The 574097-nt window shown below is 39.7% G+C and overlaps 1 protein-coding gene, 2 long non-coding RNA genes and 2 other non-coding genes across 6 annotated transcripts, besides 1 other annotated feature; 3 read left to right on the top strand and 2 right to left on the bottom strand.

The window, feature by feature from the left end:
* The first annotated feature begins 89556 nt into the window (after window positions 1–89556).
* On the top strand, window positions 89557–375686 carry Ofcc1 (orofacial cleft 1 candidate 1). The gene is made up of 19 exons (NM_172143.2): window positions 89557–89596; window positions 96655–96721; window positions 97020–97196; window positions 113921–114007; window positions 121964–122130; window positions 163042–163118; window positions 168711–168831; window positions 170725–170955; window positions 196894–197157; window positions 201084–201282; window positions 228912–228994; window positions 234697–234821; window positions 280340–280558; window positions 282741–282993; window positions 289620–289783; window positions 304760–304919; window positions 362065–362271; window positions 373461–373600; window positions 375652–375686. The coding sequence occupies exons 1-19, from the start codon at window positions 89585–89587 to the stop codon at window positions 375677–375679; spliced, it is 2781 nt and encodes a 926-aa protein (NP_742155.2). The 5' UTR covers window positions 89557–89584; the 3' UTR covers window positions 375680–375686.
* On the bottom strand, window positions 145303–145449 carry LOC115488228. Its single transcript, XR_003950741.1, has one exon. It is a non-coding gene; the product is annotated as a small nucleolar RNA SNORA48 (small nucleolar RNA).
* A 78670-nt stretch (window positions 375687–454356) lies between the features above and the next one.
* Window positions 454357–464702, top strand: Gm40924. Its single transcript, XR_873275.1, has 3 exons — window positions 454357–454431; window positions 455349–455443; window positions 464616–464702. It is a non-coding gene; the product is annotated as a predicted gene, 40924 (long non-coding RNA).
* Window positions 498135–500875: an enhancer, noted in NCBI's record as "VISTA enhancer mm1403". NCBI's record gives its function as "enhancer in: neural tube[6/6] | hindbrain (rhombencephalon)[6/6] | midbrain (mesencephalon)[5/6] | forebrain[6/6] | facial mesenchyme[5/6]" and the evidence as "EXISTENCE:transgenic organism evidence [ECO:0001131][PMID:17130149]".
* Gm23972 lies at window positions 518541–518705 on the top strand. Its single transcript, XR_003950750.1, has one exon. It is a non-coding gene; the product is annotated as a U1 spliceosomal RNA (small nuclear RNA).
* Window positions 518706–546392: 27687 nt separating this feature from the next.
* Window positions 546393–553389, bottom strand: A230103O09Rik (RIKEN cDNA A230103O09 gene). Of its 2 annotated transcripts, none has more exons than NR_167689.1 (2): window positions 553095–553389; window positions 546393–547007 (listed from the first exon to the last, which is right to left on the bottom strand). It is a non-coding gene; the product is annotated as an RIKEN cDNA A230103O09 gene (long non-coding RNA). The 2 variants fall into 2 exon arrangements; NR_167690.1 differs by having other exon boundaries at window positions 553162–553389.
* Between the last annotated feature and the right edge of the window lie 20708 nt (window positions 553390–574097).

Below are 574097 nucleotides of genomic sequence, written 5' to 3'. Positions count from 1 at the left end.
ATAAAGAGATGTTTTGAGAAAATGCAGTGATTCCATAAGAGGTTTGCTTCTTAACAGTCAAGTGATAGCAAAGGAATTTTGTACCTGAAGTCAGCATCAAATGTCCCAAGAATAGTTTCAAAGCAGGTTCTAGAGGTATCTGAGTTTCTCACATGGACCAGCTATTTAAGCCAGCTTGAGTTTTAAAAATAAATTTTATTTTAACTATCTGAATTTTATTAGAAAGTTATACAGATATATAACATTGATACATAGACACATATATACTCAGTGTATCTACAAATACATACAAATCTATATATAAATACATCTACACACACACACACACACACACACACACACACACACACACACACTTGCAGTGGTAGTGGTGGGGATCAAACCCAGGGCCCCACACATGCTAGACAAATGTTCTATCATTGAACTCTGTTCTTCCAGCTCAGAATTGTTTTCAAGTGTGGACGACTTGAATGATATAAAGGATACCACTTCCCTGCCAAGGCTCAGTGAACAACACAGAAACAAAGGGGTAGGAAAGAACCAGAGGATGCAGCGATGCTCACATATACAGCGAAAAGACGTCTTCTTGACATAACACAGCTGTTGCCTTCACAAACTTAATGCAGCTGTGATTATCTACACACACCCACCCTAGAGTGGGCCCTTTCATCCTGGGTGGTGGAAGGGGCTATGACATTCTACTCCTGACAACTGGCACTTAATGGCTGTTGAAGGGGAAGGTATCATTTTCCTCGGGCACATAAGCAATGCAAGAGATGCCAGTCTAGCTTGGCTTAGATCTCAAGCTTCTATCCCTAAATTAATTATTGAATAAATAATTTGAGAATCCATACATGTTGTGACTCGTTGGCAGTTTGTAGGAGTGCTGGAAGAAATACTGATAGAAGGGGAAGCATTTATTCAAACTGTGTGTTCTTGTCTAGCGCTTATCAGAGGAGTTGGAGAAGAGTTTCACAGAGACTTAACAACACTGCTCACTGAACCCCGAGCAACACTCTGTGTATAGAACTCAGTATGCAATAACCCAAAGCAAGAATGGCAGTGTGGTTGCTATTTTCTCACCACATGCACAAAATGTGAATGAGCCAAGTTTGAGTCTCTAAAGAAAGAAAAGAAATTATTAATAATCTCAGGAGGCGGGTATAAGAATTTAGGTTAAGATCAGTAATTATGATCAATCATACTGAACTGGTACATTTTTTTCTAACATAAATCAATATACAGAATATGTTGGCTGTGATTTAACTGCATTGTGCTGATTGACTGAGAAGCTACAAAGAAATGAAGGACTGTTGATGTTGGTAAGTTGAGTGTCGCTTTTCGGTTTATGCAAATTCTTTTTGATTTCAGTGTCAATACCGAGTTGACACAAGTTCGTGGATCCACTCAGTTTGGACAGATGCCATTCTGAAATTTGAATAAACATTTGATTCAGTTAAAATAATTTTTTTTCGAGAGGGATGAATTGACCTTGTTGATGGGGATGCTAAGCTGTAGGACAATAATTTGTAAAATGTAAAATTATGATTGGGAATATGTGATATAATGTGATATATGAACTTTCTCTCTCTCTCTCTCTCTCTCTCTCTCTCTCTCTCTCTCTCTCTCTCTCTCTCTCTCTCTCTGTCTGTGTGTGTGTGTGTGTGTGTATAAAATCTGTCTTGAATCGGCTTATTTCACTGGTGGAGAAATAACTTATCCCAAGCTAAGAATGCCAAGTAGCTTACTGATGATGTTTTCTGTGGCTGATTCATATTTCTTACAATGCTCTGAAAGTGTTGGGATTGTTTTAGAACTACTAGGTAAAATGAAATATATTATTAAAATGTTGTCACCCATTACTTTGCTTTGCATGGCATGTTATGGCTCAGGCTCTGTGTCTCTTAGACTATGCCACCCTCCCTCCTTTGTCTGCAATTATATCCTTATCCAGAATTGGACTCGTGGAAATTTATTCTTCCTCTCATATCGAGGCAGACTTCTCAGTGACCTTATAAAATCATCATGGCCATTCCAAATATATTGAACTTCCATGTTGCAACCAACAACTATCTTATTAACTCAGGTATTCAAGTGTTAGCTCTTTCTGGTGCTTTTACACACATGGAAATATTCACATTCCCAAATATTGTTCTTTCATTTGAACACCAAAACAAAGCAGAGACCTACATGTCACTAGTGAATGAATCTCAGCACACTGGGTGAAGACTTACTAATATAATTCATTCTTTCTCCCTCTACTGACTTGAGCTCACAGATTTGAACATACATCTGTAATTTCTCTCTGTCACACTGCATGGAAAGGTTGTTTGAGATTTGAACTCAGTTTCACCTTGACTGTCTTTCATTTCTAGGTTTACCACATAATTCTCAGCCACATTGCTTGCTGATAGCTAAGGCTTGGTTTTAGAATATGGGAGCAATAACTGCAAGAGCCTTTGTATATCATCTCTAGGAACTGCATCACTAGATTTGGGATCACATAGGAATAATAATTTGGTTTGTGATTGGCTCTTCTTTGAGTTCAAGCACAGGACCCTGTCATCAATATCTGACTCTAAGAAGACATACTTTGGTGTCCCCGCTAGGGGAAGAATGAATCTTAATATGCAGCTGAAGGAAATGTCGTGAATAAATTTCTCCCTATTTTTTTGCTTATTTGTCAACTGGCCAGTTAGTCTGTAGAAGAAAACCTAGAAATTTCTAATACTCAATCATTTTTGATACAGAGATTATGCATAGTGACTATATATCTTCACGAGTGGAAAGCTCCTGGCCTCAATGTGCAAGGTGAGGTCCACATTGGCAGAGTGAGTCTGCCACTCATCAAGTGTGTGGAGCCATATGAAAGAGGGAAGGAGACAGTACAAGGCAACTGGTACACCTGTTGTGTGGGAAGGTGGGGTTTCTATGGAGGAAGCTGTGTTATATGTGAGAGCACGGTGCTGTTGGCTATGGTTGGCAACTGCTGAGAAACAGGAGAAAATATAAGTCTGAATTAACAACCTAAACCTATGATAGAGTTGGCCACAACTTTTGAGATTCCCATGACTCATTCATACCTACAGTGATCTCCATGAAAACGTACAATAGGGAGAGGGTGAGACTGGTTGTTCGTTTAGACCCCTTAAAGATGCCCCTAGATTGACGACTGTAAGCTGTCTTTGTTGCTGTGAACCTTAGGCTATGTATGGCCAGAGAGCTTGTTTCACTGTTTCATCTCATTCACATTCATTTATTCATTCATTCATCCATTCATGCCACTTTTCTTATACACTCACTGTATGATATCAGGTAAGATAATCAAGTTTGCAGAAGGGAGACATGAGACCCCCACATACAATCACGTTATAAGGGCTTCTGTTACTGAGTAATGGCAGCGAGGGTGAGGCATAGGGCAGGATGCTTCAGAAAGACTAAAGAAGTCGTATGTGTTCAGATTATGTAGGAAGAGCAATGTGACAATGCCATAAAAAAAGTCATGAATGCAAGAGCAGAGGGCCAGTGTCTGTGTGTGGAAAGCTAGAGTCAGTGGTGATGGTATGGTACAGGAGACAGCTCACTCTGCCAGGGGAAAGGAGCAACCTTTATTTGTAGCACTTAAAAATTTTTATGAAATAACTTATTTCCATAGGTAGTTTTTCTTCTCCTTTCCTCTCCTCTCCTTCCCCTCTCCTCCCTTTTACTTCTCTCCCCTTCCTTTCTCCTATCCTGCTGAGGGCGAACCCCAGGGCATCATCTTTCATACTAGGCAGACAATCTACCACTGAGCCATATCTCAGTTACCATACTCCCTTCCAGGCCACAGAGTAGCATAGTATTGAGGTACAATAGACAGAAAGCATCCCAACAGCACAAATAATAGCAAAATGGACCATAGTTGGGCACTAATGCAATTTAACTACTTATCACTTTTGCTTTCAATTTAATTGGAAAGTTCAATAATTTATTTTTTCAAATCTCAAGTGTTTATTAAATTTGTTCTTTTTTGGTTTTGTTTGTTTTTGTTTTTTTGTTTTTTGTTTTTTTTTGTTTTTGTTTTTTCGAGGCAGGGTTTCTCTGTGTAGCCCTGGCTGTCCTGGAACTCACTTTGTAGACCAGGCTGTCCTGGAACTCAGAAATCTGCCTGCCTCTGACTCCCGAGTGCTGAGATTAAAGGCGTGCGCCATCATGCCCTGCCTAAATTTGTTCTTTACCAAGCTTATATATTTATGTAGTATATTTTATCACATAATTATGTAACTTTTAATATTGGTTATACATGGTGAAACAGCCTACTATTTCATTAAAAATTAAAAAATAGTTTTGATGACAAAAAATCTAGCAAATTATTGATGAGGAGAAAGAGAAATAAAAAATAGCCTTGCTTGTGATCAAGAAACTAAATATATTCATCAAACTCTCTGAGTAAAACGTGAGTTCCTAGGAAACAGTCAACAAGTGGATTGTATCAAGCTAAAAAGCTTCAGTACAGCAAAGGAAACAGTTAATTGAAGGAAGAGATTCGGAGAAAATCTTTACCAGCTGTACATCTGATAAATGATTAATATCTAGAACAAATAAAGAACTCAAAAAGCAAGCAGAAATCAAACAAGTCAATAAATAAATGGGCCAATGAAGTGAGCAGACAGCTCTCAGAGGAGGAAACACAAACTGCCAATAAACATGGAAAAAATGCTCCACCAGCTGTCAGAAAACTGCAAATCAAACCTACATTGTGATTCCCTCTCCTCCTAGCAGGAATGGCAGTCTTTTAGGAAACAAATAACAAATAACTAGAGATACCAGTGAAGACATAGGGCCAGTGTAACTAGTTCAGGCACTTGGTCAGTCAGTATGGTGGATTGTCATAACACAACCCAGTTATACTACTCCAGTGTGTCTACCCAAAGGGCACCAAGTTGGCACATCCATCCCAGACATGCCTGCACGTTAGTGCCTATTACAATTCTCAATACCAAGTTATGGGGCAACCTAGGTATCTAGCAACAGAAGAATAAAGAAAACATGACATAGCTACAGAATGTTTTTTTTTTTCAGCCAGAAACAAACAACACAAACAAAAGAGTATGTTATATGTAGGAAAATGGATTGAATGGAGGGGATCATATTAACCAAGTTAAGCCATTCTCAGAAGATAAATATCATATGTTTTCTCTCACTTGAAGTCCTTAGATCTTATCTGGTTGCAAAAATCATGTATGTATAGAAGATATTGAAGTGGAAAACTTCTGGTTTCTTTGGAAAGTTAGTTATGTCAAAGGATGTTTTACTGAAGCAGATCCAGGTAAAAGGATGTTTTACTAAACCAAGCACAGGAAAGGACTCGTGATGAAGGATTCTTCGCTAATGACACACATATATTGGTTTGCCTTACATTTCATAGCTGAGCTCTGTTTGTTGTAATTCCATAGAGAGAAACGTACCAAAAACCTTCTCATGAGGTTCCTGTGGCATCTTGCTGCCTCTTCTCACTTGGGCTGATTGACAAGGATGTCAGCTGATACAGAATCACTTGGAGTTTGGCTAAGACTCATGTGCTGAGGCAAGACCCATGGAGGACACATGATGTTTGGAGGGAGTATAAATAGGACTCACTGGACAGTGACAGGGGCTTGCATAGCTAGCTCAGTAACACTTCTTAGTCTTGCATCTTCCCTGAGAGAGATACAGCTGAGAACTTCTAGAGTCCCTGCTGGTTTTGGTTGTTTCTGCTGACTCATGCCGATTTGGTGGAGGCCTGGCTGTTTCTGCTGGATCATGCCACCACTGCTGATTCCTGTTTGCTATCCTGGTACTACTGAACCGGATAGCTGGTGTATCCACGAAGTGTTTGTGAGTGGATTGAGCTGCTGCTGTTAACCTGTGAACTGAACTGCTGATTTCCTGACAATGCAGATGGAATTTGCTCCAAAGAACCATTTCTAAACAGGCTCACCTCCCCTGTGTCCTAATAACCTTTCTTTTCCACTATCGCTCCCGGTAAGTGATGAGCTAGAAGGGAGATTGAGACATTTCAAAACCACTATTAAAATTAGGATTGAGAAAAGTTTAAACTTACAAGATATGAAAGTAGAAAAGCAATTGTCTGGGAGGACAAAGAGACCCATGAAAAAGCACAATAAGAGGAAATAGAGTATAGGGCCTGTTGTGCTTCAAGATATTTGTAAGATAAGTAACTAAATAAGTAACTAAGTAGATGGATAAATGGCATATGATTAAAGAAAGAACGTGTATTCAGAGGAGGGGGTGATAAGGAAATGAACAAGTCCATTCACACATGGGTTTTAGACAGGGCTTACTGTGCAAATCAGGGTGGTGTCCTGCCTCCCCCCTCCTCCATGCTGGGATTATAGGCATGGGATACCATACCAGTCTCCATTTGGCATGCAATTAGGAAGACTTACGTATTTGAAGAACTTTCTTAGGTTTGAACTACAAATGGCTGACAGTGGTAGAGAGTCCTTTCCAGCCAGAAGGTTCTAGATGAATAAACAGATTTTTCATAAACATTACCTAAAAGAACAAGTATGGGATGAAACTGAAACTTGGGCTTGAGAGTGGATGATGTCAGAGCACTAGCCAAGGGAAGTGACAGTAAGCTCTGACTAGAGGGCAAGCAACCTGGGTCACAATGAGGGGTACTCCAAGCAGAACAATGTGGACAGGAACCCAGGGTGGCCAGGAAACTGACAGACATTCACCAAGACTCTCAGCCAGATGTCAAGGGGGCACTTGAAGATGGACATGGAGAAGCAGTGACTACCATATCATACAAATCAAAGGATGAAAAAGATTAGTGTTTTTCCCTTAAATGAGGCAGAGAACCAAAAATGCAGGAGTAACACTTATACCACGGACAAGAATCATTATATGGTAGGGAGTGTGATGAGCGTGGGTTAAGGGGCTGCTAGTAATTTAGGCAGGAACTTCTGGGAGAGCTGTTTAGTGTTGACCAAGGAGAGTGAACAAAGGATTTGACAGAGTTAAAAGAAGAGGCAGGGGATGGTGATGGATCAGTTTTAAAGACGGGTGAGAAGGGTTTCGCAATGTTATTATACCTTTCAATGGACATTTTCTAGAACGTGTCTGGAATAGCTCAGACAAGTCTTTTCTGAAAATAAAGGCATCAGAGTTACTCACACAGAGATGTGTCTGAAGCCAGACTTCATAGGAAGTACATAGTGCAGAAGGGCAGAGCCCAAAGGGATGCTGTCCCCAGTTTCTTTTCCTGTGACTGTGATAAAATAAAATGTAAGGACTCACTACAGTTCAAAGGTACAGTTGCTCATGGCTGGGGAGTCAGTGAGGCAGGAGCTTAAGGTGGCTAGCATATCACATCTGTAATCAAAAAGCAGAGAAGGATGGATGCATATCTTCGTTCAGTTCCTATTCTTCACTTCCACAATCCAAGAGAAAAGCCATGGAATCCTGTCACCCCTAATGACTGGGTCTTCTCACCCCTTAAACACAATCAAGACAATTCCCCGCAGGCATTCCAAAAAGTCCATCTAGATTCTGTGATTCAAGAGTCTGTCCACAGAGAGCCAACAAGCTTAGGAAACACTCGCATGTAAGGGAAGGGTTATTGGATTGGTCTTACATAAGGAAAATCAAGTTAAAACAACACTGACGTTTTATTGCTAATTCTTTACTGCCGACTTCTCTCTCCTCATTCTGATCCACCTAGATGATATAGATTAAATAGCCAAAGTCATCCCTGGGATGGATGATCTTAATCATTTTGAAGACCAACAATCCCCTAAGTTGGCATATAGGCATAAGTGTGTGTAGCCCAGGCTGGACCCTCCCATATCAATCAACAATAAAGAAAAAAGCTCCACAGAGATACCCACAGGCCTGTCCGATGGAGGCAGCTTCTCAACTGAGAGTCCATATTTCCAGGCATGCCAAGTTGACAACTAAGATTAGCCATCACAGGTCCCCTTACTCAATGGGAATTGTTCCTCATTCCTTTTATTTATAAGGATGCTACAAACATTGAACTGTATTGGTTTCTAAGACAGGAGTCCTTATGAGCATCCCTGCATCTAGGGAATGGTTCTTTACGTTGTATGCGTGCACATGCTGAGGGAGATACAGCTGGAGGGTTCCTCCCCTTCAAGTTTAGGCAAGAGGAAGCCACAGGTGAGGAGGAGAACCCAGAGGCAATCCTAGCACAGCGAATCTGTCTCTTACCTCTAGCATACCATATGAGTCCCTTGTGAGGGACTGATGGATGACAGAGACAGAATAACAGGGCTAAGGAGGTGCCTTAATATGTAAACTGCTCACTGTATTAGGATGATGGCCGGAGTTCACATTTCCAGCACCTCTATAAAAGCCTGGCATGGTGGTGAGTGGCTATAACTCCGGCACATCAGGGTGGAGGCAGTTAGATCCCTGGAGCTTGATACTAGGTGGTCTAGTCAGATCAGTATGAGCTCCAGGTTCAATGAGAGACTCTGTCTCAAAGGCTAGGCTGAAGAGTTATAGCAGAAGACATCTGCTATTGACCTATGGCCTCCACAAGTACATATGTGCACAAGCCCCACACATATACTTGCACACACAGACACATATACACACACACACAACATTTTAAAAATACAGGAAGATAATGATGGTGCGGGGTTCCATGCCCCAAACACATCTGGAGTCAGTGTTGGAATGTCTTGAACACCTAAGCAATGCTAAGCATTCTCACTTCTTCTTCCCACAGGTTCTTGGAAAAATCTGCTTGTTAGTCAAGTCATCTAATCTTGGTCCCATTTTACAGTGAGTCAGTAGGTTCAGCGTGGCTGTTACATGCAAATGAGTCACACGAATAATGGACAGATTAGAACCTGCCTGGCCCCACCTCCCCTTTCTGCCCAGAGAAAACAAATTCAGCGGGGCAAGTGGACTCCTATTTTAATATAATTTTTGTTGTTGTTGTTGTTTTTGGGTTCATGGCTTTAAATACACAGGCAGTGGAACTACAATTGTGTGAGCAACAGTGACTTGAAGAATTTTTAAAATGTAGAAATCGGGTCTTCCTGAATGTCCTATTCTGCTGTGTGCGTCTAAGGAAAGGGACCGTACGGGTAGAAGGAAAATAAAAGCACAATGACCTGAAATATCCAGCCGGGGGTGTATAAACAGTGTCCACATTTAGAACATCTTAAAAATTCCACCGAGCAGGTGACAAGTGACTTCTGCGATTGTTTAACACTAAGGAAGCAATTTCTTTCTTAATAGTCTCTTTCCAAGGCAGAGTCTTCGTGGCTGTGGGATCTTACCCGAGTCCGCAGCAATCAATATCAGTCCTCTGCCAAATGTTATTAAATATCTCCTTGATACCTATTTACAACTAAGAAAATAATTTCACTGCCAAGGGATTGTAAATGTGTGAGAGGCGCCCCTGACAGCTTACTTCACTCACTGTCTGAGGTCCGGGGCCTGGTGCTTAGGCTGCCAGAGTAAGATGAAGGACATAATTAAGGAAACATATGAAGGCTAGCACAGGCCTGGAGATTAATTAGCTGTGCGTCAATAATCTCATCAATATCCGATTAACAAATGACACATGGCCCAATGAAACATATTGATTCATGCGCACTCCTCACTGTTAATAAATTGAAGCTGCTTTGCTAAATGAGAAAGCTGACAAAATGCTAGGCCGCTAATACTGCCCCACTCTTGTGATAAAAAACAGAAAATTAGCCTGAAGTATAAGGTGTTTAATTTAGGAGGGCTGCCACTCCATTCCCGAAGCTTGTTAATAACGAACGTGAAGAGGGCAAGGGATTTTGTGGGGAACTCACTCAAAAGGACCAGGAGAAATTTCCCTAGGGCTGGTGGTGGGAAAGAGACATCGCATAGAGATAGTCTGAGCCGTAGCACTCTATTCTGGATGTGTGTGGAGAAAGCGTTGTTTTGCTTTTTAGGGGCAGGATTCTAGTAATAAGGAAATAATTTTAGAAAGAAATAACTTGGGAAGAACTAGTGTGTGTGTGTGTGTGTGTGTGTGTGTGTGTGTGTGTGTGTGTGTGTGTAATGGTGAGTCACTGGTTTTTGAGACTGCTTATACCTTCTTATGTGTATGAGTGGTGAGCATTTGCTTGCATTGTTGGACCAATCATTAACATTACCCACCACCTGGCATCCTCATCTTGGTCCTGATCTAAAATTCAAGCCAACATTGGACACTTGCATCCCTGCAAGCCCATCTTCTGAGGTAGGCCATCTCTCGGTCAGCCTTGCTTTGGGAAGGTTATAATTCAGTTTTCTCTTTAGCCCACGAGAGAGAGAGAGAGAGAGAGAGAGAGAGAGAGAGAGAGAGAGAGAGAGAGAGAGAGAGAGAGAGAGAGAGGTGGTAATAGGGTTAGGCAGGAGGGAGTAAGGTGATAATAGCGGAGGCCAAGGCTTGATATCTGTTGGGGCCCCAACTGAGACTGTGGTTGGGAAACGTGAAAAACCCCGCTGACCGAAGAGAAGGCTCTGCTAATGATGGCCCCGCCCACCCCACAGCTCTGAAGCTAAAATCCGGCCCTGGACCATCTGGAACATTCCCTGGGAGTTCAGGTGTTGAGCATCTCCTCTGAGGCAAACATCTGCTTGTGGAAAATACTTTCCCATGGTGTACACAGTCCAGGGAAAGGCATCGGGAGCATGGTGACACAGAGGTGACTCTTACGGGTCCCACGTCATTATGGTAGCACACAGCTGAAATGATGAGGGACTTGGGAAACCGACTTCACTAAGTGGATGGAAGAAAGAGCCAAACAAGAGGCTACGTAGACTTTGCTAAGTGGTTCACCCCGAGCCTGTTTGGTTTGCCATGCCTGCTCCGAGCAGTAGGAGGGTCAAAGCCTAGGACTCTGACTAGAAACCCTTGGTATTTTAGACCCAGGAATCTTTAAAGAAAAATCAGAATAGGCACTTGCCACAAGGGTCACCAGAAAACTTGAGCTAAAACTCTCTGCTTTGGTCTGAAGCAGTCACATGAGACTGGACATTCTGTGTGCCAGTTTCTTTCCCTAGAAAGGAGACACTTGACTCAGTGTTCTCTGAGTTCCCTATGATGCCAAGAGTTATTGGCTTTCTAATGATTCCTAGGCACAGCTGTATACATGATACGGTAGAAAGGTCTTCAGTATACAATTACCAAGATTAAACTTCGATAGGCTCTCCTGTGTGAGCTGGAGAATTCTCAGGGCCTCCAGCACTTGTGGGTTATTTTTTGGAGGTGACTCCTCTGTCTCCTTCATGCACTCTCTTCTCCAATGTATCTCCTAGGAGCAAAGGCAGATTCCGAGGGCAGCTTGAACTTGCTAAGTAGTTTTCAAGAAAGTTGGGCCATTACATTGCATTAACTCTAAATAGCGATCAGGAGGGAATACAAATCAATAATTTTCATCAATCCCGAGAGGTCTGGTGAAGCCTATTTTCTCAAAGTCACTGTGCCCAAGAACAAAATTTCTCTGGTTTCAGGAGTGGAAACAATCTGATTTCTTTATCTGAGACTCATGGGAGAGAGGTTTACATGCTGGGACAAATTACTAAGGAATGAAATTCTTTTAGTTCACAAATGAGGCCTTGCTAATCCTGAGGTCACCATTGGAGGGCTAGGGTGGGAGAGCTTGGTTTTGGCCCACTGTGCACTTGTTTGTAGTAGTCTTTACTGGAGACATACCAGCGATATTAGCTTGTTGTTATTGAGTCTTCTCTGCATGCGTTCACAGCAATTGCTTGTGTTAAAAACATACACAGCTTCAGATGAGAAAGCCAGCAGTCAGAGAGGCTAAGTAACTTAGCCCCTATCACTGACAAGAACTGTTTGATCTGTGCTCATCCCAGACTGTCTGAGGCCAAAACCTGGGATTTTCGGCTCAGGCAGGGGTGTTCAATCATTTGACATGGTGATATGACATTGTCATCTATAAATGTGTTGGGCTGTACTCCTGGCTCTCCTGGGACACGCTGCCTGTGGGCTACAGGTTGGACTTAGCTACTTGGGATATTCTTTAATAATTCATGCTTGCCTAGATCCTAGCAGGGACTCGATGAAAGTCACTAGCATTTGGAGGTGGTTCAATATAACACCAGTTCTAATCTCTGCAATGGAGCACCCTCTCTCAGGCTCAAAGTTTTTTTTTTTTTAAATAGATCCTTCTCTTTGATCTCTAATGGGGCAAATTACTGCATAAAAAATAACATCACAATGTCAATAGCTTTTCTATCACCAAGTTAAAAAATATTGGGACCTTTGAACTATTCCTGGCTGATTAGGAGCCATAGGACAAACAGAATAAGCCGGTGATACATTGTGATGTATGAGGAGACCAAGTGACCTGAATCTCTCATAGCATCTGACAGGTGAGCAGGGCTGCGTGCTTCAGCCTACATCAACTTCAATCACAGGATGGGAGTTAGTTAAGGGGTTTTACAGGCAGCTGCTTTGTTGGCCAGCTCCACTGTAACTTGTGCTGGTGAGTCAGATTTCATGCCCAATTAGGATACAAGGGGAAGCCTCCCTTGTGGAAAGGACACAGCTGTTCTGGAATTGCAGCCTGAAGATACTCGGAAGGCTTGCAGAAATCTGGTGTCCTTGCCCCTAATGCAGGCACAGAGAGTGAAGCCAGGGAAGCCTCCGTACCTTGGACTTGAGTGACAGTGTTTAACACACACTAAAAGTATGTACCCTATATAAATATAAATACGTAATGATATATATTAGCTTATATAGTATGTGTCCATGAGGACATATGTGTCTATATATATATATATATATATATATATATATATATGCACATACATAGATATATGCACACATGCACACATATATATGCACACACTATAAATATGTACATATATATAGTGTGTGTGTATATTTCTTTTTCTGCCTGTATGACCATGATTGTCTTTAGTTTCACACACACAAAACTTACACACACATGCAAACATAACACACACATACCCCACATACACACATATGTATATATAGATTTTAGATATTTATATCTTAGTGGGAAAAAAGAATAAATCCCACCACTAAATCTGCCATGAGGATGAAACTATATAGACTCATATTCATACCACACCTACATACGTGGTATGTAATAGTCTGTATACTATGTCTGTTTATACTAGTTTATATATTAGTTGATACAGTATGTGTCCATGTGTATATATGTGTGTATATATATATATATATATATATAGTGTATATTTCTTATGATTATCTTTAGCTTTGCACACACAAAACTTACACATACATGCAAACACACCACACACACACACACACATACACACACACACATTTATGGATCTTAGACATTTATATCTTAGTGGGAAAAAATAAATTATGCCACTAAATCTACCATGAAGATGAAAATATATGGACTCATATTCATACCATACCTACATACCTAGTATGTAATAGTCAGTATGTCTGTTTATAGAGTGCACATGTATATGTATATACACTCAGGTATATACATGCAAGGACACCAAATCCACTCCCTAAGGGTCCGATACAGAAAGAACCACACAGTACAGGCCACTTGTTTCTTGTACAATGTGCTCCACCCATTTAATTTTCAGTTTTGCCCGTCCTCAGAATCCAGTGGTCCAAAATGTGAGCATGTTTATATAAATTTTTTTCCCAATCCACATTGTCATCATAGGAAGCCTTTGGAGGTCCCAAGCCAAATCTTACTGGTCCTAAAACTTACCCAGCGCAGATAGAGTCTGTTGGGAACAACTCGAGAGGTTTGCCCTTCATTTCACTTGAGATTCCAGTGTGTGTTTGTTCTCTCGCTCCACAGAACTATTTTCTGTCTCCACATCTGCCTGGTCATCTTCTGACCTCTGGGGTTTATTTTCTCTGCTCCTCATGTCCCCACTCCCTGTACACTGCGGTCAAGTCCCACCCTAAGAACCCTACTGTGTGTGTACTTGAACCACTTCGCTTCTTGCATCCCTGTTGTTTTTCTGAGTTTGGTTTAATATATCTCCAGGGCTCTGTGTATTTATCTCCTACTCTCATTCAAAATGTGCAAAACCAATCTTTGTCCCTCCATAAAACACATTTCCAAACAGTACCCTACGTGTTGAAGCCTTCCTCAGGGTCACAGGATGCACTTGAGGCTCTTAAGCTCTTTTGTAGCTGTTTTCCTGGTGCCTCCCAGGGTCCAGTATCCCCTCTCCTCCTTTGAAAGACCCTGTTCTTGACATTGCTAAGAAGTCCACATATTATTTTGTGCACAAGGCCGTGACCTCCTTAGTCCACTATGTGCAATTCTCATCATCTTTTAAGAATCGTCCGTGAACCACTCTGGAAATCAGTTTGGCAGTTCCTCAGAAAATTGGACATAGTACTACCAGAGGACCCAGCAATACCACTCCTGGGCATATGCCCAGAAGATGCCCCAATATGTAATAAGGACGCATGTTCCACTATGTTCATAGCATCCTTATTTATAATAGCCAGAAGCTGGAAAGAACCCAGATGTCCTCAACAGAGGAATAGATACCAAAAATGTGGTATATTTATACAATGGAGTACTACTCAGCTATTAATAACAATGAATTTATGAAATTCTTAGGCAAATGGATGGATCTGGAGGATATCATCCTGAGTGAGGTAATCCAATCACAAAAGAACACACGTGATATACACTCACTGATAAGTGGATATTAGCCCAGAAGCTTGGAATACCCAAGATACAATTTATAAAACACATTAAACTCAAGAAGAAGGAAGACCAAAGTGTGGATACTTCGATTCTTCTTACAAGGGAGAACAAAATACCCATGGAAGGAGTTACAGTGACAAAGTGTGAAGCAGAGACTGAAGGAATGACCACCTGGGGATCTACCCCATTTACAATCATCAAAACCAGACACTATTGTGGATGCCAACAAGATCTTGCTGACAGGAGCCTGATATAGCTGTGTCCTGAAAGGCTCTTCCAGTGCCTAGCAAATACAGAAGTGGATGCTCACGGACATCCATTGGACAGAGCACAGGGTCCCTAATGAAGGAGCTAGAGAAAGTACCTAAGGAGCTGAAGGGGTTAGCAGCCCCATAGGAGGAACAACAATATGAATTAACCAGTACCTCCAAAGCTCCCACGGACTAAACCACCAACCAAATAGTAAACATGGTGGGACTTATGGCTCCAGCTGCATATGTAGCAGAGGATCCCTAGTCAGTCATCAATGGGAGGAGAGGCCCTTGGTCCTGTGAAGGTTCTATGCCCCAGTATAGGGGAATGGCAGGGCCAGGAAGCAGGTGTGAGTGAGTTGGTGAGCAAGGGGAGGGGGGAGGGAATAGGGGGTTTTTGGACGGGAAACCAGGAAAGGGGATAAGATTTAAAATGTAAATAAAGAAAATATCTAATAAAAAACAAGAATCATCTGGGAGACAACATATCTCTGAAGTTATTATTTACAGCATTCAGAACTGTGTGTCTTACATCTGTGTTCGTGTTTTATTGTTGCTGTTTTGGTTTTTTTTCCCATTTTTTTGTTTGTTTTTTTGGTTACATTCATATCGAAAGCAATGTTTGCACTTCACAATAGAAAAGAAGTGGTTTCAAATATCACAGTTTTGCATTTTTTTGTGATTGCTACCATGTAAACATTACAGATATGTTTCTTCAGGGATATAAAGTTTTTGTTGCAGGAAATGCCCATGGTCTATTGTTAAGAGAAGTGATTAGAGTATTCAATGTAGACAAAGATGCCACTGTGTTGAGCAGGTATGTACTCAGAGGCACTGTGTGGGCGTGGTCCTGTACATCCTGTGGAAGGAAGACAAGTTTTATCTAGCTCTTGCTATGAATGATTTCCTTTTGCCCTGCAATAGGATTTTTCTCCCATTTTTTAAATGAACAGCCATGGAAGTAGAGTAAGGTAGAAAAGACCAATTATTAGATATTGATTCAGTGATTTATTTAGTAATTTACATGAAGCACTGCCTGTGCTGTGTATTTGCCAAGTGTGACTTCACTTCCTGCCTGAAACACATGACCTGGAGGGACAGCTGAAAACATTGGCTCGTTGCCAGTCACAACCTGCTGACTGCCACTCACACGTTTGTAAAATCTTTCTTGCTGCCCATCGAACCTTGCAGTTTTACAGTATATGCTGGTAATACAGACCTGACTGGGCATCACAGTCTTTCAGGAGTATCTTGGCTTTGCCCACCAGTACATCTTCTCTGTTCCACACCATTCTGAGATATGCACCCTGTAACCCTTAGGTAGAGAGCTGCATTTGTACTTCCGTGGAGTAAGCTATGTGGTCTTGGTTCCACTTGCTCTTCCTGCAGGAGGTCAGTGCTTCTGGACATTGATTCAGATGGTGAGTTTTATAACAGAGAGATGTTGCCATTATAACAGTGTGTGTGTGTGTGTGTGTTTGTGTGTGTATATGAAAGTATGTCTGTACCTGGGTGAGTGTGTCGCTGTGTTTCTGTGTACGTTCTTGTCTCTCTGTGTAGTACTTTTTATAAACACACATGTGGGACGGTGGATTGTACAGACAGGCTGGTTCCCCGTGGAGCACAGACCTGGAACCCTGGAGACCTGGTGGGCAGTGACTTCTGCCTTCAGGAAACAGGAGGAGTTTGGCCACACCTCCTGGGCCTCTGGCTTCTGTCACAGATACAGCCTCCCAGCAAAGAGGTGTGTGGCCATCAGTCACGTAGGGCAACACCCCAAGCTCCTGGTATTCTGTCTGGACTCCACCCCCACAGTTACCTAGCAGCAGCCAGGATGACACAGCCCTCTATAAAAGGAGCTGCTTGCCCCCTCCTCACTCTCTTGCTCTCTTGCCCTCTTATTCTTTTGCTCTTGCTCTTGCTCCCTTGCTCCCCCCTCCCTTCTCCCTTCTCTCCATGTGACCATGAATAGCTTCTCCTTCCCCACTCTCTCCCTCTCTCTGCCTTTCTAAAATAAATGCCTTAAAATCAAGGACTGTCTCATCTCATCGGAATCCACCATGCTGGAGCAATGGAGCAGGTCTTCCCCTAAAACGAGCTGCCTGTCTAGCCTCCCACCAAGAGGCCTCCTTGCGTTCCAACCAAACCAAGCAGCCTGCTGAGATAGTGGCCTGAGATAGTCAGACTCTCTCCTCTCTGCCCTTTTCCCTTTGACCCCCAGGCCAGAGTCTGCCCTAGGGTCTCCACCCATTTTCAGCTCTTCCTCGACATACAGCGGTGTCTGGGATGTCGGAGAATGAGAACCTGTCATCCCTGGCCTCCATGCGGCCCAGGGACCCCAGAACTGGCTCTTCCACGGTGCCCAGCGGTGTTTATGGTGTCCTAGAGTCAGAGCCCAACTCTGGCAGGTCCTTGGGGACCCCAGACTGCGCCTTTTCCCATCCCAGAGCAGGCTTCTCACAGTCCGACGCCTGCTCGGCGGTTTGGTGGGGTTGCGCACAAACTCCCCATCTGCCTCGTCTAGCGGCCCTAATCTGAGCAGATGCGAGACCCCACTGTTTTGCCCCCTCCACATGTATTTATGTATTCAAGTACATATATATGAATTGCCTACATGTATGTCTGGGTATCATGTGAGTACTTATTAGTTGTGGAACCAGAAGAGGGCGTCTGATTCACTGGGACTGGCATTACTGGCAGTTGGGAGCTTCCATGTGGGTGCCGAGCTTCGCGCCTGGGTCCTCTAGAAGAACAGCCAGTGCTCTTAACCGCTCTGAGAAAATGAGTCCACTCTATTCTTTAGTTCTCAGCTCCAGAGCTCCTCAGGATGCTCACATATTTTTTTACAGTAATACCCTGTGTGTAATGCTTTCTGTTTTCTATGCTCGGGAGTGTAAGGGAATTCTAGAAGCAGACTGTGAAGAAGTTGAAGGTAGAGAATACATTTTTTTTTCCTCTGGCACATTACCTGCCCTGCATCTTCATCTACCACTCCAATGTACTTGGTATATTGTTCAACACAGTAGATAACAAACCAAACAAATGAATTTAAAAATTACTCTGAGAGTGGAGCCTAAATAAAACAGGCCAATAGTTAAAATACTTTTTTCTAGCCACCTGTTTTTAAAACTTGTTTATTCTCATGCCCTAAGAGGACTCTGCTCAAACCATTAGTCTGATTGTTAGCGGGATCAAAAGTAAATAATTTATGAATGTGCCATTTTCCTAAATTGTTAAATTGAAAACAAGTCACTCCCCTAGTTATTGAGGCCCACTGGAAGTTTAATTCTGGGTAATTGCTCAAGAGACCTGCCTCTATCCGTGCCGCTACAAAGTAACCGGGAAAACCCTTTGTTCAGATACAAACGAGCCAGGTGCCGAGGCTGCATGCATTCGAGCAATGGAAAGAGAATATCAAAATAACCGTTTAGTCATGTGCTACCGGAAGCAAGTCACGTGCCTCGTGTTCTGCACATGCCAGTGTGGAAACGCCCCTGCCATTGGCTCCCTTGGTAAAATGCCAACCTGCTTCTTTACAAAAGCTCATTTCAAAATTAGTTTTCATTGACAAATGAACACTTTTGATAATGTTATAATCTGGACCTGGATTTTCCCCTAACGGACTATGGGTGACAACCATGGTCCCCAGTCTGTGGCAGTATTAGTAGGTGGTAGAACCTTAAACAGGACTTAATTAATGGAAGACATTTGGTTTTACTGTGGGAGTGCTCTGGACCCAAGTTCCCTTCTTTTCTCTCCTCTTGTGGTGGCTGCTGTCAGTGGGGTGGGTTGCTTTGTTTTACCCTGACCCTTGTTCCTTTGCTACCATTCCAGGAGGAATGCATACAAGGGGGTATGGGGCAGAACCTTTCAAACTGTGAGCCCAAACAAACCTTTTATCTTTATAGTTTACTGTTTCAGGTGCTTTGTCATAGAAAGGGAAAGCTGTGCAGCACAAGTATAGAGCATGTTTACAAATAGGTAACTAAGATATATTTGCATCTGTAGCTAATTCATATGGGATTTGCCTCACATTAACTATTTTGTGATGATAACAAAATCTAGTCTCTCAGCCATTTTCAAGTAGACAGGATATTATAAGCAGTAGTTCATCACATTTCATAATATATCTCTTGAATTTACTCCTCTTTATAATTTATATCCTCTGACCAAACTTCCTGGCCCGCCTTATCTCTCTAGCTTGGGTATGGAGTGGCACCATGCTTCCTGTAAATCAAGGCTGAATATATGTACTTGTCAGACACTGCTTTAAGTTTGTACTATGTGAGATATTTAAAATCAGCTCCATGGCAGGGATTACTAAAAGGTATGGGGTCTGAGACAACAGGAAATCCACTCATTCACTCACTCACTCACTCACTCACTCACTCACTCACCCTTAAGTTATTGCGAGATTTGAATCTGGAATGAACTTAGTCAAATTGTGTCTGAAGCCAAATCTCACTGTGCATCTATGGCTTGCTCTTTTTGTAGGAAATGTTGCCTTCATCTAATAAAACATGACAGTTTTTAAAACGTCAAAATTAGAAACTATATTGGTTTAGGAAAATAGCAGAAATCAATTCTCCAGGGTCTAAGACCGCTCCAGCCATGGGTACTTGGCTAGGTTTAGAGTTCCAGACTCGAATATCCATCTATTTGGAGGGCATTGCATTGAATTAGACAACTGTTAGTTACCCTCGAGATGAAAGTGCCACTGCTGCACCTTTGGGAATATCTCGCCATCATTGTGGTTCACAGGCTTCAGAGCTGGGTCAGACTATTGACTGCTCTTCTCCCTTAGCAGTTTGCGTAACACCTTCTGATACAATGAGATCTTGTCCTCAGGAAGGAGTTTCCAGCTTAGTTCCAGTTCACTTCCTCCAAGTCCTGTGTCTGAAGTGTGTGGTATCTTCAGCAATATGGTCTTGCCTTCAAATTCTGGGCTGGGGGCAGCTAAGAGCAATGGCAGTAGCCAATATTGTTTTGGGAGTATTTTGAACCCTCATGACCAACAACTTGAATGGAAGTTTCCAGAAGCTTGGCACTGGAATTTTTATTTGATGTCCATGACTATTAAGTGTGCATTACCATCCTGTATGACATTACATTTAAAGTATACACAAGCATACCCCCCACACACATGTATGTGTGCACACACAGTTTCACAAGCTAATACAATAATGCGTTTTCCTATGCCTTTTAAAAACATCTTTAGTGTTATTTGTCTCTCCTTCCTCTTTCCTCCCTCTGTATTATTACTCTTCCCAACCCTTCCCAGTTAAAGGCGCTCTCCCCATGTTCCCTTTTCCCTGTTCACAGTACCTGTGCCCTACATCTCCTCCCTTCTACCCCCACGGCTCCTATCTACCTACTTTCCTCACTCTTACAGCTTAGTTCCCCATGGAAAATAAAGTCCTAGAAAAGGCTGGAGTGTCTCCTTAGGATGATCAGAGTGGTTTCAGTAAAAGGTCAGCTTGAAACCCTCTGCAGACACCTGATCTGATACCTGCAGAATCAGATGCCAGAAGGCAGAGCCCATGCCGGAGGGCAAGACTCTAAAGCCCCATGGCTAATAAGGTTCCTGGTTACAGCCTGGTCTATGTGAGAAACAGCTTGGTGAGGCTAGTCCCTCTGTGTACTCTAGGTCTTCAAAGATGCCATCTTCTCAGCCCTGGTTTCGAGCGTTTTGGAGGGAATGAATGTGTTGGTAGGATAAAATGATCCTGTGCATAAGGGTTTCCAGGCAGTGTTCTGTCCCACTGAAAGGATTTCAAACACCTGGTTTGTCCACGATGTTTTCATTTTGGAGTTTGGAGGCTAAGAGAGCAACATCTAATCGGAACCCAGATGTGAGAACTGAAAGTGAACCTCCCTGAAAAAAAAAAAAAACCAAAAAACCAGTGGGTCAGACCCTATCAGACTCCCCACAGATGAGTTACTGACCTCAACTCCTAGCCAATCAGGTCCCATGTGATGTAAAGATTTTGAGTTGTTGAAATGGATTTTTTGCCTTGAGGATCTGATTCTGTTCACCAGGATCCATGTGTCTTGGTGGGTCTCCATCGTCAACTGGACACAGCACTCAGTCATCTGAGAGGAGAAACCTCAGTTGAGAGATTGTGTAGATCCAGTTGGTCTGTCGTTACATTTGCAAGGGACTGATAATTAATTGATGTAAAAGACCCCAGCTCACTGTGACAGCACCGTTCCTCCAGCCGGTGGTCCTGGGCTGGATAAAAACGTTAGCTCCCTAATTTTGAGTCAGAGAGTGAGCCAGCAAGTACCAGTTCCTCCATGGTTTCTGCTTCAAGTCCCTACCTGAGTTCTTGCCTTGGCTCCTTTCAGTGGTGGGCTGCAGTGAACGTAGGAGCCAAATCAACTCTTCCCTCCCCAAGTTGCTTTAGGTTGCCATGGCGTTTTATCAGAGCAACAGGATGAAACAAGGAAATCAAATAAGAAAGCCAGGCATGGTGGCATATACTTGTAATCCCAGCTCTAGAGAGGTGGTAACAGATGGGATTCCTAGGCCGGCTGGCCAGCCAGCATAGCCTATTTTTGCCAGCTCCAGGCCAAACAGGAATCTCTCTCGGGGGGGGGGGGCGGGGGGGAGTGTGAATAGTGTTCAAAGTGCAATACCTGAAACTGTGCTCTGGTCTTCACATGTGTGTAGCCCTATGCAGATATGCATTCCCAAACTTCTGTGCACCCCTCTAAACATGTGTGCACCCCTCTAAACATGAGTACCCATAAGCTTACACACACACACACACACACACACACACACACACACACACACACACACCAGCTTGCAATGAGAACTAATAATGGGCACCTTGTCCTCTCAAGTGGTCTATAAGAATGCAGGGTCACATGAGCACAGCATGAAGAGTGACCATGGCTTGGGATTTGGCTCAGGATTTGACATGCCTAACTCTCAGTCATCATTTGTCATCACAAGGGACGTAGCTTGTTTGTCCCCATGCTTCATGTGGGAAGTGAAGTTAACACTCTTCAGATCTCTTTTTCTCTCTCACCCTGTACCTCTGCCTCTCTGGGGCTTTAAGTCTGTAGCCTGGGGTTTCTCTACTTCTTCAACCATTTTCTTATAGAAAGGGTGAGCTCTTTCTTTAACGTTTTGGTCAGGCTGCTCCAGTTTCTAATGTTGGACTCTATGTCTCCTCGATCTGATCTTGTAGTGAATTTAACAAATCCTGGGCAGTACTAGGCCAGTCAGTATTTTAAGTACTTACAAGCTTGAGCATTTAGCTTAAGCCACACAATCTTCACAGTACCCCTGTGAAATAAACACTATTGTCCTTCTTGTATAGATGGAGAAATGGAGGCATAGAAATTTAAGTGACCTGCCTAAAGTTGCTAGGATGATGAATTAAAGAGTCAGGACTCAAACCCCACAGTATTCACCTCCAGCCACACGGCCCTCACATATAATAACTTGGATTACTGATAAGGAAATATTTAATTGGGATAAAATACAAATATCTCCGGTTTGGTTGATGTTACTAAATGTGTAGTAAGATGGCTTGGAAAAGCAGCTCTGAAAGAAAGGAATTGACAGAGTATTTGAGTTGCATAAACATTTGAATAGCCAACAGTGATTCTCGATCTCAGCTGAGGGAGGACGGGTCTCTGCAGGTCTATGCTTGAGTGATACCATCACATATACAAGCTTGCTGGAACTTGCAACAGTATAATTTTTCTCTTTGGTACAGCTATGTGAAATGTAGAGTTTTGAGTACTTATATGATGTGATCCATGTAGCCCTGAAAAGCCCATCTATATTTACCTCCTCTCCTGAACCAAATTTCTCAACAATTTAAACACCTGTTTTAACAGTTGCTTTGGGGCAGATAAGGGTGGACTTGGGAGGAGCAGGAGGAGGTATTTGAAAGTCAAGCTAGTGTGGCATCATGCAATCCAGTTGGGGTCAGGATTTTTCCTGCTTCCTGGCTAGTACAAAGTGAAAAACCATCTTGACATTTTCAGCCACCATGACCTTCTGCCCAAGGATATGCAGAGAAGACACTGAGGACAATCCCTAAAACCATGTCCCCAAAGAAAAGAGTTTCTCCAATAATCTGTGTCAGGTATTTTTGTCTAACTCATAAAAGTAAGGAAGTAACAAGATGGAATCATAAAACTGCTGACACCTTTCTTTTCAGCTTTACTGATTTTTATGTGTATAAGTGTTTGCCTGCATGTATGTATGTGTACCACATGAGTGCAGTGCTCGTGGATGCCAGAAGAGGGTGACAGATCATGTGTAACTGGAGCTACAGAGGGTTTTATGCTATCATGTGTGTTCTGGAACCTAAACTCTGGTCCCCTTTAAGAGGAGGGAGTGCTCTGAAAATCTGAGAAATTTCTCCAGACCCTGATAACTCTTGGTGAAAACAAACAAACAAACAAACAAACAAAGTCAGTTTCATGGAGCTTAACCTAAAGTAGCAACTGATTATAAGAATTGTTCGGAGAGTTTGCTGGCTCATTCTACACTTCTGTTAGTCCTCTTTGTGCCTTGACTCTTTATCATTACCAGCTGTCTTAGTCGGGGTTTCTATTCCTGCATAAACATCATGACCAAGAAGCAAGTTGGGGAGGAAAGGGTTTATTCAGCTTACATTTCCACATTGCTGTTCATCACTGAAGAAGTCAGGACTGGAATTCAAGCAGGTCAGGAAGCAGGAGGTGATGCAGTGGTCATGGAGGGATATTACTTACTGGCTTGCTTCCCCTGGCTTGCTCAGCTTGCTTTCTTATAGAACCAACCAAAATATCTTTTCACTGAAAAAAAAAAAAAACCAACAATACACCAAGAAAATATTTTCTTTTCAAAATGTAAACTTGAATTTTGAGTTTAGGGTAGGATGCTTCTGGAATATCTAGTGTTTATGAGCACATCTTAAAGAACCCGCACCCTGTGATAAAGGCCATAATTTACCTGTTTTAAGACCTGACATTAGGGAATGATATGGCTGCAATTTTCCCAACAAAAGATGAGAGGAAGGCTTTGTTTGCATCTTCTTCCTCTGTGGCCTTTGCAAAAAGGACTGGAATGCAATAGGGGGAGGTTGGTGGGGGTGGAGGAGGGTGGGTTGCGGGCAGCCATTGCTGCTTTACTACTTCAAAGGCACTTGAGGGCAGGTAGAGGAAGACTTGCCTGGCCTGAGAAGGTAGAGGAAGACTTGTCTGGCCTGAGAAGGTAGAGGAAGACTTGCTTGGCCTGAGAAGCAAGCACAAAGGACTGTGGCTTTTAAAAGGCTATTAGATATTTTATCACAGATAAGATGAAGAGAATGTCTTCTTTGGTGGATTGAATATTGAAAGAACCAAACAGGTTGACTTTGCAATACATGGATGTTAAAGGGATGCAAGGTCTTCTACACCAGAATGAGTTTGAGTTTTCAATCTGTGCTGTTCATGATTGCTTTCAATGTTTTCATCAAAGTCAACTCATCCATGGCCAACTTTCCTACTATAGCTTCCTTTAAAAATTAAAATTAATTTTGTATATATGTGGCATGGTATATTAGTGGCAGTCAGATCACATTTTTAAGAGTAGGTCTTCCTTTCTACCTTGTGGGTCCTGTGGCTTGAACTCAGATTGTCAACCTTGGCAGCAAGTACCATTACTCTCTGAGCCTCTTTTTATATTTCTCTTCTATTCTCTTTTCTTCTCCTCCCCCTCTTTCTTTTTCTTTTGCTTTGTATTTGTTTCTCTGTGTAGCCTTCGTTGTCCTGGAACTTGCCCTATAGACCAAGCTGGCCTAGAGCTCAGAAATCCATCTGCCTTTGCCTCCCGAGTGTTGGGATTAAAGGTATGTGACTCTACCGCCTAGCTACATACCCTTCTTAAAAATTGTTTTCCATTAATATTGGCTTGCTCTTTCAGTATTTTTATTTTCAGCTATGTTATGTGACATTCTCTTCTAAACATTATGTAAATATAGTGAAAATGTAAATAAAACCAGCCAGTCAGAATGGTTTGAATTCATTTGAACATCTCCTACCCTGATGATCCAATGAACTATTACAATCCACAGTTTACTGCAGGGGCATTTAGAGAGAATTCTTTCTCCAGTGCTAGGGATTAAAACCTAGGGCCTTTGTGTGCAGGGTAGGGGCTCCACCATGAGCTGCATCCTAAGCGATATGGTGATTTTAGACTTTATTTTGATTGCTAAAGCAGCAGTTCTCAACATTCCTAATGCTGTAACCCTTTAATACAGTTCCTCGTGTTGTGGTGACCCCAACCATAAAATTATTTCATTGCTACCCCCCATAACTGTAGTCTTGTTACTATTATGAATTATAATGTAAGTATCTGATTTTCAATGGTCTTAGGCCATTCCTGAAAGGTTTGTTCAACCCTGAAAGGGGTCATAACCTACAGGTTGAGAACTACTGTGCTAAAGGGACCCCATCTCTCTTGAGTACCTGAAAGTAGGCATTGCAATATTGTCACGATTCTTGCACTAGAAGCACTGGGTGTAGAAGCTCACAATCAAGGTAAAAGTACATCCCTTAATTTTTTCCCCTTAATCCTAATGAATTAAAAATGAGAAATATACTTTTGTTAATGATTTAATACTACGTACATCCACATTTGTGTTTAATTACTAAGGTAAAACTTCAAATTTGTTTGGTTTCAAATGTATCAGAGTTAGAGCACCAAATTGATATCAATGATATTTTATTTTAGATGGTATTAATCTTCATAGCTTGTCTCTTAGTCCATCATACATATGAATTCATTTGAACAACCCATACCCTGATGATGCAATGAACTATTACATTCCTCAATTTACTGCAGATGACATGAAGGTTCATATGGTTAAGTCAAGGCTAGATGGTAGGAAGAAGAGTCAGGGCCTGAACTGATACAGTTTAGAACCAGAGTTTATGCTTTTAACTACCATGCTGTTTTGTTTCCTTGAAAAACAAGTAGGTTTTTTTTTTTTTTTAATGGAACCACAGAAAATGAGGGATTTCTGACTGATTTCACCTGAGTAGGTTTCTTGTTTCAAGGTAGGCAACTTAGTGGGTATTAAATTTCAACAAGGTCCAGAGGTGTCTATAGTTTGAGTGTTTTTAATCAGTGTTGGTTATGTTAGAGACTGCTGACATTTATCTATCTATCTATCTATCTATCTATCTATCTATCTATCTATCTATCTATCTATCTATCTATCTATCTGCTGTGAATTAAATCCAGTATTAGCCATAATAATATGTGGAAGATGCTTCCTTCCCTACTTTAGGCCGTTATACTTAATGTGTAACATCAGGTCCTGATAATGAGCCTTCTAGAGACTCAGTATGACTCTTTCATGATCAGCAAACAGACTCCAAGAGGCTGAGCAACCCCAAAGGAAGTATTTGTCATAGAAGGCTTCTTACAGGACCTATTCCAATTGGCCCATTTTAAGCGTTTGCGGAACTTGGTCAGATACTGAGAGGGGTGGTTGTCACTAAGAGCATGTTTGGAAAATCTATAATGGCACCAAATATCTGGTGAGAAAGTCCTGTTGAACTGTAATTATTGATGTGACCCAGTGATCTCAGTTGTAACCTGATGTGGAGAACTAAGGCAGGTTACTGATCTTTCAGATTTAGCAGGCAGGATACTCTATTGCCTGTAGGCTTGGTAGAATTTAAGCTTGTTTTTGTTTGTTTGTTTGTTTGTTTGTTTTTCCTTATTAAATGGGCATGAGGTGGAAGAGGAGTTCACCTTTCCAAGAAAGGCGCACTTGGTGCTGATATTGCTGGTCCAGGGACCCTAGTTTGAGAACTACCATATTTGACAAAGTGTACTGTGGTAGGCATGGGTAAGATATCATTGGTTGAGGTCATTTCCTTATCTTTCTTTCTTCTTTTGCTCTCTTAATTTCTTCCTAAATTACATTTGCAGATGGTATTTCAATTATTTTAGTATTATTTTCAATTCTATTGGTCTGACCTTTGCTGAATTTATTTTTAAGAATATGTGCCCCTCTTAAACATTTAAACACTCATTCTTTGAGCTAGAGGACACAACTGACTCTCATTAGTGCTTTAAATCTGACAATTCCACATATACATATCATGGACACTTCCTTAAAACATATTCTTTTCCCCAAATAGCCATTTATCTCCTTAAAAATTTTCTTTGCATAACTATATACTTATTAGATTATATAATCTTGAAGGTATCTTTTAGCCTCATAATGGAATGCAGAATTGTAAAATTTGACATCTGTAATTATGTATGCTTGACATTAAAATGTATAGAGTTTTGGATACAACATAAATAAAAGATACTTTTTCCCCCCCATTTAAAGATATTTAAATTATTTCCCTTATAGATCTGAGTGGTTTTCATTCCAGGGAGATAGAATTAGAAATGTTATTTTCAGTGAGACTTCTTGTCTGTCACTAGATTCTCAGGCCAGTGGGAACCCGAGTTACTACAGCTTCTGTTGAATGCAACCAAAGGCCTTGGGCCATGATGAAATCAAGACCTAGTGGTCACCATAGGAACCACAGAGCGGGGAGAGAGATAGAATTTCGAAAGGGAATTGTTGCCTGGGACAGAGAAACAGGTAGGGGTTTTCTGGAATTCTTCGGTCATAAATTAAACTTTGTAGTTGTTAGGAATCTTTAAGAGTAGTATGGAACCTGCCTAGGGAGAGAAGAAATAAAGTGTTGACACCTATCAGAGTTGTTTATACCACTTAGTGGCCTTAGGGTTTGCAGAAAGAGTTATTCTGTGTTGGAGCATGCTGAAGCCACCAAGACTAGAGAGCAAAACTAACTTTGGCCTCAGAGGCCAAAGATGCTATTTCTGCTCTTTGGAGAAGAGTCTCTAGCCCAGTCTCCATGCTTGTTGGTTTTGAAGGGTCAGATGGTCCGGTGTTAAAATAGTTTGTACTGGAGGGTGTCATGTCTGTGTTCTCCATTAATACTTCGCTTTGCTTTTATCTTCTTTGCAATAACTTTTATTTTAAAAGCATTGGTGATGAGATTGGAATGCTAAGCAACGTCACATCTCTCTGCCTTAAACAATTGTTTATTATTATTCTCTGTGTGTGAGTGAGGGTCCCACGACAATCACTTTGGGGAGTCAGTTCTCTCCTACTGTAGGCTCTCAGGATTGAACTCAGATAATCAGGCTTCTCAGTGTTTCTCCAAGCTAAGCCATCCTGAAGCTCATGTTCCTGCTTTTAAAATTATTTAAGAAATTTATTTTATTTTTATTGTTTATGTTTATATATGTGTTTGTATGGGGTCTTGTGCATGTGAATGCAGGTACCAGAGGAGGCCATAGAAAGGGTCAGCATCCCTGGGCCTGGAGATACAGGGGTTTGTGAGTTCCTGATGCAACAACTGGGGACTGAACTTGAGTCATCTGCCAGAGCATCCAGAGCTCTTTTGAATTATTAATGCTATGCTTTTGGGCTTGTTTATCTAGTTGTTGGGGATAGTAAAGACAGTTGCCACATCCACTGTCTTTGTCTTCCTGAACTAAAACATGTATACCTGCACTTTTGAATGGCTTAAGGAAAGAAAAATAAGAAAGGACAAAGCATAAACATGGAATCCACACTACTCACACACAGCCTGCTGGGTTCTCAACTCATCAGTCAGTAACTGTGGCTGGGTTTTATCTTATCACAGTACTGGAGCAGCCTAAAGGTGTGATTGTGTATACACAAGGGCAGAGAAATAGTTTACCTACAGGGTCTCTACCATATCTTTTCTTTTCTTCCCTCTTTCCCTCCCTTATTCAGAGTTCAAACAGAAGACAGGTGATTTACATACTTTTGATGCCCCCAAAGAATTTTGACTTCAAACAATTCTCCCATGCCTTGTGCTAGAGTAAATAGTTGATTGATGTATTCATTGAAACTAAATGGGCAAAGGAATTATTAATGATTAGTGAGTTATTGTGGAGGCTTGCCTCGGGCTAGAGAGTGTGCCATCACAGAGCCATGGTCCCTTCCTTTTCCCCCTACTTCTGATAAAAACCGTGCTACATTGTTGACTATTTATAGCCTTGGGGGGGGGGGCTGCTATTCATGCATTTTATTACTAAAAGAAATTGGAAATAGAACAATTTGCAATAAATGGAATTTTAGCCTGGAAGAGCCTTGAGCACTGAATTCCAGGGTTAATTTTATTGATGTTGAGTCAGATTTTGCACAAGAACCCACTTCTTGTATGCGTGATACCCACAGATCCAATCCCAACTCATCGTCCTGGAGTTTGCCACCTTTTCATTACTTACGACTGACTCTCAATTACAAACCCTACAACAGAAATGCTTCCTAGAGAGATGAGACGGGTAGTGTCTCTAATTTGGGGTGCAGTTGCTTCTTTGAACATTTATGGAATTTAAAATGATTTGGTGGCTGTTGAAATAAGGAGGGGTCAGAATCAGTAGGCTGTGTGGAAGAAAATCTTGTTAGGCTTTTCAAAAGGTGAGCTGTCTGCTGAATAGCCAGACTCTGGTTTGTTTTGTCAGATGATTTTTTTTTTCTTTTTCTTTTTTTTTTTTTTTTTTTTTTTTTTTTGGCTAGAAAAGGTTTCCTCTTAGCTAACACCCTATCTAACTATGAAATGAGCGTTATTCCCCTGAACAGTCCCACACAGGTGGGATGTGAAGAATGATCACATTTGTGGGTCACTGGCATCCATCTGACATCAGCAAGGCACACCTCATAGGTCCTTGGGAGTTTCAGTAACTGTATGGTATCAAAAACCAAACTTATAAATGAACAATTCACCCAATAGACATTAAAAAATAAGAAACAGGTTTAAGAGAAACCAGTTCCTCCAGGAATCATCAGACCGATGAGTCTTGTATTAGGATCACACAGGAAAATCTGATGACTAATTAACCGTCTTCAAAAGAACACATGGACTTACTTAGCTATCAAAACAACAAATTGATGAGTCTCAAGATAATGATTCTGTTAGTATTAGCAGCACAAAGGGTTTGGTGGAGTACTTGCTTCAGCATGAAGGGACATTTAGACACATTTGTGCTTTGCTGCCTTGGTAAGGGACTTAGCATTCTCCTTTGTAGGTACTCAAGTTTAAGTTGAAAGATACTTCTTTAGTGTAGTAATGATCTGGTATTGCCTGATGCCAGAAGCTGCCAGTGTAACCCCTTCCTTTCACCAGGAACTTCAGGCAAAGTCTTTGACCCATGGCTTTGTAGAATGAGAGAACAAATGTGTGTGTGTGTGTGTGTGTGTGTGTGTGTGTGTGTGTGTGAACACAGACTCTTGCTGGTAATCCTGCTCCTGGTTCAGGTAACGTGCTTTCGGTTGGTGGAGCCAGGCTTCTTTCCAAACCCAGGTACTGGATTAAGTAAGACTTCTGAGCTTCCTTTTTCTCTTTCTCAACAAGGAGCTCTCCTTGGCAGTGAGTTCTGCAATCCCAGCAGTGTGTGTCTTTTCTCTGGGTCCCTTCCTCATCTCTGGGTAACTAGGGGCACTCTACATTTCTCAGATGCTCTCTGGATTTTTTTAGGAATACCACACTGAAAAGTACTATTGTTCAATGTGACTGTGGCTTCTCTAAAATAATCTACTCATTTTATTATTCACAGGGTTTTTGTTGTTGTTCTTGTTTTTTTTTTTTTTTTTTTTTTTTTTTCTGTAATCATCCTGGGTGTTTTGAGTGAGGACGTCTAGACATATTTTCCTCCTTTTATTGAAAATAGATACTCACATAATGCGTCTGGATTATGGTTTCCCCTCCCTCCTCTCCTCCCAGTACCTCCCCACTTCCCCTCCCATCTGAATCTACTTACTTTCTGTCTCCTATTGGGGGAAAAGGTTTTCTAAGGGATAATAATAAAATATAACAAAATAAATTATAATAAGGTAAAACAAAAAACTGTCACATCAGAATTGGACAAGACAAACAGAAAAAAAAGAGAGAGAGAGCCAAAGATAAGGCATAAGATTAAGAGATCTAGTCTTTAGCATACTCAGGAATCCAATAAAAAAATTAAACTGGAGGATATAAGATCTGAGCAGACAACCCGAGGGAAACCTGGCTAGGCTCTGTTCTTGCTGCTTTAGCCTCCACGAGTGTTGAGCTTCCATGGCGTTGATTGAGGGAGGCTTGTTGTGGTGTGTCTTCTGTCCCCTCTGGTTCTTACATTCTTTTTTACCTCCTCTTCTGTGGGGTTCTGTGGCCTCTGGGTCTGGCTGTGAGTCTCCGTATTTGTTCCCGTCTACTGCAGGAGGAAATGTCTCTGATAATGGCTGAGCAAGGCAGTGATCTATGAGTGCAGCAGAGCATCATTAGGAGACATTTCACCACTACACTTGTTGCTGTTGTTTTGTTTGTTTGTTTGTTTGTTTTTAGACAAGAAGTATTTTGTTTTATCTTAGGACCCTGGGCTATCTAGTCTCTGGTTTTTGCACACCTAAGTAGTGTCAAGTCTGAGTTCCATCTTGTGGTGTGGGCTTTCAGACAAATCAGATATTGGTTGGTTGCCCCACCAGCTTTGTTCCATCATTGCTTACAAGCAATGGCCATTGCTTTCCTTGCAGGCAAGACGTCAGAGACTACAAGGATTGTGGCTACCCAGTGTTTATGCTTCTTTGTTGATAGTGTACTGAGTACCTTCCCCTACCAAAGAAGCTATAAAATAGGAGTTAAAGGAGTAGACACAAATCTGTTGACAGCTACTTAGTCAAACAATCATGATTCTGTAAATGCTCGAAAGATGATTGGGTAATCACGATTCTAATTTTCTGAGTTAAGCTCCAAATTAACTCAGTTGATCTTAACTTTAGTGAGCATGAAACACTTAAACCAGAGTTAAGAAAGCAAATTAACTCAGTTGATCTTAGTTTAGTGTCCACGAGACACTCAAGGCACATATGCAAATCAAGCATGCATAAAATATTAGGGGACCTGCACCAACCATAACAACCGTAACAGATTGCATAAGTCTTCATGAAAAGAATCAAAAGTGGTGGAAAACATGAAGGAAAATGCTTTTCTCTTTTCAACATGCCATTAATTAAATTATTATACAAAGGAGAGCCTTGGGAGTCTCCCATCTTGTTTTTGTTTCTTCTTCAAACAACTGCTGCCTTTATTATCTGAAGGTGTCTGGAAATTGTTTGCTTTGGAATTTGATTTGTATCTCTGTCATAATTATAGCAGAGAAAACATACTATGATTCTGAAGACATGCATGCTAGTTGACTAAAAACTATTTGGGGACAAAGGGCAATGGGTTGTATTTAATTAGTCCTGGCCTTCCAGTTGGAAGAATAGCCCTAGGGACTTACTTGTCTTTGAGTTTCTATTTTTTCTTGACTTTCTGTCTCTCTCTTTCTCTCTTTTTTTTAATGGAGTGGGTGATTGAGCCCAAGGTCTTGTTTATGCTAAACACATGCTTTATCCAGGTTCATATAGCTCTGTCTATAAAACAAATAACATCAGCTGACATGAACTGATTTCCCTCATCTAAGTGTGGCCAAAAGCAAATCGTCTCAGGCATACATGGTAGGCATTCTTTAAATATCATTGCTTTAACAGAGAGCTACGAATACTTTTCACATGTAATGCCCTGTCCATTCTAAGAACCACATATATAATTTCAAAATTTCAGGTAGTCACATGTTTAACTTCAATTGCATATTATACATGACCTCATTGTGATGGTTTGTATATGCTTGGCCCAGGGAGTGGCACTATTAGGAGGTGTGGCCTTGTTGCAGTAGGTGTGTCACTGTGGGTGTGGGCTTAAGACCCTCATCCTAGCCGCTTGGAAGTTAGTCTTCCACTAGCCATGTTCAGATGAAGATGTAGTACTCTCAGCTCTGACTGCACCATGCCTGCCTGGATGCTGCCCTCCTCCTACCTTGATGATAATGGACTGAACCTCTAAACCTGTAAGCCAATCCCAATTAAATATTGTCCTTTATAAGACTTGCTTTGGTCATGATGTCTGTTCATAGCAGTAAACCCTAACTACAACACTTATTTACCCAGAATATTTTATTTTATTTTATTTTATTTTATTTTATTTTATTTTATTTTATTTTATTTCATTTCATTTCATTTCACTGTTTAATGAACATTAGTATATGTTAGATATTTTTCTTGTATATTTATATATAGTTTACATATGTATATACATGTTTTCATGTGTGTAAACATACCTGTGTGTGTGTGTGCATATGTACATGTGGAGAGCCAAAGTTGACTTCTTTTTCAGATTTTTTTCTATTGGTCTGCTTTATTGAGGTAGGGGTTCTCTCTGAATATAGAGATCACCAATTCTAGCTGGTCTAGCTAATCATTTTTCCCCCAGACAGCCTTACCTCTGCTTCTGAATGCTGGGATTACAGGTGACTGACACACCTGCCCAACTTTTAGGTGAGTTTTAGGGATTTTAACTCCTGTCCTCCTGCTTGCACGACAAATGATTTATCCGCAGTCTGATGCTAATCTTTTAATGTGATCTTTTACTTTTTATTGTTATAAAGCCTTTGGAGTTTTGTTCATGTTCCCCACTTTTAGAAGGTCTCAGTTCAGAATAACATCATTTAAATCGCTCTGTCATTTCACATGGCTGATGGCTTCCTTTCTGTGAAGCACAATTTGAAAAGCAGGGTCTTTGCTTGCTGTACACATTGATTCCAAATAGCCACAGGGTTTACCATGGAATTTATGGGTTTGTAATAACAGTTCTGAACTAGGGATGCTTTCCTTCCCAGGGAACATTTAGCAATGTGTGGAATGGTTTTGGTTATCATAAGTGGGGAAAGGGTATGCTACTGTCACTTAGAGTTCAAGGACACAGCTAAATGTCTTACAACACAAAGAACAAACTCCTCAAGGCAAGAACTGACTCTAGTGCTCCTGTTGAGATACCATGTTTGATATCACCCGTTGGACAGTGAATACGGGATACTGGCTGCTATAGAGACGTTTTATCTTCCTCGTTGAATGATCTTTGAATCTATGTTTGTGATAGTTTGGGCTGCAGTCATCTGAACTAAAAAGTATGAGATTTTTTTTTTCTGCCTCAGTATTTATGATGCTTGGTAGATACTACAATCTTTACCAGGATAAACATTATCAAAGTATAAGCTGAGTCCAAGTGGCATATGGATCAGACTCAGAAGCTGGGGAAACAGATACAATACTTTGACTCATATAACAGGAAAATCAAGTCACAAACTGGTAGCTTTCTGGTCAAGCCCAAGGATTCTGAGAGGGCCCACACAATGTCATAAATAGATTAATAGGAATGAAGACAGGAGAAACAAACACATTTTCCATGTTAAAGATAGGGCTTACACTTTCTAGTGCTACGTAACATACTGTGTGGCTCTCTTGGGTTAAAGAAACATGAGTTACTATTTCATCTTGGCTGTAGGTGAGTGGTCCAGGATGGCTTAGCTGGGTTCTTTGCTGAGAATCTTGGCAGAAAGAAATACACTCCTCTGGGGCTGACTTCCCTTCTGAGGCTGGGTCCTCCTCTAACTTACAGAGTGTTGCAGAATCCTATTCTGTGTGGTTGCAGGACTATGGCCCTTTGCTCCCATAGGCCACTGACTAGCTGACTCCTAGACCTCTTTACATATTTGATGTTTCAGCAGGAAGCGAATGCTTGTGCAGACCTCTCTCAGGTCTCCAACCTCTGACCACGCATCTCTTTTATGCTCATGTGACTGGGGCTCTATTTGATTTGCATGAGGTTCATGGATTAGGGACTTGAAACTATCTGCAAAAGGCTGCTTTATAACTAAACATATTTAGTTTTATGAGTGATAGCTCCCAGCCTTAGCCTGTGATCTTGATGAAGCCACGTACCTCTGCCCTGTTTCAGTGTATCCTGTTGAGGAACAAAAGGAGCTCATCACAAGACAAGAAGGTTGACTCTGTGGCAGAGAGAGAGAAAGGTCTTTATTTTACCTGCCATTTCTCTCATTCACAAAGCTAGTCAGGATGAGGTTCCTTTTACTTGAGTCTCTTTCCTTGACGCTCCTGCTCCTAACTCTATGGAGTCTCCTTACACCTGCATCAGTTGCTTTATTGTAATAGGACATAGAATCTTGCCATACAGCTATGACTGTTGAAGTGCTCAAGATAAAGCCCAAGTTAGCTCTACACGTACATCTTTCCCCATCCCCGATAGTACAGATGTGTTCTACCGTACCTAGTTTGCTTGCTTCTTGAAGTATTATAATATCAAACATAGTTCCTCTTTTCTTTAGTTTCACCAAGCTCTCTCATGAATCCATCCACCTTGTTTTCTTTTAAATACTGGCTGCTTTTTAAAAAATTGTTGATATATATATATATATATATATATATATATATATATGTATGTATATATATTTCTATCTCTCTCTGTACACGTATGTGTGTATATTCCTAAATACATAAGTACAACTTGTTCAGTCTGTGTAATGTTATAGCATATATATGTATGTAATATATATGTATATATACACATATATGATGTATATGACATATATATTATATCCATACATATATATATTTACACATACATACACACACACACACACACACACACACACACACATATATATATATATATGGATGACCAATGGTATTAAGTAACAGTTGATTTTCTTGCCCCTAGGAGCAGGACAGTTCTCTCTCACCCTCGGCACTCTTTAGACCTTAGAGTTTTGTTTGGTTAATCTTGGTCTTATATCTTTCTGTCATATATTCCTCCTTTTCCTTTACTCTAACCTCTTTTATTTCTTTAGCTTCCTGTTTGTTATGCTTTATTCTGACCTGCAGCATCATTTGCATCGAGATATGATATTGGGCTAGAAGGAGGCCAGCTCTCTTTGAAAAATATTGATTTCACACATTTGTCCATTTCTGCTGAAGGAGCCTAATCCCGTCAGAATCAGTCAGTTCCTCCTAAACCCACATAAAGTCTGATTGTGACAGGCACATTAGATACAAGGTCATCTCAGATGAGTGTGAATGAGAGCTGTGGTCCTCTATTGCTAACCTCAGTCTTTTCTTTTCTTTTCTGGAAAAGCAATGATGTCCCAAGTTACCTAATGAGAGACTGAGTTGTTTATTATTATTATTATTATTATTATTATTATTATTATTGTTGTTGTTTTCACTGTGACTCAAATATCATTACATGCATTTCTTGTTTGAGTTAGCTTAGAGTAGTAGCACTGGACCTCAGTGTTGCTGTTGTAAATTTACCACATTTCCAACACTAGTTTCTCATCAATTTGTACCAGTTTTAGGTTCTCTGTTCATAAAATATAAGAGTTCAGAAATTATTCATTTTCAATATTTCTAAATGCTTGTAGCATTGGGCATTGGTTAAAGAGTTAATGTAAAGATCAACTCAAATAGCTCCTGGTGTCCAAGCATACAATTTTCTTTAAAATAACATTAACTAGGTTCCATCCAAAATTATAAATATAGTCAGAAGTCACAGGATAACGGAATTGAACAGTGCTAGGTGATTTTGCTCAGAATGGGTTGTGTAATCAATGTTCTATGAGCATGTACACATATGTGTGTGGTCTTACGTTCTGTCCTGAATGGCAAGATGCACTGTTTCCCAAACACAGCTACGAGATGGGTTGGGTGTCCATGCAACATATAACTCTATGCAAATTGCCTGACATTATGGCCATTATGACATTATTTTGTAATAGCAGGGCTTGGGAGGTGGATTGTAACTTCTTTCATGACTGCTAAGAGGCAGACTGCCATTTTATTTTCATAACACCTGCTCCTTCTTCCTTGGTTGAGTTATAATTGATCTATGAAAACACTACATGTGTTTTAAGCTCACAAACAAGCGTCTTTTTTTTTTTTTTTTTTTTTTTTTTTTTTTTTTTTGGTGTGGTTGTGTTAGGAATCGAACCTGGGCCTTACTCATGTCAGGCAAGTGCTATACCAATAAACTGCAACTACAGTTACTACTAGGCACTATCAAGTCAAGAGAATAAATAGTCCTGTCAGATGCTAATTTCCTCATGCCTCTTGGAAATACATATCAACTTAGACACCACTCAGTATACAGCTCCCCAGCTTTCTCTGTACATGTTGGCCCTTACTTACCTTCTAGACTTTTTCCATAAGTGGCTTCACTCAGTTTGCGTTACTCTTTGATCCCTCTTTCCCTGGTTCATCCACATTATTGCACACATTAATAATTCATTTCTCTGTATCTTGGACCATCATGTAGGTCTGTTTCCTCTCATTTGTCTATGACTAGAAACAGAGATGCTATGAATGCTCTCATCTTGAATGGAGTCATACCATTTATCTGTTATCTCACGAATCAAGGGTTGGTACCAGCATGGAGAGATTGTATTCACAAGGGTTGTTAAGACCAGAGACAGGTGGATTTCTGAGTTCGAGGCCAGCCTGGTCTACAAAGTGAGTGCCAGGACAGCCAGGGCTACACAGAGAAACCCTGTCTCAAAAAACCAAAAAAAAAAAAAAAAAAAAAAAAAAAAGAAAAGAAAAAAAAAGATTTGAATGTAAAATGTCACCTACAGACTGTCATGTGTGAATGTGTTCTTCTTGGCTATGATGCTGGTTTGGGAAGTTGTAGACCTTCTGGAAGGTAGGGATTGGCTGGAAGACAAAACCACAAATGATCTCTGAGGATTGGGTCTTGAGGTTTACAGGCTACCCAGTCTTCCTGTCTCACCTTGTTCATGCTTCCTGTTGCCCAGAGATAGGACAAGGTGAGGTAGCCACATACTCCCACCACCATGGAGCTCTCTCCCATTATCTTTCCTTACAATGATGGATGGAATCTCTTCCAACTGTGGGACAAAACAAATCCTTCCTTGCTTAAACTGATGTTGTGAGGTATTCTCCAGCAACATGAAAAGTAAACATTATAGTTATATTTCAAGCAATGGTTGAGTTGCAATTCAAAGTGTCCAGCCCATCTTATGTCCTCATAGACATTGTATTGGAGTTTTTGTTCCTCTGCCGTCTTGCCAGCTCTGGTTTTTAGCTAATCCCAATGCATGCACACTGTCATCCTGTGGTCTTACTTGTGTTTGTTTGGCAAGCAATGAAATTACACTTCTTTTCATGTACTTACCAGTTGTATTAGTTAGTTTTTGTTGCTCTGATAAAACACCATGACCAAAAACAACTTATGGAAGAGTTTATTTTGGCTTATATTCTAGTACCTGAGTGATCTCTGTACTTCTAAAGTATTTTTATTGATATAAGAAATAGCTGTCTCTTGTCAGAGTATGCCTGGGCCTAGCAAACACAGAAGTGGATGCTCACAGTCGGCTATTGGATGGATCACATGGCCCCCAATGAAGGAGCTAGAGAAAGTACCAAAGAAGCTAAAGGGATCTGCAACCCTATAGGTGGAACAACATTATGAACTAACCAGTACCCCGGAGCTCTTGACTCTAGCTGCATATGCATCAAAAGATGGCCTAGTCGGCCATCACTGGAAAGAGAGGCCCATTGGACACGCAAACTTTATATGCCCCAGTACAGGGGAACGCCAGGGCCATAAAAGGGGAGTGGGTGGGTAGGGGAGAGGGGGTGGGTGGCTATGGGGGACTTTTGGTATAGCATTGCAAATATAAATGAGCGAAATACCTAATAAAAAATGGAAAAAAAAAAAAGAAATGTTAAAAAAAAATGTTCTGTAGATATCTGAAAAAAAAAAAAAAAAAAAGAAATCTGGAATGGTTGGCTTTTCTTTAGAAACTTGAATTGATTTTGTTGATGTGGCCTGGGAAGACCAGCTAAGAACATAGAGTTTGGACTTGAGGTTGATGCTCTTCTCATGGTACCATCATTCCCTCTGAGCTAATCTGAAACAGCCTCCCAGCTCCTCCTCAGATAATTCAAAGAAAATGATAAATAAGAATAGAATAGTTTAACTAGCAACCCTCACCTAATGTGTGTGTGTATGTTTTTTTAATCTGCCATTTATCATCACATTTGGTGACAGTAACTAGAGAATCTCATGACAGAACTATGGTGAGCTGCCACAAGGCTACAAGGTACATTTTCATGCAAATATGAGCTGTAGTTTACTGGGATTGGGGGTTGGAGGCTTGGAGATATGAGAGATTATAGAAGGACATTTTGTGGCAAATAAGTATTATTTTTTGATCTCCACTTTTTCCACCCACAGACAAAAAGATCATGAGTAAGGAACCAGAATTCTCTCAGATAGTCCTGGGGGCAGTGTTCAGGCACCCTCAGATTTCTTTTGACTTATGTCTTCCTTTCAGGTTGGTTAAGGGATTTTTATTTTTGCTGTTGTTGTTCTTTTTCTTCATTTTAATAAATAACCTCTGAAGAACACAACATTAAGAAGTTAAAAAGACTTAAAAATGTGTTAAATTGAAATTAAAGTACAATTACATCATTTCCCCTCTTCCTTTTTCTCATTTAAGACCTCTCATGTATCCTCCTTTGCTTTCGTTCAAATTCATAGCATCTTTATATTTGCTGTGGTACACACACACACACACACACACACACACACACATATTTTCCTAACTATATAAATATAGCTTTCTCAGTCAGTATAATATTACTTGTATGAATATGACTTAGGGCTGACCTGCTTTTTTTTAAATTGTAGTTTACTTTAATCACCTCTCAAGACATTACTGCATATTTCTTATCATTGGACAGATACTTGTTTAAATTCCAAACCCCACCCAATTTATAGTTGCATTGTAAGCTGGTTCTTAATGGCCTGTAACACCACTGTAGCATGCCAGAGATTTTTAATTTAGGAGGTCAACTGTGTCTGAGTGTGCATCTTCTGTGTGTAACAATATAAATACTGTATGCATGTGAATGGGAGAGTATTTGTGGATGAGCACAAACCAATATGCATGTAAGAATGCAATCTTGAATGAGTGTGTTCATGCTTGTGTGTATGTAAAATCAAGGCAGATTCTGAGAGGCAGTCCTGAGCTTGGAAACAGAAGGTCTAATTCTCTAACTGTGTGTGATGGTTTGAACAGGTATGGACCCATAGATTCATATGTGTAAATGCTTGGCCATAGGGGGAAGCATTATGAGGAGGTGTGGGCTTATTGGAGGAAGTGTGGCTTTATTAGAGGAAGGGTGTCACTGTGAAGGTAGGGCCTTGAGGTCTTAAATGCTTACTCTATGCTCAGTGGGAAAAACATCCAATCTTTTTCTGATGCCTGCAGATCAAGATGTAGAACTCTTGACTCTTTCCTTCAGAACCCTGCTTGCAGACTGCCATGCCTCCCACCATAACTATGGACTAAACCTCTGAAAATATAAGCTAGTTCCAATTAAATTTTTTCTTAAGAATTGCCACGGTCATGATGCCCCTAACTAAGCAATGGAATCCAAAGATACCCTGTAAACTTGAAAATGCCATTGAGCTGTGGTTTTTTTAGTTTGCCAAGTGTTCAGCGAACTGACAGGGTCATTGTACTTTTTGATGACATAATTTCATTATTGAAACTGTGAGATTTAGTGTGTCAGCAAGTTTAGTTATCCTCAAGGTATTTTCTGAGAGCCACAGTTATATGGTTCATGTGAAGAGTGGTGAGAAACAAGTACCATAGCATTCCTCAACTTCTGTGTACTCTAGTCTGGGTTCACTGTTGCTGTGATAAAACACCATGACCACAAGTAACAAGGGGAACATAGAGTTCTCCTGGTTGACAGGTTTCCATTATTGAAGGAAGATAGGACAGAAACTCAAGTCAAGAATTTGGAGGTATAGGATTAGAAGTGAGGAAGATGCAACATCTGTCCCAACACCACTGGGAGTAACTGGGATCAGTGGAATCCAGGGACACAGGAACCCCACCCAACCAGTAGCACAGATTCCTTCCTATCTGGGCTGGAGCCCTGAGCAGACTTTGGGCCCAAACTCTGCAACCAGTCTCACAGCACTCAGAGGAAACTCCACTTCCAGGCACTCTAACACACCCAGGATCCCAGGATTTGCTCACATCTCAGGGTCCCAGAGGCAGCTTTACCCCCAGGAGCTCTGACATGCCCAGGATCTCAGGATCACAGGATCCCAGAATCACAGGACCACAGAGACAGCTGTACTCTGAGGAGTTTTGACACAATAAGGATCACAGAAAGGACAGGCTCCAGTCAGATATAGCGATGATAGGTAGCACTAGGGAGAAACAGATGGCAGGAGGCAAGCATAAGAACATAAGCAACAGAAACCAAGGTTACTTGGCATCATCAGAACCCAATTCTCCTAATATAGCAAGTCCTGGATACCCCAACACACTGGAAAAGCAAGAATCAGATCTAAAATCGCTTCTCATGATGATGATAGAGGACATTAAAAAGGACATAAATAACTCCCTTAAAAAAATACAGGAGAACACAGGTAAACAGCTAGTAACCTTTAAAGAGGAAACACAAAAATCCCTTAAAGAGTTACAGGAAAACACAATCAAATAGGCAAAGAAAAGGAACAAAACTATCCAGGATCTAAAAATGGAACTAGAAACAATAAGAAAATCACAAAGGGAGATATCCCTGGAGTTAGAAAACCTAGGAAAGAGATCAGGAGTCATAGATACAAGCATCACCAACAGAATGCAAGAAGTAGAAGTGAGAATATCAGGTGCAGAAGATACTGTAGAAAACATTGACACAAAAGTCAAAGAAAATGCAAAAGACAAAAAGCTCCTAACCCAAAACATCCAGGAAATCCAGGACAAAATGAGAAGACCAAACCTAAGGATAATAGATATAGAAGAGAATCAAGATCCCCAACTTAAAGAACCAGTAAATATCTTCAACAAAATTATAGAAGAAAACTTCCCTAATCTAATGAAAGAGATGACTATGAACATACAAGAAGCCCACAGACCTCCAAATAGGCTTGATCTGGAAGAAATTCCTCCTGTCACGTAATAACTAAAACGCCAAATGCACTAAACAAAGAATGAGTATTAAAAGCAATAAGGGAAAATGGTCAAGTAACATAAAGGCAGACCTATCAGAATTAGACCAGACTTCTCACCAGAGACTATGAAAGCTAGAAGATCCTGGTCAGATGTCATACAGACCCTAAGAGAACACAAATGCCAGCCCAGGCTACTATACTCAGCAAAACTCTCTACCATAGATGGAGAAAACGAGATATTTCATGACAAAGCCAAATTTACAAAATATCTTTTCATAAATCCAGCCCTACAAAGGATAATATATGTAAAACACCAACATAAGGATGGAAACTACATCTTAGAAAAAGTAAGAAAGTAATCTTTCAACAAAACCAAAAGAAGATAGCCACACAAACATAATTCCACCTCTAACAACAAAAATAATAGGGAGTAACAATCACTTTTCCTTAATATCTCTTAACATCAAAGGACTAAACTCCCCAATAAAAAGACATAAACTAACAGACTGGATATGTTATCAGGACCCAGCATTTTGCTGCATATAGGAAACACACCTCAGTGACAAAGATAGACACTATTTCAGAGTAAAAGGTTGGAAAACAATTTTTCAAACAAATGGTCCTGAGAAACAAACTGGAGTAGACATTCTATTATTGAACAAAATTGACTTAATAGAAACAGATGTATAAAAGTTGGGGTCATAGACAGATGCACTTAGCACTTAAAATGAGCAGAATGCATTGAAACAAATACTTATCTAAGTCTAACTGGCTATTCTGGGTCTTTTGTTGTTCCATATCAAATTGAGGATTTTCTTTCTATTTATGTGAAGAATGAGATGAGGATGTTGATTATGATTTCATTGAATCAGTAAATTGTTTTGGTAGGAAAGTCTTTTTTTTTTTTTTTTTTTTTTCACAATGTCAATTCTACCAAGCTATATGCTTGGGAGGTCTTCAAATTCTAGTATGTTTCTTAATCTCTTTCTTTACAAATTAAAAAAAAAAGTTTTCATTGTAGAGGGTTTTTAAGATCTCTTTTGTTATGTATATTCTAAATATTTTATTTTATTTTATTTTATTTTATTTTATTTTATTTTATTTTATTTGAGAAACTGGGAAGAGGAGTGTGTCCATGATCTCTTTCTCAGCATCCTTGTTACTCATATGTATTAAGACTGGTAAATTTTGTAAGTAAATTATGTATCATTAAAAAAAAAAGAATTATTGAGGATATAAGCTTTTGGCTCCCAGTTATCTCTATCCTGGAGGAAAAAATAGCCTGCATTTATGATCTAACCTCAAAATCTACTAGAGTAAAATTTGGTTTAAATTACTTCAAACTTGTTTCATCATTGTGCAGATTAGATATAAGCATGGACATAACCCTGAGAATAGGGGAGGACTGAAAATACCACAAACAATAAGAAAACACACAGATGAAGTTTGAGAGATACCATGTCATTGGGACCAAATTTTCCTAATTGAAACCATACATTTTGTCTCTTTCTGAATGAACATGTACCACAGATACGTGTGCTGCTTAAAAGAATCAGTCCTTAGTTTAATCATTTGTACAATGGAAATGGAACAAAATTTCTTGTATAATTATTATGAAGAGTAATATGTAAAGCAGAATCTCTGGGAAAACTGTAAATTCTTAGAATGTTATACTTTATAACACATTATGCATATGTATACATTATATACAAACATATATATTCATTACAAACCTTTATGTGTTGTACAAATGCAATGATTACTACTCTATTTTTTTGTAATTTACACATTTATTTTATTGGCTATTTTTTCATGCTAAAATGTGATGTTCTTTTCATATTTGTATTACATATATTTGTATCTGCATCTATAAAATAAAATATTATATAGATAATGTATTTGTATATATTTTACTAATTAAAACATTATTTTAAAGAAAAAACATAATCTGGAGGCAAGAATTGAGGCAGGGATCAAGGCTCACTTTCCCTGACATGCTCAGCTACCCTTTTATATATGTGGCAGGTCTACCTGCCCAGGGATGGCACCACCCACATCAGGCTGGACACTTATACATCAATTAACAATTAATAAAATGTCCCAAAGACATGCCCGCAGGCCAGTCTGATGGCAAGAGTTCCTCTGTAGAGTTTCCCTCTTCCTAGGTGTGTCTAGGTTTGTACTGTGTTGACAGAAAGTAACCAGCATAGTACTGCAGCCTTTCAGTGTGGCTGCCTAAATATGATTTGAGAAGAGTCCCAATTGCTGTGGTCCTTTGGAAGAGTTAATGAGAAATTATGTTATGGGCCAATGAGAGCTGATCTCAGTGTGCAGAATGGCTGGACTCTGGATAAGCAAAGACTGGGCTAGAGAGAATATTGGTCTCCTTGACTCTCTCTGGCAAGTAGGATTCATATTCTCTAGAAACCTAATTGCTTATTGATTCTCTGGAGACTGGTGCTGTAACTCTCATGGTGATTTTATTCTACTTTAACCTTTTTATTTCTCTTCAGGTTGGCTGTCCATTTTTCCTTCAGTGACATCATGGTTTTGCTGGGAAGGCTTCACTGCATTGTGAAGTGGAAACAGGGCCTGCTTGCTCAGCACTTCCTGGCTTCACATCAACCTTTGATTATTTCTAAAACCATTTTCTAGGCCTGTAACACTTCCCTGCCACTTGTCTGCAGAGAGTTTGAAAGTAGTAAACTAGATCTAAACATTTTGGTGAACCACTGAGCAGTAAGCATGGCTTCGAGCCCGCAGCAGCTGTCTGTGTCTCTGCCTTACATCTGGTGTCTTAACTGGATCCCTTTATGTCAGAACATAATCTACTTAAAAAGTTTCTGTTTATGTCACGAATAATAAGCCTGGTGGTTCTTTACAACACCCAATCTCCTTGAACTGCCTTTTCAGACAATAGCCTTATTTTCCCAGGGAAGGAATTAAAAGCTAGCCCTTTAGGTTTCTTGCAGGATATTCATTTGTGTGTGTGTGTGTGTGTGTGTGTGTTAAAAATGTAATTGCCAAGTTGTGTCTCAACTGCATACACCTAATGACATTAAATATAAAAGACAGTGATATGATACATCCTTATTTCAAATTTAAAATATGCATGTCATGTGTATAAAATAAATTCTAAGATACACATGCATGAAATCCATGAAAATAGAGTTCTGTAAGAATGCCCATGCCTGACGATTTTCAATTTGACCGTCTTATCATGCATTCTTTGATCCCAAGACACTAGGACTGAGTCAGTATCATTAACACTCATCTTCATCCATTGTTTCTTCTTGTGCCCTGAGTCCACGGGAAACCCAGAGGAGCCCAAGAATTGTGAAGTCCACTGCAACTCACAAAAGAGACTTATTGTTTCAAGTTCAAACTCTGATCGCCCACCTAGCACTCACTGTGTGAATGCTGGAGAGCAACGTTGGGTCCAGAAAACATTGGGTTTATATACAGTATAGTTAGAAAAGGGGAGTAGAAGGCTATAATCATTTGGTGAAACAGTACTGAAGCAGGAGGGGAGGGGTTAATGGGTGTCTGTTCAGGGACTAATTTTATAGCCAGTCTTAACTGTCTGTGATCTGACCTCTGTTTACCCTTTTTCCATGGTCTTCCTTGAGCTTGTTATTTTTCTAAGGTCTCAAGGACAGGCACCTGGAGAGGCACCTCATCAGCAGGAGTGTTGGTTTTTGGGGACCCAAAGATAGGGAGGATGTCTCCTCAGAATTCCTCATTAAGGGTTAGTTTGATGGGTAGTATCATTCTAATGCTAGGGGAGGGGGAGGGAGCCCTAGGCTACTGCAGAAGAAAGCAACACAGAAACCAGATGTCTGCATATCCTGCTTACAGCTGCTGGAGGGAGGATGGGAACTTCTGGGGGGGGGGAGGGGTAAAGGGGTATTCTGGAAATTCAGAGGCAAACTGTCTGTACACAACACTGAAGTCTCTCTAGCATCAGTAATTCAGGAGTTACAACATGAGAACAGAGTTCTCTGAGAATGCCCATGCCTGATGGTTTTCAATTTGATGACCTTACCATATAGTTTTTGATCCCAAGACACTAGGACTGAGTCAATATCATAAACACTCACCTTCATCCATTGTTTCTCATTCCTCATCCTCCTTTACTGTATTCATTTCCCCCCAATTTACATAAACATCTTCAAGCATCTATCCTTACACAGCCAGACTTCACCAAAGACTAGGTAATTTTCCTTTAAGCATTGGGTAGATTTAAGACAGTCTTATTTTATTGCCTGTTTACAAGCAAAAGCAGGAATAAAAGAAGCACTGGCCATCCTAACGCACTGAGTAGGATTAGTCCCTCTCAGTGTTATCACCTAAGATAACAGACCTTCTATCAGAATGGATTGATGTGTGTTATCCTTGGACTATTTGACTGGAATACAAAGAGGACGCCCACCTGGTCCTACTGCTCTACCAGGGTCGACTATGGAATTTGGCAAAGTCAACATAGTTTTAGACTAAATTTGGGTTCTAAACAAACAATAAAACCCTAAAAAGAAAATATCTACTTGTTGCAATGACAAATTATGAATAATTAAGCAGTGGTTAGATACTGATAGAGAGAGGATTGGTAAAGTAGAAAAATAAATATGAAGAAAAATAAACCACAGACCACAAAGAGATTGACGATAGACACTGGAATATAAGGTGCATTTGAGTCCTAGGAGACAGCAGGATAATGAACAGAGTTAACATGAAATGCTTTCAGAGTTGGTAGTAGATTTTGAGTTGATGGAGTTGGGAAGTACAATTTATTCTTCAAAAACAGACGGAATGAAACTTGTTTATTAATTTTCTATTTTATACATTATTATATTTATATTTTTATAGTGGCACTAAGGGTAACAAGGCAAAAACAAGGTAGAACTGAAATGTTGAATGATCTGAGAAGTTTGGAGGTGTATGACAAGGGTTTAAAACACTTAATGGTTTCTACTTTGACTGTCCAGAGCCTTTGATAGGTAGGAATGCTAAATTTCCAAGAACAGAAGGAAAATAATTCAATTAAAGCTGAAACGACACAGTGATAACAAGATAAGTTAGGAGGAAAATTAGGAAGCTTCCCAGCACAACTGAAACAGAACAAGACGTTGGATGAGATTAATAGGAATGAGTCAAAATTAGTGGCTACACTAAGTGTAAATGGCTCGTTTTCACCAGGTGCAATGATGATTGTCAGACTGTCTATGGCTGCTTACAAGAAACAAACCTAAATCAAAGAATTTTATGAACATGAATCAAGAGACACATCCACAAATGTCTTCACCAGTGTTTTTTTTTTCCCACAAAGAAACAAGGAAACTGAATACAATTCATATGTTCTCTAGTGTGGACATAGTTCAATACCTTGTGGCACATTTATTTGTACAATATCATCAATGAAAGTGAATGGATGGCAATTTACAGATAAGCACATATGATACTGCACTTATAGCATGTTCACAATTCTTAAACATCTTTTGTGTGTGTGTGTGTGTGTGTGTGTGTGTGTGTGTGTAGGAAAGCCTTTTAATCCTGTGAAATCCATATTTAGAAAATTCAGCATAAGAGTCTCTCTCTCTCTCTCTCTCTCTCTCTCTCTCTCTCTCTCTCTCTCTGGGTGGTAGCAGAGGTGAAATTTAGAACTTACTTACAAAGGTATGAGCTGTGACATAAGTCCCTGAGTTCAGGACTCAGGGCATGGTTTTGTGATTCTGATGTTTCTACCCTTAAATTCTCAGTAATTCTGAACAAAGGTCCTTGCATTTTGCACTGGCCTCTTTATTTTGTAGTTGATCTTAGAGTTTTTAAATGTTGATAGGCAGTGTGTACCAACAATTTTATTTTCTTAATCTGGATGATGGTGATTTAAAAGATGTTACTTCCACAACTAAATGGAACATGCAGGCAAAAGGGTCCCATTATCATAGTCTACTACTTGTCAAATACCCTTTTTTTATGTGGTAGTGAAGTGGAAATTTGTTTGAGTCATTGAATAATTATACCTTAGCATATGCTTTTGGACTCTGTAAGACACAAGAAAGCAATATCATTTTGAAGAAGAGAAGAATGTTAGCTTAGATTTTTCAAAATCTACTTTAATAAGGGTAATCAAATGCTTTGACACTGCTTCTAGCTCACCATCCAAAGATAGGGGAGAAAAGATGGCAAACACTGTCATTGCAACTCATCTCATCTGAGGAAGTCAATGTTTCACTGTGCATGTGTGAACAGAGAGGCACAAATACTACTTCCATGGGATGTGGAAGCTTCACACTTGGAGACAATTAGTGTACTTGCTATACGTTGAACCCCATCCCCCATTCTCCAGTCTATAGCTGCCTGGGAGATGCAGAGAACCATAGTGTGCCCACCAGTTTTCAAACCTTGTTTGGTAGCCAGTGTGGACCTTTAGCTATTTGAGAGTTCTCAAAGGTAATGCAAAACTGCATTCAGTGTTTCTGCATAGTTGTGTATCTCCTAAGTGGATCTTAACTCTGATCTTCTGCCCACATTTATGATCCTGTCATTAAGCTTCTACAGTCTCTCGTCATTGAATAAATGTTAATAGATCACCCCAAATCTCAACTCAGCATCTGTATCTTAAAGCTTTGGCCCACTCTGCCTCATTCTTTCTAGTTTTAATACTTCCTTTCTCTTATGGTTTTAGTTAATTCTTTTTGTTTTCTTCATCTCTGAGATGGGATTCAGGGTTCTGGCAAACACTCTAACACTCTCTAACTCACCACTGCCTCTGCTCTCGAACCGCCGCCCCTCAACCCCTAATCCCTGGCCCTCACTGAATCTTCAAGATAAAGTTCTCTTCATCCTTATCCATCCTCTTTCTCTGAGGCACTTGTAGTCTTTCCTGGTTAAAGGTAGATCTGTTATACTAAGAGTATCTGAGGTGAGTCCATGTGTGGTAGAAATTAAAATTGTACTGTTTAACTGCCATGTAAATGTAGGCTTTGCCTGCTCTTGTAATTGAGTGACCTTCACATGGACTGCAGAGGGATAAGTTGTCTTATGAAGTTATTGGTGGCAACTTTTTTTTTCCCCTGAAAATACAAAAGTTCTCAAAAGCAGACGAGATAACAATAAATATTATACTACCATTTGCCAAATTTCATGAATCTATTGCGTTGAAATAAACCATGGGTTAGTTGAGCGCACTATGTGCAGATGAATAAGTTCTAATAAGATCCTAAAGGAATACTTGCATCCTTTCTATCTCATTGTAGAGAGCTATACAAACCCATAAAAGGAAATGAAATTAACAGCACAAATGAAGAAATTTGTGAGTCACTGTGGTATGAAGTACAAGAGGGAAAAATAGAAAAGCACTGGTAATTAGGATTAACAGAGGAAAAAATAAGGGAAATAACATTTGTCCATTTTTAATTAAGAGTCTCCCTGAAGCCAGGTAGATTGGTTCTCCCTCCTCCTTCCCTCTGGGAGCTCTCAGAAATATCCAGAACTTCATTATTACTTAAGGCAGGTTTATTTTGAATTGTTGGACATTTATCTTTCTTTGTTTCTTTTACATTTGCCCAATGTATTTGCTTATTTATTTCCTAAGGAAATTGTGTCATTGAACTTTCTTCTGAGAACGTAATTTATTTCAAGAATATTTTTTTTTTCTAAAATTGTTAGTAATGAACTTGGTGCACTGCATATCAATTATATCCATATGAGGCAGATGTCCTTAAATCAGGATATGGTAGTGAAATGGCCATCTTTCTTTGACTCAGCCTCAATTTGTATCTTGCTATGTGACATTTTTATTCAGTGATCTTTTTTTAAAAAGTAAATTTATTTATTCATTTTACAGCCCAATATCAAGTCTTACTCTCTTCCCAGTCCCTCATCACGCAAGTTCTCTGCTTTTTCTCTTAGAAAGGGAAGCCCGTCACTCTGGGTGTCAACATCAATTTGCTGAGGGACTAGGCACATCCTCTCCTGTGAGGCCAGACAAGGCTGCCCATTTAGGGATGTGGGATCCAAAGGCAGCAAGTAGGCAACAGGCTCAGGGACAGCCCCCACTCCAGTTGTTTGGGGGACCTGCTCATCTGCTACTTATATGCAGGGGGCCTAAGTCCAGCCTGCACTTGATCTTTGGTTGGTAATTCAGTCTCTGAGAGCTCCCAAGTTGTCCAGGTTAGTTTAGTCTGTTGGTCTTCCTGTGGAGTCCCTGTCCTCTTCGGGTCCCTCAATCTTTCTCCTAACTCTTCTGTAAGACTCCTGTGTTCCAAATGCTGTTTGGGTGTGAGTCTCTGCATATTTTTCCATTGATTGTTTGGTGGAGCCTCTCAAAGAACAATTATGCTAGGTTCCTGTCTGCAAATATAATGGATTATCATTAATAGTTTTGGATTGGTTCTGGCCTATGGGATAAGTCCCAATTTGGGGCAGTCATTGGTTGACCATTCCTCAGTTTCTGCTCTTTGTCCCTGCATAGCGTGTAAGCAGGACACACTTGCGTTGAAGGCTTTGTGAGCGTGTTGCTGTCCTTATCCTTCCACTGGAAGTCTTGCCTGGCTAAGGAATTGGCCACTTAAGGATTCATATCCCCCACTGCTAGGAACCTCAGTTAAAGAGGCCCCCTTAGTCCCTCTGAGGCCTCTCCCCATCCCAGGTCTCTGACACATCCTAGAGATTGTCAGCTGATCTCTCTTCTCTTTCCCATGCTCTCCCTACATATGATCTGCTTCCCTGCCCCACTCCTCTTTCCTCATCTCCTCTTCCACTCAGTTCCCTCTTTCCATAGACCTCTGATATCTACTTTGTTTTTCCTCTGAGAAAGATTCAACCATCCTTCCTTGGACCCTCCTTGTTATTTGGCTTCTTTGTGTCAGTTGATTATAGCACAGTTATCCTGTAGTTTATGCTAATATCCACTGATAAGTGAGTACATACCATATGTGCCATTTTGCCTGTGAAATTCATGATGTCCTGTTTTTAATGGCCAAATAGTGTTACATTGTACAAATGAATAATTTTTTCTGTACCCACTCTTCAGTTGAGGGACATCTGGGTTGTTTCTAGTTTCTGGTTATTATGAATAATGCTGCTATGAACATAGTTGAACAGGTATCCTTGTGGGATGATGGAGCATCCCTTGGGTATATGCCCACGAGTGGTTTAGCTGGGTCTTGAGGTAGAACTATTCTCAATCTTCTGAGACACTGCCAAACTGATTTCCAGAGTGGCTGTACAAGTTTGCACGCCCATCAGCAGCGGAGGAGTGTTCCTCTTGCTCTACAAACTCACCAGCCTGTGCTGTCCTTTAAGTTTTTTATCTTAGATATTCTGACAAGTGTAAGGTAGAATCTCAGAATCATTTTTGATTTGCATTTCCCTGATAACTAAGGATGTTGAACATTTCTTTAGGTGCTTCTCAGGCATTTGAGATTTCTCTGCTGATAATTTTCTGTTTAGCTTTGTACCCCATTTTTTAAAAAAAAATTTAATTAGGTATTTTCTTCATTTATATTTCAAACGCTATCGCAAAAGTCCCCCAAACCCTCCCCTCCCACTCTCCTACCCACCCACTCCCACTTCTTGACCCTGGCGCTCCCCCGTACTGAGGCATATAAAGTTTGCAAGACCAAGGGGCCTCTCTTCCCAATGATGGCCAACTAGGTCAACTTCTGATACATATGCAGCTAGAGACACGAGCTTCGGGGGTACTGGTTAGTTCATATTGTTGTTCCACCTATAGGGTTGCAGACCCCTTCAGCTCCTTGGGTACTTTCTCTAGCTCCTCCATTGGGGATCCTGTGTTCCATCCAATAGCTGACTGTGAGCATCCACTTATGTGTTTGCCAGGCCTCAGCATAGCCTCACAAGAGAGAGCTATATCAGGGTCCTTTCAGCAAAATCTTGCTGGTGTATGCAATGGTGTCAGCGTTTGGAGGCTGATTATGGGATGGATCCTTGGATATGGCAGTCTCTAGATGGTCCATCCTTTCGTCTCAGCTCCAAACTTTGTCTCTATAACTCCTTCCATGGGTGTTTTGTTCCCAATTCTAAGAAGGGGCAAAGTGTCCACACTTTGGTCTTCGTTCTTCTTGAGTTTCCCCCATTTTTAATTGGGTTATTTAGATTGTTGGTGTCTTCTTTCTTGAGTTACTTATATATTTTGGATATTAGCCCTCTGCCAGATGTATGGTCAGTGAAGATCTTTTCCTAGTCTGTAGACTGTTGTTTTGTCCTATGATGGTGTCCTTTGACTTACAGAAGCTTTTCAGTTTTATAAGGTCCCATTTATTAAGTTTTGATCTTAGTGCCTGAGCCATTGATGTTCTGCTCACGAAGTTGTCTCATGTACTGATGACTTCAAGGTTATTCCCCACTTTCTGTTCTATTAAATTAAATGTATCTGATTTCATGTTGAGGTCTTTGATCCGTTTGGACTTGAGTTTTGTGCAGGGCGATACATATGGCTCTATTTGCATTCTTTGCTTTTTTTTCTAGAGCCTTCAGATGTACTTTTAATTGTTAGTGTGAGAACTCTCCAACTTCTTTATGAGGGCATTTAGTGCTATGAACTTTCCTCTTAGCACTGCTTTCATTGTGTCCCATAAGACTGGGTATGTTGTGCCCTCATTTTCATTGAATGCTAGAAAGTCTTTAATTTCTTTCTTTATTTCTTCCCTGAAACAGTAATCACTGAGTAGAGAGTTGTTCAGTTTCCATGAGTATGTCAGCTTTCTGTTGTTGTTGAAGGCCAGCTTTAATCCACGGAATCTCATAAGATGCCTGGGGTTATTTCAGTCTCCTGTATTTGTTGAGGTTTGCTTTGTGACTGATTATTTGGTCAATTTTGGAGAAGGTATATTCTTTTGTGTTTGGGTGAAATGTTCTATAGATATTTGCTAGGCCCATTTGAATCATAACCTCTATTAGTTTCATAATTTTTCTGTTTAGTTTCTGTCTCAATGACCTGTCCAATGGTGAGAGTGGGATGTTGAGGTCTCCCAATATTAATGTATGAGGTTTGATGTGCGACTTAAGTTTTAGTAATATTTCTTTTACAAATGTGGGTGCCCTGGTCTTTGGGGCATAGATGTTCAGAACTTAGATGTCATCTTGGTGTATTTTTCCTCTAATGAGTATGAAGTGTCCTTCCACGTCTCTTTTAATTAATTTCTGCTTGAAGGTCTGTTTTACTAGATATTAGAATGGTGACTCCAGCTTGTTTCTTGGATCCACTTGCTTGGAAAACCTTTTTTTCAGCCCTTTATACGGAGATAATGACTATATTTATTGCTGAGATGTTTTCCTTGTATATAGCAGAATAATGTATTCTGCTATAACAAAATGTATCCATTCTGTTAGTATGTGTCTTTTTAATTGGGGACTTGAGTCCATTGATGGTGAGAGATAATATTGACCAATGATTGGTAATTCCTGTTAACTTTGGTGTTGGTTGAGTCTCTCTCTCTCTCCTCTCTTGCCCCCCTCTCTCCCTCTCCCTCTCTCCCCCCTTTTCTCTCCCCCTCTCCCTCCTCCTCTCTCTTCCAGTCCCTCTGTGTGTGTGTCTCTGTGTGTGTGCACATGCACACGTACGAACACAGACATGTCTCTTCTATTGGTTTAAATGGGGCCCCTGAAGGTTTCCACAGGGATGTTCTTGGGGTCCAGCAAGGCTCCTTTGAACCAAGGAACAAGGCCAGATCTAGACAATGGGACGCAGAGGACCACACGCTGTGCTACTCACCTCTGCGGGCTGACCCAGGCAGACCAGCCCCAGTGGCCTTTTTTTTTTTTGACATATGTGCACTTGTATCACTTGCAGGAATGATGATATCATTGCATAAGATGACATGCCACGTGCTTCCATATCTTTTCTAGATGGTGTCATACAGATGCCAGAGGGTATTGTTATTAGTAGTTTTCTTAACCTCTCCTATTTCCCAGGTGAATTTCATGTCTATTGCATACACTAAGGAGTCAGTGTTTTCAGGGAACAGTTCAAGGCCACTGGTTTAAACTGAAAGCCTTTTAAAGTTAATACTTTCGGGAACTGCCCTGGCTGGGAAAAATTGTCTCTTTTCATGTTGTTTAGGTTTTAATGGCGTTTTGTGGGTGGTCTGCCAGCTGAGTGTCTGTCTTCTTTCCTTAAGAAGACTATCTATAATTCTCGAAGTGGGTATTTTGCCAATTTTCACATGCTTTGTTTTCCCTTCTCAAATCAACATGTCTATGTATTTATACAATTCATGTTCAAAAAGCATTCATTACCCCGCTGTCACTGTACATAAAGACAATCAAAACGTATTATGCCCAAATCTAAAACAAGATCCAACTAAGTGAACAGATGTGTGGCATGAGCTGAAACCTCTCCATGTTGTTTCTATTTATCCCTCGTGGGTTTTGGAGGGCGTGCCCAGTGCTGTAAGGTAGTAGATTAAAGCTCTTGCCAATTCCACTTACTTAATGAATCATTTATGCACACTTTATCCACCGATTCTTGTTGCACGCCCTTTGGGTGACAGAATAGTTTGAAGGAGTTTAGTTAAACTTGTTAGGGCTTTGAAATTGCTTCAAATCTGTTTTATGGTTTCAAAATTAATTGCATTTATTTTAGAAAATAAGACATGTTTTCTTGATTTGGGGGCTAAGATAATATGTTTCCAAAACGCAGGTAGGCTATCCAGGAAGATTCTATCCAGCTTTCAAAACTTTGGACTGTGCCTTTCTAATTTTCTTGTGGTTATTTCCTTTCCCATGTACACTTTTAGCATAGAAATGAGAAAACACAAGTGTGCACCAAGGGAAAATAGAATCAGAATCGTTCTCATGTGGAAGACTCGAAACTAAAGATAGAACTGTGCTCCAGCCCAATACTGTTTTGCATAGCCAACTGACACATCAGTAAATTGAAGGGATAGCTACAGTTTCTTGATTACCTCAGCATCTTAACAATAGTCAAGATCCTGTCATCAGAAAAGGCGTCTTTAAGCCGACAAATGGGAAAAGACAATACACACAACAGAATATCCCTCAGCCACAAAGGGATGCAATCCATTTATGATGACATAGGTGGAACTGGAGATCATTGAGGGATATAAACCAGTTTTGGAAAGACAAATATTACATGATCTTGTTCATATGTAGAAGCCCCAGAAGTTTGTTCTGTGAAAATAGAGGATAGAATTGTGGTCAATGAAGAGGATGATGGAGAAGGCACAGAGGCAGGTTAATAATAAGTACCCACTCATGTCTAGAGAGGAGGGATGGCTTTCTAATATGCTATAGAACATTATAGCAGCTTTAGTTCACAACAATTTATTTTATGTTTTATGAAGAACTACAAGGGAGGATTTGGGAACTTTCTTATTCAAATAAATGATAAACTGGTAAACAATGGAAATTCTCCTTACCTGGGTTGGATTGTTAGGGTTGGATTTTTAGACATTATATGGAATTATCACAGTGTACACTCTACATATGGAATATATATATATATATATATATATATATATATATATATATATATATATATATATATATAATGGAAGTGGAACTGAAAGAATTAGAGGGTGTCAGTAGCATTTCTACTCAGGCTAACTCCATTATCTTTGTTCCTTCAGAGCTGAGGAGAGTGCCCTCCAATTAGCATTAAGGAAAAGCAGTTTTTCACTGCTGCTGACTAGTGTTTGCAAGGTGAACACTGGGATTGTATTTTTCAGACAGTATCTTACTATAGTCCAGGCTGTCCTTGAGTTCCTTTATCCTTCTTCAAACAGCTGAGATTGCAGGAGTCTGCCACCATACCCAGTGTGCCACTGGTATCTTGAAAAGAGATATCAGTTTATCAATTAGGCCTACCTTGTTTAGATATCTGCATAGTTCGTTATGCTTGCTACAGGCAAAAAGGTTAGCTGAAAATTATTGGGATTTCAGGAGAAAATGAAGCACAAGTTATCCATCCTCCCAGCTATTATTACAACAGTGTCCTCTGTGTTAGTCTGGTCTTACAGTGTCCTCTGTGTTAGGCTGGTCTTAATTAGGAGCTCAGTATAAGCTCCTTGGTCCACACTCACTCACCCCCACCCCCACCCCCACTGTTTTATTGTTTAACTCCCAGGTGTTACTTACCTGAGCCCAATTCTGGTTGTGTTACTTCTGATGGCAATAGACAAGGAAGTCAACCTCCACTCTTGTTTCTTCACCTATGCAAATGAGGATATCATTGAGCACCTTCAGCAAAGGCCGAGTTTTAGAATAATAGCAAAAGTACCAGCTGCTGTCCGTGTGCTGGGTCTTGCTTAACTTTCTAAATAGCATGCTGATGCAATGGGAGTTTCAGAGGGTGATGAGGCAGTCAACAGCCATAAGGCTTTGGGTGTTTCCTTTGAAGTTCCTGTAAACACAGTGTTAGTCACTCCACTGCCTTCAATTCTTTGCCAAAACCATGATTCTTCCTTTCTTGAGCCGAAAAGGAAGGCTAACTGTGATGGTGACTGTAGGTGATGCTCTGACCTGACCTACAGTGTACAGTCAAGTTCCCCAGGGAGGACTTACTGTGTCCCATCAGAGATATCCAAACACAATTCTTACATCATCAGTAACATTAGCAGAGGTGACAGCCTATCCAACCTCGTTTTCTTGATGTAGACAACCACGGGGCAGATTTTCATTTTCCCTCTTATCTTAGTTCCTCAATTGACCATTACAAAGCAACTACTTTCATAATCTCTAGAAAAAAAGAAGCTTTAGGCAAGAGATTCTGTAGTGCGCCTCTCCCTACCAGTTTGGCATACTATAGCTTTTGGAAATGGGACTGCCTTAGCTCCTCCTGCTTTAAAAGGTCCTGCTCACTAACCCTCAATCTTTTGAAACCAATGTGTGTGTATGATAAGATCAGATTGCTGATAGAAAATGCTGTGTTGGCCGTTAAATAAAATGGCACACTCCCCAGCATGTGTAGCAGGGGGTTTGTTCCCAGGGTCATCCATGGAAACAGTGACCCTGCTCTCTCACCATCCACCAGTTGGAGCTGTTGTTTAACGTGCAAAGTAATGGCTTCTCACCTCCCCACTCAGTCTTCAGGAAACAAAGATTATTCAAATATTATTCTTGTAACAATAACCTGCTCTCCCTCTTCCTTCGCCTTCACTTATTGCCTGTGTCATAATGGGCAGATGGCAAGTATTATGCCTGTCGTATCTGCCCAGACTTCTTGCTTATATTACTGGGGAGAGAAAAATTTAAACTCCATTTGGTTTTGGGAGAAGAAAAGCAAACCCTGCAGAACTAAATGTAAGAATGACATGAGTACAGTTCCCTCTTTCTAAGATTCCGGCATCCACAAATCATTTCCTCTCCACCCAACGTGTGCCTCTTGCTTGAGGCTTCTCTATTTGTTTCCTGCTGACTTCTCTGTGAGCACACGTTAATTACGTGTGTCTCCAGTCTCAACACAATGAAGGACAAGAAATGTTTAATTTGGTAAAGGAACCTCTAAGACAACGTCATTCCGGGGCATGCTTCCTCCACAAACAAATACTGGTTTATAGACTTCCTTTCAATACCAGACTTTCCCAATAAAGTGATTAAAGCCAATGTTTTAGCTACAAAGTGAGTTCATGTAACATGTGTAGCACAGCACTCAGAGTTTAGGTGATGCGTCGCTTGGACTGAAATGACTGAATTGGCTTCTCACTAATTTCGAAAGGCTGTGGTGGTTTTTAAATGTTTTAATTTTTAACAAACTTTTCATGTGTGTGTTCTCCCAAATGCCTGACTCTTCTCAGTATTTGTTAGAAAAACAAAACAAAACAAAACAAAACCATGTAGATATTTCAGAGACTTAGACTTGAGACATGATGCTCCGTGGGCTGTCGAAGTTAGAACCACATCGTCACAAACCTGCTGACACCACTGGGAATCTGGCCAGGACATAGCTGCAACACATTGCTGTATCATTCATGGGTCACTAGACTGTACAAAGACCAAGTTACTTACAGAAAAATAAAACCAACTCTAGCTTTATTTCCCAAACTAAAAAAGACTCTCAGTGTGATTGTATTAGCTAGTTTATTATTATTATTATTATTACTATTATTATTATTACTATCAAGGGAATTTCTGAGAGGACAATGCACGGAAGGAAGGGTTTCTTATGTCTCATGGTTTCAGAGAGTTTGGCTAATGGTTAGGGTCCAATATATTTAGTTCATATATATGTATGGCAGCTTATAGCTAAGGAGCTCCTTCACTGTGGACAAAACACAGAGAGGGGGGAGGAGGGGGAAGGGGAGGGGGAGGGAAAGGGGAAGGGAGAGGGGGAGGGGGAGGGGGGAGAGGGAGAGAAACAGAAAGACATACAGGGGTGGAGTTAGCATGAGAGTTGCCAAGGCAAGATGCACCCCTAAGAGCATGACTTTAGTGATCTATTTGTTCCTATAAATCCCTGGCTCCTGGTTTTCACCACCTCTCAATAAGGGCACCATACTCTTAAGTCTTCACATGGTATATATAAATATGTATGGTTAGAGCCCTCATGATCTGTATATGGCAATGCCATCAATAGGCACACCGTATTAGCGGATTTTACTATTTTTTTTACCAACTATTTCTTTCTTTGTAGAATTTATTAATTGTTGAAAATATACCTTTGCATACGCTATTTTCCAATTGCAGGTTCGCTTCTCGTAACTCCTCCCAAGTCCTTCCCACTTTTCCCCTTACTCCTAACCAACACCTTTTACTTCTTTCTCTCATTAGAAAACAAACAGGCATCCATCCCTAACCCAGAAGGTATCTCCAATTGGTAACTGCAAGCAAATTAGTTTTCTCCAACTGACTCTCCCTGGGTAGACAAACTACCAGGGTAGACCCCGTGCCTAACAGTAGATGGCTAACACAAAACAAACCCAGTGATGATACTGAGAATTTTTCTCACAGCTTTGTTGAGGCATTTTCTCCCCTTACATATCTTTTGCTTATATATTATGGTCTCTGACCTTCATTTTAATGGGTTCTCTGTGTGTATGAATGTGTGTGTTTCAGCATCTGTAATATGTTTCTTGTGCTTTTACTTGGGCTTTCCCATGTTTGTTTTGATCTTACCTAAGCATTTCTTATTTCAATCAAAGTTCACCACCACACTGACCGATGGCGCACTTGTAAACTACTATCTTGAAAGCAAATGATCAGTTAAATGAAACAGGCATCAATGCCTGTTTGAAATGACCGATTACATTCTTTAGATTAGTATAAATAAAACTCCCTTGTACAAAAATGAGCAGAAGATTGTCCTGAATTCCTATTGGTTAATATAGATGATAGTGACAAAAACCTGCATCCATAAACAGAAGTGGCACTCTCAGCAAGAGGACTCAGAGTCCTTTGGTCATGCACCCAGGAGTGGTGTAGTTGGAGCACATGGAACTTCTATTTCTAAGTTTGAGAAACCTGCACATTGATTTTCTTAGTGGCTGAATGAGGTGGGTTGGACTCTAAAAATGGTCATTTGTATTTCTTCTGAGGCTTATCTATTCAGTTTGTTAACCCATTTTGTCAGTTAATGGTTTCTTTTCCTTTTTTGTTATTTAGTTGTCATAGCTCATTTGTATTGTAGATATTGATCCCATGTCTGATTTATGGTTGGCAACAATTTTCATTTTTTGCAAGCCATGTTTTCAACTATGGAGATTGTTTTCTTTGTGGTGCAGTAGAGTGTAACACTATTTATTGTGTAATAGCAGTAATTGTGCAATACCATTTGTCAATTCTTGCAACATATTCTATGGTGTCAGAATCCTTTTCGGAAAGTCCTGGTCTGTGACTATACCGTGATGTCTGGTTTTGTACCATTATGACATTGTTTTTGTTACTATAGCTCCATAAGATAATTTGAGGTCAGACATTTGACATCTATAGCATTGTTCTTTCTACTTAAGATTGATTTCAACTATTCTAAAGGTTATTTTCTAAATTTTTATAAAGAATATCATTGAGATTTAATGGATATTGTATTGTGTATAAAATTCCCTTGTGTAAGATAATGGTTTTCAGAATATTAACTCTGTCATTCTATGAACATTGGAAGTTTTTCCATTTTCTGGTGCTTTCTTACATTTTTCTAATTCAGTGTCTAGCATTTTCCTTATAAAGCCTGTCACTTTTTTGGTTCAATTTATTCCTAGGTACTTTATTTTGCTTTTATGTTTGAAGTTATAATGGATGGGATGGTTTTCCTTCTTGACAAATTGCTTATTGTTATATAGAAAAAAATATTCTTTTTCAAGGTTGATTTCATGTACTACCACTTTACTGTATTAGTCATGGTTTCTGTTGTGTGACAAAGCACTATGACCACAAGCAATGTGGGACGGAATCAGGGTTTATTTCACTTTGCATCTCGCAGCCCATCGTTATCCAGAAAAGTCAAGACGGGAACTCAAAACGGGAACTGATGACGAGACACCGGAGAAGTGCTGTGACTATCAGAGAATCACTTTGAGGAATTGATGCTTTTCTTCCACTCTTAGTTCTAGGAACTAAAATCAGCTCATCAGGCATGTGAGGCAAGTCCTTTAATCTGTTTTAGAAAAAAAAATCCGCTTTAATTTTGTAGAAAAATGGCCTATGTCTCTAGACTGGAACTAAGATCCTTCTACAACATGGATTCTTAGATTTAGTCTCTCAAATGTCTTGGAAATTTTAGTCATGTTTTACATATATATATGCCTGATTTATTATCGTCTTAGCCCCATCAGTCTTGGAAGCCATTCTTCTGCTTGGTTTTGTCTGTTTGTGCCATTTTTCTCTTTTTAAAAAAATGATTTCATCATCATTGTCATCGCCATCACAGCCACCATCAGCATCATCAACTGGCTCTTTTATTCCCAGAGCTTCTATTTGATTTCTTGTCAATGCCAGTTTCCTTGTTGATACCCAACATCTTTAAGTGTCCTCCATATTGGGAGACAATTTCAGACAACTTCCTAACTTTCCTATCTAGGCCCTTACCTTCTTCACCTGTCTCTGGCACATCAGCTATCTCTCCATCTTTGGGTTCTGGAATTGAGTCGTGAGCTTATGGAAGTGTCAGAGTAGATATTCCCTCCTACTTTTTGCGTTTCTTTCTTGTGTTTTGAGCAACTATTGGAATAGGTGTGTCTTTTCATTTTTATTTTTCCCTGTTCCTCCCTTTGGTTTATCTTATCTATCTCCTTCATGAGGAGTTTTCTTCATTGGATTTAGGGATTATTTAGGGAGAGAAGCTGACTGCAGTAACAGATAAAAAGAGGTTACAGAGGTATTCCTGTAGAATACACTTGTGTCCCCAGTAATATTCATAGTGTCACCAGAACATGAATCAGAAAAATAGAGTTTCTATATTTTTAAGACTATTTTTACTAAGGTTACTAATAGTTAAGTAGTAATGAGAATGATATGGCAAAGAGGACAAGAAGGATTAAGTATGAATAAAACAGAAAGTATATGTCTTAGAAGCATGAGAACTGAAAGAGATGCTACCGATGAGTGGACACAGAGAAACAAAGAACATTCATAGAAGTCTTCCAGGTAAGGGTCCACTTAAAGCATAATGTGTAAACAATGAAGTACAAATGTATAAATGAAATAAAAATAAAATGAAGTAGAACGGATTATCATATCAGTCAGTGTTTCTTCCTGGTGGGGACAGATGTGGCTTCCCCTTGTCCCTGGCCTGTCTTCTGTAGCAATCTCCGCAGGTTGGGGAGGGCTGCTAGCCTCAGTAATTCAAAGAAATTAAATCAATATGTTCTTTCTGCTGAAAGCAATCTCTGTGTGGGACCACTCTCTCTTCCAGAATGCCCCAGTTTGAGTCTCCCCTGCCTGCCAACTACAACTTCTCTGGTTCTGAGAATCACTGTTTCCAAGCAGGGATTTCTGGGACTGAGGTTCTGTGTATGTGTGAAAGGTCTCCCCATCTGTGTTTACTGTAGTTGCTGGGCGTTTTCTTTCTGGCTACTGATTTTCTTTGCTGATTAGTGAGACTTTAAGCACATTGCTTACCTCCCATGCTCCTGCATGCCCAGACAGTGACCCGGGTGTTTCCTTTTTAGAATACTCTTCTCTGGTGCAATGGTGGGGACTTGGCCTTAGCCTCCTTTTGCAGGACTTCCTCCTCCATCTTCACAGCCTGCCCTGCTCTCCCGTCCCTCTCCCTATGGTGGATCTAGACCCTGCTTGTGTCTCCACAACCAGGTTAGTCTCTCCAGGTCACTGATTCTGTGATGCCAGTATCAGGAGAAGAAGGGATCTTTCTGAAAGCCACAGCTGGATCTGGCTCAGCCCAAGAATCATAGCGATGAACCTGGGTGCCAGCTGGCAGCCACTGCTGGCTGCTTCTCTGTGGAGGAGATTTTACCTAGGGTGATTTCTATTTTCTTTAGCTCATTCTCTCATAAGAACACTCTATTGCCTAATGTCTTATCTCTGCTCTTTCACTGTGTCACATAGAAGACATTGCTAATCAGTCATCTTACCTGGATGTCCAAGAGTTAATTTTTTTTTGTTGTTTTTTTTTTGTTTTTCAAGACAGGGTTTCTTTGTGTAGCCCTGGTTGTCCTGGACTCACTCTGTAGACCAGGCTGGCCTCGAACTCAGAAATCCGCCTGCCTCTGCCTCCCAAGTGCTGGGATTAAAGGTGTGCACCACCATGCCTGGCTCTAGTTAATTTTTAATATAAAAATTAATAAATACATTTATTCATTAATTACTAGGCCTAGTTGCTTTCATCTGCAGCAAATGTATTACATGTATAGCAGAGTTTTTTTTAAACCTTGTTATGATTGATGATGTTGGATTTGTATTCATCTGTTTATCTATTGATCAACCATCTATCTATCTATAGGTCAACTTTCTATCTATCTACCTACATACCTACCCGTCTGTGTATGCCTGGGTTCACATAAAAGTTTCTTGGGTGACAATGCATCATAGTGGTAGAAGCTCAAGATGCCCAGTTGCAACTGAGCCATACAATATACCGTTCTGCTACTTATACTTGGAAGATCACCCATCCATATGATTCAAGCAGCGGGTGCAATTGTCTCTGTTGTCACCAAGGTTGCTTCCTTACTCTGATGAATACTCCTTTTGATGTGTAGATATTTTTTAACTTCATGCAGTCTCATTTTTTAATCCTTAGCCATTTCCTAAGCTATTCGAGATCTTTTCAGAAAGCTTTGTCTGTGTCTCAAAGTATTTTACCTATGCTTTGCTCTGAAATCTTTCAAGGTGTTCTGTTACACATTAGTATATATTCCATCCAATTGGCATTTTTTTATGAAGTGTGAAAGATCGGGATTTATTCTCATTTTTTTTCGTTACATATAGAGATCTAGTTTTCTTAGCACTAGTGGTTTAAAAGGACTGGTTTTAATGTAATGGTTATTCCTAGCACTATCTCCAGCATTTCTCTTTAGTCTTTGTGTTACTTTGGGTATTAGAGGACTATTTATTATCCTATGAGTTTTAGGTTGGTCTAGTTCAGTGAAGAATTGTGTTGAAACTTCCAGGAATGACATGGAATCTGTAGATTGCTCTTGACAATATGACCATGTTTATGGGGACACAAGTGTATTCTAGAGCAAGATAACACCAAAACCTTGATAAAATCACAGCATCTGTCATTATAGTCACCACCCCCTCCTAAATAATGGGAAACAAGTGAATTCAAAGACTCACATAAAACAGGCAAGGAAAAGGAGAAAATAAAAATGAAAAGGCACACCTATCCCAACAGATGCTCAAAACACAAGAAAGAAGCACAAAAGTAGGAGTAATATCCACGCTGACACTTCCATAAGCTCAGAACTCAATTCCAGAACCCAAAGATGGAGAGATAGCTGATGTGCCAGAGAAGGAGGTAAGAGGTGAAGGAGGTAAGGGCCTAGATAGGAAAGTTAGGAAGTTGTCTGAAATTGTCTCCCAGTATGGAGGAAACTTTAAAGATGTGGAGTATCAACAAGGAAACTGGCATTAACAACAAGTCAAACAGAAATTTTTTGAAAAAGAGCCAATCAGTGATGATTAAAGATGATGATGATGATGGTAGTGGTGGTGGTGATAATGATGATGAAACCAATCATCAAATGCAAACCAACAAAACGGAAAAATTAGCTGTTGGAAGGTGTCATGAATAGACAATAGGTAGCAGAATAGATTTCAAGATGGAGAGAAAGGTTAAGACAATAATAAATTTTCATACAATTTCAGGCCTTATATGCCCCAGTACAGGGGAACGCCAAGGCCAAAAAGGGGGAGTGGGTGGGTAGGGGATTGGGGGGGTGGGTCTGAGGGACCTTTGGGATAGCATTGAAAATGTAAATGAGGAAAATACCTAATAAAAAATACTTCATTGATGTCTTCAAGTGGCCAACTGACCACATTTGTGTACATGAATTAATCTAAATTTATATATGTCATTCATTTATTTATCTCTCATATTAGTCTGATCTGACGTGATATGAACAAGGAAGTTATTTTTTTTTATTTGTTAAGACTCATTTATGGATTTAAATGTATTCTATTTTAAACAAATTCCCATGGTTTGTAAAAGAATATCTGTTTCATTGTTGTTCAACTGAATCATCTGTAGATCCATGAAGTGCATGCAAAGAAAACCTAAAGACCAAACTACCTTTCAGCATTTTCTTGTTTGAACACGTTTTTATTTCTCCTATGTTTAGCATTATTTTAACTGTCTCCTATAATCCTGGCTTTGATGGTTGGGAACTGCTTAATTCTCAGTTTTCTTGAAGTGTTTTATTCCCAGTTAATTTCAAAAGACAACATTGCTGAATATAGATCTCTGTTAGCAGCTTTTACTTTCAGGATTTGAAATATGTTTTGCTGTGCTTTCCTTGATTTTAGAACTGATTGGTGTCCTTCCTTCCTTCCTTCCTTCCTTCCTTCCTTCCTTCCTTCCTTCCTTCCTTCCTTCCTTCCTTCCTCCCTCCCTCCCTCTCTCCTCCCTCTCTCCTTCCTTTCTTCCTTCCTTCCTTCCTTCCTTCCTTCCTTCCTTCCTTCCTTCCTTTCTTTCTTTCTTTCTTTCTTTCTTTCTTTCTTTCTTTCTTTCTTTCTTTCTTTCTTTCTTTCTATCCTTCCTTCTCTCTTCTTTTCTAAGACAGGGTTTCCTCTCTGTAGCCCTAGCATTCCCTAAACTCACTCTGTAGACCAACCTAGTCTCAAAACCAGAGATCTGCCTGCCTCTGCCTCCTGGATACTGGGATTAAAAGCATGCATCACCATGCCTTTTCAATTGAAGTGTCTGTTTGTGTGTACATGTGTGTGAAAGAGTGAAAGAAATATTTGTGTATGTGTGTTTGTGTAGACCAAGGTCAAATTCATGTATTTTCTTCAATCACTGTTGGAGATTGTTTTCAATGCTTTGATTCAATTAGGAATCTGTGTGTCCAAACAATACAGGTCCTTGTCCCCAACTGGTTTTTGATGGATTTATAAATATGCCAGTGGCCAATTACTAGGCAAGGGGAGGTAGGGCAGGACCTTTGGAGTTGCATGGGAATACAGTTGGACATAGAGCTGTAGGAGATAAAGCCAACCAGCTATGTAATATTTCAGGTCAGTGGCCATGGGCCACTTTTTTTCTATTGGGCCTAGGATAGCAGGGGAAGGTTTAGGAGTACCTAGCCCTTGACCAGCCTTTTAGGTAGCTAAGGCATTTTAAACCTGATGTGTGTGTGTGTGTGTGTGTGTGTGTGTGTGTGTGTGCTCCATTTGTGAATCCAGACATGCAATCTGCAGGGAGCTGAAATGGTATAGCCCAAATTCATTCTACATATGGCATGCAATATGGTAGGTGAGAACCCATTATTGAAAATAATTTAGCGATTCTGGAATGGAACACACACACACACACACACACACACACACACACACACACACGGTTTAGGTCTAGGAGGGGGGAGAACTGGTTTCCACTAAAGTGAGTATAGACAAGTCACATGGTTCCCATGCAAGACACTATAGCAGAGGAGCACAGTGACTGCCAGAGAGAGCCTCAACTCAGAGATGCTGGGAACCCCTGCTGTGCAAAGGGGCTGGCTGCTTCCCTGACCAGGGTGCTAGGAGGAAAGCAATGAGAAGCAGACAATAAAAGGTACCTGCCTCCAGCCAACAAATTATCAGAGGTTAGGAATAAATAAGACTTGATTTAATTGACTTTAAGGTAATTTAATTAAAGTTAAATACATAGATAATAAATATTAAGGTTTTTGATTTTTAAAAATTACACTGAAAGACAGGGCATAGGGAGCCTGATCTATCTCAGGCAGTAGAAACTTAGGCTACAGAGATAGCAATCTCTGTAGAAGAGAGAATTAAAGTTTACATAGATGTATACATAATTTAGGTCTTGATCTCATGTAGGTTAGTGCAGGGTACATCAAAGAAGCACTGTCTCAACAGAGAATATTTGTGTAGAATGCTTTAGTTGTTTTTGAAGTGTTTTAATTATCAAAATGTATGTGGGTATGAGTTTGGTGGTTATATTAAAATATAATATATTATATTTTATATTATATTATATTTTATATTTTATATTATATTTTATATTATGGGAGAGAGGTCAAGCTATACCTTTAAGGATTTCTGGTTACTGAACCAAAGACAGGCTACTTGGGGAGAGAGACTCTGCATTTGTGTTGACAAGAAAGGAGAAAAGGCTTTGAACCCCTTCCAAAGTGATATGGATCAGATATGGCAGGGGAAGATCCCCTGAAAAGCTTCAAAAATTCAAGAAAATCAAACAGAACAGGTAACTTGATTTGTTGATTCCTCATCATGGGAACAGCCTAGTAACTGGCTTAGACAGAAAAATATCTCTAGCCAAAACTTCAGCTAAAATGAGACAATAAATCTTGTTGGTTATAGAATCTTTAAGATTCTTCATGCCTTCCTTCATATGGCAGGAATGAAGAGTTATTATAACTGGTTACTGATAAAATTAACTCATAAAAAGGACAGCTGTCTTCCACCTGCATAAACAACAAGCAAAATTTCATCCTTACCTGATCTGTGCACCCTGCACAATCCAAACAAATAGCTCAATGGTACTAAAATCTTGGTTGTGAGATTCATAATTACAAAATGTACAGCTCTGGCAAGATTCATCCTCAGAGATGCTGAACTGATGCTGTCCAGAGATTTGCTTCCAAAACAGCTTCAAAAATTGCTGCTGACTCTAGATGATCTTGCCTCATGCAATCTTTGAGATGGATCCAGCCAGAGTGTCAGTTAAGCCCTGAGCCGTCTAGACATACAGAAACTGGACAACAGACAGATGCTAGATTAGCCTTCTTAAGTCTAACCAGGTTTTCTAATTTCCCTACCCATTCTAACCCCTTTAAAGAATTTCTCATCACCCTTATTTGACAAGAAGAAGACATGAAGAGTCATCAGGCCAATTCCCCAGGTTTGGGTTTCTGGTTATGGTTATTTTACAAATTAAAGATAGGTTGTCATTTTAAGGCATAATTTGGAAATGATCATAATTTTGAACAGGGAGAAAATAGATGGGATGGATTACTAAATTTTATTCTTGAACAAAGCATGTGCAGCCACAATCTTACATCAATAGAAATCTGTGTAATTGATGTAAAATTGAAGTTATAATTTCTTACGTTGGTACAGAATTTATATATTGATAGAAACTTAAGGTTTTAATTGGTACACATTTTTATATTGATACAAAATTTGAAATGAATATTGTTACTTTTAGATAGGCATTGTACTTATGCAACTCATTTAAGAATACAAGGGTTTGATCCATTCTTTCTAATAGCTGCTATTACAAACTGTTCAAGATGATTAAATAGCACAAGTTAAGGGTCAGGTAGTAAACTCATGGCTATGTTAGATTCCTAGATTCTAATTTAATTGTAATAAAGTGCTTCCAATTTACTCAAATAGAAATGGTTAAGTATGGCTAAGGATTAACAGTTTAAACATACTTTTCATAGATAGATAGTCTTAAAAAACATCAGAAATCCACAGAATGTGGCATTTAATGTTATCTCATTATTAAGGATCATTTGACAACAAGACATGTCTGCTCCTGACAGCTTCCTCATTCTCCTTCAAAAAAGAATTGAGTATCTTTACCTCCAGGTGAAGTTGCTTATGGCGGCAAGGCAACCATGGGGGCAGAAAATGCCCTATCTATCTACAGACAAAAAATACTGTCCATAAAAGGACAAACACATGTTGGATAGTCCCACACAGCCTCACAAGGCTCCAGCTGGGAGGCGGGGGGGGGGGGGGGGGAGGGGAGGGAGTCAGAGATGGGCAGATTCCTAGAGTTCATTGCCCAACCAATTTAGCCAAATTGATGAACTCTAGTTTCAGTGAGAGACCCTGTCTCAAAAAAGAAAATGAGGAAAGTGATTTGTAGTGGGAGGTTTTAGCTACTCGGCTTTATGCTTCTGGCGGGTTGCACTTCCAGAGCAGGTACTAAGCTCCACTAAGATAGGATAAGCTTGTCCTTCATATTCCTACTTCATTTCAAGGTCTGCTGGATGGTTCTGTATCAGAAGGCTGAAGACAAATGCTCCAACATTATAGGGAATAGGGGCTGACCACATAGTCAGCTGTCTCTACAGTTGTTTGAGTTTTAGAAGCTATGTTTAGTGTTGCCTATATAGTTAGTTAATATTTAATTTGTACTAGGATTTCTGACAGGATTGAAGACTAGTTATATAAGTTGTTTAGCATTGAAAGATATGATATAGAGTTGAAAGCATGGTTTTCAGATGGTGTTATAGGATAAAATCAAAACTTAATTCAGGTATAGAATCTTTAAGTTAGGAATGATGGTAGAGTACCTTATCTAATTGACAAATATGATGGACTAAATGTTAATTGTATGTCATACTCTTTGATTTACATAATTGTGGTTGTACTCAATTTATATCTGAGAGAAGAGATTTTTGTTTGTTTTTGTTTATTGTTTTTATTTTATATATTTGGACAGAAATGGCGAGGTGTTGGAGATTGGTTCTAATGTTTTGATTTGAACAAGAATCTGCATGTCCAAATGCTAAAGGTCCTTGTCCCCAATTGGTTTTTGATCAATCTGTAAAGATGCCAGTAGCTAATGGTTGGGCAAAGGGAGATGGGTTGGGACCCTTGTAGTTGCACAGGCAAGGGAGGCTTGAGGGAGAAGGAAAAATCACAATGAAGTGGTGTAATATAGATGGACATCGGAGATGCAAGAGAGAAAGCCAACTAGCCATATGAGATTTTGGGTCAGTGGCTACTAGCTATTTCCTTGATTTGGCCTAGAGTAGTAGGCAGAGGATTAGAAGTGCTTAGCCATGGAGCTAGATGGCATATTATAAGTAAGTTAATGTGTGTGTGTCTATCACTTACAGATCCAAAGATTCCCTGTGCAGGTGGCTGGAAGCCTGACCTTCTGGGAGCATAAATCTAAGTAGCTAAAACTTCATGCTACAAATCACTTTCCTCACTTTCTTATATGAGACAGGGTCTCTTACTAAAACTAGAGTTCATCAATTTTACTAAATTGATTGGGCAATGAACTCTAGGAATCTGCCAATCTCTGACCTGCCAGTTGGAGCCTTGTTAGGCTGTGTGTGGTATATATTTGTTTTAGGGCTGGGAGTTCTGCAATCTTTTATTCTGTGTAACTTGACCAGTTGTGAGTCTCTGGGACTTTCTGGGACTGTAAGAGACAGCAGAGAGGACAAGTATTCTAACACTTCTAGATAGTGGTCTCTATATCATGCAACCAAGGTGTGTGAAGTCTTCCGTAATAGAGTTTTATCATGAAGTTTTTATAGGCAAGAAAAGTAATGGCTTAAGTCTTATGAGAGTATGTGATATATATATTTGGAGGTTCTGCAGTCTTTAATACTCTGTACCTTGACCAGTTGTTGATTTCTGTGTTAATCACTATCTACTTTAAATATAAGCTTCTCTAATGAGTACATAGAATGCTCTGATCTATAGGTATAGTGAAAGTCAACATGAGTAGGTTTAATACTATATCTATTTAACAGCATAATAGTAGTAGATTCTCTCCTAAGGCCTATGACATGTTTCCAGTAATTGGTTCTTGGCTCAATAATGATTCCTAGTAAAGGTTTCATCTGTCAGAGTAGAACTTAAATCCAAGTTTTATAAAGTGGTTGTTTGCTCCCACGATGTTCATGCCACTATTACACAAATTGACATGTCTTTCCAGGACAGTCATTTGTATAAATTACAGAGTTCACAACTGGGTATAATTGATGATTGTTTTTTCTCCAGTGTAGCTTGCATAACAAGTTCTAGTACCCTGAAAGCTAGCCAGTAAGGATCAAGCATCCAGGTCTATTTCAGCTTGATGTCATCATGTACTATGACTCAAGTATTTTAAGCAATAGGGTCTTATAGGCAAGTTCTGAAGGGTAACATAGAGCAATGGCAATAGCCCATATAGTTGATGGGGTGGACTTTGCATCTCACTGACAAAAAAAAAAAAAAAAGCCAAAAGAAATAATCCTACTAGGCACTGCTGCCTAGTAGGGAAATTGTGGCTCTGTTATAGAATAACTCTATTTTTAAACTTTTTCTTATTATTTGCATCTGCATGTGTGTGTGCATGTACATGTGTGTATTTAGGAAGCTTCTACAGTAATTGGTAATACAGTAATATCAAAATATGTCTTTTTTTGAAAAATCTTTAGTGTTATAGTGTTATTCTTCCACCTCCCTTCTGTTTGTTTTCTTTTTCTTTTAATTTTATTTTCCTTCCTTTCTTTCTTTTTCTTTTTTTTGAGACAGACTTTCACTCCATATCCTTGGCTATATATTGCATAGATCAAATTTACTACAAGTCTCCTGCATATGCCTCTTTAGTTCTGAGAGTGTAAGTGCATGCCACCGTCCTCAGAATTTTCAGATGTCACTTGAGACAATCATAAGCCTTGTAGCTTATGGGATGGGCAGATTCTCACTTGCTCAAGAAATTTCTCATTTGTACAGATTGAGATACATAATGTCTTAGCCAAAAGGTGCCTCCTGAGCTGTATTGAGGTGTGTGACAGCAGGTAGAAACTGGGGTCTATTGCTGGAGTACCTTCCTCAGAACTCTCTGATTCTCCTCAGCATCAACACTTTGCATGAGGGAGCAAGCTTCATGGAATGATAACTGGATCAGGGCTTTAGAGTTCTCCATCCTGCATATGGAAAATTGCATAGCAGAGAAGAAATCACGGAGTTTAATCTATCATTGCCCCAGGCTTAGGAATAGTAGAATCTGAAGGTATGGTGCTTTTTGCCAATGACAGCAGAGCCATTAAACACAGAGCCTTTACTGCCCAAGCCTCCTGTTATCTGAGCTTCTTGATGTTGTGTCCCTGCTTCCAGTTCTGTGGGGGCTGTGTCTGTGTTCAGAGACTCCCCAACTTGTGATTGCTTTTCTTTCCAGGCCTTAGGAGCGTTTCAGTCTCAAGTAATAGGTGACTTTTGAAGATGACACCGGGGCTCTGCCTTCCAAAGTGTCTTGGTATGGATTTGTAACATGAGAAGTTACTCTCATACCATCTTCCATCTGGATTGAAAGCTGGTGATGACTGTAAGCTTGTTCTATGGATAGGTCTGACAGTGTGTCTTTAAACAGTGTCACTTGACTTAGCCAAGTGGAAGCTGTGGAAAAGTCTCAGCTTCCCCTGTCTTCCATAGATCAAGTAGACCTGGGTCCTTATTTTTTCTGTTTACCCTTTTGATTTCTTTGGATTCTTCAGCTGTCTTGTGATCTCTTTTGTGCTTTTTGTACTTTTCCTTGCTTTCTCTCCTCTGTGTAGAATTTATTCTTTTATTCCCCATGATTTTTCTCAGTCCCACTATTACATAGAAGTTGCTTCCTGTCTGTTGTATGGACATGTCCCATTCAGTAGTTTCCCATTCTAACTCAACCATGGTGCAGAAATGGTGGGAGTGTTTTCAAGCTATGGGGGATGCTTCAAAAACTAGATGAGATGACAACTGAGCTGACACTCTGAGCCAGAGAAGTGGCTGGGGAAATATCCTTGTTATAGATATCTCAAGAATACAAAGAAATCGAGATATGAGAGTCTAGTAGCTAGCAGATTGGTAATGAATGTGTGGATAGGCAGCAGAGATACATGGCCCTCTATACAAATCTTTATGGAGTGCTCATATTTGTGTACATGATGTAAGAGTAAGTAGAAGAATGTCTTTGATCAATTTCCTGATGGTATGACAAAACACCTGGGACTAGATTATTTATAAGTGTCTTAGTTTGGGTTTTAAGCAGATACATGACCAAGACAACTCTTATAAAGGACACCATTTAACTGGGGCTGTCTTACAGATTCGGAGGTTCAGTCAATTATCATCAAGTTGGGAGCATGGCAGTGTCCAGGCAGCTGTGGGGCTGGAGGACCTGAAATTCTACTTCTTCTTAAGGCAGCTAGGACAAGGGTATTAAAGCCCATGCCCACAATGCCACACCTACTCCAACAAGGCCACACTCCCCAGTAGTGCCATTCCCTGCGCAAAACATATATAAGCCATTACAATATGGAACAGTATTTGATTGAATTCATGATTCTTGAGGCTGGTTCACAAGTGTAGTACCATGTGGTGAGAACATTATTTCCAGAAGATGGAGGATATCAGATGATGAAACAGAAGGACATTAGTGGTTATAAAAGCTGCTCCCATAATAATACTTCCAGACATAAATTCACTGATGAATTGATACTTTCCAAGGGCAGTGTTCACGAACTCCAGCCCTACCAAAGTTTCCACCTTTCAACACTGCTACAGTGGAGACCAAATTTCAAACACATGGAGTCGGGACACACTGAGACCACAGCAAAGAAGAGGGAATGTATTTGCACTAAAGTAAAAATATTTAAACAGATACAGTGGGAAGACAAATGGGATATGGTGCCTCAGTGGATTAAAGAAAGACTTGAGCATGGTAGGAGGCAGGACAAGCTCCATCAGAAGAGGATATTGGGTGGGATGCAGCCTCCTGGAAGTAAGCCCAGAGATTGTATGAAATCTCCACTTACAAGGAAATTATGGGTTAGGAAAGAAAGGCAGATAAAATGTCCATAGCCCTGAGTTGACACCTTATAATATTTATCAAGATCACTACCATGTCAGGACATTAAGATGTCAGTCAACAATATACATTGACATACAGCACAAGAAAGTATTGAATAATTTAGAAAATGCATCCCTAGATATTTGGATTCCAGAAAATGAGTCTATATCAAGAGATAACCTGGAAAATATCCACATCAATGACCTCAGCTGTAGCTATATACTAACATCAACAGGGAACCTTTGGAATGAGGGTAGGCCCCATACCTATCTATAGATTCCGGGAAGAGACCTAGATTTGTTATAACAATTTCCCAAATTATTTTAACGTGCAGTCAGGTGGATTATGACATCGAGTTAGATTGGTCAGAATCATGAAAAGGGAATGAGGAAGGTTCCGGAATATACGACTTAGGTTTCTGATTTTCAAATTTGAGCATGGAACAGCATTACCTGGCTGTTTAAACAGTTTGTTCATGCCACATGGTAAGAGTTTCTGATTAATCATATATAGGGTGTGGTACCACGACTTGCATTGCTCTTCGTCTTCTGGATGATATTGATCAGGAAGGTCAAGGAATTTTAAGAGTCACTTGGCCAGGAAATCCTGAAGGAGTGAGGATTTGTGCCATCACAGTAGTCTCCAGTTTCTAGCACAAGGTTTCTTCTAAATCTTTGATGTCCTGGGTGATGGAGTAGTAGTGGTGCTGATGTTATTCACAGTAAGTCCATGCATGGATCCATGGAAACTACATGCAAGGCTTAGAGGGGTTTTTGGTTGGTGAACTCACCCCGTCATAGTGTGACTGGGATCTTATGTAAAGGCTCTAGGGAGAGGAAGCAATAGTTAGACACCTTATCACTCCTTTTGGCAATCAGACTGTCACTTGCAAAATTAGCATGCTTGAAGCTAGTGTTCAATGAGGTGACCGAGATGGTCTATACAATTAGCCTGTCCCTGGGAAAGCAAGAACCCAAGGAAGAGAACTCTATAGGCCCAGAATGGCATGGGAGCTCACATTCCACAAACCTGACAAGATACTCAAAGTGGGGGATCTTAACATCCCATTTTTCCTGGGCCAGGACTTGAGTAAAAACCATCTGTGTAACAACAGGAAAACAAACAGAAGCCCAGAGACATTGGAGGCAGTCTGCAGCCCAGATCCTCTTCTACAGAAAAACAAAACAAAACAACAACAACAAAAACGAGCTAACCTGTCTCATGACTAAAGTTGCCCTGCTTAAGCCTTTGTCTTGTGGCTTGCCTATAAAATTTGAGGTAGTGACATGCAAGGGTGAAGAGGAAATTAGATTTCTTTCTCCTCATAATTTGGCCAGACTCTCTAAGTAAATCCATTTTTTTCTACCCTAATTTATATAGAACACAGGGAAACTGAGGCAGTGGGTTTATGGCGGAAAGTGTGGGTATCAGGAGGGTGGTGGTGTACCCCATCTCCATGGGAACAGAGACGTCTGGCATTCTGAGCTTTGCAGTCTACACTTCTTCATTGGGATGTTTGGTCAAGTCCTTTATAACAAGCCGACCGTAGTGAGTGAGAAGTGACAAGATGAAGAAACCACTGGAATCTCAGTTTGCAGTGGAGCTGGACAGAAGCTGAGGTAACTTGGGAACACACTGCTTATAATTACATTCCAAAGTGCAGGGAGGAAGACACTTGGGGGATCAAGCTTTTAACCCATGGAGTCTGTTAGCTCCGGGTAGTGTCAGAATTGAATAAATTGTAGGACTCCCAGTGGGTGTCATGAGCAATTGGAGGATCGCTTGGCATTATAAACCCCCACACATCTGGTGTCCAATATTATGAATGGGAAAATAGGATTTTTATTCTGTTTTGCTTTTCAATTTTCTGTGTGGCACAATTCTGTGCTGAGCTCCCTGAGAAAGGTCCTGGGTTGACTGGCATTGTGGCAACCCTCCCAACACCAGTTATGACCAGTGCTATGGTCTTCAACCCCGTCTTCCAAACTGGAGTCCTCAGGTCAGCATTGTGCTGGCTTTGTACAGCTGCTACTTGTGAAGAATGAAGAACATCGGAGCTGGGCAGGTGACTCGTTAGTAATAGTTTATGCTTTATTGCACAAGGATGAGAACGTGAGTCTGAACCCAGCTTCTAGGTAAAAGCCAGGCTTGGCTCTGCACACCTGTAACCACAGCACTGGGTGGGGGTGGGGGTGGGGTGGGGTGGGGTGAGCTGAGACTGGTGGATCCTGAGAGCTTATAAGGTAGTCAGCATAGATGGAAGAGGAATGCTCAGGTCCAGTGAGATCCTGTTTTAAGGCAGCAAGGTTGAAGGTGATAGGAGAAACATGTGACACTCTGCTCTGGCCTCTGCATGCATGTACAAGGGAATATATGTGCATTCTCACACTCACCTCCATACTTTCATAATGCACACGTGTATGAACACACACACACACACACACATACACACACACACACACACATATACATGCATGCATGCAGACACGCACACGCACATGCACACGCAGTAGAACCCAAGGCCCTACGGTGAACCGGGATCCCCATATATCAGCTTGATTTCTAAAGTTACAGGATCATATCTGTAGACCTTGATCTTCCCTTCATCCTACAACCAAAATCCCAGTAAACAAGGCCCTCCAGAAGTGCAGTGTGGTTTCTGCATGAGATCTTTGGTGGATCTTTCTGAGAGCAGCTACATTTGGTAACCACAGATCTTGAATTTCACCGGAAGTCCTCTAGTGAGGTCCCTTTCCAGATTTGTCTTGCTTTGACTTACATGACTCAGAAATAGAAGAGACCATGAGTGCATGTAGGGAGGAGATGGAGGAAGCTAAAATAAAAGTGGGCATTACTAGGTTGAACAAGCCAGCCAATGGGGCAACATGAAAGGAATTTCTGTCTCTTCTTGGAAACAGTCTATCACTCCAATCCTTTGATTAAACTCGTGATACAGATATCTCTGATTTATAATTCTCTTAGTGTCTTAGGGGTTTACTGCTGTGAACAGATACCATGACCAAGGCAGCTCTTAGAAGGACAATATTTAATTGGAATGACTTACAGGTACAGAGGTCCAGTCCATTATCATCAAGGTGGGAGCATGGCAACATCCAGGCAGGCATGTCGAAGGAGGAGCCAAGAGTTCTACATCTTCATCTGAAGGCTACTAGCAGAGTACTGACTTCCGGACAGCTAGGACTGGGGTCTTAAAGCCCACACCCACAGTGACACACCTACTCTAACAAGGTCACACCTTCTAATAGTGTCACTTCCTGGGCCAAGCATATACAAACTATTATACTTAGCATTTCCTATGGTAAACTTTATCTCACCTTTATTAGCTTTCCTCCACTCAGTAGACCATGGACCCACTGCATGCAGAGAAAAGTATGGCTACAACATTTGATTTTATGTGGGTCCAGGGATCCTAACTCCAGCTTCCATGCTTATGGGGTAAACACTTATGTACTGAGCTCCTGCCCCACCAAAGCTACTTTATTATATAGGAAGTGCCATTAGTTTGGTGGAATCAATCAGACGCTTCATTTATGTTTATTTATTTAAATCTGAACATGCATATAAATCTACTTTTTAAAAAGCTATGCATAACTTTGAAAATTCATTCTGCTTTTTTAAAATTTTCATTTGGTTCTCATTCTTCATGAGTCTAAAGCAGCACCGCAGCTGTGTGGCACGTAATTGATGCTATCAATGTATCTTGCTTTCCCAGGAAGCTGATTCATTGCCAGGCTAAAATAGAGTTTTAGAGAATTTCTCTTTTCCAACCTCAAAAGGCACTATTGTTTTTTAAGCTTTGATTAAGCTGTCTTCTTTGTGAGCAGCTAGAATATTTGGGCGTGGAATATTTGTAACTATTTATGAAGTCTCTAATAGGGACTGTACTGTCTTACTCCTTTAAAGTAGAGGATTTTCCCCCATTTTTAATTTCTCTGTAGCAGGACGTGTGACCTCCTCAAAATGAACGATACCCAAATTTGCACTTTTCCTTTAGTTTACTGGGAAAGGTTTTCTTTGTGCACTTTGTAGTTCATGTCGTTCAATGTGATAGAGATTCCAACATCAGACTCTGAAAGAGCAGCCAGTGCAACCCCTTAAATAGCAAACTGTGGTCCACGGCCTCTGGCATCCTTTTGGAGATGACGTAAAAGGCTTTGGCTGTCAAAATATGTGGCCAAGATGTAACACAGTGGTCCCTCCACTTCCAGTGAGGAAGATTAGACCTCAGACATGACAAAGGTAGTAGCCAAAGAAATAGTTCCATCTGAACACAAATGTGAGTGGGAAATGCAGGTGAGAAAATTCTTTCAATTCTTCCTATGTCACGGAATTTCCAGCAATGATTATCAGTGCTTGTTCATAGTTTCTATACTTGATTGCTTTGAGGTTTACCGACAGCTTTTACTTAGGGAGTTAGTTTCATCTTAGTCAAGATTCACTTGGGAATCCAAATAAGAGACCTCCCGCTGTCTCAGCAACGTAGAACAGTGTTTTCAGTCAGCCCGAAACTTCTCCTTGCTTTCCCGGAAGTGACGGAGCAGCTCAGCTCAGAGCCCAGTCTTGAAGTATCACACATGTTCATCAGGACCCACGCACGGGTCCGGATTACAAAGACTCATTGATTGCATGTTTCACGAACCCTTCGGCTGCTTTAGTGTCCTCGTGTGGAAAGTGGAGATAACACAGCTTACCCAGTGTGCTGCAGTGAGGGTGGGCCACAAATAGCTCTTGGAGGAGAGCCATCCTCCTCGGCAGTAGGCATACGTTAATATGTATGCTTTCCAGAAATATGGTGCCTTCACTCGTTCCTGCTTCTGAGGACTTTAGGCTCTGGCCAGTGGTTAACTAGTCTTTTGGCTTTGATCTCATAATGGCGGCTTTCTCTGTGCTAATACAAGTGCTAGCTTTCCTCCAAGTCCTAGAAAATGGGACAGATTCATTGTGTTAAGGATAGATAAACAAGCACGGGCCTTGGAGATAAAAGACAAGGTTATCCCGGCCTCTGGTTTGATGATGAATGTTTTCATTTAGACAAAAGTCCAGGTCTTGGGTACATTCGTGAGATAATGGTGTTCCTTAAACACACACACACACACACACACACACACACACACACTCTGGAACATTATTCTCCTTTCACTGTGATCCAGCCAATGCCTTATTCTTCACTCCCTGACAAAAGGCTGGGAACCCACCCTGATGTGTGTCCTGCTCTGTATAGCTGGTGTCAAGTTGAATATGAAGTAAAATGAAGGGGAGAAATGTGACCATATAAACAAATAGCCCCCGTTGCTCCTCGTGAACTGGCCTGTGACACTAATCCAGACATGCATGCCAGGGGCAGTTGAAATATGCTTTGAATTACTCACAGGGACGCTTCCGGGACCTCTCATATGGCATGATTTATGTCCCAATGTTTTCAATCAGATTCTAGGGATCGATTAATCACACCATCAATAAGGAAGAAACAGGTGTGTTTTCTAAAGCCATGTGCTTGCCAAGGGCGATCTGTTTTCCCCTGTTGGGGCCAACTTATAAATGCTGGTTGGGCTTTCTTTCTTTCTTTCTTTCTTTCTTTCTTTCTTTCTTTCTTTCTTTCTTTCTTTCTCTCTCTCTCTCTCTCTCTCTCTCTCTCTCTCTCTCTCTCTCTCTCTCTCTCTCTCTCTCTCTCTTCCTCTTTTTCTGGTGCTAGGGAATCAAAAATGAAATGCTTGCTTAGGGAAAGCAGGTCTAGGTTTCTAATTCAGAGAGTGTAAGTCCACCACCATGAATCGTACATCTGAGTGGCAAACGGGGCAGGAAAAGCTGGGCTGCTGTGAGCTCACTCAGGTAGAATCTTTGTTTTGCTGCTTGGAGTGATAGTGAGTGATACATTTAGATTACTTCACAGAAATGACCGTAAGACCTTTCTTTGAGTTTCTGGTTCAAGATCATACTTTTTCTTTTGCTTGCTCGCTTGCTTCCTTCTTTCCTTCCTTCCTTCCTCCCTCCCTTCCTCCCTCCCTTCCTTCCTCTCTCCCTCCCTCCCTCCCTTCCTTCCTTCCTTCCTTCCTTCCTTCCTTCCTTCCTTCCTTCCTTTCTTTCTTTCTTCCTTCCTTTCTCCCTCCCTCCTTCCCTCCCTCCCTCACCTCTCTCTCTCTCTCTCTCTTTCTTTCTTTCTTTCTTTCTTTCTTTCTTTCTTTCTTTCTTTCTTCCTTTCTTTCTTTCTCTCTTCCTCTCTTCCTCTCTTTTCCCCCTCTCTCTTGAATTTACATTCAGAGTTTACTAAGCGTGTGTAACAGGAGGGGAGGAAGTGTGGATAGGAGAGCATGATAAATTTATGGAAAATGAAACACAGTTGAACAAGCATTGGGAGATGAAGGAGAATGAGAGTGGTAGCCTTAGGGAGGAGGGGGTGGGTGGTGGGGCAGCATCCCCAGTGCGATGGCAGGGAGTTCACAAGCTGAGCTGAGATCATCTGTAAACTAAGGCTTCAGAGTTCAGTTGAAAGCTGAGGGTAAGCTTGGTATGGGGGAACATGCCTGTTATTCCAGCCCTTGACAAGCTGAGGCAGGAGCATCATAAGTTCTAAACAAGCCCAGGCTACATAGCAACCCCCCCCCCTCTCTCTCTCTCTCTCTCTCTCTCTCTATCTATCTATATATATATATATATATATATATATATATATATATATATATACACATATATGTATATATGTTATTGAGAACAAGCACCAATATCCCAATATTTCCCTGCACACATATACAGGGTTTAGTTTTCTATATAAAATGATACAAAGGTCTTCAAGCCATTAGCTTTAAAGCAATGAATTTTGGAATTTGTGTGTTTGATCAGGTCTTTTGTTTTGTTTGATCTATTTTAGAACACAGTGACTAGTTTCCCCCTTCCTTTCCTTTGGTATCAACTTTGAAATGGACATATCTGCCTCCCGTCTCCAAATGTGCAAAACATCAGTATTGATTTTACAAGAGTTCTGGAGCCTAGAAGTCTGCTTTGAAGTTTTTAAAAAATGTTTCTCACGTAAGGTACTTTAATAGTATTTCTTGTCTTCCTCCTCCAACTCTTCCCAAGTTCTTTCTATCTACTCAATTTCATGTTCTTTCCCCCTGCAAACCAAACCAAACCAAACACACACACACACACACACACACACACACACACACACACACAAACCTGTGTATACACAGAAACATACTCAGGCACACATGCACATAAGCAGATATGCACAGAGACCTTTGTGTTAGCTAACTACTCCTGGACATGGGATGTACCCTGCAATGTGACTGATATATTCAATGTCACTCTGCTGAAGAAAACTGACTTTGCATCTCTCAGCAGCTATCTGTCTCAAATGGCTTCTCCGTTATGGGTGGGGATTTCTGTACACTTCCTATTCTTGGTGCTGGGATTTGTCTGCTTTGGACTTCTACAGGTCTTGTGCATGCTGTCATGGACTCTATATGCTCTCAGTCTCTGACATCTCTGAAAGATGCTATTCTCTTGAAACTGTCTTCTTCCTCTGGGTCTTCACAGCCTTCCCACCTCCTCCCCAACATAGACCTTGAGGGGAAGGAAGAGATAAAGACATCCAATGTAGGGTTGAGTATGCCAAAGTCTCTCACTCTCTGCACATTGTTCAGTTAGGGATCTCTGTGTTAATTGCTATCTACAGCAAAAAGCAGCTTTCCTGTTGAGGATTCTGATGAGATTAATGTAACTTTTCTCATGCAGTAGCCTAGAAGGCTATAGCAGCCTAGAAGTCTTAAATGGAAGTGGCAGCTGGGTTGGTTTCTAGTAAGTGTTGTGAAGGACAATGGGTGCTGTTCCTGTCCCCAGCTTCCAGAATCAATCTTTGGCTTGTATGAGCATGCTCTCAGCTTCCTCCCTCTTGTACACTCATGTTTTAACCATGTACATGTCTGCATCTGTGTTCAAGTTTCTACTTGAACTGAAAAAAAAATTCAATCTTAGTGATCTTATCTTGGTTTCAGTATGTGTGAAGACTTTCTAAATAAGGTCTTCTTCGTAGATACTGGACTTTCTATGTCCACTTTCAGGGAGCTCTTTCTACTTAAAACACATTGCAAAATTATGAAAGACAGTGGGAAAGCTTGGGGGATGGCTAAAGTAGAGTATTTGTCACATCAACCGGAGGACTTGAGTTCAGATCTCCGGAACCCACATAAATCCAGCAGGATAGCATGTACCTGCAAGCTTGTCAGCTGGTTGGACTGGCTTATACAGTTACCAACAACAAAGAAACACAATCTCATGCAAGGTAGAAGGTAAGAACCATCACCCAAGGCTGGCTTCTGACATCCAATTGCATGCTGTGGCATGTGCCTGCTCACACACACACACACACACACACACACACACACACACACACACACAAACAGACACACAGACAAACAGACACACAGACAGACACACACATAGACACACACACATACACACACACATGCACACACACATAGACAAACACACACACACACATACACACACATGCACATATGCACACAACTTCACAAAGAAAAGAAAACAACGTAAGAAATATTTTAAAACATAAGAAATTATAATTTAATTTCATTCATTTTTATTTCAATATAATGTATGAATATGCCATCGATTATAAGATATATATAATTACATTAATTACAGTAATGAACCTAACTAACATATGACACAAAAACTGAAATAGATTAAACTCTTTCTCCTTTATCAGTCACAGATTGGGATAGATAAATCTTGGAGAACAGACATGAATGAACTCTTTTGTTGTATTTTATTGCTTGATATATTAATTCACTTGACAGGAACTGGTGAAATTAGAGTTTAGTCTTTTAGAGTGTCCTGGTCTGTGCTGGACTACAGTGAAGAGACACTATGACTGAGGAAATGCTGATAGGAGGAAGCACTTGGGGCTTGTTTACAAGTCTCAGAGGTTTAGTCCATTATCATCACGGTGGGAAGCAATGCAGGGAGCAAGATGACATAGAGACAGAATGGTGCTGGAGAAGTAGCTGAGAGTTCCACTTTGAAACCTGACCCAGCCTCAGTAGCACACTTCCTCCAACAAGACCACAACCTACCCCAGTGAGGCTAGATCTCCTAATCCTTCTCAAATAGTGTCACTTTCTGAGCCAAGCATTCAAATATATGAGGTGGGCCAATCTTACTCAAACCACCATAATGAGCAATCGATTTGCATATATTATATACTAATTTATCTATTTCCATTTTTATTAATATTTTTGGTTTGCATACAGAGAAGCAAGCTTTACTGGGTCATCTATCTATCTATCTATCTATCTATCTATCTATCTATCTATCTATCTATCTGTTATCTACTTTTATTTGTTCACACTTTTCCCTTTCCATGTCTCCCCTTCCTTTCCTGCTGGTTCATTTCTTCCTCCAAATTCTCTCCTCATTCTGCTTTCAGGACGTGTATAATCTGTTACTCTCTTTTGCAGGTTTGATTTTTTTAAGGTGTAATTAATATGCAATATGATTAGTATGATTTTGATACTACACTTACATAACCACAACCACAACTAAAACATGGAAACTTAATCAACCCCCCCTATCACATCTGCATTCCTTTGCAACCAACTCTTCTCTCCATTTTAGACATAGTAGCTCCTGTCTATAGGTTTGTCTTTTCCAAACTGTCATACGAATAGAACTATATACTATGTGGGATTTGAGTCTACATCCTTTTCTTAGCAATCACATTTTAGATTTATTTAGCTCTTTCCATGTATGTGCCATACCTGTGTATTGAGCCATTTGTTGGTTGAGAGTTGTTTGGATGATTTATATTTTCTAGCAATGAAAATCCACTGTAAATATTAACATATGAATTTTTGTGTACACAAAAATTTAAACTTTAAGACATTCATGGAAGGGGCATTGGCCCCTGAAGTGAGCATCTTATGTATCCACTAGCCATTTATATATTTTGCTTTGTAATTTGCTCTTATGTTTGAATAGGAAATGTCCCCCACTGACTCATGTGTGGAGTATTTGGTCCTTAGATGCTGGTGTAATTTTTGAAAGTGGTGAGGACTTTGGGAGGGGAGGACCCATTAGAAGATATAGGTTATTGTGGTATACTCTTAAAAGTGTAGCTAGTACCTGGCCCCTGGCTCTCTGCTTCCTATCTAATGAGATGCATATACTTAGCTGCAAGCTTCTATCACCAAGATGCTCAACTGGTATTGAATTAACACAGCCTAGGACTAAAATCTCTGATACTACCAACCTTTCTTCCTTTATTTCGTTTATGTCAGATATTAAGGGAGAATGAAGAAGCTGAATCACATGGATGTCTATCCATGTTGTTTACTCCTGGGTTGCTTGCCAAGTTAGTTTCTTGTTTGTAGTTAACTTGGCTTTTTTTTGTTTTTGTTTTTCAAGATAAGGATGTAACTAGGAGCTCTGGCTGTCCTGGAACCCACCACAGACACCAGGCCATCTTCAAACTCAACAAAAATCTACCTTCCTCTGCCTCCCGAGGGCTGGAATTAAAGGCATGTACCACTACACCCAGTGCCAAATTACTTTCTAACTACATATATTGTTTTCAAATTCTGGATATGAGCTATTAGATAGACAACTTAAAAACAGCTTCTCCCAGCCTATAGTTTTGTTTGTTTGTTTGTTTTTGTTTTTGTTTTTTCCATTTTCATGTGTTTCATTGAGCAGAACTTTTAAATCTCCCTCAAGGTCCAACTCCCCTAAATTTCTGGTCCCTAGATAGTCTATTAAATTTAGATTCTACTGGGAAGGAGTTTTGGGGAAATTCAAACCCCACATCACCTAGTCTTAAGAGGCAGATTCCCCAGGCCAGACAACTTTTGTCATGTTGACTCTGGTAAATGGTGGTGCCAGAAGAGCATGGCAGAGCAGCCTATGCTTCACAGGACAATATAGCCTACCTGATTTTTCTCTGAGCCGTGTCAGTCATGGCGCATAGTGTTTGAATTATGGAACTGTGGGTATTTGAAGCTATTAGTTTTCTCTTCATGTGTTTTGCAGCAATTGAAAATTAGTATGAACATCTTTTAAAGATGAAGCTTTCTCAATTTGGAAAGTCAACGTATTATTTTTCTCATTTTCTTTTGATGATTATTTTGGTGTTGTAGCTAACTATGAAAGACTAGCAAGGCCATGAAGAATTTTCTCCTAAAATTCAAATAGTTTTACTTCTAATGGTTATTTCTTCAGTACAGTCTTAAAAGAGGATACTTTTTTAAAGTGGGGCAGGACTCTTAGTTTTAAAGATACACGCTGTTCTTTATGATTATACTTTAAATTCTCTTCTTATATTTTCTTTTAACTTTTCAAGCTGTGTTTATTCCATTTGTTCATTGACAAGATGGTGACTCTGGCGAACAAAACCTCACCAGCTTGGCTCAGGGTTAATTCCTATTGACAGCTTACTCACCAGAATATAGGTCACACTTATTTTTCTGTCTTTGTCTTGTAAATGTTTGCTGAAAATGGGACATCTTAGCCAACACACTGTAACAAATAGGATTCTGGATGTTTTCCTTGAAGGCCTGTTTATTCTCTTTTGTTTGTGTTATTATCTGGCTTGTTTTAATTTTTATAAAGTGTTGCACCTGTTAAGTCTATTTTCCCTGTGATGTGTGGCTACCGATGTTAAAATTTCCATTCATTTGGTCAAAATAAAAAAATTAAATTGTGGTTATTGCTATTACTAACTGTGTGTGTGTGTGTGTGTGTGTGTGTGTGTGTGTGTGTGTGTTAGGCATCATGTGCCATGGTGTGCATGTGGAGATCAGAGAATAACCTTTGAAAGTTGTGTTTTTTTCCATTTATCATGGGTTCTAGTCTTCAAATGTAGGTCACTAGACTTGTGTGGTAAGTGCTTTTATCAGCTGAGCCGTCAATGGATTCTTCAGAGGCTCAGTCATCTTTCTTTCTTTCCTTCCTTCCCTCCCTCCCTTCCTCTCTCCCTCCCTCCCTCTCTCCCTCCCTCCTTCCCTTGTCCCTCCCTCCCTTCCTTCTGGCTCTGTTCCTTTCTTTCTTTGGTGAGGCTGAGAACTGAACCCAGAGCCTCTTGCATGCAAGTATTGTATTGCTAAATTACATATCCAGCCCTAGCACTGTTTTCAGTGTGTGACAATCAGCCTTTTCATGGCTCTTCCATGTCTTTCCAGCTTGCACAGCTCCGTGCTCACCCAGTGCTCATCCTCAAATCCCTTAGCCGGTACGATGCATCCTCTGCTGCCAGATCTGGGGGAGGGATACAGAGCTCTTTCAAAACTCAGCTGTTCACAGCTGACTTTCTTCCAGGCTTTCCTGTTCTGTTTGGTGTGCTTTGCGTATTTGCACAGCATCTGAGTCAATGGGTGGTGGTGGTGATTGTTGTTGTTGTTGTTGTTGGTGGTGGTTGTGGTGATGATGATAGTAGTGGTGGTGTTGGTGGTGGTGTTGGTGGTGGTAGTGGTGGTGGTTGTAGTGGTGGTGTTGTTGGTGATGGTGGTAGTGGTGGTGTTGGTGGTGCTGGTGTTGGTGGTGGTAGTGTTGTTGTTGTTGGTGGTGGTGTAGGGAGCTCAGGTCCTCTGAGTCTTCGTTCTTCTTGAGTTTCATGCGTTTAGCAAATTGTATCTTATATCTTGGGTATCCTAAGTCAGACCTCAGTTCTTATCAGCTCTGTGGAGAGTCACCCAGTCTTCATTCCCTTCCAAGGTCTGTTTTATATGGTTCTTTTCACTTACCCCTTAACATAGATGGAGCTGGTAGGAAACACTTGGGTAGAAGGAACTTGAGCAGTATGTCATTGTGGTGTCAGACCTAGGCTTCTCACTCCTTAAGAGTTTCAAATTCGATGCCTGTGGGGTTAAGAAAAGAAGATGGGTGAGCTGAATGGGCTCAGTCTATTTGCTTGTGTTTTATCTGACTTGTGTCTACTTTTAGTGCCAGGTACAGAGATAAATAATTTGTGAGCACTCTCCCTGCCTCAGGATCTGGAGAATTTATTTGGGCTGCCTGTATATAAATGGAATGACAGTTTTGCGCATATTCTATTGTCTTAAAGCTACTCTTTAAAGGGACCTGTCTACCCTGAGAACATTTCATTTATGTTAACTATGCATCAAGCTCCCAAGACTTTTCTGGCCCTGCCCTAGGCTCTGGGGATACAGCGGTGAATACAACAAGCCCTGTTGTTCCTTAAGGTTCTATGCTACCATGTGTAGTCAGCCATAGGGAGAGAAGGGACTGTCAGCCTGGAGTATATTGCTGGCACAGTTTGCCCACCCTCAGCCTATTAACTGCCAACCACAACTTTTCACCCTCCTTCGGCAAGCTTTGTATATCGCCAGAGGATCAACACACTGGAATTTTAATTGCAATCTTCTCAGTTTTGAACAAGGGCTCGGTATTTTAAAAACTATTGTGCAGCATTTGCAGGAGGCTCTGGTGTGCGACCCCTGTCTAACTCCATCTTTGTCCTTGCTGGTCTGCTTGAGAAGAGAAATGCAGCGGAGTGACAGCGTTCCTTTTGCTCATCCCTCTCTGAAGGCAACGAGCCAGGCAGCTGAGATTTGGCCATGCCAAGGCTTGATCGGCAGCATGACTTAACAATTCGGAAAAAGCGACCTCTAGAACCATCCTTAAAACATACAAACAACAACAAAAAAAAGTGACCATACACATCAAATGTAATTATTCAACCTAGACTTCTTAGGGTGCAGTGGACAGGCGACTTTCCAGTCAGAGCCACTGCCATGAATCTGATAGTCAAATTCAAAACTGGCTTTGAAAGGAAAAACAAAACAAACAAACAAACAAAATCCCTAAACCCCCGGGAACCCCAATATAAGAACCATGCTGGACTCCAAATCTGTGTGTGTTGTGGAATGGGCTCATTAGTTATTGAGGTTCCCCAAAACGTCCATACTGAGGGCGGATTTTTATTCTGTAAATCACAGTTTGTTACATCGTTACATTCCCAAAGCAAAGATCGTTTGGATAGAGTAGATTTTCTAGATGGATTAGCAAATGCAACATTTTCCGACTGGCCCCTGATCTAGGTGAGTATTCAGTGGCTAGGTTTTGTGGAAGGCGTAGCGGCTGTGTATTCACCTCTGAGTCACTGACTTTATTACTGACTGGCAAGTCCCACCCACCATCCTGTCAACTTGTCACTCATTCCCATTTTCCCCTCCTTTGCTTATGTCCCCTTTGCTTTCCTTTTGTCACCTGCCTATGCAGTCTGTCCATCCATTCCCCAGTGTTTTCCACTCGTGAATCCCTCTGCAGGGGTCACCAAGTCTGTCCTGATTACTTTCTTTCTTTGGCTTCCGAAATTCTATGTTCAGCCATTTGATTTTGCCACAGCTCTTAGCAGCTGAAGGTCCCTTCCTGCCTTTTGGGCAGTGACTGTTCTTTGCTTGGAAGGGCCTCAACTCAGACTCCAAGAATGCATTTAGGGATGCATTTTTACAAACCAATATTTCCATCAGGGGTACAATCATGTCGACATCTTTGTCCCCAAGTTTTTCTGATTTTCTTTAGGGGCAAGGTGGGCTATTCTTCATCAGCCTTTAGGTGATGTTTGCCACTGAATTGTGAGGGATGTGACTACAGTACCCAAATTCCAGTTCACAGAAACATGGGATCTGATGTTCTTTCTTTGCAAACCTTGCCTGACACAAGCTTTCAGAAATCTCCCAGGAAGGAGATGCTCCGGGCCACGCCCCTTGTTCATGAGATGAGGAAGAGGCTGTTTTCAATCTCCTTTCATGATTGCTGCTTTTAAATGGCATAATGCCTGTTTCTAAGAAGTCACACTACATATACATATACATACACATACACATACACATACACATACACATACACATACACATACACATACACATACACATACACATACACATACACATACATATACATACATACATATACATACATATATATATTCATTCTATGAAGTAATGAGTGATGTTATTTCACAGTTACACTCTTACTGAGCTCAGGTTCCATCTGGAGGTTTGTGTAGGCAGGTGAGTAAAGTAGCTTCCTTCAAAAAAAGGAAAGACAGCAAAAGCAAGGTGAGATCACCTTGAGTCGATGTTTTGGGAACATCCTATGGATATTAACAGAGGTGATGTGAATATGTTCTTTGGGCAAATCCACTTTCAAATACGTGTCCTCAAAGTGTGTTTATGAAGATAATAAAGCCAACAACTTTGCACGTCAAAAACGTTTCAAAAAATAAACATTAAGGCAAAATTCAAGGAAACAAAAAATGGGTTTTTGCACACGTTCCACAATGCTTCTGTACAATTCAGTCACTCTCCATTACTATGCTGGGGGCAGGGGCTAGGGGAAGTGGTGCCAAATCCAACTTCAACCTCTGCAAATTTTCTCCATTCTGATGTGGGTTTTTGTTGTTGTTGTTGTTTAATTCATTGACACACATCTCACTTATTTTAGAAAAATGATCATTGGATGCAATCTTTGACTCTCCTGTGTTACTTAAATGGAAAGGAACAGTCTTGACGTGAGCCTAAAAGGACGGACAAAGCATCTTCAACTCTTCAACCCTCATAGGCACTCATACACACTCTAGGAAGTGACTTCTAAAACAACTGACAGCTCTGAGGAAGAAGTGTCGAGGGCAGCCATCATATATCCTGTGGTCTGTGGTCTGTGGTCAGTGCTAGGCAGTGACAGTCACTTCAGAAGGGCCAATTCTAAGGTTAAAAGGTGCCTTTGCTGAATTGCATAACAATTTAATAAATGCTGAGGTCGTTGCTCATTTGTTAAGGTTTCTCATTTATTATAGTCATTTGGCCTCCAGGACTATTCAAGGGCAATATGTTTGTCAACTGAAATAATTCAAGTAGAAGAGCTGGAAGTTGCTAACTTATTAGCAACTTATTATTAGTCATTTATTGCCTGACACCCCCCCCCACACACACACGGAAGTTTTAAGAATGTTAAAATCCCATTTCCCCTCATTAAAATTTTAATAATCTGTATCTTCACTGGATATTTGCAGAGATATCTGTTTGGCTAAGAACACATATTTATTCTTGATTTTATCAGATTTTCTTTTCTGTGTGTGTTGATGGTAGTTGCAAAAACTAGAGCATTTTTTTTAATATAAACAATCCAGCATGCTAAGACATGACAAGTTTACACTGGGCCTTGAATGAAGGGTAACTTTTTTGCCTTTTGTGATGGAGCTAGGAAATTTTGGTTCTCTGAATTGAGTCTGAAATTTTCTTTTCCTAGAGCTTGCTTTTGTTAAATGTTTTTATGAGTATGCATTGCTTCAAGATTTTAAGAGTCTGACTGAAAGAACAAACATCCATAAGACGACACCAGATTAGATCCCGATGATGTTATAATTAGAATTCTTGAAACTATTCTGTGGCATCAGAGGCCCTCAACTCCAGAATTTCTCCACGTATTTTTTGATCAGCTCAATTTATTCTTTTTTTCCCCCCTTCTCAGGAACTCGATTTAAATCTGTGTATCGCCAGGGACAGAGAGCAGACAACATGGATAAAGAGGTGAGATTCATGTTAACAGTAGTCTCCTTTTTGATATTTTCCCTGTAAAGCAACCTCTTTTAGCTGGATTTTTCATAATATTCATGCCCGGGAAAGTACAGGACGGAGCCGAACTCCAGCGTCCTTTGTAGCGCTCAGGAGTAAAGAGAGTGATTAACGAGTCGGGCAAAGAGCACAGTGGCAAAGAGTCTATAGCCGTTAAACAAAAGTGCCTTCAGAATTTCAGGATTCCCATGATCCATAAGAGGACCTCACTGCGCCTGTCCACTGTTTCTATTTTTGATTAGATTTATAAACACAGCACCACATATTTTCATGTGGCTTTATCGCCCCAGGGCAGAATTAGATTGACTGCGCTGAAGCTGGGAGGCTGGAGAGTTTTGGGCCGGGGCTGAAGTGAAATAAGTAGTGTAATTGTTTCTGTGGAGCGAACGTGGGACCTCTTCTGCTCTGAATTACACATGGCTCGGCCCTTTGACCTAAGCAGGCTCAGCCATGGCGGGCGCAGCTCCTAAAGTTGCACAGAAGGGTCATTGCCTAGCGAGCTGGAACGTCATCTGTCAGGCGAGATGCCAGCCAAGGACTCTATTCAATTACGCCCCTTCCTGGTGACACACATTTTGCTACCACCTCAGCTTCATTTAACCCTCTGTCACATCCTTTACTATTGTATCAGGAAGTGCCAATGAGGGGCCTTGGTGGATCCGCAGGACCGGGGTCCTTTGCGAGGTCCCCTGCGCTTGGTTTTTAGTTTACTAAATTTCAGATCCTCTTCAGGAATGTGCCAAACTATTCGAATGTCGAGATGACTGCGTTGTTGAACCACTGAGGTTTTGAAAAATGTTAATAAGCCATGCTTGCAACTTTTTTCCCCTTACTGAACTTAATTGAAACTCTTTCAAAAACAGATGCAGCCCTTGGAATAATCGCGGCTAAAGGGGGACGGAACTTTGAGGGAACTGCTACCTGCTGACCATTTTGCAGTGGCAGAGAATTCATTTTCCTCAAATTTGACAATGAGTTGGATAAATGCATGAACCTCTACCTAGACGAAATTCTATCGTCAAATACTTGCATTTTGTTTTATTTTTCTCAGTAAGCCAAATTTTTAAAGTCACCTTATGCCGAGTACCCAAGGTTTGCGTTCAGACATGTGTCGTCCTAATTTCCAGTTATTTTCAAAAATTAGTTCTGCCTCTTCTGAAACAGGTTTAAAAAATTGAAAGTTACTTTCTTTCGTTGCTAATTTTTATAAGCAAACATCTTCATAACTGTTTTATAGGTCTGATAGCTTGGAGATCATTCGGCCAAGCCTCAGTTCTAAGTTCTACGGCATTGCAAGGTTTCCTTAAAGGGTATATAATGTTGCTCTTAAAAATGTGTACGAACTCAATCTAGGGACTCTGACACAAGAAGATGGAGAGGTTGTTATCAGATCAGTCACAACAGAATAAAAACCATAAGCTCCCCTCCCTCGTAGCCTTAGCCCCTCCCCCTCCCCCCCCCCCCACCATGATATTCTCATTAGTTCTCACTACTGTTGTTCCCCACCTGATCTGACACGAAGTGCTCAGAGCAGACAGGTGCAAATTGCAAGCTTTTCACTGTGGCTGTTTTTCTTTAAATTGACAAAGTAATAGAGCCCAGGGAACAAAACAGGTTCACAGGGAGGAAAGTCTAAACAGGGACAGGGCAGCTGGCTGGGGGGAGGTGGGGGTTCAATAGAGTGACCTGCTAAATCACACCTCCAAGCCACTTGCCAGGGAACAGCCCTCCAGTGTCCTTTGCGCCGCCTATTTTTCTTACTGAGGGGAAGGTCCTGCAGAACCTCTTTGGCTCTGATGTAAAAGCCAAGGTGGATGAGACCAGAATCCAATATACCTGTTCTTTGTCGTCACGTCATCCCCCCCTGTTTGTTCCCCCCCCTCCACCCCTCCCCCCAGAGCAATTCAGCATGGTTAGCTTCCAGGAGCAGGACCAGATTGATAATGCTTCTATCCAGGTCTTTCTTGTCCAATTCACATGAAGCCCTGAGCAGTGAACAGAGGGCTCACCCTCATCTCTGCCCCCCAGCTCCCGACCAGATGAATCTGCTGAGCTTGTCCTTCGAAAAACGCACTTGTTCTACCAGGAATACCCAAGTTCATTTCATGGAAGAGACACGCCACGCCAGCCTCTGTAGGAATCAAAGGCACATATTTTTGAAAAGGGACCGGGGACCCTGTCATCTCGAAGTGGCTTGTCTTTGTAACTACCCAGTGTGCCCTAGAACTGTTGCATGCAAGGAGCCATTGGGGCTCTGAGGCCTCTGACTTCCTCCGACTGTGGAATCTGCCCATGTGGATATAAGGGTAGAGAGACAACTTGTTTACAGCTGGACAGAAAACAGCCAGACACAAATGAGGGCTGACGGTTTCATAGAGCACGCTGGCTGATCCCAGATGCAATGTGACTGCCCTGAACTGAGCGATGATCCGTACAGTATGCAGAATTCGCTCTCTGGCTGGTCTGTGCCCACCAGCCTTGAAAAGTCCTCCTCTTACTCCACAGCTTTGGCTGAGTGCAACCAGAGCTGAACAGCAAGCAGCACCCCGGGACGGGACGGGTTCACTCTGGGACGGATTCCTTCCGACAACGATCACATTCTTTTACAAACTTACGGATTTGGGTTGTCACTGGTTATAAATGAGTTTGTTGTTGCTCAAGTTGGCTTACTCCATGAGAGATTTCCTTTCCAGTTGAGAGTGCAGGCATCACAATGTATTTGGTGCTTTTTAGTGAAAAGAAGATATCACAGAAAACGTCACTTTTTCAAATTTTCAGATGGTGTTCTTTTTTTATATTCCTTTGTACAGATCGAAAATCATTGTTTTTGTCCACAGTATGTACCATATTTCTAAAGTGAAAGAGAAATCGATTTTTTTCTTAAGAATATACATGGCAGAAATGTGTTACAAGATGAGTGTTTTGGAGATCTATATGACATTGTGCTTATGGTTTATCCTACAGTATGTAATATCATCACAGGATGTATGTCATACCATAGTATATATGTAACACCACAGTATGTATGTAATACCACAGGATGTTTGTAACACCATCACAATGTGTAACTGCACAGTATGTTCGTAGTGCCACACTATGTCCCCTTAAACATTTAAGAAGACTGGTCTCATGCTCTCTTCACGCCTCAATAAAAACAGGTTAAAATAAAAGATGAGAAACTGCTCATCCTGATTTGATGTAAAAAGCCACTTTGCATCTCAGCGTCAATTGAACACAAAGGAGAGAGACCAGCCTGGGCTGTTGTCACTGGAGATTTAGTTCAGATTTCTAGACCATTTTGTTTATTTTCAAAACTTAATTGCTATCAGGGAGAAGCAGGAAGATGATGGTACCTGTATCTTGTTCCTTTAATTTATTTGAGTTTTGAAATACGCTGCGGATTATTTAGTAGGTTTAAGGGAATCTACTTAAAATGATATCATTTCCTTAACTGGTAATGGATGGGAGGATGAAGAGAGAAGGCTAGTGTTCCTGGAGGTACTGAGACGGAAATCTTACCAGGAGAGAGGTTTGAATTGAGAAAGGGTGGAGACCAACACAGTTCACACCACGTAGAGGTGCCCATGTGTAAAGGAGAGAAAAGTCAGGAAATTGGTGGAGAGAAGTCGGAAATCACTCTTCATTTCCTTTTAAACACGTGTTAGCAGCTAAGAGGTCACAGAATACAAAATGTCACTCCATCACCCTCCCAGGGGACCTGTCTTTGGGGTGTGTGCAACCAGACATCCACTCCCTTTACAACACGTGAACTTGACAGAAGATCTTTGAGACCTTTCTAATGTCTGAGAGTAAGCGTGTGATTTCATTTGAAGTTCTTTGGAAGGAAATGAGGTCTATCCACAGGGCCACATCCTTCTATTTAAAAGCACGTTTAACTCAATTGGAAAGGACTGAAGTGCCAAATTTACTGAACCATGTCAAGAAAACTAGTACCTGCTGCTATCTCAGATGGAGGCTGTGAAAAAGAAATCACACTTCAACCTTGTTCTTAACGAAATGTCAGAACGTGTTGCGAACTACGTTTCTAGGAGTTTACCTAGTTTTAAATGAGTATGGTCTACTGCTTTATAATTAAAGCAGTTACGATGTTAATTGTGTAACTTACATCATTTGTAATCTATAAAATGCTATTATTATTATTATTATTATTATTATTATTATTATTATTATTAATTGTTATTGTATGTGGTTATGTGTATGTGTGTTTACCAGGGTACATGTATGGAAGTCAGAAGGCAACTTTGTGGAGTTAATTCTCTTCTTTTCCCTTTATGCGTGTTCCTGGGACCATACTCGGGTCACCAGGTTTGCCTGGCCGGTGCCTTTACCTGCTAAGCCATCTTACAGTCCCAGCCTGTGTTAATTGATACCCAGCTACAGTTCCATTCATCTAAACAATTTGTAGGATCTGTACCAGATTCCATGACAACCCCCTGGATGCTGTTTCCATCTTCTACACAGAGCGATTATGCCCAATGCGCCACCTACTCTATGGACATAAATAAGAAATATTAGGAATTCAGAATTCTGTTTAAAAAGGTTAATCCTTCATTTTAAATTGTGTGTGTGTGAGTGTGTATGTGTCTCTGTGTGTGTGTGTGTGTGTGTGTGTGAAAGAGAGAGAGAGAGAGAGAGAGAGAGAGAGAGAGAGAGAGAGAGAGAGAGAGAGAGAGAGAGTCTAGTCTAGAACTTAGAATCCTCTGAAATGGAAGCTGAACTTGGATCTTTTATAAGAGCAGACTGTTTTCTTAACTGCAGAATCGTCCCTCTAACCCTAGGAATTCATAATTCTTAAACTGGAAGAAAAGGATTACTGAACGTTAAGCAAGATATGCCCTGATTTTTTTTTTAAGGAATAAATTGACATAGCTGTTGAAGGTTCTTGAAGATGTTTGATACAGAATCTTGAAACGAGTTCCAAGCTTATGTGGAACTTGCTAGGTAGCTCAGTTTTGTCTCAAACTTGACATTGCCCTGTCTTAACCTCCTGAGTGCTGGGATGGCTGATGTACACCACAATAGCTTTTAACTTTTTTCTTTTATACCAGGCCTTACTTTCTTTAAACTTGAAGACCATACTCCTGCCTCAGCCTCCTTCCCTAAATGCTGGGATTGTAAGACCATGTTAGCACACCCAGCTTCTAAATATCTTTTGAACAGACTTAGCTTCATCTTCAGTTTGGTTTCTAGTGTATGAAATAACTGTAACATATTGTACGGTGAACATGTTTTTTTTTGTTTGTTTGTTTGTTTTGCTTTGTTTTTTTTTCAAAGAAAAGCTTCTTAGAAAACAAGGCCTTGCTTTTTAGTTGACTTAAGACATATCAATTAAAAACATTTTTGTTGGTGACACACTGTATGATAATTTAATTGCTCTGCAATGCTGTAAGACTGCTAGAAGTATTTTTGAAAGAGGTCAGACTTATTGTAGAAATTTTAGCTAAAAATTGGAACACTAGACTCTCCCTTACCTCATCAGGGCCTCAGAGTGGACAAGGTGTTATTTGTCATTTTGAATATCTTTCTCAGACACATGGACACGGGGGGCTATCTAACCTGCAGCATCTTTTACTTGGTGATAAGATGTCTGAGGTCCAGCATCCTTTCCATCCTGATGGACTGTCTGAGGTTGAACATCTTTTCCATCACTTGCTGTTCCTACAGACTTCATCTTTCATGTTGTTTTACTTCTTATCAACTTGAGTTTTATCATTTGCCTGAATTTGGGTATTTCCATTACAGATTTTTTTAATGCAATTTGACAGTTACCCAGGAATTATTTGGAACTCATAAGAGTATAGAAGCTTTAATCATAGTTCTAGCTATTCATTTCCATTTTTGACCACTCATTTTGCATACCAGTATTAATGGGCTTTTCAGGCATATAATGAATTTTAGTTTTCCCTGGTGTGGCCTCTCATGAAATCTTTGAGACTCCCATAGAATATGACTTTCTTGGTATTTTGCAGCATCTTGTCTGCTACTGCAATTTACCAAGGTTGGTTTGTATACAAGGCTGTTCATGATACTATTTAAATCTATAACAACTTCACATATTGGACTCCAGCAGTTTAAAAACAAATGTGGATGCAACCAAGAACAAACAGGCAGCACATGCAAGCTGTCGTGTGTGTGTGTGTGTGTGTGTGTGTGTGTGTGAGAGAGAGAGAGAGAGAGAGAGAGAGAGAGAGAAAGAGAGAGAGAGGAAAGGGAGGGAGAGGGAGATGGAGGGGAAGAGGGACAAAGAGGGGGAGGGGAGGGGGAGAGAGGGGGGAAGAGGGAGAGAGAGAGAGAGAGAGAGAGAGAGAGAGAGAGAGAGAGAGAGAGAGAGAAGTATTCCTGTTCATGTGTACAGAACATGTGTGTAGATATCAGAAATGTAGGTCTTCTCCTCCCACCTGGAGATATAGGCTCTTTTATTACTTTAATACTGCATGATAGTTGGTGCAGGTCCTTTAAGGATTCTCCTTTCTATGTCTCCCATGTTACTGTAGGAGCACTCAAAGACATGTAGTACAATCAGTGTATGTGTGTTCTAAGAATCACAATGCAGGTGCTCACGCATGCCGGGCAAGCACGCTAACCATTGGGCCATCTTCCCAGCCCACATGAAGATTTTCTACACGATAACTTCATTCTACCAAAAGTGAGATTGTATCTAAGCCCAGTCTGAACAAATGCAAATTGAACTGTGCAAGTTTTCCAGTGCTCTTAATTTGTTGAGGGCTCTTTGTATTAATTAAAAATGATGAAAACAAAGTATTTTAATGTGACCTTCATTTGGCATTTGTATTAACTTTTCTTATCCTATTTTATTTAATTCTTCCACTTCTGATGTTCAATTAGTGTTTGACCCCTTTAGGAGAGATGTAAATTAAATGACATTTCAATGCCATCCGCCATCCCATATTTAAAATACTGTGTTAGTTGTGGATCATAAATGATGATCTTCATTCTTTAGCTAATTTATTCATTTAACAATTTCCCTCCAGAAGTTTCAGCAGAAGGCTGTGAAGCAAACTAAGCAGAAGAAATCCACGTCGGCTGAATTTCTGATGGGTGAGCCTTGCTTGATGAGCTATTGCTCATAATTTGTGTAAGGATTAATTAACTAATTACAGACAAATGGCTGAGGGCGAAATTTTGCTCTAGCTTGTCAGGGTGCAATTTGTAATTATTTTAATCATTTATTCTTTTTTTTTTAAGAGTTAATTTTAACCTAATTCTGTTTTGGTGACATTTGAGGACGATACACTTGAGTCTTTCTGCACAAGAATTACTGAGAGTAAATTTTCTGCTTAGCCCTGGAATCCAACAGCCTATTGTGTGATCTTCTGACCTCCTTGTTTTGCTCTAGTTAAAGAATACACGGACGCTACCGAAGGTGCCGGGAATCCAGGTTTTAACATGAGCAGCCCAGAACTCCCAGCACATCAGACTCCACAAGAGAAAGTTGTGAGACATGACATGCTGGATCACACCCTTGCAACTCATCAACAAAAATCCAGGCTGCCAGCTTCAGCGGGACCCAAAGGTGTGACTTCAGTCCTGATTGTGCTCACACTTGCTGCTCTTCTCATCCGACCTGGGTGTCCTGAACGGGAACCTGGCATTCCACTCAAGCGTGCCTGTACAGCTTCTGTGGAAGATTTGTTTGGGGCTAGGGTTGGGGGTGATGCAGCTGAGGATCTGTGCACCCACTGGGTACAGGTCACACACAGCTTCGTGGGTGAAGGATATGAAAGAATGAATTCACTCTTCTTTGGGCGGTTAAGATGAACAAGTCCTGCAATGAATGCCAGAATGCTAAGACTCTTGACTATGGTGCAGACAGGGCCTTGAAGGTTGACACTGTTGCTTATAGAATGTCACCAGGCAAATATAGTGGAGAACTAGGTTGATATTTTATTTTGGGCTTCAGGTTGTAGCTGTTCTTCCTTTTAGCTGAATCATATTTTCTGTGTAGGTTCTAGAAACACCGGCAAGAATTTACAAATAAATGAAGAAATAATATTTTAATATTTCGAATCCCCTTGTAGCAATTTGCTTGCAAAGAAGAGCTCCTCTATTCTCTGGTTGAGGGGGTCTCTCTGATCATCGATTCCATCACTGCCTATGGAAGAAAAATTTCTCTCCTTGTAATCTCTCTGGCAATACCTATATGGCTGTTCTTCCTGCCCTGGGAGCTGCATTTCTTCTAAGCTCAGAGGAGCCTCTACCTACAAAGAAAGAAGTCATTAAAACTTGCTGTCTTTGCTCTCATCTTCACCCCGAACAAGCCGGAAGACATCAGAATTTAATGACCAAATAGCTTTTTGAGGGGGAACTCTGAAGTAATGAAGCATGAGCCAGCACAGATGTGTTCTCTGCTGGTCTCACTTAGCAGGCTCATCATGATTCCCACCTGTACAGAGCAGGCCCTCCATATCCCAGTAGGTTAGCTTGTGATTTTTAACTCTTGAGGCTCAGGGGAAATTCTGTCAGCTTAGCAGTTGCTACCCTCTGCAATCACATCATATCATCTATGTTCACATCAAACATTTAGTTCAGCTCTTCCTTTCCGTTGCATAGTGTATAAAAGTGTTTTTCTTGGAAGTCCATGGCCCAGTGAGAGGATGGGTGGCTAGCAACAGTGTGCATCGTGAATATCTATGCTATATTAGCCATACATTGGCTGTTGTGTGCATAGCATATCCCTCAGTGTCACAAATCTCAGGAGTTATGTTACAGACAACAAGTTCAACATTGCAATTGAGGCAACCCTTACAATGATCAAGACCTTGTGATTCCTAAGCTGTTGTTTTTACTTAACATCTAAAAGTCACTCAATAGCATCTCTATGTTCCAAGCATTGAAAGAGAAGGCTGAGCACAGGTAGTTACATACGCTACTTTTGTTCATATATATATATATATATATATATATATATATATATATATATTTTTTTTTTTCCTGGAAATTAGTTCCCTGTCTACAGGTAGATATAAAAGAGTCTAGGAGATGTTGTTTGCAAGGAGTCATGCTAAAATTGGAACTCTGCTGCTAAAGAGGAAGGTATCTGCCTTCTCTGAAAAGCTCAGACCAACACAGATGGTAAATCATGAAAATTCCATTTCTGGAACTCCTGGCACTGTGTGCAGACAGCTTCTCAGGTTGGAGATCCTCCTTCAAGGAGCTCTGCACAGTAGGAAGTCTCTTCTCTCCAGCAATTGTTTATTGTTCTTGTAACCTTGGGCTGGGGCCTTGTGATTACTGTCAGTCTCAGGAACTTGCTGAGACTTAAGAGATAGTTACTTCCCAAGTCTCATTAGCTTCCTTTCTCCCTCCAGGAGGGAATATTTTAATTTAGAAGAAATTGTTACCTAATTCAGAAACAGGTAAATATGTCCTTTAGGTAAAAGTACATATTACTGGCAAGCGTTAGCCAAAAGAGAAAAATAGAGAATCTATAACATGAGTCACTGTAGTACTTTTAAATTTCTATGAGTTATCTTAATAAAATGACTTAATAAAAGTGATTTAACTTTAAAAAACATCTTCTTAAACTAACATCGTCAAAATAGCATACTATCAACCCACAATCAATGTAAAATATCCAGTATTTTGTGTCCCCCCCTTTGACAAAAAAGTATGTATATAATTTCAGATCTCAACACTAGCAAGTCCCCATTTTCAAGTCTCTGGGAATTTAAGTACCTTGCTCAGCGAGATAAGGATGGGCATGGGAAGTAATAATTTTCATGAGTGATAGTTGGCCTGATTCTGGAAAACAGAGAAAAGCTATAATCCAAAGTAAAGCCAGGTGGAAGCAACCAAAGATGAAAGGGTTTTTATGGGAAATTCAGGAAGTGTTTAGCATCTGCACCAATCTAGTCAGACAGTGAAATAGAGAGGGTTTACCATGTCTGTCCTGGAACACAGCCAACTTAGAAAAAGAGCATTTGATACGTCACCCCCCTCCCCCACTTTGGGAAAGCCTCTAAAAATTCAATTGCATATGAGATGTGCGATTTTATGGCCTGTGAACAAGGAAGAATATTTTAAATACGTGAATTTAGAAACCGCCAGATAGCATAGAACACAACGTTCCTTTTTAAACAACTTTAAGGACATTTAGACCGTCTGCCAATGCGATTACTTAGACAAGGAGAAGCACCATACATTTCCCCCATGATATTGTTGTAATTAGCACAAATTATCATCTTACGAGTACATATCAGCACACTTGCCCCTTAACGATGCATTTTAAAGGAAACCATTGTAAACGACGGCAGATTCCAGTGCTACTTATTTACATCGGCTATCTCAAAGATGTACAAAATGATTAGACTAAAAAATAGTGTTTGAGAGAGAACATCCAGAAGAGGGATTTTCTAAAAATAAACTTTACATAAGAAAAGATCTTAAATTTATTATGGCTTGAACCCAGAAGCAGAGTATGAGAGCCATGAGTAAGTACACACCTGCTGGGGTAGTTTGAATGAGAATGGCCCCCGGAGGTTCATATATTCAATTCTTTGATACCTAATTGATGGAACTGTTTGAAAGAGATTAGTAGGTGTGGTCTTCTTGGTATGTCACCGTGGACGGGCTTTGATGTTTCAAAAGCCCATTCCATTTCCAGTTAGCTTACTCTACTTTATGGTCTAGTCTCAAGAGGTAAATCTCAGCTCCTGCTCTAGTGCCATGCCTGCTTGCCTGCCTGCCTGCCTGTTGGCTGTCTGTTTGCCTGCCTGCCTGCCTGCCTGCCTGGCTGTCTGTTTGCCTGCCTGCCTGCCTGCCTGTTTGCCTGCCTGCCTGCCTGGCTGTCTGTTTACCTGCCTGCTTGCCTGCCTGGCTGTCTGTTTGCCTGCCTGCCTGCCTGCCTGGCTGTCTGTTTACCTGCCTGCTTGCCTGCCTGGCTGTCTGTTTGCCTGCCTGCCTGCCTGCTTCCATACTCCTCACTATGATGGTCATGGACTCTAACCCTCTGGAACCATAACTCCCAAATTGAATGCTTTCTTTTATAAGTTGTCTTGGTCATGGTGTTTTGTCATAGCAATAGCAAAGTAACAAAGACATCTGCGTCTAGGAACAGATGAGATGGCAGCTCCTGGATAGTCTGCTAAGATTTTAGATGAGTTTGGATGTCCTCCTTATTTGCTTGTGTGCCCCATTATGAAGACATCCTTATAAGCTTCCTATTAAGATCTTCTCAGGGAAAGCTACTGTGTGTTGTCAAGTGTGTGCTAGGTTCATATTAGGCATTTTGGTGTGGTGTGAATGGTAAGTAAATCAGGGTAGAAGGTGCCATTCAGACCGCTCTGCCTGCTATTGCTGCACTTGGAGCTGCTCTGCCTTTGCATATCAACTTCCAGGGAAAGCTGACTTCATATGGCTATTAGTGACTACTGGATATTCCTTTATAGGCAGTTAGCAGATGTATTAGTCCACCATTGAATTTCCAGAGAATTGCCCACATATCATCTGAGGTTGCCTGTTTTCAGCATTGTTTTCTTCTTTTCTGTGCACACTGCTGTTCAGGTCCCAGCATCCTTGTCCACCATCCTCTCTGCTCACTGCTGGTGATATGCCAGCCTGATAGTAACTAGAGTTCTGAGGAAGAGAGGATGAGATTCCCGGATATCTAAAAGGAGAGCAGTAGAGAAGCCACAGCTGCTTAGAACTTCAAAAAGAGCAAGGTATTAGCACAGGTTCCTAAGCCAGTGAAGCCCTAGACTGGGTAGATAGAAAGATCATCTTTACCATTATGGATATATAACACAGTGGCACTAAAAAAACAGTTAATGATCGTTCTAAATTGCAGGAAAATGAAATCTGGGCCAGGTACAAGAAAGGGCCATGGAAGGAGTTTAGCTAGGGAGAAGCAGTAAGAAGTAAGGGGAGAGTACCTAGCAGGCAGTTCAGTTAATGTGAGTGGTGCCATTGTAAATGGGAGTTTTGTATTTATTTTTTTCCCACTTCTTTTAATACTTCAGTTTCACCCAGACTATTGTAAGGGGAAGAGAGAAAAGGAAACAACGAAAATTACTCTGGTGTATAACAGGCAGGCTAAACTATCCTATTTGTTAAAAAGCAGCTCCTGGGTTGCCTAGAACACCCTTCTAGGGTCTCTCCCAGACATCCAGGATGACATCATTCCCATGATCCTCAGCTGTACATCTCAGGGTAGCATCTCGCATAGAGGCAGTTGGGCTGTCAGAGTGCTCGAGTAAGCAGGTTGTACCGAGAGTTCCTTGATGGTGAACAAACACCAATGAGTCCCAGCTGATTTAGATGGAAAGATTTCATGAGCTTAGAGAACTGACAGTGTCATTGGACAGAAGCCTGCCTGCCTGCAGGGTTAGGAAGTTTGAAGTACAGTGACTGTCATGGTGGCACAGTTGTGTTCCCATAGAGCCTTCCTCGCTGTGATGAGTGATTATCATGTTTGTTCTCTCCGTGCTCTAGGCGAGTGTTCCATTGGTCCTGTCTAGGCTACATTCCTATATCCTGGATTTATGGCAGAGGGTGGGGGCTAGGTTCTTTTAAGCCCTCTTGGCTTCTGCCAGGAGTGGTAGACAGGCCTCTGGAGTTATTGACCCATCATGCCTACACAAGACAGGGGTCTGGAAAGATGCCACAGCAGCAGTCAAGAGCAGCACCTGCTTTTCTGGAGAAGGTGGCTTCAGTTACCCACATGGTGACTTACATCTTTTTGTAACTACAGTTCCAGGAGATTTAATGGCCTCATCTGGCTTCCACAGGCACAGCACGCAGGTAGTGTATAGACATCCATGCAGGCAAAACACCCATACATAAGAAAAGCAAAACAAAACTATGAACAATGGGAACAAGAAATTACAATGTAATTGGTGACAGGAAGCTAAAGCATGACAAAGGAAAAAAATAAATGAATTAATCAAGAATTTGCTTAGTATCTACTGCAGTTCATATGTCCAGAATTATCTGTTGAACACATCTCACTATTGATGGAAACAAGCTGTAGAAGAGGACATGGTATAGGCATAATTATTTGGACATTATTTCTGCACTGTTTTGTTTAAAATTATGAATAACACTGAATTTCCTTGTACAACTCTTTATTTTGATCTTATTCATTGAAGAGGACATTAATTAGATATTTTCTAGTTTTCAGGCATTATTCCATGTGTAGGAACAGATGTGAGGAAGTAGACTTATAGGACCTCCATGATCCCCAGACATACTCCAGCAGCAAGATTAGACTGTGGGAACCGTGGAATTTAGAACTGGCTAAGACCAGTTAATTGACTACTTCCCTAAAGCAAAGACTGTGTTTCCTTACATAAGGTTTGTATAAGTACTTTATGAATAATGTTTCTTGAATTGGGCACTCTAGAAGCATGAGACAAACAAGAAAAACTGTGAGCACACATGTGTGTGTGTGTGCACATGCATGTGTGTGCATGTGCCTGTGTGTGTGTGTGTGTGTGTATGTGTGTGTGTGTGCATCATAACACATAATATTGAGAATACATAATCTGAATATGATTAGTAATACTAAATCTGAATACTAAATCTGAATATGATTAGTAATACTAAATCTGAATATGATTAGTAATACTAAATCTGAATACTAAATCTGAATATGATTAGTAATACTAAATCTGAATATGATTAGTAATACTACAAGTATTACACAGAATTATAACCAAGGGGTGGAGAGGCACACCAGTGAGGAAAGCTGACTGTTGGCACACCTGGTAATCTGAGCTCTGTTTCTGGGGTCTGTATGGTAAAAAAAGAGAACTGACTTTCTCAATCAAAATACACAAATAAGATGCAAAATAAAATTTTAATAGAGCTATACAATAAAGAACATAAAATAATCTCATGTTTAAATTTGGGTCCCATCCTCGAAATATTTTATAAAGTATACGTACATATTCCAAAATGTGAGAAAGTCTGAAATCTAAAACATGCTTATTTTATGTTTGGGGGGACTAAGCCTGTTATCTAGTATATGCTGAGCAACTGCTGAGTCACTGAGTTGCACCCCCCAAACCAGGCACTTTGTGGATAAAAGCGACACATTTGGTACAATTGATTAAGTTAAACCATGAGTTAGGACTGAGTATGTCTAAATATCTGTGGGCTAGAGTGGCCTACTGTGAACAGAGATTTCAAATAGAAGAATAAATGAGCTAGAAAAATAGGTTTTCATAAATCAATGACATGATTTGGCATCTTAGCAATTGGACAAGAACTGCTTTTTTAAAAAGAGAAACATAATTTTCTCTAGATATTTGGTGAATTCCTCGGAAATATATTTTGGCCACTGGAATAAAAAGTTGTGTGTCATGATGGAACTCAGTATTGAATTCAGCCTTCCGTTCCAGGGAACAGCATTATGCTCCCTGGGAAAGACTGATAAAAGGGTCAGGCATATGACATGGCTTTGTGTTAGTGTCTCAGAGTCAGAGACAAGAGGATTTTAGGATTATAGTTCTGTGATGTCCATAAAGCTGTGTCTACTGCTCATGCCCTATGGTCTCATCTCAGGCACTCATTCCTGAGTTTTAGGGAGACATTCTTGACCAGATTATTGCCAGCATCCTTTTCAGTCCTCTACTGACGTATAAGATAGTCACATCTCTTCCCTTGGCACTGTTATGGACCATGCATGGGAAAGGCACAAATTCAAGACTTGACCAAACCAAAGCAGATGCTAGACAGAACATGGCTTGACCCAGAAAGGATATTAGCTAGAATTGGTGTTCTTTAACACGGAAGTCCTGAGAGCTAGCATGGCTACACCTTTATAAATAGCAGGAAGTGATTTCTTCCATGTGTGTGTGTTTTTAATTTCAAGTGCATAGGTGTTTTTTTCTGAATGAATGCTTGTATAAATATCTCAGATCTCCTGAAACAGAAGGAAAAAACAGTTGTGAGCTGTCATGCAGGTGCCTGGAATTGAATCTGGGTCCTCTGGAAGACATGCCAGTGCTTCCAACTGCTGAGCCATCTCTCCAGTCGCTCTTTTATGTGCCTTTATAAAGATGCTTCATGATGTGGTTTCATGATGGATGTGAGGTCATTTGATTTGTTTTAACGTGTGTAGGATCTCAACAGTAGGCAGAAAGGCAGAAACCACATGGTGAGGACAGAAAATGATAGGCAGACCACAGAAGACAAATACAATGCGTCCTGGGCATCTGTCACTGAAGATCTTTCCAGGAAAAATGAGGGTCTCTTGAGTGAAGGGCAGGAGCTCTTCAATGGCTGAGTATTAGAGAATCATGGGTTAGAGTTTTAGGATTGTCATCCTCAACTTGTCTTCATTGAGCATGAATACGAATGTTGGTGATTCAAATAGCATGCAGATACTTGTGTTCAGTATCCAGCTTGAAAGGAGCACACACACACACACACACACACACACACACACACACAGAAGGTGAAGCATTTCCCATTTCCCCTGTAGTGCACATAACCTGAGTGATTTCAGAAGTGATTTTGTATAGAATGGTTTACATTGTTCTCATTTATAGCTGTTTTTCCCTAAAGATGGAGAGCAGATTTTGTATAAAATTTATAGAATGTGTAAAAATATATATTATTTTTTTTGCTTCAGGACATTTCAACTCTTATTAAGAAAGAGGAAATATATAGGAAAATCATTTGCTCTAGGTTTATTGAACTGACCTGAATTTGTGTCTTTAGAAACCATTTGGTTCCTAAGTGATTTTAATCTTTTTCATTGATTTAGAGAACTAAAAATAAACACTCAGGAAAGCACCCTTCTCACTGAAGCATAGAAACATTTGATGTAGATGTTTGATGGACAGGATGACATATTCTAATGATTTAGACAAACCCAATTTTTTTACAGAGATAATATTTACATCAATATCTGATAAGTGTATGTAAACAATTTAAGTGTTCTTTTCTTATTTTGGGTGAATCATAGATAGAATTCGAGAAAAATTTCCAATTGGAAAGATTATTTTAGTCAACTATTGGAAGTTTTTGGGAATGTCAGTAAAATAGCAAAACTCTAATTCATTTACTTCTCAAAAGACACTGCTTAGCTATAGAGACTCACACAGACTTGCCCAAGAAACAAAGGGTCCATTGTTATTTTGCATGTGTGTTCAGACCTGCATATGTGTGTGTACAGCTGCACTGCCTCTGTGTTCAGTTGTGAGGGCCAAAGGGAAAGGCTTGCTCTTTTCCTCCATCTCACACCACTTTAATATTTGGGTCAGGGTCAGTCACTGACCTTGGGGTTTCCATTTTCAGTTATGGGGCTGATCAGTGAGCCCCCCAGGTTTTGCCCGACTCTGTCCTCCCAGTGAAGGGGTTCACAGACACATGTTAGCATCGAAGATGCTGAACTCAAGGCCCCCTTTAACAGCGAGCAGTTTCCTCACTCAGTGCCCTTTCCAGCTCGTTTTCTATTTCTTTATCCTTTTCAGATTTTTTCATACCGCTTATGTACTTGAGTGCTCTGTCTTCATGTAAGCCAGAAGAAGGAATCAGATCCCATTATGATAGTTGTGAGCCACCATGTGGTTGCTGGGAATTGAACCCAGGACCTCTGGGAGAGCAGCCAGTGCTCTTAACCCCTGAGCCATCTCTCCAGAACTTCTGTTACTACTTCTTTAGGTATGACACTTGAAGCCCCCCTGGCAAGCAAGGGTCACCTCTATACTCTCTCTTCAAGTTAATGTTTGGGAAACACCAAGATGTAGGTTTGAAAATATTGTCAGAGACTGTTGGCTAAAGATAGAATATTGTAAGACTTATTTCAGTGGTCAGGTATACACCACACTACTCAGTTCAGTGGTGACCAATGAGTTCACTGAGTTATATGCCACTGAAATGTATGTGTCTCTACTAAACAAAATGTGAACCTAAAGACCAGTCCATGGGATGGTGATAAAGATGCTTAGGAATTTTCACAAACACGGAGATTCTGAAATGTAGACCATAGAGCTGTGCACAGAGATCCAGGGACTTGCCTAACACAAGCTCAGCTGTGTGACATAAACAGAACCAGAAAAAAAAATGTCTTTTTTTTTTTTCTGCTGTACTAACGATGTAGCAGCAAACCTCTTAGGAGTGGGTCAGGTTGCCAAATAACTTAGCTCCATTCCTTGAAATATTTGATGACATTTTAAAAATGTTTCTTTCTTTGTTTGTTTGTTCAACCAAATACAAATTATTTTTATGCCAATACAATTTTGTATGAATCTTTATTAGGTTGGAGATTTACGTTAACTTCAATCACTTTACTTCCATTTTAGGAAAACATTTAGTACAAACAGGCTTCATAACCTTAGTTTTCACCAGAAATTATGTCTTAGTCTTCAAACAAGTTCATTGAGAATTACTTTGGGCTATGTTTTATCACATGTTAAGAGGAATTTAATAGAAAATAAAATTTCTTAGTCTTCCTGTGATGGATTGATCAGGAGTCCTATAAAAGGTAGAAAGTCCCAGCCATTCTACTTCATGAGGTAAAAAGCTCACCCAGGAGTTGCCAGATTTGTTAGAAATGGGTTACTAATTTTGACTAAACTAAATCTGGTGATTCATTATATAAATTGTTTTCTGATTGAATTAAGCTTCCATTGAAAAAAAAATTAATCCCAATGAAGCCTTAAGTGTGATGTGTAAACATAAGTATTTCCAGAGCTCTGGGATGGACAGAAGGTAAAATTAATGAATGTGTAACCAGAAGGGAGACGGCTGTGGTTGAAGTCTGAGGACAGCCAGCGGTTCAGAATAGGAGGGTTAATACGCCATAGGAGAATGTTACTAAGCCTAAAACTCTGTAGAAAGAACACTTTCTTTGGTGTGACTTTCGAAGGTCTTTTATGTGTGTAGGAATAAGGTATACTTAAAGTTAACCTTTGAATCACCACAGTTACTTACACACAGGAAACTCCGTCCTGTTTTGGCATGAGGAACTCAGGGACGCACTTCAGTTCTACGGAGGATGGCAGGTCCAGCAAGCACAGGATGCTTTCCTGCCTTGGGGGACTCAGAAGAGAGCCCCGCAGCAATTATGCACTTCATGGCACTCTAGTGGTTTACCCGTTAGAGAGGGCCTTGGGGGGAAGGAAGAATATGGCTCAATTAATTAGAACCGGTTAGCAAACTCCAACTATTACCCTATTTAGCTTTTCAAATCACCGATAGATGAAATACCCACAAGGTTTGGAAAGGAAGTGAGACTGAGAAGTCAAGTAAGCTGATCTGTCTAACAGGACACTAGCTCTGGTGTGCATTCTCAGACTCTGAAATGCTGGCTGCCATTAGACTTTAACCACAGGCCTCACCCTCTGGTTACCACCTCATTAATTGAATAATTTTCTCTCCCTCAAAGCTCTTGCAATGAATGCTGCATGAATTACATTTAAGGCTTCATTAGGGTACATTTTTTTTCATCAATGGGCATTTAATTTAATATCAAAACAATGTATATAATGAATGTTTCATAATTTAGTTTATTCGGAAGGAAGAAAGAGGAAAACTTGTCTTACCTTTGTAGTCCCTGGAGAAGGTTAATAATCGCGATGACCATGGGTGAATGGATATGAAACACTAATATTTATGAATCAATTACAAAGGCTTATGTGGAGCTTTGATTACAGGTGTTGTTTTCCTAGCTGTTTGCCACAGCCCTGAACACTCTAGAGTTAGGATCTATAACAGCCAATGGCTCTTGATAATTGTCCAGGCATCAATACACCATTCAAGTAATATCTTTCCTGTTCTAACAGAATTTTTGAAAAATGTACCATGTTCTCATGGAACAGAATCGTAGTGTATTCAAATGATAATTATACAGCATAAACTTCAAAGTAACTTTAACTCAGATAGTCCTTTGTGCTGGCTAGTTTTATGTCAACTTGATGCAAGTTAAAGTTATCCAGAAGGAGGGACCCTCAACTGAGAAAACCTGTAGGACATTTGTTTAACTAGTGACTGATGGGGGGAGAGCCCAGACGACGGGAGGTGGTTCCTGGGCTAGTGGCTGTGGGATCTTTCAGATAGCAAACTGAGCAAGCCATGATGAGCAAGCCAGTAAGCAGCACCCCTCCATGGCCTCTTCGTCAGCTCCTGCCTCCAGGTTCCTGCCCGTTTCAGTTCCTGCACTGACTTCTTTCAATGACAGACAACAATATGGAAATGTGAGCCAAATAAACCCTCTCCTCTCCAAATTGTTCTGGTCATGGTGTGTCACCCTAGCAACAGTAACCCTAAGACACTTTTAAGTCCACCTTGCCTACTTTCACGAAGGTAAGGGTGTTGGGTAGCCATCTCAATGACTGATGTTTGCTATTAGCTTTTAAAAGAGCTAATCTTAGTTGACTAAGTCATAGTCTTTTGGGCAGTGAGGTGGGTCTGTGCAGAGTACTGAACTAAGGAGTGTGAAGTCCCGCGTTCCATTCCCTGTGCTGAAAAGAAAAAAAGGGGAGGTAGGCAGAAAGGAAGGAAAAAGGGATGGGTTAACATGAGTTACCGTTCGCTTCAAAGGCATTGCACACCAGAGTTGGGCAGACAATGAGTGGGTTTGTCATAATAGAATTTGGCAGACCTCCCACAGCCTATATTGTTCTGTTGCCTCCTAATTTCCTCAGTTATATTTCATAGATCCAGTTAACCTGTCCAGCCCCATGGAAATTTAGAGCTAAGATCTTGGTATGAGATTTTCAAAATGAGAAACGGCGATGCGAAAATATGATCTCAAATATTTTTAGAAAGCCCAGAGGTGTCAAATTAAACTTTGGTTTTTCCAGGCCTCATTCCTTTAACATTTAAGAGAGTGTTCTAATTTGTAAAATGTTGCTACTCGGCTATATTCACAGAACATAATATCTTTAGTTACATAGTCACAGGCGGCCTTGTTTGTATTGAGTTTATGGTATATTATAGAAAATAGAGTGGCTAGTGGTAAGAAGCAAGCTGAAACAGGTGGATTTATGGGAAAAGCATCAGATTAAAGCCAATAACTAACACCACCCCCACCCCCGACACGAACATGTGTACAGAAACACACGCACATGCACACACACAGTAGTAGCAGACAGTTGCTTCTGAATTTCCTTTCTTTGGAAGTCACACGGCTGATGAGAAGGGAAGGGACTGACTGCATCACTGAGTCAAGGGACAAGCCATCCTCGGCTGGGTAATTTCACTCTCTTTCTTACAACTCCCAGGGAATTGCTTGAGCGCACACAGGATGGCTTCCTGAGCAAAGTTCACATTCGGCGTAGTTTTAGAGCTCTGATTATGCTCCGTGATACTGAGTTAAATGATAGGAAAATCTGATAGGAGAGGAAGGGCAGAAGGCAAGTGTGAATGCTTTTCTCCCCCAGTTCAGAAAAACAATAACATGAGAAACATTCTAGCTGACAATGATTCTCAACCCCGAACAGCTACCATTAGGAAAGTCAGAAGGGATGCTGGGATATGAAGAGTGCTACACAACCACCTTACCAATTTATTATTTTACATGTCACATCCATTTGCCTTAATATATATGAGCATGCCTACACACATAAGGGTGCTTGTCAGCTCCTTCATCTGGGTATCACAGAGAGTTAATGCGCAGCCACATAAAAACCTATTGTATTTGTATTGTGCCCTACTTTGAATTTCTCAGTGGGTCTCTTCATTTCCCTGTGAGATGATTTAGTTATATCCAAAAGCATATTGTGAATGATGAGAACGTGTTGAGGAAGAATTCATCTTATTACTAACCTAACTCCTGGAAATATCCACCTGGTCCTAAAACTGCCCCACTTGATTAAGTCCTCACTAGCAATGGACTCTAGAACCAAGACAAAGCAAGATTCCATGAGCCGCACACCATTCACTCCCTGTACGATGTGAAAAATTTTGACTTGTCAGGGTAAACAAAGAGTAGTCGATGGCAGGGAGTGACCATTTTAATATTGGACAGTTCACTCTTATTTGATTTGGAGACTGACTTAATTTACAGAAAGGAGCTAGTAGGCACTCAAAAGGCATTGGAGGTGTGAGGAATTGGACAGATATCACATATCAAAACAGATAGATATCACACAGCATGAAGAAGTTTGGCCTTCATGGCTTCATGTGCTAAATTCAAACTCTAGGTACCTCAGGTACCTCAGAAATACCGAGGTTACTAAGAAAATGTGCTTACCATACATGTATGCTGTTGTGCTGTTTTTGTTGTTGTTGTTGTTTGTTTTTTGTTTTTTGTTTTTTTGGCCTGGCTGTTCCTAATTGCAAACTTCCTTCAGGTGGCTGTTCTCTAGGAGGGCCAGCCCTATCACCAGACCGTGTTCTGCAGGCAAGATCCAAAGGGTTTTTGTCTTAAAGACAATATCTGAATATTATACAAAAGCATACTAAGGAGACCAATTCTAAGCTTGCAAGAATAACCTCTTGTTATGGGCAAAACAGTTCCTATGTCTTCACTTCCATGAGCTACACGCGATATTCTACAATGGGATCAGCTAAGGAAATTACTGTATATAATTCATGTTTACCCACCCACCTGGAACACCGCAGGAGCAATCCATGAGACATAAAGGTGATTCTCAATCATTTAAGTGATCCTCAAGTAATCAGGAGGTAGCTTGCCACCCCGTAAAGTACAGGCTTCCCTTATGAACAGTTGGGCAGAGCCCATCACCACACATGGGGGGAAGATGGACATGGCTCGAGGCCCCAGTACCAATACATCCATTCCATGACTGCTGAGGGAGTTTGATGGGGCTTCCCAGATTACATCCTAAGATGTTCAAGTCTTGGATCCAAAATGCCATCATGCTTCCATGTGAAACTTTACCAGCTGTCTGTAGGCATTCAAATCTTCTCTAGTTATATCTTATATGATGTAGATACTGCATAAACAGTTACTATAGTTTATTATTCAGTAGGAAGAAAAAGAAAAGAAGAAGGCATGTTGAGTGTGAATGCAGCTTATTTTTCAGATTTCTTCTCTGTCTCTCTCTTTCTTTTCTTTTCTTTTTCCTCTTCTCTTCTTCTCTTCTCTTCTCTTCTCTTCTCTTCTCTTCTCTTCTCTTCTCTTCTCTTCTCTTCTCTTCCCTTCCCTTCCCTTCCCTTCCCTTCCCTTCCCTTCCCTTCCCTTCCCTTCCCTTCCCTTCCCTCCCCTCCCCTCCCCTCCCCTCCCCTCCCCTCCCCTCCCCTTTTCTTTCTTTCTTTCTTTCTTTCTTTCTTTCTTTCTTTCTTTCTTTCTTTCCTTCCTTCCTTCCTTCCTTCCTTCTTTCTTTCTTTCTTTCTTTCTTTCTTTCTTTCTTTCTTTCTCTCTTTCTCTATTTCTTCTGTTTAGAATATTGGTCAACTAATGCAGGTGTGTAAGCCACAGGTACGGGCACTGTCTGGACACTCTTACAGACTATTGATTGAAAATGATTTAATTTTGTTTGATTTACGAAGGTCTCAAATAACTTACTATTATAAACTCATTGCTTGTGTTGGTGGGCTAATCTTGAGATTTGTAAATTGGGGGAGCATTTTTGCAATGGGTCTCAGTAGATGGCTGTACTGGGGTGGCAATATAGAACAGAACATGCCACTAACTTTGCTTCAAGAGAGCTGAGCTGTTTTGATGGTGTTTAGAAGAAGTGCTTTCCCAGTGCTCTCTGGGTTGAGAAAAACGAGTGAACAAAATAACCGACAAATCTGCTATCGCAGTGAAGAATGGCAGGCAAGAGGCCCAGCAACAAATCTCTAAGCTTTATCCAAGCTAGTAGTTGTTGACAGATAAATTAACAAAAGTGGAGTATGTTGATTATTCATCTTTATTGAGACCACATAGTAAAGCAAAGTTTTCTGTTCTTGTACTTATATCAGTGGAATGAAAGGTGACTGATGGTCAAAAAACAAGCAAGGAAGCAAAGTGCTGCTTTAGAAACAGAAATGCAATTGGAGTCCACATCAGAACTTCCTTTAGCCTTGGAAACAGAAGCAAAAGCACAGTGGTGTGTCCCAGCATCCCTGGAGTATATTCTCTTTTCTCTTTAAGTCATACTGTCAATGCTGGGGTTTCCATCCTGTGATGCCTATGGCTTCTGCTGGGTTGGAGGCATCTTGAATTCTTCTCAGGGCTACTGAGTGTCAACTACTAGCAGAAGACATGTGTGTAGCAAGGGTGAGACTTGATCTGGAACTGTGACAGCACATCCTTTTCAGTATTACAGCCAAGGTCGATGCGACCGTGACTATTGAGGACTGAGTGAGTGGGGAACAGATGGTGAGAAATTTGGAGGCCTGGTGGTGAACTTATTGATGCTGAATAAAATTTCTGGATAAATTATTTTTACCCCCTTACACATCACTCAAATTGACAAAATATATGTATACAAGCCTCTATTTCTTCCCTCCCTCCCTCCCTCCTTCCCTCCCTCCCTCCCTTCATCTCTCCTTCCTTTCTTCTTTCCTTCCATCTTTGTTCATTTTCTCCTCTATGATGTATGCATATGCATGTGAATATATGAGTTTGCACTGGGTGATTATACACATACATGTGCCACACATGAACCCAGAGATCACAGTCCAATGTTAGGTGCATCTTCTCAAATTGTTCTCTAGTATTTCTACCAGGGTTTCTCACTGACCCTGAAGCTCAGCACATTCACTGATTTGCCAGCAAGCCGGAAGGCTCCTCCTGTTTCCACCTCCCTAGTGCTCGGATGGTGCACATCCTGCCCAGCTTGCACATGGCTGATGAGATCCAAGCTCTGCTCCTCATGTTTGTGGAGCAGCTGCTTCACTGACCAAGCTACCTCCCCAGAACCCATTTTTTTCTTTAGTTTTTTTCTTCTTCCTTCCCTTCCCAAGTTTGTCTTAAGCATCTGTACACAACATGATATGTTTAATAAGACATAATCCCATAAATAAAATCAACAGATTCCATGCTGCCCATTCCTCCCAGTTACACCATTTGCTTGGGTATATATGTAACAGGGGTTGGCCTGTTTTTTTCCCCCTCTTTCTAATTATTACTGTCTAAGCTTCCATTTGATAATTTTCTCATTAACTTTTTAGGAACAGAAAGTCAGCAGGAACTTATTTCTTGAATTACTTCTTCTAACCTTCTACAAAACGATAATTACAAAAAGAGAGAGAGAGGCCTAGAAGACTTGTAAGAAATTAAGCTTATAAAGTAGCTAAAACGATCCCTTCATGCTGGTGTTGATTTCAAAATTAACATTTGGTTCATGTGCTTCTAAAATAATCACTGACCCTTACCTTGTGGACTTTCCACAGGAAATGAATACAGCAGAAATTACTTTGACCCACTGACGGAGGAGGAAATAAACTCAAGGCAGTGCCGGATGGAGGTCAGCAGACAGGGTGAGCTAGAATTAAGTATGTAATTTTTGTGTCAGAATATTCTCTTCCATTCATGAAAATGAGGTGGCAAAGATCACGCGTGCGGTTCCAGTTTCTTTCGCAGCTTAGGATTTAAATGGTAGGTGTCAGCCGCGCACCACGTGATGGGCGGAAGATGAGGAGGTGAGCTCTCAAGGACAGCCAGCCTGTGGGATGGAAGATGCAGGATCGGATTTCATCTGCTGCTTTGTGCATGGTGTCATTCTGAGACTGTTGCGATGTGTCCCGGGGACAGCGGCACTTTGCAAATGCTTCTATGCTCTTGGAATTTAAAAGGAGCATTCTGCAGTCAAGCATGGCCAGCCAGCACACTGTCTGTCCTCTTCAGTTCCTGCAGCCAGTGCAGGAAATGCTCACTGAGCTGGCAAGCAAGAAAGCACAGAGACACTTCAATGACTCCTTTTGCTGCGGGGTTCTTCAAGATTAATTTCTTAGTGTAACAAATAACATCATTTTATTTCACCATCCTTTCTCTTCAATTTGTACTCATCCTTTCCTATGCCCACATAGTGTGAAATATGTGATATTTTGTCTTTCTCTGTACTATTTTTTTGTTCTCCCCTTTAAAATTGTTTGGTTTTCATCGTAGTCTCCTCCTACCTTTCCTCTGGCCCCTCTGTGTATGTGTGTCTGTCTGTGTCTGTTTGTCTGTGTGAGTATATGTGTGTATCTGTGTCTCTATGTGTATGTATTTGTGTGTATGAGTGTGTATATATATGTGTGTATACATGTATGTATGTCTGTGTGTATGAGTGTGTATGCATGTGTGTACACATGTGTGTATATGTGTGTGTGTGTATGTGTGTGTGTACATGTGTGTCTCTGTGTGTATATATGTGTGTGTGTATGTGTGTGTGTATGAATGTGTGTGTATGAGTGTGTATATGTGTTTTCACTGTGCTGATAATTTTTTGTCAGCTTGACACAATCTAGAGTCACCTGGAGAAGGAATATCAGTTGAGGATTTGCTTCTATCAGATTGGCCTATGGGCATGTCTATGGAGAAATTTCTTGATTAATAATTGACATGAGAGGGTCCAGTCCACAGTGGGCAGTGCCACCCTGGACAGGGAGGACTTTTTGGGTTAAAAACTCAAGCTGGATAAGCCATAGGAACAGGCCAGTAAGCAGGGTTCCACCATGGCCTCCACTTCAGTTTGTGCTCCGGGTTCTGGTTTTGGTTCTTCTCAAAGATGGATGGTGATGTGAAGATGTAATCCAGGTAAACCCTTTCCCGCTCAGGTTGACTTTGGTCAATGATTTATCGCAGCAACAGAAAGTGAATCATCCTAGGATAGCAAAAACTCTTCTCAAGGATAAAAGAACCTCTGGTGGAATCACCATGCCTGACCTAAAGCTGTACTACAGAGCAATTGTGATAAAAACTGCATGGTACTGGTATAGAGACAGACAAGTAGACCAATGGAACAGAATTGAAGACCCAGAGATGAGCCAACACACCTATGGTCACTTGATCTTCGACAACGGAGCTAAAACCATCCAGTGGAAAAAAGACAGCATTTTCAACAAATGGTGCTGGCACAACTGGCAGTTATGTAGAAGAATGCGAATTGATCCATTCCTATCTCCTTGTACTAAGGTCAAATCTAAGTGGATTAAGGAGCTCCACATAAAATCAGAGACACTGAAGCTTATAGAGGAGAAACTAGGGAAAAGCCTCGAAGATATGGGTACAGGGGAAAAATTCCTGAAAAGAATAGCAATGGCTTGTGCTGTAAGATCGAGAATCGATAAATGGGACCTCATAAAGTTGCAAAGCTTCTGGAAGGCAAAAGACACCGTCAATAAGACAAAAAGACCACCAACAGATTGGGAAAGGATCTTTACCTATCCTAAATCAGGTAGGGGACTAATATCCAACATATATAAAGAACTCAATAAGGTGGACTCCAGAAAATCAAATAACCCCATTAAAAAATGGGGCTCAGAGCTGAACAAAGAATTCTCACATGAGGAATACCGAATGGCAGAGAAGCACCTGAAAAAATGTTCAACATCCTTAATCATCAGGGAAATGCAAACCAAAACAACCCTGAGATTCCACCTTACACCAGTCAGAATGGCTAAGATCAAAAATTCAGGTGACAGCAGATGCTGGCGAGGATGTGGAGAAAGAGGAACACTCCTCCATTGTTGGTGGGATTGCAAGCTTGTACAACCACTCTGGAAATCAGTCTGGCGGTTCCTCAGAAAATTGGACATAGTACTACCGGAGGATCCCGCAATACCTCTTCTGGGCATATAACCAGAAGATGTTCCAACCGGTAAGAAGGACACATGCTCCACTATGTTCATAGCATCCTTATTTATAATAGCCATAAGCTGGAAAGAACCCAGATGCCCCTCAACAGAGGAATGGATATAGAAAATGTGGTACATTTACACAATGGAGTACTACTCAGCTATTAAAAAGAATGAATTTATGAAATTCCTAGGCAAATGGATGGACCTGGAGGGCATCATCCTGAGTGAGGTAACACAATCACAAAGGTACTCAAACAATATGTACTCATTGATAAGTGGATATTAGCCCAGAAACTTAGGATACCCAAGATATAAGATACAATTTGCTAAAAGCATGAAACTCAAGAAGAACAAAGACAAAAATGTGGACACTTTGCCCCTTCTTAAAATTGGGAACAAAACACCCATGGAAGGAGTTACAGAGACAAAGTTTGGAGCTGTGACGAAACAATGGACCATCTAGAGACTGCCATATCCAGGGATCCATCCCATAATCAGCTTCCAAATGCTGACACCATTGCATACACTAGCAAGATTTTGCTGAAAGGACCCAGATATAGCTGTCTCTTGTGAGACTATGCCGGGGCCTAGCAAACACAGAAGTGGATGCTCACAGTTAGCTATTGGATGGATCACAGGGCCCCCAATGGAGGAGCTAGAGAAAGTACCCAAGGAGCTAAAGGGATCTGCAACTCTATAGGTGGAACAACATTATGAACTAACCAGTACCCCAGAGCTCTTGACTCTAGCTACATATGTATCAAAAGATGGCCTAGTCGGCCATCACTGAAAAGAGAGGCCCATTGGACAAGCAAACTTTATATGCCCCAGTACAGGGGAAGGCCAGGGCCAAAAAGTGGGAGTGGGTGGGTAGGGGAGTGGAGGAGAGGGTATGGGGGACTTTTGGGATAACATTGGAAATGTAAATGAGGAAAATACCTAATTAAATATATATATATATGAAAAGAAAGCGAATCATCACCCTCCCCAGCCAGCAAGAGAGGTACATTACTCTGGAGAGGGAGCATGGGCTATGTGTCTTTCAGAGGCTGGCTTATTTTGCTTATCAAAGTGATCTTTAATTCTATTCATTTTTGTAAGTTTGAATCTGGTTGTGGTTATATAAACATAAATAATATAAATGTAAAATTGTTCCCTATGTCCTTACCACTGGGAAGATGGTTTACAAAATACTCTAGTGTTTATGAAGGGTTGTGTGAGATAATGACAGTCAATGCTCTTCCTTAGAGTCAGGCTCAATCTAGAACACATAAACTACAACTGTGTACTGGATTTTAAGTGTGTATGTCTTAGTGGAAGCCTGGGCTAAATTCTTATACATCACAAGGTTCAAATACAAAGCAAAGGTGATTTGACCAAACATTTCTCAGTGAAGTGATTCATCTTTCATGATGCAGAAACCACTGATGCCATCAAAACACACTATGTCAAGAGGACTGAGAATCAGAGACAGTTTTTCACCTGTCCCTCAAGAGTCAGTGTGCTGAGCTAGAAGAACATGCAACAGCTCGTCTCATTGAAAATGTCACAACGAAACCACTTACAAAACTGAACTATAAAATCTCAATCTGTTAATTTCCTAAATACACCTGAGAGGTCAGGGTACATCCCAGTGACTGCTAGGGAGACAAGTTGGCTGAGTTGCTAGTTTAAGTTTGTCTTTCAGCCCTTAGAGAGCACAACAGAAACCTTGGGAGGTGAGGATCTTCTAGCTAGGAAGTATGTCTCCATATGCTATGCTAGATGAACAGACTGTACGCAGGTAAGTTCTGAAAAGCAAGATGTTGGCCAGAAGAGTGATTAGGTTCAGAAGTGTCTCAGACTTTGATCATTTTTTTTTCAGATTATGGGATGTTTACATATGTGTTATGGAATATGCTGGGAATGAAATCCAAGTATAAACTATTATTTATTCTGTACATGTATCCTAATATCTGGGAGAAAATTTATACAATGATTTTGTGCATAGGTTTCATGCCCAAGGCTTCTGTGCATGTATTATTGTGTCAACACCTGACAGTTCTGGATTTTTAGTACATTTAGGAATTTACATGTTCAGGTTGGGGATGTTCAACCTTAATTATCCCCTTCTCTTCTGGGCTAATATTGCCCAGCCCCTGTGGCTGATCTGGAGTCTGTATCTTAGAGCAGACGGGCCATTCTGTATCTACCATATGAGTTACTTTCTTCGTTGCTATGACAGTTACATGACAAAAACAGCTAAGGAAGGCTTTGTTATGCTCACAGTTTGAGGGTCCAGTCCACAATGCGGAGGAAGTCACAGCATCCCTCGAGGCAGCTGCTGCTGTTGCACCTGCAGTCAGGAAGCATCAACAGATGAATGTCTTTCACTGCCCAGCTTTCTTCCTCCTTACATTAAGTCCAAGGTCCTAAGCCAATGGAAAGGTAATATCAACAGTTTGGGTGGGTCTTCCTGCCAAAATCAGAACAATCAAGAAACATCCGTTATCAACAATACCCAGAAGTTTGTCTCTTAGGTAATTCTCAGCCACAGGAGCCCAAAGGCAATGGTTACAGTATCAGCTTGCTTTACCATTCCTGCTCCATCCTGGAATCATGGGTCACATTATCTCCATTCTTAGTCACTTAACTTTGCCCAACATGAGTGACTGACCTGGGGTCCGTATTTTGTGAACACGACAATCCTAAATTTTACAGCCCATATGGCATCAATTAGGGAAATGTTCCTGGAGGCTCTGTGTGAGAAAGGTCTCTGCGTCTTGTGTGGTTAGTGCATCCTTACCATCTTCATCTCATAACAAAAGTTGTGATCTGTATTTGCTATAAAAGTCAATGAGCAATATGTAATCTTGAACTGACTGCATATGTATGCATATGTATGCATATGATATCGTGTGTGTGTGTGTGTGTGTGTGTGTGTGTGTGTGTGTGTGTACTTGTGTGCATGCGTACCTGCAAGTGTGTTGAGGAAAATGGTGGAGAACAATGTATTTAATTGCAGAAGCTTGCAATTATCTCTCATGTGGGCTGACAGTCTGTAAAAACAGATGAGCATTTCTACGAAGTTCAGGTAGGAGATGATGTCATAGTCAAGTTCTACCTTGGCAGAGCAGCAGGCTGGAATCTGAAGGATGATTTCTATGTTGGGTGTTACAGAGAACATTCCTCTGAGAAAGCTTGGCCTTTCCTTGAAGGCTTCACCCAATTGGTCCACCATATTTTGTTAAGCCATTTGGTTTCCTTGGAGTTTGAATGTTAGCCTCTCATCAAAGTGGACTGTTAAGTATCAAAGGAAAATAAAAATACCTTCACAGAAACAAATCTGGCTAAGGAAGTGCATACCAGAGCCAAGCTGACACTTAAGATGAACTGTCCCAGGTTATAGTTAATCATTCCATTACTATGACACCTTATAGGGTACTGAAATCAGTGGATTTGACATGCTTAGGTGTCAAACTTTAGCTCCTATTTTCATTTCCTTGTTTTTTCTTGTCATTCTCTAAGTTATTAGATGCATACTAGCTGCCATAATTATTTGTTCCATGGCTTTCTTTTCTACGTGCACTTAGATGGTCTTAGGACCTGGCATCGTTCTTGACTCAAAGGTGAAGCTCACTGTCTATTTACTGACACGAAATACATCTTTATGAAAGTAAAGATTAATGAAAGCTCACATACTCTGTCCTCCCTGCATGCCCACCGTGTGTCAGAGAATTACTAAGCACTGAACAAGTCATACAACTAAAAAGAAAGCATCCTTTGCTGAGTGTGCCCTGCAAAGCTAGCAGGATGCTTGGTTACCATGTTACTCTCACAACATTCTTTCTTCACGGGCAAGGGCATTGAGTTGTTGAATTGTATGTAAGAAACTGCTCCCCAAATGTGCAGAGCTGGGATTTAGATGTAGACGTTGCTCTTACCCAGCCTGTGCCATGCTGTGTGCCTTCTGAAGATAAAGATTCTATAGCAATCTCAAAGGGGTACTAAGTACATTGGCGTGGAATTCCTCATCTCTACATCGGATAGAGCTCACTGTTAACTTCCACATAAGATTTTTTATGAGCTATATATAAGCTTTATATGTTTTGTTACTGTCCCACTAAGAGTTATAAAGCACCAGGCAATACTTGTCTGAAAGGCGTGCTTCCCTAACAGGCAATCTACAAAGTAGACTGCCTCCCTCAGCTGTGGTCTGTGTTAGCTCACGGCGAGGAAAGAAAATTTGTAGGTCGCCTGATACTTGATCAAGCCATCTGGAGTGTACAAGGAGCAGGAGCTGCTAACTTCGTAGGTCTTCCTATGTCATTCTCTCAAACACTTCAGCGACTCCCTCAGACTTAGCATTCCGAGTCCCCTGTCATAGTCCACATTGGATTGCTTTTCTAATACTGGTCTGCAAAGAATCTCAGGAATAGACAGAAAGGGGGAGGTCTAGAAATAGCCTGGAGAAGGAGAATTCCAGAAGGGTCTTCTAGAATAAGTCACTTCAGAAGTGTCCCACTCATGGACAGGGGATTGATATGTAGCAAAATCAGAAAGGACGAATTAAAAACAACACAATAAAAATTTCACATAGTTTGTCCTTAGAAGACTGTCCATGTGGACTATGTGTGTGCTCTTCTATTTCTGTGATGAGGGGAAAGACATCCATCTAGATGACACTTAAACGTCCTTTTAAGATTTTTAATGTCCCAAATCCATATGAACATCTAAGTAGCACATGCTACCTTTGGATTTTCCTTTGTAGTGCCTATAGATATGCAGTACATCCTATTCACTTTGTAGTGCCTATAGATATGCAGTGCATCCTATTCACTTTGGCCACACTGTTGTTATCTTCAGTCCAAACTTAAAGGTGACCATATGTATATGTATGTGTATAATGTATACACACATATATGTACATATATGATATTTATACTATCCTATATATGTCTGTCCTGTCCTGTCTATCTATCTATCTATCTATCTATCTATCTATCTATCTATCTATCTATCTATCTATCTATCAAATGGCCAAGGCATGGAAAAGTCTTACACTTTCCAGTATTTTCCTAAGATTTGAAGATGGAAGTGTATTTTCTGTTTACAGTGTATATTACATTAGCTAGATAGAGTATGCTGTAGAGGTTCCTGTTTTCAGATGGCCTAGAGCTAAAGTGTGAGTGCCATTTACATAAACGTGGGCATTTCTGTACAAACAAGGTGGGCCAGATAAAGTGCTTCTGTGTGTGCAGAGATCAGGGGGAAGTGAGCCAAGGTCGCTTTGCCTTTCCTACCTGCAGTCACATAACAAACTGGATTAGTACCATAACCAGTGCAAAATAAGATCCTCAAAACAGGATACAACATTTAACACATGGGCAAAACCCATATGACTGTCTCAGGTTTTGCTCAGGTAAAAGGAAAGACGACAAACAATACTTTGTCACGTTGAAGGATCACAGGAGAAACAAAAGAGGTGGTGATTTAATGTTTAATTTGTTAAGACTCCCATCTTCCCAGTATGTAAGAAATAAGTTATTGGATTGTGGATAACCAAATCCTCTTATTCCATATAAGAAAGAAATGGAGTCATAGTTTTCTGTACCTAGTCAATGTTAAAACAATGAAGGTGAATGAGATTCCACATGCTCTTGTGGTCAACAGATGGAAGGTCAAAGGTGGAGACACTGGATCAGGAATCACCCAGACGTTCCACTGAGAGCCTGGATACCTGCAAAGAGGATGAGGAAGATGCTCCTGGGTACACTGAGGACTCTGAGAGGCAAGCTCAGAGAGGCGCTGTTCTGCTTGCAGGTTCTTCATCAGGACAGGTCAGCAATGGAAACATTTCTAAACCTTTTGATGATCTGCTATTAAAATGACAAGTTCAAATGTCAGCCCTACATGTTCACTGGCGTTGCTTCCCAGCACACCTTACTAGAATGTGTGGTTTGGTTGGTGATTCTCTGAGACTTTGTTCCTATCTTTCCACATGGATTTGGTCAGGCAGAAGTCATAACAATCACCAGTGCTGCCCTGGCCTTTGCGACATTTAGTTGTACTTCATCTGGGTTGTGTTTGTGTTTGCAGTGATCACTTCTAGCAGAGTTGGAAGTACCTGCAACAGAAGCTTGCCTGGGGTAAACTCATTTGGATGTAACGAACTACTTGGAAATGCTTGAACAACACAGCATTAAGACTTGAATGTCCTAGGATCTGTGAGGTTGCCATGTATAGATTTAAATGGAACATTCTAATTTCTGTGGCTTCAGAGACACCTGCTCTGCTTTCCATGTCTATCCTTTCTATAGATGAATACTGTTACATCATGGCAGGCTTTGGTCCATGAATGTTGCTTCTATTTAGTCTCCTTATCAATCTCAAACAAGACACATGAGTCCCATATGTGTCATTCTAGTGTGTGTGTTGTGTGTGCATGTGTAAAATGTATGATGATTCAAAAATTTCATCAGGTGAGACAGATTTTTCTCAATAATGTCTTTTATAATTACAGTGAATGAGCTGAAATATCATTGACTTCAAAAGTCAAAAGCATAGCTTAGTTGGAGTGAGCAGGTGGCATTCTCTAATCAGGAATGTGGCAAGCCCATAATGGTGTCTAATTTATTCCTTTGTGCCACTTAGAGTTGAACATGCTGGGTCCATTAAGGGTATGTCTATTTTGAGCCTTCTCATGTCAGTGACCTGAATTAACAAGTACATCCAGAGCCTCCTAAGAGTCGAGTAGTGGGTTGAATTGTGTCCTCTAAGAGTATATTCAAATCCTGCCCTCCAGTAGCTGCACATGTGATCTAATGCAGAGCAGACATACAGGATTTGGGGTAGGTCCTTAACCAGTAGAACTGGTGACCTTTTAAGGGAGAGAGAAAGGATTTGAGACATAGACACACACAGAGGGGAAAAGCTCTGGAGTGGCATGTTTATCAGCAAAGGAAGGTGTGATGGTTTGAATAGGAATGACCCCCAAAGACTCACGTGTTTGAGTGTTTCATTCAAAAGAAGTGGCACTATTAGAAGGTGTGGCCTTGTTGAAGGAAGTACATCACTGGTTGAGGTCTCAGAAGCTCCAGCCCAGACTCAGTGCCACACATTTACAAGAAGACCTGCAGCCTGTGGATTCAGATGTAGAACTCTCAGTTCCTTCTCCAGTGTCTTCCTGTTCACAGCCATGCTTCCCACCATGATAATAATGGACTAAGTCTCTGAATCTGTAAGATGGTCCCAATTAAACACTTTTATGAGCCTTGCCATGGTCATGGAATCTTTTCAAAGCAATAGAAACCCAAACTAAGACAGAAGGCTATGAATGGCCATCAATTGCCAGAAGTTACAAGATGTGGGGAAATTTTTCTCCTATAGTCTTATGAAAGAAGCGATTGTAATCTCTTGGTTTTAAACTTCTGACTGCATAAACTGTGAGAAAATAAATTTCTTTTATTTAAACTAAAGATTTTGTAATAATTTGTGAGTACATATGTGTGCCTATCTTGTTATGTGTATGTTATGTATGTGTGTGTGTGTGTTATGTGTGTGTGTGTGTGATGTGTGTGTGGTGTGTGTATCTATAAACCTTGAGGCTTGAGGTCTATCCTTTATGTCTTCCTTCAACTACCCTCTACTTTTATTTTTTGAGAGACGGTCTGTTTCTGAACTCAAAGCTCATCAATTTGTCTAGCCAATGAAATCAAAGGATTGGCCTGCTACAGACATGCATAGCCATGTGTAGATTTTTTAAACAGATTCTAGAGATCTGGACACAGGTTCCTGAGCTTGCATGGCAGACTTTACATTTTACTGACTGAGCCAAGATCATCTTTAAAGGAAGCAATAAGATAACCCACGTTCTAGGCCAACAAATCCCATAAGGAAAGCTTTGCCTCTGCAGTGATTTATAACAGTGGCGTGTGTCTTTATGAGCTAGGATATAAAGCTTTACACTGGTCACCTAAGACCATTTGCATATTATATATTTACACCACAACTCATGCCAGAAGGAAAATTACAGTTATAAAGTAGAAATGAAATAATTTTATGGTTGGTGGGGGTCACCACAACATGAAGAACTGTACAAAGGTGTTTCAGCATTAGGAAGGTTGAGGACCACTGGTAAAGGGGTAGTGAGGTGAACAAGGATATTAAACATCGTTGTTGTGTATGACATTTGTTTTACATTATGTTTTTGTGAGATGCACATTGTGTTAGGTCAAAGGTTCACATCTCAATTTTATTTTTGTAGCCTGTAGTACCGATTCAGGTGAGTCAAAGTACTTAGGGCTCTCAAGATGGCAACCCTAATCCTTTAAGATATCATTTATACGTACAGACTGTGAGAGGTAAACTGAGGATCACAGTGCCCATGTGAGAGCTTGTTACAAGGCTTTTATACAAAGTGCTGGCCCATGGCAAGGATAGTAGGAACAAAAGGCAAGCTTGCATGGTTCCCACCTGCCTATAGTTAGAAGACATAAACACATTCATGAGAAACAGAATGCGTCATAGATGTGGCTCTTTCCTGAACTCTCTACCAATAAAACCCATGATCCTCTCCTAATCTATGTGCCTTAACTTTGGTACAAAAGAGTTAGGTGTGTTGGCACAGTCTGAGATCTCAGCACTTGGGAGAAGATCGAAGAGGGTCACAGGTTGTATAGTGTGTCTGAGGTTACCCTAGGTCACAGGAGACTCTTGTCTCAAAAACAACATAACTAACGTGTAAGTAGGTCTAAGGTGGTTGATTAAATAACTGGGAAGGAAATAATGTTGTTATAAAAACATGGCCAGAGTCATGTTGGCAAAGATGCCAACTTTACAGTCAGACTCTTGTAGAGACGTAACCAGGTCACTTACAGGGTGTTGGTTTGTGGGTGAGTCACTTGACTTTTGCTGGTCTCAGTAACTGCATCTGGAACTTAAGGACTTGATAGTTTGTATATGAGGAATGCCAGTTCAAAAGAACCTCACAGAGCAGGTTCTGATTAAATGGCAGGGGACACTACAGAGAAAAGTTTCTAGGGCCTGCCCTGAGGCCAATGCATACACTCTTCGCAGGTTCATTGTATCAGGACTTCTGGGATGTGGAAGGATGTATTATGTAGAGGAAGGAATCTGCGATTGGGTTACATCTTTGGTTCTGATGGTTTATATTGACTTGGACCTTTGGGTGAGATAGATCTAAATAATCAGCTCATCGTGCAGTCATTATGATTAGGAGTGTTAGATGTTCAAGTGTCTGGAATTAACATCTTCCATTTTTCATGAGCCGTTTTACACCTTTGTCAAAGGCAGGAAGTAGTCTTACCTTTTTATTTTTATGGTGAACTCATAATGGACAAGCATATGATGGAGCTCTGGAGTGGAATGAGTCCCAGCTGAAGTGAGGACTGTTGTGGGTGCCTTTTCTTGCATCTTTATCTGTAACTGCTGACCCTATTATGGCTGGTATGGTTTACTCTTTTCTCTCATCACAGAAGGCTGTGATGGGAGATGTAGGGCAGCTGTGAAAAAAGGTATGGGAATCTTTATTAATGTTGCCAAGGATAGGGGGCTGGATACTGTCTGATACAGAGATCCCTATTCCAAAGCTCATTAGAACTATAGAACCAGACTGTTGAACATCACAGAAAGAGAAGCAAGGTGAAAGATCAATTGCATATCCAGAAAGCATTATCTAAGCAAACTCTGGTCTGTAGGACCCCCTAAAACATTTCCAGTCAGATGTCGATGGGGAAGAGTTTGCCTTCTCACTTTGAAGAAGCATCACGTGTGTGTGTGTGTGTGTGTGTGTGTGTGTGTGTGTGTGTGTATGCGCATATTGCATGGCATGTGTGTATGGTGTATGTACTCTGTAGCCCTGTATTCTGTGGTAATACCTATCTTTGTTGCTGAGATGTGTTTCTTGTGTACAGCAGAATGATAGATTCTGTTAGCACATCCATTCTATTAGCCTCTGTCTTTTTATTGGGGACTTGATTTCAGTGATGTTGAGAGATAAGTGATGTTGAGAGATATTAATAAGCAATGGTTATTAATTTGTTATTTTGACATTGGTGGTGGTAGTGTGTGTATGTGTTTCTGCACTGTGTGAAATTATTTCTTGTGTTTTCTTAAGTATAGCTAGCTTCATTGGATTTGTGTTTTCCTTCTATTATCCTCTGTAGGGCTGTGATAATGGAAAGAAATTGTTTAAATTTGGTTTTGTCATAAATATCTTGGTTACTCCATCTATGGTGATTGAGAATTTTGCTTGGTATACTAGTCTGAGCTGACATCTTGGTCTCTTAGGGTCTACAAGATATCTTCCCAGGCTCTTCTGAATTTCAGAGTCTCTGTTGAGAAGTCAGGTATAATTTTATTGATTGCCTTCACCTACTTGATTGTATTTTCCTGTATTTCTTTATATTTATTTGTTTCTTCTTTTAATGCTTCTACTGTTTGAATGAATGTATTTTCCTAAATTTCTTTAAGGAATTTACTCATTTGCTCTGTAAAGACCTCTATCATGTTTATAAGATTGGATTTAAGATCATCTTCTTGTGTTTCAGTTTCCTTCAGATATCCAGGATTTTCTGTAGCAGGATAGTTGGGCTTCAGTGGTGCCATATTGCCCGGCTCTTGTTGATTTTGATCTTATGCTGTATTTTAGGCATCTTGTTTTTCCTGGTGTTGGCAGCAGGACTTCTTGGGAATGGAGGGGGAGTTGTGGGCCAGAAATTGAAGGCTAGGAGACCTGACTCAGCTGGCTCTGCCTCTGGTGGACCTCATTGGCAAGGGATTGGTGGGGGAATGTTCCAAACTGGTTGTTCTTGGTGCTCTTATGGGCTTTTCTCCTAGCTGTGCTCCAGGTAAACCAGACTGGGAGGGAATTGGTGCAGCAGCTTTACAAGCTGGGTATTCTTAGGGCCCCACAGGCTTCCATAGATAAACAGACGGGTAATATTTCTGTATTAATTTTCTCCAATGCAATTGAGGTGTCATTATGTGGAGGGTTATGATGTGGTCTGATACTTCATGGGTGTTATTTAAGCTGGCATAAAATAAAACCCTTTAATAAGGCAACAGTGTACACTAATCATGCATCCACTGACACAATTCTAAGCAATGTGTGTAATTCTACCACGGGACTATCTGAATGGGGAATCTTATGGTCTCCATCTTGTAGACCAGCAATCAAAGGCATGGACAGGTTGAGTAACTTGAGAATGGTTTTAGAGCTAATATGTTGTTGGGCCAGGATGTAAACCTAGGTAATTTTACCCACCCCAATATATTGCTAATATTATATGCTATGTGCTAATAATAGTATATAGCACTGTAATAATAGCTTCACAGAGAGTCTCTTCTTTCTTTCATCTAGCACTTCTTATTTTAAAGGAATTGATATGAAAGGCTAAAGGAGTGTTATTGCTACCCTTTTCATTGTTCTACAGTGGACTATAGACCAAGACTATCTATGAGGCAAGTTATCACAGCAATTCAGATTATATTTGATGATATGTACTTGGGTTCTCCAGAGAAATACAACAGGTCACACAGACACATGAATATAAATGCACACACACACACACACACATGCACATAAACACACATGAAGACCTATAGTGACAACTGGCTCACAAAGTCATGGACGCAGAGGTATCTGCAGGTTGCATCAGTGGGGCTGATGCTATCAATCCCAATTCTTGTTCACAGGCTTGAGAACCATAGGGGTTGGGAGGGGCAGTAGTATGCATCCTGAGGTTCAAAGTGCAAGCAGGAGTTCTCATGGCTGACAGCACTGTGAATGTCTCAGCTCTAATAGAGAGTGGAATTTGTCTCTCTTCCTTTAATAGAGAGTGAAACTGGTCTCTCGTCCTTTATACTGTGCGTACACCCTCAGTAGATTAGGCAATATCAGCCTATCCTAGTTAGCTCAGACTCTTCCTGCTTGGCTCCAACTCAGATGTGAAGCTTTTCTGCAAATACCATCACAGACCTTCCTAGACAATTCTTCCTCCTGCCTGGGCATCCCATAACTCAGTCACTCTGCCAAGTAAAACTAGCTACCACAGGCCAAGGAAAACCAAACCTAAGACATGCTTATAAAAGGTCAAAGATCCAGTGGCATTTCTAGCAGCTAAGCTGTGAAAAAAAAATGGTCAAGAGAAAAATTATTATTTCTTAAAATGTTTAAAAATCATACTATTTTGAATTGATCCTAGTTTTGTACATTTATGGAGAAGAATGTGATGTTTCCCCATATATGTGTACGATGTGTGTGATTAAATCAAATGAATCACCTGGATTTTCTCATGCTTACTAATTTTTATGATGATGCATTTGGAATTTATTCTTAGGATATCCAATGATTAATTATAATCATTGGATTATTATTATTATTAATTATAGTTGCTTTGTCGTATGATCTATTGTGTTACCCTAACCCTCTGCTCCTCGGGATGGTCCTTGGGGGTAGAGGGTAAGAAGGTGTAAAATCAACAACGCAGACTCTGGGAGCCAGGTGAGAAGTGGAAGCAGACTTATTTATTGGAATAGTGGGGAGTGCTTTTCTATCCTCTGCCCATGTCCCCTCAGTTACTGTAACCTTCTTCATGCCGTCACAAGTAGATTTTCCCATTCTTAGGCTGAGTAGCTTTTTAATTTGTATATATTGTGGCACATTCTTTATCCATTTGACCACAGAGGGACATGTTGGCTACTTTCATGTTTTGGTTATTGGGAATGGGACTATAATGAATAGGAGAGTCCAGATATGCCGATGTGACAGTGGCCTTTTACCACTTCTGAATGGACACAGGTAGAACACTGGGTCATACAGAAGTTTCATTTTCAGTTCTCTCTCTCTCTCTCTCTCTCTCTCTCTCTCTCTCTCTCTCTCTCTCTCTCTCTCTCTCTCTCTCTCCTTCTCCCTCTTCTAGTACATGTTCATCTTTGGTGTAGCTATATCCTTTTCAGCATTTGTGGCTTTTCATTCTTTTAAATAGAAGCCTCCCAGAAGGGAGACAGCTTGTCCTGGGTTAATTTGCACTGTCCATGTGATTAGTGATACTGAGTGTTTCTATATGTATTTGTGTCCATGTATGTGTATGTGTTTGTGTATGTGTCCATGTATGTGTATGTGTATGTGTATGTGTATGTGTATGTGTATGTGTATGTGTCCGTGTATACGTATACATACAAAGTCTTCCTTTGATAAATGTATCTTGAGATTCCTTTCTTATTTTTAGACTGAATCGCTTGCTTTCACAATGTTAAGGTATTTGGTGATTTTTGGACATTTCAAATATTAACCCTTTGTCAAGTGCGTGGTTTACAAATGGTTTCTCTGATTCTGTAAGTTGTGTCTTCCATTCATTATTTTGTTTTTATGCAGAGGTTTTTAAAGTTGGGTACAATTTTTTCCATCAGCTTTGCCTTTGGTGTTTATACTTTCAAAGTCACATGGAGAAAAATCAGTGGTGAGACCAGTGAAACAGAGTTTTTCCTTAAGATGTTTTCTTCTAGGATTAATTTTTTATCAATTAATTTAATTGTATTAATTTTATTAATTAAGTTAACTTACTTTGCATCCAGCTTCTCCTCCCTCCTCTGTTCCCAGTCCTTTCCTTTTATCTCCCCGCTCCATACACTCCCTTTTTCATAAGAAAGGGAGAGGCCCCCCAGGAATATCAATCAGACTTGGCCTGTCCAGTTGCTGTAAGACTAGGCGCATTCCCTATTGAGGCTAAGATCAGCAACACAAGTGATAGCTCATGCTGGTGAGGATGTTTAGCAAGGGGAAGACTCCTCCATTGCTGGTGGGAGAGCCACTTTACATATCCATTTGGTGGTTTCTCAGAAAATTGGCAGTATACCTATCTTAAGTACCACTTTTGGATATATACCCAAAAGATGCCCCACAATGCCACAGGGGCGTGTGTTCCACTATGTTCTCGGTGGCCTTATTTATTAGCCAGAAATTGGAAACAACATAGATGTCCCTCAACCGAAGAACGGATAAAGAAAATGTGGTATATTTACAGCATGGACTACTCAGCTATTAAAAACAAAGACAGCATGAAAATTTTAGGCAAGTGGTTGGAACTAGAAAAGATCATCCTTAGTGAGGTAATGCAGACCCAGAAAGACAAACATGGTATGTACTCACTCATAAGTAGATATTAGACAAAAAGCACAGAGTAACCATGCTATAATCCACACACCCAAAGAAGCTAAGTAACAAGAGGGATCCAGCGGGGACACTTGAATCTTCTGAAATTTTTAGTTTCATTTCTTTCACTAAGTCTTGATTCATTTGGGGCTAATTTTCAGATATAGTATTAGGTAAGGATAGAATTTTGTGAGTTTTATATACAGTTATCCCATTTTCCAAGGCACTGATTAAGAAATAGCCTTCTTCTCTGTGTTGCCTGGTACCTTTCCCATATTGTATGCAGGGTTACTTCTTGGATTCATAGCCCATTCCCTTGGCCAGTGTATTTGTTTTTTCAGATCATGTCAGGATTATGATCCTTTTATAATAGGTCTTGAAATCAGAATCACGGTGTATATAGTGCTTCTTTGTTCTCAAAGTTATTTTGGTCATTTAAAATTCTCTACAGTAGACAGCCATATCAGGCTTCCATCAGCAAGCACTTCCCGGTATCCACAAAAGCTTCCAGGTTTGGTGGCTGTATATGGGATGGATCCCCAGGTAGGGCAGTCTCTGGATGGCCTTTCCTTCAGTCTCTGCTCCACACATTATCTCCATATTTCCTCCTGTGAGTATTTTGTTCACCATTCTAAAAAGCACTGAAGCATCCACATTTTGGTCTTCCTTCTTAGGCTTCATATGGTCTGTGAATTGAATCTTGAGTATTCTGAACTTTTGGGCTAATATCCACTTATCAGTGAGTACATACTGTGTGTGTTCTTTTGTGACAGAGTTACCTCACTCAGGGTGATATTTTCAAGTTCCATCCATTTGCCTGGGAATTTTGTGAAGTCATTGTTTTTAATAGCTGAGTAGTACTCCATTGTGTAAATGTACCACATTTTTTGTATCCATTCCTCTGTTGAAGGACATCTGGGTTGTTTCCAGCTTCTGATTATTATAAATATGGCTGCAATGAACATAGTGGAACATGTGCCCTTATTACATGTTGGAGCATCTTCTGGGTGCCCAGGAGTGGTATAGCTGGGTCCTCAGGTAGTACTATGTTCAATTTTCTGAGGAACCGCCAGACTGACTTCCAGAGTGGTTGTACCAGCTTACAATCCCACCAGCAATGGAGGAACATTCCTCTTTTTCCACATCCTCACTAGCATCTGAGTTTTTCATCTTAGCTTTCCTGACTGGAATGAGGCTGTCTCTTGAGAGGCTCTGTCAGAGTCTGACAAAGACAGAGGCGGAAGCTTGCAACCAACCATTAGACTGAGCTTGGGAGGGGGGTCCCCAATGGAGGAGTTGGAGAAGGGACTGAAGGAGTCAAGGTGGTTTGCAGCCCCATGGAGGGAGCAACAGTGTCAACAAGCTAGATGCCCATCCCCCAGAGCTCCCAGGGACTTGATCACCAGTCAAATGGAGCAACCCATTGTGCTGATCACATATGTGGCAGAGGATGGCCTTGTGGGACATCAGCGGAAGGAGAGACCCTTGGGCCTGAGGGTGTTTGATGTCCCAGTGTAGGGGAATGCCAGTGCAGGAGGACCAGAGTGGGTGGGTGGGTGGGGGAACACCCTCATAGAGGCAGGGGGAGGGGGTGGGATAGGGATTTCCAAAGGAGAGACCTGGAAAGGGGAAAGTATTTGAAATGTAAATAAAGAAATACTGTTTTATAATTTTCTTCCCTTACAATGCCTTTAGTTTAGTTACCAGTGACTACCTCCTAAAATGAAATTGAGATTTTTTTCCCCTTCTCTTCAGAATTTTTGAAGGGGTTTGAGGAGTGGGCAGGGTTACATTCTAATCTTACCAGTGTCCCCGACATTTTCTGTGGGATGACAGGAATGAGAGCCTTTGTCAAGGGACTGGGATGATGGGAACCCTAAGGATTCTCTCCAACCTTTGTTTCCCACTGTAGAAACCATGGATCCAGGGCAATTCTCTGCCAGACTAGGGAGGACAGACAGCATCACGAGCACTGCCCTTGATCCATCCTTAATCATACATGTTCTCACACTGTGGTCTGTGTGAGAACCTCGCCGCCAATTCCAGGAATATTCATATTGTCGCTTTTGCCTATGGGTCACTGCTAGCTGGATTTCTGTGAGGTGAAGGTGGGGTGCACAGCTGGAGAATCTTCATTCCTCTGTCACGTTCACACAACTCCTTTATTTATTAAGGAAAACACTGATTTAACAAACTGAAATATCCCTACTTTACTTACCTTACACACATTCTCCTATTGTAGAAAAACAAAACCCTCTACTAGTCTCCAAATAGATACCACATTAAAATAAAACGAAACAAACCCCACATTCCCTGTCCTCATGCCTGACCCTTTTCTGCTGGAAATCCAATCTTAGGTGATTCTTTTCTGAAATCTTATCTTAGTTCCTCTGTCAAACCTCCTTTTCCATGCTTGTTTTCCTTGACGTTAAAACTTCAATCTGTTTCTGTGACTGTGTCTAGTTTCTCCAACAACAACCAAGAATTAAAGAGCTAATTCTTGGATATGTACTGAGCACACACCATACTGAAAAAACAAAAACAAAAAACATTAAGTTATCAAGGTCATGAATCCAGTTAGAATTTTCTTTGTCAAGTTTAAATATAGTCTCCCACCGGGCTTTTTTGTTGTTGTTGTTGTTGTTGTTATCAGAACTGCTTTTCTTAAGCATCAACTTGGGCTCTAGTAACAAAAATCCCATTGCTTAGAGGGCTCCAAATCCAGTTCCGGAGGCTGGAGATCAGGGTGCCAGTGTGGCTGGTTTCTGTGAGGGTCTCTTCCTGGTGATGGGTAGAGAGACAGAGACCCAGCCCACTGGTTTCTATTCCCATAAAGCCATTAATTCTATCCAAAGGATTCAGTCTCATGGCTTCATCCAAACCTTATAATCTGGCACAAGCGCCACCTTCAAGAAATGAATTACGAGAGCGCCAGGTCAGTCTGTAACATTCTTTGCTAAAAATACTAGATTTTCATGCAACTTTTCTACATAGATCTTAGGTCATGAAAAATTCATTTACCTTGAGTACTGGCAGAAGTGTACTTATTTTACAAGTGTTTTAGCTCAAGTGCTTCTTGTGGCTGAGTGCTTCGTTTATTTTAGGCTAAAGCTTTGGACAGGACAGAGGCCTGGGGCTGAGGCGCTGCTAAGAGGTGGGGGCATGGCCAGGCCCTGAGAGCTTGTCCTCTTTGCTATCAGAGGCAACAAAGTGCTTCTCTGTCTTCCTGGGAGAAGATTTTTGACACGCACTTTTGAGGAAAAACAAAGTAAAATAAAACTCCTCATTTTACTGCTAAATATTTATAAACCCCTCTCCAGTCATCTGAAGCCTCATTTGTTTCATGCCGATTCTGTGCCATTGATCAATTTGGAAGAAGTGAAGTCTTTCCAAACACTTACAGGACGTGATCCTCCGTGGCTACTTAGATGGCCCACTTTGAGTGTGTAATGTGTCAGACATTCTCCAATGGTGTAACAGACAGGCATTTGAAATGGGATCAAGAATAAACTCAGACCCAATGTTGTAAAGTTCCCGCAGCATTGATGATTTGTCTTTCAGTTTCACTAAGTACAAATTCCGATTCCCTCCGTCCCAGAGCACAATGAGGTGGAATTTACATGGATGCACATATGCAAGAGCAGGTAAGGAAACATGTGAACTACCAAACAAAAAAGGAGGTTCTGCCAACATTATCTTAATGTCCATATTTTGACTGTGTGACCAATTCACTGGGAGTGCTGCCATGTGAATTTCATTCACAGTATATGACTTCAAGGGAAATTCCCAGGACACAGGACATTGAGGTTATGTGCAAAGGAGTCTCTTTCACCAGGAAAAGCCTTCCAGAAAGTCTTGTTTTCCGAATGTTTATATAACATTAATTAATATTAACAAGAATTATTTCAGAATACAGAGAGAGACAGCTTTCTTCACATCTACCTCCTGGATGGTTGTGACTTTACCTTTCCTCTTGAGTGAGTTATAGCGGAGCACGGTGCTCATTAGCGGCACAATAAAAATGTGCCGTTAGTAAATAAAAATAACTCTTTGTAGTCCCATCGTGATTTTGATCAGTAGAGCTCAGAGCTTTCACGGCTCATTAATTTTTGAAATACCTCGGCAAAATATAAAGGTGTCAAGAATGACTACTCTCATTTTGTGAACAGAGAAACTGAGGTATTTTCAAGAAACTACGCCAAGGTCACTCAGGGTTTGGCAGAATCGGGGTTATGACACATTAACCAGATAATTAGAGCAAAGATAAGCTGTGCTCAGCAGAAACCAATAGCGTCTGTGATACTGGCGAGGAGCTGTGAGCAGTATCACTCGGAAATAAATGATCTTCATTTAGCTCGTATTCTGAATTATTTGTTCTATTTCATGTTGGAGAGCTGTCTTCAACATCCCGTGAAGACTTTAAAAATGGGGGAGGTGATCCTGCCTCTAAAGTGCTTGCCCTATAAAACATGAGGAACTGAGCATGGATTCTCGGATGTACTACAAAACAACCAACCAACCAAACAAATAAACATAAGGATGGGCCCAGCAGTGTGCATGTACAACTGCAGTTCTGGGGAGGGAGAGATAGGCAGACCTCTGGCAATTATTGATCAGGCAGTCTACCTACATCAGTGACCACCATGATCACTGAGAGAACTTGTCTCAAAAACTACAGTGGAGAGCAATGGAGGAAGAAAACATTGAAATGAACTTGGGGCATCCACCTGCATGAGTGCACACATCCTCATGGGGACACAAGTATACATCACACACACACATACACACACAAACACACACACAGAACACACCCCCAAATTATAAAAAGATAAGTAAATAATTGTATATATTATATAATTATTTATAGTTATACATATTTATAATATATAAAATATATATAATAAATTATATAATATGTACAATATATAAATATATGATGTAATAATGTATAAGCATATATTACTATAGAGCATATAAGTATATTATATATATAATTTGTTTAGTCATCTAGATGTAAGCACTCCACTATCGACAAATTCTGAAGGATAGCATGATTCAGACATATTCTACTCCAGTTATCATATGAATGGAGGTTAAGAACATAAACTCTTAATTTTTTTCCAAAGGCCAACTTATTTTCAATTAAGTGATCTATAGGACATAATTAACTGTGGATTGTTGTTTTGGAGTAATTAAATATGAGGACTAAGCATGCTTTCACGCAAAGACATGATGAATGTTCGAGGTGATGGAAATCTTATGGACCCGAGGTGACCATGACACAGTGTAAGTAACTGCAGATTCAGATCAGCATACTCCACCAATAATATGTTGGCTCAAAACTTTGAAGGAGACAGCAGATCACATCTGTCTGCCAAATGAGTCCCCAAGGAAGCAACTCATGAATTATTAGCATAAAGTTTTTTCTTCACATAATTATTCTACATGACTTTTCTGTGTTATGGGCACTTAGAATTTCAAAGGCTATGCCTTGGGGGCTCCTGTAAAGGGGAATGGTCTATAAGACCAGAGATTACCTAGTTTGTGTGAATAGGCAAGGGTGCATACACACACACACACACACACATCTCAAACACACAGCCCTAGTATACATGCATACATATCACACACACACACGCAATCTATACATACACAGAGATACATACCCCACACAATACACTCCACACAGAAAACACACATATACCACACTCTCATACCACACACATACATCACACACATACATATACCCCACACACCTACAGACACACAAACAAGGAAATTCGAATTTTCTATCTGTGTCTCCACTTCCCAGTTCTTAATGTGTAACCGTTTTCTTTGCTGCAGCCTTCAAGACTGCCTCCCTGTTATTTGGCTGGCTGTTTACCTCCGTGATGTCTATTTTGTTTCCTAGTACTTCATGCTTCTCATATCATTATCTCTGGGACTCCTCACATGAAATCCAACAGTGCTGCTCTTTTCAAATATGGCCCATCAGCCTCTCTTGGGACACCTGAGGTGCTAATTAAAGTGTATACTCCTGAGTACAGAAACAGACAACATCTCATAATCACTGCGATGAGAACTTAAAGTGTATAATTTAATGCAAACCCTTTAAGAACTTCATGTACACATTAAACTCAAGACCTTTTCCTGTCTCATAATCATAGCTTACACTCTGCAGCCCTTACTGAGACCTGGATATTAAGTACTTCAGGCATAATAACTTCTCCAGTGTTCACAGAAACCTTTGACATGTTACAGCGTTATCATGTAAAAATCTCACCATGGACATATATCATAATCGGCCATTTCCTGGTGCATTCAGACAATGGAACATTCCTTAGCACTACAAAGAACTGAGGTTCTCAAAGCCACCTGACCCCACGAAGACCCCAGAATGCTTCTTAATAAGTAAGAAATAGATATCAATCAGGAAAAGCTATGTTGTTGTGATTCCAATTGTTTGGCCTTCTGGAAAACAGTCTCTATGGAGGTGGTGGAAAGATCAACGGCTGTCAGTGTTTGAGGTTAGGGAGTGGGGAACAAGGGAGCAGAGAGAACTGTTTAAGACTATGAAAGTACACTGTATGGCCTTCTATTGTCAGATACATTGGTCCAAACCTGAAGACTATATATAACCCAGAGCAAACTTGACGTAAGCAGTGGCCTTGGCATGATGCCTACTTGCCTGTGTGAGGTCATCACTTCTTTCTAATGTGTGACACTGCTTGCAGGTGTTGACAGCGGAGGAGGCTGGGTGTGAGGCCCCCGGGACAGGGCCAGTGTGGCCTATGTGGGGATGCTTTTTATGGATCTTTATTTTTTGCGCAGTCTCTCTGTCAACCTGAAGTTGCAATAAAATAGGTCACCACGGAGCGAGGTGTGGTGACTAATCTCAACACCTGGGAGGTCGAGAAGGGAAGCCAACAGTTCACGGACAGGTTTGGCTGCACATTGAGTTCAAGGCCAGCCTGAACTATGTATGACCCCATCTGAATACAAAGCCCCTCTGAAGTGAAAACAAACCAAACAAAAACAAAACCCAAACAGTAAGTTTGTTTAAAAAAAAAAAAGTCAGTGCCAATTTTTATAGAGTGATAATGATTTTTGTATGAATGAAAAAAAATGTCTTTTTGAGAGATAAACACTGAGCTAATTAAGAGTGAAATATCAAATGTCTGTGGGTTAAGCTTTTTTAGCCTTGCATTTATATGTATGTATTGTAAACTACAAATATAAATGTATATAAATATTTATATAGCAATAGCTAGCCATTATTAAATTCAGACAATAGCTAGAGAGTAATCTCATTATGTAATTTTTTTTACTACTTTTATATATTATCACACATTTGTTCTTTTTGTTGGTGTTGCTGAGCTGGTGAGACTCTTGCCACTTCATCTTGCCTCAGGCTCCCTGATGCTGAGACCCCAGTCCTGCACTATCATCGTCTCTCACCTTAGACCACTCACGCTGGGGCTTCCCACCCTGCGGAATAAACTGGTGTGAAGTGAGACAGTCCAGGGTGGGGGAGGGGAAGTGGGGCTGGACACCCACATTTTTAAAAGAAGCACCAACATGCATCAAGAGCTGAAAATCACTCTTGTAGCTGCTCCATCCCCAGCATATGTATATGCATGTGTACGTGTATGTGTATGTGTATATGTATATGGTGGCCCAGGAGATGGCTCAGTGTAAAGGAGCCTCTGAGCCCGATAACTTGAGACTGATTTCTAGAACCTATATAGCAGGAGAGAACCCATCCCTTCAGATTGTTTTTTGGCCTCCATACACTTACAATGGTATTTGTATCTCCCCCTCCAGGCTTCCCCCATGTAGAGATAAAATAATGAACGAATTTTATTGCTGCCTATAAATGCAGGAATATAACTATTAGCCATTTTCTAAATATAGAGAAAGCGGTTTCATAGTGGTGTTGTCTTCCAGAGCCCAGAGACTCCTAGCCACTCCCTACTATCCCCAACTTGGCTGGTGTAACTGCTTGCTAGCTAGCTATAGCAGAGATCAAGTATACAAAATTTGAGTTTTGGTGTATTGAGCATGAAGCCTGTGTCCAGCATCTGGGTAGCATTTTTCAAGTTTCTTCTCACTTTTATAAACACACACAAGGTAGGCATGATGTGGCTATGTTTCAGATGAAGGAATGGAAGCTGAGATGTTCTCTTATTTTTCTCTTCATCAAGAATTCCTAGGTATCCCTTCCACCTCACCTCCTCTGTCCCTGTGCCCATCCTTGACCTGCGTGCACGCTGCCGGCTCATCTCTAGGAGGTCACACATGGATGCTCGGCTTCCGTTCTCCGTGGCTTCTTTCGCTGCTCATCACTCTCCAACAGCACTGTTAAAACTCAAGTCTCATAATTGAGCGAATAGACTAAAAAAAAAAAAAAGAATTTAAACAACACACCACTCAAATTATTTTTTAAAAAGCAATTTTCTACTGTAGATTTAGAAGCCGACAGATCTATTTTAGCCCGCATAATTTCTGATTAACTAATTTAATCTCTCAGAAATTACATAAGCAAACCTGGAACAAGCCACCATCAATTTCTTGCCTTTGGATGTAACATAATATTTTCAAAAAATGAACCAAATAGAGTAACTAGCCCCCAGGCAGAGCAAATGACACTAGTAGCAATCTCCTAAAACACCCTTTTTCTTTCTTTCTTTCTTTCTTTTTTTTTTGGTGGGAAGACTATACAGGAAAATGAAGCTGTGGTGAACCATGAGTTAAAGCCTCGTTTGTGCCTTGTTAAGCAAAGCCTTGGTAAGCTAAGGCCTAACCCAATGCCTTATAGGAGGGGCTAAGACAGGAGGGAAAAGCAGCAGCAATCCTATGTCTGTTGAACCAAAGCTCAGCTACTCCACCAAAAGCTCAGCTACTCCACCAAAGCTCAGGTACTCCTACGGTGGTGCTGTGGAGGGAGATTGGACTTTGAAGTTCTGTAGTGAGTCCACCTCTGGTTTCTTTGAATTCTATTTCTTTACATTTTTATTTATTTATTTATTTACTTTTTTGAGCAGAATAAAGTTACAAACAACTCTCCCAGCTGTAGTGGTTAGGGTAGAGATCTTCATATTTTGACCAGGAGGCATAGTGATCCATGGGCTGAAGACTCCACGTGCAATGGGTGAGAAAGCTGAGTTTAGGGTCCAAAAGCTGTGACCAGTTCCGTATTAAATGGGGACACTCACAAGCAAACTGGACTTTGGTCAGAGCATTGTCACAGAAGGTCACAGAAGTTTCTGTTCCATTCAGAAGTCTAGTGGCCCTTTTCTACTATATTTTAGTAGAAATCTTTTAGTTTTAAAAGATTTCAGGTAACCCTCCAGTTCATGACACAGCCAGTGGGATTGGTGACAATTTTCTTCTTTGAGTTAATTATATGTTTTGCAGGTACTACTAAACTTTTAAAGCATTGTAACACCTGAAACGCCCTGACTGGGCAGGGTGTGTAGGCTTTGATTGGTTTGAAAGGACAGCAAGAATCTACATTTCAAATAAATTGTCCTTCTAAGATGGTTTGGATGCAAATGGCCCCCAGCTGGTGCTTTGAGGAGCTGTTTAATTCCTGAGAAGGAGCTTCAACTTTGTCTCTTTCAGAGTCAACAGAAAGCAGACTACTGGGTTATAAAAGCCTCCACCAAACTCCTGTTTGAAGTTTAATCTGCTCTGTCATATATTGAATATTGGGATACTTCTTCTAACCATGGTGTCTGTGGGTGGAACCTTAGGGAAGGAATTCAGGTTAAAGGGGGCTGTGAGGGTGTGGACTTGGTTCAAAGGGACCCAGCTTTATTTGTGTGTGTGTGTGTGTGATCACACACATGTGGGTGCTCACACAAGTGCTTGGTATGTGGAGGGTAGCATTGATAGCAGGAAACTTTGCCTTGGTGTCTGACACAGGGTATCTCATTAAACCCAGAGGGCAACACTTTGGATTACCTAGCTAGCAAGACTTGGGACTCCTCCTGATATTCTCTACCTGCCCGTGTTGAGATTGCAGAAGTGAGCTGCCATGCCTGGTGTTCTGATGTGAGTGTTGGGATCTGAAGCTAGGTCCTTATGCTTGCATAGCAAGCACTTGAAGCAGTCACAGAACTGTGGGTTTGTAGGAAGAGCAGAGGTGTAAGATAGGAGACATTCTGTCTTTCTGAATGATGCCCTGTGCTGCAGGGACCCTTTGTCAGCACCACGAAGAAGCAGCTTACCAGATGCAGCTACCTAATCTTAAATTTCCCAAACTTCGGAATCACAAACCAGATACACATTTGCTCTTTATAAATCATTTGATCTGAGGGATTCGGTTACAGTGACGGTAAACAGATACAGCACAGACCCTTGCACTGAGAATACTTCTCTGTTTCAATGATTCTCTCTCTAGGAAAGTACCTTGCTGCCAATACATGTGGCACAGCCATCTTACATAAGATGAGGTGTTGTTAGTCTGAACAGCTGTGTGTATGAAATGGTTTTGGAAGAGGTAGGTGGTGCCTAACAGATGGCCTTGTGGGAAGCCCGTCTGACTTACACCGTGGTTAGGAATCACAGGGAAGAGGCTGGCCTTTCCAACTAGCTTGTTGCCTCTGGGATAAAAAGGGAGAGGAAGGGGAAAGTCTGGGAAGCTCTCTGGAGGAGTGACTTTACAATAAGCTGAGTGCATGCTTGCTTAGTATGCATGAGGCCGTAGGACACATCCTAGTTGCTGGATTTCATTACTTGCCCTGTCCTTATTTCAGGATCAATTTTCTCATGTCCCTTTTAATACCAAGGTAGAAATATATATCACAACTTTACCTCCTCTCATCTCCAGTGCAGATGCCAAAAGCTGTCAATTCTAATTACTTCCATGCTACATGTTACTAACTCAAGACATATTTTGTCTTAATTATCAATTAGGTCAATATATTTTCATTTTTCCTCTTTGGACCGCAGGTTAAGTCCTATATATTTGGGACTTGCCAATGTTTTTCCTCTGAGAAAGAAAGAAAGAGAGAGAGAGAGAGAGAGAGAGAGAGAGAGAGAGAGAGAGAGACTCTTTAACTACGTGTATTTTTTTAGTTTTTGTTTTCAGTAAAGTAAAATCTTTTCTGTATTTTGCCGCCTAATCATATGTGCATATGCTTCTGAGCATGCTCACTATGAAAAGTCTCTGATCTGGTTGAGCTGGGTGCTCTAAGAAATCAGGCCGAGCAAGCCATGCTGAGCAACCCAGTAAGCAGCACCCCTCCGTGGTCTCTGCATTAGTTTCTGCCTCCAGGTTATTGCCCTGTTTGAGTTCCTGTGCTGACTTTCTTCAGTGGTGAACAGGGATCCAAAAGCGTAAGCCGAATAAACCCTTTACTCCACAACTTACTTTGGCCATGGTGTTTCATCACAGCAATAGTAGCATTAGGTCAGACACAGAGTATGGGTCCCTGAAGTAGCCCCTGTTCCAGAAGGGAGCCCAAGACCTCGCTCTTCAAAGCAAAGTGTTTGCAATGGCATAAAACGTTTAGGCATGCCTGAAATTCTGATGTGAGCCTAAATTTTGGTAGATATCCCAGGATGTTAGAGGAGCCAGGCATGTGGGTGTGTTTGCCTTACTGAACATCAGTATTTCTTTGGTGCAGTCTTTCCGTTATTTGTTTATTCCTCTCTCTTGGAAATGAAATGTTCATACTGTTATTGTATATTGGAAATTTATAAGGTGTTTTTGACTTTATAAGACCTCAGAACTGACAGTTTGTTCTGAGTCAGAGAAAGAACGTTGGATTAGGATTTTTGAGCCCAACTGTAACTGTTAAAACTTTGGAAAATTTAAATACTCTTCTTATTAAATTTATTTATTTACCTCCCTCCCTCTCCCTCTCCCTCTCCCTCTGCCTCTCCCTCTGCCTCTCCCTCTGCCTCTCCCTCTGCCTCTCCCTCTCCCTCTGCCTCTCCCTCTCCCTCTCCCTCTCCCTCTCCCTCTCCCTCTCCCTCTCCCTCTCCCTCTCCCTCTCCCTCTCCCCCCCCCTCTCTCTCTCTGTGCGCGCACATGCCACAATGCATGCATGTCTGCAAGTCAGAGAACAACTTGCCGGAGTCAGGTATCTTCTTCCACCATGTGGGTTCTAGGGATTGAACTCAGATTGACAGACCTGGTGGTAAACACCTTCATCTGTTGATCTATTTATCTTTCCACCCAGAGGCTTTGGAAACTCTTACAGATGAGGTCAGTACTGTGTTAATAGTTATAATACAGCTACAATCCTTTGGGGACAGAGATGGGATGCTGTAGTTTAGAGTGTTAAATGTCTCCGATGGGCTCATGTGTTATCCCCGGATTTATCCCTGAATGGTGATGCTATTTGGAGGGAAATGTGAGGATATGGGGAAAGACATAGGTTACCGGGTGTGTGCCTCTGTAGGTTTATTTGGTCTAGGTGGTCCCTTCCCCTAGTTATGCTTTCTGGCCCAGTGGAATAAGCTGTTCTACCCCAATCATGATGAGTTTGAACCTTTAGAACTATGAATATGTTTCTCATCTTTGTAGATGATTCTGTCAGGTACTGGGTCACATCATTGAGAACTTCTTACTAACACATCCTTGAAACTAGCAACTTGAACACTGGCATTAAATTGTACCATTTCTTCATCAAATCAACCATTCAAACCCCATCACTCACCTGATGTGCTTAGCCCTTATTCCTTACCCCCAGCACCGCTTTGTGCCTCTCTCTGCACTCTCTTTTTTGCCTAATTCTCTGTGCTATAGTCAGTCAGCCCACTTGCTGCTACAGTCTATCTGTTTAAAAGATGCTCTTGATATTTTTATCTATCAGCCGTCTATTGTTAGTCTGTCCATCATTTGTCTATCATCTATCTATCATCTATCTATCTATCTATCTATCTATCTATCTATCCATCCATCCATCCATCCATCCATCCATCCATCTATCTATCTATCTATCGATCGATCGATCTATCTATCGATCTATCTATCGATCTATCATTTATCCATCTGTCATCTATCTATCTATGAAGCACTCCAAGTAATTACTGGCTTTAGGATTTGTATTAAAATTTTAAAGATTACAGATATCGTGTGTGTGTGTGTGTGTGTGTGTGTGTGTGTGCGCACGTGCAGGCATTACCACAGGATACAGGTAGCTACTGGAAAAAATATGTAAGTCAGACAGCTCCTGGGAACTGGTTTTCTTCTTCCCCCATATGGGTTCTGGGGATTGAACCCAGGGCCTTAGGCTTGCTGGCAGGTGCCTTTACCTGATGAGCCATCTTGCGAACTTCAGCTAATCTGTCTGTCTGTCTGTCTGTCTGTCTATCTTCATTCATGAGAATTTCATGCAGAGAATTTTTATATTCTCTATCTTCTCCTAGATCTATTCCTTTGCTACCCACACACTTGTTTCTTCTTTCTTTTTTTATTTCATACATCAAGTTGAATTTGCACCACCTATCTATTCTTGATTGTGTATGTAGACACTAAGTGTACTCCTGCTACCAGTGGTCAGATCCTTAAAGAAAATGGAGCCCCTTTCCCTATGCAGCTCACAATTTCCAGTAGCTTTGCAGCTGGGGGGGGGGGGGTGCGACTTTGTGTTGACTTCCTGTCACCATGCTGGAATTTTATATGTCTTGATTTTGCATGAGTCTTGTATATGTTGACACAATCGATGTAAGGTCACATGAGCAACTGAACAGTTGTATCACTGTTTCCTGGTAGTTATCCAGAAGTGTGGCTTTTTTAAACAAACAAACAAACAAACAAACTTTTTATTGACTCTGTGATTTTCACATCATGTACCCCATTCTTGCTGATCTCCCCATCCCCTCATATCCACCCTTCCCCTTTGCAACACCCTCCCCTAAATAAAAACACACAAACAGACAGACAACAAAAACTAAAGCATAGAAAACATCTCATCCTGGAAGCTGCAGTGTGTCACAGTGTGTCATAGTGTGTCCTACAGCATACCCCTCTGTCCACACGTCTTCACTTGCAATTGTTCATTGCAGTGAGTCATTGGTCTGCTTCGAGATCTTTGGCCTATGTGACATCATCAATATTAGATCCTTATCGGGACTCCTTCCAATATCCTGTTGTTGCCTTGTGTCATGGAAATATATGATGGCAGATATGGGATGATGGGGTTATGGGGGACCAGAGGGGACATCACCTCGATGCTGGTGCCACCCCATGGCAGATGAGTGGCAAGGTCAGTTCTCCCACACTCACACCTTTAGGGCTGGCTTACCCCACACCCTTGCCACCAGAGGCTAACTCCACTGTGCTGCCTGTGTGAGTCACTGGGCCTGCTCTCTCAATTCTGCCATCAGTAAGTGGTGGGGCCAGCTCTCCTGAGTGTCACAGCCATTTAAGGGGAAATAATTCTGCACAGCCCCTGAACATCCATGTGGCCCCTCTACAGCTGCCCCACCAGGGATGTCCCCATGTTCTCTAGTGGAAATGGGGGCCACTGACATCAACATCCACCCTTGCTGTTGTATAGCTACAGACTCAGACTTTGTCCTCAATGGCAGCTCAGGTTGGGACCTTGCCATGGCCCCAGATTACAAGGCTGGCCACTCACAACACGTTGCTCCTCTCTACCCTGGAGTCTCCATTTCCATCTCTCTACACAATGCTCAAGCTGCTCCACTTCTCTTTCTTCCCCACCTGACCACCACATATTCACACATTGGGGGTGGCTCCCACTGCAAGCTATCGACACAGCTGGCAGGCCTAGGGTGACATCTTTCATCCATGCATGGCAGTCCATAAGTCTATCTCCCTCCTCCCGTGCTACACTTCCTGGAGTTGATTTGATATTTATGAGTCTCAGCCATAAAACATCTTTGGTCACCAAGCCAGGCATCAAGCTAGGATGAACAAAGGACTGCCATCTGCTCTGTCCCTGCCTTATGTAAGAGCAACCCCACCAACAAGGTGACTCTTTGCCCATTGCCAGGTGTGGCACTTAAGGGCTTTTACTTCAGAATGCTCTGCTCTAAATGGGACATCACACTCCCCCTTCCAGGGCTCAGGGATCATTCAGCGGTTTTTGGTTTTGTTTGTTGGTTTGTTTGATTGTTTTGCTTGCTTTTGTTGTCGTTGTTGTTTTAATGAAGCATATATTCACATAAATTAATGTTAGTTTCTGTGTGGTCCATTTTCCTGGATGAGTGTGAGAACTCCATTTTTCCCTCCATCATCCCTGTACCATACCTGGCAAAGCAGGGATGTTCTAGGCTTGGTTTTTGAAGAGGAGAGACTTCTATTTAAGAAACGACTCTCAAAATTTTACCCCTAATAAGAATGCAGTTTGACCACAAAACAAAACAAAACAAAACAAAACAAAACAAAACAAAACAAATGAGAAAAGCTTTTGGAAATCATCTTTTGTTTTATCCTTAGGTTAAACAACTGAAGACAGTTCACTTTATTGTTTTAAAAAGTACAAGCAGGCAGAAGAGCTCTCCTGCCACATGATAAAAACACAAGAATTATTTATATCCACCAAGTTATAAACTAGTGCTCTTTCAAGGGAATCTTGCTACATCGTGTTCCAATTGTGTACTCCTGACTAAGATTAACTTCTTACTGGCTCTGTATTTGTATAGAAGAGGAAACAGGATCTGGGTTTGCTCACAATGGCCAGGAATACAAGGTTGGTGAGCCGTCTTAAAGGGTTTTAAGTAATTTGAAGAGGCATACATATGAAAGGAGGTTATTGTTATTTTGATGTTTTCGTGATTAAATCCTCACTCTGGGCTGTACTCACTTGTCCCCCGTGGGAGCTATTAGGATGTTTGAGGTGTCACAGACAGGAGACTACACTTACTCTGGGGACTTACAGAATTTGGACTCCAGTTGCTCTGATGTGTGACATGGGAGAAGCAGATTTCTCTTAAATCTGTAACTAGGGTTGTTGAGATGTTCAAATGAAATAAAAATAATCAGAGAAATAACTCAAGTAAAGGCTTCAAGGCATCTTAGATCATTGCAAACACAAGATGAAGATCATTCTGGGAAGCAAAATATCCCAACTCCTCTGAATGAATGGCTGAAGATCTGATGAACAGTTGTGGGACCAATTGTTGCTTAAGAAAATATAAATTTCACAGAGGGAAGAAAATTTTCTTTTCTTTTCCTTTTCTTTTCTTTCTTTCTTTCTTTCTTTCTTTCTTTCTTTCTTTCTTTCTTTCTTTCTTCCTTCCTTCCTTCCTTCCTTCCTTCCTTCCTTCCTTTCTTTCTTTCTTTCTTTCTTTCTTTCTTTCTTTCTTTCTTTCTTTCTTTCTTTTCCTTCCTTCCTTCCTTCCTTCCTTCCTCTCTCTCTCTCTCTCTCTCTCTCTCTCTCTCTCTCTCTCTTTCTTTCTTTCTGGTTATAGATTCCTGTGGTTTCAATGCAAGTTTATTGGCCAAGCCATTTGTCAATTCTCAAACTCTGAACATAGCCCACAATAGACAAGTGTCCTACTTTAATGGTATGCTTTGTAAGTTATGTACATAGTTGGGAAGACTTCATTCACTCATTATTTCTTTCACAACTTTTTTCACTTCAGTGGGTGAAAATACATAGCAATTTAAAATATTGTTATTAAAACAAGGAAACACTATCACCCAGTATTAGCAGGGAATTACAGCTGATGACAATGATACATAATTAAATTAGACATGGATATTTATTATTTATCAAATGTGATGAGCTATTTGAGTGCTTTATATCTTAATGGATTCATTACTCATGTTATAATATGGATAATGTCCCCTCACAGTGAGGATAGCCACTTCCATGATGGTGGTGTTAAATCACTTGCCTAAGGTCCTACAAGGAGCAATTCAAACCACACAGGTAAGCAATATACCTAGCCTCAGGGAATCCCCAGGAAGCAGGTGAGAAAACATATATCTATTCCCCAGGAAATAAATTCATGTGGAGAAGTAACAGAACAATAGGATGTATGATAAATTTAAAACTCTGCCTAATGAAAACTTCAGTAGCTTAACCAATGAAGATTTATGTAGCAGAGAACCTTGGTGAATATTAATGTGTTGTCCCAGCTTCATTTCCAATTTCCCTAAAGTACAGTTTATATTTACCTCCCAGTTCTGGGTTACAGTACATCACAGCTGGAAAGTCAAGGCACAGGGACATGAAGCTACTGGTCACATCCAGTCAAAAGCAGAGTAGGTGTGCATACACACTTCCAGGGCGCAGCCGACTCTCCCTTTCCATTTGGCCCAGCTCATGAAATGGTCCCACCCACAATTCAGGATGGGTTTTCCCATCTCATTTGCCCCCCCCCCCCCCAAAAAAAACAAAAACTAAAACAAAAAACCTCAAAGGTATAGATCTCATTCCCACAGTTCAACCTAATCTAGATGATTCCCTAGGAGACGCTCTTGGCAGGTGATTCTGGGTTGTGTCAAATTGACAATTAAAACTAATCAACACTAACAATGTGTGCTGCAAAAAGATGATCATTCAATTCAATTAGTTCTTCCAAAAAATACACAGACATTCTAGTTTCTATGTTTCTGTGGTTCTAGGTCCAATGGGTTTATCACACTGAAGAAATAGGCTAAAGGAATGCACTGGGTGCAGTTAATATACTAGTTTTGTTTTTAATACCTCTCAATAGAGATTAGATGTGTGCTGTACCCAAGACATACAGCTTAAGGAAATGTGACAGTTGATGGGGTAGCAGACTGCACCCAACACGCCAATTATTTGCCACTTATGATTGTAATACTGATTCAGTATAAATTAGTGTAAACCATGCTCAGTAGCTGTTAGGTGAGTTAGTGCAAAGGGCCTTCGATATCTAGTGAGGTACAACATTGCTTGATGTGCAAGCAACTTATAAACTAAGTGTACGCTGACAGTTAAGCGACCCAGCTTCGGCCAACCACAATGGCTGCTACAGCAGTCTATCAAGATAGCTGATTTCAATCACTCCCAGATTGAAGGGTGTCAAATTATTCTTCGATAAGGCAAATGCCAGATATCACCAGTCAGGCAATCTAGAGATCTCCATTCTCTCTCTGAAGTGTCTGCAGTGTTACTCTTTCTGCCTAGGATTTCTTGGCTACTCCAGGTACTTCACGTGAATGTTAAAAGGTTTTTTTTTTTTTGTAGTTTTTTTCTAGAAGAAATGTGTGAAGAATGTCATTGGAGTTTGGATGGGAAATGTGTTGAATCCATAGATGGCTTTCAGATATATGGCTAGTTTACAGTATTAATTTTGAAAGTCTCTGAACTTGAAATGTCTCTCCATGTTCCAGGTCTTTAATCTCTCCCTTTCTACAGCTCTCAAAGTTTTGGTTACATAGGTTGTTCATCTTCTTGGTTAGATTTATTCCTAACCTTTTTTAAAGTTTATTGCGAATGGGCTTGCTTGTTTTCCTGATTTCTTTCTCCGAATCTTTGCTTTTGGATATGGAAAAGCTACTGTTTTGTTTGTTTGTGTTTTTGTTTTTTTCTTTGAATGCATATTCTGTCATGTTGCTGATAGTATTTGTTATATTTATTAGTTTTCTGGTGGGCTTTTTTTAGAGGGTTTATTTATTTATTATTACAATCACTTTCTTTTTATTTAATGTCTGGGCTGTATCTGTGGAGAGCAGATGAGGTTATCAGATCCCTGGGCTTGGAGTTACAGGCAGTGTGAATTGCAGTGTGAATTGCAGTGTGAATTGCAGTGTGAATTGCCTAGTGTGGGTACTGGAATTTGAACTCCATAAACGCAGCAAGTCATCTCTCCAGCCCCACATTTGTAGAACATTTCAATTAAAACCCATCTTATAAAGGAGGATATGTTGACTTTTCCCATTTGTATGCCTTTTCCTACCTTCTCGTGCCCTCTCACCTCTAGGCTTCACAGACTGTGATGTTTTAAGAGTAGCCCATCTCAGCGACCAGCCCTTATTCTAAGTTTCGAGGAGAAAAGCTTTCACTTTCCCCCATTGAGTGTAACACTGGCTCAAATTGTGTCACGGACAGCTGTGATGCACGTGATACACACATACATGTTACAATGAGATGCTCTTCTTGTAGTCTTAGTATCTTCCGGGATTTTATCATTTAATCGTGTTTTTTAAAAAGAAGAGGAAGAAGAAGAAGAAGAAGAAGAAGAAGAAGAAGAAGAAGAAGAAGAAGAAGAAGAAGAAGAAGAAGAAGAAGAGAAGAAGAAGAAGAAGAAGAAGAAGAAGAAGAAGAAGAAGAAGAAGAAGAAGAAGAAGAAGAAGAAGAAGAAGAAGAAGAAGCAGCTTCTCAAAGACCCTTTCTCCACCCATTTACAATCACTTTGTGATTTCTAACGCTGAGCTTAGGTGTTGTGTTACATTTCTCAGTTGGCAGCTGTGGAATTACCTTTGTGTTCCTGGTAATTGCGTGTGATGTTCTAAATGTGTTGTTCAATTCTCTTTACAGGTCCTTAGTTGAGAATTCTCCAATCTATGCTCACCATAGAGAGCAGTCTGGAGGGTTTGTTGTTTGTTGTTGTTGTTGTTGTTGTTGTTGTTGTGTCTTTGGTTCTGGCATCCGGATAGTACTGGCCTTACAGACTGTGCTTCCTATTGTTCTCCCCCTCTCTGTTTGCAGAGTAACTTGAAGAGCATTGGTGTGCATTCTCTGAAAGTGTGATGGAGTCCAGCAGGGTTTCTGTCCCAGCTTGACCTTTGCTTCCTTGGGAGATAGTCACTGCTTCAACCTTGGTGTGTGCTATGCATCTTTTAAAAATGATTTGCATCTTACAGAATTAACTTTGTAGTTTATACGTGTCTCTGAGTTTATCTTCTTCTTTGGGATTTTTCAGGTGAGTGGATCACAGGTTTTTCAGAATACTTCCTAATGATCCTCTAGATTTCATTTATAGTCATTGTAAGGTTCCATTCTTCATATTTAATGCCATTGTTTTGTGTCTTTTCTCATTGGTTGATGTAGTAAAGGGTTTATCTTTTTTTCGTCTTCTTTTTGGGTTCTTTGAACCCCTTTGTTCCTTGATCCTTCATATTACTCTTTTTTCCCCATTTCACTAATTTCTCCTCCAATCCTCCGAATTTCCTTCTCATCTACTGACTTTGACTGTTGCTTTTTCTTATTTTTCTAAGGTTCGTAATTAGCCGAGATTAAATGTCTCCCAGGTTTTGATTTTTGATTAATCATCGGAGATTTTCTGTTGTTTTTATGTCCCCCATGACAGCTTGAAACCATCTTATAATCACCTTGGCTATGTAGCATTTTCATGTTCTGATCACTTGTGATTTCCTTCTCTTTTTATTCTGGGATTTTGTGTGTGTGTGTGTGTGTGTGTGTGTGTGTGTGTGTGCGTGTGTGTGTGTTCCCTCTCTGGTTTCTTCAACAACCCAATGTTCATGAAGGGTTCATTCAGCTCCCAAGCTTTTATATGGTTTGATATTTTCCTTGCTATTGATTTCTCATTTTATTCCACTGTAACGTGATGGGCTATGAGAGTTACTCTGATTCATTTGTAGTTGCTAAGACTTGCTTTCTGGTTCAAAAGATGCTGCCTTTTGGGGAGCATTTCTTGGGCTGCTGAGAAGGGGGTTTGTTCCACAGCTGTTGAATAGAATACGCAGCAGAATGTAGATGTTTAAGAAGTCCTCTTGAACTATGTTGCTATTGCTGTGTGAAGGTCTTTTTAATTAAATTTTCATCTGTATGATTTCCCTCATAATGAGAGAGTGGGGTGAAGCCATTACTTATTTATATGGTCCCTTCTTTTCCTTTATGTCCAGTAGTACTTGTTTTGTGAAATTGGGAGCCCTAATATTCAGTGCACAATAGTCATAATTGTTATACCTTCTGGATAGATTGTTTCATTTAGTCATGTATAGTAGCCTTCCTTATAACTTCTGGCTAATTCTAGCTTGAACTCTGTTTTATCAGATATATGTGTAACTTATTTAGGGGCTTCATTTGCTCACTCCTCTCTCTCTTCCTCCCTCCCTCCCTCCCTCCCTCCCTCTCCCCCTCCCTCCTTCCTCCCTTCTTCCTTCCTTTCTCCCCTCCCTTCTTCTCTTCTTTGTCTGTCTTTTCTTTCTTCCTTTAAAATAAAAATCAAGTCTATCTCCTATTGCTTCTCCTTCAATTCCTCCCTCATTATATCCTTACCATTCTCTCCCAACTTCATGTGTTGCTTTGTTTAAACCCACCAAGGCTCTGGATCACCAGAATATGCATAAGTGAGGGTCTACTGCAGCATGGGTAGCCACTCAGAGGCCATGTTCTGAAAGAAAAACAACTCTCTCCCAGTGGCCATCCACTGCCAATAACTCCTCATTTAGGGTGGGACTGTGTGCCCATTTTCCCTCTCTGTTCTAGGAATTTGCTCAGATTGATCTTGTGCATGCTGTTACAACCTCTGAGTTCATGTGTGCAATTGCCCTGTCCAGAAAACACTGTTCCGATGTAGTCCGTCATTCCTTTCCAATCTTTCTGCTGCCTCTTCTCGGTGATCCCTGAGGGCTTGTGTTATGTACAACATATTCAGGGCTAAATTCTCAGCAGTCTCTTATTTTCTTCATGCACCCCAGTTGTGGGTTTCTGTGTCAACTGCCATCTCGGGGCTAAAAGAAGTTTCTTTGATGAAGATTGAGAGATACACTAACCTAAGAGTAAAATAATATGTCATCAAGAGTCAGCTTAATCCTATGCCCATTTAAGAGATTAATGGTAGTAGGTTCTCCTCTAGTGCCTATGATCTATCTAGTCACAGGTTGGTGACTCTAGTGGCATGCCATGCCAACAACATGAGTTCTGTTATGTAAAGTGGGCTCCAAAGCCATTCATAGTGTGTTCGCTACTCTTTTCACATTAGTGCTATTAGTGCCAGTAGGTATACCCACCAGGCTGGTTGCCCTTATAGCTCACAGGTCAGCTGAGGAAGCCTGATGATAGCTTTTGTCTTTTTGCAGCATGCATAGCACCTTTCAGCATCATGAAAGCTAAACAATGGGAATGAATTACCAGGGCAGCATCAGCGTGGTTTTCTCTTGTTCTATGACTTAAGTATAGGCTGTCTTTAGCAATAGAGTCTCACCATCAAGTTTTCGGAATAACCCGCTGTTCTGTGTTTGCTCCCCCCCACCCCCTATGGGATGGCCAGGCTCTTTGTGCACCAGGTTGAGCTGGAGGGAGGGAAACATAGCCTGGACAGGTGAGGCAATGGGTCTGTGGGTACAGAACCCACATACCCGGCAACAGCTTCAGAGAGCTGGTTCAGTTAAATGTGGATAGAGAGGGGGTATTTATGCCCCTGGGCAAGGTTTGTGTGGCTGTGCATCATTGGCCAGGACAGGGGGGTTGGAAGATGCTTCATCTGCATACTCAGGGGCTCTAGGGTGGGGGTGGGGAAACTTATAAGGTCAAACAAGGAGTGAAGCCTGATAACTTACGGGAATAAATTCTTACCAGGGTTGATAGTGGTGGAGCAGCTAGGTTGGTAGATCAGGAGGGAGCCAGTCAGCACCTGCCATCTTAATATGAGTTATCTGGGGTTGAAGCTCTCCTCCCTTCCTCTATAACCCTAGGCCATAGTAATTAAAAAAAATAGCAACTGACTGCAATATTTGAAAGCCTATGGGATCCCACAGGCAACAACTCCACAAATGGTAATCCATTCTGGGTGTAGGCTATATTTGATAGCCTGTGGTGGCTAGGAGGGACACTGTTGTAAGGTAATTCCATTTAAACCTTTTGATATAAGTGTGTATATGCATATATTTTAGGAAGCTTCTACAAGATTTGGTTTCTAAAGGACTGTCTCGGAAGTCTCTAGTGTTATGTATCCCTTCTCTGCTATCCCACCCTCCACCCACTCAATCCTCTCTGCTACATAATTCCCTATCACCTCTTCCCATGACCTGGGCTTCATCTTCCTTCTCTTGGAAGTGTTCCCCCCAACACTGCATACTACAAGGGTCTCACTATGTATGCCTAGCTGGTCTGGAAGCTTACTAAGAACAGTCTGGCCTAGCACTCACAGCCATCTGACTGCCTCTGCAACTCCAGTGTGAGTGCTGGGCTTAGTAGTGGTTAGCATCATGCCAGTGAATTTCATGTTTCAAAGTTTCTTAACGATGAGTACTTCTAAACAATAAATAGTTAATAAATCTTGTTTTTAATGCAATCAGCTTCTCTGCCTCTTTCAGTTGGAGAGTTAATCACGTTTCAAGTCATTAATAAGAGGGGATTGCTGGTTCCTGTAAGTTTTGGTTATTTTTTCCTAATTAGTTAAATTGCTTCTTCCTTCCTTCCTTCCTTCCTTCCTTCCTTCCTTCCTTCCTTCCTTCCTCCCTCCCTCCCTCCTCCCTCCCTCCCTCCATCCATCCACACCTCTCTCTCTCTCTCTCTCTCTCTCTCTCTCTCTCTCTCTTTCTTTCTTTCTTTCTTTCTTTCTTTCTTTCTTCCCCTTCCCCTTCCCCTTCCTCCTCCTCTTGCTCCTTCTCCTCTTCCTCCTCCTCATTCTCATCTTCTCTTAATCATGTCCTAGAGTTTTTGGAAGCTGTAGCTATCTATGGTTAAGTACTTTTCTTTATTGATATATAAATGTTACATATAAGAATCAGTTCTTAATAATGCCAATGTTCTCTATGAAAATGTTAACAAGGCATCTCTAATGGGTGATTTCTCAGACTACCAGGTAACACACCTTAGACTTAAACTACTTATTAATATTCTCCATGCATCTTCATTCTTGTTTCTCTTTGCTTCAATCATTCCTTATTTGGTTCATCAATTATATCTCCCATCACTTCATCTCATATTGTAGATACTTCGATCCTTCTTAGAAGGGGGAATAAAATACCCATGGAAGGAGTTACAGAGACAAAGTGTGGAGCAGAGACTGAAGGAATGACCAGCCAGAGACTGCCCTACCTGGGGATCCATCCCATATACAATCACCAAACCCAGACACTATTGTGGATGCCAGCAAGTGCTTGCTGGCAGGAGCCTGATATAGCTGTCTCCTGAGGGGCTCTGCCAGTGCCTGACAAATACAGAAGTGGATGCTCACAGCCATCCATTGGACTAAGCACAGGGTCCCTAATGGAGGAGCTGGAAAAAGGACCCAAGGAGTTGAAGGGGTTTTCAGCCCCATAGGAGGAACAACAATGTGAACTAACCAGTACCCCCAGAGCTCCCAGGGACTAAACCACCAACCAAAGAGTACTCATGGGTGGGACTCATGGCTTCAGCTGCATATATAGCAGAGGATGGCCTAACCGGTCATCAATAGGAGGAGAGGCCCTCGGTTCTGTGAAGGTTCTATGCCCCAGTATAGGGGAATACCAGGGCCAGGAAGCAGGAATGGGTGGGTTGGTGAGCAGGGGGAGGGGGTAGGAGGTAGGAGGTAGGGGGTAGGGGATGGGGGAGGGGCTTTTCTGGAGGAGAAATCAGGAAAGGGGATAACATTTGAAATGTAAATAAAGAAAATATCTTATAAAAAAAGAGGGAAAAAAGAACAATAAAATATGCACAACACCAAGAAATAAAAAATTAAAAACAAATAAAACAAAAATTGAAATATTTTCTCACAGCTGTTCGCTGTACAAGTAACGTTTTTTGTTCTTTGTTTTTGTTCGTGGTTCTTTGTTGTTGTTGTTGTTGTAGTTGTACCTTAGGTACTCTATGAGCAAACAGTAATCTTTCCAATCCTTAGGTAATTATTTTTCTAATGACTCATAATGGAACCATGGAGTAAGCAACTGACAAAGATTTGAGCTGTTGTGATGTATGTCACCTCAGACAATGGTAGTGTATGCTTCTAATCTTGACAGTGTAGAAATGAGGCAGAAGATATCCCAGGCTACAGTGAGGCAGCCTTTCTGCATCCAAAATGAAACAGAAAGAAACACATTCAATGTTTCAAATGCACACATAGGTTCTGAGCTGTAGGGTGTTCCTTTGGTGTAGGGGTGGGGTGAGGTGGTTGGGCAGGGGGCAGTCGAGAACAGAGAATTGATGTCAGTACAGCCATGTTGGAGAAATACACAGGGGAAAGCAATGTGACTGGAGCAAAGATGCTGAACTGCAGTGTGGGGATCGGGATGACCAAGCTAGGTGACGTCCTGACTGTATGTGACATGGCGAAATGTTCTACCTTATCTCTAAAAATATATTCCCAAAGGTAATTTAGAAATTCCTCTGCCTGATTTCCATTTCCTCTACCTAGTTCTACTGCTGGCCTGTAAAGAAGGTCCCTGTAGCTGCTTAATAAAACAACTTCTGGATTATTTTCAGAGGAGGAGTTAATGACTGGCTGTTAGTTTTATAAGAACACATGCAGAGTAAATCCAAAAGCTTGTACTTTGTTACGTAGAAGAACCCAACCCAAGTAACACCAACATATTTAATAAAATTCAGAGTCACTTTATGTAATATTCAGTTTGTGTTCAGAATTCACCAAGTGTCCTTTAAACATGCTTTAACACATGCTTGTCTAGTAGGGCCCAATCAGAAGCGGGTGCCGCAGCTATTCTTCTGTCCAGCAAGCCTGACACACTGATTGGATTAGCTGTGCTGCAGACATCCTATAGACACACTTGACTATGCTTCCTCCTGGAAGCAATTATTCATCTTTGAATATTTCATTTGTTTTCCCTGATACTGTGTCTATAAAAAAGACAGGATATGTGGAGAAACAGTTCAGAGGACATTAGGTCATTGGTAGTTACATCATTTAGTTGAAAGGCAGAAAGCGTGACTTTATGTTTAACATTAGAAACATATTTTCCCCCCTTGGGCCCTGAGGTATGTCCCACAAAGCAGATGTTTTCTTTTTTTAAATAGCTTAAAGATTTAATAAATCCGGGAAATCTGCCAGGAATGCACAGGTCTTCATGAACTTATAATGTAACATGCTCATCAGTCCTTAGGTTTCACACCTCTCTGTGCCACCTGAAGTTATTATTTTTGCATCTGATTTTACATTTCTGAGAACTGTATTACAAATTATGTATTCTCCTGATCTATGTCTTAGTGCAGATTCCCATATGTACTGATAGAGCACTGTTGTGACTAGAATGTTGTTTGACTGAGATCCCAAACTTTTATGTGCAGAGTGCTGGGTCCCCCACCCCCACCCCCCAGGGTCTGATGATGACAAAATCACTGAGGTAGGAAACTGCTTAGGAGGCAATTGAAACATGGGTACCACCAAAGGATGGGCTAATATTGTCCACTGGTGGTGTAGCTCTCCTGGGACTAGGATAGAACTGAAAGTGTGGGTTGTTAGAAAACCAATCTGCCCAACTATCATGGACATTTCTGCACGCAGACGCCATTCTTTCTCACTTTTCTGCCATGCAGTATAGTTAATAGAAGCCTTGCCAGAGGGTGAAGAGATTTTGGACTTTAGAGTTACAAAACCGTGAGTTAAACCAAGTCTTTCTTTATAAGCATGACACATTTTGTAACAGCAGCACAAATCAGCAATAAAAAGAGTTGGTTAGGGGATGAGACCTTCATTAGTTCCAAGGAGAATGAAGTATGGCACAAAAAATGCAAATTAAAGATGACTTGCATATGAACTTACAGATAACATTTCTTTATATATTCTAGTTAATTAACTTGGAATTATTTTATGAGTTTTTTTTAAGGATTATCAAAATCAATACTAGGAAGTAAAATTGTAATACTAGGAAATAGCATTGAAGATAATAGTAGAGCATGTGTCTTTATTAAATGTTGGAGCGTCGTCTGGGTATATGCCCAGGAGTGATATTCGTGGGTCCTCAGGTAGTACTATGCCCAATTTTCTGAGAAACTGCCAAACTGATTTCCAGAGTGGTTGTACCAGCTTGCAATCCCACCAGCAATGGAGGAATGTTCCTCTTTCTCCACAACCTTGCCAACATCTGCTGTCATCTAAGTTTTTGATCTTAGCCATTCTGACTGGTGTGAGGTCGAATCTCCGAGTTGTTTTGATGTGCATTTCTCTGATGACTAAGGATGTTGAACATTTCTTTAGGTACTTCTCAGCTATTTGGTATTCCTCAGTTGAGAATTCTTTGTTTAGCTCTGTAGCCCATTTTTTCCAATTTTTTATTAGGTATTTTCTTCATTTACATTTCAAATGCTATCCCAAAAGTCCCCTATACCCTTCCCCAACCCTGCTCCCCTACCCACCCACTCCCACTTCTTGGCCCTGGTGTTCCCCTATACTGGAGCATATAAAGTTTGCAAGATCAAGGGGCCTCTCTTCCCAATGATGGCCGACTAGGTCATCTTCTGCTACATATGCACCTAGAGACACAAGCTCTGGAGGTACTGGTTAGTTCATATTGTGGTTCTACCTATAGGGCTGCAGAACCCTTCAGCTCCTTGGGTGCTTTTTTTAGCTCCTCCATTGGGGGTCCTGTGTTCCATCCTATAGATGACTGTGAGCATCCACTTCTGTATTTGCCAGGCACTGGCATAGCCTCACAAGAGACAGCTGTATCAGGGTACTTTCAGCATAATCTTGCTGGCATATGTAATAGTGTCTGCGTTTTTTTTGTTTTGTTTTGTTTTGTTTTTTGTTTGTTTTTAAATAGGGTTATTTGTTTCTCTGGAGTCTAACTTCTTGAGTATTTTGTATATATTGGATATTAGCTCTCTATCAGATGAAACCTGGGAGAGTGAAAACTATTCTCAACAACAAAAAGAACTTCTGGTGGAATCACCATCCCTGATCTCAAGCTGTACTACAAAGCAATTGCCGTAAAAGCTGCATGGTATTGGTACAATGACCAACAGGTAGATCAATGGAATAAAACTGAAGACCCTGAAATGAACCCACATATCTATGGTGACTTGATCTTTGACAAAGGAGTTAAAACCATCCAGTGGAAAAAAAAGACAGCATTTTCAGCAAATGGTGCTGGCTCAACTGGCGGTGACCATGTAGAAGAATGCAAATCAATTCATACTCATCTCCTTTTACAAAGCTCAAGTCCAAGTGGATCAAGGACCTACACATAAAATCAGATGCACTGAAACTAATAGAAAAGGAAGTGGGGAAGAGCCTCAAGCACATGGGCACAGGGGAAATTTTTCTGAACAGAACACCAATAGCTTATACTCTAAGATCAAGAGTTGACAAATGGGATCTCATAAAATTGAAAAGCTTCTATAAGGCAAAGGACACTGTCAATAGGACAAAATGGCAACCAACAGATTGGGAAAAGATCTTTGTTTCTCTTCTGATAGTATGCAGAGTATGTTCCTGTAACAAAGACACTGAAATACTGGGGTAAAAGGCTTTATGTAGACACCAGCTCAGCATCTCCATGTTGAATGAGTCATGTGGTTGTTGTAGTCAACAATGGGGCCTTGATGTCAGTTTGTGAAGAGAAGCCTATTGTTTTGGCAATCGCCTGGAATATTTGGGGATTTACATAGATGTCCTTTGGCCAACAACTCAATTGAATGTAACCTGGTCCCTGTAGTAGAAGTTTCATTTGGTGTCAAGAGATGGTTATTTGGGACTCTTTCTCCCCCATTATTTGGAGACTTCATTATGGTCATCTTCATATATTTGAGGTAGTTTCTGCTTCACTAGGCTGCCATAACACCCATCAGAAGCCCTCAATTCTATCTGTCTGTCTCTTCATTTCTTCCATTAACTCTATCTCCCCTCCCCACTTGATCTTTCTGTTCTGTCTTCTTTCTCCAAGACCGCCCATAAAATCTATTCTATTTCCCCCTCCCAGGGAGATCCATGTGTGTACCCTAGTCTCTTTCTCTGTACCCAACCTCTCTGGGTCTGTGGATTATAATTTGGTTATCATTTACTTACTGGCTAGTATCCACAAATAAGTGAATACACACCATATTTATCTTTGTGAGTTTGGATTACTTCACTCAGAATGATTTCTTTCATTTTCCATCCATCTACCTGACCAGTTTATGATGTAATTTTTAAACAACCAAGTAATATGCCACTACATATAATATACTTTCTTTATCTCTTTTTTCATTGAGGAACATTAGGTTGTTTCCAAATTCTTGCTGTTATTAATAGAGCAGCAATGAACATGGTTGAGCAAGTGTACTTGTAGTAGGATAAAGAATCCCTTGGGAATATGCCCAAGAGTAGTATAGTTGGATCTTGAGGTAGATAGAGTCTCATCTTTCTGAATAACTGCTACACTGGTTTCCATAATAGCTACACAAGTTTGCACTCCACCAGCAATAGATGAATGTTCCCCTATTCAACATCTTCACCACCACGAGATGTCACTGGTATTGTTGATCTTAGACATTCTGACAGGTGTAAGATAGACTCTCATTTTTTTCTTAGTAAGGTTATACACTTCAAATATAACTCATAAAGCTAAAACTAAACAAAATGCAGAGTTATAGACCTCAGTCCCAATGGATACATCTTAATACAATGTCTGCTCCTAAGGTTCATGAATTATCGTTGAAGAGGAGGCAGAAAGATTGTAAGATCCGGAGGAACAAATAATTTACTGTGAGATATTGTCTCCTCAGAATGTCAGAAGCTACACTCATGAAATCTCACCAATGTATCTGCCTAAATATAGTGGAATGAGGATAATACCAATAAGCATGCTATTGTGGATGGGAAAGTCTGGGAGGCTTCAGTCCTGCATAAAGAAGTAAAAGGAACTAAGAAATGCTGGGAGTGGGAGAAATAGTCTTATCTAGGAGAGCACACAAATTGCTTATTTAATACCAAGTATTAGCCATGAAAACATAATACAGGTAGCATTATATATACTGAGCAGGTTGTACTTATATATGTATATATAAAAACATATGTGTGTGTACATATATATATGTAACAATCATTAATGAAAAAAGAGGCCATGAATTTGAAAGCAAACAAGGAAGGGTATATGAGAAAGTCTAGAAGGATGGAAGGGACAGGGAAAATGATGTAATTATATTATAATCTCAAAAGATAAAATTTGAAGAGTGATATTTTTATTATTTATTATTTTTCATTGTTTAAAACTTTCACTTTTTACTTTAATTCAATGCCATTCATGTCAATGATCAGAGCACAGTTATTAATTATGTACACATAGAAATATAGACTTGGCATGGGCAAGAATAATACATATGCATGATTGATATATTAAGGTTTAATATGTCAACATTAATGGCAAGTACATACTTAAACATGTATAATTCTCTTGAGAAAAATTAAAATGCTTAAAAGACCAGAAAAAATATTTTAGGTGAAATTCATGACATAACTCATATAAATATTTATATTATTTGAAGAAATTGAAGACAGTGAGTTCAAAGGACATTTTAATATTTAATAATTTAATTTTGTTACTGAGAACTTACAAATTTGATATATAGTATTTTAATGTAGAGTTCATTTGTTATTTAGTCTTTGAATATATATAGATACATATGGACATACATGTATATACATTATATACATATACATGCTTATATGTGATTCTTAGTGTGGTAGAAGTTTCTTCTAACAATTTATAAACTTCTGAATTTCTTATCATTTTTTTAAATGGATGTGTGTGTACTCTTCTGATTTTTGTTAACATTTATAGTGTTTATATGAAATAGTGGGTTCCATGATGGCCATTCTATAGACATCATTGGACATGTATCCTCCATTGCTTCATCTTCCATGCAGGTGTATGGGTGAAAATCTGTTTATAAGATTCCCTTTAGTCTCTAGTCTCAGGCAACCCTGTGGGTCTTAGACTGTATCATGCTTAGGTTTCAGATAATGGCTCTAATCAGGTGTTGATTGTAACACTGGAATATGGTTCATCACAAAACTCAAATCTTCAGAGACCTTGAAGGTACACAGTGAACTTTAAGGAGAACCTGAGTGAAGATTTGAATCATCTCAAGAAAATGTGACAAGAATTTTTGTGGTCTTCATGGGTGAAGCCTTTCTGTGTGAGAAGCAGAACAAAATATCATTGCAAAATGGGGAAAATTAAATCCTTCCGAGGATGTGGCAAAGAGATTGGCAGCCAGCTGCAATTCTCAGGAAAATAGCGACTGTAGCTAGCAAATGGACGGTGGAGATAAGGAAATTCCAAACTGTAGGCCTGTTCATGGAACCTGGTAGATTCTTGCAGCTTCTGGTAGAAAACAAAATGTGGTAGGACAGAGATAAACTAGAAGCAGGAGTCCAATGAGTCAAGTCTTGAAGGCTGTGACACTCTTAGCCTCTCATTCAGCAAACAACACCCAAATGGCTCCTGAATAAAGAGTCAAGAGGGACACTGTTGAAGCTTTTGTTAGGACTATGGAAGTATCAGAGCAAAGTCCCAGAGTACTAGCTGTGGAGAGGGAAAGACACTCTTAAGGGATGAAGGGCTCCTCTCAATCAAACAATACTAAGATTCCTGGAGGGTTGAGCATTTCACACCTCCTGTTATAGAAGTCTGAGACACTCAAATGTCCCCCTTTTGCCAAAGGAAGAAATTGTCAATAAAACCCACAGAAATCTCACAAAGCCAAGAAAACTTTGATTCAAGTAAAAGGACCGAAGAGTCCATCAGATTAGGCTATCTCAAGCTTCTTAGATTCACCAGCAGGAAGAGGGATGAGAAACCAAATGGCAGAGACATGGGACGTCCAAAAACCAAACCAAACCAACAACAACGACAAAAAAACCAAATGGAAATAATATCAAGGGGGAATCTCATTAACACATGCAATTGATGTATATTGAGAGATGTAAAAAAATATCAGTGGATTAAAGGAACTACAAAAGAAGGAAGGTTCAAACTACAGAAACAGAAGTTTATTGGGCAAATGCACAGAGCCTGAGGGACCCGTTCCCAGGTCTTGAGACTTCATCTAAGAGCATGCGAGACCTGCTGGTCTGGATTTCACAGCCACATGAACCTGTGATCCCAGTCAACAGCTCACCCCTGTGTCTAGCACTCTCTCCCCCTCATAGAGTGTGCTCATGTGAGTTACTATTATATCTGTACTGCATTATATCGAGAGATGTAAAAAATATCAGTGGATTTATTAATATTTATAAACATTAATATTTATAAATATTAATAGGCTTATTGTTTAGTGTAATTATTTCTTCTTTTACTTTGGAAATGGGCACATGACTAAAATATTATAGTATGTTCATGTCCATGTTGGAAAACCATATAACGCTATGTTGGGCAGAGTCCAAGATGTGAAAAAGAGAGAAAAAGGGGAAAGAGGGAGAGAGAGGATGGAATATACATGGGGAGTGTAATGCGATTGAGATTGGGATGAGGCTTGGCTAGTAAGAACTAGAAATAGACATGGGAATCTGTGTTAGCATCATCAACTGTTTTTCCTCTTTGGAGATGCCATTTCTTGTTCTCTGTGTCTTCCTTGGCAGCAATTATGCAAGTAAGGAAAGTGAGATTTCATGAAAATGCAGCCACCCTAGGTCAAACTGCATCATTCTTATTTGTCTTTGGGAACCATAACTTTGGGTGGTTGGCATGTCCTGGTTTTAGAGACTTCAGCTGCTCCAAAGATGAACTTCAAGTGTGTACTGAATAAATTTTATTAATTTTGCTGTCACCTTCTCATCTTCCATGCAGGATTTGGAATTTGAAAGAAAAGGACTCAGCCAGAACATTCCCATGTCATGTTTAAAGAAAGAAAAAGCATTCAAGAAGTATGTTCTTTAATGTTAAGAGTTTGTGTACTGTAGTGTATTTGTGTGTGTGTGTGTGTGTGTGTGTGTGTGTTGTGTGTTGTCTTTCTATCAATTAAGTATGGATGGCTTGCAGGTAATAGGCACCCCTCGCTTATTTTAAGTAGCGAGCCAGACTTTAGGGAACTATGCCCCCATATTATCCTGGGATAGATCATTATTCTTCATCTCTGAGATGTTGGTGGATGGGCCTTCTAGCCTTGATGGCATAAGTGGGAGCTGTGCTTGACTGACCTCTACAAGAACATTCAGATTCTTGGTCCAGTACAGGAACTTCCAAGGTTTGGGCAAAGCAATCCCTTCTTACCACCATGCCCAGAACTGCCATGAGTTTGGAGTCAGTTTTCAGCTGGGATAGTCTCATTTGGAGCATTAGCATTTACCAGTCCTGTCTGTCCTTGAACAAGGCTGTCAGCATATTTCAGCATCAATTGCCTGTCAGTGAGGCAGGAATGATGACACCTGTGGGTGTCCTGGGGGTTGAATGAGGTAAGAAGTAAAGTATGTCCTACAGAATTTCTCTAAGCTTGCTGAAAGCTCAATGCTACATCATGCTGAGAACATCAGCCATTCTCAGCAAGCATCAGTGTCATCCCCAGGGAACATTTGGCAACATCGAGTGACGTTTTGATTATGGAAGCTGGCATTATATAGGTGTCTAAGAGTATCCAATGATTGGAGGATGGGATTCATTAAATGGTATTTCAGTGCACTGAGCAGCCTCCACAGCGAAGCATTGCCTGGTTACAAATGTCAATGGTGCTGAAACTGAGAAGACAGCTGTGCGTAGGTGCTGCCTCTGTACTGCCACATCCCTTAGCTTGTGTTCTGACTACAAATAGGGTAAACTCTAGAGTGGAACCTGTCTCCCCATTGAGGACCATGTAGTGTCTGAGATGCTAGCTGTGCACTTGGGATTATATACCATTAAGGTGTCATTTCTATGTTCAACTAGAGACCAGTAGAACGTGGAATAGTATCCCTTCCACACCCAATGTTTCTAATGATAGGACTTTGTATTATGGAAATTGCCAGGGAAGCCTGTAAGACTTTACACATGAGAGAGCTAATTCCAGGCTAACTTGAAACAGCCAAAATAGGAAATAACCTAAACAGCCAACAATAAGGGACTATTTATACAAGTTGCGGCAGACAGAACTAAACACTAGAGATACCTAAAACTTTAAATGTAGCCAATAGAAAAATATGCATATGATGGACAAAGTAGAAAATAGAGGTTAGAGAATAGTTATAGCATCAGTTTCACTTTGAATTAAAGATGAATAATTTAGCTATCGAGTCATGGAGAAGCCAGTATTTTGCAGAGATGATATCTAGTCTGTAGGCTGTGGGAAGGGTTTTCATGACACACAATGGAGCACGTATACAACCAGACATTTGCAACCACGGTGTTGTACGCACCTCATCACAGTCTCAACCAGCCTTAGGTAGAAAGTATTTATAGGAGCCAGAATGATGACTCAGTTAAAGAGCAAGTATGGCTGTTTCAGAGAAGGCTTAGCTTTAGTCCCTGTTAATATTGGGTGACTCAAAATCACCTGCAACCCAAGCTTTAACCTCAGGGGCTCTCAACCTTCTCCACGCTGCAACCCTTTAATACAGTTCTTCATGTTGTAGTGACCCCCCCCCAGCCATGAAATTATCTTTATTGCTACTTTATAACTGTAATTTTGGCACTGTTATGAATCGTAAGGTTAATACCTGATATCCAAGATACCCCCCACCCTCAACAGAATCACGACCTGTGGGTTGAGAACCACTGCTTTAGGCGATCTGATATCTTCTTTGGGGCTCTTATATACATGTACACACATGTACACGTGTACACACACATACACACATATCTACACACAATTTAAAATGAAGTAAATGTTAACAAAAGTGTACCTTTTAAAAAGTAAACAGACCCAATGTATAGACCATATAGACTGATGACATACAGCTATTTTTCCCCTTCTCTAAATAACCCAGCACAGAAACTATTTGCATAGAATTTTTGCTATATTCAGTGTTGTCAGTCAGGTAGAAATGACTTCGCCTATAAGGGAGCCTGCATGTATGAGCTCTATGCAATACCACACCATTGTAGATAAGGTTCCCGAGCATTGCTGGGCTTCAGCCTCTGGGAGGGATGTGTGTCTTAGAACCTGCCTTCCAGGGTTTATAGAAGATGGCTGTACCTCCATCAACATAAAGTTAATAATGTTTGATCAGAGAGTAAGACAGAAATGATGATCTACTTTCAAGTCTTAAGGTCTTATTGCTGTGAAGAGACACCCTAACCACAGCAACTCCCTTACAGGAAACCATTTAATTGGGACTGGCTTATAGTTTCAGAGGTTTAGTGCATGAGTCCCTTGGTGGGAAGCATGGCACAATGCAGACAGACAGAGAACTGGTGGAGTTAAGAGTTTCAAATCCAGATCCAGGGGCAGCAGAAAGAAGGAGTGTCACTGGGCCTGACTGGGCTTCAGAAACCCTAAAGCCCACCTCCAACAAGGCCGTATCTCCCAATAGTACCACTTCCTATGAGTTTATGGGGGCCAATTTCAATGCAGACAGGATCTCATGTCTGCTCCTGGCCTCTGACCTTGACCTCAACTGCTTTACAAGGAGTTCAAGTCAACAATGTCTCTGGGTACCTGCTTCCTTGTACTTACTATTGTTTTTAAATTTTTTTAAATTAATTGGTTGTTTTTATTTATTTAACATTTCAAATGTACTCTTTCCTGGTCTCCCCTCTACACTCCCCCAAAGCCCATGTCCCACCTGTTTGCCTCTAAGAGGGTATCTTAGCCCCCCAACGCTCCCCCCCACCCCCCACACTGCTCTCGCATCCCTCGATGCTGGGGCATCGAGACTTCACAGGACCAAGGGCCTCCCCTCCCATTGATGCCAGATAAGGCTACCCTCTGCTACATATACAGTTGGAGCCATGGTCCCTCCATGTGTACTCTTTGGTTGGTGGTTTAGTCTCTAGGAGCTCTGGGGGGTACAGTTAGTTGGTATTATTGTTCTTCCTATGGGGTTGCAATGCCTTTCAGCTCCTCAGTCCTTCCTCTAAGTCTTCCATCGGGGCCCCCGGCCTCAGTCTGATGGTTGGCTGTGAGCATCTACATCTGTCTTTGTCAGGTGCTGCCAGAGCCCCAGAGGGGACAGCCATACCAGGCCCCTGTCTGCAAGCACATCTTAGCATCAGCAATAGTGTTGGGGTTTGGTGTCTGCAGATGGGATGGATCCCCAGGTGGGGCGGTCTCTGGATGGCCTTTCCTTCAGTCTCTGCTCCATTTTTTGTCCCTGTACTTCCTTTAAACAGAAACAATTCTGATTTCAAAATTTGGAGATGGGTGGGAGACCCCTCACATTTTTTTTAACTTGCAGGAAATATGTTTTAGACAAAAAGTGGGCTTGTTACCACGGGCCATATTATCTTTTAGCCCTTCTTTCTTCCTTCCTTCCTTTCTTTCTTTCTTTCTTTCTTTCTTTCTTTCTTTCTTTCTTTCTTTCTTTCTTTCTTTCTTTCTTTCCTTCCTTCCTTCCTTCCTTCCTTCCTTCCTTCCTTCCTTCCTTCCTTCCTTCCTTCCCTCTTTCCTTCCTTCCTTCCTGATAATAGCAAATGCAACATCTTAGTATCCAGATTAAAATTTTAGGACATTTCTGAGCACCTTATAATTTTTACCAAGGGAACAAAGAGAGAACCCGAGGGGAGCCATCTTACTGTGGCTAACATAACATGTTTGATGTTTACTAATGAAATCTGTTTACCTTCATAACTGTATAATAGGGCCATTAAAGACAATAGATACAGTAGTTTAAAAGTAATAAAATTTACAACAAAGTGTATTTAATTTGAAATTGAATTGCCAGCAAATGGGTGTCCTAATGAACCCCTGTGTCAATGCAGCTCCAACCACATTAAGGGAGATAATTTGTATCATAGAAACTGAATCAGCAGTGAGACCCCAAAAGGCTATTCCTCTGATGGGGGTACAGTCATTGTCACAGATGGCCCTGCTGATGGAATTAAACTTAAGTCAGGAGAAGTGGGAGATACAATTCTTCGTAATTCAAATGCACTTGGGAAAGCAGACACATGATGTCCGGGTTTGAGAAGCAAACAAACAGAAAAGTCGACCATGAAGAAGAGTCTAGAAAAAAGAGAGTACATAATTAATAAGAGGACAAGAGCCTAGGGAGCAATTTAAGGAGAGAAACAAACCTTGATCTCTGTCTTTTGCATTAAAGACAGGAAATGTGTATGTCGTTTCAGCTAAGCATCTATTTTAAATAAATGTTTTTTTTTTCTCAAGGTTTCGTGAGCAGTTTATAGGATCAAAGAAGAATGGGTAGAAAAAAACTGAAATGACAAGACATCTTATCAAATATATATGGCCCTGGCTTCTGCATCTATGCATTCAACCACTAATGGATAGAAAATGTAGTTAGATCTGTAGTGGCTTTGCTCTGTTGGTATGTTAAAGAAACAATGTGGCATAGCAACTATTTACATAATGTTTACATTCATTCAGCATACTAGTAAGCCAGCTACAGCAATGGTTCTCAACCTGTGGGTCTTCACCCTTTTGGGGATCAAATGACCTTTTCATAGAGGCTGCCTAAGAGAATCAGAAAACATAGATGTTTGTATTATGATTCATAACAATAGCAAAATTACTGTTATGAAATAACAAAACATTAATAATTTTATGTTTGGAGGGAGTCCACACAATGTGAGAAACTGCATCAAAGGTTCTCAGCATTAGGAATGTTGAGAACCACAGCTCTAGAGATTATTTAAAGTATATGGTAAGAGGTGGGTCTAGAAAGATGGCCCAGGGGTTTAGAAGGCTCACAGGTCTTGTAGACAACCAGAGTTTGCTTCCCAGCTCCCAGGTGGGCTGGCTCAACTGTTAGCTGTAACTCTGGCTGCAGGGGATCTGATGCTCTCTCTGACCTCCAAGAGAATCTGTAGTCACAGGTCTGTATTTGCATGTGCATCTATGCACACACACAAAATTAAAATGAAATATTGAAAAATATATAGTCTCTGTGCATAGAATTTATGTATATACCACGATGCGTTATATAAGGGGCAGGAGCCTCTGTAGATTCTAGTATTCATGATGAGCCCCCCAGTCTACTTCTTACAGATCAAGGAAGACAACTGTGTTTGATTTCCTGGTTATTTCTGAAACAATTGACATTTTAACTGTTGGGAGTTCAGGACGTTATATAACATGTCATATATTTTATGGGGCTCTACTTCAAAAAACCATGTTTAATCATGAGCAGCACCTTCAATGTGCTGTTTATGTAATTCCTTGTTAATCCAAGAAGAAAACAAAATCAGACTATCTTGCAGATCTGGAAAAAAAAAAGGCTTTATGCTTCATTTTCAATGTCTCCCTCCCCTCCCTCCCTCCCTCCCTCCCTCCCTCCCTCCCTCCCTCCCTCCCTCCCTCCCTCCCTCCCTCCCTTCTTTCTTTCTTTCTTTCTTTCTTTCTTTCTTCGTTGTTTTCCTACCTGCTGCAGAGCTCCGAGTCAGCTGTGCACTGCAGACGGGAATCCTTACACAAAGGCTAGTGACAAGGGGCAACGCTCATTTCCAGAAGTGACTAAAGAATCTGGAAGGACAGAAGGAACTTGCTGGAAGGTGAGCACTCTAGACTGACTTCTGCTGCAAAATGTCAGATGAAGACATCCATTGTGTGGCTGTCCTTACCTGTTCTTTTCCTCCTAAGCTTTTCTTGAGAGAAAGCAGGGCTTACTAAATGTTTTTGATGCTAATACCGTACACAGGCCAAATGCTGCCCATGGAAGTGTCAACGGCATTCCTCAGCACAGGGTGCCAATGCCAGTATGACCAGGCTCAGCCTCAGCCTCAGCCACCCATTGGAGGTAGGCTTGCCAAAATGCAAATGACGCAGGCCTGAGATTTGATGAATCTTCGTTCCCCTTCTCCCGCTCGGCCTGGCATGTGCTTGACGGAGGTTGTAAATGCAAGAGAGATTGTGGTATAATTCCTCAGACTGGCACGTCTGCCCCCTAGTCACCATTCGATTATCTTCCAAATTGCTGTGTTTCAGAGAGATAAAGATTCTTTATGGCTTGCTGACTTGAAACAACCACAAGAGCCGGCACAGAGATGGCTAGGCGACCATGCATAGTAATTCTATTGGTAAATGACAAAATCTTTGTTTGTATGACATTTTCAAAAAAAAAAAAACATTACTACAGAAGATGAATCTAAAACACAGAATGTCACATTTGGCATGCAAAACTATCACAATATATTTTAGTATAAAATTCATAGAGGCGTTTAATTTAGAATGTGTTTAATAACTCCGTCTGCCTGCATCAGTAATCCTGCCTTGGGGTCGAAAAAGATTGTCTTATTTATTCAGATGGTGTTAATTTTCAAAAAAATATTTTTGGAAACCAAAATATTAAGGTTAAATCTTTGTTGTTAGTTAAGATTTTCTAATTAAACCAAAAAATAATTGTTATTCTGATTACTTTTTAAGTATGATTTGAATGAGAAACAAAAGAAACTGAACAACTTTCTTTGTTTACTTAATTCTAGAAGCATATTATCTGTACGAAAATATGCATTATCTCAATAAATTCTTGGCAGGATTAAGAAGTCTCTCTTCTGTAAACTGTAGATTAACCTGGTGGTACCCCTACCCTGGGATGATATTATTTGTGATTGAAGCATAAAGTACTTCAAGGTTGAATTACTCAGGGACTTGTGAGTAAGTCTAGAAATAAAACTTAATGATATCTGAATCCTCAACAATCTTGCTTAAGTGTTTACTTGATCTGAAACAATAGTTCGCTTAAAAATCATTAATTTATATAAACTTGTTGGCAATTACGGAACATGGAAATGGCCTGTTCCAGTCAACTGTGAATGAGCAATGAAACTTGAATGCTCCATGAAACATTCAGTCCTGTCTCAGTTACATGCCATGGGCGGAGACTCAGACCTTCATATTTCCCTCTCTCTTGTGGTGGGACGGGCTCTCATCGGAAGCCTGTGGGGCAAGCTGACATGCTGAGAACATGTTGGATCAGACAAGATGTAAGTGTTACATGTTTTGCAGGTCACTTATCAATGTGGCGTTATTATCTGTGATTAGTAGTGTTTATGATCTCCGCCTTTCTCATGCCATGTGTGAGGCTAGCTGCTGGGGTTTCACATTCCCCCAAAATCTTAGCAGGCCTGCTGTGTGGTTTCCAGACGTGTTGGATTCCAGCTAATTCCATCTTACTATAATAGATTAATGGTTTCTGATGGCATAGCTTATTAACATACCATGCTTAAACACCAGTTAAACTTTCCCTCCCATCACCGGGGAGTTTGCTTTTTGACCTCTTAATTATACATTGTGGGTTCTTGTCTGTTATCATTGCTAATACCTAACAATTACAGGTTGAATAAAAATAATTGTCTCCCTTTTTTACCCTCTGAAAAGCCCATTGTTGCTAATTGCTTGGTTTTACTCAGTTCCTGTGTAATTCAAGAACTCCTCCTTTTATGTAGGGTGAGCAGCCTCAGTTGCCTAGTCTACAAATACAGATCAGATGTATTAGGGGCCTCAAGGACAAGGCTCCCCAAGGCTCCTACCTCCTCCGAGTGTCTCTGCTCAGTCAGCTGGGGAGCTGTGCCTCACAGGAGTGTCAAGCTGAGCAGCTGAAGACAAGGACGTGCCCAGTTCTTCATGGTGGCAACTTTTATGATGTGGGGCTCTATTTCCATGAAAGCGTTTCTGTGGTAAGCTAACCTTCTGTGCACATGTGCATAGACCTTCTTTGCATTTAATGAGACTCTGCTGTCACTATCTGCTCACCATCTCTTTCTATCTAGAATCAACCCACTGTTCTCAACACAAAGGATCTTATTCATATAATCTTCTATGATCTCATTCACTTAAGTGTTCAATAAACATTTACTATTGGTCTATCTGTCTCTCTGTCTTTGCTTCACTCTCTATCTATCTATCTATCTATCTATCTATCTATCTATCTATCTATCATCTATCATTATCTATCTCTATATCTATCATCTATCTCTACATCTATCATCTATCTCTATTATTTATCTATTATCTATCATCTAGCTAGCTAGCTTTCTATCATCATCTATCTATCATCTATCTATCTATCTATCTATCTATCTATCTATCTATCTATCTATTCCAACCCTATTGCAAGTAAAGAAATATATAGTTCTGTGTTCTTTATTTGTTAAGAGTGTAGTATGGATTATTGATCTTTCTGTTTTCAGGGTTCCTTGGCAAACAATGCTAACACATGTGGCACATGCGTATGCGTATAGACATCCAGGAGCTAGAGGAACTGTACATATAGTAAGCCACAGGTTGTCCTGACTATTCAAATGCATTCTGGAAAGGAGGGTGCTGGGAGAAACCATGGTGGGCGGGGCTAGAAGTGATCCTGGAAAGGAGGGTGCTGGGAGAAACCATGGTGGGCGGGGCTAGAAGTGATCTTGGCGAGAAGGAGGACATCAAGTTCAGAGAGAAGCCAGGTTCAGCTCTTCCTGGAGCATTTGCCCTGGACAGATGGTGGCTTCCTGGGTAGGTAAAGTACGAAGAGAAAGGAGAGTTGATTAGTCGTAGAAGCCCAGGTTGCGCTGCTGTACTGGGGGCATGGCGTTGACTATTCACAGAAGAACTGCCTTTTATCCTATTAATTTGAATTAGTATAAAAATCATCAGAATTGACTCGGGTACTGAAGGATAAGGTTCAAGGAGAAAATATTTTTTCCCTACCTGGAAACAGAGTTTCACGTTGCGCTTTTCACTAGCAGATGTGTTAATGCAACCGCCCCCTCCTTTTTCTCTGTAACTCCATAGCAAATTGTGACTATGAAAACCCAATAGCATCGATCAAGACCATTAGACAATAGAGTAATTACTCTGTCATTCAGAAGAAGATAGGTAGGGGTTAGAAAAACAAAAACAAAAACAAAAACCAAAGACTAGCACGACCCATCAATGGAAGATGAGCACTTAACAATACATGCAATAAAACATAACAATGCATGCAATAACTGTGTGCACGCATGACTAGCTTTAAACATGTTAGAGTACTCACTGACATAACAGCCAGGACATCAAAAGCTACTTTGAAAAAGGAATGTAAGAATTCATTGTGGGGAAATGTTTGTGGAAAAGGGACCTTAACTGACAAGATTAAATAGAGGGAACAGTCTATTATGGGCCTAATTGGAAGATGGTATATTGAGGTTGTCCTACCAGAAGTATGTGCAGAAAGATGCCTTGCCAGAATCCAATAATCCCCCTTATTTTTGTTGTAATTATAAATATTATAAAATTATAAAAAATTATAAAAAAATTTACCCACTGGGCTTTTATTTTAATTAATATGATAAGTGCTTATAGTTCAGATAACTTTCAAATTAACCTTTGGTTAAAAAAATTTGGGCTAATACACTTTTTATTTTTTTCTTCACTACATGATCCCCATACTCTACAATTATATTCTTTTGGTCCATTTCAAACCTTCTTGTTTTTAAACATTTTTTTGTCCATTGAGGTGTGCTAGAGTTTGTTTTTATTACCTGCTTTTGTTCAACTGTCCATTCTCTCTCAAGTCCCTGGGTAAAAATGTGAACTCTGGATGCAGGAGCTTCACCTATTCTTGTTGGCTTGGCCGAGGGTACCCCATATGAGCTGTTGAGTCGTTGTTATGGTCCATGTGTGGAGTGGTGTCTTTTCGAGTTTGAAAGCCTTGATCCATGGAATAGAACTATTAAGCGTTTGAGATGGTGGGCCCTTTAGAGGCAGAATACAGTGGGAGGCCCTTCATCCATTGAGGCTCCACCTTTGAAGGGGACTGTGAACCCCAAGTTCTTCCTCTATTTTTGCTTTCTGGTTCATGAGGTAAGTCATTCTAGCCATGCCCCACCCTGGCACCATGATGTGCTGCCTTGTCAGAGGCTGAAAGCAGTGGATATCTAGAACTAGAACTTCCCAAATTAAGAGCCCAAGTCACTATATGAGCTAATTGCCTTGGGTATTTCTTTACAGCACTGATATGCTGACCTGTATACAGGGTAGGCTCTGGCCAAAGTACCAGTAGGAGGAGTTGCACCATGCAGGTCTGGAAGGGTACTCACTACAAGTTAAAAAGAGTGAGGTTGCAAAGATTATTTACAGCGCCAAAGCTACACTGAATCTGTAGGACAGGCTGCTGAGTCCTGGGATGAGAAAAGCATTTCCCACTCCTGCCAGTCAGAGAGGGAAGCATCCTGGAATGGTTAAAAGAACAGTCCTAAACATTCTGCATGTGTCAGAAAATAAAATCAAAACAGAATTACCTCCTCCCATGGGTAGGAAAAGATACTCTTTAGCAGGCTGTCAAAGTAACATTGAATTGTGTCTGTCCCTTAATATTCATGCTCAGCAGAATCAGGGAATCTCACACCTCAAACAAACAAATAAAACCCCACTAGGCTACTTCACATTCACATTCAGTGTGTGTGTGTGTGTGTGTGTGTGTGTGTGTGTGTGTGTGTGTGTGTGTGTGTGTATGAACAGCACAACACTCACAACAAAAAACTAAAACAGGAGAAGCACCTAAAACAACCATTACTTGTCAGGCAAGAGGAGTCACAAGAGCCTTTCTGCTTCCAGAATATGAAAGGATGCTGTCGGAAGAAATCCCATTTGCTCTGTCAGAGTCACCCCAGTAACATCAAGTTTTCTCATTAAGTGTACATCTCTGCCTGCTGGTCTCACTGCTATCGTTTGTAGGAGACTGACAGTTAAAACAGTGAGTTTCCAAGCAACATACTGTAATGCTATTTCATTTATTTACTTAAATTTTATTTATTTATTAATTTTCTTAAAACAAAGACTCCTGTGTCTCGTGCTCGTCTCAACTTATTACATAGCAGAGGATGATAGCTTTGAACTTCGTATCCTCCTGTCTCCATCTCCGGAGGACTGAGATCACAGGCTTGTTACACACACCTGGTCTATGGTAGTACTAAGGTTTGAATGCAAAGCTTCCTTCCCAGCACCCATTTACTCTACCAACCGAGCTATACCCTCAACCACAGCATCATAGTTTTATAATAGTAAAAATACTTTCAGAAAGAAAAAAAAAAAAAACAACACAAAACCATGCCTTGGGTTTGTAACGAATATTGAGACATTTGAGACATCTAGTTCATGCCATTTAAGGCACAAGCCAGAGAGATCCATTTCTTTTCTTACTCCACGAATGGAAGTGATTAGCTTCCCTAAGGCAGCTGCAGGGCTCAAGGTGCCATTCGTGTGCTAACTAGAGAGAGATGATCATGTATCAGGAACAAAGAAGGCATGGCCTAGATAAAAGAATAAGGCCTAATTGCAGGTGACACACTGAGTCTGAGGATGTACTTACATCACATGTCTGTAAGGTTATCTTACTGACTGACCTTTAGCAAGGACACAATGTCACAGTGTCACAAGTGGTATACATTTGGCATCAGGCTGAGCCAGGAGGCTAACACTTGACGATTAAGTGCAACAGCAACTGCTTTCAAGGTGTTGGGGAGGGTTCCTAAGGGAGGCAAGAGATGTGCTGGTGACGTACTGCTCCAGATATCCTTGGTACCAATTCCATATCTAGTGTCTAGTTGCTGTTCTTGCCTCAAATTAACATCTTAAACATATTAACATGCTCTTGCTATATCATAAGGTAGAGGTGGTCAAAGAAGATGTTAAGGGAAAAATAGGAGTCACAGGCCCCTCAGATCACATGAGCAATACCAGCTACTTAATATTAACATAGTAGGTCAAGTTCATTTGTGGATTCCAAGCTTAGGCCGGAAGATCTGAGTGCTTGCCTAAAGATTTTTGAATATATCCTTGGTGGAAACATCAGGAACCTTCTTGTCTTCTGCTGACACTTATCCTGGAAACATTTCAAATAAAGAGATTTGTTCTTGGTATCCATTAATAGCCTACAGATGTAGATCTTTGGGAGGAAATATGTTACATTACGTACATGCCTTTTGACTTCTGGTTCTGGCAAGATGATGGGCTAGGCTAAATATTTAGGTTATCTTAGTCTACTGTTTTGCTAGAGTCAGGGCTTAAAAGGCATACTCATTTTCAGATTTTCATTCTATAAACATTCTCTAATCTATTGTACATGCATGCAAGAAGCTTGGGAATATATAAATCACACAAGAACAGAACAGATAGCATTGTGGATGAAAAACAAACAGATAAAACACAAAACAAAACAAAAATCAAAGAGAACAGTTGCAGATTAGGCAGTGGTAATGTGAGGAAGAGAAGGATGAATGGTCAGATTTGGCTATCTAAAGATTTGGAATGTAACACCCATTTATGAGTCAAGGGTTTATGATTAGTTGATAGAGAATTTCAAAAGTTTTAGATGTTCCAATAAATAGTATCCAGAAGGGACAGAAAAGACCAAAAATGAAATGAAATGAAACGAAATGAAGTGAAATGAAATGATCCAGGTATTGGGCCAGAGGTACCTCAAACATTGGATTTCTTTTCTAAGGCTGCCATGAAAAGTTCAGGTTTATTTATTTATTTATTTATTTTGCAAAAGCAGGCAAGGTTTTGTGTACTTCTCATGGATTATGACCGGCTTAAGAGTTCTTCAGTTTGTAGATGTTCACCATGATCCTCACCATGTCTTCCCTGTGTGTAAGTCTGTCTGTCTCCATGCAAGTAACTCTTCTTTATAAGGACCTTGCCATGTTAGGTCATAGCCATATTAAAAACACCATTATAATTTAGTTAAATAAAAAGATCCAATTTCCAAATATGGCTGTTTTCTGAAATACTTTAAGTTAGAAATGTTAGAATGTTCAACCTATTTCTGTAGGGGAGACTTAATTCACTCTACAATGAATACATTCTTACTAGAAGCTTGGTAAAAAGAATTAGCAAAATGACATTCAAGATCAAGGAAGAATGCAGGAACAAGTGATATTTTCAGTCTTTTTCTTAGAAATATGTTTGAAATGTTGTCCAGCTTTCAGAAAGGAATGTTAGAGGGTGGGCCTTTCCTATTAGAATTTAATAAAATATTTGATGAGTCCAATCATTTGAGTTGCAAAAGAAAAATAAAGGATCCCACGATGTAAATAAGTACAGGATTATATTGTTAATTAATTAACCAATAAAAATTTAGGGTGAAGGTCCCAGTGAAGACACCAGCATCTTTCTAGTTTCCCTAAGACAGACAGGACAGCCCAAGAGCCTTGCCTGGAGCCATTCATAAATGCACAAAAAAGTGAGTCATGCTTAGTGTTGCCATGATACAAAGTTACAGAAAATATTAGTGAGAGCACTGAGAAGATGTGGAAAGAAAAACTGTAGTGATCATTATAGAAAACATCCATAACACCAAGAAGATGTAGCAAAACCATAGCTCTCTTTCAGAAGTTTGGTGAAGGATATCTTCAGTTGTTTCTCTGCTTGGTTTCTAAGACATACATGTTGCTAAATAAATAGAGCATTTTTAGGGACTTATAGGAGATTCAAAGACAAAGGGTATCAAAATTACTTTTAAGAACATAAAGTCAAATATAAATTAAGATTTTTGACCATTATTTTCTTGTCACATTAGCTTGCATGATAATTCTTGTGGGTGACATTTTAAAATATCATTATTGACCTTTGGCAATGGTAACTGAAGAAACTTCTGTTAATTATTAGCTGGAACTGTTATGCTTGCAATTCTTAGTATCGTTGGGTATGGGGATCAGCCAACTTATAAAAATAAGGATACAAATAATAGGTTAAAGAAGCAAAAACAGCAAAACTCAGGCAAAGAACATTGATTAATGAATTTTTTAAAATTCTTAAAGGTCATGTGCTGAAGTTTGGCTGAGCCTCGGGCAGATCTAATGAACATGACCAAGCCCCTCTGTGTGCAGCAGGTAACCCGTGCTGACTCGGAATTTGCTGACATTACAGGGTTATTATTTCTGGAAGGATGCAGCATTCTGGAACAATTTCTCTAATGATTCCATTAAGACCATGGTTTCCTTCAATTTAGGGTAACATATTCCATTTTTCTCATTACCCCAAAACACAGAGAAGTGTGTCTAGGATAGAAGGTTTGTGTCAGCCAACGGAAAGGAGAAAAAAAATCACTTGATTTTGATGGTACTTAACCCCATTTTGTATTTGATAAGCACATCTGTTTTGTGGATCACATGTCAGTGTGCGAGATTGTTTAAAGTCAAAAAAATATTTTGGTCTAAAAATCATTAACTTATGGCAATCTTGAGGATCCCTTAAAGTAGCCATAGGTGGCTGCCATTGTGTGAGGGGTACTTTAATGCTCAGACCAAGGAAAAGTGTCTATAGGACCAGGGTCTCTGAGAACAGAATGGGGACAAAGGTTTCCAGATGGAGAGTCCGAGAGCAGGCCTTTGGTGGTCATTTATCACGAGGGTCTGCTTTTTGCTATGACCAGACAGGGCTTGCTGTAAATATGCACTCCAGTTGCTAAATACAACATTTGGGAGATGTTCTCATAAGACATTTCTCAATTTATACTTAAAAACAAAGAATAATTACAGGAAGCAAGGTTTGCTAGGATGTGAGCTCTGGAGTCCACATTTTGGCTCCAGACTTCCTCAGTGATAGGATACACCACAGTTGTTATCTTCCCTTGTCTCTGTGATCTCTACTGTAAGAACCATCACCAGAAACCTGTCTCCTTGAAGCCATGTTACTAACAGAACAATGATCTGGAGTAAATGTTATAGTGGAGCCAAAGAACACATTTCTTTTAAACAAACCTCAGCTCCAATAAGGAAGCCCAATCCCAGGATATACCTAATTTCTGAGTCACTGCAGGGCTTATCTCCTTCTTCCCTACATCTATGACTCTTCTGTCATTTTAAAGAATACATGAGTGTCTGTGAGCACTATTGCTATTTGAATTTCTTAAATCTTCCATGTGTTTCACAGTGAAGAGTTTGTTGCTCCCACTGATATCAGAGCAGTTACAGTTAATTGGGTGACAGCATTGACATCTGTAATTCACACATGAGAATCTGAATTTGGGGGAAGTTTGTCAAGTTGTTCAATGTCACATAAATTCTTAGGACAAAGTTGGAAATGGAATCTTCACTCCACAACTATGGGCACTCAATTATGGTTCTTTTACTCCAGTAAGATATTCTAATTATCTGACATATAGTCACCTAATATCTAATTATTGAAGAACACCTAGAGACATCCTGAAGCAAAACAATATTTCTAAGACGTCATCTCACATTTTGGTTAAAGCCATTGTTTAACTTCTCACTTCTGTTAGGACAAGTCAGTTTTGCTGTATGTTAATAGACCCTGGTCCTATGGCTTCCTCCTCTCTTCTCAGGGATTTCTCCATATTAGGCAAAGCCACCCGTCACCATGAAGTCAACTATGCTGAGCTATAACTGTATGCAGTTCAATGCTTTCTCCCAATATCCAGTTTCCCACCTGAATTGGTCAGAAACATATCTTCCACTTACCCTTCCGATTCTAAACTCATTCAGTTTACCACTGTTTATATACATTAGTTTAGTTAGCCCCCAATAAGACTCCAAGGGTTTGAACACACACACACACACACACACACACACACACACACTGCTTTGTACTTCAGGGCACAAGTAGCAGATAATCAAAATACAAAACAAAAAACCTGCTTCTAAAATGAGAGCAAAACATAATGTGAAACTATTTAGAGAGACTAGACAAATTTAGTGGCCATTCAGATTATCAAAAATATGGATTGTTTCTGATAAACAGAAAGTGAAGGAAATGTTAAGGCAATGTCAAAGGACGTTATCACAATATCAGAGATTTTAAAAATAGAATATAGGATATAGGGAAGAAACAAATCAATTCAGAGATGCTATTTTAGTATTTCTAAATTGGTAATATTTAAGAAAATAATAGTACAATCTGGTTTTACTGCTTCAGAGTCACTTCTTTCCCCTTTAAGACAGTAATATTTTGAGTAAGACTTAAAAAAGCAAAATGAGCCTATACACTCATTTCCTCGAGGTCTGAGCACACTCAACTCAGCTCATTCTCAAATGGAAAAGAAATTTGAGGTTCAAGCTTATACCTAAAGGAGTTGACAGCTTCTGTGTTCTGTTGGGTTGGAAATCTTCCTCTTGCCACTTCAAGTCATCTTGTAAAATACCAAATCCACTGCCGGAGAGACCAGAAAGTGAGGCTGTGCCTACAGGAGAATGAATGTCCAAGTCTAAACTTTCAGTTTGTCCCTGACAAACAGCAGGGTGTAGATTATCTGAGACACCGCACCCCTCTAAAAAAAAAACCCCACACACAAAACCACCGTTTCAGGACTTCCATGAGCCCGAGAGCAGCTGTAAAAGATCTAAGCCTCCCAGGTGTCATGTGGGAATTTTGGATATGCATAGCTATATGGAAGCTCCTCCCCTGTTAACTGCAATCTTGGTGTTTATAAAATGCAAACAGAACCTTCTCTAAATCATGTTTGCTAATTTTAAGTGATGATTACTGTTTTTGTCATGTTATGGGAAGAAAGTATAAATCTTCATCGAGAAAATCAGTCAAATCATCAAAAGTAGTTTCCTTATAGCTCTGGGAGCGCATTAGCTGTATCCACACTGCCCTTCCTTTTCTTGGTCATGGCCATTAAGCCTGGGTAGAATAAATTATCCACTCACTGTGTGTCTTATTCAGTTCAGGATATTATGATAAAATACCATACAATGAATGGAGTAAACAATAAGCATTCATTACCCTCAGCATAAGAGTCTAGAACGACAGAGATTAGTATCCTAGCAGATCTATTTCTTTGGTGATCACCTTTCCTCTGGCCCAGATAGTCTTTCATTAGTGCCTGTCCCGAGCAAGAAAATATTGGAGCTGTTGACCTTCCTCTTGTAAAGCCACTAATTCTACTCCCATTCCTTCATCTAAACCTGAATACCTTACACGGGGGGGGGGGGGGGCACTTGTAAATTCCATTGTGTGTGGGCTGAGGCTTAAACATATGGTTTATAAGCATTTTGGTTCACTCCTATGTGCACATGAGTAGTAAAATTATTACGTACATAGGCATCCTATGATAAAAACAATGCATACAACAGGAGAGTCAAAGAGATATGCAGGGGTGGGTGGAGAGATGGCTCCCTGGTTAAGAGGATGCACTTGACCTTCAGAGAACCAGAGTTAAACCCCCAGCATCCATGTCAGGTGACTCACAACTGCCTGTAACTCTAGCTCCAGGCCAGAGCCCCTGTGGGCACCTGCACTCATGTTTAGCCACAATCAAAAGTACTAAAAGAGAATTTAACAAAACAAAATGTGGAAACTTGGCAGCTAGCATTTTTTAATTATGAGAGTTTTTTTTTTGAATTATTGGAAATCTTTGATGTTTGACCCTAATTCAAATGGGAGGTTCTGAACTAGTTCAAGATTATTATACTGTACACAGCCAAATAGATTAATTTTATTTGTATTACTTACTTTATTTTGTATTTTATTCATTAATCTAGTTACCAATAATTCATTGAGTTAGATAAAGAAAATTATAAAATCTTTGCTATTTCCCCACTGAAGGGCAAGGTCTATATTTTTCTCTCCTTAATCTAAGAGGACTCATTGACTATTAGCTAAAGGGATGTTATGGAATTAATATTGTAGAGTTTTGAAGTCAATCTTAGGTCTTAATGGACTGACAACTTCCTTTTCCTGTTTTGCTAGAAATTGCTCTTGCATCTTTACCTCATCTTACTAAAGTACCATGTTCACTGCTTGAGAGACTGAAAGTGAGGCTATGCCTACAGGAGAGGGAAGGTTCAAGTCTAAACCACATTTCTCTGGTCCTTGACCAGGAGCGGGATGTGGATTATCTTGGACCTTTCCATTTCAGCCTAGCCATGAACTCAAAGTGGTCCAATTTATACCATGTAGAGAAGATAAGTCATTCCACTGAATTATACACACACATAACAGGGAAATTAGTTATACTAAACAAATATCATACTTTTTTTTTATACAACAATGAAATTTTTTACTACAAATAATTGTTGAGCCACCATGTGGTTGCTGGGATTTGAACTCAGGACCTTCGGAAGAGCAGTTAAAAATAATTGTTAAGTTGTCATGATCTGTATATAGAATGTCAATTGCACAAAACAAAGTAGAAATGGAATGGATATGATGGAAAAGGTAAAAATTAAAACAGATTTCTTCTCACAAGAGACAGCTATATCTGGGTCCTTTCAGCAAAATCTTGCTAGTGTATGCAATGGTGTCAGCATTTGAAAGCTGATTATGGGATCCCTGCATATGGCAATCACTAAATGGTCCATCCTTTTGTCACAGCTCCAAATTTTGTCTCTGTAACTCCTTCCATGGGTGTTTTGTTCCCATTTCTAAGAAGGGGCAAAGTGTCCACACTTTGGTCTTCGTTCTTGAATTTCATGCGTTTAGCAAATTAAGCTACTATGTTTTTAAATAGTTTGTTAGTAGCAAGGAAAGAAAGACTCATTTAGTTTCCTCTATACTAAGTGCTATGTTGTGTGTTAGAGAAATAGTCACGGCCTATCCCTTAAAGTGGTCATGGCCTCAGTAGCTTCTGTTGACATAACCTTGTATATACTTTCACAGAAAATTTAAGTTGATCTTATTTCTCTATTTAAGTTTTAAATTTTCTAAAAAGACATCTGTATCTCCAGTGAAATAGCTTAGCCTTCAGCTATACTATCTGCATGTAGAAAAATACATGTGGGTGATAGAAATAGAAACAGGGGATGTTATAGACTGAACTATGCATCCCCCAAAACTTATACAGTAAAATATTGGTGCCTAACCTTGGGGCATAGCCATAGGATCTTTATTGGAATGATTAATTAAAAATGGGATGGAACACCAAGGTGGGTGAGAGAGAAGGAAGAAAAATGGGTGGAAAGAGAAGAGAGAGAGAAGGGAGAGGGGAGAGTGGAGGAAGAGGATGGAGAGAAGGAGGAAGGATCAGGACACACTCTAAAGGAAAGCCATGTAAAAACCTGGAGAGAAGCTGGGTACCTAGAAGCCAAGGAGAATGTTCTCCCACAAAGCTAGCATGAATAACACCACTCCATGGGAAATCTAAGTTCCAGATTGAGGAATAAACATAATAGTTTAAGTGTCCCAGCCATGGACTTTGGCATGATTGTCTAAGTGCTTAATATAGGGACTAAAAAGAACCAGTCACACAGGCCAGCAAGAGCCACAGCAGCATCAGGGACCTTCCAGGTACATCAAATCTTCAGAAGGGCTGCTTGTTCTGGCTGCTCAGATAGTAGGGCAGTGCATTGTGTGAGACCATGTCCAAGTGCTCCTGTGGACCGACATAGACTATGTGCAGTCTGCAGACAACTCAAACATTGACCATTATGGCCAGCTAGTGGCAACATAGTCTGGGTTGGGAACCACGGGGAAGGAGGCTGTCTAGCTCATACTCCCACATTCTGCAAAGCCATATTCTGGGGGGTCCTGTGAGTCTTCAGGGAAGCCAAAGTCATGTGCTTAGCATGAGTGGCAATACTTGCAGAGGTGCGCAGGGCAGAGGGAACATTTTGGCAAGGCCCATGGTGTGCATGAATGAACTGCAGGAGTGAAGTTATCCCTCCATGTATGGGGTGGATCAGAAGAGTGTTGCAGCCAGGACTTTTAATCCTGACACAAGCAAGATCCAGTGATGGGCAGCCTTTTAAGATGAGCCAGGCAGAGGCTGGAGAGAATGTACAGTGGTTATGAGTGCAGGATTCTCTTCTAGAAGCTTCAAGTTCCATTCCCATCACCCACATAACCACAGCCATCCTTAAGTCTAGGTCTGGGAAGTCCCACACACTCATCCAACCTCTGAGGGCTTTGCACATACATGGCATACAAACATACATGCAGACAAAACATATATACACATAAAACAACAGAGTGAGGGCAAGTGCCTACAGCCTGGTATGGTGGCACATATATTTAATTACAGTGCTGGGGAGATAGAGGAAAGTGGGTAAATATAAGTTTCAGGCCCGTCAGGGCTATACACAGTGAAACAAACTGACAAACAAACTGACAGCCTAGAGACTCATGCTGGGCTCCTGACGGTGATGTCCTTGTATATATTCTCCTTCCATTTGTGTATAGTTAGACCGTGAGGTGTCTACAAACAGTGCCTATATAATAGGTAGAAATGATGGGATGTCATCTCTGCACTTCTGTCAGGGAAAGGTTGACAGGTTTTGTCTCACTCTCTCCAGTGAGACAGTCCCCAGGAGACTGAGGCCCTGAGTCCAGCAGTCTGCTTTAAGAACTAAAGCTGACAAGACCACCTACGTTGCCTTAGCCTCCCTGGTTTGCCTTGAATGCAAACCTACTAAGGACCTGAAATCAGGAATTCATAGCCACACCTGGATTCATGACCCACAAAAATAGTAAGAAAAAAACATTTGTTTGTAGGCTTGGATTTTTTTTTACAACCTACTTTATAAGGGTTTTTAAACACTTTAACGTCTCTTGTAGCCTACCACCCACCAGAGGTAGTGGAAAATAAATGTTAATAGGAAATGAGGGCTGTGGACCTGTTTAGAAGTACTTCTTTGGGGGATATTCGGAAGTTCATTGTCAACAGTCCAGTCCTCTAGCAAAACACCAACACGAATCAGTCGCAGCAGTCCAACTCGTTCGGCCATCACCACTCATAAATCTGCAATGGCAGTCTGATCAAGACAAAACCATGAAGTGGCAAGAAGCTCCTGTAATGTCAGGAGAAGTTCTTTGGTGAGTTCATAACATGCAAAGATCAGCATCATGATGCAAGGTGAACCAACAGAAGAGCATTGGCTGTGAAAACGAGCAAGACAGAGCAGGGCGAACCAATGCCAGAGACTCCTCTTTCTCCCCTTTCCCTTCCCTCTTGGTTGGAAGTCTAAATCAGAGTTTCAAATTAGACAAGTGATTACTACTTTAGCCAACTTTAAATGCAGCTAAAACACAACTTTCCAGCAAAGTGTTTAAGATAAAAACAAAAGACCGATTTGCATATAATTTATGTGACAGTGTGCTATGGGGTCATATTTATATTCTTTCTAAGCATCACATGTCCCCTCATGAGCCTGCTTCAGAAAAAGCTCCTCTCACCTGTGTCTGCTTCAATATTCTTTCACGTGTCTGATGTAGCCAAACATCCTTCACCTGTGTGCCCCAGCAAAACATCATATGACATTTCCAAATGACCCTGAGGCTCTCATTTCCAATATGACATCATATGAGCTTCTGAAGAAACCAGAAATTTCCTCTTCACTTGCTAAAAGGAAGAAGCAAAACAAAACAGAAAACTAGAGACAATAAACTTTTTTTTTCCTGGTGGGAAAAGAACAAGAAAAGATTACACAATGTTCACATGTATCTTTTATTGTTAAAATAAGCTTATTTTGTGATGAGTGTTAGGGAGACCATAATTTTGGCAGGAGGTTTTGCCCTGTGGTAGGGTAAACATAGGAACTATAGATGCTATAGAGAAAACTTTCTCTGAACTCACCGAGCAAGCAGACTACTTTGAGGGTGTATAGAATTCAAAAAATTGTGTAGCCAGTTAATATTTATTTATCAGTGTGACAAGGTATCGTTTTTATAGTGGTAGATGGGCACCATTTTTGTTTCACTGGAGGGAAATCCAATCTGAATAAAAAAGTAACTTTTCACACATGACTTCTAATCCATGCATGTAAATCAAACTGAAGATCTATTATTCATTATTTTAAAAAATGGCATATTTTTATTACATTGAGAATGAAACACAAATACTGTGAAAAATTTAGTGCCCTTTCTGGAAATTTTAAGACACTCATCATGTCACCATCTAGCTGGGGCTTGCTCTCATTTTTAAAATATAGCCACAAAAATTAATAAGCTTGAAGTTTTATGTTAGAAAAAGAGGGATGCTCTATTTCAATGAAACAGGCAAATTTATTTTTTATTTAAAGCTTCCTGAATACTTAAGATGGGAAAGCACCCTAGTAGTGCTCAAATTCCAATATGTATATAAAGAATATAGTTCATATTCTTGTCATTATTCATCATGTCCACAGTGTTCTTCCCTCAAGTGCTTTCTGAAAATGGTGTATATATCAGAAACTGATTAAAATGACCCGAAGTATTAATTCGTAAAATATGATGAACCCAACACTTTGCAAGAGGTGATTTTCTGTGTGACATTTAATATGTAAGAGTTGAAATGATTTTAATAACTCACAGGAAGGAGTGGTCCTAGGGAATCCAGACCCTGAGCATGATTGCATTTATCGATTATTAGTTATTACCATTAATAGTCCAGAGACCTCTCATATATTATATTTTGTGACTTTAGAGCGTTTCCCCTTATGTCAGTTGATGGAAGGCCCTTTTCTCAGCTCTGAAAAGGACCATGTTATCCTGTTGAGGGAACCCAGGACTTGTGGAAACTTTGGTGGCCACATCAGTGAGCCCTAGGTATTCAGTGTCATCAATGACTTTTCCTGACTTGTTCCCTAACTCACACTCTAGGGCGACTGCATATAATTCTCTAGATTAAGGGAGTCTAGTTCTATGTTCGCCTCAATCCCTGATTCCTACCCAAATAGATTTTAGATACAAAGGATGCTTGTCACAAGTCGATCTCCAGGATGAGAAGTAATGGAGTCCTGGTTTTGCTAGCATTCACTGTCATGACAATCATAAACTCTTTTGGCCAAGTCCTTGCTTTTAGGAAATGGGAATTGAACATGTAATTCACACCAATATCATAAGCCTTAAATGCTTTGTGCAAACAGATAACCATAGCTTAAAATAAGAGATGTTACATTTTCTTTCTTTCTTCTTCTTTTTCTTTTTCTTTTTCTTTTTCTTTTTCTCTTTCTTTTTTTCTCTTTCTCTTTCTTTTTCTCTTTTTCTTTTTCTTCTTCTTTTTTAAAATCACTTATTGGCATTCCTCTGTCTGAAGTGTTCCTGGCTTTTCTCTATAGTTTATATTTTTCTGGCCCTTAAATTTTTTTTTTCTTTAAAAAGTCTGGTGAGTCTTTTCCCTCCTAACAAATATCCTACACTCTTTTGATGCTATCATGTCTCAATTTCTTCCCTCTAAATGACATGAAAGGTTTGTAAGCCCATCACTACAAAGTCCCACTTGCAATATATTCATGCACCTCCAATCATCCTAACAAATACTTAAGACCATCATTATTCCTTGCTGTTTGGGTCCTGTGGTGACACAGCACATATGACAGGAGCATGAGCTGGAACTAAACTTCCTGATTCACAGCTGGTCAAAGACAGAGGAAGAGAGTGTGGTCCCACAGTCCCTCCATTACGTTTCCAGAGACCCAAATTTTCTTCCTTTATGTCCAACTTCTTCAAGACTCCATCTCCTGAAGGAGACAAACTAGAGAACAAGTCTTTAACATGTGAGACTTTGGGGGACATTTCAAATCAATATGAATTATTATTCCTCTGATGTGATAAGCTAGTAATAATCCCTCATTGCCTACCTTTTTTTTTTCTGTTACATCACTATACACCTAAGAGTATTTCTATGAAAGTTCTCTTGTGGAACAGAACCAATCGAATGTAAGTGGAACTCTAAGAAGAGATTTATTTAATTGGTTCTTATGGTCAGAGAAGGACAGTCTCACAATGACCATCAAGAGGAATGTGAGAACCTAGTTTCTTGCTGAGCCCATCTTACAGATAAGTGGGGGTAGGCCTTTCCAAGATGATTAAAGTGAGCCTCAAAACTAGCGTAGATGTTCCACCAGACTCTCAGCCTGTTCTAAAAGAAGCAGAATTGAAATACTTATTTTGTTTTCTTTTTCTCTCTTTCTTTTTTCTATATTGTAGAATCACTCCCCTGTTCCTTTAATTTTTCTTTGATTTTCTTTTCGCAGACTGGATTCTATATCTAAGATCCAATGTATTTCTTTTCACCCTTTTGTTGTCTGTCTCTGAAGAGGCAAGCTCCTTGTCCTATAGTAGAGCTGCTCTTTGAACAGGGCTGCTTTACTGTCCCATGCCCAAAGGTAGTTGCTTAACCTCAGGCACAAGCTTCCTGAAAGTGGAAACTTCATATTTCTATGAAAGTTCTCTTGTGGAACAGAACCAATCAAATGTAAGTGGAACTCTAAGAAGAGATTCATTTAATTGGTTCTTATGGTCAGAGAAGGACAGTCTCACAATGGCCATATGCATTGCACATTTACCCGTGACTTCTCACTTCCTCTGCTTCAGACAGACCTACATGCCAATCACTTCTAGAAGCACCCTCACAGACACACCCAAATATGTGTCAGCTTAACAAGCAAGAATTACCCTCATAGGCCCTCTTTGTTCCCTGCTGTATTGCTGACATCTAGAAATGTAGCCATATCCGTGAGGATTTCCAAAGTAAGCCCACAGATGTGAGAATTTCAGAGTACCCTCAACACCTTCAAAGAGACTGGTGAGCGCCTTTTGATTGATTTTTTTTTAATACTAGAGATTAAACCCAAGAGCTTGAGACAGCTATGCACCTGCCCCGCCAAGAGGCCACAGTTTCAGAACAACCTGAAGTATCTTCTTTTAAAAATGGTGTTTTATGTAAATGTGCACATTTAAGTTTACTGGGAATTCTGCATTCTTATTTTTGTCCTTCGTGTCTGTTCGTGTGCACTGTATTCGGAGTTCAGAATGTCCTAGTTACAGAATAGCAATTCTTCTTCCCTTCCCATGCAATTCAACAATCAAATCATTTTGAATTCTCTAAAGAGGAGGATCTTGCTTCTGTTTGAACTCACTCACATTCCCAGGGAATATGTTTCAATATTTCAACATCTATACAAAATGCTTTACAATTCCTTTTACGGTATTAATTTTCATATGAACACCATGTGAAGTCACCAAGGACTGAGTAGGGCAAAGAATTTCTCCAAGGTCACCTAGCCTGTTAATTGCAAAGGACTAGCTTGGCTATCTTTCCCCATCCACATCTGATTCCCACAAATACTAGCCAGCAGTGAATGACTTTGAGTTGATGAAATTTCCAAAGCTTAGGGAAGGGGCAGGAACAGAATTCACATTCAATGCCCACCCCCCCCCAAACATTACCAAACTCAAGGACAAATAAAGATCAATGAATAAAGTGAATCAAAACCTGTCACATCTGTGCTGGCTAGTTTTTCGTCAACTTGACACAAGCTAAATTATCTGAGAGGAAACTTCAATTATGAAAATGCCTCCATAAGATTGGGTTGTAGGTAAGCATGTAGGGTATTTCTTAATTAGTGATTGGTGGGGGAGGCCCCAGCCCATTGTGGATGGTATCATCTCTGGGATGGTGATCCTGGATTCTCTAGGAAAGCAGAATGATCAAGTGAGTGGGAGAAAGTCAGTAAGCACCACACTCCGTGGCCTCTGAATCAGCTCCTGTGTCAGTTCCTGCCCTGTTTGAATTCCTGTCCCGACTTTCTTCATTGATGAACAGTGATCTGGAAATATAAGCCGAATAAACCCTTTCTTCCAAAGTTGCTTTGGTCATGATGCTTTATCACAGCAATAGTAATCTAAGCAACAACAATATCCCTACCTTAGGATCTTCATCAACTTAGATAGATTCAGATCACTGACTTTAGCCTGCAGAGTGTGTTTTGTCCTTTGTTCCACTTTCTGATTTTATCCTGTGTTGCTTGCCTGCATCTATATTCATTCCTGTCTCCATTTTTTTCCTGAATATATCAAACTCCTCCTTCCCACAAGACCACTAAACTCAGTCATTCTCAACCCGCCCTCCCCCCACCCCCCGCAACATTATCAAACTCAGAACAAATTAAGATCAATGAATAAGACAAAACAAATCATGTCACATGTGCTGGGTAGTTTTATGTCAACTTGATACAAGCTAAAGTCAAAGACAGAAAGATACACAAAAGACCCTGCTTAGGCATGTCTTCCTTAAACTTTGACATAGCAGTAGGTCTCGGTGCTGTTTCTGCCTTAAGCAAAAGTTTCTGAACATAATACATACCTGTCATATTTTAGTGCCTTATAATTTATGATTTCAGTATCAATTAAGGTAGACCAAGCCTTTATTACTATTGATGAAATCATATTAGTTGATTGTCTATTCCCTTACCACCAGCTAATAGAAGTTTCTTATGCAAGTGTCAATGTTGGGCTTCACTTACAATAATTGACATTTAATGAATGTAAGTGAATAAGATATGCAAAAGAAACAAAAACATCAGACACAGTTGTTGATAGGAGTTAAATTAATAATTTGGTAGCTGAGGAAATCTATTTTTTATTGACCTGTGAAATGGGCAGATGTCAAGCACATGGGAGGCCTGATGTTTAGACCAATTGCCACAGTATGTGTGCAAGAGTTTTGTGAAATGCAGAGTGCCTCACTGACACTGTCTTCATCATTATATGTTTTTGGTGTGATGGGGGCTGCCCAAAGGGAAAACGTTGATTAGCAGTTACTACCCAAAGTTTTCTACTTTCCAAATGATATATCTACATGCTCCTTGTAAAGCCATTTGTGGCTAATTTGTTGGTCTTTGATCTAATCAGACTGCAGATGTTCAGAAACACCATCTTTTCGTGCATTGAGGCTCACTCACTGGGGTTTGTAAAAGTAATGGGCTGTGCCCAATTTTCCCCCAATGTGTTCAACTCTCAGGGACGATGAAGGGAAAGATCTGTCTTTTGCCTAACAAGGAGAAAAATGAAAAAAAAAAAAAAACAAACACAACTTTTTATTTCTCAATTAAAAAGAAGAATAAGAAAGGAAAACGGTGAGGAAACAGGAAAGACTGTTAATTCCAGAACTGAATTTTCCAAATTAAAATATTCAATTAAAATTTTTCCATCTCTATAGAGTGAAATGTTCTTAGTCACACGTTTGAGTAGCATGCAAAGAGATGAGTTACAACAGGCTGAAGTTGAGCTCAGGTAATGGCATTGCATATCATTGCACAATAAGATGATATCCCATGAATTTTCTCTTCATCTCGGTCATGTTTCATGGAGGGTGGTGAGAAGGTCATATGGTAAAGCCTGTAATTATTCAAATAGGACTCAGTCTGATTTTAGGTGAAAATAGCATTGTAGTAATTAATCAGGGAGATTAATTGAAGAGAGTTCTTCAAAGATACACAGGTCTGCCTTGCTTGTCTTGCATCTGCATGGGGTAGTGAGTCAGAATGTTAGCTAAAGAACTTGAGGACCAGCTGATTCATCACTCAAAGTGTTGTCCATTGGTTCACTCCTACTTGTCCTGGTTAAAATGTAAGAACAAATCAAATAGTAACCAGCATTTAAAATAAGCACCCTTGAGTAATTCTTATGTAAAACAAATATGGAGGGAACTATTGCTCCAAAGCCTTCAGACTTTATTTAGAGCATTAGAGATTTTTGAATGGCTAAATTAATTGTGGAGAAATTGTAGAATTAGGTGCAAGGTCTTTAGGTTTGAGATCACAAGACTTTGCTCTTTATTTGGGGGAAGACTTCTATTCAGAACGAGTGGCTTATACAATAGAAGGTAAATTCAGTCTTTTGGAAAGTTTTGTTGCTTGAGGACACTTGATTTTATGGGAACAAAGATGTTTTGACTCAGTATGTTCTAGACACATTGTAGATGCCTGAACCCAAAGTGAGCAACTGGAAGACAGGCGTGTGGAAGAAGTGGCCATGATGCTCACTTTGTAAAAGTGATGAAGAGAAGCTGGTGAGACAGAGCAGAATGACCTTGGGGACGCTGGATGGCTTTCTGCATTACTTCCTCCTATTTACAGGATGTATAGCTCAGATCGCTCTCCAAGACCTAAGTTCAGATCCCAGCTTTACCTCACACCTTTTTGGGGATGTCAGTGAACCCAACTTCTCTATACCTAATCCAGGAGTTTATAAAATTCGGTCCATATTAGAATATACTTTCTTGGATTATTGTGACTGTTAAGCTAATGATGATGGAGTGCTTTTGAAAGAAATGCCTTGAGTTTAGCAAACTCAAGTGTTAACTGTTGATATTATAACAACATTTGGGATTAGGGACTTGAAATAATATTCTAACACATAGACTTTGAACACTTGTATTCAGGGGTGCAGAGAGTGAGAACCTATTTTCTATTCAGAAGCTGTGTAGTTGTAGTTCTATGGGCTTCTGTCCTTTTTACTTAGGTCAGAATAAATTTCCAAGAACAACGACTTTTTAAAACCATATAGCAGATAGGCAGGGGATTAGAGCTAATTCGTCTATATTTTAAATTCATGACTGGGAAAACTGGAGGAAAGAGAGAATAGCACTATAAAACTCTGTCTGATAGTCTAGATGACCCTGGGCTCCGTATCAATTCCCAAGCACCTTTCCGAGCTGTCTGTTTCCAAAGGAACATTTTGTTATCTCTAATGCAAATTAAGCACTGATTGACTTCCTCGCCTCCCTGTAGTATTCTCAACAGAGCTTAGCTCAGGAAAACATCATTTAGTTTATTTCCATTCTGTTTATTTGTCACCATTGCTTCTTTCCTCGCTCTTTATAGATAGTGACATCAAGATCTGAAAATGCCATGCAGGTTATTTATTCAGAGAGAAGGTGGAATTTAATCTCATGTTTATCTGATACCATACTTCCAACTGCTAAGATATACAACATCTCCTTTAAACAAGAGAAATAATTACACAGAGCAGGATGGACGATTTGGATTCAAGTATCCTATACAGTGTGTTTAAAGTCTACAGAATCATTTACATTGCATCAGGAAGAGTCACAGTCATGGGAGATGTCCTATGAGCAACTCATGAATTTCCCCAGTATTTGGTCTACTAGGTGAAGTACATATTACATGAGTATGTACACTCTTATTTACTCTTAGCTTCATGTTGACCAAGAACCACTAATTCCTCATATCAAGTGACTTAGGATCTTATATCTTGGCACATTAGCAGAAAGCTGAAGATCAGAAAACCAGGCATCCTAAGCCTGGTGATCCCATGTTTCCAAAAAAGCCAACATCTCAGAGCAGAAGCCCGCTTTTCATTCTTGTACCCCCCACATCTCACACAAGTACTCTAGGACAGAAGGAGGCTTTCCTCACTGCTCTCATCCTAAGCCATAGACAGCTTGAAGAAACATTTCTGGAATGTTCCCTGTCTCTTCCAAAGCAGTGAAAAAAGGACAACCCTGGCAACCATTAATTCTCAACTTGAAAGAAGTGGAAGTGACTTGATTCACCCAGAGATGCTTGTATACAACTAACCAGAGAGGTACAATCCTACCTCAGGCTTGGAATATGATGAAGCAGAACTAATTGCTAAGTAGAATTAATTCATGACACGGTGGCCACGTAGCTAGCAGTGTCACTTCCCAACAACTGAAACTGTTCACATGTGGACTGCTTTACATTTTACATTGTTCAGTCTTCTAACCAGGTTACAGGTGACAAGTGAACAGCAATAATCCATTATGGAAAAGTTTCCAAGGAACCAGAGACTGGATCTAACAGTTTCTCAAATTACCATTAGGATCTTTAGTAGCTAATTTCCAAAACATTTTAAAATGTCTTTTATCTGATCGCATCAAATGTATGCGATTTTGAAATTGTTGTTATTGAATACAAACTTTAAGGACTTGCATGACCTCTAATTTATGTTCAGGGCCCAGCAGTACCTGTACCAACACATCTGCTTGAAAAGCTGTGGATGTGGAATGTTTTACTAATGGAGACAATGGCATGATGAAATAATTTCAACAAGAATCATTTTGACTCTGTTTAGTGTGTGTTTGTATCTGGGATATCTAATCTTGGTTTTCAACTTGACATACATGGAGAGAGGAAATCTTAGTTGAGGAATTGCCTTGAGAAATTGTGTTTATCAGTGTGGCCTATGGGCACATCTGTGGGGCATTTTCTTCATTACTAATAGATGTAGGAGGACCCATGCCACTGTGGGTGGTACCAAATCTGGGTAGATGGGTCTGGACTATGTACCAGAGGCAGCTGAGCAAGCCATGGTAAACAAGCCAGTAAGCAGCATTTCTCCCTACTTTGAGTTCCTACCTGGGTATCCCGTTATGGTGGGCTATAACCTATAGGAATAAACAAATTCTTCCCTTTTGGTCAATGTTATATCAAAGCAACAGAGACTCAAACTGTAAGAGTATTATATTCATTAATATGTATTTGATTTAATAGGACATACAGCTAGAAAGTGGTGGCTATGTTTACATCTTAAACATAGTGCTAAGGCATTCCAATGTATGTAGTAAACACAGGATGTAACACAAATTCAGTTAGGTAAGAAATCACCTATGAAGTGACTAAAGGCAGATTTAAAATAATGCCATTTTAAAAAATGCCCCACCTCCATTAATTTTCAATTAAGAAATACCCCCACAGACATGGTCACGGGACCACCTGTGGGCAATTCTTCAGTTGACTCTAGGTCTGTGTCAAGTTGACAGGTAGAGCTAATTATGGCGGGCATTTTGCAGCATCGTTCCCTCCAAGCTAACTATTTCTGTGTACCTGATTTCCGATGGACATAGAATTTCTCATTGCCACTCCTCCACTCAACATTTACCTCCAAACACTCATTTACTCCTTCCTTCCTTCCACATCCTTCCTTCCACATCCTCCCTTTCCTTCCATGTGTATCTTCCTTCTATGTGGAAGACCAAGGGCATCACAACTGTGATACGCAGTAAAGTTTGTCTCTGTAAAATCTCTTTCTTCCACAGAATTATTCATGGTGGTCAGGTGATGAAGCTCCTCTCAGGACATCATGATCTCCAGCTATGAGCACTCTGAGGACCAGATGGTACTGGCCTCAAAGAACACGAGCATCTATTCATTTTCTTGTAGATTTCTAAAATACAAAGCCAACGAAAGATGCTCAGAAAGGTGTCATTTCATAGGGTAGCTATGGAAGTAGTCATGCTCCTGGAAAAGGCCTCCCCAGAGACAGAGAAACAAGAAAATTTAGTAATCTTCCTTGCCAAAGCATAAGCAGCCAGTCTCAAGGTACACATTACAAGGTTGAAGGGCTCTTGTACAACAAGCAGCAATGAAAAGGCACTCAAGGCCTGTATTCTGAAAAGGAAACTGTGGTTAGAGAGAGTAGATTGCTTTCTTTAGTAATCTAGAACATCTTCGGGGCTGGAGAGATGACTCCGTGGTTAAGAGCACTTCCAGAGGACCTGGGTTCAATTTCTAGCACCCACTTGGTAACTCACAAACATCTGTAACTCCGGCTCCAGGGATTTTGATGTCTTTGGGCACTGGACATGTGTTTGGTACACATGCATGCAAGCAAAAACACTCGTACACCTAAACAAAAATTAGTTAGTTAGTTAATTAATTAATTAATTATGAAAGAATGTGTAGCTCTCATGTTGTGTTTTACTTAGAATCAGTGGAAAAGTTCTATTGCGTCCTAGTTTTTAATTTCAGGAGCTCTCGGGACAATTACACATGACCACTCTCTGTTAACAGAATAGATTTACGCTAAGTCCCCATGGGTACTCTGGCATGAGATTCAGTACTACATGGTACTCACACGCCCTGCCTGGTAACTTCAAGGGATAGGTCATTCAATAAAAGAATGCTAGTGTTTGGCAAAATCACTGACACATTCTGATCTCAAATATCTTCTTTTTGTTACATGTCATCCAGGAAGTGGTTGGGATAAGTCATAAATACAAATGTAAGACTCATGCATAATTCATATGCTCCTGAGCATTGTTAACTTGGTATAAATATGCCATCTCTAGTAAGAACATACATCACTGTGGTCTGGTGTTTTATTGTAACTTTAGAGTTTTGATTGGTTCCACTTGAGGTTGGACCTAGGGCCCAGGTAATTACTCATTCACTTAGCTACACGCACACTCCTTCCCATGGTTTTCCAGAAAACTCAAGTGCATATAAACTTATGTGTAAAAAGAAAAGTAACTGACATAAACTCACAACAAAAGTCAACTCCACATGAGTCTGTCACTCTTGACATATTCTTATTACAAGTGCTTCAAATGCATTTTTGAAAAACACTGGTTAGTGCGAGGAGGGTCCTTCCTTTCACTGCTGAATCCAATGCCAGCACTAAAGCACTGTCTGATGGCATGGGTCCAGCCTTGTGTTAAATCATGGATCTAACCAGGGTTCTGACTCCATCTCTCCTCCTCAACTTAGCTCTTTTTCTCTTGCTAGAAATGTTACTCGTTGCTGGCTAGCCAAATGAAAAGTACAGCTTGATTAAGGATCTCTTCTGTCAGTAATTTGTGCCTAATGTCTTTAGCTTTCCCATGGGCTGTTGTAGAAAATGGTAAATCTGGTTTAAATGAAACCTGATCCTGTTAATGGCTTAATAGCAGCTGCCACAGGGTTATGGTGTTTTCAACAGATGTCTCGGTTACATTTTGTTCCTAAACTTAAGTCTTGAGCTATCCGTATGAATCACATAAATATAACTGTATGTTTGGGTAAATAGTCTATGACAATACACTCTTCTGTCCACTTAAATTTATTCACATATAATTTTGCAAAGAAAATTAGGTATATAATATTTTTAATAAAAATTTATTTATAGCTTAGAGTTTTCTAATTTTTGAAACCGAGAAATGGGCTCCATTTTTACACCTAAGACGATGACTTGATCAATGTGATCAACTGATTCATCATTGCCTACTGCTATTCGTTTGGCTCTGATGGTGATGTGCATTGTAGTGTCACTTCAGATAAACTGCAGTCACAACACTACACAGTCTCTGCCTTTTCCTTTCTTATAATAATAATTGTAATTATCATCATGAATAGGGTTAGTTTTTCTGGAGTGTGATCATTTAATCAACTACTTTTATAGACAGTATTTCTTCTATATAAAGTTCTTGAGCCAGGTATATGAATGATCCAGAAGATACAAACCAGGGATATAAAATCTTGGTTGTGATGGGAGATAGAAATAATCAGGCAATTAGTCTGTTTCTGTGCTATGAATACTTTCAGTCATGATAATTAAAAAAAAATAGTTTAGTGGGTTCATGGTTCTGTAGGCCTGGAAGTTCTGTAGGCTGGTGACATCTGAAGAGAGCCTTCTTATTGTGTCAGATTATGATGGCGGGTGCTATGGAAAGGGGCAAGCAACTACTTTAAGCCTGAGACCCATTATTCCTTTCTTATAGCACCACTGATGCCATACTGAAGGCCCCAATCTCAGGACCTCATCTAATCCTATCTCCACAAAACTCTGTCTCCAAATGCTATCAACATACGGATTAATAGATGAGCTTTAGAGCACAGGAACTTTAATGGACACACTCAAACCACAACAACAGCAGACATACCAGCTCGAGCCAATACGAACGAATGAAAACAGAGTACCATGTTAATTGCAATGCTGCAAAACTTGATTCTGGAAGCTTACAAAGCATGGAGTCTCTGACAGAGCCGCATTCTCAGGGTTGTGTGGTTTCTTTAATTACCTGAAGCCAGAAGGCTTATTTGTAAATTCATCCAAGAGTCAGTATTTGAAGGCAGCGGGAGGAATATAAAACATGTCTGTGCTTACTTTTAAACTGTCTGTAGGTATCTCTGGGTAACAAATAGCATCCTCCTGACATTCTCTTACCTTAATATTTTCACCAGGTACTTCCTCAAAGGAAAGCCGTGAAGCCTGGCTTGTCTTTCTTGTTTGAACTCTTCCTTCTCCATGGAACATATGCTTACAATGACCTGATTATGGGCTGGGCAGTCTTTCCTGTATGTGACAACAACTTCCATATAGTAGAGGGAAAATTCAAGTGTCCCCTTCTCCGAGGACCTTATGACCAAAAACTGGACAGCTTCAGAAAAATAGAAAATTTGATTTGCCAAGACTTGGACCAGTGGCTGTGCAATCTATATTTTAAGGTTTGTGACATGGTTTTGTTTATTAATTTCCTGAGGCTGGACTTGGCCTTGTAGCTCAGGCTGTCTTCAAACTCTTGATCCTCATATCTCTCAGATTTTGGTGTGCTACTTGGCTAGGATTACAGGTTTGAAATATGAGTTTGTAAATGGAAAACAATTTCAAGTATTTCCTGGAGTGCCTTCTTTCTAGCTATGGGCTTTTATCTTGCAATTATAACATTTACTAAACTTTCTTTTAAAAAGTTTTAAAAAGATTTCTGAAAAAGGACATGGACTAATATTTAAAAACAAGGGATTATATTGTGAGTTCATGGGAAAAGTCAAAGTGAATTAAATACAGTCTTGTATATTGAATGAATTGAAACTGCTAACCAAGGCTCCCCCGACCCCTGCCCTCCACTTCTCGGCAGTTTGCAACCTGTAAGGTCATCCCATCATCCCAAGAATGGCTTTCTTGCCTTTCCAAAAGTATTGACCAAGTTTTCCTTGTGTGTTGAGAGTTGCCTGTGATGGGATACAGAAGAGATGAGGTGTGACTTCTGCCTTCTGAATGCTCATCTCTGATAACACAGACACCAAAGGAGAGTGGCCATGAGAGATGTCTCCGTCAGCCATTCCACTTCCAAGCATGCTTTTTGTTAAACTCAAATATTTAAAGCAAATAAACTTGGACATACATGTTTGTATATATTTATCTTCTGTGTACTGCTGAATCCAGCCTTGTAGCAAACATGACAGTACATAAATTCATCGTGGGCAGATGTCATTATCCAGAGAAGAAAATGGTTGCATATGTTAAGAATAAAGTGTCCTACATGTTTGTAGTCTATTTTGGTCTTTGTTTCTAAACATATTTTTAATTATAGTATTTCCACAGATTGACTACATCATAAAGTGCCATGGAGTTTTATTCTCTGCCTACACATTTGATTATCTGCCATCTATCTGTCTATCTATCTATCTATCTATCTATCTATCTATCTATCTATCTATCTATCATCTGTCTGTCAACTATCTATTCATCTACTTATTATTTACCTATCATCTATCTATCCACTTGCCTGCCTACCTACCTAATTGATGGAAATGATAAAGATATTTTCAGGAAATGTATAATTTTGGCCTTAAGTTTTAGAGTTTCCTATCGGTCTTCTAGAATTGTTTTTCTGATACCTTTTTATTTGGGGTAAAATTATTTGCTTTTTTTTTTTTCTTTTTAGTGTTCCCTATTATAATGGTATGCTGAAATACCTTGTTGGGGTTGTCTAGATATCCATTAAGGAAGTAGTTCTTATCAGGATCTGTATTGTGTCTTCCTTGTCATTGTGGAAACAGTGCTATTATGAGATAACTTTTACTGGCCCTTAGACTCACCAAGAAAGGCATGCTCACAGGAGCTGTTTGTAGGCTCAGTGCTCTGAGAATTTGTACCAGTTATTTTGTGGTGCTGCTTCAAGTAGTAGAGCCATTTGTAGCTCTTAAGAATTAAAAATGTTGGTATAATCAAGCTTGAATGAAAGAATGCTACAGGAGAGTAAATGTCTCTAAAAGCCTCACATAACAAAACAGTTCTAAAATTGTAGGCTTAAATGTTATTCATTCCATGAATCAAAATAACCTGAAATTTAAACTACAGTCACAAAAGGAAGTACATTATTGTTAATATGAAAGGTGTGTGTGTGTGTGTGCACTTATCTGTCTGTCTGGTTGTCTGTCAGTGTGTGTCTTTGTGTATATGCCCTAAGGCATGTGCCTGCACATTTGCGTTTAGGTGTTTCCTATACTGCTTTCTTATTTGACATGGTGTCTCAGTGAAATCCAGAGCTGGCTAGTTTTAGCTAGACTGGCTGGTCAGTGAGCCCTTGGAAGCCACCTCTTTCGGCCTCCTACTCCATATGACCCATTGCTAGGATTAAAGGCATGGGCTTCTCTGCTTGGCTTTCTATATGTGCTCTGCAGATCTGAACCCAGGTCCTAATGCACACACAGCATGCATGTCACTCACTGGGCAAGTGTGTCACTCACTGAGTTATCTCCTTACCCGTGGCACCTAAGACTTTTAACTCCTTTTCTTTATATTTTCTTTGCTGGCGCTAACGATTCTGTAAATGATGGCTTGGAAAGTTGGTAATAAATTCATAAAAGACAATTTAAGTAGTTCTGGTATTATGAAGATTATGTACATTGAGGTTAAATCAAGACAAAATCTACAAGATTAAAAAGTTGATTATTAAACAGTATTAAAATAATATGGCTGGATCACACTCTTCTTGGACTTAAAGACCAAATTTTTCTCCCTTTTTTAACTAAGTAAAGCGTAATGGGAAAACAACTAATGCTTTGATTTATCCATAGAGCATGTCTGGCCACTATGTTTCACAGATAGACATACTTAATCTCCAGTTCTGTTGTTTATTAGACAATGTTAGGAACTGGTGACCTCTGCACTAACTGAGAGGAAAAATAAGTGCGAATAAAGCCACTTCTCCTTCATCAAGATGAAAACAAAACAAAAAAAATTCTTACACAAACCTTGTTATTTATGTAAATTTCTGTAATACACGACTTTTTCCAGTCTGAGTTTTCTCAAGAGCAAAGTGTTCTGATCAGGGTTGGGGAGATGGTTTCGCTGGTACTTGCTCCATCAACATGAGGACATGAGTCTGGATTCCTTGCATAAAACCAAACCACAGCAATAAAACAACTCCCTCTCCCACCCCCACTCTCAAAAGCACTGCATAGGACAGCATATGTTTTAACCCCAATACTGGGGGAGGGGAGGTCAAAGACTGGGATCCCTTCGGGCCCACTGGCCTGTGATCTCCAGGTTCAGTAGAGACCCTGCTTCAAAAACTTAAGTAGAGAGTGATTGAAGAAAGCACACGAAGTCAACCTCTGGCTTCCATAGGCAGGAACACACACACACACACACTCACAGGCACACACACACGCACACGCATACCAATCAACCATATGGAAATTTCTGATCAAGCAGTTGATGGAAATACTAAATAAATTAAATAAATAAATGAATAAATAAATAATGATATATCAAATGGCAGAAAGGGGCAAAACAGACGATGGCACAGAAAACAAACAAACAAACAAACAAACAAACAGAATGTTCTTCCAGTTTAAGTTTATCGAAGATTAGAGAATCCAAGGGAGCCCTTCCTTCCTTTTCCTTGAAGACTCAGTGGTTGGGAGGCAAACACCATGACGTGGGCCAACAACAGAGCCAGAGCTCATGGCTTCCCTCTGACCTCTGCTGTCCTGTGCCATTGCGGGCAGTCACGGAGGAGGTTAGAATGCTGCACTGATTCAGTGGGCAAGGAGTGAAGAGGGAAGATTCTGCAAGCACGGAAGGCTGCGGGTCCTTCCTGAGGAAGTTCTCCTCGCAGATTCCATCTTTCTCCATGTTTCACGGTTCCCCTCAAGCACTTGGCTGCTTTCAATGTGTGGAAAGGTGAGCAGTGAGCAGCCCTCTGTTTACTTACCACTGTGTTCTATAATCTCATCATTTCTTTTTGTTTCATTCTTTTATTTCCTGGAGAAAAAAAAAAAAAAACAACAACAACAGCAACAAAAAACACCCACAAACCTACAAATGAATATTTGATAGTTTCATACAAGTAAGAAGTTTAGTAATACAGTGTTTTCTTATAAGACATAAAAAATAAAAAACACGTGAAGCCCATGACAACATTTAAAGTGATTACGGAGATCATTATAACCTAGCCAGACAAAATCCTTCAGTTTGGAAACCCGAATTTTCCTTTTAGATATCTCAACTGCCGCCCCTCACCCCCACCTCACCCCGCCCCCACCTCACCCCGCCCCCACCCCACCCCCACTGTTCTTGAGAAAATTTAACTACATAGGTAATATTTGCAACAGTTTCCATTAACTGATTTATCTCTTAATAGGTAATTAAAACTCCTTTGCATTTGGATGATCAAAAAAGCCCTGAGAGCCGCAGGCAGCTTTCTCCAGAACGTCCAGTGTGCTTAATGGTGGAAGCAGAGAACACGGAATTCGATTTGGATAATACAGCCGGTCCTTCAAAGAAAGAACCGCCAGGAAATGTTCATGCTGTAATGGGCGGTGCGATCCACTCTTCTCAAGGTTGGTTGACCATCCACTCCTCTCAGGGTTGGTTGACCATCTACCCTACTCTGGGTTTGTTTACCCATTTTCTTCGGCATTCCAATACAGTGTTGAGGACTATGTCATATTGAATGAAGCTAATTAAAAAGTACTTATTTTCTAAGATTGCATTTTTCCAAGCTACGGCATGGAGAGAGAACATAACTATTAACAAGAATATTAGTTTTCATATCACATTATCTACCATGGAAAGAAGTATAAAATTATTTCCTTGAAATGCATATTTTTCTCCATGACTGACCCCACTGTTTGTAGGCTAATTTTTCACTACTTTTGGGAGGTATAGGGTTATTTGACTTCTCTTTTGGGTCTTCTGTTTAAATTTTCAATTTTCTTGTATGTTTTTGAGAGTCATAGCCAAAAGTATGAGTAAAAGAGATAAACTATCCTCCAAACAATGTTCTCAGGTAGTAGAGTTTATTCTGTAGGGCTTTGATTTTGATGATCAGTTTTATCAAACACTAGGTAAATCAAGTTTTTCAAAAATTCAAATTTTAAGAAAAACCACATTTGAAATTATCTTCTGTAGAAAAAGCTTATTACCCTTTCCAAAGGTTTTAGTCATGGGTTTCTGAAAATCGACAGATACTCAAACAGTAAATATAAATATGAGCCTGCCTAAGAGGCTGGGATGGATTTTCAGTTATTGCTTGACTAGTGGTCACAGTCTCATGGCAAGGAGTGGCACTTATGCTAACTACCAATGGCAAACCCTGTAGTAAGCATTTTCTTTGAAATTACCAAACGATTGAATTTTATGGTACAGAAAATAACATGCACCGATACTCTGGCCTCTACTTTGGCAATTCTATTTTGCTATATTCCCTGTACATCATTTCTTTTTATTTTACCCTCCTCTTCTTCCACCTTCTTCCTTGTTCCTGTGTGTGTATGTGTGTGTGTGTGTGTGTATGTATATGAGTGTATAAATGGGTATATATGCAAGCATATATGTTTATGCATGCATGTACATGTGTGGAGGTATGCATGTGTATGCATGTGTGTATATGTGTGTATGCATACATGTGCAAGGGAGGGGTATGCATGTATATGTGTGCATGCCATGGAGGCCAGCGATCAATACTGGGTAGCCTCACTGATGTCTCTCCACCTTATTTTTTGAGGCAGATGTTCTCCCTGATTTCACTAGACTGGCTGGTAATCAGTGAGCTCCAGACATTCTTCCCATTCACTCTGCCTCTTTCAGCACTGAGATGATAGACACCTGCTACCACATCTAGCTTTATTTTCCAATGTAGAATCAAATGAAGATCCTCACGATTCTATGGCAAGCACTTTCCCATTGCAAATATATATATAGGAAATCCAGAAGAGAGATAGGCTATGGGGAGGACAAACAGGTCCCCGATCAAGCTGCATAAGGGATTAGATTCAACTAAGGAGGGTGAATAGAGACATAAATAAACAGGGCCTAGCTCTGGGAAAGATCTGTGATTCTGGAACAGAATGCTGGCACTCTTCCATCATGGTCAGACTGGCCACACGATTCTACTTTCTGGATCTGTTGTTGTTGTTGTTCGGGGTGGGGCGTTATTTGTTTTCTTTTCTTTCTATCCATTGATTATCTGGCAACCACAAACTTCTAAGTGCTAAAGACTTCTTAAATCATGTTTGGAACATTTGAGTTCCTTCGGAGTGATACCATATTGGGCTGAGCAGAGAACCCCAGTTGCTAGGTTCAAATAATGAATACTTGCTCTTCTAAAACATTGATCTAGCATGAGCCTTGAGCTTTCTTATTCCTGTCTGACCTGTGTGGTCACTTGTGACTCAGCCAAAGTCATTAGCTAAGGACTACTGAGGTACCAAGCTCTCTGGAATCATGTACTTCTGAAAATGTTCTGTTAAGATTTTACACACAGACTATGTAAATATCAAATTACATGACACTGGCCTTAAATAAATCTTGTTGAAGATAAATTAGAACCAAGCTATATTTTGAAGCTCGGTAATGTATTCCATAGTTACAAAGCAATTTAAACTAAGTGTATTGCTCACACCCTTCAGAACTTGCACTTATTCTACTTGTAGCAGGAGAGAGCAGATGACTGCATCCTGCCCTGCTTTGGGGAGACAAGGAGACTTAATCATCCTCAAAATGCACTTTTTACCTGAGTGCTGAAACTTTGTGTTGGGATATAAAAGATTTAAACCTCTAGGTTTTTACTTTAAATGCAAACACCTGGAGAGTTTAACCATGCATTTGTAGTATAATAAGAGAAAGTAGATGATGTCTATAAATAAGAGAAAGGCCTTAATGGTTGAAAAAGAACAGTTGATGCTATAAAGGGCTCCAAACCAGAGGCCAGCAATGCCATAGGTAACCTCATTCCAAACGTCTTTGTGGCGAAGCTCCATGGTAGTGGTGCTGTAGTCCGGTCAGCTTTCTCATCAAGATAATTGCTTTTACATTGGGTCTTGGTTGGATCGAACTGATTAGATTTCAGCTTAAACACCTGAGTGATCCCTACTCTATGGGGAAAAATAGTAACATTCCCATTGCATATACAGTAACATTCCCATTGCATATACAGTAACATTCCCATTGCATATACAGTAGCATTCCCATTGCATATACAGTAACATTCCCATTGCATATACAGTAGCATTCCCATTGCATATACAGTAACATTCCCATTGCATATACAGTAACATTCCCATTGTATATACAGTAACATTCCCATTGCATATACATGCAGCCTGGGTGCTGCAGGTTTATTAGGTCCTCAAAGAGTCCATGTTTTGGAAACTTGGTACCCAAGTGAAGCAGCACTGATAGATGAGTTTTGTGTTGTCTTCTGTTTGTTTATTTGCTTTGCTTTTAAAAGGAGTGATTGGTTCTTGACAGTTCTGCCCTTACGAATGCATTAATAGACTTGGGTTATTCAGAAAGTACATTTGTCATGATGAAACAACTCTAATCTTCCAATATTTAATCCTAAGTCTGCTGGGGTCTCTGAAGACCCTCACTAGACAAAGCCTTTTGAACCACCTACCCCCAGAGCTAGAAGAAACAAAGCCTTCCCTTCACAGCTGGCCCAGCCCTGGCAATTCTAATGGGGCCACAGGAAATGCACTAAGACACTGGAAATCTGAGACATAGAAAAGACAGACAGTGTCAAAGCCTCTTCTGATGGTCGAAGATCATCATCCTAAGAAAAATAAAGCGAGAAGCAGAAAGGGAATAATTGTGACTTCACTGGGCAAAAAAAGAAGAGAAAGCACGCCATTGATTTTGCTTAAATATCAAGTTCAAAGGTCAACTCTGAAGTCACTGGACACTGTAAAATATGTGCAAAGTGTATTTCTTTAAAAAATGTGTTAGTATAATACAGTCTTATTTTAGAATTCTCGACTTTCACCAGAATGGGTTCTGACTTAACTAATGATAATTTAATGCCACTGATACTTTTGTCTAGTTTTAGGATACTGAGTGGAAGATGAGAAACAATTATTCTTGGACCATTTTTCACCATAACCTCTTTGCTTCTCAGCTTCCCTCTGACAATGTGGCTACATTCCCCAGATGAACCACACCATGCTATGAACGTGACTTTTAGAGTGATGCCGTTGTCCCGTGCTCTCCTCGAAGGGGACGGCTGGCAAGCTGGAGAGGAGGAACACCATCACATTTGGCATGCACATACAGTGTGCACCAAGAGGAAGACTTTCTTGAGCTTTGCTTTAAAATAACCTGGTTATTATTTTTTGCTTTGCTATGAGCCTAGAGACTAATGTAAGCCTCACATTTGAAGACGCCAGAGGGACTGCTCTCTCTCGTTGTGAAGAGATCAATACAGAACCAGAACACACAATTTTCTTCCAGTACATGCATTCTCTATTGCTTACTTTTATTCTTCTTGGAAGCTCCAACGCTTATGATTAGTGGTTAATATCTCCCATGGGGCTCCTTTCTCATCTCTCGGAGCTGTGATACAGTGTGCAGTTTCTGCCATTGACGTGTTGCTCAGAAATTGAATAATGGGTAAACATACTCAACATCTGGTAATTCATTTCAAATTAAAAGTTTATTAAACTCTGGCTTGATGACTTTCTGGCTATTTACATGTAAAAGAAGGAAACGTGAGGAAGCCGGGACCACGTGACATGCTCATGACTGCAAAGTTTCTAGCTGAAAACTGTGTTTATGATCTTCCACAAGCTGTTATACATCGGTAGGCTCCATATGTAACCTGTCAAATTTACTATACTCTCCCAAAATCACACACACAAAAAGTGGCTTTCATGTTCCCTTGTAAGTGTGCCTCTGTACACACTCTCTCCTAAGGGGATCTTGGACTTAGTCCATGGTTGATGAGGGTGATCAACATTGTTACTATGAGCTATGCCTGGGAACAGAAAATATTTATAAAAGGCTGGAACTAAATATCTATGGTATAACTTGTGACTGCCATCTTTCAAGTTGGGTTTTTTTTTTTTTCATTTTATGGTTACCCACTAGGGAAATGGTGATTGTGTTCAATAATTTTGTTTTGTATATGATATCTTGCAAGAATAATTAATAGTTCTGGGAAAAGTTTATGGATGCCTGATGATTCTGAATTCAAGAGAATTATATTGTATTGTGCACTCACAGTGAACAACCACAACCACACTGCTAAATGCTGTGGGGTTGTAAGCCAAAAGTACCTCCAAAGGTTTACTTGAGTACCTCTGCTTCATTATGATACAAGCATATGTATAAATGGCCAGTAGGATGGATGGGCTCTTTGAGCATACTTTCCATTAAGGTCAGAAAACAATTTGGGGGAGAATTCAGACCTGGGAAGAAGCAAGAGCAACCGACTAAATAGCTATTTAGTTGTAAGTTGAGGAAACAAGTATGAGAAATGTATGTTGTCAAGGAGTTAGATTTGTGCTGTGTCTCAATTGGCTCCAGCCCTTGAGCATATTGTGCAAGAAAACTGGTTTTAGGGGTATACGGGTATAGATATTAGATGAGGCAAATCTCTCTCTCTCTCTCCCTCTCCCTCTCCCTCTCCCTCTCCCTCTCCCTCTCCCTCTCCTTCTCCCTCTCCCTCTCCCTCTCCCTCTCTCTCTCTCTCTCTCTCTCTCTCTCTCTCTTTTCTCTCTCCCTCCCTCTCTCCCTCCCCTTACCTCCCTGTCAATTCTTATAAATGATATCAACTAGAAGAGAAAACAAAGAACTATTGATTATAATAATAGAGCTTTTGACATCTAAAGAACAGAAATGGATTTTTTTTCTTGCAGCTTACAATGGTAGAGAAACAATATGCATTCAGTAGAAATTATCTGCCCAGCACTGGATTAGAGCATTTTCCCAGGTTTGTGGTAGACGGCATAGTTTTCTTTCATGCAACAGGATGGTGCAAGAGTGATAGTCTGTTGGTCATGTGGTCCCGAGGAGACACACCAGCACTCTTGGTCTCTAAAATTCACTTGCTACAGGATGTTTTTAACTTTGGCTATATTTCTCAGTGAATAACCCCATCAGGAGTCCTAGAACGTATGTATTGTACTGTGCCCCCCACATTCTGCATGATGGGCAACTGATGGATTGTCAGTATCCAAATAGACCACTCAACCTGTCTGGGACAATTAGTCAAAAGCAGCCCCAATGACATTAAATCATGTAAAATGTTGATTTATACAAAGTAGACTTTTGCCTTTGAGTACAGTTTAACAAACTTAATGAAACAATTGTGTTCACATATTAATCTTTTGTGGAACTGTTACTACACATTGACACCTGGGCTCTGCTCAGATCCAGTGACTAGGAGTCTCTAGGATCAGGTCCTTGACATTGGTAGTGTTAAAAAAATTGTCCATAGGTTCCAAGTCAAGAAAGAAGGAAGGTTTCTGGGCATGTTAACACACACATGGTAGCACATAGTGCCTCATACTGTAAGAAAAAGAGACAAGAGGATCAGGAACTCAAAGCCAGCCTTGGTTACATAGTAAAGTTGAGGCTAGCCTGAGATAGGAAACCCATCTCCAAAAAGAAAACCAAAGCCAAACTACTGGCTGATTCTATGTGTTAACTCAAACTAGAGTCATGAGAAAGGAAGAAGCCTTAGTTGAGGAAATGCCTGCTTGACATCCAGCAGTAAAGCATTTTCTCTATTTTCCATGCTAGGTAGCACTATCTCTGGGCTTATGGTCCTGGGTTCTTTAAGAAAGCAGGCTGAGCGGGCCAAGCACCGTCAGATGGTAAGCAGTACCATCCATGACCTCTGCATCAGATCCTGCATCAGGCTCCTGTCTTGCTTGCTTGAGTTCCTGCCTTAACCTCCTTTGGTGATAAACAGCAATGTGGAAGTGTAAGCTGAATAGACCCTTTCATCTATGACTTGCTTTTTGGTCATGGTGTTTCATCACAGCAGTAGAAACCCTAAGCTGCAAACCAACCAGATGTCTGAAGTGACACTGTTGGTAATTCTGAGTTTCTTTAGTTCCTTGAAACAGGTATGATGGTTTCTTCGACCTTTGTATATTCTTTCATTATTGTATCATGAAAAGTCCTCACCAACTAGGGGTTCCTTCTTAACCCCTGCTCAATGTTGACTTACCCTGCAGTTCATTCTCTTCATTGTGGATATGAATTCATTTGCATGTCTGGATAACCAGCCTCTTGACTATTGATTATGTCCATGGAGTCTAATCTGGGCCTGGCACAGAGCCTTTGCCCCATTAAAGACCTGCTAAATGACTAAATGAATCAATACATTCTGAAATACATAGTCCTTATCTTCATTTAACAATTACACTATGGTAGTAGGCAAGGCAATATGGAGTCAGCATCAAACATTTTGTTGAAAATCTCAGTTTGCTACTGATTATAGTTGAATCATTGTGACATAGCAAGATTATTTAACTCTGTAAGAAAACCCCTTTCTTCCAGAATGGCCATCCTGTCTGCACCGCAGGCCCACAAGCTCTCTAGGAGCACCAAGTTTTCACAAGTTTTTGAGAACTCATTCTAATTTGTGTTTCTAATCATCTTGTGGTTTCTAATTCTTTCATTTCTTGAATGCTAACAGCCTTAATCATCCCCCTATGTATGTTCAGACATACCTCCTTCCAGTCTTTGTTTGTTTTGAAAGAGAGTATTATAAAGCTGGCTAGGCTGATCTGGAACTCACTATGTAGTTGAAGGTGACCTTCAACTTCTGATTCTCCCACTTCACAAGGATTCTGGATTTAAATGGTGCTCCGGATTGAATTTAAGGCTCAGTGTTTGCTAGGCAAACACTCAACCAGTTGTGTTGCATAACCGCTTTCAAAGAATGAGCACTTTTACAAATTATAGGCATAACTTGAAGAATCTTGAACAACTACTTAAGAATCACCATTTGTTGAAACTCTGAAGCAAATGATAGGCTCTGTGGAATTTGGTCTCTAGGATTTATATATATAATTATTTTTAGATAGATCCAAATCCTTTATCTGAGCACAAAACTGAGCTGCAGGGAACCATGGAATGTTTCAAAGTGATTAATCTGCATAAAGAGCTAATTACCTGCATTTTAAATGCCTTTACTGAATATATGAAAATGCATAAAATATTGTAAGTTACAGAAAAGCTTCAACATGATTTAATTGTAGGAAAAAATAAAAAAGCAGCACTTTGTAAGTTCTTCCTCCTATCCTTCACACACCCTCTAGCCTCCCATTTCTTTCCCTTCATCCTGCTTTCCTTTAAGCCCTGACCTTGTCACCTTTTAGGTTTATTTACAAGCAGAAAAAAACCTCCCAGTACCTGTAACATTGAAATTCCTTAACAGGCTGAGTTGAGAAAATTCTTCTCACTGTTAATGGAGGCCAGCAACTCTCCGACTATTAGCAAATTTCGTCAGAAAGGAAACCATTGTGATTTGTTTTCATCTTGGGTCTATTTTCTGGGGTGTCACACCATCCCTCAGAATCAATTACAACATTTCATTTTGTTTGATCCACTTCTATCTCAAAGTCATGTCTGAAACCCGCTGGAAAAAGAAAGCTTTAAAGAGCCACGCAAGTCTGTAGATTGGTTTTGACAGGACTGTGATGCAGAGTCCTGCCCGGGCCCACAGTGATGCTAGCTGACAGCCCCTCACTGCTCCTGGGAGGAGGGAACATGTGGAAGGAATTGCTCTTTTCCTTTTCACAGTTTGTCATTTCCTCTGCAGGGCAGCCTCTGACCCCTCTTGAGATCCTGACACCCATACGGGAAGTGTTCCCACTGATGTAAAGGAAGTGGAGAAGCAGTTAATGCCAAGAAAGGAGGGATGAGGCGTGTCAAAATGATGTGGGGGACAGAGAGATGGGCTTAAAATGTTTCCAGCAGGTTAGACGCTGCGGTATTCTTTCCTGTGGAAAGCAGTACCCACTGATCGGTTGCTGTTCAAGGAGTCAAAACATTGTAAGGAAGCTACCTTAGCAACTCCCCCCCACACATACCACGTACCTCTCTCTCTCTTTCTCTGTGTGTGTGTGTGTGTTAGTGTGAGTGTGTGCATGTGCATGAATGTGCATGATTTTAAAAGTAGAGATGGCAATAAAAACATATGTATCACAAGCAAATTATCAAAAAAAAAGTTGAAGGAAAATATGCAAATTGATGTATGCTAGCCTACTTCAGGACTACCAGTGTGTAGTTTGAGCTTGCAATTACAGTGTGTGGGTTAGAGCCATGGTACACCAGAGCTTGAGATTTCAGACCCATGCTTATGTTCAGTGTTTTGTGTGGCCTGGTGAATCCTCCACGTTTATCAAACAGTCCAGTAAACACAAGGGCTGAGGGCTAGGTGGTCAACCACACTGCTTTGACATTCTTTTCTTGTGTGTGGTTGTAGACCATTCCAGAATACATGAGATTATCAGTATTTCAGGAGTGTGGAAGGGATTCTGTTTTAAAAGCACAGCTGTGCATCCTCTAACAACAGAATTATGGTCTGCGAGATAGACTGTGAGGCAATTCTGTCACTGTTAAAATGGCAGAACATATTTTCAGCCGCCAAGGTGGCGAAGCCTCCAATGTACTTGGGTAGTGGGGGAGAGCTAGGATCCTTTACTGTGCCTGCCGCCTAGTGAAGGCTTCTTAGGTGGCACATTTGGAAACGTTTCCCAGGACCTGTAGTTTTCTAAAGAGCACTATTTAAAGAAAGGACAATACTTATAACTCTGCTCTCTGAATCTGTTTTATGGGTATGTGTGTGGTACATATGTAATACATGCATACACACAATCATTATATATATTATATGCATTATATATATATATATATATATATATATATATATATATATATATAATGCATGTGTGTATGCATGTATTACATATGTAAATATATACTCAATAATCACTCATAAATATATATTCTCCTGGAAATAATATTATTTGTCATCAGTCAGTTTCTCTCATTTAGTCTGTACCTCAGAATTAGACAAATGTCTAAAATAGTAAGCATACAAGTGAGTATTGACAAGGAATCATACAGTTGTGGTTCTTGGCTAAATATGAGTCACCATGATTGACCTATCAGGGTAAGAAAATGAGAGCACTCTGAAATAGCCTTGGGAGCCATGGTTTAGGCAGAGTTGCCATGGCACTTTGACGGGACCCACTTATCTCTGTCCTCACTATTTAATCTGAGGACAGAGATAATCTATTTAATCCCACTATTTAATCCCAGGAGTACTGATAGCTGAACGCAGATGAAAGTTGAAAGACGGAACTGTAGGGATGAAATATACTTTCTGCTTACTTTTACTAACACATGAATCATGATGAACGAAACCAGGACTGGCTGCAGAGGCTTAGCCTTTGAGTCATGACAGAGTGGCTGCCAGTCTGATATGAATCTCAGTTGCTACAGTTTCGGTCACAGGCATTTATGTCAGGCTCATGTCCCAGAAGGTTGTATCTTCTTTGGCCAATTCCATTTCCCCCAAAAGATAAATGAGACTTCATATGAGTAAGAGGATTATTTGTTTATTTATTTATTTACTTACTTACTTACTTTAATCTGTTTTATGTAGCTGTGTACGGATGTTGGCTTATGGAGGTCAAAGAACAATCTAAGGTCATGTCCTTCTGCCTTATTTCAGAGAGGGACTCTTGCTTCCTGCTGTGAATGACAGGCTAGCTGGTTCCCACAGCTTCAGGATATTCACCCTGTGGCCACCTCCCATCCATCCTAGGATTTAAAAATTTCCAGTTTATCAGTTTCTCCTTTTGTGGATTCTATTTTAAGTGTCAAGTCCAATGTGATTGGTTATTCCTAGATCTTGAGACCTCTCTGTCTTTTAAGTGTGAGTGTATTTTTAGGGTGTTATATATGTAGAGTGGTGCTAAGCTCACTATGACAATATCAGATTGTCCCTATGCCACTAGTTCAAAAATCATCTTTCTCCCATCAAATTGCTTCTGGACCTGTTTTAAAAATTAGCAGCTGGGAACAGTTCTGCAGACTTACCTCTACTCACTGACTTCATGACCTACCTCTAATTCTGCTAATCCCTCAGTCTTGATTGCCACAGCTGAGTCATATATCTGGATACCAGGAACAGTGATTTCTCTCATTAAATTTTCTTTGTTGAGATGATGTCAACCATATATTTCTTTTTTTTTTATTACGTATTTTCCTCAATTACATTTCCAATGCTATCCCAAAAGTCCCCCATACCCTCCCCCCGCACTTCCCTACCCACTCATTCCTATTTTTTTGGCCCTGGCGTTCCCCTGTACTGGGGCATATAAAGTTTGTGTGTCCAATGGGCCTCTCTTTCCAATGATGGCCGACTAGGCCATCTTTTGATACATATGAGTCAAGAGCTCCGGGGTACTGGTTAGTTCATAATGTTGTTGCACCTATAGGGTTGCAGATATCTTTAGCTCCTTGGATACTTTCTCTAGCTCCTCCATTGGGGGCCCTGTGATCCATCCAATAGCTGACTGTGAGCATCCACTTCTGTGTTTGCTAGGCCCCGGCATAGTCTCACAAGAGACAGCTTCTGGATATATGCCCAGAAGAGGTATTGCTGGATCCTCCGGTAGTACTATGTCCAATTTTCTAAGGAACCGCCAGACTGATTTCCAGAGTGGTTGTACAAGCTTGCAATCCCACCAACAATGGAGGAGTGTTCCTCTTTCTCCACATCCTCGCCAGCATCTGCTGTCACCTGGATTTTTGATCTTAGCCATTCTGACTGGTGTGAGGTGGAATCTCAGGGTTGTTTTGATTTGCATTTCCCTGATAATTAAGGATGTTGAACATTTTTTCAGGTGCTTCTCTGCCATTTGGTATTCCTCAGGTGAGAATTCTTTGTTCAATTCTGAGCCCCATTTTTTAATGGGGTTATTTGATTTTCTGGAGTCCACCCTCTTCAGTTCTTTATATATATATATTTATAGAACAGCAATGGCTGGTGCTGTAAGATCGAGAATCGACAAATGGGACCTCATGAAACTGCAAAGCTTCTGCAAGGCAAAAGATACTGTCAATAAGACAAAAAGGCCACCAACAGATTGGGAAAGGATCCTTACCTATTCTAAATCAGATAGGGGACTAATATCCATATATTTGTCCATTTCATCCAGGTTTTCCAGTTTTGTTGAGTATAGCCTCTTGTAGAAGGATCTGATGGTGTTTTGGATTTCTCCAGGATCTGTTGTTATGTCTCCCTTTTCATTTCTGATTTTGTTAATTAGGATGTTGTCCCTGTGCCCTCTAGTGAGTCTAGCTAAGGGTTTATCTATCTTGTTGATTTTCTCCAAAGTTAAATCAGGATCAAGTTAACGATCTAAACAGTACCATATCCCCTAAAAAAATAGAAGCAGTCATTAATAGTCTCCCAGCCAAAAAGAGCCCAGGACCAGATGGGTTTAGTGCAGAGTTCTACCAGACCTTCAAAGAAGATCTAATTCCAGTTCTGCATAAACTATTCCACAAAATAGAAGTAGAAGGAACTCTACCCAACTCATTCTATGAAGCCACAATTATTCTGATACCTAAACCACAGAAAGATCCAACAAAGATAGAGAACTTCAGACCAATTTCCCTTATGAATATAGATGCAAAAATCCTCAATAAAATTCTTGCTAGCCGAATCCAAGAACACATTAAAGCAATCATCCATCCTGACCAAGTAGGTTTTATTCCAGGGATGCAGGGATGGTTTAATATACGGAAATCCATCAACGTAATCCATTATATAAACAAACTCAAAGACAAAACCCACATGATCATCTCGTTAGATGTGGAAAAAGCATTCGACAAGATCCAACACCCATTCATGATAAAAGTCTTGGAAAGATCAGGAATTCAAGGCCCATACCTAACCATGATAAAAGCAATCTACAGCAAACCAGTAGCCAACATCAAAGTAAATGGTGAGAAGCTTGAAGCAATCCCACTAAAATCAGGGACTAGACAAGGCTGTCCACTCTCTCCATACCTATTCAACATTGTTCTTGAAGTCCTAGCCAGAGCAATTCTACAACAAAAGGAGATCAAGGGGATACAAATTGGAAAGGAGGAAGTCAAAATATCACTTTTTGCAGATGATATGATAGTATATATAAGTGACCCTAAAAATTCCACCAGAGAACTTCTAAAACTGATAAACAGCTTCGGTGAAGTAGCAGGATATGAAATTAACTCAAACAAGTCAATGGCCTTTCTCTACAAAAAAAATAAACAGGCTGAGAAAGAAATTAGGGAAACAACACCCTTCTCAATAGTCACAAATAATATAAAATATTTTGGCGTGACTCTAACTAAGGAAGTGAAAGATCTGTATGATAAGAACTTCAAGTCTCCGAAGAAAGAAATTAAGGAAGATCTCAGAAGATGGAAAAATCTCCCATGCTCATGGATTGGCAGGATCAACATTGTAAAAATGGCTATCTTGACAAAAGCAATCTACAGATTCAATGCAATCCCCATCAAAATTCCAACTCAATTCTTCAACGAATTAGAAAGAGCAATCTGCAAATTCATCTGGAATAACAAAAAACCTAGGATAGCAAAAACTCTTCTCAAGGATAAAAGAACCTCTGGTGGAATCACCATCCCTGACCTAAAGCTTTACTACAGAGCAATTGTGATAAAAACTGCATGGTACTGGTATAGTGACAGACAAGTAGACCAATGGAATAGAATTGAAGACCCAGAAATGAACCCACACACCTATGGCCACTTGATCTTCGACAAGGGAGCTAAAACCATCCAGTGGAAGAAAGACAGCATTTTCAACAATTGGTGCTGGCACAACTGGTTGTTATCATGTAGAAGAATGCGAATCGATCCATTCCTATCTCCTTGTACTAAGGTCAAATCTAAGTGGATCAAGGATGTTCACATAAAACCAGAGACACTGAAACTTATAGAGGAGAAAGTGGGGAAAAGCCTCAAAGATATGGGCATAGGGGAAAAATTCCTGAATAGAATAGCAATGGCTGGTGCTGTAAGATAGAGAATCGACAAATGGGACCTCATGAAACTGCAAAGCTTCTGCAAGGCAAAAGATACTGTCAATAAGACAAAAAGACCACCGACAGATTGGGAAAGGATTCTTACCTATTCTAAATCAGATAGGGGACTAATATCCATATATTTCTTTTAATTCAGTATGATGTACTTAAATAAGTGAATTAACATTTTGTAATTTTGAATCCAAAAATTCTGTACGTGTTTTGTGAAGTTCATACCTAAGTACTTTATTTTCGGTGTAATAACTGCAAATGGTTCTTCATTTTAATTTTGCCTTTAACAAGTGCATTGCTAGCATACAGAAATAAGACTCTATTTGTGCTATTTTCCCATAAAATGTTATGGATATTCATTGAAAGCCTTCTTCCCATTATGCTTATATGTAAATATCACTGTACATAAATTCAGGTCCCCTCAAGAACTGGAAAAAGGTGTCTGGTCCCCTGGATCTAGAGTGAATCCAGGTGAACAGGTGGCTGGTTATTAGTTGCACAGTATAGATAATGGGAATTATACTCAGGCCCTCTGCAAGATAATCAAGATTCCTTACCTACTAAGGCATCTCTCCAGCCCCATTACTTGGAATTCTATGTTCAATATCATGTTTTCTTCTAATATAGTACAATCTATATGCATATATCCCCATGTCACTGTAAAGTATTCATAACTGCCAGAAGTCCCAACACTTCATTAACCGTAGCAGTGAGAAAATATCTCTTTGTGTATGTGTACCTATATGTGCATGCTGTGCATGTGTGTGTGAATGTGTTGACCTGTGCATATTGCATAGTGCATAAGGCCAGTGGTCAAAGTTGGGCATCTTCTTGTTTGGATCTGTCATTGGAATGAGAACTTGCCTTTTCAGCTAGACTGGCTGGGATCCTCCCTTCTCCCCTCATCTGTCTCCTTCAAGCCAGGGGTGACCAGCATATGCCACTATGCCCAGATCTTCACCCGGGTGCTGGGGATAAATGCTCCTCAGGCTCTCAACCTTTCACTGCAAAACTTTACCCATAAAAAACTCCTCTCCAGGCCCTTGTTCCTGAGAAGGCTCGATGCCCCAGTGTAGGGAAATGCCAGGACAGGGAAGCAGGAGTGGGTGGGTTGGTGAGCAGGGGGAGGAGGGAGAGGATAGGGGACGTTCGGAGGGAAACCAGGAAAGGGGATAATATTTGAAAAGTAAATAAAGAAAATGTAATAATAATAATAATAATAATAATAATGATGATGATGATAATAATACCCCCTCTCCAATCCTCTTTGCTGTTTTTTCTTCTTTCTTTTTTAAACAAGGGAAGCATTCTTTTTTTTTTTTCCTGGCTTTTAATCAAAAATTTTTTTGCTTTGTTTTTAGTCAAAAGGAAGCATTTCCTGGTACCACAAATGGGTTTTGAATTTCATAGAATTGAGTATTGTTTAATAAATACAATAATATGATTTGCAAAAGTGAGGCCACTAGGATGAAGGACTTAAACATCTGAATGCACATTGCATACCTAAAATAAACTCCAGTTTCCTCGTTCATATTTTTTTCACATGGTGTTGATTTCAATTTTCTCAGATTCAATCTGCAGAGGACTTCTTCCTGCTAGTCTTACTTAGAGATGCCGACCCACTGTCTTTGATTATGTCTTTTCTTTGTCTGCTTTTGATGTTAAGCTTAGAGTAGCTATGTAAAACAAGGAAGTAGATGTGTTTCCCTCAACTTTCAGGAACAGATTGTGTAGTTTAAATAGTAAGTGTCTCTCACTGGCTCATATGTTGACTGTTTAATCTTCAGTTGGTGGCACTATGGGGAGGCACTGGAAACTTAGGAGCTTGGCTGTAGATGGGGGTGGCGCTTTGCAGCAGGCATGCCTTGTATGTTTGAAGGTGATTCCTGCTCGGTTTTACCTCTGCTTCTACGTGAGCAAGGACCTGAAGATGCTGCTCTGCTACACAATCTGTCTGCCATGACTCTTTCTGAGTCCGTGGTGCCAAATGACTAAGCACCAACACCTCGGAAGCCCGAGAGCTGAGGTGAACCCTCTATGTCTAAGTTGTTTAGGCCAGCTCTGTCACAGAGCCACTAAAACTGACTGACTTTTGTGAGAGTAGGGATATTTAGAATTTCAACAGAATCCAACAAGCCTGAAGTTTTATATTACTAATTCATCTTTTTAAAATGGTTACGGGACCGTTCAAAATATCTGTTTATTCTTGGCCTCCTTGATCTACATAGCAAGTCCCAAAACAGCCAAAACTACATAGAGATACGTAACCTCAGGAAAACTAACCAAACTAATATCTGTCATGACCAAATGCTGCCATGTGTAGTACATTGGTCCATTTTTTTTTTCCTTAGTCATTGTAGGTATGGGCAGGACACTGTTAGAATGGTCTCTTTAATTTCTTTTCAATGGCTTTCTCTCCTTCCTGGTAGTGGGGACCTGTATCTTTTCTCACATTCCTAGTTAGTCTTCCTCATTTATCAACTTTATTGTTTTTAAAGAGCCAGATTTTGTTCTATTGTTTATGAATTCCCCTTGATTTAACATTCATTAATTTGTACTCATATTACAATCATTTTCTTCCTCCTCCTTGCTTTGGACTCTTTTGTTGCTGTTCATCATATGGGACCTTAGATGACCGATTTTTCTTCTTTTTTTCCAATGTAAGTATTTAGTGCTATAAAATTTCTTCTTAGCATAGGTTCATCTCATTAATGTGAATTTTTTCTTGAATTTTCGTTAAAACTTTCTCTTTAAACTAAAGGTTATTTAGAATTGTGCTGTTTAGCTGCTGGCTGCTCACATTTTTTTTTCTTCTTACCTTTCTGTTTTTGATCACTAGTGCAGCTTCACTATAACCATGGAACATGTTCTGTATGATTTCAGTTTGTCTAAATGTGATGAGGCTTGCTTCATGGTCCAAGGTGTACTTGTGAATTATCCATAGGCACTCGGTAGGGACTGACTTACATATGTGTGTATGTGCATAGAGTCTGTCTGTTGGCTGTGTTTGTCATATAAACTATGTCTTTCTTGTAGGTTGATTATTCTGTAATTCTATCATCTGGGGGGAAGGGAGTGTTAAATTCCTTAACTATAGTTGATAATTCAGTTTCTCTTCAGCCTGATTTTTGCTTAGTGATTGTTGAAAGTCCACTATTTGTCCACAAATTATTGAGTCTGTAACAACTTATTGGTACACTGATAATTGGGTTGTTATATAATGTTCCTCACATGTAATGGTCTTTTCCTGCTCTGAATTATTTTTATTCTCATATTAATATAGTCAATCTTGACTTTTTTAATATTAGTGATTAAATGATTAATTTTTCAATTTTTTACTTTGATTTATTCTGTTGAGTAATCACTGTTATGTAATAATATCTATGATCTAATCAGGGCATTTTTCAAAAGCTCATTTTGCTAATATCTATCTTTTAATTGAAGCAGTCAGAGCCTACATTTACAATAATTATTAGTATGATAGAGACTAAGTCTGGCATTTTAAATTTTGCTTTCTTCTTGCTTCTTCTGATGTTGTTCTCTTCCACTAGCTTCTCTGTATGTAGACTATTGAACACTGGCTAGGATCCCATCCTTGTTTGTTTATAGTTTTGAGGTGTGTCTCTTTGTTTGGTCTTCCTGTTGGTTGCACTGGGGGTAGAGATGCTATACTGTATAACAGTATTTTGTCAACAGTAGGCTGACTATTGTGCAGGGGTCCCACAAGATTGTATCCACTAATGTCTTCTACCTCAACTTAGTTCCTGCAACCATATTCTGTGATGCTTGTATAATACTTGTCTTAATCATTTTCTGTCATCAGCATCCACATGATGGTGGGCACATGTGATATCACTTTTGCCTGTCTGTGTTTTACTATTTTAAATCAGTTGTGTGTGCCTTTCTTCCACTCCAGGTCTCATACTCTTACTCTCTTTAAAATATCACTTTCTTGAAAATATGTGAATTATAAATTATGTTTTGATCAACAAATATGATTTTTGACACTCATAAGAGAAAGGCTAGTGCACTGTACATGTGTTAATGTCTGAGTCTCTTTTGTTTTTCTTTTGTCCCTGACCTTGCTTTTCTTTGTTGTAATCACTCTCTGAGGGTAGATGTTCCAATGACATTTGTCCTTCAGTTTTCCTTCATCTGAGCATGTATGTTTTATTTCATTCTTTAACAATAATTATCACATAAGATTTATGACTGGGAACATTTTGTAGTTAGAACTGGAATGATACTGAATTATCTCAGTGTACACGACTTGATTTGCTTCTTGGCTTTCCACTGGGGAATTTCTGCGAATGCTGAGGAGGATGAAGAGCCACCTAGTGTATATGACTGGGGAGGTAGTCTCTGGACTCATGCCAAGGGCTACTTATGTTAGGAACTTGTACTGGGATCACTTATCCTGGTGCCACTTGGAAATATGCAGTTGTTTTGTGAGCGAAATGTCTCTAGTAGCTGGAAAGAAGAGCATCAGAGAGGATCCTGGGTCATCCTGCCAAGGACTTAGTACAACTTTCTCTTGAATTAGGAAGTATGCAAGTACTCTTGAAGACGTTCTCTTTGACTTACAGATTATTTCTAAGAGTGTTTAACTGATGATTGCCAAACAACTTTCCTCCTGTCTTTCCATTTTGATTGCTAATTCAAATTTATTGTGTTCATATAAGCTCATCTGTTGGCCACATGAGTTTGAGTGTTGGCAGGTGCTCATAAAGCCACCTCTTGTTACTTAGCAGATTTCTATAATACTCAATATATACTCCACTCTGCATAGACCTTGCTGAATTGGGGTATCAGTCTAAGACATCATCTAGTCCTATCTCAGATTTTCTAGTATCGATGGTAAATTAAGTAGGTAAAAATATTCATTATTTCAAATAGCGTTGACTTCTCTAAGTTCAGTGGAAGTGTTAATTGATGATAACCAGGAAAAGTTCACAAAGAGGACATTGAAATTTCTGGATTCTCTCATCTTCTGTAAAATGGAGAGTTTAATGTTGTTAAAACTAAGGAGAAAAAAGAAACTGATTATCATAAAAGGGTAGAATCTTCTTATGTAAGCAGAATTGGTAAATGTCTAAAGGCTGTTTTTAAAGAGAAAAGGAAAGCATATCCATTTCTTACATTATGGAAATATTTTATCAGGCAAGGCATGCAAGCATGAATATTGTATAGTCTTATGGAGGAAAATGATTCAAATACTGGTAACATGTTGGTAGACATCCTCTGCTGGTTATGAAGTTCATAAACAACTTGAGGTAAGTAAATAACATGCCCAAATGTGTTCACAAATGGAAATCCATTGTGTAGATGTGTGTTCTTCTTAACTGACTGAATGCAAATGTTCATGAGTGTCACTCAAATATGCTTTGGTGTGTCCATCCACATGAGACAGATGTGGGCTTCCTGGTCTAAACCAGTTGAAGTTAAGGATGATGTCGTTGTATTCTTGCTTCCAGGTACATTGCAATATCCTTAAATATTAAATTATTGAGCTGTTTCATATTTCTAGAAAAATTAATAAAATATTAGATGGATACATTCTATCATTCACTACACACTTTGGGTGTTAAGGAGAATAACATAGGTTAAGCACTCAATATTTTGTCAACTTTAATATTTAAATTTAGTTTTATTTTAAAGATGTGTGTGTGTGTGTGTGTGTGTGTGTGTGTGTGTGTTAGAGGGTGTGCCCACCTAAGTGTGTGAATATTAGCAGAGGCCAGAAAAGTGCATCGGATCACCTGGAGCTGGAGTTATAATTGGCTGTGAGCCACCTGACAGTGGGTTCTGGGAACTGAACCTGGGTTCTCTGTAAGAGCAGCAATCTCTCTTAACTCCTGAATCACCTGTCCAGCTTCAACTGTTAATCCTATTTTCCTCTTGAAAAATACAAGAGAAGAAACTCATTTGTTTGTTTCCTAACATTGTGGCACATGCTGACATGCCGATGATTGAAGCATCTTGGCAGTTTCCAATCTTACTGGATCGAATCGTGCTAATAGCACGGAATGCTGTCAACTTTTATTTGTGTTTACATAAATCCTAATTTGTTTGCTGTGCAAAATTAGTTAGATGTTTGAGTCGGGTTGAATGGGTTTGTTGTATTAACCAGCACATGTCCAGAATTTGGAGTCAGTACTTTTGAAGCCCATAAACACGTTAGTATTAGGATTTGGTCCTGTGACTGCAGCCATGGTCATTGCAGCACACTGCTAAGAATTTGTAGTTTGTTGCTTAGTTTTTGGCCTTTAAACTGTTCATTTGTCCTGTGAACTAGATTATGTGCTTCTGACTGTCAGTTAGCTGAATGCATTTCAAGTCAATTTACTAAAATAGTCACTGTTAAGCGGTATATTTGGACAGAGTTGACACCTTTGACATTTTCTAAAATGGCAAAAATGGCTGTATTTAAGGCTATGATTTATGAATGCTGTGTGCCTTCAGAACCTCCATCTCTTTCTGGACTTCAGCTCAGCTACTGGAACTCCTTCCACGTGCTGCTGAAAGGGCACTTAATTAGGGCTGCGTGGTCAGACAGCTCATGACGCATGGACAGACAGACATTCATTCAAACACAAAACTGTAGTATTGATTAAAAAACAATGACCTCATTGCTCCTTGCAACTGTCTTGTCTCACAAGAGTAGAACTGGAGGATCACAGAGGAAGCAGAGAGAGCAAAGAGGGAAGACCAGTGGTGTGGCTTTGCTTCTATGAAGCATGTATCGCTTGGCATAAATAGGAGACTCAACTTGCTATGATTAAAAAAAAAAAAGGCATTTCGAACCTTCAGTTGTCTTCTAGATTGCTGGCCTCCATTAAAAACTTCTTAAAATAATAGATAGGTTTAATTCCTCAAGCAAAAGAAAAATTATGTCATCCTAAGGATTTTCCTTATTTATTATATAGATGAGGCTTGACTGTGGCCAGAAAAGAAGGCAAATCTCATATATTGCAAGTTTTAAATGTACCAGGCTAAGGTTTACTTAATTGGAACCTCCAGGCAATAAAGGAGCCCTTTTTAAAATTCTGTGATTCTTAATATGCTAAATAATGCAAAGCTTCCCTCTTGAAGCATGGGACACACATCTGGCAGCTTAACATTTAAATTACAGGGGGAAAACCGCCTCACTTCAGCCCTAATTTTCTCTAGGAAAAGAATAGGAAGTGGAATACAACTGAGTTTAATTTCTGCTTAGATTTCCATCTTGTCTAATCGCAGACATTTTTTCCCCTTGGTTCTTTGTATTTATATTTCTCTATGCACTTTCTGTACGTTTTATTAATCTTTAATTTGAGATGCTTCCCGGCGTCGGAGTGCTTGGGAAAACGTGGTGGGTTTTACTTAGTGAATTGTTTTTGAAAAATCTGTCGGATTTCAAGCAATAAAAACAATAGGGTAGAAAATAAAAGGGAAATGGAATTTCAGAGACCCATAAAAATGTTTCTGACAAGAAGCAAGTGTTTTTCAGTGGGCTTCCCTTTCAAGGTTTGATTTTTTTTTCTCCAGTATTAATGTTTCCTCTGTTTTGTCATTCTCTGGCTGTTTTTCATGCAAAAAGTTATTATGAGAGGCATTCTTTCTTTGTATTTCTCCAAAGGACAGTGTCAGATCCTTGATTAATTTTGCAAAGGTCATTTGGAAAAACCATTAAAAAACATGCCAAGTAAAAAAGATTAGCATACGGGGAGAAAATACACTTTCATAAACATATGCATTTATATACAGAGAGAGTACTATAATATTATACAATTTTGACAAGTGTTTTCCTTGTGTTCCTCATGTATTATTAAAAATATGACTGTTCCATTTATTTTGTCTGGGTGATACCAGCTGACATACTCCAAAGGCATCTGCGGGTTAGTGTGACTTGTAAACATTTTATCCTTTTCTCATCATAAGAGGACCTGATCATTAAATAGAATGGCTTTCCATAAAATAAAGGGGACTTTCAAAATAATTAACCTACATTTGTATTATTAACACATAAAATGGACCATAGGTAGCCCAGACAAGGACATGTATTCATTTCCATCTTTTAATTAAGATATTAAACAATTTTTTCCATTTCTGGTTTTAATTATCATAGGGTAGCAGGTACTATACAGGATTCTCTAAAATAATTCACTGTCAAACTAGAGAGAAAAACTGAAGCTACTGCCAAGGGTTCTGGTATGAAGAAACATGATCATAACACTTGAGATCAGAGATATTTGTGTGTGAGTCCTCACAAGTGATCTGGGTTTCTCTACCTAGACACACATTCCAGCTGTCAAACGCTGACATGCCATCACAGCAGAGGCGTTCTGCTGAGTTCAATAGACAGAGCTCACCTTTCAGAGAAGATCACAAAACTGGAGCCTACAGAGCAGAGCTGGCAGCAAAGAGGTGCCAATACTACAGAGTCCTTCCTGGTCTGGGACAGAGAGGTGATCAGGACACAGCAGCCTCAGATTACTGTGGACATTGCTGAGGGGCTGTGTCCTGTGGCTATTGTAGACCGGAAGTGGAACCATAGCGATTTTTAGAGTAGGAAGAGAAGGAGATCAAGCCCAGTGGGAGAAGTTATGCTAGCAATTTCAAGTCAAGGTACCCAAGTCTTTATGTGTGAATAGATGGCCACAGCATGGAGAGCTTACTCCAAATCTCTAGACCGCCTTACCATTACCTAGTCTGTCTGTAGGCCATTAGCAGACGCAGACACGTTATTCTTTGAGACTGGTTATAGCCAAGTTAGGCAAGACTGGGTAAGCTCATGAGTTCTTCACAGACCCCTATAATCAGATATAAATTGGACACTAAAACTTTAAACATAGAAGCAAGTAAATGAACTACAAAAAAAAAATACTAAAACCTTTCAGAGGAAGATAGCAGGACCCAGCATCTTTTGCATTATCTATAATAGAAATTGTACTTAACAGACATGTAAAGAAATGGAAAAATCTAAACTATACTTATAAGAAAGGGAACTGTGAATAAAAATAGCTCTAATATGACTCCTTTAATAATTTATTAGAGAAAATTATTTGAGAAGGCAATATAGATATGCTCACATATTTAAAGAAAAAGCAAAGGGAAGTTTGGGGTATTTTTCTATAGACAGGAAGTCATCAAACAAAACAAAAGAAAAGCCAAGTAATCAAACACAAAACTGAGATTCCAAGACACAATAATAAAGTTCAACAGTTGATCAGAATGGCAAAAGGAAAAGACTGTGAGCCTGGATATAGAGCAATAGAAACCAACCCATCTAAGATGTAGGAGAGAGCTGGGGAAACTGGACAGACTGACAGAGAACTTTAGACAAAGTCCCCAGATTGATGCCTAAGTGGTGGAGAGTTAGGAAGAAAAGAACAGTAAAAAGGAAAATATATACTTCAAATTAACCTCAATTGGACTCTATGATATTAGATAAAAAGAGAAGTGGGGAGAAGGATTTGGATCAGAGAGGAATTGGGGAGAGGGGTGGGGAGTTGATATACTAAAAAACACATTGTATGAAATTACCAAAGATTTGGTGATTAAAAATTTAGAAAGCACTTAACTGAAAATTTCTTCAAAATTGGGAAAAAAAAAGTCAACTCACAGGATTGAACATCCTCAGTTGAGTTGAATGCCAAAAATTGCAAAATTGAGCCATGCTGAATCTCCAGGGTGAGGTGGAAATCCAGACAGTAAGAAACAGGGAAAATCAACATATTCTATAATACAAACAATGCTATCGACCACCAAATGGCTGACATAAACTCACAGGGGTTGGGACAGCATGCACTAAGCCTGTTCAAGCCCCAGGCAGAACAAGCCCCAAACTCAGTTATAGCCATGGGGTTATTGGCGCTTCTGGGAGATAGACAGTTTTCCCTAAGAGTATATAGCCCCTACTAAATACACTCCACAGAAAGGCTACATACCCAAGAATATTTGGACAATGCAAGTTGAAAATATAATTTTAAAAAGATACAAATTTGGGTGGGTAGAGAGTGGGGTAGAGATTGGGGTCGGGGTAGAGTCATTTCTAAATGGGGTATCTTCATCAAATCCTCGCCTCAGTGTTCGGGGAACTCCGAAGAAGAGACGGCAGAAAGATTGTAAGAGCCAGAGGGGACTGAAGATGACAGGAAGCAGAGCTTCCAAACATTTACAGGACTGACACCTATGAACCCACAGAGACTGTGGAAGCATGCACAAGGCTTGCACAGGTTCACACCAGATGGAGTCTCTGTGCTGAGCGGGGGGGGGGGGGGGGGGAATGGATGCAGGACCTCATCCCTAGCCCAGACGCTGTCTCCAGGAGCTTGCAAATAACTTACTAAGGGGATATTAGTTTTCCCCAGTGAAGTCTCACTGGAGGTACACCTAGATGGCCAAATGGCATTTCTGCAGACCTTTGGTCATATCACTTTGTTTGGGTTTCTGTTTGGGGGAGAGGTTGTCTTACCAGTCTTTGGCTTGTATATTATGTTCCTGATTTTGTGGTTTTATTGGTGTGTGTGTGTGTGTGTGTGTGTGTGTGTGTGTGTGAAAGAGAGAGACAGAGACAGAGACAGAGACAGAGACAGAGACAGTGACAGAGAGAGACAGAGAGACAGAGAGTTTCTTGTTCTTTCTCTTGTTTATTCTGGTTTGTTTTCTCTTTTTGTTTATTTTTTTTAGAAAGAGAAGTAAGTTACAGACTTGGGTGGACGGAGAGGATCTGGGAAGAGTCGAAGAAGGCGGAACTGATCAGAATATACTGTTTGCAAAAGTTGTTTTCAATAAAAAAGTAGTATAGCTACATTAATACCTACTATTAGGAATCTATATGTAGACTTTAAGCTAAAGACATAAAAAAAAAAACCCAAAACCCTAATATGCAACAGATGGCAGAGATTGAAGACTCATGCAATAAAAAACAAACAAACAAACAAACAAGTAAATCTGAACAAAAATAAAGAAAAGAAAACATGGTTTGGAGAAAATGTTCATAAATCACCGCGAGCACTATAACATGGAATAAGCATTTTGCAAGGCTTAAAGGGTTCCTTAATTAAGTGAAAATTTATCAAATAATACAATATTACTCTTTTTTATATTCCCCAAAAGTTATACATATATTTGTCCACGAGAAGACATGGGCATGTCTTGTCTTAGCAACTTCCTGAGTGGAAGGAGCCAGAGCTAGAAGCAAATATTACATCATTCCATAGATGTAAACACTTGTGACTGATTTCTAACTTACAGTGATAGAAATCAGATGACTTTGTTACAAGACTATCTCTCTTTCTCTCTGTCTGTCTGAGTATATGTGCACATGCAAGCATGTGTGTACGCGTGCATAGGATCCAATAGTGTATGCAGGATCTAATAGCATCTTTGTGTGTGTGCATGATAAAGAAATGTTTTATGTTTGACTTGTGGGGTAGATACATAGGGGTTTATATTTCAAACCTTCTGAGCTAAACATGTAAAATATATGCAGTTTACAGTATTTAAATCATAAGTCAGTAATTTGAACTTCAAAGTACAAATTAGATTGAAGTGTCCTGAACTTAGCCAGGCATAACTCAGACACAAAGTTGCCTGTGCCTCTCATCCAAATTGTTGAATTGCAAGGAAAGAGATAACCCGTCCCTTCCCTTTCACCCTAAACACATAGCATAGGGCAGGAGAGCAGAGCTACACACATACTTGGGGGAGTTTGTGATGAATCATAGCACCTGCCTCAGGTCTTCAACTATCCATTTATGATTGGTCCACACTAGCAATGATGAGAGACATTTTCAACAGAGCTAGGGCCTTTGTCCTGCTCACACTTTTCTTTAAGCTGGTCCTAAAAGGTGTGATGGACCGCAGTTCTTAGATACAGTGTATTTTCTGACTCTTCTTGTGTCTTTTCTGTACCTTAAAAGTTATCATCACTGATGGCCTCATGGGCTGGAGTGTGCGAGGGTGGGGCGGAGAGCCCCTCTATGTCCAGTGTGGGCACTGAAGCTGCTGGGCTTTCTCAAGCTGACTACTCTCCATTGGGAACAATTGTAAACTCTTTTAGACATTGCCTTCCATATCCTTTAACTTTCCAGGGCTTTGGTCTCTCTCAACACTCCTTTTCCAAAGCCAGGCACGCACCAGTCCACATCCAACTTTGATCTCTATGTATCTGACTCTACATGGTAAAAGAAAATACCAGAGTTGAATTGAGACACACATCAGAACAGAGAACTAAGAGGACTTTACAGGGAGTTCAAAACAGAAATGCTCTCAACTCGGTCCAACCAGCAATACAGAGAATCAGAATAAATGAAGTAGAAAAACAAGCTAAATAAAATAATAATAATAATAATAATAATAATAATAATAATAATAATAATAATAAATTGTGTTTTATAACATTGGGAAGTCTCTCTAGTATAAAATACAATGTCAAAAGGAGTTAGTAAAAAAAAATCTGATTACATAGAGTATACAGTATGTGCTCAAGAGAGAATGATAAATAAAAGTTGCATACCTGTGGATTAATCAAGAAATAACAGGATAGTAAAATAAAAATCAATGTGAAGAGGCAGTGCCAGCTACTGGAAACCTCACATTTAAGATTTTTAAAAGGTCTCATTCGTTTAAGAAGTGCACTTTAATAATAAAATGCGTACTTTATTGCAAATATGAAATAGCATTATGACATACCCATGGCGAATGACAGATATATATATTTTATATATATATATATAAAAACTGTCAAGAATTCTATATGCAAGGGGACAAGAGGGTCCTATAAAAATTCAGTAGGAGATTTCACTGTCTCCTGCTGTAGCACTAATTAGTAATTCAGAAATGGTCCTTTTGTAGCAAGGATTTAGGAGAATAGATTTTATTATACAGAGCTTGTGTGTGTGTGTGTGTGTGTGTGTGTGTGTGTGTGTGTGTGTGCCTAAGTATGCATTGCCTATGGAGGCCCAGAGTTAATGTGGGGACATTTCCTTGATGGATCCCCTATCTTATTCTGGTAGGTGGAGTCTCTCAGTTGAACCAAAAGCTTTCTGATTCAGTGAGTCTAACTGGTCAGCTTGCTCCCAATAGGCCCTTGTCTCCATTGCCATGTCAGTAGGCAAACAAGCTCACCTGCCATTTATACAATTCTCACTAGTACGGAAAGTGGTTTGTCTATCTCCTGCAGCCCAATATATACTTTGAAAAATCAACTTACTGATGGTAACTGTAGTTGCTACCTGTGATTCCAATAGTAGAAGCCCTCTTAGGCAGGATGATAATGAACAAGAAGGCATCCTGAACTACATAGTGAGGCTGTTATAAATGGCAGGAAGAGATGCTTACCATCATCTATTCATATTTAAAACAGACACTATCTTTATTCCAGCTGTTCTTCCAAATAAACACCACTGAGATGATTTTGTTGTCTTGATCTCTTGGGTAGAAACAAATAAAAATAAATAAGGAACACATAAGAGACTAGTTCAACAAGTCACTTTTCCATGGTGCTATGATGCTATGCTACATGAAAAATACAGTGGATTTCAATTTCTGATTTAAAAGGAATTCAATCAGATATCATTGAGTAAGAAAGAATATAGGGAGAGTCATACAATATTTTTTATCCTTTATGTCTCTTATAATTACCTGTGTGAATGAATACCTTCATATATGTGTGTGTGTGTGTGTGTGTGTGTGTGTGTGTGTGCGTGTGTACCTGGAGTATGAAATACAGGATAGCAAATATAACATGGCTTACATGAGCAGGTGGAGTTAGGAATTCCTTGGCTATGGTATAAACTTGGTTACAATATGACAGACACCAAGGGAAAAGAATTCAGCTTAAGGGGATTGACACATTCATGTCTTAGAAACATGACTAACTTCTCATTGAATTAAAAATAGAAGTTTAGGTGAAAGTATATGCTGTGGTTGTATTTAAGCTAAAAGTATCTGTCTATTAACATTTATCTATCTATATTTTCTAGCTATTATCTATCATCTATCTATATATCTTTTATATATTTTCTAAGCTTTTTATAAGTTCTTATATGTCAATGCTATAAGATTACATCGCTGGAAAAGTGAAAAATCTTGATAATATATTTTTGTCACCTTTTTGTTTTTAATTCTAGGGAATATTTCTAATAAAACTGACTCCTGCCCTAGGGGTTGTGATCTGTGCCTCTTCAAAGAAGCCCGTGACTTGCAAGCTATGGTAAGAGGAAGGCTGGTCCTAGAAAGACCATGAAAATAATAATTACTGGTTATTAGCTATGATTTCTTAAAATGTATTTCCAGGTTGAGAGTAATTTGTTCTTCAAACTGGTTTTGAAGTGTGGGATATGACAAAGCATCTAATGCCTGACAAATCTATAGCGCCCGTAAAGTTTTATCACATCCCACTCAGACTTCTTTATGCTATTGGCAAGTTTAGTTTAAATTAAGCTGTCTAGGTGACTTTCCATCTTGAGAGGACAATTAGAAAATGTGTTAATCACGCTGTGTTTCTAAAACAACAGACACTATTTAAACCGGTCTAGAACCGGTTTATACGGATTTTTCAATTATGCTTAGGAAAACTGATGCAGATACATAGATTCTCCTTCCCTGCTTTGAGTGATCTTAACAAGGGGCAGTTGTCGGGAGAAAAATGGCTATGGACATTCTAGGACATCAGTCTTTTAAAGCCTTCCCAGGGTTTCTAATACTTACTGTTAACAACAAACTTTGCAATTAGGAGAAAGGAGAAAAGATGGACGTGAATAAAATTAGTATAAAAAGCCCAAAATTATTATAAAAACTGTTTTATGAGTTTGCAGATTCAATTAAGCAGTTTCCTTCTTTCTTTTCTTCCTTCTTTTTCCTCCCTCCCTCCTTCCCTCCCTTCCCTCTTTTTTCTTCCTTCCTTTCCTTTCCTGCTTTCTCTCCCCTCTCTCCCCCTCCCTCCTTGTTCCTTCTTTCTTTTCATGGTAAGAAATGAAGCAGAGGCCTTGCTTCCAGCAGGTGTGCACTGTGCTGTTCAGCTCTGTACCGTTCATCTCTATGCACAGTCCTTTCTCACACTTTGTTTTGAGACAAGGGCTCACTAAGTTACCTAGATAGGCTTCAAATTTGCAGTCCTCCTGCCTCAACCCTCTTCACAATGAACTACTATTCGGACACACCAGACTCCTAAGTAGGCCTGCATTTCGACTTCGTGTTTGAAATTCCAGTTGATATTCATTGAGCGGCTATGGAGGAATAAGGCTTACCCTGAACTTTGGAAGAGAAACACTGGTTCTTCAAATATCAAACGTCAGAGAACCATTTGCACATGTGGTTCTGGAAAGATGGGGGTGCTGACTAGCCTATGCTAGGAAGAAAAAGAAGCCCAATGGAGTTGGTTGCTGGATGGAGTCTGACAAGTTTAAACCTGAACTATGAAGTGCAAGATCCTTTGTGGGGCAGTGAAAGGCAGCCTGTTTTGGTTGAGTGAGGCTTGCTCCAGAGACCCAATAGAACACTCTAAACGGGACAGAACAGTGAGCCACGTTCCCAAAGACAAGTGCCTGACACCAGAGCCCCCAACTCTATAATTCTGTGACTATTGGTCATGCAGATAAAGTCCCAAGCCCCTGACATTCTGGCTAGACTCCACCCCCAGTTACCTGACAATAGCCAGGTATGCTCCTCCCCACAGTTACCCTGCAACTACAAGATAGCCCAGCCCACTATAAAAGGGCCTGCTCAGGACCTCCTAGCTCTCTTAAGCTCTCACCTTTCTTACTCTCATCTCTAGCTCTCCTTCTCTCCCTCCTTTCCCTCTTCTCTCCACATGGCCGGGCTCCCTCTTTCTACCTTTTCTCTTTCTCCCTGCTTTTCTACAATAAATCTCTAAAACCATAGACTGTCTCTGCTCATCAGGGCCCACTGTGCTTGAACGATGGGATAGGCTTCCCCCTAAAGAGCTGTGTCTAACCTCCCGCTGGAAGGCCTTCCTGCGCTCTAGCCAGGATGGGACCAAGGACTCTCACCCAAGTGGGAACCCCCCCCCCCCCGTCCTCTCTTCCCTTTGGCCCTGGGGATAACAGAGCTGCCCCAGGGGCCTCCACTTTGTTCTTAGCTCTTCCACAGTGCCAGCGTTGTCTGGGATGCCCAAGACTGAGAACCTGTTATCTCTGGCCTCAGTGAGGCCCAGAGACCTAGGACTGCCCCCTGTCCACCCCCTGGCAGGTTGGGTTCAGTGACTGCCCACCCAGGGCCCTGTGGAAAGCATGCGGCGGCAGTCCTCCCTCTGGCGGGACATGGGTTTTCTCCCACTCCCTTTATTTCCCCATGCCTGGTACCTTACAATTCTTTACCTCTCTTGTAACCATCTTTGTTCAACACATTGATGTGGATTTGAAAAGGAGAAGCAGTACTCATGTTATATGATGTTAAATTTAGGCTGACAATTTGAAGCCGATATATATATATATATATATATATATATATATATATATATGCATGTGTGTGTATACATATATGGATGGTATTAGCAGCAACAACAGAAACAAGGGCATGTCATGTTAATTTGCTTTGATTCCTATGTGCACCTGGCATTTTTGTTGTCCATGGCTTGCAATTCTGTGATCTTATTAACACAGGCCTCAGCCTCAAATGTTCTTCTCCTGCCTGCTGTCAAAAAAAAAAAAAAAAAAAAAGCACACTGCTAAGGCAAGCGTTGCTCTCACTGGCAAGGTGCTTTTCCTAGCTGTCTTCTGATCTTCCCAGGCCAGTTCAAAAGCATCTGTAATCCTCAGGATTCCGTTTTCAGACGCTGTTTCCTCTTTCCGGGCCCTCCTCCTTTGATGAGAACAATCCCTTGCTCATTATCTAGCCAGATGGGCAGGTGAACATCTTCCCTACACATCATGCTCAAAGCCCCTGCAAGGTGTCCGGGATATAGGGCTGCTGCTGACTAGGGCCTCACTGTGCTGACCCAGTAAGACTTCTCTACAGAGCTATGTCCCTGCTCTCTCTCTCCACTGGGATCCCCATGTCTTCACCCCTCTGAACTTGTTTTTTGACTGGAGATGCAAATAGACCTAGAGGTCATGAGCTCAGATGACCTTCCTCTATTCTTCAAAACTTTCTAAATGTCTGCCATTGATGTACCAGAGAGAGGGTTACACAACCCCTTGATCACTTATGCCACACCATCCGGTGCAGATTTGCTTATCTATTAATATTATAAAACATCAGAGGACTGGAGAGATAGCTCAAGGGTTAAGAGGATGTACTTCTCTTGCAAGGGATCCGAGTTCCATTCTAGGACCTGTATCAGGTGGTTTACAACTGTCTGTAACTCAGGCCCCGGGAATCTAACAGCTTTGTCCTCATGCACACCTGCACTCAAATGTGCACATACTCATATTCAGACACACACATTTAGGCAGAATTAAAAACAGAATGAAATTAAAAAAATAAAACATTTGTGAGCTAGGTCCTCACTCCTAAGAACTACATAAATAATAATTATACTATAAATGTATTATAACAGTATATATACTAAGTATATGATACAATATTGTTTTTAAAATGTAAATACACACTATTATATACAATATTTAAATATATTTATCATTTTATGTACACATGTCTATGATTTCTATTTATAAAGAAAATCATAATAGGTTATAATATAATTATGAGTATAAGTAAGTCTGAGTTGACTTTTAGTAAACCAAGATATGATCTGTGTAAAACAAGTGTCTCTATTTCTAAGACTAAGCCTTTGGTCCACGGGCCATGTACACCTGTACTCGGCAAGCATAGCAAGGACATGCGTGTACATCTTCTATTGATAGTCTGTTTAGTTTCTCATGGGAACTATGCATTTCAGTTTCTAAAACCTCTCAAGACACATTTTTGAAGTATATTTAGTATATAAACTAAGATGTTTATTCTTTAAAGAAAATATAAAGGTTTAGGAGACTTTCTTGAGTTTCAGAATTTGTCCATATTTTTTCTTTATGACTTAACAGCTGGAGGTGACATTCATTATTGCTATTTGTAATGTGGGTGAAATGACCTAACAATCACTTCTTGAGCATCTAGCATGGTCTTGTTATCATGCTACGTGATGGGAAAGACCCAATGAGATATGCTGAAGCCCACCTTTGTCAGGTTTAGTTGAGAAACAGGATAGATATTCATAGACTAACCAAATAGAAAGCAATACCAATGGTCTCTAGCTTAAACTACCTGAATTTTCATGGGACAAGGTGGCCAGTGGGTAAGCCTAGTCAATACAATAGCTATTGGCATCTACTTCAGGTTTTGTTTATTTTTATTTATTACATTTATGTATATGAGTGTTCCCTGCATGTATGTCTTTGAACTATGTGCATGCTCGGTACCCTTAGGATCCTTTAGGACTAGGGTCACATACAGAAGCTTGTCAGCTGCCAAGGGGCTGCTGGGAATCAAACCCAGGTCTTCTGGAAGAGCAGTGGCTCTTAGCCACTGAGTTCTCTCTCCAGGTCCTGTTTCAGCTTTCTATCAAGGAAGATAGACTAAAACATGAAACCCATAAAGAAGTAGAATCAACTTATAATTTAAACGGCTACAAAGACATGTGGGACGATTCAAAGATCTCATATATTCCCCGAGAATTTTGACACTCTTCACCTCCCGTAGCAATGAGGAAATTAAGAACACCAGTGTGAATAATCTGATCAGAATGATTTTCATTGTTTGAAGAGCTCTACAGGCTAAGAAAGATAAAAAGGACCACAATAAAAAGTATTTCAAATTCATGGCTGTCATAACCGGATTTTGTTCTTAAAGTAATCAAACCAATCAATTCCATATAAAAGAAATAAGGCTCGTGGGGTTCACTGGGGATTTGATGACATATTGGCTCCACCTGGGTTTCTATGGCCTTCCTGGTTACTGCAACCTGCCGACTCAAAGCCGAACTTGGCAATCGCAAAATAAACTCTGAGCTATGCTGAAACTTGGATCAGCAGAGATCAAGGAATTTCAAACAACTGGCCCCTAACAAATGACAACAGAAAGCATGAGGAAGAGAAAGGGTTTTAAGGCAGCTGTTATAAATTCAACACCCAGTGTTTGACTGTTCTGGGCTCATATCCTTCAAACTACTTTTTTTAACTGGTCTTTGTATTACAATCTTCCAGGAGACGGCCATACATGATACAGTTAAAACTAGAGGTGTTTTGATGGAAGCAGAAGAGAGGGCCCTGCTGGCTTTCCTGCTTTTACTCCCCCACTCTCTACCAGCTCAGGGCTCCCAAATATCATAGGTTAGATGACAGGTCTCTATGTACAGCATCATGTCACATGATTCTTTCAAATGCTAATAAATTAGATTCACAGACACTGTGCAAGTGCTGAGCTTAAGGTTACACTGATGAAAGTCCTAGGTTAGGGACCCAGAGGTTAACAGTGGCAAAGCTAGTACGCAATGGTCTGCTAGAGCATGGAGTAGAAGTGGGCAGAATCTTAAGGACTCACCAAATCCTTGTCTCCTGTTTTTGGAATCCAGCTACCTACTTCATCTCTACACCTGGCTATTTAAATCTCCTTTCAAATGTCTTTTGCTAAGAATTGATATAAGTTACATTTTGTCACTGGGAGCCAAAATCCTGATTGAGTGGCATAGCATAATCATGGTTACATTTACTGTTTAGTTGCAAGAACAGTTATAGATGCCCTTTAGTGTGCTTTAACACCGCCAATACCCCAGGTTCTTATAGTTGTGCAGAGAAGAGTTTATGAGAGAATGCCAAGTAGGAAGTAATGCAAGAAATATCACTAACGTATTTTGTAATTGGTGGTTCTATAGGTCATCTGGGAGAAATGTAGGTGAACATTTTAACTACTATTAATAAAATACCTCATTTGTTTTTATTTATTAACTTTCCTAACAAGGGGAATAGTTTGGCTGCTCAATCTGTGAAGGAAAGATCTACTGTGTGGAGACCTGAAGATCCTGAAGACTATCCGGGGGATGTGTCTTACCTAGAGGAACTGGAGAAATATCAGTTTTCCGTTTGGTGAGTGACTGTGTTCTGCGTTTTAATTTTTTTTTATTTAACTTACTTGACTCCAAAAAGTTTTTGCAGTATTCTCTTTTATTTATTTAGTCCACACACAAAAAAATAATGACATACTCATTGTACACTATAGTATACCCACCCTGTCTTGGAGATATTCACAGTTCATGAGGGATGCGGATGTGTACACGAGTATGTTGTGGATGGTTTAAAACATGTTTTTACAAAAAAGATAATGATCTAATTGACTAGAGAACAAAGACAAGGTCTCTGAGAAAGTTGGAGCCAGGTCTTAAAGAGGAGCCTGTGATACGGGAAGAGTGGTGGTAAGGTGGAGGTAGAAATGGTAGGGTAAAGGCGGAAACTGAAGCCTGAGCTGCATGTAGCTGGGTGTGCAGGCTGAAAGCTTCTGCTCACCTATCATCCGGGAAGACCTTAACTCTTGTTCTTTATTATTCCCCTCATGCTTGTGGTTGTATTTGTACAAACACACGTAACACATGAAACAAGATCAGGGTAGTAGAGGAAACACATCACATTCTAGTGACAGGTTCATCTAAGAACCACTGCAGCCATGGGGCAGAGGCAGTGCGCTTGCTAAGGAGAAGAAAGAGACAGCAGAGACAGGTCATGTGTTCCCATCATCGCTTCTCTGCCTGCTCCAAGGTCTTTTCCTTGAATGGCTTCCCATTGGGCAATCTATCTGCCTGTGGTCTATTTATCAAGGTTTATACTCACACTTCAAGTCAGAGATACTGGCCTGAGGCTATAACATTAACTTTAATTGCAGCATTGAATCATGTGTTCTGTAATGCCTGCTCACATTCCCTTGATTTTCGAGCCCTAAACCCATTTACCCACGCTTTCTAAAAGCAACAAGGCTATGGTCTCCTGGCTTATGAGTACATTGTTTTCTTCTGTATGAAGGCGCTAATTCCCATTTTAGTATCTGTGCTGTAGAAGTGAAACTTGGGCTTCACCTCTATGGATTCACATTCACACATACCTCCCTGAGCAGCTCCATTCAGGCAATCCCACCCATGTACTCATTTCCTGCCTTCGTAGTCTTTTATTTTTCCTTCCTACAACCTTTGTACAAGCCTTTGTCTCCATATAACCTATAATTGGCATGCCTGAAAAATCTAGCATCCAGGTCTGATGACAGACCAAGACCGAGCTGGACACCCTAGGTTCTAACTACAGAAATATCTAAATGAATAGCTGAACTAGGAAAATTGCTGTCTTGAGTAGTCCTGTTTGTATAGCACCGCCCCCCCCCCACCCCCCACACACAGCAGCTATGTCTTCTCTTACTCTACTTTTTAAAAGGAAACCTTTTAAGTTTCATTGCTCCCCAACACCTAGACCATGGTCTTGGTTTCAAATTACCTCGGCTCTAGTTCCAGTATAAAGCACCCACCTTCTGCTTGATGATGCCAGTTTCTAGTAGTCACAGAAGCGATACCTACGTTTGAGTTTTGTGTCTCATTTTTAGTCCTTCCTTATCTGAGCGACTTGATTTTCACATGTTTTGGGAACTACTTTCTGCTTACTGTAAATTTGGCTGAAAGCAGAAAGCATTAACCATGCCACCATTTGAAAGGTATGTTCCTTTGAAATTTCCTCCAGTCTATATATCAATCTATTAGTGTTTAATTCAGCCCCACTCAGATGTTCAGAACTAGAGCAGAGCCTAGCTAGAGTCTTTGCCAGAATGTAACATTAATGGCCTGAAATCTAATTTCTGGTAGAGTCCTTGTTCCTATCTGAGACCCTGTGAGTGCAATCTTCATCACCTCCTTTCTGACTGCATTCCAGTCTCGCAGACTTTCACCAGAATAGTTCATTAAGCTCAGCTTTAGCGCCCTAATACTTCCCCAGACCAGAGCTGTCAACTCTTCCACATTTTCCCTCTAAGCTAGCTCCAAATGCTTACAAAGAACATGGTCAGATGTGCCCCAGCAGCAATCTCACATCTTAGCACCAGTTTTCAGCATTTAGGTGTTTTCTTTTTGCTGTGACAAAATATCTGATGGAAGAGACTTAGGAGAGACGGGTTTGCTTTGCTTCGTGCACCATGATGGAGAAGGTATGGCAGAGAGGCTTGGCTGTCAACAGACAATGTGTGCTGTATTTCCGCCCTCAGCAGTCCTATCAAGCAGCATCAAACTCAGACCAGAAACAGATGTGACCTTCAAGGATCGCTCCAGAGATGAACAGCTGCCCCTGAGTTACGTATCCCAAAGATTTCACAGTCCCCCTAAACCTTGCCATCGTGTAGTCATACATGAGCTTATGGAGCGACAGCATTGTTATCCAGACCTAAGGATCTTACTGATCAGGTTCTAAGCTGTAACTCTAAGGCAGGATCAGGGAGTGGTGCCACAGCTACCCAGTGGAGTCCTGTTCTTTCTCTACGGTTGTTAATAGAGCATTAACTTTAGGACACTTTGCATTTGCCTCTCTTACCAACTAGCCATCTTACAGATTTTCATTATGAGTGCTATATTCTGACTTGCAGAAGATTTAATAACTTGTAACCCCCACGTTGTTTACTCACAGTTTTTGAGAGCTGTGGATTCAGGCAGGACACATCGTTAAAAATGCTATCTAATGGTTCAAAATAAGTCCCAGGGCCAGCCAGAGGGTAAGGATTATATCTCCTGACGCAAGAATTGGAAAGGTGCCTTGGCAAGCAGGCTAGGTTGGCAAGGAAGATACTATACAGCTGTCTTGAAGACATGGTCTAATGCATTCTGCTTTCCTAGGTGGGAAGCCCCTTTACTGGGGGTCAGTAGTTGTTTCTAGAGTCACACCTACAGGGACAATACAGAAACACGTTGGCTTTGCAGATAGATTAAGCTGGATGTGAAATCCAGTCCTGCCACCACTGTGGATACTACAATGGACAGTGCATTTAGCCCTTTTACTGCTATTTTCTCTTTTCTCAAGCACATGTGATAACTCACCCCATCTCCATCCTTTCAGTGGCGTTGAGAGTTGAATGATAATATACATGAAGACTGGTGCATGCAGAGTTTTAATAAAGGAAGCTATTGTCAGGAGCATTTTACAGAAAGGTTCTATCTTATCTGTAAGTTAAAATCGAGGACTGTTAATGCTAAAAGCTTAGTCACTAGATTGTGAGACTCAAGAGATGGAATGATAGCCCCTCAGGAGATGAGCCCAGTGGGAGGGAGTTAGGTCACTAGATGCATGCCTTTAAAGCGAAGGCCCATGCAACTGTGAACTATAAGCTTTGGAACCATAAGCCCACACAACCTATTTTTTTTCTTTGAAGATACTTAACTCAGGCAATTTATCACAGTGACCAAATGCTGACTAACAAAAGGGTGGCGGAGGTTATTCAATACAGCTTGTCATTGTCCACAACATCTTCCTTTTTGTTTATCAGACAGACTAAGCACTGGGTGACATGAGGGCTTTTGTGTTCCATGCCTCCTTCATCTGGAATGTTCACCTTCCTGCTATAGTTAGCTAGGACTTTCGACAGATCTCACCATGAGTGTCATTTTCCAGGACAAGCTATGCCTGACGATGAGTCATAAAAGTCGAGTCTACTTCAGCTCTGGTTATTTTCCTTCTTATCACTGTTTCCTTTACATAGTTACTGTAGTTTAAAACAAAAATTCCAGCATATTTGCTCATTTCTGCTTTCTCACCTTATAGAGAAGCTGCAGACAGAAGTACCTCTGAGCCGCTTCCAGCTAGGTCTTCAGGCCCAAGACCTACAGTACCTGCTCTAGAACTTGACCTCATCAGCTCATGCATGTCAAGCAAACAAACAGAAAGTTAATCAGTGAACATGTTTTTCTCTCACCCTCTCACCCTATTATCTGTTACACAAATGAATTTACTACCAATCATTTTCTTCTCTTGAAACTGTTGCCATTTAGGGGGCAGTGGTATGGAAGCCTTCGTACATTTTGGCTTTAACCAGAGATAAGGATTTAGGCGGTTGCTGCACAACTTTAAAACTTCTGTTCCCACTGGTCTGAGTTACCATCTGAACAGTTTCTATAATTTTGTTTTTAATTAGAGCTAGTAAGTCATGGGCGAGTGAAGCCCCTGCCTAAATCCTCTCCAAATCCTCCTAAGATGCATTTAGCATAGAACACTGAGCTACCAGGCTTCAAAGCTAAACACCATACCAAGTGAGTAGTGTATGCTTGCTCCAGAAAGTTGGAATGATGGTTTTCCCTCTGTGTGCCTTGGTGCCTCTTTTTTTTCAACATGGGGAGACTTTAACTAGTCAAATGTAAATTTCATTCATAGAAGCCCGTCATTCCCATGGAATTTAAACACTGTTGGGCTTTTCTCTCCCAGCCAACAAGATATTCAATTATTTGTTTGTGATTGTGGAAGAGGGAGGATACTGTGATTGTTTGTCCCCTCAGATGGCCAGAAGAGTCCTGGAAGCCTGATGCGAATCCTTGGGGACACTCCTAGAAGGAGTTGTACCTCACTGTCCTCCAGTGCACAAAGCCTGTGCCACATTATATTTACATTGTTCTCCTTCATGTACATATTCATGTGATAGCGTGGCCATTTTGTACTTATAATTTAGATTCTATAAGATTGCCAAAAGACCCCCGATACCTTTGTCACCTGCAAATATTTAATAATTACCACTAGAACTGACATATGAGCAACGATCTCAAAATTCCGCTATTTCCAGAGGAAAATTTTGTACACTTAAAGGCATCCTGGGCTAAGGTCTCTTCCATGGCTGTTTGTCAAAAGGCTGAGAATTGTCAGGTACTATTTGTTCCTACTGGCCATCTTTCCCTCCAGGACTGTCATCGTCTTCTGAAAATAGACCTCTCCATCCCCATACCTACATAATGAAGGCTTGGTTGTCATGGGCAATGCTCCTGTGACCATGTGATTTGTTGTGGGATTGGCAGGTCATCTGAAGAAGGATTCCAGACTTTGGCCCAATGTTTTATTTTGTTATTTAGACATCCATCCTTCTTCTCAAGATGTTGAGATGGCAACCCCTTCAGTGGCCACCCTCTCCTTTTTGTTCAGAGTTACCATTATAAATAGTTTGAAACTAAAGGATGTAAGTCTTTCATCAGTTGTTATACATCTTAAGTCTAGGTGACATACTTAAAATAAGGATAAAAAAGTCTAATAATAGAGTGGGTGGTAGAAGTTACATGATAGCTATGGGCTCACAAGAATGAAATGATATGAATCAAGGAAAACCATATAGACCCATTCACAATCTTCTGGGCTTCTTTTGATGTTTGCAGTTTCGTGCAGGAAGCAATGGTCAAAAAATATTAAATGCAACTTTCTATAAATAGACAATGCATATGTTCTTAATTGTATGCAGTTCAGAGGAGCATGATGTAATCTTGCACCATCTCTGTGTGTCCAGCCCAAGCTATGAATCATTGCTTGGATTGTCATTTCCAACCTAAGAGTACCACCCTTTCTTAGTTACTTTGCAAGCTCAGTCACCAGATTGATTGTCACAGGATCACAGGGTGTATGTTCAAGTAATCTTTGCACACTGGCCTAAGAGTACATGTGGTGCCTGTCACCTCTGCTGTCTTGTCACATTAGCATTGCACAGTCTGGCATTACCATCAGAAGAATGAGCTTAAGGTCCTATAAGATATTTGGAAATAAAGGCTATCTCCCCCACCCCCCTGCCCCGTATCTTTACTATAGTATCTTCCTATAATTGGTCTACTCTGCTATTAGACAGTTTTTAATGCCTTGCTGTTCTTAATATATGCATTTAACTTGACCATGGGTAAGTATGTAAAGGAAAAACATAATATACAGAATTTGGTTGCACCCATGGCTTCAGACAACTACTGGTGTTGATGGGTTGTCTTACAATTTTCCCCTACAGAAAAGGAGAAGTCTCATTTTATTTTAGGTCAAAAAAGACATTGTCCACTAGGACGCTTTAATTTAATTTTTTTTTTCCTCTGAAACCAGGGACTTTGGGGAGAAAGCGTATAATGTCCATTTAGTTAATTACATAAATAACCACTCATTTGGCCGTTTAAACACAGCCATGGAATTCCATTGCCTGAGGAGCAAATTGGGTTCTGGGCTTTCTAATGCAGCACCTTAATCTTTGTGCAGTGATTTGTCTGAACAAGGAAGCCAGGGTCTGTGTTAAGTACCTCTGGAAGCTGCTCTAATAGGTGTTAGAAAGCAGCAGATACCACTTTAGTGGTTTAAAGAAGTTAACATAGTTTTCCAAGGTATCTAACTTCCAACTGGGGAGAAGATTTCCAGTCAGGAGCCAACCTTAAAAGGATCCCATTACTATTCAAATGCAACGAGGCGGTTAAGCAACAGGAGACTCACACACTTTCAGAGCAGGAGGAGATCTGGGGGATGACTTAGTTCAGCCCTGTCAGTTCATACAAGTTGTCTAAAGCTGGGACCTGTCAGGAGTACAGAGACTTGCCTGAGGTCTTAGAGCTGGCTAGTACTGGAAGTGAGCTGGGTCCCACTTCCCTTTTCTCCGTCAATCCATCTCAATTGAACTGCATAAGTTCTCTTGAGAACAATGCTGCTCTTTACAGAGTTTCCTGTTTTCTCACCATTGCATAAGGCTTTGATATTCATCAATGCTTTGATAAGACCATGCTGATTTTTTCGAGAAAGTCCTTTAATGAATTAAGGTAAGTTTTCCTCTGTCAGGGAAGGGAGGGGCAGATGTTTGCAAAAGGCACACACTGCTGGCCCTGTACACTGAGATCTTCACATGTTCTCTTTAAGAGCTGCCCTGGGTGTGTTGCTTAGGGAAGGTGTGAGTGAACTCTGCAGGAAAGCTCTCGTTAATACATGGGATGCACTTTCCTTTTTATAACACATATGCGAATTGACACCGAAATCGAATGCAGATGCTTCTTTGACGGGCGCATTCCCCGTTGTGCTTCCGTAAAACACCTTCACATATGGCCCGTCTCATTGCTGAAGAATGACTTGTTTATGTCACACAGACAGAGCAGATTGCTTTTACAGTGAACACAGAGCTTGATGAATTGTACGTTGGAGGGAAATCCTCGTCTCGGCAATCTAAACACTTGAAAATTACTGTCGCCTTTTGGGAAAAAAAAAATCTTTCTTGATATGCTCATGATTCTTCTTAGGGGTTAAATAGAGCCACACCTGAAATCTCACCAAACAGAATTGTCTGGGTACTTAGGATCACCTCAAAATAAAATTCTTATGTTTGCTGTTAAACATAGCCTGAGAACTATCAGGACAAAAATTGGCAGTGTTGACCACAAAGAAACAACCCCAGAAGGTTCAACATATACCCATACTGTAACCAGAATAAAGTGGGTAGAGAGTAATATTCTTTTCTTAATTTTCAAGAGCAACTTAAATATACAATTCCTGTGCTAAATGGCTTTCTCGAAAACTCCCTTCTCCACTTTTTCTTTTAAAAATTTTTGGTTCACTGGAAGGAACACTATATTTTCACACCTGTGGCAATAGACTAATCACAACCACTCACACAGAGGTTTACACATTGTAAATCTTTCTCATTCACCTCTCCCATTCAATGCTCATACCTGTTGTGTGATTGGTTTTAGCTGGGAATTGAACTTAGGGTCTGATACAAAAATAGGAAATCGTTTTAACACCAAATCACATCTCCAGTCCCCGTTTTATTTTTTATTTTGAGACCAGGTTTAACAAAGTTGCTCAGGCTGGTCTTGAACTTGCTATCTCCTGCCCCAGATTCCTAGGTAGCCAGGATTATATACTCTTGCAGTGTCTCAGGGTATAGAATAACTCCTAAGTGATTAGATGATATGTCTATCAAAACGTACTGGATGCTGCTATGCCCCTGTGATATTTTATACACTGTAGTTAGTCATTCCCTTCCTAGCCTCAGAGATATGAACAGACTTCAGGTTTCTGAAATACCCTCTATTCACACACACCTGATAGCATCAGAGGACTAAAGAGAAGCCACGAAGAAGAGTTAGTTGCCTATGCCAGATTTAGAATGGTTCAGAAAAACAAAATACCCACGGAGAGCTAGACTTGGTGACATAGGCATGTTCTTCCCACTACTTGGGATACCGAGGCAGAGAAATCTGAAGCTCAAGTTATAGAGTTCATTAAAAACCAGTCTGGATAATTAAGTGGAAACCCTATCTCAAAGTAAAAGGCAAAACATAGAACCCTGGAGAGCAAATTCAGTGGTGGAGCACTTGGCTTGCATACAAGGAGGACCTACACTGAGTCCGCAGCCACACAATGGAAAAAACAAAAACAACTATGGAGACATATTCCTTGAAGTAGTTGGCCTGTGAGCCACATGCAGGAAGGTATGTATTGCTTGATATTTTCATCTTGTAAGATGTGTGCGAAGTGTGATTGTCTATTTATCTGGAGTTCTGGAATTTGGTGGTTAACTCTAAATAACTGGTCTTAAAATAACTCTAGGACTCTAGGAGTATAATCTCTTAGCTCACACTAATTTACTCTATGCTTTCGACTAGGCAAGTCAGCAGTGTGCAGAGCCAAGAATGTTCTCCAATTTGTATTATCCCAATTGATAATGATTTAAAATGATGATAGTAACACACGCCTATTTTTTTTAAGTAAAATCATATGTGAATATTAGATAGAGAACAGTGGGGATGGAGGTACAGCTCAGTAGCACAGAAAAATGCTTTGCATGTATCAGGACCTGAGTTCCATCTTCAGTATCTACGAGATGCTGGAGTAGATGGTCATAGTATACAGTAAGTGCTCGATAAATGCACTAAGCACTATCTATTATTACTAGCCAGATGTCCTTCCTCCACACTGTGTTCCATGATATTTTCTGGCCTATATCTAAGCTATTGAAATCGTCCTTTTTAATATCCAGCAAAATATTTTGCTAGTAACCAAAAGATCTTCCATTGTTACATAGGATGTTAATGAAAGCTAGAGGGATAATCATAATCCATTCTTTTTCTAATGGTTCATTCACCCACGTTGCAGACACATTGTTGTAAACTCCCCGTTTCTATGGGTACAGTTACTAGACACAGCTCAGCTGGTCTCTAGCCAGGGTCTCTGAAAGGTGTGCTGGAGGTTTTAGCTGTGTGCTCAGTTGGAGGATTGTACAAGGAGGAATCCCCCTTCACCCTCAATCAGATTATGAGCTGAATTTTATTATCTGCAGCTGTGTGGCAGGGAGCCCTAGTGTTTTGCTGGCTCAGACTGCCCACAGCTCCTGGCAGGCCAACTGCTCTTCCATGCTATGTGGACTTCTTCTGTGCAATCCATTATTTTATGGGCTACAAGGGGGAGTTTCATCTCATGTGGGTCCATTCTCTCAAATGCTAAGTCAGAAAATCGATCTCCTGTGCTCTTTCTCAAAACAAACAAACCATCAACAAACAAACCACCAAACAGCAACAGAAGCAGCAGCAGCAGCAGCAGCAGCAACAACAACAACAACAACAACAACAAACCCCATAGTCACTAAGAACCAAAATGATTTATCTCCTATAAAGAATACGGTGAACAGAGTAAAAGTGCAGTGGTGGTCCTCAGGTGCAGTATCAAGACACAAAAGAAATAGGGTCGCTTGGAAACTGGTTATTTGTACAAGATGTTTTCCTCTTTACCACTTTCCACTGACCAGAAGAAGTCTGTAATAGCTCTCACCCTTATTTTAGGGAAGGAATTCTGGGATGCTAGAGTCACAGGGTCTTCTCTTGGCATCTTATGGGATCCATCCCTCCTAGGAACTCAGTGGGGGCAGGCTACTGCTTTTGCAGTTGCAATGACTGTTTCTCTACCTGTTCTAGAATTAATCATTCCATGTGGATGACAGCAGTCCTGTCTGCCATTTTGTTCTATGCACATGCTCGAGGCTGAAGTATCCCTCTTGGTCTCTGATGATCCCAGTACACGGTCCATGCACTCCTGTCTTCCTCTTAGAAGACAGTTCAGCTTTACTCTTCTTTTCTCAGTGCCTTGACTGTATGACCATAGTCTCTTCTACCAACATCTACTCTCTCTTTCTCGGGTGGAGTTTGAGTCTACTTTTATGTGCATCTCTTCTCCCCTCTTCTGGAGCTAAGTTGCGTGACTATTTTCTGCCACGCTGTTGAGTTTCAGGAAACTCACAGAAAAGATATTCCCTAACAAGACCTTTCCTTGATCACTATTTTTAGATATTCATGAAGCCAAAATGGCTCTGATAAATAGTCTCACCTCTTAGACCCCATAGTCTACTGGACTGCTAGAGTGATAAGAAAAATCACAGCACTTTTGACCTAATCTGCTTCCATAGAAATAGTATAACAAGAAATTGCCATCCTCTAGGACCCAAAGCTTTGATCTCTGACTTCCTTTATGTTGAAAAGCAAGAGTTTTACCCTGTATGTTGGTCCTTGTCATCTAACTTATCTCCATATTTATTTATTTTGTTTGTTTTCTGTATTTTAAAATGTTTATTAATTATGAGTGTATGTATGCATGTATGCATTGATATGGGGAAGAATGGCATGGCACGTGTGGGTGTCAGTTCTCTTTCTTCCACGTGGGTTCAGGCTTGAACGCAGGTCTTCGCACTGAGTGGGTCATCCCATTAGCCTGTCTTTCCTATTTCTTATCAATGATGCTGTCTCCAGTGAAAGTGGTAGGCAGGAATCTATCATTCAGTATATATAGTCAGGTGTTTAGTTCTAGCCACTGAGATGTGAGGGAGTGAGTGCAGTGTGTGTTTCCTTCCTTTTGAGAAAGAAGATAGCTCCTTTTACCCCCTTCTCATTTCCTCACAATTGGGTCACTGTGATAGGTTATGATCCTGAGAACATCTCTCGGTGTCTTGTAACCATAGAGGAAGAAAATAAGGAGAGTGTCCAACACAGCACCCTGTCATACTAGGTTTGTGCTTCTCCACAGCTCTTGCCTAAAAGTTCCAAGACATCAGAAGAAGGGTTGTTCAGAACTCTCAGATGAGCATTTAGTTGCTAGTAGCTAGAAAGCTTCTTGTTGTTGAGTCAATGAGCCTCTTTAAATGTGTTTGTGTGTGTGAGAGAGAGGGGAGAGAGAGAAAGAAAGAGAGAGAGCGCGCGATAGAGATCCTTACATACTGATGCTCTTTCAGTCAGCATTCAGCAGGTGTGAGGTTTGAGTTGTAGCCCATTTTCTGGATACATAATATAGCAATGACAGTAATTTTGTTCAGAACTCGATAAAACACTGTGTGAGTAGTGATTTTTTTTTTTTAGTTTAATATGTCTTGGACAAAAAGCACAGTGTGTTGGAGGCGACTCTTCTCCATAGACACCACACCACCGATTCGTTCATTTGGGAAGATGGAGAATGAGGTGAACAGAATTAATTTAGCCAACTGTCTGGAAACCTAACATAACATCAGTGATAAGACTTAAATGTCCAGGAACTTCAGTTTCCCGGTCCCTCCAAACTCAAGCTACATGATTTAAATGAAGAAAGGGCAAAGCTGGGCACAAAGCAACGTACGGATTTATTTGATGCAAAAACTCAAATGACCAGTAAAACAGAGAATGCACTGTTGTAATAGTTTGTAAACAGCATCAAGAAAACAATTGAGTGGGTGTATTTGGAGCTTCAGGCATTATAAATTCTTTCACTCTCATATACTTTATGCCTTCTTTAATAAACTGGAGAGTCTTGGGCCAGCTTCATCGGTGACGGTAGGTGGTCATTCATTTCACAATCCACTAATTTTCATGAGTATTCAGTATTTTATGTTACCTAAACAGCTTTGGATTTTGTCTTAGTCAGATTGTAATATAGCGATAGCGTATGATTTCAGATTCATTAATTCAATGGGTGTTTTTCGGCACAGAGAAGTTACTCCCTCATCTCCCTAAAACAAGCAAAAACTTAGGGGTTTTGCGACAATGATGCATTAAACACAGCAAAAATATACATCAGTGGTGCATTTACCTACTGAGTCATTGTGAAGAGTACGGAGTGCATAGAGAATCAGATTAGCTTCATGGTCCCTTTATGGAAACAAGTGTACAGCTACCTTAAATTTATCTATCGTTTAACAGCTATGTCTCATATAACATGGGACACACAATAGAGCCCAGGTTATTTTGGTTTTTAGGAACCTTTTATTCTAGATGTTTTTGCATGAATTTTACAGGAAAATATCAGAGATGTGCTATATGTATATGGAACATTTTACGGGTCTCCTCCTGTCCCATTTGCTCTTGTTCTACGAGACTAAAGTTTGAGACCCATTGACAGCCTCTGCTCAGTTGTCACAGGGTCTGTGTCACTGTGAATACCCTTGGGCTGTCTCACTATGTTTTAGGACCCTTCAGTTCATCTGAGAAATTTTTTTTTAATGATTAGAAGTTCTTAACATGGAAATCTGTGATTTTCATTTTTAAATGATTAATATCAGTCTTGCTCACTAAAACCTCAGGGAACAAAAACCCAAACCATTGCTCTGTCATTAATTCCGTGTGTGCAAATTTTATCTATGCATCTACCCATCTCGGGATATAACATTGTAAACACCAATTAGTCACTTGATTATTTCATTGAAATTTCAGTATCCCTCACCATCTTCCTGAGTCATCTTTTAGTGACTAGAAATTTAAAACTTGTGCTAAATGGCTCTTCATTAGAAGTGTTGTAAGCAATAGTGCATTGATGCACAGCATTGCAACAGTGATTACCTAATTAAGTGACTGGATTTTGAGGCTTTGTGGTCTGTCTTGGACCATAATGTTGTTACAGATGAATGAAGGGAGCCAGTAGTATTGGGCATTGACTTTGTTAGGGTTATGCTTGCTGTGGTGAAATATAACCAAAACTACTTGGGGAAGAAAGAATTTATTTGGCTTATACTTCTATATCGCTGTTCATCATTGAAGGAAGTCAGGATAGGAACTCAAACAGGGCAGGAAGCTGGAGGCAGGAGCTGATGCTGAGGCCATGGAAGGGTGCTGCTTACTGGCTTGCTCATCATGGCTTGCTCAGCCTGCTTTCTTATAGAACCCAGGACCACCAGGCCAGGAATGGCACCATCCAGATTGGGGCTCCTGCCATATATCACTAAGTAAATATCCTATTGGCTTATCTACAGCCTCATCTTATGGAGGGATTTTTCTCAATCAAGGTTCCCTCCTCTCTGATAACTCTAGCCTATGCCAAGTTTACACAAAACTACGCAGCACAGAAATATTCACAATTTGCAGTCCTGGACATGACAATCACACATGTGACTCTTCTTCCTTGTCTTAAGTCCTGAATCTCTCCATGCTTGAGAAAGATGTTCATTAAGAGTCCAGCTGCCCACTGGTGTCCATTTTATAAGTAAGTATCAAACCCTAGATGTGACGTTATAGCCCCTCATCACTACATGGTACTCAGAAACTTTCTTAGACAGAACATCTTTCTCATACCCTGGTTCAGACTTGCCTGTAGTTGGTGCTGGAGGATGTCATCTTTTGAACCCTTGATAAGACTGGCATCACTACAAACTCAGCTCCAAGGCCAAACCCAGAAGTCAACAAAGGAAGAATGGAGCAGAAAGTGGGTCGTATACACCCTGTGACATTTTTGGGTGGAACAATGAAGCCATGTTGTTTTCAGGAAGATAGATGGAAATGGAGGAAGTGACACTAAGCGACTTAGCCAAGCTTAGAAAGGCAAATGCTGCATTCTTTTCTCATTTCTGGTTCCCAGGTTTCACAGAGATCTAAAAAAAAAAAAAATCAGACATATATGTATAGTATGGAAATAGATGTAAAACTGGGTAGAAACAGATTTGTGGGAGGAGGTAGAGGGAGAAAAGATAGGGTAAGATGATGTGAAGACAATATGTAGTATATACATTTATAAAAACTTAATGAACAGCCTTGAAAATGCCAGCACAAAATTGTGCGACTCTCCATTGGTTGCCCATGTTGATAAAAACTGATTCCAATGCTTCTTAGTTTTCCCACAATGCATTAATCTTACCGGCATTCAATGCACTTGAATATGGGGGCAGGGTTAACCTCCTGTCCATCTGACTGCAGTGAGAGTGCATTCTGTTATCAACCCACTCAAAAATCGCAAGAACCGTTCTTATGCCCTTCCATGTGGCTGCGGGACATCTGTCGTCAGGTGAACGTTCGCCTTTCCACAGTTTTACTTTTGATATAGGTCATGGCTATCATATCTCAGCGCCCTATGATATGTCCTATTAACACCTTGACCAGACATATTTTTTCCTTTCTTCTGGTTGCCACATTACTGTGTTGACCCCTTTACTATTTTCAAATCTGGAAAAATGTCTAGACTATTTAATAGGCATTAGTTTTAAGTATCTGGTGAGCGCAGGGGTGAGGGGCGGTGCTCAGGGATGGGTGGGGAATAGTTTAATGACAGGACCAGTGATCAAGCGAACCATGTGGTACAAACCTGTCTGCAATCAAAGCTATGAATTATGGGAAGACCTCAGAAATGGGACGCCGCCGTCACTAGAGAACAGGTGGAAGTTTCCTCCCCCCGCCCCTTTTCCTTTGCTACTTGGGAGGATCATTTGCTGTTCCCCATGGACCCAACACAGGAGAATTGGACTCAATAAGAGTAAATCTTACATTTATTCTTATCTTGGGTCCCTTTCTGATTCTGGCTGATAGCGGATTGGAGCTAGGGGAGTAGTTGAAGGACGGCGAAACTCAGGATATCTTAAATTAAAGTCGTTCAGGGATTTATCAGGCTGCCGCAGTCTTCTCTAGATAATTCAGTTTATGGATTTGGGGACCGAGGTTTTTATTCTTATGTTAAATTTGATTTCTTACCTCTCTCCCACCCCCACCACCAAATCTGTCAACTTTAATTTTATCTCTAAGCAAATATCAGGCCAAAGGAGCTGCAGACAAGAAGTTTGGTTTATCCTGGCATCCTACCTTGAGATTCAGCTTGCTATCCCTTTTGCTACTGCATCCCCACCCCCATTGTATCTCACCTCACCCCTCCCTCTGTGGATGCCAATCAATAACTGTTCTTTATCTGCTTCTTTCTTTTCAGGCACATGACATCCTCCTCCATCCTGCACAAGTTTTAATATGTCAGTGTTATCATGTAATCACCACACGTGGTTTTCATTGTCTCTCTGCTTCTTTAATTTCTCTTCCTTCCCCTTAAAATCTCATCTAGCAGCTGACATTCAACTTTAAACATCTCTCAAGTCCCAGGCTTAGATAACTTCCAACTCATTATTCAGGTCTTCAAAATTAAAAGATACAGACCCTAAATCTACCAACCTCCTTCAGTACTCAAGGCTTTCTAATCTGACAATGATGTCATCTTTTTACACACACACACACACACACACACACACACACACACACACACACACACACCCTGTTATGGCATCCATTCAAGGCTTGGGGGTAATTTTTGCATAGTCTCTATATTTGTTTTCTGCATTTTATTATTGATTTATTCAAGGTGCATTTCTCAGTCACCTAGAACTGTGTTAGGTTCCAGATATAGAAAGATATATAAAAAGTTACTTTATCTTTGCAGTGCATTTGATGTGTGTCTTAAAAATCTGTGTCACTCTAGGTAACATGGTTTTATTTCATACAGGGTTTTATAAAGGATATATAGTTATAGACATCATTCTATTACTTGTGCCTTGTACTCAGCCCCATGGCTTTAAGTCTATCTTGTTGATGCATGAGATTTTCTAATTAATAGCTAGCAGGATGTATGCTGTATGTCAATAGCTAGCACAAAATATGTGTCATTCTAATATCTGCATAATGCATATAATATTAAAAGAGCCATAATGATGTATATATTTTAGACCTGATAACTGGGCACTATTTTATAGTATCCATTTTCTTTCCTGGTGGGGAGTAGACTCCTTGCACCTGGCCTGTCAGAAACAACATTAAAGAGAACTTGTATCTTCATGGTGCTTTGTGAGAAGGTCTCCGAAATACATACTTATGCATGGAATTGCTGGACCCTCGTGGGCAGCTGTGATTTGCTTGCTTGTTGACATGAGGTCTCACACAACTGAGGATGACCTTAAATTTGCCACGTCACTGAGGATGACCTGGAACCCTCGATCCTCCAGCTTCTACTTCCCAAATGAGGACTTGCCCCATTCCTGATGGCACAACTGTTACTTCAGTAAGGAGTAGCTGCTTGTGCCTTTTACTTGTCAACTGTGCAGGAAGGCCCTGCTCTCAACAAACTCTCCATGCTCCACAATCTGGTCTTCTGATGTGGTGCATTTCAAGTGGCACCCCACTCCTGCTTGGTTAGTTAGTTAGTTAGTTAGTTAGCTAGTTAGTTAGTGTTTTCTAGACAAGGTCTCTCTATGCAGTCCTGGCTGTCCCGGACTGCACAAGGTAGACCAGGCTGTCCGAGAACTCACAGAGAGCTTCCTGTCTCTGCCTCTGAGTGCTGGGATTAAAAGCATGTGCTGTTCTGCCCAGCCTTTTCATTATCATTTTGGTTTGCAGTGAAGACAAGTTTGCATGCTCTTGCTTTTGTGAACTTGCTATTGCTTGAGCTTCTCTGACCAGCTTGCTTACTTTGTCATTTTATATGGAATTTTTGGCACGAGTTTGTTAATGTGTCGAAATGTCCTATATAATTTTGGTAGTTTATACCTTGTGTGAGATTTCGACATGTTTTATTGATGTATCATCTGTCCATTCAATACCTTTGCTCAACCATCTGTCTGCTAATTTTTTTCTGTGTGACCGTGTTAAATTGAAACCTTTAATTATAATGTTACCTAACTCCTTGTACCAATTATGGTTTGTGCTTTTTTTTTGAGTTATGTTAATTTTTTCCTGCAACCTCCATCAAATTAATATTCTCTTACAATTTCTTCTTTCTGGTTTAAAATCTATGATGTCTTTACTATATATGCATCCAATTAGAGTTCACTTAACCTTACTTTGTGGATAACTCACATAGCAAACCAATTTCCCCCTTTCTGTCTCTCAGAGAATGTCTTGTATCTATAATGGAGATGAGGAAATTAGAGAAGTATAAATTATTTGCTCTAAAACAATAGCAAGTAAGAGAGCTGTGATTGACAGAAAGGTTTTCTCACCTTGGAAATCCCAAGAGTTCTTTTCTTTCTCATATAGATGTCCCCACTTGTGTTTCAGTTTCCTTTTAGGTTGAGGTCATGAGCTGTCATGGTTTTATACACAGCAACATCCAGACTATGACAACAGTAACAGTTCTTCCCTGAATATGTGCTGGAATCTCAGGAGATGTCTCTCTCACTCTGTGTCCTTTTGCCCTCTGTAGATCACCATCGAAAGTTCTGGAAAGTTCTGGAACTGCCTTTTCATCCATTCTGCCCACAGTCTCCCTTCCCAATGTACTGCCATTTGATTAGATTGGCCTCAACATCTGAGGGCTGGGTATGGTCCAGGGCTCAGTGTTACAGATTCGACACCATCTTTCCATTTCGGGGGGGAGGGGGTGATCCAGCAGTTCTCATGGATCAGGTCCAGTAACTAACAGGAACAGCTATGTAGTGTTTGAATCTGGGACACATTAAGGTAATTGTGTGGACATAACAGCTTTGGAGATGTGAATTTTCACGTCAGTCTTGAAGCTGCATCCTTGTTCTGTTCCGAGCAACAAGCTTCCTGATGATACTCTCACCAAGTTAATGAGAACTGCTGTCTCCTTATCCAACTGTGCATTGTTGGAATGAGTCGTGTGGAGGAAATTCAAACTCCTACTGTTGGTTTTCTGCCACGGATGACAGTGTTTGGATGCCTCTGTAAATTTTCCAGGTGTTGGCCATGTCCGACCTAACTTTGTGCCAGCTCATAATGCAATGTGGCTCCAGTAGGGAAACTATCAACGCATCCCTGAATCGGTTTGCTCGTGTACTTCAGCCAACCATCAGCATTTGTCTGAAAGACTGCCTTGAGCTTTCAGTGATGCTTGACTATCTAATGGGAAAAAAACAAAGCTGTGCACGAGAGCAGAGTTTAAGTTTTATGATGATGCCTTGAGCTTTGATTGAGTTACTAGTTGGGAGCAGAGCATGGAAAAAGAATCAGACAAACAAAAACATCAGATCAAGTCCATATGACTCTGTATAATGATGGAATAGAGTTCCAAAGGCTTGCAGAAATGCTCAGCCTTAGATGTCAGAGCAGAAAGAGGAATTGGGGACTAAAAAGATTTGTCTAAGTAAGGGAGTCTGTAACTTGTTGGTGTTACAAGAGGGAGATCATTCTTTTATGTGTGGATTTATCATATACTTACATGAAGACGCTGATATAGACAAGATGTGAGAATACAAAATGCATCCGAGGCAGTCTCTGGCAGGTTACACTAACTAAGTTCATTATTTACATGTACAACCAGGTTGTATGTGCAATAACTAAAAGTCAGGGAGGTCTACTCACCTAATTACTACCAACTTTAGGAGTTAGTTCTGGGCCTTCTAATTCTATCACATGATCTCAGCACAAGGTTGTAGGACCAAGAAACTGAATCATAAAGAAATTATAAGAATAGGTAATAACTTTTACTCACTAGCTATGGAACTATGAAGGCACCCTGATTCCATAAGGAAGCAAAGGAGAATTTTGCTTAGTAAGAAACAGCCCTAAGGAGCTGCAGAGGTGGCTCAGCAGTTAAGAGCTCCTGTTGCTCTTGTAGTAGAGCCAGATTCAGTTGCCAGTACTTACATGATTGCTCACAATCATTTGTAAGTCCAGTTTCAGGAACTCCAACACCCTTTTCTAACCTCTGTAGTGATTGTAACTCCAGTTTCAGGGACTCCAACACCGTTTTCTAACCTCTGTAGTCACTAGACACACATATGGAGCATGCAGGCAAAATGCTTATATACACGAATAAAATACATCTGAATTTTGAAGAAAAAGAGAAACAATTCTAAGTCTTTGGGGAAAAGAATATATTATAGATATATGTATCCCCATTTATCTTCTAAAACATAACAAGACCATTACACTCATGAACTCATAATATCTGATTTCCTGCATGAGACATATGCAAGATCAGACAAGTTGACATTCTATCATGGATGGAGGAAAAATAGTCACTCCAGCTAAGAAACTCATGATAGTCGAGGGTTGCAGTTCCCTGTAGGGGCATGGTAGCTCAACCATGTTCCAAATAGTGGCCCCACTTCCCTATATATATGCTCATTACTAATTAGACTCAATAGGTTTGCATATATATATAAAAGATGTGAGGTTGGGAGAGGGTATGGGATAGATCCAGGAGGATTTGGAGGGGTAAGGGGTATACACATATGAAATTCTCAAAGAAAAAGTAAAAAATAATATTAAAAGAGAACACATGATGTACTTGTGTGAAAATGTCAGAATGAATCTTATTGTTATGTATAGTTAATACATGCTAATGAAATATTAAACAAGAAATTCTTCTAGAAGGGTGAGGAGAGAAAAAAAGCTCAGCAACACTCTTTATACCTAGCTTGGGCTCATCTTTGTTTCTTTGTGCAGTTGCAATCCCCGACTCCTGGAACAGAATCTGTAGTAGGGTTGGTCAAAGACCCAGTCGAGGAACTTGTAAGAATGTTTAGATTTTAAGTTTAGAAAGCTAGGCTTAAAAAGCATTGAGCAAGCTATATGCTTTTAATCCTTCATCTAGTATGTTTTGAATAAGTATATTTTTGAATGACTTCCTCAAAGTATTTGGATTCAGGTTTAATAGAATAAATACAGTTATCACATCAACACACACTATATCCTTTCAAGAGCTAAAACCATCATCAAACCTCAGAGTTGAAAATGATACTTAAACCAAACATTTGAAACCACACGTTGAACAAAACACATTATACTTCATGTAGACCAACTATAATTAACGAAAAACATAAGGTTTAACTCACAATTGCCATTGGTTTGAGGTGGTTTTATTCTTCCATACTTTTCTGGGATGTTGCTTCGAGATGTTTTAATCCAGAAATACAACTCGGCTTTAGTGAAAAGGAACACAACCTATGTGATTTATGAGTTGGATTCACATCTTAGCTTTACCATTTAATAGTGTACTTGAATGTGTTTGACCACTCTTTGTCTCAGTTTCCTGAGGTGTAATGGCAGTATCTCTCTCATAGAGGTGTGGTAATGATTAAATGAGTTTCGGTTAAGAGTGCATATGGAAAAGTGTCTGGCACAAAGTAAAGTCAGATTTCTGTAGGTTAACCCAATTTATTTATCATATTCCCTCTAGTTCTAATAAATACCAATAAAAATTAAAAAGTCAAAACCCAGCTCTTTCAAAAGAGATGTTTGTTTTCCTAACATGGCAATTATGTATTTATGGATGATATTACTTTAGAGTGATTTTAAATGTCTGGCCAGGGAACTGCTCCTGCTCATAGGCTGAGATTAGTAACACCACTCATTACCCACTTTTTTTCTTCTTTACTCTCAAGTTTAAGTAGCTCCAAGCCCATGGTAGAATTATGTTCCATATATTTCTAAACTAATCCTTGAATTTAACCAACCAGGAATACCGAGTATCCATGGGAGCTTAGAGGCACATATCTCCTGGGATCAATTCTGTCCTAACGATTACTGTTCTTAAGCAAGTTTACAATTATGAGCAAGAGGAAAGACTTCCTAGTTCTACCCATGTGTTACTGCTCAACCTAATACACTTATATTAGGGAGTAGGGAGTAGTCCACGGGATAGGATTGATTTCTGAGTATGTGGACCTCTTCTTGGTTGGAATAATTTGAGAAGGTCTTGGGTGTCCTGATTAGTGTTAAACTGCATGAGCCAGTTGGTCTATGCAGAAGAGAGAGCAAGTAACTCAAAGACCAGCTCTGCTTGCTATAACGAGTCTTTACATTCTGCGAGGTGAGGGTATGGTCTTAGTACCACACACAGCATATCTCAAAATAAGCAGAATGCTGCGTTAAAAGCTTCAGTGATTCATGCTGATTCATTACTTATGGCGACTTAGATGCACAACTTGCTATTGGTTTTGGTTTTGGTAGATACACACAATTCCAGTTTCTCAGTTTATTTGGATTTCCAGTTGATCTCATGATGTTGCAGTAGACTATCTATACAGCTCAAGTGACGAATGCAATCCCTAAGGATAGAGTAACATGTGTCTGAGCACCATAGATAATGTTAGATATTACTTCTTCCGTTTCTAGAAAGATCCTTTCTCCCTAACGCTTTCATTTACAATATGATATGGAACTTTTTAAAAGGTCTCCCCCATCTTTCCAAACTTTCTTTCATGATCCAAGATAATGTCACTCCATGTCTTTTATTCTTTGTCAAGTTTCAGCATATTAGAAAATACAGGAGTTATTTCTCCTGCTAGTTAATACACTTGGCAAATACTTACTAAGGATATACTGATTCAGGGGTGAGTGGTGCTAGAGATGCAACCAGAAATCTCTTTGAGATCTGAGATCCTTAAGTCTTAATTGTGATATAATTATTACTATTATATCACTTCAAATGACATTGGAATGACAATAAAGTCTCAGCAGTTAGTATCTGAATTAAGTTACATTAGGAAAAAAATCCATCTTCCTTCTCCATATACACTCGAATCTTTAAGTAAAACAAATCAATAATGTTTGTTTAGTAATCTGAGAATTAGTCCTAGCTAATTCCACTACAGATCAACTCTTGCTCCCACCCTTTTTTACTTCTTACCCCCAGTCTCAGACATTTACACATTTTGGGTCATATGCTATAGGTCCAATGAATTGATAAAAATCACATTTTTTTAAAAAGAAGATTTTTATTAACTAGCTATTGTTCTCTTCTGTCTAACCATCCAAATAGAAGAAGAAGAAGAAAATAAAGTCAATGACTTAGATAAAATTATTTTTAGGTGGAAAGCAAATTATTCACAACTGTTAAAATAAATGTATAAATTGCTAAACTTAATTTCCAGTCAAAATATTCTCGTTTCTTCCCTGTAAGAAGCTACTGTGCATAGAGAGTATCTAAAGGCAGAACTTATACAACCATTTGGTTTGGACTTGTTACAACATATGTGATTCTTTTCCCTGGGTTTAGGGAGATGAAACTAGAAAGAAATTCCTTACGCCAATGCCATGAGCTATTGTGGTTCAGGGGTTATGACCTTCATTTGACCTCATCAAGAGCATCACATCATGTTTTCAACATCCAATCTAAACAAGAAGTTAATTTGGGAGTAGGGGTGCTGAGAAAATGATTTAGTTCTTCTGTTTTTTTTTTTTTTTTTTTTTTTTTTGTAAAGGAAGATCTTTTGTGAATCAACATCTCAATGTCTCGGATGTTCTTAATTAATCCCATTATGTAAGGGTAGAGGGTAAGTTATTTTTACAGGGCTTTCAACTAGGTACTGATGTAATTTGTTATGCATTGTTTACTAGTGGGTCCCTAAATTACCCATATCTTTGAAGTATTCTTTAAATAATAGGAGGCACTTTGACCTTAGACTACAAATGGGACAACTGCCAAACGTGCTATATTTTTTTTACTTAATCTGCTATTTTCAATCCATATTTACTGCATACTATGTAGAGATAAAATCTAAATATATAAAATATTCAAAAATTGGTTTGTGTTCAGGTTATTCTTTTCATTCTTGAAAAGACAAGTGAGTTTATAATTTTAATACAGTTTTCAAACTGTGGAATCTAAATCCCAATGTTTTCTATTCTTAGAATCATTTTCATATCCAGAAAATATTTTTGTTGTTTTTGCAAATGATTATTAGTTGAAATTATGGGAGGGTTCAACTCATAATGATTATGGGAAGGCCACTATGAACAATTGAGCCTTGTTTCTTTAATCTGTGCCATGACATCATACTAATTGTTACCGTCTCTGCTACTTTGCTTCCGGGGTGGGTACTGGGCCTTTGTCCATTTTTTCCCCCTGACTGTAATACGCTACCTCAGACTAACTATATAAAAGAAACAATTTTATTAACTCATAGCTTTAAAGGCAAATGTCCAAGATCAGTCATTTTCTTTTGTTTGGTTTCTAGCATGGTGTTGTGCAGTAGCAGCACACGAGGAAGCGGAAGATGGTATTTTAAAAGCCAGAGAATAGATTACAGGTTGGGTCTCCTATTACAAAACAGCTTGTTCCAATAGTGAGACTTCAAAGGCCCTATAAGGATATTCTCCATTCCTACTGAGAACCTCTCTATCAGGAACCCAACTTTCCCCTACTAGGCTCTGATTCTTAAAGTTCTCCATACCACTCAAAATTGTCACACTAGAGACCAAGCCTCCAACACCTGAACTCTAGCAGACATCAATCCTGTCCCAAATTTATCCCCTTAAGGAAGTAGCAATAATATGTAGACTGCTTCCCATTTTTAATCCCATCACCTAATGAGTAAGTAGGTTTTCATTCAAGTCGCATTGCTAAGGTGTAGATACCTCGGGGAGGTAGTAAAGAAATGTTGTAAATAGCTAGGGTTTACCCAGGGATTCAGAGCCACAGAGTATGGTATGTATATGTGCACACATGTGTAAAAGCTGGAACACGGCAGGAATATTCCAGGACAGTTCACTAACAAGTCTCTTGGAAACATGAGCATCTTTTCTTGCACATTTTCCTAGAAATGAACTGTGATTAACCACATGCCATACCATACCATACTTTTGAACCTCTAGAACCATGACATAAATGAACATCTTTTTTTTTTCTAAAGTAGCCTACTTGTTTATGTTGTTATAGTAATGACAAACAGACTAACACTATATTTGCCAGTTCTAGCTAGAACACAGTGTGTTACTTTAGCAGCTGTCAGGAAGGAGAAACTGGTAAGAGGGGAGCAGGCGTGCTATATATATATATAGGCGTGCTGAATTATGGAGTGGCATCTCTAGAAACCTATATAAGTCTCCACAGAAGTCCCTCTGTTCAGAGAAGTTAAACATTAAACAGCAAATACAAACAAATCACTACAGGTCAAGAGAGAATAGCTGCACACCCCCCCCAAAAAAACCCCAAATTTTACAGCTAAGTATTCTTTTTTTATTAGATATTTTCTTCATTTACATTTCAAATGCTATCCCCAGTTAAGTATTCTTAAGGGATATTTTCTCCTACCATTTGAGCAAAATACCCCACATCCTCTTTGTCCAAAACCCTGCAAATTATATCATTGGTGCCAACATTTTAATAGATAAATCAGCCTTGTTTCTGGGTGATCCTATGGCAGAACTCTACAGGGAACAACACTGTCAGGTGGGCAGCATTCCTTACTCAGACCATAGACAGATATCACAGGCCTTCTCAGAGAGGTGAGCACCGGCTCTTTGAGTCCTGATAGCAGCATACAATGAATGCAGAATGCCTTCTCAATCTTTCCACAGTCACAGGGGCCTAGACACAAGTAGACATTAGAACAATTTCCTTACTGGAATAGATATCTATCCAGTTCTTCCATAAGGTGTTAAGTTCTGTCCCCCAAACTGAACATTGTAAGAACTGTTCATTGAAATTATAATTTGAGATTACCAGTTAGTGTTCCTGAGACAGGCACATTTTTCTTTTTCTCTCAAATCTCAAACCTTTGTAACTCATGTTGAACCTGACCAGTCTGCTGCTTGTCACCAGGTGAGGACCCTGGACCCAGCATCGTATGTATTGTTACCCCAGCTTTTATTCTTAACCTTTGCTTCAGTGAATTCCCCAAAACACTATGCTATGGCGTTGTGTGATAACTGTTGTTTACTTTCAATTGTTGATAGAAGCAATGTATTGAACATTGGACACTTATTCTTCTTTCCAGCAGATTTATTTACCCCCACCCTGGTATGGCCTAATGATGTTGCTACAGTGTGGCATCCTGGATGCACTCTCCTTAGTAGTCTGTTGACCTGGATATGGTCACAGCAGCATTTGTGACTGATGCCACTTGGCTTCCTGCTCTTCAAAAATGGGAGAGGACTAGAGACAAGAACGATTCTGGGACTTATTGACTAAAATCATAAAAATAGTTCCTGGTTCTTCTTTTAAAATAGAAAATTCAAATAGACCCTGAACCTCTCCTTTACATGGAATAGTAATGATTTGCTATTTATGATTTTCATGTGATGAGCTTGAGCCTTTCAGTAAATACTTAAGACTTCTTCTAAGTTGTGAAAATTTTAGAAAGAGTAAACAAACATGTAATTCCTTAAAATGCTTAAAGAGCCTCAAGACACTTCCAAAGCAATTCGTCAAAGCACACTGCTTTGCAGAATGTATCTGTATATATTTTATTGACCATGAAGGTGCCCAGGACAGTGGTAATTAAATGAATCATTTTTGTTATCTGTTTGTTTGTTTGTTTGAGACAGGGTTTCTCTGTGTAGCCCTGGCTGCCTTGGAACTCACTCTGTAGACCAGGCTAGCCTTGAACTCAGAAATTCACCTGCCTCTGCCTCCCAAGTGCTGGGATTAAAGGCGTACACCACCACTGCCTGACTAAATGAATCTTTATATGCATTTTAAAATGCTAGCTTGAATTGTATAGAAATAGTATCCCAGAATATCTCAGTTGCCCCAATAATTAGCTTAGCTTTTTGTTATACAAACACACTTAAAGGAATCCAACCCTCATGCATAAATAAAGGCACTAATAATTCTGTCTTATCAGGGGAGATGTACAGAGGGTCAAGAAATTGAACAGAGATGTGTAGCAATGGGGGCTGGAGTACTGGGGTTATCCACCAGAAAGTCCCAGATGCCAGGAAAACAAGAGCCTCCCAGGACACAACAGGGATGACCTTAGCTGAGATATCCAATAAAGGGGAGAGAGACCCTATCTAGACCATATCCAGAGGTTAGGCAGGCCCCACCCATCTCAAACATTTTAACCCAGAATTGCTCCTGTCTAAAGGAAATACAGGGACAAAGAGTAGAGCAGAGACTGAAGGAAAGGCCACCCAGAGACAGCCCCACCTTAGGATCCATCCCACATGCAGACACCAAACCCAGACACTATTGCTGATACCATGAAGTGCTTGCTGACAAGAGCCTGATATAGCTGTCTTCTGAGAGGCTGTGTCAGAGCCTAACCAATATAGATGCGGACGCTTGCAACCAACAATTGGACTGACCGACCATGGGACCCCAATAGAGGAGTTAGGGGAAGGACTGAAGGAGCTGAAGTGGTGTGAAACTCCATAGGAAGGACAACAATATCAACCAACCAGAAACCCCAGAGCTCCCATGGACTAAACCACCAACCAATGAGTACACATGGAGGGGCCTATGGCTCCAGCTGTATATGTAGCAGAGGATGGCCTTATCTGGCATCAATGGAAGAAGAGGCCCTAGTTCCTGTGAAGGCTCGATGCCCCAGTGTAGGGGAATGCTAGGGTGGGGAGGCAGGAGTGAGTGGGTGGGTGGGTGGGTAGGGCACCCTCATAGAAACAGGGAGAGGGAGGATGGGATTGGGGGTTTTGTGGAGGGGAAACAGGATAACATTTGAAGTGTAAATAAATGAAATAACAAATAAAAAATTGTGTTACAATATTATTATTCACTGCAGTCATAGGGAAACCGTTTGGGTTTGAGTTAAGTTTTCTCTATTTTTCTACTCAAGAATTTTAAATGGCAGACTTCTTTGTAGATGTTTCTGGAGGGGAAGTTTGAGGAAGTTTTGAGATGTTTTCACCAGCATTTGATGTGTCCTCCCCTCATTTGGTAGAGACCTTGTCGAATTGTCCTAGGTTAGACACTAGTTGAGAAACTGCAAGTAGCCACTGAGCAGACCCAGTCTCGAGAGCCCACCACTTCTTCTCTTCCCATGCATCTCACATACCTTTGCCTTCTTCACTGAGATGGCATCCCTAAGTCAGTATGCTTAGTTCCCTGGTTCCTCACCTGCTGTAGACCAGTAACTCTCAACCCTCCCGATGCCACGACCCTTTAACAGAGTTCCTCGGGTTGTGGTGACCCACAATCATAAAATGATTTCATTGCAAGTTTATTACCATAATTTTGCTACTGTTATGAATCATCATGTAAATACCCATGCTTTTTTGATGGTCTTAGGCAAATGCTGTGAGAAGGTTGTGAGACCTTCAGAGGAGTCGTGACTCACAGGTTGAGAACCACTGCTGTAGACAGTCTCATTTACGGAGTGGACAAGTAGTGATTACCTTTTTGCTTCTCTAAGGATACGTCTTTGAGCCAGCTTAGCTCATTTTCTTCCAGATTTTCCTTTTCAGGAAGTGTTGTCATGTCTGACTTCCTATTTTAGAAGGGGAAGAAGTTGCAGTCTAGATAGAACAGTGTATCCCTAACACAAGGCTGCTCCCTAGGACATGGCTGCTCCCCAGCACACACAGCTGCTCCCTAACACATGGTTGCTCCCCGAGTACACAGCTACTCAGCATTTGACCTAAGTGACGCTAAAGTCCACAGTCTTTCCACAGCTCAGGCGGAGAATTGGAAAAGCCTTTGCAAAGGCCATCTGATTTATGGTTTCCATTTTCTCCCTATTTCAAAACATAGCACAAACAAGTTGTGGTCACATTAAATGGCACCCACACAGCGGGTGGCACGTTACATATTTACGCTTTGCCACAATGTGGGAGTCATTATTTCAGGTTAGCCAAGTGCTGTGGACGACGGCGCCACATGGCACCATTTGCTTATTTGTGTGTGGCCTCGATTATGACTAAATGTGCATAATGCTTTCTGCATTCATTGTGTAGCATGCCTGCTGGGATTTTTTTTGATTATTTTTATTTGTTTATTATTAAATCAAACTTTTCCAAAAAAAAATATTTCAACTTGAAAAGAAGATGGATTTTCCTTCAAGACTGTAAGTTTGGAGGCCCTCAACCGTTAGCCTTCTCACTGTATAGATTCCAAGAGAGAAATGCCAGAATAATTTGATCCAATATAAAACCAATAGGAATTCTTTTTAGTTTTATAGAGACCTATATTTTAGATTTATAGATAAGAGCTTCAGATGGAAGGAGAAAGAACAGAGCTCTTGTGGAGCAGGAAGAATTGTGGATTTAAGAAACTCCCAATATGATTCTTAAAATTAGGCAGTCTAAACAAACTCCCTCTCTTTGAGAAGTCTGTAATTCAGGATATTACCAATCAGGCCCTCATAGGTCTTTGACAAATTAACCTATTGTTCAAACTCTCTTTGGAGGAGATATCATTTCTTCTGTCTATGGAAACAAAACAAAAACAAAATAACAAAAAAAAATAAAATAAAAGGAAAGCATCTGGGATGTTTGGTTACTTCATCTGGACTGTCTGACTTTTTGACAGAAACAATTGATTTTGTCACTGACACATTTGCTGGTCCCCAGTCAACACCATCCTGAGTCATGTGTCTGCTGCAGGATGGTCAGGACTAAAGCTACTTCCTTCTTTCAGATTTCATTTTCTACTGCGATAGTAGTCAACTGGTTACTCTTTTGCCAGCCAAAATCCTATCATTGAGAAATATTTTCTTTGACCATTTTTAAATTTTTTAAATTGAATTATCTCACTTTCCCCTTCCCCTCTTTCCCTCTGGCCTCTCTCATATCCCTGCATCACATCCTCTCAAATTAGTACCCCTCTACTACTATTGCAAAAAATATACATACATCAACATGCAAATAAACCCGCAAAGTCTATTTTGGGTTGCTTATATAGATCTCATTTCAAGGCTGACCACTAGGTGTTAGATTCCCAGTCAGGGGTATCATTCTTGAGAATGTCCAATTCTGCCTCGCTCAGCAGCCTTCACTTCCCTGAAATTCTTTGCTTAGAGGGGTGGGACCTGGGGAGATATCCCCCTTCTGAGTTAGTATATCAATGAGTGTTGTTATTGTTCAGGTCCTGTTTAGGTAGCCATGTTAGGATGTTTTGGATGTGACACTATGTCACCGCAGAGAGAAACACTTTTTTTTTTTTTTTTTTTTTTTTTTTTTTTGGTCAGAAGATTCTCCAGAACTCTTGTAGATATCAAAAGCCCTGTTTATTTAAGGTATATAAAATAGCATTTGTATGTGTTTGATGACCCTCCACTAAGATATTTGTCATCATCACTAGTTGGCTTATAATACACCGTAGGACATTATGTTGTGGGAAGAGTTCCAGTGCAATGTTTGAGAATAAAGGTGGAAGAGCTTGCATGTGTTCAGTGCAAACATCATAAAGTTTTCATGATAAGCATTTCCCACCCACAAAGGATCAAATCCACAGACATTGGAGAGCTGGCTGTTCACCTTTGCCCCATTGCTTTCTAACGCCTACCAGGGTGTTGGTTGAATTATAGATGATGAACAAAAGAACACTCCATACATCCAATTGATTTCTGACTTAAAAGAGAAGAACAGTCCCTTCTCACCATTTGGCAGATAGACATAACATCCTCTACAGAGGTGCTAAGTACCAAATGCCATGGCTTCCAGGATGGAAGAGCTGCCACCACCTAGTCATGTGAGGTGAGGCTCCTGCTCGGAGACTTAGGAATTCTAAAGAAAGAATCTACAAGAAGAGATGCTACCGGCAGTGGCAGCAGCATCAAACAACACTTGTTGCCTGTTAATCCTGTACAATTAACGCTGATGAAGGGGCTAAGACAGTTTGTAGAACTCCAGTGTGATCATAACATATCCCAGGAAATCATGTCGGATTTAACCGCAGGTGTGAAATTAACCAATGCTATTTTCATAAACGCTATAATTAACCCAGATTTCCAGTAAGAGGTCTTTAAGGTTCTAGAGAATTCTCTGTAGTCATTTTTCCTTATGTATTTACTTCTGTACAGGTGGGCATACCCCTGAACAGATTTTTTTCTCTCCATTTTGACCTATTCCTTGTTCTAATCAGAGTGGTACACAACAGATCCATGTTTGCTTATCCACAGCCAAGCCCCTTTTGTTCCTGCATTCCAAAATGTGTGTTGCAGGTTTTTGTTAATTTTTAATTTTGCTTCCAGGAAAAAAAATCATCTATATTTGGCTTCTTGTATTTGCCACTTAAGAATGCAGAATTTATTATTATGTGCTTAAAGCAATCATTTAACACTGACATTTTAAGTATGACAATAACCCAAGTAATTGTCACCCATTCAGTTAACTGAAAACATCTTCACTTCCTGAGAGGGGTAATTAGAATGCACTGTTACTGTCTTTTAATTGTAGACATGTTTGTTTTTGTGTTTATTTTGGTTTAGGCTGTCTTCAAGGACGTTGCTAGTCTCAGGCTTGGCAATCTGCCCTCTCTTGTTCTCTGATTCTCTCTGAAAAATAAATGAAAATGGTTACAACAATTTTGAAGGGGAAAAAAAGAGAGAGGCGGGGGGAGTTTTATAGGCTTTGCTAATGCCTAAAATAGGATTCCAGAATATGAACTGTTTTGGTTATCACTCTATTACTGTTATGACTATTGAAATACATTTAGTTATTTATTTCATATGTGTGCATTGATGGGTGTACAGGAAAGGCCATAGGGCGCATGTAGAGGTCAGAGGACAACTCTGTTCATCTCCTTACCTTCTACCTTGATTGAGACAGGGTCTCTTGTTCAGGACTGCAAATGCTTGACTAGTCCATGAGTCTCTGGAGATTCCCCTTTCTCTGCCTCCTGTCTCCTTGTAGTCGCTCTGGAATTACACACATGCATGCTACTGTGGCTAACTTTTACATGGGTTCTTGGGATCTGAGATCACATCATTAGGTTTCCATGGCAGCACCTCCCTTTTTGAGATAGAATCCCATGCTGCCCAGCCTGGTCTTGAACCCCCTGTGAGCTGAGAATAACTTTGGAATTCTGATCTCCTTGCCTCCGTTTCACAAGTGATGAGGTTGCCGGTCTATAGCACCCCACTCATCTTGATTATGAACTATTTTAAAAACAATGTGATGGGGACTGAAGAGATGGTTCAACAGTGCACAGCACGTACCACTCTTTGAGAGGACCAGAGTTAAGTTCCCCAAACCCATATCAGGTGGCTCATAACATCTGCAGTTCCAGGGGCTCTGACATCTTCTTGTGTCTGTAAGCACCTGTACTCTCAGGCACAAAAACTGTTTGTGCATCTCTCTCTCTCTCTCTCTCTCTCTCTCTCTCTCTCTCTCTCTCTCTCTCTCTCTCACACACACACACACACACACACACACACACACACACACATACAATTGAAATACAGTAAATCTTTAAACTGTGATAAATAACTATATAAATGACACTTAAATAAGTATTGATTTTTAGATGTATTCTAAGATGCTAAAAGTTGGGGTTTAGATATCTTAGGTCCTATAATAGTATCTCCCATTTATGGTGAAAGATGATGTTGATCTCTTGGTTTTGTAAGACTTGTTTTCAAATGTCCAGGGTGAAATTTAACCCTAAGGTTAAATTTGATTGTGGTCTATTTTGTATGAGGATTATACAAAGTGCCAAATCATTTTGAAAATCTTAGTTCAAAAATTTTTTCATTTTCCAATTTAGCATCATATGTTTTCTTTCAGAGTTCACTTCTAAGGCATCCATTTTTTCCATATTCTATTCCCTTATTTTCCCTTAATATATACTATGCTCCTAAGCTGCACACTAAGAGATGTGCACACGTGATTATCTTTTGTATTGTTTTCATGGTCTTGAATTTTGTTAGTAATGTTTTAAGGAACAGAACAGGAGATGAACATTGTTCATAATAGATATTTCCTATGATTCTATGTGAATTTGCGTGTGAATTGTCCATAATTATACATCCCCTTGCCGTGTGTGGCTGTGTGATGCTATGACTTGTTTACGAGCACGTATAGCCATGTACACACATGTTCACACAAGCAACATGAGTCCATATGTGAACCTACCTCAGCATTGTTAAGATGATGATTTTGATGGGCATTCTCCCAGCTACCTCTCTAAGCAACATGCAGTACTTATGATATGTGCACTACCTGGTTAATAATCATCTTGTTTCCCATAAGACACATAGCCCCAACCCCAATATTTAAATAATCAGTCTTCAATTATTCTTTCACCCCTTCATTTCAATGTGATCACAGGCATCTTTGCCATGCCATGATGAAAAAATGCCTTATGCACACTCTATCTCTTTCTGTTCTTTAGACAATTTTTGTGTGTGTGTGTGTAATGTACTCTCATTAATGTCATCCCCACTTCCTTTACCTCCCTCCCACCCTAAGTACTCACTTCCACAAGTCCATTTCTTAGATCCATGTCTTTTTGCACTGTTTTTTTTTGGGGGGGGTGTTGAATGAGTTTACCCAGAACTGTCTGTATGACCCTGGGTTTGCTGCATTTTATTGAAGCACAGTGAGTGCATCTGTGGAGACACATTAAACACTATGTCTGACCTTTCTCTGCTCTCTTCATTTCACATGGAAGTGTAGCTGGTCTATGTCATGGGATACTGCCTTGTCTGAGAAGCACCTCCCACGCTCACATGGCAGCCTGCAACTACCTCATTAGCTTACTAATACCTCAAATATTTTCATAACACTTAGTTTCCTGACATCATCTTATTTCACATAACGTTGTACTAAAACAAAATGACACCCAAACCATCTGTGCTTAATGAATATAATCAGATGGGCTGGACATGCAGATATATGCATACTGATATCTATATCTATATCATCTGCTGGACGCGACACCTGCATGTTCCCAGGATAAAATACTAGTGAACCATATCCTTTTCTTCTTCTTTCATTCCTTCTTTTTGTGAAGGTGGTCTTCACTTTTTTAAAAGTAGGTTGCATGAAGACATAACTAAGAACCCCTGCCATTTAGCATGGATGGTCCTGCATCTTTTTTTCTGGGCTTATACTTATGTCAGCACAGGGGAGGAGGGACCTTTCTGAGCAGCTGATGGAAGAAGAAAGTACAGAAGCCCAGATGACTGGTAGCCAGCAGGAAGCTGTCCACTGGCTAGGCTGTCCATGGGTACAACTAGGCATTGTGTTTCAGTTGGGAATAGAAGGTGGTCAGTATACCTTTCATAGGGGCTCATAGTAGATACAAACAGCTTGGCAGCCTCAGTTAGAGGCCAGAAAAGGAAAGGATGCAGTCTATGGAATTTGGGAAACTAGAATGTAGATTTACTTTGGAGGTTTCAAAGTGTAAACAGGTTTGTAAAACAGCTTGCATATCTACCAACGAAATGTCCCGAGACACTTAGTGGACCCTTGAAACCCCAGACATTACAATATTGATAAAATAGGAGAATAAGAACAAAATACTGCAATAAAACCACTGATGTCACCACTGTTGTACTTTGGGATCATTATCTGGTAAAACAAGGGTCACCTGAACATAAGAATGGTGAGTGTTAGGGTCTGGTAATTGAGACAATTCCTGAATGGCTAACAGAAAGTAGCCTATGCAGTATGGATATATTAGAAGCAGTCACGATGTTCATACCCTGGGAGCAGCAACGTGAAGTTCTTCATGTTACTCACTGTGAAACACAATCTAGAACTTATGAGTGGTTGCTTTCAGGAATTTTCCACTTGATAATTTTAACTATGATAGATAGACTGTGGGTAAGTGAAACTGTAATGAAAGATCATGGATAAAAGGGAACTGCTATGTTGTCTGGGGGTGGGGGGAGAAAGGAAACAGTGTTGCAAGGCAACCCTAAGAGAGGCACTAAAAAACTAAGTTGACAAAGTAATTATTTAATAGAAGCCAATTCCTATCACTAGAGCTAGTTATGTGACCCCCAAAGATCAAATAGCTCCATGGGCATGGGTGGGGCTCCGGCTCAAGCTTAACCCTAAAGACCACCATTCATTAACATCTGTGGCATCTACTGCTGCCAAATGTCTCACCCATCACCCACTGTCAGAACTGCTGTCCTGGACTAGCATACCTCAAAACCTGCCCGAACCCTGCTTTACTACACTGGACCCTCCCATCCCCCCACAACCCCTAGGAAAAAGCAGCAGTCCGGTTGGACTAGGCTCAGCACATATTCCAGATCCAGCTCTGAATTTAATATCAACACAGCCATGGTCAGGGTTATTGTATGAACATTTACAGTGTTTGATCCATTGACGCACAAGCTGTGTAACACGGACTCAGAAAGTAGAAAGTTCTCACTGTATCAGAAAGAAGATATAGCTGTGGATAGCAAACGCACCAGTCCTGCCATATTTCCTATATCAAGAAGCTTCTAACCCAAGACACTGACAGGACAATCTCTTAGAAAGGCAGCTGAGAGGACGAGCTTGAAAATGTGGCCCTCGAGTGGATGGGGAGCACCTAGGCATCTGACCACAGAAAGATGAAAAAAAAAAAAGGTCATCCTAGCACACAGTCTCCTAGTGACCCATTTGGGTCTCCTCATGCAATAACTAGATTTGTAATGACACAATCCCAAATCTGTATGATTCCGGAGGCCCTTGTTTCTAGAGGAGAAGCAATATACCTGTAAGGACCCCAAACTCAGGAAGTCAAACTTTACGACACAGTCACTTTTGGGATCACATCAGGTTTCTAGGCCAACACGTGTTTTTACAGTACTTCCATAGTTGTGATTTTAAAATTTCTTTTTGCAGTGCTGAAGACTGAAGTCAGAGTCTACTTGGCACATGCTTGGCCACTGAGCTACATCTCCAGTCCTATAAACTTTTCATAAAAATATGCACCAAAGTCTATTGTGAAAGTGTGCTACTTTGATGTAAATTTAAATGTTTTATGTGGATGTGTGCTTTGACCGATGAAGGTAAACCTTCCCATAATCCTCCTGGGGAAGGTTTCCAGGAAAGGGATTTGTGATCACATAGTTTTACCATCTTTATCCTCACTTCTGACATTCTATCCCAGGTCTAGGGGAGGCACAGTCTGTGAGCCCTCTGTGGCTTAAAGGTTAGGTTTGTTGTTCCTGGCTAAAGGGTTGGCCCAAGTCCTGGGAAGTCATCCACCTGACATGTCCTGCGAAACAAAGCTGTCTGATTGCATGCCTCTGGATGTATTTATTGACACCAAGACTCAAAAATTACGCAGAACAAATTTAATTAGCTCTTTAATTTCTAGATTTCCTCAGAGCCATCAACACAAATTACTTTTTATAATAGGTAACTAAATAAAACAACCCAGGATTATATCAGAAAGAGTTGATATTTTATATTCTGTGCCAGTTGTGCTGAATTGTGAAGGTATATTTTCTCTCCAGTTTTGGTCCTTATTTGGGGATTTAAGAGGGAGATACAAATTAATAGCTGTTGAAAATTTCTCTTGACATACTAGGAAGGATTCAGATATTATTTCTGTGGAAAGGCACTTCTCTGTGTGCAGACACAAGAGTGCAATTTGAGTTATTTGTTCCACTATTTGATGAGGAGATACAATGGTCATTATTTACAAAGTCTGATAAAATAATTCTACTGGCTAATATTGTTTGAACAGTTAACATGAGATATTCATTATTGGTATATACATATATGTATGCATATATATATATATAAATTTCTCCATCCAGTGTCCACTGGAATATGAACTGTCTTACAGGCTTATTTTCCAGATGTTGAACATGTTACTCAGGTGTACAGAACTTGTCTGTGATGGACTTGAAGCTGAAAATGCCATCTGGTTTGAAATTCATTTTTAAAATTATGGTAGAGATTTGCTATTGGTGCTGGGTTTAGATATCAAACAAATCTACATGTATTCTTTCTCTCTAAGAGGGTAAAGCCTATTCCTGATGCTCTTTTAATTCACATCGTCTCAATTCATTGATTTGAACTTGCCTTTCTGAGCAGATCTCTGAGTGACTTCTTGATACTGACATTAATAGGACAAAAAGGCCCTATCCCAGACTTCTTCTTAACATTGAGTCTAACATGAGCTGTCTGTGTGCTAGACATCTTGGTTGCTCTGGAGGCACATGAGATCCAGTGTATTTGACATGTTCATACATTTTGTGAGATAATTAAATTAGATCCTTCAAATTTGACTGTTGCAGTATACGCTATATGCTTGGAAACCCGGTGACAAGGACTAGTAGATATCTCTGTTCAAGCCTGAGAATCTAAGTTTAGTCTCCAAGTTCCACACGGTGGAAGAAGAGATCTGACTCCCATAGGTTGTCCTCTAACCTCCACATCATGCCTGTGTGCACACAGAGTGATCAACACCCAACAAGGTGACCAAACACCCAGATGAAAATAGTTTGCAGATCTTTATTTAAACTCATATGCACAGTGTGGGTACATTTGGCCCTGTTCCCTTTCCCATTTTCAAAATATCTGCTGTTTCTTGTGATTTGGGCTACTTTACATTTTTGGATTTTTAAGAGCGCAACACTTGATTATCTAGTACACACAACTTGAACCTTGTTTCTAGGGAAAATTCAAAAGAAAGCAGAGCTTCCTGCTGTTTCCTTTTCGTTGTGAATGTCAGAGTATTTCTGCTACACCTGTGGTGCCTAGATAGAGAACCAACATCTGACCTTGGGGCTTGCAAGTATATTCCCCATCTAGTCAGTGTTTCCTATGTGCGTATCAGGAGTGATCCTTCTTTCAAAATGGCACATCGCTTGCTACAACTCTAACTCATTCTCTTCCTTGGTCCTCATAACTAACTTCAAGAGATGAGCCGTGTAATTGCCTACTTTGGGAAGGGAGCATCTGGGGTTCACAGACTAGATGGCTCACAAAACAGTTCAAAACAGTAATGGGAAGACCCAGGTTTCAGTCTGGGCCCCCTCCTCTCAGCCATAGAGGGACTCTGACTCTGCGATCCTTAGCTTAGGAGCCATGCACTTCCTGGGAAGATCCTCCTGTACTCCATATGGGAGCTTTGCTCTGTTTTGTTTACCCTGAACCGCTTTGCCAGTGCATTATCATGCGGCTCATCAGCAGAATTGCTTTCAGAGCTAACGTCTTTTATATTATTGCTCACATTATTAATAAAACTTCCATTATGCATGAAGTATTTAGCCAGCCTCTCTTATGAAGTGCTTTGTAAACACTATAACTAATTAGGCCAGGAAAAGAGCGAGAAGGTAAAAGCTCCCTTCCCTACTCACAGATGGCAGCAACACTAAGTGGTTTTCTAGTATTGAGAGCTAAGTTGTGGTAGTAACTACAAACCCCATAGCTTCTGCAGCCACCTCGGGTGTCACAGTCCAGGCAGGAATAACCACTGTCTTGGCTCCCAGACATTTTAGTTGCTGTGAAGCACTGGGCCTACCCATCTTTGCCTCTGGGGAAATTCTTCATGGTGAAATAGATGGCTCCTGATATTGCAACTGTATTAATTATCATAAAGTAATGGGGAAAATAACTGTGGATGCAAAATTAAGATTCTAAATCAGAATCACGGTGTATTGAAAGTAGATTATTTGCAAAGATGCAAAACAGGTTTTGTTCAAAGAGTTAAAAGTTGGCTTTAACTGACTTTGTATTGAAGTATTGAAGTTGGATCCCAATTTTCTTTCCATGCCTCTGTCCCTGTCTCCAAAGCTTCCTATTCACATCCAGAGACTGTCATTGGAAATAACAGCCCAAAGAGTTTGGCGGTCTCCTTGGACTCTTTCGATAGACTTCAATTCCTGTTTTCTCATTAGAACATTCATACTTTTGTGCCTCAGTGGGAAAGATCAATTATTTCAATGTCAGTGGTGGTAATATTACCCCTAAGATTTAGCAATTTTCAAAGATCTTTTAACTTAATTAGAAGCATTTGTTGTAAATTGAATTAAACCTGTTAAAAGTGCAGTGTGTTATATTAAATGCATAATATCCAAATTGGCCAAGGAGGCACAATTTTAAGGAGAACGTTCCAGTTTAAAAATGGTCACATTGCAATAAACAGGAAATTGCTTCTTCCGTCGGCTTTCTGAAAGTTGAAAACATATTTAAGGCTTTTAAATGTCTATGTATAGACAGACATGTTCATATAAAACATATGTATTTCATACAAATGCTTGACACATGAGAGATAAAGCAGAGAAGACTACATCATATTAGCGTAAAATAAAGTCAATGTCATAGCTAATTTATATACTAACATTAATACAATGTCTGGTACATAACTGTACTTTTATAGTAATTCATTTTTGATGACTAACTTCTCTTTCCAAAGATAAACCTAATCCTCACATACTTTCCCCCCATTCTCTTGAACATGTGGTCACCACAAACTAACGCAGAGAATGCCAACAAGTCAAAATGCTTAATGACACAGTGCCGTGGGCTCGCTAGGTTTTTCTTACCTGACCTTTAGAAAATTCTCCGGGTAGTTTTCAAATGTCTTAGGCACCAGGAAAAGGTGAGGAGAGGGGCTGGGCTCTGTGAATATTGAAAAGGGTATATTAAAGGATACACCAGCTGTTGGAGTCGGAGCTTTGTGTGGACTGGAAAACCGTTTGATTTTAAAAATATGTTCAGGTGATTGGGAGAAGTGGTGGCAAAGAATGCCCTGAGGGCATACGGCCTTGGCGCTCCTTTCATGCCAGGCTTTAAAACTCCAAAACTGTGAGAGAATGAAGATTTTGGATTTCTAGGTGGCCCAGGTCCAAACCTTCCACTGATACTAAAGCCCGAGAATGCTCAGGTCCCACAGATACTAAAGCCCAGAGTCCATCCTGCTGAGTATGTAGAACCTACCAACTTCCTTACAGCCTTTGGTATGCTTATATCCTAGGAATGAGTGACCAGGAAAAGGTTTTCACATGCCCAGGACAAATGTGAGGTTTTTTTTTAGGAATGTTTGACTTTTGTGGCAGGCAGGGGCAGGGGATGGCGGGCATGTGTTCACACATGAGAGCAGTATCCCCATGATTTCCAGAGCCATTTCTCTTCCTCCAACTCCTTCTGGGTCACCTCTTCACCTTCCTCTCAAATTCATAGCCTTTTCTTTAATTTTACCAACTAACACACGCCCTCTTCCTTATCTATGCCAAATATCCTTCTATTTTGGTATCGGGTATAACACCTACCAACACTGTGAAAGCTAGTCTTTAATGAGAAGGCTCCTAGGCAAGTTCCAATTTGACTTCTCCAAGTCCTGTATTAAAAATGTGTTGTGCCTTCAATAATAGGGCCTTGCTTTCAAGTTCTGGAAGGCAACAGAGGCCAACAACATTAGTCTATCTTGCTTGGAAATTTTCGTGACCTCTGCCGACTAAACTAGATGTTTCCTATACCCAGGACTGGGGTTTCTGTTACATAGTCTGTGACTCACAGGGAGAGCATTATCACTCAATGTAATGTAATTATTTGTCCATTATATGTGTATACATATGTATGTATGATGTAGGTATTCATACATGTATGTATTTTAACCTACTGAGTTCATTTAACATTGCTTGTACATATAGGTGTTTAAGAGACTAGGGCCTTATCCTTGGGGAAAACAGACTTTTTTCTCTTTCAACAACCATTAACTACTGATAGCTCTTATCTAGGGTTGGGGCCTTGTGAAGGTTACTATCCATGTTGGCATGTAAGTTGGTGGTGTCTTTATGCAGCTCTTGTTTATACAGGCATATCATTGGATTTCAAGGGCTTAGTTTCCTTGTCATGTCTAGAAGATAATATGTCTCAGCTGGTGCCCTCATACCCTTCCATAAGATAGACTAATGCTGTTGCCTTTGCTTGCCTCCCAGAATTTGATGGTAAGACCCTATCCCTAATGACACCATATACTTTGGACACAGACCTTGGAGGAATCAAACTGGAACTGATACTGAAGCTTCATGTTTGAGTTCTAACTCTCATAGTATTGGCAGATGCTATAAAAGCTGCCGAGAAAGAGGAGCAATTGATAGTCCCACCCATCTGTAAAGCCCAAGAAACACAACAAGGACAGATGTAGCAAGATATCCCAGATGGAGTAACAGTGGTACTTTAATCTTGGGGGTAACCAACAGCTGTCTAATTGAACTTCAGGCCTGCTCCATAGCCATATCTGGTACTGTAAACATAGCTAATTACCTCATGACTCTCCAGTCATGGGTCATAGACCCTATAGGAGAACCCATTACTGCAAATTTCCTACGTAAATATTATTCCTAACTGTATACTACTTATTTTTTTATCCACAGATGAATGTATCTCTCACCCATTATCAGATGCAATATTAGAAATGTTTTTCCCTCCGTACTAAGGAGATGACTTAATGTGTAAGTGTTTGCTCTCCTAGCAGGAGGCTCTGAGTCTCAAACACCCACATCAAAGCCAGAGTGAAGGGTCCCTATAACTCCAGATCAAAGGATGCAAAGACAGTCGGATTTCCCAGACTCACTTGCCATTTAATCTAGAAAAAAAAAGAATGTGTTCCAGGTTTGGTGTGTTCTCATATCCAAAAATAAGAAGATGGCCCAGGGAGGTGGCTTAATCGATAAAGGCACTTTCCATGGTAGTTTGGCGACCTGAGTCAAATTCCCAGAACTCACATAAAGATGGAAGGAGAAAATAAGTTTTACAAAGTTGTTATATGAGTCTCATACACATGGTGTGTGGCACACACACACACACACACACACACACACGTAATAATAAGCTGTTAAAATTAGTAAGGTAGATTAAATATATTGCCAGTTAAAAAGAATAGACTTTAATCTTCTGAGAACTGTGGATGGGGAAATATGTGGTGCACCTCATTCCTCTTCTACCTCCACTACTACTTTCACAATTTCTCTTCATTTTTGAGAACTCAGAGAAGTTCGCTCTGATCCAGGTTGAGGTGGGAATTTGCCCTGTTTCTTCAATAGCACTGTAGGTATCATCAAAGCCCATATACAGTGGGTCAACCCCATGTACTGGTGCTTTGCACTTATCTGTGTCTGTGAATGTACCAAAAGTTCATTGAGTAGATGACCGCTCCTGTCACCCATGTACACATTGAAACTGCCTTCATATTCTACTGCTGCTGTGACAAATGATGCACACCTGTGACTTAGAGCAACAAAGAGTTCCAGTTCTGCACTTCTGGGGACCCGAAGTCTGAAACATGCTTCTGATAGAAAAGAAGAGCTTTTCTAGAGGTGCCAAGGGACAATGCTTCCTTGTTCTTTCTATAATTAGTCTTAATTGCTTGGTCATCTACTTCTCATTGGCTACAAATTCAGACCAAGGTTTTTCATGCTGACTTCTTCCTGGCTGTCCTTCTGGTTCTCTGTCTCCTTGGCTGTCATCTTCCAATCTTTGAAGACCCTTGTAATTACGGTGGGCTCATTTCAAATAATTTACAATAGTCTTATTTTAAGTTGTAATAAAAATTTCTTGTGCTGTTTAATTCACCACTGCCATATATTTTTATTCAATCACAGATTCTAGGGATTAATGCAGATGATATTTTCTGGGGTGCTATATTTACAATACCACTATCATAGGGACTGGCATGTCACACACATTCAGTGATGATCTAGGAGTAACCAGAATTGTGCAAAGGAAGCAATCCTCCTTTCTGATTACAGGGCAAGCTGCTGTCAGTCTCCTGATCAAGTCTCTTGATCTTGACGGCTTTGTGTAAACTCATTCAATAGGTGATGGGGAAAAGTCTGATGGAAAGACAGGAACACACAAAGGACATTCTTGGCAACCAGACATGTTGCGTCAAGTAAATCATGTAACTGACTTGGGCTTTAGTTCTGTTCCTGTATCACTGGAGACACTTAGATGTGACCTCTACATGTTCTTTTCTGTCTTATGGTTTTTTAAAATTTAATTTGACCTTTTTAAAAATATTTCTTTTGATGGATCCTTGAAATACTGAATTAATATTTTTCAGAAAGACTCAGAATCATTGAGCATTTTTTATTTTTATTTTTTAAGGGCAATGGTACTAGAGGAATCGCTCAGTTGATAAAGAACTTGCCTCTTAGGTGTGAGAACCTTTGCTTGGATCCTCAGAATTCATATAAAGCCAGGTTCAGTCTCATGCATCTGTAATCTCAGCATGCCTGGGATGAGACAGGAGATAGACACAGTGGAACCTGGATGCTCACAGTTAGACTGTCGTACACAGTGTTAAAAAAATAAGATGTCCTGTGTCAGGCAAGGTAGAAAGTGAGAACTGACACTCAGGAATATCCTGTGACCCCCCCCACATATACCCCACATTCACACACACACACAAACAAATAGAAGGACAACCTCCCGATCAATAGTGAAAAAATTAAAAATGACCCAATGAAATAAGTAATTTATCTGCAATCACTAATTTTTTTTTTAATCTCACATGTGGATTTTATTTGATTATTTCAGAAAGGACTGTGGAAATTTTAGTGCCATCTATTGGTACTAGTTTTAAAATAAAGGCTATCATGGCCAGCTGATGAATCTTTAGAGTACACAAACTCCTTAGGGCTTATGCTCACTATAGAAGAGAGTTTAAGAACACATCTCATGCTTTTCCTCTCCAAAGCAATTTGGTCTTTTATGATGATGATGATGGTGGTGGTGGTGATGATGATGAAGAATTGTAGAAGTCTTGCTTCATTTCAGGTCTCTATAAAGATTGGGCATGCAAGGGGAATATATGGGTGTCAAATGAAATGTGTCTTAAGTTCAGAGACACGGGTTTCATTTAATACTTGAAGCCTGGTTGGCCTCCCTGTTCCTCTCTCTCCCTCTAGCTGCTCGCCTCTGACCAATGGAAGCACCATCTGCATGACGTGAGGAGGGACCTCAGTGTGATTTTCCAGGGATCTGTGTGCTCCATGGCTTCCTCATAACCAACAGACCAATTCCCACTCTACATATTATGCACCCCAGTGGTGGATGTCACTTATTACCTCTGGGTACTCAGACTTTTGTACGTAACTGGGGAGAGTCGTGGAAATGTGGATGGGGAAGAGTCTACAGGTACAGGGCATCTTGTAATGTGTATTACACATTCATGGGCCCAACAAAGAGGCTCTGGCAAGGCGATTGTGAAACACAGAAGCCAGAATCTATTAATGAAGTGCATTTTGAATGTGGTCTATGGAGAGACAATGGTAGATGGTAATTCTACGTAACTCTACATTGAGACTCAGGTGCAAACTCGATGTGATTATAAGGCGTGAGCTGCTGTATAGGGCATCTGTTATAAGACTATACCTCACTAGCTTCTCTAATAAATTTTAACTCCTATTTTATTTAGAATCACCTAGCACCATCAAGTCTTTCATTAATATCAAACTTCTAAGGCATATAAAATGTTAAACATCAAATTATTAACTTTTCCTAAATTCTTTGAACCTGCACATGGGGTGACCACCATTAAACAAATGGACACTAATATTTATTTGTATTAATTCAGAACAAACATTTAATTTGAGTGACATATGAATGTAGTTACTGTAACCTGGGTTGTCCTTCTTCTAAATCAAGTGGCTGACATGCAAAGATTTGTTTCTAAGTTGGGGTGGGAGTACTTAATTCATGAAACTAACTGTGAGCATGGCTTTGGGGCAGTTTCTGTGCACAAGGACTCAAACTGCTTAGTCATTAACGTCAATTGATGTGAAAAGAACAATGGAAAATTTCACTCATCAAATAAGCTTGGATCCTTTCTGTTTTGCACCATTTGGGGTTTTCCAGCTTTCTGCAAACAACACAATATGAAACCTGCATCTGATTTCTCATCTCTTTGAAGAGGCAAAGCATTGATGGAGTAATTAGTGAAAGAGATCATGTACAGGATATTCTTGCTTGAGTGGTGTAGCAAGGTCTGTGTTTCATTTCCCATGGTGGAAAACGAATAAGGTATTCTGGGATTCTCTCATAAGAGACTTCAACCTCAACAGTGTCTCTGTGTGTAACCAAGGCCCTCTGAAGGCTGTGTGTGCGTGCATGAGTGTGTGCATGTGCATGCGGGGAAGTGCGTGCGTGCGTGTGTGTGTGTGTGTGTGTGTGTGTGTGTGTGTGTGTGTGTGCGTGTGTGTGTGTGTGTGTGCGCGCGCGCGTGTGTGAATGCTCTGTTTCTTACTTCACTGTTCTTCATGTATGTGATTGAAAGGCATGTTCAGTACAAAAGTGGATGGCGGCTCACTTCTCCATGCAAAACACTCGGGGAACTGTCAGCATCAGCATTGACAACTTGTTATTCTCTGGAGACCAAGAGGTCACTGCCATGTCCCTATTTGTTGATATTCTGTTGTCAAACTCCTGTTTCCATGACTTATCTTATCTGCCAGTGGCCTGCTTGTCATTGTAGCTGACAGTCTTCAGACAGCAGCAAGCTTTGTTACATAAAACCTTTCAAATGTGCCCATGGATTCTACACTGTTCTGTTAAAGAATAAATTCTTTATTTTGAATTCTCATTTGTGTATAATGTTATTTAATGGTATGAAAATGAAGTAGTTCATTTTTGATAACAGATAAGCTTAATTTTTATCATGTTTGATTTTTTGGTTCTTGTATGTCTGTGTGTGTGTCTCTGTGTGTATGTCTCTGTGTTTGTCTGTGTGTGTATGTATGTATGTATGAACATGTATGTATGGTGGTAGTCAAAACACCTTTTGGGAGCTAATTCTTTTGTTCTATCATGTGGATTCCAGGGACAAAGATCAGATTGTCAGGTTTGCTATCAAACTCCCTTACCCACCAAGCTATCTCACTGGTACCAGTAAAAAGCCTGCTCTTAAGAACATATGATATTGTGGACAGGTGAGATAAGACAGAATATAATTTAGATGTTCAACCTGTTCCAGAAAAACTAAACTTACTGTGTAGCTTAGCTATAAGCACGTAAGCACGTAGCTTAGTGATGTCTGTGTTCACATTGCTGTCATCTGACCTCAGGAATGTTTCATCTTGCAAAGCCTAAACTGTGACCCATTCTACAGCAGGAAGGGATTGGGTTTTTTGTTTGTTTGTTTGTTTGTTTTTGGACACCATTCAATATTTCCTTCTCCTGACTTTAACTGCAATAGAAAAGTCACGTAGCAGAATCCTGTAGTTTCTGTCCTTTCATGACTGAATTATTTTAACTGTTCCCAAGGCTCATTCACATTGTAGCATTGCCAGAGGTCCCCTATTTACTTAATGTTGGGCAATCCTTTATCGTATATTATCAGATCTGTGTCCATCATTCATTCAGCAGTGGGCATGTGTGTTGCTTTCGTGTCTTGGCTGCTGAAGATGCTGGTACCATGCAGGGATGTGGATCTCACATCTCTGCTCTGCTTTCAGTCCCTCTGGGTAGAATTCATAATTGGGATTGTTGAGCCAGATGGTAATTACAGTTTTTAATTTTGGTATTATATACACCATACTGTTTTCCATAGTAGTTTACTGTTTTTATGTTCCAGTTAGGGCTTAAGAATTCTAATACCAGTGCCTGAGATTTTTTTGTTTTTCTTTTTGCTGTCTTCTTGGTCTTGTTGTTTTAATAGGGCCTTGAGAGAAGGCTATCTCATCCCTTTCATTTACAGTACCCTGACTCACATTTACCCATGTTGGCTTCAGTCATCCACTGTAACCAAAAAGAACATAAATGTGTTTGACTTCCAAATGTTTAGAAATCATTTCATTTAATTCTGTTCTTTGGGGGGCGGGGGGTATACTATAGGTCCTGAATTTACCCATGATTCTTTGCTTGCAGCTGCCCTTCAGGTGTAGATGGCTGTGGATCTGGAAGGTTGTCCAAGCACCTCCACTTCACATTGATGGCCTTATTTTCAGAACTTGAATTAGCTCAATGGCAAAGTCAGAGCTTCTGGTACATCCTTCTGATGATGGCATCTCTCTGGTTCGTGAGGCTCTACCTGCATTACCTGGGCCAGTGGCTTTTCCTCTGGGTCCTCTCCACTCCAGTTACAAAGTAAGTGCTTTCCCCTGCAAGTCATGGAGATATATTTCCATCTTGCTAGGGAAAAGAAAAATACTAAAATAAAGGCCTGATTTGAAGATATATAAAAAGTATTTACCTGAGAGCAGGGGCTTTTATTATATTTGCAGTTTTAGGCTTTGTATACACAAATACTTAACTCATACATCAGTATTTATTTAAAATTCAGCACATTCAAATATGTCCTCATACCTGAGCAAAACTCAAGGAGGAACTTGGCAAATATGTGTTTGTTCTGTTTTGATTTTATAGGAGTGACACAGGCTGAAGGTATTTCAGAAGTAATGTGGGTCTGTCTGATTTATCACCATACTCAGAAAAGCAAAGATTGCCTCTTCTACAAAATGATTGAATTCAAACAATTACCGAACTCAAGCCCAGACAGCTTCCTGGGCCATTATCCTGTGGGGGGAAAATGATATTTTAAAGGTTGTCTCTCCATAAACACGATTCCATAGACACTCGAGATAGACATAGATAACAACACAAGTAAAATTAATTTTCTTAAATGTAGATGGTACATCTAGAAGCACATATATGTGTATAAGTGGCATGGAGTTGCTCATGAAGAATTTTAAGACTTTATATAAAGAAATGCCTATGTGTATGTATGTACACAGAGGTTTTGATTCTCTTTTGAAATGGAGTAACTAAGATTGGGATATGTTGTCAGTGTGAAATTGATATGTGTCAAATAACTACATTTGCATGAAGGAAGTCTTGCATGGGTATTTTTCTCTGTCTGTTTCTATATCTATATATGTATGTATGTATGTATGTATGTATGTATGTATCTATCTATCTATCTATCTATCTATCTATCTATCTATGTATCTATCATCTGTCTGTCTGTCTGTCTATCTATCTATGTATCTATCTATATTTATCTCTTTATGTGTCTCATATACATGATATATATTCACACACATATTTAGTTTCCAAAGTAGAAGATATAAGTGAGCTAGCCTGAGCTAATTACTTATACTTTTACCCTTCATTAGTAATGAAAGCTAGCTTTTGTTAGTTTTTAACTCAATAAGACGGTATAGAATATTGTGACAGTTCATTTTAGTCGGTTTCTTAAGCATGGGGCTTGAAATAGTATAACATTTGGGGGCTTATTGCATAGATCCTCAGTCCTGCCTCACACAGGAGAGCCAAGGCACATCTCAGCCATGGGCTATAGCAGTAACAACACCAATAATGAGCACTAACTTTGCCCTCACTCTGTCAGGTCCTATGCTAAGAAATCGATATCATTCTATTTCATATCCATGACAACACAAGAACAAAGCATCAACCTTTCTTTGAAGAATTAGTCAAGAAATGGATAAAACCTCTCTCCAGTGGAACTCTTGTGATTCAAGAGAAGGGTGAACTGTATCCCACACAGTTTTACACAGGCCAAATTGAAGAGAGATCGTCACACGAACACAATTCTCACATGGCAGGGACTGATGATGTCAACACCACACTGGAGGCGGCCTAAGTTCCTGGCTTGAGCTGTATTTAACCCACAGGGCTGGGACTTATGATGTTAGCCCCTAGCTATGAAATTTCAGTTGTTAGTGATGACTGTGTTTTTGATGTTGGAAGTTGGAAGTCACTCCAGAAAAGCCAGAAGCAAAATCAATAAGCTTCAGCCAAATTCTGAAGGCTCATTAGATTTATGTCTGTCTCTCAGTTTTTATAAGGCATTGACTCATTAGAAAGTTCACTAGTGTATTTTGCATTTAAAATTGGCCACTAAATATGTCCTGTGTACTTCAGAGAAGTTCCTGGTTTTCAGATGGCACTACTGAGTGGCTCAAACAACATGCTCAATATTTTATTCCATCTATCATCTATCTATCTATCTATCTATCTATCTATCTATCTATCTATCTATCTATCTATCTATCTATCTATTTTGGAGAACAATGAACAGGGTAACTTGCATTTCCATGTTTATGAAATGTCCTGGTGGTGACCAGGAAAGATTGAAGACTTCTAACACTCAATTTCAGGTGTCATTTTGGGCCAAGGTTTTTCTTTGTCTTTCTTCCCACTCCCTGGAATTTGCAATAACGAAAGCTAAGCCCATGCACCCGTCGGTCGTTTTGGCACACTTAGCCTCCTGTAATTCTTGTTCGGTGCCTCTGCTTTGCCCCCACAGATTCCAGTTTCACTCCTACACTGTTGAGCTCTGCTACCTGACTTCTTCACTTCATGTCGGAGAAGAGCTGGCTGTGATTGTATTGGGGCCCTTAGCTCTAAACACAATCACGTTCCCCTTGCTTCTGATCAGATGGGGCTGTCAGCTACTGTTTTCCTCCTGCCCAGATGCCTTGTCAAAGCTAATCATCACGATGGGACTATGGACAGTTCTAGACCCATTGGCGGTGTTTCTAGTGGATGCTTTCCTGGGGGTAAGTCAAATAAAATAACCAAGATATGAATCCCTGGCACGCTGTCCAGCTTAGTGCATGACTTGGTTCATGGGGGATATTTCAATAATGATGTCGTTCAGTATTCATCCAGATCTGAAGTTATTAAGCCTTGCTGCATAAGGAAAAAAAATCATGGATGTCTCATATAATTGATTCAAATTTAATTTGAACTATTACAAATAAATACTTTAGAAATAAGTGGGGAAATTACTGAGAAGGGAAAATGCAAACTAACTCTCACATTTTGAAAATTATTCCTGTTGTCCTTTGTTTTTACATAAAAATAAAATCTTTGGCAGCTTTTTTTCAACACCAAAGATTTTTTTTTAACAGAAAGACTTCCCAGAAAAGTACTTCTACCATAGTTCTTTCGGTGTGACTGGCTGCCTATCTGCGTTCTGAGGGCACAGCCTTATGTAACAAATATAAAGGCGAGAGACGAGAGCTGCCTTAACATTTTGAAGTCATAACTTTTCAGAAGTCACCCCTCAGGCATTTGTTCCAACTTTTGTGATGGCTACAAAGTGACAAGCACATTTCACCTTAAAATACAGCCGGAGCGCTCTGAGGGATCCCCAGTGATGTACAAAGGTGTGTGAGGAAAATACAGGACAGGATCATAGTGATGGGGAAAGAGTTTGCACTTTTAGTCATCGTTGTATGGTTTCTTTGTTACATATGTGTGAAACTGAGTTAATGAGGTAAGTAGTCCTCTGTGTTACAGTTGAAAGAAATAGTGACATAGATTTTGGTCACTTATCTGAGGTGACACACGTAGTTTATGCTGTAGTTACAACCAGGACTCAGATTCCTAAATTTTGAGACTGGTATTCCTTCTATTGTTATCAAAAATCTCACCTTAAAACTTTGAGCATCCATATGTTATTCCATTGTTGGCTCCTCGCAGGCAGGTCCAGGTGAGAGGAGAAAGGTCCCAGTCACTGGGGCTGAGTGGGATGGCGAGTGTCGAAGGCCCAAAAGAAACACACCAAGTTGGGAGTCTTGTCGAACAGGAACTCAACTTTATGGCATCAGCCTCTCACTTATACAATAAGTTCAGAACATAAAGATGGGGATTCTTGGTGGGGTAAGATGACATAGGAAGCAGGGAAGGGTGACAGAGGGAATGGAGTGACTGACAGTGCCAATATCAAAGCTCTACATCAGCAATGGCAGGGCATAGGCAGGGCCAAACAGGTCTTGCGGAGTCATCTCCATACAGAAGTGACTGAGACAGGTCCTCAAAACTCGAGCCAGGCTTAGGCTTTCCCAAAAGGCCACAGAAACTCGAGCCAAGCTCAGGATTGTCCTCAAGGCCCAAACCAGGGCCAAAATGGGGCCCAACATCTTCGTGAAACTGAATATATGCTCTTTTTAATAAGAATTGTTCAGTCTAAATAAAATATTTATTTGGTATTGGATGTGTGTGAGCTCTAATTTGATACAAAATTGTTATGGCTATTGATGTGAATTTATTTTATTGGCATATCCAAATCTCTAGTTGCTTTGAGTTTGTAAAGTATGCAAATTCTTAACTTATACTACTGATCATTTTTCCCATACTGGGGATCAAACCCAAGGCTGTACACATGGTAGAGAAACACTCTCCTGCTGAGTTATATTGCTGGTATCTGAAATAGGTAGGTCCTAATCTTTATTTTGTACCAGAACTTGTACCAGGTCTTGGTGAAAACAAAGCTTTCTGGACCCCAAGTGACAGCTCTCCCGGGCTATCATATTCTATGGCACTGCTTCTCAGACTTGAACATCTGTGATCCTCAAGGTTGTCATTGTGGCTCATCAGGAAAGGCCCATAATTCTGTAATCCTCATGGTCCTATGTGATGTCGGTGATGCTACTTCTCTAGACCACTTCCTAGGGCAGATGCTAGTAGATACCTTGTCAACGGAGCCTTCTCGACCACTGTTGTTTTCTAGGCTGAGCCTTTGTGCCCTGTGGATTGCTAGCGTTAGGTTTCCTTGAGACCCTGAATCCACTGGTATATTATAAGAATTTTAAATATTTAAATGACCTCTGCTAGAAAAGCTTAGAGGTGGTGGTATGTATGCAGTTATAGAAAATTACCATGTCAGTCATTTACTGGAAAGAACCCAGATGTCCCTTAACAGAGGAATGGATAAAGAAAATGTGGTACATTTACACAATGGAGTACTACTCAGCAATTAAAAACAATGAATTCATGAAATTCTTAGGCAAATGGATGCAACTGGAGGATATCATCCTGACTGAGGTAACCCAATCACAAAAGAACACACATCATATGCACTCACTGTAAGCAGATATTAGCCCAGAAACTTAGAATATCCAAGATACAATTTGCAAAACAAATGATACTCAAGGAGGAGACCAAAATGTAGATACTTCACTCCTTCTTAGAATGGGGAACAAAACACCCATGGAAGGAGTTACAGAGACAAAGTTTGGAGCTGAGATGGAAGGATGGACCATCCAGAGACTGCCCCACCTGGGGATACATCCCATAAACTACCACCAAACCCAGACACTATTGCACATGCCATCAAGATTTTGCTGACAGGACCCTGATATAGCTCTCTCTTGTGAGTCTATGCCAATGCCTGGCAAATACAGAAATGGATGCTCACAGTCATCTATTGGATGGAACACAGGGTCCCTAATGAAGGTGCTAGAGAAAGTACCCAAGGAGCTAAAGGGGTCTGCAACCCTATAGGAGGAACAATGATATGAACTAACCGGTAACCCCCAGAGCCGTGTCTCAAGTTGCATATGTAGCAGAGGATGGCCTAGACGGCCACAAATGGAAGGAGAGGCCCTTGGTATTTCGAAGATCATATGCCCCAGAACAGGGGAATGCCAGGGCCAGGAAGTGGGAGTGGGTGGGTTGGGGAGCAGAGGAGCAGAGGGGGAGAGGGGGGGAGAGTATAGGGGACTTTGGAGATAGCATTTGAAATGTAAATGAAGAAAATATCTAATTAAAAAAAAAGAATTGAAGTCACCAAACAAACAAACAAACAAACAAACAAAAACCAGTATTAGCCCATGGGTGTGTCCAGTTCATCCTGCTGCTGTGGACCAGAAGTATATGTATTTGTAATGCAATCTTCTTCTGTTTGCATGGGCCAGATGTGACAGCTTCCTGACTGCTCCATAGCATTATCCATCTTGCTGGCATGGTGAAAGAGGGAACTATGTGAGCCAGTAGTGTGCTCTGTACTTCATCTCTAGTTCCTTTAACCATAGCAGCGACCCTCACTGTGACTCTAAGTGGAAGCTGTGATTCTGGGTGGACTAAGCTAGATGCAGCTGGATTCTGTTCACAGTCTCACTTCAGAGTCTCCAGACAGGCAAGGAAAAGACTGTACTGTCAAGCCTGATTGAACAGGCGATGTAAAGACACCATCTGCATGATGGCAAAGCCATATTCTGAGGTATCTCACAATCTCTCCCAAAGGCCTGATTGGCATATCCAACAGGCATAGTCCCCATGCTAAACTTGACTTCAATGTCACAGGGGAAGTCAACTGAAGAGGATAAGCAGCTGTCCTTGATTATCCTCTGAGACCTTCTCAGAACGAGTGTCTGCAACCCTTGGGGAATGGCCTTCCTTAGTCCAATCGGCTCCCTTAGGCAGAAGAAAAGCCAACCCGTCCACTGTGTGCAAGGCAGCTGATGAAGAGAGCATACATAATAGACTCTGATGTCTCCGATGAAATCTATAGGAAGGCAGCCTCCTGTATGTCCATCTCAGAATGGCCTTATCCTGAAGAAGCTGACAGGAACGGTACAGGATGAATCTAGCGTGTTTTTTTTCAGTTGCAAAGGAAAAAAATATTATATATACACACACACACACATATATATGTATATATGTGTCTATATGTATATATATATATGTATATATTATATATTTGTTCCATTTCCACATATCAGCGTCCCAACTAGTATCTTTGAGCTTTCAGAACTTTTCATCTACTTTTGTTACTTTTCCTCAGGATGTAAATGCCTCCCAGTAGACCCCATGTCCTGACACTGTTTCCCTGGGTACCATATTTCCAACTCATAATTTTTGGAAGCCCAATCAAGTTATAATGCTTCCTTAGAAATGTATGGAGTGGAGGAGAAAAAAAATCACAGAGTTGAAGTCACAGAGAGCTGTTCTCTAGTCCTTGGTCTGCTATTTGTGATCTATATGACATTAGATAACATAGTTAAACATTTCAGCCTTCAATTTACGCATAAGCACTGTGCAAAATATCAATGCATACCAAAAGTATCACTCACCACATTCATCTCCCAATATTGTTGTGTAAAACAAATGAGATTCTAAGTGGGAATAAAATCTGATGAATTCACACATTTCACAAATGAATACTGATGCAAAGGTCATAATAATGAGGTGAAGCGGCTCAACACACAATGTAAGAACATCACTCTCTAGGTTCAGACAAGAACTCACACTCTACATAGGGAATGAAAAGCACACAGACATGGTAGGCATGTTGAGAGAAGAATGCCATTTCAGGTCCCTGTCTCTTTTCTTCAGATCATTTAGGTCTTTGCTAAAGAAGTGACACCTTTGACAGAGATATTAAAAAAAACACACTTGACCCTCCCATTACAGTTCAGATCTTGTGTGTTCTCCATAGGTCCACATTTTGAAAGCATGGTTTTCCCAGTCCGAGTGCAAGTAGGAGGAGGGCATGGAAATTTTGGAAAGTGGAGCCTAGGGGAGAGAGTTAGAACATTTGGAGACATGCTTTTGGAAGGGTTAAGTGGGGCCCTTATTCCTTTTCTCTAACTTTCTCCTGGTCACCATGAGATCAGCAATCTTGATCGAGCATTCGCTTCCTGTCGTGTGGTGCTCCCTCTTCTCAGGCCTCAAAGGGACAGATCCTGTTGACTCTAGTCAGAAGTCCTGAAATCCTGAGCCAGAATAAGACTTCCTATCTTCCAAAATGCATAGCACTTTGTATCTTTGTACTTTGTAACCATGCCAGTAGGCTATTGTACCTCTCCTGCTTTTAAAACAATTTTTTTTTCTTGTAACGTTCCTTCATCATATGCTATTTAAACTTTCCTGGAATTTTCTTTTTGCTGTGCAGAGCTGAAGACTGACAAGGACTTGAGCAAGCCGGTGCAAGTGCTCCATTGCCGAGCTACATACTACCTTCTTGTGTCTTTTCATGTTTGAGATGAAGGGCCTATGGAGTGGTCCTGATTGACCCTGCACTTACTTTGTAGTGTGGTCAGACTCTGAACTTGACATGCCTCTTCTGAGTAGCTGAGATGCAGACCTGCAACACAAGCTTGATAATTATAATTATATACATGCTTATTATCAACCCCACCCACTTCAAAGAGAAACACAAGAGCCTCATGTCTTATGTAACTTTATTTTCTCTTGTTCAAGCAGAAGAGCAACTAAGAGGTATTCAATGGGTGAGAATCAAATGAATGATTGGCTCCTGCCATTCAGATTATATTGTTTAATTCAAACATATACCATGTCTTCTTGATGTTTCCCCAGTGGGTCCTTTTGTCTATTTCTTTATCATTAAGAAAGCAGACAGAGCAACAGGAGAGGAGGCATGCTTGACAGCTGCTACTCAGTGCTAGCACTGGTCCCCCCTCCCTTTGCCAGGCAGAATGATTAACAAACACAGAGTGTATAGTAGAAGCTTTGGTGTGGTAAAGAAACAGATAGTTGATTGTCAGGACTTCAGAATTCTAGTCATTGCCCAATTACCAAAGGGTATTTTGGGTGCAGGGAAAATACAAATTATCCTGTCTAGTCTTCAGTTTCCTTCCCACATATGTGATTTGGATTAGCTACTTTTAAAAGAGCCCTTTTAAACTATATTTACATAATTGCCAGTTTAAGCACTAAAGAAATGGTTCTCCCTCTCAGCTTGAAGAAGAGATTCCTACTTTAGAATGCTCATGGCTTCTACCTGATATCAGGGGAACCACATGTAAGGGACATTCATGCTCCATACAATTCAGAGGTCAATGATGTCATATGATGACACTGTAGGTTCTTTACAATACAGAATTGTCTTTAAAGACCTCATTTCTTTGCATTTATTTATAATCCAGTAAGGAATATGTGTTTCCTCCTCTCAAATCAGGGCATGTTTTTTAAATTAACCTAATGTAAACTTTAGGTTTCAAGCTCACATGAAATAGCCTGGGACCTTTTTGTTATATGTTTCTAAAATGAGCCATCCCTTTTACGCATAGCACAAATTAAATTCCTATCAAATCTGCTTCAGAAATAAAGGAATCTTTCCACCATCACATTTAATTTCTTTATATCTTGTGCTCATTAAATTCACGAGTTAATAGCACATAAATAAAACATGGCTTTTGCTTCACGAATTACACGTCAAGTGCATGCACGTTCAAGCCTTGCAAGGGAAAATGAGAAAAATCTGCTAAACCAAGCACGCAAAACCCACCCTATTTCCTCTTTCTTTGTGCAATTTTCAGTACTTACAAGATTTAATTTAGAAACAAATTATGGTACCTTAGAGTTTCATGTCCTTAAATTAATCTGACATGACGATGTCTCTGTCTTTATTTCAATCTATGCCTCCCATTCTCAGCGACTTGCACATAATGGGGAGACACCTATTGCAGATGCAGCTAAACTCTACTGGATGTTCCTGAGAACCAAGCAACCAGCCATCCTCGGTGCTCTGATCACAGTGGTAGTTTACACTCTGCTGTTTGTCATCTCCTCCTTGATTTTGTACTTGTATTGCCTCAGGTAAGGTGCTTCTATTACTATGCTCTTCAGCTTCTAGTCCTGAAGTTGAGCCGTAATGGAGGGGAGGCAGGATGGAAAGTGGAAGGGAGGGAGGGATGAATGGATGGAGGGAGGAAGAGAGAAGAGATTAGAAACACCTAACTCTTCAGGCAGAATTTCCCCTGGTTATGTACAATTCTTTACATGATAAAAAAAAAAAAGCAAGAAAGATGACTTGACTTTGGGAGAAAAGGCCCAATTTAGCTGAGGATTATTGTTCTCATTTTTTCCAGATAATGGAGTAATAGAAACAAAGAGTAATTCCTTGACATACAAAGATATTCTAGGAAAGTCACTGATGATTCTTTTCCCACTTCCATTTTTCTTTCTTTTCCTACTTCTCTTCTGCTCACAAATTGCCAAGAGTAGAATAATCACCTAGCTTTGGTTATAAGTATTCTGATGATCTGGTTTTGCTAGGTTATCAATTAAGCAAGCAAAGTGTGTGTGTGTCTGCGTGTCTGTGTGTGTCTGTGTGTCTGTGTGTCTGTGTGTGTACACATATGTGTGTGAAAGCACTATAAAACAAATGAATACAAAGAAGAAAAATGCTGGGGAACCTTTTTATCTGGCAGCTATTTTCTAGTGTTGTGAAGATGCTCTTCAACTGAACAACTTGCTCTGAAGCTCCTTTCAAGCCATATGATGTGTCTATTTGACTTCTGGCATCAATTCAAATCTATGAAGTTATTGCTATGATAAAGCTCATGAAGTTACCCCTTTGGCTTTTCTCTATTTTTATAGATTTAGTTGTAAAAAAAATGTCCATTTTGCATGGTTATTTCTGCATGGTATAAAATTCAGGTCTATTTACCTGTTCTGTTATTGAGAATCCAGTCACTTCACCATTATATAATAAAGAAGCCTATCTTTCCCTGACATGTTGTGTCAGACATTGGAAAGATCAGCTATGTTGCTGGTCCTTCGAGCCGGAGGAGACAGGAATGACACGGACACCAAGTCGGGTTAACACAACTGCTTCTTTACTTGTTCTCCTTCTTCCTTTCTCCTCTTGCAGCAAGTGCTATTCTTAAAACAACTTCACTTATAACAGCGTCTCTCTACAACTAGCTTCTACTTAGGGCAAGGGCTAAACAACAAAAATTCCTATACTCGCACCGAGTGACATCATCTAGCTCCACCCACCTCATCCAATCAGAATTCACACACGCTCCAGGCACAAGCTCAGGTCGGTCACCCCGTAGGCTGACAGGTCCGGATCACGAGGAACCGTCTTGGCCCATGTGTTCACACCCGCTTTCCGCGCAGCTAAAGACTATGTAGTTATCCCTGGATCCTCTTGTCTCCTGTAGTGGTCAGGGCCTGCCTTTATACTGATGTTCTAGATGTTACTATAACTTTGTCATATTGTCCAAACTCACTTCTGGGTATAAATCCAAAAGAACTGAAATCATCGGAGCACTGTTCATACTACGATGTGAAAAGCTCCTAGAAATCTCTCAGAAGAATAAGTAGCTACAATCATTTATAGCAGCCACAAAATTGAACAGAACACTGTGATGTACACTAATATGTATGAGAACCGAGAGCGTTGTGTAAGTGAAAGAGCCAATCACAATAAAACAGAACAAAACAAAACCAGAAACAAATACCTCATTCTTTGCTGTGGTGAGATGTCTAAAACCATCAAAGGCCGAGAATCAGAGTAGAATGGTGGTATACCGGATTTGATGGAAAGGAAAGCAGATGATTGTCATTTAACAGGTATATAATGTTAAATGCTCAAGTGGTAGAAACATGCTGTTTAACAATGTATGTATAATTTATAATACTGCGCTGTGCACATATGGGAAGATAGATCTCACATTAAATATTCTTACTAAGATTTTATTTTTAAAATGCAGTAAGAAATCAGGACAATAATTTTTTGCAGAGTTGAGGGGAGATAAGAAGTCTGAAGAAGAGTGGTGTAATAGCCAGAAACTTCAGTGAGAATCAGTGTAATCACTGATATTTTAATGTGATTTGATCAGAAGAAGACAAAAGCATGCATGACATCAGGCAAAAAGAAGAAGTAAAAAGTCACACAGGCTTGATGAAGTATGAAACATATTTTTTGTTGAGTCAAAATATTGTAACATGGCAAGAGTACTCGAATGAGGTTAGGTTGATAATGTGCTCACAGATCTCATGGCTAGAGGATTTTATTTTATTTTATTTTATTTTATTTTATTTTATTTTATTTTTGGTCCATGTTACAGAGTTTGTACTCTTCTGTGGAAAGATGAAGACAGTGAGGGATTTTAAACAATTTTCATCTCAGGAAGATCATTCCACTAGTAGAAATGGAGTTGGATTTAATGGCTGGCAGATGGATAGCAAGAAAAGCTCACCAGAAAGCCACTGTAATTATGTGGACAAAGGATAGCCAAACCTTAACCAAAGTCTATGGCAATAGAATGGAAGGTAGCGGTGTGCTAATGAGATGGCTAAGGATCAGAACAGAGTGGGGAGGAGGGTCTCTGAGTTGAAGGTAGGGAGTGATGAAGAGGATGTTATTTCATAGAACTTCAGCTTTTAGATTTGAGCAGATGTGGGTTAGCTACAGCAGTCCACAAGGCATTGATTACTATACTAATAAATAGGAAGTAAATGGTTATGGGAGTTAAAATATGAGTTGACTTTCCATTCTGGTTGACTGTGTTTTGAAGGAATTTTTATTTCTGTGTGTGTATGTGTGTGTGTGTGTGTGTGTATGTGTGTGTGTGTGTGTGTCTATGTGTGTGTGTGTGTGTGTCTATGTGTGTGTGTCTATGTGTGTGTGTGTGTCTATGTGTGTGTGTGTGTCTATGTGTGTGTGTCTGTGTGTCTATGTGTGTGTGTGTATGTGTGTCTATGTGTGTGTGTGTGTATGTGTGTGTGTGTGTTTATGTGTGTATATGTGTATATGTGTGTGTTTGTGTGTGTGTATATGTGTGTGTTTGTGTGTGTGTGTATATGTGTGTGTGTTTGTGTGTGTATATGTGTATATGTGTGTGTGTGTGTGTGTTTGTGGGTGTGTAGGTACTTCTAGAGACCAGAAGACTATGTCTGATCCACTGGAGCTGGAGTTACAGGCCATTGTGAGATGGCTAATATAGGTGCTGGGAACTGAACTTTCTGAGAGAAGAGCAACTCCTCTTAACCATTGAATCATCTCTTCAACCTCCACCTTGAGGTATTTTGATGTTTCTAAGGGAACATGTCCTATAAGTACTTATGAGGATAAAGGGCAACTTTGACTATGGATTTGCCTTATTGATGCCTTGAGTTTCAATCCATGGCAGGAAGTACATTACACTGCAGGAGATGCATGCAACACAGAATAGTAACACATGGCCAGTATTTGCTTACTTTTCATTTAATTACAAATCTGTACACAAATGAAATGTAGTTAGAAAAAGAAGTCCGTTATATATGGAATAAAATTTGAATCTATTTCTATGTAGAAATCACATTTCCATAAGGAAGAACACTTTTGAGAACACCCAAGCAAAGCAGATCACTAAAGTCTCTGAAGGCACAGCTATTGCACAGGTGTAGATAACTTTCCATGTTGTAGACAGATGTTGGCTTATGATGTGGAGGAGAGTAGGGCCCTGGTGAATTGCAGATGTTTGGAACAGGACACAGAGGGGATTCTCATATGATAGTCATTGCTTGAAGATTGAAGTCCCTGCTTGAGTTTCTTTTCAGTGGACAGATTATCCCAGATGTGGCCCTTACCTCACTAACATAGCTTAAATAGAAATCTCAGTTCTTCAGAGTAAATTGTATTGTTTTGACCCAGGGCTGGTTTGCATTTTGACATGTCATAAGGGGTATATGTCATCTTTTTAGGGCACTTACTTTCCTTGGGGAAAAAAAAAGAAGTCTTCACTGTTAATTCAGTTTACATTTGAACACCCACTTGTAGTGTGGCCCCAAGCAAAGTTCTTTACTTACTCAATGATGAGAGTTTTTCTTGTATAACATGGTGAGATATAACACTCAAGCATGGATTCTGTAAGAGGATTCACATGGACAATAACTATACTATTTAAAATGAGTATGGTTTCCAAAACGTTAAAGAAATAAGAGCATAGGTCATGAAATTTATACATCTATGATTCAAAAAATTACAAGAGAGTATTATATATCATTTATTCCTGCCTCAATGAATCTCTTCTCAGCTAAAATATTTAGAGCTACATTCTTCACTTGCCACCTACAATCGAATAATATAGATTATTTGTGAAATACGAAAAAGTTAGCACAGAATTTATCCACCCAATAAGTAGAATTTGATTTGATATCAAAGGACAAAGATATCTAAAGCCTTGTACAGAAGTAAACCTCAGAGGAGAGGAAAGCTCAGTAACAGGTGGAAATTGATAAAGGGGGAGGTAAGAAGGATGTGTTATGTGCATATTATAGGTAATTAGTCTGGAAGAATTTATCTCCATGAACTTTAGTGTATTTCCTTAACCCTAGTCTTTATTGTCCTCTATAGGCATGCTCAGACATTCCAAGTAGGACTTTACTTCTATTTTAGATGCTAATATTTTAGAATAAATAAGTCAACTCAATGCATCAGCTCAACAATCTCTTTTTGAACCATTTCAAAAATATCTTTCTCTGTGATGGCCTGGTGCTGGGTAGACCAGTTCTCTGAAGGAAGCACTGCCTAGAGCAGATACGTTCAGTGAATAAAGTCGAGATTTTTTATTTTTGTTTTTGTGTTCTGACAGATTTAGTAAAGAGATGCAGAAATCATAAGAGCTTATCTTAGTGAAAAATGCCAGGGAAGATTTGTGTATGCTGATTGATGGGGGTTGACATCTAGTCAATATATACAGGCAATGATCATGGTACAGGGATGTCAACACAATACTGATAAACAGGTAGACTTGTAGGAACACAAAGGATTCTGGCTGTTAACAGAGAATTTGGTTTAGCTCTGGGCACTGGAGACTCTTCATAATGGGAACTGGACCCTGCTGAGATTGGCTGGCTAGCTCTTGTTGCTCCAGGAGTCTGGCTAATTTGTTACTGAAGGGTTTCAGTGCTGAGAGAATTCCTATTCCCCATGGTTCTGATGAAAGAGTTGACCAAACAAAGATATTGCCTTTGCACAAGACTCTTAAGTATATTTATTTGGGCTTGGTTTTATAATAAAAAAAAAGCATTTGTGGGTTTTTAAAAAATGTTTTTCCTTATTATTGAAAGAATCACTGCTATGTGGAAACTGTTAAAAAGAATTTAAAAAGTAAATTAAAGACCACACTAGTTTGATCATCTAGACAAAGAAAGTACTGTTAAACTTGGTATATTTACTTGCCTCCTTTATATCCTGTATGTTTAATTTTATAGTTATATGTGTACCATAAGAACAGGTTAGGTATTGTTTCCCTTTAAAGTATGATAAAAACAATTTGACTTTCTTTATGCAGTTTTTAAACATTTAATGTCCATACAATTTTACACAGCATGCGGTATGTGAAGTATAAAGTATATAAATATATTTATTGTTGGGTGACAGATAGCTTCACATTTTTTTTCTGCATCTTATAAATAATTCTGATGGGCCTCTGAAAGCACAAGACCTTATCCACATTTAAATTATTCTTTGAACAGAACCCTAAATCCACACATAGGGGTTGGGAAGGTAGAATGTACTGAAAATAACTATAATGAAATGATGATATAGGATATTGTCAAGGACATATGTTTCCACAGCAAATGAAGGGACATAAGAGAACTTGAACATAGTGTGTCGCACAATGCTCATGGAAGGACCAGAACCCCATTGTTTTTCTAAGTGTGCATTCCGTTATTTACTGCTTAATCTTGATGTACTTATTACTGACCCATCTCATTCCTGTCTTCTTGTGAAATGCTCTTTAAACCTCCCCCTTTGCTTTCCTCTAAAGACCATTTGAGTGCGTTTGCTCACTCAGTTGTGACTTCCACATATCAAAACAGTGTTAACCTCTTTGTTAGAGTTTCAGCAGATAATTCCTACATTTCCTAATTGCCTTACAATTTGAAATTGACTTCTAAAATAAAGATATTTAGCCGAGTGTGGTCATGCACACCTGTAAGTCCATCACTAGAGAAGCTAAAGCAAGAGTTATTGATGTTAGTTCAAGGCCAGCTTCACCTACATAGTATCTGAGCAGCCAAAAATAAAAAACCAGACCCTGTCTACAAAGAGTAAGGCAAAACACAAAATTCACCACCAGCAAAGCAGTTTTTTTTTTTTTTTTTTTTTTGCACAAATGTTATAATTTACTCAGGTAGCTCAAATTTTAAGAAGAACTTGTCACAAAAACATTTACAACTGTTTTCTTCCTTTTTATGCAGTTTGATATTTTAAAATTGAACTCCTTATTGTAGGCCGCATACACTTCATTTTGTGTGGATCATCAGTAGATAAGCAGAATGTCTTTTGGACTTTTTTATCTTCCTGGTCTATTAATTTGATGTAACACTAAAATATTGGTTATTTTTTGCATTCTATCTTCTTGGATTTGTAGAGTGAGTTAAAGCCACCATTCTGTGGTTCCAGTGTGCTGCAGAATGCGCTTCCCGTTTCTGCAGCTTCTTTTATAAAATTGATCTTTTTTTAAGCTTTTATAGAGATCAGTCCCTAGCTCAGTGTTTAGCCTTGCAGCAAACAAAGGAAGTCTCAGCAGACATTGTTTACATAGTTTAATTGTAAAACCTTTATCTGAATAATAACAAAGATCTACAGGCCACTTATATGTTTGTTAATATTATACAGAGAGTTAGAGACCACAATTTAAATGTAAGTTAGATTCATTTAAGCGTTTAGATTCGTGGAAGCTGCACACAAATTTAAAACACTGGTAATCAAGTTAATTAATTTGGGGGTGAGGTTGTATCACCTTCATCTTTGGCTTAACAGTTCCAAATAGCATTATAAGTTTTAGCTGCTGCTTCAGAAAATTAATTTATATCAAAAATAATTTAAGGGCCATTTTCAATGAAAATATCATCTGGGGGATGCCTGTGAAATAAACAAAGATTTTTCTCTCTTATAAATCATTCTTTCTTACAGTATTTTTTTTCTTTTTGACTAAAGAAAACTTTTACTTACCATCTTAATAAAAAAAAAATCATGAAGTTTTTACAGGTACTATGACCCTAACAGTGTTGCCTGGCTCTTAGTCATTCTCTACCTTGATTTACAGAGACTGTGCATGGGAAAGCATGCTTGCACAGGTATAAATATAGCTCTGATATTTGGGTCCTACACTGTTCCTCTAAGTCAGTGGTTCTCAACCTTCCTAATGTGTGGCCCTGTAATACATTTCCTCATGTTGTGGTGACAGTCAACCATAAAAGGATTTTTGATTTCCATTGCAACTTCATAACTCTACTATTGCTACTGCTAGGAATCATAATGTAAACACCTGTGTTTTCTGGTGGCTTTAGTTGACTCCAATGAAAGAGTCCTTTGAACCCCACCACCCACAGGTAGAGAAGCCCTGTTTTAAGTAGTATGAAGGTCATCAGAATTGCTCGTTGCAGTGGGAACATATAACTGCTTTCTGCCTCTATTTAGTAGACCCCTACGACTTTTAGTATGGGCAATAGGTTCATCTAGTTGCTTCTTGTCCTTCTGTCCTGCCTTCAGTAGATCTCATCCTTCCAGATATATAGGAGGAGCTAGGGCAATATAAACTGAATCTCCCTCCATGGTCATTTTTTTTTTCATTTAGAAAGACATAGTAAGAACCGGGTAGTATGATATGTGTTCACTTGTAACCTCAGAATTTGGGAGGTTGAAGGAGGAACCTTACCACCACAAGCTTGGATCAGTCTAGGCTACATATCCAAATCCAGCCTGGTGCTTCCTATTGAGACCCTATTTCAGAAACAAAGTAGAAAATAACAAGAACATAAAACGTTCATAAACCTCATCACTAAAATAACTGAAGCCTACAAGTTAGTCGGTGAAGAGGAAATGACTAATTGGTAAATCTGTCTCATGGTCAAGTGACTCCTGGTAAATCAGCCGGCTTCTAATGCCTCTGGGATAAAAGAAGCTATAGGAATAGGCTAAGGTTTGTCCTTTAATACCATGTACAGAAGACCCAGGGCATGTGAGTGGTGGCTGGCAGCAAGCTGTGTCTATCAGGATGATGACTGGCAAAGTCAGATGTAGGCTAGTCTCTGACTTGAGTTGTTTTGGGGTCACTTGTCATGAGGAGCTTCTGTACATACTTTCAAGGAAGCATTTGCCTCCAATACCATCAGCACCAAGGGACAATGTCCTAGTTCTCTCTGTTTCCAATTTGTTTCCATAAAGACTCTTCCTAAAAACATCCAGTAACCATATCACTAAACAGTTGAAGGACTAAACAACACAAACATCTTCATTTTCAACTAAGAACTAAGGATGGTTCTTTGTGCATTAAAACTAAACTAAACAGTATGTTGGGATCACTCTACCATGTATTCTAATGCCAAATAACTATACTAGGTTGTATGTGCTAGAAGACAGGAGATCTTTGCACTGAAGAGCAAGGAGTTTTGGCTCTTCTCACCTCTGTGCTGAAACAGAAGTGTTAGAATAAAAAATTATTGGATTTGAAATTTCATAAATAAATGAACATGTTTATTTATAGGGTGAAGATACATCTTTCCTTTCACATGAAATGTAACTATCAAATTACATGTTCCAATGGAGGGTGTTATGTTTGTAAAACTCTTGGTCCTCCTCCCAATGTATGATGAAGTGTTCAAAGCACATCATAGCTCCCTTGTTAGTTCAGTCATCTTAGCAATGTCACAAGAATTGGATTAAAGTTTGAATTTTCAGCCTTATGCACCTTTTAAAAATACGGCATAATATGTTTGCAATGGGGTTAATGCAAAAAATGTAAAAAGAAGTAAAAAGAAAATGTAAAAATGTAAAAATAAAACACAAACAACCAAGGCAAATGATAACTAACTCTTTCCCTGACAGCTCTCTACTCTAACTTGGTATTGCTAAGTCTCGATTCAACTCTCTGAGCCCTCTGCTCTGCCTCCCTGCCCAAGTGATGTTTTCCCACTAATGATCTGTTAAGTGGGTTAATATGAGCCATGCTCACATGCTAAACACTTCAGATGGGTTCCCGGCGATGCTGATGTTGGTCACATTTGCTAGGGAACCGTGCTTCATGGTAGCAGACAGTGTCTCAGTCTTGGGGGTAGGGTGGGGGTGGGTCTGACACTCTGACACTCTGACAGCCTTCTTGGTCATTGACATTGGTCATCACACCAACACTGTGATCAGCAGTGTGTTCCCCCGGTCGCTAGATTTAAGAATGTGAGTTTAATGGGAGACAGTGCTGCCACCGTTTTGGTTGCCTTTGCAGAGTGAGTTTCCCTGGAACAGATCTTAAATCAGGTCTATCTGCATAATGGGAGGCCTCAGTGTCCTCAGAGGAATATCAGTCAGTGTGGGCTTACACTAACAAACCGGATCCTTCCAGACTGGCCTTCAGAAAGGACAGAATCCCAAGCCTAATCAAGACATGATGGCTCTCAAAATATTTTCAGAATCCCAAAGTACAGATTTTTTTTTTTAAATCACATTCCCTTTGAGTTAGCTTCTGACATGGTTGGCTCTCACACTACATGACATTATTTTTGGCAGTGAGCTCCAAAGTATGAAAACAGAGGCACAGGTAATGAAATCCAAACAGAGCAAATTGTCCTCCATAAAGCAGATTTGTACTTATCCTAGGGAACAAGTCTCTGTTGTGAGTGTAAGCGTAGGAAAATAACAAAAGGCTTTTTATCTAATGTCCTGGATGAACAAGAAATATCTGTAATGCCATAATGAAAAGCTAAGTAACATTATTCAAAGACCGGAAGAGACCTTTGCTAAAGAATATATCAAAATTGTCAGTAAACATGAGCTGATGCTTAGCATTACTAATTAATCAGAAAATGAAGATCAAAACCACCAGGAGTAATGACATCACACACTAAAGAACTGTTACTCTCAAGAGAACTGAAAGAAGCATTGAAAACAGGTCTGAAGGAGGTAGAACTCTTGAGCACCGTTGGGAAGAATGCAAACTAATCCTGCTTTTATACAAAACAGTTTGGGTGGAAGGTCTTAAATAACTAAATCCATAATTTCCGTATAGCCTTCCATCCTATTCCTACATACATATTCCAGAGAATTAAAGCTGGATAGCTAAGAGAGGCATGCCTAGTTCCGTGCTGCATTATTCACAACTAGCCAAACAGGAGTAACCCAAATGTCCACCAGTAGCTGAATAGAGGGGGTAATGTGAACTATATATGCCTTCAAATATTGTTTCCCTCTGTCATACAGTATGTATAACCTCAACCAGGCTCTGGCTTGCTCACATTCAGGCTGTTCTGATCTCTGGGCTCTCCAGTCCTGTCCCTTCCCCAAGCCTGGAATCCTAACCTTGCCTCACTCTTGCTCACTGAGTATCTATCAACCCACCCACCCCCATAGGGGGGCATGTAACCCATATTGAGTAAAAACACTGAGAAGTGTGATGAGAGGGCAATTGTCCCCAGACAGTGAGATGACACAGATATTGAAAATGTTCACCCCAATATCTGGATCCCTGTGATGGCTCTCCCTGGAAATGGGGTTGGGAGAGCATAATGATTGTGTATCCCACTGTGGAGAACTTTTCATTTTTCTGAAATTTTTTTTTTCTGAAGTTCTGGTTTCCCTCTTTATTTCTTCTGTGTTCTTCCTGAAAATTTTTTGTTTTCTTCGATTTATGATTAAAAATCAGACTCAGATGAATTCCATTTACTCTTCCACACAATGATGGGTACTCAGTGGTTTCTAGAAACCTGAACCTATCTTCATGTATATCAACTACATGGCTGTGGTGTACCTCATTTAAGGTGTTTGACAGTGGTACTGAAGACCACATGCATTTCAACGTGTCGTAACAGAAGGAATGGATTTGAGTCCACTGACTGTATTCTGTCTATTCAGAACCTTCCCTAATGCCATGGCACCAGGAAGTACTCACACCAGACCTGCACTGGCCACTCTGTGTGTAAATGACACTTTTTGACGCCAAACCTATTTGCTTTGAAAACAGTTAAAAGTTGCTGATCCCATCTTTTCTCAAAACCCTTACCATAGCCCAGTACCTGTTCACACTTGTCCTTTTTAGCTTTGAAAGAAATGTCATATATTACGCTTCTGGAAATGACCCACATTCCAATACGAACAAACATAGCATCTTCTGCCACTCAGCAAGCATGAATTGCTGGGTATGTAGGGCACAGGGCAGAGGACTTGGCAAATTGCTTGGTTTCATTGACCGTCATCAGCACCTGTGGCAGAGTATGTGACCTATTTCCACAAACAACAATGCCTAAGGCGTTGCAGACAGGTGGACTGCAGTTCCCTTTTTAATTACATTTTGAAGAAATAACTTAAAATACAGAAAGAAAGAAAGCAAGAAAGAAAGGAAGGAAGAAAAAAAGGAAGGAAGGAAGGAAGGAAGGAAGGAAGGAAGGAAGGAAGGAAGGAAGGAAGGAAGGAGAGAAAAAAGAAAATCAGGCATTTTGAAAAGTCCTGTTGTTAAAGGAAATGCAGGTTTGTGATGATCACCAATAACACTGCAATTTCATTTAATAGATGTCAGAAAATGTTAGCTCCCTCTTAAATACCTCAAATCTGCAAAAATACTATAAAAATTATATGTACCTCTCTTAGGTTCACTAGTTGGTATTTGTATGGTTGTTTTTGCTCTCCTTGTCTCTTGCTCACTGGGAGCCAGTATCTTTCATTGACGTCATTTAACTTGACACACACACATTTAAAATAGAGCAAACATCATATTCTTTTGTTTTGCTAATCAATGTCACCAATACACAATTTCAGAACAAAATGAGAACTATTTTTTTTCTTTTTGAAATTTACCTAACATCAGCTTTCTCAGAAGAACATGAAAACTGAAGATTCAAAGAAAACAAAAAACAAAACAAAACAAACCCAAAAAAACCAACATCAAAGAATAAAATGTCCTCATATCCAAAAGAATAAAATCATGTTTGGATATGTGTGATATTGCATAACACATTATATAATAAAACTCTGTAACCAGGAATTTTCTCTTTATTTATTTTTATCTACATATACAACCACAAAGTGTCTTTTTCTTGTTTGTGAAAACTGGATTTATAGAGCTGTAAAATATCCAGAAAACTAATAAAGGTTTGTAAATTGACTCATTAACAACACACCATGGAGCTTTACATTGGAAAATGCCACCCAAAATGGCAAGAAAAAATTAAATATGACTAAAATGCAATTAATCTTTGCACAGCTTTCCATATTCCAATGTGCCATTTTGTTCTCTGTCAAAACATTTGTTAACTGTCCTGCAGATCCAAGCTTTGATGTTTACATAATTATTCTTTCACACGGACTAAAAGAGAAATAAAAAGAAGACAGACATTTTCTGGGCAAAAGGAACAGAAGCTAGCAGAAGCAGGACTGTGAGTCCTAATTAATTCAAAGTTAATTGCATTGTTGGTAATCCTTAAATCTTCGTATAGAAACTGTTTACAACACCAAGTTGACAGTAATTTAACTGTGCTAAATCACCATGGCAACAGAAAGATGTACCTTACTTTGAGCAAACAGAAGAGAATGGTCAAGAGTAGTTCTTGCTTAATAAGCCAACTAGCAAGGCATTTGGATGGCTGGGCCAGCCCCTCAAAGCAGAGCACAACAGTGGAAGCATTCCAAGATGGTGCCAGGCTGGCTGGGGATGCAGGTATGGAATGCAGGATGAGCATTTGTGTTTGTGCTGCATATGCGAAATGCTGGGTTTGATTCCCAACAGATGTAGATAGATAGTCCCACTGCTATCAGGTTACATAACCAGTCCTGTGATGAATTCAAAGTCATTGACAAATAAAACAAACTCAAAAGTTGTATTTAGAAATACAAGGGTTTTTTTGTTTTTTGTTTTGTTTTGTTTTGTTTTGTTTTGTTTGTCACTGGTACTATTTTAGGAGGAATCTAGTTAGAGGTAGTTCAATGAAGCTATTAGTAATATGTGTTTGTTTGTTTAAGACAGGGTTTCATTATGTAACCTAGCTGGCCTGGAACTTGCTTTGTAGAGCAGGCTAGCCTTGAACTCACAAACAATCACCTAGCTTCTGCCTCCCGATTGCTGGAATTAAAAGCATGTGTTCTCCCATACCTGGAAATATGGGATAAAACTTGAGTCAACAGGAAGGAACAAAAGAAACTTTGGACTTAATTCTTTTAAATTCTATTTCTGTTAATTTTTCAGAGTAAGCCTAACTTTTTAAAAATTGTAGACTATTAACATATAATTAAAACATAGGATTAAATTGCGTCTTGGATAGCACAATACAGTAAAGTTATAATGAACAGTCAATAAATTCTATTATGGATTGTCTGAATGAATTAGATGGAAATCTCATTATTCTGACCATGCTTCCAGTTTTCTAACTGGTATCTTCAAAAGATAATTTCTGTCCTACGGCCAGGTATATTTTTCTTGAGAATTTCATACATGAGTATTGTATTTGCATAACCCCCCAATTCCTCATGAGAATCCCCTCAAACTATAGCATCTTCAATAATAATAACTATTACATACATATCTGTATATGAATTTACACCCCCCCCCACACACACACACACTCCTGACTCCACTTACTGATGCTCATATGTACATATGTTTAGGGTTGATCACTTGAGGTTGGATAAGCTCCAAGGGGTTTGGCCCTGAAGACCAATCCTGGCTCTCCCAGCAGCCATTAATTGCCAGTAGCTCTTCATTTAGGAGTAGAACCTTGTGAACTATCTCCCACCAACACTGGCATATCAACTGTGTTTCTCATTGTGTTTATCTTGTTTAGGCAAACATACTGAGATATCATGGGTGTGGCTTCCCTGACATAAATAGAAGATACTATCTTGTAACAGACACCTTGGTCCTCTGGCTCATACAATCTTTATGCATCCTCTTTCATAATGTTCCATGAGCCTTAGACATGTGTTTGTACATATACCCACTGTATACCATACAGTCTGAAGTTCATTATTTTGTAGCAGATGGAGATCATCTACCATCTCAGAAATTCACAAGTAGTTCAAATGCAGAGGACAGCTTGCTAAATATCTTGAGAGTCCATTACACACCACAGTTACTTTTGAAACTTCTCTTGGTTAGTATATTGACACTGATCTATGAAGGACCTTGGTCTAGCCTAGAGGTTACCAACACACCTCTATTGAAACTAGGTCTGGTATGTAAGGAGAGCCAAAATTACAAAAAGGAGAAGGATAAACAGGCTCTTTCTTTCAGAGTTTCACTTTTACTCTGGGTTTCAACAAATAAATTAAAATAAATAAAAGTGGATTAGGGATAGCATACATATGGCTACTTAATGTAGAATGTTCTTAAACACTTAATTAATGCCAAAAATACTCTACAGATGTTACTTGGCAGTGTCAAGGAATTTACAGGATATGAGGAAGGTGGGAACAGAATGGAGATGAGGGAAGTATTCTAAAATCAACTTATGTGGGAAGAATGAATCCAAATTTAAAATTCCTAATATTTACCTAATTTAGATGTCCAATCAAAATCAGTGGCCAAATATTCTTCAATTTTCTGCAGTCTGTTGGGCATCATAAGCTGGTCAGTAGGAAATAACATAACACCCAGATTACATTTGTTGGCTTAGAGTATGCAGCTGAGAAAAAATTTAAGCTATTTCTGGAAACTCAACCATCAAATAATTTCAAATAAGAAAAAGAATGAGATAGATGAGCCAAATCAATAGCTGTTGACTAGAAAAAAATTCAACTTGTTCATTACTTTAGAATAAAAAAAAAAGAGTATTTGGAAAATACTCAGCTAAGAAATCCTCTTTTCTTAGGTTGTACAATGACTCTTGGGTATTAGATGCATTTCAGAGAATCCACAGTGAAGAAGGCAAGTTCTTCATACCACATGATTTGGAAATTTCCAATCAGGAGCTGAGTCACATCGTGAAAAGATCTGAGCAGTGGAGAGGGATCCATGGTGAGAGAAGGAAGGTGAGTGAGAGTGAAGCTGTCCCGACTGACTGTGCAAAAGAACTGCCCCCCCCAACTCCTACCCCCACGACCCCACCTCCCTGCCTTCCAACTCCCAACTCCCAACTCCATCCCCTGCATCAGTAAGCTGTGCATTCGCTCAGGCTGTTCTGGAAGTTGTTCAGTATCTTGCTTGATACCACATTATGGATTTGTGATTTGATATTATACTTGTTTCAGTTTATTGGTCAAAACGAGGTGATTCTTAGTGTACACATTATTATTTTCACACATGTGCACATGTGTGTGTGTGCACATGTGCGAATGCATACACACACACCACACAAACTGAGGGGTAGGATTCAATAGAGCTTTGAATAGGCAGAAGGAAGGAGATAAATTTCCCCCTGTATTCTTTTGTTGACTTTCTTAGTGAGTCCTTAGAGTCTTTTTCTCCCTTAGGTTTTCAGAACAGGCATTAAACAAATGATTTTAATCTTTTTGGTAGCACTGGACATTTTCTTCTGTGGCTTCATCTCTATTAGTATCATCAGAGTTTGTGTACCTGTTTTTCTTGTTTGTTTTTTTACTCCTCACATCTCTTTGATCAACTGCTTTCAAAGTATCGCCCGTCCTGTTAAAGGCTGTCACATATACACATGTGGCCACACCTCCCTTTTGAGTCCCAAAATATATAGGCCAGTAGCTTATTTTGATATTTTCAGATGGATAGCCCCAAAATAAACTACTGTGGTTCAACCCAAATAGATCTCAGACTTGTTTTTCCTTAAAACATGCCCCCCCCCCCCCGGGTCAGGACACCAAAGGAATTATACTCGTGTGGTCTTTGGAGGAAGCATTTTCATCTATTCTGAAGTGCAAACGACCAGAATGCTGAGGTGTGGTTGGTTTCTTTTCCAAATCTGCCTTCATCTTGTTGACTTTTATTTGATCAAATCTCATTGAACTTGCCGAGATTTTCTTCTCCCATCTATTTTCCTTTACAACATAGATGCCCTGATGCCCACTGAGACAGAGCTGCAGGACCCGGAGAACAGCAATGTCTATTTGTAATTTCACCCTGCTGCTGCCCCATTTTCACACTGCGGATTCCTTCTCTGCTCTGGTTATCACGATTTTTCTAACATGTAAATGCAACCTTGCCTTTCTTCCTGTTCACTGTTTCTCGCTGACTTTCTGAGTTACATCTCCTGCATCTTGACCCTTCTCACCTCAGCGTGCATCTTTTCTACAATGCAAATTATTCATAAAAGTATGAACAATTTCTTAAAAATGTGTGTGAGAGGTCACAAACACTCCCTTTTAAGGGAGATCCCTTAGCTCGTGTGCATGATATGATGAGCACCATGCTCCAAGTCTTACTCCAAGGGCCTTCTCTGTAGATTTAATCCAGACAGGACTGTTTTCTTTAGGCTACAACTTCCTGTCCTACCTGACTGTCCAAGGTTACTGACAACCTGAGAATGTTCATGGGCCCCCCTTTCTTTGAAACTAAGCTTTCCTTGTAGATTTAGAGGGATCTCTTAGTCTTTATATCATTTGTCTTTTAGTACATATGTACTAAATAAGTTTTAATACATTCATGAACTATTGGCATGTTAGTTAGTTATTGTGATAAAATACCATGACCAAAGGCAACTCAAATGTTGATTTTGGATTATGATACCAGAAGGCTAAATGTCCATGATAGTAAAAGCAGTAATTTGAGGATCACATCTCAACCACACACAGAACAGTAAGAGAGAAGTAGAAATGGGAAAGACTGTATCCCTAGTGACAAGCAAGGCCCCACCGCCTATAGGTTCCAAAACCACCCACAAACAGCATCTCAACTGGGGACCAAGTGTTCAAATGTATGAGCCTATGGGGGCATTTTCCATTCAGTTCACTATAATTGAGTGTACTGTTACACATGGAATGGATATAGTGAACCTTATCCTGCTACATATTTAACAGAGATTTAAATGTTAGCCTAGGAAACTGCAAGCTGTTTTCCTTCAGGTGTGTGTCTTTTATGTTTTGTTTTGTTTTTGTTTTTTGGACATGGTTTCTCTATGTAGCCCTGGCTGTCCTGGAACTCACTCTGTAGACCAGGCTGGCCTCGAACTCAGAAATCCCGCCTGCCTCTGCCTCCCAAGTGCTGGGATTAAAGGCGGGCGCCACCACTGCCTGGTGAGGTGTATGAGTCTTTACTTCTGCTTTATAGTTAACCTAACAAGGGAACTGACTTTTCTCAGATCACTGTCCTCTTACTGAAGCAAAACAGATTTAAGTCTACTGTGTATTCATCCCAGGTTCTCGGTGCCTTACAAAACATGTGTAAAGGTCCAAAACAGTTGAAATCAATTATTCAAGAGCACTTCCTCTCTGTGATAATTTCACACTGCCTAGGGTATTTATAAAGAGCATTTTATTTCATTATTAAGTTTCACAACATGGAAGTTTAGAAACTTGGAAGCTATCCAAAGTTGAGTACTAGGATGATCTGATATGAACAGCTGTAAGTTAAAAAAAAAAAAACAGAGAAAAACATAATTATTGTGATACTTATTAACTCTGTTTAGCAAAAGGATGAGAAGACTGAAACTTTAATGCTAGAAGGAATATTGAAGAAACTTACAAAATTATTAATGTTTATGTTGTCCCTTATAAAATTACTTAGCGGCTGGGCGTGGTGGTGCAAGCCTTTAATCCCAGCACTTGGGAGGCAAAGGCAGGTGGATTTCTGAGTCCGAGGCCAGCCTGGTCTACAAAGTGAGTTCCAGGACAGTCAGGGCTATACAGAGAAACCCTGTCTTGAAGAAAAAAAAAAATACTTAGCTGATTCCTGTTGGAGGAAAAGGAGAACTTGGGAGGAGACTTCAAACTTTGAGTGACAGTAACTTTTTGCATTCACATTCAAATGGAGCAGAGAAACATCAAGTAGATTAAATGTAATTTAGGTGAACAATTTAATCAAACTGATGGTAGAATGGGTTTTGATTTAGCTGCAGTTGGGTCATATGTCTATATGAAAATCTATTAAACTCTCTATACAACACATATTGACTCAGCCTCCATCAGGGTAAGAAATATGAATATGTTTTACAAATACCTTGAAATCCCACAGAGTACCTGTTACTCTATATTGAGAGCAGTATGCTTGTTAAGATAAGAGTACACAAACACTCTCAAGAGATGCCTCAGTGAATAAAGTCTCTTGCTTTTAAGGCTGAGAGCCTGGGTTTGTTCCCTGGTACCCATGCTGTAAAAGCAGAGAAACAACTCCCACAGGTTGTTCTCTGACATACACACGCATGCTATAGGACACACACGTCCATACAGGCACACACATATTCACATCCATGAATAAAATGTATTTTTTTAAATTTAAAATAAAAGTAGGGCTGAAGAAATGGATCAGTGGGTCGTAGTATTCTTCCTGGGGATTCAAGTTTGAGTCTTCACACTCACATCCGTTGGCTCAACCTTCTCTAACTCTACCTCTCTCTCAGAGGGATCTGCATCTCCACTGCTGAAGTCACCTTCACTCATATTACATAACCTCAGAGGCACACACGTACACATAACTGAAAATAACAACAAAAAACCATATTTAAACATTTTAAAATAAATTCATAGACTTATCTTTGACTTGTTTGTTAGGTCTCCTGAGTCCTGAATATTTGTGGTTTGAAGTCTTACAATTCACTGCTCATGTGAATCTTAAGTTGTCTTGTGTTTGCTTCATTGATCTCTTTCAGCAAGGCAGCAAGCCTGCCCTTTTGAACAATTGACATGCTAATCTCAAGATACAATACTAGTTTAACTGAGAACAATTATTTTATAATCTAAAATAGCAAATTAAGAATGGAAGATGGATTTCAATATAAAAAGTATTTCAAATGTGTAAACTAGAATTATTTTCGACATTCATTCATTCATTCATTCATTCATTGTGAGCATACATATCCATACCACAGTTTGCGTGTATAGGTCAAGAGGATAATTTACAGGAGTTGATTCTCTCAGTCCACCATGTGGGCTCCATGGGGAACAAATTCAGGGCTTCAGGCTTGGTGTCAAGTGCCTTTACCCATGGATCCATTTCACTGTTGCCTAGAATTCTTGCGCTCTCCTATTTGATAGAGAATTTTGTCATAGTGCTATTAAGAATGCAACCCTCCTTTTTATGTCCTGGAAAAAATTGTACCATAAATGGACAGTTTATAATAGGCTTAATTTCCTTTTATTAAATTGATAAGTGCAAAATCACAAAGCATGACACTATGATGTGAACTTAACATTGTTGAATTTTACAATTTTCACATTTTCATTCATATAATTTTTCATCTGTGCAGTGGCAGCCAAGAAGATAATTTCAAAATATTTTACACATTTTTTTATAAGGAAAGGTCACTTTCAGTAGTCAGAAAAGACATCATTCTGTTAAACTAATTTGCCTACATGCAAATTTTGTCATTTTTACCTCATTAACTATTTATCATGGAGTAAAAAGTATATATATTCATGAAGGGGCAGCTTGCAGCCTGATGGAGCTGGAACTAATATTTTGCAACTCTAATGACTTTTTTGCATCCTTAATTAGATAGCATAAGGTTGATATGATTAGGTCAGGATGTAGTGTTTTTCATTAAAATACATTTTAGAAGCTGTATTCATAATCTGCCCTTGCAATTAAATAATGAGCCTATGAATTTAATATTATCGACCCAATTATTATCCCATGCAAACGTATACCTTTAATAAATTTGTGCCGTAGGACCTTCATTAGCAGCAGAAAGAATGATATTTCTAGGTCTGTAGATTGAATAGCTATGGTTAAACTTATGTAACGATCTTAAATGTATCAGGAAGGAAAGCTTCAATACCTAGGCATTCAATTCCAAATGGGCCTTACTATTTGCCGAGGACTCATTTACATTGTAATTATTTTCTTAAAGAAACTACCACTTTAACATAGGCTACTGGAGCTCATTACAAAACGAAGCAAAGTATTAGCTGGAAAGGAAGGTGAGAGGCAGCAGTATTTTATTGGACAATAATGTGCAAAATTTAGAGATCTCCGCAAGACCAATTGGAAAGCATGCAATCCAAAACGTCCATTTCTCAGTGTCTATATTCGTCACACACAGCCACAGGCAGTTGATGAAGGTGATTATTTTGGTTGGTGAATGTTAGTGTCATTGTTTGCAGGTGACTGTGTGAAAGTACAAAAGGTCTTCTAAGGAATCTAACCTTCTGCTCAGATGAATGTGAACAGGGAAACAGGTATGTAGCAACAAGCTCACTCATTCAGGCGTTGTTACTGACCCACTTCTCCTGTGCACCAGAGCAATAAAAACAATGGATTAACAACATTAGTTCATTATGTAACAAAGTTACTAAGAAAGTTATGTACAAATAATGTTTTAACAAAATGAAATAAAAGAAATAAACCACATGCTTGTTTAGTAATGTAGTGTACGGAAAAGCCAAACAACAGTGTTTACAAATAAACTGCACGCACATGCAAGCAGACTGGGGGTGCTTGAATAGAGGCAGAGTTCATCTTTAGCTGGAATTTGAAGTCAAGATGAGCAGAATGCTTTGGTCTGTGATGCTCTGCTTGGCAATGTTAAAGACAAGATGACAAGATGACATGGTAGGGGAGTAGGGGAGTTGCAGATGAGTACCAGGAGTGGGGATACTAAGGTTTTTCTGTGTAAAAGAAAGGAACAAATAAAGTGGTGGAATAGTAATAGGAAGGCAAATTTGGACACTGGAAGTCTTTTTCTCCCTTAACTACAACAATGGATAGAACAGTGTCAAATACCAGATTGAGAACATAAAATTGCCTAATTATGGGTCTGTATTTTTTCCACAGACTGCACAAAGTCATTGAGAGTGTTAATGCAAAGACCTAACTCATGTATGTAGAGCTCTGGGCTATCTTTGCACTGTTCTGTATAAATTGCTTAACTTAAGGATGTATCATTTTTACATCAGTGAAATAAATTAGTTTAATGTTGACCTGCTCACGCAATTACAGTTTCAGTTGTTTTATATGCCACTGAGTGGTCCTTATGGAGGAGACCTGAAGCAGATGGGTGGACCTTTGAGCATTTCAGTAGCTTGACAGGGACTTGAAAATGAATGAGGAGAAGTAAAATGTCGAAAATGAGAGCAGGGAATTTGAATCAGCGAGATGGTGGAAATGGAAGCCTAGTATAAGACTGAATTCAAAAGAGTAGTTGGAAGAATAATGCCTACAAAATAGAGAAGATTGACTTTTTAATGGAAACGTTTTATTGGAGCATATTCATTATATGGAAGGATGGTTCCACAAAGACAGCTTGTACAAGTGTCCACATACTTGGGTCACATTCATCTCGGACTCTCTTTTTTTTCTTCCTTCCAGCACATGTAATTCAACATCAGACCTCAGGACAATCTTGTTTATACTTTTACATCCCATACATGCATATGTGTATATTCTCTCTCTGTGTCTGTCTCTTTCTGTCTCTGTCTCTCTGTCTCTCTGTCTCTGTCTCTGTCTCTCTGTCTCTCTCTCTCTCTCTCTTACACACACACACAAACAAAATGAACACTCAAATCTAGGATTGTAAATAAGGAAAACATGCAATATATATCGTTCTAGGAATATGTAGCTTTAATATGGTAATCTCCAGTTGTATTCATTTTCAGTGACATAATTTTGTTCCTCCTGTGGCTGAAAACTCTATGCATGTGTTTGTGCATGAGTTCATATGTATCACATTGTCTTCATCTACTTTCCTGATGGTGCGCATCTAGTCTTATCCCATAACTTGCCTATTGTCAGCAAATATACAGATATAAGTTTCTTCTATAATAGGATTTAGAATCCTGTGGGTATATACACAGGAGTGTTGTAGCTACCTCATATGGTAATTTCATAAGATAGTTCCATGCAAATTTCTATAGTAACAACCCAGAATGGCTAGGGAGATTGCTGATGGTTATGAGCACTCCCTGCTTTTCCAAAACATCTGAGTTCAGTTCTTATAACTCCCGAACAACTATCTGTGACGTCAGATTTAGGGACAAGAATGTTTTCTTCTGAAATCTGAGGACATCTCCACTTACATGAGCACAGTACTCCTCACGTCTAAACTCATAATTAAAAAATAAGAGTATATAATAAAAATAAAAAATAAACAAACAAACAATAAAAGGCCCTCTGACTCTTTCTGGTTGATGCACAAATAGGTTGTTGGGTATATACAAAGTGGGTTTCAGGAATCTACCTCTTTTAGAATTAAACAACATAAAGGTCAAGGTGGCCAAACAATACATGGATTGTTTAGAATCATAGATCTAACCCTAGACATTATAATGAGGGCCCTGTAATAGGAGCATGGGACTCTTTAGTATTTTCATGTGAGCATGTCCTTCAGTTTGTCAAAAGGCTGTTGATCCACCAGTCACTGGATTATCCTAAGAGAGAACATGTTGTATTGAGCACAGCTTATGGATATTCCCAAATGATCTCAGCCACAATCCTTTCTGTTGAGGAATTAAGTACACAGTCAGTATCCTGTATCTATCCTGAGTTGTCCATTCTTCCTAATTTTATATCACCATAAGGGTGGCTGCCAAATGTTTTATGCAACTGTAGACTATGATTCCAATACAAAAAAATTTAAGTTTTTCTACAATCAAGAGGTTGACAGTAACTCAACTAATTGGGAAAAATCTAAGTTTTAGCAACATTTTTGAAAATACACAAGAGAATTGCTCTTTTAAGAAGATATGTGGCAACAGCAAATTCACTTGTATATTTTCAAAGTCATAGCAAAGAAACAGCAAACGGGGATATCCCCTCTCAGTTGGGTGGTCTTGGATAATGGAAACACCTTTCTTTTTATCTCTAAAAGTCCAGGATGTTTGTTTTTAAGCGAACCAATACATTGTTAAGCTTTTGAAAGGCTATTTAGCCATAGAGAGATTGAGGTCTTCTATAAAATGGAAATGGTAAATAGCAACCAAAGAAAGGAATAAGTAGAACTTTCTGAAGACACCTCAAATGTTTGGGTTTTAAAATTGACAAAGATCTATTGCGTTCCGCTAAGTACTTTCTCCCTTAATTTTAAAATGATTTCTATTTGAAGTGAAGTCCAATCCATATGTTTTTGATTCATTAACACTTAGTTTGTTAGCATCCCTTTACTGGAGTCAAGTATACCAGTCTTTTCATCTTTTTTTTTATAAGCTTATGCTCCTCAGACACAGGAAATCAAGTTTTTCTAAGAGTAAACAAACTTGAACTCAGAGAGACACAGGGTTGTGAGGACTGTGTGTGTAGACAGCACCTATTAGCTTTGAACTACTTCTCTGATTCACTATGCAAATTTTTCCTTAGAGTGCCCTAGAATGAGATATATTGCTAATTAGCTGAGACATAAGATTCAGCTTTATATTTTATTATTTACTGAATTTTTCTCCTACATTAATTCTTCACGATCAAACAGCCAACTACTAGAATATTAATGAACAAGTCATTAATAATGGTTATTTAATTGTCATCTCTTTATTCTCATTAATAATGCAGGAACTGCTTATCCTTTAATAATTATGTAGAAGCAAATGAAATTTACTATAAAGCATTAATATATATCCCTGCCATTTATTTATTTATTTGTTTGTTTATTTATTTATTTATTTATTTTGAGAGACAATGTTCTTTAAGAGAAAGGGTCAAAACCACTTTTTCATGTCTTACAGACAGAAGAGAAACAGGCCCTTCAGATGGTTTGAAAGCATGTAGATTATAGAGGCTGAAATGTAACTTTATCAATTTTTTTGTCTCTCTTGTGACCTTAGTTCACATTAACTCATCTAATTCCCACAGTTAGGTACTCTGAACAATTTTTTTTTAGCACGACAAAACTTGGATAACTCAGTACAGGTAAACTTCATCAGAAGATCCGTACCTGCGAAGAGAAATTGTTTCAACTGATGTTTTCTCTTTGACATTTAGGTCAAGGGCTGAAGGAAAGTAAATAATGTATCTTTATGGCCACTGTGTGAGAACTATAGAAACAATTTGTAGGCCATTTATGTGTTGATTCATTTAATTATTAAAGCAAATATATGTGTTTCACATTACAGATAAACCCACTTTACAGACAAAAACCTGAGACTCACAGACATTAATGTTTTTCTTTCAACTCTTCATTCATTTCCCCCATGCATTTTTTGACCACCTTTTAATAAAATAAACAATTTTGTTCAATATGAAGGCAAGTAAGAGAAGACAACCTCATGTTCTAATGGCAGCCTTATTTATAATAGCCAGAAGCTGGAAAGAACCCAGATTCCCCTCAACAGAGGAATGGATACAAAAAATGTGGTACATTTACACAATGGAGTACTGCTCAGCTATTAAAAAGAATGAATTTATGAAATTCCTACGCAAATGGATGGACCTGGAGGGCATCAACCTGAGTGAGGTAACACAATCACAAAAGAACTCAAATGATATGTACTCACTGATAAGTGGATATTAGCCCAGAAACTTAGTATAGCGAGATATAAGGTACAAGATGCAAAACACATGAAACTGAAGAAGAACGAAGACCAAAGTGTGGACACTTTGCTCCTTCTTAGAATTGGAAACAATCACCCATAGAAGGAGTTACAGAGACAAAGTTTGGAGCTGAGACAAAAGGATGGACCATCTAGAGACTGCCATATCCAGGGATCCATCCCATAATTAGCCTCCAAACGATGACACCATTGCATACACTAGCAAGCCTTTGTTGCAAGGACTGTGATATAGCTGTCCCTTGTGAGACTAGGCTGGGGCCTAGCAAACACAGAAGTGGATGCTCACAGTCAACTATTGGATGGATCACAGGGCCCCCAATGGAGGAGCTAGAGAAAGTATCCAAGGAGCTAAAGAGATCTGCAACTCTGTAGGTGCAACAACATTATGAACTAACCAGTACCCCGGAGCTCTTGAATCTAGCTGCATATGTATCAAAAGATGGCCTAGTCGGCCATCACTGGAAAGAGAGGCCAATTGGACACGCAAACTTTATATGCCCCAGTACAGGGGAATGCCAGGGCCAAAAAATGGGAATGGGTGGGTAGGGAAGTGGGGGGGGGAGGGTATGGGGGACTTTTGGGATAGCATTCTAAAAGTAATTGAGGAAAATATGTAATAATAAAAAATATTTTTTAAAAAAAGTACCTATAAATGCTTTGAAATTTTTCAATTTTTAAAACTGGTTTTTACAGGAGAAGAAACATGATATAATACTTGTGGCATATCAATAGTAAGCTCATTCTAATGTATTCAAGAGTAAATAATAACTGGGAAGTGGGGGTTAGGAATAATTGAGATACATAAAATCAACCCTCCTATCTTGAGCATCTATACTCTAATAGAACGTAAGGCAGTAAATCTTTGGAGATAGCTCTAGAATGACTATTTTAAGAATGGTCTTATTACTTGATACAGTAATTTCACTCTGACGATTCTACTCAAGGACAAATGCAGAGATGCAAATAAGTCTTGAACAATCAAAAGGAGGAGGCATATATTTTGTCTTATTACAGAATCATCCATAGGTTTGTTGTGTGGTCATATCTTCAACTGATATCCTTCCTTGTTATCTTTATCTACTTTTCTAAAATTCCTGTCTTTTATGATAACTGTATTGTTTCCATAATTTCGGGGAAAAAAGACCCTGGAAATCAGTTTTTGAAAGGAAGAAACCTCAGGCAGGGCATGGGATGCATGGTACTCTCACATTCCATTCTGGTACATCTACTTAGGAGAAGAAAATGAGCCAGATACAGATAGCTCTTCGAAATGCCATTCTTACAAGGAGGTATTTGAGCCATGAGAATCTGCTACAGACTGGCTTGTCATCTGTCTTCAGCAGGGATGGCAGAAAAATCACACAAAGCTCCTGTGTGGTAAGAATGGTTGGCCAACATGTTTGTAGCGGGTCTTATACGTGCTGATGGTTATCATATGCAGTTTGATGACACACAGGTCTTGCGTAAGTCGGTAATAGAACCCAGTCAGACTGTATCAGGGTGAGATGTGCTTGGTTGTTTTCTCTTTGCCCTTGTTCTCTTCCTTCCCATTGTCCCCTGCTGATGCAGCTTCGTTTCCATCATCCACTCCAACAGCACCAGTTGTGGTTCATGCCACAATTAGGTCCTGAAGCACAGCTAAGCTGTTGTGACTGTGCCTGCTGGACTCTTGGCAGCACATTCACCAGACTGGACTCCTAGGGACTCTATCTCTACTTCCTGCCTGCCTGCTAATCCCTTGGACCATTCTCAGGCAAGCTGTTGCAAAAGCTCTAAATTTCACACTGTGGCCTGCCATTGTCAGGTCACACCCATGACTCATCAGTCCCATGGGTTTAAATACTCGCTCACGGATGATATTTTTTATATGAAAAAAGTATGTTTTATGAGGGCTGTAGGTACATACTTCATGATTTATAAAATATATTCTCAGTTATCAAAATGAATGACCTTCCCACATTTGATTTTATTCTTTCCCCTGATATTTCTTTCCCAAGTCTCTTCTAATTGTCTCATTTACACACAAAATGTAAAAACAATTGAGTTACAATTTTATTATTTGTCCTAATGATAAAAGAAGTCATGTCAATAAGTTATTTTTGTTCAATCAAAACTAGCAGCATTCCAAACTTGTAAACATCTTTCGTATTTATATGATGATATCTAGGTATTGCCACACCCAACATATAATTCAAGAAAATTTAAGCACCATTAATTGAGTAATGTTGCTCCAATCACAGATTTCAAATTGTACACAGTATTACACAGGGAAAAAACAATTAATCAAGAATGAAGATGGTATGGTTGGAGAAAGGGTAGCTTAGCGGGTCAAGTGCTTGCCACACGAGCTTGAGTACATGAAGTCCCCAGCACCTATGTAACAGCTGCACAAGGCCAGCAACTGTAACTCCTGTGCTGGGAAGGGGTAGGGCACAGGCATCCCATGAGCTCATTGGTCAGCTTAGCTAATTGGTGAGCTTCAGGTTAGCAAGTGACCTTTTCTAGGATCTAGAGCACTGGCTCAATTGTTGAGAGCATATCCTTTTCAGTTAAGGCCCAAGTTTAGCTCCCAGCACCTAGTTTGGTGGGATCTGGCACCCTCCTCTGGTCACCTGGACTCATGTGTCCTATATATACATAAGACACATAAATAATAACAAAAAAAAAGGATTTAGAATAGAGACACTCTTTTGAACAAGTAAGAAACAAGTAAAATAGAGAAGTGTCTGAGGAAGACACTAGAGTTTGACCTTGAGCCAACAATTTGACACATTGCCCCAACCTCCCCAAAATAATAAGAATGGAGAAGCTGATGTCTACCATATATATATATATATATATATATACATATATATATATATATATATATAGTTTGAATTATAATATTTTAACATCATGTAATGCCAAAAAATAAATTTTGAATTAAATTTTCTGGTTACCATAGGACAAATCAAGAGCCCATGAGTTATAATATCTGTATTCTACTTATAATATTTATATTTTCATTTCTTAACCTCTAAATATCTCTTAAAACAGTAATTCCTTAGACTGTAGCTAAAAATATCACAATCAGATCCTCAAGCAACAAATATTAAGTAATAAATGTTATTTTATTTTTTAAAATATATATTATTCTTTAAAATGAATAAAATAAATTTTAATAGTTTTATCAAGATACAATATTTCTGCTATAAACCTACTTAAATCAATGATTCAATGACTTTTTTTTATCATGTTTACAGAGTTCAGCAAACATCACCATAATCTCATTTTAGGAAATTTTCATCACCCCAAGTATTACAAAGAAATAGAAACTTTTATAGAAAGTCATAGAACATGAGCTTGCTGAGAAAGCATTTTTAAAATCCAGTTTAAGAATCAATGTTTCAGAAATTACAGGGGCTCAGAACAGACCTGGCCTCATTCTAAAGAATTCAGCAAAGCAAAATTTACCAGTTCTCACTACCCAAAGATAGTGCCAATCCATACCCTCTTCCTGACCACCATAACATCATCTACCTCCCTGTACCTCAGAACTTATTTACTGAAGTGTAGACTTTATTATGCTATCCTATCAGGCTTAATGAACTGCAAGACAGCACCTTCCCTTCTGGTAAATTGCCTTTCTGAGTCATTGTTTACATTTCATAAATTCAAATTCCTAGCAAATAATGGAAACTGTAGTTTTTACTTACAATGACAACATATTGTATTTGGGGGCATATTGTAGTATTGTTGGCATTCTGGAAGGAAGATGTTATTTTCTTCAACCTTTCCACAGATCAACTGTTCCTCCTGAGTTTATGCACTCCTGAAGTAGCAGTATACTTTAACTAAACTCTCACATAGCTCTTCACAGCCTGTCACAAAATTAGCCATGTGTGATTGCCCACCACATAATTTACAACAGTGCTCAGCACACACCACACTTGTGCTTCCTGCACTACTGCACCAGGATTGTGAGTTCATCAGGTGTCCTGCTAGCTGGTAGACTGAACTCATCTCCAATGTCATGTTTACTTGGTAGGCAGAATTCATGGAAAAGACAACCAACCACCTACTCTTGAATGAATAGTATTAGAGAAATATTTCAATTACTGTATTGTGATTTCATCTTTGTATCTTTTTCTTCTTTTCTTTTTTTCCTTGAGACAGAGTTTCTCTATGTATCTGTGGCTCTCGTGGAACTTGCTTTGTAGGCCAGACTGGCCTATAACCCAGATCCACCTGCCCCTGCTCCCAGAGAGCTGGGATGAAAGTCATATGCCTCCAGATCTAGCTAAATTTATAGCTTTATAAAGTCAACCTGGTGGTTTAGATAGTGCTAATAATTCACACCCTCTTTCTAACCTGCCTCTCTGTCTTTATATCCCCTTCTTTCTTTCCTTTCTGCCTTCAATTCTTCATTCTGAGGAACTCTTGCTTACTCCTGGAGAGAAGTCAATTGTATAATTCATAATTCTCGTGTTCTAGGACTTTACATTGATGATGCTAGCCAAGTCTACTCATGCACTGAAATGATTGTGTCTTACCAGGATTTCTCATTCTCAGCTTCCAGAAGAGTTGCTACTACTGAATTTTTAAACTTTCATTTATTATTTATTTACTATGTGTGTGTGTGTGCACACATGTGCACATGCATATGTGCACACTTATGCATACAATTGCTTATATGTGGAGGTTCACATGCATGTGTTTGTTCTTTTTAAATGCATGTAGGTCATAGACCCTTCTTAACTATCTCTTTAGACTTGCTAACAAACTCTGAGTTATCTTTCCTGTCCACACTACTGTACTTTGGAGAGAAGTACACTAAATTTAGTAGCATGGTGAAGAAAGTTAAGCAATGTATTTGAAGCACTTTTGGAGAGCTGTGTTCTAGCTGAGCATGATGAGGTACATCTGTAATTCCAGCAGTTGGAAGGTGGAGTCCTAGATAAATGAGTTTAAGGCAAGCCTTGATTGTATAGTGAATTTCAGGCCAGCCTATACTACTTGGATCTTGCCTCAAAAACCAACAAAAGATAGTGTATTTAATATCTAGATTTAGCAAGCACTGATATTTCAGAAAGTGCACCACAATGATGGTAGCCTTGTCTGTCTAACTTTGTCTCCTCTCAGACTGATTCATTAATGACTTTTTGGACCAATGAATTTATGGTCATCTGACTGCAAATAGACAAGCTCATTTATGTTCATAGACACATCAAAGGAGGTATAAATATTGTTTCAGTGGGATTAATTTTGCTGTGATGAAACATCATGACAAGAAGTGACTTGGGGGAAAGGGTTTATTTGGCTTATGCTTCCATGTGACTGTTCAGCATTGAAGGAAGTTGGGGCAGGAACTCAAACAGGGCAGGAACCTAGAGGCAGGCTGATGCAGAGGCCATGGTGCTGCTCACTCATGGCTTGCTCAGCCTGCTTTGTTATAAAACCCAGGACAACCAATCTAGAGGTGGTACCACCTCCAGTGAACTGGACCCTTCTGAATCAGACACTAGCTCTCCAGTCTTCGAATCCAATCTTATGCAAGTTTTTTTTTTTCTCAGATGACTACAGTGTGTGTCAAGTGGAAATAAAACTAGCCAGCACAAATACATGTTTTAGATGTTAAAAATATGCACATGGTATACATATATACATGAGGCAAATTATCATTACATAAAAGTGAAATTATAAGAAAAATAAATAAATCAAAATTTCTTTATGTAATTCTGCTGTTTCTGGTGGGAAGATACCCCCCTGCTGAGTGAATGTGTATTGCTTCCCAATGGATTATGATTGAAAAAGTTATGCGCTAGTGGGCGATACCTTTTACATACATATAGAGTTGTGATGTAGAATCAGCTTGTGGGGTGGCAGTAGTCGATCTGCTCCAAGGTGAGACCACAGATGACAAGGGTGCTGAAGGTAATGACAGGGAACATTTCTCTGTGGAAGAACTCCTTGCTTTGCCTCTATGTCCTGCTTAATTAAAAATGAGCACCCTTCCATCATCTGATGCCTTTCATAGATGACGAAAGTGTAGACAGTTTGTACATGTGCACATAAAACAGTATATGTCATCAGTGTCACACAGTGGACTCTCCAAAACATTGCTACATTGTACTGCTCTGTTTTGTCCCCTCAACACACTCTTTCTTAAACCTTATGGTAAGGGGTCATGCATTTCTCAATTAGAAAATAGTCTTTGGAAAGCTACTCACCCTTCTTTATAAAGGTCCCAACTCTTGGACAGTTTCATTCCTGACTGCCATATATATCACAATACCTAAGAAAGAAGTAAAAAGAAAATCTCCTAAATTACATTTGAGAGGGACAGCTTACACAAGAAACAGCAGAATTGCATAGAAAAATGTTGATGAGTTTTTCTTGTAGTTTTATGTTTATGAGTATTTGACTCATGTATGTATATGTATGTACATACAGTGCGAGCTCTGTCCTCTATTTTATAGATTGTAGTGAATAATATATAGTTTACATTGCATGTTGTCTTCACCGTGAAATTTAAGGAAGTGAGAAGCAATGCTGATGGCCTGTCATGTAGAAAGAGGTCTCGATGGGTAGCAGTGCTTCACATGCAGCCATAGGAACTAAGGCTCTGGTCATGGCTTCACGAGCCTGTAACCCACCACTGTGGATGGTAGAGGCAGGAGGATTGCTATGGTTTCCTGTCCACCACCCTTACTCCCGTGAGAGACCTTGTCTCAAAGAAGAATAGAGCAGGGCACCTAGAATCCTCTGACAGTCTTCATGTGTGCTCATTGATACATGTACCCACACACGTGTGTGCCTTACCTACACATACACAAACATACTCAAGCCTGAACATTTAAAATAGTATTGCCCCATGTCAGATGTTCAACCTAGAAGTCTCCTTGTATTTGCCCAGACAACATTAGCCAAGTGACTAACATTTTAGATTTTTAAAATTCTACATCAATTTAGAAATGCAATATTGTTTCAGTGAAATGTCATGGATGAGTAGGGTTTGACCATCTGATAAGATCTACTGTCAAAATTTTCAGCAGGCTACCCGGGCCTGATCTGGGGCACAAGTCCCTTCCGCTCGACTCGAGACTCGAGCCCCGGGCTACCTTGCCAGTAGAGTCTTGCCCAACACCCGCAAGGGCCCACACGGGACTCCCCACGGGACCCTAAGACCTCTGGTGAGTGGAACACAGCGCCTGCCCCAATCCAATCGCGGGGAACTTGAGACTGCGGTACATAGGGAAGCAGGCTACCCGGGCTTGATCTGGGGCACAAACCCCTTCCGCTCCACTCGAGCCCCGGGCTACCTTGCCAGCTGAGTCGCCTGACACCCGCAAGGGCCCACACGGGATTCCACACGTGATCCTAAGACCTCTAGTGAGTGGAACACAACTTCTGCCAGGAGTCTGGTTCGAACACCAGATATCTGGGTACCTGCCTTGCAAGAAGAGAGCTTGCCTGCAGAGAATACTCTGCCCACTGAAACTAAGGAGAGTGCTACCCTCCAGGTCTGCTCATAGAGGCTAACAGAGTCACCTGAAGAACAAGCTCTTAACAGTGACAACTAAAACAGCTAGCTTCAGAGATTACCAGATGGCGAAAGGCAAATGTAAGAATCCTACTAACAGAAATCAAGACCACTCACCATCATCAGAACGCAGCACTCCCACCCCACCTAGTCCTGGGCACCCCAACACAACCGAAAATCTAGACCCAGATTTAAAAACATTTCTCATGATGATGATAGAGGACATCAAGAAGGACTTTCATAAGTCACTTAAAGAATTACAGGAGAGCACTGCTAAAGAGTTACAGGCCCTTAAAGAAAAGCAGGAAAACACAGCCAAACAGGTAGAAATCATTAAAGAAAAACAGGAAAACACATCCAAACAGGTGATGGAAATGAACAAAACCATACTAGAACTAAAAGGGGAAGTAGACACAATAAAGAAAACCCAAAGCGAGGCAACGCTGGAGATAGAAACCCTAGGAAAGAGATCTGGAACCATAGATGCGAGCATCAGCAACAGAATACAAGAAATGGAAGAGAGAATCTCAGGTGCAGAAGATTCCATAGAGAACATCGACACAACAGTCAAAGAAAATACAAAATGCAAAAGGATCCTAACTCAAAACATCCAGGTAATCCAGGACACAATGAGAAGACCAAACCTACGGATAATAGGAATTGATGAGAATGAAGATTTTCAACTTAAAGGGCCAGCTAATATCTTCAACAAAATAATAGAAGAAAACTTCCCAAACATAAAAAAAGAGATGCCCATGATCATACAAGAAGCATACAGAACTCCAAATAGACTGGACCAGAAAAGAAATTCCTCCCGACACATAATAATCAGAACAACAAATGCACTAAATAAAGATAGAATATTAAAAGCAGTAAGGGAGAAAGGTCAAGTAACATATAAAGGAAGGCCTATCAGAATTACACCAGACTTTTCACCAGAGACTATGAAAGCCAGAAGAGCCTGGACAGATGTTATACAGACACTAAGAGAACACAAATGCCAGCCCAGGCTACTATACCCGGCCAAACTCTCAATTACCATAGATGGAGAAACCAAAGTATTCCACGACAAAAACAAATTCACACAATATCTTTCCACGAATCCAGCCCTTCAAAGGATAATAACAGAAAAGAAGCAATACAAGGACGGAAATCACGCCCTAAACCAACCAAGAAAGTAATCATTCAACAAACCAAAAAGAAGACAGCCACAAGAACAGAATGCCAACTCTAACAACAAAAATAAAAGGGAGCAACAATTACTTTTCCTTAATATCTCTTAATATCAATGGACTCAATTCCCCAATAAAAAGACATAGACTAACAGACTGGCTACACAAACAGGACCCAACATTCTGCTGCTTACAGGAAACCCATCTCAGGGAAAAAGACAGACACTACCTCAGAGTGAAAGGCTGGAAAACAATTTTCCAAGCAAATGGACTGAAGAAACAAGCTGGAGTAGCCATTTTAATATCGGATAAAATCGACTTCCAACCCAAAGTTATCAAAAAAGACAAGGAGGGACACTTCATACTCATCAAAGGTAAAATCCTCCAAGAGGAACTCTCAATTCTGAATATCTACGCACCAAATGCAAGGGCAGCCACATTCATTAGAGACACTTTAGTAAAGCTCAAAGCATACATTGCACCTCACACAATAATAGTGGGAGACTTCAACACACCACTTTCTTCAAAGGACAGATCGTGGAAACAGAAACTAAACAGGGACACAGTGAAACTAACAGAAGTTATGAAACAAATGGACCTGACAGATATCTACAGAACATTTTATCCTAAAACAAAAGGATATACCTTCTTCTCAGCACCTCACGGGACCTTCTCCAAAATTGACCATATAATTGGTCACAAAACAGGCCTCAATAGATACAAAAATATTGAAATGGTCCCATGTATCCTATCAGACCACCATGGCCTAAGACTGATCTTCAATAACAACATAAATAATGGAAAGCCAACATTCACGTGGAAACTGAATAACACTCTTCTCAATGATACCTTGGTCAAGGAAGGAACAAAGAAAGAAATTAAAGACTTTTTAGAGTTTAATGAAAATGAAGCCACAACGTACCCAAACCTATGGGACACAATGAAAGCATTTCTAAGAGGGAAACTCATAGCTCTGAGTGCCTCCAAACAGAAACGGGAGACAGCACATACTAGCAGCTTGACAACACATCTAAAAGCCCTAGAAAAAAAGGAAGCAAATTCACCCAAGAGGAGTAGACGGCAGGAAATAATCAAACTCAGGGGTGAAATCAACCAATTGGAAACAAGAAGAACTATTCAAAGAATTAACCAAACGAGGAGTTGGTTCTTTGAGAAAATCAACAAGATAGATAAACCCTTAGCTAGACTCACTAAAGGGCACAGGGACAAAATCCTAATTAACAAAATCAGAAATGAAAAGGGAGACATAACAACAGATCCTGAAGAAATCCAAAACACCATCAGATCCTTCTACAAAAGGCTATACTCAACAAAACTGGAAAACCTGGACGAAATGGACAAATTTCTGGACAGGTACCAGGTACCAAAGTTGAATCAGGATCAAGTTTACCAACTAAACAGTCCCATATCACCTAAAGAAATAGAAGCAGTTATTAATAGTCTCCCAACCAAAAAAAGCCCAGGACCAGATGGGTTTAGTGCAGAGTTCTATCAGACCTTCAAAGAAGATCTAATTCCAGTTCTGCACAAACTATTTCACAAAATAGAAGTAGAAGGTACTCTACCCAACTCATTTTATGAAGCCACTATTACTCTGATACCTAAACCACAGAAAGATCCAACAAAGATAGAGAACTTCAGACCAATTTCTCTTATGAATATCGATGCAAAAATCCTCAATAAAATTCTCGCTAACCGAATCCAAGAACACATTAAAGCAATCATCCATCCTGACCAAGTAGGTTTTATTCCAGGGATGCAGGGATGGTTTAATATACGAAAATCCATCAATGTAATCCATTATATAAACAAACTCAAAGAGAAAGACCACATGATCATCTCGTTAGATGCAGAGAAAGCATTTGACAAGATCCAACACCCATTCATGATAAAAGTTTTGGAAAGATCAGGAATTCAAGGCCCATACCTAAACATGATAAAAGCAATCTACAGCAAACCAGTAGCCAACATCAAAGTAAATGGAGAGAAGCTGGAAGCAATCCCACTAAAATCAGGGACTAGACAAGGCTGCCCACTTTCTCCCTACCTTTTCAACATAGTACTTGAAGTATTAGCCAGAGCAATTCGACAACAAAAGGAGATCAAGGGGATACAAATTGGAAAAGAGGAAGTCAAAATATCACTTTTTGCAGATGATATGATAGTATATATAAGTGACCCTAAAAATTCTACCAGAGAACTCCTAAACCTGATAAACAGCTTCGGTGAAGTAGCTGGATATAAAATAAACTCAAACAAGTCAATGGCCTTTCTCTATACAAAGAATAAACAGGCTGAGAAAGAAATTAGGGAAACAACACCCTTCTCAATAGTCACAAATAATATAAAATATCTTGGCGTGACTCTAACTAAGGAAGTGAAAGATCTGTATGATAAAAACTTCAAATCTCTGAAGAAAGAAATTAAGGAAGATCTCAGAAGATGGAAAGATCTCCCATGCTCATGGATTGGCAGGATCAACATTGTAAAAATGGCTATCTTGCCAAAAGCAATCTACAGATTCAATGCAATCCCCATCAAAATTCCAACTCAATTCTTCAACGAATTAGAAGTAGCAATTTGCAAATTCATCTGAATAACAAAAAGCCTAGGATAGCAAAAAGTCTTCTCAAGGATAAAAGAACCTCTGGTGGAATCACCATGCCTGACCTAAAGCTTTACTACAGAGCAATTGTGATAAAAACTGCATGGTACTGGTATAGAGACAGACAAGTAGACCAATGGAATAGAATTGAAGACCCAGAAATGAACCCACACACCTATGGTCACTTGATCTTCGACAAGGGAGCTAAAACCATCCAGTGGAAGAAAGACAGCATTTTCAACAATTGGTGCTGGCACAACTGGTTGTTATCGTGTAGAAGAATGCGAATCGATCCATACTTATCTCCTTGTACTAAGGTCAAATCTAAGTGGATCAAGGAACTTCACATAAAACCAGAGACACTGAAACTTATAGAGGAGAAAGTGGGGAAAAGCCTTGAAGATATGGGCACAGGGGAAAAATTCCTGAACAGAACAGCAATGGCTTGTGCTGTAAGATCGAGAATTGACAAATGGGACCTAATGAAACTCCAAAGTTTCTGCAAGGCAAAAGACACCGTCAATAAGACAAAAAGACCACCAACAGATTGGGAAAGGATCTTTACCTATCCTAAATCAGATAGGGGACTAATATCCAACATATATAAAGAACTCAAGAAGGTGGACTTCAGAAAATCAAATAACCCCATTAAAAAATGGGGCTCAGAACTGAACAAAGAATTCTCACCTGAGGAATACCGAATGGCAGAGAAGCACTTGAAAAAATGTTCAACATCTTTAATCATCAGGGAAATGCAAATCAAAACAACCCTGAGATTCCACCTCACACCAGTCAGAATGGCTAAGATCAAAAATTCAAGTGACAGCAGATGCTGGCGTGGATGTGGAGAAAGAGGAACACTCCTCCATTGTTGGTGAGAGTGCAGGCTTGTACAACCACTCTGGAAATCAGTCTGGCGGTTCCTCAGAAAACTGGACATAGTACTACCGGAGGATCCAGCAATACCTCTCCTGGGCATATATCCAGAAGATGCCCCAACAGGTAAGAAGGACACATGCTACACTATGTTCATAGCAGCCTTATTTATAATAGCCAGAAGCTGGAAAGAACCTAGATGCCCCTCAACAGAGGAATGGATACAGAAAATGTGGTACATCTACACAATGGAGTACTACTCAGCTATTAAAAAGAATGAATTTATGAAATTCCTAGCCAAATGGATGGACCTGGAGGACATCATCCTGAGTGAGGTAACACATTCACAAAGAAACTCACACAATATGTATTCACTGATAAGTGGATATTAGCCCCAAACCTAGGATACCCAAGATATAAGATATAATTTGCTAAACACATGAAACTCAAGAAGAATGAAGACTGAAGTGTGGACACTATGCCCCTCCTTAGATTTGGGAACAAAACACCCATGGAAGGAGTTACAGAGACAAAGTTTGGAGCTGAGATGAAAGGATGGACCATGTAGAGACTGCCATATCCAGGGATCCACCCCATAATCAGCATCCAAACGCTGATACCATTGCATACACTAGCAAGATTTTATTGAAAGGACCCAGATGTAGCTGTCTCTTGTGAGACTATGCCAGGGCCTAGCAAACACAGAAGTGGATGCTCACAGTCAGCTAATGGATGGATCATAGGGCTCCCAATGGAGGAGCTAGAGAAAGTAGCCAAGGAGCTAAAGGGATCTGCAACCCTATAGGTGGAACAACATTATGAACTAACCAGTACCCCGGAGCTCTTGACTCTAGCTGCATATATATCAAAAGATGGCCTAGTCGGCCATCACTGGAAAGAGAGGCCCATTGGACTTGCAAACTTTATATGCCCCAGTACAGGGGAACACCAGGGCCAAAAAGGGGGAGTGGGTGGGCAGGGGAGTGGGGGTGGGTGGATATGGGGGACTTTTGGTATAGCATTGGAAATGTAAATGAGTTAAATACCTAATAAAAAATGGAAAAAAATAAAAAAAAATGGAAAAAAAAAAGAAGTTAAAGCAAGGAAGAGGAATAGGTTGGACCATAATCCTTACAAAGCCATGCTCCCAGCGACGAGAAGGTTTCCCACTCAACCCCAAGTCATAGCATGTCCACAACTCTCAATAGTGTTGAGAGCCAAGACTTCTACCTATGGGCTTTTGAGGAACGCTTAGGCAAATATCAGCCAGCAGTTGGACACCACTGATGTATTTATCATTGATTTTAGCCGAATCATCCTCCAGTGATATCAACTCTTTTTAGTGAAGACATTTTATCTCTTCTTGTAGCCATCATCTACCATAGATATATCATAATATACTTGTCCCGTGAACTCAGTTCACCAATAAATTTATAAAACCATAACAAAAAAAAAATTTTCAGAAAACCTTGATGAGGAAATATGGGGTCAGAGTAACAGAATGTGCCCAATCCTATAACTGGGATGCAGAAAGTTTCAAAGACTTATGTGTTAGTACATATGGGTAGGCAGATTCTAAAGTTATCCTTCCAACACAAGAAGTATAGAGACAGAAAAGCCCGTTGCTGTGCTCAAAAAGGACCAACAAGACTGAGATTTAGGACTAAGAGAGTGTGGCTAACCCTCAAAAGAAGCCATCAAAGCAACTCTTCGGTTCTTCCCATGCCATTGAGACAGAGCCAATCTGTAATGAAAATGAAGGCATCTCACGGGAAGGACGTGTGACTCTGGGTAGTAGAGAACACTTTCCCCCTTTACCTTTATTCTCAGTACAGCTTGTTCCTTGGTGTTGATGGACAGAACATGCCGTTTGACAAGCTAATGATGGTTTACTGTTTTCAAGGCCCGAGGACAAACAAGTGGTCTCTAGTCCACTTGTCTGCAGCCTTGTTATCTTTAGATCTAGAAGCTCCTGTAACTAAGCATCATTGCCAAAAGGATGCTGAAAAGTTTGTAGCCCTTTCCAAGAATCCCTGTCTCCAGACACCTGTAATAAAGACAGTGTAGAAAATAAATGCCTACAGAATTAAAACAAGTACCTTAGCCCACCTCCTCCAGCATAGCATGTCAGATCACTACTGAATTCCCTCCTGTGCATATTAAAAAGCTTGAGTTGCTACTGCTGTAGCTGCCTGTTGCCCCACATGACAGGAAGATCAGTGAATTTGCAGATATCGTGGGTGGGGATCCATGGCAAGGGGTCCCCAGAGTCCAGCAGATGTCTACTCTGAGTGATTTGAGTTTTGTTCAGCATATGCTTTTCTTCCGCTTTATCCTCATCCTCATGTCCATCTGTCTCTATCTCTCTCTCTCTCCCTCTCTCTTCCTCTCTTCTTCTCCCCCTCTCCCCCCTCTCTGTATTGCATTTCTTTGAGGCAGGGTACCACTATTTAGCCCAGGTTAACCTCACACTTTTAATCCTTTCTCAGCATCCAAAATACTGGGATTACAGACCTGTATTGCATCCAGTTTTCTCAATTTATCTGCTGTCTCCCACTCTTTTCTTTCCATAATGTATAACTATAGAATGGACGTGCATGTGTATATATGCCAGGGGTGGCAAGGGACAGAGACTGGGGATGGGTATCAGTTCCTCTTTATCACTTCTTTTTTTCCCATTTTCTTGGCTCCACTAGGTATAAATCACTGCATAAGCTCCAGATTTGAAAATCGGGAGTTTAATATGCTTTTAGTAAGTACAGTTTATAGACGGTGTTATTTTCCACTACGGCTTTGTAAGCAACAATGCTGGAAGCCATTCATGGGTTAAGCGAAAGAGCATGGAAGGTCCACTTGTGTTTCTGTTTGGCCTGAATTGCAAAGCACTTAGGACTTTTGTAAGGAAAGCAGTCCGGTTGACTATGTCTACCCTCTTTCCAGATGGAGCCATAGCTTATGGTGGGAAAGAGCTGCTGGACATGTATTTCAGACCCCATGCTTTCTGAGTCCTGAGCTACAGGCTAGGACCCTATCACTGTTTGTCAAGTAGGATGACCCCATTGAAGGAGAAAGCACAAGGCTAATTTTCAATTATGGTCTTGTTTTGATTTTAACCTCAACACTTAGATGCCTTGTTTATTAGCCTCAGTAAATCACTGGTGTGCTTTCCTTTACAAATGCCATTGCTCTCTGAAATAAATAGTGAAAGTACTTGACTTTAGACCAATGTTATTGGCCATTCCATCTTCTCTTCTGTTTCTTCTGTTCTACTTCAGGCAAAACCTAGCCACCATCACATGGGTATCTTCCGTGGTCCATATGATGTTAATGATTGTATGAATATTATAGTGACCTTCTTAAGACACATATATGGCTTAGTAAATTATTTAGCTCTATAAAATTCAGTGTTTAACTTGGAAGACTTTTATAGTGTCCCGTTTTTGGTTTTTGGGTTTTTTTTTTTTTTGGTTTTGTTTGTTTTTGTTTTTGTTTTTGTTTTTAAAATAGCTCCTCTAGCTAAACTTCCAAAAGTGATTTTCTACAGCTGGATGTAATTAGCAACATGAGTTTGTTTTTCTTTATTTGACTACTTGTAAATAACTCAATAAAGCCATTGCATATCCATGGTTTCAATGAATCACCCCAGTGCTAGGATAAAGACTTCATTGTTCCATTTAACAATTAAAGGGTCTTAGAAGAGGCACTAAGATAGCACAAAGGTGCTAGGGGACCTAGCCTAGACAAAAGCTTAGTTCTCCTAAATTCAACACTCATGTTCCATCTCTTTGCTTATTTTACCATAGCTATTTGTATTGATTAGTGACACAAAGTATTATGGTTAGGTGTAGTTCACAGAAGAATTGAAGACACTATACAATTAAGTTTCTTTTAAAAGGTGTATTAGTTAGGGTTTTACTACTGTGAACAGACACCATGACCAAGGCAAGTCTTATAAAAACAACATTTACTTGAGGCTGGCTTACAGGTTCAGAGGTTCAATCCATTATCTTCAAGGTGGGAGCATGGCAGTATCCAGGCAGGCATGGCACAGGCAGAGCTGAAAGTTCTACATCTTCATCCAAAGGCTGCTAGTGGAAAACTGACTTCCAGGCAACTAGGATGAGAGTACTAAGGCCACACCCACAGTGACACACCTATTCCAACCAGGCCACACCTCCAGATGGTGCCACTCCCTGGTCAGAGAATATACAAACCATCACATTCTACTCCCTGGCCCTCATAGACTTGTTCAAAAACATGAGTCTATGGGGGCCATACTTAAACATATCATAATGTAAAATGCATTTAGTCCAACTCTCAAAGTCCTCATAGTCTATAGCAGTCTCATCAATGTTAAAAGTCCAAAGTTCAAGATCTCTTCTGAGATTCATCCAACTAATTAACTGTAATCCCCAAAGCAAGGCAGGAAACCGCTGGGCAGACTCCAAACTCTGCATCTCCATGGATGATGTCAAAGCACTCTTCAGATCTCCACTGCTTTTTCATCTTTGTTGACTGCAACAAACCGCTTTCTCCTGGGCTGGTTCCACTCCCTGTTAGCAGCTTTCCTCAGCACGTATCCCATGGCTCTGGCATCTTTAACATCTTTGAGTCTCCAAGGCAATTTCAATGTTACAGCTTTTTGTTTCAGTGTCTGAGATTCCACTTGATCATTTGGGCTCCTCCTAAGGGCTGGCATCACTTCTCCAGCTCTGCCCTTTGTAGCACTCTAAGCTCAGGTTAATCCACTCCACTAAGTCTGCTGTTCTTGGTGATCATCCCATGGTACTGACATCTCCAACACACTGGGGTGTTCCACTCCAACTAGGCTTCACCAATAGCCTCTTATAGGCTCTCTTCATGGTTCCAAGTCTCAAATCCTTTGCATGACCCCTTCAGTCCTGGACCATCAACTACAGCTGAGGCTATACCTTCTCTAATGGCCTTCCGTGACTTCTCACAGTGACAAGCCTCAGCTGTTCTTCATGACACCTTCATGCCTTCAAAACCAGTACCACCTGGGTGATTCTTACACATTACCAAGTCCAGCTGCTACACAGGATACAACGTTGGCTATCTCTGGAACGCAGCTTCTTTGTGCTCCCAGAAAACACTTCCCAGAAGATTTCACCTCAGTGATGCTGGTCTCTTCACAATCACTGCTAATTTCTTAGCTCCAGCTACCAGCATCAATTGTTCCAGTAGTTCCTTCCATTCTTAACTCTAGAGCCAGAGCCACATGGCTGAAGCTGCCTAGTTCGGCTGCTTGCAGGAATTAGAACAGAACCCGCTTGTATTATTACATTGTCACTGGCTTTCTGTTTTCCAAATCCTTCACTACCTAAGCTTGGCTATCCTGAGTCTTGCTCTGTAGATTGGCCTTGAATGCAGAGATCAGCATGCCTGTCTCCTGGGATTAAAGGTGTGTACCACCATGCCTGGATCTAAATTTAGCTGGGTAGGATCTTGGCTCAAAGTCCCACTCCCTTAATCTGTTATTTCCTAGAACACAGGATCATGCTCCATTTCACTTCCTGGTACTCCTTTAATACTTGAACCATATATTTTATATTTTTCCTTTCTAAGCTTGCTATGCTTGTTCAAACTTCTCTTCATAAGACTTAACCAGAGAACAAAGTCTCTGCTGAGCTTTTTTTGAAAATTCCCTTGTCAGTGCAATTAATCTGAGTCTCTTCACCTTAGCCTCAGGCAGACTTTTCATGCAAGGGCAAAAAGTAGCCACATTCTTCACCAAAATACCACAAAAACAGTCTTTATGCCACATACTGAAATTCTTCTCCTTTGAAATCTCTTGGGCCAGGTCAACACAGTTCAAATCACTCCCAGCAACAAAGTCGTCCATATTCCTACTAGGATGACCCATTAAACCTCATTTAAAGCATTCCATTGCTTTCCAAATCCAAAGTCCCAAAATCCACATTCTTTTGAATAAAAGCATGGTCAGGCCTATCACAGCACTACCCCAATCCCTGGTACCACCTTCTGTATTAGTTAGGGTTTTACTGCTGTGAACAGACACCATGACCAAGGCAAGTCTTATAAAAACAACATTTAATTGGGGCTGGCTTATAGGTTCAGAGGTTCAGTCCATTATCATCAAGGTGGGAGCATAACAGTATCCAGGCAGGCATGGCACAGGCAGAGCTAAGAGTTCTACATCTTCATCCAAAGGCTGCTTGTGGAAAGCTGACTTCCAGGCAACTAGGGTGAGAGTATTACACCCACATCCATAGTGACACACCTATTCCAAACAGGCCACACCTCCAGATGGTGCCACTCCCTGGGCAGAGAATATACAAACCATCACAAAAGGTAAGTTTTATTCTTTTAAAATCAAGCTTATGGGAATGATGAGATGGCCCAGTGGGTAAAGATGCCTATATCCTTGGACCCGAAGCCTGATGACCTGACTCCATTTCCCAGGACCTACATGGTGGAAGGAAAGAACCTTTTTTCACAAGTTGTCTTCTACATACACACAGACACACAGACACACACTCAGACACACACACACATACAGACACACATGAAATAGATAAATATATGTTATAATCTACCTTCTAAAATGTTAAAATGTAGAGAGAGATCACATTATATTATAATCCCTTTGACAAGACAAGTCACACACCTTGCAAATACCATGCAATCCTATCAGAAGAAGCAAATGTAAACATAAACCAGGAAATAGCCTGAGAAAACTATTTCTGTGACACTGTGCTCTGTGGGACTTGCATATTTAGGAGCTCATAGGAAAGGAATTTGAAAGCACAGGGAACTCCAGGAAGCCTTGAGCCCTGAAATGGTCATCTCCAGACACAGAGGGACTGACCTGACCTGGAACGTGTGAAGAGCACTCTATGTCTCCTTCCTCCTCTTTTAGGGCCTTTCAAATAAAACAAATGCTGCTACTGCTAGTTCAAACAAACTTGCATTCCATGTTCACATGGTCGCTCTTAGAGCTATAGAGACGAAGTTCTTGGTTCTTGGATATTTTAACAGAGCTCCTGTAGGCCTGAACTTACAAAAGACCTTGTTAAATATTCAGAACTAGGAAAACAGTGAAAACATGAAGACTTTCAAGCTCACAAAGATGTTTATGGTCCCTCCATGGCTAATTGACTCAGTTGCAAATCCCTGCCCTATTAAACACCACTTTGTAGACACGGCTGCCACACCTCCTCTTCTCAGAACCCGTATAAATTTTTAGGGACTTCCTACTTCCTTGCTTTTTAACTCCCAGTTTGCTTCTAAGCAAAGGAAACTCTTTACAACCCATGGGATTGAAAATGATCTCCTAGGGTACTTGATGGTGGCAAATGAGGATGTTTATGGAGTTCATTTTCTGGTCTGAGAGACACATTTTCCCCCAGGTGGTTCACAAAACTATGGCAACTGATGGGATGCATAATCTGACTTCAATAGGGAATAGGGGATCTTTTCTTTCTGAAAGCATAATTATTCCATAACAAGCTCAACATTAGAAGCAGGACAACATAAGCAAATCTGATATTTGCATTATAAGAATTGCACATTTGTCTTCCTGGGAAACAGAAACAGAGACAAAGTTAGCGTATTTTTAGATCATAATACAGAAATAATTTGGCAAACATAAAAGTATTTAATGGGTCCTAAGATGATGAAATATTTGATATCTTAATATGACATCTTGAGCCTGTTAGACTTCCTAAAATCCAATGGAGTTTTGCCTTTAATCACCAAACTTCTTAACTTGAAGAAAAGACAAAGAGAAAAGAGAAGACAGTGGGAAGGCTTCGGCCCAAGTCAAACCCCATACCAAGAGTTCCCATGTTGCTTACAACTTCAATAAACTTGCTTCTGTAAAAGAATTTCTTCTGCAGGCAACAAATAAAGTTTTATTTTTCCCTAACATAAACTGGATGCCAGACAGACCACCAGCCTGTAGTTATAAACTCCTCTTCCAAACCAAGAACCTCAGGGTTTATTTGATGTTACAGGTCAGAATATTAAAAAAGTCACATGTGGAAATAAGATTATAAGGGCATCAACGTGCATTTATGAACATAATCACAGAAAGGGAAGTCCATGCCTTCTCATTCTTTGGATTTAGTCTTTAGAAAGCTCTAACAACATAAGCTAGCATTTGTAAAGAAACCAATGGCAGTGTAGAATTTTTAACAAAACCCCTCAAAAGAACCAATGATTAGCTTGCCTTGAAATACAAGCAACGATTTGGAAAAAGAAATACAAATGATCATGGGACAGAATTCACATCAATTCCTTTTCTGTCTCTGTGACTAAATTACTTGCTACTGACAATTTAAATGGGGAAAAGTATAATTCACCTCACAGCTTCAGGAGGTTAAGTTCATCAGATTTGAGAAGCATAGTGGAGCTAGTCCATTTGTGTCATGGTGGGCCAAGAAGCACTGGTAATAACAGTACACACCCTGAGTAATACACACCTTGTGATCCATCCCTAGTGACCCATTTCTTTCAGTCTCATCCATCCTCCCAACCCTATTGTAACATCCCTGAAGAGTGGCACCTTTTATGGACATAATATTTAAAGCTTAAGCACCTATCCTATTTTTAATCTACAAATTTTATAACAAAAACTTAATATATATTGTAGATTATTTGAGAGAAAAAAAAGACTTCAATCTGTTCACAATCAGTAGGTATTTGCTGGATTCCTTCTAGGGTTTCAGAAAACAGTATTAGCACCAGCAAAACGGGTGTTTATTTTATATCATGTCACACCAATGTGCCTTATGCGGATTTACTTCTTATAAATTGTGAGGTCAGGACCATTGCAAGTAAGGATCTTAAAGCACACAACAGTTTGCAAATTTGCTTAAGGGGCCACAGTGTGTAAGCATGAAGTCAGAAATGAACTCAGGATATATGAAACCAGCAATATACTTCTGTTAAGGTTTGTGTCTTGGATTTATCCTGTAATCCAGGTGGTCGGACCCTGGATGTCTAAACAGGAAAACAAAAATAGATATGTGAATCTCAACATTGTTATAGCTAATGTCTACAAAGAATTCAAATATTCATTTCCTGGGAAATGGTCAAATAATTCATATAATGGGATATTATTCATCAATAAAAAGAAATGTTATGATATGAAGTAGAACACAGAATAACCCAAAGATCTGCTAAGTGAAAGAAGTCAGATGTGCTATATCACCAGGACAACATGAATTCTGAGAGGATCCTTCAGAATATATGTCCTAAGGTGCAAACACCAGCTCACCTCTACCCTTGTGTTTAGAAGAGAGTGGTAAGTACCTAGGGTGGTCACTCCTGTTATTAGGTTAGACTACTTGAAAAGGATAAGACAATTCTGTAGATGTAATTATGTTAGTGAGTAGGTTAAAAACTTGGGATTATTGAATGTGGACTGGGCTTAACCAGTCAAACATTTTTAAAGGGAATCCAGATCTTTCTCAAAAGGTCAGAATGAACATAAAAGATTCAGTTTTTTATTGTCTTTGAGGAGATATGTTATGAATTCCTATGGAAGAGGGTCTTCTGCCACAGACCTGGGGATCTGAGGGACTCAGAACATTTCTAAACACTAGTCACTAGGAAGGCAGATGAGCCAATTCTACAGCCACAGAGAACAATCTGCTGAAACTCTGAATGACTCTGGAAGTTTCTTAATCTGGCTGCTAGTAAGAGCCAAGCATGGTTGACCCCATGACTGAAGTTTGCTAAGGCAGAGTACAGAGATCCCAGCTAACCTGGTCTTGTTTCCCTCAGAAACCATGAAGTCAAAGAAAGCATTTCTTTCATCATTAAGTTCCTAGTACCTTGTTACATAGTAATAAAAAATTTGTTTAGCACATATCAAACCATTATGTATACATAAAATATGTCAAAGATGCTCCTAAAACTCTAAGAGAAACAGCCATAGCTCTGGATATGAGAGACTAGCTGATGAAGAACACATATGTCTATGAGGGTGCATATGTGTATGTGCATGTGTATGTGTTGTGTATGTGCATGTCTATGTGTATGTGTTTGTGTGCATTTGCAAATGTGTGTGTGTCTTAATCAGGGTTTCTATTCCTGCACAAACATCATGACCAAGAAGCAGGCTGGGGAGGAAAGGATTTATTCAGCTTACACTTCCATACTGCTGTTCATCACCAAGGAAGTCAGGACAGGAACTTAAGCAGGTCAGAAAGCAGGAGCTGATGCAGAGACCATGGAGGGATGTTCGTTACTGGTTTGCTTCGCCTGGCTTGCTCAGTCTGCTCTCTTATAGAACCAAGGTTACCAGCCCAGAGATGGTCCCACCCACAAGGGGCCTTTCCCCCTTGATCACTAATTGAGAAAATGCCTTACAGTTGGATCTCATGGAGGCATTTCCTCAACTGAAGCTCCTTTCTCTGTGATAACTCCAGCTGTATCAAGTTGACACAAAACTAGTCAATACAGTGTGTATATGCATATGATATATATACATATATATGTATATATATACATATATATGTGTGTGTATGTATGTATGGTTATGCATGTATAGCAGGGGAAATGCTGGTTGTAAATTGGCAAGACTCAGTCTGTGGAGCTGTGCACCTACAGAACAGATAAAAAGTAGCCATCAATGATGTTGGTAAATATAGTAAAAACCGAAATCTTTTACACAATTCTGAGTGGCTTGAGCATATCAGATCAAGACACCTTGCATTGTCTTCTTCAGATTGTTCTGTTGCAGGAACCACCTGAAGACAGGGCTTCTTGGGTTGACTACCTACAAACAAAGAAATCAAAGGGATAATGGGTCCATATATGCTAGAAATGTCTAGAGTGTTAAAGACATGAGCTTAGGTAACTATAGACAGTAGTGAACAAAGCTGACATGTTTCCAGGAGGAAAATATGATCAAATAGATGCTGACCTCGAGGTAAGCTGGAAGTTGAAGAGACTACAACACCGGATGTTGATTACATCCTTAGAAAAGTAAAGGGAGATCCTTGGAAATCAATGGAGAGAGATATTTTTAACAGAGAAATCAGCACAGGGGAAATCTAAGTGGGAATTTCAGAAATTGGAAAGAAAAAATTAGAAGGTCTTTGAATTACTTAATAGGCCTGAAATGACAGAAGGAACAGCAGATGCTTTAAAAACAGCTTCATCTGTGAGTCCAGAGGCCAGATGAAGGTCATGGCAAGAACCCAGACTATTAATACAGCCTGTGTGAAGGCTGATGGTTGACTGAGTGACAGAGCCATCCTGGCTCATCCCTGGGCCCTGTCCAAACAGAGACCTAGCTGAACAGGACAAGGAATGACCCGAAAGTAAAGGAGGTTGACTTAGTAGATGGTAAAGAGATGCCAATAGAAGCCAAGAGCCATTTGTTGTACCCTCAATGGTAACACTGAGTCTGTAGTGTTTTGTGGCAACCTATGAAGTATTATTCCTGAATCGAGGAGTGCCAAAAGCATCAGAGAATATAAAAAACATGAAGACTTCTACAACAGAGGACCCCCACTGCCACCACTATAAGAAAGGTTTCTGTGAGCTAGCTTTGATATGCTGGAAGAAGAGACCATGAAGGAAGAAATAATACATATAGTGGAGATTCCCCCACCCACAAAGGTTTCTGTGATCTAGCTTTGGAAAGCTGGAGGAAGGGAACAATAAGAAAAGCATAAGAAGTGGCAACCAGGTTGAAGGTCTCAGCACTCATGAAAGGCAGGAGACATAGACTGTAATCAGGAAGGACCAAGGAACTTCATCTTTGAAGGTGGAAGCCATTGGTTCTATCACAGCCAATTTAAATGTGAAACAGATAAGATGTGTTTCTTTCAGAGATGCCCTGGAGAGAGTTAAATAGAGAGTCTGTAGCTAGAGGGAGAAGTACTAGGGAAATGACTTAAATTGTAGTCATTCCAACAGAGCTGTATTTAAACTCAAGAAGAGAGTATCATGGGAAGGTTGAGAGTTGAGTTTGTACAGTGAAAAATGCTAAGAAGTCTTCTAAAGGAAAAAGACAAAGGGATCTCTTGCAGCTATGTTGACACTGCCTGTGGAAAACTTAAGATATTTAAGGTATTTATCACCATCAGATGACAGACAGCACACAGATTCTGTTCAGATAGACATTCATGGGACTGAGAAAAATGGGTGACTTAGTCTGTATTTCTGGCATTTAAGATGGAATAAATAGTGTAGCCCTTGGTAGACTGATGGTGCTCCAGTGGATGGCACCATATCCATGAGTCTGGGAGAAACTTAATCTTCATTTAGTGAGTTATTAAAAGCAAAAGAAATTAAAACTGACAGAGGTCATGAGACTGGGAAAGTGTATGGTTAAGAGTGGATCCAAGAAGAGTTAGGGAGGTGAGTGGGGGCTTCATCTAATCAAACTACATTGCATACATATTTTAAATTCTCAAAGAGTTGATAAAAATGTATTTTCAGAAGGAAATTATAGAAAAAGAGAAATACAAAAGTCAAAACAGAAGCACAAAAAAATGGAAGGAAATAAAAAAGAATGGAGGGAATAAGTCAGAGACACATGCTCAGGCAAACTGTCCATTTCCATCAGAGCCAGAGCCCTGGATCAAGGCTCCCACCCTGAACCCTGGATTCCCATGCTCTGTGAAGGCAGGCTTCCCATTGTTTTGTAGTCTGTGTACTAATAAGTTTAGTAAACTTAAAATGAGAAAAAGTAGGTAAGATGAAACTGTGTAGTTCTGTGTGAGATGATAGATGCTAAATATAATTGTCTGTGTGATTTTTGTTGGACTTGGAGAGACAGCTGGCTCTCTGTGGGTTTCACAAAAAGATATCTACCTCACCAGGCCAGAACAGCGAGAAGGATGTTAACAGCACAGATGAAGATAGATCATTTGCCCAGACCCTCTGCTTGTCTTTGTAGGGATTTTTTTTTTTTTTTTTTTTTTTTTTTGCCTCCAGATTACGCAGATGGATGGTTTTATAGCCACTGAACATAGCACAGCTGTAGATTTGCTATGGAATAGAACCGAATCTTATCCAGAAATGGAAGGGATTATAGAAATATTATATTCAGATGCTGTTAGTGTGTGGACCACCCTACCCGATGGAGCTCAAACCCATCCTATAGGTTAATGACCCTCCAGTCACCTTTCAACTGTAGGAATATTCTCGAAATTGCATGTTTTCTCTCTTTTTCTTTTCTTTTTTAATATACATTTCGGCCAGATGCAAGAAATAATGATAATGTTGACCTCAACCCGTATCATTTTTCTGTAGCTCTTTTTCCTGAACCGGAGGCCTACTTAGCATGCAGCGATGTGCGGGCAAACTCCCAATATTCCCGTTGACAGCAGCAGAGTCCTCTAAGACGCGATTTTCCTTGTGATCCACTAATTTTCGAAATGATGGAATTTTACAGTTATTCATAAGGAGACCCCAGGAGCCTGAAACAATATTGAAATTAAGCTTAGTGTGTAGAAGCGTTATGCGCTTTCTCGCCCACCCCTCTCTCTGCCTTTGTGTCTGTTCTCCGAATGATAACACAACCATAAAAAGCTCACAGCCACACTGGAGTGAGTCCCTCTGCCTACACCTAGGGGTGGGAGGCCCCTGTAAATCTTGGCTCTCCTGTTGCTCAGAGATGATTAAAGTGTTCTGGCTTGCTCGGGTGCTTCTGTGCCTTCCTGCGTTTCCACTGCTCTTGCCAAGTACCAGCAGTTACCAACAGGGCTCCCTGGTTGGCCTCTGCCAAGTGAAATGTTTTGAAATTAAAAATCTGAAGAAATGATGCTTGATCAGGTGGTGTCCCTTCAGGAAGCTGCTTAACGGGAGGCCAAGGGGACTCAGCACCCCCTCCCAGTGGTGGCTCTGACACAGAGCTTGAATTTAAAGAAACAGGATTCCTTTCCTAAGTTAGACAATACGCTCACGGCCTCAAAAGAAAAACCTTTGTGTCTTGAGATATTAATTTTGAAGGGCAGAACAGATTTCTAACTGTAATACATGCTACTCTGGGAAAAATCTGGGGATGCTCACCAAAAGGAGAAAGTCAAAACAGCCCAAAGTTCACTAAAATTCAGATATATAGATATGAATATAAATATATAGAATATATAGAAAAATAATATAGAGAATAATTAATACATTTTTATCGTTTGATGTGATTAGAATACTTTCTAGAATTAGTTTGAAAGTCTATGAAGCTATGTTAATATTTATGTTAAATATTTATGTTAGTACATCAAGTTCCATTCCAAACCATACAATGGCCATTCTTTTTTCATATAAATCTTGGTTCACATATGTGATGCTTTTCTCATATCCATTTTCTAGAAATTTAATTATCAAGCTAAAACATAATATTTATTATCTATTTATTTGTTTATTTATTAATTTTTGAGACATAGTTTTTCTTATGCAGACTGTACTGGCTTTCAACTCACAGCAATCTTCTTGCTTCAGGCTCTCCAGTCCTAGAAGGACAAGCATCAGCCATGACATCTAGCTAACCCAAATCATCTTAAAAGACCCACTAGAGCACACCGTAGACATCAAAGCTGGCATTGTCACCGTGGAGTAAGGCTCACATTCAGCTTCGTCCTTTCCTGTACTGCGGACCTTCTCATAACCGGATTCGTTAATTTTAGCTGGCTCTTCATTATCTGGGATCCCTTGATTAATAATGGATTTGAATATATACCACATATATAGTACTTCTTTTCATTTCTTTCCAATTATTCACTTTCATCAATGGATGGTTTTTCTAATGCAAGTGACTGTTTTACCTTAGAGTATGTTACTACAGCAATATTAGATTTATTTTCCTATAATGTTATTATAAGCATATTTCTAGTTGTCACTAGCCTTTGAGTAATAATTATAATCCTGAACTCTCAACAACTATGAATGACAGCACCAGGTCTGCACAGAAATGTTCCCATCGACAGCTGGGCAAGGATGGTAGAGAGACTTAGCAAGACTTCCCCTTCACTGCTGGACTTTTTCCTACAGATACATTCAGGGAAAGGAGCAAGGATCACCGCCTTCTGCTGTGTCCCTACTTGGGAACTCCAGCTAATCTAACAGTCACACAGATGACTCTGGTACATTATGAATCACAAAATGAAGCACAAAGTTCATGAACCAGGGAAAGATACAAATAGGAATGGTAGGAGTTATGAGGGGTGGGAGGGAGGTTAAAGCAGGTAAGGAGAGAGTCACCCAAATGAGTTCTATACATTCACAAAGCTGTCATTATTAAAAAGTTAGCATAATCATAAAACCCAAGACAAATGTTAGAAATTCGAAAGAAAATAAATAATATCTTAATGTAAAAACATAGTTTTCTAAGATATATTTTTAGTTTTAATTATGTGTATTATTCATCTGAGCTCAGGTATGTGCATATGAGTGAAGGGGGATGTCATAAATAGAAGCCATGGGACCTCCTGGAGCTGGTGTCGCAGGTTGCTGTGAGCCTCACTATGTTACTTCTGGAAATGGAACTCGGTCCTCTGAGTTCCAAACAATATAGCCTCTTAACTGTAAAGCTATCTCTCTAGTCCTGCCACTCAAATCATGATCCAGGCATCTGGAACCAGGTTTTATTGTTCATTTCCATATTAGATAAAGATAATATTATGCAAAAATAGATGAAAATGATTTGGGGGGGGGGGGGGGCTGAAATCAAACAATTTGCAGTAACCGTTAAATCAAAACACAAATAGTCATAGCTCCCAAATCGAGTCAATGCTCATCTTCCACAGAGGAAACAGAGCATTATTGGGGAAATCCAAGCTCAGTTACCTCAGGATACAGCTGTGCCTCAGCAATGTTCTTCAAGAAGTGGACAGAAATCCAGATATTTAGCAACCAATACAGTTTCCACTCCTGTCTTCCTCCACATGCCCTTTCCTGATATCACTGCAGCGACTGTGACTTCTCCAAGGTTACATTGATCACACAGTTGATCTTGCTGGAAGCTGTGTTTTGAATGTGCAATTTTGGCTCATTAATGAAGATGTTCCTGTAGGTCACGGAAAGGGGCCAATGAAGCTCCAGTACCACTAATAAGACATCACAGAACTATGAACCTGCTTGACTCTTGAAAAAAAAAATCATTGGAAGTACGAAATATCCTTGACAGGGAACCTGGCTAATGGAAACAGTATTCTGTCTGCCTGTGCAGTAAATACCTCAGAGGATAGAGAGAAATATAAAGTATGCAGTAAAGGAGCTTACTAGCCAGGAGTGTAAGACAAAAATTAAACACATAAAACAATCACAGAGCAAAGCATAACCGTTATAATTAACTGCAATGGTTTCTTATTATTCAGAAGTATGGATATAACAGTCAAGAAAATATGCATGCCCATATGGACTAGGACATTCCTACATATCAAAAAGTTCAGGGGGTAACCTCACTTCTCAAGACTTTCTCTATATCAGAGAGTGTATTTACTTCCAAATGAATCAGTTTTATTGTCACCTGAGGAACTGTTGGGAGCAAATGCTCCTTAGAATTGAGCCCAATAAAAAGTGCACTGATAAATTCTTCTGGCCCATTGGCACCATCACTACTGGTATCACATGTGATCAATGGGTCTCATAAGACCCCAATGGAGGAGCTAGAGAAAGTAACCAAGGAGCTAAAGGGATCTGCAACCCTATAGGTGGAACAACAATATGAACTACCCAGTACTCCCCAGAGCTCGTGTCTCTAGCTGCATATGTAGCAGAAGATGGCCTAGTCGGCCATCAGTGGAAAAAGAGGCCCATTGGTCGTGCAAACTTTATCTGCCTCAGTACAGGGGAACGCCAGGGCCAAGAAGTGGGAGTGGGTAGGGGAATGTGTGGGGGACTTTTGGGATAGCATTGGACATGCAAATGAAATAAATACCTAATTAAAAAAAAAAAAGACTGTACTCTGTATTGTTTTCCTCTGTGCTGAAACATGCACACCCTGGCCACAAGGGGATGGATGCCTGCTTTCCACAGCATCAGACATCTAGACATCATGATGATCTCTCAACACATACTCTTCTCTCTTTTCCTTCCTCCCACTTTCTTCCCTCCCTCTGTTCATCTGTCTGTCTGTCTGTCTTTTTTTTTTTTTTTCCATCTTGGGAACCAACTCCAACATTCTACTACTGAAGTATAGTCTCAGAATTTCGTTTTGAGATAGGGTCTTACTGAAGCTGACCTTGAATTCACTCTGTAGTCAAGACAAGTTCAACTCTAGATGTCCCTGCCTCAGGTTCTGAATTAGTGGGCATGGCGGGCTGTACCGCCAGGCCTACAGAAATGTATATTTTCATGAATGATGTCCAGATAAGGGCATATCTTAATGTGTTAGGAACAAAAATAATTATAAAACACAGGAATTTGGTTTTTATAAAGATATTACAGTAAAGAAAATTGGCAATGAAGAAATATTAACATTATGAGTTTAAAGTTGTTGAATCCCAAACTTTAAATCCAAATGGCATACAGCACTCTACTAGCTTATCATTTAATTGCTAACCCCCATAGAGATGTACTTACCTATTTTACTGGTCAGGGTTATAGAATGTGCAGGAGAGAAAGCAACAGTGAGTTTAAGAAGAAAGGGGCCTGTAAATGGTCTCATACTTGAAAGATGGTTGGAAAGTACAGTCTCGGGCTTCGTCTACCTACCTTTCTGGCAGCCCTGTGGCAACTGTATGGAGCTTGAGTTGAGTGAGCCAGTCTTCAGGATCTGCCCCAGAGCTCCAGGAAATACACCCAATGGAGTAACCTTAATTTTATTAAAGGCTTGATGTCTAGAAAGCATTTATGATTTTTAATCGTTTTTCACCTTTAAGCATTTTTCTAACATATCCAGTAGCAAAAGGGACTGGATAGATGTTTGCTCTGTTAAACATTCATCAAGAGAGCAAATGCTAAGTAGGCAACACTGGTGATTTGGAGGAAAACAGAGCGCTCTGGTACATGGCTTGCTTTAAGATGGTAGTATACATGAGGGAGTGATTTTCCAACCCTTTGTTTATTGGCCTTGGTGGCTCTGTGCATGCCACTCAAACTACCATATGCCTTTACTTTGGTACACAGCAAAATTCCTTCTCATTGAACAAATATAATTTGGGGTATGAAGACAAGAGGAGATATTTCAGAAGGGAGACAAAGACTATTACCCTGGGAATCAGGGTGTCAGGACATGTCTCAGACAACCCTTTGAACAGGGACATGTCTAGTCCTTGCTTAGGTGCGGTTTGACTGAATTAGTATTTACGGACTAACTCACTGCCATTCCTTGCTTGAATGTTAAAAGGCAGATAAAAATTAAGTCCATCAAGTGCAGAAGTCAAGCGACTCCTGTTCTTGACTCGAAAATGAACTCCAAATGAATTGACCTTCAAGTAATCAGATTTCGGGTCGCTGGTAAATATATATTAGATCCTGGGATATATACGAGGCCAGCCTGGGTGGAAGAACAAGGTGGAATGAAAACCCTAAGCAATGGGTTCTACAACAGAGAGAGTGCTGAACTGTCAGGTTGTTGTTTTTTTTTTTTTTTTTTTTTCTTTTCCTATTTCTTTTTTTCTTCTTTGACTCTGTAGCTCAGGCACCCGCCAAGCCAGAGATTTGCGATGAATAGCGCCCATATTGATTTTTCCATAATGGAGTGTAAAAGAAAAATGGCTAGATTTTGTTGCAGGTATTTTCATGGGGTGCTAAATTGGAGGATTAGTTGCAAACAGCAGTACTGATAAAGTCTGCTGTCCATCTTGACGGTTGGGTCTTTCTATTAAAATGGCACATAAATAACCTATTAGATCCCCCACCCATGGTAATTCAAATGCACCTGTCAACTTGATGAAGTACTTGCCTGGAGGGAAGCGCTGTTTACATTTTCACTCCATTCTTCAGAAAAAGTGAGATTCTAATTATTTCTCCCACTGTAAATTAGCGCTGACTATGATGGTTAGCGTATCTCCATATTGTTCCATCTTTGGGAAAGTTAAATAATAGAACTGATCCATCATCTATTATGCAACGTGTGTTTTTATGACAGGCTTCCCTGTGCTCCTTCCATCTCCTCTCGCTCTAAATGTTCATTTATTCTCTGGCTTGTGTGCTGTCTTTAACTTTCTGGGATTTTTTTTCTTTTTAGCCTTTGAGAAGTCCCTGTGGATGTTCAACTAGTCTCCAAACTTTGAACCACCTCTCAGACCTGCCTTGTTTCTTCCCTCCCTTTCCAGGACGTGTCCATTGTTCAGCTGGTCATGACCTGTTCTTGATGACCACACATTACTATGTAATTCTTAGTTTCCTCCCACGGGAGAATTTCCTCATTACATTTATCATGTGTGAAGGTAGATAATTTCGTTCTATTTAGAATTTCAACCTTTTTTAGATACCCAGTTAATTTTTTTAGAGTAATTCATTTTTTCTTTTATTTTTATGGTTATCTCTTAGTTAATATCTTGCTTTCTTGGTTACTATATATGGCCATAATAATGTTAAATTATGTTTCTCATACTAGGCTCTTAGGACTTAGTGCATGTATTTCTCCTTCAAGAAATCCTTTCGAATCCTCCCACACATAATCTAATTACCACCAAGTGTTGGTGGTCCTTCTTGGGGAGAAAAAAAAACACATGTAGGGACACACAGTCTATATGAATTCTTGTAACAGCCTAATAAGTTACCTTAGGTAAACTTGACTATATTACTTTGTAATCCCCAATCCAGATTTTCTATTGTTTCCTGTACACAGACAGTCACGTATTTGTCTGAAACTAATTGACTCTGGAACTAAAAGATACGTAGAAGACAAAAAATGAAAAACTTTAAATTACAGCCGTCAAAGTGACCGACATTTTGAGACAGCCGCAAGCCGCTTCATCTCCTGTGCTCTGTGCGGAGTTTGCAGCTGTTCTCCTAAGGTGTCTCCAGGAGGTGAATTGGTTCCCCAACTATTTGTCTGCCCGTTTGTAGGTCCGGACAGTCTCCATCTTACTTATCTCTAGTGCCCATTTCCTCCAACAAATCATTACCTGCCATAGTTCAAGATACCACTGGCCAAAATACTGTTATCAAGAACATTGGCCAACTAGGCTGGATGTTTTCAGCATGTGCATTTAAAATACATATAACTGTCCTTCCGCTGAGCTAATTTAGCAAAAGTTGAATCAATGACAATACCTTTTAGCTATAAACACAGTGATCTCGTTATTTTTAATTCATTAGTTTGGAAATCAATTTTTAATAATGGAATTATGTCTTTCAAGACTCTAATTTGCCCATCAATCAATCAATCAATCAATCAAAGGCTATTATAGCATGTTTAACTTTCCACTTAATTTGCAAACCTTTGGTTTTGTCTCAAGATTATGTTTGTGGCAGTGAACATAAGCTTCACCTCTCTTCTGTCTCCATTCCTGCCAAGGAAGGAGACACATTTTGATATTTTTGCCTCTAAGTAGTTTTAAGAACAAAATGGAATTGACGTAACATCTAAAAACTAGACAACAAAATTCTCTGTGTGTGTGCACGTGTGTGTGCGCATGTGGGTGCATGGGCCTAACTACTCATAAGACTGCTGATGAGAAAAAATAATAAAGCTTTAGGTTTGACAAAGATGGTAGCAATTTGTTACTAAAAAGTTGTAGCTGCTTTTAGAGTCCTTCAACTGATATTTGAAATCTAGTTTACAACATTTAGAATGTGTGTGTGTGTGGCGGGGGGGATGGGCATGGAAGAAGAGGGAAGGCTGGTGCTCTCTACTCTTATCCAACGAGTGTCATGTCAACTAATCAAGAGAATGAACACCATCCTCTGTTGCCCAATATATACAGCTCACAGACCTGGAACTTCTCTCTCTCTCTCTCCTTCCTTCATGTTTTTGCCTACAAGGACATGCATGTGCCACATACATGCCTGGTCTCCATGGAGGTCAAAAGAAGTCAGTGGATCCATTGGAATAGAGCAAGGTTGGTAGTGAGCTACCATGTGGGTGCTGGGAAACCTAACCCTGGTTCTCTGTAAGAACAACAAGTGCTCTTCTTAACTGCTGAGCATATTTCCGATCTCTCATTTTCTTTAGATAGAGGATATTCACTTTGTCCAGTATGTGTAGAGACCATCCAGAGTAGAAGAACCAAATACCAGGTGAGATTCCTGCTAGTAAATGGTATCTTAGAAACATTTTAAAACAGCTTTCTTTACTCTAGGCATCAAGTGAGCAATGTTTGCTATAGTGTTCTATCGCTTGAGTCTTAATTTTATGGGTCTGTAGGCAGGTAGAGTGATGATTTGTATCTATTTATTTTGGCATTCTACTTTTTCAAACTGAAGCAAAGGTAAGGGGATGTGGCTTACCACAGCTTTCTGACCTACAAGAATATAAAGTGAAACTACTATCTCCTGTGTTGCTACAGCACCAATTTGGGATATTTTCATGTGTTTCTATTCTAGTGCAAATACACTCTAGTGTATATTTAAAAACTGGAAAACTCTTAGAAATCCTGGAGTCAGATATTCCCCTTGTGGCTGGTCTTCAAATGATAGAAATCTATCCAGGGCAGCTGGAGAGATAGCTCAGTGGTTTATGGGCACTTGCTGTGCTTCCAGAGAACAACCACCTGTGACTCCAACTCCAGGAGACCTGACACCGTCTACGCCCCTCCACAGATACTACATGCATGCACACACCTGGAACACAGACATATACATGATTAAAGATAAAAATTTACTAATCATTTTCAAGTCTAGACCTGGAACTCTCTTTGCTGAAGAAGACGGTGTTCAGAGATAGGGAAGCATAGTAAACTGAAAACATAAGTTATTGTGTGATTGGGTCATCATTTGTGCAATGTGTCCATTGCCGGCTTTGTTATTGCGACATGTACAGTCAAAGAAACCATGTCTACATTGTAACAACCACAAGCAGCTCAGCCTCTGGGATGACATGTTCCATTGTCACCTAGCCTCTGTCTCTTAGTTTTGACATTGTGTCAGATGAAGATTCAGACAATTTTTCTCTAAATAATATGTCTTTTATTCGCTGGTTGTCTTACAGGGGTTGTTTTTTGAAGGGGCAGGGGTTCTTGGTGGTTAGACTGGGACATGTCTAAATAATATCTATACTTTTTACTCTACCTGGACTCTTTGGGTTTGTTCAAGAGTGCCCCTGTTTGTTTGACAGATTTCCTGTCATTGCCTACTAACATAAATCTGTGGTTGTGATCCTGTCTCCTTCGTCTGGAGTTGTGTTCCTGTGAGTGTTGGGATGTTCCAGATGTTGTGTTCCTGTGAGTGTTGGGATGTTCCCGATGTTGTGTTCCTGTGAGTGTTGGGATGTTCCAGATGTGCCTCTATTCTGGTTGGCATTTTGTGGTTTTCCTGTTCTTCAGATTAGTTGTTTCACTTTTAAAATTACATTTATGTTTTTAAGGTGAGAAATATGTGAATATGGACACAACATACCTGTTGGAGTTGAGAATCCATTCTGTCCATCAAATTCGAGTTGTTAAGCTTGGCACCAAGCACCTCTACCCAATGAGAACTTACGTGAACCCATTTCTCCATTTGTTTTCTCTATTTTTCTATTCTTCAGATTGGATAATTCACTTTTATCTATTCAAAGCAGTTGTTTCTTTCTTCTGGTATGTACAATTTGTTTTTAACCCTAAGGAAATTGCCATTTCACTCACTGTACTTTTTATTTATAGGATTTCTGCTTGGATATCTTTTGTAGTATCAATTTTCTGATAATTTTCCTTGTCGTTCTTTGCAGTAGGGACATATATCAGTTATTAGAATTACTTTTTTAAACTTAAACATAATAAGTATAGTAAAATCTTTAAAAATAGAATTCCAGTTCAGCATCCTGGAAATTTTATTTTTAATTAATTAATTATTAGTTAATTAATTATTAATTGAGTGTGTGCATATGCTGTATGGTGATATATGGGGGTTGTCATTCTGTATATGAGGAGGTCCGAGAGCAATGCTGTAGAATCAGTACTATCCTTACACCTTCAGAGAGTTTCACAGCAAAACTGAGGTCATCAGTGTGTATTTCAAGTGACTTCAGCTTCTGAGACATCTCACCAGCCCCTGTATAACATCTGTCCCCTGACTCCAATCACACACCATCTAAGGATTTTTATTCATTGCTTTTTTTTTTCTTGATGCTACATTTTCCCGTTTCATTTTTGAAATGTGCATACATTTTACTTTCGGTAGATAATGAAATAACAAAAGATGAAGAAAAATTATCATTATATATGAAATGACTTATATAGAGAAAAATCTAAAGACTCTACCCAAAGCTATTACAACCAGTAAATTATTCAAGAACACTGTGGGATAGAATATCAACATGCAGATAAATGATAGCAACTTTATATATGAACTATCCTGGGGAGAAATCACAAAAGCAAACTCATTGGCCATAGCATCTATAAAAAATACATAGGAATTCATTCAATCAAGGAGATGAAAGACATGTTGGCTAGATCTATTAAGTAATGGTGAAACAAATAGAAGATGACAACAATAACAGTGTAAAAGATAACTAAACTATACAGACTATCCAAGGAAATCTTCAGATTCAGTGTAATCTCCACATGCAATGGGAGTCTTCACAGAAATGGAAAATACCATATGAATCCTCAAATACCACCTAGTAGGCAAACACTAGAGCAAAACCAACCAAGTTGGATACATCACATTATATGATTTCAAAATATACAGCAAAGCTATAGTGATCAAAATGGCATGGTATTATTATTTAAACAGACACAGAGAGTGATGGGACAATAGGAGAGAGAGAGTGAGAGAAGTCATAGAAATAAATGGGAACACTTGTGGTCTTCAACACAATGGCAAGAACACGTATCATGGCAAGGTACTTCTCTTCAGTAACCACTGTTGCAAACTGGAAACTCAAATCTTGAAGAAGGTAATTAGACCTTGGCCTGACAGTATTTCCAAAAAACAACTCAGAGTGAATTAAGCACCTAAACATTATGAATATCGCTGTGGCCATTTCACACCGAACATATGTGTGTTATATATTATGTATCAAAGGCACACACAATTTTAAATCGTTAGTTAGGATTCAATAATGTTGAATGAGTTGCCTTCCATCTAAATTACAAATAAAAAAGAACAGTAAAACAAGACCCAAAGTTCTATAGGTTTTTTTCCCCCATTTTTTTTTCTGAAATTTCATGGTAGTCCAAGCAATGCTGTTGAGAGAAATTCTAACTCCTCTTTAGTTCTGAGAGGCGGGTGCAGACAGACATACTAATGGTGGCAGGTGCTAACACAGCTGAGTCACAAAAAATCTTCTAGGGAGCTCATTTGTCATGATTTTTTTGAATATATGTGTATATAGTATATAGTGTATATAGTGTATATAGTGTATAGTATGTAGTATGTAGTATATAGTATATAGTATATCGTATATAGTATATCGTATATCGTATATCGTATATCATATATAAATAAAATATAACATACATATAATATAATACATATATACATATATCCAACACCCTATTCTGGCCTCTGTGGATTCCAGACATTTACATGGTGCACATACATACATACATACACACACACACACACACACACACACACACACACACACATACACATATACACATATACACACATACACACATACATACATACATACATACATACATACATACATACAGGCAAACCACTCATACGCATTAAGATATAAAATAAATGACTCTTTAAAATCAAGATAGTCTTTTCTTACCTGTAGGGTTGTGTAATGATTGTTTCAGGATGTACCGTGGTGTCAGAAGTAGATGTTTTATGTGCGTGTGAAGGGCTATTGTTCCAGGAAAGTTAGACCATAGCAGTCTCTGACTTGTGGATGGTGTGGGTGGAGTGAGGTGATGAAAGAGTGACTGAGAAGAACTCCCTGGATTAGGAAACAGGGAGCTCAGCGTTGCACTGTAGGATGTTGGTAGAGAGTTCACTTTACTTGCACTGTTGGGGAAATGGAAAACACTGATAGCAATATATACATTGATGTGTTCATATATATAAATTTGAAGAATTATGGGAATTTATAATTGGAAAAAATAAAATAGATTTCAGGAGCTTCAAAAACAGGCATGACAACAAACCAAACAATACGAAGTAAAAAACCCAGGTGTCCTCCAATATTGGATCCTTTGAAATAGCTAAATTCATTCATTTGCTGTTTTAAGAAATGAATATTTAGTGCATGTTAGCAGTCAGGCCCCATGGATTTACCTTGTGAAGCTTGTATCTGTACACAGAGGGGCAGAAAAGGACAAGCAGGGACAGAAGAGCTTATGGTGTTTGATAGGATGCTTCTATGCTAGAGTGATTCCAATCATGAGACAGAGGGTATGTCTGATGGGCTGCAGCCTCTCCCTTAGGGTGGTGGACCTCACTAATAGATGACATTTGTAACAATAGTGACTGAGGAGGGCCACAAGCCAAGTACATGTCTGGGGAGAACTCACCAACACCGACTGCAAAGCTCGTGTAGGAGCATGCTCAGTGGGAGATAGGAGCACAATAGTTGCCAGTTCTCCCTAGATAGGCAGCCAATCTGTGCCACTTGCATTCAAAATAAGATTATTTCAGTGCCATGCACATCAAAGCAGTAGGGAAGGTATCAGCTTTAAGCTTTATGTCTCTCTGAATCAGGGTCTCATGTTGCCCAGGCTGGATTCCAAGACCTGATCTCAGAGAGAGATCTTCCTGCCTCAGGATCTCAGTATCTTCCAAGTGCCATAGATGCTTGTATTCCATAGGCTTGTATTATCATACTTTTCTGAACCCTATTTTAAAATTGAAAGGGTCAATGTTCTTTATATAAAAGCTAATGGCTTAAGTTTTTTTCTGCCAAGGACATAGTAACATAGTTATGAATTTGAGTCAACTTTAGCCAGGCCCATGGGACCACATTTCAAGTTTAACACCAAAAAGCAAAATTAATAAGTTGCTCAATTTTGTTTCCTTCAGATCCCAGGACTTCCACAATTGGGTGTCTAAAGTAAACCGGTTCAATTACTATCCCTTAGTTCTGTCACAGCATAAAATAAAAGATTAGATCAAATAGATCTAATACTTTTAGCAGTCAAGGGAAGAAAAGTAGGCTCTAAATTAGAAGGCCTGGGTATTTTGTCTCATTTTCAGAAACAATCTGTTTTTGGCACTCTGACTTTGAAGTTTTCCTTCCTGTAACTCTAGAGTAGAGTGTAGGTGTGGGAAACAGGGCTGGCCACAGCATTTAGGACTACTTTGCATTTAAACAATGCCTTTACCATCTGGAGGATTTATCTAAAATCATAGTGGGTGGCTAGAGAAAATGCATGGGCTTTTTTTTTTCCTTACCTTTTTCCCCTGTCTGTCTTCAATCCCACATCCATGGCCCCCAAATCCTCTCCTAACCTAGGATTCCAGGGCTGGCGGTGCTCTCTCCCTTTTAACCACTGTTAGCATGAGCAGAAAACTGGAAGAAGGGAGGGGTTGTTCTAAGCTGACATTGGCTCTGAGATTAATCTGTGGGACGTTTAAATATGGCCACGGCGCTACCATTATGAACATTTGCATACGTATCCAGAGGCAAAAACCTCGGGACTACTGCCAAGACCTGCGATTTTTATCCTTTAATAAAAGAGCACCCAACTTTTTTCCCCTTGTATTTATTGCTGTTGTTCGGAGTTTTGAATAATGTCTTAACCAGAAGTGAAATTCTTAAGAGATTTCCTTGTACAGCCACGTCTGAAGACAAACAGTATGTTTCCACCAACAGATAAACGATGGAAAATTGGTGGTCGGGGAAGTTGGAGATGCTCAATTGCAAATCGTAAGGGTAGAGTGTGTTCCCAGAAGCACACGAAGGTGTGTCCACTTTACTCCTATGACATAATTAATCCCTGTTTCAGTTGAGCGGAAATAATGTTGTACAAAAAGATGGCTTGCTGGCCATTCCATAGAATATTACTTTTCCCTAAATTGATACAAATTTACTTAAGTACTCCTTTCCTGATAGCTCTGTTAAAGAAAGAAACATATTTTGGCGTAATCTTCTATTAATTCTTTGGTCTTTTGCTGTCAAGATATACACAAAATAGATTAAAAAAAAAGTGCTGTAAAATCAGTGATAAACATAGACTGCACAGAAGTCAGAATAGCAAGATAAAAAGCCAAAGCATCAAATGGGAAAGTTCTTCCAAGGCGCTGTGTGTGTGCCAGGTTTTAAATGTTTAAATCAGGCCATGGCTTTGGTTCTCATATGAGCCAGCTTTGAGTCCAAAACAATTCTGCATGAGTCATGATGGAGGACACCCATCATGGTCTTGTGAAAAAAACCTACTCTCCTGTCACATCTTCTGCTTTCTAAGAACTGGAGGTGGCATTTTATAGAAGACAAAAATCTTTGAATTTTTGAGATTTTTGTCCACCGTAGACAATTGATTTGCATCCTTTTGATTCTCAAAAGAATGTTGTGGTTTGAATGCCCCTCCTACCCGCGAAGATACTCATGCACTGGCAACTTAATCACCCCTGGGAGTAGGTCATCTGCCTTCTCGAACGGATCAGAACCATCGCTGTGGGAACCAGCTAGTTATTGTTAGACTGCGTTTGTCAAATCACCCATCCCTTCTGTTGTTTGCCTTCTGTTATTCTTGAGCCTTCTACAGTTCATTGATGTACCACAAAAGCCCTCCCCCCTTTTTCATCTCCCCAGCTGCTGGAACTGTGAACTTAATGAACTGCTTTTCTATATAAATTACCCAGTCTCTGGTATTCTGTTATAGCAGCAATAATCAGAGCAACACACTGCTTTTGAAGACAAAGCAAAGCAAGCATTTCTATAAAAGTGAACCCTTTACTAAGACTCCCCCCCCCCCACCTCGGGGTGGGGAGTGTTTTGATTTTTGTTTTTTGGGGGTTTTTTGGCTTTGGTTTTGGTTTTAATCAAATGGTCTAATCCTAAATAAATGGTGAAGAAAATCACCATTATCAAGCACAACTCATTTGGAACTCTAACATCAAATCCACAGGAGACCTACTGTATCATCCAGGGTGACCTAATTTCCTGACCCTGGCTCCTTCTGCTTGGTTTGCCATACTTAGAAACTGAATGTAAATCCAAGCAAGAAAAGAAATCAATCCAAAAGCTACTAGAAAAAAGATATATCTAATGTCATAAATCTATGTACCACTGCATAATTATAATAACATAAACACCTCCACTATAAGGACATTCACATCAGACCTAATTTCATGCTGAACTATTATAATGCAATTAACAGCCTCATTGTTCTGTGTTAATTAAGCTCTGTTGTGAAATATGCAGTATTTGAACCTGTTCCGGCCTGTTTCATATACTACTGAATCACAGCCCTGAACTTGCTCTCCTGCTGAAGGATAGGTTTCATTTAAGTTACAGTATGCGGGGCTGATGTTTTGTGGTTTTACTTTGTATTATATATTTAGGCTTCCAGATCGAGGTCAGCATCAGCTCCCCAGATATGTTCTATATGTGTAATCTCTCAATCCACTTGTCTCAGCAGATTTGTTCACTCACTCTGGGCTTCCCCAGCAGTGCTAGGCGTGTTTGGTTGGTTTGATGAAAGGGATTTTAGATGACAGGAGAGAGATGTATGCAGCCCAACTCAGATTATGTGTGGCACCAGGATAGAGTAACATAGCATATTCTGACCCTATGCGTTTACAGAAATAGAGTGGATACCAGTTTTTCATGGAAGTCACTTTTCTGGGCAACTAGTTAAGCCCTTATTCATTACAAAAACAAAAGACAAAAGAGTGTATAGAAAGTGTAGATTAGAGAAAAATCATGTTCTGCTTTCTTCTTTATTTTTCTTTTGGTCCCTCACTTAGTCTAGGTAAGACTGTCTACATTGTGCCATTTGCCTTATCAGACCTTCCTGTCCTCTATTAAGATTGCCTTTGTGGCCTGAAAGAAAATGTAATGAGAGATATTTACATGTAGGCTTTTGCTTTGGATAACAAATATCATGCAGGTTACTTTGCCACACAGTTTGTTTCTCAGCAAATAGATTTAAGGGCACAGATTTAAAAGATGAGAGAATGTTGTGTTCATATACAGATTCTTCAGGAAAGAAGAATCTAAAGGGGGAAAAGATGACTTCTTCTTCTCTCCTCCTCCTCTGTATCCTCCTCTGATCATCTGCTTTTCCCATTTTTCTGTTATAAAACATTTTTTTTCCTACCTTGCCCTACTTTCTTAACCCTGGGGAGATTTTACAAAGTCTTAAAGCCAAGCATCCCTCATTGCTGGAGGCTGTTCTTTGGTTTAAGGTAGACGATGTAGCAATTACCCGCAGGGTAGGGTGTTTTCACAGCCCCTGGAAAAGCTTAATACCTCAGCAGGTAACTAAAATACTCTTTTCTGTGGGGAAAGTCTGCCTCAGTTCCTTTAACTATTTCTGAAAGACACACTAGACTTCTGCCCTTTGTCTTTGTCACCTTTTCGGAAGGCGAGGTAACGGCATGACCCCATTTGTTCCTCTGTCTGCTTTTAGTATCCCGACTCTTCCAAGAGTTGCCAGCTGAAAGCTCTTCGGAAGAGCACAGCTGCTTTGGTAGACATCTACAGCTCAAATGCAGAGGGAAATATGGTCATGTGTCTTTCCTAGTTCATCCTCAAGGAACCTTGAGAATCCTGATAGGACCTTCGTGGAAAGGATGGATATTGGTCATTTATGTTAGGATGTTCCCAGCAAGATCCAGGACGGAAAACTCAGAATCATCCAGATAAACACTGAGCTGAAAAGAAAACCCAGCCTCTAGAGTCATGGCCAAACACGTCTCCATCCTGTGGCTGCACATTAGAGAGAAAACACAACAGTATGTCCATAGGTGTGATCAAGCATTGAGTCACAGTGTAGTCGCAAGTTCATGGGGTTTAGAGTCAGAGCTCAAATACAATCTGACTCTTTATGGTCAGGGTCTCCGGGGCCTGGTATAATATATCTCCTAGGAACTGTCTGGGAAAGTGAAAATTTATCCATAGAAAGGAAATAAAAGTTCCTGCCTTATCATAGAGAGTTCTGTGGCAATGGACACTATTTTGTTACTTGGTAAAAAAGGAGACTTGAAGTAGACATCAGAAACACAGGCTGCAGGGGTGTTCTTGCTAAACCAGATATGGGCAGGTAGAGACGTTGAGTTCTAGGAACAACCTTGCTCCAAAACGTGAGAAGAAGCTTAAGACTCTCTTCTGCTGCCCCAAGTGTCATAATCACGCCATGTGAGAAATGGAGACTCTTTGTGCTTCTTTTCACAATGCCAGAAGTTATTTAAAAAAACGATAAGTTCACAAGGATGAGTGATGGCAGCAGTTTGCCACATGATCCCATCTACCTGATAAGCTGGCCAAGGTGAGTGCAGTTTCTTTTTCCAAATCATTATTACTAATATCGACTCTCATATCATACAGTGTGCAGCAAATGTATGTTATCTATCTGTATGCATCTGTATGGTTTTCAGAAAGAGTAAGTTGAAGAGGCGATGGTGGAGTTCAAACTTGCAGAAATGGATTGATAGGTTGTATTGAGGAGATAAGGGGTCAGAACAGTGCTGGGTGGGAGCCACAGGAGTCAGGGCTTGAGAGTGAGGCTGTGGAGTCCAGCTGTTAAGCAAAATGCTGAACTGAGGTCTGAGAACAGGGATTGTGTGTTCAAGTCTAGGTATGGATGGGTGAACTATCGGGCAGGTAGACTGTTGAGTAGACTATGTCAACAGTGCGGGAGAGAGTTAAGCTGAAACCAAGGAGTTCTCTGCCTTACCTCATGCACACACACACATACACACACACACACACACACACACACACACACACACACACACATACACACACACACCAGCTATCAGATGACAGAACAGTGTAAGGCCAGGTCATCATGGTATTGTGTCCATCACTTTATGTGGTCTGATTAAAGGAGTTACATCCATTCCTTGCTTAGTCTGATGTGTCTGATAAGTTCTAGGGTCTGGTTTCTCTTATGTGACTTGAGTACACCCAGCTGTCCTTACGGTCTCAATTCTCCATCTTAAATTAACAGGGTGGCTCCCTTTTCACTCCCACAAACAATCACTTATCAAGAAGCACTGTGTGGGTGGTGCCAGGCAGACAATGTTGATTCTAGACCTTAGTCATCCTTCTTCCTCAACATCAAGCCAAAAGCTTCTTGTCAAATGGAGGCTCCTAGGGCAAAGCATAGCCTCAGAAGCCAGATTTATCCATTACAGAGAAACTTAGAGTAAGGCATAGGCTGATCTAAACGCTAAGTTGGTTTCTCCAGAGAGAGAAGATGAAAAACTTGGAGACTAGAATCAGAAGCACAAGGAAGTAAGAGGTGCATCATGAATTAGGGTAATGCCTCAGTAATACTGTCGCTTATCTGTGCCTTAGAGCAAATTAATTAACATTCCTCAGTTGCTTTAACTATGAAGTGGACATAATGCTATCAACTAAACAGCCTTTTATATCTTGTACATGTGAAGTTTTATATATATATATATATATATATATATATATATATATATATGTATGTATTTATAATTTATGTATACAAATATATATGTAGCATATAGCCTCATACATATTAAATTATATATATATATCAGTATGCCTGTGTGTCTGTGTGTGTATAGAATATTTGTCACTAAGTAATGTTGACTTACATTTCAACCTATTCCTCACTACATACTTTCTTCTTAGACATACTTCAGTGTCAGCCAAAGTTGCCTCTTCCTTCTCATATCTCAGATTCCTGTGATCAAAGAATCAAAGAACTAAGGAAGATGGGAAAACAAACTGAAGTAAAAAGGGATGTGTGTGTGTGTGTGTGCGCGTGCGTGTGCGTGCATGCACGTGCTCCACAGTATACTTAGTTTGGAAGAAATCAGCTTCTCAAATGAGAGTAACTGCTATAGTGTTCCCATCTTCTTGAAGTAAACAGTGTTTTCCAAGGGAGGAGGATAGCTTTGTTTAATGTTTAATGTTGCATTTCCAAAACACAGAGGCTCTACTTTCAAAGACACAGATGCTGTCCAGTGGCTTTTCTCTCATTAATATTTGTGGTAGGGATGGTAATTCTATAGAACTCCAGAACATGGCAAAACCTACTTTTATCCTTTCCCTTGTTTTCTGCATGGGTTTGGAATGAAATGTTTTACATACAAATTCTGGGAACCATCAGAAATGGGTTAATTCTAAAGGGAAGAAGAGACACATGGAGAGCCTGGACCAGAGCTGGGTAAACAGGATGGACAGCCCAGACAGTCTCAGAGCTGATGCAGTCTCCTCTGTGCCCAGACTCCACAAGTAAACAAGAGCTCCATAAGTAACCTAATAGGAAACGTGGTCAGGTGATGTCACCAGCAGACTATTAACAGATTTAGAATTAAATTGTATATGACAATGTCTGTTACTATAACTGTGGGCACAGTTCTAATGTAGTTCAACAAATTCCTCCTTTAGACATGTCCAGTGGTTTGATTTTTGTCCCTTCTCATATCTGTCCTGACTGCTTCTTAGAAATCTCATTCCCACCTCAAGTTAGCACCCTACCTCTCCAGACTCTACATCAGAGATGAAATGATATGTCTATCCTATGTGCCACTCTCCCTATGTAGTGTCACATGTCCCCTTTGGGTGCAACGAATGCAAGCGTCCTTTCCTTCTAGTTGGTCCCATGGGCTGCCTATCCTTTTGTGATTTTACCACAAGTTAGTTAATTAGTTCAGCTTTATGATCCGCAACCTTGGTTACCACCAGGTGGGGTGGACACCTTTACAATTAATCCCTGTAGTGAGAAACAACTCATGGCTCAGGCTGAACATGTTCCGATACATCCCTGTTCAGCACTTTGGCTTTTTAAATTTGTGGTCCATGACTTTGAGTTAAGCATGCCCATAAATATGTCTGCCATCTTTCTTTCTTAAATGGTGTTCTTAAACCAGGCATGCTCAGTAACATGATTTCTATATGAATACATGAGAATGTATGTATGTATGTATGTATGCATATGCTTTCCAATTTTCAGACTTCCTTTGTTGGCAAAGGATATTAATCTTTTTACCTGCTGTGGTTATTAAGACTTTCTTCTCTCTTTTTCTTGGCTAAGTGTGTTAGCATCATGCCTCTAAGGTGAAAGCCCATTGCACTTGGTTTCACTTCTGTCAGTGCAGTCTGCTTATGGCTGACATTCAAGCTGTCTTAACCCAGTTTCTGGGGTCTTTACCACACCTGATGTCCTTCTGGCCTCCCATCTTCCTATAACAACATCACAGAACCCTTTCCTGTGTACGTTTGTCTCTCGGTGTCTTTATCAGGACAAGGCCAGGGCTGGAGGCACCCGCACAATGTCTGCACCCAAGACAATTCCACCAAGACTGATTCATTGGATTTTGTAATAGAAGCATAATAACCACACATGTTGAGGAGCGAACCTAATGTCTCTCTCTATATAGATATATATAGATTATATACATATATATATATATATATATATATATATATGTATAATGTAATTGTCAAATCAAGGTACTTAGCTGAACAGCCATTTCAAACACTTACCATTTTCCCTAGTTTGAGATAGTCATCATATTAAATCTAGTTTCACCCTACTGGGCACTAATTGTCACTAGCATTCCTGCTAACTCTTTACCTGTTCATCAGCCGTTCTCTTTTAGCTCATCTGGCGACCAGGAGCCTCTCCTCTACAGCTATGATGTCAGCTTTTACTAGACTCCATGAATCAGAGTGACCATACCTTCTCTGTGCTGGCTCATCTCATTTAACGTCTTCCATGGTCCATGTAGATTAAAACAAAACAAAAAAAAAAAAAAACCAGGATTTTTACCATTTTACAGCTTCATATTATTTCATGTAGTCTGTATAGCACATTTTCTTCACCCTTTCCTTAGACAATTACACTCATTGCTAATAAAACAAAGAAAACTTGGGATTTATCTGGAAGAAAACTTCCTTGTATGTACTTACCATAGTCAAACTTTGTAAAGTTAGCATATGTTCCTGCAAAACCCTGCAAAACTGGGTTTCTTAAGCATTACTTATATTGACTCAGAACCACTGTTTTAATCCCTTAAGATCCTTGTCTTCTCAGGCCTTCAAATACTTTCACAAAATTTACGACTTCGTCTTCTGCCCATCTATATTTTAATTATACCTTTTCTGCCCTCAAGGAAAAATATTTCTCACTGGTTAAAATTTTACAAGTTTATTGTCAGTGTCAGACTTGCATTAACTAGTCTTTGGGAAGAATTTTCTTTTATATTCATGCTCTTGGATATTTGCAGTACTCTTAAAGAGTTGTTTAAGAGGAGTTAACATTTGCTTTGTGTTTGAAATAGGCTTTATGGGTCACTAGGTGAATATTTTCTGTCTGAAAAAAAAAAAGCTAGTGCAGAAAGGATCCATAGAAAACTCTACTAAGTTCTAAAAATATGGACATCTTGGAATACTAAAATGGGAAATTATAGAGTGTCAGTATAGCTCGGGAATTGAAGAGAAAGACAAAAGACAAAACAAAACAAAACAAAAGAAACAGAATAGGAAACCAGAAGTTTTATTAGCCACAAACAAGTTTTAAGGTGGCAAAGTCAAATTTTCATTGGCAATATTCTAAACAGTCAATACAGGTACATCTTTTCAACTGCATTATAATTTAATTTAATTAATTTACCTCTACTATAATACACAGGGTGTGTGTCACATTAGACAATAAAATTTCACCTGAAGAGCCTTATTAAAAATAAAATCCAATACATCCAAAGTTCCAGGATTATCAGGAAGAAACTTAGTAGTCAGTGCGTAATCCAAACAAAAGCTGCCCTGCGTACTGCAGAGAATGTCTGTGGACTATTGTTGGCCCATTGATTTAGTGGTCTGAGAGGTCTGACACATAGACATTACAGCACAAACAAGTGGAAAGAAAAAGCCTTCCTTTCGGGTGAGAAAGCAAACACGTCTGTTTCTAAAATCATTTGTAAACATTTTTGTTTTCCAATCTACACTGTCATTCTCCCAGCCTGCTTGGTCTTCCTGCCTTGGGTTAATATGGAAGCCAACTACAGCTTCACCTGTGTAGAATTAACTTTTTGGAGCACACACCAGGGATTTGTTTGTCTTCGCTATTTAGATATATGCCAGGAAAACGCGCATGGCACATGGAGCGGAGTGCAGGCACTGCAAACAGCAGAATTTCAGATTTGTTGTAAATTCGTGGAAAATTGACTTTGTTCCTGACAAATCTTAATTACCTTTTTTGGTTCCCCCCCCCCCGGGTATGGGGAACTTGGGGGTCTCACTAGGTGGCAGTGCACGATTACATCTGCAAAAGCCATGACACCGAGTCCAAGGTCTCCAGCTGTGACCCCCACCATCAGGATGAAAGTTTTGAGTCTGCAGTTGGTCCAAGAAGGGTTACTTCCCACATATCAGTACATACTGTTTATCCCAATGGGTTTCAAGAGTTGTATCGCCATTTTCTCAGGCTCCCGGATGGCGCCATCATTGAGGTACGTATTACGGAAATACCTGGAGGCAAATGTTCTGTATGTTATAGTTCATTAATATTATATATATATATATACGCATGCTATAATTCATTTATACGTTCTTAAATGTGTGAACTTAAACCTGATGCCAAACACGTCAGCATCACCGGGCACATAGATGCTAACTAGTTATTTGTAATACTGTAACAGGTTTAAAGATGCATTTTAGTCTTTGCCTACACAAGGACACAGCATAAAGATAATGAAAGTTTCTGTTTATAGCCCCATTAGGGGAGACATTCCAGGAAAAATAAGGGAGTAATTAGAATTCTACCTGCAACAGATTTAGTTAGGTAATACTTACAAACATCAGTAGGCTGGTGGAAAAGCTCGGTGAGTCCATACTTCGGATATGCCGTCCTTCACTCAAATGAATCCACACAAGGAAGGGGGTGCTGGTGTTTCATTGCTCTCCAAAGGAAAATCATAAAAATCCGGGAAAGCACCCCATCTCTAAATCTTGAGGGATATTTTTGAATACATTACTGGGGAATGAGTTCAAAGTCATGTTTTCTCCTGAAAATATGTTAATTTTTTCAGAAGACTGATTTTGAATTTAAGAAGTCATGTTATGTCAGATTCGTAGAATCCAAATGTACAGTGATCTCCATTCTGGGGTTCACTGCATTCACATAGGTATCACTTTTAAAGGGAGTCTGGGGAGACATCGGGGTGGAAATGAAGGCAAGAGAGGAAAAGCCTGCAGCCACACAGCCTGCACATTGCTGAATCTGTCTGTCCCACACCTTTGAATCTGACCAAGACTCTTTTTGCTTTAAAACCGATGGGGGGAAAAAAATCAAACAAACAAGAAAAGTAAAAACCTATCACTGTGTCTTGGAAGAAATTTCAAATTGTTCAAATCCCAGTCTTACAGATAGGATGGAGTAAAATATGTACTAGAGGAACCTCATAGGCACACTTGGAGGGAAGCCCAGCAAAGTTCTTCAGGAAGCCAGCCCTCTTCCATCCCTGGCCCTGACAGAAGACGAGGTCATGAGTGAATTTCAGTACGGCCGCAGCCGAGCTGTTACCCACTGGATCCGATGTGTCCAACGTGATCTTTAGAGGCTGGTCCTCAGCTCTCAGCTCCTTTTCTCCTGCATGATCTGCCTCGGCATCTAAGACATTACTGTGGAAATCTTAAAAAAAAAAAAAAACATTATGAACGGGTGTGATTTCACTTTTTAAATTTGCAGAAGTGTGTTTAAATATGTGCTTGCTACGGCACTGAAGTGGTATGAACTGGGGGTGGGGTGGGGTGCAAAGGTAGATTTTTCTGCTCTACAGTGTTATACTTCTCCTATCACCTGGCTGGAGAGCCAAGTGGGAGGTGTCCTGGTCCCCTGAGCATAGCCGCCACCAGGGTCCTCTGTTCCCCCTCTCTCATTCTTTCGCTCCATAACCTTGGCTTAGTCATTTCTCACTACGCTGCCTATTTCCTGATCTGTAAAACTGGGTTATGCATACTTACGTTACCTGGCTCACGGGGATTTGGCGTAGATTAATGAGATAACATCTGCAAGGTACTTTTTAGCTCTGTTTCAAACGGTACAATAAGGATCGCAAAGTATTACGGATCTTGTACAATTAAATGCATTCACCCTTGTAAGCATCCCTACAGATATTGATAATATTACACTAAAAACAAACTAAGCAAGCTTCCAGAAGGACTAGGCAGTGGGCACTAGAGCCATCTGGCTCTTCTTTTTCTTTCATAGCCTGCCCAATACAAAGAGAAGTGGTGGGCACACAAGTGAGTAATTGTTCATTTGCACAAATGAAACCCCAGCAAAGAGAGCCCCCTCCCCCATTGTTTATTCAGGTCACAGAATGGGTACTGGGTCCTGCCCTCTCTCCTGTGTGCACCTGATCTACCCAGTCAGGCTTTCCTTCATTTGTGTCCACTGCCATTCTTTCCACCAAGGAACGTCTCTCCTCCTTGTGTGTTCTCTGATGCTTTCAATGAGCGTTGGATTTCATCATGTATCTTTTGTGTAATGCCCAGGAAGAGTTTGGAAGCTCTAGGTAATAGAATCCTGGAGCTAAGTGAGGAGTAGGCACACTTTCCTGCAATACCTGAGCAGCTCTTTACAGCTTTGCCAGTCTTTTTATCTCTCTTCTGACCTCACAGGAATGCAGTACTGCCTATTATGAACTCTTCCCTCTCTCCCTCCGTCTCTCTCCCTCCCTCTCTCCCTCCCTCTCTCCCTCCCTTTCTCCCTCCTTCCCTTTCTCCCTCCTTCCCTCTCTCCCTCCTTTCCTCTCTCCCTCCTTCCTCTCACTTTCTCACTCTCTTCCCCTCCCTTCCTCCTTCTTCATTCATCTCCTCCTCTCTTTCCCTCCCTACCTCTTCTCTCTCTCCATTCCCATCTCTCTTACTTTCTTTTCCATCTTCTATCCTTTCCAGAAAGGCACTACCCTACAGCTGCAGCCCTGTTAGCTCTGCTATTGAGTTCGAGAGCTATAAAGCCTGAAATTGAAAGGGATTTGAACCTGGTCTTTTGGAGTCACAACAAGGAACAGAATTCATGTTTTTAAAAATATAAAGACATTTCAAATATCAGCAAACAGGTAGGTAGATTACAGTTCAGGCTTAGAAAAAGTCTCTGAAGCTTTTAAAGTGGTGATTTCTAAACAGCCAGAGACGTGTTCTGAGTTGTGGTCTTTGTGTTAGATACTGAATTGGTACTCAAATATATATATGCATATATATGCATATATATACACATACATAAGCATATATATACATATATATATATGCATATAGAAGAATCAAGTTTTATTGAATCTAAATTCTAAGCTGTGCTTCTTATGAGCTTACTATTCTGTGGGGTCCTTATCACTGTAGCCCTTTGGGAAGCCTGAGCCATTATAAGATGTAGACCTACTTACAGATGTGGGTAAATTTAGGCCATACTCTGGTCAGATATTCTATATAATGAAAGAATCAGTCCACAGAGTCTGAGACTAATTCATTTACAAACCAGACATGATACTTAGTTCAAAATGAAAAGAGATGAAATTTGGTCTCCCCCTGACCCTTGCAACTTGAACTTTGCCCTTTAAAGTTTTATGGTGGATTTTTGAAGGAGGGTCTCTAGTGTCCCAGGTCCCCTTTGTATTGACAAAGCTATTATTTGTGTAGTCGTGAGACTCTAAGCCTTTCCTAAATCTGATAAGAAGTACAAGCCAGATATGAATCTTTTCCCACTTATAAAACAATCCCAATTAAACCTTAGCTTTTTGGCGTGGAAACAATTATCTTCAAGTCTATGTACGTGAGAAGATACTCTTTTTGAAAAGAACATTTTTTTGTACAAAAGAGGTCAGATATGGACTTTCTATTGAAAACTTGTTTGTAACTCCCCCAGCCCCAGCCCCAGCCCCAGCCCCAGCCCCAGCCCCAGCCCCAGCCCCAGGCCCAGCCCCAGCCCCAGCCCCAGCTCCAGCCCCAGCCCCAGCCCCAGCCCCAGCCCCACCCCTGCCGTGTGCACTAGAACGACAGTATTTGGCTGTCCTGTGTGCTTTGCTTTGTACATCTTCTCACTATCCTATTTTTATCAGCCTCTCTGGACTAGGTGTATTTTACCAGGTTTCAACTGAGTAACGTTTCATCTCTTTGTTCCAGAAGTAGTGTGATCTTCAGATACAGTCAGCACAAAGTTACTGTAAAGTTTTTTAGTTCCGCAAAACCTAGAAACCCAGGCGAGCCTGGTGGAGATTCATCAAGTTACAAATAAGCTGCCTGTTCCCAGGGTAGCAGTCGCAATTAAGAAAGTCCTCGGAGCATTGGTTGGGGTGGAATGGGAAAATGGATTTTTGTCATTAGAGGCGGTGTCGCCTGGTGGTCTGAGTGGAGAACTGGGAGCCAGGAACTCGGCGATCTAAGGAGGCCCAGCTCAGCCCTCCTGGAGGCTTCCGGCAAGCAGCTTGGGTCTCCAGAGGCCAACCTCACCTACTTTGAATCTCCCATCTGAAGAGCTCCTTACCCAGGGCCAGGGGATACGCAGCAGGAAGCCTGATTCCTTGCCTGCAAAATGAGAATATTAATACTTGCCTAAATAACAGATTAACCAATTAGTATTAGCATTCTGCTGATAGAAAACAGCAGGAGAAGGAAAGAGGGAAGAAAAGCCAGACTCAATTTTATGATTAGATGGGTTTTACTCAGCTGTGGGTGTTTTGATGAGCAGGAAACCCAGGGCCCACAGTGCAAAAAGCCATGTACAGAGAGCACCGGAGCAGGCCGCTGAGGGGAGGTCTGGACTGAAGGCCTGAAGGAAGTCTGTCTTTGAATGCAATACTATAGCATGAAGGTCCCAGATCATCAGTTTTTCTTTTTGAATGATATTACTTTAATTTCTTCCAGATATGATAATACAGAGTGTTTGTCATTTTTCATGTCTATGTTCTACAAATATCAACCTGGCTCCCCCACCTTGTGAGAGAGAGAGAGCGAACAGGGGGTGGGGTGGGGTGGGGGGCTCGCATGACAGAGAGGTGGAAATGGTTTTAATGAGGAGAAGGAGTCACTAAGAACGTTCAGGAATGCGGGGGCCTGTAGACAACATTCCTGAAGCTGAAGAAAATTGTTGGCATTTTGCATTTTCAGGAAGAAAATTGCCCCATTAGCTTCTCCTTTTGTTGAAAGACATTGCTAGGGAAAATGGGGTGGGGGAAGCTGCTCTTGCGTTCCCTATTCTGCATAGCTTTAGGTGGCCCTGGAGATTATTATATTACAATAAACTCAAACAAAAGTAGAAGAAAGAAGGATTTTCCACCCCTCAAATGTAGAGCCTTTGACCTTTTGTGTTCAACACCTGTACAGGAAGGCACAGCGTGTCTTTTGAGCACCTTGTGCTTTCGCGACAATACTGACAATACAGGCGGGAAGAAAACCTTGGTAGCAGATGGTAGTGGCTTTGAATAATATGTTGCTACGAATGTCAACTGTACTAATATCCTGTATTGCTGCCTTCCAGATTCAAACTTAATAATTGCAATGTCTATTGATTTTTTTTAACAAAAAAAAAATAAGGTCCTTAATGTGTTTTTGCTTTTTCCTTTCACGAAGACAGATTGTCTTCTTTAAATATAAGCTGTAAAGTGTCATTCGGTTCTAAAACTTAAGCATCCTATGATCGAGATATTAAAGAATAGACTATAAGAACTAAATAGAATTCAGTTATCGGGTGTGTATTAGAATATAATGTTTCTCTTGAGATATTTTACCAATTGTTTAGATAAATATGAATTTAATGCTCCTCAGGACAGTACCTGGGAAACATGCTACCTGCATATATCTATCAAAATAGTGCTTCAGTTTCTCCCCAATAATTGAGTTGGGGTGTCTTGCTATTCTTGCCTTGTCTTCCACAAGATGCCAAGACAGCCCTCACTTCAGACTTCGCTCACCCTTTCTGGTGTATTTTTTATGTGTTGGTAACACTGGGAAAATGATACAGGTTTATTTTTGTGTGAGACATAAAGGCATCCCTTAGCCTGCGCACACCTTTTAAGTGCTGCAGTCATTTATTTTAAAAAGCTGTTTCAATTACCAGGTGAAACTACGTCTGTGGGCCGGGTTGTCCTTACTATAGCTATGCGTACTTTCCTTAGAAAAGCATGAAGGTTCATTTGATTCTGTTTGCTGTGTATAAACTTGGGCTTGTGGTGTCTAGAATGATTTTTAATACGTGGCCGATTTTTCATAAATAGCTGGTATTGCTCAATCTTATATTGTGTCCTCTGTTTTGTTGGTATTCGTGTTTTTGGGCAATCAGCCTTCAGAAATTCCTGTAACTTATAAATTCTACACTGTTAATTTATGCACATAAGAAAAATAATTCAAACTTAGTAAAAAAAATACTCACTGCATAATAAGCACAATATTAAATTTTTTGAGTTTCCAAGGCTTCCAAAATTATAAAATCTACAGTAAATAATTGTTCTATTATTTTATTCATGTCTACCAAAAATACAGATGTATGCTTATTATATTGAAAAGGAAAACTTATCTGGATTCTAAGTCCTAAGAATTATTTTAACAGACATATTAAGACAGTTTTGAAATAGTCCAAAAGTAGCCTTAATATGAGAATTAAAATATGGGGTTAAATGTTAATAATAAACACTATACAGGTGAGAAACTAAATCTGTATTACACAATTTAAAAATATTAAATGTTTCAAGTTGATTAAAGCACATTCTTTTTAAAATCTGTTTTTCCCCACACTGGACTGGATCTTGAAAAAAATATTCAGGATAACAAAAGGAAAAAAGTATATACTTCTATTAAATTACCAATCTTAATGTATTAAACTACTAGAGAAATCTTTGTAATATTATAAGTAAACTTGAAATTCAGAAATAAGAAGTTAACTGTCTAAAAATGAGTGTTTTCAGAATGTTCAGTTTTTATCTTCCTCCACTTGACAAGGTTGCCTGATACAAACTTCTTGAAGGATCAAAAAATGCACTTCTGAATAAAGGCAAAAAGCCAGCCGTAAATAAAATTATATCTTCTTATATTTGTATGTAAAGGTATTACCCAAGATTTTTATGCATTTTGCAATTGTGCCAATATTAAACTAAGAACTAGCTACAGACATATCATTTCTCTTTAAGGATTAATAAATATTAGTTCCTTGCTCTTCCCTGACAGGACAGATTTTTCTGTAATTGTCTGAAATAATTATTTAATGACAATATAAGACCACATAAAAAGCCTTCCATGAAAAAAAAAATTCTCAGTTGCTTTGCCTCACTTAGCTTTATGAGCATATCTTCTGAATTATATTTAGCATTACTTACGGTTCCCAAACAGTGATATAAAATCATATAAGTTTATTTTATGCGCAAAATCACATCCAGTATGCCGAGTGACACTTAAAAGGAATGAAATAGTCACAGTGGCTTATTTTCTGAAGCAATCTTGACACTAATGCTGAATTACAACGTGGAAGCATCTAGTGCTTTTACCTTTATGAGAAAAGGCTTTTTACATATTTAACATAATCATGAGGAAAATAAACTAGAATTATGTATAAAGATATGTACAGTGTAACCAAGGGGCATTTATATTACCCTGTAGAATACTTACAATGATTTTATTGCTATTTTGTGTCATTTTCTAAAGGATTTAAATACAACCAGTAAACAAACTAGACTTTAGATTTAAAGCGACAGCTGCTCCTTCAGAAGCAATATTCAGATATTTAATCTTAAGAACCTTGAATATTTCCCAACCAAGGAGAGTGTACTCTTGCAAAAAATGAAAGGACTGTGGCTTTTAATTTTGGCAGCTGTGATGGTTGGCCCAGGCACCTCTACCAAGAGGCACCTCTGCCCACCTCAGTGAGTGAGGGGCAAGGGTGTGTCCTTTGCTGGGTCATTTGAGTGCTCTACTTCATCACAATGCAAGCTTTCTTCTTCTGAATTAGCGATTCCACTTGTAACATAGAGAGTGCCGATTATTTCCAGATTTGCAGATTCATTATTTAGCCTAATTTGAACGGACTCTTTGAACTGCTGAGCAGCAAGTGCCTGCTGATTTCCGGCTTGTAGAGCCGTCTGTAATTTACCTGGGCCTCCAAACACTACCATCTTCCTATAGACAGCAAACTGGGTTTGGAATACAGAAGTCCCATATTCAGTAGAAAAATGAAATTGAAATTCATGTGCTGAATACCTTTACTATTTAATTCTTTGTTCTTGCCTATGATTATCATGTCTTTTGAAGCTTTATCAGTATCACATGTTTTAGGCATTTTTGAAATAATCCATCCCAAGAACTCCATCATAAATAATGCCAACTTCATTTTTTCCAGTTCAGATTTAGGGATATGCCTCCTCTTACCAGCAAGCACTTAGCTAACTCCCTGCAAAAAGACTGCTTAGTCAGTAATTCCTTAAGACATGCAGACACTTCTTTCTACCAAGGAGGACCAGTCCTGCTTTGAGCAAAAGACAGAAGGAGCTTGGGTGGATGGACTGTCATGCTGTCTCCATTGACCAACAGCTCTGTGTGTTTGCAAGAGCCCTCGGACACTGCCTGGTGGTCCTAAGGCAGTATCTGCGACTGGATTTTGTTAGTTCACAATCAGAAGCATTAACACCAGACTGCAGAACCCAAGTCCAGGGTTCATGAGGCTGTAGCTTCAGTCACACTGTAGATTGGAATAAGATTTCCTCTGGAAAGTTTAATTCTGATATATTTTGTCATATTTTTCGGCTGTTACTTTTATGGGTGAGTAGAATTGAGGGAACTGTTCTTTGCTATTTTCACTAGTGACCCACATTATTTTGAAAAGGTGTATCCTGAACATAGATTTACTGGGTCAAAGGGTAGGAAATGCATAGATGTTCATGTGCGTGATGTATATGCACCTATATGCATACCTGCCTAGCAGAAATATGAGCACACATATAACCAAAACTGCAGAGAAGGAAATAGCCACTCAGCATTTTTGTCTTCTTGATGGTTTGTTTGGTTTTGTTTTTTATACAACCACAGAAACTATACTCTCTTTGGCTCACTCAGATTACACTGTTTGAAATACAAACTATCATGGTATTACACCCTGTGGTGGCCCACCCCATTTTACCTTTGATAGGTGCTCCCTAATTTGATAGAGCTTGCCATTTTGTTTTTGTTTTGTTTTGTTTTGTTTTGTTTTTTTCTTTTTCTCCTCATTTTTAAAGTGTTTTGTATAATGTGTTTGGTTTTCCGGAGACATTTTTTTCCTATCAGTCTACAGAATTCATTAAGGAATGCATGTAACTATAGCATTCGTAACATGTTTTTGACTAGGACATTTGAGTGAAATAAATAATGGTAGAAACGATACAAATTAAAACGCAGACTAAGATCTCTCTGTGGTCACATTGCAGTTAATGGGAAACAAAGTGTCCTTAGGCTGAGCCAGTCCTGAAATGACACCAAAATGTTTCTTTAGCAGGTGTGGTCCTGGCTAGTTACATTTTTATTCTCTCTCCCTTAAACCTGGCAGCTTGTACCTCGCCTGTGCATGTCCAGCACTTTATACAAGTGTGTTTGGGTACTTTACCTGGCAGCCTTAACAAGGGCTATCAGAGCATCTGTAATTGTCAGAGCCAATTAGAAGAACGTGGATAACTCAAAATCTACAGTTGGTGGTCTAGGACCCCAAGTAGGAATTATCCAGATAGGAGCCAGGGTTCTTAAACCTGCAGCAAATAATATCACTACCACTATCACTTCCTTCCATCCTTCCTAATGCTGTGACCACCATGTGTGTGGGCACATGTACTTGGAGACCAGTGTGAAAGTGAAGTGTCTGCTCTAGTACTGAAGCAGGGTCTCTCTCACTTGAGCCCAAAGTTTGCCAATTTAGCTAGCTTACCTAGTTACCTTGTTCCAGGGAGCACCAATCTTTGTCTAGCAAGTGCTGGGATTACAGGCAGACACACATGCACATCACACACATACGCACATGTAACTTAAAGGAAACTGTCCTTTACTCTCTGTGAGGTGAGAGCTGTGACTTATACCACAGGGTAAGAAAAATCACAGGTGCCAGGCAGTGGTGGCACACGCCTTTAATCCTGGCATTTGGGAGGCAGAGGCAGAGACAGAGGCAGGTGAATCTCTGAGTTCAAGATTAGCTTGGTCTAAAAAGTAAGTTCTAGGACAACCAGCACTACACAGAGAAACCACGTTTCGAAAAACCAACCAATTGACCAATCAAATAGATAGGTAGATAGATAGATAGATAGATAGATAGATAGATAGATAGATAGATAGATAGATAGATTTTTAAAATGAGGTTGGTAGACAGTGAAGGGAAAGGGTTTAATTTCAGGTAGCTGTAGGTCACTTACGCAGTGAGTGGGCTGAGCAAGAAAGATTACATAAAACAGGAAAATCAGGGAAAGGGCCAAATATCCAATCTATGTCTCCTTAGTCATGAAAGAATTTATTAAGTTAAATAAAAGTGGAATTGCTGTAGCTGCTTGATGGATTAGCTGAATCTGGATGCCAAAGTCAAACCCCTTCTCTTTTTAATCTGTTCTGGCTGAAAATATTTTCTCTGTGTGTTACGTCATCCCATCTTTTCTCCTTCCTAAGGCTCACTCTAAGAAGTAAGATTCCTCTTCCTGGAATTTCAATCACCCTACCTCCCATTCGCCTACCCTGGAAAGAGGCATAATGACTGGCTAGCTGCATGATTCATGAGCTCATTAGAGGATGGAAGAGTTGTTCTAGAAAGAGAAAATAGTTCCTGCTACCAAAGAAGAGCTTGTCTGATAAACAGATGTCCTCATTGCTATCCAGAGTAATTCATTTAATTTACCAAGTTGATCTATAGTTGTGGCTCCCTGCTTTGCTGCAATGGACCAACTTTTCATAAAGTGATCAACTTTGGGGGAATATAAGCCTTCAGCACAATGCTTGGAAGTACAAGATACACTCAAAATGCAGGATATACATGAAGGCAGGGACCTTGGTGATTATGATAGACAGTCAAGGAATATACTCAAACTGTGTATATGGGAGTTATGTTGAAGGATCAGTCAGTCTTATGTCTACAAAAATATCTCCAAGGACAACAACTTCCCTCCCACGTGAATATTAATCTCTGTTCCTTAGAGGAATGTGTGTGTGTGTGTGTGTGTGTGTGTGTGTGTGTGTGTGTGTGCATGTCTGTATATGCTATGCACTGTGTGGATGTAAAGCCCATGAGTGCCAGAAGAGGGAATCAGATCCCCTTAAACTATATCCATCATTATATGTGGGTACTTGAAACAGAACTTGGGTTTTCTGCAAGAAAAAGTACTCTTAACCATTGAGCTAATTCCCTAGCCCTCAAGACTGTTTCTGTTTTTGATGTATACAGTTTTGGCTTCAGAAGATTAGAAAAGTCACTCTTTATATCTACACTGCATTGTTTCCTGTTTCACTGTATTCTTTGTCAGGCCATTATAAAATTGTTGCAAAGGTTAGAAATGTACTGGACTATGAAATCTAAGCTTTTGGTTAGGACAACAGTGTCCATGTAGGGGTTTCCAAGATCCAGCTTCCCTTCCTCCAGGGAATAATGGAAAAAGTAGATAGTACCCTTTACCATTCTATTGAATTGCTTATTCATCTTTTCAATACCCTTTAGGTGTTTGGTGACATCAGTGCCTTGAGATTTGTCCCCAGTGAAGTGATCACCGCTATTGAGGAACACATAAGAGAAATGGACACTGTGCAGAGAGAAATCTTTGCTTCTTACCAAGAGAAAGAAGTCTCTGAGCATAAAAGGTATTTTTCTCTATTGATTGAGCATTGGGTCATCACTATCTCTGATGATACTCGCCCAGAAGGAGCCCTGAGTCAGCTTCTTCTTATTTCCACCGTTTCTCACTGAGGGGGTGAAGTTCAACTTTTTCTCCCATGCCAGTGCCTTGTGGTGCATACTCTTTAAGAGTAGATCATGGATAGTGGTTGCTGACACAGAAGGAGGTGCTAAGCTTTGAGCTTTGAGGAGAGATGGGGTGACATTGTTAGCATACTTGGAAGTGGCTTTTGTTTTTCTTGGTGTTTCCATTTGCTTGTTTTTCATGTAGTCAGAATAAGGGAAGTATCTACAGGATGTTGATTAAACATGCCTAAAAAGTCCCTCTCCTTAAATTTTTTCACTGAAAAAACACCTTTCAGCTGAAAAATTTGACACTTTTTTCATGGAAGGAACTTTAGGGGGGGGAATTAAATATCAACAACAAATATTCCTAGTCTCATAAATGAGTTGACATGAATAGTTAATATTTTATTTTCTAGGACAACAGCAACCATGCCCCATCTGGGTGACTTGGATTGGGGCTTTTGCAATTTACTTCAACTCTCAAAATTGAGCAAACAGCATCCTTCCTTTTTATTCTGTGTACAATATCTTTTCTTCTTCCTGTATTCTTTTCTCATTTTCTATTTCAACCGAAAGTTTGGACTGGGGTTTGGTATCACATGAATAGTGATCAATCCTTGACTTCTTCACATAGTAATGAGTGCAGTGGGTATCCAGCCCTGTGTTCTTCCTTGGCATCTATAAGGAAGGTTGAGAAATTAAAAGTACATGTTCCACATAGAAGACAATGTAATTTACAAAGGGCAAGATTGATGCTTATAGTGAGAAACCATGTTTATGTATCTGATTCTGCTGGCGGTTTTGTTGTTGTTGTTGTTTTTGGGGTTTTTGTTTGTTTGTTTGTTTGTTTTGTTTTGTTGTTAGTCCCTGTACCAGTTATTGTCTAACTAGCAGGCCAACATTATTCTCACATAAGAAATTTACAATAAGGATTACACTTAGCACTCCCTGTTGTCAAGCCTATCATATACACTGCAATTCTTAGCCTCAGTGGCCAGCTAGCACATGTTCATATGTCTGTCAATATATCTCATCTATGTAAAAACTAGGAGATATTCTTAGTACTGCACAAAAGCTAATAAATACTCACTTAAATGTAGTTGAAATCATATCTGCTCTTTGTAGGCAAGTGGTTTCTTCTTGCAGATACTTACATATCCCTGCCTGTCACTGACCCCCTCACTCTCTTCTGCTACTACCAATATCCCCGTTGATATCCCTGACTAACCAGATGTGCATGCCCACAGTGACATGACAGCTGTGTATACAGACCACGAACATTTACTCTTCCTATGAGCACAGACACTGCCTCAAACAGAACTTTTTCAACTGTATCCTTCTATTAACAGAAACTAGAACAGAGGTGGGGGTGAAATGCAGAGGCTCAGTAGAGATTTTCAGCTTTAAAGAGATGTGAGGAAGTTAGCAGGGTGAGGCTGGATCCGGGTCTTTGTCGGGTATGTAGAAGGCGAGAGCAGCCCCCGAATGATCTAGACATGTTAAATTAAATTGTGTGGTAAACACGTATCTGAAGAAAATAATCTGAGCAGAAAGACATTTATATGTATGTAGATGTTTGCATCTGCAAGTATATTTCATTCAATTATTAGGTCAAGGTGATGAGTCAAATAAATTCAGTTTTAAAGACACCATGGCATCTTTACACTGAGCATCCACTGGCTTACCTGAGTTAAAATGCTGTTGGCTTGACATTTCTGCCTGAGAAGATCTCACTAAAATTTAAACCCAGTGAGGGCAAGGATAATTCTCTGCTTTATTTGCTGCTACACTTGGTTAGTAATAGTGCATCGTATTGGATGAAAAGACAAACAGATGCTTCGAACTCCTCTTATTTGTATTCTTAATGAATTTTAAGACAGTGACCTAAATGAATAGAAGATATCAGCAATCAATCGATTGTTACTTCTTTTTCCTTTTCTGTTTCTTTTAGGAGATCATTAACCCGAGTGGAAAAATGAGCATAATTAAGGACCATAGTTTCTGTCCTCCAACGGGCACTGGGAATATACTTCTCCTTAAGCTACACAGCATCACCCAATGCATTGTTGCAAAGTGTGGGTTTTGTTATTTTCAAGTGGGAGTCTGTAGAATATTTCGCTTCTGTTGTTTTTTTATTTTGCTTTCCTTACCTTTACATGAATGTTACTGGACATTCAGGAGTAGATGTTCAGCCTTGTGTTTGTGTAAAGCTTTGTTGATGCTGTGCTTATTTATATAGGTCTGTGGTAAAGATTCATGCGAATGCCTCCCTCGAGTTCTCCCCTCTTATTAAAAAGAACATTTCTGATGCTTGTGCACATTGTGTCATGCAACAGAGTAATGAAATAAAAATCTGATGCTGTCAACATCATGGCTAAGCAGTACATTTGCATGGGTATTGAAAAAAAATTACTTAATTTTTTTACTTGCTGAGGATGTTGGTGTTCGGTCCAGTTCACAAGGAAAAGAGAGGAGAAGGATGGGAGCCTCTATCTAGATGCCTCTATCTTTTGTGGTCCTTTATGAACTATAGTTAATGATTCTGTGGCTATAGAGAGACGAGACTCATATTTGCAAACAGATGCTCTGCAGAGCTGAGCTCTAATGCGGCAGACACAGTGCCCTTAGGAAAGAGTACATATTTATATACAGTTCAAAGGACTATTTCAAAATTAAAGATAGGTTTCTAGGGGACTATATATCTGTAAATTGAGTCGTCAGGGTGTCTTTTTTTTTTCTCTCCTTTAGCCTACTGAGGATAATTTATGATGCTAATAATTAATTTTTCAAGACTGTATTAGCAAAATAGTATCTATAAGTTATGCATATATTTTCTGTGATTTCACTAGACTCTCCTTTTCGTAGAGACATGTACTAATTGTTCTTTAATTTGATCTTTTTGTCACACTACGGATTGAATTATAATTAGAAACTATAAATAAAAATCTCTTTTATTATTACCAATGCGCCCTTATTGCTTGAGCAGATTATTTGGAACGTCGTTCCGTAAAGGAATAAAAATATGAATAAAAGTGACAACATTATATGCTCTTTGTCTTAAGTTCAGTAACAATAGATAGATCACACAACGTGTCAGCTAAGGAAGAAGATGAAAAATGAGCGATTTTCTTCCTTTAGTTAAGCACGGTGCTAAGTGTTACGCACAGCATTAAAATCAAATTACTTCCCACTTCAATGATCTCAGCATGAACACTTGTGATGGAAAGCTGTGTTTCCACTCTTCCTTGGTCCTCACTTTTATTAGATAAATCAGCTAATAGAGCTTGGATAAATAGAAGGAATGGCTTTGATGCCTCTGTAGCATCTCTGTTTTGTGAATGTCTGTCCAAGATGTCTTCTAAGTAGCATTTCCTAAACACTTCAGTCATTACGAGTCCTCACACTCCGAGGTTCACACTTATGTGAAGCATGCCCAGCCGTGACGTCATTTCCAGCTGGTCAGCTTGCTGAACTTGAAATTCTCCTGGAGATAGGAAAGGTGATTATTTCCAATGGTAAGTTTTACAAAATCCTCCCAATGGTTTGAAATGACTTTCATTGGTTTCCAGGACCTCTCGAGAGCCGCTGACAACACCAGGTAAGCCCGGTGGCAATGGGGAAAGTCGGACCCATGACTCAGGAGCCTCTGACTAAGTAACAGGAAGCAGGCTTGTTTGCTTGTTTTTTTTTAATCTAAAATATTTGCTTTTAATCCAGCACAGTTCACATAGACTTTCTTTTTTTGTGACAGACACAGGGTTGACAGGTACATAAATGGTTGAAGAAAATGACACTGGCTACTGACGTACAGTGAAGAAAATACTTTCTTATAAAAAAGTTAAAACAATCTTTCTATAAATACTCTTAATGTTACATTATAACAAAAATTCACCGTTCGTGTATTTGTCTTTCTTTTTGTTTTATAGTAATAACTATTTACTGACTTCAGTAAAAACATTGGCAGTACTTCATATTGCTAAATTATACCAAGATTATTAATTGTTTAATTGTGTGTGGTGGTAGAGTTTTCTGTTATCTTAGCATGATGTCTTAAATTAAACCATTTCCCTGCTATTTTCAAATGTCACTTCTGTTATATAAGAGGCACATTTAGAGTATCTTTCCCCACTAGAATCGTGTGTTTCATTCATGACAGTTTTAAGTCTTCTCGTGTTTGTGTCGATTCATTCAGCCTATGTAGTTCACTGATAAACCAGGACTACCTGGTCATTAAATGAATTAAATGAATTCCACTCAGGACGATTTGCTGGCAACATGGGGGAAATCAACAAACAGAATTGAGCACATCAAAGATGAATACTGGACCTAGTCACAGATGTCTGAAGGATCATCACACACTGTTTTTCTATTTTTGAGTCTATCTTGTAAGTTTTCATAGCAGTGGAAAAGATATATGGAGCAAAATAAATGTAATATTAGGTAGCCATTAAAGTCATATGTTCAGTTAATAAATAGTAACTTGAGGAAATATTTGGTATACAGTATGCAAAAACATCATTTGGGACAGATATACTTTGATTCCTCTTATAAAAATGTTTTTCTATAGAAAGAATCCAAAAGGCACACAGGTATATTAAGATTAGCTACTTGGTATTGACACGGTACAACTGATATTTTTAATTTATTTCTAATACCATCCCATATTTTCTAAATATTTCAGGATTAGGTCATGATGCTTTTATAATCCTCTCTGAGACAAGTGGTTTGTGTGTGAAAACCACTGAAGAGAGAACAAAGTCCCATGGTATCACTTGTAAAATTAAAAGTTGCATTGTACTTTTCAACACCACCTGCCCAAGAGGAATGCTCCAAATGCTATTCTAGACCATTGTAGAGAAAACTCTTCTATGAGCTTGAAGTAGAAATCTATAAAGAACGGAAAAGCCTGCAAGCAAGCAGCAGGGTGATGAACCAAAAGGAAATCAGGAGGAGGAAGGATTCCCAAGAGTGGAAAACACGTGCAGAGTCAACTGTAGCTGGATTCAGAGGGCAGACTTGATGCTGCAGATAGATAGATAGATAGATAGATAGATAGATACATACATACATACATACATACATACATACATACATAATTGGTAGACATGAAAATAGATACATCAATTGATACATAGGTAAAAATAGACAATAGATATAGATGAGAGATAGATGATAGATATAGATGATAGATACAGATGATAAATAGATATAGATGATAAATAGATGATTGATAGAGATGAAAATAGTTACATTGATTGATCATAGATATAGATAGATATGACAGATGATAGATGATAGAAAATTGATAGAGATGAAAATAGATTCATCAATTGATTGATAGATAAAAATATATAGATAGATGATAGATATGATAATAGATAGATATGGATGATAGATAGAGATGATAGATAAATAGATAATTGATAGAGATGAAAATAGATACATCAATTGATTGATAGATAAAAATATATAGATAGATGATAGATAGATATAGGTGTTAGATAGATTTTGGATAGATGATTGACAGACAGACAGAATCCGTTGTTTCCAAGTAATACCCCTACTGTTTTCCATGTCTCATCTCCCCAGCCCATGGCCTCTCCCCTCATAGGCCATTTCCCTTTCTCCCTCTTAGCCGTTTTGTGTCCTCCCTCTCACTTGGCTTCATTCCTGTGGTAGCGCACTGCCTTCCCTCCCTGTTTCCATGGCTCCTGTTTCTCTCACCACTCATTTCCTCTTATCACTTGAAAAAACCACAGCCCTGCTGGAGCCACCTGGGCCTAATTTGTGCCCACTCCCACGCAATTAAATGCAGCTGTAGAGAAATGGACATTGGCATGAATTTGACTTTAAAATCCTGACTGCAGCTCTCAAGGGACCTTCGGGGCTTTCAGGTAGTCATATCCTGTCTTCTTATTTCATTTACCCTGCAAGGACACTGTGATTGTATCATATTTTTCTATCTCTTCCCAAGTCTGCTATACTTTTCCACAGGTCCATACACTAGTAATGAATGGGCAGCGTACTTCCCTGGGAAAGTTGGGGCAATTACCATGACTAATGCCTGTTGAACATATCACTTCCTACAGCTGGCGCACTGCTATGCAGAAAGAGGCTAGTTTCATTGCTTGTGCATTGGGGTGAGGCAGGGGGATTACAGCAGGTGACCTTTGGATCTTCTTTGTTTGGATGAACAACCAGCTGCCAGGGACTAGTAGAGACTCCCGAAATTAATTGCTATTCTTTGCAAATTATCCAGTCTAGGGTGATCTGTGGCAGTAGCAAAAGACATGAGTAAAACACAATTGTTTGAATTTAGGTTTCTAGCCCTGATACTGATAGAAAAACTTTAAATACAATTTTCAAGTGTCTAACAGACAGCTCCAGTTGAGTAAACATTTCAATTAAAACAAGGTCAACCTGACAAACCATTTTCCTCTCTAAACTTCTTTCTCCACATTCTCATGCAACCCAGTTGATGGGCAATCAATTTTCCATTTGCTTGAGTCAGAGTTTTGGTATTATCCTATGTCAACCTGGTAGATGACAGGGTAGTAACAAGCACCACCCAAAATTCAGTGCCTTGCAGTAAGTAGCAAAGGTTCTGCCATGCTGCCTCCTCATCAAGGAGGAAGCTTTGCACTGTGTCACTGTCACCCTCCTGGACCTAGGCTGAAGAATGCATCATTTGGAGAATTAATTTGACCTTAAACTTCCACTTGCATATTACACATATTACGATATGATAATTATATATTGCAATGTGTTTCATTATAACATTTTCTTACATGCACATAATATATTTTGTCTGGATTCACCTTATTACTAGTTTAATTCATTTAATATTTGTCCAAGCAGGTTGCCTGATTCCAACTTCAACTGTGTAGGTAAGCTTGAACAGGCCATCCTCTTACACAGAAACTAGAGTAGCTGTGAACTACTAATGACTATAGGAGTTGGCCACTGTACTGGTCAGCTTTCTATTACTGTAACAAGTACCTAAGCCAGTCAACTTATAAAGAGAAAAGGTCTGTTCTGTTTCTGCCCATAGTCTGTGGGCCTTCTTGCTTTTGGGTCCACGACAAAGCAACACATCATGGTGCATAATTCCCAGAAGAGCACAGTCGTTCACCTCGTGGCTGGGCAAAAAGAATAGGGTTAGTTTTCCAATATCTTTTCAGAACCCATACCTAACAGGAACACCTTCTACCATGTGAGATTCGTTTTTATTGCTTATTTTTAAAAATTAGTCAACATACACTGTATTTGATTTTACTATAGCATTTTTCAAACATAACTTATTTTGTTGATTCTCTGCCATCTTCTCTTCCATTCCTCTGAACAAACTTGTATTAGCCCAACTCCAGCCTCCTTCATAATTTACTGTTATATTCCTTTACCCCTCTTTTTTCAATACGTCCTTATCTCCTCTGGCAGTCTCCATATTTGTTTCATATCCTATATACATAGTCATTTCTGCCCACATATATGTATGTGTGTGTGTATATATATATATATGTGTGTGTGTGTGTGTGTGTGTGTGTGTATAAAATATGCTCACACATATAATAATCTAGGGTACACATTAGAAGAGAAGATGTGAAATTTTTCTTTCTGAGTCTGAATTTCTGCATCCTTTACAATAATACTTGGTGGATCCATCAGTCTTTCTCAAAATTTCATGATTTCATTCTTTACAGTTGTATAGAATTCCATTATATATGCATATCACATTTTCATTGTCCTTTCTCTTATTGATGGACAGCTTGAGAGTTCCTATCTATTTTGAATGATACAATGGTAAACACAGATGAACAAATATGTCTGTGGTAGGGTATAGAGGTTTCTGGGTATTTAACCCTGACCTGGATCATATGGAGGGCCTATTGAAGCATCTACCATCCCATCCCAATAGTGCCAAGCTAAAGACAAAGTCTTTAACACATGACCCTTTGGGTATATTATGCGACACTGTTCCTGGAGAGATGTCAACAAATATTTACTCACCACAGATCAAGAATTAAAGGCAGACCAAAGTAAGGATATTCTCAAAGTCCAACTGGGCGAATAAATAAGTTTTATTGGGGTTGCTTAGAGGAATATGGGTGAGGGGTTAGTTACAGGAGCAGAAATAACACAAAGACAGCTGCATCACTAAAATGCACCCCACCGTGGGTGACAGTTGAGGAAAGCTGGAACCCTAGAGAGCACTACAGGACTTGCAAGCAGTTCCACAGATTGGGGGCGGGGGATGTCAGCATTTCAGGAGGCTCAAGTCATCTGAGTATCTTCTAAGCAGCTCTGTTGGTCTGTGAGATTCTAGGCAGAATAGCTGATTAGCTTTTGTTACCTTAACACAAACAAGAGTTGCCTGGAAAAAGGGTCCCCCCCACTGAAAAAATGGCCTCGATCGGATTGCCCTGTTGGCCTGCCTGGATCTTCTCTTAATTAATAATTTTTTTTATTGGGAGAGCCCGGACCACTGTATTGCTACCTCTCCTGTAGGTATTGCTACCTCTGGGCAGGTGATCATGCGCTATGTGAGGGAAAGGTAACTGAGAAGGCCATGGGGAGCCAGTCTCAGTCTCTGCTTCAGCCACTGCCTCTAGATTCCTGCCTTGTGCTCCTGTCTAGGCTTGCTAGATGATGGGCCATATCCTGTAAGCTAGCCTAAGCCCTTTCCTGCCCAAGGCACTTTTGATCAGTGTGTTATCCCAGCAATAAGAAGCAAATTAGAGCTGCTTCCTTGGAGCCTGTAAAGCCCCATCAACCTGTTTCTCCATCTACTGCGCCTCTACTCAACTGGTCTCTGTCCTAGCTCTCTGTCAGAGCTCTCTTTGTCAATGAAATTGTAATCGTCCCAACATTCTTTTTCCCTTCCACCTCCTCTGCTTTTCCTGTCTTTTTTTTTTCCTCAGCAATTTCTCCTCCTTCTTGTTTACCAGGCTAGTCTAGAACTCACTATACCACCCTAGCTGACCTCAAACTAATAATTCTGCCTCTGGCTCCTAATGCTAGGATTGCAAGTGGTGCACTCCACTCCCTGACAATCAATTTTTTAAAATTTAGTTTTTAATAGAGATCAGTCAGTAGTATATGAAATATGCTGGTAACAATATTTAATCTTTACCGTGTTTTAGGTAGAAGAATATGATTTTATTAGATATATCATATACATCCCATGTTATGGCTAGTAGCAATTGCTAGCTTAAAATGTAAGTGTTTTTAAATCCTCAGTATGGTCATCCTCCATGCCTCCTGGAATTCTGCATAGTATAGCTGTTATTTACCACATTTTATAAGTACTTTCTGTAATTTCATCATATGTATTTAAAAGAGACTTCCATATAGAACTGAGTACCTCCATGCGATGACCAGAACTTAAGTCACATGTACGCAGAAGGTAGGTGTTTAGGGAAGAGGGGCTGGAGCCGACAGCAGCAACTTCACTGACTAAGCAGCTCCTCTCTGCTGCCTCAGTTAGCAATCCAGAAACTAGACAGATGTGCAGTGAAACTGCAGATTTCTGACAGTATGTCAACTCATTCTCTAAACCCCAGTCTGAGCTGCTCATTGCGCTTGGGCTTCTGCAGTGGGCTCCCTTCCTGTTTAATTTGCCCTCTCTCAGCACACTGACTGATATCCTCCACTTAACGGAAGGTAGGCTGTGGGACTCTTGGTCCAGCTCCCACGTTAGAGAAGAACACGCTGCAAAGTCCTCAGAGGGAAGCCAGTCACAGCCTGCCCAGCACCGCCACTTCTGCTGGCTGTCCCAGTTCCTTAGGCTCGCTCATTCCCACTTCTTTCTGGCTCTCAAATGCCCTTGTTCTTTTTGCTTAAAAGTCTGCGCTGGGCTCTTGGTTACAGCTAACACCTGCAAAGCTATATTCCTCCCACAGGTCCACTTGGCTAACATGTTCATCTCACATGCATTTGTTCAAATGGACCCTTCTCCTGGGATGCTAACATTCATTCCTGTATTTAAAAATTGCATCTCGCTCCACCTGCCCTGTCCATAGAGAACCCACTAAATCTGATTAAGTTTTTCTTTTTAAAGTCCATGGCTCCTAAAACTGTATCACATGAAACCCATAGGCATATGGGTTTAGCTCCTTTCACTTATGACTAGTCTATACAGCCACTGAAGAGACGAGAAGAGAATCCTTAAATTAACTTCATGAAACAGACAAGCAAACACACTGTACCAAGAAAGGTCACTAACCTCTTTGTAAGGGTCATGGGGAAGCTGTTTGTAAACCTTTATTAGCTTGAGTCAGGAAAACATAGACAGCTTCGTAAATCTGTTCAAAAGGGTCACGTGGAATTTTAACCAACTTCTAGACATTCACTGATGTAGATATCAATATTATACGCTGAACCAGAACACTCTAAACCAGGTGAATTCACACAGTTCAGCCTATATAATGCTTTACTGAATCATCAACAGCAATAACAACAAACATCTTCTTTTCTGATGTTGCTTCTGCATTTACAAGACTCTCCATACACTGACCTGGTAAAGCTGTGCACACAGCACAAGCTATGCACTAAGCACTGAGATAATAATGGAGACAAATAATAAAGGGAGGACACAAGTCCATATAAAAAGAATAAATAGAAAGAATTTTTAAAATTACTTGTGGGCCATAGAGGAAACAAAAATTTGCAGAGATAAGCTATTAATAATGTGCTGATAATGAAGTAATTAAAGTAGTGTTTACGAAGCCTCATGCAATCTGAAAATTGCATTGAGATGACTGTGCTATTAGTTTTTAAATGCATCGGGAAACTGGGAAAATGTACAAAGAACAAAATCCGAACGCTATTCATAAAATAATAGAATATAAGCTAATTAGAATATTAGTTATAATTAATAGTTTCTTAAAGGTATTGAAGCTCAGCGTGTTTCTTCTTCTAGTAAATTTGACACCAAAAAAATTAAAGACACATTAGAGACTAGAAGGTGTTGTGACACATAATGAAGTCGTAACATAAAAAGCAGTATATATGGTATTTGGTGAATAATACAAATGTATTAACAATGCAGATAATTTTCAAAAGAAGGAATAAATTTATGGAAGCTATTTAAATTCTGAACAAATAATTCTGGAATATGTTCCTAAAGGGAAATAGAAAGGATCTTTTAAATGTTATGAGACAATAAATTTATGGTTGATTTAAATAAAACCACCCCAAACTAGATAATTTCTCTACCATTTAAATAATTGAAATCACAAAATATTAATTGCTAGAAATTTAAAGTATATAGGCAAGTGATATGTGTGTCTATAAGTATGGTGGTGTACCCAGCAATCTCTCTCTCTCTGTCTCTGTCTCTGTCTCTGTCTCTGTCTCTCTCTCTCTCTCTCTCTCTCTCTCTCTCACACACACACCAAGAACTTTACAAAACTGCTATAAATGTTTGTTTACCAATACATCCTGAAAAACATCTTGCTCACAAGTGATATTTCCATAGTCACTGAGCATCATTACCAAGTCTATTAGGGAAGCACATAACATTACTTGCTAGTGTATGCAATGGTGTCAGCGTTTGGAGGCTGATTATGGGATGGGTCCCCGGATATGGCAGTCTCTAAATGGTCCATCCTTTCGTCTCAGCTCCAAACTGTGTCTCTGTAACTCCTTCGATGGGTGTTTTGTTACCAATTCTAAGAAGGGGCAAAGTGTCCACACTTTGGTCTTCTTTCTCCTTGAGTTTCATGTGTTTAGCAAATTGTATCTTATACCTTGGGTATCCTAAGTTTCTGGGCTAATATCCACTTATCAGTGAGTACATATTGTGTGAGTTCTTTTGTGATTGGGTTACCTCACTCAGGATGATGCCCTCCAGGTCCATCCATTTGCCTAGGAATTTCATAAATTCATTCTTTTTAATAGCTGAGTAGTACTCCATTGTGTAAATGTACCACATTTTTTGTATCCATTCCTCTGTTGAGGGGCATCTGGGTTCTTTCCAGCTTCTGGCTATTATAAGTAAGGCTGCTATGAACATAGTGGAGCATGTGTCCTTCTTACCGGCTGGAACATCTTTGGATATATGCCCAGGAGAAGTAATGCTGGTTCCTCCGGTAGTACTATGTCCAATTTTCTGAGGAGCCGCCAGACTGATTTCCAGAGTGGTTGTACAAGCCTGCAATCCCACCAACAATGGAGGAATGTTCCTCTTTCTCCACATCCTCTCCAGCATCTGCTGTCACCTGATTTTTGATCTTAGTCATTCTGACTGGTGTGAGGTGGAATCTCAGGGTTGTTTTGATTTGCATTTCCCTGATGATTAAGGACGTTGAACATTTTCTCAGGTGCTTCTCAGCCATTCGGTATTCCGAAATGCTTTAGTATAGGGACTGTAGGTGCGTCTGTGACAACCTTGTATTTCACAAACTACACCACTCTTTTACCCTCTCAGCATCCTTGCTATAACAGGAAACCATCCAGGGATAATGTTCGAAGGGTTGGAAGTAACTCTTGGTGTGCTCTGGTGAAATGTACTGAGCCTGAGTTTGCTGACCCCTTCTGGAGCTTCACATAGACTCTTACCACAATGTAGGAACCGACTCAAAAATATAGCTGTTATAGCTTAATAAAGTAGATTCTTTTCTTTTCTTTTCTTTTCTTTTCTTTTCTTTTCTTTTCTCTTCTCTTCTCTTCTCTTCTCTTCTCTTCTCTTCTCTTCTCTTCTCTTCTCTTCTCTTCTCTTCTCTTCTTTTATTTGGTTTGGGTTTTTTTGAGACAGGGTTCCTCTGTGCAGCCCTGGCTATCCTGGAACTCACTCTGTAGACCAGGCTGGCCTCGAACTCAGAAATCTGCCTGCCTCTGCCTCCCAAGTGCTGGGATTCAAGGCGTGTCCCACCACTGCCTGGCCATAAAGTAGATAAATTATTGCTTAACTTCAAAGAGTATTTTATCTACTTGTTTCTTTACAGATGTAAATTATATATATATATATATATATATATTGCACAGTGGTAATGGAAAAGCATATATCACATTGTTGATTCTGGTAATTTGTTGGCATTTTCAGTGAAATGTACAATTTCTAGTATTCTCCTGTATAATTCTAACCATGTAATGCCTAACCAAAAAGAGAAAGAGAGGAAGGAGAGAGAGAGAGAGAGAGAAAGAGAGAGAGAGAGAGAGAGGGGGGGGGAGTGAAAAAAACCTGGACAAACAAGTTTTGAAATGTATAGAAACAAATTGGTTGAATGGAATGGGAAGCCTACAAGTGTGTTCAAGACAAGTCAAAGAACTTCCTATGCAGAAAAGGAGTTTTGTTAGGATGAATATATTTGTGAGTTCGTTACTTTAACAACATGCCTGGGTGAAGTCATTTGTAAAGCTGAAAGGTTTATTTTAAGCATGGTCCTGAGTGGTTCAATATCATTGTTCTTCTGTTGAGGGGCCAGATGGTGGGGGCAAACAAAGGGCTAGAGCGGTTTTACCATTAGTTAATGCACACACATACACTCCTAGAGACAGATACATTGACAGAGACAGAGAGAGACACTGATAAAGGAGGGGGGTAAGCTAAATCATCAACATAGAGATTTTTCAGATACACTGTCCCAACTATGAGCATATACAGCAATGTAGATATTATGAATATATGTACTTCATCTATGAAAATTCCCAACAGACAATTATTGAATATTCAGTGGGTAAATTTCGATATTGATTACATATTAATTAATTCACATATTTTTGCTATGCTATATATCATTTAAAATTTTTGAAGGTAAAGCTCTTTATATATTTTGTTTGGAGTCTTTTTCTTATCTACTAAGCCAAGTACATCAGATTTCTGATATTTTCACCTTCTTTTTATTGAAAATACTCAGCCATGGGATTATTCTCTTTCCTCGCTTCCCTATCTATTTGTGTTTTACAATTAATACTCCTGGAGCATTTACCTTATGAGAGAAAGACTCTGTCTTGTTTTCCTTTCATAGGCCCAGTTTCCCCCCAGACCATTAATTACTTAATATATCCTTTACCAACTAAAATGCAAGGGCAGGAAATTTAGTCTTGCCCCCAACTACCAGACCAACTGCTGGACTGCCCTCTATGGGTTTATGTCAATAACAACTCTTAACCCCTCAGGTCAGATAATCAGATGTATGATAATTAAGCATATAAGTAATGACTGTGTTATGCAAATAAACAATGCAGAAGTGTCTCTTCCTTAGAGAAACACCACGGGGTCACTAGGTTTTGATCTTTGTCCTCATCTTTTGGGGGAAAAGACCCTCTGTAAACTGTTCTTCTGAACTGTCAGTAAAGCAGCAGCCCCAGGTTCACTTTAAGCTGGACGCTGCAGAGGGCTTGATTTGTGTCGAGTATGTGTCTCTTGCTTGAGACCCGCTGTAATGAGCTAACCCACAAATCACAACTTAATAGGACTCTACTTTTACATATTGCTTAATTAAAAGTTGTGAGCTTATTAACATGTGTCTTTGGCACTGAGATTTGGGCATGCACTCTCTGTGAAAATAAGACTAGGCTGTAAAAGTTTTATAGATTTTGACTATGATATTACAGGCCATGCTTGAATAACCCATCATTTCCCCCAAAGATTTTTTTTCTCATGTTTTACCTTCTTGTCAAGCCAGAGCTGGCTCTCTCTGTTTTTTTTTTTCTATTCAACAATACAAGGCTTACTGCATCAAACTGAAAAAGAGTGTTGTATCTTAAATATTTTATCTGTACATGCTTTTATCATTTAATGTTATTAGCAAAGCTATCTGAAGGCAAGGCACAAGGCCCTTTTCATTAGATGGGCTCTCAGTAGTGTGGATCTATTAGGTATGGGTTCCTAGAATTTCCATTATAAATCTCTATTTTCAGGGATTTATAATTCAGCTATAAAAATTTTGCCCCAGGCTTTAACTTGGAATGCAAGGTCTTAGCCTGAGAGAGGACACTGTTACCAGGTGATGAAGGGGGGCGGGGGGGGGGGCGGAAATCTGTTGTTTTCATCTTACCAAAGCAAAAAGTGATGTCCGGTAAATGCCATTAGATGCTTCTGCATGCCACAGTAAGAAGGTGTGTGGAAGAATATTTTGTTTGCTTTGATGTGACCTTTTACAGTGACTAGTTAGTAATTTTGACACAGGTATTTGATAGCTTTTTTTTTTTTTTAAAGAGAAAAGATGTCTTCTCTTGTGGTTGTTGGAGTTGACAGTGCTCATCTTCTTGAGTGGAACTTTGGGTGTACAGTATTTCTGAAGTCCTTGCGTGTGGGTCTGCTTGATCACACCCACCAGTAGTGTCAGGAGGCTCCAGATTGTTCAGAAGAACAGAAGAATAAAGTTACTACATTGAGGAATCAGTATGCCTGCTTTGGTTGGAAATTGAGATGTATATCCTAGGGTATGACATATCAGAAAACCCTAACCCAAGGAAACAGCTATGAGAGAGGATCCTAGCACCAACTCTGTCATTAAGTGGCTGTGTGACTTGGTGAGATGTATTTGAATAACCTGAATCTCTTTCAATGTCCATTAAATTTGTTTCAAAGACAAAAACATTTGTACTTTTCTTTCAGGACTTGAAACTGGCATCTTTCTGTTCTTTTTCTTCTTTTATTCATTTTTTTCTCTTTCTTGTATGTGTGCATTTACATACCAGAGGTTGACCTGAGACTCCCTCCGCAATCTCTTCTCTCTTTTACTGTTGAGTCAGGGTCTCTTCCTGAAGCTGTTACTCTCTCTTTCCACAAAAATGGCTGCTAAGCAAGCCCTCCGAAAAGTCTGTCTCTCCCAGTGTTAAGGTTAACGATGCATGCCATTACACCCAGCTTTGTATAGATGGTGGGAATTCTCTTGCTGGTATAGCAAGTCCTTCACCCACTGACTCATCTTCCCAGTATTTTTTTTTTTTTTGATAACTGATAATTGCATGTAAATGGTAAATTCACCACTGATTTTCTGCTACCAAATTTAATGGTCATGCTTTTCATCTTATACTTAATCTCTTAGAGCATTCAAAGCAGAACCACATGTATAGTGTATTGACATGTCTAAATACCTTGATCTTTAAGTGTCTGTGTCTCCTGTCTCCATTCCCTGCTGTTTTGTTTCCCCTCTCAACCAGGCATTAAATATTGAAATTCAGAAAACTCCATTTCATGGACTCTTTCAGCTAATTACTCAAAGTTCTTGGCTTCATCCTGGTATCATTTGTTTTTCTCCGAACCACCAAGATTCAGTCAAATTTTCAAATGTCTAAATGACTTGTTTCATCCCTCATGTCACTTCCTTAGTTCAATCCAGTAGTATCTTTTTTGGTAGCTGCCAAACCCAGGCTTCTCTTTCTGCTTCTGTCTTCTCTCTTGCCCTATTGACTGCAATTTCCTATGATCTTCCAGGGTGATGACACATTAAAATAAATGAATACCATAAGCCTCTTCTCACCAGATCTTTAGTTGACCACTATTCAATAGTTGTACATTCATTCACACTGTGAACTTATTTCCTCCTGCAAAAGTGTCGGGGTCCACAGTCTTTCTCTCTAGCTTCATCCTGAGCCCATCAGTTACTTTCTCCATTCTGGGTCTCTGAGTTATTTTTGGGACATCCATGTCTTTCTTCCTTGGGCTCTTGCATACCACAACTTCCATCCAGAGTGCCCCTATGTCTCTAGCTGTTTCAATTTTTTTCTCTCACACTCTAGTTCATGAAGCAGAAGGAAATTAGACTATAGCTTTGCCTTGTAGGATGCCTTTCTCTGAGGCTCTTTGCTTACAGCATTCTTTACCTCTTTCAGAAATCTTGGCAATTCCCCCTAGGTGTCCAGCACATAATAGTACAGAATGAAAATAGACTCTCAGATTCAGTATAAAGACTGAAGTCCAACAAAAGACAGAAGCCATGTGTAGATCAAAACAGTGTCTTTCTATGGTCCTGGGGCTACACATTCCACTTCCTAACACCCGCAACTGTTGCACCACAACATGTTGAAGAATGTTAAGAACAGTTAAATGACTGAAAGAGCTGCTGACATCATGAACCTTGATTTACAATGACCAATAGACAAGATTAAGATCAGCTCAAGAATATCATGGAGAACAGGCTAGTCCCCGTCCCCACCCCACCCCCCGAGACATAGAACTGTTTTTCTGCCTTTGGTCTTCATGTGAACCCTTTGGCTGGGAGTAGGAACTTAATTAATACAAATGTATTTAGCAGAAGCATAATTCTACAAAGTTTGCACACATGGGAATCTACATTCGGTAGCATAGGCTTGTCTCAAAGTCATGGCAATTTTCCGTCCTCAGCCTCTGAAAAATTAGATCCAGGCATGAGCCTCCATGTATGGCTTAGAAAATACATTCTATTTTAATAAAAATTTCAAGAAAAAAAAGTCACCCAATTCTTTCACCAACCATTGTCAATTATTAGTGTGTTGTATGCAATCTTCATATCTTAGAAGAAAATTCTTCTTGAATTGAAGGCTTCTTTCAAACCTACTAGAGAAGTTGAATAGTTTGCTTTGTATTATATAAATGTCACTTGACATTTCTGGTCTAAGTCTGTTAGGAATTTCTAAAGACTCATGATCACCCTGATTGTGGTTATTTTTGTCAAACATTTAAACTCAAAAGACCCAACCACTGTGTTTTAGAATGACAAATGTTTGTGTAAAATAAAACTAGGACAATGGAAACCCCTAGGAATCTATAAGGGTGACCTTAGCTAAGACTCCTAGCAGTAGAGAATATGAAGCCTGAATGGGCTATCTCCTATAACCAGGCAAGACTTCTGATGGAAGGAGTGCTCATTAAGTGGGGATTTCTGCAGCCTATCAGTATTTACACTGGTTACTGCGAATTTGGATCCCCTGGGTTTTATTTTTTGTTTTTGTTTTTGTTTTTTGCCTTTTCTTTCACTTTTGTACATTCTATGCTTTGCTAAAAAAAAAAAAATACTTTAAAAAACATTAGGAAGTGCTTTGCATTTAAGCTTGAGAACCAGAGCAAAAGTCCTTGACGTTCAGGGACCTGGGAGGATGTAGCAGCCTTGCTGTGTTTAGGAAGTGGACACAGATCGCTGCGGAGACAGCTATGCAACTAGATCATAGTCCAAAGTAGCTGTGGGATCAGGGAGAGATGCTGTTTTAGTAAATAAAGTGGAGAATGATCAAGTCACACCTACCTACACATTTGTGGTGTGCGCATGCCTGCACACACATAGCAAAAATATACTATAAAATATATCAACTTCTCACTCATCTTAGAATGTACATATTCACCTATAGACGAGTGTACTGAAGGGTGTAACTAAGACTGCTGTAAGAGCATAAACTCACAGGATGGACTTAGCTTTGTCCACTGGGTTGCTGTATGATATGTAACATTGACATTAATTCATCTCATTTTTAAAATACACACGGCAGTATAAGCTTTTAAATCTAGTTGGAGTTCTCATACATATACAAATTCTGATTAATTGATATTCATATGAAATTCTCCAATTTTAATGGAGTCTATAGTTGTTCTTTGGGGAGAAATCAGCATTTTGTGTGAAATTAGGTGTATATTGCTCAATCAAGGCTTTTTCAATTTAATTTACTCACAGTAAGTATTCATGGGGGCTCACTTTCCAGAGAGCCTTTGTTTTATTCTAGCTAATAATTTTTGATGCAGTTATAGCTAATTATCAAAGAAAAACTAATGAGGCTTTTCATGGAGGCAAGAGTGACTTCTGTTATTTTAAATAAATATTCTTCTTGCTATATTTTTACAAAATGTCATAAATATTGGACATATTTTAATCTGTAAAAATTATCCCTATCTTTGACAAAGTAAGCTCTGATCTCTATTTAATCTCATTTTTTGACTATTAGTATTATCTATGTGCAGCATATTTTTCTGTAAAATTTGCAATGGGAAGACTATAAATATTAGTTTTGATACTGTTATTTTAATCAATAATGAGTTTTCTGTGCAGATCATAACTGACACTTTACCGTAGAGTCTCCCAGACTACTATTTGAGTGTGTAGTAACTTCTCCAGGATGCTTTGTAAGCAGATGATAACCGTTAACAATCACGTTTACTTTTCATTTTGCACTTCACCCTTCAGTAACTAGGTCACTTGCTGAAAGGCCTTTGCTTGGTGCATGACCGGATTCTTCCAGGGGAACTATAGAGATTTTATGCATGTGAGGAGCAAGCATGCATTTTCTTTTTAGTTTCTCGATTTTTATTAGATAAGCTCTGAGCTAGTCCTGAACTGTCTGTCTGTGTAACTCAGCTGGACCTCACATTCATACACCTCTGCTTCGGCCTCTGCTGGGACCAGGGACACAAACCACTATACCCAGAGACAAAAGTGTAACCTTTAGTTCTACCTTTGCTTTAGATGACATCTTGTCATATAAAAATTCCATTTTGGAATTTCATGCTAAACTTTTTTTTTTTGTCTTTCAATCTAAAATTATCCCTCATGTGAGATCAATCATAATAGATACTTTTCCTGAACATGTAGAAAAGATCAGTTGAGTACAAAATATGATGTGTTTCATCCTTAAGTCAGTTTCTGCCATTTAGGGAGATTATTGTGAGTTAGATACATTTTCATCACTGTGGATCACAGTTCCCAACAGAAACCCCTTATAGGAAATGTCCACGTTGACAAACACTTTCAAAAAGTTTTCTAATCCATCCTGGCAGAGGAAACATGAGAATCAAACAAAGAATGCAGTGGGAACCAGGGATATAACTTTCAAAGGCCGAATCTAGCGTTATACTTCTGACAGACCTACTTGCTGTCTCCTAAAGAGTCCGCAGCTTCCCAAAAGATCACTGCCAGTTTGGAAATAGACATCCAAAGCATGAGCTTTGTTGGGGGACATTGAACATTCAACCTTAGTACATAAGTAGTTATCTTCTATCTCCCATTTTTTGTTATTTGTAAAAAGTAATGTTACCTCATTCCATTGCCCCAAATGGAAGAGAATTATATCATACTGAAACACAAAGCATGTTATAAATTTCCACATATATATCAAACATTTAAAAATTCCAATCTAGACTGTTAGAAATGTCAATGGTGGGGATTTGGGTCATAATTTTCCATGGTCTGACTTTAGTAAGGAATTTTTTAAAACTGGGTTCCAGGTGGTGGTGACGCTCAGTTCTCTCAGATTTATAGCAACCTCACCAGTCATTCAACCATGACAGAGAGCAGTGTTTGACTGGCAGTAGGGATCTTAGTTATTCCTCCACAAACAAGTCACCTGATTAAACATTTCAAATGTTTTGCCATCAGATCCACTTGTAGCCTGCTGTGATTCTTGCCAAATGTTGGTCTTAGGCAATTGTTCAACATAATTCCTTCTGCATGAACCAAAACCAGAATGCCCCAGTCACAGCAGTATAAGAATTTCTTTAACATCTTTGAAAATAATTTGTTGAGATGACTGTTAAAAGTGTATGCATGATAATGGCCTTGCAATTAATATAATTTATCTTATTTTAAAGATGGTTTTACTAATATATTCTACTACATTTTATTAATAACTAAAATTCCCTAAATGCCCTTATAAAGATCCTTTTCAAAACAAGTGCAGACTTTGATATTTTCGTGGTCATGCTGCTGCCATTTGGTTCCATGAGCCTGCACTGCTTTATGCCATGTGGGCTCAGCAGAGATGTGTACTCCATTGATAACCAGTTATGTCTTGGGTTTTTCTGGGTTCTTCTTTTCCAAGGTGAACAGGAGTTTATTTTCTTAAAGATTAAAAAATTTTTAAAAAGTTTTGCTTAAACATCAAAGCAAAGCAAATTACAATGACCTCTACTAGTTTAAAATTCTGTATATTTCTTTCCTCCTTTAACCTTGCTTGCTAACTACTTAAACCCACCTTATGTAAATAATTTGTCATAGAATAATAATTGAGATGTTAAAGGATGGGGTATAGAAGCACAGACACTTACATAGGTAACAGTACTTGCTGACAACAAGAGAGACATTCTATATAATAGAGTGGAAGAGAAGGGAGGGACTTCCTACCCAAACCTGACTCCCAGGGCACATGCTAAAACTGGATCAGGCCCATGTTGGATTTTTCTCTTTACCTCTTAAGAGTGTTCAAACAGGGACTTCTCATTAACACAGCAGGGCAAGCCATCAACAAACTTGGTGGCATTACTACCGTACCGTGGAACGGGATCACGAGAGTCACCACACAAAGAACATTGATTCTACTCTGCATGACTCTGGATGGCATACTACACATGTCAAGAAACAAGTGACCCTTGATGCTTCTATCATGTGCTATGATTTGTAGCTAGGACAACATCAACTCTACAGCAACATTGATTTAGTATCGTTTAAGTTTCCACTCAAGGAACAGAGTAGAGACGCACTACTCTTTCATGAGAGCTCTGTGGTCTCTCATGAACATGTCAGAAGTAACACAGATCTTCCTATGGGTGGATGTGACTTTGGTAACTTGCCACATGCATGTGAAAAGATATCACATTGCTCATGAAAAGGACTTTATCTGAGGAATGAGATGAAATGATTTTTAAGCAATGAGGTACTTCCAGAAATAGATTTAAAAAGACATAACAAAATAGAATTATTGTTTATATTTAAAGTAAGCATGTGTACATTTATAATGCTAGCACTCTGGAGGCTGAGACAGGAGGGTTGAAAATTTGAGTGTAAAGTCAACACAGTGAGTTCAAGAACAGCCTGGAATGTATCAGTAACATTTTGTCTCAAAACAAAGCTATGATTTTAAAAAAAATCCCAGGTGATCATAAATTAGACAACTTGAAAGTGTAGACATCAAATCCTATTTAAAGAGTTTTATGAGTTGACTGGACTTAATGGATGGACTGGGATCATCATAATGAGCAGGGTAGACTGTATCTGATAGGACTCATGGGTCATTTCAACATCTCAGCCTTACCTGTTATTCAAGCCACAGAAGAGATGGCTGGTTCTAGAAAGGCACCTACCTGCTATATGGAAGAGCAAAAGCCAGAGTCTCATCAACTAGTCATAGTGTGTCTTTTACTCTGTGTGTGTGTGTGTGTGTGTGTGTGTGTGTGTGTGTGTGTGTGTGCATGTGTGCACGCACTATGGGGGCATCTGTAGAAATCACTGAGCCTTTTTCTTTTTTGTAATGCATGTATAACCTACAGGCATAGAGAGGTGTTTCTGTTCCCATGTAAGTACTAATCCAGTCCAGACCTGCCTACCTTCTAAAATCAAATTACAGTAGGCATGTTCATGTTCAGAGTGTTATGATCATAGGTAAAAGTTGTTTTCTGAAAACTGGACTTGAATTAAGCAGATGAGAGAATCAGTATTGTGGGGTCCTGAGTTCAATATCCAGTACCCATTTCCTCAAATAAAAAGCTCCCTTTGCTGTGGCTGTCATTCAATAAATGGGCACTTAAATAGTACACATAATGGCTTGGGTCTGACCCCAAACATTACTTGTAATCCTATCATTTAGGAAGTGTAGGCAGAAGATTACTCATTCTAGACTAATCAGGGCTAAACAGCAAGACCACAGAGACAAACCAAACTAAATGTAATAGAAAATCCAGCCTGGCATACTTCTCAAAAATTGGAAAGAACACTTCTAAACTCTCAAACTAAACATTAATATGATCGTCATTTATAGGAATCCAGAAACATCAAATTCAAGCATGGACATCTATAGAGCATCATTTGTTGTATGATGTCTAGTAACATTGAAAGGAAACCCTAAAACTTGTCTTTCTCTATCCATGCCAAGAGTTTCACGACAAGTTCAGATGGTAAAAGACATTTATAGAAAATCCAAAACACATACCCAATGCACCAAAAAAGGGTATGTTATGCAAACATCTAAGAATCAAGACTACACTGTTAATGCCTAGAGCAAGCAACACTATTAAGTGTTAAAAACAGGAAATTTTTACTTAAAATTATTTCGGAGCACTACAGTGAGAAAGAAAAGGGTAAGGCCCATGTCTGGAAACTATCAAAACAAGAATCAAATAGATGATGCAGAGTTAGAAATGAAATAGTATGTCATCCGGTCACTAAAGTCATCTAAATTCACTCTGTGGCAGCACGAACTTGATTGTAATCTCAAGGCCCAGAAGAAGGATACGATAGCAAATTTGAGGTCAGGTATGGGTATGTACTGAGAACTTGTGGCTAGACAGCTAACCTGAGAAGGAAGAAAGACTTAGAAAAACACCTTTATCTAACATTTATTTTCCTTTAAAATGTTGTTAACATCTTCTGGGGAATGAAGGCAAGCTTTGGGGAGTGAAGACAAACGTCCCTGGGCATGATGGCATGACGGGACCTCTGCACTCATGAGCTCACAGCAGCTGTGGTTGCCCACACAAGATGGAGACACTGACCACTCCACATGGCCTGAGAAGGAGCTTCTAAGCTCCGCCCCTTAGCTGAACCGCTGTTCACATTTGCTGGCTTATTGGAAAGAAAGAGTCAATCTTCTTTAAGGCTATGACCCCTAATAGGGTGTAGATGCCCCTACATCCTACACAAAATTGGAGGAGATGGTTCAGGGGATGGATCTGGGAGGAATTAAGATGAGGCACGGGAGGAGGCAAATATTATCAGAATACATTGTATGAAATTTTCAAAGAGTGAATTAAAATATGCTAAAACACCTGATTGCATTTGTGAAATGTGAGACCTCAAAAATTCAAACTCATTTATGAAATCAAAATATTATCCCTTTTCAAAGACTCCTGAACTGTGGGAACAGCAGTATTTTATTTAACTCTTAGAACCAAGCAGAAATCGGTGGAGTTAATGAGAGCAGGTTAACCTTGGGATATTGGTAGCATGTGTGCAGGCGCATAGCAAATGCACATGTATATACTAATATGAGTTCCTATTCCCTAAGTCACAAGTGAGTATGGTTTCGATGTAGGAGGCTGCGAGAGGCAATTTACTGGGGGCAGACAGAGAGCCATGGGATTTCCAAGCCCAGACGAAGGCGTGTGGGAAAAGGTGTCAGGCTTCCCTGAACCATCCAGGAAGTCTTTGTGAGGCAGACAACTTAAGGGATATTAAAATGTCTACAGATGTGTAAACCTACTCATTTCAAGCATATATTTATCCCCAAAATTGAACCCATGTGTGTCGAGTCACTGACTATTTATTTCAAAGGGACGCAGGACCGAACATTTCTGCTCCATCCAGGTCTCTTTGTAGCAGCCGCTGCTCTGTGTTAAAGATAAGGACTTCTTTACCCGGGCAGATGCAGCAGTCATCAGAAGCTAATTTGCTGGGATATTCACATATGCAAATCATGTCACAATGCTGAACTGCAACCACGTAATGACTGGAAAATGTTACACTCATAAATCATAGCGCAGCGATCATCAAAATTTCCACTCAGTCAGGACAAATTCAACAGCATTTATGTCTTTCCAGCTTTTAGCCCATAAAAACTCGGTGTTTTTTTGGAGAGTGTGTTACACTGGTGATCTTGAAACTCCCAAGTCTGGTATAATGAGTCCTCGAGTGCGTTATAACTTACCAGTAATTACATTTCAACGGATCGGCTTTCAGCAGTTAGTGTTTTATTCATAAACATTTAAACATCGAATTAGGCATAAAATAAGAATGTTGGCAACAACCCGCCTTAATTTCATTAACTATTAGGTAAACTTAGTATTTCTTCTTCAAATAATTCTTCGTTTTGAATGCTAAAGATGTAATGAACTTCATGGTTCATAGCATCTGACATTGCTTAATTAATGGGTGCATTTATAGTACATAGGCCTTGGTAATTGATTTATATGCATGATTTGCACATACAGCTGTTAGTTCCTGTAGGAAAGTCATAACTCAAATGTGTGCACACTTTGCAGATATGGAAGAAAGAAAAAAAAATTTGAACTTGACAACTTCCCCCAAAACATGATAGCAAATTAATAGCTTAGCAACAGGCCTTCGGGGTGAGGCATTAAAGTTATATAGTTTGGAATTTTAACAACGCATACATTTCAAGAAACACTGAGAAAAAGCTTTAGTTTCTCTTAAAATCTTTACCTGTGTAAGAAATAATCTGTTTGCGTACTCTTCCTTCTAGTCTATATGCTGGGAGAAGAAGATGGCTTCATTATCTATTACAGAGTTGATTTCATTCATACTAATCAAAATCACAACCTTACCTAAATCACTCTTCCCTCATGTAGGTCAGATGACTATAGAAGCACTTATATGTATGTACTTCATCTGAAAGGCCTATTCATTCATAATATTTTAGATATGAAAGACACCCCTCCCTAGAAGTAATGATAGATTGTCATTTGCAGTTTTCTAGCTAATTTCCCAAGTGATCAATACTGCTGACTTAGGAGTAAGATGCTGTTAAAGAAGGGCACTGCTTGAAAAGCTAGACATAGAGAAACTCATGAACCCTTGAGTGGAAGTGGCCAGCCCTTCGGTAGGAATGCATGTGGAGACACTATGAGCAGCCCTGTTTCTGTGTTTGAGATCTTGGCATAAGTATTCTACATGGAGGACACATCTTTGATGGGCAGGTATGAGTTCTGTTTTTCTATCTTGAACAATGGTTTTAATTGTGAAATCTACCAATGTGAAGGACAGGATAGAAACTGAAGAACAACAGCTTAAGGGGCAAAGTACTCCTGTAGCATTTAATACTAAGGCAAAGAAGGGCAGAAGTTTCAGGTGTGTTCTGGGTTGTGGCCCTACACTGCCCCCGATGCCTCTTTCTCCCACTTACTGTGCTGTTTGCCAGAGTTATTTAGTGCCTTCCCAATGTCATTGATGATCCCTCTGCCCCTCTGTTAGCTGATAGAGGTATTCAGTGAAGCTTTCTGAGAAAACACTGGCAAACACGTAAGGCAGCTATCAAAGTTCTTGATTGACACGGAGCCATTCACAAGCCAGGCACCTTGATGCCCTCCACCCTGCTGGTTGTGTTCCCTGGTGCTCTCAAGCAGTCCCCTGACTTTCACTTGCAAGGCCTAGGGGTCTCCATCTGCTCTTCTTATGCTTCCATTCATCAGAGGATGGGCAGGTGTAAATTTTTCCAATGCCTGATCCATTCATGCTCCAGTCTATGTATGTCTGCATGTGTGTTTGTGTGTGTGTGTGTGTGTGTGTGTGTGTGTGTGTGTATGTGTGTGTGCACACTTGAAAGGCATCCTCAACCGTGTCTGTACTGGTCAATAAAGGTAGGCTGACAAATGCAAAGCTATCTGATTTGGATATTTGTTGATGTTTCTTTACATCTTTCTAAGGCTACCTGATAATGTACTCTTTGAAGATCTAGAAATAATAACACATTTTTGTTTTTGTTTTATTTCTTTGACTGGTTGGTTGTTTTTTGTTTGTTTTGTTTTGTTTTGTTTTGTTTTGTTTTGTTGTTTTGTGTAGCCCTGGCTGTCCTGGAACTCACTCTGTAGACCAGGCTGGCCTCAAACTCAGAAATCTGCCTGCCTCTGCTTCCCAAGTGCTGGGATTAAAGGCATGCTCCACCACTGCCTGGCATAAAACACATTTTGGTGGATCAATTGCTTTAATACAATAAGGCACTCCATTTGAGAGATGAATGCTCTAGCCTAAGGGATATAGCAATCTGTGCGTGTGTGTGTGTGTGTACTACATACATGTGAGTACATGTGTATGTGCCAGTATGCTTGCCTGTATATACTCCTGCCATAGGTAATCTTCCGCTGTCCTTCTACATTGCTCTTCTTTGATTTTTTTCCCATAGGTACACACTTCACCTGTTGTTCATTGACTGACCAGTAAGCCCCCAGCATCTGCTTGTGCCTGCCAAAACCCAACACTGGAGTTACAAGCAAGTACGGCTGTGTCTGGCTTGTATGAGGATGCTCGAGATCCATATGTGGGGCCTTGTGCTTGGGCAGCAAGCAGTTAACCCACTGGGTCCTATCAGCAACCCCTCCATACACTATTCAATAGTCATGTCCCATTATGCAATATGATGAAATAAGGCAAGGGAAGAGAGACACAGTGGCTTCATCTGATTGTCTTCAGAACGCTGGTGTCCACAGGTACTGTGCATGAGACAATTCACTCTTCCTTGTTGACACCCGCATCTCCAATCTCACACCATCAGAACTGCAGATAACCAGTAGGAATGAAATCCACCTGTTTTCTTTGGAAGGTATACTGTCCACACACCCAAGAATTTGGCATCAGTTTGACTTTCGCACTGAATTCTAAACACTTTCCTCCTTTATTTTTAGTAATAGTGTGCACAAAGTGCTTAGTAATAATGGTATGCACTTAGAGGTAAGGGGTGTGATGGACTTAAAAGATCAGAAATGTGAGATTTTTCAGTCATGTATAGAACAATATAAAAACTTAACACCAGGCCAATGTTCCAGGATCCATTAGCTGACAATTATTTATGCAGGTCTGCCACTGTCAAGGTTAATCTTTGCCCATAGCCCAGGGTTATTACCAAGCGTGTTGGGGAAATATGAATAACGACTGTTTCTCTTCACCTGTAAGGCAAGTCCCAAGTTAATCTCATTTGAGTCTCAAAAAAACTTTCTCATCACCCATGGGAAACATATTGGTGCTTTCCCTTTTCTGTGATAATTAAAGTAAAAGGGATAAAGTCAGTAGGATTGGGACATACATTTAGACCCTTTACTTTCTGAATTCATAACTTTTTCCTAAACCACCCCTTCATCACAAATCATACTGCTAAGAAAGGTTTCACCACAGATGTGTGTTAAATTTCATCTTTAGCTGCTTAAGATAGAATTTACAGTTCTCCTTTTTTTTTATTAACTAATATAGAAATTGGAGGTATCACTATGATTCTCAATTGGCCCATGATTCTACGCACTTAGATTTTTAAAAATCATATAATAGAACACCTATGGTCTTCACACACACACACACACACACACACACACACACACACACACACATAAATGCTCAGCCCAAGCAAGTATGCTGTAAATTCATCTTCTCTTGCTTCCTTTTGAACTTGTTCATTGAATCCTTGCACTATAGAATCCAGAGTCTGACACTTGGAAGTGAGAATAGCACAAACATCCTGAGGTCACTCTACTGAAAGTTCGCTCAAGGGAGTGAGTAACTAAGGACTCAGCAGAAATCTGGGGGAAATCCGAGAGGGGCCATACTAAACAGATATCACCCATTCTACAACTGCAACATGTTATTCAGCTGAATTTCTCTAAGTTGGGCGTTAGAACTGCTAATCATCATGTTTCTTAATAAATGTTGACTTAAGTGTTAAGTGAACCACTTGTAGAAATTTGGGAGCTAAAGGCGAGCATGCAGTATAAAACTTGCAAACCATGAAGATTCCGTGGGGTAAAGGTTATATTGTGTTTTTATTATTATTATTATTACTTTTTAAACTTTCAAATACTTCAAATGAAGCAGCTATTGTAATTAGATGAGGTTTAAACCATCACAACATGTAATGGTGACAAAGAAAGAGTTAACTTTTTTTTTTTTTTTTTTGAGTCCTCCATATGTTTTCAGACCTGTGTCGGCTACTTCAATGTGCAATTCCTTCAGTACCACAGTGCCCTGTTGCTTTCCTCCTCAAAGTCTCCCAGTACTGGCTGTGCCAATGGAATCACAAGCATGGTTACCATCAACCCTTCCACACACGTGTCTTCTGCCTTCTCTCTATAGACTTGGTTTCCATCTGATGGGTTTGGGTCCCTTTGTTTCCATGAATATACAGATTCCTTTCTCCTCTTCTTTCATCCTTTTCCTTCTCCATCCTTCCTTCCCGTATTGCTTCCCATCCTTCCTTCTTTCAACAAGGATGTACTGTAGCCACTGTGTAGAAGACGCGATCTGGTCTTCTCCGGATAAGTGCTACAGCAGTGGTCCTCAACCTTCCTAATAATGCTGAGAATCTTTAGTAGTGCAGTTTCTCATGTTGTGGTCACCCCAACCATAAAATTAATTTTGCTGTTACTTTATAACTGTAATTTTGCTACCGCTATGAATTGTAATGTAAACATAGGCTATGCAGGATATTCAATACGCTACCCCAAAGGGGTCATGACCCATAGGTTGAGAACCACTGTCCTAGAAGTAAATAATTGTTCACATCTCATAGTTTTATCTGTGATACATTTGAAGTGGGCTAATAGAAGCACCGTAAGCTGCCGTGAGTGTTCTGTTAAAAATAAACCAGGATGAGAGCAGAGAGTGTGGCTGCTTCTGTTCAGCTTGTGTGTCTCTAGTCTGTCTAGCAGTGAGAACTGCCTCTCCTTTCTTTACTGGAACTCCAACCCTGCCTCCTGACTGCACAGCAGTCTCCTCAACATCTGGGCTCCATATGCTTGTCGTTTTATTTTTCTGAACTCATCTTTGGCACCTATTGTTACCACCTGAATATTTAGAACGACTTTAATTCTCCATTTGTTTTGTTAAATTGTAGCCTATTGGACTCTGCTTGACTCAAATACCTATTGAGAGCAGAAAGCATATTTAGCGTTTGTAGATTTCAGTACCTGGCTCAGAAGCAAAAGTGGATTACATGTTCAGCAAGCACTCATAAAAGGGTGCATTAATGTACTTTATGGAAACATGAATATATGTATATATATATGGAAAATATAGGTTACATAACAAGTTTTAATGAAACCCTAGTATAATCAGTTATGTGCAGTTGAGAGTGATTTTTTTCCACTGTAAGACTAGAACACCTCACTGATATAAATTTTTCTATAACCTGGAAGAAGCTTGTCGACTGATTTTGAGTCATGGATTTTGATAACAATCTGATGAAGCCCAAAGATCTACCTTCAGAATAACTTTCTTTTTTTAAGATACAAATTAAGATACAGCAAAGTACTCAGGATATTGGTTGTGTTGAAGTTATCAAAACACAAGTATTTGTCAATTTATTAAACAGCAACACCAAGTTGGTGATATTACAGGTGTTTACATGTTGACTGGGGCTGATGACCCAAGCATGTGAGCTTAGATACTTGGGAGGCTGAGGCAGGCAGATCACAGGTTCAAGGCCTACCTAGGCTATCAAGAGATTCCAGACCAGCTTGGGTGACTTCGTGGGACTTACCCTCAGGAGCAAATGTTAATAAGGCCTGACAGTATAGTTCTGTCATAGAGTGTTTGCTTAGTCAACTCGACATTTAATTCAACCCTCAGCATCCCCAAAATGATCAAATGATAAATATGACAGCATTTGTCAAAGTGATTAACAGAGATCAATGTCCAGGAAGCCTTAAATTCTATGATATAACAAATACGATTACTACTGTTTACAGATTTGTAATGATGGTTCATATTGCTGTAGCCTTTTTGATATAGTTCAAAGGAAACACTAAAATTGCCCACCAAATAAAATTAAAAACACTCAAGCAATTTTTTCCAGTCAGCTTCACCTTTTCTTTTTCCTTTTCTTTTTCTTTCTTTTTCCCCCTTTTTTTGTGAATTGCCTTGAGGGTATCTAAATGTGTGCCTGTGTTGGACTGCGAGTCTCAGGTAAGAGTCCTGCTGTTAGTTGGAAGGTCTTCAGAATTCAAATTGAATAACAGTGAGTTGTTAGTGAGGAATCTTAAGTTTCTTTTAATCCACAGCACAATATGCAAAGCATAAATGACTTACAACAGTTTGATGTACTGGAGAAAAGCAGAATTAATCATAGGAATGTATACCGAAATTAAGCACAGCAGGTAGATGCAGACCCTGTGTGGATTTCAGATAACACACATCGGGGCGCTCACACACATGCCGTCTTTCTATTTTTTGCTGCAAAGAGGTCTTATTGGAAACAATTAAATATGGAAATGAGAAATGGAAGATGGAGCTGGGGAGTTACAGATGATGTAGTCACTTGCCACTTTATAAATTCAGTCTCAGCTTTGACTAACTACTGCACCACCCTGATTTTGACTCCAGGATGTCAGTGACCACAGTGATTACATTTGATCAATTGTCTTTTTTTTTTTTTTTTTCCTGAAGGATAGAAGTTATTCGTTTTGGAAATTTCTCTAGTTCTGCTTTGAGTCAATGGCAAAATGGATGTCTTGCTGGTTTAATGCAATCTTGGGCTCACATGGAAACCTGCAGGTTGAGAGAGTGCTGGATGAGAGGGAAACCACAAAAGGATACCAAATAACACTTCTTGTAACTTCCACTTGTCAGGCAACACCCTTGCCTCAGAGACACTAAAGATCATGCTACATTAATTTAATCCTGCAACATTTGATTTTCGTTATATAATGGCATTATAACAGGACATGTCTTTGGGTAAGGAAAAAGAACTTCTCTTTCTTCATCTGTATCAGGTTTGGTAACTCTATATCTGTCAAAGCATACCGACTAGAGAAAAAAAAAAGAATACTCACTGTATTAGTTAGCTTTCCATCCCTATGATAAATCAAGACAAATCAAGCTACAAAATGGAATGGATTCTTGGAAATACAGATTTGGTGGTTTCAGTTCATGGTTTTGTGGTCAAGTTGTGCCTGGTTAGAAATCACATCAGGGTGGAGTATGGGGGGGGGGCAGCCCATTCAGCTCATAAAATACAGAAAAGAGAGAAAGGGAGAGAGAAAAAAATCCAGTCCCAAGATCCCACCCATGGGTGTCCAGTAACTTCCATTAGGCCCCACCTCCTCCAAGTTACACTGCTTCTCATACAAAAGTAGGAAATAAACCTTTAGCTAATGTGTGCCTTACAGCGTGTTCAAAATCCACGCTCTAGTGCTCCTGGTAACACTGTAGCTGCGCCCCAGATGCTGTATAACTCTAGACGGGCCCAGGAAGAGGAGGTGTTTGAGAAAACCACATCCTCATGTGAACACATGCGTGAAACTTAAAAATTAAAAGGAGCCTGGGCCAGGTAGATCAATCTACAAACATACAAACCTAAGACATGAGCCTAATCTACTTTTGAAAAATTACTATGTCAATTAATTAAAGGAATCATATAACCACTAAAATAGTACCATAAGGAATAATTTATGACAATTTAAATAATTTAAAATTGTGCTTAATGAAAGGCCTTTAAATTTGAATCAACATCACTGTAAGTATCCATGAAAGTGATTTCTCATATACTCATGCTGCTTTCTACCGTGAAAAGACATTTTTAAATAGGTTTAAATTCTGTTGGGTATTTGGCTAATGGTGTCTTTTGTCGTTTAAATGTTAAATCTGTGGTAAGGCTTTCCGCCAAAATAAGTCATATTCATTTGTCCAGACAGAAGGAATAAGTTTTATGATTAATATGTTTTCTGAAACTCAATGCAACTAATTTCCCTCTATGATCCCATAGTAGGTTTTTTTTCTCATTATGAGCAACTGCTTTTATGTCTCTGGACTTTAACTTCCTTATTTTTAAAGTCATCGTAGAAATGGATGTTGTCAAGGTTCAGTGTGCCAGCACTTGTAAAACATGGTGCTTACATTTAGTAAGTCAACCTCCCCCCCCCCAAAAAAAAACCAACAAAACCTGCCTCTGATTCAGGGAAATGTCTAAAGGAGGCGTTTTAGAAGAAGGCATCTAGTCACACTGGGATTTAGTTATAGATATATTAGCCTCTGGTACATTGCATTCAAACATGGAGTTTCCATACCACCAGGGGCCCTCTGGACGCCACCAGAAACATACTGTTATAAAAGATTTCTTAAATTTCAGTTTATAAAACTGACCCAGGGTGAAGATTAGTAGAGCATATTAGTCCACTGACAGGAAACACAAACATGGCTCTTCAGATAGCTAAGTAGACTGATGGCTTGCCTCTGCCTCCATGGAAGATACCCACAGTCATGATAAATTCCTGAAGATTGAGTCCAAAAGTCCAGGGAACTGACTCATGAGCGATGGCCACAGTGAAGTCTGCACTGCTTGGCTGTGCTTCCTGGGGCGCCTGCCCCTCTGTCTCCTTCCCCCTCCTCTGTCTTCTAGGTACGTACTGGACACACTTCCCATTGCTTAAACCAGGTCTGCTTTTGCATGTCCTCTGACATTCCTGTACACGCTTAACTAACTTGAGTATCAGAAAGGCATTTTAGTGCTGTGGTGTTGATATCATTTACTTGCAAAACTCTCGTTCAAACCATTTTTCCTGAAATACATTGAGAAGTGTGAGAGGTGACTCAGTTATGGGTGACATGGACCTCATGAGTATATTCATGCTTCTCTCATGGAGCGATGAGCGTTTAACATAAAGGCCCCTCACCCATGTCTCTGTCACATCAGTTTCCCTTCGGTGTTTTACCATCAACTTCAGTACCATTAGACTGTGGTCAACAACTGAGCAATGGCACCTTGCTCTTGAACTCTCTACCTACCAATGTTCTTTATAAAACCCTCAGTTCCAAGTATTCTGTTATAGCCAACAGGGACTCAACTAAGGTGCCTATGCTTTCTCACCGAGCAAAGCTGAACAGAAAGAAAGACACTGGCCCAATAGGACAGGATTTTGTTCCTGGACCTTGGTGGGATGGATAATTTATTATTCTTACTTCATTAAATCTTTTGTTTCATTCTTCTTTGTATCTTCTCATACATGGTGTGATGATTTGAATAATGGCCTGCATAGGCTCATATAGTTCAACGCTTAGTCACCAGGGAATGAAACTGTTTGAAAGATTAGAAGGATTGGGAGGTATGGTGTTGTTGGAGCAGGAGTAGCCTTGATGGAGGAAAAGTTACATTAAAGACAGGCTTTAAGGTTTTAAAAACCTACATTAGGCCCAGTGTCTCTCTTTCTCTCTGCCTGATTGATGCCTGGAGATCTGGCTGTAGAACTCTCAGCTACTTCTCCAATGTCATTTTTTTATCCCTAAAGAAATTGTCATGCTCCTTCATGTTGATAATGGACTAATGTAAATAAGTCCCCAGTTAAATGATTTCTTTTATAAGCCTTGCATTAGCCATGGTGTATGTCTCCCAGAGCACTCAAACAGTGACTAAAACACACTGTAAAATAAGACATTTCAATATTCTTCCTCCCTTACCTTACAGGGTTCCTAAATTCAACACTCTATTCTCAGATAAGATTACTGACTGCTTAGGCTTTGCATAATGTACCTAGAAAATAAGCTACACACTGTATAGGAGCTGCTGCATGGAACTTCATTCTAAATACCGGGCCCATGTTTATTTGGTGTGAAGTGAAAAGATGGAATGTTTGTTTAGGGTGTGGTTGTGAATAGTACTTGCTCATCTATAAGTGTCAAATGCCTTATTTTTTTTTTATCCCTAAAGAAATTGTCATAATTTCATTCAAAGTGATGAGTTCAAGTCTGTGGTTAAAATTAAGTTTAAAGCAAACAGGTTTGTGTGTGTGTGTGTGTGTGTGTGTGTGTGTGTGTGTGTGTGTGTGTGTTTGTGTGTGTTGAGTATATAGAATCTCATGGCCTTGCGAAGAGATTATAGTTAATTCTCAACATAGTGCTCTTTAAAAGAATGATAAGACAGCAATTTTTGCAGTTCTACAGATGATTAAAAAGCCATTTTCTAAAATATTCTCACTGGAGTTTTTTTTTTTTTAAGAAAACATTTAATTGCTCCAATCAAGCATAACTACTTTGTGCTTCTGGTATAATTTGTATACTCTGATCACACGGTATGTGGCGATTTGTCATAATTCTCTTAGTGTATATTCCCCACTGTAGGAATTGGCTATCATTAATTGAGAATAATTCCCTGCCTGTTAAAACACTGCAAGAAGAGGAAAAGCAGAGCCCAGCAAACAAGGGGGGCGGGGGACCCGAGTCCAGAGTCCTCATCATAGTCCACACTGCTTCAACAAACTTAATAACGTATGTGTGTCTAGCTGTTACTTAAGAATGATAGACGCCATTGACAAAAGGAAGCTTTGCAGGATTTCTTGGGGAAAGCAGAATGCAGCCAGCCCGGTGCAGCCTCGATGGTGATAGCAATCACTGCAATGCAACAAAACCAGGTTTGCTTTTAAATATCCAAACCTGCTACAACCCTCCTCATCCCGGCCTAGGTTAAACCATACTGACAGGAAACAGGAAACTACACACAGGTTGTCCCAAAGGGCCCATTTCAGACCACAGTAATCCCATTACCTAGTTAAGAAACATGAAATGCCCATACTGTGCAAAGGGCCGAAGTGATATAAGAGCTAGGAAGAACACTTATCCATGGAGCTGAGTAAGTTCTCTGATGGTAATGAGATCTAAAACAACACAGGTTTTAGAGTAGAGCAGACTCCACAACAATGAGAACAGAGGCTGCTAATCGCTAACATCTGTACTCAGTGGCCTGTGACACTGTACTTTTCTTGGTTTAATAAGAAGATACGGAATTTTAACTTTACACAGTACATACAGCCGATTCCCCACAGTCTTCATTTCCTTAGGTGAGATCTTTGGCCTCCTTCCCCTTGTCTGACCACTGTGCGGCTATGTATAGAATACATTCCCATTCTGCAAACTCCCCCACTCAGTATTCAAGGCATTCTGGAATTCCCAATGCTTTCTCCAGCCAAGTCCTTAGGATATCAACTCAGATGAGCTCACAGGATGTCAGCTACGCTTCCTGAAGAAGTGATTTGGACATCATTATCAATATGGCAGACACTTGCTGTAATTACAGCAGAGAAAGAGTCACATCTAAGTTCCCATAAATTATGTCAGTTAATCTGATAATCTGATTTATTTTATCATGTTCAAGGAATCATAGTTTCTTCCATGTCAACATTTGTGTGTGAGTGTGTATATGTGTGTGTGTGAGTATGTGTGTGTGTGCCTGCATACTTACCACTTACCGATGAAGCTTTTCATAAAAGTTGTTTCCTCTAGGTAAACCTGTAGTGCCCCAACTGTAGGCATTCATTTTTCCTGATTTTCCCCTTCAGTCTTAGCTCTGCAGACCACCATTCTTGTGTTATAGTTACTTGATTTGGGGCCTCTTATTATTGGCTTCATATGCCCTCTTTGCAGTGGACAAACATGATTTTTCTCTCTGGATTTAACTTTATTTATCTTTGTTCAGAGTTGATAGATGGAGTCTGGTTCAATTTCTCTCTGTTCTTTTCATGGATTGCATAGCCTTTTCCGTTCTTAGCTCTTAGTGTTCTTAGGATGTAGATGTGCATCAAACACATTTTGAAAATAATTAAACTGAAGAGAACGATATTTGCCCCAATTGATGTAACATCATAACAATAAAAACTGATACTATTTACATTACAATAGAGTTATGCTAAGAAAATTTTCCTCATCAATTAATTTGTCATATATATTTACTCAGTTTTCAGAAAGATGACCTCTCATTCCAACAGCAAGATACACATGCAGAGTAAGGTTAGGATAAGAGATCTGGCTAGAATTTGATGTCAGTTGCAGGGAGACTAGAGAATAGAGCACCTTAAATGAAAGGCATTTGCTGGACACTCTCTTCTTGTCTGGAGTCTTTGTAGGTACCTAAGCTTTCTTCTAAGGCAAACTGAGATTCACATGCATACACAAAATAAAAAGTATTCAAACATGCCTGCAATCTCAGCTGCTAAGGAAGCTGAGGCAGAAGGCATGGGTTACAGAGCAAGTTCAAGAGCAACCTGGACACCTTCATGAAACTTCACCTAAAAATAGAGAAGTCAGAGGTTGAGGATGTATCTGGGGGCAATTAGGGGAGACAAGTAAGAGGCGAATATGATCAAAACACCTTGTATGCACATACAAAACTATCAAAGAATTAATAAAATTATTATATTTAAACTTGTGTCTGAGAGACAGAATGAGACAAGAGAGAGAGTTATAAAGAAAAATGATGTAGTTCAGGAGCGAAGTACTTGCTTAGATGTGCAAGGCCTTGGGCTCCATCTCCATTAAGATGAAGAAAAAAAGGATATATCATTCATTATATGCGACTATCTCATTTATATAAATGACTTGAAATATTTACAACTACTTAAGAAGAAATTCAGCTGAACTACTAAATTCTTCAACTCAAAAGCTTTTAAAGAAGAGCATTAGTTATATAACAACAAAGAGGAGTTAAAAGACATTTACCAAGATGTTATGATATATAGAGAGAATGGTTACAGGATTCGAATGACAAAAACAGGAAGGATAAACACACTGTCAAAACTAAATAGAGGCTAGAATTCTTTCATTTGTAGTAAACTTGAGTGCACATGTGAATTAATGTAGTCTAGTTTGCTTCCCTTTTGCTGTGATAAACACCATGACCAAGAAAAACTGGGTAAAGGGGGTTTAATTGCCTTATACGTTCATGTCTCAGTCCATTGTCAAGGGAAGCTAGGGTAGAAGCGCTTGGCAGGAACTTGGAAGGCAGGAACAAAAGTAGAGAACATGGAAGAGCTCTACTTACTGGCTTGTTCCCCGTGGCTTATTCAGCTCCTTCCTTCCTTCCTTCCTTCCTTCCTTCCTCTTTTCTTTTCTTTTCTTTTCTTTTCTTTTCTTTTCTTTTCTTTTCTTTTTTTGGTTTTTTGAGACAGGGTTTCTCTGCATAGCCCTGGCTGTCCTGGAACTCACTTTGTAGACCAGGCCGGCCTTGAACTCAGAAATCTGCCTGCCTCTGCCTCCCGAGTGCTGGGATTAAAGGTATATTCTACCACACCTGGCTCAGCTCCTTTCTTTAACAACCTATAACCACCTGCTCAGGGTAGCTGTGCATACAGTGGGCTGGGCCCTCACACATCAATCCTTAATCAATAAATGCCTCATAGACTTGCCCTGATGACTAACTTGTGTCGAATTGACAAAAATCAACCAGCACATAATAGTGGCTATTTCTAAGCTGAAAATTATTATGAAAATGAATTTCTGAATTATTTGTATAATTTAAACATTAGTTAAAAGTCATATAAAGGAATCCTTTTCTGAATTCCAAAACTTATTGTAATGCCAATTTGAAAAGAGATGAAGACAAGAGATTATGTGGTTAGACCAAGTTCATATAACTCTTCTAAATAATATTGGAATGAGTTCCTATCTTCAAGTATTTGAATATTCTTAAGTAAACCAGCCTTGTCTATATGTCATACAGAATATTAAATAAAAAGCCACAAATATAAAGTATGCTAACTGTAATGTACACCGTCTAAAAAGGATCACTGCTCTCTAGGTTAAGGCTAGAGCCCTTATCTAAAGACAGACATATTTGGATGAACTGTTTGAAAGGTGGTGGGGGAGCGTGTGGGGGACTTTTGGGATAGCATTGGAAATGTAAATGAAATAAATACCCCCCCCCAAAAGAAAGTCAAAGCTTTATTCTAGTCTTTACAGTAATTCTTGTACAGGGTCTTTGACTCTTGAAGTTCGTGAAACTCCTATGTTAATGCTCGTCTTGGACAAAGTTCTCAAATTCTTGGTTGAAAGCCCAGTTCCACAGTGGCTTTGGAGTGTTTTCAGTTAAAAAAAATGTTAAGAAACACATCATTTGTTGTGTCATTCTCTGATCACTTTGCTGGAATCATTGTACACAAACTGGTGGCTTTAGTACATGATTAATTTGGGGGGGACAATCTACTATTGAAGATTCAGTTCAATCGATTCAAATTTTAGTATTGTAGACAGTAAAATAAATAGTAAACAAAACATGCACACCAAAATAGGAACAAAAACTAACATACAAACAACCCCAGAAATTACCTTTGAGGTGTTTTTAATGTCTTGTTTTAAATAAGTTAGTATTTTAAAAGTTACATTTTTGGAGGTGGTTTGAATGATAATGGCCCCATTGGCTCATGTATTTGAATACATGGCCCCTCATTGTGAACTGTTTGGGAAGGATTGGCCTAGTTGGGGAATGTGCAACACTGGGGTGGACATTGAGATTTCAAAAGTCCACATATTTCTCTCTCTCCCCCTCCCCTTCCCTCTCCCCCTCCCCCTCTCCCCTATCCCTCCCCCTCCCCCTCTCCCAACTCTGGATAAGATTCACACTGTCAGCTCCTACTCTAGCTCCATGCCTGTGTGCCTGCTGCCATGCTTTCTGTCATGATGGTCATAGACTAACCCTTTGAAACTCTAAGCAAGTCCTCAATTAATTGCTTTCCTTTCTAAGATGCCTTGGTCATGGAGACTGTTTACAGCAATAGGACACTAATGTACTGGCTAGTTTTGTGTCAACTTGACACAGCTGGAGTCATCACAGAAAAAGTAGCTTCAGTTGAGGAAATGCCTCCATGAGATCCAACTGTAAGGCATTTCCTCAATTAGTGATCAAAGGGGAAAGGCCCTTTGTGGGTGGGACCATCTCTGGGCTGGTAGTCTTGGGTTCTATAAGAGAGCAGGCTGAGTAAGCCAGGAGAAGCAAGCCAGTAAAGAGCATCCCTCTTCCTGCTTTCTGACCTGCTTGAGTTCCAGTCCTGACTTCCTTTGGTGATGAACAGCAGTATGAAAGTGTAAGCTGAATAAACCTTTTCCTCCCCAACTTGCTTCTTGGTCATGATGTTTGTGCAGGAATAGAAACCCTGACTAAGACAACTAGCATAGACAATTTTCATCTTTATGTTTTCTATAAATGTACAGTTAATAATGTATATATTAATGAAATTAAACCCCATGGTCAGTATTACATAAAATGTAAATGCAAAGGGGACAAAGAGAAGTACTTTGTGGGCAAACACATACACACACACACCTTATGTTATGATACTTTTCTTGCAATAGGTAAACATTGAGTGTGGAGTTTAGCAATTAAACAAGGTGTGGTTTGCCACAGGCTGGACTCAGTCGGTCCCTCAACCCGGGGAGAAATCAGAGTCCCAGTACTGAGGTGGGTAAAGAGTCGGCGAGTGACAAACAGACACGAACACAAGAAAGTGTTGAATCTGAATGCATTTCTCAAAGCAAGCGTCAGACTTATATTACAGAAGAAAACAAGAGAGTCAGGTGACACATCAGCCAAGGTATATTGAAGTCATCCGATGCATAATGACACAAAACAGAAATGCATTACATAAAAGTTTGCAGGAACCAGGCAGTGTTTATAATTGAGATAAAAATCAGCCCTACTTAAGGTCAGCTTATTCTTAGAAGCCAGGGGCAAGAGCTTCATGCCCTAGCCATAGTTCCAAGTCTAGTCTGTTGTATAATTCACCTTCTCCCTAGGCCATTGTAATTCCTGTATATGGGAATGACTCAGTTGCTATTCTAAGTATTTACTCTAGTTTCTTCTTATACCACAAACCTCCTTCCTCCTAGACCATTGGAAATTCCTGCATGTGTAAGTGACTCGGCTGTTATTCTAAGTATCCGTAGGGAATCTTCATTTAACAGAGGAGCCCACCAACTTTCTTTTAATATGTAAGGTAGTCTGCCATACCTGACTGTAATGAGAATTCCAAGTTTACTTTGTAGAACTTGCCCTGAGATTTCTACTCTAATTCAGTAAACTGCAATGCCTGATTTCTTTCACTATCTCTCTTTCAACACTGGAGGCATTTCACCTGAATAAGTAACATTCTTACGAAATCCAAAGCACAAGGTCAGCTCAACGATTGCCTAGGATATTGGGACACTGGTGGAGGCCAGAAAGTAATGTTCAATCTAAGTTAGCTTTTGTCAAATCATTCCTTAGAGGCACTTATAGTAAAACAATACAAAAAGAAAGCACACTAAACCCGTCACCAACTATCTGGACCACATCCGTGTTATGGGACACCAAAGACTCCAGGCAACCAGTTTCCATGAAACTTTTTGCCTCAAGACTGCAGCCAAGCTTTTGGACTTGTCACACCCACTCCAGTGGGTGGGTGTGACAGTGGTTAATCTTCTTCCTCTTCGAGTCCAATGTCATTTTCTGTACTCTTTGCCCTTTAACTTATTTTATACCTAACTGCCCAAGCTGGTTAAAATGCCAGTTTTAGAAGGATGGGTGTGTCCTACTCCATCCATAAATCAAAGCTCTAACTGTAGCTCTCCCACCAAGAATGGAGAGGCAACTCTTCTCTGTAGATTGAGTTGAGTTATTTATCTTAGGGACATTACCTTCAAACTTCTAGCTCAGCTGTTTTAGCACGTATGCTCAGGCTAGAACATGACTCAGGTTAAGAAAACAAGCCCGTAACACAAATGCCACTGTCTTGGGTTTCTCTCTAACACTGCCCTTTTTCTACTTTCTCTTTCTTTAAACTCTCCAAGGACAACGAAGAGGAAGTTTGTCCCTTGGTCTTCACATTCTGTCCCTTGGTGAACAGAACAGTGTTTCTTCAGGTCACTGTGGCAACTAATGAGTCTGTAAGGTAGAGTTGTGAGGCTGAACAAGCAACTGTATCTCATCTCACTCCATCTGTGTGTCCATCCTGTGCTGTTGGTTAAACATCCTTAGGAAAATGCCCTTGACTTCACAAGGAACAGTCCACCTCCCATCATCCTTTCCATTATTCCTGCATGCTTTCCTTCTCTTTTCTATGCGGTGTAAAAATAAGGCATTTCCTCAGCCCAGTTAATTTCTACCCTACCTCAACTGGGATGAACTCCTAGCTTTGACTATTACTTCTTTTTTTTTTTAATTAGGTACTTTCTTCATTCACATCTCCAGTGCTATCCCAAAAGTCCCCCACGCCCTCCCCCCCCACTCCCCCCCCCACTCCCACTTCCTGACCCTGGCGTTCCCCTGTACTGGGGCATATAAAGTCTGCACGACCAATGGGCCTCTCTTTCCACTGATGGCCAACTAGGCCATCTTTTGATACATATGCAGCTAGAGACACGAGCTCCAGGGGGTACTGGTTAGTTCATATTGTTGTTCCACCTATAGGGTTGCAGATCCCTTTAGCTCCTTGGGTACTTTCTCTAGCTCCTCCATTGGGGGCCCTGTGATCCATCCAATAGCTGACTGTGAGCATCCACTTCTGTGTTTGCCAGGCCCCAGCATAGTCTCACAAGAGACAGCTATATCAGGGTCCTTTCAGCAAAATCTTGCTAGTGTATGCAATGGTGTCAGTGTTTGAAGGCTGATTACAGGATGGATCCCCAGATATGGCAGTCTCTAGATGGTCCAACTTCTATGTAGATGAAAACCTTACTTAGACAATCAGACATAATCACTCTATGGACTACATATCTTCACACCCAGCTATCTTCCTGATATAATCATTTAAAGGGTTCCAAAGTGTTTTAAGGTTATAAAATCACAATGAGATAACTTCCAATGTGTTTTCTGTTGTAGTTGGTGGGTCTTACAGGATCAGGCAAATATGAAATTTTGAGAGATAGTCTTGACTCTTATCTTTATAGTTCTTGATGTTATCAATTAACACTGTGAATTGATGAGTGTGTTTTGCAGTTTTTAAAATGATTTCCCTTTCCAGCAGAAGACCACATAAAATCCAGTTAAGAATTTTATAAGCTTTCTTAAAACTATGCAGTAGCCTGCTAATGGATCTGCCTTTGTATTTATTCTTAGTCCATTTTAATCTGTATTTCATGATCCTTACAAACTAACAGTGCTAGAGTTAACATCAGCTCTCCCATATTTCTGCCATTAACTTGTTGGGGGGCATTGTTATAGCATGCTAGCTTTTCAGAATGTCGTGGCAATCCTCCTTGGTGTGGTTGTGCCTATGACTGGCTTCAGGCTCCACAATGGATTCCGTTTTACCTGCTTAACCATTTATAGGAGCTCTCACATGCTTTGTAGCTTGACTTCATTTTAGCATGTTCTTCACACTTGGACACATTTCCAGTACATTCCTTCAATTTAAGCTAAGCTGGTTCTTAGCCATGCTTTTAATACCAGACTCGGAGGTTTTTACACCACAAACATTACTCCAATCCTCTGCACTACATCAGGTGTGGGAAGACACTCTCCCTCTGTGCACTCCATCAGTTCTTTGTCTGTGTGCTTTCCAAACCAATCTCAGCTGGACTTTCCACACTACTCACACATATGAGTATGAGTATGTTGCATCTTTACTGATGTATCTTAGAAATTGTGCCCTTTTTTGACAGTAGCACCAAAGTTACATTAAGAGAAAAGCTGCCACAGGCATCATAGATTTTTTTTTTCCTTATAAATGACCAAAGTAAAAACTTTTGGTTGGTATAAACAATTAAATGGTCAAAGGTGAAAAGTTTTGATACAAATTCAGTCGAATAAATAGAGAGTTGTACTTAATTTTTCTGCTCTTTCCAGCAAGAGAAATACATAAAATAATAGTGTCATAGGGCTAAAGGGACCTAAACTGTACACCGCCAATGATTAGAAATATCTAGAACCAAAACAAAACAAAGGAAACTCAACTCACTATTTATTTATGTTTACTTTTTAAATTAATTTTTAGTTATAATGCAAAATAATGGGTTCCATCATCATTATCTTCTATCTCTGTCTCTCTCTCTCTCTTACACACACACACACACACACACACACACACACACACACACACACACACACACACCACACACACACACACACACACACACACACACACACATTATACTTATTTCTTATTTGCCTTCAAGTACTATACTCCACCTACTTAGAGTGACAAAAATTTATATTGCTTTTGTGAGCAAAAAGAGCAGAATTTAAACATAATCACAGAATTACGGGTAAATATTGTCTTTCTTTTTTTTTTAATGTTTTTTCTATAACATAAAGCAGAATCTCTTACATCTATGATCCCACTGAACACATGCTAATAAGTATGAGGTGGTTCCAGTGGCTAACTCTGCTAATGCCTAGCAAACTAGTTGAACTATGTGTCTCCTCAATCAAATATCACACAGAGGGTAAATATCACATGTATAATTTAATATCATGGTTTTCATTCAAGCATTATAAAATATTACAGAATTTTCAAGATAAAGAGAAGACAGTCTGAGGCTCTGTTTACGAGACAGCATCATTTTCCTCTTCTGGGCCAGCCCAGTCATCCAAGCATCCTTTTAAATAGCATTTCTTGTACTTGAAAAGTTATTGAGTAATCAAGCTGTGACCTTTAGTGCTCCACCAAGAAATGCAATTCAGTTTTGTATGGTATCCAAACTAATCAATATCCCATTATGATCACAGATGGGAATTTTACAAGAAAGACAAAGCAGTATGGGTATCAGAAAACTCTTTGGTTTTGTTTGTTGTTTGTTGTTTAGTTGTTTGGTTGGTTGGTTGGGTTTTTGCTGTTGCTTTTTTTTTTTTTTTCTGGAGAAATTAGGTAGTGTTCCATAGCCATATCAAGTAATAATATCTGATTGTTTCTTTGAATAAGAAATGAAGCCTTACCTTCTAATTATATCCTCAGATCAGGAAAATAAGATCATTAACTCATGTTGACTCACAATTACAAAGAGGGAACATAGATAAATCAACTGTAGTCTTGCATGTACATTAGATATACATCTATACAGATGGCAAAGACCGGGCCATCTATGGTTCACTCCCCTGCAATGCCTTGAGACACTATACTAACATACAGCTGAATTGATCATTAGGCTATATCATCTAATTACCTAGGATGCTGTGAACCTATTTGTTAATTACTAATAATCAAATCAGCAGTGTAATAATAATTACTAAAAATACTAATAATTACTACTACTACTACTACTACTAATAATAATTACTAATAATCAAATCAAATTCAAATAGATTGAACATTCTTACAAGGTGCTTGAGTTCTGGCCATTTTAGAAGTAGAACCCAACAGAGGGTCGGCTGTTGATTTCAGCATGACTGAGCTTCCACAGGACAGTGTCATCTATCAGAGGTGATGGTGCAAGGCTCTCAGTTGACTCACTGATAAACTCCTACTGCTGTTCAAATGAATATTACAAGTAAGTAAGCTCAAATAAATATGTATCCAGGTATTTGCATCAAGGAGAGAATCTCACCCATACTCTAACATATATGCTAAGTTGCTAGGGGCATCTCTCTCTAGACTTTTATTCCTTAAATATTTACTTGTAGGACTCTATAACCAAAGATTCAGTTGTTTTTCTACAGTGTTACTAACTGTATTAAACGGTAATAATGTTTTGACAATTCAAACTTAGAACAAGCATTTTAGAATATTACTAAAGTGGCTCCTTTGAAACAATGTAGATAAATGTTTATCATTGATCTCAATAAAATAACATATATATGAGGGGAAAGTAGATTGAATGTCACTCCCACCAATAACAAGATAGTCTTCCTTAGGAAGACTCTCATGCTACTAACTAATTGACAAAGTAATCCATTCTACAAAGACATAGCCACCAGTCCTAGAAACAAATGTTGAATTTCGAATGATTATGAGAATTCTAAGGGCAAAGTCCTTAAGGAGTCTCACTGCTTCTCAAATTTCTGTCACTGGAGAAGCAAGACTAAGAAAATCAAAGGGAAGAGGGGTTTAATCCATCTCTTGGTTGCTCAGGTCTCAGTCTGCAGTCAGATGCCCCCACTGTTTTTGTGCCTGCAACAGGAGAATGCACAAAGGCTAGGAGTCTGCGAAAAAATAATACAGACCACATCATGGTGATGAGGAAGAGAAGAGCTGATAGGAAGAGACCTGGCGGCCAATAACTCCTTGAAGGTCATGTCTCTAATGACTAATGTGCCAAGCAACTCCTGTAGAGCTGCAGGTTGGGGTAAACCTTTAACATCTGGGCCTCCATATCTAATCTACCACAAATCTTTCTGTATATTGTAGGTCTGTATGTCTCTTCTCTATTTGGGTGTGATGTGGTGGTGGTGGTGGTGGTGTGTGTATAATGTCATGTTTCTACAGCCTTTCAGAGCAATCACCTCTAGATGTTTGGAATAAGGGGATTATTTTCTAAGAATGACCAAGGATGCATGCTACAAAGTCATGCTACAGACTTAGAAAGGATTATACTTTCTGCTCTAACATCTATGATGTGGGTGGCATTGGCTTCTTTTAAAGAGAATTGAATCAACATCTCTCCTGAAGGCAGAGTCACATGTTTCTCAGAGAGTTCACTAAAGCCTTGTTTATTTGAATCATAGGGATTAAGAAAGAGAATCTAGGGACAAACAGGAGTACAGAAACTTTCTTTGGGACTACATGGTGAAAAAAAAAAGTGGAAGAAGATAATAGCCATAACTGATATTCCTTGCACACCTGTTATAGGCACTCTTTGTTCCAACTTCTTTCTATGGATGGAAAGTATTTTTATCTCACTGTCACACACATTCTCCATATTATTATTGTACCCATAGTATAGATGAGGAAAGCAAGGCAGACACTGATTCTACAGGATACTTCTAGGAGGAGCAAGATTCCAGTTTGTACTAAGTCAGGCAGCTCCCAAGGCCACTAGAGTGCTCAGTGCTCCTTTGGTCTGGGAAACCCCAGCAAAACAACTTGTGCTGTCTCACTGTAGTAATTGGTTCTAGCAGACAGGGCTTGTTTTTCTTCCTAATGACTGTAGGGAAGATTTTAATAGCACAGGTAGGCCTAAGGTCTGAGGCATGTTCACTGGCAGGCATATGATCTAGTGCCCTCTAGGGGAGGAAAAGGGGTTGATGAACCAAGTCAGTACGTTAAATAAGTAAATGCGGAAAAGATTGCATTAAGAAAATAGATACCAGCGTTTGCAAAGTCTGCTCTTAGTGCTACACATCTCTGTGATTTTAAGGTAGATTTTTTGTTTAGGATTAGTTGGAGAGGGTAGAAGTTCTGGATGCTTCACCAATAAATGGGAGGCAGAGTATACCTTTCAACTACAAAGCATTATAGAGCACAGAGTAAAATATCACAGCAGCAGACATAATTACTGTCATAGCACGTTATCCAGAGGTGTATGGTTTGATTAAATCAACAATTCTTTAAACATACTTCAAAGACAGAGATGATAATTAATGAAAACTCCTTGTTCTTTTGCGGGGAGCCTTGCTATTACTCCAGAAAACAAAACAAAACACACAAACACACACACAAAAAAGGGTCATCTGTATCTTGCTTAAATATACTCTCAAGCACCCAATACCCAACCTAATTGACAATCAATCTGATTCTACAAACCAGGGCTTTGCAGATGATGAAAATAAAGGCCTCTTCTATTTCTCTTCCTGCTAAGGCAGAAGAAAATATACCACTAATATTTTAGATAATTGGTACTCATTAACTGCTTGATAAATTAGTGAATAAATTCTGGTTCTAGTTACACTAGAAAGGTCAAATACTCTCCAGTTCTTCTTTATGTATTGTCTAACTTCTTGCCCATCTTTGTTGTACTAATGAAATGGCGATATCTATCATGGTGTAACTGAGCTGGGGCTCTAAATTACCTTCGTCTGGCACCATTCCAATATACTATAAATGAGGTAATTGTCCTTGACTATAAAATTTGCATTTTCAAGACTTAATTGCTATCATTACATCTTTTTGTAATTCTATTAATTTAACTGAACGGAGCGTTTGGTTTTTATGGTTAAAAATTTGCATTAAAACGTTGTACATCTAAATAGAATTTTAATATTTTTATCAAAAGTTCTGTAAGCTGTTCCCGAAGGAGATAAATAATTCCTCGAGAAAAAGTGGGGAGCTGTCACCCCAGAGGTTTTACCTTCAGTGATCATTAATGGACTTTTAAGTCATCACCAGCCGATGCTTCATTCCGGGACATGAAAAATCACAGAGGACATATACACCATGGATTCTTCCCACTTAATCATTAACAGGAAGTTGGTTAACCAGAGCCATGCCATGGCTGGCTGCCCTTTGTCTGGCTCCTCTGGGTGTGTGAGATGCGTCCCTGTGTCCTCTGTATGTCAGTAAGATTGGGTTAGGGGTAGGGGTAGAGTTAGAACATTCTATGTATGTAAGTGTCTCAATTTGATGGGAAATTTATGTGTCCCTACTGTATGTTCTATTCCTGAGCAAGACAACTTTACCTTTTCATTGCCCGGACTGTTTGTGAAACCACATGATCCTTCGCTCTTATTGGAGGGCTCAGACTGAATCCTTCACTCTTATTGGAGGGCTCAAACTGAAAGTACTTTCTACCTCCACCCCTCCACCATTGAAATCCTCCCATCATTGTACAACCATGCATGCCTTTTTTTTTTTTTTTTTAAGCAAATGTAGCATCTTTATGGCCTACTAACCAACATTTAAGTAGAGTGATGCATAATTCTGGTTAACATAATAGACCAAATTTTACTCAGGAATTTTCCAACCTTTTAGACTTTTGAAAGCCAAAAGCATTTTAGTTATTAACACAGCTGTGATTAGTTTCACAAACATTGGGAGAAGAGTAAGTACCTGGAGGAATTCTTTGTTTTCAGAGGTTCCAGAGTGAGAGTAGGTTCTCATTGGATCTTCTGGTAACATTTACATATGGAAAAGATGAAAAATATTAGCAGAGGGTCGACCAGAAAATGTCACTAGGGATATCAAAGGCCAAGGCATGCTTTATTTCCAGCTCATTCAAAAGATGAGGAACAGACACGTAGCCAAAGCCTTTCACATAAATCCACAGTGCAGGTGGATGGAGAAGCCAACAGCCCTGATTCCAGGCCATTCTTTTAGGCCCCATGTCATACTTTCCTCTCTGGTGCTGAAAGATACGCACAGCTTCACCGCAGGCTACTTGAGAGTCAGTGGGAGAAAGCCAGTACCACCCTGCATACCAGGCTCCATTCTTCATGCACTGTATTGTGTTTCATGAGCTTCCTCTATATATTCATAGGCCCACTCCTGAAAGCTCAACAAAGCAAAGGATGTGTACTAGTCAACCAAGAAACCCTTGTGCCCTTGTCTTTGCTTCTTTGTTCACCAAGCACACACCCACAGGTTCTGTCGCTGGGATCACTTGCAGTCCACTCAGGAGCATCCTATTAAAAGTAGCAACTCCTACTCCAAAACCCATTCAGAGTATGATCACCGGAACTGAAGAGCAATACCACATTACCATATGATACATTAATGCTGTAATGTATCTACGTAGAGATGACATTAGCTGTTAACAACAGGTGAAAAGAAAAACATTATGGATTAATTAACACATCAAAACATTACAGCTGTGCTCATCAAAGGACACAATATGGGACTTTTTAACTAAATGGAATCTATCATTTCAGTTGTAGATATACTTACCAACACTAAAGGAGTCAGCCAACAGATTAATATTTGTTAGAGTATTCCTTGTTCATATAGAAAATGAATTTGTGCCTCTGTGTTTTCTCCTCATCTTACTGACTCATGATGCAGTTAACCAAAGTTTAGAGAGAACTTTTGTGTCATTCCTACATAATATCAATTCAACTTCCCCCACTGGGAGAAAGTCACACAGATTGTCATAAACTCATCACCACCATGGGCTAAGACAAAAAAACCCAAATTCTCACAAGCTTGACTGTGCCTTCTCTACTCACATTTCTATAGGTTTTTTTTCTCTTAAAGAAAATCAATTCAATGTAATAAACATTTACTGAGTTTCTGATATGCACTGGAAACTCAGAAGTTAGTAAAGCATGCCCTTTGGCCTAAGTAATGTATTTTCTTGTATGGAAAGTTAAAACTATTACCCCTGGCCCGATTCTTGCATGCTAATTGAAATGATACACACAATTACACACACACACACACACACACACACACACTCATATTGAAGCCTAGAACCTGTGCTTGAGGTACTAGAGAGATGGCTCTATCAATAAAGTATATGACACCCAAGCATGAGGATACAAGTTTAATCCCATCACACACATCAAAAACATTTTGGTAAGTATCGGCCACTTACCGTGAGTTTAGAAAGCACTGCACGATCACTCTCGTGCATACCCGTGGCCGCAATGTTCAGTGGCGTTTGTTTGGTCTAAGTCCTAATTTGCAACTCTTTTACCCATGTCTTACCAAGCAATTATCCAAAGGTGAGTGAATAATGACAGAATCATAATAATGGCTATTATGTATTGTGTTTATGATATAGTCTCCATTACCTTAGGTTATGTAGAGGCCTCACAACTAAACTTTATCTCTTCTCAACTTATGTATGGAAGAAATGAGATCAAAGGAATGGGGTGACTAGTAAAGAGCAAAGGTGAATGAACGGGTGAGGCTGAGTATACTATACACTGAGTAGAGGTCAGCAGCACAGGCTCAGTGAAATAAGCACATGCTATCACATATTCACATGCACACACACACAATATGCACCCACATAGACACACACATACACACATATACACACAAATACACACAGATTCACACATATACACACACATATACACATACACACACAAATACACGCACATATGCACACAAACACACACACATACACACACATGGATACATACACACATAAACACACACATACACACACATCTGTAGACACACATATACACACACACATATATACACACACATACACACACATACATTCTTATTCATGTGAGCATGTATGCACATGCCCACACAGCAGACTAAATGAAATTGAGCACATATGCCCACATCATCCAGTATGTGTTTAACCAAAACATTTCAAAGTTCTGATACTCTTCACAACCTCTAAAGTAAAACTTGTTTTGGGATGGAGGAAGGTGGTTCTTTCCAGCACATTTATAGCATGTAATATTTACACAATACAACAAAGGCATGTAATGCAAAGGTTTCTATGACACTATTCTTAAGTATCTAATCTCCACACATTATAACTTAACTATTAATTATCTTAAGTATTTGTTTAACTATAACCAACTTCCAGTTTAATAGTTAGTGTGAGCTATGTTTTAGGCATGGTACCGACTGTTACTGGATATTGCTAGAATCTTATTAAGCTCACGGTTTATATTACTACTACTACTACTATTAATTTTAAGAGTAACTTTCCCTTCCTTCTATGCACAATATCCTTCCTGACACATCCGTAATAAACTCTCCACACTTTATTTTATTTAGTATGTATTTCAGTTACTTTATTTACATCTTAAATGACAGCATTTAGTGAAAAATTATAGACATCGCACTAAAAATTTAAACCTTTCTCCACATGAAATGATTTTTTCGTCTCAAATCTTACAAAATTGTAAGTTGTCAATAACACATCATGCAGCATTTCGTGTTACTTGAAATGTATTTAAAGGGAAACATGTTAGCTTACAACTCCCAGAACATCTGCCTTAGTTTTCCATCGCTCTATCACTCTGCAGGTAACCAGGCATGGAGACTGACTTGGCCAACAATATCCAAGAGTGATCTAATATGGCCTGTCCCACCTGAAAGCCAAAGCTAGGGTCAGGGCTCAGGAAATGTGGCTACTAGCTTTCCATCACAACATACTGCTGGTCAAATGGAACGCTGTCCTGCGAGTCTTTTGTAAATGGAACAGTTATCAACTCTATCACCTCAACACGATTTAGTGATGGAATTCTGTATGCTGGAGAGTCTATGCTTTATAAAGATTAAGTATCATCTTTAAGAAAATAAATAAAATACAAAATAAAATAAAGAAATGGCGCTGTGGGTAGGAGGGATATTACTCTCAGAGAGGACCTGGGCTGGGAATTCACAACAGCCTTTAATTCCTGCTCCTGGGGATCTGATACTCTCTTCTGGCCTCAGGGGGTACTGCCCTCACATGCATAAATTAACCCACCGACCAACCCCAGACACATATAAACATAATTTAAAATTAAAGTTAAATCTCTAAGAATGAATAAGTATTGCTGCTGTCTGTGCCCTAAGGAAGTGCTAGTTTAGTTTGAAGACACACAGAGAACAAGCTAGAAAGTTACAGTTTTACAAATCCTCCATGCACAGGAGAAGCCTCTGACCCAATCTTCTGTGGACATTGTTGCAGATAAGAGGGAAGCTGTTGGCAACAATTTATCCTTTAGGCTTTCTGTAGCTAGCCTCCTTTTAAGATGGATTGATCGGAGTCTGATAACACCTTTGTAGCCAAAGGGGCTCTCAGAAAGAATATCTGCTCTGTTCTGACCCTCGAAAACTATGTGGACAACATGACGTCATGATAAGGCACAGGGGCCCTGAACATTCGTTCATCATTCCCTGAAGGAGCTGAAAGGAGAAACAGGAGCCCTGGACAGGAGCTCAGATATAGCAAGACTGAGTTCTAGAATGAGCATAGAAATGTGCTAGAAACCCATGTCTCCCAAGGACCAGTTTTTATCATACAGATATGTTTTAATCTTCTGCCCATTTGCTTCCAAAAGACGTGATTCTATCACCCTGCTTCCATTTTGGAACTCTGTTCCTTAGTTATTTTATGAGTCCCAGAGTTGAGGTTGAAGCATCAGTCTCCAGCACCATATGTGTGACACTGAAGCCAACAGTGTTGACAAGAAGCAGAGGCTCAAAGCTGGTAAACTGTCACTAAGCAAACATTCACTTTTGAAAGTGATTATGTACCGTTGTGCCTTGCTAACAGTCTACCATATCCTGAGGTACCATTAGAAGGGAAGAATGTTCTAATGTCCTAAGGCATAGTAGGGTGGCTATAGCTAACAATTTATCATGTATTTTATACAGACCTGGAATTCAAGTTTCACAATGCAATATTCCTGTGCAACAAGGAAGGCTAATCGCACTCGTGGTTGCCACACACTCTATATTCATGTCAAGTTATCAAATTGTGGTCTATAAAGATGTACAAATTTTATAGGTCAATAAAAACCATTTTGTGCATACTTTTGCTGATGTGGAATACCATTGCTGTTTAGAAGACACATAATTCCCTGGTATTTAAAACTGCTTCCTCTGAAGCTGGATGCCTGGGTTTTAGACTTAGATCTATGATTTACTAGTTCTAACCTTTGCTACGATTTCCTCACCTGTAAAATGGGATAACAGCATTTACATCATGGACTTTTTGGCATGAACAAGTGAAGTAACTCATATAAAACTGTCAGAACAGTGTGTGGCACATAATAAATGTTCAGTAAATGCTAGTTGTTATTATATCCAGCACTGGAGTCACGATGGATTACCTTGTTGACACTCAATGAAATTTGTGATTGAAGGAAGTGATTGACAGACATGAGCAGCTGATCCTGCCATAACACTTTGTATAAGTTTGCCTTAATAAAATTATCCCCAGAAAGTCATGCAAGCAAGCATAGGCATAAATAGAAATGAAGCGGACTGTATAAGATTTCAATATTCAATGGCAAATATTATTTAACTGTTTAAAACGAGGGCAGGGGCTATCTTTCGTCTGAGGGCTGTTGCGACAAGAGTGTGGTAGTACCTTGTCTGTTCCATAGAGAAACTGTCACAAAGGAGAAACTTCAAAAGTGTCAGAGAACCTTTCCAGCACTGACTCATGAGAGCCACCTCTGCAAGAACAATGCCTTCTGCTGTTTTCCACTCTGTACTCAGAATATCAAAAGAAAGTGGTGATGATGAAATTTATTATTTTAATCAAGCTTCCACCCTCAAATCCCACCCCTCATCACTCTGGCCAAATGTCACAGCAGGAATGATTTTGATCCTTTGCCACCATGCATGATGAAAGAGACTGGTGTAAAACTTGGCCCTGGCAAACAAAGGTCTGTATATTTGGAAACGATCACCTGGCGTGCTGACTCAGTGGCTTCCTTAGCGTTATCTGATGCGGATCTGTCTGTCTGACTGGCAGATCCAGCACCTACGCCTGCCCTGCAGGGTGTGTGCCTTGCCAAGGCCAGGTGCTAACGAAAGAGGCAGAGCCTGAAACTGACTCCAGTGAGGCCCTGGAAACAGCATTCTTGTTCTGGGTCGCTGTCTGGACTGCCGCGCTGTCAATAATGACTCGCATTATTCTTGTGCGAACTGTCAGCTCACTGGACAAGTGTCTCCTTCTACCAGGAGTACACGTGACTCCCATGTTTCCATCACTCTTGATTGTGTTCTCTTTAACCCTGGAATTCCTATGAATAGCGTGAAGACAGAGGCGGTCTCCGTTAAATCCCTTGAGAATTCCTTTATAGTCCCTGAAACTGGTGTTCTTATGCATCTGTGATCCTTCTATTTCTCCTTCCTAGGAATTGCCTGTTTGTTTGCTTTTCTCATTTTTGGGAGGGTGGGGCAATGAGAGAGAGGTAGGGCCTTTCACCACGAAATGTAGACTGCTCTAGAACATGGAGCAGTTTCTTTTGTCTCAGGGCTCCCAAATGTTGGGATTCCAAGTGTGTGTGCCTTGCTTGGCTTTATGTTGTAAAATACTTTTATTTAGAGATGATTTCTTTTTTTTTTCTTATATCCTTATTTATTTATTTATTTATTTATTTATTTATTTATTTATTATTAGGTACTTTCTTCATTTACATTTCCAATGCTATCCCAAAAGTCCCCCATACCCCCCCCCCAAGTCCCCTACCCACCCACTCCCACTTCTTGGTCCTGGTGTTTCCCCTTACTGAGGCATATAAAGTTTGCAAGACCAATGGGCCTCTCTTTCCAATGATGGCTGACTAGGCCATCTTCTGATTCATATGCAGCTAGAGACACGAGCTCGGGGGTGGGGGGGGTACTGGTTAGTTCATATTGTTGTCCCACCTATAGGGTTACAGACCCCTTTAGCTCCTTGGGTACTTTCTCTAGCTCCTCCATTGGGAGCCCTGTGATCCATCCAATAGCTGACTGTGAGCATCCACTTCAGTGTTTGCTAGGCCCCGGCATAGCCTCACAAGAGACAGCTATATCTGGGTCCTTTCAGCAAAATCTTGCTAGTGTATGCAATGGTGTCTGCTTTTGGAGGCTGATTATGGGATGTATCCCCGAGTATGGTAGTCTCTAGATGGTCCATCCTTCCGTTAGAGATGATTTCAAAGATAGCGATGCTCCAAGAATAAAAATAGAAGCTAGGAGCCGGGCGTGGTGGTGCATGCCTTTAATCCCAGCACTTGGGAGGCAGAGGCAGGCAGATTTCTGAGTTTGAGGCCAGCCTGGTCTACAGAGTGAGTTCCAGGACAGCCAGGGCTAAACAGAGAAACCCTGTCTCAGAAAACAAACAAACAAACAAACAAACAAAACAAAACAAAACAAAACAAGAAGAAGAAGAAGGAGGAGGAGGAGGTAGGCATGATGAGCACTAAGTGGCTAGTCTACATAGTTCTAGGATAGCCTGGGCTACAGAGCGTAATCCTGTCTCAAACCTACTACTCTATTAAGGAATAGGAGTACAGAGAATATATCTGCTCATTTTTACTCGGATTTATTTGTGATTATTTGTACGTATAACTGTGTAAATGTTTTCTGCATCTGTATACATGGGGTTTTGACGAACAAAGCACCCTTAATTTTAATGTAGTAAATTTTTTTCAGCTTTCCTCCTTGTGGCCTTTTCTTTAAGAACTTCAAAAATCATTTCTTTAACTCCTAAAGCATTAAGACTTTTCATCCCCAGTTACTTCCAGAAATATAATGCTCTCTTTTACATTCAGTTGAAAATCCACACAGTCTGTGCATAGGATGAGGTCAAGGTCTATTTCTGTTTTCCCCGAGAGATCAAAACACTTCACTCCACTCTCAAGTGAATCAGCCATTCTTCTACACTGGTCTATAATTAGATTTCTGTTGTGGGAGAATCAGAGCTGGGATCTCTCAGAGATGCATTCTGGAAAGTGCATGTCTAGGCAATCCTGCCAATGTACAGAAAGCACAGCGCACACATGCACACACCTGTGGCTCGGTGTCACTCGAGTGGTGGCAAATGGTGTAGCCAGAAGCGCAGGGCAGCTCTGGACTGAAGAGTGTAGGCCATCGCTGCATAATGCTAAGTGTTTATGAGAATAAACACTGTTCGCTATAGGAAAGGCAAGATTAAAAACAAGAGCAGGGAACTCAGCAGGTCTGAAGAAATCAGGACTAGAAGCCTCTGTGTCTATCATGAGTGTGCTGAAGAGCAGAGGCGCTTCAGGACCCTGACTTCACAAACACAGACAGCCAGGCTGCATCACAGTTGTAAGAAGAATAACTCTATGTTAGCTAACTATAACTTCATGTTTCATGAAATTTAATTTTTTTTAACATTGGGATTTATTATACCATTTAGTTTAAAATACGAACACATTGAAGCAATTGGAAGTTTTGGAGTTTGTTAGAGTCTTGAGGTCACCACTGTATGTAACATTATACAGTATGGACCACACATATGCACATGTGTTTGGGCATGTATATAAATATGTATGCCCATGTATATGTACACATATACACATATATATGTGGTAATAAACATACTAGGGCAGAGAAGAAATAATCACTAATACATAGTACTATATAGATGCATGTTTAGTATATACAATATATTGTAAATACATATTTAACTTTTATATTGACAAATGTGCATTCAGAAATATGATGTGTAAATTGTAAATGTGCAAACTGACTTGCTATAGAATAAGTATGTGTATATATGGAGTACTACTATACATATGCTATAGATATGTAGTAAATATATTTATATGTGTAGCTAAAACATATATACTAATATTTGTGTAGTTTTTATTAGTTCCAGTGGACAATTTGTGTAATGGTTTAGCTTACAGACAGCAGGATGTTTCAATCAGAGCCCTGTAAAGTATACCATACATGTCTTCATAAATCTCTCCATGTGGCTGTTCATTAATGGTAGCCTGGTGTGGGGGCTTCTTTCATTGCCTGTTACTATACTTTCATGTAAAGGTTGGTTGGAAAATTAGATTATTTTCTAGTATTCTTTTACCATATATTAGTATGGTATATTGATGGGGCTAGTTTACTGTCTGTCATTCAGTATAACTCTACCATTTTCTCCATGGACATTTTCAGTCTGTCTGTCTTTGCTGGGTTTATTCTGGTAGACTTTTACTTGATTGCTTTTGTTTTCTTCCTGAGAATGACCTGCATTTTTTTCAAGTACATTTTGCAAGTAGTGGGTTTTGGTTTTTTTGGTTTTTTTTTTTTTTCCCTTTTCATTCGTCTGTTTTGTAATTTTTTAGTTGTTCAGTCACTTGGTACACTTTTTTTAAACTATTTTTTAAATATTTGTGTGTGTGTGCAAGGGTAGAGGAAGTAGAAATAAGTAGGTCTGGCCTGTGCACACCACAGATGCTTGTGGAAGGGGAAGGATGGCCTACATTCTGGAGTCAGTTTTTCCTCTGGGGATTGAACTCGGGGTGTCAGCGTTGTGAGGCAGGCACCCTTATTCCCTTCAGCGTCTCCCCAGCCATTTTACTACTTAAAAATATCTATATGAATATTCTCTTGGATTTATACAATAAAATATATTAATTTCTATTAAATAATTTTACATGGTGTTTTCTAGCAGTTAGTAACCCCCAGCAGTGTGGGAAAACATCTGTATTCTGAGTATTTCTTTTAGATTCCTGATTATTTTTTTCTCCCTTACTAATATTCATTCTTTAATAAAGATATGAGACTGCTGTGGTCATTTCTCTCAGCCATCTAATATAAAAACATTGAATATTCTATATGGCTAAAAGCTTAGTCTCTAATGACAAATTGAGCTCAGAGCTGTATCCATATTCACTGGTTTATGACACTGGGAATTTATTTTGTTGTTGCCTTGGTATAAAAATGTAATAACTGTCATGAAAATTAATATATATATATATATATATATATATATATATATATATATATGTAGAGGGGTATATGGGACATATAATGAATGTCTAAGCTAACTATCACTGCTTCATTTTTTTTTTTTTTTTTTTTTTTTTTTATTTTTTTTTTTCCATTTTTTATTAGGTATTTAGCTCATTTACATTTCCAATGCTATACCAAAAGTCCCCCTTACCCACCCACCCCCACTCCCCTACCCACCCACTCCCCCCCTTTGGCCCTGGTGTTCCCCTGTACCGGGGCACACAAAGTCTGCGTGTCCAATGGGCCTCTCTTTCCAGTGATGGCCGACTAGGCCATCTTTTGATACATATGCAGCTAGAGTCAAGAGCTCCGGGGTACTGGTTAGTTCATAATGTTGTTCCACCTATATATAGGGTTGCAGATCCCTTTAGCTCCTTGGGTTCTTTCTCTAGCTCCTCCATTGGGAGCCCTGTGATCCATCCATTAGCTGACTGTGAGCATCCACTTCTGTGTTTGCTAGGCCCCGGCATAGTCTCACAAGAGACAGCTACATCTGGGTCCTTTCGATAAAATCTTGCTAGTATATGCAATGGTGTCAGCGTTTGGATGCTGATTATGGGGTGGATCCCTGGATATGGCAGTCTCTACATGGTCCATCCTTTCATCTCAGCTCCAAACTTTGTTTCTGTAACTCCTTCCATGGGTGTTTTGTTCCCACTTCTAAGGAGGGGCATAGTGTCCACACTTCAGTCTTCATTTTTCTTGAGTTTCATGTGTTTAGGAAATTGTATCTTATATCGTGGGTATCCTAGGTTTTGGGCTAGTATCCACTTATCAGTGAGTACATATTGTGTGAGTTCCTTTGTGATTGTGTTACCTCACTCAGGATGATGCTCTCCAGGTCCATCCATTTGGCTAGGAATTTCATAAATTCATTCTTTTTAATAGCTGAGTAGTACTCCATTGTGTAGATGTACCACATTTTCTGTATCCATTCCTCTGTTGAGGGGCATCTGGGTTCTTTCCAGTTTCTGGCTATTATAAATAAGGCTGCTATGAACATAGTGGAGCATGTGTCCTTCTTACCAGCTGGGGCTTCTTCTGGATATATGCCCAGGAGAGGTATTGCTGGATCCTCCGGTAGTACTATGTCCAATTTTCTGAGGAACCGCCAGACTGATTTCCAGAGTGGTTGTACAAGCCTGCAATTCCACCAACAATGGAGGAGTGTTCCTCTTTCTCCACATCCTCGCCAGCATCTGCTGTCACCTGAATTTTTGATCTTAGCCATTCTCACTGGTGTGAGGTGGAATCTCAGGGTTGTTTTGATTTGCATTTCCCTGATGATTAAGGATGTTGAACATTTTTTCAGGTGCTTCTCTGCCATTCGGTATTCCTCAGGTGAGAATTCTTTGTTCAGTTCTGAGCCCCATTTTTTAAGGGGGTTATTTGATTTTCTGAGGTCCACCTTCTTGAGTTCTTTATATATGTTGGATATTAGTCCCCTATCTGATTTAGGATAGGTAAAGATCCTTTCCCAGTCTGTTGGTGGTCTTTTTGTCTTATAGACAGTGTCTTTTGCCTTGCAGAAACTTTGGAGTTTCATTAGGTCCCATTTGTCAATTCTCGATCTTACAGCACAAGCCATTGCTGTTCTGTTCAGGAATTTTTCCCCTGTGCCCATATCTTCAAGGCTTTTCCCCACTTTCTCCTCTATAAGTTTCAGTGTCTCTGGTTTTATGTGAAGTTCCTTGATCCACTTAGATTTGACCTTAGTACAAGGAGATAAGTATGGATCGATTCGCATTCTTCTACATGATAACAACCAGTTGTGCCAGCACCAATTGTTGAAAATGCTGTCTTTCTTCCACTGGATGGTTTTGGCTCCCTTGTCGAAGATCAAGTGACCATAGGTGTGTGGGTTCATTTCTGGGTCTTCAATTCTATTCCATTGGTCCACTTGTCTGTCTCTATACCAGTACCATGCAGTTTTTATCACAATTGCTCTGTAGTAAAGCTTTAGGTCAGGCATGGTGATTCCACCAGAGGTTCTTTTATCCTTGAGAAGAGTTTTTGCTATCCTCGGTTTTTTGTTATTCCAGATGAATTTGCAAATTGCTCCTTCTAATTCGTTGAAGAATTGAGTTGGAATTTTAATGGGGATTGCATTGAATCTGTAGATTGCTTTTGGCAAGATAGCCATTTTTACAATGTTGGTCCTGCCAATCCATGAGCATGGGAGATCTTTCCATCTTCTGAGATCTTCTTTAATTTCTTTCTTCAGGGACTTGAAGTTTTTATCATACAGATCTTTCACTTCCTTCGTTAGAGTCACGCCGAGATATTTTATATTATTTGTGGCTATTGAGAAGGGTGTTGTTTCCCTAATTTCTTTCTCAGCCTGTTTATTCTTTGTGTAGAGAAAGGCCATTGACTTGTTTGAGTTAATTTTATATCCAGCTACTTCACCGAAGCTGTTTATCAGGTTTAGGAGTTCTCTGTTGGAATTTTTAGGGTCACTTATATATACTATCATATCATCTGCAAAAAGTGATATTTTGACTTCCTCTTTACCAATTTGTATCCCCTTGATCTCCTTTTGTTGTCGAATTGCTCTGGCTAATACTTCAAGTACTATGTTGAAAAGGTAGGGAGAAAGTGGGCAGCCTTGTCTAGTCCCTGATTTTAGTGGGATTGCTTCCAGCTTCTCTCCATTTACTTTGATGTTGGCTACTGGTTTGCTGTAGATTGCTTTTATCATGTTTAGGTATTGGCCTTGAATTCCTGATCTTTCCAGAACTTTTATCATGAATGGGTGTTGGATCTTGTCAAATGCTTTTTCTGCATCTAACGAGATGATCATGTGGTTTTTGTCTTTGAGTTTGTTTATATAATGGATTACATTGATGGATTTTCGTGTATTAAACCATCCCTGCATCCCTGGAATAAAACCTACTTGGTCAGGATGGATGATTGCTTTAATGTGTTCTTGGATTCGGTTAGCGAGAATTTTATTAAGGATTTTTGCATCGATGTTCATAAGAGAAATTGGTCTGAAGTTCTCTATCTTTGTTGGATCTTTCTGTGGTTTAGGTATCAGAGTAATAGTGGCTTCATAAAATGAGTTGGGTAGAATACCTTCTACTTCTATCTTGTGAAAAAGTTTGTGCAGAACTGGAGTTAGATCTTCTTTGAAGGTCTGATAGAACTCTGCACTAAACCCGTCTGGTCCTGGGCTTTTTTTGGCTGGGAGACTATTAATAACTGCTTCTATTTCTTTAGGGGATATGGGACTGTTTAGAAGGTCAACTTGATCCTGATTCAACTTTGGTACCTGGTATCTGTCCAGAAATTTGTCCATTTCGTCCAGGTTTTCCAGTTTTGTTGAGTATAGCCTTTTGTAGAAGGATCTGATGGTGTTTTGGATTTCTTCAGGATCTGTTGTTATGTCTCCCTTTTCATTTCTGATTTTGTTAATTAGGATTTTGTCCCTGTGCCCTTTAGTGAGTCTAGCTAAGGGTTTATCTATCTTGTTGATTTTCTCAAAGAACCAACTCCTCGTTTGGTTAATTCTTTGAATAGTTCTTCTTGTTTCAACTTGGTTGATTTCACCCCTGAGTTTGATTATTTCCTGCCATCTACTCCTCTTGGGTGAATTTGCTTCCTTTTTTTCTAGAGCTTTTAGATGTGTTGTCAAGCTGCTAGTATGTGCTCTCTCCCGTTTTTTCTTGAAGGCACTCATAGCTATGAGTTTCCCTCTTAGAAATGCTTTCATTGTGTCCCAAAGGTTTGGGTACGTTGTGGCTTCATTTTCATTAAACTCTAAAAAGTCTTTAATTTCTTTCTTTATTCCTTCCTTGACCAAGGTATCATTGAGAAGAGTGTTGTTCAGTTTCCATGTGAATGTTGGCTTTCTGTTATTTATTTTGTTATTGAAGATCAGCCTTAGTGCATGGTGATCTGATAGGATACATGGGACAATTTCAATATTTTTGAATCTGTTGAGGCCTGATTTGTGACCTATTATGTGGTCAATTTTGGAGAAGGTACCATGAGGTGCTGAGAAGAAGGTATATCCTTTTGTTTTAGGGAAAAATGTTCTGTAGATATCTGTCAGATCCATTTGTTTCATCACTTCTGTTAGTTTCAGTGTGTCCCTGTTTAGTTTCTGTTTCCATGATCTGTCCATTGGTGAAAGTGGTGTGTTGAAGTCTCCCACTATTATTGTGTGAGGCGCAATGTGTGCTTTGAGCTTTACTAAAGTTTCTTTAGTGAATGTGGCTGCTCTTGTATTTGGAGCATAGATATTCAGAATTGAGAGTTCCTCTTGGAGGATTTTACCTTTGATGAGAATGAAGTGTCCCTCCTTGTCTTTTTTGATGACTTTGGGTTGGAAGTCAATCTTATCAGATATTAGGATGGCTACTCCTGCTTGTTTCTTCATACCATTTGCTTGGAAAATTGTTTTCCAGCCTTTCATTCTGAGGTAGTGTCTATCTTTTTCTCTGAGTTTCCTGTAAGCAGCAAAATGTTGGGTCTTGTTTGTGTAGCCAGTTTGTTAGTCTATGTCTTTTTATTGGCGAGTTGAGACCATTGATGTTAAGAGATATTAAGGAAAAGTAATTGTTGCTTCCTGTTATTTTAGTTGTTAAAGGTGGCATTCTGTTCTTGTGGCTGTCTTCTTTTAGGTTTGTTGAGGGATTACCTTCTTGTTTTTTCTAGGGCGTTGTTCCCGTTCTTGTATTGGTTTTTTTCTGTTATTATCCTTTGAAGGGCTGGATTCGTGGAGAGATAATGCGTGAATTTGGTTTTGTTGTGGAATACTTTGGTTTCTCCCTCTATGATAATTGAGAGTTTGGCTGGGTATAGTAGCCTGGGCTGCAGTTTGTGTTCTCTTAGTGTCTGTATAACATCTGTCCAGGCTCTTCTGGCTTTCATAGTCTCTGGTGAAAAATCTGGTGTAATTCTGATAGGCTTGCCTTTATATGTTACTTGACCTTTTTCCCTTACTGCTTTTAGTATTCTATCTTTATTTAGTGCATTTGATGTTCTGATTATTATGTGTCGGGAGGAATTTCTTTTCTGGTCCAGTCTATTTGGAGTTCTGTAGGCTTCTTGTATGTTCATATGCATCTCATTCTTTAGATTTGGGAAGTTTTCTTCAATAATTTTGTTGAAGATGTTTGCTGGACCTTTGAGTTGAAAATCTTCATTCTCATCCACTCCTATTATCCGTACGTTTGGTCTTCTTATTGTGTCCTGGATTTCCTGGATATTTTGAGTTAGGATCTTTTTGCATTTTCCATTTTCTTTGATTGTTGTGCCGATGTTCTCTATGGAATCTTCTGCACCTGAGATTCTCTCTTCCATCTCTTGTATTCTGTTGCTGATGCTCAAATCTATGGTTCCAGATTTCTTTCCTAGGGTTTCTATCTCTAGAGTTGCCTCGCTTTGAGTTTTCTTTATTGAGTCTACTTCCCTTTTTAGGTCTAGTATGGTTTTGTTCATTTCCATCACCTGTTTGTATGTTTTTTCCTCTTTTTCTGTAAGGACTTCTACCTGTTTGATTGTGTTTTCCTGTTTTTCTTTAAGGACTTGTAACTCTTTAGCAGTGTTCTCCTGTATTTCTTTAAGTGATTTATTAAAGTCCTTCTTGATGTCCTCTACCATCATCATGAGATATGCTTTTAAATCTAGGTCTAGGTTCTCAGGTGTGTTGGGGTTCCCTGGACTGGGCGAAGTGGGTGTGCTGGGTTCTGGTGATGGTGAGTGGTCTTGGTTCCTGTTAGTAAGATTCCTCCGTTTACCTTTCGCCATCTGGTAATCTCTGGAGTTAGTAGTTATAGTTGACTCTGTTTAGAGATTGTTCTTCTGGTGATTCTGTTACCGTCTATCAGCAGACCTGGGAGACAGATTCTCTCCTCTGAGTTTCAGTGCTCAGAGCACTCTCTGCTGGCAAGCTCTCTTACAGGGAAGGTGCGCAGATATCTTGTATTTGGACCTCCTCCTGGCCGAAGAAGAAGGCCCAAAACAGGACCTTTCTCAGACAGTGTGTTGCTTTGGCAGTTCCCAGGTGGTACAGACTCTCACCTAAGCAGACTAAATTCCTAAGTTCCTTGGAGTCCCGGGACCAAGATGGCGACCGCTGCTGCTGTGGCTTAGGTCGCCTCCCCAGCCGGGCGGGCACCTGTCCTCTGGTCCGGAAGGTGGCCGGCTGTCCCCGGCCCACACAGGGTGCTGCCTCAGCGCCTCTGTGCTTCTGCCTGTTCCAGAAGCTGTCAGGTTCTCTGGCGCACCCTCTCACCTGTTCAGACTAATTTCCTAAGTTCGGCGGGTCCCGGACCAAGATGGCGACCGCTGCTGCTGTGGCTTAGGCCGCCTCCCCAGCCGGGTGGGCACCTGTCCTCTGGTCCGGAAGGTGGCCGGCTGTCCCCGGCCCACGCAGGGTGCTGCCTCAGCGCCTCTGTGCTTCCGCCTGTTCCAGAAGCTGTCAGGTTCTCTGGCGCACCCTCTCACCTGTTCAGACTAATTTCCTAAGTTCGGCGGGTCCCGGACCAAGATGGCGACCGCTGCTGCTGTGGCTTAGGTCGCCTCCCCAGCCGGGCGGGCACCTGTCCTCCGGTCCGGAAGGTGGCCGGCTGTCCCCGGCCCACACAGGGTGCTGCCTCAGCCCCTCTGTGCTTCTGCCTGTTCCAGAGGCTGTCAGGTTCTCTGGCGCTCCCTCTCACCTGTTCAGACTAATTTCCTAAGTTCGGCGGGTCCCGGACCAAGATGGCGACCGCTGCTGCTGTGGCTTAGGCCGCCTCCCCCCTCACTGCTTCATTTTGATTTCACGTATTTGTTTAAATTATACAGAACCTTTAATTTTATAAAATCATCAGGAGCTGAATTGCTGTCCCTCACTTTAAATCACTTCACCTGGAAATGGTCTCCATCTCTTCTCAGTTGTGTATTGCCATGGTTTTTAATCTGTAGACCAGTTTTTTCAAGAGTGTCTATCTGAGTTTGTGTGGCCTTTCCTTATGAACAGGACTATGACAGGACAGATTTAGTTCTCGCAGTCACCTCATCAGCCATTTGTGATCTTAGTGCATCCGTTACCTGTAAGTGTGCAGTGACCATCACTGCACATAAGTGGCATCTGCTAGGAACACCACAGGAAACATTGCTGTTTCCTTCTGCAACCGAGGTAACCTTGGACTGTTGTGGAAAATTTGAATCTTGGTTCCCTGTGCAAATCTGAGTGAGGACTGGCCACCAAAGAACCTCAAGCAAGGTCCAGACGGCAGGAATGACCTAGCAACCATGGTTGTGGTCCAAGAATCAGTGTGCTCTTAGATGCTGCCATAGCCAATGAGTGTTCTTAGGAATCTGCTTTCTCATTTCGTTGACCTGCGCTAGCTTTCCAAGAACTAGCCTCAGCTTGGAGAGGGATTCTGAGAGGAAGGGTATCTGGGAGTGGTGAAAACAAATGACGCAGAAGTCAAATCGTGGGTCTAAACTGGCGGCCTATGTTCCGCCCTCAAGACAGTTTTCCAGATTGCTTTCTGTGGAGATTACCAGACAGCTGTCTCTTGGTTTTCTGCAGGAGACAGTTCTCAAAGCAGTTCTCTCTTTGCATTTCTAAAGCATACTCTCGATAGCTCAGCTCTGGCAGATCATAAGCCCAGTCTTTTCTTTTAAACATCAATCCAGCCGTTGACTTCAGGTTCCCTTTTGATTATCCTGGAAATCAGCTTCCCTGGACCCCAGGCCTTTGATTAATGGAGGACAACATTTAACATTTAACTTTTCAAAAGAATTCACAGATCTTTCTGCCTCAGTTAAACACAGATGGTAAGCTAGCTGGGTAGGATCCCACCCTGAAATTACCATTTCTACCATCCTTGGACCTAGACCTAAATTCCCTCAGTTCCAGGCTGACCTTGAACTCAGGAATCGATTTGCCTTTGCAAGAAAAACAAAAACAAAAACAAAAAACAACCCAAACAAAACAAAACAAAACAAAAAACAAAACCACTGGGTGGGATCTCCTGTGATCACCACTCCCAAAATAGTTGGCTTATAGGGCAGTTGCCTTTGTTCCTTTAGATCCATGAAGCCCCTTATATAGCTCCTATTGCATCCTTATGTTTGGCATAGCTGAGAAATTATATATTTTTGGAATTCATGTTTTTGAAGTTCTTTTCCACAGCCTTAAGAGCTGTCTTGAATGTCCCAGCATTTACCATTTTGTTGAGACACTAGCCATACCTTTGCCTCCTGGACTCGTGCTGTCTCTGATTATCATGGAGTCATTAACAGGGAGGACATTTCTTGGAGGAAGAACATAAAATTACATTCAGTATTATACAAACAAGCCTTACACCTACAGCAGCCACTGACACTCATGGAGACCCATGCCTGCTGGCTCTATCCCAGGGGCAGAAATCATGTCTCTATATCCTTACCAAGGCCATGCCAGACCCAGCATTAGCATGGGGAGGGATTTCAAACTCATTTCTTTCTAGGCCTAGGGCATACCTGGACTTCTCATGGAAGTTTTGGCTTCTGAAGGTCCTTTTGTGAACACTGGACACAATGAGACATCATCCCAGGCTTTCTTTCACTTACCATTTGGGCACATTTCCATTGCATCCTACTGACTTCCAGTCCTTAGGGTCAGCCTGAAAATTCTGTCCTCCAAACAAATGCATTAATGTGTCAAGTTTTTCAACCTGCAAATTCCAATCTGTCAGATTTTAAAACAAACAAGAGCTTAATTTTACTTGTTTGTTTAATTTTAAAGATATTATGGTTTAATAATTAAACTTGAATTAATGGTTTCTCCTATTCCTGATTAAAATAAAAAGTAATGTCAATCTAACTGTCCATCATAGTAGAGAAAGAACATCTTTCTGCTTGGTTGCTTTAAAATATTAATCTATTTCTGTGTTTGACTCTTTACCTACAACATCATACTCATCTAGAGATGTTTATTTTCATCATTTTCATTTTCTGTTGAGGAATTACAATGGATGTTTGTTCTAGAGGTATTTTGTATTTATTAAATATTATAACTGTGAACAGGGATGGAAACTTTCTCAATAAACTTGCAAACTGAACTCAATGACACATTAAGAAGATCATAAGCTATGACCAAGTTGGTTTCATTTCAGGAATGCAAGGATTGTTCAGAGCATATAATGTGTTAGCCAGGAATACATCATATAAATAGAATCAAAGGATGAGGGAATCATAAAATTGATATAGTAAAGCCTTAGGCAAAATTCAACATTCCTTTTTGAGAAAAGCCATGGGGTAGGGTGTGTGTGGAACTAGTAGCATAAGAATAATTACAACTCATATAAAGTCTGTACATGGCAAATCTATATCTATACCTTATTCTGGAAGTGAAGAAATGGAGATCATGTCTTCCAAAACCAGGACTTATACAAGGTTGTCCAATATGACTATTCTTACTCGCTCTAGTGTTTGAAATCTCAACTAAAGCAGTCGGTGAAAGGAAGAAGTGAACAGGATACAAAGAGGAATAGAAGATCCAAGTATATCTGAGGATGATACAACCATATGTGTAAAGCAGTCTAAGTGGGAAACCAGAAGATCCAATCTGACAACGACTTCTAGCAATGCTGTAGCATGCCGGATCAATACATAAATTACATTAACCAACAACAAATTTGATGAGAAAGAAGCCAGAAAATGTTGTCATATCAATAAAATAACCCAAGAATAAAGCTAATGAATATGTGAACAGCATATGGTTATTATAGTAACTTATAATAGTTGGGGACCTCTAGAACAACAGTTGGGATGTCATATTGGCTATTATGAATAGACTGACTAGTAGGCTTTCTTCACTCTATGAGACCAAGAACCTGATAGCTGCTCAGTTCATAACGCAGATGCCTCTCAAGTCCAGGCTGCTGCTGAAGACCTGCACAGCCATCGCTCTTTGGTCCACCTTGGAAGGGCAAAGTGACTTCTGATGTCAGCAAGGAATGTCACGAGCAAGCAAGATTAACAGCAGCCAACTGCAAGATAACCAACAGGGAAGATTAACTTATCAGCTGAACATAAATACAAGCAGGCAACAACAACAAAAAAAAACTAAACCCTTTTCTTCTTGGATTTCTTCTCTTTTTTATTATTTTGTAATTATATTTTTATGTTTTGAGAAATTTATGTATGCCTATGTGTTTTCAAGAGATCTGTGTCCTTACCTACCCCCAACTCCTCCCTTATTCCCCCTCCCACTGATCCCTTCCAATTCCCTGGATTTGTTTTGTTTTATACCCAGTGAATCCACTTAGTGCTGCTGGTGTGTGTCTGTGTACAGGACCATCTACTGAATCATTGGTAGTCTCTCAGGTCCTCTGACTTCTGCACAGGTACATGTATAAGCCCATGCTTTCATGTATGCATGTGCGTGCACACACGCGCGCGCGCGCACACACACACACACACACACACACACACACACACACAAAATGTGAAAGTATAGAGAATTTAAAGAATTGAATAATATAATTTATAGCCTAATGAGTAGAATTTAGGATTACCATGCTAAGTAAAATAAGCTATATTCAGACACATTAAATCTTTTATTTTCTCTCATACCTGAAAAAAAAAAAACAGGAAAAACGTTGTGAAAGTAAGAGAGGACCTATTAAAGGATTGTAAGGGAGAAGTGGAAAGAAAAAGAAAGGGAAGTTAGAGTCCTAGGGGTGAGCACAACCACATGGTGTTATAGGTGTTTATATGCACACGTGTCTATGCATATGAAAACATCATAACAAACCTTCTATTCTGTGTAATTAATCTGCATAGTATAAACTTTTACAATGTCAAATGGGATCTTCAAATATTGAACGTGCCACCATTTTGTATACTCTCACTTCTAATCAAACTATTTGCAATTAGTACCTTCTGGCAAAAGGAGAATCAGTTTTCTCCAGCGACAGATTTCAGCCACAATCCTGGGCTCATGCCAAGAAGTAGTTGGCCAACACAAAATGAACTCCAGTTTTCTGTTGTGTCTGGGGAGGGGGTAGGGTGGGGTGGGATTTTGCTTTGTGTAGTTTTGCTTTAGAACTTTTTGTTATTTCTAATTTCATTTTTAATATGACAAATGCTGAAGGTCTCAAATTGGGTGTATTATTTTCACTTCATCTTTTTCTTCTTCTTCTTTTTCTTTTTCTTTTTCTTCTTCTTCTTTTTCTTTTTCTTTTCTTTTCTTTTTTTTTTTTTGGGGGGGGGGGAGAGGGGCTCTTTTGCTTTCCTGTCAGATTAGCTCGATTCTATAGCTCAAAGACTTATCACTTCTCTGTGTAATGCCGATACCTTTGACTTTCAGAAAAGTTGTTTTGTTGTTGTTGTTATTGTTTTCCCAATAGTCTAAGGCATTTGGAGCCAAAATTATCTTCAGGTTGTTTGACTTTGGGTCAGGTACTTTACCACTGTATTTAAATTTTCTCTCCACATTGAAAAGTATTGATAATATATAAATCTTTGGGTTATGATAATAAATGAATACATGCAAAGATCTTAGAATAGCTATTGATAGAAAGCATGCCTCTTCTGTCAGCACTTATCATCCCTTTATTGTTGAAAATTTTGTCTATGCCATTACTAAGTCTCCTTAATCTTGAATCATTTATGCATATTTTTATTTGAGATATCAATATCGATCTCCAATTCAGTCACAAAATTGATCTATACATTTTATTACAATAGTACACTACTATGGTAATTCATCTTTTCTTTCACTTGTTCTTAGACTATTCACAACTCTATGGTTTATTTGTTAGTGTGACAGTGTTGGCTTTGCTCATCTACTTAATGCCAACTCATCCCATTCAAAAATTCTCTTATTCTAGCCATCGTTAGGATCTGGAACCAGGCCAAGTGACAGAATCAGATTCTCTCAGTTACTGTGACACCCAGAAGGTCATATCCCCTGTGAGCGAGCTAAACATTCAGCTTTTCTTATGCCCAGGAATAAAGACTGAACTTCAGGGTTGGATAGGTGGCTCTACAGTTAGGAGCACTGGCTGATTTGTAGAGGACACAGGTTTAGTTTCCAGCACTCACCTGGAAGCTCACAATCTTCTGATACTCCATTTCCAGGGGACTTAGGGTTCTCTTCTCGTCCCCTCTTCTGGGGATGTATGTGGTACACAGACAAACATCCAGACAAAATAATAATATACATTAAATGATAATAATAAATAATAATAACAGTAATTATTTCTTAAAGTAAACTACACTTGGTCTCTTGACTTAGGATTTCCTGAAATCCTGACTCTTCTGCCTAGATTTTTGTTTTTCATACTGTGAAGGTAATTTTTCTTTTAATTTTATACTTGGAGAGTATTTTCTCTCCTCTTCCATTACATCTTCCTCGTCTTCTTTCTTCTTTATATTTTATATGTATTTATGCACTGGTTGCTGGCTGGCCATGCCACTGCACAGAGGTGAACATTAAAAGACAATCAGTTCTTGGGGTCAAACGCAGGTCATCAGGCTTGGTAGCAATGTCTTTACCCACCGCGCCATTTGCCAGCCTTAGTATCGACCTTCTTTCAAGGAACGAAATCCTCAGTTGCCACTATCTGTATTAAACATCTCTTCACTACTATTTTCTTTTTTGTCTCTCTTACCTAGATATATTCTCTTCTATCTTGGGCATGCCCTAGTAGTTCGTCTGTGATTGTTTCTATCTACCATTGGTTATGCTCAAAGGCCAGGAGGCGTCTTACAGTTGACCTTCCCAATGTAATTTAGTTTTGCTTTTGGAAGCAGTCAGCATTCTGTATCTGTGGTTTATTCTTTTCAGATTAAAACCAAATGTGGATTTAAAATACTCAAAAATAAAAAAAAAATCTGTCTCTATTGAGCATATGCCAATTTTTATTGCTATTATTTCCTAAACAATAGACTATAACAACCTTATTATTTAATTTATATTACTATTAGCAACTACTGACACAGCCTCCACTGTATCAAGTATTACAAGGAATAGTGCAGACACCAAGTTGCTACATAAACCTCCAATTGATTTATATGAAGCCCACCATTTCATTAACATCACGGACTTTATTATCCACAACGTGTCCTGGAACTCATACATTTTGAGGATTTCGAGGGGCATCAGTAATTTGATTATGTTGTCATGTTTAAATAGCCAGTATTTCTTTTGCTTTTTTTTTTTTTTTTGATGTGACAAATAGGCGTGTGCACCAAGGCTCACACATGCACACACTGTGCACATAGCCCTGAACACTGGTTGCCTCTCTAGTCTCAGAAGGGTAAACGTCACAGGATGTAAATGCAACATTAACAAATCCTGCCTATATTGCCCCATAGGGTTGGAATCATACTACAGTTGGTCTTTGTGTACAGGTGCCATAGAGAAGTTCATGAAAAGTTTTATAAAACACTTCTCAAGGAGAATTCACAATCAGCTCATTGGTGGGACCCTCATCCTGAAGGATCTAAAACAACTAATGATTGATCTCAAGCCCCAAATGGCTATGGCTCTTCATTTTGGGAATCCTAATCCTCCTCCTAGATTTTGACTCTAATTTGCTATGAATGTGAACTAGTCTGTTTTCAAAAGTTTTAAAGGTTCAACATGTTAGACTATTAGCTTTGAGAAGTGGCCAAACAGCAGTGCTTTCAAGTGAGTGAATTGGGTTTGAAAACCACAGTTCCCACTGTCAGACAAAAGTTAGAAATGTACTGTGACTTCTGAAAAGACTTAACCTTTAATGTTTGCACGGTGTTTAAACAAGAACAGAGTACTGAAAGGGAACAATGGTATTGGAGAGTCTACCCAATAGGATGTATACCAAAGCTAAAATTGTAGAGAAAACCAGATTTGCATCGTTTTCTGATTATTTATCTCTGTCATAGAAAAGAGGTTGGCAATAATGTTTGGATTGCATCTTGGGTCCCACAAGTATTGATCCTGAAGTGGTCAGCTCTGCCCTCTAGAATGTAACAGTGAATACTTACAGGCTAGAAACCTAACACATGCATTGCATGAAGAAATATCTTTGACTTCATTTCAGGTCAGAGAAAACATCTAAGAAATGTTTTGTGGAAAGTATTTCTTGGCATATGTTTTATTCATGGTGTATTCTTGGGAACTCTTGAGGCTCCACACTAGAAAATTAGTATGATTATGAAAATCTTGCGAAACTTTCATTCAATGTTCAAATCTTAGATAATGTCAACTATTTATGCTGTGAGAAACTCTGAAAATGTGACAATGTACAGAGGTTTTCATGACACCTTTTTACTTGTTCACCCTCAAATGTTACAAGGTGAAGACAAAGGGGGAATTCAAAAGATAGTATTGTGTAACACATTCATTGAGACATAAATAATCCATTCCAAAAGAAACTAATTAAGGTCTTTAATACAACCCTCAAAATATCTAATAAAACTGGTAGCATTCTGTATATTTAATTCCAGTGAACCAATTCAGAAAACTTCTACTTAAAAGACCATCTGTCAAACTGAACCACCCAGACAGCATGTTCTTTATCCTAAAAATATGCTTACAGATATGAAATGTGCTTTGAGGATCAAGTAACCATAATTCTTCTCAAATGCTTGTTTCATGTTATAGGGTAACAACTGACTATGAGTCTCTTGTGATCTGGTCAACAACTCATCTCTTCTTGTCCTGTAACTAACTCCAATAAAGCTGGTAGATTCAAAATAAGAAAAAAAAAAGAAAAAAAAAAAAAAAAGAAAAGAAAACTCCACGGGACCTCTCCCTGCCTAGAAACAGAAGGTCATAAAGAATATAGGCACCCCTTCCCTCTGGAAAGGACGGGCTAATTACATTCCTCAGACCACAGGGAGGCGGGGCCAACCAGGGGAGCTGGTAGGCCCATTTGGAAACCGTTGGCCACCTACCTCATTCCCTATAGACCAATCAGTTTAAAAGTCACACTGTTCTGCCAATCATATTGTGCCTAATGACGGTGGCCCTGACAACTTTATAAAGGCTCCCTGGATGGGCTGCACAGGGTCACTCTCTCTCTCTCTGTGAAGGGTAACCCCAGCATACTGGATTAAATAAAATTCCTCTTGCTTTTTTATCCATTCCAGCTCCACGTGGTTCACTTAGGGGGTCCTCGGTAAGCTAAAGCTCGACAGAGTCTTACAATCCTTCTCCCAAAAGTGACTATTTACCTAGGACACCCAGTTCAGAGTTGTCTTAGATTTCACTAGAGAGGTCTATTGAAGGAATAAGACAGTAGGCCAAAATGACCAGAAGGTGATTCCTTTGTGGAGAACAGTGAAGAGAGTTCTCTAACATCAACTCTTAGGATCACTGTAGAGTTTCTTTATTTCTTTTTTTTTCAATTTTTTTATTACATATTTTCTTCATTTACATTTCAAATGCTATCCCGAAAGTCCCCTATACCTACCCCCCCCCCTCACGACCTGTTCCCCTACCTACCCACTCCCACTTCTTGGACCTGGTGTTCCCCTGTACTAGGGCATATAAAGTTTGCAAGACCAAGGGGCCTCTCTTCCCAATGATGGCCAACTAGGCCATCTTCTGATACATATTCAGCCAGAGACATGAGCTCTGGGGATACTGGTTAGTTCTTATTGTTGTTCCATCTATTGGGTTCCATCTATTGGGTAGTTTCTCTAGCTCCTCCACTGGGGGCCCTGTGTTCCATCCAATAGATGACTGTAAGCATCTACTTCTGTGTTTGCCAGGCACTGGCATAGCCTCACACGAGACAGCTATATCAGGGTCCTTTCAGCAAAATCTTGCTGGCATGTGCAATAGTGTCTGCAGTTGGTGGCTGATTATGGGATGGATCCCCAGGGTGGGATAGTCTCTGAATGGTCCATCCTTTTGTCTTACCTCCAAACTTTGACTGTGGAGTTTCTTATTGAGCACAGCATTTTAAGTTCAGTCTGGAAGGAAAAAGAAGCAGATGGGGTCTATGTGAAGGGGACGTAGTCTCTCCATGCTGGCAAAGAGGAAAGGCATAGAGAGAGGAGAAAGAGAGAGACAGAGACAGAGAGAGAGACAGAGAGACCCATGAAATACCTGTCAGAATCTCTCTCTCTCTCTCCCTCTCCCTCTCCCTCTCCCTCTCCCTCTCCCTCTCCCTCTCCCTCTCCCTCTCCCTCTCCCTCTCCCTCTCCCTCTCCCTCTCCCTCTCTCTCTCTCTCTCTCTCTCTCTCTCTCTCTCTCTCTCACACACACACACACACACACACACACACACACACGGTAAGAAGGGGTTAATGGGCATCTTACTATACAGACCTAGGCTGGAAAACCACAAGAAAATTTAAAATTTTCTTCAATGATTGAAACTTCAATCATTATATAGAGGCAATCTGGTTAAACAGGTAACAGAGTCTAATTTTATCAGTTACCTGTATTCAATCAATCAATCAATCAATCAGTCATCAAACAAACTAAAACCCAGAGCCATTGCTTCATCTAAGGATGGGGAAAATATCCTCCCTGTGGAAAGATGCAAAAAAACAAATTATAGTTCTGTAAGGTTAGCCCCATGGCTTTTGGAGCAGCATTTGTACAGCACAATGGGGTTAACAGGAACACTACCTCATGAAGTGGCCGAGGAACCAGAGAGAGCATAGGCATCAAAACACTTGGCTTCATTCGCATACTCTCTGTTAAGTCAGACTGAAAGTACTCCTTGTTAAATTCCACATTTTTTTCTGTCCTAACATTTTGCAGGACTCAATTGAAAACCCAAAGAGGAAAGGAAAATATTGAGGTGACTCAGAAATAGGACATTTCAATGATTCATTCATTATCTCCATCACATAGAAATGCTGATGAGGTAGGTGCAGCCTGCAGTCATGATGCAGGCACCTTACTCAATGATGCTAAGTAGCCTGCCTGTTAGTCTCCAGGATGGAGAAATCACCACAAAAGCCACCATCCTAGACATAAGAAACCAGTTTGTCTCCTCAGTCTTCTGTTTAATTATTCAGTTAATAAAAAAAAATCTTGATTTGTTTTGCTATTCAAATTTCTAGGTGAGTATCAGAACCTGTAGATATATATAGACCTGTTAGAAAAAAAATCACCGTGTCCAGTTAAAATAATTTTCCCTCAAAGTGACAATCTTTCTGATGACTATTATGAATATGTATTTTCTAAGATTATGAGCACTATTCTCATAAATACCACTTTTTTAAAAAAATATAAAGTCAAGGGGGTGGAATATATGCAGAGCAATAATGATCTATGGCTGTTCACTCCCCTAGAAGTATAAACTGTCCACCTCTTCCATCCAGCAAGCTGTACCAAGGAGCTGACAGGGAAAGCCATCTATTCTAGGGAAAACACCAGTCATTTTTACACGTGGCCGTCCTCCATTATTGAAATATAAGTAGCCTGAAAGCTCCGATAGTTGGAACAGTTCCAGTTGGACCCACTCTGATCCGAAAGGATCATGCGGAACTTGACTGCTGCATTTATTTAATCCCTGTGATTCATCTGCTTGCTACCTAGCACCTGTTTGGTGATCAGCGAATCTTTCCCCTGAGCAAGTTGAGACATTAAAAGTCTGGGCCGTGCATTTGAACACACCCAAGGTACAATGCGTTTCTGCTGAGTCATGTTCTCAAACAGGGGTGGGGGGATGGGAGGTATGCTTTATTTTACTACCTTATTTAGAGGAAATAGAGACTATAGGTAAATTTAAGTTAAATAGATTGTAAAACAAGAAGGATAATACAAATGCCCTAGATAAGCCAGAGAAATTCTTTTAAATACGAATTTCTGGACACCCAAATGCCTGGAGGGACCATTATTCTGAGCAAGTCTTTAGATTTTGTTCTCTGCAATTGCATCCTTGCATCATAGATCTGAGCTGTTTCTAAAAACAGCAAGGCTTTTCTTTTCAATGCCTGTTACTGCCTGATCTAGAAAAATCATATTTTTATTCCGCCTCTAATTATAGTCAGAACAAGCCACACACAGGACACTTGCTTTAATTTTTATTTTTCAGTCTGTTTGTCTCTGTTTGCTAATAGGGATTAGATCTCAGAAATCGATGCTCTATAAGCACATGACTGTCTAGCTATGTTCCCAGGCCATTTTTCACTGTTTCTTTGGAGACAGGTTCTTACTAAGTTGCCTAGACTGCCTTTGAATTCATACTGTAGGCCAGCGAACCCTTGATGTTGCTTCAACCTCCAGAGTAGATAGATGAGTTTTCAGGCCCAATAGGATTGGGGTAGTTTCAATAACCTGTCTCCTTACAATTTTTCTATACAGAATCAGATGGTTCCTAACTTACTATGATTGGATCTAGAATTTTTTTAAACCTTTATGTCTATGTGAAAATGATGCATTTTCATTAGAACATCTACCTGGAATCCTGATTCCCCACCCCAACCCCCAGGCTGGAGACAGCTAGTTCGTCCTACTCTTATGCTGTCACTCCAATGACAGCTCCAGCCACATGCCCATGAGGGGCACAAGCACCATTGTGAAATACCAAGCAGAAACTTTATAATCACCAACCACATCAAAATTCAAATTTAAGACTCAGATAGGCGGTGATGGTGGTATGTACCTTTCATCCCAGTACTCAGGAGGCAGAAGCAGGTGGACCTCTATGAGTTCAGGGCCTGGTCTACACAGCTAGTTCCAGGACAGCCAGGTCTATACAAAGAAACCCTGTCTCAAAAAACAAAAACAAAAATTCAAATTTAAGACTCAATAGAGAGTGCTGGGAATCCATTTACTCAAGTGCTCCCTTATTTGCTTATTCATCCTCTCATTCACAGATTATCAACTTAGTGTTGGTGCAGTGGTTCTAGTCAGACCATGTATGCATCCCTCAGGTACAATGGTGGTTGACAACACAAAGATCACACTACAGGCTAATTGGCATATGAAAATGGATATTAAAAAAATACAACCTAAAAAAAACAGAAACAAGTGAGGATTCTTGAGTTGACATTTTAGGCTTAGGGAGAGCCAATTTAAGGCCTGCTCTAGCTAGTCTAGAATGGCAACATTGACAGAAAAGGTCCACACTTCCTCTGGAGGACTTGGAAAACAAACGCAAGAGGCAAACAGCCCAGTTCTCAGTTGCAGGAGTAAAGGACACAAAGGGGAAGGAGAAAAAGGAGAGAGAGGAGACGATGTATCCAAGTCTTTGAGTTTACACACCCGGATTCCTTGAGTCAGGAGCTGATCACAGCAGATTAAAGATTGCCAGGTGGATCGAAGACCAGTTTCCCTTTTGGGTACGGTGTCTCTTAGGAATGCTGACCTACAGAAGAAAGAGCACAGGGAGGAGACAAAACTGTACACCATTCTGCAACCTCAGCTCACAGGTGGATGTGGGGCTCCCAGGTGCCCATACAAAATCTGTTGGCCAACAGGAGCCCCAGTTGTGGTCAACACCCCTGTTGGCAACAAGGGATGAAGCCACTCTCTCACACCAATATTGTTTATGTGGCCTTGGTCTCTATTTTAAGCTACTCTGTTTGTGTCACATCCCTAACACTAGGGATGTGCCACATGTCTGTAATTTCTAATAAAGAACTGCTTATAATTGCCATTGACAACTCTATGCTGTTTTAATTAACCAACATGGGCAGGACTATGGCGATGGGTCACATTGCTTTAAAGATTTGAGAATGTTAGTAGTACGGCGTATCATTTTAATTGTTAACTGATTTCATATCGTAACGCAAAGAACCCCTAGCATGAAGCATAAGAAATGGTCCAAAGTGACCAAAGGATCGCTGGGGTTAGTAAAGTAATAGTTCTTACAGTCAAGCAGAAGGATATTATATTTCTTCAAATGTCAATGTGCATTGAGTAGCTTGGTTTTTGTTTTGCTGTAGTTTGGGCTACTAAAGGCTGGGAATCTCAGATAGAGCTCTCTGAGATATAAAAGTCAAAAGCCAGCCTTGTGCTAAGGTGCAGTGGTAAGTACCTAGGAAGGGTATAACAGGGACACAGGCTACAAAGAGGGGGAAAAGCTAGAAAAAAACCATTATTTTCTTCAAGTCTTGTAATAGCTTAGACATATCTTACTAAATATGACAATGTTAAATTAATTTTACCTCGGTTTCTGTCTTTTATTCTTGTATTTTTATACTATAGTAATCAGGAAGTTCACACATATGTTGACCCGTGGTTGTGGTTCACATTTCATTTCTCATAAATAATACTGAGCTAGACTAGAAGGAAAGAGAAAGTCTCTGCCAACAACAACAAAAAAAGTTCATTGTAGATTTCTTCTTTATTACTATAGGTTTTGTGACAAATGACTGTTAGGCTCATATATAATATATATGTGTCAGTCATCTGTGAGGCTATAAACATACATATGAATAGTCACATATATTTCAAATCCAAAGTGCTTTACATAGGCTGAGTATTTCTAATCCAAAATTATGAAAGCCACTATCCTCCAATGTCAGAAACTTCTTAGGAACTGACATGATACTAAAGGGAAAATTCCACCTCCATTAAAATTCTTGTTATAGCTAATTTAAAAGACTGTAAGTAATTTCACAGAGGCTATATATTTAAGATACACATGAAGATGAAACCTACATAAACTCATGCTTAGATTTACACTTCCAAATATCTCATTAGGTGCATGTAAACATTCCAGCATATGGAAAAAACCCCTAATCTAAAGTCTTTCAGTTTAGGGATGCTCAACCAATATGGAATGTGGAAGAGACAATAAGAACTAAATAAAGAACAGCAACAACCACAGCAATAATAAACGAAATAAAATGCCCAGCAGACAAAGAACCACTGATTTCAATTCAGAAAGCAGGACATTTATCAGTCATCCCTACGAATCTGTCTTTGGATAACACGTTCCATTGTTCAACATGTAGCTTTGTTCTAGACACCGGGTTTATAGATATGTTTCATAAACATGCCAATACACCACCCAGATTGAAGTGCAGGCAAATATATCATCAACGCCACCTTCTCAGATAGGAATCACTGCTTTGCACCCTGAGGTATGCCCTCTCCAATGAACAGTTATGTGTCTAGGACTAATAAGGAACCTTAGACCACTAAAGGTTGACCTGAAATGAACTCCTTCATCAAGTCAAAATGTCTAGAAGAAAGACTTACTATGGTCATCCCTGGGAAAATCACTAGTTTATAAGATTAAGGGTAAGAGTAAACTTTAAAAACAAAACAAAACAATACAAAACAAAAAAACCAGGTCTCAAGGTCAGAAGGTCTTCTTACACATCAAACTTTGGAAGTTTGGGGATGGTTAGAGTGGAAGAGAAGATACCTAAGGTGCACCTAAATTCCAGACTCAGGGCACTGGGGCGCTAAGAACTCCTCCTACCTTCTCCACAACCACACCTCTGCCACCATCAAGTTGCTGCTTGTTGGAAAGGTTCTTTGTATCAGTAGAGCTTGGGAACCTGTTGTGAAGGCTCAAGACAATCCTCCAGAAAGTCCAGAAAACACGCGCCTGGGTTTTCCTCTATGCTGTGGGGTTTATGATTTCCAACACATTGTGAAGTTCAACTGTGTCCTTTCGTCCTCTCAGGTACCTGTATTTGTCAACTGTCCCTCGCCCTTTACGTCATATGAGAGCCAAGTATGTGAAGAGAAGCAAAATCCCCTTCTTCCTTCCAGAGTGATGAGAAAAGTTATTCATGAGCCTAATTTTAACACAGCATTTAAAGGTATTTTGCATAAATTCTTGGCATTTGAACTTCAAAGCCAGCGTTTCCAAGAAACCTTTCCTAGTCATTGCTTTTAAAGGGCAGATTTCCTAATTCGGCCAATCCCACCTATCCTCCAGGTGTGGCTCTGGGTGGAGAGACAGACGACACACCCTGTTGCATTCACTCTGAGCAGCTCACAACTGCCTGTTTAACTCCAACTTCAAGAGATCCAATGTTCTTCCTCCAAACACATATAGCATGCGCAAGCACAGGGTGAACATGTGCTCTTAACTGTCCCCTCCCCACCCCAATACACACACACACAGAGTTTAAAATAAATCTTTGAGAAAAATTTATTGAACAGCTAATACATCTCAGGCACCATACTAAGCACAATATATCTAATTTAACTCTCCTCACTGGCCTAAGAGAGAGAGAGAGAGAGAGAGTAATATCATTTTATGAATTAGGATTTGTGAGCTTAGATATCATGCACTAGGTAATGGTGTGATGGAGCCCTGAGACTGTCAGACTCTGAACATGTTTGACTTCGTTGTTCATTTTGCACTTTCTTCCGTGAACATTTTAATTCAGACTGTGTAAACGTGGATCCAGATGTAATACCATCCAAGATCCTAAATCCTAGCAGAGCGAAAACTACTGCTCCTTCCCAACTTTTAAAGCTTGGTTTAAGGGGTCTTTCTTTATTCTGGTGTGTGTGTGTGTGTGTGTGTGTGTGTGTGTGTGTGTTTCTAAATCACAAATGCAGAGATATTCAACTTAAGAGGGAAAGGGGTGGCTGATAGGTTCATCTGGATTATGCACAGACTTGAGCTGCTGCCGGGATGAGTCCATCCGAGTGGATTCTGCACAGCCAGTTACAGGCCATGTGCACAGTGGCTCCTGAGATGGGGGCTATCCCTAAATGAGATAGCTGAGCATGTAAGTACAATAAACAACGGAGGCTAAGGGAACACTGAGTTATCTCAGGTATATTTTTCATATAAAGTGGGGGTTGAAGGTGTGAGCATGCAGATATACCGGGTTAAACAGAACATTATTAAAATCAATTGAATTGCTTTCTCTCTACTCCATGTTGTAGCGTAAGCTCCAGGAAGATTTGTCTTTTTGTATTTCTTCCTATTGGCTAGTGCTGGTATAGTCTAACATGAAAATCAGACGGCTGTGACAGAAAGCGGTGCCAGACGAACGTCTTAAACTCACAAAACAAGCGTTTATTTTCTCCTATGTGGAAAGCACTCTGCAAAGCATGGGAACAGAAAGAAGGGGCTGGGGGGACGGGAAGTCATCAAAGGGAACCAGCCATATGAGTCATGGGGCGGAAGTGATGAGCCAGGAGGGTGGAAGCGATGAAACCAAGGAGTTGGCAGCCTTCCACTTGCAAGTTGTTACATTTAAACCTTAGAGTGACTAGCAAAAACAGTTCAGCCAGCCCCCACTACACTAGCTCCCAGACACAGGGTGAAGTGAACCAGAGTCCCAAACCTGCCTGACTGCGATGCTGCTTGGACCAAAGTTTTGAGTGTATCTGTAAGCTGAACTTAAGTGCTTGTTTTACTAAAGAGCAGTGTTTGGACCATTCTTCCCAGTTCGGGGCTCACTAACACCTTAGAACTTTCTATATTAGATGACAAAGAATCTCCAGGCTATGAAGAGAGCCAGCTTCTGACCTCAGACCTTCTTTCTCTTTTTGGAAAAGGGAGGGACGGAGCACGGGAGCAGTTTGGTATTTGACCGAATCCTTCCCAATTATCATGCATGTGTATATAATAAAATTAATTCTGTGTGTCTGCATCAGGGCCTGGGGCAAGAAGCGTACAATCAGCTTTGTATGTATAATACATCACAGCGTTGTTCATGAATAATACAAATGCATCGAGCAGATACTAGTGAGAGAGGATGTTTGTCTTTGCATGGAATCGAAGTGAACATGTAATATTGTGATAATATATATTTGATGAATTCAGGTCTGACTTGTCTTTGCCATACTCTGCTAATTCCCCGACAAGGCTTGCCACAATAATTGAGTTTCCAATAACATTATGATTATTTCCACATGATAATTTAATTGTGGGTATTTTTTAATATTGTAATATTGTAGATTTGTGATTATTATGCATTTGCATGCAGATTTTCATGGTGACTTGGAGCACATCCCTACATTTATAACTTAATTTTATATATTATTGCATATATATTTGGGGATGAACTCATTAATGCAAATAAAAAAATGGAGGTCTGTTTAGTCGCTCAGCTTTCATTATAAATGGCTGAGAGCCTTGCTCATTTTTTATAACAGTCTTAACAATACTGTGAATAAACCCAACAGAACCTTAATTCAAGAATGGATTCATTAAAAAGAATGGTAATAGCTATGATAATTACAAATTGTAGCATATTTGTTCAACCTAATTGCTATATAAGATACTATATATTATTCTATACAGAATGCAAAAGTTCCACGTGTGGGTTCCATTGACTGTGTCCTCCGAGCTGTTTGCTGTGAAGGAGGTAGAGATGGTGACTCACAAATGCATCCCTGGTAAGTAATGGAATACTTAAAGAAAACACAATCTTAGCGAGACTCATGCTGTGCATCCTGAGAAGCAGAAATGCACACCCAGGTACAGAAACTCACTCCACCCAAAAGCTCACGCCAGAGTTTAAGGTAGAAAAATCGAGGATAATATATTTTTTTAAAAAAAGTGTTATTCCTGGGCATATATCCAGAAGATGTTCCAACTGGTAAGAAGGACACATGCTCCACTATGTTCATAGCAGCCTTATTTATAATAGCCAGAAGCTGGAAAGAACCCAGATGCCCCTCAACAGAGGAATGGATACAGAAAATGTGGTACATTTACACAATGGAGCACTACTTAGCTATTGAAAAGAATGAATTTATGAAATCCCTAGGCAAATGGATGGACCTGGAGGGCATCATCCTGAGTGAGGTAACCCAATCACAAGAGAACTCACATGATATGTATTCACTGATAAGTGGATATTAGCCCAGAAACTTAGAATACCCAAGATGCAAGATACAATTTGCAAAACACATGAAACTCAAGGAGAAAGAAGACCAAAGTGTAGACACTTTGACCTTCTTAGAATTGGGAACAAAACACCCATGGAAGGAGTTATAGAGACACAGTTTGGAGCTGAGGCAAAAGGATGAACCATCTAGAGACTGCCATATCCAGAGATCCATCCCATAATCAGCTTCCAAAAGCTGACACCATTGCACACACTAGCAAGATTTTGCTGAAAAGACTCAGATACAGCTGTCTCTTGTGAGGCTATGCTGGGGCCTAGCAAACACAGAAGTGGATGCTTACAGTCAGCTATTGGATGGATCACAGCGCCCCCAATGGAGGAGCTAGAGAAAGTACCCAAGGAGCTAAAGGGGTCTGTAACCCTATAGGTGGAACAACAATATGAACTAACCAGTACCCCACAGAGCTCATGCCCCTCTCGCTGCATATGTATCAGAAGATGGCCTAGTTAGCCATCATTGGAAAAAGAGGCCCATTGGTCGTACAAACTTTATATGCCTCAGTACAGGGGAATGCCAGGGCCAAGAAGAGGGAGTGGGTGGGTAGGGGAATGGGGGGAAGGGTATGGGGGACTTTTGGGATAGCATTGGAAATGTAAATGAAGAAAATACCTAATTAAAAAAAAAGTGTTATTACCGAAGTGTACTGGTAAGTGATTCCTTGAGGAAAAAACAATTTCAAAAAAAAAAGTATCCTCAAATTTGATCTTAAAGACAAATATCTAAAAATCAATGAATATGAAATAAATAATTATGTGGTAATAATTTGAAGGGATGGAACTAGTATCAGTTTGAAAGCTTTTTGTAAGATGGAAGACTAAAGTCATGTCAAGATCTGAAGAAACACAAGAATAAAACATTGACAACAGACACAAAGAATTATGGGCAATACATCATATTTTTACATAGTGTTAATTTTAAAGATCAAGAGAAGCAGAGATTGCTTTTGGTGGAACTAATTTTGCTTTTATTCTATTTTACCTACCCATGCACTTAAATTGAGAAAAGGGATTTAAACTATCATTGACACAATGGCAGAATCAGAATGATTAAATTACCCTTGTTGGGCTCAGGATACATTATTTAGCATAATTTAGACTTTTTCCCATTGTAATATCAATTTTATCTCAACTTATCAAAATCCAAATGGTGAGTGGCAACACTATATAATGTTTGACATTCATTTATTTTAATTGTTATTTGGTGTTCAAATTCTTCAGGCATTTAAAAATTGATGCTAAGCAGAATCATGACTCAATCACTATTGGTGATCCAAGGTTTCTAAGAAAGCACCCATCGGAAGGACCCGTAATGCTGAATGAAGGCAGGTTGTAGTATAGAGGTTGGCAGGATACAGCAAGGTAACATCCAGGAATTCTCCAAATCTAGGAATCTCAGTTGAATACTCTTGGGGTTGGGCATAGCTCAATGTCAAGGTTCTTGTCTAGCAAATACAAGTCTCTAGACTTGGACCCCAACAGCCTAGGAAAAAGACCAGAATTCTGTTGAATATTCTCCTAGTGTACAGAGTTATGGGGACAAAGAAGCAAGGAGATGATGTGTTCATAGATTTAACAAGGCCACTATAATTAATGAAAAGAAGACATCCTTAAAGCCAAATAAATCATACACAGTTTAAATTTCTATGAGATTTCTATCTTGGTTTCCTTTCCAGTTGCTATGATAAAATATCCTAACAAAGGGAGCTGGAAGGGAGAAAGGATTTATAAGGCTCATAGGCAGAGATCACAGCCTGTTATTGTGAGGAACACAAGGCAGCAACTGGTCACACCCACAGTCAAGAGTGGGTAGAGGATATATGATGTCAGTCTACCACTCAGCTCACTTTCCATACCCTTACACAGTCCATGACTCACACCCTGCTACTGTAGCTGCCCACTGTGGACTGGGCCTTCCCAAATCAGTTAATCTAACCTAAACCTTCCCCTACAAAAGTGTCCACAGACAATACTTCTTTAAGAAATGCCCCCTCCACCTAATGGAGAGTCTCTTGCTGGAAGATTCAAGATTATGTCAAAGTGACAATGAAGCCAGCTGTCTCACAGTCCTCCCATCAAACTGGGCACAACATAGCTTACAGAACTATGGTAAGAATTAGAGCTAAGAATTCTGACGGCAAAATGGTTTAAGGTTTGGCATCTGAAGGACAACACAGGTATAAAAAATGTAGTGGCTAACTAAATGCCTACAAAGGTGCTAGATTCTGTTTCTGAGTAGTCACATCCTCATCTCTAAAGGATAAAGGAGAAAGTTCCAGTACACAATGGTGAGTGCATGCATGTTCAAGGTCTTGCAGGCCTTTGGACATAGAGATAGGGTTCAGAGCCAGATACTTGCCTCTGCAGCTCTCTGCATGAAACAAGTTATAGTATTAATTTGTGTGGTAGAACTGCCTCTACTCTGCCATCAGAGAGAAGGAGTGTACACTCCTAGATTTTATTATGTTGATCATGAATTGACTTAAGACAGCCAAAGCTTAGAATTTACAATAAGAGATAGGGTCTAAGCTGAATTATTCTTGGTGAATGGTTCTCCAGGGAGCATGTTGGAACCATTGGCGCCACTTGGGAACTTGTTAGAAATGTATGTTTTTAGGGATCCTCACAAACCGATCAACTTGGGACCTGTAAAGTCCAAGCCAAGCAATCTGTATTAACAAGCTCTCACCTTGATCTTAAGGCTGTGCTGGGTAATAAGGAATGAATCCTTGTGGCACAGCAAGACCTGTACTTTAGGGAGATCACTTGTTGCTTATGTAAGCCAGGAAATGTTCAAGAAGGGTGTTTGAACTTGAAGATGAGAAATCCTAGGTGAATCCAGGGCATCCTACAAGTATGTCATAGCAGAGACAGAAATGGTATTGAGAATTAAGATGCTGTAGTTGGAACATCTGTGCATTGTCATTGTCCCAACATTATCTTGGGTGAAATTAGAAGCTGAAAGCACTGGGAATCAATGGGAATACAGGGGTAGAGCTGAGCCCTACTCACTGGGACTGGACCCTCCAGAGAAGTGTTCAGATTCAGCCATCATGTGAAAACCCAGTAAACATGGACCAGGCAATCTGCCTTCACCAAACTATAAAGTCTTCCATGCGTTTATCTTAGTTGTCTCAGTTTGTATAACTACCAGCCATTGATTCCAGTTCAAAATCACCCTGCCCATCATGTTTTGCTACAGCAGTGTACTTGAGCTTAAAACCATGGCACCCAGCTGAGGATGGGAAGTGTTAGAGGGTACCAGTGAAGGAGACAAAAACATCACTCTCTTGGAAGTTAGGTGGAGATGGATCCTTTGAGCAAAAGCAAAAGAAAAGAAAGAAGCGGAGAACATGGCCAACCCTTGAGCCATAGGTGGAGCAGTTGTCTCAGTTCTTCCCAACTTGGTTGTCCATTATGCGTTTATCATTTTTGTCTCAAACAACCTTTCCAATCGGCAATGTTTAATATTTTTTCAAAAATAAAAAGTTGAATGGTTTTGATCTTTCTTAAGCATTAGTGATTCAATTTCCCCACTTTTTCTACCTAAGGGGTAAGATGTAGAGAGCTTGAAGAGAGCCTGTAGACAGCTGTGTCCTGTGCTACTATCTTGCTGAAGGCCGGAGAAAGAGCTTGGTCTAGGGAGATTGCAGGAAAAGAGCTTGGCTTATCTGTGTTCTTTATCTTTTACTGGATTAGACACTGGGGACTTCTAATCCAGGAAAAGATAGCGAACACAAACAGTTCTTCTCTGTTCCTTTTCAGTAAAATGAGGGTGAGAATACTTGGACTCACCTGAGATAATGGAAGAAAAGCTTAAGGACAAGTCCAAGTTTCTACTGTCAGGCACTTTTAATATTTGTTTCAATTAATTGTTGTTGCTGTTGTTGTTGTGGTGGTGGTGGTTATTGTTGTTTTGAACCAATAATGAAATCAAGAGAGCCTGCACAAGGAGAACGTAATTGCTGAGCTAGATCACTGGGCATTGCTAGAAGATAGTTTTACTTCTTTGCCAGCCTTTCCCTGAGGCTGCTAGAGTATGTCTAAGTTTTCCTCATGTGAATAGACTAATGAGAAAAGCAGGAGGTGGCTCAATCCTTTTTTTGAAATCCTTAGCTTTAGGGACTAGAGTGATGGTTCTGTGGTTAAGGGAGTTGTTGCTTCTAGAAGACTGGAGCTTAGTTTCAGTACCTGCATTGAACAGCTTATAACTTCCTGGAACTCTAGCTCAAAAATATCCCATGATGCCCTCTTCTGGATCCCATAGACACATGCACTTGTGTAGCACATATATGCAAGCACATACACATAAAATGAATACGTAAACCTTAGGGCACTAGAGAGATGGCTCAGCAGTGAAGACCACTTGATGCTCTTTTAGAAGTCCTGGAAAGTCCATTTCCAAAAACCCTTTGGGTGGCTCACAAACCATCTATAACTCCAGTTCCAGAAGATGAGATCCTGTCTTCTGGTCTCTAAAGGCATCAGGACACATGTGGTACATGCACACATACCTTAACACATACACATTTAAAAAAAAAAACTTCTTAAAAAGTGTTAGTTCTAGGAAGAGTATAGGGAAACTAACTGGTATAGGACCTCACCTCTCTCAGCCAGTACTCTTACTAGTGTTTGTCTGCATGGACAACCTTGAGTAGGATTCTAAATGCTTTCTCTCAGAAGGAAAAAGCCCAATGCAAGAAAATTTATAGTGTTTGAGGAAAGTCACATATTTCAAAATGAATTCTTCTATATCTCACACTTTTATCATAGATACTCCCAACGTCCAAATATTTATTCAATTAGCCTAACACAGGATGTCAATATGCACTCTTTAATCTGCAATAAATACACATGAAAAATTACATAAAATATGTCAGTAGTCCCCCTAGTAAAAAAAGCCATCAAACTAAAAAAACTAAATAGTGCAATTATCACTTAGAAATACCAGCCCTTAGTCCCCATGTCTAATGTCATTTCACCTGGTATGGAATATCCTTATTAACTTTCATACTTAGCTTTACTGGAAGTTAACATTGTTCTTTCCCTATGCTTGTATTTTGATGAGTCAAAGATTTCCATGCACATATTCTAGGGGATAATTGATGTCCACCAGTGACTGGATAGTCAAGAAAGAGTAGCAGGACCCCTTTGTTTCCCTAGATACCATCTACCAACCGGGAAAGCAAAAGGTATTGGTTTTGTGGTTGCTATAAAGCCACTCTTCATAAAGCATTGGGATTATAGTTTCTTTCAAATTCTATAAGTTCCTTAAGAAAGAGTTTATGCCAAAAATTATATTTAACCTCTGATTACAAAATTCTGATTCCTTCCCTTTTTGTTTTAATTTCCCTTTTGTTTTTCAAATCCTGTGGTAAGATTTGTGTCTTTGTAGTGGGTCCTTGGAAGAGCAATCTTTCGTTCACACTTTAGTCCATCCATCCGTGACAGAGAAATGTTTTGTGAATAACGACCGGATAAACTTTGTTCCGGTATAAGTAGCTGGTGATTAATCCCAATGAAATGCCCTAACAACTTATAGTTGATTTTCAAAGCAGAGGAAAAATAAGTAGAAGCGTCCCGTGTTTTGTTTATGGATACCAAGGTTCCATTTGTTCTTATTAGTGGGAACAATGATACCCTCCCATGGTGTGCTGGTGATGCATGCTTCTTGCCACCTCAGTTCCTTTATGCAGAGCAAGAGCATGAGGAAGTGAACAGAATTGCAGGGACCTCCCATGGGGGGTTCAACAGGCAAGGGAGTTTTTCACCTCTCCGTGGGGAGCAAATCTGTAAGGCTGGAATGTGTGAGGAATGGTTCCCTGTACCTGGGCCAATCAGATTTCCTGAATAATTGCTCGACATTCCATTTGCCTTACTACAGTGTGTATCATTTTAATTTCCTTCAGGTAATTATATGATGGATCTCTCCTGCACACCCAGGCACTCATTTTTCCCCCTTCCATGCAACAGCTATAAACAAAGACTGTGTACTTCAAGAGGTAAAAACAAAAGTGTAGGACTCAAAACCTATGAAACAAGTTTAATTCAATTGAATGTATTTCCCGTGCCTCCTTATCTCCAGTGGCTTCCTGTTGGGAAGGGATGCACTCTGCAAAAAGTCACAAACTGGAGATAAAAGGAAGACATCTTCACTGGGAGATCACATTCCAACTATATTTTTACCCATTGATTTTTTTTTTTTGAATGTGTGGCTTTTGCCAGAGAAAGACCCTCTTTGTGTACATTTATATTTTAAGGGCCATGTGATGGCAGAGCCATCCTGAAGGTTCCCCCTTTTTTTTTCCCCAAGGAATTTGCTTCTTGCCCAAATTCTGTGAAGCCAGACAACCAGAGAGTCACGATGTCTGTAGAATGCCAGTTACACTTCTTAACGCATAATTTTCCCATGAGTTTTTCTCTTGGGCATACAAGGATTTGTTAAAGGATCTTTGTTTGCTAACAGAGAGGACTTCTTCCATTTGGAAGAAATTGGCAATAAGTGTCTAAGCACGGGAAAGTCATGGAATAAGAAGGGCAACAGATCGCTCCTGTGAGGCCATTATCGTGGTCGGCACAACAAACAGCATCCAGACGTGTACTATTTGCCTGCACATATCACACGGACTTAGGTCGAGCAAGTTTCCTCGGTCCTGTCTTTCAAATCTGCTATTTACCAAGGGTAATGAGACTACATTTCCTCCAAAACTCCCACCCAAAGGATGAAGCCCCGCTCCTCTGTTTTTCCTTTCACTGAAGAACATACCAGTTAAATCTAGTTACAGGACACTTACATCGTGTTTGCACAATATAAACTGTCATTTTAAAAATTAAAAAAAAAAATATATATATATATATATATATATATGTGTGTGTGTGTGTGTGTGTGTGTGTGTGTATCATGGAAATCCCATTAAAATTAAGCAATATTGAGAGGTATTTGCCCAAGATCTACCTTCTTCTGAGTTCAGATTTTCTGAGGGTAACAGTTCGATTCTTACCTGAGTTCTGTTGCATTCTATTCCATGGGATAAATACTCACTGTAATTAAGTCCCTTTTACCATCTAAAAAGTCAGATGACACCAGCTCTGAATCTTCCTTTGGGCTGTAAGCCAGTTTGAAAGTATGAACAGAGAAGAGACGAACGTAGATGCTCAGAAGATGCAATTCTCCATATTGCTGTGGAGATATGCATTCTCACCCTTTGCTTTTTCCTATGCATATGTATTTTTAGTTACGTTAGTTACATATAGTCTGGAATCTAAATGATGTCAGTATTTCCTATTAGATCTCTTAGCTATATTTGTAAAATCCTTTTAACAATAATTTTCAACTTCTTAATATTTGACTGTATTACAATTTTGGTTTCCAACTGTAAGCTTATTCATCTTAGGATTCAAAATTGCCTATCCAGTTCCTCCGGGGTGAGTAGCAGTCAGTTGGAAGTCAGAGCTGGCCACCTAGCATCTTTATTTTTACTAGTTTTGAGGTTCATCACTGGAGAATTTCTCTATTTCTGTTGATCTTTGGTATAATAAATTCATAACTCACATACAAACTATGATTGTCAAATTGAATTGAATCAGTATGGTCTGGAGAAAGGTTACAACCACTTCCATATAGCCCCCAACATCCAAAGCAAAGCAGAGGGACCTCAAATGGAAATGCTCTGTAAAGAAGGCAATTAATTGACAGAAAAAAAGATATGATCCATTCAAAAGGGAAAATGTGTGCTAATGACTCATTTGATAAGGAGCATGAAATCAGCAAATACCAACAATCAGGAAAATAACCATCAAAACCATAATGAAATATCATCTCACCTTGGAACAGCCATAAAAAGGAGGGAGAAAATAATACACATTTCAGAGGTATGGAAGGGGAAACACTATTACATATTCTTCCTGGGAGTAGAAACATATATAACCATGGTGGTAAACTGTGGCGATTCCTTAAAATTCTAGAAATAGAACTGTAGTGCCACTTAGAAAGCCAGCATTCATCAGATATCTAGCCACCAACGATGCCAGCATGAGGGTGAGGGAGGTCTGCCTCGTCACAGTACCGCAATCATAGAAGCTGAGATCATGAATCAACCTAAGGATCTGGCTGCCGGTACATAAAGAATATGGGACCTATACAACAGAATAGTATTCAGCTATTAAAAATAAGAGTCTGTCCTTTTCCATAGCATGGGTAGATCTGGAGCTCATTATGTTATATGAAATAAGACAGGTTAAAAAAAAAAGCAAATACTATTTGTTTTCATGTATATGTATATGTATGTAGATATATATTTCACAAAATAGAAAACAAGAGCATGATTCCAGAGACCAAAAAGTGTGTGAAGAAGAGAGACGCAATTATCACACATCAGCAACTCTCTTCTTAGGATTTTGATGGGTCTAGATGGGATCATGGTTTCTGAATGAGAGCTACATTGTGTGTGTGTGTGTGTGTGTGTGTGTGTGTGTGTGTGTGTGTGTGTGTGTGTGTGTCTAAACATATATGCAGGTACTTATGTGTGTACATGTATATGTGAACAGGTATATGTGTGTACATGTATGTGTATACATTACTGGAGGCCAAAGGCTAACTGACCTAAAGTGTCATTCATTCCATAATGACTGCCTGCCTGCCTATCTTTGATTTTTTTCAGACAGAGTCTGTCACCAGCCTGGAAATCACCAAGTAGAAGCTGGCTGATCAGCTAGTCCCAGGACTCTTCCCATCTCCACCTCCGAACGCCACCATGACTGGCTTTCTTACATAGGTCGTGGGAATGGAACTCAGCTTCTCAAGCTCACACTACTGAGCTATGTCTGCCTGAGAGAGAGGCACTTTGCAGTCTAGATTTTCTCCTTAAATCTCTTGCTATGTATATAGGGGATGAGCATTGCTTAGGGGGACATAAGGTTTTGTTAATGGTGAATTATCCCGGAATAAACGTTGGCTCTTGTTTATCCAGAAGGACATACACTCTCAGAGTACATAGGAGAGTGACCATGGAGGCCTCCCCCTGCTCCTTAAAATGTTCAGGACCCTGGATGAGCAGTTGGTCATTGTCAGGGGGACAGAAGGAATGGAAGGATGGAGGTGCAGAAGTGTAGGACACAGCTGTCACTGCAGAATGTGGTTCATTCTTCCCATAAGAGCACTTATGCAATTTCACGCCTGGGAAACAAACTCTGAGCCCACATCCTCACTTCAGTAGCGTCTGATGAATGCAACATTTTAAAAGATTTTAGTATGTTTAAATATAATTTTCATGTGACATCCCTAACTTGCCTTACTTCCAACATATCTCCTCCCTCCACTTCTTCATTTCCTCCCCCTGTCTCTTTCTTTTATATAGCCCATTGAGTCCAAATAGTGCTACCTGTACGCACATAGATATGAGGCTGACCACCAGGAATAGGCAACCTATTTTAGGACACACCTCTGAGAAACTGGCAATGCCAACAGCCATTAATCTAAGACTCTACAGCTAGAGGTAGGGCCCCAAAAGCCTTTTTTTTTGTTGTTGTAACCATTTGAGTTTTTGCTCGGTTTTAAAATCCATTTCATTTTGTAGGTACACAACAGTCTGCCATACTGAGAAGAAAGGCCACTTTTTTTTTCTGATCTGGAAAACTAGCAGAATTTGGTTGGGATTTTTAAAAATCACACCTCCACACCTCAGTCTTTGGATCAGACTCCTCGTTGTTCTGATGCTAGATGATGTCCCATGCCACAATGTAGGCAGAAGCTTTCAGAGAGAGCTTTGCTTCCAAACACCTGAATTCTGCGTTAGATTGTCTAGAATTGTTGTGTCAGAGCATTTACAGAAGAAAATGCAGATGTTTATTCTGTAAAATATTTCCATTTCCTTGTTTACACTATGTTTAGTTCCTTAGTTCTTATATTTTAAGGAGTAAATTATCAGGTCTACCTTCCCACTTGCTCTCTTCTAATTCCTTCTCTACACCCACTCTTTCTCCCTTCTAACCTCACGTCTTCACATGCTTCCCTCTCTTTTTAACCCCAGCCTCCCCTCCCCTCCGAGTTCATTTAGTACTTCCAGAATGTACATGGATGTAGGAGCATCTACTAGAGAACAGGTAGATTCTCCAGGGCTGAATCTGTGAACTCCCTCTCCCAATAGCCATCAATCAAGAACTAACTCCCTCTCCCAATAGCCATCAATTGACAATGGCTTCTCGCTTGGACTGGGACTTATGGCTCCCACTCTCATCCAGTCTTGGACTTTGTCTGGCTCGATCTTGCCCAGGGCTTCCCCCACGCAGTCACAGCTACCGTGAGTACCTGTGTGCAGCATCCTTTTTAATGTCCAAAAAAATACAATTTTGCTATTGTCACCCACTATCTCTGGTTCTTAGAATCTTTCTCTTATGGTGATCACTGAGCATTTTGAGACAGGAGTATGGTCCAGATGGTATATTAAGGGTTGAATACTTCTCAGGATCTTGTTCTCTGCACACTACTGGTTGCACGTTTCTGTATTAATAGCCATCTACAGCAAATAGAAGGTGATCCAATGAGGATTGAGAGATGCAGTCATCTACGGAAATAAAGATCAGTGTTTATAGATTCTATTAATCCAAGTTTTCATTTCAGAATGGTAAAGCCAGAAAACATGCCCATGGTTAAATAGTGTTGAGTCCAAAGGAGCTAAGAACTTCTGGTAGAATCGTCTAGAACGCAGACACTAGAATGAGCGCCACTCTTGGGTGCCACTTCCTTCCCGCCACTCTCTGGCTATGTGCCTTAACCAAAGACCCTTAAAACGTAAAAGTTAGAAACCTCACAAACATAGCAAAATAAAGACCCTGCCATTAACAGCTGAGAGGATTGTAAGAATTCGTTCAAGAAAGGACTTATAGGTCATGAGGGTGCAAGAACGATTAACTACAAGTATCCTTAGTGATAGACATGCTTGCTTATTGTGTACTGCTACAATCGCGTTCTTCCAAAGCCCATGAGGAAAGACATGGTTTCCATCTTGGCTATACCACACAGTGGAGACTTCAAGAGGTAGAGCCTGTTGGGTGGAGGTAATGTTATAAGTGGCTGTTAAAGCTGTTAATAAGGACCCTGGCTGCTTCTCTTTTTCTTTACTTTCTGGCCAGGTGGTACAGGAAGAATACTCCCCAGGGTTAATTTGCTACTGTACTTGGTACAAGAACTATTTATACTTACGTATCTTGACTATCTTTGTTTTTTTAAGCATCAGGATATCCTTTAATTACTATAAGGAATCAAGTAAAACATCTTTTGAAATCACTGGGGACAGGGAGAGTATCTGCTGAGAGTATGCTTCAGACTGACTTAGAGGAGCCTGAAGAGGGCCTTTGGCTTCATTAATAGGAGATCAAGCATAATGGTCCAACTGGAGCTCTTTGTTACAGAAGCTCTCTGTTCTGGTATACACATACATATTCTAGGAGAACCAAGGGACATAGTCTCTATCATTCTCTAAGACATTTCTGCTTGTCTAACAAAAAAATAAAAACCATGAGAGCCAGACAAAAACTGGCACACACTACTTAAGAACTGGGCCTAGTGACACAGCTACTAAGGAGGCTGAGATAGAAGGATCACAAGTTCTAGGCTCATAGGAGCTCCAGTGAGTTTGAGGGCAATCTGGGAAACTGAATGAGAACCTACCTTAAAATAGAAACTAAAAAGAGGGCTTCTATTAACTCAGTAGGCCAGAGACTGCTTAGCATGAGTGAGGCCCTGGGTACCATTCCTAGTATCACACATACGATATTCAAGAATTTACACTTGATTATTTAAGCAAGTAGGGGCCACTGAGGGCTTAGAGTCAAGAAACTAGTTACATCTGAGATTTTAACAAGGTCATTCTGGTAAAAGAAGAGGGGTAAAGGTGAAGTTTGTATTTGGGGATTGTGGCCTGTGCTCAAGAATATGAAAAGGAAAATGAAAAGAAGTCAGTAAGTACCTGTAGAAAAGGATAGACACCTCGGAACAGTTAATAGTGGACTGAAATAGATGGTAGAGGTACTAGTACACAGAACAAACAGCTATGGAGAAATGATAGTTTGTGAAGCCACCACAGATCATCACAGGAGGACAAATTAGTCAAGGCTGGGAAAGACCACTAAGGACACTACTGGATGTACAGGTCTTGGGTTCAGAAGGAAAATCTGACTTAGTGACCAACCTTTAGGAGTCTGCTGGTAGACAGTGTGTGAAAGTGATGACTCATGACTTAACAGTGTGGACATAACAAAGTTCCAAGAGTGACAGCTGAGGTCACCATGGTGGGCTTCAGTGTCACTGAGGGGCAGAGCCTGAGTACAGAGAAGTAAGTGCAGAGAAGGCTATGCCTTCAGGGTCCTTATCGATCATCTCAGAGGATAATTATCAGGGTGCAAGTCTGATTGCTTACTATATTGTTCTGAGCAGCTGGGACCATCTTCCCAAACCCTGGTTTTGAGGAATGGCTTTCCCTATCACTAGAGATACCATGAGAATCTCAGGATGTGAGACAAGAGATTTACACCCAGCTTCAATCACATCCCCTTGTGCGGGTGCACACACACACACACACACACACACACACACACACACACACACACACAATATTTTAATAATATTTTTGCAGAGTAATGATTAACTGTAGTTGCAGAAGTGTGCCACTTAAAGGTTTATTTATATAATATTTTTGTTTGTGTCCCTCCCTCCACCCTCTCATTTTCTTCTCTCTCTCTCTCTCTCATTTTTTTTTCTTTCCTTGAGTTGCCTTATTCCAGCATGGACTTGTGTACCAGCTTGGTTTGAGAAGATCAAGGACAAAGCTCTCATGCCCTGCTTAATGTAAGGGGAAACATTTCCATATTTACTCTGATTGTGTGAGACAAATTCTAAAATTACCATGTGGGTTTAAATGTTTGTTATTATGTGTGAAATCCGTCTCCCAGTTAGTAATTAAACTAGGTGCACTGTGGTTTGTGGATTCCTTTTCTCTTTTAAGTTTGGGCCTGGTGTTACACATCTCCTTTGTAGTTTTCTGGGTTGTGTCTGAGAGTCTGCGTGTGAGCACCATTTATCTTCAGCAAGGGTGGGCAAAGTTTCTGTGGGGCTCTTCACTGAGCTCAAGGGGAGGAGTGCGTAACAGGCACACTGTGAAGAGAGGATCATGCATCTTTAAGGAAAAACTGGAAGGAACTCTAACCCCTCCTGATTTACATATGGTGACATTTTGCAGAAATACGGAAACATTAGTGGTGACATAATGAAATTCTGCCTATCAGCCATGGATGGAAAAATATGACTGTTAAGGTGGCTTGTCCACAGTTTGTTATCAAGAAAATGTTCTTGCAAGCAAAATATATTTAGTGAAGCATGATATGGAGGGAGCGCCCCTCCCTTCTCCTCTCCTGGGCTATCCATCTTCCCCACAGATTTACTGTACGAACACTCCCTTTACATGCTAATTACACGCAGGTCTGGTGAATTTGTTAGTGGTGACACTTCGGGGACCCAGTGGGACCACAACTCATTATGTGGCAATGTCCAGATATATCAGATATTATTAGCTGTCATTAATCTGCCGTGGAAACACTGAGTGGGAAGGCAGGAGAGAGGAAGGTGGTCTGTGCAAATGGAGCCTCGGTAACAGCCCGGGCCCCAAAAGGTCACGAGGAAAATCAGCCACGGAGGGAAGCACAGCCTGCACGGGACACAGTGGCTCCAGGTTGTCACCCTAGCAGTTAGCAGGATGGGCCTGGAAGGAAGACGGAACCAGGAATCCTCCCTTGGTCCTTTGTTATTGTAATACCCCCTTGTGGCCATTTCATCAGCAGGAACCTTTTACTGTAATTATGTCCATTTATACGCATCGTCTTTATTCTCTTCCTAGACTCAGAGAAACACCAGTGGCCAGAGGTAGACATTGGATCAAATTTCACTTACGATTCTGTGCAATAGGATTAAAAAAAAAATTCTGTAGCCCAAAGCTGCTGCTTCTTAGTTTTTGAGATGAGAGTTCTCACTAGGCAGATCAGGCTGACCTTGATCTTGTAGAACCACTCCTGCTCTGCTTCCAGAGTTCTAGGAGTACAGGACCATGTAACCAGCAGCCTCTAGTCACTGTTATCTCATGCGACGTCTTCACTGGTCTCCATCTAAGCTCTTTCCTCCACATTGAACTATTGTTGGTTTGCATGTATTCCCTGAATTGGAATGATAATCCAAGTAGCCACAGGACTCAAAATAACATGATCTAAGGGACAGGAGAACGCACATAAGACTCATTGGAAGGTATTGACAAGGGAAGAACAAAATATAAGTCGATGTTGAATGCTCTACCCTGAGTGGGACTGGTAGATCCCTTCGCCAGGGCTCTGAGAACAGCACAAAAGGAGGGGAGCAAAGAAGGCACAAGAGAGAGGAAACTGTGAGCTTCTGCGGAGTACTGACTTCTGAATAAGATGTGGCCAATGCACATTCAAACTCATAGCACTGGTGATAATCCGTACAAGATCTGTACAGGACTGGTACTTAAAGACCTCCCCCTCTACCCGAGGATTCACACACAGTTAATAGTTAACGGGAAAGGAAGAACGTCTTTTAAAAATTAAAGTAAATTGTGACATTTCATTTATTCATTATGATGATGATGTGGTGGTGGTGGTGATGGTGTGTGTGTGTGTGTGTGTGTGTGTGTGTGTGTGTGTGTGTGTGTTGGGGGCAGGATGTGCACAAGCCTACAAGAGTCAGGTCTTTTCTTCTACTATATGGGTTTTTGGTGCAGTTCAGATATTTAGGCTTGGGGCAAGTGCTTTGACCTTTTGACCTATCTTGTAGGCTCCAGAAAGACATAGACATTCGTGGTGTAACTAGTGTTAAAGTTGCCTGAAGTCCTGTAAACAGCTCCTCATTTATGCGCCCGTAAACAGCCTTGACGATGTATCTGGGTCATCAAAAACAAAGGGTGGGAAAAGAGAAAGCACAATAGTAAAAAGACTAGTTGGGAAGACAAAAAGAATCAGAGGGATTGGGAGGGGAAAGGAAGGGCAGTGGGTGGAGATATAAATATGATCAAAATATATTATATACATGTGTCAACATGTCATAATGGAACCCACTATTATGTATAATTAATATCTGGTAATAAAATACATAAATAGAAAATAAGTCTGTGTGAATGGATGTTGCTACTTCTACTTCATAATTTTAGAAATGAGATTTAGGATGCTGGCAGGATTTCTGAATCCATCTTCACTTGCTGATAAAATGGCTGCTTAGAGCATTAGAAATGATCTCAGCCTGTTGTAAGTGAGGCGGTCAACTTTCTATAACTTCAACAGATACCTAAGGTGATCATGTCATGCCAAGAAAGGATGGATTTTTAAGACGTTCCCATCCATGATCTGTTGGTTGAGTTGCTCTGGGCTGGTAGGGTAGGAGGGTGTAAGTGTGCTCATGGCCAAAGAGCAAAGGAAAGCAAGCAGGGGGCCATGCTTTTTGATATGGACTAAAGCTCTCCTCAAGACCTCACCTTTTAGAATCTCCACCACTTCTCAATACCACTGTCAGTGTGGGCCAAGCCTTTAGCACATGTATATTTGGGGAATACTTGGTAGGAAATAGAATCTTAGTAAGGGGTCACAGTATGACCTTCATTGTGTTAGAAAAGACACAGTATCTAGCGGCTTAGACAGTGTGTGATCCCAGTGGTGTCCTCCTCTTAGAGACCATAGTTGATATTTAAGGTGGTATTTCAGAGCTCACATCCGTCTATTCAGTAAAAAGATAAGGTTATGTAGCGCTGCTTTTCTAGAAAATATATAGTATATGTCCTATATTTGTGCTTGCTTTTCATACCATACACATCTATAAATCCATGCTATCTCTCTAACATGATTTTTAGTATTTGCATAGGACGCCTTAAAATTCATCAACTCAACCTTAGCATTCTACTTTTTAGATTTAAGTTGCATGTTCTTTTTGGTTTTTGTTTGTTTGTTTGTTTTTTGTTTGTTTGTTTGTTTGTTTTTACATTAAATGTAGTATGAAGGACACTTTAATCACTGGGTGTTTTCATGCTTTAAAAATAACTTTTTCAGAGTAAGTTTCAAAACATGACACCACTTATTCAAATGGTACATTTCTAAGGACCTTAGCCCATTTTATAAAATACGTGCAGAAAGTCTGGAGAGATTTCTATTAGGAATCATCATGTGGGTGAGTTCTCGGTGTCATTATAGAGTTGGGAAGTTCCAGGGGAGTTCAGGTTTCAGCTTCTAGCTGTCTTAGCATTGGTTTCTCTTCCGAGTATCCAGCTTCTTTCTCTGTTCCTTCCTAAGCTACAAAGTAAATATGACCCACAGACACAGGTCTGCCTGTGTGATTAACACTAGAAGTTCTGATTCCTCCCATATAATTGTGCTTAGGTAGTCATTATCTGGTCTCTCTTTTTCCCCTCCTCCAAATCCTGCTCAGCTGCTAAGATTCACATTCTATGTCCTAACCAGTTAATTCTGTTTTAGCAGCTCTGCACAGTATCTGTCATCCTGGTCTTATTTTGCATAATTCGCCTCCATTTCCAACCACATCTGGACAAATGACAGAACATCATTTTGAGTGGATGAATAACATTTCGCTATGATACACTGTCTCTACAACCCATGCCTGTGCACCAACAATACATTACTGTCAATAGTGCAGCCATCACCATGAACAAACAGGTGACATTTTGATGTGTTGGCCTCAATTCGAGAGACAAGCACCTAAAACCGAGGTGCTAGGATCATAATGTGAACATGTTTCTGATTTTTGAGATGGCTCCATAATATTCTCTGTAGTGACTATAAAGAGTTAGGGCATGTAGATTTTAATTTCCCATCTCTGACTATGGTGAAAATCTCAGGGAGGGGGTAGAAACAGATGCTGGGTGTCAACGATTATATCCATGGCAAGGATCTCTAATAAGACATGGCCATGACTTACTTACCTCCATTCTGTGACCAACTGAGCTGCAGCTGAAGCTGCCCTCATCTGAGCCAAGCTCTGCTGGGAAGACAACGCATCACTCAGCCCACTTCTTTCTGCTCTCCATTCACGACTGCCTACTGACTCACGATGCTTTGTGCCGGAATCAAGACAAAAGCCTTCCAGAATAGCTTAAGCATGACCAGTGTTGTGTCAGGAATGCAGAGCTTTCAGCCTGTGCCAAATGTCGTTCTTCCTCGGAGAATACGCACTTAGCCTTCTTTTGTTAACGGTCAATCAGGGAAAACAGATGTAAACCAGAAAAGCACCTCTTCTCCCACACTACAATTCTCCATTTAACCCCAAATGGTTGAGGTCCAGTTGAAGTCCACTGAAGAGTCTGGTACAAGATGGAGGATCATTTTCTCAGCCATGCAGTCCACTTCCGCTACGTGCTATAGAGAGGCTTCAACCAAGTAGCTTACCATTCCATGCTCTTCATTGTGGTTATTTCAACATCCAACTCTGAGCTCTGCTAGTGGCCTCAAAAAAATTTCTCAATGAACTTACTTGCCTAGACAGGCCAGAGGGATCATTCGCGAAGTCCAACTATGTGAAGCTTGCATATGTTTGAAATTCTTTTTAAAGAAATCTTATTTTCTTTATAGTTCATGCATATCCCTTTCCTTACAAAAACTGACACTTTGTATACTCGATTATGGTTCTTGCTGAAACATATACTATGTGCAGTTCAGTTGAGAACAATAACGGTAGCGCATGTGGATATGTGGGCAAAGTATGGACAAGAAAAACAGAAACACAAGAGTGTCTAGGGTGATGCTTGCTGTGTGTTAGTAATGGGAATTAAGCATCCGTGGGCTGCGTGGACACATAACGACTGAAGAGAAGTCTCCGCCTAACAAAACACTGAAGGATGCTGAACTTCCAGGTGTTCCTTTTGCTCACAACCCAGACTCACAGTAAGCCTGGAGCACCAGCTGAAAAGCCATAAGCTCCAGGTGAGTGGACTATAGGAAATGGCGTGGAGCAGATGACATGGGAGCTGTTAGTTGATATTCAGACTCAGTACTGAGGATTTGCCAGGACTGGTGGGGACTGGGGTGTTCCAGACAGCTGCAGTTGTGACAGGAGAATAGGAGTTAGGGGGATGGGCAGGCAGAGGGGAAGGGAGGGCGGGGAAAGCCTGCCACTCAGGAAGCCCGATTCATTATTTCCAGAACTGATTGTTCATGAGAAGGCTTAAAATTGGAATTCTGTATGAAATTCTCTACTTTTCATTTGTGCTGATTAATGCACAATATCAGCACTCTGGGTCAATCTGCCTTTGCTGATCTAGCCTGGGAATATCAGATTTTTGCTAAGTCTCACTGGTCAACAGGGAACACTTGTCTCATGCGGACTCTTATCTAGAAATAAGAGTGGAGAAGTGGTGTCTAGGGCATTTTTGTCCCACATTCATTCACCAGCTGTCTCCATCAAGACTCTCTCTTTCTAACCCTTCCCAGTTTATGTGAGATACTCCCTTTTCCTAAGTGTCCCATCCTTAGAACAGTTTAGCACATAGCAGAGTTAAAGAAAAGAGGAAGAAACAACCTATATACAACTACTTTTAAAGGAACTTACATTGCTGTATTAATAAACATACCGGGCCTATAAAGCTTAGGATATAGAAAAGGCTGGCTGTGATATACAAGGCACAGGACTTAGTTCAAATGGCCCTGACTCACAATAGCTGGACTTGAAAGGTTTTGACTTTACAATCATGTAAAGTCATTGTGGACAGAGTAGAGGCCACTTTTAGGACTTGGCATTTCAGTTGTTGTTGTTATTGTTGTTGTTGTTGTTGTTGTACTAGAGCATTATTTATGTTTTGTGTTGCTGTGACTAAAATTCCCACCAGTATGACTTAAGAGAGGGAGGATTTATATAGGTTCCTGTTGTCAGAAGGCCCAGCCCACATTTGAATCCCATACACTTGGTGGAAGAGAGATGTTCTCTTCACTGCTGTCTAAGAAAGAAATTATAGCTCAGGATGCAGCCAGGGATATGGTCCCCAACAGACCCACCCTCAGTGGTCTGCCTCCTGTATGCCACTTTGCACCACTCAAAGATTCCACAACCTCCCAAAATAGACCCATGTGAGCTGATGAGAGGCATTCGGGTGCAAATCCCGTGTTGGCAGTCTGTGTCTAATCTTGAGATCCTGGCCAGAGGCAGCAAGCAGTAGATCCCAGCCACCATGTTAATACCTGGGGAAACAGTGGGCATCCAAAATGTACCTGTCACAGAGACCTGGTGTTCATTAAGTTAGGTACTTTATAGACATTTTAAGTTATCACCTGTTCATAAGGACACAGACAATAATTTGATGAAAAGTAATAAACACACACACACACACACACACACACACACACATTTGAAGGACTTATCAAATTTACCTGATTTGGATCCAACACGTTCATTGAGTCTTCTCTTATATATTTGTGGGAACATGAGGTGAATTATGTCTCTTGACTTCACTAGTCAGTATAGTTATAAATTTAGTTAATTTTTTTCTCGGCTAATTGAATGCTCACTGTCCTTCATTAGCCAAAGGGGAATTGAAAAGCGATTTAGGACAATTCAGGGCCTTTCTTCTTTTTGAAGGTGTAGCATGCGACTGACTTTATCCACATCTACACACCCGCAGTGACATGATTCATTCTTAGGTTCTGTTCCCAGGTTTCATATGGCAATCACCCCACTCAGTACTACAAATAATCTTCATAACTGAACTCTTGTGGCCACCAGACCCTTCAATTAACCTCCTACGACCTATTCTAAATGTTATTTTATAGCACAGGTCACTGGCAGAACTGTACAAAAGTGTACCCAGAGTTCTTCTGAGGAAACTGTTTTGTAATCATTGCAACACCTCACTATGTGTTTCCAAATCAAATTAATTGAAAACAAAACAACAAAACAAAAATGTCCGTGTCTTGGTCATTTCCCTTATAGTTAGGTTCTGAAGCACTGTATCAAGGCAAATCGAGCTACTTCAGTTATTCAGTTATTTGTTTATTTATTTATTTGTTTGTTTATTTATTTATTTTTAGTGATTTTGCCCCTTGAGGAAAAAAGAAAGGAACACGAGGCTGCTGACACCTTTAGGATTTTAAAGAGAACGCGCAACGAAATGGTGTGTCATATATACCGTGAGAGTGATGCTGAGTGCGGAATGACACAACAGAGTGCAAGTGGGCTGGGATGTCTAGGGAGTGACCACATCACCGAAGCTGGGAAGGAGATGTGGTTCTCTAGACTTTTGGGTCCAAGATGAATGGCTCAAGGGGAAAAAAAAATAAAGTTGACGTGTTGTTCAGATATTTTCCTGGCTGCTCTGATGCACACCGTTGAGTATTGTAATCATCTAGGGCTTTGGTTTCTATCTCTTAAAATGGAGACGATGTTCCTACCTCCACTGCACGTGGACCTTTTCTCTAGGTATGTAGTTAACCTAGAATCCTCTTTTCTGTCATCACGGGTAGTGAGTAGGCAGTCACACCTCATGGTCTCATTTGGTAACTGCTAATAAATATGACTTTGTTTTTCTTCATTTAAGAAAACAATGTCCAGGAAAAAGCATACACGTAATGTAAAAAAAAAAATTACTGAAATTGAATTTCCAAGCCTTAACACATTGATAGCACACTTTTGTTCCTGAACTAAAGCTGCCAGCGTGCATAACAGCTATTAATGTCCTAAACTAAGTAGATAACGAATGTGTTAGCACTCAATGATTCTTTTATTGGTTGCCAACTTGGACTTAGGACAATTGATCTGATTGTTTTGGTTATCCTCATCATGAATAAAAAGTTGGGGGCCAAGCAAGTGGTCCTGTTGAGGTTTGAGAATCTTTTAAAGGGCAGTATGTTTCGTATCTAAGTAGTCCAGGAAGCACAGAAAGCAAGACTAGCTAGAAAATGCACTATAGGTCATTATGAAAATAGCTACATACTATTTCAGGAATGAGCCACCAAGCAATGAAAACAGTCACAGCTGTGTACTGCTGTCCCTCAACAGAAAATCCTCATCTTTTGCTTTAGAACAAAATGACACAATTGCCAGGGGTACTTTATGTAGCACATGTGACCCAATGGAGAAGCTAAGGACACACCAAATAAATTTGCTTTATGATCATTGTGACATATAACAAAAAGCACTGAAGCCAGGGCAGCTACAAGTGTCCCCTCTTACCTGCCTCTGTTCCTCAAGGCTGCAGGTAAGCTAAGTGTAGCAGATATTTCAAGAGAGAACAAGAGAAGAAGCCCAGTGACACGACTCTGTCACAGGACCCCACTCACTTAGCTTCTTTTACAGAACATCGTTACCACCATTTCATTTTCTCAGTCCATGTTGTTGTAAATCTCTTTCATCTATCATTTCACCATAAGCAGTTAAAGACTAGAGAAAACTTGTTTGCACAGGCCTGGGTCCTACCGGCAGTTTCAGGTGCTCAGTGAGGATCCTGGAACACTCTACTGTGGATGAGTGTGGTGTGATGGCACAAAGAACATTCATGCAGGCTAAATTTTAGAGTGAACTTATCATTACTTTAGGAAAAAAAGTGAAATCTATCCAAGGCAAATGGAGATGGTCCAGAAAAAAAATGGTCTTCCAACAGAAGTCGCCTTTTCCTCTCTTTCTTTCTAGAGGTCTTGTTCGGGATCACAGCCTTAGATAATTTCCAGTGTGACAGCCTGGTCTTACTACAGAATTCACTTAGAATAGTTGCTTCAGTTCCGTTGATTCTGTGCTGTATCATTTGGTCTGTATGGGTAGATATCAAGAGTTACTAAGGAGAATGGGGATTTGGTTATAGACTGTGATGGTGTGGATGGCATGTCCCTTTCGGCATTCATGTTCAGACGCATTATCAGTTGCAACAGACTCCACTCCATGAAGCTAGCTAGCTGTTCATCTAAACAACACTCATTCTACTCTTTTCCCATACTTTATGGTCATGGTTTCATAAACACAGGCTGTCATAGTAAATTCAAACTATGAAAGGAGACCTACAAAGACCTTGCTTATGTACTGAACAAGAGCCAAGAAGTCTACAAGCTTTGTTTTGCTTTTCTGGAAGCTTTGTTACCACAGAACAGATCTTTGTGCAAAGACTTCCACAGGGTCCTGAATCCCAAATGTGAATGAGTCACTCTGAACAACACAAGGTGGTGTTTATGCTCTGGCCTCTTTGTTGTTTCCTGTAGGCTGACAGAAATCAGGCCAACTGAGTAATTGCCGTAACACACACCCTTTCCTTAATATCTACACCAAGTCTTCCTTGCTTGGCACTTCAGCTTGCCTCCCTGGATCTTTCAATGCCAAATCTGGTGCTGGCTTCAGGTCTCTGAGCTACAGGAATAATTATCTCCCAAGCAGCCACTGGGGATTCTTGAAAGGAAGGGGGAAGATGGAACGGTAAGAGTACTTGATGAAAAGTGATGGGGTTTCTACTGTAACGTAAGTGCAGAAGGAGTGAGGTTGAAGACGCTTGCTAATGAAGTGCTTAGCTTGGAAACATCGTTAAGACCAAAATATAGTCTTGACACAGTTGACCCAAAATAGAGTCTAACATTAAAAAGTCAGATAGGTCAACTTTCATGATTCATGACATAGAGAGTGTTGTTATTCACGGAGAGGTATATCTGGGTTTACCTGCATCATTATCAGGCTGTCAATCATGTATAGGAATGGTGATTTGCTATCTACATATCCTCAAGGGTTCCTAACCAGGCCAATGGTGAACAGTGTGGCTGTTTGTCTTGTGAGACTGCATCACTGAGCTAAATGTGAAAGTGCAGTTTCTGCGGCCACAGAGACATGAGGGAGAGAGAGAACCAAAGACTTGGCACATAGCAAACTGCAGCCGAGATGAAGAAAAGAAACGTATCACCAGAAAAAAACAAATAAATAAATGATGAGATGTTAAGTCACCATGATTTCATGATTGTTGCAGAAAAGTAAACAGAAATCCTTTGACTATTTACATTTCTGGCTTGCCTCAGTAATGTGTCATCTATTACCAGTTCTGTTTATAGAAAACATTGCCTTTGTAAAAACATGTTCGCAATGAAAGAATAAAATCCACAGAAAAGGATTTCATTACTAAATAAACTTGTAGATTCATGACCCTGGAAAGCATTCTCAGTAATAGCTTCATGTTGCTTTTAGACAAAACTGTGGTGAATCTTTTAAAAAAGAAAAAAAAACCTTTTTTATTCTTTTTTAACACATCACTTAGTGTATTTATCTTCTAAGGGACATGAGGAAATGTGAGATAGATCATAGTCTCTTAATACAGGATAATAGATGACTGTGCTGTGTTATCCAACTTTCCCAATAAAATTAAAAGTCGGTCTGTCTCTCAGACATGTGTGATCAAGCTAATAATGAGCGATGTGCAGTCTGGATTCTCAAGTAAGTTGCTGCAATTTACAGTACAGTCTAGATAGCGCACACACAGAACCATGTGATTATGGGGTGACAGCGTAGGGCTTCACATTAAAATGTACAATGCATCCATAAAGGCTTCTTTTCAGAAATGTAATTAGCTTTCTCATGGACTGGTAAATATAGTATGTAGAAAACCCAGGGGGGTTCTGTATAGACACATGCATTCCCACAGATCTTTGAGAATCATAAATGGTTGTCTTCCTCGGAAATGGATTAGGTGGAATTATATTACGACATGATTGTGAATCTAATTAAGGTGGGACAGTTGGGTTTTCTCACCCCTCTGGGATGACCATGTGTTTATATAACAACTAGGCAACAAAAGTGCCTCTGGCAAGATGATTCAAAGGCATGGTTTCGTATGCACATATAAAAGAATGTTTATGATAATTCAAAAAATTGATCTGTACCTTTAATTTCTGTCTCTAGCCCAGAAGACCTGCTCTAGAATATAAAGCATTTCAGATACTAATTTGGAATTTTGGCAAAATCTTGTTAGAGAGGGATTTAGCTGCATAATTTCTTCTTGGAAAGGAGAATAGAGTTCCACAGTAAATGAGGTGATAAATAGAAGTTAGGATTCCAAGCAAGAATACTGCTTTACTCTACGTTATAAAGAGCAGGTCACCCATGTACAATGCATGAAAATATAAACAGCGGACAAACATTTGACACCACTAGAGCCCAGACATGGGAGTAATGAGAAGCTTTTGATAATGCACAAGATGGTAAGATGCCATAGTGCAGACAGAAAGTGGAATGGTGTTAGTAATTGAAATAAGACAGCACACTAAAAGCTAAGAAACACAGACCCATCGTTCTACAAAGAAAATATGAAGCAATGATGAAAATATAAAGACACAAAGCTGTGGAGATGATACAAATTTAAGAGGATCGAACCTAGAACCTGTAGTGAGAAAAAGGAAGGCACGGTCTTATCAGTTGGTAAGGAGTGACTATATACGCACACTAGTAGTGAGATAATGAAGGAGTGTGGACCCATGGTAACAACCCAGAATCCTGGAATTTAAAATAACAGAGACTGACATGAGCTATTTGAAGTTTGATTTTAAAATAGTTTCATATGAAATGACTGTATATGTGACTTGCTCTGTAGACGACGCTGGCCTTGAACTCAGAGATCTGCCTGCCTCTGCCTCCAGTATTGGGATTAAAGACATACAGTGGAATCTTCCATTATTGGTGGCCTTAATTTTATGTTTAATGTTGGGTGGTAACCTTCCTTTATGTCTAGGTACTAATTTAATATGGGGAACTGTTAAAAAAAAATCCATCCCTTGGATATCCCCAAAGCTGACCAGAATCTCCAGGAACAGGATTTCTCAGCTCTCTGGAGTAAAACCGCACAGCTGATATGAATACGCAGCTCTGTTAATGAATCACTACACTAATGTCCTATGATGCACCAAGTCAAGAGCTAACACTTGGATCAAGGATTATCTGAGGTCCGTTTTGTTTCTCTAGCTCTTATCTGTTCATTCTGAATGGTTCCTAACAATAAAATGCTGGCAATATTTACTCACAACTATACTTACTCTTTGGCCTGCTCTATAGACTTTTCCTCCCGCTGGCTTTCCTTTTCCAGCCTGAGTATGAGGGCATTTGCCTTGTCTTACTGTATCTTGTTCTGTCTTGTCATCAGCGAGGTTTCCTGAAGCAGCAGAAGACCCGGCTCAGCCCCATGCAGGCACCGTGCTTGCTGTTTCCGTTTCTGTGAGCCCTGTTAGTTGATTAGGTAAGCCATGTTCTCCTGCTGACTTCCATCTCCTCTGACTCCTACAGTCAGCCTTTACGCTGCCTCTTTCATGGGGTTCAGAGTCAGGGAAACACGTGCTTCTCTCTTAGGAGCCCCAGCAACCAACCACACACACACTCCTAGTCATCAGTCCTGTGTGGCTGTGAACCCTGAAACAGTGACAAACCTGGCAAAATATACTCACTGAGTATATAATTGCTTTCTGGTCGGATTTAAGGCCCATTCCATATAGGCATTCATGCCGGGCCTATGAAACATGCATAGGTGTCAGATATTTATCTTGTCCACAAATATATATATTGAGATGTAAGTATGTATATATTCATTATGTTTGATTCATTAATGATAATATTTATAATAATTTTAATCTTACCATGTTACACCTATTATGTATACCTACTTCGAATAGGGCATTCTAAGTTTATTCATGCAAATTGATCATAAAATAAGTATAAAATTAACATATATGAATTATGCTTTTTCAGAGAGTTTTCTTTTACATTTGATTTTTTATTTTTGTTGTAACTTTCATGGTATCTACAACGTTATTCTAACAATTAACATTATTTAAGCAGTACATTTTTAACACTAGTGTTCCTATTACTGATTGATGTGTTTATAAAAAGATAAGGAGAGAGAGAATATGTTTTGGTGGAGGTGTAGTCAGGAGTGCGGGAAAGGGTTGCCTTGGAGGGCCCATGCTGAGGCATCCCTCCCTCCCCCCAAGGGACCATCCACATGATGGTATAGTATAGAATAGAGTTTATTCAGGACATGGGGAGGGTAGTTAAGAGGGTAGGAGAGGCAGAGAGAGAAAGAGTAGAGGAATAGGCGTAGAGGTCGGCAGCCATGAGAGAGGGGGAAGGGAATGAAGAGAGAGGGAGGAAGGGGCAAGAGAGGACAGAGGGGAACAAGAAGGCAGGAGCAAGAAAGAGAGAGGAGGAGGCAAGCATCCCCTTTTATAGTGAGATACACCTGTATGTTGCCAGGTAACTGTGGGGCAGAGCTTAGACAAAATGCTAACACTAATAATGGAAACTATTATAATTTACAACGTTGGCATCTTATAAAATTGTCAGGATTAATGCTACAGGATTTGTATGTATTGGTGATTTTGGGTTTTAAGACCTCTATTTTTAGGTATCATTATAATATGAGCTTTTATATGACTAAAATTCTGATAAACACAGCCAGAATGGGAAATCAAATCTGAAGATTATTAATAAAAAACCGGGTGAGTGCTTCAAAAGACTGTCTATCTTTGGATATCAAGATAACTCAGTTTTAGTAACGGTCAGTATCAATATCTGGGTTTACTTTATAATCTCATAATGTAAATCTTAAGCAAAGCTAGCTAAAATATACCTGTTCCCCTTCAAGAATGGCTATGTTAGAGAAAGTAAAGTTGCTGCTTGTCTAGAGTATCTTCTATCTTCCAGAATCAATCTCATTTCTTATAGTTAATTTTTATTGATGTACAAGATAATGGATTCTGCTCTGATACATGCATGTCATTGTACTTTGCTCATGATTTTCCCTCCAAGATCCCACCCTGCCTGAATTTCCCAAGTACAACTAACTACCTTTTCTTGAAAAATTACTCTTCAAAGCCTGGTATGTCTCTGAACCTCTAGGGTGAACAAGTACTGAATCCGTTCTAATTTCATAGAACTTTCTAGAGATATTCCTGGGGAGCAGTGTTCTTTGTCAGCTGTGGCTGTGAGTAGATACATTTGCCTATAACACAAGACAAAGCCAACATCGACATGGAAATCAAAGGTAAATTCCCTTCCGGGTCCATCGAGCACTCAGACCTTGTCATGTCTGGATGTACAATCGAATCTTCACCAGTCTAACTATTCTCCATCGTCAATAATCAGAAGACAGGCAAGGTGGGTGGACAAGGGGGTAGAGTGCCAATCATCAGGGAGTGTGGGCTGCAGGGGACTTCCATATGGTAGGTGTTTGTGATTTGCATAACTTTAAAGGGCTCTTTATTCCGAGGTCCTAGTGCCCCCTATAGCTCAAATCAGAGGACTACAGAGAGAAAGATTACAAGTGTGAGCACTTGGGCCCTGTAGGAGGCATTCTGACAGTTCTCTGCCTGGTTGACAGATACAACTAAGGACTCCTTCAATGTTTTGCTGTCTCTGTATTCGCTCCTGTTCTATTCCTCTTGGTTTTACAAATATTAATCACCAGTGAGCATCTTACATCCCAGATTCTCAGTTTCTGCTTGCAGAGAGCTGATTGCAGTAATGACTAGATACCTATTACACACAAAGTCTCAGTAACAACACAGAAAAGCTATATTGTACCTTTAGGTTAAAACTCAACTTTCAGGAGTATTTTTGTGACTGAGATGATGATGGAAACAAGAAAGCAGAATAGACAAATGTAGGCACAACAGGCTACTCAATTACTTTCTGATGTATATTCATTATTACGGACTGAATAAAATTTGCTTGAGAGTTGCTTTCTGGGGACCAGTGAGATACTCAGCCGTCAGGAGCACTGGCTGTTCCTCCAAAGGATCTGAATCCAATTGCTAGCACCTAGATGGAGGCTCACAACTATCTGTAACTCCAGTTCCAAGGATGCCCTCTTCTTACTCTTATGGACACCAGGCACATAAGTGGTACATAGAAAAACATGTAGGCAAAACAGACAGACATATAAAAATAAATAAATGATAAATAAATAAACAAGCAAAAAGGCTTTCTGAAGAGTTTTATATATTATTTTTAAAAAGTAACAGCTGGTAAGGAACATGCAAAATTTCATTTCCTGTCTTTTAAAACTTCAAAGAACTTATTTGAAGTTTTAATATATGAAATATAGCTGGACAATTTGCTTCATTAAATATGTCACTGGTGATTTGACCTGTGATGCATGAGGTTCACGCAGGTAAATGATACGTTTAGTGACTACAGGAAACAGCATTTGGATAAAATTTCCAATGAATAAATAATAATTACATAATTATTATTTATATATCAGTATGTAATATACAATATATTAATATTATAATTATATAATATATAATTAATAGAATTATATAAATGGGACACACACAAGGACATTAGAGGAAAAAAAACAAGTCAGGGTCAAAAGGAAAGTCAGGCCAGCATTCTGGTTGGCCTAAGGGTTTCTGCAGTATTTTCCTGAGCTCTTCCCCTAGTTAAATAAATAAATTAATTAATTAAATAAAATAAATAAATAAATAAATAAATAAAGGAGCTACACAGACTGAGGTAGCAAGTACAGAGCCTACAAGGGCTTGTGCAAGGTCCGCTGTGTGAAAGCCACATTATGAGGCTCCTGTGGGTTTGAATGAATGGCCTCTGCTTCTCTTGGGGATATTTCCCTTCTGATGATTTGCCTTACCCACGTTCAGTGTGATGGGTTTTGCTTTTGTTTATTATATTTTATTGTGTTACGTTTTGTTGTTACCTCTTGGCAGCCGTTCTTTTCTAATGAGAGACAGAAAGGGAGTGTTTCTGGATTAGAGGAGGGGGTGGGGTGGGGAGGGACTGGAAGGAGTAGACACAGGGTAAGCTGTAATTAGGATATATTTATTATATGAGAAAAGAATCTATATTTAATGAAAGGACAAACATAAAAGGACGGGTGCTCGATGAGTTTGTATTCTTTCCAGGATGATGGACAGCATTTGTAGATCAGCACATTGCAGGAAATGAGGCCGATTCAGGAAAGTGAGAGGCGAAGTCTTCTCTTCTGTGAAAGCATGGAAATGGGAAGTAGATTATTTGGGACGAGGAAGAGGGAGTGTGTGGATAGACAAAAATGGGAGGTCAATATGGCCCAACGACATCATGTTCTTCAGAGACAGTGGCATTATGAAACCCATTGCACTTGTGGGGAATGCAAACTAAGAATGTTTAGACAAAGAAGAGTAGAGAGATGGACGCTGGTTTAATAGCACACCTTATAAACCCATCTAATTACTGAAGTATGTGCACATGTCCTTTGATCACAGCCCGAGCAGACCACTTAAGAAGGCCATTATAGCTACTGTAGTTTTATGTGGTTCTCCAGTAACTCCGTTTTGCTGTATAGACATGAAAATATAAAGTTGCCGAGTTCTTTTAGTAAAGCCTGGGTTTGGGGGCTCGCTCTCCCATGCAAACATCAACACCGTCCTTCTTGGTCTGTTTCAGAGATTATTATGTTTTTCTGGAGAGAAGTCACCTTTTTCTCTCTCTAGCTAATGGTATCTGCATGAATGATCCATAGCTTTCTAAAACATATTTCTTAAAATGGGTTAGGTGTTATTTTTGTGTCAGATAGAGATGTTGAACATAGTTGGCATATTTCTTAAACTTAAGAGTTTATCAGAAGAGCGGAATAAATAAGAATTTCACCAAGAGTAGTAGCACTGACCCATAGTCCCAATATTTAGGAAGTTGAAACAGTGGAATTGCTGTTGAGTTAGAGGCTGGCAGGCCTATAGAATGAGCTTCTTCCTTAAAACTAAATCAAGACTAAACTAAGACCAAAGTAAAGACAAACAAGAAAGAATGTTGTATGAGAAACATTAAGTGTTCAGTCCAGAGAATGTATGTATTGAAAGTGTTGATTTAATATGGACAATGAATACATAGTCACTATGGCCTACAGCATGTAAAGAGGTCTTCACTTCAGGGAGAACCGAATCCTTTTTACCTTTAATCACTTAAGCCAGGAACCATTGTTTTGGAGGCTGAAGATGAATACCAATGATTATGAGAAACTCTTTTAACATGTCAATTTTCCCTTTAGCTGATAAAATAAATGCCTTTGGGCTTAGGGGAAATTTGCTAAGGTGTTAACAATTATCTTTGTAACCATTATCTTTGTACGACTGTCAAAAATGTAAGCAAACAACAACAACAAAAAAAAAAACCTTGGGCTTCGGCAATTAAAATAGTTACTAAAATTAAAATTACTTCACATTTAGAGAATTCCTAAGGCAAATAGATTTACTATCTCTAAACTGTATTTCAATGCACTATAGTTGTTTTGTTAGGTAGTAATTTAATCTCACTGTTTAATCTACTTTAGAAAGAACGAGAGCTCATTTCGTTTTGTGATTTTTCTTCTTAAAAACTTTTATTCAAGTTTGTCAGTCATTTTGTGACTGCTTTTCATGAGTAAATGGCCTTGCTCAGGTCCAGATCAACCTTCCTGAAGATGCAGAATTTCACGCCACTGAAGTTTATGGAGAAAAATGCAAACATAGGAATCCCCACTAGCTAGCAAGGTGTGGAACTTAATCAAAACTCAGGACCCTGAGTTAGTAGAATTGAGGGTTGCAGGCTAACCTGGGCTACACAGGCTATAACCTGAATAGAAAGCAGTGAAATCTGACATCCCCTGGAGAAGAAGAGTTTAATGGTTCTTTCATTATTTGCTCCCTTTGGCAGGATAACAAAGGCTTCATGGCAAATAGAGAAGAAGCACAATGTTTTGGGACCTTGGTTTTCTTGGGCTTGTAGTGCCTCTTGAATAATTAAAGGGAAAGAGAAGATGGATGTTTTGAGAAAAGTACATCACAAATGCAAAACAGCCAGCGCTCCATTGTTATGAATATTGCGTTTTTGAAATTTGAAAAACTTCCAACAGTAAGGAAAGAGTCCAATTATCCCTGTTTACAGTGGACTCAATTTTATACTTATAAGACACTAAAGACTTTATCAGAAATCTCTTAGGACTGAGACACACTTACTGCAATGTAGCAGGCTTCAAAGTCAATACTTTTTCTCTAATATCAAGAATATCTTCATGAAAAAGAAATAAGAAGGAAAATACATCTGCAATAGCGTAACATAAAAAGCAAAGTCTGAAAATAAATCTAACCAATAAGGGAAAGAACTCCATACTGAAAACTTTGAGTGCACAGAAGAAACTGAAGAAGAGGAGATGAAAGATCTCTTATGCTCATGAACATAATTAACATGACAACATTCCAGAAAGCAATACACAGAGCCAACACAACATGCACATACAACATGCACGTCCAAATGATATCCTTCACATAATTAGGAAATAAAATTCATATGGAGGAACAAGGAACCAAGTCAATCCAAGCAAACCCTAATTCATGCCATTAGTTTCTGATTTGAAATGATACTAAGGAACCATAGTAACAAAACCCTTGTAGTCCTGACACAGAAACAAATGTGTAGACCAACAAAACAGAAGGGTGGGTCTAAAGCCCGGTCTTCAACAATGCCCAAAAACATCCTCTGGAAAACAGATAGACTCTTTAGTCAAAATATCAATGTGTTTTCAAAATAAATCTTTTTAGATTTGAAAATTGTGATTATTCATCTTACATTCTCAAGTTATACATGCACAATTTAGCTTATATATAAAGCAATGCATAATATTTATGATTTTAATTGGCTTTTGTAGTGAGTACCACCATGTTGACAAATTTCGTAACGATGTCTCTGGTCTGTGCCTTCAAAGCAGAAGTACTGTATGTATGTGTGTAGTGAGAATCTGCATAGATGAGTTGGTTAGAGATCAGAAATTACACTTTAAATAGACTGCCTAATCTACTTGGCATTTGTAGATGCTCAAATATATTGTTAAAAGTGTATTTGATGCTTTCCTATTTCTATCATTTTATAATGTTGATATTTTTTTCAATCTAAAATAGAAAGAATAGTCTCATTAGATTTACTGAGCATGTTGGATTCCAGTCTTAAATTGATTGAGAGCTTATGGAAGTTCAAAAATACAACAGTCAAGATGACGTGATGCTACACTTCAGAAAAATATTGTCAAGGTTTGATCTATATGAAGCTTTTCATCAGATTGTAGAAATTCTCTCTCTGTCTCTGTATCTCTCTCTCTCTCTAACTCTCTTCCCTCCCTTCTCTTCCTCCTCCTCCTCCTCCTCCTCCTCCTCCTCCTCCTCCTCCTCCACCTCCTCCTCTTTCCCTATTCTTCCCACTCTCTAACATTCAAGTAATGGCAGTCCTTGTAAACCTACTACTACTATTTTTCAAAAAGAACATACACACTCAGGAAGAAGGAGAAAAGCCATTTCAAAATGTTATGCTTTCTTAAAGATCCCAGTAGATGTGCTGGAAAATCACACTTCGCTATTAGCTCTATACACGGGGAGTGCTCCTTAGCATTCGGGAATTGCTTCTCTAGTTTGTGTGTTGCTGTGACACCAAGTATGTAATGACTCCAAGTCTCAATCCATTGGCCGTGATGTGGAAAATACAGAAATAAATGGAGAGTGATTTCTCAAGCCATTTTTTTCATGGCAGCTCCTTTGGTGTGATTTAGGAAACTACAGTGGGTAGAAAAGCTTCCCTTTTAAATGTCAAATACAAGATTCATTTCTGTACTGCTTTAATCCAAATGTCAGAATTCTGAGTGGAGCCATCAATCTTTCCAGAAGTTTCTGAGCTTTATGCGTCAGAACTGCTGTCCTTTAAGAGAGAGAGAAAGAGAGAGAGAGAGATCCAGATTTCAAGGAATACCTAATATCCAATTTTCATAATGCTGTGAGAGATATCAAGGATAGAGAAGAAAGTACACAATCCTCTGTCACTTCTGGAGAGCAGTCTAGCATCAGAAGAATGACCAATCTGACTTAAGAGCACCTCCTTCTAGAATGGGAAGAGAATCTGCTTCTAAAGTTTTCTCTCTTTTTTCCCTTACTTTTAAATCTCCTTTTAAAAAATATAGAGCCCATTTATTTTCTTACCTTCTTTAAAACGGAGTCCCTTTTTTTTCTTTCCAGAAAGCATTTGCATTTGTCAAGATAAAGTGACCATTACTTGTTCTTTGGGTTTTAACATCCCCCTGGAGTTCACTAGGGAACCCAAAAAGCTTGGAGGATTCCAGTCCTTCATTGACAGTGAAGCAAAGAGTTACACCGTCCACTACCATGGACCAGAAAACAACCCAGCACTTGGGAGGCAGAGGCAGGCAGATTTCTGAGTTTGAGGCCAGCCTGGTCTACAGAGTGAGTTCCAGGACAGCCAGGGCTATACAGAGAAACCCTGTCTCAAAAAAACCAGAAAAAAAAAAAAAAACCAACAAAAAAAACCACTCGTAAGGGAAGGGTAAATGGGTACGAAGAAAGTCAACCTTCAAAATAAATAAACAAGTATATTGAAAGGTGAGGCAATAGTGGCCAAATAAATTTTCTTTCAAACATGCTCTGTAAATTCAATTTGACTTTGGAAATGTGTTCAGGTAAAATCTATCCTTGGGTGGAAAGAGACCAGGGGGTAACACCTGGCCTTCACATCTACTAGCATCTACTCTGATTGGCTGAGATGTAGTTAGCGCCTGCAGACAGCAAGGAGAAAGGCCTCTTATGAAAGGTTTTTCACTTATCCAAAGGATGAGAGTGTTACCCTAGGGATGTGGCTGCTTTCTGAATGAATGATTCCTAAGAGTGTGTCTTTGTACATTGGTGTATTTGCTTGATGGGCATATCTGTACTAAGAACAATTTCTGGTGTGCACATGTGTGTCTGTCTGTCTGTCTGTCTGTCTGTCTGTCTCTCTGTGTGTGAGTGTGTGTGTGTATATATAAATTTCCACTGTATATACTATGTGGTAAAATGCAAATGTATTGTATACATGGTGAAGATAGATCTGGGCATGCATATGGAACAGTTTTAACATGAGTTATTTAGATCTGGGGAGAAATGAGCTTGACACTTCAGATGCGGTGTATGAAGTAAGTATTTAGAGGATTAAGATTATGTTTGTATTCCTGGATTGGGATTATGTTTGTCTTTGTGGACACTAACAGCAGACATTAAGGATACTGTTCAAATGGAACAGAGTTTTAAAAAAAATCTTCTCTTCATTACCCAGTAAAGAGAAGTTTCCTCTTGGCAAGTGGGTAGGGTAGACAGATGACTAATAGGCCAGCAGACCATCCTCTCCTGCTGTCCTCATTCTCCCTGTAGGCTTCAACATGGATGCTAGCTCTTCAGGCACTAAAGAATTGGTATAGGAGTGGGATGGAAAACTGAAAGTTACTTTGTTCCACAAATACTAAGAGAATGCTCAGTACCAAAATGGCCATGGAAGGATGATGCTAGTAGATTTGTGAAAGATTTAGGGATGCATGGTCACCTAAATCTGAAGGTAGGGATAGATGCTTTGATGCACTATTTACCACACCCATTGGCCTCTAAGCTTTTGTGAAATGGATGGGCTCCTCTTACCTGCCGGTTAAGGCATCCCCATCACATCCAACAGTCATTCAGCATGCAATTGTTTAAATTAGCTATGTAGTCATAGATCTTGGAACACACTTCTCCAAATATACTCCTAAGTTACTCCATTTTCTAGTTCTGACATTTGGAGGAAGTCATATGTAATGGTGATTTCTCTTACTTTTTTGGTTACAGGCTATGCCAGTTAATGGATTAACATATTGTGTTTGCAATAATAACACTTTGCATATTCATTATAGGGCAATGTACTGGCTGGTTTTGTGTGTCAACTTGACACAAGCTGGAGTTATCACAGAGAAAGGAGCCTCCCTTAAGGAAATGCCTCCATGAGATCCAGCTGTAAGGCATTTTAACAATTAGTGACAAAGGGTGGGAGAAATCATTGTGGGTGGTGCCATCCCTGGTCTGGTAGTCCTGGGTTTTATAAGAAAGCAAGCTGAGCAAGCCAGGAGAAGCAAGACAGTAAGTAACATCCCTCCATGGCCTCTGCATCAGCTCCTGCCTCCAGGTTCCAAGTCTTGTCCTGACTTCCTTTGGTGATGAACAGCAATGTGGAGGTGTAAGCTGAATCAATCCTTTCCTCTTCAACTTGCTTCTTGGTCCTGATGTTTGTGCAGGAATAGAAACCCTGACTAAGACAGAGACATATGTTTTTCAGTTTATTAAAAAATTGGAGGCATGCAACTTCATATCCAAGTTCCTAGTCTACTATGGTAGCAGACCAGAAAGCCTAACTAACCACTATTTTTTTAGTGCTTAGATTTTTCTAATTTTGGGAAGGCAGAATTACTATTTTATTATTATGTTTTGGCCTCTACAATGCAGGCGACAAGACCGTACGGTTCATAGAAATAACAAATGCAACCGTTTGATACTCCACATTATATGGTATTGTCTTAGAATGCAAAGACTTGTGAAAATGAGTATCTGCAGCTTGCTTTGGGTCTCTAGCAAAGACATCTGGACAGTCAATAACTGGGTATGGTCTATAGATAGACTATGAGGATTATACTCATGAGACTGACTAGTCCTTTAGGGTTGAAAGAGGCAGTATATTTTACCTTCCCGTAACTCATGAATGCTCTGGGCACAGTTTTGAATATTGATAGGTGGAAAACAAATATTTGTTGAGTAGGACTGAAGTCTTGAATAATAAACAAACCAGGGCCTGTAAGAGTTTAGAAGTATAATCCCCACCCCACTCTTTATTATTTAGGAACTAATTATAATGGTTTTCAATACCTTGTACTTTCTATGTTGGGTTTGTTTCATTGCTTGTTAGCACCTCCAGCACTCCAGAAGGTAGACAGGAGTTAATAGCATGATTAGAGTGGATCATATGCTAATAAACCTTGCTGGTTTGTTGGGCAAGTATATTGCAATCCTTGATTAACAAAAGGACTTAGCATTTCCCTGGATTATCCTCCCCTCCTTTCCCAACAGGCTTTGTGTTCTTTCTCTCTCTCTTTCTTTCATACCACTCCCAAAACAAAAGTCAAAATAGACCAACTTTAAAAAAAGAAAAGAAAATCAGTAATACAAATGTACCAGGACAAAAGAAACACACACAGAGGCTCACACATGCACAGACACATGCTCACACACACACACACACACACACACACACACACACACACACACATGGAGTTTGTTTTCTGTGAGCCCATCTACTCCTGGTCATAAGGCCTGCCTTGGAATAGAAGTACTTGATTTTAAAACTGTCTGTCAATCAGGACGCACAGCCGTATGCAGACTAGAGTACATTTATAATCACAGTGACACTGCTTTCTGTGAATAGATTGACCTTGATAGGGAAGTTCTTGTGGGTAGACCCAAGCTCATGTATAGGCTTTATCTTTCTTCTTCAGTATCTGAGGAATACAGCTAACATAAAAGCCCTGTTTTACAACCCCAGATCAAAAACCGTTAGTGTACAGAGTAGAGACTATCAGACTAACAGGTGTTTGCTCAGAAAATTAGTTCTCTTGGAACCAGCGTCATATGGATGTCATAAGTAGTAGTTTAATCAGTGGATATAAAAGCAAGGGATAAAATTATGAAGTCAGGTCAGAAGGTCATTTGGCTTCAGTTTCCAAAAATCCATCTCACCTTGATTTCATTGATGGAAGGGAAGAGATGGATGGGTCACTTTCTGGAGGATTCTCAGGCCCCTCTTGACAGACATGTTGAGCAAAGCCCCTAAGTTCACTGTTAGTTTCCTACTCATTAAATGTCATCATCATTCACCTAACACATTTCCAAGATTCACCAAAGGTCATAGGACGCTTCATCATTCCATTCCTTGTATACCCAAATGGAAATCCTGTGTATGATAGACTGTATTGCTTAACCAACTAGCAAGCCGTGGATGTTTAGATTGCCTCTAGCCTTTGAATATTGTGAACTCTGAATTCTATGTGTAAAACTCTGGTGTGATGGGAGAACAATATTTACCCTGTGAGAAAGGATTTAAGTGCTTTCCAAAGTGGCTGTTTTTTCGTTCACACGCACAACATGTGAATGTCCTATTTGCTCTACATCATTTCCAGCCTTGGCTACTGTGCGCTTGATTGTAGGAGCACTCCTGGATATAAAGAGAGAGCTCATCTTAGTTTGGGTTTGACATTTCCCTCATGGCTAATGATGTTTAGCGTCTTTTCTATGCTAGTCCGTCTTGGTACGTTTTCTTTGGGAAATATTTATTCAGGTCAGTTGTACAGCAACTGTCAAGCATTCGCAGGGTTCCGAGTTCAGCCTCCAGCCTCACAAAATGAAAATGTCTGTTCAAATACGTTCCCTCATTGAGGAGAGCCATATAATCCAATTTCTTACTAGTAAGAAACATGTATTCCATGTATCTTGATATTTTCTCCAAGGCTATAGATTATGTTTAATTTATATTAAATTTCCTTGATTTTGACTTTTCTGGAACTAAAGGTTTAAATCTAACAAAATCCAAGTAAATACTTTTGCTGCTTAAATTTGGTGACATATCTAACATTTATCTAACCTAGGATCATGGACATTTTCTATGTTTTTTTTTTTTCTCTAGAAGTCTTAACCAGTTTTCAATTTCTAGCTCATTTTAAGTATCTCTTTTGCAATATTTTGATCAAAGGTAATAGTATAATTTTGGGTATAAATATCCAATTACTTCAGCATTAATTTTTGAAAAGATTATCTTTCCTTCCTTGAATGGTCTTGGCACTGTGTGAAAAATTAACTGAAGTGAAAGTATAGGTTTATTTCTGGATCTTGGATTCTACTTCAAACACACATACACACAGAGACACATCATACACACACACACACACACACTAAACATACACACCCCCATACATACATACACACATATGCACACACCACACACATACCACACACATCACGCACACATACTACACACACACATACCACAGACACCACACATATACATAACACACTCACACACCACACACACACAAACACACACACACACACATATACCACACATCACACACATATACCACACAGACACTCACATCATAGACATGCATACATACAAACACCAGTGACACATCACACACACACATACACACAAGCATCACACATAAACAAACCACACATATGAGCTCACACACACACACATACACACACCACACACACACACAGGTCACACCACACACACACACACACACACACACACACACACACACACACACCACATACATACACATCATACATACACAACACTCATATACACATAAACACACACACATAGTATCATGCCCGATCACAATTACCGTCACTTTGTTTTGAGTTTTGAAACTGAAAATGGTAAGCTTCCTAATTTTGTTATTTTATCTAAGATTATTTTGGTTACTTTAAGTCAATGCATTTATATTTGAACTTTGGAATTATTCTTGTCAATTATTCTGGAAAATGAGCAACTGTTGGGAGGGAGGTTGCATATAATCTATGGAGCAACTTGGGAGAATTGCTATGTTAGTTAACAATATAAACATTTCCAACCGCAATAAAATCTTTCCATTTATATTCAAATAGTCTTTTTATTTATTTTATTTATTTTCTTATTTGTATTTAACCCCCTGCCCTATAATTTTTGTGATTTTAACGTGAAAATTTGGCATTAATGGAGTCTTCAGTGTTCACTCACACGATACTATTGGGAACTGAAAAGCTTTTTGCTTCTTGAAATTTTAAATTCTTTCTCTTATTTTGAGATTATAATTACATAATTTCCCCTGTTTTCTTTCCCCACTCCTGCTCCTCCCATGTGCCTCTCTTCACTCACGTTCAAACTTATGGTTTCCTTTTGCATTGATAGCTGCAATTTTGAATTTTGGATCTAGTTTTTATTTCCAACAACCTTATTGAACACATTTATCAGTTCTAGCAACTTTAGAAAATTTTTGTTTTATTATTTCTATATAGAAGATTCTGACTGGATGTGACAATGCATACCTTTAGTCTCAGCACTCAGTGGCTGAGAAAGGCAGATCTCTGTGAGCTTGAGGACAGCCTGGTCTATAGAACAGGTTCTGGGACAGCCAGAGGGAAGCAGTGAGATCCTATGTCAAATAAGGCAAAATGATCAAATAAGTAACTAAGTAAAGTTTAGAAGATTCTGTATGGTACAGACGGGGGTAACTCCATACTTTCCATTTAAATACCACTAGCTGCTTTAGCTTTCTCTGTCTTCACAGATTGCCACAAACATCTAGTATAATGTGGCCTAAGAGTAAGAGATGTCCCTGCCTGTCACCACCCTCAAGAGAAAAGATCTAATCTCTTCAGCACCTAATATGACAGTAGCCAGGGGGTGCTTAGGGGCTCATTTGACGCCTTCTGTGTGGTAGTTTGTCAACTTTCACATCAACAATGAGTAAATTGTTATCAGCATTTTGACTTAAAGGCCAGAACAGTGTCAGCCCACTTAGCAAGTGTTTCTCCTGGAGTTTAAATGTGTAGAGGTGAAGTGGACCAGAGTTGTCTAAACAATTATTAAATACATTGATCAGCTGGAACTATAATTTGTATTTTTAGAGCAAAATTGGCAATTTTACTAAATGGCGCATAATACATTATAATGTAAGAACTTACTGATTGTAAGTAGAAGCCAAGTATCTGGATTTCCTGGGTTTCACAACCTCGCACTTGTCACGACGAACATTCTAATAACAACGATGGTTAAAAAAAAAAAAGAAAGACAGAAAGATCTGTTAACAAACTAAAAATAATGTGTGTATCCTAATTTTTAAAAATATTTTATGTATATATATAATCTTTATTTTTATTTTATGTATATATATAATCTTTATTTTATTTTATGTATATATTTTAAACCTGAGGAATTACTCTGACTCTAATGCTTCTTCCAACTTTAACTTCTAATTCTCTACCCTTGGTTGCAAGCAGCCAGGAGTGGCAGCTTGTGCTTGTGTCTCAGCTACACGGGAAGCCGAGACAAGAACACGTGTACCAGAGAGTTCGAGCAGTGAGAATGGTAAGGAAAAACAAAACCAAAACCAAACAAAAGAAACAAAAATATCTAAAAATACATTCAGATACATTGGCTCCTGTTGATGGTTTTGTTCTGTACTGACTGAATTCTTTACAAACAAGAGATTCTAATATTTCAAGGTCCAGTGGTTGTTCTGAGAATGAGGCCAGCTTTCTTCTTTTATCTTGTCCTGTGGCTCTTCATTAGCCAGGCTCCTTCTTTGAAAGTGAATAAAACACGGACATGCAAAAGTTAAGATTCACATCCTCGCAGTTTTGCAACTGACAGTATTTAGTTCTTGATTCAGGGCGGGGAAGAGGAAGCCATTAAAGCAGAACCTGCCCATCAGACCAGTTTGGTTTAATCCAAATTCGGCCACTCTCAAGGCCAGTTCCACCTTGCGTAACACTGAAAGGTTACGTTTTGCTTTTCGTTGGTTGGTTTTTCAGCTGTAGTCAATATAAGTGACCAAGGCCCCAAAACAAAACACAACAAAACAACAACAACAACAACAACAACAACAACAACAAACAGAAAGAAATAGATGAAATGACCAAACAAAACAACAAACAAACAACAAAACAAAACAAAACAAAACGGAGAAAAAAATCATTTAATTGTGATGGATTTTATTGTATAAGCAAAACTTTCAGGAATTCTAAATCCTTGTAGTATTAACAGATGATTTGGAGTATAGATTAATGTCTGTGTCCCAGTTTGGGCTTAGGCATAAGGGAAATAGTGGATTCCAATAATTTCAATTATAATATTCCTTAGAGAATAAAGAAATATGGTAGCTACCATCTCTCTGTCTTTTAGTAAAAACCCATTTACACACAAATAGTGTGGCTGCCTTTCCTAAAACCTCACCTACCCTCTTTAAAATGAGGAAATAAAATAAGTAGGAAAAAATATTTCTAATTCATAGCTCAATTGAAACTGGGAGAAAAAATATCTCACAGTCAAAGTTAGATTTTCTTGAAAAGATTTTAATAAAATTTTTGGAATAAAGTTTAACAAAACTTTGTTTGCAAAATAAAGATCCCCATTGAGTCTTTGGTAATAATCAGAAGTGAAGAGAACAGAAAAGTCACAGTGGACAGAAAATCAGAGCAAAAAAAGGAAGGGGAGGCCGACTAGGTTCAAGCGCTAACTCTTGTTTCCCTTTGCTAACAGCAGGCTAATCAGTTGTAATTAAGAGGCAAAGTAGCAGTCTAATAAACAGCACTTGTCACCAGTTGTCATCTTGGTGATCAGTTCACACCTCCATCACAATGACAGGGACCCCTCAAACTCTCTAATAACCTGACTCCTAGGACCAAAGGAGGATTAGGCTCTGGATAATGGATTGCTGAGACTCTAATGAAGTAGAAGGTCAGGAGATGAACCCTCAGCTGTGAGGCAGGAGGAGGGAGGAGGCTGGCAAGAGTGAACTTTAATTAAGGTTTCCTGAGCTTTAGGCCCTTGTTTTTGAGTCAAGTTAATTTAAGAGGTTTGGGACTTTTGGTAGTATCCTCCGACACACTGTTGTTGTTGTTGTTGTTGTTGATGATGATGATGTTGTTGTTGTTGAATCTGACACTCAGAGGGAAATCTTTTCAATTATTCTTTACTTTGTACTTTTTGTTCCTCTTTGGTATATTTCATTTAAAAGCACACCTTTATATTCAGTTCTCTCATTTGCCTTTTAGGTAGGTAGCCTCTCATAAATGCTTAGAAAACTAAGAAAACTGAAAATCAAGCTTCATTCTCCACTACCTAACATAGTCTTGCACATGAATTCTAAATGATAATAATAGCTGTGCTTTATACACGACAAATGTGTTGACAATAACACACCACAAAGCTTCGCATCGGTAAAAGAAAACACCCCCCCCAATTTTTTTTAAAAGTGGGTTGATAGGTTTAACCAGGATAAATGGCTAATGCTTTTGCTGGGTATGGTGAATCTTTAGATGACCCACAGGGCTGTGCTTTCTTATATTTGAAGCCATTGCTTTCCCAGGACTGACAAGAGGACTTTCTAGAACAATAGTTCAGTGACCACTTGTCCGGGTCCACATGTGGGGAAGGCTTCTATTCTATTTCTTGGCTAACATGGCAGGTGTCTGGGCTCCGTTTAACTCCAGCTACTAGGAATGAGTTAGATCGGCCAGACTCACCCCCCTCCAACCCCCCATCATGCTGCATTATGTCAATGTAGGCTTGAACCAGGCAAACCATACATCATGTCATAAATAAATGTCATTCTCTTCTTTTACTACATACTCCACTAGTCTTTAATTGTCCACTTTCATTAGTTTAGAAACTGGCCTTATTCATCTGTATTTGGTTCTAACATTAGGTATCATCGTTGTAGCAGAATGCACTTGTTTAGAAGGATCTAATCCACTGCTGTTGTAAATACCAGTTCATTAACCCCCCGGTTTTGCTCTAAATAGAAGCATACTTCATCACAAGCTCCCTTAGGAAATTTTGCCGTGTGAGCAAGCCCTTGTCGCCAGAGGACTTGTGATGTATCACAGTTTAGCAAAGGCTCCGGAATCCTGAGACTGGTGATCTCACAGCATTTCACAGTGAAGAGATTGATATCCGTGATCCGTGTTTACCTTTGAAAGTCCCTCTTAATCATCCAAATAACAGTGCAATTATCTGACCACATGAAAAAGAGTAATAACCCACCTTTCTGACTCAGCATCTTGCTGAGGTGATTGACTAACAATAAGTCCATTTGTACAAAGTTGAAGGCAGAGGTAGTGAGATACCAGATTTCAGGTCTTCTAAAACTTCAACTAAACATTAAATAGATGGATGGATGGATGGATGGATGGATGGATGGATGGATAGATAGATAGATAGATAGATAGATAGATAGATAGATAGAAGAATTAAAAACATTCCAGTCTTTACTTCAGAATCCCAAAGTCCATTCTCAAAAATTGCAGTTCATCCTATGGGGTGTAGACAAACCCAGGAATCCATTATCTAGCCCATTAGGACTAATGAGACCTTATCACCTCTAAATTCAAATCCAAAGGCTAATGAGTAGTGTGTTGATGAAATTACTGTTTCAGCTCAGATGTCCTTAAACTTTTGTCTTAGTAAGTATCTGTCTATTTCCCACCACTCTGAAGTCTCCTTGTTTTCTCCACAGTCCTGGTTTAAGGAACATCATATGCAGATGCTATTAAAAGAACCAGGCCAACACTTCACCTGCTTTTATTTATTTATTTATTTTTCTTTTGTACTCAACAGATTGTTGGGCTCACAATGGACAACTTGGGGACCAGGAGTCCTGCCTCCTCTTAAGAGTGTCTTGATGTGAAATATTAGAAGACCAAAAGGCTAATCTATGCATCCGTCAGCCAGGGGTGGGAGCTATTTCAGTCCCATTTCACACGTAGTAATCAATTCATTGACTGAAAAAAAAAAGAGAGAGAGAAAAGAAAGAAGCCTGCCTTTTCCTTGTCCAGCTGCAGTAGACAGGAGCCAGAACATATGCCTGTCTGAAAGAGGAGGAGGGGCAAAGGCTTCGGGGGAGCAGGCACACAAAGAAAGCCAATCTTCTCCACAAAGCGTGGAATGACTTAAACACTCTATTGTATTACCTATGAATGAGCCCTCATTGTGGCGCGCAGTGTGTGGGGATCCACGGAGTCCTCCCATTAGCCACACGATTAACCAGATTACACGGGACGCCGCTAAGGTAAATAAGGTCAGCCTTCTGTCACTCCCTCCCCCAGGCCTGACCAACAAGGGGCCCAAGAACCAGCCCCTTTGTAGTCAACTGGGTGGAAAGAAGAAATAACCATGAATGTCATGCTTGGTAATTAAAAAGAGAGAGAGACAGACAGACAGACAGACCGACAGACAGACAGAGGAGGAAAGAGAAAGAAAGTTGTCCCCTGGGACCATCTAAGAGACACAGTGTGAAAACATCTTTTTGATCAAGTAACATGTCAGCATTGTTTCCATTGACCATGTAGGACTAATCTAACCCTCCCCTAACAGGGTCCTGTATTCCCTTTTGTGGCGCGGAAGACAAAAAGCTCAAAACACATGAATTAAAGCTGCCGGACTCTGCTCATTATGGGCAAGAATGGGTGGGTCTGTGCCTACAAATCTGTCTGCCTGTTAACCCAGCTCCCGTCCATCTCTAAGTGGGTGCCTCTTCGTCCACCTCTATAGCCCTGCTCATTCTGGCGAACAGATAAACACCCATAGTTAATTGGTTTATGGAAATTGCACCAAAGTTACAAGGCTCCTCGCAGCTTGAGTTGTGACCAACACAAGTAAACGGAAACTGCTTCCAATGGTCCTGAAAAGCCTATTTTCCTGAAAATTCAGATATCTGACATGGAAAACATCCTTGTGAAAAACTGTCTTAGCTTCTTGATGTAATAGAAAAGTGGAAAAGTGTTCGTCATATTTAGAACACATTTTCTCTGGACATTATTCGTTGTATAATAACAAATAAAACTATCAGCAAAAAGTGTTTCTGTGTCAAAAACATGATGTATAGCTACTGAAATTAATGCATTTTGGTAAATGGTAGCATCATGAATGAAAAATAAAGGCTATTTTGACAACCAGAAACTTAAAATGATATTTTATATGTACTTTATATTTTAAACAACTAGGAATGCTACATATTAATTACTAACAAGCAGAAATCCATTTACAAAAACGTTTAAACATTGCCAGAGCTTATGTATATATTCATATGTATTATTTACACATATTCTAACATAGTTTTTAATCATTGAAGATGAGGATTTTCCCCACATTTATTTATTAGTATTCAGTCTTCTCTAAAACTGCTAATACCTGTCATCTGTATAATATCACAGCCTAGCATCGTTTTCAAGTTCTCATTGAGAGTAAACGAACCATACTTCTAACTGACACGCTCTCGACAGGTTGTGGGTGTGAAACCTTATCTGTATCAAGCTTGCTTATCAGATATAGTCATTCTCTATTTCACCATGACTTTTTGCCTAGCTATGAAGGTAATATATATATATTATATATATATGAGAGAGAGAGAGAGACAGACAGGCAGACAGACAGAGACAGAAAGAGACAGACAGACAGGCAGAGACAGAGACAGAAACAGAGGGACAGAGATCCAAATGATGGAGCAAAAGCCTACCTTCAGAAAGAATCACCAATGTTCCACAGCTCCTGTAAATGTTAAACTGATAACGTACATAAAACGAACACGTCAAGTTATAGAATTTCTGCCATTATCTGAATAATTAATTTATCAGGTCATTTTGCAATGGTAACAGCTCTAACCTCACCATTCTCCCTTTTCCACAAGCAGCCCTGTCTGCCAAGACTGATGCCTTTAAAAGTTTCAAGAAACACAGAGGATGATGCTTTGTGATAAAAAATAAATAAATAAATTTCTCCTGGATTATTTAACATTTGATTTCTTTTCAGAACACTCGCATGTTTTATGAAAACATGTGTGAGTGATCCAGTTACTGAATTTTTCCCTTGTCAAAGTAAAACTATCAGAACTTAAAATGCCTTTGGCTCAAGAGCAGCCAGTGTGTGGGCACTGCCTTCCCGGGATGGGTCTTGCCTGCCTGTCCAAAGCGCTGTGGCCATACATAGAGGATTGTGATCTCTCCTGCTCTATCCAGCGCAGCCAGGTCTCACCAACCATGCCGTGGAGCACCCCACACCCTGACCAAGGATGTCTCTTTCTTTCTGGCATGCCCATCGTGAACCCCCTTTTCTCTTTCTCTCTTTTTCCCCAGCCGTTCTCCTTGACATTGTCTTTCCTTTCTGCGTTAGCTGCACTATCTCTTTCTAATCTTTAAAGGCTCTGAGCTTGACTTCTATCTCTGCATGGTATTTGAATCTCTTTGTCAGCTTATGAATGAACTAACCTCAGTTATGGTTTTACCCGTGCATGGGGTTTGGTTTTGCTGTTGTTTTGGTTTGGTTTGTTTATTTGTGGTTGCCAATTTTCTCAAAATGCGAAGCTACCCAAATAGACTGTATACATTTCTTTTCTCAGTTTGGGTTGGGGACTTGGGACTAAAATTTAAATATTTCTAGAAGGAAATGTTTTCAGAACAGAATAAAATATTCCCTTTTCAGAATGAAACAGAACTGAGTTGAATACCAAAGGTTCCCTCTGCCATCTATAACTTCCCTACAAGCTTTAGGGTCGGCCAGTCTCCTCTGAAGTCTACTCTTCCTGGAAAGCAACTTCAGTGGGAAATGCTCTCCGTAGCGATCATTCTAACATGGAGTGAGCAAGAGATTACATTTTTTTTCCTTCATAGTTCACATAGAGTTGTTTAGAAGAAGGTTGGAATAAAGAATGAGACGTTTTTAATCCCGAATTTCATAGGATTGTTTGAATATGCAGAAATAAAAATTGGAATGATAAACTATGATATTTCTCTATGGTGTGCATATTTAACACACTCTTTGATTTCCAGTGACATTACCAAAGCATAATGTCTTCATGCGTTATTAAAACATTTTTCAATCTTTACCGAAAGATTCATGCTCTATGATTCTGAATACTTTATAAATTAGACTCAAGTAATTTATAATACAGGAAATTCTGTGTAATTTTCCCCAGGTAAACAATGAATTTTTATACATGAATTTCCATTAAGAAGTTAGAATAAGGATCCAAAGTTGAAACTAGCAAGTTGAGCTTCTTGTATTATTTCACCTCATCTTGAAGGATAGCCTCCTCAGGTTAGTGGGCTGGGTTTTCTTTTCTAGAGTGAGACTCTGCTGATTACGTTGTTGGCACTCTCTGATAGAAAACATGGCAAATCTACTTTAACCAGATGTCTGAAGACCATGATAATGGTCAGTGTGGGTTTCATTTGCCATCGCAGAAGATGAACATTTCCATAGGAAATCCAGAAGTTTACAGGTTAGACAGATAGTCCAGTGGTTGGGTGATCCAGATGCAGAGACTAGATAACCTGGAGACCCAAACACTATTGGTCTGGAAAAAAAAAACTATCAATAAAATGAATCCTAATGATATTCTGCTATACTTACCCATTAGTCACTTATTCAGTTACTGTCAGAGAAGCTTCCTCCTGAAGCAGATGGGAACAGATGCATAAATCCATAGCCAGACATTATGCATGGACAAAGTGTCCTTGGAGCACACAGTTCTAAATTGGATGCCTACATCCAACATCTCCCGCCAGAGCTCAAGGAACACTGCAGAAGAGGAGGGAGGGAGGGAGGGAGGGAGGGAGAGGGAGGGAGGGAGAGAGAGAGAGAGAGAGAGAGAGAGAGAGAGAGAGAGAGAGAGAGAACAGAAAACACCAGGAGAACAAGTCCCTCTAAAACAACTCAGCAAAGTTCATGAAAGCAGCAAACGAGGGGCTGATGTGGGTCTGCAGCAAACGAGGGGCTGATGTGTTTCTGCACCAAGTCCTCTGAATATATATTATAGCTTTCAGCCTAGCATTTATATAGGACTCCTGAGTGTGTGAAGGAGTAGGTCTTGAGCCCACCCTTATGGCTCTTTTGCTTCTGTTGGGTAGCTTGGACCAGCCTCAATATGATGGGTTTTGTTATATCATATACTTTATTTCATTGTGCATGGTTGTTCTATCTTAGAAGTTTATTCATTTATAATGAGAGACAGAAAGGGAATGGATCCCAGATGGGAGGTGGGGAAGAACAAGGAAGAGTAAAGGGAGAAAAAAACATAAAAGAATATATTGTATGATAAAACAATCTATTTTCAATTAAAAACATACATAAAATAAAATTAAAAAACAAGAGCACTTGGGGCACAATCCTGAGGACGTCAGTTCAGCTCCCCACACTGACATAACATATCTGGTGTGGCCTCAAGGGTACCTACAGTCTTGGTGTTATCTGGGGAACAGAGACAGTGGGATTGCTGGGATTGCTGACTGCCAGCCTTTTGGAAAATGTGAACTTCAGTTCATGGAAAGATGCTGTGCTAAAGGAGTAAGAGCAGTGATACAGAAGAATCTGCAATGTCCTCTTCTGGGATCCAGATTGTGTGCTCACACAGTCACATATATGCAAGTGCTCACCACCTCCTACATATACATCACCCATACCATCTCTGTCTCTGTCTCTCTCTCTGTGTTTCTGTGTCTCTGTCTTGTTCTCTCTCTCTCTCATGCACACACACACACACACAGACACAGACACACAGACACACACAAACATATGCACACACAGACACACACACACAAACATATACACACATAAGCAAATAAGGAGCTCACCATAATTCTTACTTTATGGTAGTATTCAAATTAGTTTTGAAAAATTGCCAAGTAAGACATCAGACAAGAAGAGAATTTAATAGACACATATAAAAGCTTACACCAACTTCTAGTGGTTGGAGTATTTTACTTTAGTGGTATAAGTTATAAGTTGTATAGTTTTGTGTAAACCAGTCTTAGATTTGTGCTGCGATCCTATTTTAATATTTAGAATCAAGAAATGAAATCTTTAATTTAAAAAAAAAACACATCTGTAAGTGTTTATTATATATCTGTGTTTTGAAAGACCTGGGTACTAGCCAAGATGTTGGTAGCAGAACGTAACATAATCTGGGGACAGTTACATTTTATAAAACTATGATATATGTGTGTGTGTACCATATGCATGTGGTACCTGAAGAGATTCCTGAAGTCAGAGCACCCAAAAGTAGAGTTACAAAGAGAACTGAGCCAGGCACCAAAACCGGCTCCCATTCTCCAAAGCGTGAATAGCAAGTGCTTTTAACCCCTGAGCCATCTCTCTAGCATTAAGTGAGTGATATTCTTTAAATGGAAAGGTTTTTATCACTAGACCTTGTTGCGGAAAATATTTAAAAATGAACCTGCCAGCTTTCTGCGGGGCCAGACCAGGCTCCCGTACTCCTCACGCCATTTAGCTAGCCCCCCAGTTACCCAGGAAAATCAAGAATCTTAAAGCTTAATCAACCAATCAGATTTATGCATCAATAACATCACAATTTACAAGATGCCCATTCAGTAATTTTGGAGCCAATTGGTAATGATAAAAACTTTATCCCAATCAATCTAACCTTATGATACCACAACTACACTACTTGTGACTGGTAAATGCCATGCAGGTTCACGTCTGCAGCCATCTTTCTTCTCCCTCTCATGAGACTCTCTCTCTCTCTCCCTTCTCCCTCTTGTGAGTCTCTCTCTCTCTCTCTCTCTCTCTCTCTCTCTCTCTCTCTCTCTCTCTCTCTGTAACTCTCAGCTCTGCCTCCCTTTTCCCTGTCCAATCACAGACCTCCTCTGCACTAGTGTAATTAGATAGGGAAAATCCTGTGGCAAGGTCTAGCTTTCATTCCATTATACATCCATAATCATTATTTATTCTTAGGCTTATTATACTTCAAATTGTACATACTAACAGCTAACAAAGCAAAATTTAAAGTTATCATGATTTCATACTTATGCCTGCTTTCATTTTATGTTCTACAAACACAAACAACTACAAAGAAAGCAAAGCTTCAGACACTGCACGGTGAGTTGAGCACACTGTTTCCTACATTCTGATGGCGGAATGGAGGCCATACAGCACTGGGCTTCTGTTCATAGGAAGTAAATTTGCATATTTGGATACACTGACATACACTTTCAACATTTGGGGCTTTATTTAATATCCTAATGCAGATATGATAATGTTTGCTTTCTGTCCTGTGCTTATATAACACACTAACTACCAATTTGCCATTTCTAATATTCCCACAATCCTCTGGTTGATATCTTGTCAAAGCTGCATTCTTTCTGAGAGACTGTTCGTACAGAATGACTTCTGAGGAACAAGTTATAACACATTTTGAAGAATGCAGTTCTTCCCCAGGTATAGCATGAAGACTTCTCATGTCACACAGTCCATGATGAATTAACGTCATGTTCCATGTTAACATTTTCTATCAACAATAAACCTTCTGTAACTTTTTTTCCAACTTCTGAAAATTCTATGTGAATATTCTATAAGAAAAAAGTAACACCTTTCTTGATATTATCTATGATAGCATGTAACAATCTCTTAAAATGTATTTTTCATCCTTTTCTTGATTAATCAAAGACATTTCAAATAATATCAGTCATAGAACAAAGTCCTTCAGAACATATTCCTTAAGTATCTCTTCATCCCAAAGTTTACCTCTAAATCTAAGTTTTATTTATGAATGATCATTTAATAAGATATTCCACGAAGACAATGTGATTATAATATTAATAGTTCTATAATAATTTAACTAAAACATGGTTTTAAAGTAGACTATTCAGTGAGTGGTTTAAAAATAAAATGAGATCCAGTGTGAAGTACAATGATATGGAATTTTAATGAATGAATATTTTAAGAATGTATATTATATGTATCCTCCACAAATTTATGTATACACATAGATTATAGATAGATGTAAATATAGATACAAATACAAATGACAATATATAAACCCGCCCATGGCACTATCTTTCTCATATTACAAGTCAATGCTAATGTGGACTGCAATGGCTGTATACAGGCAGAGTAATGTCACCTGCCATGCCATAAGCCAAGTGGCAAGAATAGTTTATACTAGGTATTTTATGCCTTTTTACACTTATACAGTATAGTAATTTTGTGAGCATCTTGGTTATTCCCATTTTACAAGTTAAAAACCAAGGTTGCGAATATAATGGTTAAGTGCTTGCCTATCATCCAGGAAGCCCTGGGTTTGATACCCAGCAGTGTGTAAGCATCACATGCTGCTTCAGCCTGCAATCCCAGCACTCAGGATATATGGGCAGGAGGGTCAGATATGCAAGCTTATTATCAGGTACATAGTGACACTGAGGCTAGCCGCAAGCATGTGAGACCATGTCTCAAATCTTTCCTTAAAGATAGTTATCTAGGATCTTATAATAAGTTATGGAACGAGAACATAGAAAGCAGAAATATCCAGCCCTGGGACACGTAGATTTTACTACAGTTATACATATGAAATATGTGTAATAACTATTTCCTTTTAATAACTAAACATCAAATCGATGGTGAAATATGTTGTCTTAAAAATTTTTTGCCTTAGAGTATAGTAAAGAAGTAACAGATCAATTATTGAAGCCAGGTAACATACATGAAGATAGTGAACAACTGTCAAATCATATGCTACTTAAGGGCATCTGAATGAAAAAGGAAGTTGGTTCAGGCAGGTCTTTATTCTTCACATACTTAATTCTTCCTCCTACATTACAATCTTAGCATGGGGGCCAAGGAGAGGATGTGCTGGGAAGTCAGGCAGAGAGCCTCGGTGTAAGGACAGCTAACCAATGCCTGGATGAACATGACTGAGGCAGCCAGTTGTTGTGACAAAGATATGGATAAACGTAGCTAAGAGGAAAAGGGCTTTGTTTTGGTTTGCATTTCCAAGTTACAGCTCATCGTTGCAAGGCAATCAAGGCAGCAATAACTTGAAAGCAACTACTGATATTATATCCACAGTCTTTTAAGAGATGTGACCTACTGGAAAGTACTTATGTCCTTTGGACCTTCTTGGGATTCCCATCCTCCCATCTAACTGAAAGGGCCAAGGTAGTTGATAACAAGCTCAGGCTGCCCAGGAAACCAAGAGCCAAAGGACCATAATCCATGACAAAGAGAAGATAGAGAGGGAGTAGGTTTCTCCAGAAAAATAGATGGTACTCAGATTTGAGAAGAAGTTGAGACCAAGCAAAACTCAGACAAAACAAACCAACCAGAGGAAGGAAGGAAGGAAGGAAGGAAGGAAGGAAGGAAGGAAGGAAGGAAGGAAGGAAGGAAGGAAGGAAGGAAGGAAGAGTGAACCAGTAAACTCAAAGTGATGATTTTTGTTTTTTAAATTTCCACAGTGCTACTTGTTCCAACAGATAAAACCCCAGTTTTCTACTGAGAGATAGAAATCCTGAAGTCACCTAGATTCATTATCATGGTTTGGCTTATATTTATGTGACCCTGGGTCCTTTGGAAGACCAGCCATCTCTTTAGCCCTATAAATTATATTTAAAAAAAGTTTATCTATTTAACATATATATATAAATTATTTTAAAATAAATTTCTGGGTTTGAAGAAGCTATGTGGAAGTTAGAAGTGCTTCCTGCTCCTCCAGAGAACTGAAGCTAAGTTCCCAGAATCCAGATCTAACAGGTTACAATTGCCTGGAACTCCAGCTCCCAGGGGTCTGACACTCTTTTCTGGTCTCTATGGAAACCCACAGTAGCACATGGTACACACACACACACACACACACGTGCACACACAAATGAAGGTGTGAGCACACACACACATACACATAAAAATTTCAAGAATAAAAATTTTAAAACAATTTGTTTTTTCATCTATTTTAAGTAGATATTTTTGTACATCTATCATATTATGTATCATCTATTATATTATGTATCTGTACACACTCAAGGTCATGAAAAACTTTCTTGGATGAAGGGTAGATGTGATTGGAAGAATGTTAAGAATCTGTGTCTCTGGTTGCATATGTAGCAGAGGATGGCCTAGTCGGCCATCAATGGTTGGAGAGGCCCTTGGTCTTGAGAAGATCATATGCCCCAATACAGGGGAATGCCAGGGCCAGGAAGCGGGAGTGGGTGGGTTGGGGAGCATGGTGGGGGGAGGGTATAGGGAGCTTTGAGGATAGCATTTGAAATTTAAATGAAGAAAATAATTTTAAAAAGAAAAAAGGAATCTTTGATGTATAGGAAAATATATATATTTTTTTTAATTTTCAGAACCTGTATCAATAGATCAGTGTTTTTATAAATCATATTTAATTTTTTTATGTTATGTGTAGCAGTGTTCTGTCTGCATATGTGCCTATGTGGCACCTACATGCAGTACCACCAGAGTACAAAAGAGGGTGTCAGACCCCCTGAGTGGGACTGGAGTTACAGATTGTTCTAAGCTTGAAATGGAACCCGGGTTCTCTGGATAAGCAGCCTTTGCCCTTAGTTACACAGCCCATAAGTCATATTTAAAAACCACTACAACACAGTTTATTATCTTGCCATTTACTTATTTGACAGTGTTAGAGATACTGTCTAGGATCTCCTGCATTAACACAACCAGACCCTCCGTGACTACCATAGTTAAGTTCCTTGGTTCTATCCACAGCACTACCAAGGGTTTTTGTTTGTTTGTTTGTTTGTTTGTTTGTTTGTTTGTTTTGTTTTGTTTTTTTTTCAGAATGTCACTCAAAAATTTGGAGATGTAAGAACCTAAAATGATGGGAAGGCTAATAAATACGTTCTCTCTTAAAAACAAGGAACAAAGAAACAAAAGTCTATTTTACAAGGTGTGGCATTTAAGTGGACTAAATAGAACTATAACATTGACAATATTTTCACAGCTGGGAAAAGTACTAAACATGAATGTTTAATGTAATGGTTATAGAAAATTATCTTTAAACCAGTACAATACTGCCAAACACAAATGACTTTTCCCCTAAATCAAACTGGGTAGGGGTTTAGGAAATTTGATGTGAGCTTGCAGAACTGATTGCGTTGTCTGCTCTTCTTGTCTCTACGATTTTGGAGTGTGTTGAAGCATCCTGAACCTTTAGTTTCTCAGACTTGAAATAAGGAGAACACTGTCTTCTTGTTCAGACTGACTGTATGAACAAAATACCTAGAACTTCCCATTGAGTACAAAGCAGAAGTACATGGTTCAGTGTTCTTTCTTTCTAGGAATCTTCCCTTGGTCTTACCAAAGAGTAAAAGGAATCTTTAGATTTTTAACTGGGAATAAAATGCCTAGAATTGCTCTTTCAGGAACTCTACCCTTTCAGAGATATATTTTCGGGTCCCATTTTTCTTTTATTTGGGCCTTCTTGGGATTCTCATTCACTCTTCTGACAGAAGGGGGCAAGGTAGTTGATAACAAGTATAGACATATACTCTAATGGCCAACATTAAAGCTTTGTCAACAGAGCCTGGAATCATCAGCTAGAGAGGTTTTTTTTTTTTTTTTGAGTTAATGTATAGAAAATATTGGTCTGTGGGCATATCTTTATGGGGGGACTATCTTAATTGAATGAATTAAGACTCAAAGGCATTCCCACTATGAGTGGCACCATCCCCAATGCAATGAATCCTAACTATGCAAGAGTGGACAAAGCAGCTGAACACATGCCTGAATACATTAATTTACTCTTTTCTGCTTTTTACTGTGGATATAATACCAGTAGTTGCTTTCAAGTTACTGCTGCCTTGATTTCCTTGCAATGATGAACTGTAACCTGGAATTGCAAACCAAAACAAAGCCCTTTTCCTCTTAGTTATGTTTATCCATATCTTTGTCACAACAACTGGAAATAAGACTAAGATATTTATTAATCCTCCCATCATGAATCCACTGCAAGTATTGATAAATGGGTACAAGTATTTTTATTTCTTGGGCTCTAAGGTAAGTCTGTGTGTCATGGATCATTACTCATGCCCATCAGCATTAGTAGGCTTTGCCCCCTTAGTTCTATAGATTTGGGAGGCTGGAACTTTCTGGTTAATGGCATATTTTGTCTTCTGTAAGAATTGCTGTTTCTTCAGCTTCTGACAAGGACTGGAGTTAGAGGCAATGAACATGAGTAGTAAGGCTGGAAAGGAAGTGTACCTGGGATATTGAAAATGATTTCAAAAAAGAGTACAGCATGACAAATGTATGTCTGCTGGAATGTCAATCAAATATGGTTGTAGGTATGATGAAGCCTCCTCATGTATGCAGCTGCTGTGGTTTAAATATAATTTCATCTTTTCTCCAAGGGTTCATGTACTAGAGACTTTGTCTCCAGTGGGTTGATATTAAGTGATAGATCTTTTAAGAGATGTGACCTACTGGAAGGTATTTATGTCCTTTGAACCTTCTTGGGATTTTCATCCTCCCATCTAATTGAAAGGGCCAAGGTAGTTGATAACAGGGTAGTTCCTGCCCAGACTAGCTAACTCTGTTTAACCATGCTGGTTCTCATTCTCCCTCATGTCCCTACTCTAATGTTGGTGAGAAAAGGTGAAGAACTCTCTCACTAGAAGCTAAACCCATGGAGTCCACCTCGCTGCAAACTTAAAGCTTCTGAAATTACAAGGTAAACGGATTTCATTTCCATCCTCAGAATTTGACATTGGGTTACAGTGATGGCCAGTGGCCTGGCAAAGAACTTTAAATCACAAAAATAGTGGAGACCTTCAAGATTTCTCAGTTTAGTCACAGAATCAATGGCTTGCTAGATAGACTCTTCCAAGTTCCACACATGCTCCCCAACCTTCATGTCAACAGTATTTTTATAATAGGAAAAACATTTTACTTTTCTCAAATCTAACTTTGAAATGGAAAAATCAAGAATATAAATTCTTTTATATATAATCACATTAATTTGCATATAGCCACACTCAACTTTAAAACAGAAGAAGATAACACTGGCATCAATGAAATATGAAATTGAAAACCGTAAACCTAATATATTTCAAGATATTTCTCAAGATTAATAAAAAAACCAACTTTTTATGGAAATCAAGGCAATTTTTCTTTTATTTAGTTATTTCTCATTTGTACATACACCTATAAATTTTGGTCCCTCTCTCCCCAATTCTTTATTCCTCATGCTACTAAATGCTCCCAAATCTCTTTGTCTTTATTAGTGACCCACAGAATTTAGCCAGGGCTGTTAATGTGCTCCTGAATATGAAATTTACCATTAGATTATGGCAGGCTCACCAGTGAGCACAATTTGAAACAATGTTCCTGGGTTCTGGAATCTATTGGTTGCCAACAGATTAGCATTGTGCATGAAGCCTGTTTGAGTTTGTATGTATGTGTGATTCTGAGATTAATATTCAAATCCATAATGACAATTCTCTGATTTCAATAGTGTTTTCTCCAAACATTCCCAAACCTGCTTCTTTAAACGTTCTTCCTAATATCTTCTATATTCTGCAAACTCATGTTTATCTTCAATCAAAAAAAAAATTACACAGTATCATGGTTTTGAGCTCCTGTTCTTTCTGACATAAGAGATGACAATATCATTGAATTGACTGAGTACAGTTCTGGTCACTTGAGTCACCCTTTGTGTGTCAAGGATGTTCAATACTTGTGTGTCCATTGCTCCTTGCCTGGGAGGTTCTTAAACCACAGGCATTTCTTGTCCATTATTGGTCTTCACCTACTTCTACAGTGACTAACCCAGTGGTTATAGCTGACATTTGTTACCTACTCAAGGTCTGCTAGATATCAAATGAAAGCTTGAACACTTAGTCATCTAACTAGCAAATGGTAATGACAACTTCCTGCCAGATCACTAGACTCATATCAATCTTCCTTTGGCTTCCTATTGTCTCTTGTTTCTCACTATCATCTTTTTCATTTATTTCTAGTATTTTATTTTGTAATAAATATTTAGGAGAAGGAATTTCCTACATAAGTATGTTGGATTCAAGAAGAACCATCTTTGTGTGTAATAAAGCACTATTTGTCAATTTTCATATGCTTACGTTTTAATTATTTCCAATTAATATTCTTAGAATCAATGAATATTCCAATGAGTGGAGAGAAAGCACGCACTGATGTACGGTCTAAGTGTCTGCTCAGTCTTAACCAGAGGAATCTTAGAGCTAAGATTTCACACTGTTACTTGTAGGTCATCCATGTTCCACGGAAAGGCCACACAGGCATGAATATATGGGCAGCACAATTGGATTTGATGGGTGAAGTAAAAGAGGATATAGAACTGGATGGGTGGGGAGAAGGAATACATCTGACAGGAATAAAAGAAGATTGAAGAGGAAACAAGGGTTCTTTGGAAAGTCATTTGTGTTGGATGGTGTTTTTGCTGGGGCAAAGACATGAAAGAGTGTTTTCATGAAGTGGACGCAGGCGAAAGACTGAGGCAGACTTGGGAAGGAATGTTTAGCTGAAGCAGAAAGAGGAGAAAGGACATGTTCTGCCAGAGCAAGCTTGTGAAAGAGCATGTGATGAAGGAGTCTTTGCTAACAACATTGCATGTTGTTAGCATCCCCATTACATTGCATAGTTTGTCAGGACTCCACAGAGAGAAACAGACACACCCCCCACCCCCCCCCCAAAAAAAACTTTTAGTGGTGTGCTGCAGTTTCTTTCTGGTTTTTAGGACTCAGGCTGATTGGTAGAGTGATGTCAGCTGAGATAGACTCAAGTACTACTAAAGCAAGACACATGCTGAGGCAAGGCCCGTGGAGGATATGTGATGTTTGGAAGGTGTAAATAGGACTCTATGGACAGATGGGAGGCCGAGTTTGGCTTGCTTATAGAGTTGGCTGTGCAACGCTTGTAGGTCTCTCTGAGAGAACCACACCCAAGAACTTGGCGAATCTCCAGGTCCCTCCTTCTGACTTGAGCTGATGCTGAGGCCTGACCTGACTATCTCTGCTGGGTAGTGCCACCACTGCTGATTTGTGTTTGCTATCCCCAACTCTACTGAACTGGACTGCTGTACATCTATGAAATGTTTGCAGGTAGGTGCAGCTACCACTGCTAACCTGAGCTGAACTGCCAATTTCCAGACAAAACAAATGGGAGTTGATCCAAAGAGCCTTTCTAAACAGGTCCACATCCCCTGTATCTTTTCATTCCCACCCACTACCTCTGGTGGGTGGTGGGCTAAAAGGTAGGTTAAAGCATTTAAAAACCATCATTAAAAATAGGTTTTGACAGAAGATGATGAATATAGTCAAAACCCATGGTATGAAATTCTCAACTATCTCATAAAATAATCACACACATACTCCTTGGAAAGAAAGCAGCCTAGTACGTTCTCTGCCATCATTCCTTTTCACCAGTGTATCACCGTGGGTCTAGTCCACTTCTTGTCAATAATGAACAAGGTGGGCAACATCCTTCCCTCTAGAGAATGGGAAAGAAGAGAGGCAAGTGGGACAGAGAAGATTTGAGGAAGAAAAGAAGAAGAAAGGACAAAGTGGAGTATTCATTATTAACCACAATTTAGTAAAGTGTAGGAGTTATATCACCAACAATGTTATTTGCCATATCAAGTTTTCTTGCTAGCTGAAATACTCATTGTATTAAGAGGAGATCTTTGAAAGCACTATGGTTGTCTATACTTATAGAAATAGAAGTGGAAACAGCTGCCTAGCAATCTCTAAGGTCACAGAGCGATTGAGTAAAAAGCCAGGGTTGAAATGTTTCTATTGCATTTCGCCTGATCTCTTCCACCATACACAGCAAATCTCAGGGTCTGCACATATACACTTTAGGATGGGGAAGAGCCCTAACATGTTTTTTTGGATGCTTTTGCTGTTAAGCTTCCGGGAGTTCAGCTAAAATATATTGAAGCTCTCTATTGGAGAGGTTATGTGGTACTACATTTAATAAGCTAAATCATTTGACCATAGAAAGTTCATTTAATGTAAATAGGATTGCATAAGATGTATTTCAGAAAAGATTTAGCCCTAAAGATTTTAAAATATTCACTCTTTTCATTCTAAGAGGTAACCAACTAGACAGCAGACTGAACTTAATTGAGAAAGACATGTGCTTGCCTGAACTTGGCCATTCTGGAAGTGAATACACATGTGTAAAGAACACTACATTCAAGCCATTCACCAAAGCCTATGTGTAGTATAACTAATGTCCTTAGAAAAACCAAATCACCTCTTTTTAGATTTCTGGTTAGCCTTCCAGGACACTACCAAATTATCTCCTACATCATTGACTCTGTGTATTTTCACAGAACATCTTATATGTGGTATACTCATGGCTTCTTTTCTTCCTCTCAAAGATTCAATGAGGTTGAAATTTTTATCCCTATTTCCTTAAGGAGAGAGCTGAGGTTCGAGAACACAAATTTGTGTTAGAGTTTTCTTGGCTTCATGTTGATGAGGAATGGATAAGAGCACCTTGGGATGCTCAACTTATCAGCAGAAGTTTCTCAGTGCCAAGCATGGACTTCCAACTTTGCAAGTGACTGGAGAACATGGCATGGGAAAGTTGTCCTCTTGCAAGTTAAGCTAGAAACGAAGCAAGCCTCCCATCATGTGCCATCCTTTCTCTTTGGATGTACGATTCTCAACCATGTTTTTTGCTTTTCTTTTTGCTATATTCTGCTCCATTAAAAAAATAAAAACCTTAGATATACCAATATGTTGCTATTTAAAAATATATCTATTTTTGTTTCTCCAACGCAAACTGTACCTACCCTGAGATATCTACCCACAATGTCTCCATGACATGGCTAAAGGGTTTCTTACAGTGCTTGAGAGATGTCTGGCTTTCCTTTTTCACAGGTCGACTGTTAAATTTGTGCTGTCCATTTATCAGGGATGCTCTAAATGGCACTAAAGCTGACATCAAACAAGCGGGAGCTGACAGCTTCACTCCAGTTACAGCTGATTAAAGGCTGTTGAGGCCTGAGGGCCCAGTTCTAAATGAGGACCACTCAAACTCGACCAGAACAATTCCAGCATGAATCTTTTACACCACTTGCAATGGAAATGTATGAGCCTTCCAGTAGTTAAGGAGGTTGGGGAGAATGAGGCCCAGCAATGGAGTCAGGTATAGTAGATAAGAAATCTGTAGCTTATTTGGAAAGCAAAATAAATGCAAACACTAATGGACCAGAGTATACAGGTGCTCTGTGTACACAGAGACAGTGTATGAACTCACACACATGCCTGCATTTCTAATGATGCTCTTAATGGTTATTACTACCTATTATGATGCCAAGTAATCGATGCACAAGAACACATAATAATAATAGGCTTTCAATTTGCATAGCACCTTTAAAATCCCAAAATGTTTCCACATCTGTTATCTTATTCAATGCAAGGTTAGAATAGAAATTAGTAACGGAGTCATACATGTGACAAACTAGAATACCTCAAGGTTTGGCGAGTCTGACCATGTTTAATGAGCTATTGCACAGTAAGACTTCTATTTCTCATTTCAACTTTCCACACATATTCCTGCCTGAATATGATGCCCAAGTTTGATGATTACATGCTGTTTGCTGCAGACATCTGCATTGCTTATCACCTCCTGTGTCAAAAAAAATTCTGTTTGAGGGTCTATGCTTTTCGGAGATTCTCTCCTACTTGGCAATAGGGGCTATGGACTGTTTCTGATCTTTCTACTCCCTCTCTCTGGCATCAACATTCTAAGAAGCTGTTCAAAGAAACTGGAGAGATTCGTTAATTTCAGAAGAGGGTAATTCTTGTAAATATGATTCTGCAAAATGAAAAATTAAATAACGTTAATAAACTGACACATTATTTGACTGTGTAATCAGATCATATTATTCAGGAAGTGATGTCAACTTATAAAATGGTGGAAATATTTGCATATTTGTTCTTGATAGTTTTAATAACCAGAATCTACGAAGGATTACTAACTTATGAAAAGGATAAAAAATATTGAATGATTTGGATAGATGTTTCTCCAAATAAGATATAGCGATGTCTTTTAACATATGATTAACCTGTGCCATCAGTTACCAAGGGCTACACAGAAGAAGACCTCAGTGTGGTGAGTTTCACAGAGGCCTAGATAGTTAATTTGAAACAAGACAATAATGGGAAAGTAACAAAAGTTAGGGATGTTAGGGAAAAGAGAACTGGATTGATGGTGAGAATATAAAATCAAACAGATGGGAACAATTGGAGTAGGTTCCTCAAAGGCTAACAGAAACACCATGTAACTCCGGACCTCCATCTCTATCTAGGGGTGGATTTAAGAGAACGGAAAACAGGGATCATTCAGATGCTTGCAGACTTGAAGGTCAGCGTTGAATGCATTGTTATTCACAAAAGACTAACAAAGTAAAAATGACCCCTGCGCCCATCAAAAAGTGAATGGGAAAATAAAATGTGTTATTCACATACAGTAGAATATTACCATGCCTTAAAAAGAATAAAATCCTGGTGTGTGCAATGAAAGATGTACAGAGGAAAAAAAAAAAGACTTAGGGATATGAGCCTCATACAAAGCCAAAATCACTATATCTGCTGGAGAGATGGCTCAGTGGTTAACCAGGGTCCTGAGTTTAATTCCCAGCATCCACATGGTGGCTCATAGTTATCTGTAATGGGATCCAATGCCCTCTTCTAGTGTGTTTGAAGACAGAGACAGTCTACTCACATATATGAAATAAATAACTTTTTATTTAAAAAAAATCACTGTATCAGTCTACTTAAATGAAAATTCTATAAGAAAATAAGCAAAATGTTAGTTCCTCTCCCTCTTTCTCCTCCCCTCCATTTCCCTCACTTCCCTTCTCCTCCAATCTCCTTCCTTCCCTCCTTTTCCCTCACCCCCGCCTCTTCTCTTGCCTTCTTTTCCATCATTGGGTATCCAATGATGGTCTTCATATAGGCCAAGCAAGTTCTGTAACTCTGAGCTGCAGTTACAGATCCTAAGAAAATTCATAGAGATGGAAGGTCACTCCAGGTGTTCCAGGGGCCGAAGAGCGGGAAATGAAATCAATCGTATCGGTAAGTGGGTTGGGGAGGTCTTGCTGGAAATGGTAAAGAATTTCCAGCGATTCAGACTGACGATAGCTTCACAACAACAGGCATGTAGCTAATGCCATTGGGTTCTGTCCTTGAGCTGAAGCAAACTTCGTATCACCTGCATTTTCTCACGAAGAAACTTAAGATTGAAGTACTGTCGCTAATGCAAAGGTTCCTTATGACAGAGGGTAAAGCTGCTTCCTATTCTCCGTACACTTTCATTTAACTTAGCTTTTTCTTTAGCCTTTCCCATGAAATCAAAAAGAAGTCCATGCCCTCTCCAGAGGACAAAGAATCTAGAGAAAATATTCATGGCAGTAAGAGGTTAATATTTAAAGAAGAGAGTTTTGTTTTTGTTTGTTTGTTTGTCTGTTTGTTCGTTTTTACTTTTTAGAATCTGAAGATGTATTTCAAATGCAATTATTTTTGTGCATTGAGTATTTTTTCAGGCTTTATAAAGGAAAATAGTAACAATTAAAATTTTTTTGGCAAAAGACAGATGCCATAAAATTTTTCTTTAGTTTATTAATTAACATTAAAATCCACAGTCAAATTTATACAAATGGGAAAGCTGAAAATCCAAGGCAAAACAACTGAACATTTTAGGAAACAATTAAAATTAGATATATGAAAATATGTTTTATACTTATAGTTTTAGTAACTTTTATATTATAAAAGTATTCCTTTTCATAAAAGTAGTCTTAGATATACAGCTACACAAAAACAACAGAAGAAAATGTCTGTAATCAAATTATGAATTTCCTTTACATATCTTTGAATGTCATTCTCCATGAATTTTTATTTGGTATGATAGTTTTTCTATTACATTCATAACTTATCTGGGGAAATTATTGAATTTACTTAAGTGAATGCATATAAGCAGGCAGACATTGGTTCCACACCATCAATTGGTTCATTCTTTTCTCACTTTTAATTGGATTATGTTTTACAGTTTTCAAAGCAAGTTTTATAAAAGAGTTCACTTTTAGATTTACACAGTGATTTATTGGAATAATCGTGTGTTTCTGGTGTATCACTAGTCTGGAAAGCACATCTGAGTTCACAATTGGAAGTATATACATACATGGCCGATGAGACTCCAAGATGAAGAAGGTGGTTTTCCCAGGGTGAGGCTCCTCCCTTGCATTCCTGATGTGTAGGTTCCCAGAATTTCCTCAAGTGGAAGAAGAAACTTAGCTGCCTGATTTGTGGCAGTGGAGGACAGCCGTGGCTGCACTTTCTTCCAATCGATAAATGCAAGCCACATACATATACATATACATATACACATACATATATTCAGTGTCTGCCCCATAACAAGGTAGAATCAAATTTAACACACTTTGGTCCAGGACTGCCTGTAGACTATGCTGTAATTTTTATTCTCAGGGATTCTAGACCAATATTGTGCTTTCAAATCAAATTTAAAATTTAAAGTCTAGATTATCCCACTTCTTCCTCAGGTGTTGTTTTCAAATACCATGACACCTTGTGGCTGAATTTGCACCCAACAGGAGGATGGCACTCTTGGCTTGATTTTATTAGATGTGGGTTGCTTCATGTTTTGCTATTAGAATGTACATGGTTTCCAAATGTTTATGCAAGAGTGTAGAATTATTCTGAGTGATTAAATTCTTGAGGATTTCATTATATATACATATATGTACATATGATGTACATATAATGAAATTATATATATATAGAAAATGTTTCTCTCCATATAAATAGAATTCCTTATACATTTAAAGAAAGCTGTTTAACCAGGAGTCACTAATTAACCCATCCCCCACGGTCTATGCTTACATCTTTGATCTCATGTATTAGCTCCTGAGGCCTAATTTTCAAAAACTGCTGATAAAATATTTCTCTGCATAATTCTTAGAATATATTGGCTCAATGTGCCTATAACCTTTTTGTTGTGGTTTTTAAATCCTGGCTTAAGACTAACACCGAACCAAACTGTTAAATTATATGCCAGTTTACTTGTTATTCATCAAAAGAATTGTCTAGATTCATTTATATATCTGTTGTTAATAATAAACCTCAGAATTTTGTAATCTAGGCATCTTACATTCATGAAGATAGCTAAAGAATTATAATTTACAATATAAAGATATAATCCTGAAAAATTAAGTATGACAAAACCTATAGTTAATTAATAAAACATTGTTACCACAGGTATTTTTAAATTATTTTATTTATTTACATTCCATTCACTGTCCCCCTTGAGCCCCACACACAGTTGCTCATCCTATTCCATCCCACCTGGCCTCCAAGAAGATGCTCTCTCCCCAGACTTCTCCATTCCCTGGAACCTCAAATCTATATCATTTTAAAGAAAGTATACATGGAAGGAGTCATGGATCCAGATATATTAGGTATCACAGATCAATGGGAGGGGAGGCTCTTGGTCCTGGGGAGGCTTGAAGCCCCAGCATGGGGGATGCTAGAACAGTGAGGCAGGAGTGAGTGAGTGGGTGGAGGAGCACCCTCATAGAGGCAGAGGGGAGGGAGGAGAGGAGGGAGGAGATGGGGAATTTGTGGAGGGGTAACCAGAAAGGGGATATCACTTGAAATGTAAACGAATAAAATGATTAATAAAAAATAAATAAATAAAAAATAACAGCAGAAGGTTTCAAAACTTTTTTTTTTTCATTTTACTTCTTAGAGCATTTTTAGTTGTTATTCTTTGATAGGGTCGTGGGCGTATATGGTGTATTTTTCATGGGCTTCCTTACTTATTCACTCCCTCGGTGTTTGCCAAGCCCAGTGTTTCGCTCCATGAGTACCAGATCCCATGCTAGAGACTCAGGAAACAAAGACAACTCAGAGGGGAAGGCAGCTTTTCAGATCTGGTAGGGAGAAAAAGCCCATGAAATCTTCTTGAAGAGCAACCTACGAGGCAGATGCCCAGCAGGATGTGGATCTTTCTAATGCACCCAAAAGGCTAGGGGAATGGGCAATTCCTGATATGCTGGTCTAGGTGGGATTTTTGGATAATCGTGATCCATTATTAGCCAGAAACTTTTGGTTTTCCAAAAAGCTCTCAATTTTTTTTTTTAATTTACATTTTGTCGTGTCCATGGCTGTCCTGAAAACCGGCTTGAAGAGTTTCAAGTGGCAGGGTGCTTCCTCTTTATGGCTGCCCCTTATTGCCTTTTATGAATCAAAAAAGTTTGACCTGGCAATCTGAGATGCCTTCCTCTGTATGATATGACCATAGTGTGTATGATTGCAGAGAGAATTCTGAGAGTTAGTTGAATGTAAAATTCAAATACAACCTTGACTTTAGCTAGCTACATGTGTACAATAAAGTGCAAATATTTCTGCTCAGTTTAATTCGTTATTATTATTTTTCAAAAGATGTGTTTATACTTATTTTATGTGTATAGGTGTTTTGCCTACATGTATATCTGTGTACCATGTGTCTGTCTGGTATCTACAGAGACCACTGGCTCCCCTAGAGTTACAGAGGGTTGCGAGCCACCTGATGTAGATGCTGGGAATTGAATCCAGGTGATTTGCAGAGAAAGTGCTCTTAACTACTGAGCCATCTATCTAGCATCCATCCTTTACTTAGTTATTTAGTTATTTATTCATTTTTAAGATTAACCACAGCAACATCTACCGTGAGCACATACCTTGGGAGATTGCCACAGACTGTACAAACCCTGGAGTTTCTTTTTGGTAGCTTCATTTAATTAAGTACAAAACCAGAGTGAAAATGAACACTCCGTTAGGTCTGGCCACACCACAGCATGAAGGAAATGAGCAACCTTGGAGCGGCTGCAAGCCAAAGTGAGCAAGGTTAATGCAAGATTAATTGTCCATCTCTCCCCCAAAATCTCGGCAGCCTTTCTAACTCTAGATCAGTTCATCCTCTGCTTGGTTAACGGCATGCTTATTTTGGAAATCACCCAACCTATGATCATTAAACAAACAAACAAACAACCCACATTTATGGCTGGGATGGTTTTGTGTCTAAATGATTTATATCATGGCCATTATTCAGGGCATCCCGATAGCACATGTCCAGGCAGAAAGACTGGAAATGTTATCCAGGATAGATAGAGTCATGGCAGGCTCTGCGGCAGACACTATTTAAGAAAAAATCATGTTCTGCCTTTTTCCGACTCCTCAATAGCAGGTGTTTCTCTTCCTGCTCTATTAATGAGAAACTACTGAATTCCAACAGATGAAAGATTTTTCAGAGGGGAAATAACCAGTCACAGCACAGAGAGCTTTGAATCCTGTTTTATGTAGTGAAAAGCTAGATAGCCCTCCAAAAGGATACCTGCATGCACATGGGTGCATGTATAGACATACTCTACATTACATTAAAACTATGCAGAAATGAGTCTTGCTCACATGTGGGTAATGTGGACTACATTAACATGCATGTATATTTTTTCTTGCAAGTCAAAAAGAATCACTTGTTGTCATAGAATGCCTTCCTTCTCTTGGATAGAATCCACTTGCAATAAATGTCTATATAAATATCATTCAATGCAACAATCCCCATCTGCAGGATTGCAAGCAGTAGACAGAAACTTTCTTCTAAAACAAACGACAGTGAAAGTAACTTTGTTTTACAAGTCTTTTTTCAAATGCTTTGCATGAAGGTTCTTCCTCTCTCTTAAAGTCATTGCCACCTCGACTGTGTGTTTCGGTGCAGATAACAGAGATATTAGTCACTGTCCCGATCTGCTTGGTGTCTACACAGCTGCCTTTCCATCTACTTTGATGTGTGTCTATCCTTCTCCTTCATCTGCAAGGTCTTAGGACATTCAGGTAGCCAATCTGGCCTTAAATATGTCTCTAAGGAAATGGTGCTAATTAGTATTGGAATTTACAGCCTTCATTTTATTGACTTGTCCTACTTTCTTCGATAATTAACTAATGAGTAAAGTAATGAGCTATGTTAGTCAGTCCTGCTGTTCAATTAAATGGCAAATCAATTATTGAAAATAGTTTCGGACAGCTGTAATGTTGGCATGATGTGTGCGTATGCGTGTGCATATTTAATGCAAATGTAATTATGTCCTAGATATTACAAAGTCAGCCTATGTGAGGGGGATTTGACTGAAAAGGTCCTTTCTGATTCTGACTGCAGCACAAATATGATCAGATGTCAAGAGGAATCAAGGCACCCTTTGCCTATGACCGGCAGACCATTTGTAATTCTTATTTATCTGTGGCATCACAGCTTCCTTGGTCTTACGTGAAATATCTCTCTCAGAGCCATATCTAATGGGTAGGTAACAAGAAAGACTGCACAGCATAAAAGCTAACTTCTTTCTCCTAAAAAAATATCCAGGGGACATGATTAAAGCAGAAGGGAGAGCTTCTTGAGATTTGATTTTTTATTTCCTTGTAATGTTTGGTTTCCATTTGAGTTTTTTTCCCCCTTAATTGCAGGGCTAAGCTACCCTTCAGTAGGATGATTCTGGTTGGGACACAGTATGCAGATATCATCCAATCTCATAGAGAAGGAGAATACACACACATTTGCACCCACACATGCACCTGGCACTCCTTTTCTCTGAATTGAGGAAAAGCCTACTTGATTGAAATGTCAGCTCTGGGTGGCTCAGGGTCACAGAAAGCATGGCTCCACCCTTCCCAGCCCAGTCCTCAGCTTTCCTGTCCTTTCCTGTCCTTCTCTTCATTTAGGAAGTATCTGTTACCTGTGTTCCTTCTCCTTGCTGTACAGCAAACAGCTCCTGTACTATGGATTTTAGCTATGGTGTTCTATAGGGTTTTTGGGTTGGTTGTTTTGTTTTAATTAATTAATTTGACTTTTCTTGACCTTGTATCAAGCAGATATGATATGCTTGACTTGCATAAAGCAGTTCAAGCTGCTTTGGAATTTAGCTCACTTGTGGTTTAGGTCATGAGTCTTCAAAGATGTCATTAACAAAGCTAGCCATTCCCATTTCATTTGAAATAGAGTGATTTTGAACCTGAGATTTTTTTTTTATCTTTGTATCTTCATGGCCACCTGAATTGTCCATAAAGCTAAATGAAATGATTGTTACTCTACTCTTATGATAAAAATCCACCTAGATTGTGACCCTTTGTCTCTTTCATTCATTCATTCATTGATTCTTCTTTCATCCTTTCTTTTTAGAATTATTTATTTATTTTATGTATATTAATACACCATAGCTGTCTTCAGAGACACCAGAAGAGGGCATCAGATTACATTATAGGTGATTGTGAGCTACCATGTGGTTGCTGGGAATTGAAATCAGGACCTCTGGAAGAGCAGTCAGTGCTCTTAACCACTAAGCCATCTTTCTAGCTTAACACCATTTTAAAATCTATTATCTATCTATCTATCTATCTATCTATCTATCTATCTATCTATCTATTTATCTATCTATCTGTCTACCTACCATCTACCTACTATCTACCTATCTATCTAGGTATCTAAGTATGTACATATGTATGTATGCATGCATGTATTATCTGTCTGTCTATCTATCTATCTATCTATCTATCTATCTATCTATCTATCTATCTATCTATCTGGTAAAACATTGCTTATACTGCCTTGGCTGGCCTAGAATTCTCTTCATAGACCAGATTGGCTTCTAACTTGTGGCTATGTTCCTGTCTCTACTTCCCCAGTGCCAGAATTAGAATCATTAATCACTATGCCCAGGAAGGTTGTTACTATCTTTTTATCTTTTTGTCAGAGCAAACTTGAGGGAAAGTTTAGATGGTCAAACTTCTGCTAGCATTTGAGGATGCAAGTCACAACTCTGGAAATCAAATCCCCTTAAAGCATTAAGTTTTTTTTTTTTTTTTAATTTTCACTTCGAACTACGGACTTGAAGCTTAACCTTGTAACATCATCAAGTTCTAACCTAGGAGCAAGGAAGCAAGCAAATCTAAGCCAGGCCAGGAAAAGGCAACATGAAGTTTCCATTTCTAAACAGTTCTAATTCTCTGTTTGTGTTCCTGCCTGAAAGGAGACAAGGAACACAAACATATCCAGATGAAGGAAATTAGAATTTACATATGAATTACATTAGAAATATGAGCTCCATCAAGGAATAATTAGCACTGTCCTGGGTTATGCGAGGGCGAGCAAAATTAAATAAGAACAATTTCAAAGACAAGTTTTGTTTTGCCTCTTCTACTAAGCTGGTTTAATCAGTGCTAATGGCTGAAATAAATCCACTCTGTCTAAAGGAATGCACAGCCTGCCATATCGTGTGAAAGGCCATTACGGACTTCGTAAATCATGATGGCAATCAGAAGACATCACTCACAAGTTCTGGACCTGGCTACTCTGAGCTTCCTGGCAGCACAAAGGTGGAAAGATCTGATCCAATCAGAGCACACTGTAAGGACCGATGTTACAAAAATAGTCAAGGGAGACAGAGAAGTCAGCGGACTGGAAGGATCAGAGGGTACTTATTGTAGATTCCATTTGTTGATGTTGCTGCTGCAATTGTTATTTTATGCTCACGGAGGACAAAGACTGAAATTTCTCTCCACAACCTGGCCATGCCCCCTCAAGAAGCAGAGAAATTAAAACATCAACTCAAATCAGCCTGGTGGCATAGATGTGCTTCAAATCAGCCTGGTGGCATAGATGGCCTTCAGCCACTAAACAGGGCTGTGGTTTATGAGTGCCTCCCCTAATGAGCTAAACTCCAGTGACCATAAAACTGAAATATAATTATGACATTAAAGATGCCTATATTTGAACTTAATTATTAATTAATTTAATGAGAAGAGAGGAGGTTGTAAAATCGCTAATTAAATGGCTCTGTAAAACTGCAGACGGTGGAGGATTTACCAAAGGATGAATCCCACAACAGCACTTTTCGCTATATCAATATTCTATTAATATACAGTAAGCCAGGGGTGCTGCCTAGAGAGTGGCTGTTAGCTTGGGCAAGTGTACAATGGTACACAATGGGAAACTGTAAATACCAGCAACCTTGAAGGAACCTCATTCCTGTCCCCCTTGAGAGTAGGTGGGGAATCTGCTGAATGAATTTTGCTGGTCAGAGCACATCTCACTTACTGGCAATTGGTGAGACATTTTGGTGTCAACCTTAGGTCTTATCATAAAGCAGACAGGAATGTGAGGGGAAATGTGGTTAGAGGTGTGTGACTAAACTGAAGCTAAACAGTCAGCCATTCTCAACATAAGAAAATGTCCAACACAGCAATCACGTGGCAAGGCAGCTCAATTTTAATTGCAATTCCTAGAAGTTGGTACACTAAAAAGATGTATGTAGTTGTACATGCTATTTATTTATTTGTTTACTTACTGAAACTATATTCAAACTCTGCCTTTGCTCCACACTCTCTTGATGATTTAGACAAACAGAGATGCTTCACTTAGCTTCAGTTTCTTCATCAATAAAATGGGATAAAATACTCCTAGGCTGACTACATTCAGAGGATTCTACATTAAAAAATGTAATACACCTAGCATAGCGCTCATTGACAGGTGCTGTGAACAGAGACCCTAACCTCACCCCAGCCCCAACCTCAAATCCCACCCCAACCCCAACCCCAACCCCAACCCCAACCCCAATCCCAACCTGTAAATTCTGGTTCTAGGGTAATCAACACTATCTGGCTTCCATGGGCACCTGAACACTCATAGTGCACACAAATGCATGTACACACACACACACACACACACACACACAGAAACTTTTAGAAGTCAGATGAAAGAAAGTCATTTATACAATTCTACAAAATTAAAGTTCTTTTTAACAATATATAAAATATAGTACATAGATTCTCTTATGGCAGAAGGGTGATTGAAATATATTTGAATTACTGCACACTTTTTAAATTATTTAAGTAAATGAACAATTCTTGATCTTTTAAAAGCATGTATTGTTACGCTATGGTTGCTCTGCTGATCATGAATTGGAATCTTTTTAAAAGCCAATGGTAATTATAAAGATAATTTTTAAAGGGGAGTTGGAGGGTGCCTGAAAAAAAATGAGTCAGCACTCACCGCTCTTAGAGATCTAAATTCAGTTCCTAGCACTAACGTGGTGCCTCCCGACCAATGGTATGGAACCATTGGTCCCAGAGCATCCGATGCCCTCCTCTGTCCTCTGGAGGCATTGCTTTGCATGTGGTGTACATGCATACATACAACTAAAACACTTATACACATATAATAAATATGTCCTAAAATTAAATAATAAAAACTGATGCATTTAAAAGAGTGAACCAGGGGTAAAGGCATGATCTAATAATATTGGTGCATACCTGTTATTCCAACACTTGGGAAGAAAGGGCAGGAGGAGCAGGGTACACTTTATGCCAGTTGGTTGCTCTACTGAGTTCCAGGCTTGCCTAAGTTACATAGCAAGCCCCTGTCTCAAAGCATCAAAAGTAAGCCTAAAAAGAAAAACAGCTTTTTACAAAGATTGAAAATAAATTTCGATTTAATCGTAACATGAATTTAGTAGTTGGACATGTTGCCGAGTCTATTAATTTAGAGTAGAAAATTCAAAACTCTTCCTGCCAACTATAGGTTTGCTAAAACACCATCTGTGGATGAGCGCTCAGCAGCATGATAGGCCTGCTCCTGGTTCTATGATATCTTGATTCCTACGGTTCAGTTGTGATGAGAGCGAAAGTCAGCAAAGATTAATTAACTAATCTCAGATTCGAAAATTCAAACTAATTGAACAAGGGAAATAATTCACCTCATGAGCGAAGTCCCAGATTGGTACCATGCAGCATAAAATGACACGGTACACTGCAACATGACATAATTATAAGTGAACAATGTCACAGGAAGCTCTTCAAAGGCAGGGAAGGAGTGTGCTGCCTTTTTGAATGTTGGAAAGTAGAAGGAATTCTGAGGACGTGCGAGTTACTATCATGAATAGAATTAAAGAAACTATGCCGGGGCCTAGCAAACACAGAAGTGGATGCCCACAGTCAACTAATGGATGGATCACAGAGCTCCCAATGGAGGAGCTAGAGAAAGTACCCAAGGAGCTAAAGGGATCTGCAACCCTATAGGTGGATCAACATTATGAACTAACCAGTACCCCGGAGCTCTTGACTCTAGCTGCATATGTATCAAAAGATGGCCTAGTCGGCCATCACTGGAAAGAGAGGCCCATTGGACACACAAACTTTATATGCCCCAGAACAGGGGAACGCCAGGGCCAAAAAGGGGGAGTGGGTGGGTAGGGGAGTGGGGGTGGGTGGGTATGGGGGACTTTTGGTATAGCATTGGAAATGTAAATGAGCTAAATACCTAATAAAAAATGGAAAGAAAAAAAAGAATTAAAGAAACTATAATACCTCTCTCTCTCTCTCTCTCTCTCCATGGGGACTGTTAGCTCCAGTTCTCACGCTGGTGAACTCACTGTAGCTATGTAACATGTGGTGGTGGTGGTGGTGATGGCCTTTCTTTTTACCAGTGGGATTTTTCTTCCTAAGTTATAACTGCAGTTGTTTACAGGGCTGAAAAGTATTACTCATGTCCTGTCCTCCATGATTCATGATTTCATCATCTTCTACAGCTTCAGTTGCCTACCATCAAGTACAGTCCAAAAACACTAAGTAGAAGTTCTAGAAATAATTCATGAATTGAGCCTCTGCACCATAAGACTTGCAACAGAGTTGATACTTTTCTCTCTGTCCCTCTTGGTCTGATACTCAAACCTTTATCCAGTGTTTTGATGCTGAAACCCACACATGAATTGTTTAGATTACCAAATTGAATGTCACAGTGTTGAAATGCCTCTACTCAAGCTATCTTGTCCAATTAAATAATAAAACCCCAAAGTTTAAGAATAGTGATGCCAGCAATTTAATTAATTGTTAATGCTTCAGGCATCTTCAAGGGGTCTCAAATTACGTATCTCATGGATTTCAAAAAAGTTGTGCACTTGGGTACAAAGGACTAGAATAAATCTTACTTCCTGAAGATCCCAGATGATATGAGGCCCCAACACACATACAGTAGAGGACTTCCGGGTCTGTGTTTATTCAGAGATGATGCACCTAACCCTCAAGAGGCCCCAGCGAGTTTAGAGGTCAGGTGGGGCGGGGGGAGGGGCATCCACGTAAAGATGGGGTCAAGTGGGGAGAAGATGGGGGATGTGGAGCAGTAAGAGGGTGGATGGGGAGGGGCGGAGAATGGACTATGGAGTGTAAAAAATGAATTACAAATAAAATTAAAAAGAAAAAAGAAGCCGGGCGTGGTGGCACACACCTTTAATCCCAGCACTTGGGAGGCAGAGGCAGGCGAATTTCTGAGTTCGAGGCCAGTCTGGTCTACAGAGTGAGTTCCAGGACAGCCAGGGCTACACAGAGAAACCCTGTCTCGAAAAAAAAAGAAAAGAAAAAAGAAAATTGTGCACTTGGGTACAAAAGACTTGAATAAGTCTTACTTTCTAAAAATCCTGTGTGACTTCTGAAGGAATGAGATGCGATTTTCAAAGAGGAAAACTTTTGAAACAGGAACAAAAGAAAAATCTTGTGTGTGTGTGTGTGTGTGTGTGTGTGTGTTTGCGCATGCACGTGCACACACGAATGTGAGCGCACACATATACACTCATGTATGCACATGCACATGTGCACTGTGCTATACAGGAGTAAATCAGAGGAGTACTTGCTGGAGTCAGTTCTCTTCTTTCACCATGTGGCTTCCTAAGATCAAACTCAGCTCATCAAGTTTGGCACTGAGTCCTTGGACCATCCAGCCAACTTGTCAACCCAAGGTATCGTTTGATTATGTAAGGTAGGGTCTTAAATATCACTATGCATTTAGCTGTCATAGAAAAGGGTGAGTAAGAAGTAGAAACTCAGGCCTGAGCTGCTTGGAAGGGAATAAAGAGAGATTTGTGTGTTAAGCATTTGGCTCTGTCACCGACTCATTGACAAAAGTCAGTATTTTCAAGAATTTCCTTATTCTTCACTGTACATCCCAATTGCAGCCCCCTCCCTCCTCTTCTCCTAGTCGAACCCTTACAAATCCCTTGCCCCATTATCCTCTTCCCTTCTCCGGAGAGAAGGAGAAGGACCCCCATTGGCATCATCCCACTCTGGGACATCTAGTCCTAGCAGGACTAAGGATATCCTCTCCTACTGAGAGCCAACCTGGGAGTCCAGCTAGGGAAGGGGAGCCAATGGGAGGCAACACAGTCAAAAGACAGCCCCAAGTCCGATTGTTAGAGGACACACATGAAGATAATTTTTTAACTTCCACAAGCACTCAAAACTAACAGTAACAGCAATGAACCCAAGAAGACGGTACTGCCCTGCCATTCCTTCCAATGGAAATGAGACATTAAGAGCAGTGCCTGTCAAGTACTTCACAAATAAATCATAAAAATGTAATCATAACAACAGCTGTCCTGAGTTCTAGCACATGTTGGCCTTCATCTGTGGCCTGCTGCCATTTGGGGAGAAAGCTTTATTTTTAAAAGCTATGATTTTTTTTGGAAAGGACATATGGGAACTCCACATACTCTTCAACAAACAAAAAGCCCAAACATCTGGCGTACAAAGTGGAGAGGGAGAAGAAAATGGGCCATTTAGGGACACCGTCTTTTAACAGTGCAGGTGTATTCTAATGATGGCTTGGCTGGAAAAATGTTTTGCTGACTCTGGTTCCAGATAGCTGCTTCAAAGAAGCTGTAGATAACTGAGTGTTGGTTTTGGAAAGGCTTTGTGTACCCTTCCTAGTAATGATGTACCGTTGCTCTATTCCAGCCTCTTTCACATCTACAGTATTGCAGTTGTAATCTGAGAAGTGTTCAATCCTCTTTGCTTGGCAATTGCTTGATTTATGCTAAGTTAAAGACTGCACCAGGGAACATGGTCCAATGCTACAAAGGTGGTGTCCTTCCATCGTGAAACAGACTTGCCCAAAAGGTGATGATCAAACTGTTGAACCAAGGGACTTAAAACAACCCAGCTATGGGATCACCCATGACTGTTCCCTTGTGTGAATGCATGCCCATAAGTAACACAGAGTGAAAAGGAATGATCAACAGCCTACCTTTCACCCACAAAGACATCCAATTACATGTCACATTCTTGTATCAATGTTAATTGTAGCAAGTGGGTCCTTACGGTCTTTTCAGAAACTCTGTTGTCCACTTAGCAAGTGGCATTTGGTTGTGAATTCAGTGTGAAACATGAGGGTTTTTTAAGTCATTTTTTTTAACAATCTACTCATTAAGGAAGTAAATGATCTTAGCAGGTGTTGTCTACTTTCTAAAATGGAGGTGAGGTCAAAGGTTTGTGAAACGTTAGTAAGTTCTCCATAGTAATTTTCTTCAGGATTTTTGTATATTAAGGCACATTCTGAATCTCTAAGAGAAATATTTCTCTGTATTTCCCAAAGGATTTTGATAACCCAGTCCTTGTAAAACAGCAAAATGTACTGTGTATCTTCTCAAGCTATTAATCTTGTGACACCTTTTAAACTTGTCTATTTAAGGAAATTATTGACCATCTGTGCTGTATTCAGAGCCACACCACATGGATACAAGCCATGGATACAAGGAAGCATTCAATTCTACATTGCTCTCTAGGAGCAAACAACCACAGAGAGAAAGGGAATAATTAATAAGTAGCTTCCTAGAATGCATGGAATTTTGCCTTTAATTTATTTTTCTGTTCTATTCTCTTATCCGACTCCTGACACGCAATGGGCACTTGGTGAATATGTATTTCCTGAATGGACACAGGCAACACTATAATGGCCAGAGTATTAAAACCAGTTAAGTTGGAGGTCATGGTTCACTTTGCAGTAAACAGTGAAGATTGAAGCTTCTTGAAGAGTAGCTGTTGATTGACACCTAGAGTTTTCAGAGTGACTGTTGATTGACAGTTTTTAGGAAGCATTATATATAATCTGTTTACATCATCCCAATCCAGTACTCAAACCAAGTTTCTATGCTGCTAATAAATTACCTTAAATTAGGGGCTGGAGAGATGGCTCAGCAGTTAAGAGCACTGACTGCTCTTCCAGAGGTCCTGAGTTCAAATCTCAGCAACCACATGGTGGCTCACGACCATCTGTAATGGGATCTGATGCCCTCTTCTGGTGTGTCTGAAGAAAGTGACAGTATATTCACATATATTAGATAAATAAATAAATAAATAAATAAATAAATAAATAAATCTTTTTTAAGGTATCTTAAATAAAGTTTGCTTATTTTATCATCCACATTTATAATTAATATCAATATCATTTGCTCATTTATCATGCAAGTATATAGCCTAAGTAAAGAAGATATACTTATTTTATTTTTGATGGTCTCTAAATGACATAGATCTCTTGTCTTTCATATAAAATGGTACATAATTGTTCTATATTTGGGGTATTTTCAGAGAAATATAATTAAATTTAAATATTTTTGCTTGTGTGTTAGTATAAGTGTGTCTGAATGTATGTGTGTTGGTACATATGTGTGTGTGTGTGCATGCTCATGAATATGTATGAATGTGGAGGCCAGAGGTGTTGTTCCTCAGAAACCATCTACTTCATTCTTTAGAGACAGGGTCTGTTCATCGGACATGGGACTTGCTAATTAGGCTTGTTGGGTAGCCAAGGAGCGCCAGAAGTCCACCTTCCTCAATGGTCTCAGCACTGTGATTACAAACCACACACCCATGGCCACATCCATCTTTCCTTTGTTTTAACATGGCTGCCTAGGATGGTTCAGATCTTCATACTTGTACAGCAAGTATTTTACCATCTGGACAGTTTCCTCGGTCCTGGATCCACATCCCAACTTTCCTATGTAACAACATTAATTTTATTTACTGAGATATTTTAACAAGCCATTTTAGCAGGAAGTTCATTCTTTCCCTTCTATGTCATCTCATGAATGCACTTTCCCTTGTTACATCATCAGTTAACTTCTATTCTCCATTCGGAAGTATTTTCATGCATACACTCACTGTTTCCTGGCAGTTCTTCATGCCTTGCCTGCTGACTTCATTAGTGTTACTTTCCTTTGTTAATTTGTCTTTTTCTATGTATCCCTATTCTAATTTATTGAATCTTCAGCTCAGCAAACAAGGTTGCAGAAACTGGAGGTGCACAGAAGGATTAAGAAAGTTTTGGTTCACAAAGTTTATATTCATATTGCAAGTGCAATTTTAGCAGTCATTAAAATTTCACAACACCAAGGGCAAACAAACAGAAAAAAAATTGACACTCTAAGAAATTGTATACAAGTAACTCACCAGAAACACAGCCTGCTATAATAGAAGTGCTTTGTGTCACTCACCCAGGTGACAGATCATAGTCCTTATCAAATATCTTCAAATTGGATTCCCATCTAACAGACCAAGTAGATATGAAAGGACTGCCAGTCTCCCCAGAAATTGCATATATTTACGTTGTCTGCATTTGGGGAGAATAAAGGAGAAAATAAATATTTTACTCTTTCAGTAGGAATCATCTACAGGTAGGACAAGAAAAGAGAGACAGACAGACAGAGAGACAGAGAGAGAGACAGAGAGAGACAGAGAGAAAGGAAGAAAGAGACAGAAAGAGTGACAAAGGAAGGAAGAGGAAAAACAAAGAAAGAAAGCGAGAGAGAGGAAAAATGGAAGAAAGAAAGAGAGAAACAGAGAGGAAGGAAGGAAGAAAGGAAGAGGATAAAACAACCCACAGTTTGAGAACTGCTAATTTAGATCCTCATTCTTAAGGATATGAGTTCCTGGCAAAAAGCTCTAAGAATTGCGTTGTTATATGGGAATATTTTCTCTTAAAATTGAGCAAATGATTGTGAAGATCCAAGTAAGTAGATTACTGGGGCCAATGTACTCTTCTTTATCACCACTGTCAAACAGGAGACTTACCGATTTATAAATGAAGGAGTAAATCAACCTTCCTGGCTTAGAGTCATGACTCCCTGATTGCTGACCTGCTGTTTGAAGGGTGCTACCCATAAAGTTCATGGGATACCAATCATCCTCTCAGGGCAAGCATCACCTTTTTGGAAACTGGCATATTTATGAACCTCAGGGAGTTCAAGATTGGAAGAAAAAGACACAAACTTCTCCTTTTTGTGAGTCTTCTTTGAGCAATCTCTGCTGACAAGTGTATCCCTTGATCTTATACAATGCTACACAGGTTTCATTTCATCAAATGTTCTGCGAGCTTTAAGGTAGAAGAGCTGGCTGAATCCTTATAAGTAGGAAAGGCAAACTTGTATCTGGCAAATGTTTCAATTCCAGTCAAGATAAATGGCTGTTCCTTTGGGGATGGGAAGGGTAAAGTTCATCAACTCACAGCCGAGTGACTAATGAATCTCCTTTTTCTGTAGTGTGATGTCATACTTGAGATTCATTAGAAAGGGCAAGCATTTAGACCCAGCATTAAGCAGAATATTTAATAAAGCACTAATGCATTTCAGCCAGTTTTACATTAGAACACAGTATGTCATGAATGAAATTATTAATTTAGGAATGCAAGGACTGGGACATATTTTAAAATTGGGATAATTTAGAATATTAATAGCCTAATGGGGAGAATTAGATCTTGATATTCATTTTGTTATTGTCATGAAATAATACATATCTTTTAGCTTATTAATATACCTTGTTTTAACTTGTCCATTTTTTTACTAAAAGGTTTTGTCAATAGGTTGTAAAAGGGAAAGGAAAGGAAAATGTCTTACTGAGAATACCAAGTCTCCATCATAGATATTGGTTCTCAAATATATTGTAAATGAAAAAAAATACTTTCTTTAAAATTTAAATAATTATAACATATATTAAAATCAACTATTCATTACTTTAGACTTAGTGTAGATGCTAAAATATAGTATCATTTTATTTCTCAATAATTTGCTTTACTATTGAAAATTAAGTATTTTCCAAATTATCAATGTCTACTAGATAGACACTGAACAATGTTTACAATATACTATGAAATACAAAACTTTTCAAATTGTATTATAAATCACTCTGAAATTAAACTCATTTAATTCTCTGATTATGTATGTATGGGGAAAAGAACAACATACCCCTGTTTCATTCTCTTAAGAATGACTCTTCTTTTCTGAGATGAGCAGGCAGCAAAACATACATTATTTTAAGTTTATTAGTATCATATGTGGGTATTATATATACATTATAAGACCATGAATGTCTTAGTGTGCATCAGGTTTCAGGGGACAGCAATCAGAAGTGGGATCTCTCATATACCCTGAGGTCAAGGATCCAACTCAGGTCGTCAGGCCTGCACTGAAAATGCATTTCCTGTTAAGCCATCTGGCTGACCTCAACATTACTATTTTATTCTCAATTCTTTGAGTGTTTTGTTTTTTAAGAATATTCTCAGTATAATATCCTAGCATAAGTATGCCAACAGTGATCTTAAAGCTCATAGGAGCATGATGACGTGCACACGACACAATACCTGCACATTGTGATGTTTCAATGTTGGTACACATCAAAAATCAATCAGATCAGAGTGAGTCTCCTGTCTATCATCTCAAACACAGAGAATTCACTTTGGTTGGTAGTCCTTACTTTTGAAATATGTGATTGCTGGTGGTCAGTTTCTCTGCTTTGCTAAAGAACATTAGATGCTAGTTCTTGAATCCAACACCATCACTCTTCTCATTAACCATCATCGCTTAATCCCACTTTTCTCAGCTTCTAGCAACATCTATTCTACTCTCCATTTCTGAGATAAACTCTTTCGGATGCCTTTTCAGTTACTATTACCAGGGAGTGGCTGTCCCTTCCCTTTTTACCCCTGAAATGTTAGGTCCTGCCTAACCTCATTTCTCTCATCTTGTGTGGCCACTCTCTAAAGCTAATTTACAATTCTGAGTCACAGAGCACTTGTTACATACATATAGAATAAGAAAAAGAAGCTATTTTTAATAACCATTTTATGTGAATGTAATACTATTCCCTATCTTTCTACTCACCTTTCGTGATCTCTCTCTCCCTCCTTCTCTCTCTCTCTGCCTCCCTCCCTCTCTCTCTCTCTCTCTCTCCCTCTCTCTCTCTCTCCCTCCCCCCCCCTCTCTCTCTCTCTCTCTCTCTCTCTCTCTCTCTCTCTCTCTCTCTCCCTCCCCTCCCCCTCCCTCCCTCCTATTGAACCCATTTTTTTTTTTGGCCAAATTTCCCTAGGTGTGGAGCCTGTCCTGGAGTGTAAATGATGTACCAGTGTCACACCATTAAAGAAAACTGGCTTTCTCTCCCCTAAGCCAGAAAAATGTTAATTGCTCCTCAACTAGGCATGGGATTCTATGGATTCTATGCCTACCTCACCCCTTCACACAAAGATTTTGTTTGTCTTGAGTTTTCATGGGTCTTACCCATGATGTCCCACCACTGTGAGTTCATTTACACATCTATTCCATTGTGTCTAGAATACGTTCTTTTCCTGAAGTCATTCATTTTCTCTGGCTCTTAAAATCCTGCCACCCATTCTTCCCCATAGATCCCTAAGTCTTGAGAGGCAGGGTATGATATGATATAGATTATACCATTTAAAGCACCCTAATGTCTTTATTTTCTGAACTATGTGTGATTTTCTGTATTAATAGTCATAAACTGCAACAAGCGTATCTCATGGAAGCTGAACTGTGCCCCTTATGTATGGCTCTAAATTTTGATATGGCTATGCATTCTCTGTTTAACAATAAGTCATTAGCAGTCATTGTGTTGTTATGTCCATTCAGCAGAATAATCGTAGTAGGTTTTCCTCTGGAGTCAATGTCCTATCTAACCACAGATTCTTGGACTCACTGACTGTATCAGACATGGCTTCCATCTTGTATGATAGACTTTAAGTCCAAGTAAAAAGTAGTTGGTTTCTCTCATAACATTTATATCACAATTGCACCACCAGACATTTTTTTCCTGGAAGAAAGAAGGCAATTTTAAAATAAAAACTATCTAAAAGCCAGGTGGTGGTGGCGCACGCCTTTAATCCCAGCACTTGGGAGGCAGAGGCAGGCAGATTTCTGAGTTCAAGGAAAGCCTGGTCTACAAAGTGAGTTCCAGGACAGCCAGGGCTACACAGCGAAACCCTGTCTCGAAAAACCAAAACCAAACAAACAAACAAACAAACACCAGAAAACAAAAAAAAAATCCAAACAAACAAAAAAACAAAAAGAAAACCCCCCCAAAAACAAAAACAAAACAAAACCTATCTAAAATATAATAGACACAAGTGGATAATTATTAAATATCCCTTAGTGAAATTCTGATGTTCAATTAATACATGTCTCTTTAGAAGGCTAAATGTTGAAGGAAAAATATCAATGACATCGTTCTTGTCTTCTTTTGTAGAAATATGAGTTTCACAGTTTCATTATTTGCCTTGACTTATATGTCTTTATGTATTAATATGCATAAATATTAATACTTGTGATTTTCAGTCCAACACTCTGCCCATAAAGATACTTGTGGTACTCACCCTGCACCATTAACTTTTGTTTTTGTTTTTTCCTGTTAACAATGCCTAACTAACAACTGGTTCTTAGGTGTAATTTGGCAAAGAAATTATGATTTCCTTTCATTGGACTAAGCTGCTAGTACTGTTCTCTCAGCTACTGAAATTGAAGCAACAACATTGCATTGTGCCTCTTTCTAAAAAGTTGAAGTCATTTGTGAACTCTCATTAAGCTCCTTCTGGCATTTTGTGTAAATGACATCAAGTTTAGAATTATATTTTGCCATGTGATACCTGCTTTGGAACAGAACATAATTCTTATCACTTAGCTATATAGCTCTGTTTCAGGTAAAGCTAGATTTAGAGTCAATGATCTTAAAACAGTAAATAAAAGGTTTGTGGTTGAATTTTTAACCCATTCTATCTAGATAGTAGGGCATTAGCTGAGTGGGTGTGATGCACACACTGTAGGTTGTGTGCATCAGAGGACATTGTACTCATGGTAGGCAGAAGGATCCAGAGAAAGGAGTGCTTCCAAAAGCGTGAGGGAATTATGCTCAATCTTTCTTGTTTCTCTTGTACTTACATAAACTTTGTTTCTACATCCTGATTTATATACCACCCACCCCACCCTAAAATCCTTCCCTAAACATCCTCATCCTGCTTTCCTGATCCTCGAGTTCTTATACCTCTAGGATTCTTAGCAATGCAAGCTCAGAAGAGACCAACTGGTCGAAAGGCAATATTGTACACTGATAAAGTATCTCAGGAATGGATACAGTTTAAGATATACTAGCCAGTGATATTTCACATTTATCCTTATAAATCCCTAGATGGAAAGACAAGTGGCACATTTTAACATATTGTACATACAATGTCCATGTTCTTTTGTTACTTTTCTGTCATTTAAATGAAGTTCTAATAGTTTCCTTCTACAGTCAGTGAGTTGGCACAGACACCTGTATGATCCATATCATGGATGATAGCTATGTAAAGTTAAGTCATCAAGCAATATAGAGATCTTGTTATACAAGCCTTCATTAATCAGCAGGTTCCTATAGAACTAATATATTAATAAATAAGATCACTGGGATAAATAAATATATTTAACAATGATACACAGTGATAGAAATTAGAGTAGGGACAATATCTGAGTTGGTTGTTCCTAACTTTTCTTCATCTGTGGTTATTCATTCACTTACTCCATGCACATTTTGGGGAGTTAATTCAGGTGTCTTTAAGTAAATGTGCTCGCTAGTTTTATGTCAACTTGACACAAACGAAAGATAACTGAAAAGAGTGAACCTCAGTTGAGAAGATCCTTTCAGAAGATTCAGATTTAAGGCATTATTTTTAGTGATAGACTTATGATAGGTGCATAAACTCAAGATTACATGGGACACTAGTCCATTGTGGGTGGTGCCATCCTTGGGCTGGTGGTCATTGGTTCTATTAAAAAAAAAAAAGCAGGCTGAGCAAACCATGAAGAGCAAGGCAATAAGCAGCACTCTTCCATGACCTTTGTGTCAGCCTCTGCCTCCAGGTTCCTGCCTTGTTTGAGTTCCTGTCCTACTTGTCTTCAATAATGAACAGTATTATGCAAGTGTAAGCAAAATAAACCCTAACCCTCCCCAAGCGGCTTTGGCCATGGTGTTTCATCACAGCAATAGTAACTCTAACCAAGATAGCAAATACACAAAGCTTAGTCTCTATGTTTTGGGAAATTGTGATCTTTAGGCATAGAAGCTGCTGAGGATGAAATTTCAGCTCATAATGCAAGAGACCAGAGATTCATGCCCTTTCCATTGTTATAAAAATTCTAGTACATAACTGGTTTTATCTTAATTTTTGAGGATAACTCTAGAGACATTCCTCAAATGTTTGCAACATTTAGAAGAGAAGTATTTGGACTAATTAAACATGAGAACTTTCCAAAGAACCATGTCAAGAAAGGTGATAAATAAAGGAACCTGGACCCAACTTGGAAGAGGCCTGAAATGGTCCTTCTGTCAAACTGGAACAAAGTATTTCAGACTTTTCATTTCTAAGGTAGCCATTTTTCTCTCAGAAACCTAGAGGCTGGTAAGTGCAAGATCATGGCACCCTCAAATCGAGTTTACTAGTGATGGTTAAGTCTCTGTTGACAAGATGGCATCTTTAATATGGTAGTCCTCTAGAAGGGAGAAATCCTTGCTCTCCATGTGGAAGAAGAGATGGGAAGATAAAAGGGCCAAATTCCCTTTCTTCGCTTTTATTACCTCCACACTTTCCAAAATGTCTCATCTTCCAATACTGTTGAATTTGGGGTTGCTTTTCTGGAGTCAGACAAGTGCTACCATTGTAAAACAGGTCCCTTACAATTGTATTTCTCACATGTGGATTTGGGATGATGCACTAAGTGTGTAGAAAATGTCAACTAGTCAGAAGTGGAACAACATGAAAAACAGAAATAATTATTCATATGTATAAGTGAAAAAAAACAACATCAAAACAGAAGTAAACTGTCCTGCAGTAGAGTTGTTAGTAGACTAACAAATACAGGATAAATACTTAGAAAATCCCCAATAAAATAAACTAATTATAAAAATTTAATAAATAATAAGATACTTACATGGATGCATAGTACCTCTCAACAGCTTAGTTATTAATCATACAACAACTATTCACTCTACAATATAAAAACCTAGCAGAACACAGTAAGTTGGTCTCCAAATATTCTGTCACTTATATTTGGCCTGATAGCATGTGTTTTCAAATCCAATGAGCTGAGAATGTAGCATTGTTTTTTTGTGTTGTTTCTACTAAAGATGTGTAATCAGAGAGATGAGGGTATCAAGCCATAGAGAGCAGAGTGGTACAGAATTACAGAATTTACCTGAAAAAACTACAGAGGGATTATACCACAAGAGAATTGATTAAAGAGATGTTGCTAAGCCAAATGACCTTGATATTGAACTGATTTTTTTAAAAAGCAGCTATCAACAGCATTTGGATGACTGATAAAATGTGAATGCAAACTAAGCTAGGCAACATCATGGCTGCTGAATAGGAAGTTCTTGTCAGCTCTGCAGAATGACAGAACTTTTCAGGAATAATTTCAACTGGCTAACATTATTTTAAAAATCACTGTTTAAAAGAATCTATCTGCCAATATAGCTCCTTTCCTACTAAATCTATCTCCTATGTTTTGGCAGAGCAAAATGTGAGGGTACTTATGAAGTTAAAATAGACAGCTGAATAAAAGTCATTAAGTTCAAAATTTATTTAAATGGTTATATATATATATATATATATATATATATATATATATATATATATATATATAAATTGACACGGACAATATTTTCTATTTATTTATTTATTTATTTATTTATTTATTTATTTATTTTGAGACAGGGTTTCTCTGTATAGCCCTGGCTGTCCTGGAACTCACTCTGTAGACCAGGCTGGCCTCGAACTCAGAAATCTGCCTGCCTCTGCCTCCCAAGTGCTGGAATTAAAGGCGTGCGCCACCACCGCCTGGCAATGATTTCCATGTAAACAACTAAAAATGACCATCTAGAACAACAGCACAGTGCCAGATGGGTTTCCTGGAAGACTCTCACCAAAGCCCCAGGACAGAGGGAATGTATATGATCCTCAAGTGAAACTTGAGTGCCAGAAATGGACTCATTCTTGATTTGGATGCTGGAGGTATCTGTAAAAGTCCGATGTGTTGTGCATAGGGCCAGGGTACACTCAGCAGGCAAAGGTACTGCACACTGCCAAGCCTAATGACCTTAGTTTTATCCTTGAGACCTACATGGTGGAAAAGAGCTGATTCCCGATTGTTCTCTCCATACATGTGCGATGGCCTACGCACGCACGTGTGCACATGTGTGTGTGAGAGCACACACGCACACACAGCAAATAAATAAATAATCATACTTTTAAAAGAGAATTGTGTGGTTTGTATGTCTGCTTGCACACAATGTGGCAGCTCAATAGAACAGCTTGCAAATACCTCTCTGAATGAGGGAAGTTGTAGTTCTTTTCGCTTATTTACCCACGTGGCCTTTAAAACTCCTTGATATTGCAGTACATCAGATGTTCTGTGAGCTTTCAGAACCTTTCATCCTGCTCCTAACTTGTTCTTCTCAAAAGCCATTTAATATTTGCTTACATGCATCAAAGAGTGTAAATATTCAATCCTAATTGCTGATGTTGAAAGATTGCGGGAAGGAAAAAAAAATGTCATGAAAGATGTTTCCTTAGGTCATGTGAATGGCATTTTTCACTTCCCCAAACTTTATTTTCTCTTCCAATTTCCAGTGTGGCTACATCACACAGTCATCTTCCAGGGCACTTAAAAAGTTCAGGGAACCCATTCGATGTATATTAATCCACTGTAAAAACAAATACCTTGAGTGCTTGCTCTGTGGCAACGCCACTCATAAATGCTGGCGGTTGGTAGTCATGGGATTGGTTGGCTTCTTGCCCAGACAATGGCCCATGGGTGGGAACTCTGCCTAAGAATTTTAAGATACATTTGGTGTCCGTTGACTTCTCCTCTGTATAAATCTCATCTTTCATCTTTACTCAGGGAAGAATATTACAAAAGAACAAACAGAAGCTTTGCTTTAGTCTTTCACAGCAGTAATAGGAAATATGTGGTGGCATCAAGGAGAGAAATCTTTGTGGTTGAAATCCTGCACAGAAAGTGTAGCCAAACAAGTTTGCAGGGAGGGGTCTCCCAAAGCCCTTTGCTTTCCAACATTGCATCTATTGTGATGTATTTTCTGAAAGCCACCCAAGTATAACTATTTATTTTAACTAAAGTAATCGAGATTAATGTTAGCAGTTATGACACACACTGTCTGCTAAAGAACACATAGAACAATTGCTCAGGGCAAGCTTCATTAAGAAATCAGATAAAATTAGTAAAACTGATTATATTTCAAAACTCAGCAGCAGCTAAAATTGCCATTCAGGAGGTTCCAATTAGCACAATTGGTCTTGTTCACAATCAGCTATTGTAATCTCATTAGCTTATTATATTTTAATCACTCTGATAACAGCACAGCAAAACTTATTTTATTTTGCATGGCTAAAAACTGGCCAAATTGGGCATGTGGCCTACCTACTAGCATTAAATACAGGGACCTTTGGAATTTGGCATCTCTCCTGTTCTTTCGGGAGAATTAACCCAATCAAGTGTCAGCCACACGTAAGTCCCCTTTCCCTGACAGTGAGAGGCAGGCTGCAAACAGACATCTAATTTGGCATCCGCTGTTGGAGAGGAGGGGTGGGATTCATTATGCAGTTGACACTGTGGTTCAAATCATTTTGTAATGGCATTTGGAGAACTCATGCTTCCTGTAAGAAAGGGAAAGAAACGAGGAGGAAGCGGGGGAAGGAGGCAGATTTTCCTGATCACCCATGTTTAACTTTTGTATCTTTGCAGTTTCACTGTCTAGGTTCACGAATATGTTCTAAAGATACCATCTTTGCAAAACTGTGAAATCTTTTTTTTTTTTTTCCCTGTTGTTTTGGTAAGAGCTGGCAGCATACAGCTAGGAAACTGGTGCTTCACTGATCCCTGGTACTGACTGACTCAATGAGATTATGTTCTATTGGTGGCAACTGGGGTGTAACAGCCATCTACAGAAAGCAATAGGTTGCCCTATTTTCAGGCTGAAAATGCTGTGTGTTTTATGATCTGCCTCTATCTTGCACACCAGGGATGCGTCTGTGGCTAAAGCCATAATAGGATTTTCCCAAATGATACAAAAATACAAATATTCTGACCAACTGGCTTGCGGAGGTTGCTTATTTTCCAGTGAACTTTCCGACTGCCTTTTTTGCCTGCACCTCTTAAGAGTATCTTTGATTTCGATTCTGCATGATGAGGGCGTTGACAAAGGCATCGGTGATCATTAATTGTGTGCTGCAAAAGGAAACAAACAAGAGAGGCATCATGCCAGAAGACTTAGAAACCCGGGTTCTTGGCAGGACCCCACAAAGCAGGAAAGGCTGGACTGGGAAACAACCAGAGCTGAGCATGCCGGGAAGTTCAGAAATCCTTCCAGAGCTTTGAGCCCCTACTACATTTGGAGAAGTAGAAACTAATCCTATCTTTAAAAAAAAACAAAAACAAAAACAAACAAAAACAAAACTCAAAAAAAAAAAAAAACAAAAAAAATCACCAACCATAAAAACAAAAAAACAAAAACCAAAGACCAAAACTACTATTCAGCTGTTTTACAGTTCAAGGTATTTTCCTGCCTGTAAATAAATAAATAAGAGAAAGTATCCTTGAAAAATCCCAGGAGGGAAAGTTAAATGAAAAGGAAAGACAGAGTCCTTCTGTGACTATCATATTACCATACCTAAGCACTGAAAAGGTGAACGTTCATCATTATTAACATCATTCAATTTGTGTCTTTAATTATAACTTTTGGGGGCATGAATGGCTCCAGAGAAATTAGTCTTCTATTTGCTCCATGAAAGAATTTAATAAGTAATACATTATGTTAACTGATTTTTAAAAATCCATTTAATTTCTCCCTGAATTCTATTTTAGGCTGATGAGTTCTGATATTACAGAATTTTCTATCCAGCATCTCTTGCTCAGGTGGTCATAGATCATTGTTTCTTAAAACATGAGGTTCTGGGCTTTGTGTGTTTATGATTGCACTTAAATATCACCATTCTGAGGCTCCTTCTCTGTAGCTGTGTGTTAACCAGCTGCAGACTCTCACTGCCTTTATGAAAATGCCGTCTGATGATTTGAATGATGGTCCCAGGTTGCCTTTGAGCCATCTCCTCTGTTTCTAACGATGACACTTGCATGTTTGAGGGGTTCAGGTTGTACAATCAATAAGGCTCCTTTCTTAAGTCTGGTATTCAGGTGGCTACCCATGTGATCAGGATGCAGCATGAGTTTCAGGACAAGGAGAATTTCTTCTACCCCTCCTGTCTGCTCTTATGATAACGGACGACTATGATGGTCTCTCATAGCAACATCGACTGGGAACCACTATGTAGAAGGTGGCTTTGCAGGCTTTGGCTGAACACAAGCAGCGAAGGCTGGTTTAGGAGACTTAACGTCTCTTAAAATTTCACAGAAAGAGGTTTTTATAGACAGATTACGTGCACCTATCTGCATAAAATATGCATACATATAAAATATGTATATAATTACATTCAGAAAAAGTTATCTATATTTAACTATGTATTTACATATATGCAAATGTTATTCAGTCAAAATGGACCAAATACGATTTTGTATAAAGAAACATTTCTGCTTATTAATGGGTGTTAACCTGTCCCGTTTAACAACGCCTTTTTGTTTTTATGAGCCATGCTGATGTATGACATTAAAGACAGTAAGATGTCAAAGGACAACGGGAAGATATTTCCTATAATAGAGGCTATATATATATATATATATATATATATATATATATATATATATTTATGGGTTTTTTTGAGACAGGGTTTCTCTGTGTAGCCCTGGCTGTCCTGGAATTCACTCTGTAGCCCAGGCTGGAGGCAATATTTTTGTTGCTCTCATCAATGCTGCCACAGAGAAATTTTTTTAAATAAATCTTTAATTGGATTATTATTCTAAAACAAGTCAGGTTTTAGAAATTTGAGATAAGCTTGGCTCCAGAATTCCATTGACTTCTCTTCCTTTGTTGTCTTTGGTGAAACATCAAGAAGTGAGCAATTTGGGCTGTTTGACAATGGCCAAAATACCATCAATTTAGTGAAGGTCCCAGATGCTGTAAGAGAAGATGAAATACAGCACATTGACTAAATGAAGGTGGCTATAGATGTTACGTGGAAGAAAGGATGTCTCAAGGAGTATTAGTAGGAATTCTCTAGATGCTGAGGAGAATATTATTATTGAAGGTAAATACCAATCTATGACTATTGATACTACCAATAAATGGAACTTATGAAGGTAGGGTATTCTTAAGATGGGAGATGGTGTGGAAAGTAGTGCTAAATGGTTAAATTTTAGCATATCAGAATGGAGCTGTAGAGATGACTCAGAACTTGAATGCTTGTTCTTCCACAGGCTCCTGATTTGATTCCTAGTACCTACTTTGAACAGTTCACAGTTACAATCTATAATTCCAGGGCACCTCGCACTGTCTTTTGATCTCTGTAGGTACTGTGTGGAATTCACTCATGCACACACAACACACACACACACACACACACACACACACACACACACAATTTGAAAATTAATCCTTTTATTCAGAGAATAAACGAAGTCAATTTGTGGCTCAGCAAGGCCAAGTCAAAGTTGGCATTTGATCTAAGAAGGTTCTGAGGTAATGCCATTTGGGCATTTGGACATCCATAATGGTAACTAGTATTAGACACAATGTTGAGTTTTCTTTTAAGAAGTATACCTGAGAAAATCACTAGTATGTGCCTGACTATTAGAAGTAGCTTGGAAGTCAGAGCACACTCAATAAGAAATTCTTAGGGAACTACATATGGTAAGCATGAACCATTTTTTTTCAAGATGCCTTGGCTTCATTTCTTGCCTCTCTCTTTATCTCCCATTACCCTAGGTCCCTCCTGGGGTTAGACTTTTTCTTCCCTTCCCCACATACCATTTCTCTTCTTTCTACATCTCTCTAAAACTGCATAGCAGAATAGGTGGATCCTTCAGGTAAAGCTAACAATGGCTTCTCAGGACTCTACCAGGGACACTGTTCGGTCTCATCTATACTAAGTCAGTAACTGTGTTTTACTGCATTATTCTCAGGTTTCGTAATTAGGGCTGGCTGGATGACTCAGTCTAGAAAGTACTTGTACTGCAGTCATAAGGACACACACACACACACATACACACACACACACACACACAGATATCTGGGTTCAGTGGCATGCACCTGCAGATCCCTGTGTTGGGGATGTGAAGTCTGGAAGATCACTGGGGCTTACTGTCTAGCCCCAACTCCAAAAATGGGTGGATGGCATTTCTGAAAGATTACAACCAAGGTTTTCCTTCAGCCTCCATATGCATAAGCACAAATATGTATCTAAGCACACATGTATATGTACATACTAGAATGTGCAATCGTATATACTCACACATGCATAAAAATTTCTTTTACTTAGCTTGATTCATGAAATTACTGTTCTTATAGGTCAAGAGCCAATGATTTCATGCAGCTTTATGGATTTTACATGTTTTAACACATTCTTGCTGTTTAGTCTTTCAAAACAATACAAAACTAAGAGCAAGGTGTATATGGGCATACTATGTTACTATAAAAAGTCTTGGATGTGCTACTGATCATGAATGATAAAATGCTACTGGTCTTTAATGTATTAATATCTGCATAGGTAGGTGTACACACCATCTATTGCCTGATTGGGTGCTTCTGAAAAGTTCGAAGGTCTACACTCACCCACTCAGCTCCCTAAGGTAATGATCATTAAATGACTCCAGTTGGGATCAGTGGCTAAGGACGAGCTGGAGAACCACTCCAAGTGTGGACAAGCAGGAATAGTTAGCGTGTTCATTCAATTAAAAACTATTTATTCTTTTCTTCATTGAGTGAACATTTATCTAGTCACCACCCTGTGCCCCTGAATCCGGTTCACAGGCAACTGTAGATTTTAATTGGAGCAGCCGCACACCTTTGATTATATAGCTTAGTATTTATTATCTCATTCCTAATAATCTCTAGGTTAATGTCATGCTAGTTATGCCAGGTATAAATACAGTAGGAAAGTACTGACTCCCCCCAGGCCTCTCGCTGGTCACAGAAGGTTGCAAAGCACATAGAAGTGTCCCAGAAATTTCTTGAAGTTTAATCTTGTATGGAGATGGGCCATGTGAGGTTTCCCTGATTTCCCAAAAGACTCTGGCACCACCTCATCCTTCCATTGTCCCAGTACTTTGTCACAACTTGCTCAGTTTTTAATTCACAACTTACACCTCAGGGTTTTTCAACCTTGTTACTGCTGGCTTGGGGAGGGTAGGGATATGTTCAGTGAGTGGGCTGTGCTGTGCTGTGTATCAATATCCTTGTTATCTTCACGCCAGGTACAGATCACATAACTCCTTCCATCCTCCTGCATCCTCCCATCATGACAACCAAAGATGACTCCAGGTTCTGTCAAATGATTTCTGAAAGGCATAGAGAAATCTATGAACTAGAAGACAAGGTTTTGCTGTTTTATTTGACCTGAAGCCCCCAGAGTAACATAAACCTTCCTCCTTACTGACTTCACCTTTCATTTGCCTCCTTCTCCAAGCAGGACATCCATTTGCCATGTATATATCCAAGCAAGGTGATACTCACTTGGACTCCCACTACCCCAGAAACAGAGATAGGAGGACCGAAGGCTCAAACTACAGAAAGAGTTTGAGGAAAGTCTCACCCAGGAGACCCTGCTTCAGACTAGCCCTCCCCAAAATAAAGATGTGTGCATTATCACCTCACAATAATAAACTACAGTGCAATATTTTAACAAAATCTTTTCTATAAATATTTTTCATAGAATCCTGGGAGGAGTCAGTCATTTCTCTTACTGTATTTATAACTGGCACGCCTCCTATGTAGTTCTAAGTAGCATGGCATTAACCTCCACTGTGGATGGCATAGAAGCTGCAGGTATTCTATGCTCAGGAGTTTTTGTCATCCTCAAAGCTGGTGAGAACATCTCTGAAAGTCAATAGGCTATCAAAGGTCCCTTTGTTTGTTCCCGTCTTTGTTAATGACCAATGCTATGCATAGAAAAAGCTCTCAACACACAGAACAATTAAATAATTGGCTTTAGCAGACTGGGAACATAGTTCTGTCCCCAAAATTCACCTCTGCACAACTCCTGGGGTATCTGGACTCCAGATAAGTAACCATTCTGCATCAGGAAGTAGGGACACGGGGGACCTGGCTAGGGTCCCCCCATCCTTTGATCTCTCATAAGGAAAGCTGAGACTTTTTTTCCTTCTCCTCAGGAAAATGAAATTAATTTGGAGTCTTTCAGCAATCTTGGCATGTAAAATAATTCAACAGAACCCCAATTTGGGGACTGCTGTGTTTGTGTTCCCTAGCTAAGCACCCTAGATATCAATACTTAATGGTATTCTCTAAGCTCAGCCAGTGAAGAAAATAGGCTTGTTATCTATCAAAGCACATTTTACTTTTTGACAAGTAACAGGCAGCGTGGGGAACGCAGGGAGGCTGAAATAAGAACCTAAAAGGAAACTCATATAGCATCTGCTGTCCTTTATCCCCTGATGGCCTTTCATAGCATCATTCCAGACGTGAGCTGGTTCTGATTGAACATCCCTTGATTTGTTTCGAGGAGGGGTGGGAACAGGAGGAGGTGGTGGATGTAGCCTGCCTGGCAGCAAAAGGGAGATGCTAAAATCTGCTCAAATAATTGGAAACACGATAGATTTTTCCATGGCCAATGCCAGTGGCATCTTGGTTTCTCCATCCCTCTCAGTTGAATTTGTAAAGTGCATTATCTTATTGGTTTTAAAGTTTTCATTTCACTTATTTGCAGGGGGGAAATTTGAACAAATCACCCATGATGGATTGCCTAATTTCCTAGACTGAATAAACCAGTTTTATGAGATTGCCCATTCCTGGGTTATTAGTGAACAGGAGCATTGATCAATTCGTAACCTTAAAGGAAAGGCTTACTGAATTATTTCATTTGAACGGTTTCATTATTGGAACCGTAGTGTTGGAAACAAGCGTGCCAGGAATGGAGTTGAGAAGGGTCTTCTAGCAGAATTTTATTTGCTTATTCTTTCCGACCGAGATGCTAAAATTGGCCTGAGCCACAGATGTCCGAAGATCAGCAATCACTGTGTGAAATCATCTTTGATCAAAAGATGAGGAAGACCCAGAGAAATACCACTTCCTACACAGAAAAATATAGGCTCAGTATAATCCACTACAAATTTCTTCTGCCTTCATCTATAAAATACAGAAAATAAGGAAAACCAAAGAGGATGTAATCATATGTTTCTTAAAGTTACATGAATAGTTTTAGGGCCATTGTCTATGGAAGTCTTCCTTGGTGATGAACAAGGAATAGAATTTGTATTTGTTAGTCGGAATCATTTAAGTAGGGGTTGATGTCACAGAGCCTCAAAATTGGTACACTCCAATGACAGTGGTAATATTATTGTCGTAACCCACTCTTTTTTGTTTTCTTAACCTTCAAATTGAAAAAGGCCTCACAAAAATAAAACTGGGAGGGTGGTATTGCTATCTAAGGAGGAAGGCTTTGAGGAACTACATCACATAAACTAGGATATAGTTTTCTTTCTGCTGTTTTTCTTTCCCTTTTTTCCTGTGAAAAAAAGAGACAGTTCTGATTTTTTTCTTTGTTTTGTTTTTTCTTCCCCAACCCTCTTCATGCATGCATCTTAGTGATTATAAACATTTCCCAGTAGGCACTGAGAGGGAAAGCAGCATCTCCTTGAAAGAGGCGAGAAGGGAGTTAAAAACTTTTGTGTGAGAAGTCTTCACTGTGAAATGTTATCTTTTGTTAGTTCAAAGGTTCCCAAAGATATAAATTCTTCAGCACTGCCCCGAGGTGCTGGGGATGTAAATTGAATACTTTACAATTTGTAGACTGTTCCTGCAGTAATGTGTATCTCCTCTGTGAGTGAGTGTTTGGGGATTTTTCAATTACTAGAGTCTGAAAACTCGGAGATTCTTTAGGGCAGAAAAAAAAAAAAAAGATTCTTCTCAAAGTTGAGGCACTGATGTTCAAATTAGCTGCCAAAAGCATTGTAATGATCTGTGTTCCAGATTTTGCTAAACAGGGAAAAATGGCCCATTTTTTTTGTCAGGAGGAAAATAAGCTCTTCTAACCCACAGCCATGAATAACTGCAGGCCAGGTTAGGTGATAGGTTAAAAGTGAAATGAATTGTTGGTGTGTGCCATATATAATAGACTGATGCTGCTTCCACAACACTCATATGAACTCCTTTATATATATATATATTTTCTTTTGGTTGGGAGGGTGTTGAATTCATGCATACAGTTTTTAGGCTTACTGTTGTTTGCTTTAAAACAAAAAAACAAATAAAAAAAAGTCTGAAGAAGTGTTTGATTAAAGGAAAGGTATATGGACATTTAAAAGTAGGCAAACTTCAGAATTACCAATAAGATAGCAAGCTGAAAACATCTAAATGACTGTAAAAAAAAAATCACAAAATTTTCACTAATTCTGCCAATTCATTCTTATAAGATGCCTCCATTACTCAATTAATAATTAAGTTTCCATATTTTCCTAAGCTAGAGCTGCAACACACTAGAAATATTAATACAAGCTATTGTGAGGGAAACACACACCAAAAATGAGCAGAAGAAAGAATGTGACTATCATATATTTCCAGCTCTTATATTAAGAGTGGACAAATAATGTCTGAATTAGAATGGCAGCTATGGTGGGATTTTTATTTTTTCAAACCAGGATGTTAAAAAACAATCATTTAGATATAATTGTTTTGTTTTACTAAATGACTTCTGTTTTGATGCCCACATCTGAAGGATCTGTCACTAGACGGCTGAAAGTTCAGATGCAGAATTCCGTATTTTCTAAAATGGTTTCTTTCTCTAAGTAGGTCAGATACTCTCCTGTTGTTATTTCTTGCAAATTTTGCATTCACGGTAAATGCAAACTGCTTTAGATAGGAAAATAAGTCATAATAATAAACAACCCCTCCCTCCATAGTGGGTACAACCAGGCCTGGGCTGTTCAGCTGCTCAGGAAACAGTCATGCTGGGATCCCTTTAGTCCATCAGCAGAGGAGGGTGGATTAAAAAAGTAGAATATTATTCAAAACCCCCAGAATCTTTTATTTGTTTCATACTTCTTGAGCATAGTACTTTAGTAGGGGCAGGGGAATAAGACATAAAAAGATGGCACAAAACTACAATTAGTTATGAATACTTGCTAGGTCAGGTAGGTAGTTTAAAACTTGTATTTCCAACTAATAAGCTTGTATTGAGAAATGACTATATTCCAGGCAATAATGCACAGACACCATCTTGGAACTGGATCTTAAGGGCTTCCATCCTACGGCTTTCCTATGAATAAAACATGCTGAAGGAAAATAACAATTGATATCTAAAAAAAAAAAAAAAAAAAAAAAAAAAAAAAAAAAAAAAAAAAGAATTTCAATCTTGAAAAACAGTCAGGTGGTATATACCTTTCATTCCAGCACCTCAGAAGGCAGACACAGGAAGAGCTGGAGTTCGAGTTCAAGGCCACTCGGCTGCAGAGTGAATTTGAGGCTACCCTGAGCTACCTTGAGAAACTATCTCAAAAACTCAAAATAAAGGAAGCAAACAGCCTGTAGTCTTGGGGGGTGGGCATAGAAATGCATTAATCCTGGGGGGAAAACGAGAGGCAAAGGAGGGAGCCCGGGGCTGATTCCTTACAACAGTTTTTCCTAACCAAAGGCGCAGAGTGTAGGGAGGGAGTGGACAAAGGTGCTTGATTACAAGCCCCATATACTGAGTTCGATCCCTGAGACCCAGGTGGAGGAAGAAGAGGACCAACACAAAGCTGTCCTTTGGCTTCTGCATTCACACAGAGGTGTGCAATTCACTTCAGGGAACGCCCACATTTGCATGACCCAGAGGAGACACCAGTTATAGACTTGAAAGAAGCAAGTATAAAACGGGATGCTTTCGCTTCTTCTTTACTCCCCAGATTGAAAACTAAATTGGACCAAAAATGGGCATCGCTGTGACGATCACTTAGGCGTCTTAAAAAGCATTCTGACTTTTCAACAGCAAATGAACAAAAGCTAATTTGCAGACAGCCATAAGCAGAAGGGTGAGTTTGACAAAAGTTGACTCTTCAACTTCCTAAGAGTGAGCCATTGCACTAGCCTCTCCTAACTATACCCAGAACCCGGAAAGAGCTGGGCATGGTGTCTCATGCCATTAAACCAGCGCTTAGGAGGATGCTTCGGGTCCTATAAGGTTGAGGGAATCTGGGCTGCATACTGAATAGCAGGGCGACCGGGACAATAAAGTGAGAATGTGGGGTTTTTTGTTTTTGTTTGTTTGGTTGTTTTTTTTTTTTTTTTTTGATTCATTGTTTTATTTTGTGTTTTTCAAGACAGGGTTATTCTGTGTCACTGTCCTAGAACTTGTTCTGTAGACCAGGCTGGCCTCCAAGTCACAGAGGTTCACCTGTCTCTGCCTCTCCAGTGCTGGGCTTAAAGTCATACACCACCACACTCAGCAGAGAATACCTGGTAAAAGTACTCAGAGAGAAGGGTGGGGGAATTCAAATGACTGATCATCCCTCTCCCCAAAGGCAAAAACAAATAAAAGCAATATGGAGGGGGGAAAAGAGGGGGGAAAAAGTAGAACTGTAAATATGCTTTGAAATTAATGTTTTATGAAAACAGTGAAATAAAACATTTGAAAATGTAATATAAATGGCCAAACTTGTTCCCTCTTAAAGTGAATGCTATTAAACGATAGATATGTTTCTCATATTGATCAATAGTCATGCAAATTTAATAAATTGTTCTCCTTATAAAATCTAGCCTCCTATTCTATCAGAAGCTGTTAACTCCAGCCAGACAGCTATTTAATGACAAAAAGCTCAAAGGAGAAAATACAAATCAGATGGTTGTTCTACCAGGAAATTGTTAATATAATCTTAAAATATACTAACTTCTCCTGAGTTTGGAAGCTACTAATCTAAGTGTCATAAGATTTTATGAAAGATCATTAAAATCCTATATTAGCATTGCTAACTCTGAGTCCCACATTGAGCGTTAGCATTTTGCTCCTTTATTCCGTAGAATTGTCCATGAGAAATTCATGTAATTTGTAATATTCCTAGATACATATCTTGTAATCATTAGCAAATTGGAAGTTCATTTACTGCGTGTCCAAGAACAACACTTCAATAATGTGTCTTTCTATGTCAGGGCAAGTCACGTTCACTTCCATTGGTTTTATTGTTTTTCCGGTTTTTGTTTTCTTAAATCACAGTTCATTGTCTCTACTCCAAGGTCAGATCTCTGGTCAGCAACTCTAGATCTGTAGTTAAATCTTATCCTGAACACAACACCAGCCCAGCTCCGGGTACCACCCGCCCAGATGTGCTGAGCTCCCTTTCCGGGAGATGCCTGCATACTTGTCGGGTCTCCTTGCTTGACTACAAAGCCTGCACAAACAGCAGCATGGCCCCTGTGTTCCCTGGCAAGCGTCCCACCTCTTGGCTTTGAGCTCTGCTGACATGTAGAGAGGTTTTCCGTGCAGCCATCAGGCCCAAGGCTCACCTTGAGCTCCTCAAGCAGGAAGAGGGCGCGGTTTGAAAGCCCCGCAGCTGGCGTGCCTGGGAGGAAGTAGAGGGAGGAGGGGAGACGACGCTGGTAGATGCGCATCTTGGCCTGGAGTTCAAGGCCACCGCTTTGGCTTCTGGGCTCCCGCTCCTGCCAGCCCGCGCCTCCATCCAGCAGCCCCGAGAAGTCTCAGCCTGCAATGGCAGAGAAAGCCCTCATCTATCTGAGGAAAGAAGCCACGCCGATGGCTCCCTAGTGGATGTAATTGTGCTCATTACTGCCATTTACATTTCATCACCCGATTACCACAAATGCCTCATTACTGCTGAAGAGGGTTTTGCTGGGGAAAGGCTTGCTAACTATTCATTCCTGGGCTCTGGATGTCACCAGACCGGCTGATTGGAAAAGGAGGGTGAGGAGGAACTGAGAAGGGGCGAAGGTGAAAAAGGTCCTCTATCAGATTTGATTAAAGGACGTGATTTAAATCGATATTTAATAAAGTGCCTGCTACGGCGGAACACGGGGAGGTCCCCGTGCAGGCAGAATCGTGATTAGGAGCCCCACACTGCCTGCTACACAGCTCAATTGGGTTTTGTGTCCTGGCCTGGCACCTGTGTCCCTCAGAACTGCGCCTCCAAGGTAATAGGTTTATGAGCCGATGAACAGAGCTGATAGCTTCTAAATGGATTAACTAGGTGTCTGCAGTCTGGCGATGAATGCATCAAGCCAAAAGGGGGAAAAAAACAGTGGGGGTGGGGAGAATTGGTTTGCATAAATGGGAGAGTGATAGGAAGTGTTGACAGATACGGTGCTCCTCAGGAGCCCCACAGGGTAAACACTGGCTCGGTGCCTGCCATTCAAGTGCTGTCTCCATGGGTGAAGATACCAGGCTGCTTAACAAGCCAGGCAAGTGCTGAGGAACAGGCTGATTCTGAAAAAGGCATCGACTGGGTTGGGCTGGCCCACTGGCTACACCGGGGATGTGCCTGGGCAATCATGGTTTGTTTTTTTGTTTTTTGGGTGTTTTTTTTTTTTTTTCCGTGTCTAGTATGGAGCATAAACATGGAATAGAATCGTTTGGCTAACTCTAGTCTTGGAAATATCTCCAAGGTGGTACTATGACTCTGTGGATCCTTACGGGGTTGGGTAACTTTTCGGGAGGTTAGTGTGGGGTGGAGTGTGGGGGTCAGTGTTAAGTGGCTCCATCTACTGTGAATACAGAAGGGGAGAAGGGCGCAGCAGGGACAGTCTTCACACGGTCGTTCTCTCTAGTTTTTCTACACCCTTCAGAGATGCCTATGTGGCTGGACTTGTGTATTTTTGTTTTGTTTTAAATATGAAATTGGAATTATAAATATAGCCATTTACATACATGGTTCTTATATGTAATGTGCTCATGAATACAATATTTTCCCATGTTAAAATTCAACTTATTTTTTCCAAATATTCACCAACGAAAGGATGCTAAAGAGATACAGTACCAATTTCTGGCTACATTGCTTAAGTATCACAATTTATTCCCTTTTTCTAGCATTAACCCACTGTAAAGTAGGACTCTACTAAATGACAAGCTTTCTCTATATATGTACCCAGTTTTAACAAGCTATAGTTTAGGAAATGATGCTATTTTTGAAATGTAAAGTGTGTGTATGTGTGTACTCAGGTGTTTTAAATACTATTTATGAAAAATAAGTGTATGTGTACTTAAAGACACACTTGAAACACCAAAGGCAGTTATTTAACATGAAATATAAATACTGAACGATTCCGTAAATATAGTCAGAACTCACACAATGGCATGCAGTGCTGTGATTGGCCTCACCCTAAACAGCTGATCATGGAGACAATTCTGAGAGACATCAGCCAGCTATCATAGTGGAAACTTGAGTGTACAATGCATAAAATCCTAAGAAAACTCAGTGGAGGATTGATCTGAAAATATATAGTTAGTTTTAAAATCAGAAATAAAACACAGAATTTTAAATGGCTTTATGAACTTAGGAAAATTATAAGCTGAATTGTGGGTTTATGGCAAGATATTGCTAATAATTGTCATATTTCTATTGCTACTACCTCAGTCACTCTCGTGCGTGATTCCTATTTCCCACAAACTATAAAATGCCAGCGGATGCTTAAGACATTCCAGACAACTGTAAATCTGCACACTCCCCATCTGTGTGCAAGATAATAATAGCAGGAGCAAGAGAAACTGGGAAAATGCTTTGTCTTTGGAAACTAGGGTTTAACAAAGCAACATAGAGATACTTAAGAAAGAACTCACTGAGCCACCTGAGTAGAGCTGGTGGCTTGGGAGGCCACATCCTTCAGAAATAGGCTCAGCCAGCTTAGGCATCCTTCCTCTCCTCACCCCACACCCCACCCCCATCCCTGCCAACCAGCCAAGACTGGTTAGTCCAAGAAAAGGCCTGACTCTAAAATACAATCGCTAAAAATAAAACTGAAACTTGGCAAGATGAATACCAGAGAACTGAAAGGAAAAGGAAAACTAAAGAGAGTCACCCTCCACGTGATGTCTGGGGCCATGAGGGACCACAGACGCAGTAGCAAGAGCAGGGACTGTTTCACCTAGTAACATGGTGGCCATCTTAATTTGCATCTGGATATTTTGAAGTTAGAAGAACGATGAAATTACACATTTGTTTTCTGACTTTAATTTTTTATTTGGGAATTTTATAAATCCATGTCATTCATTTCGATCCCCCTCTCCAGTTCCTCTCTCCTCTCCCTTACCATTTTCTACTCCTAAATTTATGTGCTCTTTCTAAAAACCACATTGTCTACTTAGTGCTGCCTCTACATCAATGAATATAGGACCACCTATTAGAATATAAGCAGCCTCTCAGAGGCCTCTTTGTGGAAAGCAAACAGTCCATCCCCAACAGCCATTAGTTGCCTATAGCTCCTGAGGGAGGATGGAGAATTTCTTGAGACCGTCCCCTAACTGTGCTAGGCTCTTTGGCTGGCTTGATCTTGTCCATGTCTTGTGTATGGAGTCATAGCTCTGACTTGTTCCTGTGCTTGACAGTGTTTTAATGCCTGGCGAATGCTGTTTTACTGCACATGTCCATACATGTGAACATTAGTTACTTTTCTACTGCTGTGACAGAACACCAGGATCAAGGAAACTTACAGAAGAAAATATTTCATTGTGCTGACCATCCCAGACTGTCAAGAGTCCATGATGGTGGAGCAAAGGGACAGCTGGGAGCTCAAATCTCAACATCCTAAGCAGGAGGCAGGGAGAGAACTAGAGATTGGCAGGAGAGCCTGTGCCCGACACATCTCCTTCAACAAACAGTTTCACCAGCTGGGGACCAAGTTTTTACACTCACGAACCTATGGGGACATTCCCAGTTTCATCATCCTCTGACTCTTAAAATGTCCCTCCTTCAGGATGGCTCGTGGTATAACTTTAACCAGGTGTAGTAATAGCCCAAGCAGCATTCTTACTGCTTAGCATTGATTTGGCTATTTTGGAACTTTTGTGTTTCCATAACGATTTTGAGATTATCTTTTCTCTTCCTTAATCAAGCCATGACTAGAGGTTTGTTTGTGATTGTGTATGCTGGGGTTGATGCCGGGGTAGTTCGTGCCTTTCAACCATTTCCCAAAGTCAACAGAACACGGTCCTAAAGCCATCCAGGAACTTCTCAATCAAGGTAAAAAGCAACATCCCTCCCCCCCCCCCAAATAAAACTGTCTCCTAAAAGTTATGCTTATGAGAAAAAAAAAAAAAAAAAGAGCAACCATAGAACAATGAAGGCCAATATCATACAATGTTATCTTAAAAGGAGTAAAGATCTTTCAGAAATCACTGCTCACAAAACAGGAAGTCCGTAACAAAATATTTCTGAAAATAAAGACACAAACCCAAGTGTTTCTACAAAGAAAAAAAAAAAAAGAAAAGGAAAGGAAAAACGGAAAAGAAAAAGAAAAAGAAAAAAAAGTTTGAAAATCAATACAAATATAAAAAGTTCAAAAGCAACTTAAACAATAGAAGCTTCTGGGAGGGAGGTGTACCAAGCAAAGAAGGAACAGAATTCTAGATAGAATTGAAAACATAATATCTCTTCAAAAATGAACAGTGAATTAGACTATCTTGCTGGAGTGACCAGACTCAACAGATATGACCCACGAGCTACAGCAGGATGACTGAAGGTGTGACATCTGAAATAAGAACAGGAGAGATAGCAAGCAGCTGAATCATAAGGAAACTAAACTCACGTGTGAGTAGGGAAGTCCCTAAAAGAAGAAAGCAAGCAATTCTTCATAAAGCAGCCAGAAAAGTATCCTTCTGGAAGCTTTAATGAAAAGAAAACGATTTCAAATTATACGTCAAAAGGCCATAAAGCATACCTGAGAAAATGAACCAAGGATCGCAAAAAGCAACGTATGGTCTAGTGAGAGTATTATATTTGTCAAAACCAAGCGAGTCTCTAATCATGTGTAAGATAAAGATAATCATATTGCCTTCCAACTTCATGTACCAATTATATAAGACAACAGTATTAGTTATAAGATATCCAATAAAATATTGTGAATGTAAGATTCTAGATTCATGGATGTTGACTTTTCCATGCATAAAGTTCACAGTTAACATCACACAAATATGTAAACACTGCTGTTCCATTTCCCATCTGCTCTGAATTTGTATCATTTTATTTTGCCTTTCTGTCAATTTTAAATTATCTGTTCTTGCGCATACAAGGATCAAGGTTGAGCCATTCTTAACATAGTTCCCCTTTCTTTATATCTTTCTAGTTCCTCCATGTGTCTACCTGACTCTATTCCTTCCATAGTCACCTCCTGGTGATTGATCTCTTTGTAACTGTGGGACAGCTAGATATAGCCTCCTAGACTTCCTCCATTGCCCATCTCACCCCCAACTCACAAGGATCACCCAGAAATTCTCCAGTGACCACCTCTCAGGCACGATCCTTAGAATTCATACCCTATTAATTAGCTCACCCCAGGAAAACTGTTTGTACAAGAGCCCAAAGTCTTCAGATCTCCTCTTCCTTATGCCTGCTGGTTGAGCACTTGTCTCAGAAGTCCCTCCTCCCCCACCCCCTTTGCTGGACTGCTGTGAGATGTGTTCCCTTCATCTCTCTGGAATCTAGGACTAGTATAGGGTATATAGAGTTTTATATTCTGGTCTGTCTCTTTGGGTACCACTTGACCTATACCCCAGAACACCACTTCTTTACAATTAGGTCTTGTCTTGGGAGCATCTGTCTCCAGGTAGTAGGATGGACATGGTTCAGACAAGTCCACAGTGCAGGACTGTGGAAAAGACATGGAGCCACACATTGAAAATGTCAGCACCAGGCTGTCTGTCAGGATAAAGATGTGTTAACCTCTGAAAGGGAATTATGCACACCCATGACCATTTCCCCTGCAACCTAGTCAAGGAAGGGCTAGAGTTCATGGCCAAACTGCAGAGAAGCATGAAGATTTAACTAGAGACCCTATATGACAGTGCATACCAGTAGTCATTGCCCTTTGGAGTCTGAGGCAGGAGGATTTCGAGTAAGAGGCCAATGTGGGCTGAGCAGTAAGTTCTATATCAGCTTGGACTAGGTCGTAACAGGAAGCAAACAACAGACTAGAGGAAAGTACATCTTCCTTAGAGATCAATTAGAAAATAAGCCTCAGATAAACATATGAATGTAGAGACATCAACACAAAGGCAAGTCAAGCCTTAAATACAGGTTTCCCTACAGAGCTGAAAGTCGGTGAGGTTTATAAGAGAGAGCAGAGTAATAAAGATTGGCATGAACACAGTGTAACTACAAACTGTAATGAGAGAAAGCAAAGACTGAATTGGTGAAAAATGTATCTTCAGTAATGCTATTGTCTGTTATTGGGTTGGCATCTCACCTTGAAAATGTTTTCTCTAGTAGCATAACTCTATTACCTCACGTATATTATTATTAATTAATTAATACAGGAAGAGAATAAGAAACCACAGTTGTGGGGCAGAAAATGTAAGGAAAACATGGTACACCCCTGTATCTCAGCAAAATTATCAGTGTGAAGGAAACCCTGCTCCTATAAGCAAGCAAGAAAGCTATAACTCATAATCCTAGGTATAAATGTATGGCTATATTTAGCCACATGTTTTCTAGTTCAAATTTAAATTAAAAAGTGTAAGAGATTCAGTTCACTGAAAACGACTCGAACACAGACAGAAACCAACCCAGAGGCAACAAACAAGAAGTCTCCACTGTCCATTTGACATGCTCATGGATACATGACCAATTCCACACTTGGGGCAAGAAATGTACAAGTGAGAAGCCCAGGAAATATTATTGCACTAGATTTAAAAAAAAAAAAAACACACCAGAAATCAGGGAAAAGATATGCCTCTCCTTTGTAAGGATCTGGTGAGCGAAATGTAGCATAGATTTACTATCAATAAGGAAGAACATACTCACCATATATGTTAAGTATATGAGCTCATACACACACACACACACACACACACATACACACACACATACATACACACATACACACACACATACACACACACACACACACATACACACACACACATACACACACACACACATACACACACATATGCATAAGGACACACATACACACAAAGTAAACAGCTCAATAGCAGAACATTCAGAAGAGACTTAGATGCTATACATTGGATCTGGAAAGACTCCCGATGCCCCTGTCTCAAGATCTTGGGCCCCACCCAGTCCATGATGTTTTTGGAAACTGGTACAAACTTTAGGATGTTGGCCTCGAGGGAAGAAGTTAATAATTCGGGTCCATGCATTCCGAAGGGTTTATCTATCCACGGAGCCTGCCTTGTTCTTTGACCCACCATAGTCATGACATGAGCAGCTATCTTTGTCATACATTCTCCAGCGTGATGAGGTGCCTCAGCACAAGCTTTAAACCAATGGGAACTCCCAACTCTTTTATGGGAACTACCAACTCTTACCTGAAACCATGAGCTAATAATGCAAAGCTTTGTATTCTTTCTAGCCTGATAGCCTCGATAGTCTGTTACCATCTCAACATCTGACTGCCACGTTGGCAAGGAGTTTGAAGTACAGGAAATAAAGAGATGTAGTCATGAGTTGCTTTTACTTATCCTTTACGATGTGCATCCATCAGGAAATAAAATAGAAAGTGTGGAAGGTTTACCTGTAGAAAGCCTTCTCAGAGAAGACATGGCATCTGTTAGATATTTCCATGGATAGGAAGTGTAATAATGTTCTCCAAGTCCTAGAAGAGCATACAGTCACTCTCCTGCTGCTGAGTCAGGTTGGTTATAGCTGGCCTCAGCTTGGCATAGATAAGTACTCAGCCTTATATTGCAGCCTGATATAACCATTGAGTGTGACCTTTTAATGGATGTTAGGAGACAGGTGCAATGGTTGTCTAGGAAAGGCTTTTCTCATGCTCATTCAGGGGCAGAAGACAGTCTCTGTTTTGGTGATACTCTGAATGGTTATGAAAGATGTTTTCACTGAAAAAAAATGCGAATGGGGAGATATATTTAATACTCTTTGTAATTCATTAATAAAATGATTATCTCAATATAAAATTTTAGAAGGAACATGTATTAGATATGCATGGATAGCCCCACTATAATGAGAAGAAAAGACTTAGCAAAAATTAGGAAAGTTGCCTCTCTTATAAGGAGAGCTGTGATTGGAAAGGAAAGCCTGAGAGGTCTGAGTGACTAACAAAACCATTTTTTAAAGACTCTGCTGACTGTTACAAGAGAATCTAACGTATAATATCCATTAAGCTATTTATTTGTTATCATGAAGTCTTCTGTTTTGAGATAAATTAAACAGTAAAAAATATTTAACATGAAAAGGATTGGAGCGAAACCAGCCAGCCACAGTTACTGCTGTAGAACATCCACCACATGACAGTGATTAAAATTATTTTTTTTCCATCAGGGGCAGAGGTAGAAAAGCCTATAGTATTTACTATAAGCCAGATATAAGTTTGAATCTTGGCCTGTTCATGAACTGTATGACCTGAGGCACTATTTAATTTCCTAGTCATATTAGATTTTCATTTAATAAAATTGGTAATATTCTAACAGAATTGCTTGGGGTGGGGAGTGGAATGTGTAATATGTATGATTTTTTTTTGCACAACTCAAAATACTTTACCAGTATTTAATATTGAGCATTGAAAGTATTAGAAATGCTACTTATAATCAGAAGTTACTTAAATGTGCTTCTTGAGGACAGTTAAGTGCACAGGTTTTTGCTGTTGACAGTATTGGCCGTGGGTTTTTTATGCTTATTGGTAACAGATGCAAACACTAGTAGAGGGATTATTCTTGAAGAAGGCAAGAAGACAAATAAATCAACAAGCCAAATAGAGGACCCTGGAGATCCTCAGGAGCCCAGCAGCTCTGACAGAAATGAAACCTACAGAAGGACCATTAAATGCAGCCAGAGAGTCAGTCAGGGCAGCAAAGGTGGTTCAAGTGGCTGTCCAGGGGAGGCAGTGGCAGTACTTCTTCATTTGTCTGTTGACTCTCTGATCGTCTTCTTGAAGCAAGACTCTGGCCATCTGTGGCACAGCTGGCTGCAGCACAGCTCCTGGGAGGTCTGTCCCCTGTGACTGGAGCCCTGAGGAGATCTGCTCTTCACAAGCCACTGTCCCCACTTTACACCTCTATAGTTGCTCAGGGCTAGTGAGATCCTTTTTATTTCTACTGACACATGTTATATGTAAATCTGTTCTTTCTGCTGCGAATGCCCTTGCTGACTCTTAAAGTCTCTTTACTTTGGAATCTGACAGCAAATTCTCTCAACACAGATTTTATCGAAACCTCCCAAATGAACTATCTTATCTCATGGTGCTCACATAATCTCTTGGGGAAAAAGAAATTTTATGTTTCAGCATGGATTCTGCACATATCTGCTTGCTCTTATCAAGATAACTTCTATGAAGCTGTAAGTATATAGTTTTATATTATACTATGTAATATGCATTGTTTAAAATATATAGTATACATATTGATGAAACAAATGACCAAATTCAAAGCTGTACTGACCTCTGGGTATGGTTTAGTCCCAGATGTAAGTGACTTACAAATGGAATTTCAACAGGTTGTTGTCTTCGATCAAGGGCCTATATTCTTTGTTCTGCGATATTAGGAAGCACACTCTACATTGTGTTCTAAGCAGCCAATACACACATAATGCTCACACAGATAAAAATGATGTATAGGAACGGAAACAGTGCCACAGCATTACCCCAGAAACATTTTAGTTAAGCCCAAAAGACTTCCATGGCAAATTCAGAAAGAAAGAATGGATGAATTTCTTGACAAATAGTCATCTGCTTCCACAACCTAGAATACTCCAATAGTACAAAGTAAACCCCGACAGCCATAAACATCGTGTTGATGCCCACTTCTGGTTACCATCTGCTCTCTTCTCTATTTTCTTTCTTCCATTGTTGCTTCCTTCCTTCCCTTCTGATACTGTTCATGCCATTCTTGTCTTGAATTTTGTGAAGAGGTAACGTGAAAGGGGGGGATTACAGTAAAAGAAAATGGCTTTAACTTCCCCACAAAGCCTGATTAGGGTTGTGTGCTGGATAAAGCTTGTTGACACAAACTTGAGTAATCCAGGAAGAGAGAACCTCAGTTTAGGAATTGCTACAATCAGATTGACCTGTTGGCACATCTGTGGGTTACTTTCTTGATTCTCTATTTGCTCATGGGGGTCCAGTTCACTGTGAGCAGTGTCATCCCTCGGTTGTGTAAGCAAAGTAGCTGCGTAAGCCAGGAGAGGCAGACCAGTAATCAGAGAGTTCATCCGTGGTCTCTGCTTCAGACACTCCTTCCATGTTCCTGTCCTGAGCCCCTGTCTTGACTTCCCTCAGTGATGAACTGTGACCTGACAGTTATAGGATGAAAACATCATTTCTCTCCAAGTTGTTCTTGGTCAATGTTTTCTCATACCAATAGAAAGAAAATGATGGTGACTCAACTCCAGCTCTCTAGTGGACTTTAAGGTGTCTCACTTCCTCCTTTTCCAAAGCCTGGGTTCATGCTTCTCTCCATCCCCAAGCACTAGACAACTGCCATTGCTGTCTCCTAACTGACTTGATGTGTAATGAATTTCGTAGATTGACAAACGGTTTCACACTGCGCTTAAACACCGTAGACAGCCTATCTGTCAGGCCTTTGCCTTTGTTGAATGAAGAGCTGTAGATGAAGTTAAACATCTCTGGGTTGGTGTAGTTCTTGTTTCCATCACAGACTCTACTTGTGTGTTGCCACTATAAGGGCTTTGGAAGGCTTAAGAACAAAGTCTTCCAGCGCTCTTCACATCGGGGCTGCTACTGGAAGCCCATCCCACCCTCACAGTGTGTCTTCCCACACCAATTACTTCGGTTCTTTAGATGGGACTTCCTGTTTAGGTATCCTGACTTATGGAACGTTGATATTAAAGCCAACTATCAAAACATATAATAAAATGCAAATATTGTTTATATGGTCATTATCCTTACTGATTATGGAAAGATAACCAAAGTCCATCTATCTAATCCAGACGCAACTACCATGGCCTGACTCTATTAACCATCTCTGACTGACTGAACACAGAACCCATAGCTATGCTAGACTGGTTCTTCACTTCTGTCTTTTGTTAAATGAATTTAGGGAAAGTACAATGGTCATCCGCTCTAACAAGTGTCAGCTAGTAACATAAGAGAAGACTGCAGAAATAGAACCTGTTTGACCCTACCTCAATTAAAACGAAAAACTGAGTTTTAAAGCCTTGATCCTTTTCCAGGTTGTTTTCACATTCTCTGGGGTCAACTGTCTGCAGTCTTCCATCAGTGGCCTCTGGGAAAGAACTCCAAGTCTGGAGCCCATATTGTGTCCCCTTTTCAGTTGAAGAGGTGTGGTGGGGGCGGAAAAAAAAAACCGCCTAAACCGCTAAATGTTCAGTGCGCAGAAAAAGGCAAAAGCCAGCCTCTTGCCAGCACTGCGCCGCACCGCTGCTCTCCTGTGAGTGGAGCTGAGAGCAGCAGTCAAGATGTATAGGGAAATTACACTAGATTTATTTACAGAAACCATTTATGTTGAACTAGCGGTTTCCCGTTGTGTCAGCAATTTTCTATTGCGCTTATTTGTCACGACGGTACTCGGCAAGAGTAGGATCCTATTAAACCTGCCCAATACATTACACAAAATTGCAATCATTTTCTATTTTATAAAATAAAAGAACTGTGGAATTTGTACAATGGTGGAGTCCTAATAGATTTTTTCTTTTCAAGATAAAAACACACAGTCTTGGGCAAGCCAGTTCCAAATGTGCTTTTTAGTTCTTATCTCATTTCCAATGCTTTCTCTTTAGTTGATATGAACAATAACTTACTTCTGAGACTGGCCTTCATGAATCAAAATGAAAAGAAAACAAGGCCTGAATTCAGGTTTTTCTTTTCTTTTCTTTCCTAGTAGCGTTAGCCTCGCTTGAATTTCCCACAAAGCAACAATTCAGAGGCTTGTCATTTTAAAAGAATTAATTACCCGTGTTGCTTAGGGTTACATTGTATGGATCGGCTCATCTTTAAAAAAAAAGAAGTAAGGTTTACATTAAAATTATCTCACATTACTCTTTATGAATAGTTCTACCAGCTAACTTGCCTACTTTGCCGTGTTCTTCAGCTAATCCTCACCAGCTCTGGTTTTGACCATCTGCAAGGGATCCAGACTCACTAGTGAGCTAAACACGCAATTAGAATTGCTTCCTAAAAGTGTACCACCCAGGCCTGCTTCAGCAAGGCCTGGAACAACTATTCTTCTACAAAAGCCCTGTGTCCCCCTAAATTCCCATAATCAGGCACAATCCACATAGTACAAGGCTTCTAGATAATTCCTTGATTATTGTGTCATATGCACCTTGAACTAGAAACCTCCAACATCCATTCCCTTTCTGGTTCCTTTACTAAGCATTCCCCTTCATAGTCCTACCCCTACCCCTGAAAACACTGTGGCCAAGAGACTTGATTTAGATCAGGGCTTCTCAACCTTCCTAATGCTATGACCCTTTAATGAAGTTCTGCGTGTTGCAGTAACCTCCAGCCATAACCTTATCTGGCGGCAACTTTATAAGTGTAATTTTGCTACTGTTAAGAACCATGTAATATAGATATCTGATATGCAGGATACCTGATATGCAACCCCTATAAAAGGGTTGTCCAATCCCTAAAGGGTTCATGATCCACAGGTTGCAAACCACTGATTTAGATAATTTAACTAACTTCTTTGATCTTCAATATTCTCACCATATATGCAATAATAATATTTTATTTGTTATAGTTACATAAATATGTATTGTATATGCACACAGATGCCACTTATTATACACAGCAAATTAACAAGAGGATTAACTGAGATTTTACTGGAAACTAGTCTCTCTAGCCTGTAGTGCACGTTCATTTCGTTATTAAAGTTGGCACTGCCAACAGCACTATGGCCGTTTTCTGACTCGGTTTCCTTCCATTTCATTTAACATTTCTAGTCATTGCATATGTCTCACTATAAATAGAATTCACATCTCATTAAAGTCATCTTTCCATGACAATATTCATTTATCCTCTGAAGTTTTACCTAATTGAGCAATGTAGTCTCTCATGTCTACCAACTCCAGGTGAGTGTGTCACATGAGTAAAGTGGCAGAAAGAACATGTTTAACAAGATGCAGCGCCCAGCCAGGGTTAGAAACTCCCATCAAGCTCAGAAGAGAGGTCAGGTACTTCAGTCCAACCAGGAAGGAAAGAGATGCTGCAGTGTTAGCACTACACTTAATTATGGAAAAAAAATGACCCCTGACATCAGGAATGAGACATCACCTATACCAATCAATGTTCATTAAAAGTTCCCACAGCTATACTGCAGTACAAGAAAGGGTCTGATCATTTAATTTCTTGCTTTTGAAAGAAATTAAAAAGAGCAGACAGGTAGATTAGCAGTTCAGAGCATGCACTATTCTTACAGAGGGCCAAACTCAGTTCCTATCATTCATGTGAGGCATCTCTCAACTGCTTGTAACTTCAGATCATCCTGGAATCTATAGGTGTGTGCTTATACTCGCATACAAACAAATCATCTCAAAAAGTAGAATAAACCTTTGGGGCTAGAGAGAGAGTTCAGTGGTGAAGAGCATGTACTACTGTCTTAGTAGTCTTTACTTCAGATGCCAGTACCTACTGTAAGAACACTACAACCACCTGTAACTCCACTTCCAGGAGATCAAGCAGACCCTCTTCTGGCCTCAGTGGGCCCCTGCATCAGTGCGCACATTACCCATGCACAGACACATAAGCATAGTCGAGAAATAACAAAATGAATTTTTAAAAAAATTGAAAGAAGAAAAAACAAGCTATCTCTTCTTTTAAAGTTGAATCAGAGTATGTCCATGATGGGAAAGTGAGCACTGGAAGAAAAAGGATGGGGCAAGACAAGAAAGAAAAACGTGACAGAACATCATTCAGGACAAGCCAGAACTCATCCCTCAAAGAGAACACTGCCTATTTTTGCTTTGGAGGAAGGACAGGCACATCATGCAACATACAGGTGTCATGTTTCCAGGGGAAAGCTCTATATAAGTCATATTAACTGGGAACATTTGTACCAAGTGTTGTTCTCATTATCCATGTAACTTACCACATCAAATCCCTTGGTCTAAAGAGTAGACTGGTTTCCTCCAGTGAGCCAATGCAACACTGCAAATATTTAACACCAGCCAGCCTGACGTTGTTTGCTTATATTTTTTTCTGCCTTAATGAATTGTTATGCAAAGCAAGGTGCAGGAACACATGTTTTTCCTATTACTTCTTAAATCTCTCTCTATATATATATTTTATACTCAGTGCGGAATGCTAAATCTCATACAGAGGAAATGGCATTGCTATTGAGGGTCTTTGCAAACATGTTAGCTATGAATCCCGTGTTAACACGATAATTGTTTCCACACACATACATGCAGGCCACAACAAGGATTATTAAAATGATTTAAGAGAAGCCTACCATAAACATTTGTGCTTTCATTAAAACAAAACGAAACTTTTGTGCCTACTTGGTAAATATATCCTGAAGAAATCATACTGGGTAAGTTCCTTTAAACACTTATTCTTGCTAATAATGTCTTTCCTGGGTCTCTACCTTTCCCCCACTTTTCTTCGTTTTTCTCTTTCTTTCATTCTTCTTTTGCTTATTTGAGATTTGATCTCTCTCTCTCTCTCTCTCTCTCTCTCTCTCTCTCTCTCTCTCTCTCTCCCCTTCAACTTTCCATATAAAATTAGGACTTTAAAGTAGTCACAATTAGGGAAAAAAATAAAATAGACTGAAAGGTTAGTTAATTAATTAAAATTTAAGAAGATTCATCCCAGGCCTTAAAAAAAAAAAAAAAAAAAGGTAGGATGAAGAGGAAATCCTAGATAGGAATCTACTTTATTGAAATGCAAATCCCTGCGACTTATCCCTCAAACCACATACCTTCCCCACTCACCTTCCCCTTATGTTACTAGAAAAACAAGAAAAGGCCTTTGGGTCACCAATAAGATCTTTTCTTGAAAGACAGAAAATTAGAGCCCCGTAACCAATAACATATGAAGGTGTCCTGCACAAGCATTCCTGGATGGAATCTGAGCCCAGGGCCCTCTGGCTTCACAATATCAGTTTTACTAAACTGCAGAAAGTTCTTCTTAGAATAAAGGTAAGGACTCTCCCTTAAAATGTATAGTATTCAACAAACAAACCAGGAGCCTGTTTGTAGATATATAGCTATTTAATTAATCAAGGGAAACTCGACACGACTGTTTCAAAGACACGTGCCAGTGTGGGGAGTTCTCATTTCGTTGTGGAAGGGGTCATATGACTTTCTGCTCTACTCTAATTTTTCCCTAACTAGGACATGGTTAGAAGGGGAAAAGCAAAAGGACAGGAGGAAATCCATCCCCTCCTGCTGACTTGAGTGACAGAGAAGTAGGCGGGTCCTGCTACATTAAGAGAAATCTAACTTGGACCTAATCTGAGAACATGTACTTCATCTTATTTTCCATAATGTGTTTATTGGAGCCATATTGAAAGTGAGCAATGTGGCCAAGTTTCGAAGACAACTGACTTTCAGGATTTATTATCCTTCCCATTCTTGCCCAGATCTAAACAGTATGGCGTCATGTTGCTGCCTCCTCTTTTCTTTTTTTTTTTTTTTAATATTTTTTATTAGGTATTTTCCTTATTTACATTTCCAATACTATCCCAAAAGTCCCCCATACCCTCCCCCTCACTCCCCTACCAACCAATCCCACTTTTTGGTCCTGGCGTTCCCCTGTACTGAGGCATATAAAGTTTACATGTCCAATGGGCCTCTCTTTCCAGTGATGGCCGACTAGGCCATCTTTTGATACATATTCAGCTAGAGTCAAGAGCTCCGGGGTACTAGTTAGTTCATAATGTTGTTCCACCTATTGGGTTGCAGATCCCTTTAGCTCCTTGGGTACTTTCTCTAGCTCCTCCATTGGGGGCCCTGTGATCCATCCAATAGCTGACTGTGAGCATCCACTTCTGTGTTTGCTAGGCCCCGGCATAGTCTCACAAGAGAAAGCTATATCAGGGTCCTTTCAGCAAAATCTTGCTAGTGTATGCAATGGTGTCAGTGTTTGGAGGCTGATTAAGGGATGGATCCCTGGATATGGCGGTCTTTCTCTTCATCTCACTGTATTCGTCACAAAATGCTGCATTGCTCTTAATCTTTTGTGATACAGAATTCAAAAGAAACCAAAGATGAGAAAAAATTTAAGTCTCAATCTCTCTCTCCCCTCCCTCACTCCCTATCTATTTATCTATCTATGTAATTTTTATGTGCACTTTATATGACCTGCATGTATGTCTTTGTGAGGGAATAAGACCCACTGGAACTTGAGTTCCAGACCGTTGTGAGCTGTTGTACAGGTACTGAGGATTGAACCTGGGTCCTTTGGAACTGCAGCCAATGCCATTAACTGCTGAGCCATCTCTCTGGTCCCAAAGATGGGGGATTTAAAGTTTGCCCTGAGAAAAATCGAATCCCTGAAAGATACCAACTATGATATTTTGAAGTTGGAGGAAATCTAGATGTACAGAGCCATTAACACTAAGCTGCTTGGGAACTTTTCAGAAGTCCTCTCTGGCCTTCTCACTCACTGTTGCTCAGAATCAAGAGAGGCCTCTACTCCTCAAGGTGCGATCTTTAATTCCACTCTGCATGAAATAAAAGGGTGGTTTTTCTGGTGTTCTACTAGGGTGAACTCTGGCTATTCTACTTACATCCTGTTTACATTATCATCATCGCAAGCTCTAGGGAGTCTGGAAAAGTGACTATTTCCAATAGTCAAAGGCAACGTAAGGAACAGAAAGTGTGGACAGCAGGCAGGCAACCTTACGTTTCCACCTTGAGAGGGGAGGCTGTGTCTTACTGATAGCTTCCTTTGCATCTGCCAGAATCTTCTTTCTGAATATGTGAACTGGGAGCAGAGACAATGTGTGAATGAATGAACTGGATGTCCTTGACAGAGAGTATAATGAGGGTGAGTGATTCTCTGATCAACGTACAAGAGAGCCTGGATCTAAAGAAGCTCTGCAAGGTTGTTTGTAAATTGAGCTTCAGGGAAAAGAATCCTGTGCCTGCCTCAGCACATATCTCTTTGTAGAAAGCTAAAGAGCAAACTGTAAGGTCAATACAGGCACTTGATGACCATTTAATGATGCTATCAGGGACTCTCATATTCTGGATTATAAAAACATTTACACATACAGTTAAATGTAAGAACCCCTTATTTACAAGTAGCTTCAGACGTGGTTTTGAGGAGTAGAATTAGAAAGTTCTTCGTCCCTATCTTTATAACTACTCTAGCAACAATATTAAAATATGACTTTAATTTTACTGAATTTTTTTAAACCCAGATGCTCCCTAAATCACTGTGCACGATAATAATATCTCTTTCTAACTTCCTAATGTCTTTTGTTTCTATGCCATATATTGGCTCAAAGGACAGTCTGACGTAAGTATTTCGTTCTTTTATATTCCAAAAATATTGTAAATACTTTAGATGATTGCTAAGAAAACAATTTATTATTTACTAAGACATGGAACAAGTCTCATAAAATACATATTGATGTTAGATTTTTTTTTCAATTCAAGAACCCCTTGCTTCCTCAGAATATGCCTCCATCACATGAAGATTGTATTCACATAAAACATATCTCTTCTTTCCCAAGATCATTTGGTAGTTTCTACGAAAAGTATGTGACACTATAATTCATTAATGGGAAAATCAGACATGATACACTTATATATTTATATTTAAACAATATAGCATAAAACAGTGAATTTATATATCTTGAATAAATTTTATTTCATCAACACTGAGGTCAACTGATGACGACATTAATACATTTTAGTCTTAAAGAAGTTATAAGTAGGTGATATAGATCTTATTTCTCAAGAATAAGTTTATTCTCACATTTGATTAACTATAGTGTTCTAACATCTCATCAAAGACTCACTATAAAAATACTAAAGAAATGAACTAGGCACAACAAATAAGTCATTACATAATAATTTATTAGATTACATAAATGATTTTGATTCCCCAAAATATACAAACGTAGTCAACAATTTTTCATGCACTAATATGCACACTAACCTTACAACATTTAACATAAGAAATAGAAAACAATTTTCCCTAGCTTTCCAATTATTCCAATGAAGTTATAAAATCCAAAAGGTTAAACAACTTATTTAAATGGGGAGGAGGGTTTTATGGTGGGAAGCCAAAACTCCAGGTGGCCTTTGTCTATAAATTGTATATCACAAGGACCAGCAGAGCAAGAGCCCTTATCCAGGGAGGTTTCTTTTGAATATCCAGTCACTGAGATCCTCAGCTCAAATGCCACAAATGGATGTCATGAAAACATTGTGAGTTTCTTCCTCCTCCGAGGCTGGCCTCAGGGTTAAGTTCTGATGTCTCTAGACCCTGTGGACGAAGGGACTTAGAATGTTAACAGATTTGTTCAGTGCATTGCATGGATATTATGACTTTCCACATGCTCTGCAACAGGAGAGAAGGCGGGAACACTAATCTGTTTCAGCCTCCCTCCTAACACAGGATGCCCTTTATAGCCGAGTGGTGGTCACTGACTCCACTCGACGTGCCTGCTAAGCAGTTCAGTGGTAGAAAGATGGAGAGTTAACAGCATACATTTGTTCAGGTCTTTTTCTTTGACTGGAACCCTTCCTCTTCTTATTCATGTGACATGCCTTATGGCTGGAGAATGTGCAAATGGCTCCTGGGCTCCTTTAACACACTACCTTGAAATACACTTTGGCCCAGATTTCTTTCTAAGCCATGCCAATGGGTATGCTGGAATGCCACACTTTTCGTGAAGTGGGGACACAAAATCGTGACCTGTGGTCCTTGGTCTCTATGTTTGGTTTAGACTCTCCTGGCTGTGGCATCTCCAAGCATCTGTTAAACATGGTGTCTCAATTGGATTGCAGAAAAACAAATGTGTTTAAGGTACCTTTATACATTTAAATATTAAAAGCTGTGTTTGTGATTATGGGAGGAGAATTCATCAATGGTGTGCACACGTATATCTGTTAGTTTTCACTACAGAGTAAACTCCTTAAACCCCAGCAGTGTACACAAGTTAGCTTCAGCATCTTGACAAGCTGCCAAGAGCAAGGTGTCTTAAACTCTCTCCTTTCACAACCCATAGTTGCCAATCATATAGGTATACAAGGTAGCTATAGCAAGCAAGTACTGAGAAGAAATCATAAAGAAATGTATTATAATTGTATGGTTTACATGTAATTTTACTTTCTTATTAAAGGTGGAAGAACCTGTACAAAGGAGTGAGATGAATATGCATGCCTACTTTTCATAAAGAAGTAAATCTTGGCTGGATAACTGATACAGCAGGGTGTAGAAAATCTTGCCTTTTTCCAGAGGGGATCAATATTTTGATTTTTAACCATCAATGATGGGAACACCATTTTGCAGACACATTTGGGGCCATTTAAAAAATGGGTTAGAATTCTATCCTAATCTCAAGCAAAATTTTATATCTTGATTTTTTTTAAAATGAAACTCAAGTCATCAATTCAAATACTAATTTGGAAAGTTATTCTATTACCATGAAAACACATACTGTTTTGAGACTCTACATGCTGAGGAACAGCCACAGGGAAATATTAAAAATATGTTCCATAACTAGTTGTACCACTATACTTCTATAGAAATAGAAAGCTTTGCTTGCCCAGGAACTTACTATAGTTAATAACATATCATACTCTGAAGTCTGAGATGAGGTGTTTTAGGGAACACATGTTGAGGTTGCATGGTCTTGGCTTGATAGTAAGAATTTTTAAAGCAATTTACTTCCATTACTTCTTAGTTACCAAGAGCATCAAATTAAAATACAATGTAATTTTGGAATTATATATCTAGATATTTTTCCTTTTATGTACCTCTGAGTTTCTATCTTTGTTACTTTATTTGTGTGTGTGTGTGTGTGTGTGTGTGTGTGTGTGTACATGTGCACAAGTGCTCATGTGTGTGGAGATCAGATGACCACGTATGGGCATTCTTCTCTTTTTCTCTCAGGTACATCCCAGGGATCCAGCTCAGGATGTTTGGCTGGTTGGCATGCATCTTTACTGAGCCATCTCTCAAAGCTCTGAGTTTGTTTGTTTTTTAATTGAACAATCTCATCTTTTTTTTTTTTATCTTAAGTCATTTTAAATCACTTAAGAAACTAAGAGGATTATAGATTTATAAGCAGACAACGTACTATAATAAGACATTGTGACATCTGAGGCCATTTGCCCTGGCACTCAGATTCTGGTGGGAGAGAGAGAAAGCTTGCTTTTCCAATGGGAATCAGGGTAAGTGTGCTCTCATGACCCGCTTTGCTCTTTTGTAATTTACTTCCATTTTCAAGATGGTGGTCCAGATCTTACCAACCAATTCTATTTTCCCCTCGAATTATTAAGTCTACATTTACATTTTTACTTTTCCTCTGGTAAGGGACAGAATTCGGATTTTTCCCTTCCACAATGGGCCTGCTCAGGAGCACTGAGTTCTTACTTAGCAGGAAACACACACATGCCCCGGTCAAATGATTTACCTTGTTCTCACAAGTAATCAATAGCAGAATGAGGAGGAGGGGGCAGGAAGGCCTGCTCTTTCCATGTGCCAAATCTTATTAAACACTACAGACTCATGCATACCCCATAGTCAGGGTGAAACATGGAGATAGGACTGGTCATTTCCACCCAGGTGGAAATGTGAGTACAAGGCCTGTTAAATATGATATATTCCTAATGCACAGCAATTACCCAGACACCTGTGGCGTAAAAGTCAGCCTGTATTTGAGGGAAAATGTGTGCTTCGTTCAGTTCAAATAGCTGGCCTCATATTTCCTTACTTTTACCTGAGGTTACGTGATGGGCTGGTTCTACGGGCTACAAGAATGTGCTACAAGAACTGTTTCTTAATTACAGTGACTCTAAGGTGTGAGTGTGTTGATTTGTGGCTTTTATTTTTTTTCTCTCTTTTAGAATTTCTGCTGGTTCCAGTAGCCTGTTAGGAAGAAAACGTGTTTCCACCGGAGTGTTCTTGCACTCTGGGAAAACCATATGCTGAAGTTATCAAGGTGTGGTGAACACCCCCACGCTGAACTAGGATTCAACTTCCACTCAGCACCTGGAAGCTTCCCACTAAGTCCGTTAGTTCAATAACAAGCCGAGGGCATTTGCTGCCCAACAGGTGCAAATCAGCTCTGGGGAGCCACGGAGAGGACCTTGGTCCACGCTTCTCAGCCCAGGACACTGGGGTGTGTTTACACAGTT

The sequence above is a fragment of the Mus musculus genome, chromosome 13 (genome assembly GCF_000001635.26).
Source record: "Mus musculus strain C57BL/6J chromosome 13, GRCm38.p6 C57BL/6J".
Lineage (NCBI taxonomy): Eukaryota > Metazoa > Chordata > Mammalia > Rodentia > Muridae > Mus > Mus musculus.
The sequence above is the reverse complement of the archived record's forward strand: the minus strand, read 5'-3'. Positions and strand labels throughout refer to the sequence as shown.

Bases quoted from the DNA above. Each gene is read 5' to 3' on its own strand.
- Ofcc1 (NM_172143.2), top strand. The intron at 170,956-196,893 runs GTAAGCTAACCT...TATTTTCACCAG, and splicing joins TCCATGAAAGCGTTTCTGTG to GTACTTCCTCAAAGGAAAGC. The intron at 362,272-373,460 runs GTACGTATTACG...AATACCCTTTAG, and splicing joins CGGATGGCGCCATCATTGAG to GTGTTTGGTGACATCAGTGC.